This window comes from Sceloporus occidentalis, unplaced genomic scaffold (assembly GCF_023333645.1).
Source record: "Sceloporus occidentalis isolate IW3139 unplaced genomic scaffold, rSceOcc1.0.p SCAF_69, whole genome shotgun sequence".
In the NCBI taxonomy this organism is placed as follows: Eukaryota; Metazoa; Chordata; class Lepidosauria; order Squamata; family Phrynosomatidae; genus Sceloporus; species Sceloporus occidentalis.
The window spans coordinates 1,444,551-2,021,266 of record NW_028317049.1 but is presented as its reverse complement, the minus strand read 5'-3'; the positions used below and the strand labels follow the sequence as shown (position 1 = coordinate 2,021,266).

Below are 576,716 nucleotides of genomic sequence, written 5' to 3'. Positions count from 1 at the left end.
TCTTTCACCCTACAAAATGGCCAAAATCTATAAAACCAGGAAGGACAATTGTTGGAAGTGTAAAAAGAAAAAGGGAACTTTTTTCTACTCATGGTGGGAATGTGGCAAAGCAAAACCATTCTGGACGAAGATTAATAATCTAATTAACTGTATAATGGGAACAAACCTGACGCTGAAGCCGGAATTGTACTTATTGGGAATGATAGATGAAGGGATTAACAAAGAAGATGAGAAAGCAATTTTTATATGATTTCTTTAGCAAGAATCTGTTATGCTCAGAGGTGGAAAGGTGAAATAACCCCAACTAGTGATGATTGGCTACTGAAAATATATGAAGGAATGGGTATGGACATCTTGACCCAAAACTTAAATAATGTGTATAGAGAGAAACAGTTAGAACACTGGAAAAAGGTTATAACTTTCTTTGAAAAGGAATGGGGTAAGGAGGCAACTATAGTGCTAATTTAAACTTCTGCAACTCGAAAGGAATATTTTCTGTCAAGCTTTTCTACGGCAGGGGTAAGAAGAAAAGTAGATGATTACATTACACTTTTTTTCTTTCTTTTTTATTCTTCCTCTTTTTTGAAAATGATATATAGAACAGGGTATTGGAAAAAAGATAGCCAAGTGTGAACAACAAGATTCTGTCTGGTAGTTAGGAAGTCAACTAGTCTGTTAGGTTTGATGTTGTCTGTAATAGGTGAGAAAGGGCAGCGGTTTGGGGTAGAGGGGAGGGGCTATTGGAGGGGGATGTCTGGGGGTGGCTGTATCTGTTGTATTTGTCAAAATGTAAATATGTTGTTTTGTGTTTTTTATGTCTTGTGTACCTGTTTGTATTTTAACCTAATAAAATTAAAATTTATTTTAAAAAAATAGATGTCACAGATAAATCACTTGTTCTGACATATACCAAATAAGTTCAGATCCCTTTGAACAGTGGTTGTTGCTACCAATTGAGAAGGATTGTCTGATTTGGCCCCTGATGGGGTTCCAAATAATGGTGAATGCCAGCTTAGGGCGATGCTCATCATTTTGTTACTCTCAATAAGCAAAATGAATAAATAAAAATACGACCAACAATCTCTACTGCACAATATAAATTGGCTTCAATTAAAACCAATAGTGTTTGTTTTCAACCACAACTACTAACAGCTCAATTCTGATTCAAACTGACAAGTTAACATTAAGGGTTCATGTACACCAAATGACTGACCCAATCCAGGTCACTGATGACAAAACCAACATTTCTAATAACTTGATTCAAGAAATGATTGCAACATCTTTTTGTCACAATCAAAACAAGGCATTGATAAAATTGTGGCTTGTCTTGGATGCATTTTAACATGCTACAATAAAATTGAGATATCTCTGTTGTGATCAGTTGTTGATCACTCCATTTACAGTGCAGCTACTTCCTCTGCAGTACCAACAATCACATCTATCTAAGATAAATGTAGGACATGACATGGCCTTCATCTTCCACATTTACATGCCACCTCTGTTGAGTTGCCTTGAATCAAGAAGAGGCTTCCTTTGGAAGACACATCTGGTGGTTCTCACATAAGTGATATGCCTCAGTTCACCCACCCATTGGTTTGGGGAGCTTTGGTAAGTCCCATGTTATAGGATGTTTCCACCTTCATCGCTGGAAAAAGGAACATTGGTTCTTACCTGTGAGATGTTCGTTTTCAGCGATGTAGGTGGAAATATCCTCCCCGCCCAGAACTGAGGAGGCTGTTTCCCTTGGCTTTGCAAGGGTTGTTGTTAGTTACTATTTTTAGTTTGACTTTATGATAGTTTCTATTGATTATACTTAGATTTGCATTAAATGCTCTCTGAGTTTGTTTTCTATCCTCGGCTGTAATATTGACTGAGGGATGGAGGGGACTGCTCCTTCTGGTGGCGACTCCTTCAAGTCTGTTTTTCCTGCCTATTTCGGAGCAAGAGATGAAATCAACCCACGTTATAGGATATTTCCACCTACATCCCTGAAAACGAACATCTCACAGGTAAGAACCAGTGTTCCTTTTTAAAACGGATCAGAAATGGGGAGGATAGTTTTAATACAAGCCTTATTCTTCTTTTTCACAAACATTGGGCTTTGGCTTCTAAGAGAAGGCTAGTCCCCCAAACAAGGCCAAAAGTAGCTCCTTTGGGAGGTTTTAAAAGTCTCCCCAGTTTATTTATTAATAGATTTTCATGCAAGAAGGAAGGAGACAGACCAGAATAACTCATATTACCAAGAATGAAACAAACAAACATACAAACAAACAACAACAACAAAAATAAAGATTAGACTGAAAAGCAAGCTGCATATATCTTAAAAAAACAAAACCATTTGTAACAGGATGAAAAATCGAGTTGGGTGCTTCTATCCTTTTACAACAGACCTAGGCTTTATCTGCATTATAGAAATAATCCGGATGGAAACCGCTTTAACTCTCCTGGTTCCATCCTATGGAATCCTGGGATTTGTAGTTTGTTGTGGCATGAGAGCTCTCTAGCAGAGAAAGCTAAGTGTCCAAAGGTAAAATCCCAGGATTACATAGCACTGAGGGTTAAAGCAGTGTCAAAGTGCCTTATTTCTACAGTGCGGATGCAGCCTTCTTGGGAAAGGGGCTGATGCTGGGGAAAAGAGGAGGAATGCAGAAGGAAAGGAGGACAGACGGACGGACGGAGGGCCACCTGCAGCTGGACTGGCCTCCCTGAGCGGTCAAGACCTGAGCTGGGTTGTGGACGATGGACACTCTTAATATCAATATTAATATCTTTCACTATTGAACTGATCCTAAAGAAAGGTTTTCCTGATGGCACCCGATGGCTGTGAGAACACAAAAAGTCCCCAAACAGGACTTCCAAACCTTAACAACACCTAAATATTTTCCTGATGCTATTGAGAGGAACCTGATCCGCTCTTTAATTATTTTTTTTTAATCTTTATTAAAGTTTACCATACATATGTATAAAAAACATATATGACTACATAAAACATTCATAACAATACCAATATAATACAATACATACATTCAACATTGACCACCCTCTAAACAAACCCACCACTACAAATACCATAACAACATTACTACAAGAACATAATGACTTCCTCATACGGAGGGGTTGAGACATGCTTTAGCCCAGCAATTTTCCTTAATACAGAAAGAAAAAGATCAAATTCACCGCACTTGCGTAATCCATGATTATACTTAAATTAAAACTTTTACACATATTTTAAAGACATCTATAATCCTTCAATCCTCAATTTAATTTAAAAAAAAACTTTACCCCTTATGAATTTGTCTTGCGTTTATATCTCCCCGCATTTTGCTATATTTCTTCTAACAATCTTTATAACACAATATGAAATTATCCAATAAAATTACGGATTCTCTGATTTTATAAACGTGATCAAAGGATGCCAAATTAATTTCTACTTGTTCCAATTCAAGTTCATAACATAACAAGTGACTTTGTCCAATTCCATAAAATCTATAAGTTTCAAGATCCATTCATTCCAAGTAGGCTCTGCATCTCCTTTCCAATGGGATGCAAGTATCATTCTAGCCGCTGAAACCATATAAAAAAATAATTTTCCGTGCTTGTCTTCCAATTTATCATCTGAAATCATATTTAACAAAAAAAAATTTGGCTTCAAATTTAAAGTTCACTTTTACAATTTGTTGCATTTTATTATATATTTGTACCCAATATTTTTTGACATGCTTACAATACCACCACATATGCATAAAGGAGCCTGGTTCTTTCTCACACCTCCAACAGTTAGGACTCTGATTTTTATAAATCTTTGAAAGCTTCAAGGGAGTAAGATGCCATCTATTCTGCATCTTGTAATAATTCTCCTTTAGCGCTATGCAAGCAGTATATCTAATTCTGACAGCCCACGTTTTTTCCCATTGAGCTAATGGCAAAGGTTCACCCAAATCTTGAGCCCATTTAATCATGGATGGTTTCACAAGCTCTTCATGCATGACTATTTTCAACAAAAAGCTATAAAATTTAGAAATCTTCTTCTCATTTTCGCTCTTTAATTATTAAGAGCGGATCAGGTTCCTCTCAATAGCATCAGGAAAATATTTAGGTGTTGTTAAGGTTTGGAAGTCCTGTTTGGGGACTTTTTGTGTTCCCACAGCCATCGGGTGCCTTCAGGAAAACCTTTCTTTAGGATCAGAAATCTTGTTTGGGGTCCCTTCCGACTTTGGGGCCCTTTCATCCTCCATTTTGGGTTCCCTGAAGGCCTCAAACTGCCAACTGCCAGTGCCAAGCGCTGAGGCAGAGGTGGCCATTTTGTATCCTAATAGCCATTTTGTGCTGCTTGTGACTGTGGGGAATAATGTTCCAGAACCTTCTCTGAGGTGAACCGAGAGGCTCCTCTTTCTCTGCCTGAGGCTCCAGAGCGAGAAAGAGGCCAGGCTCCTTGGCCCAAAAGGAAGGCAGTGTGTACCTCTGTGCCTCTGGCCCTCCATTTTGGGGCGAAGGAAGGAAGGACGGAAGGAAGGAAGGGGCCTGTGGGGTCTGAGGAAAGGGAGGCAGGGACTCAGGGCCAGTAGGGGGGGCTGGGCTTTGGGGGCTGGGAGAGGTGGGGAAAGTGACCCTCCCTTTGGACCCTAGCTGGGGAGGGTCCCACCGGTCCTTGCCTCCCCCTTTGGGAAAGGAGACCCCCTCAGCCCCCTGGACTCACTCCTGCCACTCATTCCTAGGGCTGGGACTCAGAGGAGTTTCCTAGGCATTGTCACCTTCTGCCCTCCATGGCCATTGGTACTGACCTTTTCCCCATTGCCTTCCCTCCCTCAGCCCTGTGGACCTCCTCCTCCTTCGCACTCAGAGCAACCCTTTTCTACGGCTGAGGAGATGGCCTCTGACCCGGGGAAGCTCCGGCCATAAAGGACTGTAGGAGAGGCCTTTCTGGGGCTGCAGAAGTCAGTGTCTTTGTATTGAAGGTAGGTCTTTATTCCTGGAGCTGGAAGAGGACCTTTGCTTAAATGTTTCAGTTCAGGATTGTGTGTAAAGGTTGCAGCTGAGAGAGTGAGCCCATGTTTTGCAGGCATAAAGCTCCCAATTTCCCAGCAGACAGGGTCCTAACCTCCTGTATTCTGGGTTAAGCTCCTCCTATTCGCTCCTGTAGGCAGGGACAATAAACAAAAGACCGGCCCTTATATAAGGAGGAGCTTGCCCCCCTGGGCCCCAGTCTTGTTCCTGCCTACGCTCATAGCAGGATTTGTCTCTACAAGCCAGCGAAATTTTTCCTTTTCTTTGTTTATCTTGCTGCCTTGGAAGCATGAAGAATGTTAGAATCCTGATGTATTCTCTCAGATGTATTGTAACTGTGGATGCTGGGGGGATGGGTTGCGCTTTAGCTAGGCTTTAGAGATAGTGATATGTAGTGCTAGGCTGGACCAGGTGTGGGCTATCTGATGACCTTGAGGGTCTGGTTCGCAGAGGCTGGGAATGCAGTTTCGTTTCTGTGAGAAGAACAGCTCAGGCAAAAGGAATGGAGTATGGGAACTAGTGAAGGGAAGGAGGGGTCCTGTTGCACGGGCTTTTGCTAGGGGTGGAGTAGTTTGGCTCAGGGGGAATTTATGCATTGGTTTGGCTGGGAAGGGTCAGTCTCAGCTATGAAGCTGAGTGATGGAGAATTGTTGATTCTGGAACTATCAATAAAGTGCTGTTGATTCATCAATCAAACCGACTAGTTGTCCAGGATTCTGGTCTCGCACTCTGACAAAGAAAGACTTAATATGGCAAGGGCTTCCAGGATTGGAGAAAGGTCTTGGCTTTGCCAATGACTCTCCCTCTCCTCCAAAGCTGCCCCCTTTCATGGTGGGAGCACAGGAGATTTCTGCAAACAGCATTGCAGCACATGGGAGCTGTGGGAACAGATGGTGAGGGGTATCCCCTCCATGTCTCTATTTCTCCACATCACCTCTGCCCAGCCTGTTTAAGGCCAGGGATCAGTGAGGAAACTGGCCAGAAGTCATGGAAACTTCCCTTCTCAGCATCTCTGCTCAGCCCATTTAGGGCCAGAGTTCAGAGGACAGGCCAGCCAAAAGCCATGGCAAAGGATTTCTCTGCATCACCTCTGCCCAGCCTGAAACAGGGCCAAGGTCAGAGAGGCAAGCCAGCCAGAAGACACAGGAGAAGGGTAAGTACCAGGGCCCCTCTCTCTCTAGTCACCAAAGAACCTTTGCCAGATCTAATGCCCTCATTCAGGGCAGGCATTGCCATGAGGCCTCTGCCATGGCCATTACAGGCACTATGCCTAGCATAAGGTTTGGGACTCTGCCAGGAGGGCAGATGGGGGCATAAACCCTTGGTCTCCCCCTTCCTTCCCATCTCTGGCCCCAATGGCACCCAGGACCCCAACAGGTGTGGGGGATCCTTTTGCAGACTGGAAAACACATGGTGGTGTTGCCAGGGCTCCTGCACTTTCCTTTTGAATTCTTATAATGAGATGGTGTGTAAGGAGGCAGAAGACTCCTCCTCTATGTTATACAGCTGCATGGCTGTAAAGGAAGCTGGACATGGCCCAGCAGGAGCTGATGCTTCCAACTCTAAAATGGTCTTTTTTGGCTACCACAGAGCATCCCACAAAAAAGCACAAAATGGCTTCATGTCCTCCCCAGAGAGAGCATGGCCTCTGCCACCCACTTCTAAACAGAGGCTGGAGGGCCATCTATCGGGTATGCTTTGATTGAGGGTTCTTGCATGGCAGAATGGGGATGGACTGGATGGCCCTTGGGGTCTCTTCCAACCCAAGGATTCTTTGAGAGACCACATGGATACAAATCCACCTGTGTTCCCTCCCAAAAAATTACAACAAAAAGGGATAAACCACTTGTGGATATCATGGGTGGAGAGTTCCCTTCATCCCCAATTGTGTTTGGCTGCCCCAAACTGTGGCAGTCTTGAGAGAACAGCTTGAGCACTTGGCCTCTCCTTTCCATCAGAGATTATACTTTCTCAGGATACAGACATACCTTAGGTAAATGTGGAGCCATGTCTCACAGCAGCCCCTCTGCCCTTCCCAGCTACCTATGCAAGTGGGAAGGGAATTGAGGACCAAGCTAGCTTCTGTAATGCAGCCAGGTTACTATAAAGCCTGCCTGAAATTGAAAGGGCTAAGCTTCTAAACCCCAACTTGAAGTTGGGGCTGTCTCAAACATAAATAAAACAAAATGTCCTGTGAATATCAGGGCTACACTACAGGCCATATGCAGCTATCTACCCATGGTTACAAATGGTCTTCAGTCACTGCTAACTTAAGAGTAGGTTCCTCAGTGCCTGGAAGAAGCTACTGCCCAGGCAGCCTCCCTTGATGGGGCAAATAAAGGAGGGAAGAGCCCCCACAGCAACAGGTCTGGGGACTCAGATTTATAAGAGATACTGGTTAACTTTTTCTGGTGTTCATTTTATTACTGTTAGCCCATAAGGTTTGAGTTGTGCTGTTTCTGCTCACCCCCCTCCTTTTTCCAGGCCAGAGAAGATGCCTGGAAACTAATTCAACAAGGGAAGGGGCTAGCCATAAAGCAACATGAGGACTTTTCTTCCCTCCTCATGGGCCTCCATCCCTGTCTCCATTAGTGCCAGAGCCTTTTTGCCTTAGCTGTAACAGCCCAAGATGAGCACATGGTTCTACCTCCTTTGTGCAAACTGTTATCAGCCATAGCACTTCTCATTAAGATAGGGCTGCCATAATTGTCCACTTTTACCAGGGACAAAATGTAGGACAAATTCAAGACCAAACTGTAGGGCAACTGCAGGACAAAACTCAGCTCAAAATGTAGGACATTTAAGGTCCACCATTTTTCTTCAATGTCCTACATTTTGGGCTGAGTTTTGTCCTGCAGTTGTCCTACAGTTTGGTCTTGAATTTGTTCCACATTTTGTCCCTGGTAAAAGTGGACAATTATGGCAACCCTACATTAAGAGCATAAGCTTTAACAATACAGAATCATTTAAATGCTAATAAACAGGGTGACTCAAGCAAGGAGAAGGCCTCTGGTCACTCAGCAAACTTCTAATGCTTACACGCATTGAGGATCTTTGGTAAAAACATCTTATATGAGGTGATAGATATATTGGATTAAGGTGACCAACCAAGCTCCACTAGTGGCAAAAGGGTTATGTTCCTGTTATAAAACACTGAACCTCAGTCAGCTAGCCTCAGGAGAAGTGGCTCTCCTCTCTTTCCCTTCTTTCATAGGAGAAATGTCTGCTAAAGGGAAGAAACTAAAAAATACTGTTTCTTCCATGAGATGGTTCTCAGTAATACAGGGCGGTAAGAAAAATTCTTATAAAAAACAAACAAACAAACAGCCTCCTCTCCATGGGGGGGGGAGAAACCCCCCCCCCTTAATCCATGAGTTGTTTTAAAACAATATAATCAGGTTTTTCTGCTAAGGGGTTGCTTCAAATACAAACATTGGCTTACCTTGTGAGATGTTTGTTTTCAGCATTGAAGGCGGAGACATCCTTCATAAGGGTTGGTTCCCTCTGTTCGCTCCAATCAGGTAGGACCTAGAATTCTGGGCGTGAACCCTGGGGAACCCATCCCCCTTGTTGCCCAGTCAGTGTAATAGCCAAGCAGAGGAATGTCCAATAACACTTTATCAATGGCTATCAAACAACAAAGGATGTAATATTAATTAAAAACAAACCTAGATCCTATAACAACTAACCCTTAAGTATATAACTGGTCCCCCCCAGTACCTGGAAACAATCCTCAGTCTCGGGAGGGCAGGATGTCTCCGCCTTCAATGCTGAAAACAAACATCTCACAAGGTAAGCCAATGTTTGTTTTTCCAACGGTGAAGGCAGAGCCATCCTTCATAAGGGACATACCAAAGCTCCCCTGAACTGAGGGGGAAACTGAGGTAATATCTGAATTACAAAATGGACTGAAGAATCTGTCTACCGAAAGAAGCCTCAGCCGATTGGAAGGTGTCAATACGGTAGTGACAGATAAATGTTGACAGAGAAGACCAAGTGGCTGCCCTACAAATATTGGACAACGGGGCGTTTGTGGCCAGGGCAGCAGACGTGGTGGCACTACGAGTGGAATGACCAGTGACCTTTCCCTGAAGAATTGTTTTTGAAATTGCATAACACTTGGAAATGCAAGAATGGATCAATCTTGACAATGTAGATGAAGAGACCTTTCTGTCCAGGTAAGTGTTGTTGAATGACACAAATAAATGATCTGATTTTTGCCAAGTCCTGGTGCGTTTGATATAAATGCGTAAGGCCATGCGTACATCTAGGGTATGCCATTATCTTCTCAGCTTATTTTTTCGGATCTGGAACAGAGGAGGGTAGGATAGCCTCCTGAGATCTATGAACAGTCGTATTAACCTTAGGCATAAAGGATGGATCTAGATAAAGCAAAACAGAGTCTTTCCTGAATATGCATAACTCTTCTCTGGTTGAAAGGGCTCCTAGTTCAGAGATCCTTTGGACCAAAGTGATAGCTGTGAGGAATAGAGTCTTCCAAGTCAGAAACTTTAGTTTGGCCATGTCTAGTGGTTCAAAGGGTGGCCTAGTCAGTGCCTGAAGAACAATGTGAAGATCCCAATTAGGATATCTGTGCATTGTAGGTGGTTTAATGAGAGCAGCTGCTCTCAAAAACTTTTTAACATAAATGTGGTTAGATAATCTGGATGATGATTTTGGTGGGAGTGACAACGCAATAGTGGAAACCTGTCACTTCAAGGTATTGGGTCTGAGCCCCTTATCGAGGCCATCTTGGAGGTATATGAGGAGAGTGTCAACTGACACTGTCGAGGGTGAAGTATTGTTGGAGGCGCACCAATCGGAAAAGGATCGATAGGAATATTCGTAAATCCTATGAGTAGAATCTCTATGAGACTGTCAACCACCTGGGGAGAAAGGCCATCTTTTATTAAGAGTCGCCTTTCAATTTTCACGCGTGACGGTTTAGCCACCCCGGATCTTACTTGACTTTGTGATAGGAGGTCTTTGTGTAGTGGAAGACAGAAGTGGTCCTGGGCCAGTTGAGATATCTCTGGAAAACACGCCCTTCCAGGCCAATGAGGAGCCACAAGAATGATTGATGACTTTTAGCTTCTTAGCTTTTGGAGGCATAATGATATCATTGCCGTCGGTGGAAATACATACAGAAGACCTCTTGGCCAAGGGGGTGGAGGGCATTGATCTGTTCTGCTCCCTGAGTCCTGAACCTTGAGAAGAACCTGGGGACTTGGTTGTGTATTGGAAATGCAAATAGGTCTATCAATGGCGTCTTGAACCTTTGAGTTATGAGGTTGAACGTTTTTGGGTGGAGGTGTCACTCCGCTTGGTTTATGTCTGACCTGTTCAACCAATCGGCCCTTGTGTTTAGTTTTCCTTTTATGTGTTCTGTCTTGATGGATAACAGGTTGACTTCTGCCCAATGAAGAATGGTTGTTTCCTTCATTAACGATAACGACCTGGTCCCGCCTTGTCGATTTATATGTGACATTGTTGTCATGTTGTCTGTGTGGACCAGGACTGTTATGTTTTTTTTTTTTAAGTGTTGAGTAAAGGCCAGAAGTGCCAGTCTTACGGCCCTCAGTTCGAGCCAGTTTATGCTGTGAGTTCTTTCAGACTGGTTCCATCATCCCTGAGCACCGAGATTGTCCAGGGTGGCCCCCCAGCCCCTCAGACTGGCATCGATTGTGATCAAGACTGGTGGAGGGGGTAGAAAAAGCATCCCCGTCGGATGTGATGAGATGTCCACCATGTCAGCGAGCGTTTGACTCTGTAGGGGACTGGACTCTGTTTGTAGATTCGGTGAGTTATGTATTTTTGGTATGGCAGAGTCAACCATTGTGACTTGCAGGAGTGAAAAACGAGCCCAAGGGATGCATTGAGATGCTGTACTCATTAGACCCTGAAGCCTCACTAGAAGGAGAAGGTCTGCCGAAGGACTTTTGTTTATGGACATGATGGTATCTTAAATTGTTTGATCATGTCTGGCAGATTTAGGTGTAATGTGGCAGGTTTAATCCACTCTTACCTGATATCTTTGTGAAGACAGCTCTGAAGAGTGTCTCTAGGACTGAAGGCCCAGGTCTAAGAAAAGTCACCTTTGCCCTGTGGCAAACCAAGACCGTTTGTTGTAGGCTAATTGGAGTGGAGGGGTGGCCTCGAAAATGTTATTTAAAAATCTTAACCACATTGTGTAGTAACGCTGCATAATGCTCAGTCAGAAGATGGAGTCCTTGCATCAGAGCCATCTTCATCTCTAAAGGCTCCCCACTGTCATATTTAGACAATACAGGAAAGTCGGGACCCTGTTTTCATTCTTCATTAGAGGAATGTATTACAGGAAATAACCTTTTTAAAAAATAAAAGATGGTAAGGTCTTTTTGTTATCCATAGGCCTGTTACAGACTGCCAAAATAAAACTGCTTCGGGTCTCTTTGGAGGTATGCTGTTTAAATGATGCATGCATCCTAAGAGTCCAGAAGCTGCACCAAAGCTGCACTCCAATGCTTAGACATGGAGTGTGGCTTTGGCGTGACCTCCGGACTCTTAGGACCCATGCATCATTTAAATAGCATACCTTCATAGAGACCCGAAGCAGCTTTATTTTGGCAGTCTGTAACAGGCCCTAGTCTTAGCCAAGAGACTTTATTTAAACAATTTGTCCCAGTAAGAGCTGGAAATGTCAAATTTTGTTTGTAATGGACATCTATGTGTCAGTTCTTTGGTCAAATCTGTCTTTGTAATGGAACTAAACCAGTTGTGGTCTTGGATTGTATTGAATCACATTTTGGCTAGTGTCTCCTGAAATAGCCACTATCTTAAACCATTTGTTAATGTTCTGGCAGAACTTTATTTTTTGACCTTAAGTGTTTTTGTTTGTTTGTTTTTAACAAGCGCTGTAGGCCACACATAGCTCTAGAAAAAATGAAAATAGGAGAGACAACTTTTATTGAGCATAAACTATGGCAACCACAAGTGGGATCTGTAGATTCCAATAACAAATTGAGGTGAGCTGTTACTATACACACACACACACACACACACACACACACACACAGAGCTATTAGATTTGGTCTCACAATAACAAGCTATGGAGGCCTTATGACCTTCATAAAATCTGTATGAAAATGGAGTACTTGGTGTTGAAGGTTTGGAGGAGGGAGGAACATCCTTCCCTTGAGGAAGATCAGGATCCTCCAGCTTTAATTGCACCGAGGTGTCATTAAACTCCAATATATTAATTGTCTTATACAATAATAACATAAATACAAATACAGTAATAATAAAAGATCATCAGACCCAAAAAGTCTAAGAGATTTCAGGAGCTTTCAGGAGCTACTGAAAGGCCCCCATTTGTGTGTGTGTGTGTGTGTGTGTGTATATATATATATATATATATAATTGAGATCACATTCCTCTTCTGAGGAATGAACTCCAGTTAATATTTTGTTTTGTTTTAACAGGCAGACTGTAGCAGAAGCAGCAGGCATTTGTTCTTTTGACTTGCTGTCTTTAATCAAAATGGCTGCCACACCTTAAGTTGTAGCTTTGCCTCTTTTGAAAAAGGAGAGCACAATAAATAAATTGTTTAGACAAATATCCCCAAAGGAGTGACTGAAACATCCAACTAGGCAAATCCTTTTGGTAACCCTCTCTGATCCCTTCAGTCCGAGTGAACCATGGAGGGATTTTGACCATTGTGCCTTAAGCACTCTCATGAATTCAGATGGGAAGGGCACCTCATCACTAGCCGGGGAAGGCTCAGGAAAGGAATCTTTTTTGCCCTTGGGAAGGTCAGTCTCCTCTTGGTGAGGAGTTGGTGGTTTTGTATCCAACTCAAGGACTTTAATGGCCTTCCTTCACAGAATAGGAAAATTGTCAGCACAGAAAAGTCTAGAAGATGAAGACGAAGAAGGCTCAACAACTTCATCATCAACAGACCACTCTCCTTCCTCTGATTCAGAGGCAGAAGTGGATTGGGATCTGGAAAGGGCCTCATCCTCAGAGGAGTGTCTCATTTTCTTAGACTTAGAGGACTTGACTCTAGATGGCACTCTAGGCTTGTGTTTAAGCTTAGAGTGAACAGGGCCAGCAACGGACAAAGTCTGTTTACCTCCCCTTTTTGATTTGAATTTGGCCGCCACAGAGGGTTTGGGCACAAATTTACCCTTTTCAGATAAGTGAATGGTGTCCCTGGATGGAGGTGAGGCAGGGGGGGAGGATGAGGACTCTCTGGCCCTGTTAGACTGCCCAGGAGGCCTGTCACCCTCGGAGTTGGAGTCCCTGGGAGGAACTAACAAGGGCTCTTTTAAAAGGCAAGCCTCCCTATTCGGGGAGGACAGGGAAGAAGAAATGGCTGTTGTCAGGGCAGGGCTAGCCAACTCTGGCGGGAGTGGTTGGAGTGAGACGCAGCCGCGCATTGCGGCGTTACTCACGTTCCTGGAGTCCTCCGTGCGAGCCGCTCCCTCCCAATATCGGGACAGGTCACAGCGGCCGGGCGCATTAGAGCGCGGAGACGAGGGATATCCCTCCTCTGGCCTCATGCTAGAAGTCCACGCCAGCTCTCTCTGTGCTGCAGGGGCCCTTGGCAGATGTCCAGAATTGCCGGACATCCCAGGGCTGTCCATCTCCTCCATTCCACGTCTAGCCTGCTCCACAGGAGAGAGGAAGATGGGGAAAGGAGAGGGAAATGGTTGTGTGTGGGTTTTTTTAAGTGAAGAGGAAGAAGAAGAAGAAGAAGAAGAAGAAGAAGGAGGAGGAGGAGGAGGAGGAACAGGAGGGAGTCTGGGAAAAGTGACCTGACGGAGCAAAGGCAGGAACTAGACTGGGCAACAAGGAGGATGGGTTCCCCAGGGTTCATGCCCAGAATTCTAGGTCCTACCTGATTGGAGCGAACAGAGGGAACCAACCCTTATGAAGGATGGCTCCGCCTTCACCACTCGAAAACCCATTCAGACATCTTACAGAGCCCTGAGGAGTCTGCCACAAAGATCACAATTACCTCTTACCTTGTCTAGATAGTTACATTTTAAATAAGAATGCCTGTTAATCCAGTGTCTCCCTTGCCTAATCATGGAATTAGTCTTATTTTACACAGGTTCACAGATGTTCCAGTAAAGAACTGCACATTGTTTTGAATTTTAAATAAGAATGCCTGCTGATGGGCTTGCCATTCAACTGCTCCCTGCCTTGGATAGGCCTATTCTAACAAGGTCTATCATGCATATGATGAATTGGGCTCAAGGCCATGAAGGTTCATGCTGCCAATCTCTTTCTTTTAGTGGTCTCAGGGTGCTACAAGATTCCTTTGCATACTGTTGGGCATGCTTTGATTATGATTTCCTGCATGGCAGGGGGTTGGACTTGATGGCCCTTGTGGTCTCATCCAGCTCCATGATTCTATGATTTTATTGTTATAAGGTTAGCTGCTGTGTCTTTCATGCCAAGGTCTGGTCCAAACAACACCATTGTCCACTGCCTTCTGAGGCTGGGAAAATGGACTTCCTAGTGCCTATGCCTTGTTTTCTGCCAGCACATGTACTCAGATTTAATATACCATACAGTTCCATATAGAGACTTACACCAGCCACCTATATGCCCACAGCTTGTGTGTGTGTGTGTGTGTGTGTGTGTGTGTGTATTAAAAAAAACAACCAGAAAAACAACAACACTAAATGGTGATTTTACTATTTTATACAGGAGACTCCATTTTACTAAGTCCCGAATCCAACTCCAGTACATATCAAGGGCCCAATATACTATTTAAAATTTAGGTTTGTTTTCCTTTGACAGATACTTTTTGTGGAGAAAATTCTCTCCTCGAAATTAGATACCAGAGGGCTATCTTCGCCAAGCCCTCTGTTCCCATTTCATGACTCCTTAATCAGCAGTTCATTCAGTCGGGAGACCCCTCAGCCTACAGGTTGATGATAGTCTGCTACATGGAGTTGGGCGATTTTTGAAGCCTCTAGACAAGTTCATCCTCAGATGAAATCAGACTTAATTCTGACCACAGGCCCTGTTAACACAGAGTGCATCTACGCTTCTGCATGGACTCACCAATGTCTGCGAGATAAAGGTTAATCCCGTGTCTCCCTTGCCTAATCATGGAATTAGTCTTATTTTACACAGGTTCACAGATGTTCCAGTAAAGAACTGCACATTGTTTTGAAATATTAGTTGGAGATCAGACATTAACATTTCTCGTTCAGAGTGGTAAGTCTTAATTGCTATGCGTGAAATCACCTTAATATCACCTTCATTGCTATAACCACTTGACGAGGTGATCAGTGATAGGCTGGAAGCTGCCATAGGTCCAGATTAGATCAGGTTCTATTCTGATTGATCACATAATCCACCATAATCCACCTTTTAGACAAGTTCTCATTGACTGCTTCAGGTTTTCAGTGGCTGACCTGCTACAGTCCATCCAAGATGACATTAAAAAGGGACTTAGACCCAACATGGTTATAAGGCAGGTGTCTGCCATCACATCGGTTCTGCTCCATAAGAGAGCAGCTAGAATGGCGTCCATCCTCACATTAAGAGGCTGTTGAGGGGAGTTTCCAACAGGGCCCAGCCCACCAGACATCGTTTTCCAACTTGGGACGTGAACACGGTCTTAAAGGCGCTGACGGTTGGGCTGATCTTTGGGAGGCCTTCCTCAAACACCTATCCCTCAAGGTCATCTTACTCACGGCCATTACCTCCTCCAGACGAGTGTCAGAGCTGGGGGCCCTGTCGGTACATAAATACTTGTGTATTTTAGGCCAGTCTCAATGTGCCTTCGTCCAGACCCTACCTTCGTGCCTAAGGTCAACTCAGCCTTTCAGGTGTCACAGGACATTCTCCTGCCTTCATTCTGCCCTGATCCTAAGAAGGACTTGGAAAAGACCTGGCACACATGGGATGTGCGCAGAGCCCTCAAAATCTACATCAAGAGGACTTCAACCTTAAGGTCATCTGAGATGTTGTTCATTTCCTTTCTCCCGGGCTCTTTGGGGTGCAAGGTATCTGCCTCGACTCTGAGTAGGTGGTTCAGGTCTTGTATTCAAGAGAGCTACTGAACTCTTGATCTCACTCCACCCGAGGGGGTGATGGCGCACTCAACCAGGAGTGCATTGACCTCTGCGGCCCTGGCCACTAGCGCCTCCCTGTCAGACATTTGCAGGGTGGCAACATGGAAGTCTCATTCAACCTTCATAAGACATTACAAACTGGACGTGTCTCAGTCCGCTGAGGCGTCATTTGTAAGGAGGGTTCTCCAACAGATTGTGTCGGGGGCCACAGTCTCCTAGCAGCACTTCCCTGCCAGTTCGAGAAGGCTTTTGTAAATCCCAGAATACAGGAGGTTAGGACCCTGTCTGCTGGGAAAACTAACATTGGTACTTACCAGTGATATGTTCATTTCCAGCAGACAAGGATCCTAACATCCTGCCCACTCGGGTGCTGTCTGAGGCCTCCGACCCTGACTGTTGGTGGACCTGCCTTGTTCTTCTTGTTGCTGTATTGGTTTTTCTGAGTTCTTTTTTTGTTCTTGGACTAGTTGTTTCTAAGGTGTTCTAGTTAACCCTTAGCTGATGTTACTAAAGTTCAGTTCCTTGGTTTACCTTACTAGTCACTTGGCTTGCTATTGACTGAGGCCCAGGGGGGTTAGCTCCTCCCTATATAGGGGCCGGTCTTTTGTTTATTGTCCCTGCCTACAGGAGCGAATAGGAGGAGCTTAACCCAGAATACAGGATGTTAGGACCCTTGTCTGCTGGAAATGAACGTATCACAGGTAAGTACCAACGTTCGTGTTTGTTTGTTTGTTTTTAACAAGCGCTGTAGGCCACACATAGCTCCAGAAAAAATGGAAATAGCAGAGACAATTTTAATTGAGCATAAACTCTAGCAACCACATGTGGGATCTGTTGATTCCCATGACAAATTGAAGTGAGCTGTAACCATACACACACACACACACACACACACACATATATTAACAGCCATTGGATTAGGTCTCACAATAACAATCTATGGAGGCCTTATGACCTTCATAAAATCTGTATGAAATGCAGTATTTGATGTCAAAGGCCCTGACTTGGAGGAAAATACTTCCTTTAAGGAAGATCAGAATCATCAAGCTTCAGTTGGTCAGAGTTGTCATTAAACTCCAATATATTAATTGTCTTATACAATAATACCATAAAAACAAATACAATAATAATGAAATATTATCAGACCCCCCAAAATCTGAGAGATTTTAGGAGCTTTCAGGAGCTACTGAAAGGCCCTCATTTTTATTTTTATTTGATTGTTATTTATTTATTTATTGAGATCACATTCCTCTTCTGAGGAATGAACTTGTTAATATTTTGTTTTGTTTCAACAGAGGCAGACTGGAGCAGAAGCATCAGCCCTTTGTTCTTTTGACTTGGTGTCTTTAACCAAAATGGACGCCACAACTTAAGTTGCAGCTTTGCCTCTTATTTTAAAAAAGGAAGCACAATAAATTAATTGTTTAGACAAATTCCCCCAAAGGAGTGATTGAAACATCCAACTAGGGGATGATGCACCTGGCAAATTCTTTTGGTAACCCTCTCTGATCCCTTCAGTCCGAGTGGATCATGGAGGAAGGGGAGGAGGAGGAGGCAGTTGGTTTTGGAGGGAAACTCTCCATTTGCACTTCTGTGCTGAGGTCTCCTTTAAACTGGCAATGCAAGCCAGAAACTCTTTTAAAACTGGCAATGCAAGCCAGAGACAAACTCTCCATTTGCACTTCTGTGCTGAGGTCTCCTTTAAACTAGCAATGCAAGCCAGAAACTCTTTTAAAACTGGCAATGCAAGCCAGAAACAAACTCTCCAGTCATACTTTTGAGGTAACTAAAATCTCTTTGAAAACTGGCAATGTAAGCCAGAAACAAACTTCTGAGGTAAATTTTAACCCACAAACATAGGATTAGAAGTAGGATCATCACTCACCTCTTGAAGTCTGCCTCCTCTCTCTCTCACTGCCTAAACCTCTTGCCAGGTTGATATCTGCAGTGGGGCGCAATCTGGCCAAGGACAGGTGGTTCTTCCTCCTCCAGCAGTGCCAAGGTCCTCTCAGGTTGTCCATCTCACCGCCCAAACCCCTTCTGGGGCTGGTGACTGCGGTGTGGTGCCTTTTGGTTAAGGACACAGAATATTCTCTCCTCCACCATGCCAATCCCTTTCAGGATGTCCATCTCACTGTGCAGACCCCTTCCCGGGGTTGGAGATTGTAGAGGGATGCATCTGGTCCAGGACAGAGGGAGCTCCCTCCTCCGGCCATGCCTGGACTCTCTGGCCTTTCAGACCCTTCAGCCAGATGTGGCTGACCTGACTTCTTCTTTAATGCTGGAGTTGGGCCTAGTTGCCTCACAGCACAGCAGCTTCTGAACTGTCTCTCCCTGTCTGGCTTTGCTTCAGCCATTAGAAAGACAAAAGGATAGAGCAAGACTAAAGAAACATTGCTGTTTTTGTAGGTAGTTGTCAAGGCAGGAGAGAACAGACCATGAATATAAGAAGAATAGAAGAAGTATTAGAAGAAATATTAAAGTCTTAAAGAAAGAGGAAAAACACAGCCTACTCGGAGCAAGGCAGGAAAAAGACTGAGGGATCGTGGGGGTTGCTCCCTCTGGTGGCATTGACTCCTTCAAGTCTGTTTTTCCTGCCTATTTCACAGTAAGAGATGGAATCAACCCACGTTGTAGGATATTTCTACCTCCATTGTTAGAAAATGGGTGACCTTGGGCAAGTCACACTCTCTCAGCCTCAGAGGAAGACCAATGGCCAGCTGGAAGATGCAAAACAAACACACACACACACATCTACATGATGGAAATTGCATTCATTCTGGGCCATGAAACCCACTGCACGGGAACTTTGGGCAGCAGACACTCTCTCAGCCTCAGAGGAAGACAATGGGCAAAGTGGAAGGACACCTGAAGGCAAGGAAACCCTGGGAATAGGGTCACTAGACATGAGTTCAAGTCATGAAGCACACCCCCAACCCGCAAGTCATACTCTCTCAGCTTCAAAGGATGGCAATGGCAAACCCCCTTCAGCCAAACTTACAAAGAAACTCCTGTGCCAGTGTTGCCTTGGGGTCCCCAGAAAGGAATTGAAGGCACACAACACTCCCCCCAAATTTGGGAGGAAAAGGAGGAGGAAGGCTTAGAGGAAGGGCCAGAGGAGGAGGAGGAGGAAGGCTTAGAGGAAGGGCAAGAGGAAGAGGAGGAGGAAGGCTTAGAGGAAGGGCAAGAGGAGGAGGAGGAGGAGGAGGAGGAAGGCTTAGAGGAAGGGCCTGAGGAAGAGGAGGAGGAAGGCTTAGAAGAAGGGCCATAGGAGGAGGAGGAGGAAGGCTTGGAGGAAGGGCCTGAGGAAGAGGAGGAGGAAGGCTTGGAGGAAGGGCCTGAGGAGGAAGGCTTAGAGGAAGGGCCTGAGGAAGAGGAGGAAGGCTTAGAGGAAGGGCCGGAGGAGGAGGAGGAGGAGGAGGAAGGCTTAGAGGAAGGGCATGAGGAGGAGGAGGAAGGCTTAGAGGGAATGACCTGAGGAAGAGAAGGAGGAGGAGGAAGGCTTGGAGGAAGGGCCTGAGGAGGAGGAGGAGGAAGGCTCAGAGGAAGGGCCTGAGGAAGAGGAGGAGGAAGGCTTGGAGGAAGGGCGTGAGGAGGAGGAGGAGGAGGAGGAGGAGGAGGAGGAGGAGGAGGAAGGCTTAGAGGAAAAGCCTGAGGAAGAGGAGGAGGAGGTGTCACAAACTGCTGGGTCAACAACCTGTGTCAGAGAACTCCTTGGCATATAACCCAAGACTGGATTATGGCAGAGTATAACTGGCAAATTCAGAAACGTGGTTCACAGCCCTCAGTAGAGATAACAGCAATTGGATGTCTTCGAGGAACTGAAGGAATGCAGGAATCTCCGGGGATTCTCAGCAACTGATGCCAGACTAACGACCAGACAAGCCAAGTCTCCTGAAGTGCTATCTTTATTTACAGAGTGCTATCCAAATCACCAACACTATAATACAGATCACATGAATACCAACTCCTACTACAACCCACAAGCAATCACTGGAAGCCCCTGAGTTTATATAGCCTTCAGACCACGTGGTCTCCCAAACTCAGTCACTTCCTGTCCCACAGTGTAAAGTGTCCCACTGTGCAATACAGACAGATGTTTCATCATCCAGGCATAGGTGCACACAGGCACCAAAGTGTCCTTGAGCCTATGAGCATCAGCTGTGCTTGATCAGCCTTGTCCTTCCCAGTGCTAGATGCCCATGGTCAGACACACACACATCTAAGCATTTCCCAGTGTGCCGACTTTAACCCCTGAGAGGAGGAGGGGGAGAAGGCTTAGAGGAAGGTTCTGAGGAGGAGGAGGAGGCCATTTTGTGTTCCAGTGGCCATTTTGTGTTCCGGTGGCTATTTTGTGTTCCGGTGGCCATTTTGTGCTGCTTGTGACTGTGGGGAATAATGTTCCAGAACCTTCTCTGAGCATCAGTTGAACAGAGGCTCCTCTTTCTCTCCTGAGGCTCGAGTCAGAAGGAGGCCAGGCTCCTTGGGCCAAAAGGAAGGAAGTGTGTCTCTTTATGTGTCTCTTTTCTGAGAGGGTTTTCTTATTACACAGCTCTTCTCCATCTGGGGAGCATGGGTTTTGAAAGGGATCAGAAATGGGGAGCATAGTTTTAATACAAGCCTTATTATTATTATTTACAAACACTGGGCTTTGGCTTCTAAGAGGAGGCTTGTCCCCCAAACAAGGCCAAAAGTAGCTCCTTTGGGAGGTTTTAAAAGTCTCCCCAGTTTCCTTATTAATAGATTTTCAGGCAAGAAGGAAGGAGACAGACCAGAATAATTCATATTACCAAGAATAAAACAAACAAACATACAAACAAACAACAACAGGAAGAATAAGGATTGGAGACTAAAACAAACTACTTTTTTAAAAAAGGAAAAGCATTATTAGGTGGGGAAAAACAAGAATTGGGTGCTTCTACCTTTTTACAACCGACTCAGGCTGTATCTGCACTGCAGAAATAATCCACTTCTAAAGTGTGTTAACTCTCCTGGTTTCATCCTATGGAATCCTGGGATTTGTAGTTTGTTTTGGCATGAGAGCTCTCTGGCAGAGAAGGCTAAGTATCCCAAAGGTAAACTCCCAGGATTCCATAGTACTGAGTGGTTAAAGTGGTTTCCAAGTGCCTTATTTGTATAATGCAGATGCAGCCTTCTTGGGAAAGGGGCTGATGATGGGGAAAAGCACTGGGGAACTCTGGAGGTTTCAGCAGATTATTTATTTATTTATTTATTTATGATGCACTCATTTCACATCTATCTACGGGGACATAACCAAGGCCCTCTCCAATTCCCCATCCCCTAATCCTCCACCACTCTAAGAAGGCATGGAGTATCTGTTGTGTAGGGAATGTGTAGTGAATCTATGCTAGGTCTGGGGAGCTTTGTTTGGTGCAGATGGAGGAAGGGGATGCCCACCTCTGCATCAGTCCAAAGGAGGCATATGTCACCAACAGGATGCTGTTCTCTGTTTTGAGTGCTGCAGGGTTTCTTGCCAAGCCAATCCTAACCCTGGTCCCTTTTCTCAGGAACGTCATCTTGGCCTCCTTGTACACGGCTTTGGGCCTCTCTTTCTGGAAGTGACCCAAGTGCAGGGTCACCAGGACCCCCTGCCCACCTGATGGCCGACACAGAGGCCAAACAGAGGGAGTTGGGCTCCAACAGAAAGAGGCTGCCAAGGTACAACAACTCTTCGGTGAGACACTATCCTATTAGCTTCATCTGTGTCACTGGTGGGCAAATTTATGAAAGGAAGCAAATAAAACACTGTCCGAGTTTAGCAAGACAGTCCTGGTTAATCCTCTGTCACTCCACTTTTTCAGGGGCTTTTAAAAATGTCCCAGTTGCTCTCTCCTCCTCCCACTTTTCCCCGTCTCAGCTCAATTCAGTTCCTGAGTGCAACTGAGTTAACAGCCCATCAACTCAAATGTGGGGAGAGGAGAGTTAAAAGGAGATAGGATATGGCCCTTCCCAGGAGGCTGAAGCAGAAGCAAACTGCTGTGCCCTTCCTAGCTTGTGTGATCTACCTCATAAACAACTTTGGCCATCTTCACTGCCTTCTGGGTTGCTTGTCCACATGTGTCTTGCTTTTCCCATCTATGAAATGTTGGGGGCTATGGGAGAACATCTCTGGATCTAAATATGGGGTGGGCCGAGTGGCCCTCAAGCCCAGAGTGATCCCCAGAACTGTTATTGAAAATGACGTTTGCCTCTGAAATGTGGCAAGAAATGTCTAAATGTATCATAATTCTTTGGTGGCTAAATGTACTGTATGTTTTGGGATAATCAGTATCCTAATCCATCTTCAATATCCCAGCCGTGGCCTAAATTATATTGTTTATTATATTGCAAATTATATTGAAAAGATTCAAGACAAACTGATCTCACAGGCAGTAGCTTTTTTCTGGCTGACAGAATTTAAAGTTTATTTCCTGGACTGAATTCTAAAGTGATCAAAGAATATTTGGATGCACCATGTGCTTCCCTCACCTTTTTTTGCTTAATGACTCTCTGTAAGAGGGCTATTTTCTGTTTCAGGTGACCTTTGCGGATGTGGCTGTATATTTCACCGAAGAGGAATGGAAACTGCTGTCGAAGAAGCAGAGACTTATGTACAATTACATAATGATGGAGAATTATGAAAATGTGGCCTCTGAGAGTAAGGAACAGGAATCCACTAGCATTATAGAATCATAGAGTTGGAATAGACCACAAGGGCCATCCAGTTCAACCCACTTCTGCCATGCAGGAATATACATTCCAAGCACAATCCAGCCTCTGTTTAAAGACCTCCAAAGAAGAGAACTCCACCAAACTCTAAGGAAGTATATCCCACTGTCGAAGAGCTCTTACTGTCCCAAAGTTCCTCCTAATGTTTAGGTGGAACCTCTTTCTCTGTGACATGCATCCATTGTGGTGTCTCCTTTTCTTTGTAGCAGCAGAAAGCAAGCTTGCTCCATCCTCAATACGACCCTTTCCAATATTTAAACATGGATATCATATTCACTGTTAATTTTCTTTTCTCCAGGGTAAACATACCCAGCTCTCTAAGCCGCTCCTCATAGGACTTGATGGTTTCCAGATCCTTCACCACTTTGGTTCCCCTCCTCTGGGCATGTTCCAACTTGTCAACATCCTTTTCGAATTCTGGGGCCCAGAACTGGACACAGGATTATTCCAAGTGAGGCCTGACCAAAGCTGAACAGAGTGGCACTATAACTTCCCTTGATCTAGAAACTATAGTATTGATGCAGCCTAGAATCACATTGGCCTTTTTAGCTGCCGCATCACACTATTGGCCCATGTTCAACTTGTGGTCTACTAGGAGTCCTAGATCCCTTTCAAGCATAGTTTAATTGTGATAGCAACATCCTGTAGAATATTTGAATTGGTAGTTTAGTGAGGCACTATTGCTCTCCACTTTATAAGGATTCTAAATACCCCATTGTAAACTGCCAATTGTCAGAAGCAGCTTTTGTGGTTCATCCAGAATGGTATTGGGGTTTAGGGGGGAATTGTTAGTAGTTTAAATGCTTGTACTTTTAAGTAGTTGGTAAGGATAGTGGGGCCTAGAACGGCTTGGAGAAAGGAAGCAGTTCTGGAGGCTCTTAACTGACTGGTTTGTGAGCTTTGGGTGGCAGACATGCCCCCGGGGGTAGATGCGGATGTGAACGGTGGAAGAAGAAGAAGGCAAGAGGTACCTTGGCAGCCAGGCTGTTTAGAGGCTGAAGGGGGAGGAAAAGGGAGGAGTGTGAAGGCAGTTAATGACAGAGGGGAAAGGTTTTGACGCTTCAGAGACTGCTTAGACGTGTTAATGGACACTTCTGCCTGAGTTTCTCAATAAACCTTTTCGTACAAGCAAAGGACTTTTTAATTCTGAAACTTAGTTCTGCCCCCAGATATCGCACCAATTCTAGGATTTTGTGGGAAGAAAGCATGGAGATTAATGCATTTCTCACCGAAATGGTACTCAGCACATCTCTGAGTATATTTCTTACCTTTTTTGGCCCTCTTCCGGACTTTTCAGGCTCTGGAGAGGCTTCTTGGAGAAAAGTTCTCCCTTGGCCCTGCAATGGCTCAGAGAGGGCCCAATAGTGAAAAAATGGCCTCCACTTCCCCAAAGGGATGCATGGGATACTGAGGGGCCAAACATTATTCCTATTTTAAGGCAATACAATGTGGGGGTGCCCCTGAGATCCCCTGGGGTCCAGTGTGACCCCCGCAATCACCAACAGTAGCCCATCCTTGTCTTAGAGATGTCTTAAGGCTGTTTTAAGGCTTCTCTCTGGCACTAGACCCTCTCCAAAATTGGAGTCCAGGTCCCAATCCCCCTTGCTCTGCCTTTCCCAATGAGATATTTGTATATTGATTATCCTGCCTTTCTCAACAAATGAGCTTCAGAGTGTCCCTTTTATGCATCACATAAATGGGTGTGTGTCTGTGATAGAGAGAAGGAGGGAATGTGAAAAACAGAAAGGCAAGAAAGAGATGGTGAAGGTGAAATGCTGAAGCACTGCAGATCGGCAGGAGGGAAGTTTGGAGAGTGGAGGAAGAAAGGGAAGGGGATCAGGCTTAGGGGAGGGGGATGAAATGCACAGATATAGGATGGGGGACACCTGGCTGACTGAAACTATGTGAGAAAGGGATCTAGGAGTCCAAGTAGGCCACAAGTTGAACATGAGTCAACAGTGCGATGCGGCACCTGACAAGGCCAATGCGATTTTAGGCTGCATCAATAGAAGTACAGTAGAGTATCAATTATCCGACTCTCGGTAATCCGGCATTCCGGATTATCCAACGTCGGATAGGCCAGTGGGCGTGGTTTGGAGCCCTTGCCATGCCCCCAGCCGGAAAGGGTCCAAGCAAATTTTTTTTGCAACTTGAAGCATACATTGCCTTCCTTTCCTCCTCCTCCAATTCTTCTTCGGCCCTCGGACCTCCCTTCCATCCAGGTGCCAGGCTTGGTCCTTCCTTGGCTGGAAGGAAGACCTGGAAGGAAGAGAGCTCTGAGGGCAGCTTTTCAGTCAGTGGGCCCCAGAGCCCCCTCCAGGAATGGGGACTCCGGAGTGCTGCCCTTGGAGCTCCCTTCCATCCAGGTGCCAGGCTTAAGCCTCCCTTGGCTGGAAGGAAGACCTTGAAGGAAGAGAGCTCTGAGGGCAGTGCTGCCAAGTGCTCATTCCTGGAGGTGCTCTGGGGCCTGGCTGGGTGTGCAGGGAGCCTCAGCAGGTCTGGAACTGAAATGGACCATGAGGTCATCCAGCCGGGCCCCAGAGCTCCCTCCAGGAATGAACACTTGGCAGCGCTGCCCTCAGAGCTCTCTTCCTTCCAGGTCCCTTCCTTCCAGCAAAGGAGACCCAAACCTGGCACCTGGCTGGAAGGCAGCTCCGACGGCAGCACTTCTGAGTTCCCATTCCTGGAGGGGGCTCTGCAGCCCAGCTGGATGACCTCGCGGTCCATTTCGGCTCCAGACCCGCTGAGGCTTTCCTGCTTACCCAGCCAGGCCTCAGAGCACCTCCAGGAATGAGCACTTGGCTGCGCTGCCCTCAGAGCTCTCTTCCTTCCAGGTCTTCCTTCCAGCCAAGAGAGGCTTAAGCCTGGCACCTGAATGGAAGGGAGCTCTGAGGGCCCTGCTCCTGAGTCCCCATGCCCTCGGAGCTCCCTTCCATCCAGGTGTATAGTATCTAGATCAAGGGAAGTATTAGTGCCACTCTATTCTGCCTTGGTCAGGCCCCTCCTGGAATACTGCATCCAGTTCTGCGCACCACAATTAAAAAAGGATGTTGAGAAACCGGAGCGTGTCCAAAGGAGGGAAACTAAAATGGGGAATGGTCTGGAAACCATGAAGCCCTATGAGGAATGACTGAGGGAGTTGGGAATATTTAGCCTGGAGAAGAGATGGTTAATATGATAGACCTGTTTAAATATTTGGAGGGATGTCATATTGAGGAGGGAGCTAGCTTGTTTTCTGCTGCTCCAGAGACTAGAATGCGGAGCAATGGTTGCAAATTACAGGAAAAGAGATTCCACCTCAATATTAGGAGGAACTTCCTGACAGTAAGGGCTGTTTGACAGTGGAACAAACTCCATCGGAGATTTTTGTGGAGTCCCTTAAAGGTTTTTAAACAGAGGCTGGATGGCCATCTGTTGGGGATGCTTTGATTCCTGTGTGGCAGAATGGGGTTGGACTTGATGGCCCTTGTGGTCTCTTCCATTTCTATGATTCTATTATTCTAGACCTCTGGGAGCCAGGAGGGGAAGGCAGGAGCAAAGCCAGGATTGCCTACTTCTGTGTGGGGAGGAAGGGACCTCTGGGAAGGGGCAGGAGAGGGGCCTTGGGGATTGGGAGGCAGCCACCAACCTGACAGATTTTAATAATAATAATAATAATAATAATAATAAGCTTGATTTGTATGTACCCGCCTCTCCCAACGGATTGAGGCAGTTTTATAACCGTAAAATAGCTACCAAACAACAATAGCATCCAATTTACACACAGTAAAACAACAAGTGGCCTAAAACTCAATTTGGGCCAAATAAAAAACATTGTTTAAAATGCACAATTGTGATCAGAAGTGGGATTTTTCCTTAAGTTCTTTACAAGAGGTAACAAAGGTTGGAGTGGTGAATAGTGTAAGGCTTTGCTAATGGTAATATATTACATTGATGGATCTTGATTCCAATTGCTGAGGGTCCAGAATGGGGAGAGAAGTCAGTAACTGCTATAGCAAGTGGGGCTGGGGAGTGTGATGAGGTGTTTAGAAATGTAAACCAACGGAGTGTCTGTTCGCAACTGGACTGACGCGGAAGAACAGCGAGTTGGGACTGATATTTATACTGAAATTGTTGCTTGGGGGCAGAAACCGAGCATTCAAAAACGTTTAAATTGCTTTAGAATGTTTCCTTGGTGGGGGAAAACTTGTCTGAAACTGAAATAAATGCAATGGGTGCTTGGTGAAATACTTCAGCCAAACAGGATTGTCCCACCAGCTCTTAGGTCCTTCTTGGCGCTGAATTCTGGTCCCATTCACAAGTCAATGTATAGCACAGTCTTGAAGGTGACACTCCCAGAGCTCAACAATAACACAGCAGAGTACAGAATCAAATCTCCAGATATAGGTATTAGCAATGCATTGACCAGTTTCCACACTTAAAAATAACTCACACACAATTTATTTCCTCCAAGTCCTTGGAGGTTCTTTATCTTGAGTTGCAATATAAAACAAATATTTACCAGCTCTCCTCTCTGCCTTCCATCCACTTCACAATCTCTTCTAAACCCAACTCGAACACACATCAATCCGCATGTGAGCTGTATACTGTATTAGTTGTGAGTCATCTCCTGGTGCCACACAGCATGAAGCATCCTCTGCAGTTAGCTTGCATCATGCCATATGTTGTGACTCTGCACTCTATGGCAGTCTCACAGGAAATTATGCCACTTTTCAATTAAAATAGTTTTACATATATTCAATGGAATATTTTTCAAATGCCTGACTATCTGCTTCTACTGATTTCCTCATGGCAGTTCCCCTTCAATCTGTTCTTTGGTAGCTCCGATGAGTAAGGATACAATCATTATATGGATTTGGGGGCATACAGAACACGGTCATGCTCAGGTCACTAACACCAACTTTATTAATTTAATCTAAAATAGGGAGGGGGTAACGTGGGGCTAAATCTTGGGGTAACTCTCTCTTAACGTTGAGATTCAGTATTATCTGTCATTGTCCTCCTTTACAGAAGAATTTGTCAGCCAAGAGAGAGTCCACACAAGAAAGAAGTCACATAAATGCCAGCATTGTGGGAAATGTTTTTCTTCAAAGTCATACCAAGTGACACATCAGAGAGTCCACACAGGAGAGAAGCCATACAAATGCCAGCATTGTGGGAAATGTTTTTCTTCCAAGTCACACCTAGTGAGACATCAGAGAGTCCATACAGGAGAGAAGCCATACAAATGCCAGCATTGTGGGAAATGTTTTTCTTTGAAGTCAGACCTAGTGAGACATCAGAGAACCCACACAGGAGAGAAGCCATACAAATGCCAGCATTGTGGGAAATGTTTTTCTTGGAAGGCAAACCTAGTGGAACATCAGAGAGTCCACACAGGAGAGAAGCCATACAAATGCCAACATTGTGGGAAATGTTTTTCTTTGAAGTCAGACCTAGTGATACATCAGAGAGTCCACACAGGAGAGAAGCCATACAAATGCCAGCATTGTGGGAAATGTTTTTCTTCAAAGTCACACCTAGTGAGACATCAGAGAGGCCACACAGGAGAGAAGCCATACAGATGCCATAATTGTGGGAAATGTTTTTCTTTGAAGTCAGACCTAGTGCGACATCAGAGAGTCCACACAGGAGAGAAGCCTTATAAATGCCAGCATTGTGGGAAATGTTTTCCTCGGAAGTCAAACCTAGTGGAACATCAGAGAGTCCACACAGGAGAGAAGCCATACAAATGCCATAATTGTGGGAAATGTTTTTCTTTGAAGTCAGACCTAGTGCGACATCAGAGAGTCCACACAGGAGAGAAGCCTTATAAATGCCAGCATTGTGGGAAATGTTTTCCTCGGAAGTCAAACCTAGTGGAACACCAGAGAGTCCACACAGGAGAGAAGCCACACAAATCCCAGAAATAAACTAACATTATATTTGTCAAGTAGCAATACAAAGGTGATAAGAAAAGGCCCTTGTGATTTTTTGTGTTAGATTTGTCTGTCAATATGTCTGTTTATGTTTTAAAGTTTTATTTTGTTAAGTTTAGGTTTTAATTGCTATTCGTAGACCATTGCTTCAATTTATAAATTTGAGTGGGGATTATGGGTTGTGGAATAGATTAGCTAGATAGAGGGGTAGGATTTTTTGTGGTGGTTAGAATAGTTATAGGAATGATAGCTTTTGCAAAGTGTGGGATGTTGGCTGAAGAAAGTTGGGGGCAGGTATTAACAGAATGGGCTAGTTTCTGGGAAAGGCAAAGGGAGCCTTGTTACCTGTGGGGCATAGACTGTGGGAATTGGAGGTGGGGGCTAGGTTTGGAAGAAGGTGATGTTTAAGTTTTGGGGCTTTAATGTATTCTTTTGCTTGGGGAGGGCAGTTCTGACTTAAACGCTGAATTTCTGATTATGTGTTCTTAATAAAGTTCTTTGTTGTTTCAACATACTGGACTCATTGATGTAAAGAAGTACTGTATTTGCACAAAATTTACCCTTTCTTCTCTCTTCAGTCCTCAGCTCCATTCCCAGACATAAGAACAGCAGAGGCAAACACACACACACACACACACACACTGAGAGAGACAGAGCTATATGTACAAAGCAGAGCCTTCCCAGCCTTTCCCTCCTGAGTCCAGCTCCGCAGTTTGGGCTCCATTCTGGAAGGAAGGAAAAAAGGCCGTAGTCCTTCCCTTCTTCCAAAGGCCTACAGTGGAATAAGCAGCAGCAGCAGCAGCAGCAAGGGCCTTACAATCCCTGCACATGCTCAGGAGGGGTCTTTGGGCCATCTGCGCATGCACACTCTCAGCCCCTGAAGCTGCTGCCCTCGCAGTCTGAGGGAAGTGGGGAGAGCCCTTGTTAATTTGGGGGAATGGCTGGGGGGGGTCTTCTGGTGGGGGTTGGGTTGTTGTAAGAAGGAAGGAAACCCAGATCTCTCCCCCCAAGTAGGGTTGCCATTTCACGGTGGTGGGCGGGACTTTCCTGCCCCCTGGGGGGCGTGCCCGGTCCCGTCCCGCCCCCGCCCCCGCCCCCGGGTGGCTGCCCAACTCTGAGCTCCCAGGGCTGCTGCCTGCCTTCTATAGAGTGATGCCTGTGAAGCATGCCTGCAGCAGCAGCAGGAGGACTGAAACCAGCAGGGGCGGGGTCTGCTGCACTGCCCTGCCTCTATTGGCCAGCCCTCTGCTTCCTTATTTGGGCAACATCCAAGCAGGGAGGAATTTACACTCAGGCAAGCTGCTTCCCCCTTTCTCTTTCCCCTCCTTCTCTTCTTCTTGTTACTCCGGTTTTTTTCTTCTCCTCCTCTTCCCCTCCTCTTCCTCCTCTCCTTTTTCTTCCTTTCTTCCCCCTCCTCATCTTCTTTTTCTCTTTCTTCCTCTCTCTAAGCCCCCCTCCTCTTCTTCTCAGGGGTCCAGGGCTTCTCAAGGCTTTGCCCCCATTAGAAAAGAAAAAAGGCTTTGGATCTGTCCCATAAATCCCTCCTAAGTTGAGACATACCTGGGAAAAAGAGGGGGCGAGGGGTTTGGGGGGGTTGGAGGGAGCAAGGAAAAGGAGGAAGGGGGGAATTGCTAAGAAGGCTTGGGAGTGGGAAATGTAGTTTTCAAAGGCACAAAGGACTGCCTGTGATCTTTAAATGCTATGCCTGCTTGGCAGTGGGAAATGTTCTTGTAGAATTGGCGGGGGGGTGTTTGGCCAGAAAGAGAAGTACATTTCAGCCTTCTGTCTAGGAATAATGCCAAAATGTCCTCCATTTTGAGCATGCCTAAGAAACATGCATTTATATTAACATTTTTAAAAAAATTATCAATTTTTTCATGTGTCCTCCATTTTTTATAAAAACGTGTCCTACATTTGAAAATGTGGCCCTACATTTGTCCTACATTTGTCCCAGTTTGGAGGTCCTGCCTTATGGCAACCCTATCCTCAGTTGAACCGAGACACTCCTCTTTGTCTCCCTGAGGCTGAAAAGGATGACCAGGTTCCTTGGGCCAAAAGGAAGGAAGTGTGACCCTCCATTTTGGGGCAAAGGAAGGAAGGAAGGAAGGAAGGAAGGAAGGAAGGAAGGGGCCTGTGAGGTCTGAGGAAGGACAGGCAGGGACTCAGGGCCAATGGAGAGGCTGGGCTTTGGGGGCTGGGAGAGAGAGGTGGGGAAAGAAACCCTCCCTTTGATCCCTAGCTGGGGAGGGTCCCACCGGTCCTTGCCTCCCCCTTTGGGAAAGGAGACCCCCTCAGCCCCCTGGACTCACTCCTGCCACTCATTCCTAGGGCTGGGACTCAGAGGAGTTTCCTAGGCATTGCCACCTTCTGCCCTCCATGGCCATTGGCACTGACCTTTTCCCATTGCCTTCCCTCCCTCAGCCCTTGGACCTCCTCCTCCTTCGCACTCAGAGCAACCCTTCTCTACGGCTGAGGAGACGGCCTCTGACCCAGGGAAGCTCTGGCCATAAAGGACTGCAGAAGAGGCCTTTCTGGGGCTGCAGGAATCAGGGTCTTTGTATTGAAGGTAGGCCTTTATTCCTGGAGCTGAAAGTGGACCTTTTTCAAAATGTTTCAGTCCAGGATTGTGTGGAAAGGTTGCAGCTGAGAGAGTGAGCCATTGGGAAAATGAGAAACCACCAGGCCAGACAGCCTCACCCAGCAGAACCCTTTATTCTCCAGTGTTGCTCCAGGTGGAATCAGGCTACAACTGGCCATTCACTGACACAGGTCCTACCATAGAATTGTGGAAGCAATCCCGCATGGCCATTCCATGCCTAGTGAGAGTGTTGGGTGTGAGGGATTGAAGAAGCATCCAGCTGTGTTTATGTAGTGAAAACCAGAATGAAGACATCTTCCTCTGAGGGTCACTGGGGAGGTCAGGAGGTTTCAACTAACGATACACTCATTTCACATCTAGCTACGGGGACATAACTGTATCTGGGGCACTGTGCTTCAGTGGTTCCGTTCCTACCTCTCGGGTAGATTCCAGATGATGCAGCTGGGGGACATTTGCTCCGATAAGAGGGAACTTACATCTGGCATCCCTGAAGGAGCAATTTTGTCCCCCATGCTATTTAACATTTACATGAAACCGCTGGGAGATATCATCCGGAGACACGGGGCGTGGTGTTATCAGTATGCTGATGACACCCAAATATGTTTCTCTGTGTCTCCGACTGATGCAGTGACTAGGGTTGGCATCTCTCCTCTAAATGCCTGTCTGGAGTCGGTAATGGGCTGGATAAGGGAAAACAGACTCAGTCTGAATCCAGAGAAAACGGACATACTCATGATAGGTTCTCCAGGCCTGGGAAAGGAGATTTGTCCACCTGCCATGAATGGGGTCATGCTCCCCCTGTACGTCTCAGTTCGCAGTCTGTGGGTGCTTCTGGACTCATCGCTCCACCTTACATCTCAGGTGGATGCGACAGTCAGGAGCACCTGTTACCAGCTTTGGCTGATACGCCAGCTGCGACCCTACCTGGGCCAGGGGGACCTTGAAACGGTGGTACACGCTCTGGTGACCTCTCGGTTGGATTTCTGTAATGTGCTCTACATGGGGCAAGCCTTGAACCAAACCCGGAAGCTTCAACTAGTACAGAACATGGCAGCAAGGCTAGTCATTGGATGCTCCAGGACTAGCCACATAACACCTATTTTGCAAGATCTTCACTGGCTGTCCATTCGCTTCCGGGAGCAATACAAGGTGTTGGTTATTACCTATAAAGCCCTAAATGGCTTGGGCCCAGGGTACTTGGAGGACCGCATCTCACCATATAATCCGTCCCACACTGTCAGGACAGTCGGGAAGCAATTATTAAGGGTTCCTAAAACGAGATACACCTCGTCCTCGTGAAGGCCATTTTCTGTCTCGGCCCTGCAGATTTGGAACTCTCTTCCCAACGAGCTCCGCTCTGTTACTTCCCTTGACCTGTTTAGGAAGAAACTTAAGACCTGTCTCTTCTAACAGGCTTTCCCCCATGTGTCTTGACATCTGTTCCCCATCATATATGCTGCTTTCCAGCTAGTTCTGTTTTTTGGCTATGGTTTGTATTTCTGTGGTTTTATTGTTTTTAATTCTGGAAAGTTTTATGATGTTTATATACTGTTGTTCAAAATTGTATAATGTTTTATATCCTTGTTGTAACCTGCTTTGATCTCCCTTGGAAAAGTGGGCTATAGACTTCCGGTAAAGATGGCGGAGCGCTAACAGCAATTCTCAGTAGCAGGAGGAAAGCTGTGCCGCTTGCAGTAACTATTTTGGGGTCAAAGCGATCCCCTCGTTAAGGGGGACTCAGGTGGGCTCTCGGGGTCTCAGACCTGCCTTTTCTTTTCTTAGACTGGGTTTCTCAGACCCCAGAATAAGGGAGCGAAGCAGGGAGACGGGAGCAAGCCGCGACTGCAAGCTGGGGTAAAGCCAAGCCTCGCCGAGCTGGACATTTAGGGGAGGGAGAAACAAAGAGGACATATTCTACTGCTTTACAAAACAGATTCTCCTCAATAATACCTTGTCGGAAGGCTAGAGTGGATTAAGACAGAGAGGAGAACACTAGTCTAAGTTATATGTGAGAAGACCATTGAATACATTAAAGGGAATTGAATACAAAACGGGAAGGAAGCGCCCAGCTGCGATAAAAATACTTTGGAGGACATTTGTGGAGCAGTGGAGCAGTGGGGGGGGGGAAGAGTAGAAGAGTGGGAAGGGAAGAATAAGAAATTGGAAAGATAAGATAGTTTCCTGTTGAAGCAGAGAGGGAAAACAGAGGAAAGAGGACTAGGAGGAGAAGCAGACGAAAGTGGACCAGGAGGAGAAGCAGACGAAAAGAGGACCAGGAGGTCTAGGAGGAGAAGCAGATGAAAGCGGACCAGGAGGAGAAGCAGACGAAAGCGGACCAGGAGGACCAGGAGGAGAAGCAGACGAATTGGGAAAGACTGTGACTGAAATCAAGATAAAGACTCACTTTTGCCTGGTTTTGTTGTGCCTGGAGGGGGAAGGGAGGGCTCGGCGTTTTCAAGGTCGCTGGCCACATGTAGAGACAGGAAATTAGCAAAGAAGGAAGTAAAAGGAGGAAGTTGAAAACGAAGAGGAGAAGCAAGAAGGAACGAATGGTGGCACAGAGACTCAAGTAAGAAACTACAGTGACGCCTAGCGATGAGGAGGATAAATTGCAGTAGAACATAGATAAAGGAAAGTATAGAACAGAAAGCAGCAGAACATAGATAAAGGAAAGTATAGAACAGAAAGCAGCAGAACATAGATAAAGGAAAGTATAGAACAGAAAGCAGCAGAACATAGATAAAGGAAAGTATAGAACAGAAAGCAGCAGAACATAGATAAAGGAAAGTATAGAGCAGAAAGCAGCAGAACATAGATAAAGGAAAGTATAGAACTGAAAGCAGCAGAACATAGATAAAGGAAAGTATAGAACAGAAAGCAGCAGAACATAGATAAAGGAAAGGCTAGAACAGAAAGCAGCAGAACACAGATAAAGGAAAGTATAGAACAGAAAGCTTTTTTTGTTGTTGCTGTTGTTGGACTTAGAACTATGAGTGTGGAGAGACCAGAAAGAACAATAACCACACTAGCGAGTGAAAAGGAGAAGGAAAGAAAAATGACACAACAAATAGAAATAAGGCAAAGTCAGGTAAGAAGACCATCTATGGAATTGAAAGCAATGGATGTAAATTTGAAGGTCTTGGAGGCGATACAAAAAATGGAAGCCAATATACAGAAAGTGGAAAATAATATACGTCAAGAGATAAAAGATTCAAGGGAAGAATTAAGACGAGACTTTAAGGGAGATATGGAGGGGTTGAAGGAGGTGATGAAGACGCTTTCCGATGAGGTGACTGAAGTGAAAAAGAAAACGACAAAATTAGAAATTAAAACAGAAGAGCTGGAGAGAGCAACGCAAGAATTAGCAATAATACAAGCACATGAAAAGGATCTAAGCAGAATGAAAGAACTGAAAGACAGAAGGAAGTGTATAAAAATTAGAGGCTTGAGGGAAAAAGATCTTTATGATAAATTGGTCCCAGCCCTCGCTAAATTGATTGATTGCACTCCTGAATATCTGGACTTAGATATCGATAAAATTTTTCGTATTAATTCAGTGGCTGCAAAGAATAGAAATTTGCCCAGAGACATTGTTGTTTATTTTACTAGAGAGAGAATTAAAGATAAAATAATACAAGAAAGTTATGTTAAAAAATTAATGATTGATGACGTTGAAATAAAAATTTTTAAGGATGTGCCTGGCGACCTGCTATGTAAAAGGAGAGACTATACAACATTGACAAGAATGCTACAAGCTAAAAATGTGAGCTATAAATGGGAGATGCCAGAAGGAATCTCCTTCACATGGAGACAAAGATTTTACAAGATTGACACTTTAGAAAAGGCAAAAATTTTTTATAACAGATGGTTCAAAGAAGAAGAGAAAATGAATAAGGAAGTGAAAGAGCTGCAATCTAAGAAAGAAAGTGGACAAGAAGGAAAGAATGATGATAAAGAAGAGAAAGAAAAGATGAAACAGAAAGACAAAGATGAAGAGCAGAAGAACACCGAAGAAGAACAGGATCCGGAGGGTGAAGTGATGTTGTCGGGAGCTACAGGAGGAGTGGAACTGGAATGGGAAGGGGATATGGATGCCTTGAAAGGGCTGTTGGAGACTGGACTTTCAAAAAAGAAGGAAGAGGAAGGAGAAGAAAGAGAAGAAGACGGAGGAGGCTGAAAACAACTGTTGAGTGAAAGGAGATGAAAATAATAATAATAATAATAATAAGTTTTATTTATAGACCGCTATTCCGCTTTGATCATAGCGGTGTACAAGTAAAAAATTGCAATGACAAATACAAAGTACAATCAAAATATTTTAAAAAGAAATAATTGATATTAATTAAAAAAAGAATGTTGTCTTCCAGGCGAGGCCTGTTGTTGCTGGCCTGCCTCTCTCCCCCTCAAGATGGTGGTTGGAGGAGGGCTCTTTGTCTTCAGGGCCAGGACTCTCTCCCCCTCAAGATGGTGGTTGGAGGAGGGCTCTTTGTCTTCAGGGCCAGGCCTCTCTCCCCCTCAAGATGGTGGTTGGAGGAGGGCTCTTTGTCTTCAGGGCCAGGCCTCTCTCCCCCTCAAGATGGTGGTTGGAGGAGGGCTCTTTGTCTTCAGGGCCAGGCCTCTCTCCCCCTCAAGATGGTGGTTGGAGGAGGGCTCTTTGTCTTCAGGGCCAGGCCTCTCTCCCCCTCAAGATGGTGGTTGGAGGAGGGCTCTTTGTCTTCAGGGCCAGGCCTCTCTCCCCCTCAAGATGGTGGTTGGAGGAGGGCTCTTTGTCTTCAGGGCCAGGCCTCTCTCCCCCTCAAGATGGTGGTTGGAGGAGGGCTCTTTGTCTTCAGGGCCAGGCCTCTCTCCCCCTCAAGATGGTGGTTGGAGGAGGGCTCTTTGTCTTCAGGGCCAGGCCTCTCTCCCCCTCAAGATGGTGGTTGGAGGAGGGCTCTTTGTCTTCAGGGCCAGGCCTCTCTCCCCCTCAAGATGGTGGTTGGAGGAGGGCTCTTTGTCTTCAGGGCCAGGCCTCTCTCCCCCTCAAGATGGTGGTTGGAGGAGGGCTCTTTGTCTTCAGGGCCAGGCCTCTCTCCCCCTCAAGATGGTGGTTGGAGGAGGGCTCTTTGTCTTCAGGGCCAGGCCTCTCTCCCCCTCAAGATGGTGGTTGGAGGAGGGCTCTTTGTCTTCAGGGCCAGGCCTCTCTCCCCCTCAAGATGGTGGTTGGAGGAGGGCTCTTTGTCTTCAGGGCCAGGCCTCTCTCCCCCTCAAGATGGTGGTTGGAGGAGGGCTCTTTGTCTTCAGGCCAGGCCTCTCTCCCCCTCAAGATGGTGGTTGGAGGAGAAAAAAAGCCCCTCCTTTCCATTCCCTCCCTCCTCCTTTTGCGTCCCTGAAGTCTAGCCTTTGGGATCCTCCTGTGCACATGGTCCAATCTGGGAGAGAATTCACAGATGTAACATCACTGCCAGTCATTTCAAATAACAGTAATGACCTTTTTACTAGACAGCAGAGATCAGCACCCAGACCTCTGCCAGCCCACAATCTGCATAACAATGGAATTCCACAGAGTAATATCAATGAACATTTCACACGAAGGACCGACGAGGCCATTTCCCTGATACACAGCCGTCCCTCCAAATTCACAGGTTTGGGGCTCACGGTTTTGAATCACATCATGGAAAGTGAAGGGGATGAATACAGGATACAAGCGGAAAAAAATATTTCATGTATTGGAAAAAAATGGGGGGGGATATATGTAGTATACAAGAAACAAGGATTAAGAAAAAAGATGTAAAATATTTGAAAAATCCAAAATTGGGAGAAGTCTTTATCTCCGCGGGTGAAAAAAAAAGGAATGGAGTAGCTTTATATGTTAAAAATAAAACAACTGCTGTAGAAAAATTAAATGATAATGAAGGAAGATATGTGGGGGTTGAAGTTATGATAGAAGGTAGGAAGACTTTGGTAATTGGTATTTATGGCCCAACAGAAAGGAAAGCCAAATTCTATAAAAAAATTATGCAAAGAGATAAAAGAATTGAAATTTGAAACACTTATATTAATGGGAGATTGGAACGGAGTAATAGACCCTAAAATAGATAGAATATCAACAAAGAAAATAACAGAAAAACAGGGTAAACTGCCAGAAACTTTTTTTGAAATGTTGGATACTTTCTCGTTATTAGATGTGTGGAGATATAGAAATGAAAAAACTAAAGATTACACTTTCTACTCAAACTTGCACAATTCGGCATCCAGGATTGATATGTTCTTAATTTCAAGAGATTTGGCACAAGATGTAAAGGAGGTAAAAATTAAAGTAAACAAAAATTCGGACCATAACCAAATTTTTCTAGAATTACTGAAAAAGGAATTTGACTATAGATGGAGATTAGATGAATCACTGTTGAAGGATAAAAAAATAGAGAAGGAAATCAGACAACAGATCAATTTTTATTGTAAGGAAAATCTGGAAAAGGATACAAACATGAAAATTATATGGGATGCAGCAAAGGCTGTGATAAGAGGACACTTGATGAAAAAAAAATCTGAAAGGAAAAAAAGGTCACAAGATGAGATAAGAGTCATTTCAGAAAAGATTCAGGAGAAAGAGAAAGAAAAACTGAGAAACCCACAGACTAAAAAAATTGATAAAGAAATAAAATTTTTAAATAACCAGTTAAATGTTAAAATGACAGACGAAATAACCAAAAAATTAAAATTTGCTAAACAAAGACAATTTGAATTTGGAAACAAAGCCGGCAAACTTTTGGCTTACAAAGTTAAAAAGATGAAAGAAGAAAGACAGATATTGAAATTAAGAGACAGTCAAAGAATTATTACAGAACAAGCTAAGATGAGAGAAATTTTTCATAAGTATTACAGTAACTTATATGAAAAAAAGAGTAGGAAAAAAATTGAACAGGACAGACTAAGCGAATATATTATGAGAGTGGAGAAAACTGGCATGGAAACAGACATCAGAGAAACGATAAATCAAAGAATCACGAAAGAAGAGATAAGTATGGCAATTAGGAGAGGGAAAAGAGACAGAGCTCCGGGCCCAGACGGATATACACTAAATTTCTATAAAGTTTTCGAGGGTGAATTATTAGAACCATTAGAAAAAATATTTAATAACATCTTATTGGAAGGTATACCAGATTCATGGAGGGAGGCGAACATAACTTTAATACCTAAAGAAGGGAAAGAGCAGGACTGCCCGCAAAATTTTAGGCCTATTTCTTTATTAAATACGGATTACAAAATTTTTACCAATATCTTAGCAGAAAGATTAAAAATTGTTTTGAGAAAATGGATAAAAGAGGATCAATGCGGCTTTCTACCAAATAGACACATTAAACAAAATATAAGAATCATAATTGACTTAATTGAGTACTACGAGAAAAATCCAGGGAAAGAAGTAGCACTAATATTTCTTGATGCTGAAAAAGCTTTCGACAACTTAGATTGGGATTTCATGATAAGAATAATTAAAAAATTGGATATAGGACAGAATATGACGAAATGGATTGAAGAAATATATAAGGAACAAAAGGCTAGAATTATAGTAAATGGAATTAGGACTAAAGATTGTATAATAAATAGGGGAACTAGACAGGGATGCCCATTGTCACCATTATTATTTATCATGTGTTTGGAAGTGCTATGTAATAAGATTAGAGAAGATAATTCAATAAAGGGATTTAAATTTAAGGGGAAAGAAATTAGATTAAGAGCTTATGCAGATGATGTGGTTCTAATAGTTGAAGAACCCATTGAAAATATCTCAAATGTATTTAAAATAGTAACTGAATTTGGCGAAAATGCAGGACTAAAAATTAATAAAGATAAATCAGTGATGATTACCTGTAATATGACAAAAAAGAGACAGGAGATATTATATGGGAAAACAGGGATAAAAATTCAACAAAAAGTTAAATACTTAGGGATCTATATAACAAAGAAAAATAGTGATCTGTTTGATAATAATTATAAAAAGAGTTGGCAGGATATAAAAACAATTTGGAAAAATGGAATAAATTACAATTATCATTATTAGGAAGAATTGCTCTAATAAAAATGAGTGTTTTACCAAAAATCCTATTTTTATTTCAAAATCTACCAATAATTCATAATGAGGGGATCTTCACTACATGTGAAAGGGATCTAAAAAGATTTGTGTGGGCAAGAAGGAAAGCCATAATCAATTGGACAATATTAACAGACAGCAAAGAAAGAGGAGGATTAGGGATGCCAAATTTGAAATTATATTTTTATGCATGTTGCTTGGAATGGATAACAAAATGGGTGGAATTAAAGGATGAGCAATTATTAGATTTAGAGGGATTTAATTTAAGATACGGGTGGCACGCCTACATGTGGTGGAATAAAGTTGAACTAAACAAGGAATTCAAAGAGCATATTGTAAGGAAAGCATTATATAAAGTATGGACAAAATACAAGGAAAAATATTATACAAAGTTACCAGAGTGGGCTTCTCCTCATGAAGCAGTATTAAAGAAGGGCAGGATTGAGGGAAGAGATTGGCTAAAATATAAAGATTATGTAAAGATAATAGAGGGGGAAATTACAATGAAATCTAGGGAAGAAATGCTAAAAGAGGGAATTAAAATAGATTGGTACTTATATTACCAATTAACGGAAAAATATAAAGCAGACAGAAAAAATGTAGGTATAACGTTAAAGAAGACAGAATTGGATGTCATATGGATGGATAAGGATAAGAAAAAAATAACAAATTTCTATAATCAAATTTTGAGACTTGAATTGGAACAAGAACAAATTAAGCATTGTATGATTGTATGGGCACAGAATATAGGGAAAAACATACAGTACGAGGCATGGAAAAGAGCTTGGGGACAGGACTTAAAATTTACATTGTGTATGGATCTAAAAGAAAATTTCTACAAAATGATGCACAGATGGTATATGACACCGAATAGATTAGCGAAAATGGACAGGTTGCTTACCTGTAACAGTATTTCTTCGAGTGGTCATCTGCGAATACATACAAATGGGTTGTACTGCGCCTGCGCAGTACCTTCGGAAACTTCTAGAATCACTGGGCAAAGTACTCTTTGCAACATATAGAAACTTTTTGGCGGTAGCTCCGCCCATCCCTTATAAAGCCCCAGGTTTCCCGCTCTTTCCCCAGTTCCGCCATTTTTCCGCCAAGTAGGCGACAAGGAGTGAGCCAATTTAGAGCAGGACACCGAGGGGAGGATGGGCGGGATTTGTATGTATTCGCAGATGACCACTCGAAGAAATACTGTTACAGGTAAGCAACCTGTCCTTCTTCTTCGTGGTCTCTGCGAATCATACAAATGGGTTGAGACTAGCAAGCTAAGGTTGTAGGCGGAGGGAGTGTCCTGACACCATAATCAACCAACAAATGTTTATTTGTCACAATAAACAGAATTCAAAAACACACTGAGTCAAAGACCCGTTTGTTGTACCCTGAGTCAAATGCATGAACAAAGGGCTTCCACCCCTAAGGGGAGAAGGGTAAAACCAGGTAGCTTAATATGCTTAAAGGAGACCCGAATCAGTGCAATCCAGACACCAGGATAGCCCTGCCAAAGGCTGCATCCCTCTTGGCCCTGGTGTCCAACCTGTAATGCTTGATAAATGTCAGGGGCTGTGACCACACTGCAGCCTTGCAAATGTCATCTAAAGAAATCCCTGACAAGAAGGCAGAGGATGAGGCTACCGCCCTTGTGGTGTGGGAGCGAACCCCAGCCGGCAACGGCTTCCCCAAGAGTTCATATGCCAAATAGATGGTACTAGACACCCACTTGGAGAGTCTCTGAGCCGACACCGGTAATCCCTTCTTCGGTCCCGAGTAGCACTGAAACAGTCTCTCGGACCGGCTAGAGTCTCTAGTTCTGTCCAAATAAAAAGCCAGTGCCCTTCGGACATCTAGGGTGTGGAGGGCCCTTTCCACATCCGTAGTCGGGTTCGGGGCCAAGGTAGGAAGCACAATGTCCTGACACATGTGGAACATTGACACAACCTTGGGCAGGAACGTAATGTCCGTCCTAAGGACTACCTTATCTAGATGAAACTTGAGGAATGGCTGGTCCCTTCTTAGTGCACAAAGTTCTCCAGCCCGACGAGCGGAGGTAATTGCTACTAAAAAAACAGTTTTCCAGGTAAGGAGCCTAATGTCTGTTGTAGCCATGGGCTCAAAAGGCCTGGACTGCAAGGCCCGCAACACCCCCTCTAGACTCCAAGCAGGGGGAGGTAAGGACACCTGAGGGTTTAAGTTATTATAACCCTTAAGAAATCCCTTAATCAGAGGATCTTTGAAAAACGAAGGCTTACCCCGAAACTGGAAAAAGGAACAAATGGCCGACAGGTAGCACTTGATCGAAGTGAGACAGAGGCCCGAGTCGACCAGGGACATCAAAAAATCCAACACTATCGGCGTCGAGACCTGAGCAGGAGAAAGGTGTCTGTCCGCCAAAAACTTCAGAAATTTGGCCCACTTTTGGGAATAAGATTTTCGGGTGGGCGGCTTCTGGGCGGCTAGGATTACCCTGCGCACCGGGTCTGGTAAGCGTGCTAGTCATGTATCCTCCAAGCTACCAGGGGAAGGGTGTCGATGTCGGGATGGTGGACGCGACCCCCTTGAACTGTGAGGAGATCCGGCCTGCGTTCGAGACGGAGAAAGGTGTCCCGAGAGAGATGAAGGAGGCTCGGGAACCAAGGTTGGCCTGGCCACCACGGAGTGATTAGAATGGCGTTGGTAGCCTCCGATGTCATCTTGGATATTGTCCTGGTGATCAAGGGGAACGGGGGGAAGGCATAAAGCAACACCCCGGACCAGTCGAATCCGAACGCATCTCCGAGGGAGTTCTCGTCTCGCGTCCGGGAGCAGAACTGGGGACAATGTGTGTTGTGGACAGTCGTGAACAAGTCTATCTGAGGGGTTCCCCATCGACGGAAGAGGTCCTTCACCGTGTCCGGGTGGAGCCTCCACTCGTGGCACGACGATGGGGATCTGCTGAGAAGGTCCGCAAGGTCGTTTTGAGCCCCTGGCAAGTGAACCGCTTGAAGGAGGATACCTCGGTCGATGCACCAGTCCCACACTCGGAGCGTGATGTCGAGGAGGGTGCGCGATCTGGTGCCCCCCTGTTTGTTCAGGTAGTACATCACCGTGGTGTTGTCCATCCGGAGCTGCACAACCTTGTGGGAGAGGGAGGATTCGAACGCTTTTAAGGCCTTTTCTACGGCTATCAATTCCAGGGCATTGATGTGGAGGTCCTTCTCGTCGCGAGACCAACGGCCCTTCGCCCAGAGATCTAGAGCATGGGCTCCCCATCCTTCGTCCGACGCGTCTGTGGTTAGCGTTATCTCTGGCTGGGGCTGGGAGAACGGCATGCCTGCGCAAGCGTTCCGGTAGTCGAGCCACCAATGGAGAGAACGGACAACCGGCCTCGGAATGGTGAGGGAACGGGATGGCAGGTCGGTCTCTGGATTGAAAACTGACAGGAACCAAAACTGAAGGATTCGGGATCGAAGCCGTGCCCACGGTGTAACGAAGGTTGTGGACGCCATGTGTCCGAGCACCACCTGGACGTCTCTGGCAATGACTCGTCTCCGGCCCATGCACCTTCGGACGGCCACGCGGAGCGCGGCAAACCGGTCGAGGGGAAGGAAGGCCGTGCAACTGTCGGAGTCTAGGATGGATCCGATGAATCTTATCTGCTTGGTGGGAAGCAGCTGCGACTTGTCGGGATTGACCACCAGTCCCAAGTCCTTTAAGAGAGCTAGTGTGTCGATGGAGCTCCTGGCTTGAAGGTGCCACTATCAACCAGTCGTCTAGGTACGGGAAGATCCTGATGCCTCGGCGATGAAGGTGGGACACCACCAGTGCCATGCACTTCGTGAATACCTGAGGAGCCGTGGCAAGGCCGAAGGGCAGAACGTTGTACTTGTAGATGTCCGTCCCGACGGCAAAGGCTAGGAACCGGCGGTGGCTCTCCCGGATGCTGACATGGAAATAGGCGTCCTTCAAGTCGATGGTCGCAAACCACAGGCCCTGGTGCAACAAAGGTAAGATAGAGGCAAGGGTTACCATGCGAAATCGGTGATAGGAAAGGTAAGCATTCAGAGCCCTCAAGTCCAAAATAGGCCTAATGCCCCCATCAGTCTTAGGGACCGTGAAATAACGGGAGAAGAAACATCTGGGGACGTCGACAGCATCGACGGGCGAGATGGCGCCCTTAGACAGCAAAGCGCGTACTTCGTCGAGAAGGGTGTCTGAGGGGGGGTGGACAGGAAAACTCCAGTTGGAGGGAGTTCTTCGAATTCAAGGGCATACCCCCTACAGACGATGGTGAGGGCCCAAGAATCGGTAGAAATGCAAGCCCAGATGTTGAAGAAGGGCTTCAGTCTGTCCAAAAAGGAAAGGGAAGAGGAGACGACGGAGTACGCGGCACCGCTTCAGGTCCTCTTTTTATTCTGGTCGGGATCCTGCCTCCGGTAATTCTTCTTATATTTGGGAGCGGAGCGGCGACCGGAAGAGGAGGAGGACTGCGAGGGGTACCTCTGCCTGGGTTGATCCTGGCGCTGGTAGGGGCGATCCTGTTGGTAGGATCTCTGGCCCTGGCCGTACCATGGGCGGACGCCTGTAAAACGCTTACGGGAAGCCTGAGGAGAGGAAGACATACCGTGCTTCTTCGCGGCAGTGGCGGTATTTGAAATTGAGCTTCTCGTCCGTCTCTCGGTGGAAGAGGCCGTCCTCATCGAATGGCATGTCTTCAATGGTGGTACGGGCATTCTGATTGAGGTCCGAAGATCTGAGCCAAGCATGTCTGCGGAGGGCAATCGCTGCGGCCATGGACCTCGCCGAGCAATCGGTGGAATGCCTGGCCGACGTGATGAGCCAACTCCCAATGGAGTGGGCCTCATCCCGAACCTCGGAAAGGGTGGCCTGAGATTCATCGGGAAGGTCAGGGATAAGCGGAGAGATCTTTTCCATAAGCCACTGGATATAAGCACCCATACAGGCATTATAATTGGCCACTCTGATCCCCAGAGCCGAAGAGAAGTAGGCCTTCTTGGCCAACGCGTCCACCTTCTTGGCCTCCTTGTCACCTGGCATCACGGACGATTTCGGGGTCGACGTCCGCTGGGCGCCCTCGACGATGGCTGAGTTCTGCCTCGGGTGTCCAAAGAGCCATGAGGGAGTGGACGGAGCAATCCTGTACAGGGACTCTATCCTGCGGTTGCTGGAAGCCGTCGCAGCGGGGGCATCCCACGAGCGTCTTGCCAGCTTTTCCAGCGATGGCAGCAGTGGGATTGCAGGTGGAGTAGGCAACTTCCCGTGGATCCTCCTCTCGATGGGGTCAGAGGCCTCGTCCTCTACCTGAGAGATTTGGATGTCCAGCGCGTTGGACATTTTGATAACGTGTTCCGCAAAGGTGCGGACATCATCAGTGGGTGACACGGCGCCAGGCTGGACAAACTCCTGAATGGAAGGCTGGTAGTCTTCGGCATCCGAGGCGTCGGAGTCACTCTGGGGACGGTATCGGGCTTGGGAAGGAGCCTCTTCATCGGGGTCCAGGTCCACCACCCGAAGGTCTGGGGCTGTGCCTGCCATACGGGAAGAAGCTACAACGTCGCGAGTCGGCCTAGGGATTGGCTCCGGCCTGGACTTTCGAGACGGAGAAACAAGACGGGGTGTGACGGATTTCCGTGGGACGGCCATGTAGTAAGTGTCCGTCTCGCTATCATAGAGGTAGTCCGGTCTCTTCGGCTCCCTTGGAGGTGAAGGGGAGGCAGCCCGGTGGACCATGGCGGTATGGACAAACGACCTGGGCATCGGGGTCACAGAGCGATGACTGTGCGTGGAGCTCGCTGGAGAGGCCGGTTCCGAAATGACGTCAATGGTGTCATCCGGCATGTGGCGAAATCTAGGCAGAGCCCGACCCACCGAGGGAGAGCTTCTACGGCGGTCAGGACGAATAGAGGGAGCCTCTGAGGTCTTGGAGCCGTCAGCCCTGGAGACCTTGTCTATAGGGCGAGGCTCCCGGGGTGTGTGTTCGGGGGCCGGCCGGTCCCGAAGAGCTTCCTTATGCCGAGAGCCGTCGGAGTCCCGTTTGTCAGAACGGTGCCGTTTGGCCAAGGAGTGCTGGCCCCCCGAGGGAGACGTGTGGACTCTCTTGGAGGCCGAGGATGATCCAGTAGCGGAGGCCGGAGTCGTCAGCTTGGTGGTCGAAGGCCTCGAAGCCGAGTCTGCAGATGTTGAAGGCTTCGGCACCGAGGGGGTGGAGCTCGAGCCCTTAGTCGAGCTCTTCGAGGATGGGGCCTTCGGGCCCGAGGATCTCGAGGCAGACCCCTTCTGGGCGCTCGAGTCCTTGTTAGAATCGCGGCCCTCCTTAGAGCTCTTCGGGCGCTTAGGTTTCTTGGATGGCCGGGGAACGTCCTCCAAGGGGGCGTCAGTGTCCGGTCCCTCGTGGGGAGCCATCTCAACGGGATTTGGAGGATCGGCCATGAGTTGGGTCGGGGCCTCTGGAAGAGGAGGCAAGGGCGCCGACCCAGTGGAGGAAGGGGGCCCCAGAGAAGACATGGCACCCGCGGCGAAGACCCTAGAATAGATGGCCGCCTTCAGCCTTGTCTCACGATTTTTCCTCGCTTGGGGAGTGAGAGATTTACACAAGGCGCAGGATGATGGGATGTGCGCCTCTCCCAAGCAAAGCAGACAAGCCGAGTGAGGGTCCTGGCCGGGGATCTTTCCTCCGCAAACGGTGCACTTTTTGAAAGGCACCGAGGGCATGATCTGCTTACGGTTCGAAGGTCGACAAGCCGAGGTCAATAACGAGGGTCAGTCTGAGAAGAAACAGTCAAGGGTCAAGCAAAGAGTGGTCAAAAACGGTCCGTGGTCAGGTTACCAGTGATTGCAATAACAATAAGAAGAGCGAAGTTCCCAAAGGCAGCAAACGTGGCGGAAAAAAGGAACTGGGGAAAGAGCGGGAAACCTGGGGCTTTATAAGGGATGGGCGGAGCTACCGCCAAAAAGTTTCTATATGTTGCAAAGAGTACTTTGCCCAGTGATTCTAGAAGTTTCCGAAGGTACTGCGCAGGCGCAGTACAACCCATTTGTATGATTCGCAGAGACCACGAAGAAGAAATATAAAAATGATAAAGGAAAATGTTGGAAATGTGAACGAACTACGGGAAGTTTTTTTCACATGTGGTGGAGTTGTCCTCTGATAAAAAAATTCTGGAGAGAAGTACACAAGAAAATTGAAATAATTTTACAATTGGAATTCCCTCTGGTCCCGGAGCTCTGTCTTTTAAACATAGTAGAAAACAAGGATTTAAGACCAAAATTGAAACCACTATTATATTTAATCACCACTGCCAGAATAACAATTGCCAAAGTCTGGAGAAATAAGGAAGTGCCGAAAGTGGAGGATTGGTTAGGAAAGTGTTTAGAAATCATAGAAATGGATACCATAACTTTGAAATTAAAAGATGAAATGCGAGAAGAAGATAATTTAACTTGGTCGAGAATAAGAGAATTGTTTCAAAAGGGAAAGGTTAAATAAGGTAATAAGGAGTGAAGGGAAATTACGTTAGATACGTGATACCGTTGCTGTGTAGTATTATAGATAAAGAGTTAATTTTTGTATAAACTTAGGATTTAAGCAAAATAGAATGAAAGACGATGAGATAAGGAAGTAAGGATGATAGATCTTTGAGAAATAGAGATTTTATAGCTAATAAATAAGCAGTAAGTGAAATAGAAAGTGAGGGGGTGGGGTGGGGGAGGGGAGGGTTAAGAAATATTGGAATAAGAATTTGGAAATGTTTTGGTACTGCCCTTTTTATGTTGTAAATAATTCAATAAAGATTAATATAAAAAAAAAGAAAAAGAAAAGTGGGCTATAAATAAACAGTATATTATTATTATTATTATTATTATTATTATTATTATTACCAAAGCCCTCTCCAATTACTCATCCCCTAATCCCCCACCATTCTTTGAACGCATGGAGTATCTGTTGTGTAGGGGAGCTGCAGTGAATCTATGCTAGGTCCAGGGGGCTTTGTTTGGTGCAGAGGGAGGAAGGGGATGCCCACCTCTGCATCAGCCCAAAGGAGGCTTATGTCACCTGCGTATGTCACCAGAAGGATGCTGTTCTCTGTGTCTTTGAGTGCTGCAGGGTTTCTTGCCAATCCAATCCTAACCCTGGTCCCTTTTCTCAGGAACTTCATCTCGGCCTCCTTGTACACGGCTTGGCGGCCTCTCTTGCTGGAAGTGACCCAAGTGCATGGCCACCAGGACCCCCTGCGCACCTGATGGCCGACACAGAGGCCAAGCGGAGGGAGTTGGGCTCCAACAGAAAGAGGATGCCGAGGTACAACAGCTCTTTGGTGAGTCGCTATCCTATTAGCTTCATCTGTGTCACTGCTGGGCCAATTTATGAAAGGAAGCAAATAAAATACTGTCTGAGTTTGGCAGAGAGAGTCCTGGTTAATCCTCTGTCACTCCACTTCTTCAGGGGCTTTTAAAAATGTCCCGGTTGGTCTCTCCTCCTCCCACTTTCCCCCTTCTCAGCTCACTTCATTTCCTGAGTGCACTTGAGTTTGCAGCCCATCAACTCAAAATTAGGGAGAGGAGAGGAAAGAAAGAGACAGGATATGGCCCTTCCCAGGAGGCTGAAGCAGAAGCAAACTGCTGTGCCGTTCCTAGCTTTTGTGATCTTCTTCATAAACAACCTTAGCCATCTTCACTGCCTTCTGGGTTGCTTGTCCACATGTGTCTTGCTTTTCTCATCTATGAAATGTTGGGGGCTATGGAAGAACATGTCTGGATCTAAATATGGGGAGGGCCCAATGGCCCTCAACCCCAGAGTGCTCCCCAGAACTGTTATTAAAAATGATGTTTGCCTCTCAAATGTGGCAAGAAATGTCTAAATGCACCATAATTCTTTGGTGGCTAAATGTACTGTATGTGTTGGGATAGTCAGTATCCTAATCCATCCTCAATATCCCAGCCATGGCCTAAATTATATTGTTTATTATATTGTATATTATATTGAAAAGATTCAAGGCAAAGTTTATTTCCTGGACTGAATTCTAAAGTGATCAAATAATATTTGGATGCACCATGTGCTTTCCTCCCCTTTTGCTTAGTCACTCTGTGGATGAGGGCTATTTTCTGTTGCAGGTGACCTTTGCGGATGTGGCAGTATATTTCACTGAGGAGGAATGGAAATGGATGACGAAGAAGCAGAGACTTATGTACAACTATGTGATGATTGAGAATTACGAGAATGTGGCCTCTGTGGGTAAGGAAGCTGAATTCATTGCCCTTACTATGAAGACTGAGGGCCCTTTCATAATACATTATCATTGTACTATGATTCCACTTTAGAATCATAGAATCATAGAGCTGGAATATACCACAAGGACAGTCTGGTTGAACCCCTTGCCATGCAGGAATACACACTGAAAGCATCCCTGCCAGATACCACCCAGCCTTTGTTTAAAAACCTTCAAAGACCTTTAAAACCCTTCAAAGAAGGAGTGCTTTAGAAAATAATAATAATAATAATAATAATAATAATAATAATAATAATAATAATAATAACCATAATGAGATTCCACCATGCTCTGAGGGAGTATATTCCACTGTTGAATAGCTCTTACTGTCAGGAACTTCCTCCTAATGTTTAGGTTGAACCTCTTTTCCTGTGCCTTGCTTCCATTGTTCTGTCCTTTTTGAATTATGGTGCCCAGAACTGGACACAATATTCCAGGTGGGCTCTGACCAAAGCAGAATAGAGTGGCACTATTACTTCCCTTGATCTAGACACTATACTTCTATTGATGCAGCCTAAAATTGCATCGGCCTTGTTAGCTGCTTCATTGCACTGTTGATTCATGTTCAACTTGTGGTCTACTTGGACTCCCAGATCCCTTTCACATGTATTCTCATTCAGCCAGGTGTCACCCATCTTATATCTGTGCATTTCATTTTTCTGCCTTCAGTGCAGTACCTTACATTTCTCTGTGATGAAATTCATTTTTTTAGCATTGGCCTATCTTTCTAGTCTATTCAAGTTCTTTTGAAGTTTGATCCAGTTCTAAGGGGTATTAGCTACTCCTTCTAATTTGGTGTCATCTGCAAATTTGATAAGTATACCCTCAATTCTGTCATCCAAGTCATTGATAAATATGTTGAATAGCACTGGGTCCAGGACAGAACCCTGTGGGACCCCACTGGTCACTTCTCTGCAGGATGAAAAGGAGCCATTATTGAGCACCCTTTGGGTTCGGCCAGTCAACCAATTACAAATCCATGTAACCGAGTGTTCAAAAAGGTTTAAATCACTTTAGAATATTTCCTGGGGAGGGGGATGGTCTGAAACCAAATTGAATGCAATGGGTCCTTGGTGCAAATATCTCAGACAAAAATCATTAACACATAGAATCTCGGATCCTTCTTGGTTCCGAATTTCGATTGTGTTCAAAAGCCAGTGTACACTACAATCTGAGAGTGACGCTCCCAGATGCAGCTCAGCAATAACATAGCAAAGTACGGAAGTAAATAGCCAGATGTATAGGTATTGGCAATGCACTGACCACTTTTCACACTTAAAAATATGTCACAAACACAGTTGTTTTTATCGAAATTCTTGGAGGTTCTCTATCTTGAGTTGCAAAATAATACAAATATTTGCAAGCTCTCCTCTCCTCTCCGACTTCCATCTTCTTCAACATACCTTGTACAAACAACTCCAATCCACACCAATCTGCATGTGAGCTGCATACTGTATTGGTTGTGAGTCATCTCCTGGTGCCAAGCAGCAGGAAGTGACCTCTGCAGTTAGCTTCCATTATGCCTTAGGCTCTGACTCAGGACTCTATGGCAGTCTCAAGGATATGATGCCACCTGTCAATGAAAGTATTTTTGCACATGTTTAATGGAATATTTTTTCAACAGTCCTTTCTATGAATATCTCCTTCCAGTGATTCCCTTAAGGTAGACCTCCTCCAATCTCCTCTTTGTTAACTCCTATGAGTAAATATACAATCGTTCCATGGATTTATGGCCATAAGCAGCAGGGTGATGCTTCGGTTACTCACAGAAACTTTCTTAATTTTATATCTAATAAGGACGGATTAATGAGGGCTAAACCATGGGGTAACACCCTCCTCTCTTAACTCTGATTTTCAGTCTCATCTGTGCTTGTCTTTCTTTACAGAAGAACATTTGAGTCATGAGAGAGTCTCCACAGGAAACAAGTCACATAAATGCCAGCATTGTGGGAAACATTTTACTTACAAGTCAATCCTTGTCATGCATCGAAGAGTCCACACCGGGGAGAAGGCATACAAATGACAGCATTGTGCCAAACGTTTTGCTAGGAAGTCACACCTAGTGAAACATCAGAGAGTCCACACTGGACAGAAGCCATACAAATGCCAGCATTGTGGGAAATGTTTTTCTTCAAAGGCACACCTAGTGATACATCAGAGAGGCCACACAGGAGAGAAACCATACAAATGCCAGCATTGTAGGAAATGTTTTGCCTACAAGTCAGTCCTTGTCATGCATGAAAGAGTCCACACAGGAGAGAAGCCATACAAATGCCAGCATTGTGGGAAATGTTTTTCTCACAGGTCAAATCTAGTGAAACATCAGAGAGTCCACACAGGAGAGAAGCCACACAAATCCCAGTAGTGAACTAATATTCTTTTTGTCAATAAGGAATATAAAAAATATATTTTCATTCAAGTGGTGCTAAGGAAAGGCCTTTGTGATTTTGTTTGTAAGCTTTGTCTATCTATATGTCTATGTTTTAAGGTTGTATTTTGTTAAGTTTGGGTTTTTATTGGTAACAGTATATGTAGATAATTACTTTGGGTTGTAAATTGTGGGTCGTGGTGTTACCCATGCTGCTCCATATATATTTTGGTATAAATGATAACCCTTAATGACCCCTAGATGAACTCTAATAGCCTGTCCACCATTGCCAGCAAGGCATGAGGACATGTACATACACCTCTGAGGGGCACCCACATCATCACATCTAGAGAGTCGCATAAGAGGATTATCATATGACCAGGAAGAGCAATACAATATAAAACTACCAATAACTCTCTATGTTCCCCGCTCCTTTTACAGAGAACAGTCTTTTAAAATCAAGCCTCTGTTACAAGGATGATTCCCACACATTCCAGTGCTAGCAAAGAAGCACATTCTTTAGCCATTATCTCCCTACCTCTTTATAGTATCTTCTATTAAAGCATATAATAAAACATATTATTTTAACCCACCATAAATCCCATCTATCTTAACTCTAATTTAAACCTAAACCTATAACCCTTATGGCATGAATCCCTAAATGAATAAATGAATAAATGCTGGAATAAAGGGATTAATTACATATTGTGACTTCAGGCTGGTGCTCCTTGCCTCCAGCAATGAGATGGGACCATTGTGAATTTAGGCTAATGCTGCTTACCTGTAGGTTTGAGATGTGACCATTGCAACCTGAGGCTGATGCTTCTAGCCTGAAACATTGAGACTGGCCCATTGCGATCTCAGGCTGATTCTCGTTGCCTGAGAGACTGAGATTGGCCCATTGTGACTTCAGTCTGATGCTCCTTGGATGAAGGATTGAGACGGTACTATTGTGACTTCAGGATGGTGCTCTTTACCTGAAGGATTGAGACTGGCCCTTTGCAACCTCAGGCTGATGCTCCTTTCCTGAAAGATTGAGACCAGAGAACTGTCACTTCAGACTGGTGCTATATACCTGAAGGATTGAGACTGGCCCATTGCGTGTCAGTGTATAAGTGTCCTGTCATAAACATTAAAAATATTAGGGTTTGATTATTAGAGTTAAAGTAGGAGTTATAGTTGTAGTTCATAGTAAGTAGTGTAGAGTGATGGGTTATAGAAAGCATGTAGTGGGAAATGTTAGAAAGACAGATGATTAAGGAGGGCGTTTGGAAAGACGGATGGGGTTGCAGCTGGAGACTGGTTATCAAGGAGGAGTGAAGCTGGCTTGGGAAGACTGCTCTTCAAGGTGAGGCTGTCTGGGAGAAGGGAAGGGGAAGTATACACAACCTTGGTATCTATGCAACCTCCGCTTGTGTTGCTTTAGCTTGGGAATTGGGGGCTGGCTTAGGGAGGGGTTGAGTGGGTTAAGAATGGATGTCTCTGCCTGGATTCATCAATAAAGCTTCTTTAGTTTCAAATGGGTTTTATTTTTTGAGCACAGGACTGACTCCAGATCTCACATTGCAACTTCAGGCTGATGCTCTTTGCCTGAGAGATAGAGACTGTCCATTGTGACCTCAGTCGGATGCTCCTTGCCTGAAGCATTGAGACGGGATTATTGTGATCTCACCCTGAGGTTCCTTGCCTGAAAGACTTAATGAGACTATTATGACTTCAGGCTGGTGCTCTTTACCCGAAGCATTGAGACTGTCCAAATTGTGATCTCAGGCTGATGCTCCTTGCATGAAGGATTGAGACAGGACTATTGTGACTTCGCAAAGATGCTTCTTTCCTGAAGCATTGAGACTGGCCCACTGTGACTTCAGTCTGATGCTGTTGCCTGAAAGATGGAGACGGGACTATTGTGACTTAAGGTTGGTGCCTCTTACCTGCAGGAATGAGATGGGACTATTGTCATTTCAGACTGGGGCTTCATACCTGGAGGATTGATACTGACCCATTATGACCTCAAGCTGACGCTCACTGCCTGAGAGATTGAGACTGGCGCAGTGTGAGTTAAGTCTGATGCTCCTTGCCTGAACAATAGAGACTGTCATATTGTGACCTCAGGCTGATGCTCCTTTACTGATGGATTGAGACCAAACTATTGTTAGTTCAGGAAGATGTTCTTTCCTGAAGGATTGAGACTGTCCCATTGTGATCTCAGGCTAATGCTCCTTGCCTGAAGCATTTAGACTGTGCATTCAAGCTGATGCTCCTGGGTTGAAGGATTTAGACTATCCCATTGTGACTTCAGGCTGATGCTTCTTTCCCGAAAGACTGGGGATGGCTCATTGTGAACTCAGGCTGATTCTTGTTGCCTGAGAGGTTGTGACTTCAGGCTGCTCCTTCCTTACCTGAACACATGAGACTGGCCCATTGCTATCTCAGACTGATGCTCCTTTTCTGAAGGACTGAGACTAACTCATTGTGACTTTGGGCTGATGCTCCTTCCCTGAAGGATTAAGATGGGCTTATTGACTTCAGGCAGGTGTTCCTTACCTGAAGGATTGAGCCTGGCCCTTAGCGACCAAAGGGTTATGATCCTTGTCTGAAGCATTGAGGCTGTCCCATTGTGATCTCAGCCTGAGGCACCTTTGCTGAAGGATTGTGATGGGACTAATATGAGTTTAGACTGATGCTCCTTGCCTGAAGGATTGAGACTGGCCCATTGAGATCCTTACCTGAAGCATTGAGATTGTCCCATTGTGATCTCAAAGCCATCCAGTCCAACCTCCTTCTGCCATGAAGGAAATCTCAATCAAAGCATATCTGACAGATGGCCATCCAGACTCTGTTTAAAGGCCTCCAAAGAAGGAGACTCCCTCATTCTCTATTGAGGGAGTGTGTTCCACTGTCAAACAGCCCTTTCTATCAGGATGTTCCTCCAAATGTTGAGGTAGAATCTCTTTTCCTGGAGCTTGCATCCATTGTTCTGGGTTCTCTTCTCCGGGGCAGTAGAAAACAAGCTAGCTGCCTTCTCAGTATGACATCCCTTCAGATATTTAAACAGGGCTTTCATATCACCTCTTAACCTTCTTTTCTCCAGGCTAAACATCCCCAGCTCCCTAAGTCTCTCCATTGTGATGACTCTCTCCAGATTTGTGAATGTTGATCTTGTCCTCTGGGGTATTAGCTACTCCTCCTAGTTTGGCGTCATCTGCACATTTGATAAACATGGCCTCTATTAAAGCAGGGCTGCACATGTTGCGGCCCAGCAAAGGATGAAAAGCGAACGACTCAACAGAACGGAAATAGAGAGTGATCATATTAATTCCCCAATAACCAAACAAGAGGCAGAAAGAGTAATACAAGATTTAAAAGGAATTAAATCTCCTGGCCCAGATGGATTCACATCCATATTTTATATAGATATAGATTAAAAATGAACTGAGTGAGCATATGACTAAAATTACAATGAAATATTGGATAATAAAACAATCCCAGAAACATGGAAACTATCTGAAATTATATCAATACTTAAACTCAATAAAGATCCAGCCAATTCCGAATCTTATTGTCCAATCACATTAAGCAATCAAGATTATAAGAATTTAATGTAAATCCTAGCCAAGAGAATAAAAGAATATTTACGTACTCTAATTAAAGAAGAACAATATGGATTTGTGGAAGGCAGATATATTTATGAACCGATAAGGAATATATTTAATATACTACATCATGCCAAACAATACAAAAATAAATTAGCTTTGATAAAACTAGACGTTTACAAAGCATTCGATTCAATAAATCATGAATATCTATATAAAATTTGTAGGGATTTTGGATTAGGGGAAAGGTTTAGTGAAACCATCAAAGAAATATATAATGATACAGAAGCACAAATCATGATAAATGGAGAGAAAGCAAGAAAATCTAAAATGAAAAGTGGATTAAGGCAAGGTTGCCCTCTTTCCCCTTTATTACTTATATTAGCAATGGAAGCGTTTGCAAATATGATTCGGGATCAGAAGAGATAAAGGAATATGAAATAGATAAAGAAGAGATGAAGTTGGATTTATTTGCAGATGATGATCCTCTGATAATGACACAGAAACCGAATGAAGCTGTAATCAAGTTATTGGAAATATTTCAGACATTTGAAAACATTTCTGGGCTTAACTTTAATATGGATAAATCAGAGATAATGTTTATGAATACGAACTGGCAGGAACAAAAAGAAACCCAAATTGTGTCAGGATTGAAATTGGGGATTAAAAATATGAGATGTTTAGGTGTAAATTTACCAATTAAGTTAGATAATATTGTACAAGGTAATTATAATCAATTAAGGGGGAAATTAATAATCAAATTTCTAAATGGACAAGTAAAAATGGGAAAATGTTAACAAAAATTAGAATGTTTAAAACGATGGTACTACCAAAGTTTTTATATTTATTTCAAACAATCCCAGAAATAATTCCTAGTAAAGTTTTAAAGAAATGGGAAAGGTCAATATTAAAATGGATATCAGGGAACAAAAAAGCCAGGTTATCTAAGGCATTATTATATTACCAATATCATTTGCATGCATATGCGGATGATGTAGTAATCTTTTTGGACGATCCAATAAGAAGTATAAAAACATTAGAGGAAATACTAGAAGAATTTGGAAAGGCTGCCGGAATTAAAGTAAACAAACAAAAAAGTGGAATAATAACAAAAAATTTAAGACTCTTTGATATTGTAAAATTAAAAACAGAGACAGGATTCAAAATTATAGATAAAATTAAATATCTAGGGATAACAATCACGAATAGTAATAAAGACCTGTACAAAAATAACTATGAAGCTGTCTGGAAAAAAATTAAACTAGATTTAAATCATTGGAATAATAAGTATTTATCACTTTGTGGAAGAATAGCATCAATCCAGATGAATGTCCTATCTAAAATGTTATACCTCTTCCAAACACTACCGGTTTTAGTGAATAAAGCCCCCTTCAAACAATGGAACAAAGAATTAGTTAAATATATTTGGAAAGGGTGGAAGCCCAGAATAAAATTGAAGGTGTTGCAGGGTAGAAAAGAGAAGGGAGGAATAGGATTACCTAATCTGGAACTATATTATAATGCATGCACCCTTTTATGGGCTAAGGAATGGATCTTGTTAGAGAATAAAAAACTATTAGAACTTGAGGCACTGGACTTAAAAACAGGATGGAATGCATTTCTTACATATGACCAAAGAGATAAAAAGTTTAACACCCACTGTACGAGAAAAACTATATTAAAAGTCTGGAATAAATATAAGGATTTTTTCTATACAAAATTACCCAAATGGACCTCACCGCAAGAGGCATTTCATAAAGAGGAATATCCCAGAAATTATAATTGGATTAAATACGAAGAATGCATATTAAATATAAAAGATAAGATGAAATTAAAAGATAAGGAGGTGTTGGTACAAGAAGGGCAAAAAATCAATTGGTTACAGTATGCACAATTAAAATTGGAATTCAATAAAGATTTAAGAAAAAAAGGCATAGAATTGGGAAAAATGGATTTGGATAAAAATATAATGGAAAAAGAAAAAGGTGCCATTAAAAAATATATAAACTACTTTTAGATATTGATCAGGAAGAAGAAACAGTCAAAGAGTGTATGGTAAAATGGATGGAAAATATAGGAAAAACAATACCTTTAGAAAAATGGCTGAAATCATGGAAAAATACACAAAAATTTACAAAAGGGAATACCCTGAAAGAAAATTATTATAAAATATTTCAAAGATGGTATTTGACCCCATCAAGACTAGCGAAGATGGTTAAAAATATGGACGGTTAGTGTTGGAAATGTAGAGAAAGAGTAGGAACAATGTTCCATGTATGGTGGCAGTGCGACCAAACTCAAAAATTTTGGAAACAAATACATAAAGAAATACAAGAAATAACCGAAATACGAATACCTTTAATTCCAGAACTATTTCTATTAAACATGATAGAATTACCACACGCAAAATTAGACAGAAACCAAAACAGCCTATTATTGTACCTCATTACGGCTGCACGTATGGTGTTTGCTAGACATTGGAAGGGAAGGGAAATTCCAGAAATGTTTGAGTGGAAAATAAAGGTAATGGAGTTAAAAGAAATGGATAAAATGACTATGTATAGTACAGGGAAAACAGAGCAAGAATATGAAAAGAAATGGGGAAGGCTTGTAGAAATATGGAATTAAAGGAGAGTGAGGAAAATACTGGGAAAATAGAGAATACTACTCTTTTTATTACAAAAAGATGTTTTCTAGTATTTGGCGGGTGAGGAGCAGCAGCAGCAGCAGCAGCAGTGAGGGAGAGAGGCAGCGTTTGTGGGGCTTAGCTGGCCCCTGGAATATCCCCCCTCCCACCTGGCAGCCCAGCAGCAGCAACAGAGGCAAGGGCACCGCCCAGGGCCCTTTAAAAAGAGGCCCAGGAACAGCACCCTCGGTGAGGAGGAGGAGGAGGAGGAGGAGGAGGAGGAGGAGCAGGAGCAGGAGCAGCAGCAGCAGCAGCAGCAGCAGCAGCAGCAGCAGCAGCAGCAGTAGTGAGGGAGAGAGGCAGCGTTTGTGGGGCTTAGCTGGCCCCTGGAATATCCCCCCTCCCACCTGGCAGCCCAGCAGCAGCAACAGAGGCAAGGGCACCGCCCAGGGCCCTTTAAAAAGAGGCCCAGGAACAGCACCCTCGGTGAGGAGGAGGAGGAGGAGGAGGAGGAGGAGGAGGAGGAGCAGGAGCAGGAGCAGGAGCAGGAGCAGGAGCAGGAGCAGGAGCAGGAGCAGGAGCAGGAGCAGGAGCAGCAGCAGCAGCAGCAGCAGCAGCAGCAGCAGCAGCAGCAGCAGTGAGGGAGAGAGGCAGCGTTTGTGGGGCTTAGCTGGCCCCTGGAACATCCCCCCTCCCACCTGGCAGCCCAGCAGCAGCGAGGGAGAGACTGTTTGGTGAAATTACTGATATGGGCAATAAAAAACGCTGTAGAACAAGCCCTGATACAAATAAGCATAACAAAGCTTCCAAACAGCTTAAAATCGATGACTTACTTGTTAATGAGGAAACTGTGAGTATTCCATCTACATTGGCAAACTCAAACTTAGAATTTACAATTCCAACTGCTAACAACTTTCTTGTGTTGGGAAAAGAAAATGAGCTTTTATCTGAACTTTTAGCATCTTCAGGGAGTGAGCCGGTTAACATTCATGAAGGGGTGTCCCTGGAACTAAATGAGTCCGTATGGGAGAAACTGCCAGATACTGAGAAGGAACAACTCACAAAGCAAAACAAGTTAAATCCTCCTGACTTTGTGACAAAACAATGCCTTTTAACAGCTCATACTGTTATCTCAATTTATGAGCGCTTAGGGAAAATTGTTAATCAGGTAGAGCTTCTCAAACATTCCTTTGAGACTTTCATGCAGAAGCAATTAGTGGCAAAAGAAAATTCAGATTATGTCAATAGAGAAATATCCAGTAAAGTGAGGATTCCCACTACCAACAACCCCAGAGGCAGTCTACCAGTAACTTCTAAGGAGATGGGGGAAAGAAACCATAGCAGGGTTTTACAAGTAAACCAAGTTATGTTGCAAATTGCTTTTAACAGTATAAATAACGGCAGATGGAGGTCCAATGGAACCATTAGATCTTCACTGAGCCAACTTCTACAGGTGCCCTCCTACGACATTGATATCCTTGCTGTGGAATGGCTTCCTAATATATCAACTTATAAGCGAATCCTGTTAACTTTTGAACAATCTACAATTCCTCTCATGTTGTTAAAAATGAAACCCTTTTTATTCAAGTTCCAAATAATTCCAGCACAGGTTTTTCGTGATCAAATTATATCTCCTCTGTTCCCTAATAAGCATGGTAGTGGGGGGCTTGCAGATCAAAGTAATGCTCACTTGATAATTCCTAAAGGAATCCCTAAAGAGACCTTGAGTAAGACCACACCAAAGCCCAACTTAGTTAAAACCTCCAACAGTATGGCAGAGAGACAACCCACAGAGAAACAGGCCACAGATTCAAGTGACTTAATAATTAATATAGAACAACATGACATCACATCCAGAGTAGATGACCTTAAAAATATGCTGCTTACCACAAAGGATTTGGCCATACCACTGTGGAATTCAATAACTACTGCTGAGGTCCATGAGGTGGAGAGAGCTTTAGATATGAGTTCTATTGATGCTCTCTTATCAATGAATAAAAAGGACCTTACAACTATAACTACAGTACAACCTTTGGAACCTAAGAGAGTTAACACTGTACCCTCTCTGCATGAAGCATCCAACAAACAAAAGGATCCAGCTCAAACAGAACTCTTGAATATTGATGATGACATGGACTTAACATCAGCTTGACAACTAAGCTTATTATGTTGGAATATCATGGGCTGGGGAAATAAGTTCCATGATGCAGATTTTGCAAATTACCTTCAAACTTTTAAAATTCTATGTTTACAAGAGACATGGGCGCTTGAAACTAATTTGCCATCTCTCTATGGATTTCAAGCATTTTCTGTTCCCGCAGTTAAAAGTTGTACAAGAGGCCGTGGTAGTGGCGGTCTTACAATATTCATATCTGTTGATTTACAGGCGGAGATTCAACCAATAACTTGTGCCTTTCCACATTGTATACAGGTGCTAGTCATCAAGAGCATGTGTTTTGGTTCCTTAATTTGCATAAATGTTTACTTTCCCCCTAACTTAGCAAAGAACGTAGGTCCTAACAATATTTGGGATAGCTTATCTGAAACCATATTTTCTTTGGAGAGTCAATATCCCTCTACAAGGCTTTTACTCTGTGGAGACTTTAATGCTAGAATTGGAAATGACTCAAGGCAGGTGGAGAGTACTAACCAAGGATCAACTGCTTATATTGCACCTGTCCCTAGGGTCTCAAAGGATATAATTACCAACAAAGCTGGCTTTAAGCTTATAGAAATTCTTTCTTTGCATGGCTTGCAGTGCCTTAACGGAACCCATTACGATCTGACATCAGGTCCATATACTTATGTTACCAACAGGGGAACAAGTACAATAGATTATATAATAGTATCTGCAAATCTAGTTCCTGATATTTGTAAATTTGAAGTTATTAGTCGTGTTGAAAGTGATCATTTCCCATTGTCATTATTATTTAATACTGGGTCATTTCACCCCCCTTGTACTCCCCAAAATTTAAATTTAAATTTAAATCTAAATGGAATTCATATAGGAGAACAGAGAATACGGTGGTCAATTAATTTGGGCATCTCAGTCCATCAGATACTGGAGAGTATTACCTTTAAGTCCCTACAATCAGCTATTTTAAATTCCACTTCAGATATTTTACATATTTTTCAAACCATCATTCAAATGCTTAGGCCCAAATTGGTGAGTAACAAACAATTTAATCCCAACACGGTAGCAACTAACAAATGGTTTGATTTGGAATGTCGAAATGCTCGGAAAGCACTGATGAAGTGCTCTCGGCAGGCACTTAGAAACAACGACAATATCTCTCCTGACATCTTAGCCTCTATGCGGTCATCCTATAAGGCACTCTTAAAACACAAAAAAGATGAATATATTAGAACACAATGGAAACAACTAGCGCAAGCTGTTACAGAAAAAAATGAGAAACAGTTTTGGGATATTACAGCTTCTGGCATGAATAAGATTAGACCGGTTATTGTTGGGCATATTACATCACAACAATGGTATAGCCATTTTAGTAAACTCTATGGAGTTACAAATGCAGAGCATCACTCTTTTTTTGATTTAAAAACTACCTATCTGCCTCAATGGCCCCCAGTTTCAGAATCTGAGATAAAAAAGCTGATTGCAGCTCTGGCATTGAATAAAGCCCCAGGAGAAAATATGATGCCCCCAGAAATATATAAAAACTTTTCTGATTGGTGGGCTCCAATATTAGCTAAGGTGTTTACCCAAATCAATAATACTGGGATAACTCCAGTAGGCTGGAAACAGAGCGTAGTTGTCCCCATATATAAGAAGGGAGATAAGCAAGATCCTAATAACTATCGGCCCATAAGCCTTCTGGACGTGGATTCTAAGCTATATAGTAGATATCTATTAAATAGACTGGAGGATTGGGAATTTAATAACCAGATTATTTATGCTGAACAAGCTGGATTCAGGGAAGGCCAGAGTACTATTGACCACTGTTTGACTCTTTATTATTTAGCCCAGAAAGGAATTGAAGGCCCTACAAAACATCTGTTTGTTGCCTTTATTGATCTAGCAGCAGCCTTTGATTCAATTGATAGAAACTTGTTATGGCATAAATTGGCCAATACTAATATAGACAACCGCTTATTATTTTTGATTAAGGAACTTTATACCAATACAACAGCAAGGATAAGAGTTGGTACCTCTGGCTCACTAACTGATCCTATTCCTACAAATAAAGGAGTTAAACAAGGATGCCTCTTGGCACCAACACTTTTTAATCTATATTTGAATGACATCATTCCAGCACTTTCTGGCCCAGAATTTTTTCCACCTACACTTGGATCAAAAAAGATCTCTATTCTGCTATATGCTGATGACATGGTTCTAATTTCACTTACACGTATAGGTATGAGAAGGTTACTTTCCAAGCTAGAGGCATTTTGCTCCAAGGAAAAGCTTGTTATCAACTATAATAAAACTAAGGTAATGGTTTTTGGGAAAAGACACTCTGATTTTCGTTGTTCTATTAACGGTCATCAGATTGAACAATGCAGAGAATTTAAGTATCTCGGCATTCATTTCACAGAAAACCTCTCTTGGAAGCCCCATACAGAAGCCAGTAGAGCAGTAGCTGTGAGATCAATTGGAGCAATCCTTAGATTCTATAATCAGGCAGGGGGTCATCTAGTTGCACCTACTGTCAAAATATATCAGAGTAAAGTTATAACCCAGATTCTTTATGGTGCTGCCGTGTGGGGCTGGGATGATTCCCAAATGGTCAAACTGGAGGCCATCCAGAATATGTTTCTCAGGAAATTGCTCCTACTTCCACCTGGTACGCCTGCAGCCTTGGTCCGGGCTGAGGTTGGCCTGCCTTCCATTAGAGCTCGCATTCACTTTACTTTACTTAATTATTGGAGATCTGTTAAAGATTCTACGCTTAAGGTTTTTCCTAAGTTGTGTTTTCAATATTTATCAACCTGTAAAGTCTGGAGCTCAAGACATCAGAGGCTGCTTGAATTATATCCTGCTCTAACTGAAAATTCTTCTAGTTTGAATTCAAGAGAGAAGCTCCGTGAATATATTTTTAACCATGATGTGAATCTGGATAGGGTGGCTATTAATAATTCGAAATTTTCCAATTGGTTTAGATTATATAAATTGGACCATCAGATGGCTGTGTATCTAGGGAATCTTACATTTCTAAAGCTTAGAAGGCTCCTATTAAGTTAATTAATTGTTCAACAATTTCTCCAACTGCCTCTGCCCTTGTGATGATCTCCTGTGGTCCAAGAAGCCAAACTGCGGCCCTCTTATGGCTCTTAGCCCAGCAGACTCTTAAATTCCTGAAATCACGCTGCCAGCACCCAGTGAATTATAAAAGGATTTCCCTTAACCTACACTGGGACCATTTAAGGAACCTTATTTCTCCTCCTTTACTGATTTTCCAAGCATCAACTGAGCCAAAACACGTGTAAAAGGAGTGTAAAGTAGTAGATACTCTAAGGAGGTATTTATTATAAATAGCAAAATATAACTGAAATATAAGTCCTACAAGATATTAAGAATCTTGCAGGTACAATAGTTGTAAGTATATAATATTCCGTTCATATAAGATATTAAAAACCCAAATAAACCCAAACGTCCAATTCTGAGACTAACTTCCAAGATCCGCTCTTTAACTCTCTCTCTCTCGATCTCCAACCGACACAATTCCCCCAACTGTCTCTTGGTTTCTCAGGCCTTATATCTCCTTCTCACGGAAGCTTCCAGAAGAACCTTCATCTTGCTCTCTGATTGGTCAAGAGAGCCTTCCGTAGCAGTGATGTCATTCTGCGTTTGCATAAACCTCCCTTTACTGCCTGAAGAAGACCTCCATTGATTGGAGCCCTGTTATTACAACAACAACAACAACAACAACACTTCTTTTCCTTGGAAGAGATTCACAACTATCCCTTCTTTCCTGGATGGGAAGAATAGGAGGATTCTAGAGGTTCCCATTTCCACTAAGATTAGGAGCTCCCAAATTTCCATGGAAGAGGTTTCCTAAGGCATGTGCCAGGACAGAGTGGGAAACAGGGGGTTCATCATGGGTGAATTACCGTTTGTAGCTGAACCTGGGGCTCAGGGTCCCTAAGAAAAGGAGGTGCCCAGCCCCCCCCCCCCAAATCCCCTGAGCCTCCAGGACAGCAAGACTCAGGGAGGGACAGTCTGCAATGGGCTCAGAGTCCGTCAGGGAAAACCTTGAGGGCCCTTTCCCAAAAGCTGACCAGGATTGGTTTCAGGGGTTGGCATTTTCCTCAGATGACAGTCAGGATCTCAAAGACCACTCCCCATTTTGGATTTTGTTTTTTGACTGTGCTGCCCTCAGTGGAGACTTCCTTACTCTTAAGGTGCCATAGAGGTGAGCATGGAACGTACAGGGAAGGTGGCTTTTGCAGTCTTTTCCACCATTGAGCTTACCTTGTCAAAAGAGAGCAGGAAAGTAATTGGGGGTAGAAAGCAAAGTCCCACATTCGCTCCCATAAGCTCCCCCTGAAGCTTTTCCAAGCATGCCCTAGTCCTCAGTCTCCCTCCCAGGCTTCATCGTTTCCTCGAGAGATGGAAACCTTCAAGGGAGAGTCCTTGGGGGTCAAGCCAAGCTTTCCTCTGCTTCTCAAGGCCTCCTTCTCCATCCACTGCTGGTCTTTGGAAGGGAGACCTAGATCGCTCTTGAGAAAGTTACTTTTGGAAGGACGGACTACCAAAACCTCCTAGTCTGGCTCTAACCTTAAGGACTTCAAATATCTGCAATGAACTGGGCCAAATGTTATGTCAGGAGTGGAGATCCTGTGGCTCTGTATCCCCATTAAGAAAAAGACTGAATTGCCATGACTGGTGCAAGGTTTCATATTCTTGGGATGGGCAGCCAGGAAAACAGAATGCTTCAAAGAATTCAAAGGTTTATTGGATAGAGATAGAAGTGCAAGATGCCTTAAAATCATATGTTCTGAATCAAAGACAGCATCAAAGGGGCTCTAATAGTTTTACAGGACAGAATCCGGATAGACACTTCCTCCAAACAAAAAGTATTTCAAAGTTCCACTTTCTGTCCTTTCTGGAAATGTTGATGCCTCAAGGGCTGGATCCTAAGCAAAACAGAGATATGGTTTGAACTGCAATTCAGAGGTCAAGGTTTGTATGTGGTTTTTGATGCAATTTACAATTTTCAAGGTCCAACTGTATAAATGATTTAATTTTTTTTAAAAAAAATGTTATAATTTTAATGCCTTTGCATTGTTTTGCATTTGTACTGTATTAAATTTGCTGTTAGCCACCTTGAGTCCCTATATTGGGAGAAAGGATGGATGTATATAAATAAAATAAATAAACTGGAGATCCCTTGAGGATCCATGGGTTTCTTGGTGTAAATAGCCCTCCACCAACAGAGACAGAGACTGAATGAGTCTGTCCAGAATTGCTACGGGTCATTTTTGGCACCTGGGTTGTATCTCCATTGCTCAAACCTAGCACTTTGATGCCATGAAACTTCCAGGACTCTGTCCAACAGAATCCTGGAATTTCTTATTTCATGAAGTACTTAGAATTATATAGCAACTCATGAAAGACTGCACTGGGGCTCTCTACCAAGCATCCAGTTCTAAGCACGCCATTCCCAGGTTTCTCTGGGGTGGATCCACAGCCGGTAACATGGCACCAAACTGGTACAATTGTATAATATGTATAGGATTTTGGTTGCCTACTTTCTGGTGTCCCTCCATCTCTCTTATAGGGTTGTGAATTCAGGTCCTGAGGTTTGTGAGCTAAAACCTAGGACATGAGGCAGGGCCTCTAGCAATCTCATTCAGCCCAATGCATAAATTACTAACCACAGTCGCTCACAGTTTGTCATTCAAATGTACTCAATATACTTTCCTGTGAAGAAATGAACAGAAAAATTTTTAAAGGTCTGTTCCCAGATCAAGGGGAGATGAGAGAATTATTCTTTCTCTCTTGCTTGGAGAGACAGGATAAAAAGTGTGAAGTCGAAGGCTTTCATGGCCAGCTTCCATAGCTTTTTGTGGGTTTTTCGGGCAATGTGGTCACGTTCTAGAAGAGTTTCTTCTGATGTTTCGCCAGCATCTGTGTCTGGCATCTTCAGAGATGCCAGCCACAGATGCTGACGAAATGTCAGGAAGAAACTCTTCTAGAACATGGCCACATAGTCCCAAAAATCCACAAAAACCTTAGGATAAAAAGCATTTAATTTAGCCTCCTTCTTTCTAGCCAGATGGCGAATGCAGAGTATAGAAGTGAGCCCTTGTACCACCACAACTGAGAGAAAGCAAGAAACTAAACCAATCCATAGACCCCTGCAATTTTTCTAGTTATAGAAACCAATGAACTAAGTATCGCAAATTATATTAAGCTACTGCTCTCACATCTGATCTGGATGTTTGCACAGAGCCCTTTCCTCTTTCCTGGAATTGGGCTCCCTCCAAAATGGAGAAGAGGCAGCCTCTTCTCCTGTCTGAAGATCATGCATGAAACAGGAAGCTCAATGCCAGGCCCTGATGTATCGTATCTTTACTGCCACATGTAAAAAGGGCAAGGAAAAACACTTGTTACAGGAGAAGAAAGCAAATAAAACCTGATCCTTTCTGGTCCAGGTTTCGGACCTGGGCAAAAGAAGGGAAACCAGGAATTGACTTGGGAGTGAGCGAATGTTGTGTGGCCTGCCCTGCCTGACCGGGGGCCTCCCTGGGGACCAAATCCATCACCCTTCTCTTCCCCCTCAGTCAGCATTCTCACAAAGGAACCAAATTTAGGGGGTTCCCATTGGCATCTCCAGGCACCCACCTTTCCTTTCCTTTCCTGCCAAGGAAACCCAGAAGGAGCCCATCTTCCTAAGCAGCCAATGACCAAACCCACCAGCCTTCTAGAACCCTATTCAGGCTCCAAGCCAACCACTAACAATGGTCCAAGTTCAGGGCTGCTTTATTTATCTGGCTGAATGCTAGGGAATTCTGGGAACTGTAGTTTTGTGAGATATTTAGTCTTCTCTGTCAGACAACTCAGATGCCATGATAAACTAAAATTCCCAGGATTCCCGAGTACTGAACTAGGGCAGTTGAAGTGGTTTATTTCTGCAATGTGTTTTTGACCTCTGTTACTATTTGAGTGTCCACAAGGCTCCCTGGGTTTGAAGGGAAGATTCATCATCATCATCATCATCATCATCATCATTTCTGCAGTGTTTTTGAACCAGATCTGAGAGAGCCCTGCGGCCTGGATCTGCCCAAATCCCAAATATTGCCCGCTCAGCAAAGCCTGGAGATATTAACCTTTAAGGACCAGAGCTCCTCAAAGGCTGACTTTCCCAATCTCTCCTGAGAGACCCTCCTGGGCCTAGAGCAGCCCCAAAGGAAGGGGTCCCATTGAATGGGGGCCCCATGTCTTTCTGAGTCTGTGGGTCCAGAGGAAGAGGACTGTTTTCCAGGACCCTCTTCCTAACCTCACAAGGCAGCTCTTAGCATTTGCCCAAAACTGCTCTTGAACATGCAAAGATCAGGCAAGCAAGATCTGCTTTGCTGTTTGCAAAAAAAGATGGAAAAACCATAGGCCCTTGGTATCCTTTGGGATTTGGTTTGGATAGCAAAATCCATGGGTGCTCAAGTCTATATAAAATGGGTGACCTTGGATAAGTCACACTCTCTCAGCCTCAGAGGAAGACCAATGGCCAGCTGGAAGGCATACAACACACACACACACGCGCGCGCACACACACACACACACATCTACATGATGGAAATGCCATTCATTCTGGGCCATGAAACCCGCTGCGGGGAACCTTGGGCAGCAGACACTCTCTTAGCCTCAGAGGAAGACAAAGGGCAAAGTGGAAGGCAAACCTGAAGGCAAGGAAACCACACCCCCAGCCCCCAAGGCACACTCTCTCAGCCTCAAAAGATGGCAATGGCAAAGCCCCTTTGACAAAACCTACAAAGAGACTCCTGTGACAGTGTTGCATTAGGATCCCCAGAAAGGAATTGAAGGCACACAACACTCCCCCAAAGTCTGGGAGGAAAAGGAGGAGGAAGGCTTAGAGGAAGGTCCTGAGGAGGAGGAAGGCTTAGAGGAGGAGGAGGAGTAGGGTTGCCATAATTCTGGACCTCCAAACTGGGACAAATGTAGGACAAAAGTAGGACAAAATTTTCAAATGTAGGACACATTTTTTTAAAAATGGAGGACACACAAAAAAATTGATGATTTTTAAAAAAATGTTAATATAAATGCATGTTTCTTAGGCATGATCAAAATGGAGGACATTTTGGCATTGTTCCTAGACAGATGGCAGAAATGTACTTCCCTTTCTGGCTAACCTCCCCCCCCATTCCAAACAGCATATTTGGGCATTGAAGAGGACGAAGAGTGGAAAAGGCAGAGGAGGAGGAAGAGGAGAAGAAGAAGAGGAGGAGGAAGAAGAGGAGGAAAAGGAGGAAGAAGGAAGAGGAAGAAGGGGAGGAAGAAGGGGAGGAAGAGGAGGAGGAGAAGAAGAGATGGAGAAGAAGAGGAGGAGGAAGAAGATGAAGAAGAGGAGGAAAAGGAAGAAGAAGGAAGAGGAAGAAGGGGAGGAAGAAGGGGAGGAGGAGAAGAAGAGATGGAGAAGAAGAGGAGGAGAAAGAAGATGAAGAAGAGGAGGAAAGGGAGGAAGAAGGAAGAGGAAGAAGGGGAGGAAGAAGGGGAGGAAGAGGAGGAGGAGAAGAAGAGGAGGAGGAAGAAGATGAAGAAGAGGAGGAAAAGGAGGAAGAAGGAAGAGGAAGAAGGGGAGGAAGAAGAGGAGGAGGAGAGGAGGAAGAAGAAGAGGAGGAAAAAGATGAAGAAGAAGGGGGGGAAGAGGAGGAGAAAGAAGAAGAAGAAGAAAAGGAGGCAGAAGAAGAGGAGGAGGAGAAAGAGGAAAGGCTCTTTCCCCTGCCTGGCTGCCTCCGTCGCCAACGGAGGAAGCCAGGCAAGAGAATGGGGCCTCGCTGAAGCCAAGCCCCAAACCCCTCCCTGGCTGTCTCCGTCGCCGTTTTGCCCCCACCCCCGGGATTTCCCCCCCCCCCAGAGACGGAGGCAGCCAGGCAGAGGTTTGGGGCTTGGCTTCAGCCGTCCTCCAAGCCCCAGCCAAGCCTGGAGGACTCGCTGGGGGGGGGGAGTCCCGGGGGCGGTGCCAAACCGGGGCGGGACCGTGCGGACCCGCCCCAAATCGGGAAAGTCCCGCCCTCAGGCGGGATATGGGAAGCCTAAGGAGGAGGAAGGCTTAGAGGAAGGGCCTGAGGTGGAGGAGGAGGAGAAGGAAGAAGAGGAGGAGGAGGAAGGGAGCGAGGTGGAGGAGGAGGAGGAAGGCTTAGAAGAAGAGGAAAAGGAGGAGGAAGGCTTAGAGGAAGGGAGCGAGGTGGGGGAGGAGGAGGAAGGCTTAGAGGAAGAGGAACAGGAGGAAGGCTTAGAGGAAGGGCCTGAGGAGGAGGAGGAGGAGGAGGAGGAGGAAGGCTTAGAGGAAGGGCCTGAGGAAGAGGAGGAGGAGGAAGAGGAAGGCTTAGAAGAAGGGCCTGAGGAGGAGGAGGAGGAGGAGGAGGAGGAGGAGGAGGAGGAGGAGGAAGGCTTAGAGGAAGAGCCTGAGGAGGAGGAGGAGCAGAGAGACCTCTGGAAGATTCTGTAGAGGAAGAAGAAGGAGAAGAAGAAGAGGCACCTGAGCATACGCAGAGGCCTCTGGGGGAGAAGCCACCGGGAGAAATCTCCTGGTTGTAACTTATTATTACTATTATTAGTAGTAGCATTAGTATTATTAAATTTTATTTATTTATAAAGACATGTAAAGACCTATTTATAAAGAGTATCTCAGTGAGTCTCTATATTATAGCATCAGGAAAGATTTTAGGTGTTGTTAAGGTTTGGAAATGCTGTTTGGGGTCCCTTCTGACTTTGGAGCCCTTTCATCCTCCATTTTGGGTTCAATGAAGGCCTCAAACTGCCAACTGCCAAGCGCTGAGGCAGAGGAAGCCATTTTGTGTTCCAACGGCCATTTTGTTTTCTGGCAGCCATTTTGTGCTGCTTGTGACTGTGGGGAATAATATTCCAGAACCTTCTCTGAGTCTCAGTTGAACAGAGGCTCCTCTTTCTCTCCTGAGGCTCCAGAGAGAGAAGGAGGCCAGGCTCCTTGGGCCAAAAGGGAGGAAGTGTGTCTCTTTGTGTGTCTTTTGTGTCTCTTTTCTGAGAGGGTTTTCTTATTACACAGCTCTGCTCCTTCTGGGGAGCATGGGTTTTAAAAGGGATCAGAAATGGGGAGGATAGTTTCAATACAAGCCTTATTCTTCTTCTTCACAAACATTGGGCTTTGGCTTTTAAAAGGAAGCTAGTCCCCAAAAAAGGCCAAAAGTGGCTCCTTTGGGAGGTTTTAAAAGTCTCCCCAGTTTTCTTATTAATAGATTTTCAGACAAGAAGGAAGGAGGCAGACCAGAATAACTCATTTTACCAAGAATGAAACAAACAAACATACAAACAAACAAGAACAACAAAAATAAGGATTAGACAGAAAAGCAAACTGCTTTTATTTAAAAAAGCAAAACCATTCTTAACAGGATAAAAAATCGACTGTGGTTCTTCTATCCTTTATAACCGACTGAGGCTGTATCTGCACTGCAGAAATAATCCGGTTGGAAACCACTTTTTTTTCTTTTGTAATTTATTTATAAACAATCCTTTACAAACAAAAATGAAAAAACATACCAAGACATTTGCATAACAAATACAGCTACAACAAGAAAAAAGTAGAAATACCTACAACATACACATACAACATGCAATAAATAACATCCTGATATACAAAACTGTCAGAAATGTACTATTAAGTTACTTCCAAGTTAAGCTAAGATGACCCTTTTATTTAATTTTCTTAAATTCCTACAAGGTATCGATACGTGTTAAACCTCTAATGTTCAAGTAGACTTTCCATATGATATCTGGGATTGTAAATTAATAATTAGTATTACAAAATAAATCAAAGCCTCTTTAGTTTTCTCAACTGCTTTATCCCTCATGATTGCAGTTAAAATGTCCAATCCCTTTGCTTCTCTTAGTTTAATTATCCACTGCTCTATTTTAGGAATTTGGATGTTTTTCCAATACTGTGAGTGACCATCTACAAAATTAGTCTGGGAAATCTTTTAGCTACTTCCTTTTTCAGTTTACATGTCATATTGAGCAAATAGATAAAAGGGTTTAAAGGTATTTCTTCCTGTAAATGCCATCAAAGAAAACCATTATGCAGAAACATGGAAACAAGCTAATGGCTTGTTACAGACTGCCAAAATAAAGCTGCTTGGTGTCTCTCTGGAGGTATGCTGTTTAAATGATGCATGGGTCCTAAGAGTCCGGAGGTCGCGCCAAAGCCACACTCCATTCCTAAGCACTGGAGTGCAGCTTTGGTGCAGCTTCCGGATTCTTAGGATGTATGCATCATTTAAACAGCATACCTCCAAAGAGACCCGAAGCAGCTTTATTTTGGCAGTCTTTAACAGCCCAATATAACTTTGCTGTTAAAAGAAGATAGAGATGCAACTGAGGTAAAGAGCTATAGGATAATTTTCTTATTAGATATGGATTATAAATTATTTTCTATGATTTTGGCCCATAGACTCAAAAAAGTTCGTAAACACTGGATTCATAAGGACAAGTCAGAGATAACATTCAAAGCGTCTGAAATATAATTGAATATTTTCAAAGGCACAATGAAAAACACACTTATCTTTTTAGAAAAGGCCTTCGATAACATAGGATCGGATATGTTATTTGTGACACTTGAGAAATGGAAATAGGAGCTTCTTATTATAGATGGATAAAGACAATGTATAAAAACCAAAAGAGTTTAAGATTTCTAAAGGTAAATGGCAAGCTTTCCCACTATCACCCCTTTTGTTCATTCTGATCCTTGAAGCACTGAATAATGGGATAAGATTAGAAAATAAGATCAATGGAATAAAAATTAAAACAAAATTGAGTTTAAAATGAGAGTCTTCTCAGACGACATTTGTATTCCCTGGAGAACCCAGAAAAGAGCACAAGACAATTGATGGATGTAATAGTGGAATTGGAATATGTTTCAGGACTAAAAGGAAACAGAGACAAAACATTCATAACAAAAAATATGGGGAAAAGGAAGAAGAAATCCTGGAAGAAATTAGTGGATTTAAAGTGGGAAAGAAAGTTAAATATCTAGGAATAAATGTAACAAATAAAAACTCATATCCATTTCACAATAACTATGAGACACATGGAAGGAAATCAGAAAAGACCTAGAAAAATGGGGGAAATTACACTTATCGCTATTAGGAAAAATATCACTGATCCAAATGAGTTTCCTTCCTGAAATACTGTTTCTGTTCCAAGCGATACCCATCATCCAGAATGAAAGACCATTGAATCTATGGCAAAAGGGAATCTCAAAATTTATTTGGAATTAAAAAAAGAGCCAGGATAAAAACGAAAATACTTTGTGATGACAAAAGTAGAGGAGGACTTTATTATGCTGCTTGTTGTTTAGTCTGGATTAGAGAATGGTTTGTGTTAGAGAATGAACCATTGTTATGTCTGGAGGGTGAACATTTGAGATTTGGGTGGCATGGATACCTAATTTACAGTAAAGAGAAAGTTCATAAAGAAAGCACAAATCATTTAGTAAGAAAAGCTCTATTGAAGATCTGAGGGAAAAACAAGTGTAGAATATCTCCAAAAATACTTTTATGGTGTTCGCCGCATGAGGCTCTTTTTGGGAGGAAAGGTATCCAGAAAACTAAATGGTTAAGATACAAGGATGTACTGAAAGAATCGCAAGGAAAACTAGAGATCAAAACACAAGAAGAACCTAAAGAATCTGGCCTAGATTGTCACTGGTATCTTTATCTTCAAATGAGGGAGAGGTTTAAGATAGATGTGAAATTAGAAGGAATACAGAATGAAAAATGGGAATTGTGGAAGCCATGCTCCATGGTCATTCCATGCCTGAGGAGAGTGTTGGGTGCGAGGCATTGGAGAAGCATCCAGCTGTGTTTCTCTAGCCAGAAGCCAAAGTAAGGCCTTCTCCTCTCAGGGCCACTGGGGAGGTCAGGAGGTTTCAGCAGATGATGCGCTCCTTTCACATCTAGCTACAGGGACATAGCCAGGGTCCTCTCCAATTCCCCATCCCCTGACCCCCCTCCACTCTCACAAGGCATGGAGTGTCAGGACCATGGTGAACAGGTCTGAGGAAACGACATGCATGTGGCCACTAGATGGAGCTGTTGTGGAAGTCATTGACAGCTCTAGTGGCAGTTATATGTGTCAGCATTTAAACAGAGCATCACTGGAATGTTGATGCAACTGTCAACTGTCATTCTCAACTGTCACTGAGGAAGAGTCAGACAGTGTGTGCCTCAGAGTGGGTTGTTCCTGGTGTGGATGGTGGAGGGTGTCGATGTATATAGTGTTGTACACAGTGGAACTTCTTATAGGAATAAAAGCCTCATCTTAGAGAAGATTACATTGTCTCTCTGCTCATTGAGAAAGTGACAGGTGTTTCTTCAGCTCACAAGCTACTGACTACAGTCAAGGTGGAGAATCTGGCACCATACGTTAACATGTTGCCTCACGTGCTGCTTAACATAGCAATGTCAAAAGCATTTTAACATGGAGTATCTGTTGTGTAGTGGAGCTGCAGTGAATCTATGCTAGGTCCAGGGGGCTTTGTTTGGTGAAGAGGGAGGAAGGGGATACCCATCTCTGCATTGGCCCAAAGGAGGCATATGTCACCTGCGTATCTCACTAGCAGCATGCTGTTCTCTGTGTCTTTGAGTGATGCAGGGTTTCTAGACAAATCAAGCCTAACTCTAGTCTCTTTTCTCAGGAACCTCATCTTGGTCTCCTTCTACACAGCTTTGGGGCATATTTTGCTGGAAGTGACCTAAGTGCAGGGCCACCAGGACCACCCCTCCCCTGCCCAACTAATGGCCAACGCAAAGGCCAAGCAGAGGGAGTTGGGCTCCAAGAGAAAGAGGCTGTCCAAGTACAACTCTTTGGTGAGTCGCCATCCTGACTATTAGTTTCATTTGTGTCGCTGCTGGGCCAGCTCATGAAAGTAAGTGGAGAACATATTGTTCCAACTTGGCAGAGAAAGTCCTGGTTAATCCTCTGTCACCCCACTTTTTCAGGGGCTTTCAAAAATGTCCTGGTTTCTCTCTCCTCCTCCCACTTTCTCCCTTTCTCCTCAGCTCTTTTGAGTTGCTGCAAAATGACTTCCAAGGTGTTTGCACCCCATCAACTCAAAAGGGGGGAGAGGAGAGGAGAGATGTTGCCAGGATCTTCCCTTGTCGGAGGCTGAGGTGAAAGCAAACTGCTGTGCCCTTCCTAGCTTGTGTGATCTTCCTCATAAACAACTTTGGCCATCCTCACCACCTTCTGGTGTTGCTTGTACACATGTGTCTTGCTTTTCCTGTCTGTGAAATGTTGGGGATATGGGAGACCACTTCTGGATCTAAATTGGGGGTGGGCTCAGTGGCCCTCATGTCCAGAGTGCTCCCCAGAACTGTTTTTTAAAATGACATTTGCCTCTGAAATTTGGTGAGAAATGTCTAAATGCACTATAATTCTTTTGTGGCTAAATGTACTATATGTCTTGGGATAGTCAGTATCCTAATCCATCCTCAATATCCCAGCCATGGCCTAAATTATATTGTTTATTATACTGAAAGGATTCAAACCAAATTGATCTCAAAGGCAGTAGCTTTTTTCTTGCTAACAGAATTTAAAGTTTATTTCCTGGACTGAATTGTAAAGTGATGAAATAATATTTGGATGCACCATGTCCTTTCCTCCCCTTTTGCTTAGTCACTCTCTGGATGAGGGCTATTTTCTATTTCAGGTGACCTTTGCAGATGTGGCGGTCTATTTCTCTGAAGATGAATGGAAACTGTTGACGAAGAAACAGAAACTTTTGTACAATTATGTAATGATGGACAATTATGAGAATGTGGCTTCTGTAGGTAAGGAACCTGAACCCATTGCTCTTTCTATAAAGACTGAGGGCCCTTTTATCCTATATTATTATGTTTCTATGGTTCCACTAGAATAATAGAATCATAGAGTTGGAATAGACCACAAGGGCCATCCAGTTCAACCCCCTTCTGCCATGCAGGAATACACATTCAAATCACCCCCAAGAGATGGCCACCCAGCCTCTCTTTAAAGACCTCCAAAGAAGAGGACGCCACCAAACTCTAAGGGAGTATATTCCATTGTCAAAGAGCTCTTACTGTCACGAAGTTCCTCCTAATGTTTAGGTGGAACCGCTTTCCCTGTGGCTTGCATCCATTGTAGTGTCTCCTTTTCTCTGTAGCAGCAAAAAGCAAGCCTTCTCCTTGCGCATCATGACACACTTTCAAATATTTACACATGGATATCATATCCACTCTTGATCTTCTTTTCTCCAGGATAAACATAACCAGATCTCTAAGCTGCTCCTCATAGAGCTTTATGGTTTCCAGACCCTTCACCACTTTGGTTGCCCTTCTTTGGACATGCTCCAATTTGTCAACGTCCTTTTTGAATTGAGGGGCCCAGAACTGGACACAGTATTATTCCAAGGGAGGCCTGACTAAAGCAGAATAGAGTGGCAGTATTACTTCCCTTGATCTAGAAACTATTCTTGCATTGATGGAGCCTAGAATCCTATTGGCCTTTGTAGCTGCAGCATCACACTTTTGGCCCATGTTCAACTTGCAGTTTACTAGGAATCTGTAGTTTAGTCGGGCGTTATTGCTCTCCAGTTTCTAAGGATTCTAAATATTCCATCCTAAACTGCCAATTCTAGGATTTTGTGGAAAGAAGCCATGGAGATTAATGCTTTTCACAGCCAAATGTTACTCAGCACATTCCTGAGCAGGTTTCCTACATTTTTTGGCCCTCTTCCATCCTTTTAAGGCTCTGGAGAGTCTTCTTTGGGGAAAGACCTCCCTTGGGCCTGCAATGGCTCAGCGAGGGCCGAATAGTGGCAAAATGGCCTCCACTTCCCCAAAGGGAAGCTGTTGGATGTTGGGGGCAAATATTATTTCTCCTCCAAACCCCATCAGTAGTCCATGCCTGTCTTATAGATGTTTTAAGGCTACTCCCTGGCACTTGACCCTCAACAAAATTGGAGTCCAGGCCCCAGCCCCCTTGCTCTGCCTTTGCCAATGAGTTATTGGAATCTGACTCCGACTTAATTTAATATCAAATAGGGAGGAGTAAACATAGGGCTAAATCTCAGGTTAACATTTTTCTCTCTTAACTCTGATATTCAGTATTATCTGTCATTATCCTTCTTTACAGAAGAACTTGTCAGTCATGAGAGAGTCCACACAGGAGAGAAGCCATACAAATGCCAGCATTGTGGGAAATTTTTTTCTTTCAAGTCAAACCTATTGAACCACCAGAGAGTCCACACTGGAGAGAAGCCATACAAATGCCAGCACTGTGGGAAGTGTTTTTCTCGGCAGTCAAACCTATTGAAACATCAGAGAGTCCACACTGGAGAGAAGCCATACAAATGCCAACATTGTGGGAAATGTTTTTCTTCGAAGTCATACCTAGTGACACACCAGAGAATCCACACAGGAGAGAAGCCATTCAAATGCCAACATTGTGGGAAACATTTTGCTTACAAGTCAATCCTTGTCCTGCATCAGAGAATCCACACAGGAGAGAAGCCACACAAATGCCAGCATTGTGGGAAATGTTTTTCTTGGAAGTCAATCCTAATGATACATCAGAGAGTTCACACAGGAAAGAAGCCATACAAATGTCAGCATTGTGGGAACTGTTTTTCTTTGAAGGGACACATTGAAGGTTATCGCATCAGTGCCTGAAACGTTTCTATTCTGTTCCCAAAACGTTTCAAGATGTAACGTTATGGGAACGGATATTATCGCATTCGAAAATGTAAAGCGTTCCGAGAACGTAACGGGAACACAATTTACCGCATTTGTCCTTATAGGAAGCGTGATAAGTATGAGAACGTTTCAATATTTGCACATGCGTATTTGTAACAGTGTATTCTTGTTCATGAGTACCACATACACAGAACAAAAGGCTTTTACAGGGAGCTATTTGTGCAAACACAACCTAATCTTTTTATATACAAGATACATATAGACACACACACACACACACACACACACACATGTATACACACATATAGTCCGCAATCTATATATACAATATATATATATATATATATATATATATATATATTATGCATATATATGTATATATTGTGTGTAATATATTTATATTATATAATATATATATTTTGTATATATTACATATTTAAAATATGTATATTGTATATATATTGTATGTATACTTTTAGACACACACACACACACACACACACACACACATATATATATATAAATGTTATACATATACATAAACATAGGGTTGCCATCCCTGGGGACCTCAAAACTGGGAAAATGTAGGACAATGTTTTAAAATGTAGGGCTTTTTTAAAAAAAATTTCCTGGCCAGGAAATTTTAAAAAGAAGGTCCTACATTTTTAAACCTTGTCCAGGGCCAGGCTAGAGCTGGGGAGACAGCCTCTCTCAAGTCCCAGCCAGGCTTTGGAGGACTCTGCAGTCGAGGAGCCCCATCCAGGGCCAGGCTAGAGCTTGGGAAACAGAATGCAGGGAGGGAAGTCCTTTCAGCCAATCACAACAAGGCAGAACATGGGAACGGAAGTAAGAACGGATTACATTACCGCTCTGACATTTCTTGGACCGTTTTAAAAACGTTTCCACAAGCTTGGATCACTTTCTCATCCGTTCCCTCCGAGGAACACATATGGAACACTTTGAGGGGTATGTAGAACGCGATGGGAACCCGATGGGGACAAAAACGGGTTCCAAAAATGTTCTCGGAACGCGATGCGATAAACTCCTTAGTGAGACATCAGAGAGTCCACAAAGGAGAGAAGCCATACAAATGCCAGCATTGTGGGAAATGTTTTTCTTTGAAGTCAAACATAGTGACACACCAGAGAGAGTCCATACAGGAGAGAAGCCATACAAATGCCAGCATTGTGAGAAATGTTTTTCAGTGAAGTCAGTCCTAGTGACACATCAGAGAGTCCACACAGGAGAGAAGCCATACAAATGCCAGCATTGTGGGAAATGTTTTTCAGTGAAGTCAGTCCTATTGAGACATCAGAGAGTCCACACAGGAGACAAGCCACTCAAATCTCAGCAGTAAACTAACATTGTTTTTGTCAATAAGGAATACAAAAAGTATATTTTCAATCCAATGGTGCAAAGAAAAGACCCTTGTGATTTGTGTGTTACATTTGTCTGTCTTTATATCTCTTTATGTTTTAAAGTTATAATTTGTTAAGTTTAATTGCTATTAGTATAGTTAATTGCTTTAGGTTATAAACTTGGCTGGGGATTATGGGTCATGGTATAGGTCAGTTAGATGGGGGGTGCTGGGATTTTTTTACAACTGGCTAGAATAGTTATGGGAATGATAGCTTTTGGAAAGTGTGGGATGTTGTCTGAAGAAAGGTGGGGGCAGGTATTAACAGAAAGGGGGTAGTTTCTGGGAATGGCAAAGGGGGCCTTGTTCCCTTTGGGGCAGACTGTGGGAACTGAGGGTGGGGCCTAGGATTGGAAGAGGGTGGGGTTTTAGGTGTTGGGGTTTCAATGTATTCTTTGTCTTGGGGAGGACAGTTCTGGTTTAAACACTGGATTTCTGATTATGTGTTCTCAATAAAGTTATTTGTTGTTTCAATGCGTTGGACTCTTTGATGCACAGAAGTTCTGAATTTGCGCAAAATACACTTTATTCTCTCATCAGTGCTCAGCTCCATTCCCAGCCATGAGAAGAACAGAGGCAAACACACACAAACACATACCAAACAGACAGATAGAGCTATATGTACAAAGCAGAGCCTTCCTTCCTTCCCTTTCCCTTCTGAGTCCAGCTCCTCCTTGGGCTCCATTCTGGCATCCTCCAAGTCTCCTCAAAGGAAGGAAGGAAGGAAGGAAGGAAGGGTGCACTCCTTCCCTTTCCGCAAAGGCTCCCAAGAGAATAAGCCTCAGCAGCAAGGCCCTGACGATCCCTGTGCATGGTCAGGAGGGGCCTTTGGGGCATGTGCACATGCTCAGTCTCAGGCCCTGAAGCCATTGCTGCCCTCACAGTCTGTTCAGAGGGAGGAGGAGATGGAAGTGGGGGAGAGAAATGTATGAGAAAAGGGGTCAGGGGGCACTTGAGGAGAGACATGGCCATGGGGGGAGGGGCAGGGTCCTTAAGATGTAAAAAGGGCTTTAAGGAGCCCCTCCCTCCTGGAAAGTGGGGCAGAGGAGAGACTCTCCCTACCTTCATCCTCATTTGGGGGGAGATAAGGGCTGGCAAGCCCCCCTCTTTGGTCTTCCAATGGGGGCACCCTCTTCATCTCTGGGAAGAGGGGAGGCTCCCAGTCATAAGACTTTTGTGACAAATAAAAAGCATCAGATAGCATAGGCTTCAATAGCATTTGAAACAACAGCCTTCTGGGGGGAAGGGGTTTTCCCTGGGGGAAGGGGGCTCTGTCTGTGGGGGAGAGAAGAGCCCAGATTTAGGCCAAAGCCAAGAGCAGGCAGACGGAGGGAGCTCAAAGCCCCTTCTGGGGAGAGGGATACCCCCCTGGCAACTAGGCTTAGAGGCCCACAGGATCTGAATTAATCCCCCCCCCACACACACACATCCTTTAGTTACCCTTCACAACAACCCTGCAAAGATCAGTGATCCTCCTCTGGGAACATGCAGAAAGGACATGGAAGCCATTGTTAGTTCTTTGCCTGAAAGTCCCCTTCCTTGAAGGGATGGAGGTTAAAGGAAGGAAAGAAGGAAAGTGCCAAGGGAAGAGATGGCATAAAGGGGGGTGCTGAAAGACAGGGGGCATTTGGATAGGACCCCCTCAGCTGCCATTTTGGGAAAGAGGGCTCTACCTCTGGACAGAGAGACGGAGAATGTGCTCATTTGGGGAAATGTTAGGGTCCCTCTGCCCTGGAGCCTTCTTTTGAAGCCCCATAGACAGGGAAGATCTAGACCATGCCCTCCCCAGGAAAGGAAGCCCCCTCCCTTTGCAGGCCCCATAGACGGAGGGAAGATAAGAAGATTATAAAGAGGGGAAATCCCCTGCAGTGGACGGATTTACAGCTAGATATTATAAAACATTTCAAGGGGAACTAGTGGATCCACGATATAAATGGTTTAATCCTATTAATGCAGAGGGGATTCCAGACTCATGGGAGCTAGCGAGTATCTCTTTAATTCCTAAAGAAGGAAAGGATAGCTTGTTAATGACTAATTATAGACCAATAAGTTTGCTGAACACTGATTCTAAGATATTCACACAAATACTTGCCAGCAGACTGAAGGGAATTTTGAATTCGACAATTGGGAAGGAGCAAAATGGGTTTTTACCGGGCAAAAAGATTAGGAACAATATCAGAATGAGTATAAATTGTCTTAAATTTTACCAGGTAAATAATGAGAAAAAAATGTGCCCTAATTGCTATTGACACAGAGAAAGCCTTCGACAGCGTGAGATGGGATTTTTTGATGGAAGTGGTAAAAAGTATGGAAATGGGAGGCAATAAGGCAAATATATAATCGACAAAGAGCTTAATTATCAACGGAGAAAGATCCCAAGGATGTATGATGAATAAGGGCACAAGGCAAGGATGCCCGATATCACCGCTCTTATTCTTAGAAGTGATGGAAATCTTGATTTCCTCTGTTAAAGGTAATCCAAATATAAAAGGGATTAACAGGAAAGGAAACCAAGATAAGAGCGTTTGCGGATGACGTAGTAACAGTTTTGGAGGACCCAAATCGGGGCAGAGAACTGCTGCTACAGGAGCTAAACAAATTCGGCAAGTTCACAGGACTGAAAATCAATAAAGACAAGACAGTGTTGATATATAAAAATATGACTCGAGAAGAGGTAGAGGAATGAAAGAGGAAACTGGGCTTCCAAGTAGGAAAGAAATTGAGGTGCTTAGGAATTTGGATTTCTAAAGACAATAATTATTTAGGGGTATGGAAAGACATAAGAGAAAATTTAAGGAGATGGAGCTGGTTAAATCTTTCACTACTAGGCAGAATTGCCGTAATCAAAATGGCAGTTCTACAGAAAATTATGCTTCTGCTACAAAATTTGCCAATAGAGATTAAGGATAAGATATTTAAAGGTTGGGAAGCCAAGCTAAAAAGATTCATATGGAAAGGACACAAACCTCGGATTAAATGGGAAGAGCTCAAAGATGCTTCAGAGAGAAGGGGCTATTCGCTCCCAGACTGCAGATTATATTATTGGGCATGTAATCTAATTTGGATCCAAAGCTGGATTAAATTAGAGGACAAAGAAATGCTTGATCTAGAGGATGTGCAGTTAAGATTTGGTTGGCACGCCTTCTTATGTTATGAGAAGTTGGGGATGAATGAAGATTTCAATAACCATCCCATGAGGAAATCTTTACTACTCACTTGGAACAAGATTAAAAAGACATTTTATTTTAAGTTAGCACTTCGGACATCGGCCCAGGAGCCACTCTTTGGTAGATGGATAAGCATCAGTGATTGGCTCACTTACAAACATTGGCTTAAGAAGGATCAATCAGGGAATTGGCCGATTAGATCTAGGGAAGCTATTAACAAGGAAGGACATAATAGACAGTGGTTTAATTCCTACCAGCTAAAACAAAGATTTCTGGTAGACAACAAAACAATAGGGATCGAAGCTAGACTAAACGGATTGGATGATTTGTTCTGGCCACCTGATAAGAAAAAGATATCCAAACGACACAAACTACTTTTGAGCAGGAATATGGAACAGGAGACTGTAAAAGAGTATATGGGGAAACGGGCGCAGGATATGGGATGCAAAATTGAAATGGAAGAATGGCAAAACGCCTGGAATAGAACAAATACATGTACAGTAGCTCTGGATCTAAAAGAGAATCACATGAAAATAATGAACTGGTGATATTACACCCCATGGAAGCTAAACAAAACTTTATAAATTAACACAAGGTAATTAATTGTTGGGGGTGTGATTGCAAAAAGGGAAACATCTATCATATATGGTGGCATTGCAGGGAAATCAGAAATTTTGGAAGAAAGTAAATGACTCAATACAGCAGATATTGGGAATAAAATTCCCAATGAGCCCTAAATTGTACTTACTCAATATGACTTCCATTTTAAGCCCACAGGACGAAAGACAATATTGGAGAGTTATATTATATCTTGTAACAGCAGCTAGAATTGAAATAGCAAAGTTATGGAAGTCAGATGAGACTCCAAGACGGGAAAATTGGATGCAGAGAGTTAATGATTACAGGGAACGGGACAAACTCTCTTGTAGGGCCCAGAATTACGATATGGAAAAAGAGAAGAGGCATGGGAAAAGAATGGAACTGAAATCTGAAGCTCGTTGGGGTCTGAATTAACTGGAATTGAATCTACAAAGTCTGTTCTTCAAATATTTGTTTAAATGTGTATCTTTATTTCCTGGTTAATTATAGGTCAGTAGAAGAAAGTTTGAGTCTCCTGCTTAAAGTAAAGCACGATAAAGAAGGAATCGAATACTGCGAAGTTATGCATACGTTATTTTGACAATAGATAAGAACATAAATGGAAACTGATATTATCAATAAGCAATTGGGATATATTGTGTTCATACGTTTTAGAGTTGTGCATAAAATTTGTGTTTAAAAGCAGGGTTCGGTTATAATATTATGAAAGTGAGCTCCTTGAAAGGCCAAGAAGACAGAAAGCAGAAAGCGGGTCCAAGGAAACGGAAAGATTTGTGACAGTGATGTTATGGATACTGGATTTGTATTGTTTTATTCTATTTTTATGACTCAGAAAATAATAAAGATTATATAAACGTCAAATTTGTAATGAAAATTACTATGTATTGTGGGAAGAAATGGTAATATCTGGGGAATATGTACAAAGGATTTACATTGAAAAGGGGAGGGAATAATCCCAATTCAAAATAAAACTGGTATAGGTTAAGTATGAAGACAAATAGAGAATTATGGACTCTCATCCATAGGGTCTCCATGAGTCTAAATCGACTTAAGGGCAGCTAAGAACAAGAAAAGATGGAAAGACTAATTAGTTAGAGATAAAAGAGGATTATTTAAAGAAAGGAGCTAGCTGTCCCTTTAGGTTTGGAAGTTTATTCTAATGTATTTTGCATTTAGAATTATATGTATATATGGTATTCCTATGCATGAATGGTAATTTAAATGTTGTTCATTTGTTTGTTATAAGTTATATGTATGTTTTTAATTCATCTTTACTTAAGTTTCCAAATACATAAAACACGACCAATACATAATCCAAATAAAGATTGCTTGTAAAAGCAAATCTGAGTCTTAACTGGTCATTTGGGACCCTCTTAAGTCTTCCTTTTCCATCTTCTGAATCTGAGCCCATTTGAATGTCCTTCGCCTTGAAACCTCCCTCCGAAATATGATGTCTAGCTGTGAATTATTCTTTTACACTTTAAGTAAAAAAAGAAAGAAACTGCAATTTTTTCATTCGATTTTACATAGAAAAATTGTCTACTTCTCTTACTTCTCTTACTATTTTGTAAGGTTAACAACAACTGAAGAAATATATATTTATATAGATGTTCACATCAGTTTCATTGCATGGATCTCTCTCTATTGTTTTTAATATACACAGTGAGTCATTCAATCATCCTCTGTTGACCTGGGATTTATATAAGAAAGCAAAAAGAATATTCTTATATTCAATTTATAACATGCATAGCATAATATTCTTAAAGGTTCTTAAATTTCATTCTCCCAAATCCACTGAGAAGAGTAAAAAGAGAGGACTTTGATTATTCCTCCACTAGCGACAAGTTTAATTCCCATTCTTTTCCCCACTCCTTCTTTCTTCTGCCTTTATCATGATTTTGGGCTATACATGAAAGTCTATCCAATGCCCTGGACTCATTTACTTTCAGCATCCAGTTTCCCCAAGTTGGTCTCTTATCAGATTTCCATAATTTAGCTATTTCTGTTCTAGCTGCCGTCAAAAAATATGTATTTTAATACAATAAAGATTTAAAAAAGAAACCTTCTGGGTGACCTTGGAAGTCGCACTCTCTCAGCCTCAAGGGAAGGCAATAGCAAAGCTCCTCTGAACAAACCTTGCCAAGAACAACCCAGGATAGCTTCGCCATAAGTCAGAAACCACTTCAAGACACACAACAAAAACAACGGTTGTTTTAATGTTCAGAACCTGCCTTGTGTCCCAAATCGGGGGGAGCAGAATATTAATGAAAATGGCAAGAATAAGAAGGGGTCCCAACTACTGAGAGCAGCCACCAAGCAGCCCTCTCCTGCCTTCCCCCAAATGCACCTGAGCGGTTTCTGGGACAGCAACCAGGGCCTCCACAGAAGAGCCCAAAACCAGGACATGTTTCATGCAAGAGAGTAGAGGAAGATGGGTTGCAAAATATGTCTCTGGCACATTTTTTGAATGAGGAAGAACGAGAGCATCTCAGATAACGCCTGCTCCCTTGCGGCTGAGGAAGACTTTTTGTCTTGAAATGTGCTCCATCAATTCCCAAAGACAGGGATAACAGCACTTTATTTAGTTTCATATCATCTATTTTAGCATGTCACCTAGAGCAGAGATATTGGAGGCAGTTTGTGTCTTGTAATTGTTCTTTTTGTTGTAGCCCATTCTTAATTATATTAATTGTCATTGTACTGAAGCCTTTGTGTAACTGTACTTGTGAAGACACACCCAACTAAAGGTGGTGGCAGGTTTGGGTGTGCAATGCCGGTACCCTGGTGAGATCAAACTCTTTACCCAAAAAAGGCTCTGAAGCTGAATGTAAAGTTCAAAAGGGGGGAAATTTAATTTAAAGGACAAAAATAAAGAGTTTTCTCCTCCCCAGCTCTAAACAAAAGATACTTTACAGTTTCAGCAATCTTCCGGATGTCATCTTTCTGGGTCTGATGTTAGTTTGCTCTCCTCACTCAATGGAGCTGGTGCAGGGTCTTTCAGCTCCTGAATTCCTCTATTTTCTTGCTGATGGTAACTAATTTGGCTGAGGTGTAAGAAATGCCCTTTCCGGCTGTCTGGGCCTGCTTGCCACCAAAAGACAGCTCTCTGCTTGCTCTCAGCAAAGACTGCTCCCCAACTAAAAACCTCTAGCTACAGCAGAGCATGCTGGGAAAGGGCAAACCAAACCTGGAAATAATGCAGGGGAAGCCTACAGCTCCTCCCACAAACTAATACAATGACTTTTCTACACTAAAATAATCTAAGGCCTGAACCAATGTGAAATAAAATGCAGGGGGAAATTCAATCAGTCCTGGCAGGACATCACAGTACTCACAATTGCCCTTGTTTATATTATTTTTATAGAAATCATTCTGTATTACTACATTAATAGGTTATTCATAGTAATAAACTGAAATTAATTTTTACATTATCCTTGTTTAGATGTTATTCTGCATTACATCAGAATGTTATTCAGAGTAGATAAATTGAAGCTGATTTGTGTATTGTAATTGTTCTGTGTATACATACCTTTCCTTCTCATTATGTAGCATTACTTTCTTATGACATGTTTCATGATCACTTAGAATAATAGAGTTGGAAGTGAGTACAAGGGCCATCCAGTCCAACCCCATTCTGCCATGCAATCAAAGCATCCCCAACAGATGGCCATCCAGCCTCTGTTTAAAGACCTCCAAGGATCACTGCACTCCGAGGAAGGAGTGTCTTCCAATGTCGAATAGCCTTCACTATCAGGAAATTCCTCCTAATGTTGAGCTGGAATCTCTTTTCCTGGAGCTTGCATCCATTGTTCAGGGTCCTAGTCTCTGGAGCAGCAGAAAACAAGCTTACTCTCTCCTCAATATGACATCCCTTCAAATATTTAAACAGGGCTCTCATATCACCTTCTCTTCTACAGGATAAACATTCCCACTCCCTCATAGGGCATGGATTCCAGATCCTTCACCATTTTAGTCACCCTCCTTTGGACACGCTGCAGTTTCTCATTGTCCTTTTTGAATTGTGGGGCCCAGAACTGGACACAATATTCCAGGTGGCGCTTGACCAAAGCTGAATAGAGTGGCACTATTACTTCCCTTGATCTAGACACTATACTTCTATTGATGCAGCCTAAAATCGCATTTGCCTTGTTAGCTGCCTCATCACACTATTGGCTCATGTTAAACTTGTGGTCTACTTGGACTCCCAGGTCCCTTTCATAAGTATTTTCATTCATCCAGGTGTCCCTCATCCTATATCTCTGCATTTCATTTTTCCACCCTAAGTGCAATACCAAACATTTCTCGGTGTCGAATTTCATTTTGTTAGCTTTGGCCCAGCTTTCTAGTCTATTCAGAACATTTTGAATTTTGATCCTGTCTTCTGGGGTATTAGCTATTCCTCCTAATTTGGTTTCATCTGTAAATTTGATAAGTATGCCCTTATTGATGCCATCCAAGTCATTGATAAAGATGTTGAATAGCACTGGGCCTCAGACAGATCCCCACTAGACACCCCACTGGTCACTTCTCTCCAGGATGAAAAGGAGCCACTGTTGAATATCCTTTGGGTTCGGCCAGTCAACCAATTACAAATTTATGTAACAGTTTCCTTGTCCAGCTTGTTTCATGTTTTTGTTTTATATACTGTTTAATTTGGTTAACTGCCATTAAGGGACATAGCTATGAGATTCTATGATATGGGGTGCACTAGAAAACTTTTAATAAATGAAGAGGGATTGCAATCCTATATATTCATATTATCAGACATAACTCCAGAGAATGTTAGCCTTTTGGATGCCAGAAGGTTCCTCTCATTCTTCAGAGCAAGAAGCAACACTTCAGCTGCCTTCTAGCAGATAAAGCAAAGAGGCTTCCAAAAGAACTGAAGCCTTGGGCAAGTCACACTCTCTCAGCCTCAGAGGATGGCCATGGGAAACCCACTCTGAAGAAACCAGCCAAGAAAACCCCTTCAGAGACTCCCATAAGGTCACCATAAGACCTGTAAACAACTGAAAGGCAGACCCCAAGAACAACATTGAAAATAGGTGCAAGCCTTGCCTTGGGAAAGTGTAATGACTGGGCTCCAGTCAATGGAGGTTTTCTTCAGGCAGAAAAGGGAGGTTTATGCAAATGCAGAGTGACATCACTGCTACGGAAGGCTCTCTTGACCAATCAGAGAGCAAGATAAAGGTCCTTCTGGAAGCTTCCGTGAGAAGGAGATATAAGGCCTGAGAGACCAAGAGACAGTTGGGGGAATTGTGTCGGTTGGAGATCGAGAGAGAGAGAGTTAAAGAGCGGATCTTGGAAGTTAGTCTCAGAATTAGACATTTGGGTTTATTTATTTCTTTAATAGCTTGTATGAATTGAATATTATATACTTACAAATATTGTACCTGCAAGACTTAATAACTTGCATGACTTATATTTCAGTTATATTTTGTTATTTATAATGAATACCTCCTTGGAGTATCTACTACTGGACACTCCTTTTACACGTGTCTTGGATCGGTTGATGCTTGGGAAGATCAGTAAAGTAAAGTAAAGGTTCCTTATCTGGTCCCAGTGTAGGTTAAGGGAAACCCTTTTATAATTCACTGGATGGAGGCAGCGTGATTTAAGGAAGTTAAGGGTCTGATGGGCTAAGATCCATAATGTCTAAATGGCTAATTAACAATTTGTAATCCACTCTGATAGCCTTTTGTCTGAAGAGAGGGGTATAAAATTATTATTATTATTATTATTATTATTATTATTATTATTATTATTATTACAGAACTGCAGTTTGGCTGCTTGGACCACCGGAGATCATCACAGTGAGTCAGTTGGAAAAGCACATCACACTCCAGAAAATAAAGGTACTTGAGGATTTTGCACTCTACGTCTTTCTGTAATAATAGCTACAAAACTGATAATAGCATTTGGGACATTTAGTCTTTTAAAAACAAATATGGCAGATTTAAATGCTGCTTTAAAACCTCTTTCCATCTGCCCTTTGCGCTGGTTTTGGGGGGAAATGAGAAAGTGTTGGGAGGGAGGGACTGCCAACAGAATTAGGAGATGCATTGCAGGCTATGGACAGTTTGTGGCCAAGAAAGGTCCAAAACACACTCCAGTAATAGTCCAGTTTGAGAGCACTTTCACTGTCCTGGCCCAGTGCTAGGGAATCCTGGGAAATGGAGTTTATTGTGGCACCAGAGCTCTCTAACAGAGAAGGCTACTACTGCCTTTCAGAGGCCAGAAACCCCTTTGTTAAGAAGTGAACACCAAATATCTCAGGAAGGCCCTATATCTCCCAAGACCCCCTCCCTCCAGGACCCCCTTCCACTCTTCCCTCAGTCTCTCGCTCTCTCCCCTGAAGGCCTCAAATGTCAACTGCCAGGCGCTGAGGCAGAGGCAGCCATTTAGTGTTCCAGCGACAATTTTGTATTCTGGCAGCACTTTTGTGTTCCAGTAGCCATTTTCTGCTGCTTGTGACTGTGGGTTATAATGTTCTGGAACCTTCTCTGAGGCCTCAGTTGAACAGAGGCTTCTCTTTCTCTCCTGAGGCTCCAGAGTCAGAAGGAGGCCAGGCTCCTTGGGACAAAGGGAAAGAAGTGTGTCCCTTTGTGCCTCTGACTCTCCATTTTGGGGGGAAGGAAGGAAGGAAGGAAGGAAGGAAGGAAGGAAGGAAGGAAGGGAGGGGTCTGTGGGGGTCTGATGAAGGGAGGCAGGGACTCAGAGCCAGTGGGGAGGCTGGGCTTTGGGGGCTGGGAGAGAGAGGTGGGGAAAGAAACCCTCCCTTTGGGCCCTAGTTGGGGAGGATCCACCAGTCCTTGCCTCCCCCTTTGGGAGAGGAGACCCCCTCAGCCCCCTGGACTCCCTCCTGCCACTCATTCCTAGAATGGCTGGGACTCAGAGGAGTTTCCTAGGCATTGTCACCTTCTTCCCTCCATGGCCATTGGCACTGACCTTTCCCCATTGCCTTCCCTCCCTCAGCCCTTGGACCTCCTCCTCCTTCGCACTCAGAGCAACCCTTCTCTACGGCTGAGGAGACGGCCTCTGACCCAGGGAAGATCCAGCCATAAAGGACTGCAGAAGAGCCCTTTTTGGGGCTCCAGGAATCAGTGTTTTTGTACTGAAGGTAGGCCTTTATTCCTGGAGCTGAAGGAGGACTTTGTTTAAATGCATCAGTCCAGGATTGTGTGGAAAGGTTGCAGCTGAGAGACCGAGCCCATGCTTTGCAGGAATAAAGTCCCGAATGCAGTCTGTGGCAGCTTTGTCTTCCCAGAAGGTGGACGTAAGATTTCCAGACCCCAGACACACAGTGTGCCAGTGAGTCCTTTGTGTGGGGACTGTGTGTGTATGTGGTGTTTGCTAGAGTTTTATGAGGTATTTGTTTCACTGGGTTTATAAAATGAGTTTACATACATCTTCCCTTCCCCCAAATGAGCATAATCCATGGTTCAAGGTTCAGTCATAAACCTAGACATTTATAGATTTTTGATATTTCAAGTGCAACATATTCAGCAGTGTTCATCTGTTTAAAAAATATACAAGGAAAAGTGAAGAAATTGTCATTTTGACAATAGATCCTTTGAGAAACAATGCACACAAATGTACATGCCTCAATTTCTATGTGGCTTTAGCAAGCAGAGGGAGGAGGTGCATACTTCATGCTCCTGCTATGACTGACATAACAAAAACAGCAGTTAAGCTTAGAGAAATAGTATCATCTACAAAAATAAAATAATTATTTTGACCAGTGTCTAATTGGGGAGGGGGCCATGATGAGGGGAGGCCATAGATCAGATCTCTAAGGTAATGTAGCTCTTATGCAGCCCAGGAGCTCCAGCTTCTCCACCTGGGACATAAAGCAGGTCCTCCCGCTCCTCCTCTTTGTGAAAGAGAAGTCATGATGATACAGTGACTTTGAGTGCTGCAGGGTTTCTAGCCAAACCAAGCCTAACCCTTGTCTCTTTTCTCAGGAACTTCATCTTGGACACCTTGTACACGGCTTTGGAGTGTCTTTTGTTGGAAGTGACCGAAGTGCAGGGCCACCAGGATCCCCCTTCCCACATCATGGCCAACACGAAGGCCAAGCAGAGGGAACTGGGCTCCAACAGAAAGAGGTTTCAGAGGTACAACAACTCTTTGGTAAGTTGCCATCCTGACTATTAGTTTCATATGTGTCTGGGCTGGCTCATGAAAGTAAGCAGAGAACATACTGTCGCAGTTTGGCAGAGAGAGTCCTGATTAATCCTCTATCACCTCAGTTTTTGAGGGGGCTTTGAAAATGTCCTATTTCTCTCTCCTCCTCCCACTTTTTCCTTTCTTCTCAGGTCAGTTCAGTTGCTGCAAAATGTGTTCCAAGTTCAAAAGAGTGTGTGTCCCATCAACTCAAAAGAGGGGAGAGGGGAGGAGGGAAGGGGGCAGGATCTTTCCCTTGCCAGGAGTCGGAGCAAAAACAAACTTCTGTACCCTTCCTCACTTGTGTGATCATTATAATTAACAACTTTGGCCATCTGGACCACCTTCTGATGTTGCTTGTCCACATGTGTCTTTCTTTCCCAATCTGTGAAATGCTGGGGGATATGGAAGAATATCTCTGGACCTAAATTGAGGGTGGGCCCAGTGGCCCTCAAGCCCAGAGGACTCCCCAGAACTGGTTTTTAAAAAGGAAATTTGCCTCTGAAATTAGATGAGATATGGCTAAATGATTCATTGGTGAGTAAATGTACTATACATGTTGAGATAGTCAGTATCTTAATCAATCAATAATATTCCAGAAATGGCCTAATTAATATTGTTTATCATATTTTATATTATATTGAAAGAATTCGAGACAAACTGGATCTCAAAGGCTGTAGCTTTTTTCTTGCTTGCAGAATTTAAAGTTTATTTCCTGGACTGAATTCTGAAGTGTTGAAATAATATTTGCAATGCACCATGTGCTTTCCTCCCCTTTTGTTTAGTCATTTTCTGGATGAGGGCTATTTTCTATTGCAGGTGACCTTTGCGGATGTGGCAGTATATTTCACCGAGGAGGAATGGAAACTGTTGACAAAAAAGCAGAAACTGATGTACAGTTCTGTGATGATGGAGAATTATGAGAATGTGGCCTCTGTGGGTAAGGAACCTGAATCCATTGCCCTTCCTGTTAAGACTGAGGGCCCTTTCATAATTCACTGTCAGAGTGTAATGATTCCACTTGAGAATGATAGAATCAAAGAGTTGAAACAGATCACAAGGACCATCCGGTTCAATCTTCTGCCATGCAGGAATTCAAAGCATCCCCAAGAGATGGCTATCCAGCCTCTGTTTAAAAACCTCCAAAGAAGACTCCGCCAAACTCTGAGGGAGTATATTCCACTGTTGAAGAGCTCTTACTGTGAGGAAGTTCCTCCTAAAGTTTAAGTGGAATCTCTTGTCCCTGTGGCTTGCATCGATTGTCCCATGTCCTTTTCTCTGGAGTAGCAGAAACCAAGCTTGCTCCATCCTGAATATGACATCTCTTCAAATATTTGAACAGGGCTGTCATATCCACTCTTAACCTTCTCTTCTCAAAGCTAAACATACCCAGCTCCCTAAGTCATTCCTCAGAGAGCATGGTTTCCAGACCATTCACCATTTTGGTTTCCTTCCTCTGGACATGCTCCAACTTCTCAACATCTGTTTAAATTGTGGTGCCCAGAACTGGACACAGGATTATTGCAAGTGAGCCCTGACCAAAACAGAATAGAGTGGCACTATTACTTCCCTTGATCTTGACACTATACTCCTATTGATACATCCTAGGATCACATTGGCCTTTTTAACTGCTGCATCACAATGTTGACACATGTTCAACTTGTGCTCTACTACGATTCCTAGTCCCCTTTCACATGTAATTTAATTGTCATAACAACTTCCTGTGGAATCTTGGAATTTCTAGTTTTAGTGAGGCACTATTGTCTCCACTTTGTAAGGTTTCTAAATATCCAATCCTAAATTGCCAATTCTGGAATTTTGTGGGATGCAACTGCTATGCTTTTAGGGGAGTTTGGTACTTAGCTCAATAGAGCAAAATAGTTTTACTGGGGCAATAGTGACCTCTGGACTCAGCCAATCTATAGCAGTTCCTCAATCAAACAGATCTTCAGTGGGATTTGAAATAGATTTTTGTGTTTTATTTAGGGGAAAGCAAAACACAAAGACACATACATATAAGTGTTCACGCACACACGCAAGAACTAGGTAACAAAGGTGGGCGTGGTGAATAGATGTAAGGCTTTGATAATGGTGATATGTTATCTATCCAGATCTTTATTCCAATTGTTGAGGATTTGAAATAAGGAGAGGTCAGTAGTTCCTGCGACAATTGGGGTTGGTGAGTGCATTGAGGTGTTTAGCCATGAAAACAGAGTGTCTGTCTGTAACTGGACTGACACCGAAGAACAGCAAGTCGGGGCTGATATTTATACTGAAATTGGTTTCTGCTTGGGAGCAGAAACTGTGGGTTCAGAAAGGTTTATATCACTTTAGAATATTTCCTTTGTGGGGGAAGAATGGTGTGAAACGAATTGAATGCAATGGATGTTTGATGCAAATACATCAGACAAAAGGGATTAGCTCACCGCCTCTCAGATTCTTGTTGGCTCTGAATTTTGATCGCGTTCACAAGCCAATGTACACTACAATCTGAGGGTGATGCACCCAGATACAGCTCAAAAATATCATAGCAGAGTACGGACGCAAATATCCAGATATAGGCATTGGCAATGCAATGACCACTTTTCACACTTAAAAATAAGTCACAAACACAGTCGATTTAATACGAATCCTTGGAAGTTCTGTATCCTAAGTTGCAAAATAAGACAAATATTTGCAAGCTCTCCTCTCCGACTTCCATCAACTTCACCATCCATTGTACACACAACTCCGATCCAATCCACTCCAATCCTCATGTGAGCTGCATACTGTATTGGTTGGGAGTCATCTCCTGGTGCCAAACAGCATGAAGCATCCTCTGCAGTTAGCTTGCATCATGCCTTGGGCTCTGACTCAGCATTCAGTGGCCGTCTCACAGGATATGATGACACCTGTCAATCAAAGTATTTTTGCACATGTTTAATTGAATATTTTTTTTCAACAGTCCTTTGACTATCTTCTTCCACTGATTCCCTCAAGGCAGTCCCCATAAGGTCTCTTCTTTGCTAGCTCCTATGAGTAAGAATGCAACCGTTCAATGGATTTAGGGGCGTAAGCAGCAGGGTCATGTTTGGGTTACTCACAGCAACTTTATTAATTTAATCTCTAAGAAGGAGGGGTTAATGAGGGCTAAATCATGCGGTAACACCCTCCTCTGTTAAGTCTGATTTTCAGTCTCATCTGTAATTGTCCTTCTTTACAGAAAAACATTTGAGTCATGAGAGAGTCCACACAGGAAAGAGGTCACAAAAATGCCAGCATTGTGGGAAACATTTTGCTTACACGTTAATCCTAGTCATGCATCAGAGGGTCCACACAGGAGAGAAGCCATACAAATGCCAGCGTTGTGGGAAATGTTTTTCTCGGAAGTCAATCCTAATGATACATCAGAGAGTCCACACTGGAGAGAAACCATACAAATGCCAGCGTTGTGGGAAATGTTTTTCTCGGAAGTCAATCCTAATGATACATCAGAGAGTCCACACTGGAGAGAAACCATGCAAATGCCAGCATTGTGGGAAATGTTTTTCTCGGAAGTCAATCCTAATGATACATCAGAGAGTCCACACAGGAGAGAAGCCATACAAATGCCAGCGTTGTGGGAAATGTTTTTCTCGGAAGTCAATCCTAATGATACATCAGAGAGTCCACACAGGAGAGAAGCCATACAAATGCCAGCGTTGTGGGAAATGTTTTTCTCGGAAGTCAATCCTAATGATACATCAGAGAGTCCACACAGGAGAGAAGCCATACAAATGCCAGCGTTGTGGGAAATGTTTTTCTCGGAAGTCAATCCTAATGATACATCAGAGAGTCCACACTGGAGAGAAACCATACAAATGCCAGCATTGTGGGAAATATTTTTCTCAGAGGTCAGTCCTAGTGAAACATCAGAGAGTCCGCAGAGGAGAGAAGCCACACAAATCCTAACATTATATTTGTCAATAACGAATACAACAAATATATTTTCAATCCAGCAGTGCAAAGAAAAGGCCCTTGTGATCTTATTTGTAAAATTTGTCTGTCAATATGTCTCTATGTTTTCAAGTTGGATTTTGTTACGTTTAGGTTTTAATTACCAATAGTATAGGCAATTGGGTTGTCAATTTGGCTGGGGATTGTGGGTTGTGGTATAGGTTAGGTAGATGGGAGGTTGGGATTTGTTGCAGCTGGTTAGAATAGTTATGGGAATTATAGCTTTTGCAATGTGTGGGATTTTGGCTTAAGAAATTTGGGGGCAGGTATTAACAGAAAGGGCTAGTTTTTGGGAATGGCAAAAGGGGGCCTAATTACCTGTGAGGCATAGACTGTGGGAATTGGAGGTGGGGGCTAGGTTTGGAAGAGGGTCATGTTTTAGGTTTTAGGGGTTTTAATGTACTGTTTGGATTGGAGTGGTCAGTTCTGGCTTAAACACTGAATTTCTATGTGTTCTCAATAAAGTTCTTTACTGTTTCAACACACTGGACTTTGATGCACAGAATTTCTGAATTTGCCCAAAACTGACCCTTTCTTTTCTCCTCAGTCCTCAGCTCCATTCCCAGCCATAAGAACAGCACAGACACACAGACACAAACATACAGGATACACAGAGAGAGCTATATTTCCAAAGCAGAGCCTTCCTTTCCTGCCTTTCCCTCCTGAGTCCAGCACTGCACCTTGGGCTCCATCGCGGTCCCCTCAAAGGAAGAAAGGAGGGAAGGAAGGGGAAGCCACTGAACCCCGGTGCATACCTTCCTTTCCCACAAAGGCCGCCAGCGGAATAAGCAGCAGCATCTAGGCCCTGGCAATCCCTGTGCATGCTGAGGAGGGGCCTTTGGGACTTTATGCGCCTGCACAGTCTCAGCCCCAGAAGCCATTTCTGCCCTCACAGTCTGTTCTGAGGGAGGGAGGGAAGTGGGGAGAGCCCTTTTCATTCAGAGGAATGGTTGGAGGGGAGAGGCCCCTCTTCTCCCCCCAAAGAAAGGCACGGGTCCTGCAAGGCCTCCTCTCCCTCTTTCCTTCCCTGCCCCCTCCTTGGGGGATTCCTTGGGTCCCGGGTACTTGGGGAGTTATTATGAGAAATGAAGGCCGGTGGGACCCTTGGAGAGAGGCATGGCCATGGAGAGGAGGGGGATCTAAAGGTTAAAAAGGTCTTTGAGGTGCCCCCTCCCTTGTGGAAAGTGGGGCCGAGGAGAGACCCTCTCTTCTGATGCCTCATTTCGGGAAGAGTTTTGTGCCAAATAGAAAGCATCACACAGGATAGGATTCAATAGCATTTTTCTTGGCGGGGGGGGGGGGAGGGAGTTTTCTCTGGAATCCTGGGGGAGGGGGCTCTGGGGGGGGGGGAGAGAAGAGCCAAAATCCTCTTGGCCAAAGCCAAGAGGAGGGAGACGGAGGGGCCTCAAAACTCTGGCAATCCCTTGTCAACCTGGGAAATAGGCTTAGAGACCCACAGGATCCAGATTGGGCATCCTCCCTCACATACTTATCTTTTCCTTCACAACAACCCTGCAGAGGAGGACCAACAGAGAGACCCACAGCCCCAGAAACATCCCCCCCCCCCCAGTTCTGGGAGCATACTGAAAGGGCTTTTGACCTCCTTGAAGAGTTATTCTTATTATTTATATTCTGGCTTTTCTCATGGGAATCAAAGCGGATTACAGTAATAAAATGACATACAATTTAAGAAATACAATTAAAATTCCAAACCCCCAACCCTTCTCCCAATTATAAAAACATTAATCAACCCTTAAAAATCCTATTAAACAGCAAGAAAATTTAAAACTTTCATAACACAATACAGTAAAAAAGTTTTTTCGGGCAAGAAATGGGTCGTTTTCTGAAGGAGAGGTGGGAGGGCAGGAACAATATACATCAATAGCAATTTCCATCACACTAACGATGGCAAGGGTAAGGGTCAGGAGGAGGGGGAGGCAAGTCAATAGATCTAATCTAGTCTGGAAAGAGGTCAGTCTTAATAGCCTTCCTAAAGGTTTCCAAGGTGTTAATAGGACGGATCTCATCGGGAGGTTGTTCCAGAGTGAACCAACACCTTGTATCTTGTCCAGAAACTAATGGGCATCCAGTGGAGGGATTTAAGAACCGGTGTAATGTGGGGTTCTAGAAGTGTCTGTATCCAACCCGGCTGCCATATTCTGTACCAATTGAAGTTTCTGAACTTGGCACAAGGGTAGCTCCATGTAGAGTGTGTTACAGAAGTTGAGCGCATGTACTACTGTTTCAAGGTCTCCCTGCTCCCTGCCCCATGTCTCCGAATGATCTCACCCAGCAGCTTCATGTAAATGTTGAATAGCACTGGGGACAGAATCACGCTTTGAGGGATGCCTGACTTGAGCTCCCTCTTGGATGAAGAACTGTCCCCAATAGACAGGAATCTGCCCGAGATGTAGGACCTAAACCACTGGAAAGCAGTGCCCCAATTCCCAACTCTCCTATATGTTCCAGAAGGATACTGTGGTCAATGGTATTGAAGGCCGCTGAGAGGCCTTCAATAGCACCAGCAGGGTCACACTTCCCCTTTTCAAAGAGCTATCGATGCTCAGATGGAGATCACTGACTAAGGTGACCATGGCCGTCTCAACTCCGTAACCCGTCCTAAATCCAGTTTGAAATGGATGTAGAAAAATCCACTTCTTCCAAGACTGCTTGGAGTTGAATGGCGACTGCCCTCTCCATTACCTTGCCTAAGAATATTAAGATCCAAACTGGCCTGTAATTGTTTCTGTCCAGAAGTCAGGGGAAGGCTTTTGTAGAAGTGGTTTAACCACCACCTCTTTGAGGCAAGATGGAAGACAGCCTTCCCTGAAATATGCATTAGTTATGATTTTTAGCAGCATCTTGATGGTATCTTCCCCTGGACAGCCAGCCAAGACGGGCAAGGATTGAGAGAGCAAGTTGTCTTTTTCATACTCCCAAGGAGCTTGTCCTCATCCTCTGTACTAATGACTCAAATTGATCCAGAATAACAGTATGGGCGGAGGCCCTGGATACCTCTCCTGTTGCCTCTGTCGTAAGTCCAGCATCCAAATCGGCTCTCATCTGAGAGATTTTGTCTGCAAAGTAGTGTTTAAAAGCATCACCACAGGCTTTTGTAGGTTCTAATAAAGAGTTCAGGGTTCTGGAAGCTATATATTAAATGGGACAGTATTGAAAAATATGTAGTTTGGCAAATAGGTGATATAACCCAAGAAAAAGGTTTAGTTCACAGAGACTGGAAGAATCTTAAAATAAAAGTTGAAAGAATAGATATGTATATGCAGAACATGTTCACGTCTATAAACTGCACTGTCAAACATACTGGTGGCGACCAGATGACAGACAAGCGTTGGTGGGACCCCAAAAGCCATCAGCCAACTGGAAAAGGCGATTCAACAGAGGGAAAAAGACCAAAGATTGTGATGAACTATTTAGAGAACAGGATGATTTTGATAAGGGACACTTTACGGTCTCCAGAAGAAGATGTAAAGATTGCTCAATGCACTCAAGGAATGTGGTCCAGTGAAACAGGAGGAAGCAAAGACTTTTTACTAGATGAGGTGTTAAGTCCACAGCCGGTAAAAAGAAACACATGGTCGGTTACAAGGACTGATCCAGAGAAGACTCCTAAAAAGGACAAGGATATAATTGAGTTGATAGACTGGAAAACCAATATATTGTTGTTTGCCATTAGTATAATAGAAGATGAAATGTTTTCAAAACCATACTGGGAACGGGGCAAAGTAGTTGGAGATGATGCTCCATCAGCCTTTAATCCAATAAGAGAAAAGGGTTAAAAGATTAAATATGTTTGATAAAAAACATTTACATGGAACATATAAAGATCTAAAGTTGTGGGAAAAGGTTATTTAAGTGTTATTAAAATATTAAAACCCAACAAGTGATAAGGGATATGGATATAATATGCTAAACTTATAAGAAAATGATGGTAAGTTGTTATAACAGGTAGAACTGATATTAGACATAGGTTTAAAAGGGGAACATACAGGAAAATACCAAAGATATTTAAGTTGGTAATGGTTATTGATAAAACAAGTACACTGGTGCCTCGGGATACGAAATGATCGGGTTACGAAATTTCCGGGATACGAAAAAGTTGGATTGGCAAAAACTGTTTCGGGTTACGAAATATTTTTCGGGTTACGAAATTCATTTCGGCGCAAAATTCAAATGCTGCAAAGTGCAGCTATAGGCTTTCCAGTGCTAACGGAAAGCCTTCTCTTAGCTAAGGGGGCTGGGTTAGGGGTTAGCTTTGGCACGAATTTTGAATTTCGTTAGCAGTATTGATTTGCTTGAGAAATCAAGCTGATCATCTGGATTGGCTAACGAAATTGGGGGGGGGGTGGCCTGGCTTGAGAAACAAAAGCCGGCTTCCATTGATCTGCCCCCTTTGTCTGGCCTTGTGGACTGGAGAGGAAGAGTTGCTTCTGAACTCTAACTCTTGGTTCCAGTGGAGGTTTGGACTTTTTCTGGCTTTCTGCCTTTGGACTTGTTCTGGCTTTGTACTGTACAGTACGTGTACAGTGCCAGGTGTACACTTCGGATCAAGACCTGCCATCAGGAATTTCTCTACAGGTAGCTGGATGGATTTCTACCTTCTTCTTGTGGGGTGAGACAGTGTGACCATGCTTTTGCTGTGGGGTGGTGGGGTGCTTTGCTCATGTTTTCAAAGTGTGGGGTGTGAGTTTTGCATGTTTGGCCTTGATTTGATGCGGGCCAGAGAGTGTGACTTTGGGGTTGCATTTTCAGATTTGGGGTTTTTGGCCTTTGGGTTTGGGTTCTGGGGTGGTTTGGTCATGGCTGTGATGATTTGAGAGTGTGGGCATCGATTTTTGCATGTTTGGCCTTGATTTGATGCGGGCCAGAGAGTGTGACTTTGGGGTTGCATTTTCAGATTTGGGGGTTTTGGTCTTTGGGTTTGGGTTCTGGGGTGCTTTGGTCATGGCTGTGATGTTTTCAAAGTGTGGGATGTGAGTTTTGCATGTTTGGCCTTGATTTGATGCGGGCCAGAGAGTGTGACTTTGGGGTTGCATTTTCAGATTTGGGGGTTTTGGCCTTTGGGTTAGGGTTCTGGGGTGCTTTGGTCATGGCTGTGATGTTTTCAAAGTGTGGGATGTGAGTTTTGCATGTTTGGCCTTGATTTGATGCGGGCCAGAGAGTGTGACTTTGGGGTTGCATTTTCAGATTTGGGGGTTTTGGCCTTTGGGTTAGGGTTCTGGGGTGCTTTGCTCATGGCTGTGATGTTTTCAAAGTGTGGGGTGAGAGTTTTGCATGTTTGGCCTTGATTTGATGTGGGCCACAGAGTGTGACCTTGGGGGTGGGGGTGGTTTCCAATTGTGGCTTTTGCTCAGTGCCTGTGCCTTTTGTCCTTTTTAGGCTTGAGCTATGGCTCCCAAGAAAGCCACAGATAAAAGCGGCGGTGACAAAAAGAAGAGGGCTCCCTTGTCCTTGGAGGACAAGAAGGAAATCATCGCCAAGCATGAGAGGGGCGTGCGCTTGGTGGACATTGCCAAGGAGTATGGAAGAAACCCTTCGACAATTGGCACTGTCCTCAAGCAGAAGGAGGCCATCAGAGCCGTTGTGGCTCCTGCGAAAGGCGTGACTACGATTGCCAAGCAGAGGACACCAAAGCACGAGGAGATGGAGCGCCTGCTGCTCCTCTGGATTAAAGAAAAGGAGCGAGCCAGGGACACTGTGACCACCTCGGTCATCTGTGAGAAGGCCACCACCATTTTTGAAGACCTGGCCAGCAAGGAGGCAGGCGAAGGAACTTCTTCCCAGGAGGAGCCAGCCACCCCGGAATTCAAAGCCTCACGTGGCTGGTTTGAAAGGTTCAAAAGGAGGACCGGGATCCACTCTGTCGTCCGTCACGGCGAGGCGTCCAGCGCAGACCACCAGGCCGCCAAAGCATTTGTCATCAAGTTCAAGGCCATGGTGGAGGAGGAAGGCTACGTCCCGCAGCAAGTGTTCAATTGCGACGAGACGGGCCTCTTCTGGAAGAAGATGCCTCGCCGCACCTACATCACCCAGGAGGAGAGGAGATTGCCAGGCCACAAGCCTATGAAGGACCGCTTCACACTTGCGTTGTGTGCGAATGCCAGCGGGGACTGTAAGATCAAGCCCCTGTTGGTGTACCACTCGGAAAATCCAAGGGCCTTCAAGGCACACAACATTCAAAAGGACAGGTTGCCAGTGATGTGGCGTTCCAATGGCCGCGCATGGGTCACACGCCTCCTTTTCGTGGAGTGGATCAACAGTGTCTTCGCCCCGACTGTGAAGCGGTACCTGGAGGAAGAGGATTTGCCCTTGAAGTGCCTCCTCCTCTTGGACAATGCTCCTGCGCACCTGCCTGGCCTGGAAAAGGACATCCTTGCTGAGTTCTCCTTCATCAAGGTCCAGTTTCTGCCGCCCAACACGACCTCCCTCTTGCAACCCATGGACCAGCAGGTCATTGCCAACTTCAAAAAGATCTACACCAAGCACCTCTTCAAGCGGTGTTTTGATGTAACGGAGAGCACACAGCTGACCCTGCGAGAGTTCTGGAAGCAGCATTTTGATATCGTCGTGTGCTTGAAGATGGTGGACTTGGCCTGGCAGGAGATCACCAGGCGCAACCTGATTGCTGCGTGGAGGAAGCTGTGGCCTGATGCTTCTTCCTTGGAAGGGTCACAGACCGAGGGTGCTGAGCCAGGTGAAGAAGAAGAGGTGACTGAGATTGTCTCCATCGCAAGGTCCCTGGGACTTGACGTGGACGACGAGGACGTGGAGGAACTCATTGAGGAGCACAGTGAGGACCTCACAACAGAGGACCTGAAGGCCTTGGCGGCCATGCAACACTCGGCCGTGGATGAGGACGTGCTCCATTTTGACAGGGGCCAGGAGGAGGAGGCTGCGGGGGCATTTTTGCCAACGGCAGAAATGAAAGACATTTTGCGGCAATTCCACAATGTGTCTTCTTATGTTGAGAAGCATCACCCTGAGAAGGTGTTAACCAGCCATGCCATTGCCCATTTTGATAATGTCTGCCTTAGCCATTTTAGGAACCTGCTTAAGGCCCGGCAAAAGCAGACATCCTTGGACCAGTTCTTCACAAAAGAGGGAGAACCGTCATCCAAGAAGGGCAAAGGTGCTCAGGACCCTTAAAAAAAACACCAAATTAAAAAAAAATGTTGTTAAAATGGTTAACTTTGTTAAAATGGTTAACTTTGTTAAATTGGTTGAATTGGTTAAATTGGTTGAATTGGTTAAATTGGTTGAATTGGTTAAATTGGTTGTCTGGGTTTAAATTTGGTTTTTTGGCTGCCACCCCCTCCTCCTCCTCCTCCTCCTGCCTCACTCTGAGATGCCAGGACCAGCAAAGATAAGTCAAAAACTTTTTTTCTTTATCCTTTAGAAACTTTAGAATGGACCTGCAAGTCATTCTTAAGCTCTTTAGTGCCTCAGGCAACTTTGCATTACATTGTATTGTAGGGTACTTAGCTTAATAGGCCTCTATTGTACCTTTGTTTTGACTTGCAGGTTCAGTCTGAGGTCATAGAACGCATTACAGTGGTACCCCGGGATACGAATGCGCCGCCTTACGAAATTTCCGGGTTACGAAAAAAATCCATTGAAAAAAACATTTTGTTACGAAGGTTATTTCGGGTTACGAAGAAAAATTTGGTGCTTTTCGGCGCGATTTCACACGGAATCGCGGCTTTCGCTATTAGCGCCTATGGGCTTTTCGGCTAGCGAAAGTTTCCGGGTTACGAAAGCGGCGGCGGAACGAATTAATTTCGTAACCCGGGGTACCACTGTAGTTATTTTCAATGGAAAAAGTGTTTCGGGTTACGAAATTTTCAGGTTACGAAAGGAATGGCGGAACGAATTAATTTCGTAACCCGAGGCACCAGTGTATATGAAATATATCACAAGTGTAACCTGATGTGTGTATAATGTTATATATAATGGGTAAGTATAATTGATAACTGGGAGTTCCTTGGACCATAGAACCGTTTGGTTCTGTGTCTCAATGAACCTATTAAAGGGGGGAGGCGTGTGACGGACTGACTTACAAACCAGCCAATCAGAAGCCAGAGACTCTAAGCCAATCAGGTGCTGGCTGAGGAGTTTGAAGATTCCGCTTGGCAGTTGGGTGGCGTCAGTTAGGGTTTGCAATCCTGAGGGATGAAGCGGGAGTTCAGTGGGAGATAGTTATAGAGAGGATGGGAACGGCAGAGTCCAAGAGAGGACTGGGTTCCCATAGTTCCTGAGGGATGGTTACTTAAGGAACTGCTTTGTCCAGAGAGGGACAGTATTAGTTCTGGAGAGTCTGGAGAAGAGAGACTCAGTGGAACCAGACTCAGGAAGAGGGGCTTTGGCTTACATAAGTTCTTGAGTGATAGTATAGCCTGCGTGGCAGAGTTGTTGTTGTTGTTGTTGTTGTTGTTGTTATTATTATTATTATTATTATTATTATTATTGAGTTAAAACCAGACCTGTATAAATGTAAATAAAGAAGACAGAGTAACAACTCCATTTCAAAGATACCTTTGCCTATTCTGTTTTTAAAATTAAACTTATATTCTTGTTTAACCAGCCGCTTGGTCTGTGTTTTAAAATCCATCCACACGACTGTCCTTCAAACACCCAAAGAAGTGTTGGGTCAAAATAGAAGAGAGGATTGTGAATCGTTACGTCATCTATTAGAGATTTAAATCTGGATCTAGGTCTTTTCCTGCCCAGATGGATTTTTGCAGGTCCTTCTGCCGTTCTAAAAATGGTTTGTCATTAAGAAGGATAGGTATAGTCTGAAATGAAAATAGTAATTTAGGCAATACGTTCATTTTAACTGCCGCGATCCTTCCCAAGAGGGATAGGTTGAGTTTAGCCCATCTATTGGGATCTTGGTTGATATCACCCCATATTTTCTTGTAGTTGTTTTTAAAGAGCTCTCGGTTTTTAGAGGTGAACTCAACACCTAGATATTTGACCTTGATGTTTATCATGCTATACTCTTAAAGTGCTACTATTCCACTTTGACTCCTCTAGCTGCCTCCTGTTGCATTCTGGGATTTGCAGTTTTAAGGAGGGGTATTTAGAATTCTCAGGCAGAGAAAATTCTAAATACCCCTCCTTAAAACTGCAAATCCCAGAATGCAACAGGAGGCAGCTAGAGGAGTCAAAGTGGAATAGTATAGTGTGATAAACATCCTTTTTTCCTACTTTAAAGTCAGTCACCTCTTGTAGATTTTCCTGATCATTCTTTTGTTATATTCATTGGTAAAATGTTTGTCTTTTCCCTATTAATCCAGAAACCTGAATGCTGTCCATATTCCTTTAATTTATAAAGCAGGGGATTAACACTTTCTATTGAGTCAGATAAGTATATCACCACGTCGTCCGCGTATAGTTTAAGTTTGTACTCTTCCTGTTTTATTTCCAGGCCTTTGGTCTTCTTATCTTCTTTAATGCTAGTACTCAGAGTCTCTAAAGTGGCCATAAATAACAAAGGTGAGAGGGGTATCTCTCATTACAGGTAACGCCTTCGCTTTCCCCCCATTAATAATAACTCTCACTGTTTGCTTTCTATAGATTGCATCTATCCAGCTGATAAAGTTATCTCCTGGAACCATTTTTGTTAAGGTTTCCAGCATGAAGTTCCAATTAACTTCATCAAACGCCTTTTCGGCCTCAAGAAAAATCATAGCTGCTTTTTAATCTATTTTCTTCTCATAGAAGTCTATAATATCTAGTAAATTTCTTGTGTTGTTTCTAAGGTGCCTTTTTGGGAGGAAGCCCTTTTGGTCTTCGTTTATGATATTTTGTAGGGTTTTTTAAAACCTTTCTGCTAAGACCATTGCAAAGATTTTATAATCGTTGTTAAGGAGAGAAATGGGTCTGAAATGTTTCACCTCCAGCACCTCCTTACTTTCTTTAGGAATCAGTGCAAATATCCGCTATCTTCCAAGAGTCAGGCGTTCTTCTTTGTAAGAGTCTATTCATGATTTCTACTAGGGGTTTAATTAGCTCTTTCTGTAAGCTCTTGTAATAGATTGCTCTTAGGCCATCCGGCCCTAGCACTTTGGGTGCCTTGGTTTTATTTATTGCTTCTAGCACCTCAGGAGCCGTTATTGGTTTAAGTTCGATTCTCTCTTCTTCATCAATCTTTACTACGTCTTCTCTGACCAAAGATTCTTCTATCCTCTCCTGGGAAATATATTCTTCTTTGTATAGATTTGTGAAATATTTATATAAACATTCTTTCATATGTTTTTGGTTGGAATAAATCTCATCCCCTTCTTTAACCCTTGAAAAGATCCGTTTCTCCTCTTCCTTTTTCAGTTCCCATGCTAAGCATTTGCCAGGTTTATTAGCATTCTCAAAGTGTTTCTGTTTGATGTATCTTGATTTGTTCTCCTGGTCTTCTATTAGCTGTGTGGATATTTCCTTTTGAATCTTCTTAATCTGTTGTTGAACCATTTTGTTTTGGGGTTTTTCTTTAAGTAATTGTTCCTTATCCTTTAACTTTTCCTGTAGTTCTTTCCAATTCTTTTCTCTATTTTTGTTTCCTTTCGTAAGATTGTTTCAAAGAGAAACCCCTCATTACCACTTTCCTTGTGTCCCAGACGATCTCTGGGCTGACTTCTCCATTCAGATTTTCTTCAAAGAAGGATTTAAGTGGGTTTGTTTTTGCTTTATCTAGATTTTTTCCGTCTTTTAACAAAGTCTCATCTAGTCTCCATATCAGTTGCTTAGGTTTATTCTTAAAAAACAATAAAATTGGGTTGTGACCTGATAGGATTTTTAGTAGAGTTTCTCCTGCTTCCACCATTATGCTAATAGTTGGGGAAGTCAAGAACATATCTATTCTCGACCAGGATTGATGGATGTTTGAAAAGAACGTGAATCCTTAGACAGACCATACTTCATTCTCCAGTATCTTCTAATGTGAATGCTTCTTTTAATTCAAAGAAATATTTCGGCAATTTCCCTTGCTTTAAGTATGTTTTCTTGTCTGCTTTTCTATCTATCTGGGGGTCTATCAGTCCATCCCAATATCCCATCATTAAAGTCCTATCGCACATACGGTCTGGCATTTTCCCCCCATTTTTTCAAAAAACAGGCCTTTATTTTCTAAGGGTCCATAAACTCCCACCATTAGGATCTTTTGGTCTTGTAAAGTAACTTCTACACCAACCAAGTATCCATTGGGGTCTGAGAATACCTCTTTAGATTCTGATTTATCCTTTACATATATCACTACACCTTTTTTCCTCTTTTTTGAGGCTGCTATGTATTCTTTCCCCAATTTGGCATTTTTCAGCACTCATATCCTCTTTCTTCATATGGGTTTCCTGAAGGCAAATGACATCAAGTTTCTGTTTCCCTCAATAATGAAAAAGTTTACCTCGTCTTTTTGGACTGTTGATTCCTTTAACATTCAATGATAGGATGTCCATCTTTTCCCGTTTCATCATCATATTCTCCATCTATATCGTCCTCTCTTGTGTTTGGATCTGGTTTCCTAAGCAATTCTCCTTCTTCTGTTTCTTCTTCTAAGCTCTCTTCCTCCTTTTCCTCTTCTCCTTTTCCAGGGTTGTTTCTTTCTTCTTTCTGACTGTCCCCTTTATTAAGTTCTTTTTCATTCTCATGTAGAATATTTCTTGCTTTTTGTACCAAGTTGGATTGTTATCTTTTTTGCTTGAATTATAAAGATAGGCCCTTAGTTCCCATTTGTAGTAGATTCCATTGCTGCACAAAACCTTAGTCAGTGGTCCATATTCCTTCCTCTTCCTTAACACTTTTCCAGAGATACATTTAAACAATAACATTTCATTTTCTTCAGTTTTGAATCTAGTATGAAAGTGTTGTTGTAGAATTGCTTCTTTCATTTGAGTCCTAACAAAATAAATCACGATATCTCTGGGCAGTCTCTTCTGTTTTGTGACTCAGGAGCTTACTCTAAACATCTTGTTCATCTCAAGGAGAAAAGGTTCATTATCTAGGTCCCTAAATTCAGCCAAGGCCGATATTATCCTTTTATATAGATCTTCGTCCTTCTGTTCGGGAAAACCTCTTATTCTAAGACATTGCTCCCTAAATCTTTGCTCTAATTTAATTCTTTCTGCTGTATCTTCAGTATGTTCTTTTGTTAATCTCTCTATCTCTTTTCCCAATTTTTTATTTTCTTCCTACAGGAATGTCACTCTTTCCCTGGTTTGTGATAATTCTGATGTTATCTTTTCCAGAGAGTATTTATGTTAAGCAACTGAGTGGACATTAAACCAACAGAATCCCAGACTTCCCCTAGTCTTTAAGCTGAGGCAAATACATTTGATGTGGTCCATCTTATGGATAGGTATCCTGGCCTAAGCAAGATTGTATGCATGGACCAAAGCGACGTCCCCTTACCTGCTCACTGACAGAGAACCTGGGTGGTAAGGCCTGACCCCATGTGGCTGAGCTATCATCACCCAGCCAGGTCTTCGTGAAACAAGCCAGGTCAGCCTGTTCATCCAGTAGGAGACCATGGACTATCTGCGTTGTGTTTTTGACTGACCTGGCATTACACAAAAGCAGAGAAAGGTTCTGTGGTTGGTTTGGTATGCTCTCCAGCCCTTTGGGGATAGCAGGGAGAATGGAAGGGGAGACACATATTTGTCAGGCTCCTAATTGCAGCCCCTCTTGCAAAACAAAAGGCAGTACTTTGAAAAAGGAACAGCTTTTATTGAAGAAGATACATGTAACAGAAATGACTTTTTTGTCAGGAATGAAAGAAAGTATAAAGATATCACTTTTATAACCATATCAATGAACCCCACCCCATTAGCCAATAAAGCTAATTAATTGGATAGCCCTTTCCTGAGCAATGTCCTCCCATCCGGGATTCTGGCAGCTTTTCTAAAAACAATTAAGCTCTCATGTGCCTTATCTCAACCACTGCACCTGTGGCCTTGGACCACAGAACTCAGCCACACAACAGTTTTCATTAACACTATGGCTTAAATATATATATTATATGAAACCCCATCAATCCCAATCTAATATGATACCATATGAAAATATAATAAGCATAAACCCATAACAACATAATACCATATAACAATATCAATAACTCTCCCTGTTCCCCGTCCTTTTACAGAGACTAGTCTTAAATCCAAGCCTCTGTTAGAAGGATTCCCACACATTCCAATCCTAGCAAACAATCACATTCTTTACCCATGATCTCTGTGGTGGCTTTTAGATGAAGGAGAGCGTTTGGAGAGGGGATGGGGTTGCAGCTGTAGATGGTTATCAAGGAAGAGTGAAGCTGGCTTGAGAACACCGCTCTTCAAGGTGAGGCTGTCTGGGAGAAGGCAAGGGAAGTATACACAACCTTGGTATCTATGCAACCTCCGCTTGTGTTGCTTTAGCTTGGGAATTGGGGGCTGGCTTAGGGAGGGGTTGAGCATGTTCCTTTGGACTTTAGACTTTGCAGAAAGGCATTAATGGATGTTTCTGCCTGGATTCATCAATAAAGCTCCTTTATTTCAAATGAATTTGATTTTTTGAGCACAGGACTGACTCTAGATCTGACATTGCAACTTTAGGCTGATGCTCCTTGCCTGAGAGACTGAGACTGTCCCATTGTGGCCTCAGTCTGCTGCTCCTTACCTGAAGGATTGAGACAGGACTATTGTGACTTAAGGCTAGTACTTTTTACCTGCAGGAATGAGATGGGACTATTGTCACTTCAGACCTGGAGGATAGATACTGGTCCATTACGATCTCAGGCTGACGCTCATTGCCTGAGAGATTCAGACTGGCACAGTGTGACTTCAGGCTGATGCTCCTTTCCTGATGGATTGAGACAGGACTATTGTAATCTCACCTTGAGGTTCCTTGCCTGAAAGACTGAGATGAGAATATTATGACTTCAGGCTCGTGCTCTTTACCTGAAGTACTGAGACTGTCCCATTGTGACTTGTCATGCTTAGCCAAGAGGAAGACTCGGAAGATGAGGAGGAGGCCTTGGCTCCTCAGGTGCAGGAGGTACATGAGGCTGCGCCAGGCCCAGTTCTGCCCTGCCAGATCCCAGCCGCAGTAGTTGTGGCTCAGCCAGGTATTAGCTCTGTGGGGTCTGCTGCAGAAGAGTCTGAGACTCAGCAGCCGCTCTTCAAGGTGAGGCTGTCTGGGGGAAGAGAAGGGAAGTATAGACAACCTTGGTATCTATGCAACCTCCACTTGTGTTGTTTTAGCTTGGGAATTGGGGGCTGGCTTAGGGAGGGGTTGAGCAAGTTTCTTTGGAGTTCAGACTCGGCTTGGGAACACCGCTCTTCAAGGTGAGGCTATCTGGAAGAAGGGAAGAATCTCAGGAAGAGTTAAAAGCTGAAGGAACTGATTTAAATTGGTTTGAATATTGACAAATTCAAGAGAGAACACAATGTGATTTAAAAGTATGGGGAGGGATTTAAAAAATCTGAATGAGAAGAAATATTAGAAATTAGAGAAAACAAAAAAGGAATGATGGGCAAAATTCATAAAGTATTATTATTGTGGGACACGGAGCAAGAAACAGTTAAAGAGGTAATGCTCAGTTGGGCGAAGGACATAGGAGACGCGATTGATTATGTTAAATGGGAAAATATATGGAAGAAGGATGTCAAATTTACATTGGCACAAAGATTGAGAGAAAACTGGTTGAAAATGTACTTGAGATGTCATCTAACCCCAACAAAAATAGCCAAAATGTATAAGAAAATGAATAATTTATGTTGGAAATGTGAAAAAGCAGCAGGCTCCTATTTTCACTGTTGGTGGAAATGTGGAAAAGCAAAAGGATACTGGAAGCAGATAATAGATGCAATAAATACGATGCTAGAAATTACACTAGAAGAAACCCCAGGATGAATGTTATTAAGGATGTTGGAGGACAATACAGATAAGAACTACGGGAGGATATGGATGTCTATGTTAGCTAGCGCCAGGGTTTATACGCGAGGAAATGGGAGACAAAAGGAATACCAGAAACAGAATGATGGATTAACTCTCTCGATGATTTATTGCAGATGGACAAGCTATCATGCATATTGAGAGAAAAATTGGGAGAGACTATATCAGAAGACTGGGGGAAAGTATTAGGTTTCATTAGGAAGAAATGGGGAAATGATTTGATTATCTATTGATGATACTTCTTGTTGTGCTTTAATTTACTAACTGTGTTATTCTTTTGTGTATTTTTAATTTCATGATATAGGAAAATAATGTGTATTTTTGTTAGAGGGAGAAAGAGATAAACTAAAGAAGCAGTATAGAAACAAACAAACAAATAATAATAATAAGTGATATAGCGTATTATAGAATTTCGATGATGATGATTATAGGAAAAAAAAAGAAGACTGGAAAACCTAGTGGTTATTATCTGTGTCAAAGACATTCGTATCAAATGCAATATAGTAGTTGGAACATTTGGAAAGTATAGTATTGTTAAGACATTGAAGGAGGAGGGTATAAGCGATAGAGCAAGGTATAAGAGAGTATTTAGTTGGATCATTCTCACAAAGTGGAGGAAGTCACAGATAAGTAGGAATGTGTGTGTTATGAATGTAAGAGTAGAGAGAAAGTGTTAGTGTTTAAGAAGAAAGGGGCGAAAGGCAAAGCAAGTGACTGACTTACAAACAAGAAGACGACAAGAAGAATCAAGGAAAGCAAAGGTTCAGGTTAAAGAAGTAAGAAAGAGAAAGAAGAGGATCAAGATAGAGTGTCTCTGATAATGTAAATAAGAAGCTTAAATATGACTCTGCCTTGAGGAAAAAGAGCTTGTATTAATTTAAGGAATGTAGTGTGTGTTATGTAATTTTTTAAAAACTAATAAAAATTTGTCAATTAAAAAAAACAGCTCTTACTGTCAGGAAGTTCCTCCTAATGTTCAGCTGGAATTTCTTTTCCTGAAGCTTGCGTCCATTGTTCCGGGTTCAAGTCTCTGGAGCAGCAGAAAACAAGCTTGCTCCCTCCTCAATAGGACATCCATTCAAATACTTAAACAGGGCTATCATATCACCCCTTAATCTTCTCTTCCCCAGGGTAAACATCCCTAGTTACCTAAGGCGTTGCTCATAGGGCATGATTTCCTGACAATTCACCATGTTAGTTGCCCTCCTTTGGACAATCTCCAGTTTCTCCACATCCTTTCTGAATTGTGGTGTCCAGAACTGAACACAATATTGCAGGTGAGGCCTGACCAAAGCAGAATAGAGTGGCACTATTACTTCCCTTGATCTAGACACTATACTTCTATTGATGCAGCCTAAAATTGCATTGGTCTTGTTAGCTGCCACATCGCACTGTTGTCTCATGTTCAACTTGTGATCTACTTGCCTCAGAGGCTGCTGCAAATAACCACACAACGAGTTAGAAGAAAGGCCACAACTTTATTAGCTAGCAATTGGTAAGGGTTGGCACAAAGCATGAGGTCAGGATCTGCGAAATCAAACAACCCCACGATTGTCTGATTATCCAAAACCTGGCACCCACCAGGCGCATGGGATGACCTAGGGGCTAAGGAACACAACTTGACCGCAAACCATGCCATGCGTTTACATAATTCACTAAGCCCCTAGTCACCGGGAGGCGCTCCCACGTTATGGTCCCCACAATGGCCATACACCTGCCCTATTCGCCCCCGGGTACCTAGTGACTCCGAAACCAGAGCTCCATAACCCTGGTACCACACTGTGCAGATCCTGGCCTATGCTGCCGCCCCAAGTTGTGACTAAAAAACCCACAAGACAGCGGTGGGTGGGCGAGGGAAGCTTCTCCTGTCTTCCTCCCTTCCTTGCTTGGCTCCGCACCGTGCGGAGCCAAGCGCCAACTGGGGGACAAGGCCAACACCGCGGCCTTATATAGGCCTATGCCCCGCCCCTTGAACGTGCAGTGCAGAGCTCCTCCTCCAAGGCAGCCCAACCAATGGGCTGCCTTGGAGGACCGGGAGCTCCAACCACAGAGCCCGGCCTCCAGAGCGTCACGGGGCGGAAGGGCCGCCCCTTTCGCCCCGCGCACCAATAGGGAGCCGGGGCAAGCCCCAGTGCACACTGGGGCTTGTAGTTCTTTGCCGCTTTGTCGGCAAGACAGCCTGCCCAGAGAACGTGCGACCGTTTTTTGGACTCCTAGATCCCTTTCACATGTAGTTTCATTCATCCAGGTGCCCCCATCCTATATGTCTGCATTTCATTTTTCCGCCCTAAGTGAAGTACCTTACATTTCTCTGTGTCGAATTTCATTTTGTTAGCTTTGACCCAGCTTTCGAGTCTATTCAGGTCATCTTGAATTTTGATCCTGTCCTCTGGAGTATTAGCTACTCCTCCTAATTTGGTTTCATCTGCAAATTTGATAAGTATGACCCCAATTCTGTCCTCCAAGTCATTGATAAAGATGTTGAATAGCACTGGGCCCAGGACAGAGCCCAACTGGACACCCCACTGGTCACTTCTCTCCAGGATGAAAAGGAGTCATTGTTGAGCACCCTTTCGGTTTGGTCAGTCAGTCAGTTACAAATCCATGTAACAGTTACATTGTCTGGTTTGTTTTCATGTTTTTGTTTTATATACTGTTTAATTTGGTTAACTGCTATTAAGGGACATAGCTAAGAGATTCTATAAACCTTTTAATAAATGAACAGGTATTGCAATCCTATATATACATATCATCAGACATAACTCCAGAGAATGTTAGCCTTTTGGATGCCATAATGTTTCTCTCATTCTTCAGAGAAAGAAGCAACACTTCAGCTGCCTTCTAGAAGATAAAGCAAAAAGGCTTCCAAAAGAACTGAAGCCTTGGGCAAGTCACACTCTCTCAGCCTCAGAGGATGGCCATGGGAAACCCACTCTGAAGGAACCTGCCAAGAAAACCCCTTCAGAGACTCCCATAAGGTCACCATAAGACCTGGAAACAACTGGAAGGCAGACACCAAGAACAACATTGGGAAATAGGTTCAAGCCTTGCCTTGGGCAAGTGCAATGACTGGGCTCCAGTCAATGGAGGTCTTCTTCAGGCAGAAAAGGGAGGTTTATGCAAATGCAGAATGACATCACTGCTATGTAAGGCTCTCTTGACCAATCAGAGAGCAAGATAAAGGTTCTTCTGGAAGCTTCCATGAGAAGGAGATATAAGGCCTGAGAGACCAAGAGACAGTTGGGGGAATTGTGTCGGTTGGAGATCGAGAGAGAGAGTTAAAGAGCGGATCTTGGAAGTTAGTCTCAGAATTAGACGTTTAGATCTATTTATTATTTTAATAGCTTTTATGAATTGAATATTATATACTTACAAATATTGTACCTGCAAGATTCTTAATATCTTGTAGGACTTATATTTCAATTATATTTCGTTATTAATAATAGATATCTCCTTGGAGTATCTACTACTCAACGCTCCTTTTACAGGTGGTTTGGCTCAGTTGATGCTTGGGAAGATCAGTAAAGAAGTAGAAATAAGGTTCCTTAACTGGTCCCAGTGTAGGTTAAGGGAAACCCTTTTATAATTCACTGGATGATGGCAGCGTGATTTCAGGAATTTAAGGGTCTCCTGGACTAAGATCCATAATGTCTAAATGTCTAATTAACAATTTGTAATCCACTCTGATTGCCTTTTGGCTGAAGAGAGGCGTATAAAATCATTATTATTATTATTATTATTATTATTATTATTACAGGGTCGCAGTTTGGCTGCTTGGACCATCGGAGATCATCACAGTGATTCAGTTGGAAAAGCCCATCTCACTCCAGAAAATAAAGGTACTTGAGGAGTTTGCACTCTACGTCTTTCTGTAATAATAGCTACAAAACTGATAATAGCATTTGGGACATTTAGTCTTTTAAAAACAAATATGGCAGATTTAAATGCTGCTTTAAAACCTCTTTCCATCTGCCCTTTGCGCTGGTTTTGGGGGGAAATGAGAAAGTGTTGGGAGGGAGGGACTGCCAACAGAATTAGGAGATGCATTGCAGGCTATGGACAGTTTGCAGCCAAGTAAGGTCCAAAACACACGGAAGTAATAGTCCAGTTTAAGAGCGCTTTAACTGCCCTGGCCCAGTGCTAGGGAATCCTGGAAACTGGAGTTTATTGTGCTCTCTGACAGAGTAGGCTCAACGTCTCACAAAACTACATTTCCCAGAATTCCCTAGCACTGATGATTAGGGGCCCTTTTGACTTTGGGACCCTTTCATCCTCCATTTTCAGTTCCCTGAAGGCTTCAAACTGCCAACTGCCAAGCACTGAGGTAGAGGAGGCCATTTTGTGCTTCTTGTGATTGTGGGGAATAATGTTCCAGAACCTTCTCTGAGGCCTCAGTTGAACAGAGGCTCCTCTTTCTCTCCTGAGGCTCCAGAGTCAGAAGGAGGCCAGGCTCCTTGGGCCAAAAGGAAGGAAGTGTGTCTCTTTGTGTGTCTTTTCTGAGAGGGTTTTCTTATTACACAGCTCTGCTCCTTCTGGGGAACATGGGTTTTAAAAGGGATCAGAAATGGGAGGATAGTTTTAATACAAGCCTTATTCTTCTTCTTCACAAATATTGGGCTTTGGCTTCTAAGAGGAGGCTTCTCCTTCAAAAAAGGCCAAAAGTGGCTCCTTTGGGAGGTTTTAAAATTCTCCCCAGTTTCCCTATTAAGAGATTTTCAGGGAAGAAGGAAGGAGACAGACCAGAATAACTCATATTACCAAGAATGAATCAAACAAACATACAAACAAACAAGAACAACAAAAATAAGGATTAGAGACTAAAACAAACTACTTACTTTTTTTAAAGGAAAAGCATTATTTGGAGGGTAAAAACAAGACATGGGTGCTTCTACCCTTTTACAACCAACTCAGGCTGTATCTGCACTGCAGAAATAATCCAGTTCTAAAGTGTGTTAACTCTCCTGGTTCCATCCTATGGAATTCTGGGATTTGTAGTTTGTTGTGGCATGAGAACTCTCTGGCAGAGAAGGCTGTGTCCAAAGGTAAAATCCCAGGATTCCATAGCACTGAGCGCTTAAAGTGGTGTCAAAGTGCCTTATTTCTATAGTGCAGATGCAGCCTTCTTGGGAAAGGGGCTGATGATGGGGAAAAGCACTGGGGAACTCTGGAGCTTTCAGCAGATTATTTATTTATTTATGATGTACTCATTTCACATCTAGCTACGGGGACATAACCAGGACCCTCTCCAATTCCCGATCCCCTAATCCTCCACCACCCTAAGAAGGCATGGAGTATCTGTTGTGTAGGGGAGCTGCAGTGAATCTATGCTAGGTCCAGGGGGCTTTGTTTGGAGCAGAGGGAGGAAGGGGATGCCCACCTCTGCATCGGCCCAAAGGAGGCATATGTCACCTGCATATGTCACCATCAGGATGCTGTTCTCTGTGTCTTTGAGTGCTGCAGGGTTTCTTGCCAAGCCAATCCTAACCCTGGTCCCTTTTCTCAGGAACTTCATCTCAGCCTCCTTGTACACAGCTTTGGGGCTCTCTTGCTGGAAGTGACCCAAGCGCAGGGCCACCAGGACCCCTGCCCACCTGATGGCCGACACAGAGGCCAAGCGGAGGGAGTTGGGCTCCAACAGAAAGAGGATGCCGAAGCACAACAAGTCTTTGGTAAGTTTCCATCCTGACTATTAGTCTCATCTGTGTCTGGGCCGGCTCATGAAAGCAAGCGGAGAACATACTGTCCCAGTTTGGCAGAGAGAGTCCTGTCACCTCATTTTTAAAGGGGTTTGAATATTTCCTATTTCATTCTCCTCTTCCCACTTTCCCCCTTCTCCTCAGGTCAGTTCAGTTGCTGCAAAATGTATTCCAAGTTCAAAAGAGTGTGCATCCCATCCACTCAAAAGAGGGGAGAGGGGAGGAGAGAAAGGGGCCGGGTCTTGCCCTTGCCAGGAGTCAGAGGCAAAAGCAAACTGCTGTACCCTTCCTCCCTCGTGTGATTATCATTAACAACTTTGGCCATCTTGACCCCCTTCTGATGTTATTTGTCTTGCTTTACCAATCTGAAAAATGCTGGGGGATATGGAAGAATATCTCTGTAGCTAAATTGAGGTTGGGCCCAGTGGCCCCCAAGCCCAGAGTAAAAATGAAATTTGCCTCTGAAATTAGGTGAGATATGGCTAAATGCACTACAATTTATTAGTGACTAAATGTACTATACATGTTGGGATAGTCAGAATCTTAATCAATCACTAATATTCCAGAAATGGAGTAAATTATATTGTTTATCATATTATATATTATATAAAAAGGTTTTGAGACAAACTGGATCTCAAAAGCTGTAGCTTTTTTCTGGCTAACAGAATTTAAAGTTTATTTCCTGGACTGATTTCTGCAGTGTTGAAATAATATTTGCAATGCACCATGCGCTTTCCTCCCTTTTGTTTAGTCACTCTCTGGATGAGGGCTGTTTTCTGTTGCAGGTGACCTTTGCGGATGTGGCAGTATATTTCACCGAGGAGGAATGGAAACTGTTGACGAAAAAGCAGAAACTTATGTACAGTTCTGTGATGATGGAGAATTATGAGAATGTGGCCTCTGTGGGTAAGGAACCTGAATCCATTGCCCTTCCTGTTAAGACTGAGGGCCCTTTCATAATTTACTGTCAGAGCGCTATGATTCTGCTTTAGAATGATATAATCAAAGAGTTGAAATAGACCACAAGGATCATCTGGTTCAATCTTCTTCCATGCAGGAATAAAGCACCCCCAAGAGATGGCTATCCAGCCTCTCTTTAAAGACCTCCAAAGAAAGAGACTCCACCAAACTCTGAGGGAGTATATTCCACTGTTGAAGAGCCCTTACTCTCAGGAAGTTCCTCCTAAAGGTTAAGTGGAATCTCTTGTCCCTGTGGCTTGCATCCATTGTTCCATGTCCTTTTCTCTGGAGTAGCAGAAAGCAAGCCTGCTCCATCCTGAATCTGACATCTCTTCAAATATTTGAACAGAGCTGTCATATCCACTCTTAGCCTTCTCTTCTCCAAGCTAAACATACCCAGCTCTCTAAGTCATTCCTCAGAGAGCATGGTTTCCAGACCATTCACCATTTTGGTTTCCTTCTTCTGGACATGCTCCAGCTTCTCAATATCTGTTTGAATTGTGGTGCCCAGAACTGGACGCAGGATTATTGCAAGTGAGCCCTGACCAAAACAGAATAGAGTGGCACTATTACTTCTCTTGATCTTGACACTATACTCCTAATGATACAGCCTAGGATCACATTAGCTTTTTTAGCTGCTGCATCACATTGTTGACACATGTTCAACTTGTACTCTACTACCATTCCTAGTTCCCTTTCACACGTAATTTAATTGTCATAACAACTTCCTGTGGAATCTTGGAATGTCTAGTTTTAGTGAGGCACTATTGTTCTCCACTTTGTAAGGATTCTAAATCTCCAATCCTAAACTGCCAATTCTGGAATTTTGTGGTAAGGAGCCATGGAGATTAATGTTTTTTGCCCCTAAATGGTCCTCAGCCCTTTCCTGAGCAAGTTCCCTGGCTTTTGTGGCCCCTCTTCCAGCCTTTTGAGGCTCTGGAGAGGCTTCATGGGAAAAAGGCCTCCCTTGGCCCTGCAATGGATCAGAGAGGGCCCAACAGTGGCAAAATGGCCTCCACTTCCCCAAAGAGATGCTGTGGGATATTGAGGGGCAGAACATTATGCCATATTTTTATTTTATTTTTTAAATTTTATTAATAAGAGACATCACATTACAAACATTGCAAGCACATAAACAAACGTACATGAAAAATTGGTTTCAATACCAAATCACAAAACATAACAAACATTAAAAAATAACAACTATGTAAATCTAAAACATTATATTATTTAATTCTAATATATATCGTGGCTTCCTCAAAGTACATTCATATTTTACATTACTAACCATATCATATCTCCTAGGTATACATCTTCAAATAAAAAGTTTTTTACTTCTTAATTAGCTTTTTAGTTCAAAATTTTTTAGGCATTCCCATTCCCTTTTTGTCTTTTCCTTATCTAGATCCTTTAGTGAGGCAGTCAATATATCCATCTCCATTGCTTCTTCTAATTTATTTATCCACTCTTCTTTTGTTGGAATTCTTTTCTGTGTCCAGGAACCAGCATAAACAATTCTAGCTATTGCAACCATATATAAAATAATACGTATATATTTTTTCCACTTCTTTTTGTAATAATCCTGTCATATTTAATAAAAGTTATACAGGACTAAATGGTAAGTTATTCCTAACATGTTGGACATCAAAGTGTGTATTTCCCCCCAGTATTTACCCGCTTCTGTACACTTCCACCAAAGGTGGTAAAAAGTTCCTCTTTGTTTACTGCATTTCCAACAACTACCGCTTCCATTCTTATTCATTTTGCTTAGTTTATCTGGGGATATAGACCAGCGATACATCATTTTAATATAATTTTCTTTATAATTTTGACAAAGTGTGAAAGAATTAGTATCTCACCAAGATTTTCCCCATAGGTCAATTTCTATCGTATTTTTTGTGTCCTGAGCCCAATGCTTCACACTTTCCTGTTCCATATTCCTTTGCTTCAGTAATTTGTAATATTTTGAAATATGTTTCCTTTTATCATCAAAGATTATAGCATCCATTTCATTTTTCTTATCTGTAAGACCATGCTCTTTTTTTTTTATCAATTTTGTATCTTTCAAAAATTTGCCTAAACAGAAACCAATTCTTATTAATCTTGTTCTCTATCTCATTGCTAGGTTTCATTATTAAAGAATTTTTTTCTGTTGCTAACAGGTCCCTGTATGTTAACCATTTCTGACCCACCATTTTTGTTCTTCTATAGAAAGCTTCTTGAAGAGACCTACGATGGTATCTGACTATAAAATTGTTTTTTTAACTTTAACCCATACTCTAAACAATGAATTTCTTATAAAGTGATGGCAAAAATCTGTATTAGCTTTAATTTTGTCATACCACAAGAAGGCGTGATATCCAAACCTTTTTGTGTTTTCCATTTCCAGTAACTTATCATATCTTAATAACATCCATTCTTCGATCCACTGTAAACAGACGCATAATAATACAATTATTCCATATTTTTAAGTGACACAACGTGGGATTGCCACTGAGATCCCCTGGGAGGCAATGTGACACCCCTCCAATCCCCAAGAGTAATCCATCCCAGTCTTGAAGATGTCTTAAAGCTGTTTTAAGGCTCCTCCCTGACATTTGACCCTCACCAAAATTGGAATCCAGGTCCCAGCCCCCTTGTTCTGCCTTTCTTAATACATTATTTGTATATTGAATATCCTGCTTTTCTCAACAAACGGGCCTCAAAGTGTTCCTTTTATGCATCACACATACTCTGTGTTTCTGTCTGTGATAGAGAGATGGAGGGAATGTGAAAAATAGAAAGGGAGGGGAGAGATGCTGAAGGTGAGATGCTGAAGCAGTGCAGATGGGCAAGAGGGAAGGTTGGAGAGCGGAGGGAGAAAGGGAAGGGGACCAGGCCTGTGGGAGCCAGGAGGGGAAGGCAGGAGCAAAGCCAGGATCTCCTAGCTCTGTGTGGAGAGGAAGGGACCTCTGGGAAGGGCCAGGAGAGGGGCCTTGGGGATTGGGAGGCAGCCACCAACCTGACAGATTTTAAGAACTGGGTTGAGTGAACTGGTGAGAACATGGCTCAGGCCCTTGTTTTCACACATATTAAGGGGTTCTGTTTAGCAATTATCAGCAATGTCTATAAAGAGAGGAAAGGTGACACAAAAATTGCCTTTTCTCTAATGTTTTTGTCCAACCTGAGTTTGCTTAGCTCCATGGTTGATTCCAGAGGCCCTTTGTTACCCAAAATGCTGGAGTCTGGGAAGGACACCCGCAAGTGCAATGCTTTTAGGGGAATTTGGTACTTAGTTGAAAAGAGAGATATAGTTTGATTGGGGGCAAGAGTGACCTTGGGATTCAGCCCAATTGTGTCAGGCCCGGAAGCACACAGAACTCCAAAGGCATTTGAAATAGGTTTTATGTTTTATTTAGGGGAAAATCAAAATGCACACCAGCACACACGTAAGCATTCACAGACATGCACAAGAAGTAGATTACAGGTGGAAGTGGTCAAGACATGTAAGACTTGGTAATAATGGTAATACTTTACCTAGGTGGATCTTGATTCCAATTGCTGATGGATCGAAATGGGAAGAGAAGTCAGGAGCTCCTGCGACAAGTGGGGTTGGCGAGTGCATTGAGGTGCTTAGCCATATAAACCCACAGACTGTCTGTCTGTAATTGGACTGATGTCAAAGAACAGCCAGTCAGCGCAGATATGTATACTGTAATTGATGCTTGGGGGCAGAAAGCGAGTGTTCAAAAAGGTTTAAATCACTTTAGAATGTTTCCTGGGGGCAAGAATGGTCTGAAACCAAATTGAATGGAATGGGTGCTTGGTGCAAATATCTTAGAAAAAAATGATTAGTACACTGGCTCTCAGATATATCGTGGCTATGAAATCCAATTGCATTGAAAAGCCAATATACAGCACAATCTGAGGGTAACACTCCCAGATGCAGCTCAACAATAACACAGCAGAATACGGAAGCAAATATCCAGATATAGATATTGGCAATGCACTGCCCACTTTCCACAGTTAAAAATAAGTCACAGACACAGTTGATTTCATTGAAATCCTTGGAGATTCTCTCTCACGAGTTGCAAAATAAAACAAATATTTGCAAGCTCTCCACTCCGACTTCCATCAACTTCACCTTTTCTTGTAAACACAACTCCAATCCAACCCACACCAATTCACATGTGAGCTGTATACTGTATTGGTTGTGAGTCATCTCCTGGTGCCAAACAGCATGAAGGGACCTCTGCAGTTAGCTTCCATCATGCCTTGGGCTCTGACTCAGGACTCTATGGCAGTCTCACAGGATATGATGCCACCTGTCAATCAAAGATTTTTTTGCACACGGTTAATGGAATATTTTTTCAACAGTCCTTTGACTATCTGCTTCCACTGATTCCCTCAAGGCAGTCCCCATTCTTTGCTAGCTCCTATGTGTAAGGATACGATCGTTCCATGGATTTAGGGGCATAAGCAGCAGGGTCATGCTTGGGTTACTCACAGGATCTTTCTTAATTTAATCTCTAAATTAAAGGAGGGTTTTATGAGGGCTAAATCATGGGTTAACACCCTCCTCTATTAACTCTGAATTTCAGTCTCATCTGCCTTTGTTCTTCTTTACAGAAAAACATTTGAATCATAAGAGAGTCCATACAGGAAAGAAATCACATAAATGCCAGCATTGTGGGAAACATTTTGCTTACAAGTCAATCCTTGTCATGCATCGAAGAGTTCACACAGGAGAGAAGCCATACAAATGCCAGTGTTGTGGGAAATGTTTTTCTTTAAAGTCATACCTAGTGACACATCAGAGAGTCCACACAGGAGAGAAGCCATACAAATGCCAGCATTGTGGGAACTGTTTTTCTCGGAAGTCAGGCCTAGTGAAACATCAGAGAGTCCACACAGGAGAGAAGCCATACAAGTGCCAGCATTGTGGGAAATGTTTTTCTCGGAAGTCACACCTAGTGACACATCAGAGAGTCCACACAGGAGAGAAGCCATACAAATGCCAGCATTGTGGGAAAGCTTTTTCTTCAAAGTCATACCTAGTAAAACATCAGAGAGTCCACACAGGAGAGAAGATATACAAATGCCAGCATTGTGGGAAATGTTTTACTTGGAAGTCAGACCTAGTAAAACATCAGAGAGTCCACACAGGAGAGAAGCCACACAAATCCCAATTGTGAACTAATATTATTTTTATCAATAAGGAATACAATAGATATATTTTCAATCCAGTGGTGCTAAGAATAGGCCCTTGTGATTTGGCTTGTAAGGTTTGTCTGTCCATATGTCTGTTTATGTTTTTAGGTTGTTTTTTGTTAAGTTTACGTTTTCGTTGCTAATAGTATATGTAGATAATTACTTTGGGTTGTAAATTTGGCTGGGGATTGTGGGTTGTGGTATAGGTTAGGTAGTCAGGGGGCTGGGATGTGTTATATCTGACTTTATTAGTTATGGGAATAATAGCTTTTGGAATTTGTGGGATGTTGGCTGAAGAAAGTTGGAGGCCGGTGTTAACAGAAAGGGCTAGTTTTTGGAATGGCAAAGAGGGGCTTGTTACCTGTGGGTCATAGACAATTTTCTGCACTAGCAATCACTTGTAGGAAAAGAACAACTGATCAAATTTATACACATAATATTGTGTCATGTCTGATACTGCATGTCTGGTTAAAATCTGATATTGCTAATCTACCTTTACTATTTCTATCTTAAGGGCAGAAACCCATAAAGGTTTCTATTTTATTTTATTTATTTTATTTTAAAATAAGCTATGTTAAATGTAATGGAAATGAAATATTTACATTTATAGTTGGGAGATTTTTATCCCAAGCAATCTTTTTATGTGTATTATTTTATTTTTATGTTATATTTTATATTGATGCTGATCTTTGACTGTAATAAAGAATTTCAATATTCATAGACTGTGGGAATTGGAGGTGGGGGCTAGGTTTGGAAGAGGGTGATGTTTTAGGTTTTGGGGTTTAAATGTATTGTTTGGATTGGAGTGGGCAGTTCTGGCTTAAACACTGAATTTCTATGTGTTCTCAATAAAGTTCTTTGCTGTTTCAACACATTGGACTCTTTGATGCACAGAAGTTCTGAATTTGCCCAAACTGACCCTTTCTTCTCTCCTCAGTCCTCAGCTCCATTCCCAGCCATAAGAACAGCAAAGGCAAACACACAAACACACGTACACACACACACACACAAACAGGGTACACAGAGAGCTTTATTTCCAAAGCAGAGCCTTCCTTTCCTGCCTTTCCCTCCTGAGTCCAGCTCTGCACCTTGGGCTCCATTGCGGTCTCCTCAAAGGAAGGAAGGAAGGAAGGAAGGAAGGAAGGGGAGGCTGCTGAGCTCCCGGCTCATACCTTCATTTCCCTCAAAGGCCACCAGCGGAATAAGCAGCAGCAGCTAGGCCCTGGTAATCCCTGTGCATAAATGCATGAATAAAGGGACAGGTTGCAAGCCTCTAACGTATTTCATTTCAAATCAATAAAGGGATTCATGACATATTGTGACTTCAGGCTGGTGCTCCTTACCTGAGTGAGACTGGCCCATTGCGACCTCAAGCTGGTGCTTCTTGCCTGCAGCAATGAGATGGGACCATTGTGAATTTAGGCTGATGCTGCTTAACTGAAGGTTTGAGATGTGGCCATTGCAACGTGAGGCTGATGCTCCTTGCCGGAAATATTGAGACTGGCCCATTGTGACTTCAGTCTGATGCTCCTTGGATGAAGGATTGAGACGGTACTATTGTGACTTCAGGGTGGTGATCTGTACCTGAAGGATTGGGACTGGCCCATTGCAACCTCAGGCTGATGCTCCTTGTCTGAAAGGTTGAGACGGGAGAATTGTCACTTCAGACTGGTGCTATATACCTGAAGGATTGGGACTGGCCCATTGTGTGCCAGAAGCAGTGTATAAGGCTTCTGTCATAAAGAGTAAAAATATTAGGGTTTGATTATTAGAGTTAAAGTAGGAGTTATAGCTGTAGTCCATAGTAGGTAGTGTAGAGTGATGGGTTATAGAAAGCATGTAGTGGGAAATGTTAGAAAGACAGAGTGGCTTTTAGATGAAGGAGGGTGTTTGGAGAGGGGCTGGGGTTGCAGCTGGAGACTGGTTATCAAGGAGGAGTGAAGCTGGCTTGGGAAGACCGCTCTTCAAGGTGAGGCTGTCTGGGAGAAGGGAAGGGAAGTATACACAACCTTGGTATCTATGCAACCTCCGCTTGTGTTGCTTTAGCTTGGGAATTGGGGGCTGGCTTAGGGAGGTGTTGAGCAAGTTCCTTTGGACTTCAGCCTTTGCAAAAAGGTGTTAATGGATGTTTCTGTGTGGATTCATCAATAAAGCTTCTTTTGTTTCAAATGGGTTTGATTTTTTGAGCACAGGACTAACTCTAGATCTCACAGTTTGCAACTTCAGGCTGATGCCCCTTGCCTGAGAGATAGAGACTGTCCCTTTGTGACCTCAGTCTGCTGCTCCTTGCCTGAAGGATTGAGACAGGACTGTTGTGATCTCACCCTGAGGTTCATTGCCAGAAAGACTGTAATGGGACTATTTTGAATTCAGGCTCGTGCTCTTTACCTGAAGGATTGAGACTGTCACATTGTGACTTCAGGCTGATGCTTCTTTCCTGAAAAATTGGGAATGGCTCATTGTGACCTCAGGCTGATTCTTGTTGCCTGAAAGATTGAGATGGGCCCATTGTGACTTCAGGCTGGTCCTCCTTACCTGAACAAATGAGACTGGCCCATTGCAATCTCAGACTGATGCTCCTCATCTGAAGGATTGACAGTGACTCATTGTGACTTCGGGCTGATGTTCCTTCCCTGAAGGATTAAGATGGGTGTGAAGAGGGAGAGAAGGGGAGGGTTGGATGGGCGGAGGAGGAGGAAAGAGGGGGAAGAGAGGACCCAGGGGGAGAGGCAGACTGGGAGAAGAGGAAGGAACTCCAGCTGAGTCCAGGGAGGAAAGAGTCGCAGCTGGCGCCAGGAAGGCGACTGGGGAGGGCCCTCAGGAGGAAGCCCATATAAGGACTAGAGAGGTGGAGGAAAGGAGGAGTGGAGCATGCGGAAGAGGGGCTCGAGGAGGCATACGGGGACGCAGGGAGGGAAGCAGACTTTAACTCTCCAACGAGGGCTGGGAAGATCAGGGCAGGACCCTGTCACGTGTTGGTGCCAGTCAGCCCAAGACGCCGTGGAACGGAGGAGGGTGAGCCTTTTTACCCGGAGGCCGGCGGCGGTGAGGGGACAGGAAGAAGGTTGGAACCCACCTGGTGGGAGTGGCGGACCAGGGGCCACCAAGGAGTGGCGGCAATTCCAACCAGAGCACAGGAGGAGGAACAGCTACAGGCCGGATTAGCCTACTGCCTGGCTTGCCCAGGTGGCCCCGTGCTCGAGTGAACAAACGAGGAGGCCTGTTAGAAGGGAAGGCTGTGCTGTAAACAGCTGACCCCAAGCCCAGTGAAGTAACTAGGGAATGGGGAGGAGACCCCTTAAGTAATTTGGCCACTAACGGAGACGTTTGTAATAAAGTTGAACTGTTGTTGCACGCTCTACTGGATTGAATTGTGAGTTATTGGGGAGGACCTACCATTGCTACCATGGATCCCCAGAGGATACTACCACCCATGGGACCCCCAGCCCCGCCCACAATGGGCTTATTGACTTCAGACAGGTGTTCCTTACCTGAAGGATTGAGCCTGGCCCATAGTGACCTCAGGGTTGTGAACCTTGCCTGAAGGACTGAGTCTCCCTCAAGGCTGATGTTCCTTACCTGAAGCATTGAGACTGTCCCATTGTGATCTCAGCCTGAGGCACCTTTCCTGAAAGATTGTGACGGGACTATTATGAGTTCAGACTGATGCTTCTTGCCTGAAGGATTGAGACTGGTCCATTGTGATCCTTACCTGAAGCACTGAGATTGTCACATTGTGATCTCAAAGCCATCCAGTCCAACCCCCTTCTGCCATGCAGGAACTCTCAATCAAAGCATACCCGACAGATGACCATCCAAACTCTGTTTAAAGGCCTCCAAACAAGGAGACTCCATCATTCTCCACTGAAGGAGTGTGTTCCACTGTCGAACAGCCCTTACTGTCAGAAAGTCCCTCCTAATGTTGAGCTGGAATCTCTTTTCCTGTAGCTTGCATCCATTGTTCTGGGTCCTGTTCTCTGGAGCAGCAGAAAACAAGCTTGCTCCCTCCTCAATATGACATCCCTTCAAATATTTAAACAGGGCTATCATATCACCCCTTAACCTTCTCTTCACCAGGCTAAACATTTCCAGCTCCCTAAGTCGTTCCTCATAGGATATGGTTTCCAGACCTTTTACTATTTTAGTCACCCTCCTTTGGACACACTCCAGTTTCTCAACATCCTTTTTGAATTGTGTTGCCCAGAACTGGACACAATATTTCAGGTGAGGCCTGACCAAACAGAATAGAGTGGCACTATTACTTCCCTTGATCTAGACACTATACTTCTATTGATGCAGCATTTTGCATTTTTACAGCAAGGGGAAAAGAACATCGCATTCGCCTTTTTAGCTGCCGCATCACACTGTTGACTCATGTTCAACTTGTTGTCTACGTGGACTCCTAGATCCCTTTCACACGTAGTTTCATTCACTGGTTTATTCCAGGTCTAAGTATTCACACAAAGCAAATCTTTTAGGAAAACTCGAGGGGAAAAACAAGATCAATTATCCTAGGTTTCGTTGCTTTTTTGGCACACACACACACACACACAACACAATCAGCTGCATGCAATTGCAGGGTTTGTCCACTTTCTGTGTATGTTGATTTTGGATTAATGCTCAATGTGTCTGAATACGATCCCACTTTTGTGGTTTTAAATCCCATTTCTGCACAGGATTGGGCCAGTTCCCTCCCGTGTGATAAACTCCTAGGAACTGGAAGGGCAGCTATGAACTAACTACACAAAATCTGCCCCAAAGTCATGTCCGGTGATCACAATTTCCTTTGGATAAAAACAAGTGATGGAAAAAAGCTTTGGACCAGAGATCTTTGGGCCATCATCAGCTTCTCCACGTTTTGGACTTGACTGAAGTGTTCTAAACTAGTCTGGATAGTAAACCTACTAAAAATCTCATTTTGGGATCTCAGGAAGGAGATGGGGAGAGATTTGCATGTTTGTTTTTAAATTACATGTCATAATTCAAAACTCTCTCCCACTCTGTCCCGTTTTTTTAAAAATTTATTTTATTACGGAAACATATAAAGAAGACATAATACAAAACATACAATACAAAACAACAACAACAACAACAAAACACAGTACATAAATGATTATAAGATATTCCACATTAGTTTCATACACTTCCAACATAACAAATGGTACCCCGCTTTTATAACACCATTTATATTCCTCCAAATTGGTATTAAATCATCAGCTTCTATGAAAACATATGAATATCACAAATATATTTATGTTATGCAAAAAAGTTAAAACAAGGAGAGTTAGGCAAATTAGACAAAGTTAAGCAGCAGAGGTTATAATACCTTAAGTCCACAGTATCTATCTAAGTATTTCCAATCCTTAATTACAACATTTATGTCTTTATTCCTCAGGCTTTCTGTCAAAAAATCCAATCTCTTAGCTTCCCACAACTTAATTAACTATTCCTCTTCAGTTGGTACCACATTGTTTTTCCAATATTGAGCATAGAGAATCCTAGCCAGCGTTTCCATGTAGAGAATTAGAGGTGACAGTTTCTTAGCCTAGACATCCTCCAATATACATGTCATGTTTAACAGAAAAATACAAGGATCTAAAGGAATATCTGTCTGGAGTATATTTGTCATTAAATTATGAATGTTGCTCCAAAATCCCTTGGCTTTGTCACATTTCCACCAAAGGCGGAAGAAAGTGCCATCCTGTTTCCCACATTTCCAACATTTAATGTTAGCAGTATTATACATTTTGTTCATTTTGAGAGGGGTCATAGACCATCTATGTAACATTTTGGCATAGTTCTCCTTGTAATTTTGACACAAGGTAAATTTCCTTGTCTCTTTCCAAGATGTTTCCCAGTGATCTTGTCGATGGCTTTCTGCAAATCCTGTGACCATTTTACCATGGAAAGTTTAACAGTTTCATCCTCCAAATCTCTCTCTTTCAAGATCTTATCATATTTTGAAATATGTTTACTCTCTTTATCCACAAAAATTTTGTCCAAGCTGTTCTCTTCGTAAGAAATACCCATCAATTTTTGGTCAAACCTAAACCTTTCAGCTACCTGAAAATAGAAATAACAATCAATATCATTACCTTCAGAAACAAGTATTTCTCTCGGTTTCAATGACACAATATTATTGGGTTTCCACTGAATCAAATCTTTATATATTATCCATCTATTCTTGAAGTCTTTAGTTCTTTTATAAAAGGCTTCTTGGGGCGATACCCATTGTGGAAGATTACTATAGAAAAGGTCTTTAACCTTCTTCCAGACATAAAGTAGAGCATTTCTAAGAAAACGATGTTTAAAGTCTTTATGTTCTTTGACCTTTCCATACCACAAATAGGCATAAATGCCAAACCTCAAGTCACAGCATCCTAAAGATAACAGTCTCTCACTGCTTAGATTAATCCAGTTCTCTAGCCAACACAGACAAGATGCATAATAATATAGCTTAAAGTTTGGTAAAGCACAACCCCTCTGTCATATTCGTCTGTCAAAATTTCCCATCTCACCCTAATAATAATAATAATAATAATAATAGGATTTATTTATATACCGCCCAATCACTGGGAATCCGAGTGTTTTACAACAGAGGGGATAATAGACGGTTCCCTGCCCTCAGGCTTACAATCTAAATTTGGCTCATTACCTTCTCAAAGAAATTCAGAGAACTCTTTTTGCCAGATTGCAAAGTGTTTGTCTTCGGCTATAATTGGTATGTTCTGAAATAAGTACAGAAAACGGGGAAGGATATTCATTTTTAACATTGCTATTCTCCCATAGAATGAGAGATGCAGTTTGGACCATGCAGACATATCCTTTTTTACTTCATTCCGTAGTCTTCCATAGTTGTTGTGGAATAAGTCAATGTTCTTGGTCGTTAAGTATATTCCCAGATATTTGGCTTTATTAATGACTCTATATCCCAATTCATTACTTAACTCCAGTTGCTCTTCTTTGTTTAAATGCTTCGTAATAAACACTGTTTTGTTTTGATTCACCTTTAACCCCGATATTTCAGCAAATGCCTCCAGAGTATAATTGAGAGCCGAAATGCTATTTAGTGGGTGATCTAAGAAGCGAATGAGATCGTCGGCAAATGCTCTAGCTTTATAAACATAATTCTTAATCTTCACTCCCTTAATGTCCACATTGCTTCTAATATTATTTAACAAAACTTCGAAGGCAACTCTAAACAAAAGAGATGATAAGAGGTCACACACACACACACACACACACACACACACACACAATGTTTCAAGACTATAGATCTTGCATACAACACCCATAGATACATCTATACATACCCATAGATATCTGTCTGAACGTGTGCATGTGTACGCACACTTATTTAAACATATATATATATATATATAGAGAGAGAGAGAGAGAGAGAGAGATGAAAGCACATGTACACATATATTTTGGATCATATATATATATATATATATAACACATTTATATATATACTCTTCTACTTGCGTACAATTTAAACATAATCAAATGCATGGAGAAATATGCACATGTATACACTGCCCATGTTCTGGTCAACATCAGCATGTATATATAATTATAACTGTGTATATGTTGACTTCCGGTCATAACAGCATAACTGTAATTGGAATTTTTATGCTTTGTGATGTTTTTATGATATGTATTTTACACATGATTGGCTCCTGAGGACACTCTGAGAGCCTGCCATTGGCTGGAATCCCAGTCCCTCCCACCATCCCTGGCCATTTTGTGTTCTGGCGGCCATTTTGTTCTGCTTGTGACTGTTGGGAATGATGTTCCGGAACCTTCTCTGAGCCTCAGTTGATCAGAGGCCTCTCTTTCTCTCCTGAGGCTCCAGAGTCAGAAGGAGGCCAGGCTCCTTGGGCCAAAAGGAAGGAACTGTGTCCCTTTGTGTGTGTTTTGTGTCTCTTTTCTGAGAGGGTTTTCTTATTACACAGCTCTGCTCCTTCTGGGGAACATGGGTTTTATTGTATTGTATGGATATTTTTTGGATGGGAGTGTTAGGAAGGGTTTGGGATATAATGAAACATGTTTTTATTGTATTGTATGGATATTTTTATTGTCAGCTGCTAAAAGGTGGCCATTCTTGTGTAGTAATTGTCTTGTGATTAACTCCCACAACAGCCTTGTAAGGTAGGCTTTATAGGCTCCTAGGGCTGGAAGGGAGCCCCAAGGGCCATCCATTCAGCCCCATTCAGCCCTCCAAGTCTTCCGAATAGATGGCCATCCAGCCAGAGATGCCCCAATGCTCTTTGAGGCAGCGTCTCCCATAGATTTGCTCAGAGGTCATGGGGTCCACAGTCCCATGGGAACCAGTCCTTACCCCCCACTTTGGGGAAGGAGACCCCCTCAGCCCCTGGACTATTTACTACCAGGAGTTACTATGGCTGGGACTCAGAGGACTAGTTTCCTATGCATTGTCGCCTTCTGCCCTCCATTGCCATTTGCCATGTGGTCTATTCAAACTCTATGCTTCTTTAATGGATGCTCTTAGTGAAGGGGCCTGAGGGGAGGAGCAGGGGGTCTGCATGATTTATGTCCTCCACGGAAGGACTCCAGTCCTCTGCTCCATCCTCCGAAGGTCAAGAGGGGGGCAGGGAAAGGCTTGGGCCTGGAGTTTAGAGGGAGAGAAGAAGAGCCCCCAGTTCCCATTTCCAGGAGAGGAATGGCGGTTGTGGGGGGCAGGCCTAGTGGTGCATCCAGCTGTGTTTATGTAGCCAGAAGCAAAATGAAGACATCTGAGGGCCACTGGGGAGGTCAGGAGGTTTCAACAAATGATGCACTCATTTCACATCTAGCTACGGGGACATAATCAGGACCCTCTCCAATTCCTCATCCCTTAATACCCCACCACTCTAAGAAGGCATGGAGTATCTGTTGTGCAGGGGAGCTGCAGTGAATCTATGCTAGGTCCAGGGGGCTTTGTTTGAAGCAGAGGGAGGAAGGGGACATCCACCTCTACATCGGCCCAAAGGAGGCATATGTCACCTGCGTATGTCATCAGGAGGATGCTGTTCTCAGTGTCTTTGAGTGCTGCAGGGTTTCTTGCCAAGCCAATTCTAACCCTGGTCCCTTTTCTCAGGAACTCCATCTCAGCCTCCTTGTACACGGCTTTGGGTCCTCTCTTGCTGGAAGTGACCCAAGTGCAGGACCACCAGGACCCACTGCCCACCTGATGGCCAACACAGAGGCCAGCCGGAGGGAGTTGGGCTCCCACAGAAAGAGGCTGCGGAGGTACAACAGCTCTTTGGTGAGTCACTATCCTATCAGCTTCATCTGGATCACTGCTGGGCCAATTTATGAAAGGAAGCAAATAAAATACTGTTGGAGTTTGGCAGAGACAGTCCTGGTTAATCCTCTGTCACCCCACTTTTTCAGGGGCTTTTCAAATGTTCTGGTTTCTCTCTCCTCCTCCTACTTTCCCCTTCCTTCAGTCACTTCAATTTCTGCATAAAGCATGCAAAGGAGTTTGCACCCCTTCCGCTCAAAAGTCGGGAGAGGAGAAGACAGAATGGGGCAGGGACTTTCCTTTGCAAGGAGTCTGAGACAAAAGCAAACTGCTGTGCCCTTTCCCGCTTGTGGGATCTTCCTCATAAACAACTTTGACCATCTTCACCACTTTCTAGCATTGCTTATCCACATGTGTCTTGTGTTTCCCAGCTATGAAATATTGAGTGATATGGGAGAATGTCTCTGGATATAAAGTGGGATTGGCCCCATGGCCCTCAAACCCACAGTGCTCCCCAGAACTGCTTTTTAAAAATGACATTTGCCTCTGAAATTTGGCAACAAATTGCTAAATCCACTATACTCTTTGGTGGCTAAATGTACTGTATGTGTTGGGACAGTCAGTATCCTAATACATCATCAATCTCCCAGCTATGGCCTAAACTATATTGATTAATATATTGTACAGTCGGCCCTTCTTATACACGGATTTTTTATACACGGATTCAAGCATACACGGTTTGAAAATGTTACAAAAAAGTATAAATTTACCTTGATATTCCATTTTTTATAAGGGACACCATTTTGCTGTGTCTTTATATGTAATGGGACTTGAGCATACACGGATTTTGTTATACACAGGAGATCTTGGAACCAAACCCCAGCGTATAACAAGGGTCCACTGTATATTATATTGAAAGAATTTGAGACAAACTGAACCTCAAAGGCAGTAGCTTTTTTCTTGCTGACAGAATTTAAAGTTTATTTCCTGCACTAAATTCTTAAGTGATCAAATAATTTTTGGGTTGCATCATGTGCTCCCCCCCCCCTTTTTTTTTTTTTTAGTCATTCTCTGAAAGAGGCCTATTTTCTGTTCCAGGTGACCTTTGCGGATGTGGCAGTATATTTCACTGAGGAGGAATGGAAACTGTTGACAAAGAAGCAGAGACTTATGTACAATGATGTGATGATGGATAATTACGAGAATGTGGCCTCTGTGGGTAAGGAAGCTGAATTCATTGCCCTTCCTATGAAGACTGAGGGCCCTTTCATACTACATTATCATGGCACTATGATTCCACTTTAAAATTATAGAATCATAGAGCTGGAAATCATATAATCTTGGAGCTGGAAGAAACACACAAGGGCCATCCAGTCCAACCCCCTGCCATGCAGGAAATCTAAATCGAAGCATCCCCAACAGTAGTCCATCCCTCTCTTAGAGATGTCTTTAGGCTGTTTAAAGGCTGCTCTCTGGCACTTGACCCTCACCATAATTGGAGTCCAGGTCCCAATCCCCCTTGCTCTGCCTTTCCCAATGAGTTATTTGTATATTGATTATCCTGCCTTTCTCAACAAATGGGCCTCAAAGTGTCCTTTTTATGCATCGCAAACTCTATGGTTGTGTTTCTGTCCGTGATAGAGAGATGGAGGGAATGTGATAAACAGAAACGCAGGGAAGAGATGCTGAAGGTGAAATGGTAAAGCAGTGCAGATGGGCAAGAGGGAAGGTTGGAGAGTGGAGGGAGAAAGGGCCTCTGGGATCCAGGAGGGGAAGGCAGGAGCAAAGCCAGGATTGCCTAGCTCTGTGCAGAGAGAAAGGGACCTCTGGGAAGGGCCAGGAGAGGGGCCTTGGGGATTGGGAGGCAGCCACCAACCTCACAGATTTTAAGAACTGGATTGAGTGAACTGGTGAGAATCCAGCTCAAAACCTTGTTTTAAGACATATTTAGGGGTTCCAGTTAGCACTTATGAGTAATATCTATGAAGGTAGGAAAGGGAGACACACAACTTGCTTCTTCTCTGTTTCTTTTCCTACCTGAGCTTGTTTAGCTCCATGGTTGATTCCAAAGGCCCTTTGTTATCCAAAATACTGCAGTCTGGGAAGGACACCCGCAAATGCTATGCGTTTAGGGGAATTTAGTACTGGGGCAAGAGCAACGTCGGGATTCAGCCCAACTATACCAGGTCCGGAAGCACACAGAACTCCAAAGGCATTTGAAATAGGTTTTATGTTTTATTTAGGGGGAAAGCAAAACACACACACACATAAGGGTTCACACACATGCACAAGAACTAGATAACAGGTGGGAGTAGTCAAGAGATGTAAGACTTTCATAATGATAATACTTTACCTAGGCAGATCTTGATTCCAATTGCTGAGGGTTCGAAATGGGAAGAGAAGTCAGGAGCCCTTGTGACAAATGGGGTTGGCAACTGCATTGAGGTGCTTAGCCATGTAAACCGACAGACTGTCTGTCTGTAATTGGACTGACGTCAAACAACAGCCAGTCAGGGCAGATATTTATACTGTAATTGATGCTTGCGGGCAGAAACCAAGGCGTGTTACAAACTGCCAAAATAAAGCTGCTTCGGGTCTCTTTGGAGGTATGCTATTTAAATGATGCATGGGTCCTAAGAGTCTGGAGGTCGCGCCAAAGCCACACTCCATTCCTAAGCACAGGAGTGCAGCTTTGGTGCAGCTTCCGGATTCTTAGGATGCATGCATCATTTAAACAGCATACCTCCAAAGAGACCCGAAGCAGCTTTATTTTGGCAGTCTGTAACAGGCCCAAGTGTTCAAAAAGGTTTAAATCAAAGAACAGCCAGTCAGGGCAGATATTTCTACTGTAATTAATGCTTGCGGGCAGAAACCAAGTGTTCAAAAAGGTATAAATCGCTTTAGAAAGTTTCCTGGGGGGAAGAATGGTCTGAAACCAAATTGAATGCAATGGGTGTTTGATGCAAGTACCTCAGAGAAAAGGGATTAGCACACCGCCTCTCAGGTCCTTGTTGGCTCTGAATTTTGATCACCTTCATAAGCCAATGTACACTACAGTCTGAGGGTGACGCTCCCAGATGCAGTTCAAACATCTCATAGCAGAGTACGGAAGCAAATATCCAGATATAGATATTGGCAATGCACTGACCACGTTCCACAGTTAAAAATAATTCACAGACACAGTTGATTTCATCGAAATCCTTGGAGATTCTCTCTCTTGTGTTGCAAAATAATACAAATATTTGCAAGCACTCCTCTTCGACTTCCATTAACTTCACCATCCCTTGTACACACAACTCCAATCCAATCCACACCAATCCGCATGTGAGCTGCATACTGTATTGGTTGTGAGTCCTGGTGCCAAACAACATGAGGGTACCTCTGCAGTTAGTTTCCATCATGCCTTGGTCTCTGATTCAGGACTCTATGGTCGTCTTACAGGATATGATGCCACCTGTAAATCAAAGATTTTTTGCACCTGGTTAATGGAATATTTTTTTTAACAGTCCTTTGACTATCTGCTTCCACTGAATCCCTCAATGCAGTCTCCATTCTTTGCTAGCTCCTATAAGTAAGGATACAATCGTTCCATGGATTTAGGGGCATAAGCAGCACGGTCATGCTTGGGTTACTCACGGGATCTTTCTTAATTTTATCTCTAATAAGGAGGATTTAATGAGGGCTAAATAATGGGGTAACACCCTCATCTCTTAACTCTGAATTTCAGTCTCGTCTGTCATTGTCCTTCTTTACAGAAAAACATTTGAGTCATGAGAGAGTACACACAGGAAAGAAGTCACATAAATGCCAGCACTGTGGGAAAATTTTTGCTTACAAGTCAATCCTTGTCATGCAACAAAGAGTCTACACCGGAGAGAAGCCACACAAATGCCAATATTATGGGAGATGTTTTTCTTGGAAAACACACCTAATGAGACATCAGAGAGTCCACACCGGAGAGAAGCCACACAAATGCCAACATTGTGGGAGATGTTTTTCTTGGAAGGCACACCTAGTGACACATCAGAGAGTCCACACAGGAGAGAAGCCACACAAATGCCAACATTGTGGGAGATGTTTTTCTTGGAAGGCACACCTAGTGACACATCAGAGAGTCCACACAGGAGAGAAGCCATACAAATGCCAGCATTGTGGGAAATGTTTTTCAACCACAACTACTAACAGCTCAATTCTGATTCAAATTGACAAGTTTATATTAAGGGTTCAGATACACCAAATGACTGACCCAATCCAGGTCACTGATGACAAAATCAACATTTCTAATAACTTGATTCAAAAAGTGATTTCAACATCTTTTTGTCACAATTAACTTGTGGCTTGTCTTGAATGCATTCTAACATGCTACAAGAAGATTGAGATATCTCTGTTGTGATCAGTTGCTGATCACTCCATTTACAGTGCAGCTACTTCCTCTGCAGTACCAACAATCACATCCATCTAAGATAAATGTAGGTAATGACATGGCCTTCATCTTCCACATTTACATGCCACCTCTGTTGAGTTGCCTTGAATCAAGAAGAGGCTTCCTTTGGAAGACACATCTGGTGGTTCTCACATAAGTGATATGCCTCAGTTCACCCACCCATTGGTTTGGGGAGCTTTGGTAAGTCCCATGTTATAGGATGTTTCCACCTTCATCGCTGGAAAAAGGAACATTGGTTCTTACCTGTGAGATGTTCGTTTTCAGCGATGTAGGTGGAAATATCCTCCCCACCCAGAACTGAGGAGGCTGTTTTCCCTTGACTTTGCAAGGGTTGTTGTTAGTTACTATTTTTAGTTTGACTTTATGATAGTTTCCATTGATTATACTTAGATTTTCATTAAATGATCTCTGAGTTTGTTTTCTATCCTTGGCTGTAATATTGACTGAGGGATGGAGGGGGTTGCTCCCTCTGGTGGCGACTCCTTCAAGTCTGTTTTTCCTGCCTATTTCGGAGCAAGAGATGGAATCAACCCACGTTATAGGATATTTCCACCTATATCGCTGAAAATGAACATCTCACAGGTAAGACCCAATGTTCCTATTCCGGCTAACCGAAGGACTAGAAACACCTGAGGGGAAGGCGGGGAGGGGCGTGCCGGTGAGAGGGGCACGCCATAAAGTCTACCTGTGGGTAAACCTCCTCGTCCTGCCCCCTCCAAGGCCCTGAGGGACGCCGTTGTTTGCTGCTGTTGCCGGGCTGCTCCTTGGGCAGCGAAGAACTTGCACAGCTGCGCATTTGTCCAGGGACTTGGCAGCCAACTAGGGCTGCCATAATTGTCCACTTTTACCAGGGACAAAATGTAGGACAAATTCAAGACCAAACTGTAGGGCAACTGCAGGACAAAACTCAGCTCAAAATGTAGGACATTTAAGGTCCACCATTTTTCTTCAATGTCCTACATTTTGGGCTGAGTTTTGTCCTGCAGTTGTCCTACAGTTTGGTCTTGAATTTGTTCCACATTTTGTCCCTGGTAAAAGTGGACAATTATGGCAACCCAACAGCCAACGGACTTTGTTCGCAGCATTCCGGCTAACCGAAGGACCAGAAACACCTGAGGGGAAGGCGGGGAGGGGCGTGCCGGTGAGAGGGGCACGCCATAAAGTCTACCTGTGGGTAAACCTCCTCGTCCTGCCCCCTCCAAGGCCCTGAGGGACGCCGTTGTTTGCTGCTGTTGCCGGGCTGCTCCTTGGGCAGCGAAGAACTTGCACAGCTGCGCATTTGTCCAGGGACTTGGCAGGCAACGGACTTTGTTCGCACCTGCTCACCTGCGCACCATCGCAGACAGGCTTGGGGCAGGTCCTGAGTTGCTGTGTGCGCAGCAGAGGAATAACGTGTAGTGTTGTCTTCCTCTGTTGCAGCTTTGTTACATTGCTGTGTGGGTATTATTGGGCCATGGATGATGGACAGCTGGGCGAGGGGATGGTGGATTGTTCTGTGTTGTATGGAGCTCCTATTAGAGTAGTGTGGGGCAGGGGGAGATATCGTGGTAGGAGAGTGGAGTCGTTTCGGAAAGGAAGGCGGGATCGATGCGTAATATCTATCCCTCCATCCATCCTCTCTCCTAGCCAAATAGATCTGTGGGTCAGTCCAACTGTACCACAAACCCTGTCTCTGCTCCTGTGCAATGCCAGGTCTGTAAAGAACAAGACCCATATCTTGTATGATTTGTTGGAGGAAAAGTGTTGTGACCTGGCATGCATTACTGAGACCTGGCTTGGGCCTGAAAGCGAAGCGGTGTGGGCTCAGGCCCTCCCAGCTGGGTACTCAGTTAAGGACCAATACAGGTTAGGTGGGCGGGGGGGAGGTGTTGCTTTGATCCATAAGAACACCCTTTCCTTGACCAGGAACCATTTACGTCAGACAGATTACATCGAGTGTATTTACCTGAAGAACAGGGACAGTTTGGGGATTTTGTTGGTCTACCGGCCACCCCGTGCGCTAACAGACTCCCTGACTGAGCTGACACAGCTGGTCTCGGAACTGTTGTTGGAATCCCCTAGACTTTTAGTCTTGGGGGACCTCAACATCCCTTTCGAGACCAGTCGTGATCCAACTGGTGCGGCTCGGGAGTTCATGGCTACCATGACAGCCATGGGCCTGTCCCAATTAGTCTCAGGACCTACGCATTCGGCTGGTAATACACTTGATGTTCTCTTCTGTATGGATATGGAGGCGCCGTGGGCAGAGGTTTCTAATGTCTCTCCCTTGTCATGGAGAGACCATTTCCTGGTCGAGGCTAATATCAAGGCTTCTACCCGGATCCCTCCTGGGGGTGGCGGACCTATTCGGATGGTCCACCCTCGAAGGCTGATGGAACCCAAAAGGTTCCAAGAAGCCCTAGAGGGGCTTATGGTTGGAACTGACGGTGATTCTGTTGATGCCCTAACTAACATCTGGGATATTGATCTCTCCAGGGCTATATACAGTATCGCCCCCAAGCGTCCTCTCAGACCTACTTCCAAAAAACGGCCTTGGTATACGGAAGATCTTCGGGCCAGGAAGTGGGTTTTGCGACGACTAGAGCGCAAATGGCGGAAACATCAGGCCTTAGCCGACAAGACACTTCTGGACTCTCTTTTGAAGGACTACGGAGTGGCGATAATCGCAGCGAAGAACTCTTTCTTTTATGCGCGTATCGCGTCCGCGGAGTCGCGTCCGGCAGAGCTGTTCAGAGTAGTGAGGGAGCTTACTCAACTCCCTCCTCCCCTGAACCCTATTTTGGAACCATCGAAAGCCTGCTGCGACGAGTTTAACAACTTCTTTGCGGATAAAATCTCTCGGATAAGGGTTGATCTTGACTCCATTATTAGTTCAGAATCTAGAGTAGAGGTGTCCAGAGCCTCCGTGGACTTGGTTAAACTGGATCACTTTGAGTCTGTCTGTACTGAGGATGTGGACAAGATTCTTCGAAGTGTTAGGAAGACGACTTGCTCTCTCGATCCCTGTCCTTCATGGCTGACAGCTCAAGGGGGAACGGTTGTGACTAATATGTTGCACCATATTATCAATACATCCTTCAGGGATGGGCAGTTTCCATCAACTTTGAAGACGGCCATTGTTAAACCTTTGTTGAAAAAGCCCTCCCTTGACCCCCTAATTCGGAACAATTATCGGCCTGTCTCGCTGCTGCCATTTTTAGGGAAGGTGATTGAGAGGGCAGTTGCCTTTCAGCTTCAAGGGATCTTGGATGAGACGGATTATCTGGACCCATTTCAAACCAGCTTCCGGGCGGGCTATGGAGTTGAGACTGCTATGGTCGCCTTAGTTGATGATCTCCGTCTGGGTATGGACAGGGGGAACGTGTCCCTGTTAGTGCTCTTGGACATTTCAGCGGCCTTCGATACCATCGACCATGGTATCCTTCTGGGTCGCCTGAGGGAGTTGGGTATCGGGGGCTCTGCTTTGCAGTGGTTCCATTCCTACCTCTCGGGCAGATTCCAGATGGTGGAGCTGGGGGACTGTCGCTCTGATAGGAAGGCCCTGACATCTGGGGTCCCTCAGGGAGCGATTTTGTCCCCTATGCTTTTTAACATTTACATGAAGCCGCTGGGAGAGATCATCCGGAGACACGGGGCGCGGTGTTATCAGTACGATGATGACACCCAAATAGTTTTCTCTATGTCTCCGTCTGATGCAGTAACTAAGGATGGCATCTCTCGTCTTAATGCTTGCTTGGAGTCGGTAATGGGCTGGATGAGGGAAAATAGACTCAGCCTGAATCCAAAGAAAACGGAAGTACTGGTGATTGGCTCTCCCGGTCTGGGTAAGGAAATTTTTCCACCTGTCCTAAATGGGGTCACGCTTCCTGTGAAGGACTCTGTTCGCAGTTTGGGGATGCTTCTGGACTCATCGCTTCACCTTACTGCTCAGGTGGATGCAGCGGTCAGGAGCACCTGTTATCAGCTTCGGCTGATACGCCAACTGCGACCCTTCCTTCCATGCTCTGGTAACCTCTCGATTAGATTTCTGTAATGCGCTTTACATGGGGCAACCCTTGTACCAAACCCGGAAGCTTCAATTAGTGCAGAATATGGCTGCTCGGCTGGTTACTGGATGTTCCAGGGCCAGCCATATAACACCAGTCCTAAAAGATCTCCATTGGCTGCCTATTCGCTTCTGGGCCGAATACAAGGTGTTGGTTATCACCTATAAAGCCCTAAATGGCTTGGGCCCAGGGTACTTGGCGGACCGCCTCTCCCCATACAATCCGCCCCGCACTCTCAGGTCAGGTGAAAGATATTTTTTAAGAGTTCCAGACGCTCGATATGTATCAGCTCAGAGGACTTTCTCTATTTCAGCCCCTCAGCTCTGGAACTCCCTCCCCAATGAGCTCCGTACTTCCACCTCCCTCGATGCTTTCAAGAAGAACTTGAAGACTTTTTTGTTCCGCCAGGCTTTCCCCCCATGAGCCTTGTGGTCATTCTCTTCCCCGTGGCAATGTTTTTGTGTATTCCATTCTACACAGCCACTTGTATAGGGTGTTGTTAGTTTTTACTGTTCTTAATTATTAACTTTGTATTATTTCATGCTAATGTTTCAATTGTCTTACTCTTTGATGTACACCGCTGTGATCGCTGGAATAGCGGTATAGAAATAAAATATTATTATTATTATTATTATTAAGAAGGAATACAAATAACAGTTTTTTTATCCTGTGGTGATATGAAAAAGCCCTTGTGATTTTGTGTGTTACGTTTGTCTGTCCATATGTCTGTTTATGTTTTAAAGTAATATTTTGTTAAGTTTAGCTTTTAATTGCTATTAGTGTAGATCATTGCTTTAGTTTGTAAACTTGACTGGGATTATTGGTTGTGCAATAAGTTAGCTAGATAGAGTGGTGGGATTTGTTGTAGAGATGAAAATAAGAATGGAACCAACTCTTTATCTGTTGAATATAATAGAGGACAGTGAAATAGAAAAAAGATATGGGAAACTCCTGTTCTACTTAATTGTGGCTGCAAGAATGATATTTGCAAAAAAATGGAAAAGTAAAGAAAGCCCAACTCTAAACGATTGGAAAGAAAAGATCTTTGATATGATGACGGCTGACAAACTCACATATCTGCTCAGGGATGAAAGCAACAAAAGGTTTTCAGGAGAATGGAATCCACTAGAAAAATATTGTTGAATAAAGTGATTGGAATAGTATGTATAATATATCTTATAAAAATAACGGTGAGAGGGAATAAAGAGTAACAGATTATAAATGGTAATGAACGCAGATAAGGAGAACGATCAAAAAAGGAAAAGTTACTGGTAAAAAATATAACAATAGCAATATATGTAATCAACAAGGGTGATGGTTAATAGAAAGGAGGTACAGATATAATAGGAGGTTGTAGAGAACATGACATTGGAATAGGAACTAAAAAGGTTTTATAAGCATGGAAAGTTTGAATTAAAATAGTTAAAGAAAAAATATTCAGAATAAGAGATAGGAAGTCATTTTATGTTTCTTTTTTGGTATGTATGTGTGTTATGTATATTTGTATATTTGTTTTTGGTGGTTATTTGTTTATCCAAATCCCCTTTCCCGGTTTGATATGTTTTTTATAAATAATAAATTCTAATTTTTTTTTTAAAAAAAGAATAGTTATGGGAATTATAGCTTTTGCAATGTGTGGGATGTTGGCTGAAGAAAGTTGGGGGCAGGTATTAACAGAAAGGGGACTAGTTTCTGGGAATGGCAAAGGGGGCCTTGTTACCTGTGGCACATAAACTATGGGAATTGGAGGTTCGAGCTAGGTTTAGAAGGGGGTGGAGTTTTAGGTTTGGTGGTTTTAATGTATTCTTTGGGTTGGGGAAGTTAGATCTGACTTAAATGCTGAATTTCTGACTATGTGTTCCTAATAAAGTTCTTTGTTGTTTCAACACACTGGACTCATTGATGCACAGAATTTCTGCATTTGCCCAAAACTGACCCTTTCTTCTTTTCTCAGCATTCAGCTCCATTCCCAGCCATAAAAAGAGAGGCAAACACACACACACACACACACACACGCACACACACACACACACACACACACACACACACAGAGCTATATGTACAAAGCTGTGTCTTCCCAGCCTTTCTGTCCTGAGTCCAGCTCCTCAGCTTGGGCTCCATTCCAGAAGGAAGGAAGGAAGGGAGTAGTCCTTCCCTTTTTCCAAAGGCCAACAGTGGAATAAGCAGCAGCAGCAGCAGCAAGGGCATTGCTATTCCTGTGCATGCTCAGGAGGGGCCTTTGTGGCAAATGTGCACGCACAGCCCCTGAAGCCGCTGACCTCACAGCCTGCTCTGAGGGAGAGACGTGGAGAAGGGCCCTCATTTGGAGGATTGGCTGGAGGGTTTTCCGGGGGGGGGGGGGGTGTTGTAAGAATGAAGGAAGCTCCTCCTCTTCCTCCCCCCTCGAAGAAAGGCAGGGGGCCTTCCAGGTCTCCTTCCCTGCCCCCTCCTCTGGGGATTCCTTGGGGGCCCAGGTACTTGGGTGTTGTTATGAGAAAAGAGGGCATGGCCATGGAGGGGAGGGGAGGGGGATCCAAAGGTAAAAAGGGCTTTCAGGCCCCAATCCCTCCTGGAAAGTGGGGCAGCGGAGAGAGCCTCACTTCTGAGGCCTCATTTGGGGGAAAAATTGTGCCAGCTAAATAGCATCACACAGGAGAGCATTGGAAACAACATTTTTCATGAGGGAGGAGTTTTCTGTGAGTTCTTGGGGGGAGAGGGCTCTGTCTGGAAGGGAGAGAAGAGCCCAGGTTTAGGCCAAAGCCAAGAGGAAGGAGACGGAGGGACTCAAAGTCCCTTCTGAAGATAGGGGAACCCCCCCCCCCAGCATCCTGGGAACTAGGTTTAGAGGTCCCCCAGGATCCAGATTAGGCATCCCCCACACAAATACATACCTTGTCCTTCACAACATCCCTGTGGAGGAGGACCAGCAGCTATGGTCCCAGAAAGATCCCCCCCCCCCAATTCTGGGAACATGCAGAAAGGGTCTTGAATCCCTTTGAAGGTTAAAGGAGGAGAAGGAAGGAAGGAGGGAAAGTGCCAAGGAAAGAAAAACATAAAGGGACTGCTGAAGTCTGGGGGGAGGGGGACATCTGGGACCTGACTCAGGCACCTTCCCCCCAGAACCCATTATTACAGCCTTCCACAGCTCACTGTGACACTTTAATTGATCATTTTGCAGATAAAACCTCTCAGATAAGAGCCGACTTGGACACCGGCATCATTGCAGAGGCTATAGGTGAGGTGTACAGTGACTCCGTGAATACAATCATACTGGATCATTGAATCTATGAGTACTGAGGACATGGACAAGCTCCTCGGAAGTGTGAAGAAGACTTGCCCTCTCGACCCTTGCCCTTCATGGCTGGTCCTCCAAGGAGGAGATGCACTTAGGACTCACCTGAGATATATCATAGATGCATCTCATAGCCTGAAAAGACAGGTCAAAATAAAGCTGCTTCTGGTCACTTTGGAGATATGCTGTTTAAATGACACATGTACCTTAAGAGGCCAGAAACTGCGCCAAAGCTGCCCTTCAGTCCTTAGGACTGGAGCATGGCTTTGGTGTGGATTCTGGTATCTTAGGACGCATGCAGCATTTAAACAGCATACCTACAAAGTGTTCCGAAGCAGCTTTATTTTGGCCCGTCTGTTCAGGCTCTTAGGGAGGGCTATTTTCCATCTTGCTTAAAAGAAGCGGAGGCACGGCCACTTCTGAAAAAGCCCTCCCTAGATCCCTTGGACATGAACAATTACAGACCGGTCTCCCATCTTCCATTTCTAAACAAGGTGATTGAGAGGGCAGTTGCTCTTCAACTCCAAGCGGTCTTGGATGAAACAGATTGTCTAAACCCATTTAAAACTGGCTTCAGGAACGGATATGGAGTCGAGACTGCTATGGTCACCTTAGTAGATGATCTCCGCTTGAGTACTGACGGGGAAGTGTGACTCTGCTGGTGTTTTTGGACCTCTCAGTGGCTTTCAGTACCATCAATCATGGTATCCTTCTGGAACGCCTGAGGGAATTGGGGATCGGGGCACTGCATCGCAGTGGTTCTGGTGCTATCTCTTGAGTAGATTCCAGATGGTGATGCTTGGGGACAGTTCGTCCTCTAAGAGGGAGATTAAATCAGGTGTTCTCCAGGGTGCCATCCTGTCCCAAATGCTGTTTAACATAAACATGAAACTGCTGGAAGAGATCATCTGGAGGCATGGAGTGGGGTACTATCAGTACGCTGATGACACCCAACTATACCTCTTCATGCCCCAGACCTCAGTGTCAACGAAGGAAGGCATCTCCCCTCTGAATGAATGTCTTGAGAAAGCAATGGGCTGGATGAGGAAAAACAGAATGAAGCTGAATCCAGATGAGACGGAGCTGCTCGTTGTTGGAGATCCTAATCCAGATATGGAGGTTTGTCACCTGCCATCCATCTGTGGATGGGGTCACACTTCCCCTAAAGGACTGTGTTTGCAGTTTAGGGGTGCTCCTGGATCCATCGCTCCAGACGTTGGCTCAGATAGATATGATGGCCATGAATGCCTGTTATTAGCTTCAGTTGATACGCTAACTGCACCCCTTCCTGGAACCTGAAGAGCTGAAAACTATGATGCACACACTGGTAATATCCCCCAATCCTGAGGCCAGACCATCAACAACAGAACAATACACAGATTAACATGGGAATCACTTCTCTTTACCCAGGATCACACAGTGTATTATATATATATATATATATATGTATATATATATATGTGTATATATATATATATATATATATATATATATATATATACCCACTCTCTTCTAGGTCAGCATGCTTTGAAGATGGCAGCCACAGATACCAGCGAAACGTCAGGAATAAACTCTTCTAGAACATGGTCACATAGCCCAAAAAACCACAAAAATTACTCCTGGTTTGATTTTTTTTTTAAGCCAGACTTAAAATAGACCCATTGAAGAGCTTCTCTTTGATACTCAAACCTCTCAACTTGTGAATAGGGAAGATATTACATATTATACAATTTCTAGATGAAATGAGATTCAACCATTGCAGGTGAAACTGACTGGATAAAAGTCAAATAGGGAAAATGTTTATATTATTATTATTATTATTATTATTTATTTAGGTATTTATATCCCGCCCTTCAGCCCTAATGGCTCTCATAATGTAGTCTCAAAAATGTAATAATAACAATTTATTAAGCTTTCAGAAAGTTAACAACAAACCATGAGGAAATGCAAGAATATAGATCTATAGGCATTTCAATGTTGCATTTACTATTGTTGTTATTGGATTTATTGTTTTGCTTATTCCTCTGCGATCATCTGTACAATATGATTTTAGGTAGAGTATTAGAATAAAAAAGAAAAGAAGTAGACCCATTGAAATCATTGAGAGACATGAGTCCCACCCAGCCCTTCTCCCATTGACTTCTTTGGGAATGAAGAAGGCTGGGACCAACCCTAGGACTGCAATTCTGACCCCATTTTCTTGAAGTTGAATCCCAGTGCTGAAATGATGATGAAGATGGTCATCATGGTCAGGATTATGATAATAATAAGACTCTTCCCTTCAAAACGAAAACCCTTGTGGAACTTCAAAGACTAATAGAGGTCCAAATCACATGGCAGAAATAATCCACTTAGAGTTCACTTTAACTGCCTTTGTTCAGCAATAGACAGTCCTGGGGATTGTAGTTTACTGTGGCACCAGAGCTCTGTGACAAAGAAGGCTAAATGTCTCACAAAACTACAGTTCCCAGAACTCCCTAGCATTGAGCCAGGGCAGTGAAAGCAGTCCCAAACTGGAGTATTTATTCAGTGTGTTTTGGATCTCTGTTAGTCTTTGTTTTCACAAGGCTCTGTGGTTTTGTTGACAAGAGATTTATTATTATTATTATTATTATTATTATTATTATCCCATTAACCCCCCCATAAAGGTACACAACTCAGATTACAAATTTAAAAAATATAATTAAAACATAAGAAAATATACATTAAAATAGAATTTAAAAGAATTAAACGAATTTAGCTCTCCCTCTGGAAGTGGAAGCAAAGGGACCTGAAAGTGACATGAAATGGGAAGAAGGGAAAAGGGGAAAATGCTGAGGGGGGGAATCTCTTTTCCTGGAGTTTGCACCCATTTCTCCGTCTCCCGGTCTCATCCGCTGGGAGGAAGGGAGAGCGTGGAATTCTGGGAGAGGCTGGCAGTTGGTTTGGAGCCTGAATACTGTTCTAGAAGGCTGGTGGGTTTGACTGTTGGCTGGTTTGGGAAAAGGGCTCCTTCTGGATTTTCTTGGCAGGAAAGGGAAGGTGAGGACCCCCAAATTTGGTTCCTATGTGAGAATGATGACTGAAGGGGGAACAGCTCCCAATTTGGAGTCAATGATTGTGAGACTCCGGAAATACTCTGGCCAAAGATCTACAACAAACTTCAGATGAAACAGAAAATTTATTGATAGAACTGGAACAAAGTATTCTTGCCACGTCTTTGCCAAAACTGAAGACCCAGGATGAAATCAGAACCTTAAGATTCCCTCCAGCCCCTCCCAATGAGTTGTTTCCCAGCACCTTTCTCTTTGATGTAAAACCCCTTTCTTTGATCTGTAAAAGTAAGGAGGGGGTTTTTGACCATTTGGTTCCTGGCTTTCCTATGGCGCAGAGATCTAAGGCTATATACCGGATTGGGCTCAGATTCCCAATAGCCCCTCATAAATTACCTGCTGCCATGTCCTACGTGACCATCCGGCTCGTTCCCCATGGAACCTTTCCCCACTCGTTCCAATGTTGCTGCCTGTTTGGTTATACCTCTATCTATCTATCTATTCATCTGTCTATTCTTCTATCCATCTATCTGTCTGTCTGTCTGTCTGTCTGCTTGTCTGACTGTCTGTTGGTTTATCTATCCATCTCTCTATCTATCTATTTATCTATCCCTCTATCTATCTATCTATCTATCTGGTAGAAGACACCCTATTTACCCATCTATCTATCCATTTATTTAACCATCTATCTATCCATCTATTTACCATCTATCTATCCATCTATCTATCTGGCAGAAGACACCCTGAACACCTGACTGAAGGTGGATTCTGACAATGATGAGGGGCAGGAGGGCTGGAAGCAAAAAAGGCCTCCTCCTCCTCCTCCTCCTCTTTCCTCCCAAAAAAGGCAGTAAGGCTCCTAGCGCTGCCAGGCCGCCTTTCCCCCCTTGGGAGTCTCCATGGGGCCATGAGATTTCAGAGGAGTGGTTAAAGGAAGGGTGTGCGTGTGTTTACGTGTGAATATAAATTAGCTTCTTTTCAGGAAAAAGAAGACTATCTCTGGTGTTCAATCTCTTTGCAGACTCCTCACTGAAGGCTGAAACCTGGAGGAAGGGGCTCTGACTCTGTTTCCTTCATTGCATACAGTTGGTTTTCTTTCAACTGGGATGGACATCCTATAGCCCACCAGATATTGACAGACTACAGCTCGCATCAGCAGGGAATTGTAGTACCTGACACCTGAATTCCCATCCCTTGTTCAGGACTAAGCCTTGTGCGTAATCCCAGCTAGAAGGGTTTTGTTTTTCTGTTGAAGAAAGAAGGAACACAAGACCCTTTTCCTGTTCCTCTGTTCTGTTCAGTTGGTTTCAGTCTAGAGCAGGACCGCTCAACGTGGCAGTCGGCAAGGGCCAAAATTTTAAAGGCTGAACTTATTTGGGCCGCAGATAGGTTTTTAATGGCTCTCTTTCCAGCTTTTCACTTGAAGGCGAGTGTTGACCCTTCCTCTGCCACCAGCGCCCGCTCCTTTCCAGGAGAAAACTGGAAAGCCTTGAGGGGCAAGCACTGAGGACTATAGTTTAAATGCAGTCTGAAAGAAAGAAGTTGGAAGCATGAGCTTTTGTAGATTTGAGCTTACTTCCTCAGATGCAAGAACTTTCAGTTAGTCTCAGAGGTGCTATAAGATGGGCAGAGGTGCCTTCGGCAGTGCCTCCCCCCAGCCTTCAGAGCTCCACATAGCTGCTGCCTGGTGGGACTCCAAAGGCACCGCTGCTTCCCACCCCCAGGCCTTCAGAGTAAAGGAGAGGGAAAAGGAATAGAGGGAGGTGCCCCACTACTCCAACTTTATGCTACTTTCCTATGGGTCCAGCCAGTGTGGCATAGTGATTTGAGCATTGGACTAGGACTCTGGAGACCAGAGTTGAATTCCCTGGCATAAGTCCCCCCCCCGCCCAGGACTCAGGAGGCAGTGTGCATGTGGGGGGAGTGTGTGGGGGGACCCTCAGAGTCCCATGGAGCAGAAGCCCCAGAGACTCAGGAGGGAGAGGGAGGAAGCTTCAAAGCCCCATGGGAGTCTGAAGGCTTGGGGGCAGGGTCGCATGAGGAGGAGGAAGAGGAGGAGGAGCGCAAGGCAGCCAGAGGGAGGGAGCGAGGGTGGGAAGAAAATGGCCACTGGGGTCTGTTTTGCAAGGGTTATGGGGCTTGGTGCAGGTCTGCACAACATGCAGCCTTGACCATAGCCACCAACATCCTCCAAATCTTTGCAGGCCACCTGGAATCCTTTGGTGGGCCTTATGCGGCCCGTGGGCCATATGTTTTGCAGGCCTGCTCTAGAGCAACCCTAAGAAGGAGGGACCTCCAAAATGCCTTGCTTTTCACTGGCTGAACAAGGTCTTGCAAGCCCAACATTTTGGCTTTGTTGACTCAGTCCACCTGGAGTGCACTCTTTCTCTTTTCCTGCTGCCTTCCACCTTTCAGACCATCATCTTTCTTTCAATGAGTCATATGTCGCAGGTAGGGTTGCCATAATGGAGGACCTTGAAACCGGGACAAATGTAGGACAAGGTTTGAAAATGTAGGACATTTTTTTTTAATTTCCTGGCTAGGAAATTAAAAAAAAAAGTCCTAGATTTTTAAACCTTGTCCTCCTCCTCCTCCTCCTCCCGGCCTGGGAGGGAGCCTAGGCCGGCTCCCAGGCCGAGAAGGGCGGGGGGAAGCCTGGCATCGCGGCGATCTCCGCGGTGCCAGGCTTCCTCCTCCTCCTCCCGGCCTGGGAGGGAGCCTAGGCCGGCTCCCAGGCCGAGAAGGGCGGGGGGAAGCCTGGCATCGTGGCGATCGCCGCGGTGCCAGGCTTCCTCCTCCTCCTCCCGGCCTGGGAGGGAGCCTAGGCCGGCTCCCAGGCCGAGAAGGGCGGGGGGAAGCCTGGCATCGCGGCGATCGCCGCGGTGCCAGGCTTCCTCCTCCTCCTCCCGGCCTGGGAGGGAGCCTAGGCCGGCTCCCAGGCCGAGAAGGGCGGGGGGAAGCCTGGCATCGCGGCGATCGCCGCGGTGCCAGGCTTCCTCCTCCTCCTCCCGGCCTGGGAGGGAGCCTAGGCCGGCTCCCAGGCCGAGAAGGGCGGGGGGAAGCCTGGCATCGCGGCGATCGCCGCGGTGCCAGGCTTCCTCCTCCTCCTCCCGGCCTGGGAGGGAGCCTAGGCCGGCTCCCAGGCCGAGAAGGGCGGGGGGAAGCCTGGCATCGCGGCGATCGCCGCGGTGCCAGGCTTCCTCCTCCTCCTCCCGGCCTGGGAGGGAGCCTAGGCCGGCTCCCAGGCCGAGAAGGGCGGGGGGAAGCCTGGCATCGCGGCGATCGCCGCGGTGCCAGGCTTCCTCCTCCTCCTCCCGGCCTGGGAGGGAGCCTAGGCCGGCTCCCAGGCCGAGAAGGGCGGGGGGAAGCCAGGCATCGCGGCGATCTCCGCTGTGCCAGGCTTCATCCTCCTCCTCCCAGCCTGGGAGGGAGCCTAGGCCGGCTCCCAGGCCGGGAAAGAGGCGGAGGCTGCTCCTCATCGCGGCGATCGCCGCGGTGGGAAGCGGCCTGCTCCTCCTCCCGGCCTGGGAAGAAGCCTCGGCCGGCTCCCAGGCCGGGAAGGAGGCGGGGGCCGCCCCTCATCGCGGCGATCGCCGCAAGGGGAAGCGGCCTGCTCCTCCTCCCGGTCTGGGAGGAAGCCTCAGCAGGCTCCCAGGCCGGGAAAGAGGCAGGGGCCGCTCCTCATCGCGGCAATCGCCGCGGTGGGAAGCGGCCTCCTCCTCCTCCCTGGCCTCGTGGAGGCCTTGAGGACCCCGCGGCCGGAGCTCCGACCGTGGAGCCGCCTCCAAGGCCTTGCTGGGGCCCGGGAGGGAGCGTCTCCACGGCTGGAGCTCCAACCGCGGAGAGCCTTCCCAGGCCTCAGCAAGGCCTTGGAGCCGCCGCGGGGGCTGAGGTGGCCGCGGTGGGCGGGGCCGTCCCGGTTTGGGCGCCAAATTGTCCCGCCCCCCGGCGGGATATGGCAACCCTAGTCGCAGGGCAATTAAACCAGTCCCAAAATGGGTTATTTCTGCAGTGTCTTTTGGACCTCTTTTAGTCTTTGAGTTTTCATAAGGCTCTGTAGTTTAGAAGAGACTAATAATTATAACTATATTAATAATAATGAATAGAAATAAAAATAGAATTAAATAACAACTAAATAATAAAAATTGAATAAAAACATAAAAAGTAGACATTAAAATAGAATTAAAACTGAATTGAACAAACTCATCTCCCTCTCTGGAAAGTGTAAGCAAAGAGGCCTGGAAGGGACATTAAATGGGAAGAAGGGGGAAGGGGTAAATGTTGAGGGGGTCTCTTTTCCTGGAGTTTGCACCCATTGCTCCTTCTCCCGGTCTCTGGAGGGGTCTGCTGGGGATAGTGAGAGCATGGAATTCTGGGAGTGGGATTTTAGAGCTATGCCTAAAGTCCGATACACTCGATTTATTTGGTCTTCTAGGGAAGGTTGAGGCTTGATTTGCTCTGAGAGCCATTGAATTCTATCTTTGGTGGTCCATGGAAGACTGCATAAGTGTTGCACATGTAAAACACCTCCATTTGTACTTTCTGCAGGTGTGCAAAGAACCAAGATGGCCTCCAAAGGAAGGAAGAGAGGAAAAACTACCCTCAGTTCCTCCTTTGAGGAAAAAAATGGAGGAAAGAAGACCTTGGGACAGTAAATGTGCAGCCCTCCTTTTTTGAAGTGGAGCTATTGGGAATTTGAGAGACTGGGATGCAATGGGAGGTCGGTTATGTACAATCCTCTGTCTTTCAGTGATTAGTTGATCTGTGGTTCCTGCCATCTTGCCCTTGCTTCCCCTCAGGGCCAGGGATGGGACTGGGATTCCAGACAATCAGGGCCAGGGATGCATTGAGGGATTTGGATTCCAGACAATCAGGGCCAGGGATGGAGGGAGAGACTGGGATTCCAGACAATCAGGGCCAGGGATGCATTGAGGGATTTGGATTCCAGACAATCAGGGCCAGGGATGGAGGGAGGGACTGGGATTCCAGACAATCAGGGCCAGGGATGCATGGAGGGATTTGGATTCCAGACAATCAGGGCCAGGGATGCATTGAGGGATTTGGATTCCAGACAATCAGGGCCAGGGATGGAGGGAGGGACTGGGATTCCAGACAATCAGGGCCAGGGATGGAGGGAGGGACTGGGATTCCAGACAATCAGGGCCAGGGATGGAGGGAGGGACTGGGATTCCAGACAATCAGGGCCAGGGATGGAGGGAGGGACTGGGATTCCAGACAATCAGGGCCAGGGATGCATTGAGGGATTTGGATTCCAGACAATCAGGGCCAGGGATGCATTGAGGGATTTGGATTCCAGACAATCAGGGCCAGGGATGGAGGGAGGGACTGGGATTCCAGACAATCAGGGCCAGGGATGCATTGAGGGATTTGGATTCCAGACAATCAGGGCCAGGGATGGAGGGAGGGACTGGGATTCCAGACAATCAGGGCCAGGGATGCATTGAGGGATTTGAATTCCAGACAATCAGGGCCAGGGATGGAGGGAGGGACTGGGATTCCAGACAATCAGGGCCAGGGATGGAGGGAGGGACTGGGATTCCAGACAATCAGGGCCAGGGATGCATTGAGGGATTTGGATTCCAGACAATCAGGGCCAGGGATGGAGGGAGGGACTGGGATTCCAGACAATCAGGGCCAGGGATGGAGGGAGGGACTGGGATTCCAGACAATCAGGGCCAGGGATGGAGGGAGGGACTGGGATTCCAGACAATCAGGGCCAGGGATGGAGGGAGGGACTGGGATTCCAGACAATCAGGGCCAGGGATGCATTGAGGGATTTGGATTCCAGACAATCAGGGCCAGGGATGCATTGAGGGATTTGGATTCCAGACAATCAGGGCCAGGGATGGAGGGAGGGACTGGGATTCCAGACAATCAGGGCCAGGGATGCATTGAGGGATTTGGATTCCAGACAATCAGGGCCAGGGATGGAGGGAGGGACTGGGATTCCAGACAATCAGGGCCAGGGATGCATTGAGGGATTTGAATTCCAGACAATCAGGGCCAGGGATGGAGGGAGGGACTGGGATTCCAGACAATCAGGGCCAGGGATGCATTGAGGGATTTGGATTCCAGACAATCAGGGCCAGGGATGGAGGGAGGGACTGGGATTCCAGACAATCAGGGCCAGGGATGGAGGGAGGGACTGGGATTCCAGACAATCAGGGCCAGGGATGCATTGAGGGATTTGAATTCCAGACAATCAGGGCCAGGGATGGAGGGAGGGACTGGGATTCCAGACAATCAGGGCCAGGGATGGAGGGAGGGACTGGGATTCCAGACAATCAGGGCCAGGGATGCATTGAGGGATTTGGATTCCAGACAATCAGGGCCAGGGATGGAGGGAGGGACTGGGATTCCAGACAATCAGGGCCAGGGATGCATTGAGGGATTTGGATTCCAGACAATCAGGGCCAGGGATGGAGGGAGGGACTGGGATTCCAGACAATCAGGGCCAGGGATGCATTGAGGGATTTGAATTCCAGACAATCAGGGCCAGGGATGGAGGGAGGGACTGGGATTCCAGACAATCAGGGCCAGGGATGGAGGGAGGGACTGGGATTCCAGACAATCAGGGCCAGGGATGGAGGGAGGGACTGGGATTCCAGACAATCAGGGCCAGGGATGGAGGGAGGGACTGGGATTCCAGACAATCAGGGCCAGGGATGGAGGGAGGGACTGGGATTCCAGACAATCAGGGCCAGGGATGGAGGGAGGGACTGGGATTCCAGACAATCAGGGCCAGGGATGGAGGGAGGGACTGGGATTCCAGACAATCAGGGCCAGGGATGGAGGGAGGGACTGGGATTCCAGACAATCAGGGCCAGGGATGGAGGGAGGGACTGGGATTCCAAACAATCAGGGCCCCTCAGAGTGTCCTCAGGAGGACTTCTTCTGTTCCTGCCTTTGTCCTTCTGTGGAAAATTGATTAAGGGAGAAAAAGATTACAAATGCAATGAAATATAAGGGAAGGTTATTGTTGGGGTATCTTTCCCCTTTTTGTTGATTTGTTTTTAGTGGTTTTAATTCTGTGCAGAGTTTGTTTAATTGGGTTTCATGTCTGTAACAGGCCTCTGTTGGTCCTCCTCTTCAGGGTTGCTGTGAAGGAGAAGGTAGGTATTTGAGGGGGGTGCCCAATCCGGATCCTGTGGGCCTCTAAGCCTAGTTCCCAGGTTGCCAGGGGATTGCCAGAGTTTTGAGGTTCCCTCCATCTCCCTCCTCTTGGCTTTGGCCTAGATTTTGGTTCTTCTCTCCCCACCAGACAGAGCCCCCTCCACCAGGACTCCAGAGAAAATTCCCTCCCCCCCAAATGTTGCTTCCAATGCTACTGAACCTTATCTTGTGTGATGCTTTCTATTTGGCACAAAACTCTTCCCCAAATGAGGCCTCAGAAGGGAGGGTCTCTCCTTTGCCCCACTTTCCAGGAGTGAGGGGGCTCCTGAAAGACCTTTTTACCTTTGGATCCCCCTCCCCTCCATGGACATGCCTCTCTCCAAGGGTCTCCCGTGCCCTCTCTTCTCATAATAACCCCCCAAGTACCTGGGCCCCAAGGAATCCCCCGAGGAGGGGGCAGGGAAGGAAAGAGGGAGAGGAGGCCTGGCAGGCCCCTTGCCTTTCTTTGGATGGAGAAGAAGGGCTTCCTTCCTTCTTATAGCATCCAAGGGCCCTCAGAAGACCCTTCAGCCATTCCTCTGAATGAACAAGGGCTCTCCTCACATCCCTCCCTCCCTCAGAACAGATTGTGAGGGCAGCCATGGCTTCAGGGGCTGAGACTGTGCATGCACAGATGCCCCCAAAGACCCCTCCTCAGCATGAACAGGGATTGCCAGGTCCTAGATGCTGCTGCTTATTCCGCTGCTGGCCTTTTCGGGAAAGGAAGGTATGCGCCGGGTGTTTGGCGGCCTCCCCTTCCTTTCTTCCTTTGAGGAGACCACAATGGAGCCCAAGGTCAGAGCTGGATTCAGGAGGGAAAGGCAGGAAAGGAAGGCTCCGCTTTGGAAATATAGCTCTCCCTGTGTATATCGCGCGCGTGTGTGTATGTTTGCCTCTGCTGTTCTTATGGCTGGGAATGGCGCTGAGGGCTGAAGAGAGAAGAAATGGTCAGTTTTGTGCAAATGCAAAACTTCTGTCCATCAAAGAGCCCAGTGTGTTGAAACAGCAAAGAACTTTATTGAGAACACATAGTCAGAAATTCAGCGTTTAAGCCAGAACTGCCACTCCAATCCAAACAATACATTAAAAACCCAAAACCTAAAACTCCACCCTCTTCTAAACCATGCCCCCACCTCCAATTCCCACAGTCCCTGCCCCGCAGGTAAAAATCCCCCCTTTGTCATTCCCAGAAACTAGCCCTTTCTGTTAATACCAGCCTCCAACTTTCTTCAGCCAACATCGCACACATTGCAAAACTATCATTCCCATAACTATTCTATCCAGCTGCAACAATTCCCAGCCCCCCATCTACCTAACCTATACCATGACCCACAATCCCCAGCCAAATATACAACCCATAGTAATTATCTATACAATTAGCAATGAAAACCTCAACTTGACAACATACAACCTTAAAACATAATCAGACATAAGGACAGACAAATCTTACAAGCAAAATCACAAGGGCCTTTTCTTAGCAACACTGGATTGAAAATATATTTTTTGTAATCCTTATTGAAAAAATAGTATCCATTCACTACTGGGATTTGTGTGGCTTCTCTCCTGTGTGGACTCTCTGATGCATCTCTAGGAGTGACTTCCGAGAAAAACATTTCCCACAATGCTGGCATTTGTATGGCTTTTCTCCTGTGTGGACTCTCTGATGATTCACTAGGTTTGACTTCTGAGAAAAACATTTCCCACAATGCTGGCATTTGTGTGGCTTCTCTCCTGTGTGGACTCTCTGATGTTTCACTAGGTTTGACTTCTGAGAAAAACATTTCCCACAATGCTGGCATTTGTGTGGCTTCTCTCCTCTGTGGACTCTCTGATGCATCTCTAGGAGTGACTTCCGAGAAAAACATTTCCCACAATGCTGGCATTTGTATGGCTTCTCTCCTGTGTGGACTCCCTGATGTGTCACTAGGTCTCTCTTCGAAGAAAAACATTTCCCACAATGCTGGCATTTGTGTGGCTTTTCTCCTGTGTGGACTCTCTGATGATTCACTAGGTTTGACTTCTGAGAAAAACATTTCCCACAATGCTGGCATTTGTGTGGCTTCTCTCCTGTGTGGACTCTCTGATGTTTCACTAGGTTTGACTTCTGAGAAAAACATTTCCCACAATGCTGGCATTTGTGTGGCTTCTCTCCTCTGTGGACTCTCTGATGCATCTCTAGGAGTGACTTCCGAGAAAAACATTTCCCACAATGCTGGCATTTGTATGGCTTCTCTCCTGTGTGGACTCTCTGATGTGTCACTAGGTCTCTCTTCGAAGAAAAACATTTCCCACAATGCTGGCATTTGTGTGGCTTTTCTCCTGTGTGGACTCTCTGATGATTCACTAGGTTTGACTTCTGAGAAAAACATTTCCCACAATGCTGGCATTTGTGTGGCTTCTCTCCTCTGTGGACTCTCTGATGTTTCACTAGGTTTGACTTCGAACAAAAACATTTCCCACAATGCTGGCATTCGTATGGCTTCTCTCCTCTGTGGACTCTCTGATGCATCTCTAGGAGTGACTTCCGAGAAAAACATTTCCCACAATGCTGGCATTTGTGTGGCTTCTCTCCTGTGTGGACTCTCCGATGCATGACAAGGATTGATCTGTAAGCAAAACGTTTCCTACAATGCTGGCATTTGTGTGGCTTCTCTCCTGTGTGGACTCTCTGATGTGTCAATAGGTTTGACTTCTGAGAAAAACATTTCCCACAATGCTGGCATTTGTATGGCTTTTCTCCTGTGTGGACTCTCTGATGTGTCAATAGGTTTGATTTCAATGAAAAACATTTCCCACAATGCTCGCATTTGTGTGGCTTTTCTCCTGTGTGGACTCTCTGATGTGTCACTAGGACTGACTTCGAAGAAAAACATTTCCCACAACGCTGGCATTTGTATGGCTTCTCTCCTGTGTGGACTCTCTTATGTATCACTAGGTCTGACTTCGAAGAAAAATCTTTCCCACAACGCTGGCATTTGTGTGGCTTCTCTCCTGTGTGGACTCTCTGATGTCTCACTAGGTCTGAGTTCGAAGAAAAACATTTCCCACAATGCTGGCATTTGTGTGGCTTCTCTCCTGTGTGGACTCTCTGATGTTTCACTAGGTTTGACTTCAAAGAAAAACATTTCCCACAATGCAGGCATTTGTATGGCTTCTCTCCTGTGTGGACTCTCTGATGTCTCACTAGGCTTGACTTCTGAGAAAAACATTTCCCACAACGCTGGCATTTGTGTGACTTCTCTCCTGTGTGGACTCTCTGATGTTTCACTAGGTCTGACTTCGAAGAAAAACATTTCCCACAACGCTGGCATTTGTATGGCTTCTCTCCTGTGTGGACTCTCTGATGTATCAATAGGTTTGACTTCAAAGAAAAACATTTCCCACAATGCAGGCATTTGTATGGCTTCTCTCCAGTGTGGACTCTCTGATGTCTCACTAGCTGTGACTTCCAAGAAAAACATTTCCCACAACGCTGGCATTTGTGTGACTTCTCTCCTGTGTGGACTCTCTGATGTCTCACTAGGTCTGACTTCGAAGAAAAACATTTCCCACAATGCTGGCATTTGTGTGGCTTCTCTCCTGTGTGGAGTCTTTGATGCATGACAAGGATTGACTTGTAAGCAAAACGTTTCCTACAATGCTGGCATTTATGTGACTTCTTTCCTGTGTGGACTCTCTCATGACTCAAATGTTTTTCTGTAAAGAAAGATAATGAGAGACAAGACTGAAAATCAGAGTTAAGAGAGGAGGGTGTTACCCCATGATTTAGCCCTCATTAACCCCTCCTTATTAGAGATTAAATTAAGAAAGGTGAATAACCCAAGCATGACCCTGCTGCTTATGCCCCTAAATACATGGAACAATTGTATCCTTACTTATAGGAGCTAGCAAAGAATGGGGATATTCCATTAAACATGTGCAAAAATACTTTGATTGACAGGTGGCATAATTTCCTGTGAGACTGCCATAGAGTCCTGATCCAGAGCCCAAGGCATGATGGAAGCTAACTGCAGAGGATGTTTCATGCTGTTTGGCACCAGGAGATGACTCACAGCCAAAACAGTATGCAGCTCACATGCGGATTGGTGTGGTTTGGATTGTAGTTGTGTGTACAAGAGATGGTGAAGTTGATGGAAGTCGGAGAGGAGAGCTTGCAAATATTAGTATTATTTTGCAACTCAAGATAGAGAACCTCCAAGGATTTCGATGAAATCAACTGTGTCTGTGACTTATTTTTAAGTGTGAAAAGTGGTCAGTGCACTACCAATATCTATATAGCTGAATATTTGCTTCCGTATTCTGCTATGTTATTGCTGAGCTGCATCTGGGAACGTCACCCTCAGACTCTAGTGTATACTGGCTTTTGAACGCAATCGAAATTCAGAGCCAAGAAGGACCTGAGAGCCAGTGTGCTAATCATTTCTGTCTGACTACATTCATTTCAGACCATTCTTCAGCCCAGGAAATATTCATAAGTTAATTAAACCAGGAGCCCTGGTGGCGCAGTGGTTAAATGCCTGTACTGCAGCCATTCACTCAAGACCACAAGGTTGCGAGTTCAAGACCAGCAAAAGGGCCCAAGCTCGACTCAGGCTTGCATCCTTCCGAGGTCGCTAAAATGAGTACCCAGACTGTTGGGGGCAAATTAGCTTACTTGCTAATTTGCTTACTTGCTGTTCACCGCTATGATCTTTGGAATAGCGGTATATAAATAAAACAAATTATTATTATTATTATTATTAAACCTTTTTGAACACTCGGTTACAGGGATTTGTAACTGGTTGACTGGCTGAACCCAAAGGGTGCTCAATAATGGCTCCTTTTCATCCTGGAGAGAAGTGACCAGTGGGGTCCCACAGGGTTCTGTCCTGGGCCCAGTGCTGTTCAACATCTTTATCAATGATTTGGATGACAGAATTGGGGGTATACTTATTTGCAGATGGCACCAAATGAGGAGGAGTAGCTACTACCCCTGAGAACTGGATCAAATTTCAGAAAGACCTTAATAGATTAGAAAGCTGGGCGAATGCTAACAAAATGAATTTCATCACAGAGAAATGTAAGGTACTGCAATGAAGGGCGGAAAAATGAAATGCACAGAGATAGGATGGGTGACACCTGGCCGAACGAGACTACATGTGAAAGGGATCTAGGAGTCAAAGTAGACCGCAAGTTGAACATGAGTCAACAATGTGATGCGGCAGCTAAAAAGGCCAATGCAATTTTCGGCTGCATCAATAGAAGTATAGTGTCTAGATCAAGGGAAGTAATAGTGCCGCTCTATTCTGCTTTGGTCAGAGTCCGCCTGGAATATTGTTTCCAGTTCTAGGCACCACAATTTTAAAAGGATGTTGAGAAGCTGGTGAGTGTCCAAAGGAAGATGGCTGAAATGGTGAAGGGTCTGGAAACCATGAAGCCCTGTGAGGAGAGACTCGAGGAGCTGTGGATGTTTAGCCTGGAGAAGAGAAGGTTAAGAGTGATATTATAGCCCTGTTTAAATACTTGAAGGGATGTCATATTGAGGAGGGAGCAAGCTTGTTTTCTGCTGCTCCAGAGACTAGAACACGGAACAATGAAGCAAGTCACAGAAAAATAGATTCCACATCGACATTAAGAGGAACTTCCTGACAGTAAGGGCTTTTCGACAGTGGAACACACTCTACTTCGGAGTGTAGTGGAATCTCCTTCTTTGGAGGTCTTTAAGGAGAGGTTGGATGGCCATCTGCTGGGGATGCTTTGATTGAGAGTCCCTGCATGGCAGAAGGGGGGTTGGACTGGATGATTCTACGATTCTATGATTAATATCTCAGGTGGAGAAACTCCAGCCCCTGGGCTAGATAAGACCTGTATTAATTTATGGATCTGATCCTGCCCCCAAGCAACAATTACAGTATAGGATCATAGGATCTTAGGAATATCTGCCCTGACTGACTGTTCTTTGACATCAGTCCAATTACAGACAGTCTGTTGGTTTACATGGCTAAGCATCTCAATGCACTCGCCAACCCCATTTGTCGCAGGAGCTCCTGACTTCTCTTCCCATTTCAGACCCTCAGCAATTGGAATCCAGATCCGCATAGCTAAAGTATTACCATTATCAAAGTCTTACATCTCTTCACCACTCCCACCTGTTATCGCGTTCTTGTGCATGTGTGTGAATGCTTATGCGTGTGTGTGTGTGTATTTTGCTTTTCCCCTAAATAAAACAAAAACCTATTTCAAATGCCTTTAGAGTTCTGTGTGCTTCTGGGCCTGGTATAGTTGGGCTGAATCCCGAGGTCGCTCTTGCCCCAACCAAACTATATCTCTCTTTTCAGCTAAGTACTAAATTCCCCTAAAAGCATAGGACTTGTGGGTGTCCTTCCCAGACTCCAGCATTTCGGGTAACAAAAAGCCTCTGGAATCAACCATGAAACTAAGCAAGCTCAGGTAGGAAAAGAAACATTAGAGAACAAGCTGGTTGTGTGTCTCCCTTTCCTACCTACATAGATATTACTCATAATTGCTAAATGGAACCCCTAAATATGTCTGAAAAAAGTGGGGGGCATTCTCACTTACGATTTACAAAGATTTTAAATACAGCGGTTCATTATAATGCAACTTAAAATGCAGCGAGTTTTATCCTGCTTTTCAAATCGCTTTATCTTCATCGTTCCCATTTACTTAACATTTTATTTTGATTTGCTGTAATTGTCCTGGTTTTGTTCCCATTCATGGATGAATCGGTGTATATTTCAACCGGTTCTGTTACTTTTTCATTCACATTCATTTGTTTTGGCTGTCAATCAAAGCAACATCATCATGACGTCACAATAATTCAGAGTAACATGCACCGATGTATCCTGTACCTGCATTCCCACTACCTGACTCCTTCTTGTCTGCGGAGACGCAACAGAAGAGCCTTGGATGCAGACGATTTTCATTGGTTGCTGCCTCTCCAAAAAATCTTTCCCCAAATCTCCAAGCCAGAAGGGAGAGAGAGGGCATTTTGGAAGTCCTACTGGACAGGGGGGAGCAATGAAGGATGTGCCTTGGGAAAGGAGGGCATGGAATCAGGCTGGCTTATGGACCCAGCCTCCTCCTTTCTCTCTCTCTCTCTCTTTGTGTGTGTGTGCAGTGGGTTTAAATGGCTAGAGACTTGCATCCAAAGCCCAGGGTTGGAAAATCGGATCAAGGAGGAGAAGGCAGTGGGTTGAAGTGGAATACACACACACACACACACACACACACACACACACACACACCCAGGGTTTCCTATGTCTCCCCAGATTCCGTTTGGGAAAGAGAGAAGGAAAGGCTCTATTTCCTCCCAGATTGCTGTGCATCCACCCTCTCCTCCGTTACAAATGGTGTTCAATGGCTCTCCTCACACAGAGGGGAGGTTGCAATCCACCGGGGGAAGCCTTTAAGAGTCCTTTGACTGATGCAGGTGCTTGAGCGGCTGGGACTTCAGGAGCTTAAAGTGCTGAAGAGATTAAGCTCCTGTAAACAATTAAAAATTTTTAAAAATTGATAATCCTTATCTCTTATTGAAAGACCGCCAAGGACAAAGGGGAGAGGGAAGCAAAGATGGCAACGGTGATGACGGATGGGGACAGAAAGGGTGACTCCCCCGAGCCAGCCCATCGTGCTCTGCTGCTCCCATCCAGTTAACCCGCTTTCAGAGGCTGATCATTCCTATTTAAATACCCTGATTCCTGTCCCGAATCAAGGTTCGACCCTTCTATTTTTTTAACCCAGTATATAAGCCCTTAACACGGATTAAATAAAAACCTGGGTTAAGATTCGGATCTTAGCGGGAACGATTGCGGGTTAATCTAGAACTGTTCTAGAGTTAATTCGGTTTCTAATAGGAACGCTATACCTTGAATTCGATTTGTAACCCAGAGTTTAAGCCAGTGAGAATGCCCCCAAGGATTTGAGTTGGTTCTCAGAAGTTCACTCAATCCAGTTCTTAAAACCTGTCAGGTTGGTGGCTGCCTCCCAATCCCCAAGGCCCCTCTCCTGGCCCTTCCCAGAGGTCCCTTCCTGTCCACACAGAGCTAGGCGATCCTGGCTTTGCTCCTGCCTTCCCCTCCTGGCTCACAGAGGCCTGATCCCCTTCCCTTTCTCCCTCCGCTCTCCAACCTTCCCACTTGCCCATCTGCACTGCTTTACCATTTCACCTTCAACATCTCTTCCCTGCCTTTCTATTTTTCACATTCCTTCCATCTCTCTATCACAGACAGAAACACACCCACAGAGTGTGTGTGATGCATAAAAGGGACACTCTGAAGCCCATTTGTTGAGAAAGGCAGGATTATCAATATACAAATAACTCATTGGGAAAGGCAGAGCAAGGGGGATTGGGACATGGACTTCAATTTTGGTGAAGGTCAAGTGCCAGAGAGCAGCCTTAAAACAGCCTTAAGACATCTCTAAGACAGGGATGGACTACTGTTGTTGATGGGGTGTGTGGTCACATTGCCCCCCAGGGGATCTCAGGAGCACCCCCACATGGTATTCCCTGGGGGGGAGACAAATAATATTTTGCCCCTCAATATCCGACTCCATGCCTTTTGCCCCTGTTCTCTGAGACATTGCAGGGCCAAGGGAGCCATTTTACACAAGCCTCTCCACAGCCTCAAAACACTGGAGAAGGGGCCAAAAAAGGCAGCAAACTTGGTCATGGATGGACTGAGGAGCATTTGGAGCCAAAAACATTTTTCTCCATGGTTCCTTCCCTCAAAATCCTAGAATTGACAGTTTAGGATAGGATATTTAGAATCCTTAGATAGTGGAAAGCAATAGTGCCTCACTAAACTACAAATTCCAAGATTTCACAGAAAGTTGCTATGACAGTTAAACTATGTGTGAAAGGAATATAGGAGCCCTGGTAGACCACAACTCAAACCGGGATCAACAGTGTGATGCAGCAACTAAAAAGGCCAATGTGATCCTAGGCAACATCAATGCGAGTATAGTGTTATGGCAGGGGGTTGGACTGGATGGCCCTTCTAGGTTCTTTCAACTCTATGATTCTATGTTATAGATGAAGGGAAGTAATAGTGCAACTCTATTCTGCTTTGGTCAGGCCCCCACTTGGAATACTGTGTCCACATGTGGTCACCACAATTCTCCTTTTGCCACCGGACTTTGCCAGGAGCTGCGTTTGCTGCCGGGCGGCTCTCCCTGGGTTGTTAGAGGTGCGCAGCTGCGCACCGGCCCGGGGAGGCCGCCCACGGACTGCTTTTGTTGGGGACTCCCTGCCTCCATAGCATATCCGCGGCGGCTCTGGTTGAGCTGAAGCTTGGAACACCTGGGGGGAAGGCGGAGGGAGGGGCGTGTCGGGGCAGTGGCACGCTTAAAGCCAGCTTGCCTGGTCTCCTCCTCCGTTACGCCTCCTTTTGCCACCGGACTTTGCCAGGAGCTGCGTTTGCTGCCGGGCAGCTCTCTCTGGGTTGTTAGAGGTGCGCAGCTGCGCACCGGCCCAGGGAGGCCGCCCACTGACTGCTTTTATTGGGGACTCCGCAGCTACGCAACTGTGTAGCTGCGCATCTGTGCAGCGGCGTGAGGGCAGGAGGATTGTGTCCTTGCCAGCTTCGGAACAGAGAATGCCTGCTGTGTTACTTCTCTGTTCCCTCTGTTGTTTGGTAGGGGGAGGGGGAGGATATGGACGCGGGGAATGCTTTGGCTGGGGAGGAAGAGGATAACATCGGCTCGAGCGGAGCTCCCATTGAGGTGGTGTGGGGCAGGGGGAGGTATGGCGGTAGGAGAATGGACTTGCGTTACAGAGGAAGGCGAGATCGATGCGTCATATCTATCTCTCCTTCCTGTCCTCCTCCTAGCCAAGAGGACCTGAGGGTCATTCCAACCGTGCCACAAACCCTGTCTCTGCTCCTGTGCAACGCCAGATCAATTAACAACAAGACCCACATCATCCACGATCTGTTGGAGGACAGTAATTGTGACCTGGCTTGCATTACTGAAACCTGGCTTGGGCCTGAGGGGGATGCTGTGTGGGCGCAGGCCCGCCCTGCCGGGTTTTCGGTGAAGGACCAGACCAGGTTAGGTGGGCGGGGGTGTTGCCTTGATACATAAGAACACCTTGTCTCTCACCAGGAACCACGTCCGTCAAATTTCCATTATCGAGTGTATCCCACAGGGCTCTGTCCTGGGCCCAGTGCTATTCAACATCTTTATCAATGACCTGGATGACAGAATTGGGAGCATACTTATCAAATTTGCAGATGACACCAAATTAGGGGGAATAGCTAATACCCCAGAGGACAGGATCAAGATTCAAAATGACCTGAATAGACTAGAAAGCTGGGCCAAAGCTAACAAAATGAAATTCAACACAGAGAAATGTAAGGTATTGCACTTAGGGGGAAAAATAAAATGCACAGATATAGGATGGGTGACACCTGGCTGAATGAAACAACGTGTGAAAGGGATCTAGGAGTCCAAGTAGACCACAAGTTGAACATGAGTGAACAGTGTGATGCGGCAGCTAAAAAGGCCAATGCTATTTTAGGCTGCATCAATAGAAGTATAGTGTCTAGATCAAGAGAAGTAATAGTGCCACTGTATTCTGCTTTGGTCAGGCCCCACCTAGAATATTGTGTCCAGTTCTGGGCACCACAATTCAGAAAGGACATTGAGAAACTGGAGCGTGTCCAAAGGAGGGCGACAAAAATGGTGAAGGGTCTGGAAACCATGCCCTATGAGGAACGACTTAGGGAGCTGGGGATGTTTAGCCTGGAGAAAAGAAGGTTAAGAGGTGATATGATAGCCCTGTTTAAATATTTGAAAGGATGTCATATTGAAGAGGGAGCAAGCTTGTTCTCTGCTGCTCCAGAGAACAGGACCCGGAACAATGGATGCAAGCTACAGGAAAAGAGATTCCACCTGAACATTAGGAGGAACTTCCTGACAGTAAGGGCTGTTCGACAGTGGAATGCACTCCCTCGAAGGGTGATAGAGTCTCCTTCCTTGGAGGTCTTTAAACAGAGGCTGGATGGCCATCTGTCAGGGATGCTTTGAATTGGATTTCCTGCATGGCAGGGGGTTGGACTGGATGGTCCTAGTGGTCTCTTCCAACTCTACGATTCTATGATTCTATGATTCTATTATTCTACTTGACCCTAAAGGCCAGGGATAGTCTAGGGATTTTGTTGGTGTATCGGCCACCCCGTGCGCTAACAGACTCCCTTAACGAGCTGACACAGTTGGTCTCGGAGCTGATGCTGGAAACACCCAGGCTACTTGTCCTGGGTGATTTCAACATCACCTTCGCAGCCAACTATGTTCCATCCGGTGCGGCTCGGGAATTCATGGATACCATGGCGGCCATGGGCCTGTCCCAATTGGTCTCGGGCCCAACGCATTGTGCGGGTAATACGCTTGATTTGGTCTTTTGTATGGATGCGGAAAATCCGTGGGCGGAAATAACTAATATTTCCGCCCTGTCATGGACAGATCACTTCCTGGTGGAGGCGAAAATCAAGGCTTCTACCCAGATCCCCTCCGGGGGTGGTGGACCTATTAGAATGGTCCACCCTCGAAGGCTGATAGAACCCAAAAGGTTCCAGGAAGCCCTAGAGGAGAACATGGTTGGAAATGACGGCGATTCTGTTGATGCCTTGACTGGTATCTGGGATACCGGTCTCTCTAGGGCTATACACAGTATCGCTCCCAAGCGCCCTCTCAGGCCTGCTTCCAAACGTAAGCCCTGGTACACGGAAGATCTCCGGGCGAGGAAGCGGGTTCTGCGATGACTAGAGCATCGCTGGCAGAAACACCTACGCTTAGCCGACAAGGCTCTCCTAGACTGCCTTTTGGAGGACTATGGAGAGGCGATACGAGCAGCTAAGAACTTGTTCTATGGTGCTCGTGTCACGTCCGCGGAGTCGCGTCCAGCAGAGTTGTTCAGGGTAGTCAGGGAGCTAACTCAGCTCCCTCCTGCCCCGAACCAGATTCTTGCACCTTATAAGGCCTGCTGTGACCAATTTAACAACTTCTTCGCGGATAAAACCTCTCGGATAAGCGAAGGTCTTAACGCCGGCATTAGCGCAGAACCTAGAGAAGAGGCATCCAGAGCCTCCGTGGACTCTATTAAACTGGATCAGTTTGAGTTGGTTAGTACCGATGATGTGGACAAGATCCTTAGAAGTGTTCAGAAGACTACCTGCTCTCTCGATCCCTGTCCCTCATGGCTAGAGGCTCAGGGGGGACCGGTGGTAACTTCGCTGTTACACCGGATTATAAACACATCTTTGAGGGATTGGCAATTTCCATCCAGCTTAAAATTGGCCATTGTAAAACCGCTGTTAAAAAAGCCCTCCTTCGACCCCCTGATGCATAATAATTATCGGCCAGTCTCGCTACTGCCATTTTTGGGGAAGGTGATCGAGAGGGCGGTTGCAATCCAGCTTCAATCGATCTTGGAGGAAACGGATTATCTGGACCCATTTCAAACCGGCTTTCGGGCGGGTTACGGGGTTGAGATGGCCATGGTCGCCTTGGTCGATGATCTCCGTCTGGGCATTGACAGGGGAAGCGTGTCCTTGTTGGTGCTCTTGGACATCTCAGCGGCTTTCGATACCATAGACCATGGTATCCTTCTGGAGCGCCTGGCAGAGGTGGGAATCGGGGGAACTGCGCTCCAGTGGTTCCGGTCCTACCTCTCTGGGAGGTTCCAGATGGTGCAGCTGGGAGACGTGTGCTCTGATAAGAGGGCCCTTATATCTGGGGTCCCTCAAGGAGCCATTCTGTCTCCCATGCTTTTTAACATTTACATGAAACAGCTGGGAGAGATCATCCGGAGACATGGGGCGCGGGGTTATCAGTACGCTGATGACACCCAAATAGTTTTCTCTATGTCTCCGACTGATGCAGTGACTGGGGATGGCATCTCTCCTCTTGTGGCCTGTCTGGAGTCAGTAATGGGCTGGATGAGAGAAAACCGACTCAGTCTGAATCCAGAGAAAACGGAGGTGCTCGTGATAGGTTCTCCTGGCCCGGGGATGGCGGTGGTTCCACCTGTCCTGAAAGGGATCACGCTTCCCGTGAAGGACTCGGTACGCAGTCTGGGGGTGCTCCTTGACTCGTCGCTCCACCTTACATCTCAGGTGGATGCGACGGTCAGGAGCACCTGTTATCAGCTTCGGCTGATTCGCCAGCTGCGTCCCTACCTGGGCCAGAGGGACCTTGAAACGGTTGTACATGCTCTGGTAACCTCTCGACTGGATTTCTGCAACGCGCTCTACTTGGGGCAACCCTTGTACCATACCCGGAAGCTACAATTGGTGCAGAATATGGCAGCCAGGCTGGTCACTGGTACATCCAGGGCCAGCCACATAACACCAGTGCTTAAAGAGCTACACTGGCTGCCTATTCGCTTCCGGGCGCAATACAAGGTGTTGGTTATTACCTATAAAGCCCTAAATGGCTTGGGTCCAGGATACCTTGAGGACCGCCTCTCCCCATACATTCCGCCCCGCACACTCAGAACATCTGGGCAGCAGCTACTGAGGGTCCCTGGGGCAAGATTAACCTCTACATCGAGGAGGTCCTTTTCCATCTCGGCCCCGACCCTCTGGAATTCGCTGCCCATAGAGCTCCGCACAATTACCTCCCTGGCCCAGTTCAAGAAGGAATTAAAAACCTTCTTGTTCAAGTTAGCATTCCCGGATATAGGTTCCAGTTAGTCTCCCCCCCCCCTCTGTCAGCAGTGGCAAGCTGGCCAGAATTGGTTTTAATGTAATTTTATTAATGTAATTTCTTTTATTGTATGCGTATTTGTACTGTATGTATTGTATAAGGTTGTATACCGTCCTGATCATAGGAAGGGCGGTATAGAAATAAAATTTTTATTTTATTATTTTATTTTTAAAAGGGATGTTGAGAAGCTGGAGAGCAATGAAAATGGTGAAGGATCTGGAAACCATCAAACCCTATGAGGAGTGGTTTAGGGAGCTGGGAATGTTTAGCCTGGAGAAGAGAAGGTTAAGAGTGGATATGATAGCCCTGTTCAAATATTTGAAGAGATACTGAGGATGGAGCAAGCTTGCTTTCTGCTGCTCTAGAGCAAAGGACACGGAGGACATTCCTTACCCACAGAGGCCACATTCTCATAATTCTCCATCATCACATAATTGTACATAAGTCTCTGCTTCTTAGTCAGCAGTTTCCATTCATCCTCAGTGAAATATACCGCCACATCCGCAAACGTCACCTGTAATAGAAAATAGCCCTCATTCTGAGAATGACTAATAAAAAGGGGAGGGAGAAGCACATGATGCATCCCAACCATTATTTGATCACCTCAGAATTTAGTCCAGGGAATAAACTTTAAATTCTGTTAGCAAGAAAAAAGCTACTGCCTTTGAAATCCAATTTGTCTTAAATCTTTTCAATATAATATGCAATATAATAAACAATATACTTTAGGCCATGGCTGGGATATTGATGATGGATTAGGATATTGACTATCCCAACACATACAGTACATTTAGCCATCAAAGAATTATGGTGCATTTAGACATTTCTTGGCACATTTCAGAGGCAAATGTCATTTTTAAAAAGCAGTTCTCAGAAGCACTGTGGGTTTGAAGGCCATGGGGCCACCCCCACTTTATATTCAGATACATTCTCCCATATCACCGAACACTTCATAGATGGGAAAAACAAGACACATGTGGGCAAGCAACACCAAAAAGTGGTGAAGGCGGTCAAAGTTGTTTATGAGGAAGATCACACAAGCAAGGAAGCACACAGCAGTTTGCTTTTCCCTCAGACTCGTAGCAAGGGCAACTTCCTGCCCCTTTCTTTCTTATCCTCTCCTCACTTTTGAGTTGATGGGGTGGAAACTCCTTGGCACTCCTTATGCAGAAATTGAAATGAGCTGAAGAAAAGGGAAAGTGGGAGGAGGAGAGAGAAACCAGGACATTTTAAAAGCCCCTGAAATAATGGGGTGGCAGAGGATTAACCAGGACTGTCTCTGCCAAACTCGGACAGTATTTTATTTGCTTCCTTTCATAAATTGGCCCAGCAGTGACACAGATGAAGCTAATAGGATAGTGACTCACCCAAGAGCTGTTGTACTTGGGCAGCCTCTGTCTGTTGGAGCCCAGCTCCCTCCGCTTGGCCTCTGTGTCAGCCATCAGGTGGGCAGGGGTCCTGGTGGCCCTGAACTTGGGTCACTTCCAGCAAGAGAGGCCCAAAGCCGTGTACAAGGAGGCCGAGATGAAGTTCCTGAGGAAAGGGACCAGAGTTAGGATTGGCTTGGCAAGAAACTCTGCAGCAATCAAAGGCACAGAAATCAGGATCCTTCTGGTGACATACGCAGGTGACAGATGCCTCCTTTGCGCCGATGCAGAGGTGGGCATCCCCTTCCTCCCTCTGCACCAAACAAAGCCCCCTGGAGCTAACATAGATTCACTGCAGCTCCCCTACACAACAGATACTCCATGCTTTCTTAGAGTAGAGGGGGATTAGGAGATGAGGAATTGGAGAGAGCCCTGGTTATGTCCCTGTAGCTAGATGTGAAATGAGTGCATCATTTGTTGAAACCTCCTGACCTCCCCAGTGGCCCTCAGAGGAAGATTTCTTCATTTTGCTTCTGGCTACATAAACACAACAGGATGCTTCTCCAATACCTCACACCCAATACTCTCACCAGGCGTGGAATGGCCATGCGGGACGGCTTCCACAACTCTATGGGAGGACCTGTGTCAGTGAATGGGCAGTTGTAGCCTCATTCCACCTGGAGCAATACTGGAGAATAGAGAGTTCTGCTGGGTCAGGCTGTCTGGCCTGATGGCCTCTCATTTTCCCAGTGGCCAAACCAGTTGCCCTCCATCCCCCAGGGAGGCCCCCAATCAGGTAGGGAAGGAAAGGAGCCCTCTCTTTTCTGGTTGCCCCCCTTCTGTGGTATTCAGCCCTCCCCCCAGCATTGAGGGGCACCAGAGGTTTGTGTTGATGGTAAGGAAATACCCTATTCCCATGGCAGCCTTCTGCATCCAGTGAAGCCACAATTCTTAATTGTCTCTGCCTAAGTGGAGAGTGCCTATTTTCCACACTGTTGCCTGGCCATCTTGGCTTGGGAATGTCCTGTTCTAGCCACATGCAGGATTAAATTGTAGCCTGTATCCTATCCCATACTTAGTCCTGATCAGAGTAGACTCACTCAATCTCTTATGAATTGACTCACCAGTCAATGATGGGTTCAGTGGGTCTACGCTAAGGTTAACCAAGAGGATTCAGGTCTCCTCAGACTTTAAATTCAGATAAGTTGCAACAGAAAGTAGAAAATATTTATACAGAATTATGCATTGTATAAAATTCAATAAAAATTATATTTAAAAAAGACTTTAAATGCAGGAATGCTAATTTTTCCATGCTGTGTCATAATCACTGATGAGAATTTGATTTCTCTTTCATGCAGAGGAGGAGGAGGAGGAGGAGGAGGACCTCCTTTATGGAAAGATTCTAGAGTAGATCATTAAACAGGGATTCTGTGAACATCTAGAAGGCAATGCCATATTCACAAAAAGTCAACATGGGTTTTAGAGAAACAAGTCATGACAGACAAATCTAATCTCAATAGTTGATCTTGGTAGATGAAGAGAATGCTGTGGATATAATATATCTTGATTTCAGTAATAATAATAATAATAATAATAATAATAATAATAATAATAGGATTTCTTTATATGCTGCCCAATCACTGGGAATCCGGGCGGCTTACAACTAGGGTTGCCATAAGTCAGGACCTCCAAACCGGGACAAATGTAGGACAAAATTTTCAAATCTAGGGCACATTTTTTTAGAATGGAGGACACGCAAAAAATTGATGATTTTTAAAAAATTTTTCATATAAATGCATGTTTCTTAGGCATGATCAAAATGGAGGACATTCGGCATTATTCCTAGACAGATGGCAGAAATGTGCTTCCCTTTCTGGCCAAAAACCAGAAGAAGAGGAGGAAGAGTGGAAGAAGCAGAGGAGGAGGAAGAGGAGAAGAAGAAAAGGATGAAGAAGAGGAGGAGGAAGAGGGGAAAAGGAGGAGGAGGAAGAAGAGGAAGTAGAGGAAGAAAAAGGGGAGGAAGAGGGGAAGAAGAGGATGAGGTGGAGAAGAAGAGGAGGAGGAAGAAGATGAAGAAGAAGGAGGAAGAGGAGGAGGAGGAGAAGAGGAAGAAGAAGAGGAGGAGGAAAAAGAGGAGAAGGAGGAGGAGGAGGAAGAAGAGGAGGAGGAGAGTAAGAAGAAGAGGAGGAGGAAGAAGATCAAGAAGAAAAGGAAGAAGAGGAGGAGGAGAGGAGGCAGAAGGAGGAGGAGAAAGAAGAGGAAAGGCTCTTTCCCCTGCCTGGCCGCCTCCGTTGCCGGCGGAGGAGGCGGCAAGGCAGGGAAAGGGGGCCTCGCTGATGCGAGGCCCTTTGGCCCTGTCAGGCCGCCTCCCTCGCCGGCAACGGAGGCGGCAAGGCAGGGAAAGGGGGCCTCGCTGATGCGAGGCCCTTTGGCCCTGTCAGGCCGCCTCCCTCGCCGGCAACGGAGGCGGCAAGGCAGGGAAAGGGGGCCTCGCTGATGCGAGGCCCCTTGGCCCTGTCAGGCCGCCTCCCTCGCCGGGAGAGGAGGCGGCAAGGCAGGGGAAAGGGGCTTCGCTGAGGCGAAGCCCTTTGGCCCTGCCTGGGCGCCTCCGTCGCCGGCGGAGGAGGCCAAGAAGGGAACGGGCCTCACTGAGGCGAGGCTCCTTTCCCTGCCTGGCGTCTGTCGCCGGGGGGGGGGGGGGAATCCCGGGGGCGAGGGCAAACCGGGGCGGGACTGTGCAGACCCGCCCCAAACCGGGAAAGTGGCAACCCTACTTACAACAGACGAGATAATAGACAGTTCACTGCCCTCAGGCTTACAATCTAAAAAGACACGACACAAAAGGAGAAGAAATGGTGAGGGGGGGGAGGGGATCAGGTCCAGCAGTTCTTCTCTCCCTCTGAGGCCTGGACCAAGGCAGATGGAATGGAGGGAGGGCTCTTCTTCTTCAGCCTTGCCCTGATGGAGCTGGGCCAGACTAATTTTCTCCCTCACAGGACAAAAGATGACAATTATGGAGGGAGGAGCCTCTTTCTTCAGCCTAGCCCTGATGGAGCTGGGCCAGCCTAATTCTCTCCCTCGCAGGCCGAAAGATGACAGTTATGGAGGGAGGAGCCTCTTTTTTCAGCCTCGCGCTGATGGAGCTGGTCCAGCCTAATTTTCTTCCTCATAGGCCGAAAGATGACAGTTATGGAGGGAGGAGCCTCTTTCTTCAGCCTAGCCCTGATGGAGCTGGCCCAGACTAATTCTCTCCCTCGCAGACCGAAAGATGACAGTTATGGAGGGAGGAGCCTCTTTCTTCAGCCTAGCCCTGATGGAGCTGGGCCAGACTAACTTTCTCCCTGGCAGGACGAAAGATGACAGTTATGGAGGGTGGAGCCTCTTTCTTCAGCCTAGCCCTGATGGAGCTGGGCCAGCCTAATTTTCTCCCTCGTAGGCCGAAGGGTGACAGTTATGGGGAGGAGCCTCTTTCTTCAGGCTAACCCTGATGGAGCTGGGCCAGCCTATTCACCCCCTCACACGCTAAAGGATGACAGTCATGGGGGAGGAGCTTCTTTCTTCAGGCTAGCCCTGATGGAGCTGGGCCAGCCTATTCTCTCCCTCGCAGGCTGAAGGATGACAGTTATGGAGAGAGGAGCCTCTTTCTTCAGGCTAGCCCTGATGGAGCTGGGCCAGCCTAATTTTCTCCCTCGCAGGCCAAAGGGTGACAGTTATGGGGAGGAGCCTCTTTCTTCAGGCTAACCCTGATGGAGCTGGGCCAGCCTATTCTCTCCCTCACAGGCTAAAGGATGACAGTTATAGAGGGGGGGAGTCTTTATCTTTAGGCTAGCCCTGATGGAGCTGGGCCAGCCTATTCTCTCCCTCACAGGCTGAAGGGTGACAGTTATGGAGGGAGAAGCCTCTTTCTTCAGGCTAGCCCTGATGGAGCTGGGCCAGCCTATTCTCTACCTCACTGTCCGAAGGATGACAGTAAGGTCTTTGACAAGGTTCCCCATGGCATTCTTGCAGAGAAGAGATTTTGGGCTGCATTAATAGAAGTATAGTGTCTAGATGAACGTAAGTAATAGTGCCACTTTCTTCTGCTCTGGTCAGGCCCTACCTGGAATATTTTGTCCAGTTCTGGGCACCACAATGCAAAAAGGATTTTGAGAAACTGGAGCATGTCCAAAGGAGAGCGACTATAATGCTTCCCCGGGTCAGAGGCCGTCTCCTCAGCCGTAGAGAAGGGTTGCTCTGAGTGCGAAGGAGGAGGAGGTCCACAGGGCTGAGGGAGGGAAGGCAATGGGGAAAGGTCAGTGCCAATGGCCATGGAGGGCAGAAGGTGACAATGCCTAGGAAACTCCTCTGAGTCCCAGCCATTCTAGGAATGAGTGGCAAGAATTAGTCCAGGGGGGTGAGGGGGGGTTCCTTTCTCAAAGCGGGAGGCAAGGACCGGTGGGACCCTCCCCAGCTCTTGCCGAAAGGGAGGGTCTCTTTCCCCACCTCTCTCTCCCAGCCCCCAAAGCCCAGCCTCCCCACTGGCCCTGAGTCTGCATCCCTGCCTCCCTTCCTCTGACCCCACAGGCCCCTTCCTTCCTTCGCCCCAAAATGGAGGGCCAGAAGCACAAAGGGACACACTGTTTTCCTTTTGGCCCAAGGAGCCTGGCCTCCTTCTCTCTCTGGAGCCTCAGGAGAGAAAGAGAAGCCTCTGTTCAACTGAGGCCTCAGAGAAGGTTCTGGAACATTATTCCCCACAGTCACAAGCAGCACAAAATAGCCACCAGAACACAAAATGGCCTCCAGAACACTAAATGGCTTCCGGAACACAAGATGGCCACCTCTGCCTCAGCGCTTGGCAGTTGGCAGTTGGAGGCCTTCAGGGAACCCATAATGGAGGATGAAAGGCCCCCAAATTGGAAGGGACCCCAAACAGGATTTCTGATCCTAAAGAAAGGTTTCCTGATGGCACCTGATGGCTGTGAGAACACAAAAAGTACCTAAACATAAGGATTAGACAGAAAAACAAACTGCTTATATTTAAAAAAGCAAAACCATTTTAAAAGGATAAAAATTTGACTTGGGTGCTTCTATCCTTTTACAGACGACTCAGGCTGTATCTGCACTACAGAAATAATCCATTTTGAAACCGCTTTAACTCTCCTGGTTCCATCCTATGGAATCCTAGGATTTGTAGTTTGTTGTGGCATGAGAGCTCTCTGGCAGAGAAGGCTAAGTGTCCAAAGGTAAAATCCCAGGATTCCATAGCACTGAGCGATTAAAGCGGTGACAAAGTGCCTTATTTCTATAGTGCGGATGCAGCCTTTTTGTGAAAGGGGCTGATGCTGGAGAAAAGAAGAGGAATGCAGAAGCAAAGGAGGATGGATGGACGGAGGGCCACCTGCAGCTGGACTGGCCTCCCTGAGCAGTCAAGGCCTGAGCTGGGTTGTGGACCTAAACACCTAAACATTTTCCTGATGCTATTGAAAGGAGGAACCTCATCCCCTCCTTAATTACAATCCATAGTGAAAGATATTAATCTTGATATTAAGAGTGCCCATCGTCCAAAACTCAGTTCAGGCCTTGACCGCTCAGGGAGGCCAGTCCAGCTGCAGGTGGCCCTCCGTCCATCCGTAAAGTCAGTAAAGAAGAGCTCTGCAATCCTCACATGCCCTCCAGTGGCCATGAAGTGCATCATGCTTCAGATGCTTTATCTTTTTCTAAGGAGGGAGGAATGTCTGAAGGGGACACCTAAGATGGTTTCTCCCCTTTGTAGTGTCACTAGGGTTAGTGTCACCCGCTGCAGTAACTCATGGTGTCACCCCTGCATTGACCTTGTCTTATACCATACCATAAAGAATCCTTAGTAATCTTTTTTGTACTAATGCAAAGATATAGCCGTGTTAGTCTGTAGAATCAGTATGTGGAGAGACCTTGTAGTACCTTGGAGACTAACTGAAAGAAAGAAATTGGCAGCATAAGCTTCCGCAGGTTTCAGTCTGCTTCCTCAGATGGATTACAAATGTTACCCATAAATCATAATTCACTGAATATATCACTGAATGACATTTTAATAATTGTGACATAAACAACTAGCAAAATTAAAAATATGCCCAGCCCTAACCTAATGGTAGGCTTGATCCTGGAAATAGAGAGGTGGGACCTCATAAATGTTTAAGGGGGTCCCATAAGTGCTTAAGGCATAAGAGCCAGACACAGGGAACCCAGCAGAATCATTTTAAAGAGATCAAATGTTTCAACAAGTAAGAGGAGTGGTCAATTGATGTTATCCACTGTTTCTTTCTTCAACCTTTTCTCCCAGGTGTTTTCTTTGTACAACAAGCTGAATCCAGAAGCCTCGGCTGCTCCTTGCTGCGTCCCTCATGAATTGGAGCCCTTGACCATCCTCTACTATGTCGGCCGCTTGCCCAAAGTGCAACAACTCAGCAATATGGTTGTCAAGTCTTGTTGGTACTGTTAAGAATGAGTGTATGTTACCATGGATCCTGAGACACTTCCCTAACAATTTTCCAGAGCCACCAGGATATTCTACCTTGACCTAATATCTCCCCCACCCCAGTTCCACCATATTTATTCTGACCCAGCCTTCCAGGGAGAACCTCCTCTTCTTCCTTTTGTGCGTCTACCAACCAGTGAAAGACCACTCCTTATCCTCTGGCTCAGGTCACAAATGAATGTCCTCAACTTACATTTGCCCAGATAAGATGAAAGCAACTGGTGAGGCTTTGTCTTTGGTCTCTCTTGTACTACACAGTTATGTGTGGTTTTTGTTAACCACCTTCAAATCACTCTCAACTCATGGTGACCCTGTGGATGAGACATTTCCAGACTCTCTATACTCCCCTACTACTTAGGTCCTATAAATGTATACCCATGGTCTCCTTAATGGAGTTCATCCATCTCACATGTAGCCTTCCTCTTTCTCCTTCCCTCCACCTTTCCTAGCAATATTGTCTTTTCCAATGAGGCATTCCTTCTCATAATGTGGCCAAAGTATGATAGCCTTGACTTTTCATCTTGGCTTTCTGGCTCGATCTGTTCTAGGACCATTTGTGTGTCTTTTTGGCTGTCTATGGGATCCTCAGCACTCTTCTCCAGCATCACGTCTCCAACGAATTGATTCTCTTCTCATCCGCTTTCTTCGCTGTCCAGCTCTCGCATCCATACATGGCAAAAGGGAATATAATGGCTTGTGTGATTCTAACTTTTGTGCTCAGTTGTATATCTTTACTCTTTGGGAACTCTTCTGGTTCTTTCATAGCTGCCCTGCAGTCCCTATTCTGATCAATCGTTATTCCAAGATATGGTAACTCAATTTCAATTTCCTTGTGTTCTAGGTTGCAGTTGTGTAGATCTTCTGTGGTCATTATTTTTGTTTTCTTTATGTTGAGCAGTGAGCCTCCCTTTGCACTTTCTTCTTTGATCTTCCTTAGTAGCCATTCCAGTTCTGTGATGTTTTCTACTAGCAGTATGGTGTTGTCTGCCAATCTTAGATTGCTGATAGTCCTTCCTCCTATTTTCACCCTTTCTCCTTCTGTGTCCAAGTTATAGCACTTCAACATTGCTTCAAGTGCTGTCTGCTGCATCATGAAGAATCCTGGGATTCATAGCTGCATGAGGTGCTAGAGCTCTTTGACTGAGATTTCTCAATTCCTTGCTAAACTCCAAATCCCGGGATTCCTTGGGGCGATGCAGTGACTAAAAATGGTATCTAAGTGCTACAAGTGTGTAGTATTAAAGAGAGTAACTAGCACGCCAGCGTCCCCAAGTGAATTGGTTCCCTATCCCTACAATATGTGATGCTGCCGTTTCTAAACAGATGTATATACACTGGGGCTGAAATCTTCTTGGAAGATTCCTATGCTTCCCAGTGTAGGCCAGGTGTGAGCAGATTTTAGGCTTACAAGAGCTGTTTGTCTTTCTGCTACAATACCGCAAGGTCCACTCACCAAAGCCAAGTGACTTAAGAAGTCAGATGTAGCCGCTGCCTTTAAGGACATGCTCAGGTCAGGAATTTGTTTTCAGTACCAGACCACCAAAGATCTTTTATGAACAAATCTAGCCCTGTTTTACTCCAAGCTTCCTTGATTTCAGTAGCCTGGGGTATTGGGCTTTTTTTTGGGTGGGGGGGAGTTTCTTGTTGTTGCTGTTGTATAACACATGAGGAATGGAAATGGTTTCCCATCTACTGCTGATCCTCAGGACAGAGTGACCAGATGTTCTCCTTTTCCAGGACATCTCCTCCATTTCCACTGTTCTCACCAATACTCTTCTCATCAAAGGGTCATGTGCAGCCAATGCAAAATCAACGTGAAGAAGTCCCTTTTTCTGTCCCTGTCTATTCCTTTCTTCCCATTTCCTTTCAATCATAAGTAACTGGTTCACTTTTGCATTTCCCTGTCTCAGATTTACAAGCTCTCATTTTATTTTCCTCTTTAATCTGGATTGGTCAGTCCATTATATGAGCATTATTTGCTCTTTCTCCAGAGGGAATGTGTGACCTCTCTCTCTCTCTTTCCTTTACCTGCCCAAGCTTCTTGCAAACTCTCTGTTTGAAGCTTTTTGGGAATTCCAAAATGTCCTCCACTCTGAGCTTGCCTAAGAAGCATGCATTTATATTTCTATGAGCGTTTTTAGCTTTTATTTGGGAATGTTCTCCATTTTTCTTGAATGTTTTCCATTTTACGGTGCCTTGTCCTCCTTTGCAGTTAGGACATCTGATCACCTTGCCTCAGAATAGCTCCCAGTAGGTCTTGTTTCTGTCCATTCCTGTGGAATACTTCCCAAGTTTAGTTACTCAGCTTTAAGATGGCACATTTTCAGTGGCATTCCCTTGTTTCATTGTGTTTTTCGAGTGTGAGGTCCTGAGATGTGGATTTGATGATCTCCGTTTCTCAGGTTGAGCAGCAGCAATCTGTCTGTGCAGCCTGAAATCTGTCAAGCCCCTCTTCCATTATTTCGGGGGAAATCCCACAACAGTTCATGATGCGCATGCATGCACACACATGCACGCAGGGGATCTCAAAACGGAGTGCCTACTGAAGGCTTGGCACAGAGGCAACAAGTGCAAACAGAGGGCAGAGTGGCACATGGAGCAGCAGATTGCCAGACAAAGGATCCCTTCATTGGGAAAAGGGAATATGGAGCACCGAGAGAAGCAAGACATTGGCCTGTTACAGACAGCCAAAATAAAGCTGCTTCGAGTCACAGTGGAGGTATGGTGTTTCAATGATGCATGCATCCTAAGAGTCCAGAAGCCACACCAAAGCCATGCTCCAGTCCTTAGGGCTGGAGCGTGGCTTTGGTGCGACTTCTGGACTTTTAGGACGCATGCATCATTGAAACACCATACCTCCACTGTGACTCGAAGCAGCTTTATTTTGGCTGTCTGTAACAGGCCTTTGTGTTTTAATGCTATAAGGAGGAGGGATTTGGGGGGACAGATAGGAAGGGAGGCAGACAGAAGGGAGTGAGGGGGCCTTAGCTTGACTACAGGTAAATATTTGAGAAGGAAACTGCTTTTGGGTTTTGGCCTTGGAGCTGAATGTGCACAAACAAGACACAGATGGAGATGGGAAGGCCTATCTTTTTGGAGGGGACGGTAAGGTCACAGTGTCCCCCTCCATTCCTTTTTGTACAGTCCCAACCTAAGAAGACATGATGGCAAGGGCAACTGGGTTTGGGAGAAGGGCTTTCCCTTGCCCTCAAGCATTTCCAAGGGGTTTATTAATATAATTTTTTAAAAAACAAACGACAAAAGCAATTTGACTGAGGAAACAATTTGTTTCTTTGTTGGGCTGTGAATAAAATCACTTTATGCAACACCATGCCCTCCTCTTTCCTGCCCAACCCTACCTCCATAGGAGAGAGCCAGTGTTTCATAGCCTTTTGTCTCTGACGTCAATGTGCCACTCTATGCCATGCTTTGGTCAGGCCCCACCTGGAATATTGTGTCCAGATCTGGCCACCACAATTCAAGAAGGATGTGGACAAGCTGGAGAACCTTTAGTCTAAAGGAGGAGGACTAAAATGGTGAAGGGTCTGGAAACCACACCCTATGAGGAATGACTTAGGGAGCTGGGTATGTTTAGCCTGGAGAAGAGAAGGCTGATATGATAGCCCTATTTAAATATTTGAAGAGATATCATATTGAGAAGAGAGTAAGCTTGTTTTCTGCTGCTCCAGAGACCAGGACCCGGAGCAATGGATGCAAGCTCCAGGAAAAGAGATTCTGCCTCAACATTAGGAGGAACTTCCTGACAGTAAGGGCTGTTCGACAGTGGAATAAACTCCCTCAGAGATTTTGGTGGAGTCTCCTTCATTGGAGGTCTTTAAGCAGAGGCTGGATGGCCATCTGTCGGGGATGCTTTGATTGGGATTTCCTGCATGGCAGGGGGTTGGACTGGATGGCCCTTGAGGTCTCTTCCAACTCTACGATTCTATGATTCTAAGTATGTTTTTCAAACTTAAAGCAAACAGCCAGACACTTCCCATTTGGGGAGAGAATGTCACATTTTTTGACATGGATGGATGCCATGACTAGCAAGTCACAAGACAGGGATCATTTATGTCACCTGAACCCACTAAGGTGGTCCATCCCTGCCTTTCAGGATGAAATATTATTTCTGACTGGTTGGCAGCCTCACCTGTGTGTAAAGGTAATGCAGCAGGAAGTCAAGGAGGAAAGATTTGCCCCAGCTATCGACATCACCACCACATCCAGGTCCAGGATGGCATCCTGCAGCAGAATGCGGCTCAGCGTCTTTTCATCTACTTCTAAGGAGTAACACAACCACAACAACAAGCCACTGGATGATGAAGCACTTAGATATTTAAGAAATCTGGGCACCATGCTAGGAAAGGCCCTCTCCTAGTTATGCACGGTTTAGTGGTTCATGTGCTAGACTACATATTGGTAGATCCAACACTGTGCACCCTGAACCAGGAAACTCCTTTGGTCACGTTGGGCCATTCTCCTTCAATCTATCTCACAATGTGTGAGAATAACGTGGGGACAAGAAAAGCCAAGGACTCCATTTTAAGCGCCATACAGGACCCTGAACAAACCTGGCCGAGAAAACTCTCCATGACAGTTTTGCATTAAGAGTCGCCATAAGTCAGAAATGACTTTAAGGCACACAACAACAAAAAGAATATATTGTATAAACTCACGTATAAGTCTAGAAACTTTAGTCAAAAAAATGAACCCCAAAAATCTGGGTCAACTTATCTATGGGTCAGTGTAAGTACCGTACCTTAACTCTTATCAAAATAGGAACCATTCCCTTCTCTGAGTTGAGTGGTGAAAAGCGAAATCTTAGTCCATCCCGGGAGAACCTAAAAGAAGTGCCTACTCTCTCCATTGTGGCATTGCCTCTGGCCTTTTTGAATGGCTGGGTGGGCAAACAGTGGTGCAATTTGGCATCATTTTCTTTTCCTTCATCCTTTGCATCCTTTGTCACATACCACTAAGTTTAACCTCGACTTAGAATCATAGAAGAGTTTGAAGAGACCCCAAGGGCCATCCAGCTCAACCCCATTCTGCCATGCAGGAATACACAGTCAAAGAACTCCTTACAGATGGCCATCCAGCCTCTGTTTAAAGACCTCCAAAAGAGACTCCACCACTTTCCAAGGGAGCGTGTCTCAATGTCAAACAGCTCTTACTGTCAGGAAGTTCTTGCTAAAGTTGAGGTGAAACAGGAGGCTGTGGAAAGGATGTTTAGGTGGAATAGGAGGCAGTCTGGTCACCCTGTGTGTATGTGTGCATATACAGTGTGTACGTGTGTGTGTGTGTGTGTGTGTATATAAAATAGAATCATAGAGTTGGAAGAGACCATAAGGGCCATCCAATTATTATTATTAACCTTTATTTATAAAGCGCTGTAAATTTACACAGCGCTGTACATACAATCTTTATAATTGGACGGTTCCCTGCCCTAAGGCTTACAATCTAAAAATCCAATCCCCTGCCATGCAGGATCATAGTGGAATCTCGGAGTGTAGTGGAGTCTCCTTCTATGGAGGTCTTTAAGCAAAGACTGGATGGCCACCTGTCATTGGGGATGCTTTGATTGGGATTTCCTGCATGGCACAATGGGGTTGGACTGGAAGGCCCTTGGAGTCTCTTCCAACTCTACGATTCTATGATTCCTATATATTCAGAGAGAGAGAGAGAGATTGACATAGAGGGGAGAGAGAAATTATATATATACACACACACACACACACACTCATCCCTCCATATATGTGGCCTTGACTTTTGAAGATTTGATTAGTCACAGATTTGATTAATATGTTCTCTCTAGGAATCTCTAGGTCCTCCTCCAGTGCAACTCTATGGTCAACTTTAACTAAAAGTTGCACTGAAAGGCCTAGATATTCCTGGAGAGAAGACTCTACTAGGCCTTTGTAGCTCCTGCAGTGCATCTCTATGGTCAGTGTCTGTCGGACGATGGCCACAGAGTTGAGCTGGAGGACCTAGAGAGGTGTCCTCTCAGGTAAAAACATGGTGTTTTTGTTATTTGCAGTTTTTCCATATTTTCATGGGGGGGGTCGTGCTCTAACCCTAGTGAATATCGAGGGACAAGTATCTATACCCACACACACACACGTGTGTGTGTGTGTATATATATATAGAGAGAGAGAGAACATATATATATTCCTGGTGTGTGTGTATATAGACACACACATATTTCTATATGCTACTAGAGTGTGTGTGTGTGTGTGTATGTACAGAGAGAGAGAGAGAGAGAGAGAGAGAAAACATATATATGTATTTCTGGTTTGTATGTGTGTGTATGTGTATATATTTTCCTCATATACTCCTAGATTGCATATATATATATATATATATATATATATAGAAACCATATATATATATATATAAAGAAAAAAGTACAAATATATTTATTTCATATATATATATACACACACACACACATATATATACACGCACACACATTCCTATATGCTGCTCCTAGAGTGCTTTTATATATATATATATATATATATATATATATATATAGAGAGAGAGAGAGAGAGAGAGAGAGAGAGAGGGTATATATACACACATACATTCCTTGAGGAGAGTGGTCTCCCCAAACCATGCCTGGGGTAGTAGGGCTCCTCCAAGCCATCCCTCTCCCTGCTGCTGGGGATGTTGGGGGCTGTAGTCCTGGCATCCTGCTCCCTCTGCAGGGCTCCCAGGTTCTCCCCATTTCTCTCAGGGGCCCCATGTCCTTCTGCCCCAGAGAAAGCCCCTTTCAAAGGCTGGGGCCCTTACCCTCCGCCTCCAGCTTGACCCCTTTCGCAGCTGCCGCCAAAGAGAACAAGCGGATGAGAATCGGCTGCTTCCCATCTCAGGCAGAGAGAGGAAAGAAAGAAATCGGGAGGAAGCCCCTGGGGAAAGGCCTACTGGGAAATGTAGTCCTGGAGGTGACGGCCTCTCGCTCTAGGAAGCGACCGATGGAGTCAAAGGGAACTACAACTCCCGGAAACCCCTGGCGCAGAGAGAGAGAGCGGAAAAACCTTGCTTCGCCCCAATGCATCACGGGAAATGGAGTTCGCCCAAGGGAAAAGTAAAAAGAGGCGGGTTTCAAGACTATTGGAGGGTGAAGGGCGCTTGTGCACAAACAAGAGAGAGAAGAGCATGCTGGGGGATGTAGTCTTTTGTCTTTGTGGAGACAGTTTTATTTATTATGATTATTATGATTATTATTATTTCTGTGTGTTTAAGGTCCCCCAACTATGCCCTTTCAGGTCACCCGGGCCAGGATTGGGATGCAGGAGCACTCTGGGGATGATGGGATTTGTGGCAGGGGGTCACCAGGGGCAGGATCGGATGCAGGAGCACTCTGGGGATGATGGGATTTGTGGCAGGGGGTCACCAGGGCCAGGATCGGATGCAGGAGCACTCTGGGGATGATGGGATTTGTGGCAGGGGGACACCAGGGCCAGGATCAGATGCAGGAGCACTCTGGGGATGATGGGATTTGTGGCAGGGGGTCTCGGGGCCAGGATCTGATCCAGGAGCACTCTGGGGATGATGGGATTTGTGGGAGGGGGTCACCGGGGCCAGGATCGGATGCAGGAGCACTCTGGGGATGATGGGATTTATGGTAGGGGTCACCGGGGCCAGGATCGGATGCAGGAGCACTCGGGGATGATGGGGTTTGTGGCAGGGGTCACAGGGGCCAGGATCAGGATGCAGGTGCACTGGGGGATGATGGGATTTGTGACAAGGGGTCACGGGGGCCAGGATCGAGATGCAGGAGCACTCAGGTGTAAATAAGGAGACCTTGGTCTGGGGAATTTATCATTAGCTCAAACAGAGGAGCGGTCTCTATCCTATGTATACGAAGGTAGCCAAGGTAATAGGTCAACAGAGACAAGTTTTATGAAAGCTGAATACTGTTTATTATTCATTCACACATAAGACAATCATACACTCACACAATCATCCAAGAACTCAGGAATATAGTAAGTTAGCGTTGGATAGATAACATGAGGCTTTCTAATGGTTATATTCTCCTGTATTGGTGGTGCTCCAGGTCCAGATTGATGAAGACTCAGCAACACGGAGGGGAAGGAAGGAGGGGGAGTGGATTGGAACTATATCAGAACTCAGACTGACATGAAGCATGTCTGAATTCTAACATGGAACATAGACAAAAGATTTGAGGGACCTTAAATAGCCAAAATCTTGCCTCAGGCTAAGAGTTGTTTCCACATTTCAAAGCAAAGCCAAATCTACATATTAAAGATTGCTTGATCTATAGAAGTCTTCAAGGTGAGAATGGTTCTGGCCTGGCAAAGCATCCTGGCCATAAATCTGCCTCAAAGGTGTAAATGACTCTTTTCTGTTGGCAACTCCTATCTGGGCCTCTGATCTATATTTCAATAGCCTACCTGACCTGTCCGTCTTGCAATGATGGAGAACTCTACATCAGGTATCCCATCAGGCACTCTGCATAGGGTCATCAGAAGAAAAGTCATACACATTTAGGATTTTAAGGCACCAATGCTGGTAACACAGGGGATGATGGGATTTTTGTCAGGCCGTCACTGGGGCCAGGAACTAGAACTAGAGTGCAACTTTGGCACATCTTCTGGCCTCTTAAGATGCATGCATCATTTAAACAGCATACCTCCAAAGTGACCCGAAGCAGCTTTATTTTGGCCTGTGTGTTCAGGCCCTGATGATACCAGAACATATATGTTGTGTGGGGGGTGTTGTATGATTAAGAAAGCTTTGTTTTTAACAGTAACATTTTAAATTTAAAAATAAAAGATATATAATTGTGCACTATTCCCATATTTATGAAAATCCCACAAGTTTCCACAGGGAAACATGGCACCACCAAGAAGTCAGAAAAAGAAGGAGAAAAACTAGATGCAAGAAGAAGAACAATTGAAAGGCTTTGGTCCACATTGGAACAAGTGATCTCCTATTTCTGAAGCCTGCCTTTTCACTCGGCATCCAGCTCTTATCCTGGCAATCTTTCCCTCCCGCCTGAGACTATTCTGGCACAGCGTAGATCATTCAATACCTTCTTACAAACCCCCATTAAAATGGATCTCACTGTCTCTTTGGATTTAGGAAGCCTGTGTTTTAAAGTATATAGAATTGTTTGTTTGTGTCTTATGTATGTCTGTTTAAATGTAATGTTATAGAGATGTGTAGCTTGTACTTTATGTGGGTTTTAATATAAAAAGATTACAATTTAAAATAAAATGGGACTCGCTGTCTCTTTTTTCATAGAATCCTAGAGTTGGAAGAGACCATAAGGGCCATCCAGTCCAACCCCCTTCCATCTTATTCAAAGCAGGGATGGGATGGTTTTTTGGGATGGGCATGGGCTGGATCCGTTCCAGAACGAGAGATGGGGAGAACGAGGGGTCTTCCTAGAGCTCATGCACACCCGCCTCGCACACCCGCTCACGACGGTGTTCCCTCTTTCCAATAGCCATGTTAAAGCAGTGCAGCATTGTCCTTCAAAGAAAGCCATTGGTGCTGGGGAAAGCATGGTTTCAGCATGGGCAAGGCAGATGCACAGCCCTTGGGGCAGGAGGCAGTATATTGGTCTTTAAGTCCAATCTATTGATGCAGCCTAGAATCACATTGGCCTTTTTAGCTGCCACATCACACTGTTGGCTCATGTTCAATTTGTGGTCTCCTAGGACTCCTAGATCCCTTTCATATGTAGTTTTGTTAAGCCAGGTGTCCCCCATCCTATATCTATGCATTTCACTTTTTCTGCCAAAGTGTAATGCCTTACATTTCTCCCTGTTGATGTTCATTTTGTTAGTTTTGGCCCAGCTTTCTAATCTATTAAGATCATTTGCTATCATAGCTTCCCATCAGTGAGAATTTAAAAAGGTTTGTTTTGACAACAGACATGTCTTCTGTTGTGCAACAAGCTTGAAAGAATACATATGCCCATACGCACGCTTGCGCATGGAGAGAATTAGCATTTGAGGCACAGCTGTCGGACATCACAGAAAGAGAAATAGATAGGCAAAGCTCCCATGCACTAGCCTTCTCCTGTTATGAGGTAGCACTGTCTGCCCTATTTTTGTGCCTCTTATTTAGGTATTTGCAGCTGCCTCCCAGTCTTCCAGAAAGTCGTTTCAAGGGCAAATGTGACTTATAGGGGCTGAAGAAAAACATTTCCTCCAGCTTTGCAAGACGGTCTGTGCAAAGATATGGAAACTGCTGCACTATAAGAGTAGGGCACAATATTTCCAGTGGAGACTACCCTATTTACCTGTTTTAATATTGTAATACTTTGATTCTATTTTAATGGTCTCTTCTGTATGTTTTTATTTGTACTGTGCTTTTAAATGTTAAGCTGCTTTGAGTCCAAATTTTTTTGGGGGAAGTGGGACACAAATAAATATAATCATCATTGTCGTCATCTGAACTTATATGTACAGTTGGCCCTCTGTATAATCCAGTCATTCTTCTAATGATCCAATAACATCAAAAGTCCACCAAACGGTGATCCCTTTATTGGACCAATCAAAATGCACAATATACATGTTGCAAACTTTCGAAGCTCTACTGGCTTCTTCATCAGGCAAGGTGTTAAAAACCATATAGGAGGGGGGAAAATGAAGATATTAGTCATAGGCCTGCATTTTGCTGTTTTTGATTTTTGTTCAGATGGTATGGAGGGGTATTTCTTGCAGGCTGACCAAGGAGGTTTTCAGACAGGGAAAAACCCAGGAGTAAAAACATAATCCCAGCATAATCACCAGGACACGCTGGGAACTTCTCTCATGACTTCACACTCATCCAAAACTTCTCTCATGAAGAATCCGAATGCTCCTGCAACAAACCATTAATGTGAAGCCCCGTGAATGGCTTCTCAATAGCACAAATGAAGCGCAATTGTGAGACTGCAAAAATTAATTGCGTTTCATCCACGCGATAGTGGAAGCAACCAGAGACATTTATTCAGACTGCATTTCAGTGGAGGCAATCCGTTCTCATTGCCAGAATCAGTCTAACAGAGGATTTCTGTCTTCTGTTCTGGTATAGGGCACAATTTTTGTTACACTGGATTAAAAGAATGTGGGGAAATAATAAATTGTATTGTATTTTATTCCGTGTGGGATGGAAACCTGATTTGCAGACATGTGCTTTCCCCATACTTTTCTGTTCTGTCATTTCCTGTTACTTCTAAAAGGCAAGCAAATTCCCTACTTAGGGAAGCAAGATGTCCAAAACGCTGTGCAGAATGCGTATATCCACATAGTTCTGCATCATGGGAAATGATGGTGATATGCCCCTGTTTCCAGATCAGGAGTCAGTCCTTTAAAGGGTTATAATAAAAATAATCCTGGTAGAATGTATACTGAAATATATATGTGTGTTTGTATGTGTACTCTCTCTTTCTTTCTCCCTAGTGTGTGTGTGTGTGATACAATGAAAATAATCCCAGTAAAATGTGAGTCTTTGCTGTTCACATGCATATACCTGAGTAAATTGTGTGTGTGGCGGGGGGGGGAAGGCTGCCAAAAAACCCACTAAATCTAGGATAATTGAATTTCTTTTTCCCCTCGAGTTTTCCTAAAAGATTAGCTTTGTGTGAATAACTAGACCTGGGATAAACTAGAGGATAAAACTCTGCATGCCTTGAACCACATCCAGATCTGACATCTCAAGGAACGGGCACAGCTGGCACACTAGTTATAGCTGTGTTAATGCACTCCTGGCCACGGCTGAAACCTGGGCATCCAGGTTCAGAATAAAGTCCAGGAGAATACCCAAGCGGTGAGCCTGAGATTGCAGGGGGAGTGTAACCCCATCCAGCATAGGCAGAATCCCTGTTCCCTGATCTGCATTTTAGCTCACCAGGAGCATCTCTGTCTTATCTGGATTACGTTTTAATTTGTTTGCTTTCATCCAGCCTGTTACTGACAACAGACATTGGTTCAATACCAAAGAGATTACCACACAAGGTGCCAATGATGGAATTACAACCTAGGATTCCTTTTCTTTTAGCACGATGTCGTCATTCATCCATTGCTGATCTGTTGTTATGCCATTATTATCACCACGCAATTTCACATAGGCACGTTTATCTCATTAATGTGAAATTGTGCAATAATAATGGTATAATGACGGATCAGCAATGGATCAGCAACAAATGCTGACATCACATGAAAAGGAGAGGAATCATAGATTGCAATTTCATTGCAATTTCATCACTAGCGCCTCGTGCCTCCCCCAAAAACAGTTTCTCTGGAATCAGATGGGAAGGAGAGACGGAGTTGGATATCATCAACATATCGGTGGCACCAAACCCCCAAATTCCAGAGGACCTCTCCCAGCGATTTCAAGTAGAAATGACAAGGAGGATAAAACTGAACCCACAGGTCAATGGCCACGGTATCGAACAAGTGTCCAGCAACATCACCTGAGTTTGCCCCTTCAAGAAGGACCGGGACCATGTTAAAACAGTGGCCCCAAATCCCATCCCAGAGAGGCAGCCCCTCCATAGCTAACAGTTCTTAACCCTTGCCTCTTCGAAGACCCAGCCAGTACAGATAGTGTCATATCCTGGGGGGATGAAGCCACAAATATCTAGAGCAGTGATTCCTGAACTCTGGCATTCCAGGTGTTTTAGATGTCAGTTCCCAGAATCCCAGACCATTGGCCAAGATGTCTGAAGCTTCAGGGAGCTGAAGTCCAAAACACCTGGAGGACCAGAGTTTGGGAATCACTGATCTCAAGGTGGAGAGCCAATGCTCTACCATCTCTTACATTCGTGTGCAGGCTCTGGACAAGCAAGCAGAAAATCCACTGGCCATCGTAGTTGGTTTTCAATGTCTTGGCTCACCCACCATTCATAGGTAATGAAGGGAAAGAAGAGATAAATTCACAGGCCTAACCTTTCCTGGTATTCATGTACATCGTCGCTCATGGTCGCTGGTAAGCTTTAAGAGGGAGAGAAGGACCAAGTCAGAGAAATGTCATACCCTCTGGAGATTGAGGACCTGGACTGGTCTTTCCTCTCTGAGGTTGCAAAATTGCACTGCAAGGTAAATCCCAGTCACTCAATGGTTAACCAGTTGAAATTGTACAATGTGCACAAGTCCCAGGAGAGGGTTAGGAAAGAAGGTTTCATGTACTTATTTAAGAAGACATAACCTACTTTTTAAGGCTGGGATGGGCAAAGTCTGGCCCTAGGGCTTTTCCCGAGAGCCTCAACCCTTCCAGACCCACGGCTTTGTCTTCTTCTTGACCCATAAGCTGACTTGCTTCTCGAGTAAGGAGCAGCAATCTGCAGGTGAAATAGGTTGCAACCTACACCCGTGTGCTATGTAAGTTTAGAAAACCCTGTTTTGCATAAGTGTCTGAGGATTTCTGGCCATTTCCATTCCTGTCATTTTTGTCCTTTGACATTTTTGGGCCTGTGAGGTTCTCAGAGGCAGAAAATCGACTCCTGGACCCACTGCAGTCCCCAAGGCCTGTTTTAGGGTAAGCCTTCTCAAGGTAGTGTACAACAACATTTAAAAACGATGATGATCAAAACCAGAAACTCAGATGACAGGGTACAAGCAAACAGCCCTAGTGCAATCCCAACTCAGTTGGGCAGCAAAGTAAACAGGCTCTTGTACCTTGCAACGTTCTGGCCCATAAACACCATTGGTCTTCTTAGGACTGCTTTCTGCAACAATAGCAAGAGATATTGCTAAATATTAGGAAGAATTTCCTGATAGTAAAAGTTATTCAACAGTGAAGAGTGGTGGAGTCTCCTTCTTTGGACGTTATCAAACAGAGGCTCAATGGCCATCTATCTGGAGCGCTTCAATTATGTATTCCTCCATGGCAGAGTGTTGGGCCGGGTGACCCTTGTAGTGTTAGGCATCTCATAGTTTCCAAATTTTGCTTTCTGGGAAATTAGTATTTTGACATGGATCATGTCCACCATGGCAGCAATCTGTCTGTACTTTCCCATAGTTCCAAATGTGTGCCGATCTATGACCGTAATAAAGATGAACTGAAAATAGTTCCAAAGCTACCCCAAAAGGCAGAAATGAGCAAAACGAAGAGTGGTTTGCTTGGTCATCAGCAGGAAAATTCACAGTTCAAATGACCAATCTTTGGCCAAGATCTTTGGCTCAAGATGGAGTCCTTGGCCAATGTAAACAATAGCTGCATGTGACATACGAACATGATGGACATTAAAGTCAAGAATAACTTTCCTCCTAGGCCTGATCCAAGGGTTTTCTAGTCTAGCACCTGGTTGCCATTCTTGACCCCATGTTTAAATATAAAGAAATACCACTGTCCAGGGCTACCAACCAAGAGATAAATGAAGAAGCCTACTTTGGTTTGGTCATCAGAAACTATGAAGGTAAATAATCTGGATGACTTTTTAAAAATGAAATAAAAGACGTACCATGTCAAAAATACATCCTCAGGGCCATGTTTTCTCTTTCACCTCTATGCCCTTCGCTGCTTACTAGTCAAAGGCTGTATCCGCACTGCAGAATTAATGCAGTTTGACACCACTCTAATGGCCATGGCTCAATGCTATGGAATTCTGTAGTTCTGTGAGACATTTCCCCTTCTCTCTCAGAGAGCTCTGGTGCCACAATGAACTACAAATCCCAGGATTCCATAGCATCGAGCCATAGCAGTTAAAGCGGTGGGCTGGGTGTTGTACTTTTTTGACTACATTTTAAACACGATTATCTTTTTAACTGTATTTTATTCTTGATATGCAATCTGTTTTAATATTGTAATAATTTAATTCTGTTTTTGATGTAGCACTTTTCTGTGCTTTTAACTGTATTGTTTTAATCTTGTAAGCCGCTCCGTGTCCCAGTTTGGAGAAAGGGCGAATAATTACAATAATAATGCAAAAGCTTGCCTGTAGATAATTTGGAAGTGATCCCCAAGGGACATCCATTCTTCTCCCCTGGAGGAATAAAAAGAGTCCTAGAGATGGAAGGGATCCCCAAGGACCACCTAGTCCTTCCCCTTCTTCTGCCATGCAGGAATACATAGAGTCCTAGAGATGGAAGGGAACCCCAAGGGCCATCCAGTCCAGCCCCTTCTTCTGCCATGCAGAATACATAGAGTCCTAGAGATAGAAGGGAACCCCAAGGACCATCCAGTCCATCCCCTTCTTCTGCCATGCAGGAATACATAGAGTCCTAGAGATGGAAGGGAACCCCAAGGGCCATCCAGTCCAGCCCCTTCTTCTGCCATGCAGAATACATAGAGTCCTAGAGATAGAAGGGAACCCCAACGGCCATCCAGTCCATCCCCTTCTTCTGCCATGCAGGAATACATAGAGTCCTAGAGATGGAAGGGAACCCCAAGGGCCATCCAGTCCAGCCCCTTCTTCTGCCATGCAGAATACATAGTCATAGAGATAGAAGGGAACCCCAAGGACCATCCAGTCCATCCCCTTCTTCTGCCATGCAGGAATACATAGAGTCCTAGAGATGGAAGGGAACCCCAACGGCCATCCAGTCCAGCCCCTTCTTCTGCCATGCAGGAATACATAGAGTCCTAGAGATGGAAGGGACCCCAAGGGCCACCCAGTCCATCCCCTTCTTCTGTCATGCAGGAATACATAGAGTCCTAGATATGGAAGGGAACCCCAACGGCCACCCAGTCCATCCCCTTCTTCTGCCATGCAGGAATACATAGAGTCCTAGAGATGGAAGGGAACCCCAAGGGCCATCCAGTCCAGCCCCTTCTTCTGCCATGCAGGAATACATAGAGTCCTAGAGATGGAAGGGAACCCCAAGGGCCATCCAGTCCAGCCCCTTCTTCTGCCATGCAGAATACATAGAGTCCTAGAGATAGAAGGGAACCCCAAGGACCATCCAGTCCATCCCCTTCTTCTGCCATGCAGGAATACATAGAGTCCTAGAGATGGAAGGGAACCCCAAGGGCCATCCAGTCCAGCCCCTTCTTCTGCCATGCAGAATACATAGAGTCCTAGAGATAGAAGGGAACCCCAACGGCCATCCAGTCCATCCCCTTCTTCTGCCATGCAGGAATACATAGAGTCCTAGAGATGGAAGGGAACCCCAAGGGCCATCCAGTCCAGCCCCTTCTTCTGCCATGCAGAATACATAGAGTCATAGAGATAGAAGGGAACCCCAAGGACCATCCAGTCCATCCCCTTCTTCTGCCATGCAGGAATACATAGAGTCCTAGAGATGGAAGGGAACCCCAACGGCCATCCAGTCCAGCCCCTTCTTATTCCATGCAGGAATACATAGAGTCCAAGAGATGGAAGGGACCCCAAGGGCCACCCAGTCCATCCCCTTCTTCTGTCATGCAGGAATACATAGAGTCCTAGATATGGAAGGGAACCCCAACGGCCACCCAGTCCATCCCCTTCTTCTGCCATGCAGGAATACATAGAGTCCTAGAGATGGAAGGGAACCCCAAGGGCCATCCAGTCCAGCCCCTTCTTCTGCCATGCAGAATACATAGAGTCCTAGAGATAGAAGGAAACCTCAACGGCCATCCAGTCCATCCCCTTCTTCTGCCATGCAGGAATACATAGAGTCCTTGAGATGGAAGGGAACCCCAAGGGCCATCCAGTCCATCCCCTTCTTCTGCCATGCAGGAATACATAGAGTCCTAGAGATGGAAGGGAACCCCAACGGCCATCCAGTCCAGCCCCTTCTTATTCCATGCAGGAATACATAGAGTCCAAGAGATGGAAGGGACCCCAAGGGCCACCCAGTCCATCCCCTTCTTCTGTCATGCAGGAATACATAGAGTCCTAGATATGGAAGGGAACCCCAACGGCCATCCAGTCCAGTCCCTTCTTCTGCCATGAAATAATACATAGAGTCCTAGCAATGGAAGACACCCCCAAGGACCATCCAGTCCAGTCCCTTCTTCTGCCATGTAGGAATACATAGAGTCCTAGAGATGGAAGAGAACTCCAAGGGCCATCCAGTCCAGCCCCTTCTTCTGCCATGCAGGAATACATAGAGTCCTAGAGACAGAAGGGAAGCCCAAGGGCCATCCAGTCCAGCCCCTTCTTATGCCATGCAGGAATTCATAGAGTCTTTCCTCTGGTCATCCTCATGGGCTGAGGGTCCAAGCCAGCTCCTCGCGGCTCTTGAAACCTGGGTTCAGGCCAGTGGCAACAGAGCCCCCCACTTGGACTGCCACGGCCCCAGAGAAGTCTGGCCACAACAACCGGACAGTGAAGGTGACCACCAACATGATGATGAGTAGAGAGACCTTGCAGCCAACTTGGGTGCAAATGTCAAGGTCCGGTTCATGTGTCAGTGGATGGCAAGCTGCAGGAAAAGAGAGTCCCTCTAAAATGTTAGGAGGAACTTCCTGAGAGTAAGGGCTGTTTGGCACTGGAAGACATTGCCTAGGAGTGTAATGGAGTCTCCTTCTTTGGAGGCTGTCTTTAAGCGGAGGCTGGATGTTCATCTGTCAATGGGGCTGCTTTGATGGAGAGTTCCTGCATGGCAGAATAAAAGGGTTGGACTGGATCAGGGCCCTTCTTGGGGCCTCTTCCAACTCTATGAGTCTATGATTCTAGAATAAAGTGTATACAGTACAGAGGCAGAGTTTGTGTATGTGTTTACATTCATAGATACATATAGACTAAGCATAGAATAAAATGTATAAAGTACTGTATAGGGGCAGGCTTTGTGTCTCTGTGTGTGTATGTGTATATAAGTACTTTTATAAACCTAAATGTAGATAGAGATCTTTCTAAATAATCTCTCTCTCTCTCTCTCTCTCTCTCTCTCTAATCTGGTTTTGGAGCCCATTTTCTGGGCGGGGCTTTTACCAGGGCCTTTCCCTCGGAGTCTTCCGAGGGTCCTCTCTATGGTTGGACGCCATTTTAGGGCCGGGCGGAAGTGGGGCCTCCTTAGGGCTCTGGCTCCGCCCCCTTCCTCCTCCTCTGCCTGGCGGAAGTGGGAGGGAGGGGGCTCTGCTTCCGGTTGTCCAAGGAGGAGGAGGAGGTGAGTGGACCCTTCCCTCTTCTTCTGGGCCTTTGGGGGAATGATGGGGGCTGAGTATGGAGGATAATAGCAATGATAACTATAAAGCTGCCGCCTCCCTTTCGCCCTGGGCTTCCCTTCTCCTTTCCTGGTTTGCAGACAAAGGCAGCCTTTGGAAGGAGGAGCAGCTGGGCCTCCAGGACCAGAACCAGAAGGACCTTGCCTTGGAAAGTGGGATCTGGGGAAAGGGAGGGAGGGGGCCAGGATCTGAGTGGGACAGTAAGGGAGAGTGAGTGGGTCCTGCCTCCCTCCTCCCTCTTCTGGGCCTTTGGGGGGATGATGGATAGGTGACCTTTCCCATAAAAAGACCTTGGACGTTTGGAGGGGGCTGAATATGGACAGCAGACTATGAAGGTCCCAAAGGAAGGAAGAGGTCCTCTTGGACTGCATCCCCCAGAATCCCCTGGTCAGACTGGCTCTAAAGAGGGGATTCTGGGTGTTGCATTCATTCCTGAAGAGGAGGCATTGCTCATCCACTCAGGGCTCCTTCCTCTCGGGCTGCATCCCCCAGAATCCCCTGGTCAGAATGGCTCCAAAGAGGGGATTCTGGGTGTTGCCTTCATCCCTGGAGAGGAGGCATTGCTCATCCACTCAGGACTCCTTCCTCTTGGACTGCATCCCCCAGAATCCCCTGGTCAGAATGGCTCTAAAGAGGGGATTCTGGGTGTTGCCATCATCCCTGAAGAGGAGGCATTGCTCATCCACTCAGGGCTCCTTCCTCTCGGACTGCATCCCCCAGAATCCCCTGGTCAGAATGGCTCTAAAGAGGGGATTCTGGGTGTTGCCTTCATCCCTGGAGAGGAGGTATTGCTCATCCACTCAGGACTCCTTCCTCTCGGACTGCATCCCCCAGAATCCCCTTGTCAGACTGGCTCTAAAGAGGGGATTCTGGGTGTTGCCTTCATCCCTGGAGAGGAGGCATTGCTCATCCACTCAGGACTCCTTCCTCTTGGACTGCATCCCCCAGAATCCCCTGGTCAGAATGGCTCTAAAGAGGGGATTCTGGGTGTTGCCATCATCCCTGAAGAGGAGGCATTGCTCATCCACTCAGGACTCCTTCCTCTCGGACTGCATCCCCCAGAATCCCCTTGTCAGACTGGCTCTAAAGAGGGGATTCTGGGTGTTGCCTTCATTCCTGGAGAGGAGGCATTGCTCATCCACTCAGGACTCCTTCCTCTCGGACTGCATCCCCCAGAATCCCCTGGTCAGAATGGCTCTAAAGAGGGGATTCTGGGTGTTGCCTTCATCCCTGAAGAGGAGGCATTGCTTATCCACTCAGGACTCCTTCCTCTCAGACTGCATCCCCCAGAATCCCCTGGTCAGACTGGCTCTAAAGAGGGGATTCTGGGTGTTGCCTTCATCCCTGAAGAGGAGGCATTGCTTATCCACTCAGGACTCCTTCCTCTCGGACTGCATCCCCCAGAATCCCCTGGTCAGAATGGCTCTAAAGAGGGGATTCTGGGTGTTGCCTTCATCCCTGAAGAGGAGGCATTGCTTATCCACTCAGGACTCCTTCCTCTCAGACTGCATCCCCCAGAATCCCCTGGTCAGACTGGCTCTAAAGAGGGGATTCTGGGTGTTGCCTTCATCCCTGAAGAGGAGGCATTGCTTATCCACTCAGGAATCCTTCCTCTCGGACTGCATCCCCCAGAATCCCCTGGTCAGAATGGCTCTAAAGAGGGATTCTGGGTGTTGCATTAATTCCTGAAGAGGAGGCTTTGCTCATCCACTCAGGACTCCTTCCTCTCGGACTGCATCCCCCAGAATCCCCTTGTCAGACTGGCTCTAAAGAGGGGATTCTGGGTGTTGCCTTCATCCCTGGAGAGGAGGTATTGCTCATCCACTCAGAACTCCTTCCTCTCGGACTGCATCCCCCAGAATCCCCAGGTCAGAATGGCTCTAAAGAGGGGATTCTGGGTGTTGCATTCATTCCTGAAGAGGATACATTACTCATCCACTCAGGACTCCTTCCTCTCGGACTGCATCCCCCAGAATCCCCTGGCCAGAATGGCTCTAAAGAGGGGATTCTGGGTGTTCCCTTCATCCCTGAAGAGGAGGCATTGCTCTTCCACTCAGGACTCCTTCCTCTCAGACTGCATCCCCCAGAATCCCCTGGTCAGAATGGCTCTAAAGAGGGGATTCTGGGTGTTGCATTCATCCCTGAAGAGGATGCATTGCTCTTCCACTCAGGACTACTTCCTCTCAGACTGCATCCCCCAGAATCCCCTGGTCAGAATGGCTCTAAAGAGGGGATTCTGGGTGTTGCATTCATTCCTGAAGAGGATGCATTACTCATCCACTCAGGACTCCTTCCTCTCAGACTGCATCCCCCAGAATCCCCTGGTCAGAATGGCTCTAAAGAGGGGATTCTGGGTGTTGCATTCATTCCTGAAGAGGGTTTATTACTCATCCACTCAGGACTCCTTCCTCTCAGACTGCATCCCTCAGAATCCCCTGATCAGAATGGCTCTAAAGAGGGGATTCTGGGTGTTGCATTCATTCCTGAAGAGGATACATTACTCATCCATTCAGGACTCCTAACTCTTGGACTGCATCCCCCAGAATCCCCTGGTCAGAATGGCTCTAAAGAGGGGATTCTGGGTGTTGCCTTCATCCCTGAAGAGGAGGCATTGCTCTTCTACTCAGGACTCCTTCCTCTTTGACTACATCCCCCAGAATCCCTGAAGCTTGGTGCAGAGACAGGGGAATGTCTTAGTGCTCCTTCCTCCTTGATCCTGGGATCTGGAGCTTCTTGGAGGGACTGAGGATTCCCCAAAAGAGACCTCTAGCATCAGAGTTTAGGGAACTGGGCTGGAAAGTCCTAAGGCCCCCCAAAACTGCAGCCTCCCAGAGTCTCTAGGAGAGCCCCCTCCTCCATGGGCAGATGCTCCTGGACCTGTTTTGGCTCCCCCTGGTTCATGGGGGGCTGGCAAGGGGCTGCTTGGCACTCAGTGTGTCAAGGGGATTCTTTGGGAAGGGGAAACTCCTGCACCCCCAAATAGATCCAGGGTCAGAAGAGGGCTCTGACAGGGGGGTCCCACTGCATCCCATGGTCCAGCAGGAAGGAGGGGGCCCTTTCCCAGCCCCCTTTGAGGGTTCCATCTGGGCCCTGGGGCCCCTTCTCCTCTCTGGAGGGACTTTTGGGGAAGCAGAGCCTGACCTACCCCCTTCCCTTCTTCCTCCCCATAGGAAATCCCAAAGAAAGGAAGAGAAGCTGTGCATTCGGACATCAGAGAATGGCAAAGGAGAAGGAGCTCCGAGGGAAGATGGAGGAAGAACAGTCCCTGGAGAAAGGTAACTGAGAACCCAAGAGGGAAGGAAAGAGGGGGACCCAAAGGGTGCTCAGCAATGGTTCCTTTTCATCCTGGAGAGAAGTGACCAGTGTGGTGTCCAGTGGGGCTCTGTCCTGGGCCCAGGGCTATTCCACATCTTTATCAATGACTTGGAAGACAGAATTGGGGACATACGCATCAAATTTGCAGATGACACCAAATTAGGAAGAGTAGCTAATACTCCAGAGGACAGGATCAAGATTCAAAATGACCTGAATAGACTAGAAAGTTGGGCCACAGCTAACAAAATGAACTTCAGCAGGGAGAAATGTAAGGTACTCCACTTAGGGCAGAAAAATGAAATGCACGGATATAGGATTATGGGGGACAGCTGGCTGAACAATAAACTTATACGTGTGAAAGGGATCAAGGAGTCCAAGTAGACCACAGGTTGAACATGAGTCAACAGTGTGATGCGGGAGCTAACAAGGCCAATACAATTTTAGGTTGCATCAGTAGAAGTACAATGTTTAGATCAAGGGAAGTAATACTGCCGCTATATTCTGCTTTGGTCATGTCCTACCTGGAATATTGTTTCCAGTTCTGGGCACCACAATTCAAAAAGGATGTGGAGAAACTGGAGCCATGAGTCCAAAGGAGGGCGACTAAAATGGTGAAAGGTCTGAAAACCATGAAGCCCTATGAGGAACGACTTAGGAGCTGGGGATGTTTAGCCTGGAGAAGAGAAGGTTAAGAGGTGATATGATAGCCCTGTTTAAATATCTGAAGGGTTGTCATGTTGAGGAGGGAGCAAGCTTGTTTTCTGCTGCTGCTCCAGAGACTAGGACCCAATGGAGCAATGGATGCAAGCTCCAGGAAAAGAGATTCCAGCTCAACCTTAGGAGGAACTTCCTGACAGTAAGTGCTGTCCGACAGTGGAATACAGTGGTGCCTCGGGTTACGAAATTAATTCGTTCCGCGGCCGCTTTCGTAACCCGAAAAGCCTTCGTAAGCCGAATTGCCATAGGCGCTAATGGGGAAAAGCCGCGATTCCGTGTAAAATAGCGCCGAAAAGCACCAAAAGTTTTTTCGTAACCCGAAAAAACATTCGTAACCCGGAACAATGTTTTCCAATGGGATTTTTTCGTATCCCGAAAATTTCGTAACCTGGGTATTTCGTATCCCGAGGTACCACTGTACATTCCTTCCTCAGAAATTATGATGGAGTCTCCTTATTTAGACATCTTTAAACAGAGGCTGGATGGCCATCTGTTGGGTATGCTTTGATAGAGATTTCCTGCATGGCAGGGACTTAGACTGGATGGCCCTTGTGGTCTCTTCCAGCTCTATGATTCTGTGATTCACTGCCTCATGGCCTTCTCCCTCTGGCCCCTCTCAGTCCGAGGTTGGCCTTAGAGAAAGGGAACTGACCCCCAAGAGAGAGAGAATGAAACAGGGGGACCCCCAAGACCCCTTCCTCTCTTCCCCATGGCCTTCTTCCTTTCGCCCCTCTCAGTCCCAGGTTGGCCTTAGAGAAAGAGAACTGACCCCCAAGAGAGAGAGAAAGAAAGTGGGGACCCCTAAGACCCTCTCTGCCCCATGGCCTTGTCCCTCTTGCCCCTCTCAGTTCCAGGTTGGCCTTAAAGAAAGGAAACTGACCCCTAAGACAGAGAGAAAGAAAGAGGGGGACCACCAAGACTCCTTCCTCTCTGCCCCATGGCCTTCTCCCTCTGGCCCATATCAGTCTCAGGTTGGCCTTAGAGTAAGGGAACTGACCTCCAAGAGAGAGAAAACAAAACAGGGGGACACCCAAGACCCTTTCCTCCCTGCTGCATGGCCTTCTCCCTCTTGACCCTCTCAATCCCAGGTTGGCCTTAGAGAAAGGGAACTGACCCCCAAGAGAGGGAGAGAAAGAGGGGTACCCTGAAGAGCCCTTCCTCTCTACCCCATGGCCTTCTCCCTCTCGTTCCTCTCAGTCTCAGGTTGGCCTTAGAGAAAGGGAACTGACCCCCAAGAGAGAGAGAAAGAAAGAGGGGGACCCCCAAGACCCCTTCCTCTGCCCTATGGCCTTCTTCCTCTGGCCCCTCTCATTCCCAGGTTGGCCTTAGAGAAAGGGAACTGACCCCCAAGAGAGAGAGAAAGAGGGGGACCCCCAAGATCCTTTCCTCTCTGCCCCATGGCCTTCTCCCTCTGGCCCATATCAGTCTCAAGTTGGCCTTAGAGAAAGGGAGCTGACCCCCAAGAGAGAGAGAAAGAAAGAAGGGACCCCCAAGATCCCTTCCTCTCTGCCCCATGGCCTTCTCCCTCTGGCCCATATCAGTCCCAGATTGGCCTTAGAGAAAGGGAACTGACCCTAAGAGAGAGAGAGAGAAAGAAAGAGGGGACCCCAAGACCCCTTCCTCTCTGCCCCATGGCCTTCTCCCTCTGGCCCCTCTCAGACCCAGGTTGGCCTTAGAGGAAGGGAACTGACCCCAAGAGAGAGAGAAAGAAAGAGGGAGACCCCAAGACCCCTTCCTCTCTGCCCCATGGCCTTCTGCCTCTGACCCCTCTCAGTCCCACGTTGGCCTTAGAGAAAGGGAACTGACCCCAAGAGAGAGAGAAAGAAAGAGGGGGACCCCAAGACTCCTTCCTCTCTGCCCCATGGCCTTCTCCCTCTGGCCCCTCTCAATCCCAGGTTGGCCTTAGAGAAAGGGAACTGACCCCCAAGAGAGAGAGAAAGAAAGAGGGAACCCCCAAAAACCCCTTCCTCTCTGCCCCATGGCCTTCTCCCTCTGACCTCTCTCAGTCCCAGGTTGGCCTTAGAGAAAGGGAACTGACCCCAAGAGAGAGAGAAAGAAAGAGGGGACCCCCAAGACCCCTTCCTCTCTGCCCCATAGCCTTCTCCCTCTGGCCCCTCTCAGTCCCAGATTGGCCTTAGAGAAAGGGAACTGACCCCCAAGAGAGAGAGAAAGAAAGAGGGAGACCCCAAGACCCCTTCCTCTCTGCCCCATGGCCTTCTGCCTCTGACCCCTCTCAGTCCCACATTGGCCTTAGAGAAAGGGAACTGACCCCAAGAGAGAGAGAAAGAAAGAAAGGGGGACCCCAAGACCCCTTCCTCTCTGCCCATAGCCTTCTCCCTCTGGCCCCTCTCAGTCCCAGATTGGCCTTAGAGAAAGGGAACTGACCCCCAAGAGAGAGAGAAAGAAAGAGGGGGACCCCCAAGACCCCTTCCTCTCTGCCCCATGGCCTTCTCCTTCGGGCCCCTCTAAGTCTCAGGTTGGCCTTAAAGAAAGGGAACTGACCCCAAGAGAGAGAAAGAAAGAGGGGGACCTCCAAGACCCCTTCCTCTCTTCCCTATGGCCTTCTTCCTCTGGCCCCTCTCAGTCCCAGGTTGGCCATAGAGAAAGGGAACTGACCCTAAGAGAGAGAGAAAGAAAGAGGGGAACCCCCAAGACCCCTTCCTCTCTGCCCCATGGGCTTCTCCCTCTGGCCCCTCTCAGTCCCAGGTTGGCCTTAGAGCAGGGGTGCAAAACTTGCGGCCTGGGGGCCGCATGCGGCCCAGCAAAGGATTTCTGGAGGCCTGGGACCAAACAATCAGGAGGAGGCTGTCCCGGCTCCCAGAATCCTCCTTGATCGCACAGGGCTTTGGAAGATGGGAGCAATGGACTCTTCCCCCAGACGTCCCAGGAGAGCTTTTGCTGGGGGCAGGCTTACAGCTCCTCTCACCCGAGAGGGAGTGAGACCCTGAGGGCTGAACTTTTTATAGGGCAAGTGGCGAGAGTAGAGCTGGGAGGGCAGAGAGAGAGCAGCGAGTGAGAGAGCAAAAGAGCGAGAGAGGGCAGGGGTTTGGCTCATTAAGATATAAGGGGCCCAGGGTCTTCACTGGGGTGTGGATGGGGGTGGAGGAGGAGGAGGCCACCGCACTTTTGGCGAGCAGCCTGGGATTCTGGATCCTTGTCTTTGCAAGGCTGCCCGCCTGGCAAAGCCCCCAGGCCGCTCAAAGGTGAGTGACTTGACGGAAAAGGGGGGGAAAGGGTTATCCTCTACCATGTCATTCACGTGGCCTGGGTTTTTTTACTGGGCAGGCAGCCTTGCCGCTCAAAGATGAACAGCTTGGCAGAAGAGGACAATGAGGTGGACGAGTTGTCTTGTCTCTTACCCCCATCCCCTCCCCTCCTCCTCCTCACAAGGCTGCCCGCCCATCAATGGGGGAAAGAGACAAGGACCCCTGCCCAGCGAGTTGTCCTCCTCCTCTTCTGCCGAGTCAGCAAGGCTGCCCGCCTGGCAAAACCCCCAGGCTGCTCAAAGGCGAATGACTTGGCAGAGGAGGAGGAGGGCAATGTGGTGCGCAGGCATCTTTATCTCTTTCCCCATCCCCCTCCTCCTCCTCCTTTTCTAGAAAGAAAGAAGGAAGGAAAGAAGGGAGGGAGGAAAGAAAGAATCAAGGAAGTGAAGAAGGAAGGAAAGAAAGAAAGGAGAGGGTAAGAGGAGGAAAAGAAAGAAAAAAGAAAAATAAGAGAGGGAGGGAGGAGGCAGGGAAAGGAAGAAAGGGGGAAGGGAGGAAAGAGAAGCAAGGAAATAAAGGAGGAAAGAAAGAAGGGAGGGAAGGAGGGATTAAGGAAAGAAAGAAGGAAGGAAGGAATGAAGGAAGGGAGGGAGGGAGGGAGGGAGGGAGGGAGGGAGGACCAGATTTCCCTCCTTTTCCTGGACATGTCTCCCATCTCAGCCTTCCTGTCCAGGAGGAGGGATTCCAAAATGCCCTCCATTTTCAGCATGGCTAAGAATTATGGATTTACATTTATATGCTTCCAGCTTCTATTTGGTCATGTCCTCCATTTTTCTTGAATGTCCTATATGTCACCTAAATGTCCTACATTTCCCTGTCCTAAACCTATTGGTGGCCCGAACAACCTAGCAGAACTTAATTTCGGCCCCTACCTCTTTCTAAGTTGGGGACACCTGCCTTAGAGAAAGGGAGCTGATCCCCAGGAGAGAAAGAAAGAAAGTGGGGGATCACCAAGACCCCTTCCTCTCTGCCCCATGGCCTTTTCCCTCTGCCCCCCCTCAGTCCCAGGTTGGCATTAGAGAAAGGGAACTGACCCCAATAGAGAGAGAAAGAAAGAGGGGGACCCCCAAGACCCCTTCCTCTCTGTCCCATGGCCTTCTCCCTCTGGCCCCTCTCAGTCCCAGGTTGGCCTTAGAGAAAGGGAACTGACCTCCAAGAGAGAGAGGAAAAAAGAGGGGGACCCACAAGACCCCTTCTCCTCTGCCCCATGACCTTCTCCCCTTAGAGACCACCCAGGGGTCATGCAGTCCAAACTCCTGTAGCTTGAATCCATTGCTCTAGATCCTATACTCTGGAGCAGCAGAAAACAAACTTGCTCCTTCTTCAATAGGAGACAGCTTCAAATCCTTAAACAGGACTATCATGTCACTTAACCTTCTCTTCTCCAGGCTAAACATAGACAGCCATTCCCTCAGTCTCTCCTCATAGGGCTTCGTGGTTTCCAGACCCTTCCCATTTTGGCCGCTCTCCTCAGGAAGCCTCTCTGTTGAATAGTCCCTGGCATTGATGTCAGGCTAATCTGTAGGTAATACTTTGGGTCCTCTTTCGTTCCCCGTTTTGAAGATGGAGACAACAATGACCCTCCTCCAATCTGCTGGGACTTCTCCAGGAATACTCAAAAATTATTGCCAATGGCTCTGAGATTACTTCTGCCCGTTCTTTCTGTCTGCCCTTCTCCATGAATTCGCACCCACATCCTGCGCACATCCAGCCCCAGCCATTGCCCTGACTGCCAAGATGGCCCCACTCTCATTCCTTCTGTAGGACCTGGACTGGCTGAGGGAGCGCAAGGCAGGCCACAACACACAATGCACACATCTGTCTCCACTCAACATCTGGGATGGTGTCCCACTGGACTAATGGCAGGACCAGTCCTCTAATGCCTTGCCTCTTTCTTGGCATTTCCTTCGCGCCATGGAAGAAATCGGGGAGCGGAGCAGTTAAGCCAGAGTTTTAGGGAGTACCTTTGGAAGACCACACAGGGAATGTTTTAAGTTTGCTCTTCACCACTTGAGTCCATGAATTGGGAGAAAGGCAGGATATAGGTCAAGAAAACATCCATAACAACAAGGTGTAGGTATTCTCTCTGCCTTTTCTTTTCAGAAGATCCCAAACAGGATCTCATCTCCCATCTGGAAGGAGGAGGAGACTCCTTTGACCAGGGCTCCATGAAAGGAGAAGGAGCTGCAGGTACCTGCCTAGATCTTAGTCAAGAGATGTCTTCCTCTCTGGGGATGAAGGGGCAGAGGGCCTGGGGAAGGTCTCCGCTTGTGCTTGGTTTTATTGAGTCCGACCCATGGGTGGATTGTAAATGGTTCTCTTGGGCCGGCCGTACCCAGTGACCTCTGACCCAAGACAAAGGCATGGATAGCAACATCGTTCTTCATGCCAACTCAAACATTTCCCACATTCCATGCTCAGTTTGTCCCCAGGACAGAGTCCACAGGGTTTAGTGTTACTCATACTTGTAGAACTGCCCTCAGCAGGATAAAGTCCCTAGACCTGGCCTTGGTCCTCCTTCCCTTTTCTGTCTGACCAGGGCCTTCTTTTGACTTGGGACAGATAGAAAAGACTGGCACTAGGAGTTCGTTTTCCCATTTCAGGGAGTCTTCTTCCTCTAGTCTTCCTAGACCTGTTGAGTTTCCTTTGCTTCTCAGAAGCTCATGAGGATGAACATCTGAGTCTATTGGAGCTAAAGGGGAAATGGACCAGAACGGAATGGGTGATTTCTTGGCTGAGAGAGTCTCATATTCCAAAGGGAAGTAAATCATGTTTAAAGTAGTGGGGAGAATATAAAATAAAGTAATTCAGATTGATTCTGTGCTTGGCTCCTAATTGCTTCTCCTTTTTCCTGAAGCAGATAATGAGCAGCAGAGAGAGAACTATGAGGAGCCACCTGTGACGTCAATGGAAATTATGGAGCCTTTCATGGAAACAGAAGAGTTTGGAAATCAAAAGGAACTGAAAAGGAAAAGGGGAAAACAAAGGCAAAACGAAGAGAACAACTCTGCCTCTAATGATGCCATACTTTCTGAACATCTGACTTCAAGCTCAGATCAAGAAGAGTGTCTGGTCTGTGGGAGAATATGCAAATGTAAATCACAATTGAACTCACACTTCAGCATTCCCATCGAGGAGACACCATACGAATGCATGGACTGTGGGAAGAGCTTCAGTCAGAGTGGAAATCTACGTTTACATCAAAGAAGCCACACTGGGGAGAAGCCATACAAATGCATGGAATGTGGGAAGAGCTTCAGTGACAGTGGAACTCTATGTAAACATAAAAGAATCCACACAGGAGAAAGACCATATAAATGCATGGAATGTGGGAAGAGTTTCAGTCTCAGTGGAACTCTACATTCACATCAAAGAACCCACACAGGGGAGAAACCACATAAATGCATGAAATGTGGGAAGAGCTTCAGTCAGAGTGGAAATCTACGTTTACATCAAAGAAGCCACACTGGGGAGAAGCCATGCAAATGCATGGAATGTGGGAAGAGCTTCAGTCACAGTGGAAATCTACATAAACATCAAAGAATCCACACAGGAGAAAAACCATATAAATGCATGGAATGTGGGAAGAGCTTCAGTGAGAGTGGAAGTCTACATACACATCAAAGAACCCACACAAGAGAGAAACCATATAAATGCATGGAATGTGAGAAGAGCTTCAGTAACAATGGAAATCTACATTTACATCAAAGATCCCACAGAGGGGAGAAGCCATACAAGTGCATGGAATGTGGGAAGAGCTTCAGTCAGAGTGGAAATCTACGTTTACATCAAAGAACCCACACAGGAGAAAGACCGTATAAATGCATGGAATGCGGGAAGAGCTTCAGTAACAGTCAACATCTCAGTTCCCATCAGAGGAGCCACACAGGGGAGAAGCCATACAAATGCATGGAGTGTGGGAAGAGCTTCAGTGACAGTGGAACTCTATGTAAACATCAAAGAATCCATACAGGTGAAAGACCATATAAATGCATGGAATGTGGGAAGAACTTCAGTCGGAGTGGACAACTACATATACATCAAAGAACCCACACAGGGGAGAAACCATATAAATGCATGAAATGCGGGAAGAGCTTCAGTGACAGTGGAACTCTACGTAAACATCAACGAACACATACAGGGGAGAAACCATATAAATGCATGGCATGCGGAAAGAGCTTCAGTGACAGTGGAACTCTACGTAAACATCAACGAACACATACAGGGGAGAAACCATATCAATGCATGGAATGCGGAAAGAGCTTCAGTCTCAGTGGAGGTCTACATATACATCAAAGAACCCACACAAAGGAGAAACTATATGAATGCATGGAATGTGGGAAGAGCTTCAGTCACAGTGGAAGTTTACGTTTACATCAAAGAACCCACACAGGAGAGAAACCATATAAATGCATGGAATGTGGAAAGAGCTTTTATCGAAGTGAAACTCTACATTTACATCAAAGAACCCACACAGGGGAGAAACCCTATAAATGCATGGAATGTGGGAAGAGCTTCAGTGACAGTGGAACTCTACGTAATCATCATAGAACACATACAGGGGAGAAACCATATCAATGCATGGAATGTGGGAAGAGCTTCACTCTGAGTAATAACCTACGTCTACATCAAAGAACACATACAGGGGAGAAACCCTATAAATGCATGGAATGTGGGAAGAGCTTCAGTCAGAGTGGAAGTTTACGTTCACATCAAAGAACCCACACAAAGGAGAAACCATATAAATGCATGGAATGCGGGAAGAGCTTCAGTCAGAGTGGAAATTTACGTTCGCATCAAAGAACCCACACAGGAGAAACCCTATAAATGCATGGAGTATAGAATGGGATAATAAAGTGGCATACCTTATCTAAAAATGCTCAATGAAGGCTTGTTTTTTGGGAATTTATGTCTTTTTTGCAATCTTTTCGAGCCTTGGATAGCTGATTAAATGGATGTTTCTGCTGACCTGCGTTTTTCAGGGTCCAAATGGAGTCCTGTAGGATCCCCAGCTCTGGCGAAAACTGCCTGAATTCGGCCAGAAGACCCTCCCCAACCCCCGGGTTTCTCCCTGGAAGGAAAAAAGGACGAGATCGTATATGCTAAAAATTCTTCCAACTATGAGTCTATGATTTGTGACTAACGTTAGTGAAAAAAAAGGAGTCTGTATGGTGTGAAACTGGAGGAGGTGGCAGTCAATGACGCTGTGAGTGACCTCGACCCTACTGAAGCCACTATGGACCTCACTGGCGCAGTGTCGCTTTCCTCCCGAATAGTGTCGGGTTGCGAGGAAGAGCTGCGTACTTAGAGTTTGGCCACTGAGGTTGATCCGCGGGTGCTGTTCTCCTTCATGGCGATGAAAGCAAATCCGCCGCCTTTGGCGCGGGACGCATGGCTCTCGATGTGCGCCTTCTGCTCTGGAGAGAAAGATGGGCAGATGAGGTCAAGGCTCCAGTCCTCGTTCAGCCGGGCAAAATCGCCACTTGCCCTGCTGTCCTTGGCCTGGCCTGCCTCGCAGGGGTGTGGGTGTTGTGAAGACAAAGCGCTGCGGCTCTTCGATGGCTCCTGTCAATCAATTGGTCAGTCAATCGATTAACGACCTCTATGGTCCAGCTTTGGATCGTGTCCTAAATTATTTCTTTAAAACGTTTAAATTAAAGTTTATGAAATGGTTAAGAAAATTACTAGATATGAGAGATACTGATAGACTGTCAAGGAAACGAAAAGAAGAAAACTAATCTGAGGAAAAGGAAGATTGGGACTTAGTAGTTAAATATTGGAGAAAACAAACAGAGAAAGAAGAGATAGTGAAAGAAGTAGTGATGAGAGGATAGATATATAGATATGAAAACGTAATAAAATAAAATGGGGGGGGGGGGGGAATGAAGAGGTTACTAAGAAAATCCAAAGGTTAATATAGCATAGGAGTAAAGAGATACATAAAATAACTACACAAAGGAAGAAAGGAAAAAGTAATAAAGATATGAAATATATTTTGCTAGATAACAATAAAATATCTTCAGAAACAATTGTAAATATGGGTTGGAATAATGGGTATGTGAGATTATAACATTTGTTATTTTTGTAAATGTATTTGGATTTATAAGTCTGTGTTTTTCTGTATTTGATTTTATTGACAATAAAGGTTTAAAAAAATTACGTTTTATGAAATAACAATCTCAAACAATAGAGAAAAAGTGACCTTGGGAAAGAGGCCAAACCCCTCAGAAATAGGCAGCCAAGGAAGGGACAAAGTTATAATTTTACATATGTGTGTATATATAATTATGTGTGTGTGTGTGTGTGTGTGTGTGTGTGTGCATGTACATAATTTTACACACATGGTGTGTGTGTGTGTGTGTGTGTGTAGCCTTTTTCCCCTCGCAAGAAGCCTCCCTGCTGCCTCTCAAGAACTGGTCCAGGGCTGTAGAAAAAAGGAAATGGCACCAGGTTTACTTCACAAAACGCTCCAAAGTCTGAGTGTCTGTGTGTGCGTGTGTGTGTACATACACATACACACACACCTTTATGCCATGAAACCCTGGGATTTGTAGTATTGTCGGATATTTGGTCTTCTTTGCCAAAGTCTGAGTGTGTATGTGTACACACACAGATATGTATATGTATACACACACACACACACCCCTTTAGGCCATGGAACCCTGGGATTTGTAGTATTGTCAGATATTTGGTCTTCTTTGCCAGAGAGAGAGCTCTGGTGCCTCACAAAACTACAAATCCCAGGACTCCCAGAGCATTGTGCCATGGCAGTCGCTTCCTCCCTCCAACAACCCCATTTTCTCTCAGGACCTCAAATAAAACATTAAAAACAAGATAGATAGAGAGATAGAGAGATAGAGAGATAGAGAGATAGATCCTTTTTGGCCAAAGCTCACACAACTTTCTCCTTCCTCAGAACGGCATTCTTCACTCCCTACATCTGAGGATCCCTATAGAAAACAGAGAATACCAATGGACTCTAAGTCTTATTCTCACAAATAACACAATATTTACTACAAAGTAGATAGTGATCCCTGTGAGGGTACAGCTGAGAACCAAAGTGAATCTGCACTGCAGAAAAAAGAAGGCGGTTTCACACTGCTTTAGCTGCCCTGGCTCCATGCCATGGAATTATGGGATTTGTAATTTGGTGATGCACCAGCAGCCTTTGACAGAAGGCTCAAGGCCTTGTAAAACTATGTATCCCAGGATTCCACAGGAGGGGAGCTACAGCACTTAAAGCGGTGCCGAACTGCGCTATCTTTACAGAGCAGATGCATCTGGACCAAGAACCAAAGAAAACCTGGAAGCTGAAACCAGTCGCTCCTTCCCTTCAAGCCCCCATTTTCTCTCACCCTCAGAACCCCAAAATAAAACATTTATACACACACACACACACATCCATACATATAGCCTTTTTTGGCCAAAGCACATCTCTTCCCATCACTATAGTAAACATTTTCCTGCTGGAGAGGAGTGACCAGTGGGGTGTCCAGTGGGGCTCTGTCCTGGGCGCAGTCTGCCATTCAACATCTTTATCAATGACTTAGGTGAAGGAATAGAAGGCATACTCATCAAATTTGCAGATGACACCAAACTAGGAGGAGTAGCTAATACTCCAGAGGACAGGATCAAGATTTAAAATGACCTGAATAGACTAGAAAGCTGGGCCAAAGCTAACAGAATGAAATTCAACATAGAATCATAGAGTTGGAAGGGACCCCAAGAAGGGCCATCCAGTCTAACCTCTTTCTGCCATGCAGGAACTCTCAATCAAAGCATATCCAACTGATGGACATCCAGACTCTGTTTAAAGACCTCCAAGGAAGGAGACCCCACCACAATCTCCAAGGGATTCAGTGTGTTCCTCTGTCAAACAGCCCTTACTCTCAGGAGGTTCCTCCTAATGTTGAGGTGGAATCTCTTTCCCTGGAGCTTACATCCATTGCTCCATGGGGTCCTAGTCTCTGGAGCAGCAGAAAACAAGCTTGCTCCCTTCAAATATATGACATCCCTTCAAATATTTAAACAGGGCTGTCATAGCACCTCTTAACCTTCTTTTCTACAGGCTAAACATACCCAGCTTCCTAGGTCCTTCCTCATAGGGTTTCATGGTTTCCAGACCCTTCACCATTTTAGTCACCCTCCTTTGGACACATAGCTCCAGTTTCTCCACATCCTTTTTGAATTGTGGTGCCCAGAACTGGACACAACATTCCAGGTGGGGCCTGACCAGAGCAGAATAGAGTGGCACTATTACTTCCCTTGATCTAGAAACTATATTTCTATTGGTGCAGCCTAAGATTGCATTGGCCTTTTTAGCTGGTGCATCACACTGTTGACTCATGTTCAGCTTGTGGTCTACCTGGATTCCTAGATCTCTTTCACATGTAATTTCATTCAGGCAGGTGTCCTCCATAATCCTATATCTGTGCATTTCATTTTTCCACCCTTAGTGCAGTACTTTACATTTTGTTAGCTTTGTCCCAGCTTTCTAATCTGTTCAGGTCATTTTGAATTTTTGTCAGGACATAAAGCTTATTATTATTATTATTGTTATTGTTATTGTTATTGTTATTGTTATGCTTTTTATCAAAAAGTGGAGACCATATTATTCTGGCATGACTTGTTTCTCTGAAACCCATGTTGACTTTTTGTGATTATGGAACTGCTTTCTAAATGTCTGTTTTAACTATTTTAGAACAGGATTCTAGAACTCATTTTAGACTGCTTTTAGGGGTTTTTAAAGAGTGTTTTTAAAATGTTTTTATTGTTTTTATTAAATGTTTAATAACTTGAAGAAACAAATGTCATAAAAGACATGTCCATGAATATAGGGTTGCCATATCCCGCCTGGGGGAGGGACTTTCCCGGTTTGGGGCGGGGCCACACAGTCCCACCCCAGTTTGGCCCCGCCCCCAGGACTCCCCCCCCCCAGCAGCTCCACCCCTCCCCATGGCTGTGGGCCACCCTCCCCGCCTCCCTGCCTGACTTAGCCTAGAGAGCAGGGCTTCAAGACATCTGCCACTCAGAGCTATTGCCAGCCCACTTGGTATATATACCCTGCAAGAGACATTACTTTCCAGGTTACAGTGAGAAAAAAAAAAGTCCATAAATGGTTCCTGTTTCACTGGGAGTCTAAATGCCTCATCTTTTAAATGTCTACTGCATCAGTATTGTTGCAATTCTTTATCACAGGATCGTTTTTGAGGCCCTAGACAGCTTTACTTGTAATATGCAAATTTCTCCCGAAGCTGACCAATGGGAAAGAAGCAATCAGCCCCCCATTTGGGTTGGTTTTCAATGGCTTGGTGAAAGAAGAGATTTTGCCTTGCAAGTTGCTGGTAAATAATAGAAGGCTTTCGGGTAGCAAAAGGCTGCAGAAATAGTTTGACCCCCCCCCTTAAACATCCATGGCTCAGTGCTATGGGATTCTGGGAATTGTAGTTTCTTGTGGCACCAGAGCTCTCTTGACAAAAGGAGGCTGAATGGTCTACAGAGCTACAGTTCCCAGGATTCCATAGCCTTGAGGAGGAGGAGGAAAGCTGAGTCAGTGGCCATTAGGTCTGCCTTGGTTTTTTGGGGGTTTTAAATTATTTTTAAAAATATAAAATACTTATTTTATTTTATTAATTTTTATTATTGCTGTTTAATTTTTTAATTTTATTAATTTTTATTATTGCTTGTTTTATTTTATTTCATTAATTTTTTGACTAAAAAGCATGATTATTTATTTATTTATTTATTTATAGGAGTGTTTTGAGCTTTTATTTGGGAATGTGGTGCATTCATTTTGCATTGCCTTGTCCTCCTTTGTGGTCATTATTTTAGTGTTTTTAATATTGTTGTAAGCAGCCTTGATCTCATTGGAGAGCCAGGGTATAAATAAATTATTATTATTATTATTATTATTTAGGTCGCAGAGTTCACTAGGGCCAAAGTCTCCTCAGGAGGACTGGAGTTTTTGGTCCCTGGTTGTGAAGGGAGGACTACATTTCCCAGAGGCCATTGCGTGCAGGGAAGCTCTGAGCATGTGTCTCCATAGCCCTGCTCAGCTCTTGCTTCCATTCAGGGTTATGGCTGAGTGGGCAAAAGCCCTGGCGGGCATTAAAGGGCTGCTATTAGACATCAGTGGGGTCCTTTATGAGTACAGTGGAGGCAAGGAGGCGGAGTCCCCATCCCTGGATCTATAGAGGCTGTCAAAAAGTAAATGGGGAGGTGTTTTAGCCCACCTTTTTAGCTCATCACTCCCCCCCGCCCCCCAAAGCCCCTGCCATCCTTCTGGTAGCTTGCTTATTCTGCCAGAGATGTTGCAGGAGTGTTTGGTTTTTTCCCTCCAGCAAGCAGGGAGTTTGCATCTACCTTGAACAATTAATGCAGTCTGATGCCGCTTTAACTGTGGTATATGGCATTCTGAGATTTTGTGGATCTGTGGGCTGCTTAGCCTCCTCTCTCTGGTGCCACCACAAAAACTGCAAATCTCTGGGTCCCCCAGCACTCAGTTTTAAAGTGGTGTCAAACTGCATTGTTCCTACAGTGGAGATCAGTGGTCGTCCCCAAACTATGCCTCTTAAGAGATTTTTGGACTTCACTCCCAGAAGCCTCAGCCATGTTAGCCAACAGTCTGGGATTCTGGGAGCTGAAGTCTCAAATCCCTTAAAGGGCACAGTCTGGGGACCACTGGTATAGCTATATCCTATGGCTGCCTCTGCTCTGCAGAAACCACCCAGCCTGACACTACTTTGCCATGGCTCAGTTCTATGGCATTCTGGGATTTTGTAGATTTGTGGGCTGCTTGGCCTTCTCTTTTTCTCTGGTGCCACAAGAAACTACAGACGCCAGGATTCCCTAGCACTCAGCCATGGCAGTTTAAAGTGGTGTCAAACTGCATTGTTTCTACAGTGTGGATTCACCCTATGGCTGCCCTGCAGAAATCACCCACTCTGAGACCTCTTTGCAGACAGCAACCCTGTCATGGAGTTTTCTGGGCAAGTTTTTTTCTGAGGGGATTTGCCATTGCCATCCTCTGTGGCTGAGAGAGTGTGACTTGCCCACGGTCACCCACTGGGCTTACATCACATGGCTGAGCCAGGATTCAAACCCTGACCTCCACAGTCATAGTCCAACACTCAAATCACTACACCACGCTCACAGTTTGATTATTTTATTTCATTAATTTTTATTATTGCTTGTTTTTTATTTTATTACATTAATTTTTATTATGAAATATATACACCCCTGCCTTGTTTTTTATTTTTTCCGCATTATTTTTTATTATTAAATATATGCAAGTGCATTTTCTGTATATTTATGGCACTTTGAATGCTAACAAGTCTGCCTTTCCTGGCCAATTATAGTGATGATGATGATGATGATGATGATGATGATGATGATATTGATATCAACAAGCCTCTGAGGCATGGCCAATGTAACTTGCTGTGATTTTTACAAACTCATGCGCAGTGAAGAAAAACCACAGTCCCTTGCCCAAGTACAAACTTCTGAGAAGTAAAGTTGAACCCGAGGGCAAGTCCATTTCTGCCATCTGTCTAGGAATGATGCAAAAATGTCCTCCATTTTGATCATGCCTAAAAACACGCATTTATATTAACATTTTTAAAAAACCCTCAATTTTTTGCGCGTCCTCCATTTTTTTTAAAAAAATGTGTCCTACATTTGAAAATGTTGCCCTACATTTGTCCTACATTTGTCCCGGTTTGGAGGTCCTGACTTATGGCAACCCTACACTGCACTCACCAGCCACACTGGGAAAAGGGATGGTGTGCCCCATAAGGGTTAATGTTGCATGTATCCGCAGCGGCCGCGGCCGCTCCACTGCACAGAAACCCATTAATTTAAATAGGGCTCGAGAATACATATAATGCCCCTAATGCCGGGGGGGGGGGGGGCGGGCGGAACGGCATGACTCCCAAGGTCACCATTACCCCAATCTCTGCTTTGAACTAACTATGAAATTCCCCTTCAAGCATAGCACTTGGGAGTGTCCTCCCCAGACTCCAGCATTTCGGGTAACAAAGGGCCTCTGGAATCAACCACGGAGCTAAGCAAGCTCAGGTTGGAAAAGAAACATTAGACAAAAAGGCATTTTTGTGTTGCCCTTTCCTCTCTTCATAGACATTGCTCATAATTGCTAAATGGAACCCCTTAATATGTTTGAAAACAAGGACCTGAGCTGGTTCTCACTTTTTCACTGTCCTACCGTCTCTCCATCACAGACACATACCCACAGAGTGTGATGCATAAAAGGGATACTTTGAAGCCCATTTGTTGAGAAAGGCAGGATAATCAATATACTAATAACTCATTGGCAAAGGCAGAGCAAGGGGGCTGGGACCTGGACTCCAATTTTGGTGAGGGTCAAGCGCCAGGGAGCAGCCTTAAAACTTCCATAAGACAGGCATGGCTGGCTTCCTTCCTTCCTTCCTTCCTTCCTTCCTTCTTCCCAAAATGGAGGGCCAAAGGCACAAAGGGACACACTTCCTTCCTTTTGGCCCAAGGAGCCTGGCCTCCTTCTCCCTCTGGAGCCTCAGGAGAGAAAGAGAGGCCTCTGTTCAACTGAGGCCTCAGAGAAGGTTTTGGAACATTATTCCCCACAGTCACAACCAGCAGACAAAATGGCTGCCAGAAAACAAGGAGGCAGGGACTGAGATTCTAGCCAATCAGGGCCAGAGATGTTGGGATGGACAGGGATTCCAGCCAATCAGGGCCAAGGATTTTGGGAGGGACTGGGATTCCAGCCAATCAGGGCCAGGGATGGAGGGAGGGACAGGGATTCCAGCCAATCAGGGCCAGGGGTGGGGGGAAGGACTGGGATTCCAGCCAATCAGTGCCAAGGATTTTGGGAGGGACAGGGAATTCCAGCCAATCAGGGCCAGGGATGGAGGGAGGGACAGGGATTCCAGCCAATCAGGGCCAGGGGTGGGGGGGAAGGACTGGGATTCCAGCCAATCAGGGCTAGGGATGGAGGGAGGGACAGGGATTCCAGCCAATCAGGGCCAGGGGTGGGGGGGGAGGGACAGGGATTCCAGCCAATCAGGGCCAGGGGTGGGGGGAAGGACTGGGATTCCAGCCAATCAGGGCTAGGGATGGAGGGAGGGACAGGGATTCCAGCCAATCAGGGCCAGGGGTGGGGGGAGGGACAGGGATTCCAGCCAATCAGGGCCAGGGGTGGGGGGAAGGACTGGGATTCCAGCCAATCAGGGCCAGGGATGGAGGGAGGGACAGGGATTCCAGCCAATCAGGGCCAGGGGTGGGGGGAAGGACTGGGATTCCAGCCAATCAGGGCTAGGGATGGTGGGGACTTCAGCCAATGGCAGCCCCTCATAGTGTTCTCAGGAGGCAATCAAGTGTAAAATACATGTCATAAAAACATCACAAACTATAAAAATTCCAATTACAGTAATTGCAGGGCAGTTATGCTGTTATGACCGGAAGTCAACATATACACAATTATAATTATATATACATGCTGATGTGGACCAGAACCCGGGGGAGTACATACATGCACAGGTGCATCCATGTGCAGGCATATGTACTTGCATATTTCTCTATGCATTTCCTTATGTTTACATTGTATGCCAGTGGAAGAGTATATATAAATGTGTGTATATATATGTGTGTATACATGATCCAACATATATGTGCACATGTGCTTGCCTCTCTCCCCCCCCTCTCTCTCTCTCTCTCTCTCTATATATATATATATGTTTAAATACATGTGCATACACATGCACACATTCAGACAGGTATCTATGAGTATGTATAGATGTATCTATGGGTATTGTATGCAAGATCTATAGACTTGAAACATTCCATATATATGTGTGTGTGTGTAAGCTCTTAAAAGTATAAGTCTGAGTGCACTTAGAGATGCCTCCACACATACACATATATACACATATATACATATATGTATATGCACAAACACACATGCCACATCCATCTGTTCTTGTCCATTGTTCTGGTCCGTTGTTCCAGGAGATGCTGGAGAAGAGGCCCTGCAAGAGGGGCTGCAAGCGATGACCGACCCCCCATATTTTAAACCAAACCTTACGGCTGGCAGTGGATCATAACTCCAAGGCCTGTCTCTTATAGTCGAATCGTAATGGGTTAACAAAGGAAGTGTGTCCCCACTGCTTGGTTAGTTCTCTTTCCGCTTTCAGGGATCAGTGCAGAAGCTCCAGAAGGTGAAATGAGAGATCACACTCCGGTCACCAATCTAGGTGTTCTTCTTTACATCTAGAGTGGTGAGTAAATACAGATCTGGACTATAAAACTTTTAATCAGACACATAAGAGACCAGATCTAGGTTCAAACACTTTGTATGTAACATTTATTCTAACATTAGGGACATTCATTCTAATATATTACATATCAAGAGGCCTCAAATCATGCACACATTCATACAATGCTCATGCACACAAATCTTCCCAGAGGTTGATCAGTTTTCTGAAAGAGCGATGGGTGCCAGTTCCAGCTGATTTTGGCACACTAGCACCATGGTTTTGAAGATTCCTTTATGCTTTTTAATATGTGCATCATTTTTCCTGATGAGTGACTTCTTGTTCCCATTCCATTCTTGTTTTGGTGCTCTTTACATCAAGTTGTGTTATACACAGTCCATTCTTCTTTTAGTACATTCGCTTTCATGTCCTTGCATTACGGTGTCTTTATCTATTGCACATTCCTTTTCGACTCAGCAGTTTGAGCTTTTCTTGCTTCTCTGTGCCAGATCCTTCATCTCATCCTTCATCTTCTAATTCTGTCACATTCACACATAACACACCTACCCACCATGTCTTCCTGTATGGCAGAGTCTTGGACTAGATGGTGCTTGTGGTGCCTTACAAAGCCAGAATCCTATAAATCCATGCTTTGTCATCCTGTGTGTTGGAGGTTGGAATACATGGGTCTTGTGGCCCATTCTTATTCTAGAATTCTATAAAAAAATAAAAACAACAACAACAATACAACAACATACAAAAATCAATAGCTTTATGAACAAAAAACCCTTACAAACAAAATCACAAGGGCTTTCTCTTATCACCAATGCATTGAAAATATTTTTCTTGTAATACTTCTTAACAAAAACAGTGTTAGTTCACTGCTGGCATTTATGTGGTTTCTCTCCTGCATGGACTCTCTGATGTATCACTAAGTTTGACTTCGAAGAGAAACATTTCCCACAATGCTGGCATTTGTATGGCTTCTCTCCTGTGTGGACACTCCGATGTCTCAGTAGGTGTGGCTTCCAAGAAAAACATTTCCCACAATGCTGGCATTTGTATGGCTTCTCTCCTGTGTGGACTCTCTGATGTTTCACTAGGTCTGACTTTGAAGAAAAACATTTCCCACAATGCTGGCATTTGTATGGCTTCTCTCCTGTGTGGACACTCCGATGTCTCAGTAGGTGTGGCTTCCAAGAAAAACATTTCCCACAATGCTGGCATTTGTATGGCTTCTCTCCTGTGTGGACTCTCTGATGTTTCACTAGGTTGGACTTCTGAGAAAAACCTTTCCCACAGTGCTGACATTTGTATGGCTTCTCTCCTGTGTGGACTCTCTGATGTTTCACTAGGTCTGACTTCTGAGAGAAACCTTTCCCACAATGCTGGCATTTGTATGGCTTCTCTCCTGTGTGGACTCTCTGATGTTTCACTAGGTTGGACTTCTGAGAAAAACCTTTCCCACAATGCTGACATTTGTATGGCTTCTCTCCGGTGTGAACTCTCTGATGTCTCACAAGGTCTGACTTTGAAGGAAAACCTTTCCCACAGTGCTGGCATTTATGTGGCCTCTCACATGTATGGACTCTCTCAAGACTGACATGTTCTTCTGAAAAAAAAAAAGAAGAATGACAGACAAGACTGACTCTCAGAATTAAGAGAGGAATGTGTTACCCCAAGATTTAGCCACCTGTTAACCCTTCCCTATTTGATATAAAATTAATAAAGTTGGAGTGGGTGCCCTGAATTTAGCATTTTTGCATGTATGGATCCCTACTCATAGGAGGTAGCAAAGAAGAGATTGTAGGAGAACCTGCCTTGAGAAAATGAGTGGATTTAGCTGCATGATCCATTTATGTCTGTAGAGGGTGAAGGGATTATGGCTAAGGAATGGGACTGGAAGGAAATAGTCAGAAAAAGGTTCTGAGAATCAGTGTGCTAATCCCTTTTGTCTGAGGTACTTGCACCAATAATAATAATGATGATGATTTATTTATAGCCTGCCCAATCACAAGGAATCCAGGTAGGTTACAACAATAAAAATAAAGAGAATAAAATAAAATACAAAAATAAATAAAATACAGTAAAATAAAACAGAGCGACGTGAGTTACAGTAAAATTCACAGTTAGGCCTGATGGAAATCGGGCCTGTCTTTTTCACTCCCTCCCAGGTCTGGTGATGACAGCTGGGGCGGAGGGAGGGCTCTTCTTTTTGGGGCCAGAATATAATTTTAATTTAATTTAATTTAATTCTCCTCATTAATTTAAGAGAAGAAGTGATGGACAGAGTGAAGGAAGTCACAGTAAATGGGGAGAGCTTAAACCAAGCCCTCATTGCATTAAATTTGGTTTCAGACCATTATTTCCTCACTCAGGAAACATTCTAAAGCAATTTAAACCTTTTCATACCCTCAGTTTCTGCCACTAAGCAACAATTACAGCATAAATATCTGCTCCTAGTGGCTGTTCTTCAGCCTCAGTCCAGTTGCAGGCAGACACTCTGCACCCTATTGCATGGGGTAATAAAGCCAGGTTACCTTCCCAAAGAGAATTTTAATTAGGGCTCTGTCTGGGTCCAATCATATTTAAATCACTGCTGAATCTATTGGCCAAATCCATCCCAGATGTAGCCTGGGTCCGAGGCATGCTCAGCCATCCCCCTCTTTTTTAAGCGGAAGCTTCCAACATTAATAACATGGCTTCTGAAATGCTGCGGGGATTCGGGCTGAATCCAGGATGGATTTGGATGGTGGATTCAGCGGAGATTTACATATGATAGGACCCGGATACAGCCCGAATCAGAATTCAATTCAGAAAAGTTAAGCTGGCTTTTTTTGTCCCATGAGATAGGATCCTCTGTCGGTTTACATGGCTAAGCACCTCAATACACTCCCCAACCCCACTTGCCATGGGAGCTACTGACTTCTCTCCCCATTCCGGATTCTCAGCAACTGGGATTGAGATCCATCCAGGCAACATATTACCATTAGCAAAGTCTTACATTTATTCACCACTCCCACCTTTGTTACCTAATTCTCTGTGTGCATGTGTGTGCATTTTGCCTTTCAAATGCCTCTGGAGTTCTGTGTGATTGCAGACCTGCTATAGCTTTGCTGGATCCTGAGGTCACTGTTGCCCCAATCAAATTATATCTCCCCTTTGAGCTACATATCTAATTCCCCTAAAAGCATAGCACTTGCAGGTGTCCTCCCCAGCATTTCAGGTAAAAAAGGGCCTAAGCAAGCTCAGGTAGGAAAAAGAAACATTAGACAAAAAGGAATTTTTGTGTTGCCCTTTCCTCTCTTCATAGACATTGTTCATAATTGCTAAATGGAAGCCCTTAATATGTCTCAAAACCAGGGCCTGTGCCGGTTCTCACCAGTTCAGTTCTGAAAGCCTGTCAGGTTGGTGGCTGCCTCCCAATCCTCAAGGCCCCTCTCTTGACCCTTCTCAGAGGTCCCTTCCTGTCCACACAGAGCTAGGCGATCCTGGCTTTGCTCCTGCCTTCCTCTCCTGGCTCCCAGTGGCCTGGTCCCCTTCCCTTTCTCCCTCTGCTCTCCAACGTTCCCTCTTGCCCATCCGCACTGCTTTACCATTTCTCCTTCAGCATCTCTTTCCTGCCTTTCTCTTTTTCCCATTCCCTCCATCTCTCTATCACAGACACACACCCACAGCATGGGATGCACAAAAGGGACACTCTGAGTCCCATTTGTTCAGAAAGGCAGGATAATCAATATACAAATAAGTCATTGGGAAAGGAAGAGCAAGGGGGCTGGGACCTGGACTCCAATTTTGGTGAGGGTCAAGTGCCAGCCTTAAGGCATCTATAAGACAGGGATGGGCTAATGTTGGGGATGGGGGGGGGGGTCACACTGGCCCACAGGGGATCTCAGGAGCAACCTAACATTGTATTGTCTGGGGGTGAAATGAAATACTATTTTGCTCCTCAATATCCCACAGCATTCTTTTGGGGAAAAAGAGGCCATTTTGCCACTATTGGGCCCTCTCTGAGCTATTGTAGGGTCAAGGGAGGCCTTTTCCCCAAGAAGACTCTCCTGAGCCTGAAAAGCCTGGAAGAAGGGCCAAAAAAGGCAGGAGACTTAGGCCCTTTCCAGAAGGGCACCCTAGTAGGTACTGTGTGTGTACTAGGGTTGACGGGGAGCATCTCTTTCAGATGCCCCCAACTCTAGTATGTACACAGTAGGTACAAAATGTTGGCACCCATTCTACATGCAGATGGTGGTGCCCCTTAGGACGTCACGATCACGCTGCCTCCAAACAGAGTGGCATGGACGTGACGTCCTGGCGTCGCCAAAGGGCGCTTGTGGAGCCCTTTCCGCGGAGCAGGAAGGAACTCCGTTTCGGAGCTCCTTCCTTCATTTGTGTCACTGGCACAGCCTTTAGAAAGCTGCGCCAGCGATAGTAAAGAGAAAGGGGCTGAGGGCCCCCTTTCTCCTTTCGCCGCCACTGTTGGGGTGTCCTTGGGGTTTGAAGCCCCAAGGACACCCTTTCCAGGCCGCGACCTGGAAAAGCAGCGGATTGGGGCCTCAGGGCTGCCGCTGTGGCAGCTGAGGCCCCGATCTGTTGATGAAAGAGGCGGGTACAGGCCACCCCAAAGGGGCGGTTTTTAAACAGCCCTACTCAGGGATGTGCTGAGGAGCATTTGGGGGTGAAAAGCATTTATCTCCATAATTCCTTCCCACAGAATCCTAGAATTGGCAGTTTAGAATGGGATATTTAGAATCCTTAGAAAGTGGAGAGCAATAGTGCCTCACCAAACTACAAATTCCAAGATTACACAGGATATTGTTATGACAATTAAACTACATGTGAAAGCGGTTTAGGACTCATAGTAGACCACAAGTTAAACATGAGGCAGCTGAAAAGGTCAATATGATCCTAGACTTTACCAATAAAAATATAGTGTCTAGATCAAGAGTGCCACTCTATTTTGCTTTGGTCAGGCCTCACTTGAAATAACATTGTGTCTAGTTCTTGGCACCACAATTCAAAAAGGATGTTGAGAATCTGGAGAGTATCCAAAGGAGGGCAACCGAAACGGTGAAGGAACTGAAAACCATAAAGCCCTATGGGAAGTGGCTTAGGAGCTGGCTATGTTTATCCAGGAGAAGAGAAGGTTAAGAGTAGATATAATAGCTCTGTTCAAATATTTGAAGAGATGTCACATTGATGGATCAAGCTTGCTTTCTCCTATTCCAGAGAAAAGGAGAGGAAAAGTGGATGCAAACCACAGGGAAAGAGATGCCACCTAAAGATTAGGAGGAACTTCCTGACAGTAAGGGCTGTTCGAGAGTGCAATATACTCCCTCAGAGTGTGGTGGAGTATCATTATTGTTATTATTGGCCTGGTACAAATGGGCGCATTGTGGCATGCCGGCGGTGATTTTAGGGTTCGGGAACGCACAGTAACCGCACACTCCCAAAGCCTAATACTTATGGGCAGCACAATCTTGATGCAGTGCCATCCATACGGCACACGCATTCATGATGTGTCTTGTGTGACACGCCCAAACAGCACGGCGCATAAGATATATCACCGTGACGCCCCAGGGTGCAAATGGCGCCTTGGTGGCATCACAGGAAGGAGCTCCATTTCTGAGCTCCTTTTGGCTGCAGATCGTTCTTGCGGCCATGGGGTTGCTGCGGCAATGATCCAGAGGAGAAAGGGACAGCCTCTGGCCACTCCTTTCTTCTAATCTGTACTGAGTCATTGTTATTATTATTAAGATTTATTTCTAAAGTGCTACATCTTTGGAGATCTTTAAACAAAGGCTGGATGACTATCTGTTCGGGGTGCTTTGAATGTGTATTCCTGCATGGCCAGGGGTTTAACTGGATGGCCCTTGTTGTCTATTCCAACTCTATGATTCCATAATTCTAAAGTGGAAACATAGCACCTTGACAATGTAGTATGAAAGGACCCTCAGTCTTCATAGGAAGGGCAGTGGAGTCAAGTTCCTTACCCACAGAGGCCACATTCTCATAATTCTCCATCATCACATCGCTGTAAAGACGTCTCTGCTTCTTTGTCAAGAGTTTCCATTCATCCTTGGTGAAATATACTGCCACATCCGCAAAAGTCACCTGCAATAGAAAATAGCCCTCATCCAGAGAGCGACTAATAAAAGGGGAGGAAAGCACATGGTGCATCCCAAATATTATTTCATTACTTCAGAATTCAGCCCAAGAAACAAACTTTAAATAATGTTAGCAAGCAAAAAGCTACTGCCTTTGAAATCCAGTTTGTCTCGAACCTTTTGTGGAAGAGAAAACTGAATTTCTCAAGCAGCCTCCATGCTTTTGCACAGGAAAACTTGTAAGTGTTGATAAGGTAAAACATGCCAATGCTGTCCCAATTTAAAAGATATTTAAAAACTTTTGTTGGAGGTAGCAACCTCAAATAGTACAGGTCCCATCCATTGGCCTTCTCTTTATCATTCTCCCGTGAAGCCTAAAATATGGTATATTCACATACATATAACATATCAGATATCATAGTTTTGTGGATTTGGGATGATACTGCTATATGGCCAGCATGGCTCCCCCTGGATATGTCAATTGCATGTGTGTGTGTGTGTGTGTGTGTAGGATAAAATCTGGGAAGCAAAGCTCTGAGTTTCTGACATTCAGAGCAAAGCTCTGAGTTTCTGGGTGTCAATAGGAAGGTCTTTTCACATTATCCTGTTTCCCATCCATTTCCTCCTGGGTTCACCCCACTCCATTTTCTTCCAGAGCCCCCCAGCTCTCTCTCCCCTCCAAGGGACTGACTGGGTCTGTGGCCTTCAAGTATGGCCTCCTTTGGAGGAAATGGTGAGCTAACAGGGAGGGCTGGAGGACAAACTCTGCCAGAGCTGGAGAACCATGGTGGCTGCATTACTGGCTCTGGTCGAAGGTGGGGCAGCCCTTGAGGAGGGTGAGGAATGCCTGGAAAAGACACCCCAGCCCCACCATCACCTGACACATTGAGGTTAGAAGTCAGGTGCTCTGCCTTCCCTGAGGCCATCTCAGTAGCAAGAGCCCCACAGAGTGAGAGTCCAAAAGGACAGGGGGCTACCTGGGTCTCAGACATTTCCTATCCCTTCTTGTTCCTCCCAGGAATGGTCTTGTGCAGTTGCTTGCATGGCCAGAGGAATGTAGCCCATAGCAATGTGTTGTGGCTGGGAAGACCCATTTCCATCCCACTGACCACTGGGGCTGAACTCTGAGGGGGTGAGAGGAGAGGGTCAGGGGCTGTTGCCAGAGGAAGGGGCACAGACCAGGTTCAAAGCTGCAATATCTTTCACACAGTTGGTCTCAAGGGTGCTGCAAAATCCCTCTGCACACAATCACTACATCTTATAAGTGTAACCCACCCAATCATATTTGACTCACTATTATTCAGTCTGAACCATCAAATGATTTTCATTACCATGATAAGGGCCTGAATCATACTATTAGTCTCAGCCCAAGAAGACCTATTGATCCCATAGGATTTACAACCACGTGTGGAATAAGCTGAGTTTCACAAGTATTGCAATTTCACATAAGCAAAACTGTCTCTGGTCCTCGCCAGAGTAGACCCACTGAATCAGCTGAATTTACCTATCTGTTGAAGAATTGTTTAGTAGTTGATTGAAAGGGTCTATTCTAGCTCGATATACACAATATATAATATATAAACCAAAGATAAGGTATAAACAAAATAATTTAGGCTATGGCTGGGATACTGAGGATAGATTAAGATATTGACTTTCCCAAAACATATACAGTCCGTCCTTGCCTTACGTGGGGGATCCGTTCCGGATCCCTCTGTGTAAGGCGAATTCCGCCTATGCTCGAGCCCCACTGGAAATAATGGGGCTCGTGCACGGTGGAACGGGCGCGCACGGGGCGCAACGGGCACGCGTTCCCATTCAATTGAATGGACGCGCCACCCCTTCCACCCCGCGCGCGCCCCGCGGCTTGAGCGCGTATGCTCAAGGCCGCGTATGACACGCCCGCGTATGGCGCGGGCGCACTGTACTACATTTAGCCACCAAAGAATTATAGTGCATTTATGCATTTGTTGCCAAATTTCAGTGGCAAATGTCTTATTTAAAAAACAGTTCTGGAGAACACTGTGGGCTTGAGGGCCACATTTTAGATCCAGATACGTTCCCCCATATCCCCCAACATTTCACAGATGGGAAAAGAAAGACACATGTGGACAAACAACACCAGAAGGTGGTCAAGATGGCCAAAGATGTTTATGAGGAAGGTCACAAAAGCGGGCAAGGGCACAGCAGTTTGCTTTTGCCTCAGACTTCTAGCAAGGACAAGTCCCTGCCCCCTTCTTTCCTCTTCTCTCCCCACTTTTGAGTTGATGGGGTGAAAATTCCTTGGCACTCATTTTGTAGGAAATGAAGTGAGCTGAGGACAAAGGGGAAAGTGGGAGGAGGAGAACAAAACCGGGACATTTTTGAAAGCCCCTGAAAAAGTGGGGTGACAGAGGATTTACCAGGACTGTCTCTGCCAAATTGGGAGAGTATGTTCTCCACTTGCTTTCATGAGCTGGCCCAGCAGTGAAACACATGAGACTAATACCCAGGATGGGGACTCACCAAAGCGATGTTGTACCTCCGCAGCCCTTTTCTGTTGGAGCGCAACTCCCTCCGCTTGGCCTCTGTGTCGGCCATTAGGAGGGCAGGGGTCCTGGTGGTCTTGCACTTGGGTCACTTCCAGCAAGAGAGGCCCCAATGCCGTATCCAAGGAGGCCGAGATGAAGGTCCTGAGAAAAGGGACCAGGGTTAGGATTGGCTTGGCAAGAAACCCTGCAGAACTCAAAGACACAGAGAACAGCATCCTCCTGGTGACATGCACAGGTGACATATGGCTCCTTTGGGCCGATACAGAGGTGGGCATCCTCTTCCTCCCTCTGCACCAAACAAAGCCCCTGGACCTAGCATAGATTCACTGCAGCTGCCCTACACAACAGATACTCCATGCCTTCTTAGAGTGATGGGGGATTAGGGGATGGCGAATTGGAGAGGGGCCTGGTTATGTCCTCATAGCTAGATGTGAAAGGAGTGCATCATAAATAAATAAACAAATAAATAAATAATCTGCTGAAACCTTCAGAGGTCCCCAGTGCTTTTCCCCAGCATCAGCCTCTTTCCCAAGAAGGCTGCATCCGCACTATAGAAATAAGGCACTTTGACACCACTTTAACCGCTCAGTGCTATGGAATCCTGGCATTTTACCTTTGGGACAATTAGCCTTCTCTGCCAGAGAGCTCTCATGCCACAACAAACTACAAATCCCAGGATTCCATGGGATGGAGCCAGGAGAGTTAACACACTTTAGAACTGGATTATTTCTGCAGTGCAGATACAACCTGAGTCGGTTTTAAAAGGGTAGAAGCACCCATGTCTTGTTTTTACCTTCCTAATAATGGTTTTCCTTTAAAAAAAGTAGTTTGTATTTCAGTCTAATCCATATTCTTCTTGTTGTTGTTTGTTTGTATGTTTGTTTCATTCTTGGTAATATGAGTTATTCTAGTGTGTCTCCTTCCTTCTTCCCTGAAAATCCATTAATAAGAAAACTGGGGAGACTTTTAAAACCTCCCAAAGGACCCACTTTTGGCCTTTTTTGGGGGACTAGCCTCCTCTTAGAAGCCAAAGACGGATGTTTGTGAAGAATAAGAATAAGGCTTGTATTAAAACTATCCTCCCATTTCTGATCCCTTTTAAAACCCTTGTTCCCCAGAAGGAGCAGAGCTGTGTAATATAAAAACCCTCTCAGAAAAGAGACACAAAAGACACACAAAGACACACACTTCCTTCCTTTTGGCCCAAGGAGCCTGGCCTCCTTCTGACTCTGGAGCCTCAGGAGAGAAAGAGAGACCTCTGTTCAACTGATGCTCAGAGAAGGTTCCAGAACATTATTCCCCACAGTCACAAACAGCGCAAAATGGCAGCCAGAACACAAAATGGCTGCTGGAACACAGAATGGCCACCTCCACCTCAGCGCTTGGCAGTTGGAGGCCTCAGCACAGCAGTGAAGCCTACCCTTCCAAGCCTTGTCCCTCTCCTTCCTCCTTGTCTCTCTCTAACCCCTTCTCACTCTCTACTCATCACTCACTCTTCTGCGCAGAGAGCTAAATAGAGAGGCAGAAGCTCCTCCCCTTCTTCAGTCTGGCCAATGGGGGCAGAGGAGCTGGAAGGCCCCGCCCCCTGCCCCACCCTCACAGGCTCCTCCTGCAGTTAATATGGAACAAGGCAGGAGGGACTCTGGAGCCCCAGCCACACAGACACTGGCCAAAGGCACACATTCCCAGAGCCTAAGACCCATGAAATGCAGGGCAGGACCCTTCCTCTCTCTGGCCATGTGGATGCTGGGAGATCCAGTCAAGCAAATACACTGTAAATCCCACTGGCAAGAGAAAAGGCTGCTACTGCCTTTCAGAACCAGTTTGCCCCAAATCCTTTATGGGTCCAGAAACCCCTTTGTTAGGAAGCAGGAATCTCAGGAAGGCCCTATATCTCCCAAGGCCCCTTCCCTCCAGGACCTCCTTCCACTCTTCCCTCATTCTCTCTCTCACCTGAAGGCCTCAAATGTCAACTGCCAAGCACTCAGGCAGAGACAGCCATTTTGTGTTCTGGCAGCCATTTTGTTTTCCGGTGGCCATTTTGTGTTCCAATGGCCATTTTGTGTGCTGTTTGTGAGTGTGGAGAATGTTCCAAAACCTTCTCTGAAGCCTCAGTTGAACAGAGGTACACTGTTGCCAATTTTGTGATTTTCACACGGAAATTGGGATTTTTGAGTGCTTTCCGTGTGATTTCTGTGCCTGGCTCTATTCTGTGGAGATTCAGGGACTTTTGCACATTTCAGCTCCAGCCCTGAAAAAAAACAACCCAATTTCCGGGACAAACCCCCGAAATTGGCCACAGTGGCCCTGACTCTGAGAGCGAGGCTACAGAGCAACCAGTCCTGTTGGGAGTCACACTGAGAGTTTTCAGGCAATCAGAGAGAGGAGAGTGGTCGTTCGCCCCCCTCCCGCCCTCAGGAAAAGCTCAGCCAGGGCAGACGTGCGGGAGACAAGGCTCTTATACACACACACACACACACACATATATATATACACACAACACACACACACATATATACACATACATGTCACAACAAACTACAATTCCCAGGATCCCCTGGTTTGACAAGGGAATTGCCTCCACGCTTACAGATCACAGCCCCAGAGAAAGAGTCTACAGTACATCAGTGTTGCCAATTTAAGTCCACTTCTTCAGCTGCATTTGGATTTAATAATGATAATAATAATGGTGATGATGATACAGAGATAGATCTTGTAGGACCTTGTAGACGCACGAAAGAAAAGTTGCCAGCATGAGCTTTCCTAGACTTAAGCGTACTTCCTCAGATGCATGGGAATTGTAGTTTATTGTGGCACCAGAGCTCTTTCTCAGAAAACTACAATTCCCAGGGTTCCCTAGCACTGAGCCAGGGCAGTTAAAGCAGTCTCAAACTGGATTATTTCTACAGTATGGATTGGATCTTGAGCATTTATAATAACAAAGGTCCAAAACACACTGCAGAAATAATCCAGTTTGAGACCGCTTTAACTGCCCTGGCTCCATGCTAGGGAATCCCGGGAATTGTAGTTTGTTGTGGCACCAGAGCTCTTTCTGATAGAGAAGGCTCAATGTCTCACAAAACTACAATTCCCAGGGCTCCCTAGCACTGAGCCAGGGCAGCTAAAGGGGTGTCAAACTGGATTATTTATGCAGTTTGGTTGCAGCCAAACACGTTTCTATTTGGCACAAAGCTTCCTGGACCCCCTTCATGTCAAAATAGATATCTTAAAGGTATTAGAAGGACTGAAAGATTCTTTGTTTGGTCCAATGGTAATTTTGAGAGTTGAAATAAGTTACAATTATTTTTATTCAATTAGGGTTATGTTTATTTGCAAAAGATCCCCCATATTAATAAATATATAAATACATCCATTTATTATTACGATTATTATTATTAACATTATGGGAACGTTACAGGGATTTTGACTGAATATTCCGTGTAATATTTGGGGGGGGGGGATTCCGTGGATTTTGGTAAAACATGCCAGGCAATATTTTTGAGGATTGTTAGCAACACTGGTCCTGCCGTGCAGTAAGGCCCCTCCAATCCCTCTGAACCGAGGACTACAACGCCCATATCTTCTTATCTTCTTTCTTTCTTTCTTTGTTACTTTCCTTCTTCCTTCCTTCTTTTCTCCCTAGCTGCCTTGTGTTAGTGGTGTTACTGCTTTTGTTGTCACTGTGTGCCTCCAAGTTGTTTCTGATGTATGGCGACCCTAAGGGAAGCCCTTCTCAGGCTTTTCTTGGCAACATTTGTCCAGAAGTGGTTTTGCAAGTGCCTCCCTCTGAGGCTGAGAGAGTGTGACTTGCCTAAGGTCACTCAGTGGGTTTCCGTGGCCAAGAGGGCATTCGAACCCTGGGCTCCAGGGTCATAGTCCACTCATCCAGCCACTGAACCACGCTGGCTCTTTCTTGAGGCTTTGTAGTTTTTTGTGGTGTGGGTACAAGTCATTGCCGACTTCTGGGGAGCCTCTCCTGGGGTTTTCTTGGCAAGAGTTGTTCAGAGGAGGTTTGCCATTGCCTTCCCTGAGGCTGAGAGAGTGTGACTTCTTGCCCAAGGGACCCAGCTGGTTTCATGGAGGAGTGGAGCACTGGACCCTGGCCTCCAGAGTTGTAACCCAGCACTTAAACCACTGCACCACACTGCCTCCCGTTCCCATGTACAACCTGAGAAATAATTGCAGACTTTTTTCTGTTCTTCATGTGTGTCTTCAAGTCGTTTCCAACTTATGGCAACCCTAAGGCAACCTTATCATGGGGTTTCCTTGGCAGGTTTCTTCCAAGAGGGGTTGCCATTGCCATCCTCTGAGGCTGAGAGTGTGTGACTTGCCAAGGGTCAACTAAGTCCAAAACACACTGCAGCAATAATCCAATGTGAGACTGCTTTAACTGCCCTGGCTCAGTGCTAGGGAATTCTGGGAAATGTAGTTTTGTGAGACATCGAGCCTTCTCTGACAGAGAGCTCTGGTGCCACAATAAACTCCATTTCCCAGGATTCCCTAGCACTGGGCCAGGGCAGTTAAAGTGCTCTCAAAATGGACTATTGCTGCTGTGTGCTTTGGACCTTACTTGACCTCAAATTGTCCATAGCCTGCAATGCATCTCCTAATTCTGTTGGCAGTCCCTCCCTCCCAACACTTTCTCATTTCCCCCCAAAACCAGAGCAAAGCTGGCAGATGGAAAGAGGTTTTAAAGCAGCATTTAAATCTGCACTATTTGTTTTTAAAAGACTAAATGTCCCAAATGCTATTATCAGTTTTGTAGCTATTATTACAGAAAGACGCAGAGTGCAAACTCCTCAAGTACCTTTATTTTCTGGAGTGAGATGGGCTTTTCCAACTGACTCACTGTGATGATCTCCGGTGGTCCAAGCAGCCAAACTGCGGCCCTGGAATAATAATAATAATTATTATTATTATTATTATTATTATTATTATTATTATTTGATACCCCTCTCTTCAACCAAAAGGCTATCAGAGTGGATTACAAATTGTTATTTAGACATTTAGACATTATGGCTCTTAGCACAGCAGACCCTTAAATTCCTTAAATCACGCTGCCATCATCCAGTGAATTATAAAAGGACTTCCCTTAACCTACACTGGGACCAGTTAAGGAACCTTATTTCTACTTCTTTACTCATTTTCCCAAGCATCAACCGAGCCAAAACACGTGTAAAAGGAGCTTCGAGTAGTAGATACTCCAAGGAGGTATTCATTATAGATAACAAATTTAAGAATAATATAAGTCCTACAAGATATTAAGAATCTTGCAGGTACAATATTTGTAAGTATATAATATTCAATTCATATAAGCTATTAAATAAACCTAAGCATCCAATTCTGAGACTAACTTCCAAGATCCGCTCTTTAACTCTCTCTCTCTCTCGATCTCCAACCGACACAATTCCCCCAACTGTCTCTTGGTCTCTCAGGCCTTATATCTCCTTCTCACGGAAGCTTCCAGAAGGACCTTCATCTTGCTCTCTGATTGGTCAAGAGAGCCTTCCGTAGCAGTGATGTCACTCTGCATTTGCATAGACCTCCCTTTACTGCCTGAAGAAGACCTCCATTGACTGGAGCCCAGTCATTACACAAAGACTTCAAGGGTTTCTGCCTAATGCCGACTAAACCGCTTCTAAACTGCATCCAAACCGCTCCTAGTCTCCTGGACACTCAGAAATGCCTCACGAACAAAGCTGTAAGCGGCATACCATAAGTGGAGAGACAAGACGCGCCGCTTAAGGAAAGCTAGAGCGTCCGGCAACAACGCCGTCTTTTTGCCTGGAGCCATTGCAGGGGAATTTCCATCCTTGGAGCCAAATGGGGCATTTTAAAAATTAATTATAAATTAATGAAGAATGAAGGAAGGAAAGAGAGATCAGAAACACCCCCCCTTTAGGGTCTCCTTTCCTTTTGGGGGGGAGGGTGTTATTGGGGGGAAACCAAACCAAGTTGGGGGGGGACTAGGTCCAAATAGGTTTATTGGTCACCAAGTGAACATGAAGCATGTAATGGCAAGGTAATGTTATGTAATGAGAAGAAAAGATGTATGTACAAAGAGCAATTATAATACACAAATCAGCTTCAATTGATCTAGTCTGAATAACATACTGATGCCATGCAGAAGAACATCTAAACAATGATAATGTAAGCGCTAACTTAAGTTTATTACTATGAATCACCTACTAATCTAGGTAATACAGAATAATATCTACAAAAATAATATAAACAAGGGCAGTTGTGAGTACAGGTACACAAAGGCTTCAATACAATGACAATACACATCGATAAGAATGGACTACAACAAAAAAAAACGAAAGGAACAATTAGAAGACACAAACTGCCTCCAATATCTCTGCTCCAGGTGACCTGCTAAAATAGATAGACTGAAACTAAATAAGTGTTATTATCTCTGTCTTTGGGAATTGATGGAGGACGTTTCAAGACAAGAGGTCTTCCTCAGCCACAATGGAGCAGGCTGTCATCTGAGATTCTCTAGTTCTTCCTCCTTCAAAAAATGTGCCAGATACGTCTTTTGAAGCCAATCTTCCTCTACTTTCCTGCATGAAACCTGTCCTGGTTTTGGGATCTTCTGGGGAGGCCCTGGTTGCTGTCCCACAGACTTCTCAGGTGCATTTGGGGGGAAGGCAGGAGAGGGCTGCTCTCAGGATTTGGGACCCCTTCTTATTCTTGCCATTTTTATTAATCCCTCCCCTTTTCAATGTAAATCCTTTGTACATATTTCCCCAGATATTACCATTTCTTTCCTACAATACATAGTAATCTTCATTACAATTTTGGAGTTTATAATCTTATTTCCCTCCATCTGTGAGGCCTGCAAAGGGTGGGGGCTTCCTTTCCTGGGGAGGGCATGATCCAGATCTTCCCTGTCTATGGGGCTTGCAGAAGAAGGCTCCACGACAGAGGGGACGGTGGCCCAATATAGGGACCCTAACGTTTTCCCCAAATGAGCAAATTCTCCGTCTCTCTGTCCAGAGGCAGAGCCCCCTTTCCCAAAATGGCTGCTGAGGGATTCCTATCCAAATGCCAACCCAGAAAACTGTTGTTTCCAATGCTATTGAAACCTATGCTGTCTGATGCTTTTTATTTGTCACAAGTCTTTTGACTGGGAGCCTCCCCTCTTCTGAACCCCATCCCAGCCCCCCAGAGATGAAGAGGGTGCCCCATTGGAAGACCAAAGAAAGGGGCTTACCAGTCCTCATCTCCCCCCAAATGAAGAGGAAGGGAGGAGGGCCTCTCCTCTGCCCTACTTTCCACGAGGGAGGGGCTCCTCAAAGCCCCCGTTTCCTCTAAATGACCCTGCCCCCTCCCCCTATGGCCATGCCTCTCCTCAAGGGCCCCCTGCCCCCTTTTCTCATACATTTCCATACACTTTCTTCCTTTGAGGAGACTTGGAGGATGTGTTTGCCTCTGTTCTTCTTATGGCTGGGAACTGAGTTGAGGACTGAGAAGAGAAGGAAGTGTGTTTTGTGCAAATTCAGAACTTCTGTGCATCAAAGAGTCCAACGTGTTGAAACAACAAATAACTTTATTGAGAACACACAATCAGAAATCCAGCATTTAAGCCAGAACTCCCTCCCCAAGACAAAGAAAACACTGAAACCCCAAAACTTAAAATCCCACCTTCTTCCAAACCTAGCCCCCACATCCAATCCCCAGAGGCTATGCCCCACAGTTAACCAGGCCCCCTTTGCCAGTCTCAGAAACTAGCTCCTTTCTATTAATACCAGCCAACAACTTTCTCCAGCCAACATCGCACACATTGCAAATGCTATCGACATATTCCACAAATCATAATCCCCAGCCAAGTTTATAATCCAAAGCAATTATCTATATTACAGTGCGCCTGTGTCATGTGCAGCTTTCATTATATGGTGAAAGCCACATGGGGGCACAAGGGGTGGTGCGTCCCATTCGGATGATGGGGGCGTGGGCCCATGGTGCATGGGCGCTGCCGCACTACCACATGCACGAGCCGCATTCACTTGAAAAGGACTTGAGCATGTGCGGTATTTTGCTTACATGGGGGGGTCTGGAACGGATCTCCCACCTAAGCCAAGGGTAGAATGTTAGGGCAATTAAAATCTAAACTTAACAAAATATACCTTTAAAACATAAACAGACATATGCACAGATAAACCACAGACATATGGACAGACAAAGCTTACAAACAAAATTATAAGGGCCTTTTCATCACTGGATTGAAAATTGTCTGTAATCCTTCTTGAAAAAAATATTAGTTCACTGCTGGAATTTGTTTGGCTTCTCTCCTGTGTGGACTCTCTGATGTCTCTCTAGGACTGACTTTGAAGAAAAACATTTCCCACAATGCTGGCTTCTGTATGGCCTCTCTCCTGTGTGGATCCTGTGATGTTCCAAAAGGTTTGACTTCCGAGAAAAACATTTCCCACAATGCTGGCATTTGTATGGCTTCTCTCCTGTGTGGATTCTCTGATGTGTCACTAGGTTTGACTTCAAAGAAAAACACTTCCCACAGTGCTGGCATTTGTATGGCTTCTCTCCTGTGTGGATCCTGTGATGTTCCAAAAGGTTTGACTTCCGAGAAAAACATTTCCCACAATGCTGGCATTTGTATGGCTTCTCTTCTGTGTGGACTCTCTGATGTGTCTCTAGATGTGACTTCCAAGAAAAACCTTTCCCACAATGCTGGCATTTGTGTGGCTTCTCTCCTGTGTGGATTCTCTCATGATTAAAATGTTTTTCTGTAAAGAAGGACAATGACAGATAAGACTGAAAATCAGACTTGAGAAAGGAGGATGTTACCCCATGATTTAGCCCTTATTAACCCCTCCTTATTAGCGATTAAATTAAGAAAGATTCTATGAGTAACCCAAGCATGACCCTGCTGCTTATGCCCCTAAATCCATTGGATGGTGGTATCCTTACTCATAGCAGCTAGCAAAGAATGGGGACTGCCTTGAGGAAATCAGTGGAAGCAGGTAGTCAAAAGACTGTTGAAAAAAATATTCCATTAAACATGTGTAAAAATACTTTGACTGACAGGTGGCATCATATCCTGCGAGACTCCCATAGAGTGCTGAGTCAAAGCCCAAGGCATGATTGAAGCTAACTGCAGAGGATGCTTCATGCTGTGTAGCAGCACCATGAGATGACTCACAACCAATACAGTATATAGCTCATATGGGGATTGGTGTGGATTGAATTGGAGTTGTGTGTACAAGAAAAGGTGAAGTTGATGGAGAGCTTGCAATTATTTGTATTATTTTGCAGCTCAAGATAGAGAATCTCCAAGGATTTCAATGAAATCAACTGTATTTGTAACTTATTTTTAGTGTGAAAAGAGGTCAGTGCATTGCCAATATCTATATATCTGGATATTTAGTTCCGTACTCTGCTATGTTATTTTTGAGCTACATCCGGGAGCGTCACCCTCAGATTGTAGTGTACATTGTCTTGTGAATGTGATCGAAATTTAGAGCCAACAAGGACCTGAGAGGCGGTGTGCTAATCACTTTTGTTTGAGGCATTTGCATCAAACACCCATTGTATTCAATTTGTTTCACACCATTCTTTCCATACACAAGAAATATTCTAAAGTGATAGAAACCCTTCTGAACCCTCAGTTTCTGCCCCCAAGCACCAATTTCCGTCTAAATATCAGCCCTGACTTGCTGTTCTTCGGTGTCTGTCCAGTTACAGACAGACACTCTGTTTGTTTTCATAGCTAAGCACCTCAATGCACTCTCCAACCCCAATTGTCTCAGGAACTACTGACCTCTCCCATTCCAAATCCTCAACAATTGGAATAAAGATCTGGATAGATAGCCTTTATCAAAGCCTTACATCTATTCACCAATCCCACCTTTGTTACCTAGTTCTTGCGTGTGTGCATGAACACTTATATGCTTGTGTCTGAGTGTTTTGCTTTCCCCCTAAATAAAACACAAAAAGATATTTCAAATCCCTCTAAAGTTCTGTTTGATTCAGGAACTGCTATAGCTGGGCTGAATACAGAGGTCACTACTGCCCCAGTAAAACTATTTTGTTATATTGAGCTAAGTACCAAATTCCCCTAATAGCATAGCACTTGTGGGTATCCTCCTCTGACACCAGCATTTTGGGTAACAAAGGACCTCTTGAATAAACCATGGAGCTAAGCAAACTCAGGTAAGAAAAGAAACATTAGACAAAAGAAAGTTTTGTGTCCCCCTTTCCTCCCTTCATAGATATTACTCATAATTGCTAAATGGAACCCCTAAATATGTCTGAAAACAAGGATATGAGCTGGTTCTCAGAGGTTCACTCAATCCAGTTCTTAAAATCTGTCAGGTTGGTGGCTGCCTCCCAATCCCCAAGGCCCCTCTCCTGGCCCTTCCCAGAGGTCCCTTCCTCTCCGCACAGAGCTAGGCAATCCTGGCTTTACTCCTGCCTTCCGCTCCTGGCTCCCAGAGGCTTGATCCCCTTCCCTTTCTCCCTTCGCTCTCCAACCTTCCTTCTTGTCTATCTGAACTGCTTCACCATTTCACCATTTCACCATCAGCATCTCTTTCCTGCCTTTCTGTTTTTCACATTGCCTCATCTCTCTATCACAGATACACACCCACAGAGTTGTTATGACAATTAAATTACGTGTGAAAGGGAACTAGGAATGGTAATAGAGCACAAGATGAACATGTGTCAACAGTGTGATGCAGCAGCTAAAAAGGCCAAAGTGACCTTAGGCTGTATCAATAGGAGTATAATGTCAAGATCAAGGGAAGTAATAGTGCCACTCTATTCTGTTTTGGTCGGGGCTCACTTGCAATAATCCTGTGTCCAGTTCTGGGCAACACAATTCAAACAGATGTTGAGAAGCTGGAGCATGTCCAGAGGAAGGAAACCAAAATGGTGAACGATATGGAAACCATTCTCTCTGAGGAATGACTTAGGGAGCTGGGCATGTTTAGCTTGGAGAAGAGAAGGTTAAGTGTGGATCTGACAGCCCTGTTCAAATATTTGAAGAGATGTCATATTCTGGATGGAGCAGGCTTGCTTTCTGCTACTCAGTCTTCACAGGGAGGGCAATGGATTCAGGTTCCTTACCCACAGAGGCCACATTCTCATAATTCTCCATCATCACATAACTGTACAAAAGTTTCTGCTTCTTCGTCAACATTTTCCATTCCTCTTCGGTGAAATATACCGCCACATCCGCAAAGGTCACCTGCAACAAAAAATAGCCCTCATCCAGAGAGTGACTAAGCAAAAGGGGAGGAAAGCACATGGTGCATTGCAAATATTATTTCAACACTTCAGAATTCAGTCCAGGAAATAAACTTTAAATTCTGCAAGCAAGCAAAAAGCTACAGCCTTTGAGATCCAGTTTGTCTTGAATCCTTTCAGTATAATACACAATACAATAAAGAATATAATTTAGGCCATATCTGATATATTATTGATTGATTAGGACACTGACTCTCCCAACATGTATAGTACATTTAGTCACCAATGAATTATAGTACATTTAGCCATATCTCACCTAATTTCAGAGGCAAATTTCATTTTTAAAAAGATGTTCTGGGGAGTATTCTGGGCTTGAGGGCCACTGGGCCCACCCTCAGTTTAGGTCCAGAGATATTCTTCAATATCCCCCAGCATTTCACAAATTGGGAAAGACACATGTGGACAAGTAACACCAGAAGGGAATCAAGATGGCCAAATTTGTTAATGCTAAAGATCACACAAGCGAGGAAGGGTCCAGATGTTTGCTTTTGCCTCTGATTGCTGGCAAGGGCAAGACCCTGTCCCCTTATCTCCCCCCCTCTCCCCTCTTTTGAGTGGATAGGATGCACACTCTTTTGAACATGAAATACATTTTGCAGCAACTGAACTGACCTGAGGAGAAGGGGGAAAGTGGGAGGAGGAGAGTGAAATAGGACATTTTCAAAGCCCCAGAAAAGATGAGGTGATAGAGGATTAACCAGGACTCTCTCTGCCAAAATGGGAGAGTATGTTCTCCGACTGCTTTCATGAGCCGGCCCAGACACAGATGAAACTAATAGTCAGCATGGCAACGTACCAAAGAGTTGTTGTATCTTGGAAACCTCTTTCTGTTGGAGACCAACTCCCCCCGCTTGGCCTCTGTGTCGGCCATCAGGTGGGCAAGGAGTCCTGGTGGCCCTGTACTTGGTCACATCCAGCAAGAGAGGCCCCAAAGCCGTGTCCAATGAGGCCGAGATGAAGGTCCTGAGAAAAGGGACCAGGATTAGGATTGACATGGCAAGAAACCCTGCAGCACTCAAAGACACAAAGAACAGCATCCTGCTGGAGACATACGCAGGTGACAAATGCCTCCTTTGGCCCAATGCAGAGGTGGGCATCCCCTTCCTCCCTCTCCACCACAGAAAGCTCCCTGGACCTAGCATAGATTTACTTCAGCTCCCCTACTCAACAGATACTCCATGCCTTATTAGAGTGGGGGGGGGGGATTAGGGGATGGGGAATTAGAGAGGCCCCTGGTTATGTCCCCATAGATAGATGTGAAATCAGTCCATCATAAATAAATAAACCATCTGCTGAAACTTGCAGAGGTCCCCAGTGCTTTTCCCCAGCATCAGCCCCTTTCAGAAGAAGGCTGCATGCACACTATGGAAATAAGGCACTTTGACACCGCTTTAACTGCTCAGTGCTATGGAATCCTGGGATTTTACCTTTAGGACCCTTAGCCTTCTCTACCAGAGAGTTCTCATGCCACAACAAACTACAAATCCCAGGATTCTATAGAATGGAGCCAGGAGTTTCAAACTGGATTATTTCTGCAGTGCAGATACATCCTGAGTCGATTGTAAAAGGATAGAAGCACCCATGTCTTGTTTTTATCCTCCTAATAATGGTTTTCCTTTAAAAAATTAAGTAGTTTGTTTTAGTCTATAATCTTTATTTTCGTTGTTTGTTTTATGTTTCATTCTTGGTAATATGAGTTATTCTGGTCTGTCTCCTTCCTTCTTGCCTAAAAATCTATTAATAAGGAAACTGGGGAGACTTTTAAAACCTCCCAAAGGAGCCACTTCTGGCCTTGTTTGGGGGACTAGCCTCCTCTTAGAAGCCAAAGCCCAATGTTTGTGAAGAAGAAGAAGGCTGATCCCTTTTCTGATCCCTTTTAAAACCCATCTTCCCCAGAAGGAGCAGAGCTGTGTAATAAGAAAACCCTCTCAGAAAAGAGACACAAAAGAGACACAAAGAGACACACTTCCTTCCTTTTGGCCCAAGGAGCCTGGCCTCCTTCTCTCTCTGGAGCCTCAGGAGAGAAAGAGAGGACTCTGTTCAACTGAGGCTCAGAGAAGGTTCCGGAACATTATTCCCCACAGTCACAAGCAGCACAAAATGGCCACCAGAACACAAAATGGCCACCTCTGGCTCAGCACAGCAGTGAAGCCTACCACTTCCAGGCCTTGTCCCTCTGCTCCCTCTCTTTTCCTCTCCCTTCCTTCCTTCCCTCCTTGTCTTTGTCTCTCTCCTTCCTCCTTCTCTCTCTCTGTCCCCTTCTCACTCACTCTTCCGCGTACAGAGCTAAATAGAGAGGCAGAAGCTCCTCCCCTTCTTCAGTCTGGCCAATGGGGTCAGAGGAGCTGGAAGACCCCGCCCCCTGCCCCACCCTCACAGGCTCCTCCTGCAGTTAATATGGAACAAGGCAGGAGGGACTGAGGGACCCTGGAGCCCCAGCCACACTGGCGGCCATTTTGTGTTCTGGCGGCCATTTTGTGTGCTGTTTGTGACTATGGAGTATGTTCTAGAACCTTCTCTGAGTCCTCAGTTGAACATGCATAAACACACACAGATACACACAGAGAGAGAGAGAGACATACAGACACACATATACACACATTATATATACACACACACAGAGAGAGACATATATACACATACATATACTGTATATATACATACGTGTCACAACAAACTACAATTCCCAGGATTCCCTGATTTGAGAAGGGAATTGCCTCCACGCTTCCAGATCACAGCCCCAGAGAAAGAGTCTCTACAGTATATCAGCATTGCCAATTTAAGTCCACTTTTTCAGCTGCATTTGAATTTAATAATGATAATAATAATGGTGATGATGATGATAGATAGATAGATAGATAGATAGATAGATAGATAGATAGATCGTGTTGTAGCGGGTGAACCCCAAATCCACAATCCCGAAGGCCCGTGGCCTGCCAGAGGACAAGCAGAGTCAAAGAGACCGAACTGGCTAGGATAAAAAAACGCTTTATTTTCTTGGCCAAGGGCAGCAGCACGCACACACACAGCAAGGTGGGCGTTATCAAAACTGCAGCGCTGAGGGCCTCTTGCCATCTTCTTTTATGCCCTTCTAACTCTACTTTTCCTAGCGTAAGCCAATCACAAAAGCGAAGCAGCATTGTGTCCTACATTTTCTTTTTGGCATTACATTTGCTTGGCATTACATGTGCTTGCTTGCTTGCTTGGAGCCTGGAATGTACAGAGAGATAACTGTAAGATACATACTCTGCTAAGCTAGGCTCTTCAAGGCCGCTGGTTAAACACAGGCCATTGTGTTCAGAGTCCTCCAGAGGAAAGAGGGGGTGATTATGAGAGTGTGTATACTACTGCCACACATACAGAAAGAAAGGGTGGGGGCCAGCATAGCCCATTTGCACTTTACTCTGTAGGCTCAATCTATGGGCCTTCTGTAACTATTGATTCTTTTGCAAAGCAAAGTACAGAAGCAAGAAAGCATTATTATTATTGTGTTCCTCTCATTCCCCCCTTTTTCTCTTTGAAAGTTGTGAAAACAAGTTTCACTATGAATGTTCATCATATGCCCTCATTATCATCATTTCTTTTGCTACAAAGCTTGCAGTGGTCTTAGTAATACTTCTCTTTATACATTGCAATAAGCATGGCACTAACATACATAACAATAGCCCTATTGTGAGGACAATTATTCCTGTTCCAAACAGACCTTTTAACCATCCAAAGTTTGGCAACCAGGATGTCAGCCAGTCCCATAGATTCCAACCTCTGCTATTTTTGCTATTCTGTCAGCATGTTGTCTTACATCTTCTTCATTGTCTGGGATGTATACACAACACTCCTGTTTTATTAGTGTACACACTCCTCCCTGACTGGCTAACATGGTGTCCAGTGCTAGCCTGTTCTGCAACACCATTTTTCTGATTTCTTTCTGTTCTTTGGCTAGACCAATAAGGGCTTCACCTGTCTTATTTGCCATGATTTCTACCACCGCCTGCAGTCTATATATTGCATTCAATAGGCCTCTATGGCCTCTCCAGTGTCTCATTGGGGCATAATCTTTTACAAGCTGCCTGCGTTCTTCCAAATCTCAGTAATTTCTAATTATTCCCTCAGGTAGTTCATTTCTAATTGTCATAGCTGGAAGTATGGTGGCTACATAACAATTCCCATTCCAATTCTCAGGCAAAATGGCATATGCACGTATCCCACAGATAAAATAATGTCCTTTCAAAGCAGGGAACGACCTTTTACATGATGCAGACACTGTCCATGATGCATAATAACCACTTACATTCTGATTTTGCAAGGTGTATCCTGCCACCCAGCTACCATTGATATATGCCCCATTTATTTTTAGGTTGACTTTACACTTACTGATGCCCACTCTTGGTCCTGTGGTCTCATTGCATTGCCAGCACTATTGTCCTGCCTTTTGACCAATTCTATAGTACCCTTGGGTGGAGGGTTCAGACTTTATCCAACTCCAGCCTGTACTGTTGTCTTGTCTATATGGTTTGGCCAGTTCAGCAGAGTTCAATGGTACTACCTCAAAGGGCATCCCAGTGTGTGAGTCAAGGGGCATTTGGTGACACACCCAGCAGTCAGATACATTTAAAGCGTTCCCAATTTTCTGTGAGTATACCAAAAGGGAATTACTTTCTGAAAATCCGTGACATCTCGGTGGGAATATGAACATCATTGCTATGAAACCAACTAACCAAATGATTACCATATGGTTAAGTGTGAGGCAGCTTAATCTGGATGAAGGTGGGCATATAGGAGGGGGTGATGAAAATGTTTGTGTTTGTGTTTCTACATCAATTGTGCAACACATCCCGTTTCCCATAAGTCCCTTCTGTCTTTCAGAATGGCTCTCGGAAGCCACTCCTCCCGTTTCTTCGAGGCTGATCTTAGCATCATGACCTCAGAAGGGGGGCTCACGTTGCGATGCTGCCCCTTCCTCCATCTCCATCTGTAGGATGTTTGGTGATCTTTACCTGCAAAGGATTGTCTTTATTTGTCTGTATGGTCCACACAGGTCTCTGTTGGGTGTGGTCCTTCTTGATGCGAGTGTAATGGACCCAAGGTTTAACTCCTTCCAGTTTAACTGCAGTTGGAGTTGTCAGCAAAATCACAAATGGTCCCTTCCACTTGGGTCCCAGGGTAGACGTTTTCCAATCTTTTAGCCACACAGTGTCCCCTGGAGAGAAAGAATGTAAAGCAGTAAAGGGGAACGGATATCTGATTTCACCCACATATTTGTACAACTGTTGCAAAATAATCCCTAATGCTTGGACCTCTTTAGCTAACCTGTTGGGACCCAAGATTCCTGGATCTGCATGCAATTGGGGAATTGCTAATGGTGGTCTGCCAAACACCAATTCATAAGGTGACAGTCCCAAAAACCTGGTGGGTGTACACCTGACTTTTAACAACGCCATTGGTAAAACCTTAACCCAATGTAGTTTAGTTTCCTTCAAGTACAACTTTGGGCTGTAACACAGGTCTCTTGTAGGGGTTTTGACTTGGCTCTGGTCACACAACCTTTGGAGGCATCTCTGCACATACTTGAGAGCCAGTCAATATATATATATATATATATATATATATATATAGTTTGTTCAGTCAAATATCTCAGTGTCTCTTCTCCTAAGTGACACAGGCTGTACATGTAAATGACAACTTCTAGACCAAGTTGGGATGGCCTAGCCTTTTGGGATGGGAAACAGTGTGGCTGAGTTAAGCATAGCTCAGTCTTTAACTATGCTGACCAAATGGCTGTAATAAAGTTATTATTATTTCTCCAATCTCAAACTTGTCTTCTACTTAGGCCTTTAAATTTCCAACAGGGTTTGAATTTAATGTGAGCTGATAACTTTAACAGTTTAAATAAGTTTGACAGCTTCTTCCAACAAAAGAGAGATAGCCACAATGTTTCTGAGACAGCCTGGCTATCTTTGGCTCACAGGGTCCCTATTCTTATTGAAACAGGCTACAGGCTTATTCCAGGAACCAAGATGCTAGGTCTGCTGATGTCTGGTAATCCTAAAACAGGTGGGCTACAGTTGTCTTCTTGGTGTTTGCCTGTCCAAAAAAAAAAAGTGCAGACTCTAGTAGTTTTTCTTTTAACATATCATACAGTGGCTTCACCAGAGAAGCAAGGTTTAAAATCCATATTCGACAGTATCTTGCCATCAGCTGTCTGCTAAGACTCTTGTATTCTGTTTTCTACTTTAGTCTTCTTCTTCCTCCACATCTCTCATTACCATGGCAGGAACATCCTAGGAAGCGGAATAGAATGGGAGCTCTAGCATTGAATTCATGGCACCCTTTCCGCATCCACGCCTTCTTCCTCATCCTCATGCATCATCATTCCACATACTGTCATCTGGCCTCTCCAGTCCAATGGGACACATCATCCTCCTTCAGTGCTGCTGGGCCAGCAAACTTGCTTTTTCCTGCATCTGCTTCTCACTTTTCCTTAAACTTCTGTCTGCCAAGGCTGGGACATTCCTCAGTCCTTCTACAACTTCTTCCAGGTATGGTTACAAAACATTTAAAACTCACTCAGGATTACAACCTCCAAAAACTCAAAAACACTAAATTGATGAAACAGTGTCCTTTTCCCAAAAATCAAAAATCAAAATCCAAACAGTCCCAAACACTCTCAAAAGTGGTTGAATTTCATAAACATCAAAAGTTTAAAAAGCAAGAAGTTTCATCAAGAACTGAAAAACTCTTTAAAGTCTGGAAATGCCTTTCTTTGTTAGAAATCCTTCTCTGACTCTTTCAACTTAGCAAGATATCTTTCTGTAGTTTTATTGTTGTTGTTGCTGCTGCTGTTATCAAGTGCAGCTAAAACTTATTCTGCAATGGTAACTTCATCTCCTTTTTCATTAAGATGGCACTCTTGTTATGCTCTGGAACTCTTGTTGACTCTCTAGTGCCTCCAGTGTTCACTTTCATGTAATTATGAGAAGTCTCTCTTTTTCTCTCTCATGCTTTCTTAAACAAACTTTCTTTGTCCTCTCTGTAGTGCACACAGTGTCTTATCTCTGGCCTTGCCTTGAGGAACTGAAAGTATTTTTTTCATCCTCCATGGCAAGAATAAAGGGGGGCAGGAGAAAAAAGAAAGCCTTCGCTCTCTAGAAGGAAACTTTTCCTTTTTAAATTGCTCAATGAAAGTTTTCCTAAAAAGCTGTTAGCAATCCTGTCCCATTTATTTCCTCATTGCCTCCTGCTTTTCTCTTAGTGGTTGGCTGTGTGCTCTATATTATATTTCAGGATTTCTCTCTCAGGATTCCTCTCTCAGGCCTCCATGCATACATCCTTCCTCAGCCTGGATTTCCACAATCCAAAGGCTTCTTGTGAGTCTCTTTCCTTTTACAAACATGCTTGGTTCTTTCATGTGTTCTGCATAACTTTGCAAACCCGTCTTTACTCTTTAAATGTGGTTGTTCTACTGCTCTCACAACCAAATTTCAAGCTTGTCCTGCTTTGTTACTTTAGGTTCTTTTGTTACTTTAGGACAGCAAAACTCATCTGTTTTCTAACTCAATCTGTGGAAGTTTGTTGGACACTGTGTAAATTTACAGTGCTTTATAAATAAAGTTTAATAATAATAATAATAGTTCCTTTAAACTCACACAGATTGGGATTATATTTTTCTTTAACAGGAGTGTTTTTCACACAAACTGGTATTTCATTAATGTGATTTTTCTTCTTATATGATATACAGTCCATTTGGGTGTTTTTAAATTACTCTAACACCCATTTTTTAAATTTTTCTTTTTAAACACTCCAGGCTTTTAATCTTTTTTTTTTCTGCCCATGCTCCTAGGTTTATCTTCTGTTTGCTCCTTTTTAAATTTTAAACATTCCTCCACAAATAATGTTGAACAGGCAGAAGTATAAACCTTTGACTCAACTCTTGAAATATTTGAACATTGACTATAGGTGGGAAAGGATAGAAGGTCTAACCTTCTTTTATCAACAGAAAAGATACAAAATAGACACTTTAGAAAAAGCTAACGAAATAGAAACCAAAATAAAAAAAGAAAATAGAAGCAACGAAGGAAAAAGATCAGAGGGAGAATATACGAAAAAGGAATGGAAACCAAGTAAAAAGAAAAATAAAGACATAGATAGTCCAATTAATGAGGAACAAAAATTGGGAAGTTTTGAACCATTAGAAAGAACGGAAACTGATCTACTGATTCAAACCTAAGGACTATAAAGCAAGGAGACAGCTGTTGGGCTAAATCTATATTGATTACACAAGGTCTACTGAAAAACTTTGTACACGAAAAATAAATAAATAAATAAATAAATAAAGATTTAAATAAGTAAATAAAAGGGGCGGAAGGGGTGGAACAACATTAAAATAAAATTAATAGCATTAGCCAAAAATAGAAAGTGAAAATATAAACAAAATGTCAACTAAAGTAATTTCTTGGAATGTAAAAGGAATAAATTCGAAATACAAAAGAAGCATAATTTTCCACCAACTCGAGAAATTAAAAGGAGACATAACTTGTATTCAAGAGACCAAGATTAAAACAGAAGATAAGAGATACCTAAGAAATCCCAAGCTAGGAACATGTTATACATCAACAGCTAGTAAAAGTAAAAAAGGGATTGCATTATATGTTAATAAAAAATACGATTCAAGAGAAATTTTTTCGGACACAGATGGAACTTTCCTTGCAGTGGAAATAAAATTACGAAATTTAGTTTTGTTAGTAATTGGAATTTACGCACCTCACGAGAATAAAGATAACTATTTTTTAAATATACACAAAAAAATTCAAGACTACTCATATGACAATATCTTGTTGTTAGGAGATTTCAATGCGGTAATAGATCCCAAAGTTGATAGAAAATCTGTGAAAGGGAAAAATATTAAAAAAACACAAGGAAAACTACCAAAAACTTTCTTTGTTATGTTAGAGGACTTAGCTCTTAGGGATGTGTGGAGACATAAATATGGGAAAACAAAAGATTATACCTTCTTCTCAGAAGTTCACAACTCATTCTCAAGAATCGATTTATTTTTAGCATCCAGATTTCTTCTCCCATATATTCAATCATCAGATATTCTTGAAAAGCCAACATCAGATCATAACCCAATTGTTATGAGCATTCAAGAAAGAAAATTAACATATTCTTGGAGATTAAATACGGACCTTTTGAATAATGAGAAAATTACAAATAGGGTGAAAGAGGAAATGCGATGGTACTTTAAAGAAAACATAACGGAAAATTTATCAATGAATACAATATGGGATGCAAGTAAGGCTGTGGCTCGAGGAATATTTATTAAGATTAATGCAGAACAAAGAAAGGAGAAAGAGCTAGAAGAATCTCAATTGAAGATTAAATTGAAACAAAAAGAACAAGAGTGGAAAGCAAAAGGGGATAAAAAATTGAAACTAGAAGTAGAAATATTGCAAGAAAAGTTGAAATCACTATCAATCAAGCAAATTGCGGCCAAAATAAGAACAATAAAACAAAAAAATTTTGAAAGCGGCAATAAGGCAGGAAAACTGCTAGCATGGAAACTTAAAAAACATAGAGAGAAAAAAATCATCAATATGATTAAATACAAAGGAGAACATTATACTACACAAGGTGAAATTATAGAAAAATTTACAAGCTACTATGAAGAACTTTATGATGATAAGACTGAAATTGTAAATAAGAAAGCAAAAATCAATGAATATCTGAATAAACAGAATATTAAGTGTATTGAGGAGTACCAGAAAGATAATCTTAATAAAGAAATTTCAACAACAGAAATCTTAGAGGCGATCCAAAAACAAAAACTAGGGAAGGCTTCAGGTCCTGATGGTCTATCAGCAATATATTATAAAAAACTGAAAGAAGTATTATTAGAACCGTTTAAACAAACACTTAATGAGATACAAAACAATGGTTTACCTGAATCATGGAAAGAGGCACTAATAACGATAATTCCGAAAGGAGATAAAGATCCCTCAGATATAAGAAATCATAGACCTATATCTCTCACTAATGTAGACTATAAGATCTTTACAACGATAATATCTGAAAGGTTAAAGAAAATCCTAACGGAATATATACATAAAGACCAAAATGGTTTCTTACCAGGAAGACAAGGCCAAAATAACATAAGATCCTTCATAAATGTTTTGGAATACTATGAACAACACAACGAGAAAAAATTAGCATGCATTATGCTAGACGCAGAGAAGGCATTCGACCGGATAGATTGGGACTTCCTTATAGCAGTCATTGTAAAAACTAATATGGGCGATAAATTTGAAAGATGGATCAAATCAATTTACAGTTATCAAAAAGCAGCTTTACTTATAAATGAAGAAAAATCTAAGAACTTTAAGATTGGAAGGGGTACGAGGCAAGGATGCCCCCTTTCCCCCTTGTTATTTATACTGATACTAGAAATACTAGCTAACCAAATAAGGGAAGAAGATAAAATTAGAGGGATCAAAATTCGAAATACGGAATGTAAATTAAGGATATTTGCGGATGACATTGTAGTTTTCTTAGATGAACCATGTGATAGCATTAAATATATGATTCAAATCATAGAAGAGTATGGTGTACTAGCGGGATTCAAAATAAATTCTGAGAAAACAACTATTCTTACAAAAAATCTTTCAAAGGATGAAGATAAGAGACTTAAAGAAATATCAGGATATTCTATTGAAACCAAAATCAAATATTTGGGAATTTACTTCACAAAAAGAAACATGGAACTTTTCCAAAACAATTACACAAAAACATGGCATGAAATAAAAAAAGACTTAATTAAATGGAGTAAATGTAATTTATCCCTTATGGGAAGAATCGCCACAATAAAAATGAACATCCTGCCACGAATGTTATATCTATTTAGCAACATTCCAATAATAGCAAACGAGAAATGTTTTGATATATGGCAGAAAGACTTGTCCAGATTTCTATGGCAAGGTAAAAAGGCAAGAATCAAATGGAAACTACTTACAGAAGAAAAAATCAAGGGAGGATGTAATCTACCAAACTTAAAGATCTATTACTACGCAACATGCCTTAATTGGTTAGAAGAATGGATCAGCCTAAGAGATGAAAAATTGCTGGATTTGGAGTGTGCAAATTTAAATATGGGAATCCACGCATACTTGTGGTATGTTAAACCTAAGGATAAAAGCAACTTTAATCACCATGTGTTGAGGAAATCATTAATAAAAGTATGGTATAAAATTAAAAAACAATTCTATAATCGCATCCCCAAATGGGTTTCAATTCAAGAAGCATATTACAAAAGAACAAAAGACAAGGATCAACAATGGATAAAATATGAAGACTTAATTTGTAAAAATACGGAAGGGAAACTCATCATAAAAAAGATAGAAGAAATTAATATAAATGGAGAAATGCAGGACTGGTTTCTATACAACCAACTAAAAAGCCGCTTCAAAACTGATAATGAAACAATCGGTTTGACCAATGATAACAATGAACTTGATAAAATAATATTTGATAAACAAGGAAAACATATATCTAAATATTACAAATTACTGAAGGGAAGAGATTTGGAAACTGAAGTGATTAAATATAACATGATAAGATGGGCACAGGACATCAAAAAAACAATCACTATAGAAGAATGGGAAAAATCGTGGAATGGGACAAATAAATTTACACTCTGTCAAAATTATAAAGAAAACTACCTGAAGATGTTTTACAGGTGGTACTTAACGCCTCAAAAAATTCATCAAATTTATAAATCAGGTAGTGTTAGTTGTTGGAAATGTGGAAGACCAGAAGGAAACTTCTTTCATATGTGGTGGCTGTGTCCCAAGACAAGGAATTTTTGGCATCTGATTCATAAGTTTATAGAAGATATCTTTAAAATAAGTATCCCTTTTGAACCGAAATTGTTTTTACTGAACATGGTGCATGACATTAAAAACGTTAAGTTAGGCAGAGTTATTTTATATATGGTTACGTGTGCAAGAATGTCCTTTGCACAATATTGGAAAACACCAAATATTCCACCAATCGAGGAATGGCTGAGCAGACTTTACGAGGCTAAGAATATGGACATATTGTCTGCTTTACTAAAGGGAAAATCTGTAGAAAGCATGGAAAAAGAATGGAGTGTATTGAATTTTATTGAAGGAAATGTGTTACTAAACAGTTCAAAGAAATAAGGTTGATATATAATTGAAAAACGGAACGCACCATGTGAATTTAACATTATAAGTTATAGACCAGGAACAAATGTATAGATTACAGTATATAGTAACATCCAGATATAAGGGAAGGAACAAATAGAAGGATAACAATATGGATGATCAGATGTAAATATTTGTTATATGCTTAATTGTTTAAATGTGTAAATGTTGGTTTTAATAGGGGTGTTTCTAAGGTTATGGGGTTTCTTCTTCTTTATTCTTTAGATGTTGTAATGGTGTATTCTAAATAAAATTTAAAAAAAAAAATAAATTTTAAACACAGTCCTCAGAGCAAATGGACATAGGCATTTTTCAAATTTCATCACAAATTTCTAGTTTTCAGGCAAAGTCTGTTTCAAAGGTACTGGGCATCTAGGAGCATTTTAGAACTTAGGGGCTATTCAGTGGATTGTATAAACTTTAATCTCTTCCAATAGGTTGACAAAAGGGGTCTTATTTTACAATTAAAACTCTTAGCATTTTATTACTCAGTCTCTGTTTTTTCCTTCAGGTTCTCATTCACTGGGCCATAGATCACAAAACTCGAGAACCCTCTCTGTTGTTTTGTTTTTGAATCTTCCTCTTGCGGTTTCCGGTTTCGCAGCGGAGGCGAGCGGTGGTGCGAGACGAGGTTCCGCACCATTAACTTTTGCAGTCGCAGCAAGCCCATTATAAAGTGGATATCCTAAACCGAGCAAGATTTGGGATACGAGGTTCGTAGGAGACACTAACCCCCCTTACTGAGGACAGACCCCGCGGGGAAAATCCATAAGAAGAGGGGAGAGGAGTCGCAGGGCACTCGTTGCTGCTTCTGAAACCGAAAGGCACCGGCCGTAGCTGTGGAATTTTTCTTGTGGCTGGAGACTGAAAGAGAAGCCTGAATATTTCTTTTCTTGGTGCAAATTTATTTCTGAGCAAATCTCCAGACTCATAAGTAACAAAGAAGTTAACCGTGAGTCATTAACTTTACTTTGGGTCCGAATCTATGGAATAAACACCGGGCGCGGTTAACTTCAGTTGCAAATTGGGAATGCTATCTACATTGGTGTACTGTTAAATTGGTAAACTTTGTGGAGGGGGAGATACCCTCCTCTAGCTGGAATATGGGACAATATTACTAATAACGCCTAAATTTTCTAAAGCTCCGGAACGGAGAGAGAAGGAGAGAAGAAACCATTCCATAAATAGAGTTGCCTATTGGACTTTTCTTTTGGTGTGTTTTTTGCTTTTTTTTTTTTGGCTTTGGACACCATAGTTTTGGTAGGCTGCCCCAAAATTAGCTAATTAACAGAAGAGATGGGTCTCCTTGTAAGAAAATAAAACTGGAGAAGGGAGTTGCAGCTGAACAAGAAACCTATGTGTAAGAATCGGTAGGAGAAAAGTGATTTAAGCTGCAGCAGCTGAAAGAGACTTTGGAAATTAAAGGAGAAAGAGAAAGAGGGAAAAACGGACGCAGCTGGGAGGGCTGAAATCCTCTCTTTTCCTTCAAAGAGATAGCTTTTCTACAAAGAGACAACGTTAACTTTAACTATCATTAAACATTGGCAGGATTATATTGCATCCAGGGGAGCTTACATTAAAATTGATACAAATGCTACAATTGGACAACAATTTTGGAGCGGATACATAAAGCTTTTGGATGTATATTGGAGGAAACTCTGTTACAAAAGGAATAGAAGAGCTGGCTTAAAGAAGGAAAGATAGAGACAACATAAGTTGAAGAACTTGGATAATTTCGAGCATCGAACATAAACATAATTATAAAGCGCTGATCTGAGACTAAGCTCCAACTTGAATGTTATAAGCTAAACTGTCTGTTAATCTTACATTTGTTTTCTTTGGGCTGTCGCTGGTTGTGGGATTCCAAAGTATTAAACAATTGTATAGATAATTGTGAATGCAAACAAGGAGCATGACGGCAAGGCGAGGCTCAGTGGGGCAACAAGATGTTAGTAGCATTATCTTGCAGGAGTTGAGAGAATTTAAGAAAAATTTTAAAAAAGAGATAAGGGAGGAAGTGAAAGCGAGTAGAAATGAGATTACAGAGGAGATTCAGAAATCAAGGGAGGAAGTACAGAAATTATTAGATGGATTGGGGAGGAAATTAGATAATGTTACAAAAGAAATTTCAGGAATAAAGTTGGAGGTAGAAGAGGTAACGGAAAGAACGGAGAACCTGGAGAAAAAGACTGAAGATCTAGAAAGAGCACAACTAAGGGAACAACAGAATAGTTTGCTGCAGGAAGTCCGTTATAGGGAAAGAGCAATTAAAATTAGAGGGCTAAAAGAAGAACAGAATGAGCAGTTATACGCTAAGGTTATCCCAATACTGGCAAGCTATATAGATATTGATGATGATTTAATGGAAGCGCAGGTGGATAAAATCTTCAGAGTGAGCTCCAAAATAGCGCAGGAGAGAAAACTAGATAGGGATATAACTGTATGCTTTACTAGCTCGAGACTGAGGGAGATAGTCCTACAACGGAACTACGAAAAAAAACTAGTAGTGGATGATAAAATAGTAGAAATCTACAAAGACCTGCCATTGCAGATAATTAGAAGGCGTCAAGAATATAAATTCCTGACTACACTGCTACAGAAACATGAAATTTTATACAGATGGGACAAGATAGAAGGGGTAATATTTAATTACCGACAAAAGAGATTTAAAATAAATTCTATTGAACAGGCTAAAAAATTTTACGAAAGGCTGAGCAAGGATAACAGAGAGCAAGAAGACAGAATAAAGGGAAAACATAGAAGGGAAGAGGCAGAAAGTAAAGCAGAAGGGAGCAATACTCATAGAAGGGAAGAAAGACAGCATAAAACATCACAGGAAGATACAGCAAGTTCAGGAAACAAAGTGCCAACATTGGAGACACAAGGAGGGATAATCAGAGAGGAAGAACAAGGTGCACAAGGAGGACAATAAAGAAAGAATAAAGATCAGGGGGTAAGATAAAGGTAATACTGCATAAGAGTGTTGGTGTTATAAAGTTTTGTTTCTTCTCTGTTTTATTTGTCTGCAGTCAATAGTCATTTAAGGAAATAATAATGGGTTTTAAAATAGTTTCTTGGAACATAAAAGGAATTAGCCAGGAAAAAAAGAGGAGACATGTGATGCATTACTTGGGGAAAAGAAATTTTGATGTCATATGCTTACAGGAAATTAAAATGAAGGAAGGAGATATAAAATATCTAAGGAATACCAAATTGGGGACGGTATTCAGTGCAACTATAAATAAAAGGAAAAGGGGAGTTGCGATTTTTGTAAACAAAAGATATGAGGCAAAACTAATTAAGAAAGACAATGATGGAAGATGGATATGTGTAGAGGTGGTAATAGATGAAGTTAAATATCAAATTTGGAATGTGTATGGTCCACTAGAAAGAAAGGAAGAATTTTATAGAAAATTACAAGAAGAAATGGAAAGTTTAACAGGTGATAATATAATTGTGACAGGAGACTTTAATGGGGTATTAAACCCCAAAAGAGATAGGCTTTCAAAGAAAAGATTGCGGAGAAAGGTGCAGGGTAAATTACCTAGAAGTTTTTTTAGATTAATGGAAGAAATAAACTTGACAGATGTTTGGTCATATTGTTATGGAGAGAAGGCTGGATTTACGTTCTTTTCAGAAGTGCACAAATCCCACTCCAGACTGGATATGGTTATGGTAGCTAAATCAGTAATAACAAAGTGTAAAAAAATGGAAATCTGGCCTAGAGATTTCTCGGACCACAATCTGATTGAACTAGAATTGAATACGGGGAAGAGGGGAAAAAGAGGTTGGAGGTTAAACGAACGTATCTTGGAAAATGAAGAATGTGTAAATAAGATTAAGAAAGAGCTAAATCTTTTTTTTCTGGAAAATAGTGGAAAGGAAAGTAAAATGAAAGTGGTCTGGGATACAGGTAAGGCCTTTGTTAGAGGTTTACTTATTCAAAAGATGGCAGAAATATCGAAAAAGGAAAGACAGTGGGAGGAGAAAGTGAAAAAAGAGATTAGGCAAAAAGAACAGGAAATACAACAACAACAACAACAACAATCAAAAAGGGATGCTAAAAAGCTAGAAAGGGAAATAAAAGTGTTAAGGAAACAATTGGAAAATAAAATTGCGGAGGAATTAGCACTTAAGCTTAAAAGGATGAAACAAGATCAATTTGAAAATGCAAATAAAATAGGCAAGTGGTTAGCCCACAAGCTGAAGCAAGAGAAAGAGAAGAAAATGATAACAAATATTAATGTGAATAATATTCTGGTGACAGAGCAAAAGAAAATAAAAGATAGTTTTGTAACCTTTTATAGAGATCTTTTTGAAGCAAGGGATAAGTACCAAAATGAGGAGTGGCGGGATTCAAAAATTAAGCAATATAATGAAATCAAATTAAATGCAGTACAAAAAGAAAAGTTAAATGCAGAGATTTCACTTGAAGAAATAAGGGAGGCAATTGGGAACCTCAAAAATCTGAAAGCCCCAGGAGAAGATGGATTGACAGCTAAATATTATAAAACTTTTATTACAGAATTGCAGGGTATCTTACATAAGGTATTCAACCTGATTCACATTGAAGGAAAGCCAGACTCATGGGGGAAGACAATTCTAACCCTGATTCCAAAGGAGGGGAAAGATGATCAGTTGAGAAGTAACTACAGACCTATTGCACTAATGAATAATGATTACAAAATCTACGCATATATTATGGCCAGAAGACTGAAAGATGTCCTAATGGAAATAATAAAAAAAGATCAGAATGGCTTTCTACCAGGAAGGAAAATAAAAAATAATATAAGAACTATAATAAATGCGTTGGATTATTATAATAGACATAACGAGAAGAAGGCGGCAATAATTTTTGTTGACGCTGAAAAAGCCTTTGACTGTGTTAGTTGGAAATTTATGTTGAAATAACTCAAAATAATGGATACAGGGGATAAATTTCTTAAAAGCATAGAAGAGATATATAAGAGACAATCGGCACGAATAGTTATAAATGGTGAATTATCTCAAGAATTCGACCTGGAGAGGGGGACAAGACAAAGTTGCCCTCTGTCCCCGCTATTATTTATATTTTTATTAGAATTTCTATTAAATAATATTAGGAAGAATCAAAAAATCAAGGGACTAACAGTGAAAGGTACAGAATATAAGCTGCAAGCATTCGCAGATGATTTAGTATTAATGGTGGAGGACCCGCTAAAAAACATTGAGGCATTATGGGCTGAACTGAATTTATTTGGGAAATTATCAGGTTTCAAAATAAATAAAGGAAAATCGGTAATGATAACTAAAAATCTAAGAGAGGAAGAGAAGAAAGCTCTAAAGGGGAAAACGGGATGTGATATAACGAACAAAGTGAGATACTTAGGTATAATTATCTCTAGCAATAACACGAATTTATTTGAAAATAATTATAAGGCGACATGGAGTGAAGTAAAAAAAAAGATGGAAGGTTGGACAAAAATAAAAATGTCTATTCTAGGTAGAATAAATGTAATTAAGATGATGATACTCCCGAAATTAACCTTTTTGTTTTCAAATCTCCCAATTAATATTAACAATAAGATAATGGAACAATGGAATAGGGATATGAGAAGATTTTTATGGAAGGGGGGCAAAGCAAGAATTAGATGGAATAACTTAAAGGAAAGAAAGGAAAGAGGAGGCTATGCCCTACCAGATTTCAAAACATATCGTTGGGCTTGCACTATGACATGGCTGGAGGATTGGATAAAACTAGATGATAAATATGCATTAAATTTAGAGGGGGAGAATGTGCGGTTCGGCTGGCACGGTTATCTATGGTACAGGAAAGCGGATATTCACAAGGACTTCACTAACAACCCATTTAGGAAGGCATTAATGGAGACTTGGAAGATCATTAAAGATAAATTCTACCTAAAATTTCCAGGGTGGTTATCCCCACAGGAGACATATGCAAACAGATGGGACGTAGGGACAAAATGGTTAAGATATGAGGACCTAATAAAACCTTCGCAAACTGCAAATTTGCTAATAAAAACCAGAGAAGAAATAATAGGGGAAGGAAATGAGATAAATTGGTATACATATCTTCAGATAAAAAGAAGATTCTTAGAGGATAGCAAGATACCGGGAATTGAGTTAAAGCACACGGAATTAGACAGAATTATTTTTGACGACTCTGGAAAAAAGATTTCTAAATACTACAAACTATTTAGGGAACTGGAATATGAAAAAGAACCAGTTAAGCATTTTATGATAGATTGGGCTAAGGATTTGGGAAGAAGAATTCCTATAGATGCATGGGAGTTAGCATGGAAAAGAACAAATATGTTTACATGTAGTCAGGAATTAAAAGAAAATTATCTAAAAATTAGCAACAGGTGGTATTACACTCCAGCTAGACTCAAAAAAATGTTTAATAAGGAATCAGATAACTGCTGGAGGTGCCATAAGGAGAAGGGTACAACAGTCCACATGTGGTGGAGTTGTGACAAAATTAAGAAATATTGGAATGAAGTCCATGAGGCAGTACAAAAAATGCTAGGAATCAGTTTTAAGAAAAAACCTGAAATTTATCTTTTAAATATGACCTATTTTCTAAACTCAGAGGAAGAAAAAAAGGTATGGAAAATCCTTCTTTATATGGTAACTTTGGCAAGAATAGTGGTAGCTAAACACTGGAAGGATGAAAATGAGTTACAGATAGAGGAATGGTTAAGGAAATTAATAAATATTAGACAAATGGATTTGCTAACGTATAAGTTGAGTGATAAAAAGAAAGGAAAAATGGATAAGGAATGGACACAAGTGATGGTATTCCTTCAAGCAAGGTGGGGTCTAGATACAAACCTGACAAGTTGGAACGATTAAGTTAAATATTAAGCTATGAGGATATGTGGGAACTGATAACGCGTCCCTTTTGGAAAAACACGGTTATATAAACAGATATTCTTGGAGGATTCAAAGAGCAATACGCAATTTAAGTTAGCGCCACTTGATATTCATGATTTCTTCTAGGGGTTTAATTAGCTCTTTCTGTAAGCTCTTGTAATATACTGCACTTAGGCCTTCTGGCCCTGGCGCTTTGGACGTCTTGATTTTACTGGGCAGTCTCTTCTGTTTTGCGACCCAAGAGCTTACTCTAAACATCTTCTCCACCTCAAGGAGAAAAGATTCATTATCTAGGTCTATAAATTCAGCCAAGGCCATTATTATCCTTTTATATAGATCTTCATCCTTCTGTTCGGGAAGACCTCTTATTCTAAGACATTGCTCCCTAAATCTTTGCTCTAATTTAATTCTTTCTGCTGTATCTTCAGTATCTTCTTTTGATAATCTCTCTATCTCTTTTCCCATTTTTTTTATATTCTTCCTCCAGGAATGTCACTCTTTCCCTGGTTTGTGTTAATTCTGATGTTATCTTTTCCAGAGAGTATTTATGTTAAGCAACGGGGTGGACATTCAACCAAGAGAATCCCCAGACTTTCCCTAGTCTTTAAGCTGAAATAAATACATTCGATGTGGTCCATCTTATGGATAGGTATCCTGGCCAAAGCAAGATTGTCTTAATGGACCAAAGCGACATCCCTTTACCTGCTCATTGATGGAGAACCCGGCTGGTAAGGCCTGATCCCAGGTGGCTGAGCTATCTTCACCCAGCCAGGTCTCCGTGAAACAATCCAGCTCAGCCTCTTCGTCCAGTAGGAGATCTTGGACTATCTGCGGTGTATTTTTGACTGACCTGGAGTTACACAAGAGCAGGGAAAGATTCTGTGGTTGGTTTGGTATGCTCTCCAGCCCTTTTGGGATAGCAGGGGGAATGGAAGAGGAGAGAGATATCTGTCAGGGTCCTAATTGCAGCCCCTCTTGCAACACAAAAGGCACTACTTTGCAAAAGGAACAGCTTTTATTGAAGAAGAAGATACATACAATAGAAGTGACTTTTTTGTCAGGAATGAGAGAACTTATAAACCTATCACTTTTCTAACCATATCAATTCACTCCACCCCATTAACCAATAAATTATTAATTGGATAGCCTTTTCCCACGCAGTGTCCTCCCATATGGGATTCTGGCAGCATTTCTAAAAACAATTAAGCTCTCATGTGCCTTGGACCATAGAACTCAGCCACACAACAGTTTAATTAACATTATGGCTTAACGATATGTGTGTGTGTGTGTCTATATATCTCTATCTATCTATCTATCTATCTATCTATCTATCTATCTATCTATCTATAGATATAGATATATAGATATATTATGAAACCTCAGCCATCCCAATCTAATACGATACCATATATATATATATATATATGTAAAATATAAGAAGCATAAACCCATAACAACATAATACAATATAACAATACTAATAACTCTCTATGTTCCCTCCTCCTTTTACAGAGACCAGTCTTTTAAACTCAAGCCTCTGTTAGAAGGGTGATTCCTGCATATTCCAATCCTAGCAAACAATCACATTCTTTAGCCATGATCTCTCTACCTCTTTCTAGTATCTTCTATTAAAGCACATATTAAAACATATTTTTTAATGCACCATAAATCCCAGCTATCTTAACTCTAATTTAAAGCTAAACCTATAACCCTTATGGCATCAATCCCTTAATGAATAAATGCATGAATGAAGGGATTCATGACATATTGTGACTTCAGGCTGGTGCTCCTTACCTGAATGGGACTGGCCCATTGTGATCTCAGGCCGATGCTCCTTGTCTGCTGCCATGAGATGGGACCATTGTGAATTTAGGCTAGTGCTGATTACCTGAAGGACTGAGATGTGGCCATTTTGACTTCAGACTTCTGCTCCTTGGGTGAAGGATTGAGACGGTGCTATTGTGACTTCAGGGTGGTGCTGTAAACCTGAAGGATTGAGACTGTCCCATTGCAACCTCTGGCTCATGCTCCTTGCCTGAAAGATTGAGACAGGAGAATTGTCACTTCAGACTGGTGCTCTTTACCTGAAGGACTGGGACTGGCCCATTGCGTGTCAGAAACAGTTTATAAGGGTTCTGTCATAAAGAGTAAAAATATTAGGGTTTGGTAATTAGAGTTAATGTAGGAGTGATAGTTGTAGTTCATAATAGGCAGTGTAGAGTGATGAGTTATAGAAAGCATGTAATGGAAAATGATAGAAGGACAGATGGAGTGGCTTTCAGATGAAGGAGGGCGTTTGGAGAGAGGGATGGGGTTGTAGCTGTAGACTGGCTATCAAGGAGGAGTGAAGCTGGTTTGGGAACACGGCTCTTCAAGGTGAGGCTGTCTGGGAGAAGGGAAGGGGAAGTATACACAACCTTGGCATCTATGCAACCTCTGCTTGTGTTGCTTTAGCTGGGGAATTGGGGGCTGGCTTAGGGAGGGGTTGAGCAAGTTCCTTTGGATTTCAGACTTTGCAAGAAGGTGTTAATGGATGTTTCTGCCTGGATTCATCAATAAAGCTTCTTTAGTTTCAAATGGGTTTTATTTTTTGAGCAGAGGACTGACTCCAGATCTCACCGTTTGTAAAGTCTCACAGTTTTAACTCCAATGGAGACCCAGGAACAAGAAGAGTCCTTGGGGAACCCAGTGGTTCTGGAGATCCCGGTGGTGGAGGAGCAGGTGCCTTCTTCAGAGGAACTAGGGCCAAGCCCAAGACTGGGAAACCTCCTGAAGCTCACACCATCCAGGCCACCACTGGAGGATTTGGGTTTCAGGCCCCAGACTGGGGAAAGGAAGGCCGTCGGGAGGCAGAGTGACAGCCTGGGACCTGTCAGTGGGGGAGTTGCTTGATAGCCGCCCCAGCACAGAAGAACCCCAGGTAGACGTTTATTGAATGGAGGAAGACATAAAGGAATTAAAGGACCTTATGAAGTGGATGGTGCCCAAGTTAAAGATGCGGAGGAGGAAGACGTCAGAGGCGAACCGAGGGAAGCTGATGCTCCTTGCCTGAAGCATTGAGACTGTCCCATTGTGATCTTTGGTTTCCAAACTCTTCACCATTTTAGTCGCCCTCCTTTGGACATGCTCCAGTTTCTCAACGTCCTTTTTGAATTGTGGTGCCCACAATATTCCAGGTGACCAAAGCAAAATAGAGTGGCACTATTACATCCCTTGATCTAGACACTGTACTTCTGTTGATGCAGCCTAAAATCGCATTGTCTTTGTTAGCTGCCACATGGCACTGTTAACTCATGTTCAACTTGTGGTCTACCTGGAACTCCCGGATCCCTTTCACACAAAGTTTCATTCATCCAGGTGTCCCCATCCTATATCTGTGCATTTCATTTTTCCTCCCTTAATGCAGTACCTTACATTTCTCCATATTGAATTTCATTTTGTTAGCTTTGGCCCAGCTTTCTAGTCTATTCAGGTCATTTTGAATTTTGATCCTGTTCTCTGGGGTATTAGCTACACCTCCTAATTTGGTTTCATCTGCAAATTTGATAAGTATGCCCTCATTTTTGTCATCCAAGTCATTGATAAGGATGTTGAACAGAACCCCACTGGACACCCCACTGATCACTTCTCTCCAGGATGAAAAGGAGTCATTGATGAGTGCCCTTTCGGTTTGGACAGTCAACGAATTACAAATCCATGTAACAGTTTCCTTGTCTAGCTTGTTTCATGTTTTTGTTTTATATACTGTTTAATTTGGTTAACTGCTATTAGTGAATTGCCAAGAGTGGCCACCAGATGGCGGTACAGGATAGAACTTGGTGAGAAGCCCAAGGAGGCTGCAGTGCCCTGAGTTTCCACAAGAGGGCGGCGCTGTATTAGGAATGTTCTTGATTGATAAAACCGAAGTCTATGGGGACTAATGTGATTTTCCCATTGGCTCCCCATTCCTGTGGGGGCGTGGCCTCCTTCCCTTTACCTGGACCTTCCTCCGCTCCCATTGGCTGCTGTTCACCCCTCTTGGTTGCCCTGAAAGCGAAAGGACCACCAGAAGGAAATGGGGGGATTGCAGCGCTGCATCGTGGGAAATTTGCAACCGGGGGGTTTGCGGTGTTGAAACAGAGGAGAAGCGAAGCTGCATTCCACACCAGACCAATTCGGAGTGGAACCGGAGTGAGCTTGGAAGCGGTTCCTCCTTCCATTAACCCTAAAGCTTTGTTATTAGGAATGTTTGAAGATAATCTGGAGAAGAAACATGAGAAAACCTTAATGTATATGGTTTCTATCGCCAGGATCCTGTATGCAAAGAAATGGAGATCGAAAGAGCAAGCCAGTCTTGAAGGATAACTATTTTCACCAAATTCAAAATTATAGTAAAGGGTAAACTGTTCCAAGAACAAAGTAAACCAATAGATTTCTTCCAGCATGCTTTCAGAGACAGAAAAGTAATCATCTCTTTAACCTCTAACATAGTATCCCAAGATGTAGCTGATAATAGCATATAATTATATCACCCCCTTTCTTCTTAATGTGGTCTAAGACTTTGCACCAGTCCTTAGAAAGAGTCTCCCAGGAGCCTTCTTTAATCCTACAGGAGAGTTTATCCATTTGTATCATTTCATATCAGTAAACAGACCATCTTCTAGAACTTATACTTCAAATGGACAACTGAACTGACAGAAGAGAAGTGGATTGCAAGAGAGAACTAAGCTTTATAAATCAATGGCGGCGGAAGTCTTTTAGTGTGGAAGATGAGAACATTAGAAGTAGTTGATAGATTAGCAAGGTGTGTAGAAGATGTAGATTCAGAGGCAGATTCGTAAAGAGACGAGAGAAGAGTAAGTAAGTGAAGAAGGTTAGAGTATGTATGAACGAGGAGGAAGAGACACGGGAAAGTGTGATTAGTTGGATGAGTGAGAAAGATAAAAGGAGCAAGTAGATGATCTGAAGAAGGTATGAGATGGAGAAGCCAAAGAACTGACAGCTGAACCTCTGAGGATAAAAGGCTACATACAAATATTGATACATCATAGACCTTGTCAATGTAGCTGTAGGTTGTTTTTTTAGAAAGATGTATGTATGTATGTTTTATTTTAAACTCAATAAACTTTGTTTAAAAAGAAGAAAGCAATCGCCTGTGATAACACAAAACGTTGTCGCCTGAATTCGCATCGTTGGACTCGCAGTGGCTTCGGATCTGAGCTGCAAAGATCTGCAAAAGCCTCTGTGTGATAAACACAGTCTTTGAGATTTCACAAGGCTCTGTGGTTTTGGGAACAAGAAGCTAATTACCATAATTGTTGTTAATAATAATAATAATAATAATAATAATAATATCCCATTCTCTCTCATAAAGGGACACAACTGGAATTACACGTTTAAGACAATAAATTCTCTTTCCCTGGCGTTTGCACCCATTGCTCCGTCTCCCAGTCTCCTCTGCTGGGAGGAGAGAGAGCATGGAATTCTGGGAAAGGCTGGTGGTTGGCTTGGAGCCTGAATAAGGTTCTAGAAGGCTGGTGGCTTTGACCGTTGGCTGCTTAGGAAGAAGAAGGGCTCCTTCTGGGTTTCCTTGGCAGGAAAGGGAAGGTGGGGGCCTTGAGATGGCGATGGGGGGCCCCCAAATTTGGTTCCTCTGTGAGAAGGATGGCTGAGGGGGAAGAGCCCCCATTTTGGAGCCAAGAATGGAGGTCTGGAAGGTCTTCTGTAGGGAGGCAGCTTTGGGAGCTGGAAGTAAGGAAGCCCCCTCCTCCTCCCCTCTTCTCCAGCTGCCAGGCCTCCTCTCCTCTCTTGGGAGTCTCTGTGGGGCCATGAGATTTTGGAGAGGGATCCAAGAGAATCAAAGGGAGGCTCTTAAATCCCTCCACTTGCAAGATACAAGGTGTTGGTTGTAATCTTAAAGCCCTACATGGCTTGGGTCCAGAGTACTTGCAGGATTGCCTTCTTCCACACAATCCTCCCTGCACTGGAAAAAGTCTCCTAAAGCCTAAGAAGACTAGATTGGCTCCAACAACCCAGAGGACCTTTTCTTCTGCCACTCCTAGTCTTTGGAATGACCTGCTGGAAGAGATCCATCACATCACCACCTTAGAAGCCTTTTAAAAGGCTGTTAAGGCGGATCTCTTTCAGCAGGCCTTTCCAGATTAGACTTTCCACTGTCACTGACACTGTTATTGTTAACGATAACCCGGCTACCCTGCATAGAAAGAAGTTCTCCCCTCAGCCTCTCCACCCTAATGTTAGACCATTTTATCTTTCTCTTATCTGTATTGTAATTTATCTTACTTAGAGCCCATAGAGACAGGCCAAAACAAAGCTCCTTTGGATCACTTTGGAGGTATGCTATTTAAATGATGCATGTGTCCTAAGAGGCCAGAAGCCATGCCAAAGCCATGCTACAGTCCTAAGGACTGGGGTACAGCTTTGGTGCAGCTTCTGGCCTCTTAAGATGCATGTGTCTCTGAACAGCATACCTCCAAAGTGACCCAAAGCAGCTTTATTTTGGCCTTTCTGTTCAGGCCCATAATTTACTTCTATAATTGGGACTGGGGTGCAGGAGGGAGGGTTAGGGTTTGGCTATTATTTTAAATGTATATTGTATTTTATTACTTTTTCTTGTAACCCACCTTCATTCCTTTGGGAAAAGGCGGGATCTAAATATATCATCATCATCATCATCATCATCATCATCATCATCATCATATTCACCCAGAGTTAGAGGGCATAGGAGTGGAGTGGAGTCATCACTGTTTTATATAATGATGCAGAAATGCATCAGTCAGCAGCCTTCAAAGGAGATAGAAGGAGATGACATTGTAGATTCTTTTCTGTGTATTAAGTGAACTTTGGATAGAGTAGAAGAATGTAAATTGAGTAACAAGATAGAAGTGTAGTAGTAAAGTAAATATGAAATAGAGAAAGAAAGGAAAGTTATGATACATGGTAAAGTATAGAATAAATTAGAAGTGAGGAAGCTGAAATGAGATCTTTCTTATTCTTCTAGAAGGGAGAAAGAAAGGGAGAAAGAAGATAGAGGTGGTAAAAAGAGAGGTATGTAGTTGAAGGTATGTGTAAGTGTAGAAGGTAGAGGATAGAGTTGGGTAGAGTGGAATGATGAGAAAGAGAGTGGTAAAGTTGTGAAGGAGAGAGAGAGAAAGGAGGAGAGAGGTGGAAAGAATCAGAAAGAAGGTATTAGGGAGGTAGGATGACATGCGGTTTAAAGAATAGAGGAGGTAGGAAGGAGAAAGATGTAGATGGAAGAAGTAGATGCTAATAATAAGAACAAAAAAAAGAATAAGTGTGATGTATGTTTGAATCGTAATTTTATTGATTATATGGTTGTTTATTCTGAAAATAAAAAGCATTTGAACATTATTTACAGTGTGACCTCAGTATCTGCTGAGGTTTGGTTTCAGGACCCCACTTAGTAACCAAAATCTGTGGATGTTCAAGTCCTATTACAAACAATGGGGTTGTAGTATGATGCGCCTTTCACAAAATGGCAAAATCAAGGTTGCCTTTTTGGGGATATATTGAGATGCAGAATCTGTGGATACTGAGAGCTGACTGTGAAATGTTAAAAAGCAGTTGAAATCATCCTATTAAGAGAAATGTAACCCATGTCATTGGACTCATGGAGAAGTGGTCAGATGGAACCAAGGAGAATGTGTTTCTTTGGTTGGTTTCCTTGGAAAGAATTGGGAATCTTGGCCAAGGTGGGAGTTGATTCAGTTGAGGCTGAGAGAAGGAGGAGAGACCTCAGGAGAAGAGCATTTCTCTGGGTTAGTTTGCCTGTTTCCTATTTTATGTTAGTGTTTTGAGTACTGTCTTCCTTACAGTGGAACCTACTCCTGCTTTGTGAAGGCATCACAAGTTGGACTGGTTGGTCTCACCTGAAAGCATCCTTCTTATTCATTCATTCCTATTGTACGTTCTTTGAACTGTATGGTTGTGTTATTTATTACATTTCATCCCACCTTTCTCCCATGGATGGGTCTCAAGGTGGCTTAGGATACAAAATAAAGATTGAACAAAAGCATTTTTTTCAAAGAACACATGCTAGTAAAATAAGGATACTGCTATTCCTTCGGTTGGAAGTTCGTTCTCCAAGATCTGCAAGGGATAATCTACAAATGTTAACTGGGAGAGAAAGAGGACATTGGAGGACAATGGCTTGGAGTTATATCACATAGACAGTAGTGAATGGAGACTTCCATGTTCGTGGGTTAGTGAATCTGCTCTGTCTTTTAGTCTGAGCTCTCTCTGGTGCTGACTCTATTTTGGAAATGGGCTCCAGCCCCATGGATGAAAACCTGGAGGAAATTCAATGCCCCAATAATATGGAAGTCACAGTCTGTCAAAGTTTACATGAACTGTGTGAAATGTGGTTTTTGTGTTGCTGTTATCTGTCCTGAATTTCCCATCTCCACTAAATGACCCCAAGATCAAGCAAGAAGAGAGAAGGAGAAAACTGTGTCTCCTTCCACTTTCTCAACCCCATTTAGAAATGTATGGACCTCTTCCATGGCCATGCTTAGACACAGATTTGCTCCTTAGAAAACACAAGGCTTGTAATCTTTCACAGAAGACATATTATTTGGGAGGCAGTTCAAGAAAAATCCTACCAGGAAGGTGCCCTCAATTTCTTTTCTAGGCATATAGGCTGGTGGGCTTTTCATCCACAGTTTTATGGTGGAGATGGCCTATGACAAACCTCCTTTGAACACAGACTAATGAAGAACTGCCTTCAACTTGACCACTAGCGAACCTGTTAAAAGGTTACATGCATGAAGAGAGTTCTGCCTGATATACTGTATCCTATGATGCTTCTCCTGAATTTCACTTAATTTGCTCAGGTAAAATTGTATTTATTTGTTAGACTGTTCTTATAAAGTTCCCCAGACAAAAGGAGAAAGGTCCCTCCACAAAATTGTCTGGCCTTAAGATGAATGAGAAAGGCATCATGCGAAATGAAGAAGAGACGGCGATCGTGAACCAGACAGTTCTTTCTGACCCAGAGGAAGGGAGCCAAGTGAGTCTGGGACACTTTTATGCAATAGGTTCTTGGCCTTAGGAGAAAAGCCACAATATGGAAAAGGGGCACCAGCTCATCTTTCTACTCTTTGTTCAAATGGACAGGTTTTCTCTGACCTACGGAGTCAAAGCAGCCCATTTGGATGTTGAATGCGGATTGGAGGATGACTCACATTTGCCGCTGGGATCTTACTGGCATGGCTACAGGAACATGGATCTCATAGAATCAGACGACGACCTGGAACTAACTGACAAGGAACAGAAGAAGCCTATGCAATTTCCATGTGTTTTAGAGTTGGGCAGCATGTTCGCATCTGGCTGTCTTGCAGAGAGTCACAGAGGTCAGGGCAGGGGAACAGTAAATCCACCGCAAACTTTTTACTGAACTCTCTTCCCCCCAATAAATTCAATGCCTTGGACAGTCATGATTAAAACCAAAATGGATTCACTGTCCCACTAGAATGGAAGCCACTAAGGAGGCTGGATACAATGGGACACAGACCTTTGTCTTTAGTGAGAGCCATGCAATGAATTTTACGAGACAAGTCAGGTCAGATCTAGGATTCCAAGTAGACAACAAATTGAACATGAGTCGACAGTGTGATATGGCAGCTAAAAAGGCCTTGCTTATTTATCAAATCATTCCTGATGCTGCTGTTTATTCCACTGTCGGCTTTTGAGGGAAGGGAATGAGTTCGGCAGGGGTTCAGCAGCCCCTCCTTCCTTCCTTCCTTCCTTCCTTCCTTCCTTCCTTCCTTCCTTCCTTCCTTCGAAGAGATTTTGAAGAGGCCGCAATGGAGCCCAGGAAAGGCAGGAAAGAAAGGTTCTGCTTTGGAAATAGTCTCTCTGTGTATACTGTAGGTATATAGATATATATAGATGTATGTGTGTTTGCCTCCTCTGTTCTTATGGTTGGGAATGGAGCTGACGACCGAGGACAGAAGAAAGGGTCAGTTTTGTGCAAATTCACAAGTCCAGTGTGTTGAAATAGCAAAGAACTTTATTGAGAACACATAGTCAGAAATTCACTTTTTAAGCCAGAAGTGCCCTCCCCAAGCCAAAGAATATATTGAAAACCCTAAACCTAAAACTCAACCTTCTACCAAACCTAGCCCCCACCTACAATTCCCACCATCTATCCTCCACTATTTACCAGCCCCACTTTGCCATCCTTCTCACACGCACACTCTCTCCCTGCCCCAGCATTCGAAGAAGCTTTCTCCCTTTGTGTTACTACCAGTCCCCAACTTTTGTCGGCCAACATCCCACAAATTTTGAATGCTATCATTGGTATTCTAGTTAGCTGCAACAAATCCCAGCACCCCATCTAACTAACCTAAACCACGACCCACAATCCCCTGCCAATTTTATAACCCAAAGCAATTATCTTTACTAGTAGCAATTAAAAACTAAAGTTAACAAAACATAACTTTAAAACATACACAGGCGTATGGACAGAAAACTTGTAGATATAAAATCATAAGGGCCTTTTAGCACCGCTGGATTGAATAAATATTTTTGTATTTCTTATTTACAAAAATAATGTTTGTTCACTGCTTGGGTTTGTGTGGCTTCTCTCCTGTGTGGCCTCTCTGGTGATTGAATAGGCCTGACCTCCAAGAAAAACCTTTCCCACAAGGCTGGCATTTGTATGGCTTCTCTCCTGTGTGGACTCTCTGATGTGTCACTAGGTTTGACTTCCCAGAAAAACCTTTCCCACAAGGCTGGCATTTGTATGGCTTCTCTCCTGTGTGGATTCTCTGGTGTCTCACTAGGTTCGACTTAAAAGAAAAACATTTCCCACAATGCTGGCATTTGTATGTCTTCTCTCCTGTATGGACTCTCTGATGTATCACTAGGTGTGCCTTCTGAGAAAAACCTTTCCCACAATGCTGGCATTTATATGGCTTCTCTCCTGTGTGGATTCTCTGGTGTGTCAGTAGGTTTGAGTGCTGAGAAAAACAGTTCCCACAATGCAGGCATTTGTATGGCTTCTCTCCTGTGTGGATTCTCTGGTGTGTCAGTAGGTTTGAGTGCTGAGAAAAACAGTTCCCACAATGCAGGCATTTGTATGGCTTCTCTCCTGTGTAGATTCTTTGGTGTGTCAGTAGGTTCGACTTAAAAGAAAAACAGTTCCCACAATGCTGGCATTTGTATGGCTTCTCTCCTGTGTGGATTCTCTGGTGTCTCACTAGGTTCGACTTAAAAGAAAAACCTTTCCCACAATGCTGGCATTTGTATGGCTTCTCTCCTGTGTGGATTCTCTGGTGTGTCAGTAGGTTTGAGTGCTGAGAAAAACAGTTCCCACAATGCAGGCATTTGTATGGCTTCTCTGCTTTGTAGATTCTTTGGTGTGTCAGTAGGTTCGACTTAAAAGAAAAACAGTTCCCACAATGCTGGCATTTGTATGGCTTTTCTGGTGTGTGGACTCTCCCATGACTGACAAGTTCTTCTGTAAAGAAGGATAATGACAGATAATACTGAATATCAGAGTTAACAGAGGAAAGTGTTAGCCCAAGATTTAGCCCTATGTTTACTCCTCCCTAATTGATATTAAAGTAAGTTGGAGTCACATTCCAATAACTCATTGGCAAAGGCAGAGTAAGGGGGCTGGGACCTGGACTCCAATTTTGGTGAGGGTCAAGTGCCAGGGAGCAGCCTTAAAACAGCCTTAAAACATATATAAGACAGGCATGGACTACTGATGGGGTTTGGAGGAGATCTCAGGGGCAACCCCACATTGTATTGCCTAGGGGCAATGAAATAATATTTTGCCCTTCAACATCCCACAGAATCCATTTGGGGAAGTGGAGGCCATTTTGCCACTACTGGGCCCTCTCTGAGCCATTGAAGGCCCAAGGAGGTCTTTCCCCCAGGAAGACTCTACAGAGCATTAAAAGGATGGAAGAGGGGTCAAAAAAAGGTAGGAAAGTTGCTCAGGGATGTGCTGAATACCATTTGGGTGAGAAAAGCATTAATCTCCATGCTTCCTTCCCACAAAATCCTAGAATTGGCAGTTTAGATGGAGTTTTTAGAATCCTTAGAAACTGGAGAGCAATAGTTCCTCACTGAACTACAGATTCAAATATTCTACAGGATGTTGCTATCACAATTAAACTAGGCTTGAAAGGGATCTATGACTCCTAGTAGACTGCAAGTTGAACATGGGCCAACAGTGTGATGCGGCAGCTAAAAAGGCCCATGTGATTCTAGGCTGCATCAATACAGTGGAACCTCGCCATAGGCGGGCGTGCCATACACGGCCTTGAGCATATGTGCTCAAGCCGCAGCGCACGCGCAGGGCGCAAGGGGCGGCGCGTCCCATTCAGTTGAATGGGTGCGCATGCCCGTTGCACCCCGCGCACCTCCGGGCCGCCGTGCACGAGCCCCATTGTTTACAATGGGGCTTGAGCATAGGCGGAAATTGCCATACGCGGCGGGATCCGGAACGGATCCCCCGCGTATGGCGAGGTTCCACTGTACAAGAATAGTTTCTAGATCAAGGGAAGTAATAGTGCCACTCTGTTCTGCTTTGGTCAGACCTCACTTGGAATAATCCTGTGTCCAGTTCTAGGCCCCAAAATTCAAAAAGGATGTTGACAAATTGGAGCATGTCCAAAGGAGGGCAACCAAAGTGGTGAAGGGTCTAGAAAACATCAGGCTCTATTAGGAGCAGCTTAGAGAGCTGGTTATGTTTAGCCTGGAGAAAAGAAGATAAAGAGTGGATATGATATCTATGTTTAAATAGTTGAAAGGGTGTCATGTTGTGCAAGGAGCAAGCTTGGTTTTTCTGCTACAGAAAAAAGGAGACACGACAATGGATGCAAGCCACAGGGAAAGAGGCTGCACCTAAACATTAGGAGGACCTTTGTGACAGTAAGAGCTCTTTGACAGTGGAATATACTCCCTTAGAGTTTGGTGGAGTCCTCTTCTTTGGAGGTCTTTAAAGAGAGGCTGGATGGCCATCTCTTGGGGATGATTTGAATATGTATTCCTGCATGGCAGAAGGGGGTTGAACTAGATGGCCCTTGTGGTCTGTTCCAACTCAATGATTCTACAATTATAGTGGAACCATAGCGACATGATAATAGAGTATGAAAGGGCCCTCAGTCTTTATAGAAAGAGCAATGGATTCAGGTTCCTTACCTACAGAAGCCACATTCTCATAATTGTCCATCATTACATAATTGTACAAAAGTTTCTGTTTCTTTGTCAACAGTTTCCATTCCTCCTCAGTGAAATATACTGCCACATCTGCAAAGGTCACCTGAAATAGAAAATAGCCCTCATCCAGAGAGTGACTAAGCAAAAGGGGAGGAAAGAACATGGTGCATCCAAATATTATTTCATCACTTCAGAATTCAGTCCTGGAAATAAACTTTAAATTCTGTTGGCAAGAAAACAGCTACTGCCTTTTTTTTTCATTTTATGATTATATATATATATATATATATATATATATATATATATTTACAAAGCTTGCATTTTTACAACAAGATAAACAAAAACATATATCAACAACCTATAAATCTGTTATATATTAGGCTTTTACCTGATAACTCTCCACAAGAAACTGTATAATTTTATCTTTTAATACAAAATCTTATTCCCTTATCGCTAGGTATGAATAAAAAGGTTTTGTTTCTTGTAGCTCTCCTTAGTGAGCAGCCACTAAATAAAGTCTTATAGCTTCCCAATCCTTTCCCTTTTAACCATATTTTTCTTGTTTATTAATGCTGTTAATCTGTCTAGATCAGGGGTAGGCAACCTGCGGCCCGCGGGCCGGATGCGGCCCAGCAAGGCCTTGGGACCAGCCCCAGCCCGGTCCTGCCTCCGATTGCCGCTGGAGCCTTTGGCCTCTCGCGTGAGGGTGTGGGGCCTTTGGCCTATCAGGAGGAGGCGTGCAAGGGGGGGCAAGGGGGGGCAATTGTCTATAGAAGCCTCAGAAACATGCATTTATATTAACATTTTTTAAAAAAATCAGCAATTATTTACATGTCCTCAATATTTTTTTTTTTTAAAAAAGTGTCCTCCATTTGAAAAATTTGTCCTACATTTGTCCCGGTTTATATATTTATTTATTTATTTTTAAAAAAAATTATTTAATTATTTATTTTTTGGCTTCGGCCCCCCAGTTGTCTGAGGGACAGCAACCTGTCCCCCAGCTCAAAAAGGTTGCCTACCCCTGGTCTAGATCTTTCAATTCCTGTTTTTCGTTTTGCCAAGTCTCTATTTGTGGGGTTATTATAGGTAATTTCCAGTTCTTTGTTATTATCCTTCTGGCAGCCGATATTAAGTATAATAATATTTCCCAATATTTCCTTTCTTCCTCTGGGTCTAGTAATGAAGTCTTGTTTAACAGATATAGTTCTGGTCCAAACTCAAAATCAATTTTTAATATTAACTTTATTTCCAAATGAATATTCACCCAAAAAGACTTTATATATGTGCTTTGCCACCACATATGTAAATATGTACCCATTTCTTTTTGGCATCTCCAACACCGGTTATCCTTTACTTTATAATTTTTTCTAGTGAGAATGGTGTTTGATACCATCTATTTACAATTTTAAAATAATTTTCTTTTCTTTTTGTGCAACAGTATTTTTTTTTGTTTTTAATCTAGCTTTTCCCCATTTTTCCAAGTCTAAATTGTATCCCAACTCTTTTGCCCATTTTATCATCGAACCTTTAATTTCCACTTTTCAAGGGATCTTTTCAGTAAGATGTTATATATTTTACATAATATATTTTTTCCATCTTCTTTCATTAATATTCGTTATCTTCTTTCTCAAAACCAAATAAACTTATCCTTTGTAAATCTGGCTTGGTAGACCTATTGTGACAAGGTCTATCATGCACATGATGAATTGGGCACAAGGCCATGAAGGTTCATGTTGCCAATCTCTTCCTTTTAGTTGGTTTCAAGGTGCTACAAGATTCCTTTGCATACTGTTGGGCATGCTTTGATGGTGAATTCCTGCATGGCAGGGGTTGGACTTGATGGCCCTTGTGGTCTCTTCCAACCCTACGATTCTATGATTCCTTCTTTAAGTTGAATATAATTCAACCAATTAATATGGCCTATTTTAGTTATGATTTCTTCCTTTAATCTTAATATAACATTTCCTTCATTATCATGAGTTAATATGTCTCTATACCTTATCCATTTCTGATCTTTTCTCCATTGGCCTAAAAAAGCCTCCTGTGGGGAAACCCAAAGTGAAAGTCCAATGTAAAGCATTTTTTCACAGTTAGCCAGTTATTAATGAAAGGTTTCCTCAATAGATGTTCTTTAAAGACTTTGTCCCGTTTGTGCCCATCATACCCATCATACATATGCAAAAAAGGTACTGCCTTTGAGATCCAGTTTATCTCAGATATTTTCAACATAATATACAATATATTGAACAGTATAATTTAGGCCATGGCTGGGAAATTGAGGATGGATTAGGATACTGACATTCCCAACACATATAGTACATTTAGCTACAAAAGAATTATGGTGCACTTAGCCATTTCTTACCAAATTTCAGAGGCAAATGTCATTTTTAAACAACAGTTCTGGGGAGCACTCTGGACTTGAGGGCCACTGGGCCCACCCCCAATTTAGATCCAGAGATGGTCTCCCATATCCCCAACATTTCACAGACAGGAAAAGCAAGGCACATGTGGACAAGCAACACCAGAAGGTAGTGAGGATGGCCAAAGTTGTTTATGAGGAAGATCACACAAGCTAGGAAGGGCACAGCAGTTTGCTTTTGCCTCAGCCTCCTGAACCAAAAAGGAAGACCCTGGCAACTTATCTCCTCTCCTTTCTCCCCTTTTGAGTTGATGGGGTGGAAACTGCTTGGAAGTCATTTTGCAGCAACCCAAGACAGCTGAGGAGAAGGGGGAAAGTGGGAGGAGAGAGAAACCTACACTTTTGAAAGCCTCTGAAAAGTGGGGTGACCGAGGATTAACCAGGACTTTCTCTGCCAAACTAGGACAATATGTTCTCCGCTTGCTTTCATGAGCTGCCCCAGCAGTGACACAAATGAAGCTAATAGTCAGGATGGCGACTCACCAAAGAATTGTACTTCGACAGCCTCTTTCTCTTGGAGCCCAACTCCCTCTGCTTGGCCTCTGTGTTTGCCATTAGGTGGGTGGGCGGGTGGGGGGGGGGGTGTTCCTGGTGGCCCTGCACTTGGGTCTCTTCCAGCAAAATATGCCCCTTAGCTGTGTACAAGGAGGCCAAGATGAAGTTCCTGAGAAAAGAGACTAGGGTTAGGCTTGGTTTGTCAAGAAATCCTGCACCACTCAAAGACACAGAGAATAGCATGCTGCTAGTGAGATACGCAGGTGACATATGACTCCTTTGAGCCAATGCAGAGGTGGGTATCTCTTTCCTCCCTCTTCACCAAAAAAAGTCCCCTGGACCTAGCATAGATTCACTGCAGCTCCCCTACACAACACTTTTGTTAAAACACTTTTGACATTGCTATGTTGCGCAGCACATGAGGCAACACGTTAACGTATGGTGCCAGATTCTCCACCTTGACTGTAGTCAGTAGATTGTGAGCTGAAGAAACACCTGTAGCTTTCTCAGTGAGCAAAGAGACACTGTAATCTTCTCTCAGATGAGGCTTTTATTCATATAAGAAGTTCCACTGTGTACAACACTATATACATCGACACCCTCCACCATCCACACCAGTAACAACCCACTCTGAGGCACACACTGTCTGACTCTTCCTCAGTGACAGTTGAGAATGACAGTTGACAGTTGCATCAACATTCCAATGATGCACTGTTTAAATGCTGACACATCTAACTGCCACTAGAGCTGTCAATGACTTCCACAACAGCTCCCCCTAGTGGCCACATGCATGTCGTTTCCTCAGACCTGTTCACCATGGTCCTGACACTCCATGCCTTGTGAGAGTGGAGGGGGGTCAGGGGATGGGGAATTGGAGAGGACCCTGGCTATGTCCCTGTAGCTAGATGTGAAATGAGCGCATCATCTGCTGAAACCTCCTGACCTCCCCAGTGGCCCTCAGAGGAGAAGGCCTTCCTTTTCTTCTGGCTAGAGAAACACAGCTGGATGCTTCTCCAATGCCTCGCACCCAACACTCTCATCAGGCATGGAATGACCATGGAGCATGGCTTCCACAATTCCCAATAACTCATTCTCTAATCCAAACTAAACAACAAGCAGCATAATAAAGTTTTAAGTTTGGTAAACCCAGCCCTCCTCTACTTTTGTCATCACAAAGTATTTTTGTTTTTATCCTGGCTCTTTTTTTTATTCCAAATAAATTTTGAGATTTCCTTTTGCCATAGATTCAATGGTTTTTCATTATGGATGATGGGTATCGCTTGGAACAGAAACAGTATTTCAGGAAGTAAACTCATTTGGATCAGTGATAGTTTTCCTAATAGCGATAGGTATAATTTTCCCCATTTTTCTAGGTCTTTTCTTTGTTATTAATGTTGTGTTGTCTCTGTTTAATTTTAGTTCTGAAACATATTCTAATCCCACTATTACATCCATCAATTGTCTTGTGCTCTTTTCTTGGTTCTCCAGGGAATACAAATGTCGTCTGAGAAGACTCTCATTTTAAACTCAGTTGTTTTTAATTTTTATTCCATTAATCTTATTTTCTAATGTTATCCTATTATTCAGTGCTTCAAGGATCAGAATGAACAAAAGGGGTGATAGTGGGAAAGCTTGCCTTGTACCTTTAGAAACCTTAAATTCCTTCTTTTTTTTATAGTTAACTATTAGTTTGGCTCTTTGATCTTTATACATTGCCTTTATCCATCTTAAATAAGAAGGTCCTATTTCCATTTTTCAAGTGTTGCAAATAACATATCCTGTCCTATGTTATTGAAGGCCTTTTCTAAATCGACAAAGATAAGGGCAAGGTTTTATTTGTTGTGCCTTTCAAAATATTCAATTATATTTAAGATGTTTCGTATGTTATCCCTGAGTTTTCTGTGAGGGAGAAATCCCGATTGGTCCTTTTGAATCCAGTGTTTAAGAACCTTTTTGAGTCTATGGGTCAAAATCATAGGAAATAATGTATAATCCACATTTAATAAGGAAATTAGCCTATAGCTCTTTACATCAGTTGCATCTCTATCTTCATTTAACAGCAAAGTTATATTAGCTTGTTTCCATGTTTCAAGGTAATGGTTTTCTTTGATGGCATTTATCATTAATTTGAGTGGTTTTAACTGATCCTCAAATACTTTATAATAACTGGCGGTGAAGCCATCAGTCCTGGTGTTTTCCCTTTTTAAAAACTTTTTCTTATTACTTCCATGATTTCTGCTGTTGTGATCAGTCCATTTAATATATTTCTATGTTGGTCTGAAAGTGGCTTTAAGTCAGCTTTTCCCCAAAACTCCTCTATTTTGGCTCTAGATGTTTGAGATCCTTTATACAATTTAGCATAGGATTCTTGAAAGGTCTTCTTAATTTTATTTTGGCCAGATGTTAATGTTCAATCTTTATTTATTTCTGTAATGTTGTTTTGTTCTTTTACCTTCCTTATTTTATTGGCAAGACATCTTCCTGGCTTGTTAGCTTGTTAAAAATTTCTTTGTTTCAGATATCTAAGTTTATTCTGTATTTCCATTGCTTCTTCTGTATAGGTTTATGAGTGAAGATTGCATCCTGTACCATGCTAATTTTGGGGATATGAAGACCTATGGAAATTCATTATATAAACCCAGTCAAACAAATATCTTACAAAGTTCTAGTAAACAACATGTACACACACAGTCCCCACACAAAGGACTCACTGGCGCACTGTGTGTCTGGGGTCTGGAAATCTCACTTCCACATTCTGGGAAGTCAATGCTGCCAGAGACTGAATTTGGGGCTTTATCCCTGCAAAGCATGGGCTCACTCTCTCAGCTGAAGCCCTTCCACACAATCCTGGACTGAAGCATTTACACAAAGGTCCTCTTTCAGTTCCAGGAATAAAGGCCTACCTTCAGTACAAAGACCCTGATTCCTGCAGCCCCAGAAAGGCTTCTTCTGCAGTCCTTTATGGCCGGAGCTTCCCTGGGTCAGAGGCCGTCTCCTCAGCCGCAGAGAAGGGTTGCTCTGAGTGCGAAGGAGGAGGAGGTCCAAGGGCTGAGGGAGGGAAGGCAATGGGGAAAGGTCAGTGCCAATGGCCATGGAGGGCAGAAGGAGACAATGCCTAGGAAACTCCCCTGAGTCCCAGCCATTCTAGGAATGAGTGGCAGGAGTGAGTCCAGGGGGCTGAGGGGGTCTCCTTTCCCAAAGGGGGAGGCAAGGAGCGGTGGCTCCTCCACAGCTAGGGCCCAAAGGAGGGTCTCGTTCCCACTTCTCTCTCCCAGTCCCCAAAGCCCAGCCTCCCCACTGACCCTGAGTCCCTGCCTCCCTTCTTCAGACCCCCACAGGCCCCTTCCTTCCTTCCTTCCTTCCTTCCTTCCTTCCTTCCTTCCTTCCTTCGTTCATTCCTTTGCCCCAAAATGGAGGGCCAGAAGCACAAAGGGACACACTTCCTTCCTTTTGGCCCAAGGAGCCTGGTCTCCTTCTCACCCTGGAGCCTCAGGAGAGAAAGAGGAGCCTCTGTTCAACAGAGGAGGCCTCAGAGAAAGTTCCAGAACATTATTCCCCACCATCATAAGAAGGAAAAAAAATGGCTGCCAGAACACAAAATGGCCTCCTAAGTGTCAACGCTTGGCTGTTGGCAGTTTGAGGCCTTCAGGGAACCCAAAATGGAGGATGAAAGGGCCCCAAAGTTGGAAGGGCCCCTAACAGGATTTCTGATCCAAATGAAAAGATTTCCTGATGGCACCCGATGGCTGTGAGAACACAAAAAGTCCCCAAACAGTATTTCCAAACCTTAACAACACCTAAACATTTTCCTGATGCTATTGAAAGGAGGAACCTGATCCCCTCCTTAATTACAACCAATAGTGAATGATATTACTATTAATATTAAGAGTGCCCATCGTCCACAACCCAGCTCAGGTCTTGACCGCTCAGGGAGGCCAGTCCAGCTGCAGGTGGCCCTCTGTCCGTCCATCCGTCCTCGTTTCCTTCTGCATTCCTCCTCTTTTACCCATCATCAGCCCCTTTCCCAAGAAGGCTGCATCCGCACTATATAAATAAGGCACTTTGACACCACTTTAACCGCTCATTCCTATGGAATCCTGGGATTTTACCTTTGGGAAACTTAGCCTTCTCTGCCAGAAAGCTCTCATGCCACAAAAAACTACAAATCCCAGTATTCCATAGGATGGAACCAGGAGACTTAAAGCGGTTTTGAACTGGATTATTTCTGTAGTGCAGATACCGCCTAAATTGGTTGTAAAAGGATAGAAGCACCCAAGTCAAATTTTTATCCTGTTAAAAATGGTTTTGCTTTTTTAAAATATAAGCAGTTTGTTTTTCTGTCTAATCCTTGTTCTTCTTGTTGTTTGTTTGTATGTTTGTTTGTTTCATTCTTGGTAATATGAGTTATTTTGGTCTGTCTCCTTCCTTCTTGCCTCAAAATCTCTTAACAAGGAAACTGGGGAGACTTTTAAAACCTCCCAAAGGAGCCACTTTTGGCCTTTTTGGGGTTCAAGCCTCCTCTTAGAAGCCAAAGCCCAATGTTTGTGAAGAATAAGAACAGAGCTTATATTAAAACTATCCTCCCATTTCTGATCCCTTTTAAAAACCCATGTTCCCCAGAAAGAGCAGAGCTGTGTAATAAGGAAACCCTCTCAGAAAAGAGACACACTTCCTTCCTTTTGGCCCAAGGAGCCTGGCCTCTTTCTGACTCTGGAACCTCAGGAGAGAAAGAGAAGCCTCTGTTCAACTGAGGCCTCAGAGAAGGTTCTGGAACATTAATCCCCACAGTCACAAGCAGCACAAAATGGCCGCTGGAATACAAAATGGCTGCCACTGGCTCAGCACTTGGCAGTTTGAGGCCTTCAGGGAACCCAAAATGGAGGATGAAAGGGCTCAAAAGTTGGAAAGGACCCCAAACAGGATTTCCCAACCTTAATAACACCTACAAGTTTTCCTGATGCTATAATATAGAGACACTCTGTATAAATCTGCCTTTATATGTCTTTATAAATAAATAAAATTTAATAATACTTATAACATATAATTGTAATAATAAGGTACAACCAGGAGCTTTTTCTCCCAGTGGCTTCTCCCCCTGACTGGCCTCTGCACATGCTCAGGAGCCCCTTCTTCTTCTTCTTCCTATACAGAATCCTCCAGAGGCCTCTCTGCTCCTCCTCATCCCAGTGAATTAGTAGTTTTGAACTTGGGTCTTGGAGTTGTGCTGATAGGCATGTCAAAATGTCCTCCATTTTGAGCATGACTGAGAAACATGCATTTATATTGTTTTTTATTAACGTTGTTGGCTTTTAGTTGGTCGTGTCCTCCATTTTTCTTGAACGTCCTACATTTTGTTCTACGTCGTGCCCTTGGGGTGCCAAAATATTGCTTGCCTAGGAAGGTCAAATATCTAGAGCCGGCCCTGTCTTCAAGTCGTTTTCAACTTATGGCGACCCTAAGGCAACCTTATGATGGGGTTTCCTTGGCAGGTTTCTTCAGAGAGGGGTTGCCATTGCCATCCTCTGAGGCTGAGAGAGTGTGACTTGCCAAGGGTCACCTAAGTCCAAAACACACTGCAGCAATAATTCAACCTGAGATTGCTTTAACTGCCCTGGCTCAGTGCTAGTGAATTCTGGGAAATGTAGTTTTCTGAGACATTGAGCCTTCTCTGTCAGAGAGCTCTGGGGCCACAATAAACTCCAATTCCCAGGATTCCCTAGCACTGGGCCTGGGCAGTTAACGCGCTCTCAAACTGGACTATTGCTGCCGTGTCTTTTGGATCTTACTTGGCTGCAAATTGTCCATAGCCTGCAATGCATCTCCTAATTCTGTTGGCAGTCCCTCCCTCCCAACACTTTCTCATTTCCCCCAAAACCAGCACAAAGCTGGCAGATGGAAAGAGGTTTTCAAGCAGCATTAAAATCTGCCATATTTGTTTTTAAAAGACTAAATGTCCCAAAAGCTATTATCAGTTTTGTAGCTATTATTACAGAAAGACGTAGAGTGCAAACTCCTCAAGTACCTTTATTTTCTGGAGTGAGATGGGCTTTTCCAACTGACTCACTGTGATGATCTCCAGTGGTCCAAGCAGCCAAACTGCGGCCCTGGAATAATAATGATGATGATGATGATGATAATAATAATAATAATAATAGTTTTATACCCCTCTCTTCAGCCAAAAGGCTATCAGAGTGGATTACAAATTGTTAATTTGCCATTTAGACATTATGGGTCTTAGCCCAGCAGACCCTCAAATTCCTTAAATCCCGCTGCCTCCACCCAGTGAATTATAAAAGGGTTTCCCTTAACCTACACTGGGACCAGTTAAGGAACCTTATTTTGCCTTCTTTACTGATCTTCCAAGCATCAACTGAGCCAAGAGAAGTGTAAAAGGAGCGTTGAGTAGTAGATACTCCAAGGAGGTATTTATTATAAATAACAAAATATACCTGAAATATAAGTCACACAAGGTATTAAGAATCTTGCATGTACAATATTAGTAAGTATATATATCCAAATCATACAAGCTATTAAAACAAATAAATGAACCTAAGCATCCAATTCTGAGCCTAACTTCCAAGATCCGCTCTTTAACTCTCTCTCTCTCGATCTCCAACCGACACAATTCCCCCAACTGTCTCTTGGTCTCTCAGGCCTTATATCTCCTTCTCATGGAAGCTTCCAGAAGAACCTTCATCTTGCTCTCTGATTGGTCAAGAGAGCCTTCCGTAGCAGTGATGTCATTCTGCATTTGCATAAACCTTGCTTTTCTGCCTGAAGAAGACCTCCATTGACTGGAGCCCAGTCATTACACTTTCCCAAGGCAAGGCTTGCCCCTATTTCCCAATGTTGTTCTTGGGGTCTGCATTCCAGTTGTTTCCAGGTCTTATGGTGACCTTATGGGAGTCTCTGAAGGGCTTTTCTTGGCAGGTTTCTTCAGAGTGGGTTTCCCATGGCCATCCTCTGAGGCTGAGAGAGTGTGACTTGCCCAAAACTTCAGTTCTTTTGGAAGCCTTTTTGCTTTATCTTCTAGAAGGAAGCTGAGGAGTTGCTTCTTGCATTGAAGAATGAGAGGAACCTTCTGGCATCCAAAAGGCTAACATTCTCTGGAGTTATGTCTGATAATATGTATATATAGGATTGCAACACCTGTTCATTTATTAGTTTTATAGTGCACCCCATATCATAGAATCTCATAGCTATGTCCCTTAATAGCAGTTAACCAAATTAAACATTATATAAAACAAAAACATGAAACAAGCTAGACAAGGAAACTGTTACATGGATTTGTAATTGGTTGACTGGCCAAACCCAAAGGATATTCAACAATGGCTCTTTTTTATCCTGGAGAGAAGTGACCATTGGGGTGTCCAGTGGGGTTCTATCCAGGGCCCAGTGCTATTCAACATCTTTATCTATTACTTCGATGACAGGATTGGGGGCATATTTATCATATCAGAAGATGACACCAAATTAGGAGGAGTAGCTAATACCCCACAGGACAGGATCAAAATTCAAAACAATCTGAATAGATTAGAAAGCTTGGCCAAATGTAACAAAATGAATTTCAGCACAGAGAAATGTAAGGTACTGCACTTAGGGCGGAAGAATGAAATGCACAGATTTAGGATGGAGGACACCTGGATGAATGAAACTACAAGAGAACGGGATCTGGGAGTCCAAGTAGACCACAAGTTGAACATGAGTCAACAGTGTGATGTGGCAGCTAAAAAGGCCAATGCGGTTTCATGCTACATCAATAAAAGTATAGTGTCTAGATCAAGGGAAGTAATAGTGCCACTCTATTCTGCTCTGGTCAGGCCCCATCTGGAATATTGTGTTCAGTTCTGTGACCACAATTTAAAAAGGACGTTGAGAAACTGGAGCATGTCCAAAGGAGTCCGAATGAAATGGTGAAGGATTTGGAAATCATGCCCTATGAGGAATGACTTAGGGAGCTGAGTATCTTTAGCCTGGAGAAGATAAGGTTAAGAGGTGATATGATAGCCCTGTTTAAATATTTGAAGGGATGTCATATTGTGGAGGGAGCAAGCTTGTTTTCTGCTGCTCCAGAGAACAGGACCTGGAACAATGGATGCAAGCTCCAGGAAAAGAGATTCCAGTTCAACATTAGGAAGAACTTCCTGACAGTAAGGGCTGTTTGACAGTGGAACACACTCCTTCCTTGGCAGAATGGGGTTGGACTGGGTGGTCCTAGTGGTCTCTTCCAACTCTATGATTTTATGATTCTGAGAACACAATGGGACAGTCTCAATGCTTCAGGTATGGAGCACAAGTCTGAACTCACAATAGTCCCATCTCAATCCAGAAGGATTGAGGAAAGGAGCAACAGCCTAAAGTCCCGTCTCAGTCCTTCAGTCAATCAGAATCAGCCTGAAGTCACAATGGGCCAGTCTCAATCCTTCAGGCAAAGGTTATTTTTATTTCAGACCATCCCTATAATTTCAACAAACAAACCCTTTAAAGTCTGGTCTAAAGACTGGCAATAATTTATTTTGCAAGGCAGAAAGCCCAGGATAAAAATGGGAGCACTCCAAAATTTGAAAGAAAAATGAGGAATAGATCTTCCAAACTTGCAAACTTATTATAATGCAAGCGCATTTACATGGATTAAGGACTGGGTAAATTTAAGAGAAAAAAGACTACTAGTTTTAGAAAGAGATGGTCTGGAAAGAGGATGGCATGCATATTTCAGTTACTAAGGTGTCACAAACTATAAAAAATTCAATAAACATCTAATAAGAAAAGCATTATTCAAAAAATTGGCACAAAAATTATGTCTGTGTGTGTGTGTGTGTGTGTGTGTGTGTGTGCGCGTGCGCACACACACACACAAAATAACAAGATGGAGTTCTGTACTAGAAGCCTTCCATAAAGAAGAGAAATGGAAGAAAGGGAAATGGATCACCTATAAAGATATTTTAATTAATGATGGGGAAGATGAAAGGGTGAAAAGAATAAAAGAATGAAAGAAAGAAGGAATAGAATTATGCTGCTTAACACACCACCAAATCAATGAAAGATTTAGAAAGGATATTAAGGTTGTAGGAACTGAAAAGGAAACAAATGAGTTAGATAAAATTCTATCCCAAGGCAACAAAAAAGAAACGATAAGCAAAATAAATAACATACTCTTAGATATAGAATTGACGGAAGAATCAGTTAATTATGGTAAAATGGATGCAGGATACATGCTACCAAATGACACTAGAGAGTTGGGAGAAAATAGGGATGAAAAACCTAAAATTTACCAAAAGTGCCCTTTTAATAGACATTTATTATAGATTATTCTATAGATGGCACATATCTTCATCCAAAACAGCCAAGATTGGGGGAAGTAAGGACAGCGATGGCTGGAAATGCAAACAACCTAACACCAGATATGATCATATGTGGGGGGAGTGTACTGACGCGACCCAATCTGGAAGGCGATACATGCTAAAATTCAGGACATTATGCAAAAGGATATTGAATTTAATCCAAAATTATTTCTACTAAATATTACGGAAGACATAAAAAGCAAATTGAACCAAGAAGAGGAAGGCATCGTTTTGTACTTAGTCACCGCAGCTCCCTTGATAGACGCGAGACACTTGAAGGAAAGAATTTCATAATTTTATCTATAATGGACAAAGAAACGATGGTTATAAATAGGAAAATGGAACAACAATTCAGGAAGAAATGGGGAAAAGTAAATAAGTTATGGAAATGAGAGTTATAAGATTTAAGGCAAAGTATTACAGTAGATAAAATAAGCATCAAGCAATTAATTAAAGGAATTAATAATGTAGTGTACCTGTTGCCATATTGGTTTAACTCCAGAACCATGGGCTCTTAGAGGCAAAGTATCAATGTGCATAATTTGTTGTTGAAAACTGCTGCAGAGGATGTACTTAGAAGATGATATTGCAAACTTAAAAGCAAATTAAAAAATTAGAAAACAATCCTTGAGGTAAGGAGCATCAGCCTGAGGCTGCAATGGGCCAGTCTCCATCCTTCAGGTAAGGAGCATCAGACTGAACTCACAATAGGACAGCCTCCATCCTTCAAGTAAGGAGCATCAGATTGAAGTCACAATAGGACAATCTCCATCCTTCAATAAGGAGCATCAGACTGAACTCACAATAGGACAGTCTCCATCCTTCAGGTAAGAACTGTCTGTAGTTGACAATTCTCCTGACTCAATCCTTCAGGCAAGGATCATCAGCCTGAGGTTGCAAGGGGCCAGTCTAAATCCTTCAAGTAAAGAGCACTATCCTGAAGTACCGTCTCAATTCTTCATTCAAGGAGCATGAGGCTGAAGTCACAATGAGCCAGTCTCAATCTCTCAGGCAAGGAGCATCAGCCTGTGGATGCAAGGGGCCAGTCTAAATCCTTCAGGTAAAGAGCACCACCTTGAAGTCACAATAGTACTGTCTCAATTCTTCATTCTAGGAGCACCAGCCTGAACTCATAATAGTCCCATCCCAATCTTTCAGGCAAGGAGCATCGGGCTGAGATCACAAAGGTCCATTCTCAATCCTTCAGGCAAGCAGAATCTGTATTTGATCACAAAGGTCCCGTCTTAATCCTTCAGGCAAGGAGAATTCGCCTGAAGTCGCAATTGGCCAGTTTCAATCCTTCAGGTAAGGAGCACAAGCCTTAAGTCACAATATTTCCATATCAATCCTTCACGCAAGGAGCATCAGCTTGGGCCAGTCTCAATCCTTCAGGAAAGGAGCATGGGCCTGAGTTCAAAATGGGCCAGTCTGAATCCTTTAAGCCAGGAGCTTTAGCCTGAGGTTGCAATGGGCCAGTCTCAATCGTTCAGGCAAGGAGCATCAACCTGAGATTGCAATGGGCCAGTCTAAATTCTTCAGGTAAAGATCACCACCCTGAAGTCACAATAGTACCGTCTCTATTATTCAGGCAAGGAGCATCAGCCTTCGGTCACAATGGGCCACTTTCCATTCTTCTGGGAAAGAGTATCAGCCTGAAGTCACAATGGGCCACTCTAAAACCTTCAGGGAAATAACCTCAGCCTGAGATCACAATTTAACAGTCTCAATGCATCAGGTAAGGAGCATTAACTGTCATAGAGGGAACAAGGCAAAGAGTGCAAGGACCCAACAGTGGGAGGCAAAAAATCTTGCACAGGCAGCTAGTAAAGTGGACACATGGTCTGCGATGTCTCTACATTAATGCACAGAGCATGGGAAATAAGCAAGATGAACTTGAATTCCTAGCATAAGAAAGCAAATATGATATAATAGTCATCACTGAAACCTGGTGGGATGAATTTCATGATTGGAATGTGGAAATAGAAGGGTATAACCTTTTTAAGAGAAATAGGCCAAACAGGAAAGGAGAAGGAATAGCATTATATGTCAGGGATATTTACACCAGTGAAGAGATCCAGGGCACCAAACTGGAAGCCAGGTGGAGAGCATCTGGATAAAAGTTAAAGGGGAAAGGAAAAAAAAAAAGGGACGTTATTGTAGGAGTCTAGAAGTGATGGGCGACTTCAACTATCCTGGCATTTGCTGGAATTCAAACTCAGCCAAATCCTCAAGGTCTAGCAAATTGCTCACTTGCCTGGAAGACAATTTCATTGTCCAAAAGATGGAAGAGGCAAAAAATGGGGTCAACTACTTTAGATCTGATTCTAACCAACAGGGAAAACTTAATTAATGGGGTGCAGGTGGTGGGATCATTAGGTGGAAGGGACTATGTTCTCCTGGAGTTTGTTATACAGTGAAAAGAGAAAGTTTGTTTGCTGCGTCTCCCCCCCCCCCCCCCTCGGCAGTACTGCAGTTTTAGGGCGGAAAAATGAAATGCACAGATGTAGGATGGGAGACACCTGGCTGAATGAAGTTATGCGTGAAAGGGATCTGGAAGTCCAAGGAGAACATGAGTCAACAGTGAGATGCAGCAGCTAAAAAGGTCAATGCAATTTTAGGCTGCATCAATAGAAGTAGAGTGTCTAGATGAAGGTAAGTATTAGTGCCACTCTATTCTGCTCTGGTCAGGCCCCACCTGGAATATTGTGTCCAGTTCTGGGCCCCACAATTAAAAAAGGATGTTGAGAAACTAGAGCGTGTCCAAAGGAGGGTGACCAAAATGATGAACATTCTGGAAACCATGCCCTTATGAAGAAAGACTTAGGGAGCTGGGGATGTTTAGCCTGGAGAAGAGAAGGTTAAGAGGTGATACAATAGCCCTGTTTAAATATTTGAAGGGATGCCATATTAAGGAGGGAGCAAGCTTGTTTTCTGCTGCTCCAGAGACTAGGACCCAGAACAATGGATGCAAGCTCCAGGAAAAGAGATTCCACCTCAACATTAGGAGGAACTTCCTGATAATGTCTGTTCGACAGTGGAACAAACTCCTTTCTTGGAGACTGTAGTGGACTCTCCTTCCTTAGAGGTCTTTAAGCAGAGGCTGGATGGCCATCTGTCTAGGATGCTTTGATTGAGATTTCCTGCATGGCAGAATGGGGTTGGACTGGATAGCCCTTGAGGTCTCTTCCAACTCTTTGATTCTATGATTCTATGAATCCCCTTAAATCTTGCATCATTTTGATATTGTCCATCACTTTATCCCATTCAACCAGTCTTATTATATAATGTACTATATTCCAGTATTCTTTCACTTTGACACAGGACCACAAGAGATGGAAAAATGTGCCCTTTTCATTTCCGCACATCCAGGTCCCATCAGGTCTTAGATATTTTATGTATTTTTTCAGGTTTCAAATACTATATAAAATACTTTGTAGTAGTTTTCCTTAGGGCTTGGGAAGCTGTGTATTTTATCCTCTTCAGATTCCATAAAATGTTTTAACAGGATTGTATACAATCTCCCCACAAGTGAACCTTTTCCGATAGCAAGCACATTTCCTAGTATTTCTGTACTAATTATTTCTATTCCATATGTTTTCATATCCAACAAAAACCTCTCTCTTATTTGCCTGAAACTAAGCCAATTACATTGTTTACTTTCTTCTCTTATTTCTTCTAACGTTTTTAATTTAATCCTATTGCCTTGCTTATTTATCATTGTATTATAATTATTGTTATTATTATTATTTATATCATGCTTCTCCAAACAGATCAAAGTGGATAACAGTAAAAGCATCAGTAAAATACTATAGCAACTTACCATTGTTGCATCCAAAACTCTCTGAATTCCTCCCTTCCACATTAAAATACAATTAAATTCTTAAACAATTATTAAAATAATTATTAAAAATAGAGCAGAGGCAGTTAGAACAGTTGTTGAACAATTTATTAAATTAATTGGAGATTGCTGTAATGTTATTCTGGAAAGGCTTTCCGGAAGACATATGTCTTGATCGCCTTTTTAAAGCCTTCAAGACGGGTGATATATCAGATCTCTTCTGGAGGCCATTCCATAAACTGGGAGCGAAAGAAGAGAAGGTCCTCTGGGCAACTGCAGCCAGCCTTGTTATTGCTGGTTTCATTAAGCTTTTACTAGAGGACCTCAATGTGTGGGGCAGATTGTGTGGGAGAAGGAGATCCCGTAAGTAAGCTGGACCCAAGCCATGACGGGCTTTAAAGGTTATAACCAACACCTTGTACTGTCCCCGGAAATTAATGAGCAGCCAGTGAAAAGACGTTAGTATAGGTGTGATATGGTCACCTCTAGATCTTCCAGTGACCACTCTATCTGCCATATTTTGGATTAGTTAAAGTTTCCGGACTTGATACAAGGGTAGCCCTATGTAGAGCACATTACAGAAGTCAAGACATGAGATTACCAGTGCATGCACCATAGTTTTTAGGTCTTCTGGTTTCAAGAAGGGACGCAGTTGGCGTATCAATCAAAGATGATAACAAGCACTCTTGGCCATCGCATCTATCTGAGCCGACATCTAGATAGATGGATCCAGGAGCACCCCCAAACTGCAAACACAGTCCTTTAGGGGAAGTGTGACTCCATCCAGGACCGATTGAGAGACCTCCATACCCAGAATAGGACCTCCAACAATACACACCTCCGTTTAATCTACATTCAATTTCAATCTGTTTTTCCTCATCCAGCCCATTACTGCCTCAAGACATTCATTAAGAGGGAGATGCCTTCTTTAGTTGACACTGAGATATCTCTGGATGTCATGAGCATACAGATAGCATATAGATAGCACCGGTCCCATGCCTCCAGATGAACTCTCTTGGCGGTTTCATGTAGATGTTGAATAGCATTGGGGATAGGGTGGTGCCCTGAGGAACACCTGATTTAAGCTCCTTTTTAGAGTAGCAACTGTCCCCAAGCATCTCCATCTGGAATCTGCTTGAAAAATAGGACCGGAACCATTGCAATGCATTGCCCCCGATCCCCAATTCCCTCAGGCATTCCAGAAGGATGCCATGGTCAATAGTATCAAAAGCCACTGAGAGGTCCAAAAGCATCAACAGGGTCATATTTCTCCTGTCAATACTCAAGCTGAGATCATCTAAGGTGACCATAGCAATCTTGACTCCGTATCCCATCCTGAAGCCAGGTTGAAATGGATCTAGGTCAGTGGTTCCCAACCTGTGGGTCGGGACCCCTTTGGGGGTCGAATGACCCTTTCATGGGGGTCCCCTAAGACCATTGGAAAGCACCTATTTAATTACAGTTATGAAGTAGCAACTAAAATAATTTCATGGGTTTGGGTCACCACAACATGAGGAACTGTATTAAGGGGTCACGGCATTAGGAAGGTTGGGAACCACTGATCTAGGTAATCTGTTTCATCCAAGACCATTTGGAGTTGAAGAGAAATGAAAGACGGGAGATCGTCTGTAATTCTTCATGTCCAAGTGATCTGCGGAGGGCTTTTTCAGAAGCGGCTGTATCACTGCTTCTTTTAAGCAAGATGGAAAAGAGCCCTCACTAAGAAATGCATCTATAATATATCTCAGTTGAGTCCTCAAAGCATCTCCTCCTTGGAGGACCAGCCATGAAGGGCAAGGGTTGAGAGGCCAAGTTGTCTTCTTCACACTTCCAAGGAGCTTGTCAACATCCTCGGTACTCACAGATTCAAATTGATCCAGTATGATCTTATTCACAGAGTCACTGGACACCTCACCTATAGCCTCTATAATTTTAATCAAATGTTTTTACTGTTTTACTGTTTTTATCGTTGAGGAATGGAGCAGTATTGAAAATGTTCAGATGTGGCAGAGAAGCTAATGGACACTCGCTGCTCTTAACCAGGAATTGGTTGCAGCTGTGGCTCCACACAGCAGGCGATTGTCCAAGATTGTGGCAGTGTGTGCCAGAGAGCAGCACACAGCACTTATGGAAATCTGCTGTGTCATATGGAATGGTGGACAGTAATCCAGGTAACACAGGGAATTGTACAGGAAGGGGTTGAGCTAGATTGCCACATGTCAAGAGTGTATATAAGCTCAAATCATCATTGTACAGTGTGGGTTTTGCAACTGGTGGATGGTGTTGGTCTAGCTCTTGTGTATGTTTTGCAACCAAAAATAAACTGTGCCTCTTTGGAGAAAATAATAATAATAATAATAATAAAATTTTTATTTGTACCCCGCCCTTCCGGGTGATCAGGGCGGCTAACAAAATGCACCGAAGTGCAAACAAGATACAAAATTAAAAGCATACATTAACAATAACAATCCTTAAAAACAATAAAAAACCCCTAAGCCCAACCTCACGGCCACGAGAGAGGAGGGAGGCCCACAGGATGTTTAGTCGGGGAATGCCTGATTAAATAGGAAGGTTTTTAAGCCCTTCCTAAATTGGGCCAGGGTGGTAGATGAGCGGAGCTCCATGGGCAACGTATTCCAGAGGGCTGGGGCAGCTGTGGAAAAGGATCTTCTGGCAGTAGCAGCCAACCTAGCCCCAGGCACCTTCAGGAGTTGCTGCCGAGATGTTCTGAGGGTGCGAGGCGGAATGTACGGGGAGAGGCGGTCCTTCAGGAATCCTGGGCCCAAGCCATTTAGGGCTTTATAGTTGATAACCAACGCCTTATATTGCGCTCGGAAGCGAATGGGCAGCCAATGGAGATCTTTAAGCACGGGTGTTATATGGCTGGTCCTGGGAGCACCAGTGACCAGTCGCGCTGCCATGTTCTGCACCAGTTGCAGCTTCCGAGTTTGGTATAAGGGTTGCCCCATGTAGAGTACGTTACAGAAATCCAGTCTCGAAGTTACCAGAGCGTGTACAACAGTTTCAAGGTCCCTCTGAGCCAGGTATGGGCGCAGCTGGCGAATCAGCCGAAGCTGATAACAGGTACTCTTGACCGTCGCATTCACCTGAGCAGTCAGGTGAAGGGAAGAGTCAAGAAGCACCCCCAGACTGCGCACGGAGTCCTTCACGGGGAGCGTGACCCCATTCAGGACAGGTGGAACCACCGTCATTCCTGGTCCAGGGGAACCTATCACTAGTACCTCCGTTTTTTCTGGATTAAGCTTGAGTCGGTTTTCCCTCATCCAGCCCATTACTGACTCCAGACAGGCCACGAGAGGAGAGACGCCATCCCTGGTCACTGCATCAGTCGGAGACATAGAGAAAATGATTTGGGTGTCATCAGCGTACTGATAACCCCGCGCCCCATATCTCCGGATGATCTCTCCCAGCGGTTTCATGTAAATGTTAAATAGCATGGGGGACAAAATGGCTCCTTGAGGGACCCCAGTTTTAAGGGCCCGCTCGCTGGAGCACATGTCCCCCAGCTGCACCATCTGGGACCTCCCAGAGAGGTAGGAGCGGAACCACTGGAGCGCAGTGCCCCCGATTCCCACCTCAGCCAGGCGCCCCAGAAGGATACCATGGTCTATGGTATCGAAAGCCGCTGAGATGTCCAAGAGCACCAACAGGGACACGCTCCCCCTGTCAATGCCCAGACGGAGATCATCGACCAAGGCGACCATGGCCGTCTCAACCCCGTGACCCGCCCGGAAGCCAGTTTGAAATGGGTCCAGATAATCCGTTTCATCCAAGACCGCCTGAAGCTGGATCGCAACCGCCCTCTCAATCACCTTCCCCAAACATGGTAGCAGCGACACCGGCCGATAATTATTATGAACCAGGGGGTCAAGGGAGGGCTTTTTTAGGATCGGTCTTACTATGGCCAATTTAAGATCCGATGGAAATCGCCCATCCCTGAAGGATGTATTAATTATCCGGCGTAACAAGAGTGTCACCGCCGGTCCCCCCTGGGCCGCTAACCATGAGGGACAGGGATCAAGAGAGCAGGTTGTTTTCCGAACACTTCCGAGGATCTTGTCCACATCCTCGGTACTCACCGACTCAAACTGATCCAGTATAATATAGTCCACGGAGGCTCTGGACGCTTCTACCCTAGGTTCTGCCATAATGTCGGCGTTCAGACCTTCGCTTATACGAGAAGTTTTATCCACGAAAAAGTCGTTAAACAAGTCGCAGCAGGCCTTAGAGGGTTCAAGGATCTGGTTCAGGGCGGGAGGGAGCTGAGTTAGCTCCCTGACCACCCTGAACAACTCTGCTGGACGCGACTCCGCGGACGCAATACGAGCACCATAGAACGAATTCTTTGTTGCTCGTATTGCCTCTCCGTAGTCCTCTAACAGTCGGTCTAGGAGAGTCTTGTCGCTTAAGCGAAGGTGTTTCCGCCAACGGTACTCTAGCCGTCGCAGAGCCCGCTTCCTCGCCCGGAGATCTTCCGTGTACCAGGGCTTGCGCTTGGAAGCGGGCCTCAAGGGGGCGCTTGGGAGCGATTCTGTGTATAGCCCCAGAGAGACCGGTATTCCAGATACCGGTAAGGGCATCAACAGAGTCGCCGTCATTTCCAACTGTAAGCCCCTCTAAGGCTTCTTGGAACCTCTCAGGTTCCATCAGCCTTCGAGGGTGGACCATCCTAATCGGTCCACCACCCCCGGGGGGGATCTGGGTAGAAGCCTTGATTATCACCTCTACCAGGAAATGATCCGTCCATGACAAGGGGGAAATATCAGCTATTTCCACCCACGGATTTTCCGCCTCCGAACAGAAGACCAAATCGAGAGTATTACCCGCGCAATGCGTGGGACCCTGTATCAGCTGGGACAGGCCCATGGCCGCCATGGTCTCCATGAATTCCCGAGCCGCACCAGATGGAACAGAGCTTGCCGTGAGGGAGATGTTGAAGTCACCCAGGACAAGAAGCCTGGGTGCCTCCAACATCAGCTCAGCAACCAGCTGTGTCAGCTCGTTAAGGGAGTCCGCTAATGCACGGGGTGGCCGATACACTAACAGAATCCCTAGACTGTCCCTAGCCTTTAGGGTCAGGTAAATACACTCGATATAGGTGGTCTGTCGGAGGTGGTTCCTGGTGAGGGACACGGTGTTCCTATGTACCAAGGCCACACACCCCCCCCGCCCACCTAACCTGCGCTGGTCCTTCACCGAGTACCCAGCCTACGGTGCTTTAATCTAGCAGCTGTGTTTCCTGGCAAAGCTCCAGTCTGCCAGTTTGTCTATCTACTCACAAGCTTCCAAGATTACTCTGAGTTCATCTCTGCATTTTCTCCCAACATTTATACTGTCATTGTTTAATCCTGTTTTAATACTGGGATCAGGAGGGGGGTAGGCATAGGGATTGATTTCTTTTGGATTGGATTGTAACCTCGATGTATGTTGTTGTTGTAACCAGCACAGTGTCTCCTTCATAGAGCGGGCTAGAAATAAATCTTTTCTTATTATATTATGCTGGCATCAAAGTCGGCTCGTATCTCTTGTGTGTGTTTGCCTTTGCTGTTCTTATGGCTGGGAATGGAGCTGAGGACTGAGGACAGAAGAAAGTGTCAGTTTTGTGCAAATTCACAACTTCTGTGCATCAAAGAGTCCAGTGTGTTGAAATAGCAAAGAACTTTATTGAAAACACATAGTCAGAAAATCAGTGTTGAAGCCAGAACTGCCCTCCCCAAGCCAAAGAATATATTGAAACCCCAAAACCTAGAACTCCACCTTCTACCAAACCTAGCCCCCACCTACAATCCCCACCATCTATCCCCCACTATTAACCAGCCCCACTTTGCCATCCTTCTCACATGCACAATCTCTCCCTGCCCCAGACAGTCAAAGAAACTAGATCCCTTTCGGTTACTACTGGTCCCGAACTTTCTTCAGCTAACATTCCACAAATTCTGAATGCTATCATTGCTATTCTAGCTAGCTGCAACATATGCCAGCCCCCCATCTAACTAACCTAAACCATGACCCATAATCCCCAGCCAAATTTATAACCCAAAGCAATTGTCTATACTAGTAGCAATTAAAACCTAAACTCAACAAAACATAACTTTAAAACATAAACAGACATATAGACAGAAAAACTGTACAAATAAATTCATAAGGGCTTTTTAGCAGCACTGGATTGAAAAAATATTTTTGTATTCCATCTTTACAAAAATAATGTTCATTCACTTCTTGGATTTGTGTGGCTTCTCTCCTGTGTGGCCTCTCTGGTGACTGAATAGGCCTGACCTCCAAGAAAAGCATTTTCCACACTGCTGGCATTTGTATGGCTTCTCTCCTGTGTGGATTCTCTGGTGTACCATTAGGTTTGACTGCCGAGAAAAACAGTTCCCACAATGCTGGCATTTGTATGGCTTCTCTCCTGTGTGGACTTTCCGATGTCTCACTAGGTCTGACTTTGAAGTAAAACATTTCCCACAATGCTGGCATTTGTACGGCTTCTCTCCTGTGTGGATTCTCTGGTGTGTCACTAAGACTGCCTTCAAAGAAAAACATTTCCCACAATGCTGGCATTTGTATGGCTTCTCTCCTGTGTGAACTCTCTGATGTCTCACTAGGTGTGACTTCGAAGAAAAACATTTCCCACAATGCTGGCATTTGTATGGCTTCTCTCCTGTGTGAACTCTCTGATGTCTCACTAGGTGTGACTTCGAAGAAAAACATTTTCCACAATGCTGGCATTTGTATGGCTTCTCTCCTGTGTGGATTCTCTGATGTGTCACTAGGTGTGACGTCCGAGAAAAACATTTCCCACAATGCTGGCATTTGTGTGGCTTCTCTCCTGAGTGGACTCTCTGATGTGTCAGTAGCGTTGACTTCTGAGAAAAATATTTCACACAATGCTGGCATTCGTATGGCTTCTCTCCTGAGTGGATTCTCTGGTGTATCAGTAGGGCTGACTGCCAAGAAAAACAGATCCCACAATGCTGGCATTTGTATGGCTTCTCTCCTGAGTGGACTCTCTGGTGTGTCAGTAGGGTTGACTGCTGAGAAAAACAGTTCACACAATGCTGGCATTTGTATGGCTTCTCTGATGTGTGGACTCTCTCATGACTGATAAGTTCTTCTGTAAAGAAGGATAACGACAGATAATACTGAATATCAGAGTTAAGAGAGAAAGGTTTTAGCCCAAGATTTAGCCCTACGTTCATGCCTCCCTATTTGATATTAAATTAATAAAGTTGGGGTGGGTGACTTGAGCATGACCCTGTTGCAGATGCCCAAATCCATGAAATGATTATATCCTTACTCACAGGAGTTGGCAAAGAAGAGGTTGTGGGGAACTATCTTCAGTAGAACCAGATAGTCATACAGACTGTTGAAAAAAGATTCCTTTAAACATGTGTACAAATATTTTGATTGAAAAGTGGCATCTTATCCTGTGAGATGGCCAGAGAGTGCTGTGTCTGAGCACATGGCATGATGCAAGCTAACTGCAGCGGATGCTTCATGCTGTGTGGCACCAGGAGATGGATCACAACCAATAGAGTATACAGCTCACATGTGGATTGCTGTGGATAGGATTGGATTGGAGTTGTGTATACAAGAGATGGTGAACATGATGGAAGTCACAGAGGAGGGCTTGCAAATATTTTTATTATTTTGCAACTCAAAATAGAGAACCTCCAAAGATTTCAATGAAATCAGCTGTGTCTGTGACTTACTTTTAAGTGTGAAAAGTGGGCAGTGCACTGCCAATACCATAAGGGTTGATGGAACCTGTGTATGTGGCTGGCGTGGCCGCTCCATTGCGCAGAGCCCCATTCATTTAAATAGGGCTCAAGAATACACGGAATTCTGCAAACTCTGGGGGTGGAGTGTGTCCAGAATGGGATGACTCCTGAGGTCACTGTTGCACCAACCTCTCCTTTGAGCTATTGAAATTCCCCTAAAAGCATAGCACTTGGGAGTGTCCTCCCCAGACTCCAGCATTTCGGGTAACAAAGGGCCTCTGGAATCAACCATGGAGCTAAGCAAGCTCAGGTTGGAAAAGAAACATTGGACAAAAAGGAATTTTTGTGTTGCCCTTTCCCCTCTTCATAGACATTGCTCATAATTTCAAAATGGAGCCCCTTAATATGTTTGAAAACAAGGACCTGAACTGGTTCTCACCAGTTCAGTTCTTAAAATCTCAGGTTGGTGGCTGCCTCCCAATCCCCAAGGCTCCTCTTCTGGCCCTTCCCAGAGGTACTTTCCTCTCCGCACAGAGCTAGGTGATCCTGGCTTTACTCCCGCCTTCCCCTCCTGGCTTCCATCTGCTAGATCTCCTTCCCTTTCGCCCTCCGCTCTCCAACCTTCCCTCTTGCCCATCTGCACCACTTCAGCATCTCATTTTCAGCATCTCTTCCCTGCTTTTCTATTTTTTCACTTTCCCTCTGTCTATCACAGACACATACCCACAGAATGTGATGCATAAAAGGGATACTTTGAGGCCCATTTGTTGAGAAAGGCAGGATAATCAATATACAAATAACTCATTGGCAAAGGCAGTGCAAGGGGGCTGGGACCTAGACTCCAGTTTTGGTGAGGGTCAAGCACCAGCGAGCAGCCTTAAAACATTTATAAGACAGGCATGGACTACTGATGGGGTTTGGAGGAGATCTCAGGGGCAACCCCACATTGTATTGCCTGGTGGGGAATGAAATAATATTTTGCCCCTCAGCATCCCACAGCATCCCTTTGGGGAAGTGGAGGCCGTTTTGCCACTATTGGGTCCTCTCTGAGTCATTGCAGGCCCAAGGGAAGGCTTTCTCCTAAGAAGACTCTCCAGAGCCTTAAAAGGATGGAAGAGGGGCCAAAAAAGGTAGGAAACTTGCTCAGGGATGTGCTGAGTACCATTTGGGTGTGAAAAGCATTAATCTCCATGGCTTCTTCCCATAAAATCCTAGAATTGGCAGTTTAGGATGGAGTAATTAGAATCCTTAGAACCTGGAGAGCAATAGTACCTCACTGAACTACAGATTCAAATATTCTACATTATGTAGCTATCACAATTAAACTACGCTTGAAAGGAATCTATGACTCCTAGTAGACTGCAAGTTGAACATGGGCCAACAGTGTGATGTGGCAGCTAAAAAGGCCCATGTGATTCTAGGCTGCATCAACACAAGAATAGTTTCTAGATCAAGGGAAGTAATAGTGCCACTCTATTCTGCTTTGGTCAGGCCTCCCTTGGAATAATCCTGTGTCCAGTTCTGAGGCCCACAGTTCAAAATGGATGTTGACAAACTGAAGCATGCCCAAAGGAGGGTAACCAAAGTGGTGAATGATCTGGAAACCATCAAACTCTACCAGGAGCAGCTTAGAGAGCTTGTTATGTTTAGCCTGGAGAAAAGAAGATTATTATTATTATTAATTATTAACTTTTATTTATGAAGCGCTGTAAATTTACACAGGATAAAGAGTGGATATGATATCCATGTTTAAATTTTTGAAAGATTGACATGTTGCGCAAGGAGTAGACTTGCCTTTTGCTGCTACAGAGAAAAGGAGACACCACAATGGATGCAAGCCACAGGGAAAGAGGCTGCACCTAAACATTAGGAGGAACTTGGAGACAGTGGAATATACTCCCTTAGAGTTAAGTGGAGTCCTCTTCTTTGGAGGTCTTTAAAGAGAGGCTGGATGGCCATCTCTTGGGGGTGATTTGAATGTGTATTCCTGCAGGGCAGAAGGGGGTTGAACTGGATGGCCCTTGTGATCTATTCCAACTCTATGATTCTGTAATTCTAGTGGAACCATAGCGACATGATAATATAGTATGAAAGGGCCCTCAGTCTTTATAGAAATAGTAATGGATTCCGGTTCCTTACCCACAGAGGCCACATTCTGATAATTCTCCATCATCACATAACTGTACATAAGTCTCTGTTTCTTCGTCAACAGTTTCCATTCCTCCTCCGTGAAATATACTGCCACATCTGCAAAGGTCACCTGAAATAGAAAATAGCTCTCATCCAGAGAGAGACTAATCAAAAGGGGAGGAAAGCACATGGTGCATCTAATATTATGTCATCACTTCAGAATTCAGTCCAGGAAATAAACTTTAAATTATGTTAGCAAGCAAAAAGCTACTGTCTTTTTTATTTTATGAAAATATATATATCTTTTTTTTTTTACAAAGCTTGCATGTTTACAACAAGATAAATAAAAATATATATCAACAAGCTATAAATCTGTTATATATTAGGCTTATACCTGATAACTCTCCACAAGAAACTGTATAATTTTATCCTTTAATACAACATCTTATTCCCCTATCTCTAGGTATGAATAAAAAGGTTTTGTTTCTTGTACCTCTCCTTACTGAGCAGCCGCTAAATAAAGTCTTAGAGCTTCCCAATCCTTTTCCCATTTAACCATATCCTTCTTGTTTATTAATGCTGTTAATCTGTCTAGATCTTTCAATACCCGTATTTTGTTTTGCCAAGTCTCTATTTGTGGGTTTATAGGTAATTTCCAGTTCTTTGCTATTATCCTTCTGGCAGCCGATATTAAGTATAATAATATTTCCCAATATTTCCTTTCTTCCTCTGGGTCTAGTAATAAGGTCTTGTTTAACAGATATATTTCTGGTCTGAACTCAAAATCATTTTTTAATATTAACTTTATTTCCAAATGAATCTTCACCCAAAATGACTTTATATATGTGCTTTGCCACCACATATGTAAATATGTACCCATTTCTTTTTGGCATCTCCAACACCGGTTATCCTTTACTTTATAATTTTTTCTAGTGAGAATGGTGTTTGATACCATCTATTTACAACTTTCAAATAAATTTCTTTTATTTTTTGTGCAACAGTATTTTTTTTTGTTTTTAATCTAGCTTTTCCCCATTTTTCCAAGTCTAAATTGTATCCCAACTCTTTTGCCCATTTTATCATCGAACCTTTAATTTCCACTTTTCAAGGGATCTTTTCAGTAAGATGTTATATATTTTACATAATATATTTTTTCATCTTCTTTCATTAATATTCATTATATTCTTTCTCAAAACCAAATAAACTCTTATCCTTTGTAGATCTGGCTTGGTAAACCTATTGTGACAAGGTCTATCATGCATATGATGAATTGGGCACCAGGCCATGAAGGTTCATGTTGCCAATCTCTTACTTTTAGTTGGTTTCAAGGTGCTACAAGATTCCTTTGCATACTGTTGGGCATGCTTTGATGGTGAATTCCTGCATGGCAGGGGTTGGACTTGATGGCCCTTGTGGTCTCTTCCAACTCTACGATTCTATGATTCCTTCTTTAAGTTGAATATAATTCAACCAATTCATATGGCCTAGTTTAGTTATGATTTCTTCCTTTAATCTTAATATAACATTTCCTTCATTATCATGAGTTCATATTTCTCTGTACCTTATCCATTTCTGATCTTTTCCCCATTGGCCTAAAAAAACCTCTTGTGGGGAAACCCAAAGTGAAAGTCCAATGTAAAACATTTTTTCACAGTTAGCCAGTTATTAATGAAAGGTTTCCTCAATAGATGTTCATTAAAGACTTTGTCCCGTTTGTACCCATCATACCCATCATACCTATGCAAAAAAGGTACTGCCTTTGAGATCCAGTTTGTCTCAGATATTTTCAACATAATATACAATATAATGAACAGTATACTTTAGGCCATGGCTGGGATATTGAGGATGGATTAGGATACTGACATTCCCAACACATATAGAACATTTAGCCACAAGAGAATTATGGTGCATATAGCCATTTCTTGCCAAATTTTGGAGGCAAATGTCATTTTTAAAAAACAGTTCTGGGGAGCACTCTGGACTTGAGGGCCACTGGCCCACCCCCAATTTAGATCCAGAGATGGCCTTCCATATCCCCCAACATTTCACAGACAGGAAAAGCAAGGCACATGTGGACAAGCAACACCAGAAGGTGGTGAGGATGGCCAAAGTTGTTTATGAGGAAGATCACACAAACTAGGAAGGGCACAGCAGTTTGTTTTTGCCTCAGCCTCCTGGCATGGGAAGACCCTGGCAACTTTTCTCCTCTACTCTCTCCCCTTTTGAGTTGATGGGGTGCAAACTCCTTGGAAGTCATTTTTCAGCAACCCAAGAGAGCTGAGGAGAAGAGGGAAAGTGGTAGGAGGAGAGGGAAACCGGGACATTTTTGAAAGCCCCTGAAAAAATGGGGTGACAGAGGATTAACCAGGACTTTCTCTGCCAAACTGAGACAATATGTTCTCCACTTGCTTTCATGAGCTGGCCCAGCAGTGACACAAATGAAACTAATAGTCAGGATGGCGACTCACCAAAGAGTTGTACTTGGACAGCCTCTTTCTCTTGGAGCCCAAGTCCCTCTGTTTGGCCTCTGTGTTGGCCATTAGGTGGGAAGGGGGGGGGTCCTGGTGGCCCTGCACTTGGGTCTCTTCCAGCAAAATATGCCCCAAAGCTGTGTAGAAGGAGACCGAGATGAAGTTCCTGAGAAAAGAGACTAGGGTTAGGCTTGATTTGTCAAGAAACACTGCATCACTCAAAGACACAGAGAACAGCATGCTACTAGTGAGATACGCAGCTGACATATGCATCCTTTGAGCCAATGCAGAGGTGGGCATCCCCTTCCTCCCTCTGCACCAAACAAAGCCCCCTGGACCTAGCATAGATTCACTGCAGCTCCCCTACACAACAGATACTCCATGTTAAAATGCTTTTGACATTGCTATGTTACGCAGCACGTGAAGTAACACATTAACGTATGGTGCCAGATTCTGCACCTTGACTGTAGTCAGTAGCTTGTGAGCTGAAGAAACACCTGTCGCTTTCTCAGTGAGCAAAGAGACACTGTAATCTTCTCTCAGATGAGGCTTTTATTCATATAAGAAGTTCCACTGTGTTCAACACTATATACATCGACACCCTCCACCATCCACACCAGAAACAACCCACTCTGAGGCACACACTGTCTGACTCTTCCTCAGTGACAGTTGAGAATGACAGTTGACAGTTGCATCAACATTCCAATGATGCTCTGTTTAAATGCTGACACATATAACTGCCACTAGAGCTGTCAATGGCTTCCACAAGAGCTCCACCTAGTGGCCACATGCATGTCATTCCCTCAGACCTGTTCACCATGGTCCTGACACTCCATGCCTTGTGAGAGTGGAGGGGGGTCAGGGGATGGGGAATTGGAGAGGACCCTGGCTATGTCCCTGTAGCTAGATGTGAAATGAGCGCATCATCTGCTGAAACCTCCTGACCTCCCCAGTGGCCCTCAGAGGAGAATGCCTTCCTTTGGCTTCTGGATAGAGAAACACAGCTGGATGCTTCTCTAATGCCTTGCACCCAACACTCTCATCAGGCATGGAATGAACATGGAGCATGGCTTCCACAATTCCCATTTTGCATTTTGTATTCCTTCTAATTCCACATCTATTTTACACCTCTCCCTCATTTGACGATAAAGATACCAGTGACAATCTAGGCCAGATTCTTTAGGTTCTTCTTGTGTTTTGATCTCTAGTTTTCCTTGCGATTCTTTCAGTACATCTTTGTATCTCAACCATTTAGTTTTCTGGATACCTTTCCTCCCGAAAAGAGCCTCATGCAGCAAACACCATAAAGGTATTTTTGGACATATTCTACACTTGTTTTCCCCAGATCTTCAATAGAGCTTTTGTTACGAAATGATTTGTGTTTTCTTTATGAACTTTCTCTTTACCGTAAATTAGGTATCCATGCCACCCAAATCTTAAATGTTTACCCTCCAGACATAACAGCTGTTCATTCTCTAACAAAATCCATTCTCTAATACAAACTAAACAACAAACAGCATAATAAAGTCCTCTTCTACTTTTGTCATCACAAAGTATTTTCGTTTTTATCCTAGCTCTTTTTTAATTCCAAATACATTTTGAGATTTCCTTTTGCCATAGATTCAATGGTTTTTCATTCTGGATGATGGGTATCGCTTCAAACAGAAACAGTATCTCAGGAAGTAAACTCATTTGGATCAGTGACATTTTTCCTAATAGCGATAAGTGTAATTTCCCTCATTTTTCTAGGTCTTTTCTGATCTCATTCCATGTGTCTCATAGTTATTCTGAAATAGATCTGAGTTTTTATTTGTTAAATTTATTCCTAGATAATTAACTTTCTTTCCCATTTTAAATCCACTAATTTCTTCCAGGATTTGTTCTTCCTTTCCCCCATATTTTTTGTTATTAATATTGTTTTGTCTCTCTTTACTTTTAGTCCTGAAACATATTCCAATTCCACTATTACATCCATCAATTGCCTTGTGCTCTTTTCTGGGTTCTCCAGGGAATACAAATGTCGTCTGAGAAGACTCTCATTTTAAACTCAGTTGTTTTTAATTTTTATCCCATTGATCTTATTGTCTAATCCTATCCTATTATTCAGTGCTTCTAGGATCAGAATGAAGAAAAAGGGTGATAGTGGGAAAGCTTGCCATTTACCTTTAGAAATCTTAAACTCTTCTGGTTTTTACAGTTAACAATTAGTCTTTGATCTTTATACATTGCCTTTATCCATCTTAAATAAGAAGCTCCTATTTCCATTTTTCAAGCGTCACAAATAAGATATCCCATCCTATGTTATTGAAGGCCTTTTCTAAAAAGATAAGTGTTTTTTCGTTGTGCCTTTGAAAATATTCAATTATATTTCGGACGTTTTGAATGTTATCACTGACTTGTCCTTATGAATCCAGTGTTTAAGAACCTTTTTGAGTCTATGGGTCAAAATCATAGAAAATAGTGTATAATCCATATTTAATAAGGAAACAAGCCTATAGCTCTTTACCTCAGTTGCATCTCTATCTTGTTTTAACAGCAAAGTTATATTAGCTTGTTTCCATGTTTCAGGATAATGGTTTTCTTTGATGGCATTTTCTTTGATGGCATTTACAGGAAGAAATACCTTTAAACCCTTTGATCTTTTTGCTCAATATGACATGTAAACTGAAAAAGGAAGTAGCTAAAAGATTTCCCAGACTAATTTTGTAGATGGTCACTCACAGTATTGGAAAAGCATCCAAATTCCTAAAATAGAGGAGTGGATAATTAAACTAAGAGAAGCAAGGGATTGGACATTTTAACTGCAATCATGAGGGATAAATCAGTTGAGAAAACTAAAGAGGACTGGTCATGCTTTGGTTTATTTTGTAATACCAATGATTAATTTACAATCCCAGATATCATATGGAAAGTCTACTTGAACATTAGAGGTTTAACACGTATCGATACCTTGTAGGAATTTAAGTAAATTAAATAAAAGGGTCATCTTAGCTTAACTGGGAAGTAACTTAATAGTACATTTCTGACAGTTTTGTATATCAGGATGTTATTTATTGCATGTTGTATGTCTATGTTATAGGTATTTGTACTTTTTTGTTGTTGTAGCTGTATTTGTTATGCAAATGTCTTGGTATGTTTTTTCATTTTTGTTTGTAAAGGATTGTTTATAAATAAATTACAAAAGAAAAAAAGTGGTTTCCAACCGGATTATTTCTGTAGTTCAGATACAGCCTCAGTTGGTTATAAAGGATAGAAGCACCCAATTCGTACTTTTATCCTATTAAATATGGTTTTGCTTTTTTTAAATATAAGCAGTTTGTTTTTCTGTCTAATTCTTATTTTTGTTGTTCTTGTTTGTTTGTATGTTTGTTTGTTTCATTCTTGGTAATATGAGTTATTCTGGTCTGTCTCCTTCCTTCTTCCCTGAAAGTCTCTTAATAAGGACACTGGGAAGACTTTTAAAATCTCCCAAAGGAGCTCCTTTTGGCCTTTTTTGGGGGACTAGCCTCCTCTTGGAAGCCAAATCCCAATGTTTGTGAAGAAGAAGAATAAGGCTTGTATTAAAACTCTCCTCTCATTTCTGACCCCTTTTAAAACCCTTGTTCCCCAGAAGGAGCAGAGCTTTGTAATAAGAAAACCCTTTCAGAAAAGAGACACAAAAGACACACAAAGAGACACACTTCCTTCCTTTTGGCCCAAGGAGCCTGGCCTCCTTCTGACTCTGGAGCCTCAGGAGAGAAAGAGAAGCCTCTGTTCAACTGAGGCCTCAGAGAAGGTTCTGGAACATTATTCCCCACAGTCACAAGCAGCACAAAATGACTGCCAGACTCAAAATGGCTCCCTCTGTCTCAGTGCTTGGCAGTTGGCAGTTTGAGGCCTTCAGGGAACCCAAAATGGAGGCTGAAAGGGCCCCAAAGTCAGAAGGGACCCAGAACAGCATTTCCAAACCTTAAGAGCACCTAAAATCTTTCCTGATGCTCTAATATAGAGACTCACTGAGATACTCTTTATAAATACGTCTTTCCATGTCTTTATAAATAAATAAAATGTACTAATAACTAATGCTACTACTACTAATAGTAATAATAAGTTACAACCAGGAGCTTTCTCCCTGTGGCTTCTCCCCCCAGAGGCCTCTGCAGATGCTGAGGAGCCCCTTCTTCTTCCTCTGCAGAATCCTCCAGAGGTCTCTCTGCTCCTCCTCCTCCTCCTCAGGTCCTTCTTCTAAGCCTTCCTCCTTTACCTCAGGCCCTTCCTGTAAGGCCTTCCTCTTCCTCCACCTCCTCCCCAGGCCCTTCCTCCAAGCCTTCCTCCTCCTCCTCCTCCTCCTCAGGCCCTTCCTCCAAGCCTTCCTCCTCCTCCTCCTCCTCCTCCTCCTCAAGCCCTTCCTCCAAGCCTTCCTCCTCCTCCTCCCCTTCCTCCTCCTCCTCCTCTTCTGGCCCTTCCTCCAAGCCTTCCTCCTCCTCCTCCTCCCCTTCCTCCTCTTCCTCCTCCTCTGGCCCTTCCTCTAAGCCTTCCTCCTCCTTTTCCTCCCAGACTTTGGGGGAGTGTTGTGTGCCTTCAATTCCTTCCTGAGGATCCTAAGGCAACACTGTCACAGGAGTTTCTTTGTAGATTTTGTTGCAGAGGGTTTACCATTGCCATCCTTTGAGGCTGAGAGAGTGTGCCTTGGGGGCTGGGGGTGTGCTGCATGCCTTGAACTCGTGTCTAGTGACCCTATTCCCAGGGGTTCCTTGCCTTCAGGTTTGCCTTCCACTTTGCCCTTTGTCTTCCTCTGAGGCTGAGAGAGTGTCTGCTGCCCAAGGTTCCCCACAGTGGGTTTCATGGCCCAGAATGAATGCCATTTCCATCATGTAGATGTGTGTGTGTGTGTGTTGCATGCCTTCCAACTGGCCATTGGTCTTCCTCTGAGGCTGAGAGAGTGTGACTTACCCAAGGTCACCCATTTTATATAATGGGATTTTAGCACCCATGGATTTTGCTATCCAAACCAAACCCCAAACGATACCAAGGGCCCATTGTTTTTAAATCTTTTTCTGCAAACAGCAAAGCAGATCTTGCTTGCCTGATCTTTGCATGTTCAAGAGCAGTGTTGGGCAAATGCTAAGAGCTGCCTTGTGAGGTTAGGAAGAGGGTCCTGGAAAACAGTCCTCTTCCTCTGGACCCACAGACTCAGAAAGACATGGGCCCCCCATTCAATGGGACCCCTTTCTTTGAGGCTGCTCTAGGTCCAGGAGGGTCTCTCAGGAGAGATTGGGAAAGTCAGCCTTTGAGGAGCTCTGGTCCTTAAAGGTTAATGTCTCCAGGCTTTGCTGAGAGGGCAATATTTGGGATTTGGGCAGATCCAGGCTGCAGGGCTCTCTCAGATCTGGTTCAAAAACACTGCAGAAATTATGATGATGATGAATCTTCCCTTCAAACCCACAGAGCTTTGTGGATGCTCAAATAGTAACAGAGGTCAAAAACACATTGCAGAAATAATCCAGTTTGCAGAAATAAACCACTTCAACTGCCCTAGTTCAGTATTTGGGAATCCTGGGAATTTTAGTTTATTATGGCATCTGAGTTGTCTGACAGAGAAGACTAAATATCTCACAAAACTACAGTTCCCAGAATTCCCTAGCATTCAGCCAGACAGTTAAAGCAGCCCTGAACTTGGACCATTGTTAGTGGTTGGCTTGGAGCCTGAATAGGGTTCTAGAAGGCTGGTGGCTTTGGTCGTTGGCTGCTTATGAAGAAGGGCTCCTTCTGGGTTTCCTTGGCAGGAAAGGAAAAGAAAGGTGGGTGCCTGAAGATGCTGATGGGAGACCCCTAAATTTGGTTCCTTTGTGAGAATGCTGACTGAGGGGGAAGAGAAGGGAGATGGATTTGGTCCCCAGGGAGGCCCCCGGTCAGGCAGGGCAGGCCACATAACATTCGCTAACTCCCAAGTCAAATCCTGGTTTCCCTTCTTTTGCCCAGGACCTAAACCTTGACCAGAAAGGATCAGGTTTTATTTGCTTTCTTCTTCTCCTGTAACATGTGTTTTTCCTTGTCCTTTTTACACGTGGCAGTAAAGATATGATACAGCAGGGCCTGGCATTGAGCTTCCAGTTTTAATGCATGATCTTCAGACAGGAGATGAGGCTGTCTCTTCTCAATTTTGGAGGAAGCCCAATTCCAGGAAAGAGGAAAGATCTCTGTGCAAACATCTAGATCAGATGTGAGAGCAGTAGCTTATTATAATTTGCAAGGATTCATTCATTGGTTTCTTCGGCGGGTTACAGACTGCTGCTTTGCGGCGGTCTGCCGCCGCCGCTGGTTAGTCCACGGGGGAGCTGGAGCCTCCACACAGCGCGGCTCCCGTGCGGACCGAAAAAGAAGCTCCAAAATGGAGCTTCTTTTAGAGTCGCGTTTGCGACGTAGTGAGGCGCCAGGGGCGCACTCGCTACGTCACAAAGGACGCGACGCGTACGGACGCTCAGCGTCCGATACGCAAAGATGGCGCCGGCCATGTAGAAGGGCCGGTGCCATCTTGTACGGACGGAGTCCGTATTAGGCCCAGGGGCGTCTAGAAGAGACGCCCCTTTTTTAAAATGGGACGTCCTCCGGACGTCCCAAATGCCGGTTTGTAACCGGCCTTCAACTAGAATAATTGCAGGGGTCTATGGATTGGTTCAGTTTCTTGCTTTGTCTCAGTTGTGATGGTACAAGGGCTCACTACTATACCCTGCATTCGCCATCTGGCTAGAAAGAAGGAGGCTAAATTAAATGCTTTTTATCCTTAGTTTTTTGTGGATTTTTGGGCTATGTGGCCATGTTCTAGAAGAGTTTCTTCCTGACGTTTCGTCAGCATCTGTGGCTGGCATCTCTGATGCTGACCAAATATCAGAAGAAACTCTTCTAGAACGTGACCGCATAGCCCAAAAAACCCACAAAAAGCTATGGAAGCCGGCCATGAAAGCCTTCGACTTCACGCTTTTTATCCTGTCTCTCCAAGCAAGTGAGAAAGAATAATTCTCTCATTTCCCCTTGATCTGGGAACAGACCTTTAAAAATTTCTCTCTTCATTTCTACACAGGAAATAAATAATAATAATAAAAATTTTATTTGTATACCGCCCTTCCTACGATCAGGGCGGTGAACAACAATCAAAACAATACAATACAGTGCAATATAAAAAAAAAACTATCAAAACCAACAATACAAATACAAAACCATTAAAAACAATATTAAAAACCCCATCAGCCAGCTACCCTTGCTGTCAGAGGGGGGAGGCTAGCTGGAGTTTGTATTGGGGAAGGCAGATCGAAACAAGAGGGTTTTCAACTCCCTCTTAAACTGGGCAAGGGAGGCGGCCGAGTGGAGCTCAATGGGCAGCGTGTTCCAGAGGGTCGGGGCGATGATGGAATATGATCTCCTTGTAGTGGAGACTAATCTAGCCCCAGGGACGCTCAATAGTTGCTGCCCAGATGTTCTGAGGGTGCGGGGCGGAATGTATGGGGAGAGACGGTCCTCAAGATAACCTGGGCCCAAGCCATGTAGGGCTTTATAGGTTATAACCAACACCTTGTATTGTGCCCGGAAGCGGATGGGCAGCCAATGCAGGTCTTTGAGTACAGGTGTAATATGACTGGCCCTGGAAGTACCAGTGACCAGTCTAGCTGCCATGTTCTGTACCATCTGTAGCTTCCGGGTTTGGTACAAGGGTTGCCCCATGTAGAGTGCATTGCAGAAATCCAATCGAGAGGTTACCAGAGCATGTACCACCGTTTCAAGGTCCCTCTGGGCCAGGTATGGGCGCAGCTGGCGAATGAGCCGAAGCTGATAACAGGTGCTCTTGACCGTCGCATTCACCTGAGCTGTAAGGTGAAGCGACGAGTCAAGAAGCACCCCCAGACTGCGCACGGAGTCCTTCACAGGAAGCGTGATCCCGTCCAGGACAGGTGGAACCACCGCCATTCCTGGACCAGGGGAACCTATCACAAGTACCTCCGTTTTCTCTGGATTCAGACTGAGTCGGTTTTCCCTCATCCAGCCCATTACCGACTCCAGACAGGCCACGAGAGGAGAGACGCCATCCTCAGTCACTGCATCAGTCGGAGACATAGAGAAGACTATTTGGGTGTCATCAGCGTATTGATAACCCCGAGCCCCATGGCTTCGGATGATCTCTCCCAGCGGTTTCATGTAAATGTTAAAAAGCATGGGAGACAGAATGGCTCCTTGAGGGACCCCGGATGTAAGGACCCTCTTATCGGACCACACGTCTCCCAGCTGCACCATCTGGAACCTCCCAGAGAGGTAGGATCGGAACCACTGGAGCACAGTGCCCACCTCTGCCAGGCGCTCCAGAAGGATACCATGGTCTATGGTATCCAAAGCCGCTGAGATGTCCAAGAGCACCAACAGGGACACGCTTCCCCTGTCGATGCCCAGACGGAGGTCATCGACCAAGGCGACCATGGCCGTCTCAACCCCGTAACCCGCCCGAAAGCCAGTTTGACATGGGTCCAGATAATCCGTTTCATCCAAGACCGATTGAAGCTGGATTGCAACCGCCCTCTCGATCACCTTCCCTAAAAATGGCAGCAGCGAGACTGGCCGATAATTACTGTGTATCAGGGGGTCGAGGGAGGGCTTTTTAACAGCGGTTTTATTGTGGCCAATTTCAAGCTGGTTGGAAATTGCCCATCCCTCAGAGATGTATTAATAATCCGGTGTAACAGCGAGGTTACCACCGGTCCCCCCTGGGCCGCTAGCCATGAGGGGCAGGGATCGAGAGAGCAGGTTGTCTTCCGAACGCTTCCAAGGATCTTGTCCACATCCTCGGTACTGACCAACTCGAACTGATCCAGTTTAATAGAGTCCACGGAGACTCTGGATGCCTCTACTCTTGGTTCTGCCCTAATGCCAACATTAAGACCTTCGCTTATCCGAGATGTTTTATCCACGAAGAAGTTGTTAAATTGGTCACAGCAGGTCTTAGAAGGTTCAAGGATCTGGTTCAGAGTGGGAGGGAGCTGAGTTAGCTCCCTGACCACCCTGAACAACTCTGCTGGACGTGACTCCGCGGACGTGACATGAGCACCATAGAACGAATTCTTAGCTGCTCGTATCGCCTCTCCGTAGTCCTCCAAAAGGTGGTCTAGGAGAGCCTTGTCGGCTAAGCAAAGGTGTTTCCGCCAGCGGTACTCTAGCCGTCGCAGGACCCGCTTCCTTGTCCGGAGGTCTTCCGTATACCAGGGCTTACGTTTGGAAGCGGGCCTGAGAGGGCGCTTGGGAGCGATGCTGTATATAGCCCTAGAGAGACCGGTATCCCAGATACCAGTCAGGGCATCAACAGAGTTGCCGTCACTTCCAACCATATGACCCTCTAGGGCTTCCTGGAACCTTTTGGGTTCCATCAGCCTTCGAGGGTGGACCATCCTAATAGGTCCACCACCCCCGGGGGGGATCTGGGTAGAAGCCTTGATTTTTGCCTCCACGAGGAAATGATCCGTCCATGACAAGGGGGAAATATTAGTTATTTCCGCCCACGGATTTTCCGCATCCGTACAAAAAACCATATCCAGTGTATTTCTCGCAAAATGCGTAGGACCAGAAATCAGCTGGGACAGGCCCATGGCCGCCATGGTATCCATGAATTCCCGAGCCGCACCGGGTGGAACATAGTTGGCCGCGACGGAGAGGACAAGTAGCCTGGGTGTTTCCAGCATCAGCTCTGCGACCAACTGTGTCAGCTCGTTAAGGGAGTCTGTTAGCGCACGGGGTGGCCGATACACCAACAAAATCCCTAGACTATCCCTAGCCTTCAGGGTCAGGTAAATACACTCGATAAAGGAAGTTTGACGGATGTGGTTCCTGGTAATAGACAAGGTTTTCTTATGTACCAAGGCCACACCTCCCCCCCGCCCACCTAACCTGGTCTGGCCCTTCACCGAAAACCCGGCAGGGAGGGTCTGTGCCCACACAGCGTCTCCCTCAGGCCCAAGCCAGGTCTCGGTAATGCAAGCCAGGTCGCACTTGCTATCTTCTAGCAGATCGTGTATTATGTGGGTCTTATTGTTAATCGACCTGGCATTGCACAGGAGCAGCGACAGGGTTTGTGGTACGGTTGGAGTGACCCTCAGGTCCTTTTGGCTGGGAGGGGGACCGGAAGGAGAGATAGATATGACGCATCGATCTCGCCTTCCTCTGTAACGCAAGTCCCTTCTCCCACCGCCATACCTCCCCCTGCCCCACATTACCTCAATAGGAGCTCCGCTCTTGCATCTTGAGTAGATTTGAATGACAAACTGTGAGCGACTGTAGTTTGTAATTTATGCATTAGGCTGAAAGAGATCGCTAGAGGCCCTGCCCCAGGTCTAGGTTTTAGCTCACAAACCTCAGGACCTGAATTCACAACCCTATAAGAGAGATGGAGGGACACCAGAAAGTAGGCAACCAAAGTCCTATACATATTATCCAGTTGTAGCAGTTTGGTGCCATGATACCGGCTGTGGATCCACCCCAGAGAAACCTGGGAATGGGGTGCTTAGAACTGGATGCTTGGCAGAGAGTCCCAGTGCAGTCCTCCATGAGTTTCTATATTATTCGAAGTACTTCATGAAATAAGAAATCCCAGGATTCTGTTGGACAGAGTCCTGGAAGTTTCATGGTGTCAAAGTGCTAGGTTTGAGCAATGGAGATACAACCCAGGTGCCAAAAATGACCCATAGCAATTCTGGACAGACTCATTCAGTCTCTGACTCTATTGGTGGAGGGCTATTTACACCAAGAAACCCATGGATCTCCAAAGGATCTCCAGTTTATTTATTTTATTTATATACATCCATCCTTTCTCCCAATATCGGGACTCGGGGTGGCTAACAATAAATTTAATACAGTACTAATTCAAAACAATGCAAATTTTTTAAACTTAAACCATTTATACAGTTGCACCTTGAAAATACTAAATCGTATCAAAAACCATGTACAAACCTTGACCTCCGAATTGCACAGCAGTTCAAACCTTATCTCTTGTTTTGCTTAGAATCCCGCCCTTGAGGCATCAGCATTTCCAGAAAGGAAAGTGGAAGTGTGAAATACTTTTTGTTTGGAGGGAGAGTCTATCCAGATTCTGTCCTGTAAAACTATTAGAGCCCCCTTTGATGCTGTCTTTGATTCAGAACATATGATTTTAAGGCATCTTACACTTCTATCTCCATCCAATAAACCTTTGAATTCTTTGAAGCATTCTGTTTTCCTGGCTGCCCATCCCAAGAGTATGAAACATGGCCCTAGTTATGATGAATCAGTCTTTTTCTTAATGGAGATGGAGAGCGAGGGCCCCAGGATCCCCACTCCTGGCGTAAGACCTGGCCCAGTTCATTGCAGATATCTGACATACTTAATATTAGAGCCAGAGTGGGAGGTTTTGGGAGTCCCTGTCTCTCCAAAAGTAACTTTCCCAAGAGCAGTCTAGGTCTCCCTTCCAAAGACCAGCAGTGGATGGAGAAGGAGGCCTTGGGGAAGCAGAGGAGAGCTTGGCTTGACCCCCAAGGACTCTCCCTTGAAGGTTCCCATCTCTCAAGGAAACGGTGGAGCCTGGAAGGGAGACTGAGGACTAGGGCATGCTGGGAAAAGTTTCAGGGGGAGCTTATGGGAGCAAATGTGGGACTTTGCTTTCTCCTCCCAATTACTTTCCTGCTCTCTTCTAACAGGCTTGAAGACAACATAAGGTAAGCTCAATGGTGGAAAAGATTACAAAAGCCATCTTCTCTGTGTATTCCATGCTCACCTCCATGCCACCTTAGGAGCAAGCAATCTCCACTGAGGGCAGCACAGTCGAAAAATGATATCCAAAATGGGGAGTGGTCTTTGAGATCCTGATGGTCCTCTGAGAGGAAAATGCCAGACCCTGAAACCAATCCTGGCCAGCTTTTGGGAAAGTGCCCTCAAGGTTTGGTCCAAGCGGCTCTCAGCCCCTTGCAGACTGTCCCTTCCCTGAGTCTTGCTCTCCGGGAGGTTCAGAGGGGATTCTGGGGGCCTGGGCAATTCCTCTTCTGAGGGACCCCGAGTCCCAAGTTCAGCTGACAAATGGTAATTCACCCATGAGGAGCCCCCATTACCGCTCTGTCCTGGCACATGCCTTAGGAAGCCTCTTCCATGGACATTTGGGAGCTCCGAATCTTAGTGGAAATGGAAACCTCTGGAATCCTCCTGTTCTTCCCAACCGGAAAATAAGGTATAGTTGTGAATCTCTTCCAAGGAAAAGAGGGGGGTGTTGTTGTTGTTGTAATAACAGGGCTCCAGTCAATTGAGATCTTCTTCAGGCAGTAAAGGGAGGTTTATGGAAATGCAGGATGACATCACTGCTACGGAAGGCTCTCTTGACCAATCAGAGACCAGGATAAAGGTTCTTCTGGAAGCTTCTGTGAGAAGGAGATATAAGGCCTGAGAGACCAAGAGACAGTTGGGGGAATTGTGTCAGTTGGAGATCAAGAGAGAGAGTTAAAGAACGGATCTTGGAAGTTAGTCTCAGAATTGGACGCTTAGGTTTATTTATTTGTTTTAATCCCTTGTATGAAATATCTTGCATGACTTATAATTTAGTTATATTTATTATTTATAATGAATATCTCCTTGTAGTATCTACTACTCGATGTTCCTTTTACACATGTCTTGGCTTGGTTGATGGTTGGAAAGATCAGTAAAGAAGTAGAAATAAGGTTCGTTAACCGGTCCCAGTGTAGGTTAAGGGCAATCCTTTTATAATGCACTGTGTGCGGCAGTGTGATTTAAGGAATTTAAGGGTCTGCTGGGCTAAGAGCCATAATAGGGCTGTGGTTTGGCTGCTTGGACCCCAGGAGATCATCACAATCTCTGATCCTACGCATTGTGCAGGTCATACTCTCGCTGTGGTCTTCTGTATGGAACAGGCACATCCGTGGGTGGAGGTAGTCCATATCTCCGCATTGCCATGGACCATGGACCGTTTCCTGGTCAAGGTTGGGCTGAAGGTCACTATTCCCTCCATTGGGGGCAGAGGACCTATTAAAATGGCCCCACATAGAAGCTAGTAGAGCAATGGCTGTGAGATCTATTGGAGCAATCCTTAGATCCTACAACCAGGCAGGGGGTCATCTGGTCGCACCAGCTCTAAAAATATTTCAGAGTAAAGTTATAGCTCAGATCCTATATGGCGCTCTGTGTGGGGATGGGATAATTCCCAGTTGGTGAAACTGGAGGCCATCCAGAATACAGTTTTCAAGAAATTGCTCTTACTTTCACCTGGCAAACCTGCAGCTTTGGTTCGGGCTGAGATCTTCCTCCCTTCCATCAGAGCTTGTATTCATTTTGCTTTATTTAACTACTGGAGATCTGTAATAGGTTCTCCGGTTAAGGTTTTTCCTAAGTTGTGTTTCCAACATTTACCAAGATGCAAAGTCTGGAGTTTAAGATACAATAGGTTGCTTGAATCGTATCCTGCTCTAACTGAAAATCCTTCTACCCGGAATTCAAGAGAGAAGCTTTGTGAATACATTTTTAACCATGATGTGTATCTGGATAGACTGGCTATTAACAATTCGACATTTTCCAAATGGTTTAGATTATATAAATTGGACCATCAGAGGGCTGTTTACTTAGGGAAGCCTAGATTCCCAAAGCTTAGGCAGGCTTTTACAGCTCTTCCTTTCCAAACAATGCCTTCAGCCATGATCGATGGTAGATATTCACACACACCTACGGATTCCCGTTTATGTATTTGTGGAGCTCCAGAAATAGAGGACTTAACTCATTATCTGCTTTTTTGCTCATTATATACTGATCCAAGAACTAAATTTATGGGATCTATTCTGTCCAATTTACAGTCTAATAGCACTTCTTAAAAGATTTTTTTCTCCTGTCTGATAGTGATTCTCAGGTAACTTATAAGGTTTCACTGTTTGCCTCAGCAGCAATCCAAATTCGGGCAAGGATAATAGCGGACATAGCAGTTAATTGTCATGAAGATGATCTTATCTAAACATTGAAGTTCTTTTTAATGTTGTTTTATTTAAATGTCTGGAATTTTATTATATTTAATGTATAAAATTTGGATGTTAGCTATTTGATGGAGCATTTTATAATTCTGAATTTCTGTCACCGATTTTACATTTTAATCATGCGAATGGCCTTTGGCTTAAGCATTAATAAAAAAATTGATTGATTGATCTAATGCTATTGAAGCCTATGCTGTGTGATGTTCTTTATTTGGCACAAAAGTCTCCCCCAAATGAGGCATCAGAAGGGAGGGTCTCTCCTCTGCCCCACTTTCCAGGAGGAAGGGGGCTCCTCAACCCCCTTTTTACCTTCAGATCCCCCTCCTCTCCATGGCCATGCCTCTCTCCAAGGGTCCCCCCTGCCCTCTTTTCTCATAATAACCTCTGAAGTACCTGGGCCCCAAGGACCCCCTGAAGGAGGGGGCAGGGAAGGAAAGAGGGAGAGGCGGACTAGCAGGTCCCCTGCCTTTCTTTTGGGGGAGATCGGGGTTTCATTCCTTCTTACAACACCCCAATCCCCCCCCCCCAGAAGACCCTCCAGCCAATCCTTCAAACGAACAAGGGCTCTCCTCCACTTACCCTCCCTCAGAGAAGGCTGTGAGGGCAGCAATGGCTTCAGAGGCTGAAACTCTGCATGCACATTAGCATGCAGGCCCCTCCTGAGTATGCGCAGGGATCACAAGGCCCTTGCTGCTGCTGCTTATTCCACTCTCGGCCTTTGGAAGAAGGGAAGGAGTACGCCCTTCATTCCTTCCGTCCTTCTTTCCTTCCTTCCAGAATGGAGCCCAACCAGCGGAGCTGGACTCAGGAGAGAAAGGCTGGGAAGGCTCTGCTTTGTACATATAGTTCTGTTTCTCTGAGTGTGAGTGTGTGTGTGTCTGTGTGTTTGCCTCTGTTCTTATGGCTGGGAATGGAGCTGAGGACTGAGGAGAGAAGAAAGTGTCAATTTTGTGCAAATTCACAACTTCTGTCCATCAATGAGTCCAGTGTGTTGAAACAGCAAAGAACTTTATTAAGAACACATAGTGAGAAATTCAGCTTTTAAATCAGAGCTGCCCTCCCCAAGCCAAAGATTACATTAAATCCCTAAAACCAAAAACTCCAACCTCTTCCAAACCTAGCCCCCACCTCCAATTCCCACAGTCTACGCCTCATAGGTAAAAAAGCCCCCTTTGCCATGCCCAGAAACTAGCCCTCTTTATGTTAATACCGACTACCAACTTTCTTCTTCCAACATCCCACAAATTCCAAAAGCTATCATTCCCTTAACTTTTCTAGCCAGCTGCAACAAATCCCACCCCTCTATCTAGCTAATCTACTCCACAACCCATAATCCCCAGCCAAATTTATAAACTAAAGCAAAGAAATATACTAATAGCAATTAAAACCAAAACTTAACAAAATATAACTTTAAAACTTAAACAGACATATCGACAGACAAACCTAACACACAAAATCACAAGGGCCTTTTCTTATCACCAGTGGATTGAAAATATATTCTTTGTATTCCTTCTTAAGAAAAATAATGTCATTTCACTTCTGGGAATTGTGTGGCTTCTCTTCAGTGTGGACTCTCTGATGTCTCACTAGGCTTGACCTCTGAGAAAAACATTCCCCACATTGCTGGCATTTGTATGGCTTTGCTCCTGTGTGGATTCTCTGATGTGTCACTAGGTTTGAACTCTGAGAAAAACATTTCCCACAATGCTGGCATTTGTATGGCTTTTCTCCTGTGTGGATTCTCAGATGTGTCACTAGTTTCGACTTAAAACCAAAACAGTTCCCACAATGCTGGCATTTGTATGGCTTTGCTCCTGTGTGGATTCTCTGATGTATGACAAGGATTGACTTGAAACCAAAACATTTCCCACAATGGTGGCATTTATGTGACTTCTTTACTGTGTGGACTCTCTGATGACTCAAATGTTCTTCTGTAAAGAAGGACAATGACAGATAAGACTGAAAATCAGAGTTAAGAGAGTATGATTTAGCCCTCAATAACCCCTCCTTATTTGAGATTAAATTAATAAATTTGCTGTGAGTAACCCAACCATGACCCTGCTGCTTATGCCCCTTAAATCCATGGAACAATTGTATCCTTATTGATAGGAGCTAGTAAAGAAGAGACTGGATGGGGACTGCCTTGAGGAAAACAGTGGAAGCAGATAGTCAAAGGACTGTTGAAAAAATATTCCATGAAACATGTGCAAAAAAACTTTGATTGACAGGTGGCATCATATCCTGTGAGACTGCCATAGAGTGCTGTGTCAGAGCACAAGGCATGATGCTAGATAACTGCAGAGGTCCCTTCATGTTGTTTGGAACCAGGAGATGACTCATAATAATAAAATAAAATAATAAAACTTTAATTTATATCTCGCTTTTTGTTTCCACAATCAAAACGTCATACAACCTTTAAAAAAATACAATATATACAATTCCCCCCCCTTAAAAAAGGATTAAACAATTCCATCTATTAAAATTACAGATAATAAAAATCTAAAAACCATACTACAATAATAAAATAACGGTGGGCAGAGTCTTCGCTTGTATATGACTGTGGAGGGAGCGTTACGTGGCCGGGATCTATTCTGGGAAGGCCTGCCAGAAGAGATCCGTCTTGATAGCTTTCTTGAAGCTCTCAAGGTTGGCAATTTGACGGATCTCGTCCGGCAGGCCATTCCATAAAGTGGGAGCGATCGCGGAAAATGTCCTCTAGGAGGTTGCCATCAATCTGGTCTTTGTGGACTGCAACAAATTCCTCCCAGAGGATCTGAGCATACGGGGAAGATTGTACGGAAGGAGGCAATTCCTTAAGTAGGTTGGGCCCAAGTGCCCGGAAATGAATAGGCAGCCAGTGGAGTGATTTTAATATAGGTGTAATATGGTCACTCCTAGTTGTTCCTGTAATCAATCTGGCTGCCATATTCTGCACCAGTTGAAGTTTCTGGACTAGGCACAAGGGTAGCCCCATGTAGAGCGCATTGCAAAAATCAAGTCTTGAGGTTACCAGCGCATGTACTACAGTTTTGAAGTCACCCCATTCCAGGAAAGGGCGCAGCTGGCGTATCAGCCGGAGCTGATAACAGGCACTCTTGACCATCGCATTCACCTGATTCCTCATCTGAAGTGACGAGTCGAGAAGCACCCCTACACTGCGAACACAGTCCTTTGAGGGGAGCGTGAGCCCCTCTAGGACTGGAGGTTACAGCCCGATACCTGCTTTGGGGGCCCCTACTGTAAGTACTTCCGTTTTGTCTGGATTCAGATTGAGCTTGTTTTCCCTCATCGAGTCCATTACTGCTGCAAGACATTGATTGAGGGGAGAAATGCCATCTGTCGTCATTGCTGATGACCGAGACATGGAGAAGTATATTTGGGTGTCATCAGCATACTGATAACACCCCGCTCCATGTCTACGGATGATTTCTCCCACCGGCTTCATATAGATGTTGAATAACATCGGGGACAGGATGGCGCCCTGAGGGACGCCACAATTAAGCTCTGTTTTTCAAGAGCAACTGTCCCCGAGCATCACCCTCTGGAATCTACCTGAGAGGAAGGAACGGAACCACTGTAAAGCAGTGCCTCCAATTCCTTGCTCTCTCAGGCGTTCCAAGAGGATGTTGTGGTCTATTGTGTCAAATGCCGCTGAAAGGTCTAATAGCACCAACAGGGTCACGCTTCCTCTGTCGATGCTTAGATGAAGGTAATCAGTTAAGGCGACGATGGCAGTCTCCACCCCATATCCTGTCCTGAAGCCAGTTTGAAATGGATCTAGAAAATCGGCTTCATCCAAGACCACTTGGAGCTGAAGAGCGACAGCCCTCTCGATTACCTTACTCAAGAATGGCAGATGGGAAACAGGCCTATAATTTTTAATGTCCAGAGGGTCCAGGGAAGGTTTTTTCAGAAGCGGTCTAACAACTGCTTCCTTTAAGGCAGATGCTACACAACCTTCCCTAAGGGATGCATTGATGACACGTCTAAGAAATGCCATCAAGGCATCACCCCCCTGGATGGCCAGCCATGATGGGCAGGGGTCGAGAAGGCATTTCGTCTTCCTCACCTTTCCAAGGATCTTGTCCACATCATCAGTACTCACAAGCTCAAATTGATCCAGTCTAGTCTCATAAACGGATTGAATGGACACCTCATCAGTTGATTTTGTCCCAACATTGGCATCCAGGTGGGCTCTTATCTGAGAGATTTTACCTGCAAAGTAGTTGTTAAATGCATCACAGCAGACTGTTGTCGGGTTAAGTAGAGGGTTCTGGGTAGATGGCATCACCGTCAGTTGTCTCACTACCCTAAACAGTTCTGCTGGACGAGACTTTGCAGATTCAATGCAAGCAGACGAGAAGGATCTCCTCGTTGCTTTTATTGCCTCTCTATAAGAATTAAGAAATTTCTTATGAGTTCTGTCAGCTAAGAGTCCAGTTGAGCGCCATTTGAGCACCATACAGTATACAGCTCACATGGAGATTGGTGTGGATTGGATTGGAGTTGTGTGTACAAGAGATGGTGAAGTTGAAGGAACTCAGAGAGGAGAGCTTGCAAATATTTGTATTATTTTGTAACTCAAGAGAGAATGATTTTTAGTGTAAAAAGTGGTCAGTGCATTGCCAATATCTATATCTGGATATTTGCTTCTGTACTCTGCTATGTTATTGTTCAGCTGCATCTGGGAGTGTCACCCTCAGATTGTGCTGTATATTGGCTTGTGAACACGATAGGATTTCAGAGCCAAGAAGGACTGAGAGCCAGTGTGCTAATCCTTTTTGTCTGATTTATTTGCTTCAAGCACCCATTGCATTTAATTTGGTTTCAGACCATTCTTCCCCCCAGGACACATTCTAAAGCGATTTAAACCCTTTTCGACACTCGGTTTCTGCCCCCAAGCAACAATTACAGTATAAATATCTGCCTTGACTGGCTGTTCTTTGACTTCAGTCCAATTACAGACAGACAGTCTGTCGGTTTACGTGGCTAAGCACCTCAATGCAGTCGCCAACCCACCTTGTCGCATGAGCTCCTGAATTCTCTTCGCATTTCGAACCCTCAGCAATTGGAATCAAGATCCACCTAGGTAAAGTATGACTATTATGAAAGTCTTACATCTCTTGACCACTCCCACTTGTTATCTAGTTCTTGTGTGTGTGTGTGTGTGTGAACATTTACGTGTGTGTGTATTATGCTTTTCCCCTCAATAAAACATAAAAACCTATTTCAAATGCCTTTGGAGTTCTGTGTGCTTCCAGGCCTGGTCTAGTTAAGCTGAATCCTGAGGTCACTCTTGCCCCAACCAAACTTTATATCTCCTTTCAGCTAAGTAACAAATTTCTCTAAAAGCATAGCACTTGCGGGTGTCCTCCCCAGACTCCAGCATTCTGGGTAACAAAGGGCCTCTTCAGTCAACCATGGAACTAAGCAAGTTCAGGTAGGAAAAGAAACATTAGAGACATTGTCATTGTTCTCTAAGCCATTGCAGGGCCAACAGAGGGATTTTACCCAAGAGGTCTCTCCAGAGTCTCAAAAGGCTGGAAGAGGGGCCAAAAAAGCCAGGAAACTTGGTCAGGGATGGGCTGAGGAGCATTTGGAGTCAAAAAGCATTTATCTCCATGGTTCCTTCCCACAAAATCCTATAATTCACAGTTTAGGATAGGATATTTAGAATCCTTAGAAAGTGGAGAGCAATAGTGACTCACTAAACTACAAATTCCAAGATTTCACAGAAAGCTGCTATGACAAACTGTGTGTGAAAGGGATCTATGAGTCCTGGTAGACCACAACTTGAACCTGGGTCAACTGTTTGATGCAGCAGCTAAAAAGGCCAATGTGATTCTAGGCTACATAAATATGGGTATAGTGTTATGGCAGGGGGTTGGACTGGATGGCCTTTCTAGTTTCTTTCAACTCTTTGATTCTGTGTTATAGATTCAGGGAAGTAATAGTGCAATTCTGTTCTACTTTGGTCAGACCCTCACTTGGAATACTGTGTCCATTTCTGGTCACCACGATTCAAAAAGGATGTTGAGAAGCTGGAGTTTATCCAAAGGACAGCAATAAAAATGGTGTTGGTTTGGAAACCATCAAGCCCTATGAGGAGTGGTTTAGGGATCTGGGAATGTTTAGCCTGGAGAAGAGAAGGTTAAGAGTGGATAGCCCTGTTGAAATATTTGAAGAGATACTGAGGATGGAGCAAGCTTGCTTTCTGCTGCTCTAGAGCAAAGGACATAGAACAATGGAAGCAAGCCACAGGAAAAGAGGTTCCACCAAAACATTAGGAGGGACTTCCTGACAGTAAGAGCTATTCAACAGTGGAATATATTCCCTCAGAGCATGGTGGCATCTCATTGTTGTTGTTGTTGTTGTTGTTATTATTATTAACTTCTAAAGCGCTCCTTCTTTGAAGGTCTTTTAAGGTCTTTTAAGGTCTTTAAACAAAGGCTAGGTGGCCATCTGCTGGTGATGCTTTCAATGTGTATTCCTGCATGGCAAGGGGTTGAACTAGATGGTCCTTGTTATCTGTTTAAAGTCTTTGATTCTATAATTCTAATGTGGAATCATAGTGCCATGATAATGCAGAATGAAAGGCCCCTCAGTCTTCATAGTAAGGGCAATGAATTCAGCTTTCTTACCCACAGAGGCCACATTTTCGTAATTCTCCATCATCACATCCTTGTACATAAGTCTCTGCTTCTTTGTCAGCAGTTTCCATTCCTCCTCAGTGAAATATACCGCCACTTCTGCAAAGGTTACCTGCAATAGAAAAAAGCCCTCATCCAGAGAATGACTAATAAAAGGGGAGGGAGAAGCACATGATGCATCCCAAAAATAATTTGATCACTTCAGAATTTAGTCCAGGAAATAAACTTTAAATTCTGTTAGCAAGAAAAAAGCTACTGCCTTTGAGGTCCAGTTTGTCTTGAATTCTTTTAATGTAATATACAATATAATTTAGGCCATGGCTGGGATATTAATGATAGATTAGAATACTGACTATCCCGACACGTATAGTACATTTAGCCTCCAAAGATTACAGTGCATTTAGCCATTTGTTGCCAAATTTCAGAGGCGAATGTCATTTTTAAAAAGCAGTTCTGGGGAGCACTGTGGGCTTGAGGGTCACGGAGCCATCCCCAATTTAGATCCAGAGACATTCTCCCATATCCCCCAACATTTCACAGATGGAAAAAACAAGACACATGTGGACAAGCAAAACCAGAAAGTGGTGAAGATGGTCAAAGTTGTTTATGGGGAAGATCACACAAGTGGGAAAGGGCACAACAGTTTGTTTTTGCCTTAGACTCCTAGCAAGGGCAAGTCCCTGCCCCGTTCTTTCTTCTCCTCTCCCCACTTTTGAGTTGATGGGGTTCAAAATCCTTGGCACTCATTATGCAGAAATTGAAGTGAGTTGAAGAAGGAGGAAAGTGGGAGGAGGAGATAGAAATCAGGACATTTTAAAAGCCCCCAAAATAATAGGGTGACAGAGGATTAACCAGGACTGTCTCTGCCAAACTCAGACAGTACTTTATTTGCTTCCTTTCATAAATTGGCCCAGCAGTGACCCAGATGTAGCTAATAGAACAGTGACTCACCAAAGTGTTGTTGTACCTCGGCAGCCTCCTTCTCTTGGAGCCCAATTCCCTCCGGGTGGCCTCTGTGTTGGCCATCAGGTGGGCAGAGGTCCTGGTGGTCCTGCACTTGGGTCACTTCCAGAAAGAGAGGCCCCAAAGCCGTGTACAAGGAGGCCCAGATGAAGGTCCTGAGAAAAGGGCCCAGGGTTAGGATTGGCTTGGCAAGAAACCCTGCAGCACTCAAAGAGACAGAGAACAGCATCCTGCTGGTGACACACGCAGAAGACATAGTCCTCCGTTGGGCCAATGCAGAGGTGGGCATTTGCTTCCTAACCCGATTCCACACGGAGCAACACTGGAGCATAGAGGGTTCTGCTGGGTCTGGCTTTCTGGCCTAGTGGCCTCCCATTCTCCCATTGGCCAAAGCAGTTGCCCTCCATCCCCCAGGGAGTTCCCCGGTCAAGCAGGGCAGGAAAGGAGCTCTCTCTTCTCTGGTTGCCCCCCTTCCATGGGATCCAGCTCTCCTCCCAGGATTGGGGGGGGGCACCAGAGGATTGAGCTGATGGGAAGGGAACAACCAATTCCCATGGCAGCCTTCTGCATGCAGAGAAGTCACAATTCTGAGAGTGTCTCTGCCCATGTGGAGAGTGCCTATTTTCCACACTGTTGCCTGGCCATCTTGGCTTGGGAATGTCCTCTTCTAGCCACAAATAGGACTAAATCTTAGCCTGTATCCAATCCTATACTTAGTCCTGATCAGAGTAGAATCACTCAGTCTCTTGGATTTACCTATAGATTGACTCACCAGTCAATTATGGGTTGAGTCGGTCTACGCTAGGTTTAACCAACAGGATTCAGGCCTCCTCAGACTTTAAATTCCGATAAATTGCAATAGAATGTAGAAAATATATATACATAATTATGCATTGTATAAAATTCATTGTAAGTACTTTAGTTTCAATAAAAATTATTTTTAAAAAAGACTTTAAATGCAGGAATGTTAATTTTTTCATGCTGCGTCATAATCATTGACGAGAATTTGATTTCTCTTTCATGCAGAGGAAGAGGAGGAGGAGGAGGACCACCTTCTTTATGGAAAGATTAAAGAGCAGATCATTAAACAGAGAGTCTGTGAACATCTAGAAAGCAATGCCATAATCACCAAAAGTCAATATTAGTTTCAGAGAAAGAGGTCATGCCTGACAAATCTAATCTCGGTAGATGATCCTGGTAGATGAAGGGAATGCTATGGATATAGTATATCTTGATTTCAGTAAGGTTCCCAATGTCATTCTTGCAAAGAAGCGATTTTGGGCTGCATCAATAGAAGTATAATGTCTAGATCAAGGGAAGTAATAGTGCCACTCTATTCTGCTCTAGTCAGGTCCCACCTGGAACATTTTGTCCAGTTCTGGGCACCAGAATTTAAAAAGGACATTGAGAAACTGGGAGTGTGTCCAAAGGAGGGCAACTAAAGTGGTGCAGGATTTGGAAACCATGCCCAATGAGGAATGACTTAGGGAGCTGGGGATGTTTAGCCTGGCGAAGAGAAAGTTAACAGGTGGTATGATAGCTCTGTTTAAATTTTTGAAGGGATGTCATATTGAGGAGGGAGCATGCTTGTTTTCTGCTGCTCCAGAGAACAAAACCCAGAAGAATGGTTGCAAACTACAGGAAAGAAATTTGAACTCAACATTAGGAGGAACTTCCTGACAGTAAGGGCTTTTCGACAGTGGAACACTCTCCTTCCTTGAAATGCAGTGGAGTCTCCTTCCTTTGAGGTCTTTAAGCAGAGGCTGGTTGGCCATCTTTCAGGGATGCTTTGATTGAGAGTTCCTGCATGGCAGAATGGGGTTGGACTGGCTGGCCCTTGGGGTCTCTTCCAACTCTATGATTCTATGATTCTATTATTTATATTCCAGGTGGAGAAACTCTGGCCCCTGGGCTGGATAAGACCTGTATTTCTTCAATGATCTGATCAATGGCCTCCGCTCATTACACCCCCTTCTGAGCTTAACTGCTGTGATAATGATAATAATAATAATAATAATAATAATAATAATTATTATTATTATTATTATTATTATTATTATTATTATTATTTTATGTATGTACCACCTTTCCAAAAACGTACAAATGTACAATTACAAGATTGGTGTGTTTGTGTGTGTCAGTCATAGCAGGAGCATGAGGTATGTACCTTCCTCTGCTTGCTAAAGCCACACAGAAATTGAGGCATGTACATTTGTGTGCATTGTTTCTGAATGGATCTATTGCTAAAATCACAAATTCCTCACTTTTCCTTGTATATTTTTTAAAAAGATGCACACTGCTGAATATGTTGCACTTATACAACAAAAATCTATAAATGCATAGGTTTATGAGTGAAGATTGCATCCTGGATTATGCTCATTTTTGGGAAGTGAAGACCTATGTAAATTCATTATATAAACCCAGTGAAACTAATACCTTACAAAGCTCTAGTAAACAACATGTACACACACAGTCCCAAAACACTGGTGCACTATGTGTCTGGGGTCTGGAAATCTCACTTCCACCTTCTGGGAAGACAATGTTGCCACAGGCCGAATTTGGGGCTTTATGCCTGCAAAGCAAGGGCTCACTCTCTCAGCTGCAACCCTTCCACACAATCTTGGACTGAAACATTTAAACGAAGTTCCTCTTTCAGTTCCAGGAATAAAGACCTACCTTCAGTACAAAGACCCTGATTCCTGCAGCCCAAGAAAGGGCTCTTCCGCAGTCCTTTATGGCCGGAGCCTCCTTGGGTCAGAGTCCATCTCCTCAGAGAAGGGTTGCTCTGAGTGCGAAGGAGGAGGAGGTCCACAGGGCTGCGGGAGGGAAGGCATTGGGAAAAGGTCAGTGCCAATGCCCATGGAGGGCAGAAGGTGACAATGCCTAGGAAGCTCCTCTGAGTCTCAGCCATTCTAGGAATGAGTGGCAGGAGTTACTCCAGGGGGCTGAGGGGGTCTCCTTTCCCAAAGGGGGAGGCAAGGACTGGTGGGACCCTCTCCAGCTAGGGCCCTAAGGGAGGGTCTCTTTCCCAACCTCTCTCTCACAGCCCCCAAAGCCCAGCCTCCCCACTGGCCCTGAGTCCCTGCCTCCCCTTTCTCAGACCCCACAGGCACCTTCCTTCCTTCCTTCTCTCCAAAATGGAGGGCCAGAGGCAGAAAGGGACACACTGCCTTCATTTTGGCCCAAGGAGCCTGGCCTCCTTCTGAATCTGGAGCCTCAGGGAGAGAATAGGAGCCTCTCGGTTCAACTGAAGAGGCCTCAGAGAAGGTTCCAGAACGTTATTCCCCACAGTCACAAGCAGCACAAAATGGCCGCCAGAACGCAAACCGGTTGCTTCTGCGTCAGTGCTTGGCAGATGGCAGTTTGGGGCCTTCAGGGAACCCAAAATGGAGGATCTAAGGGCCCCAAAGTCAGAAGGGACCCCAAACATGATTTCTGAACCTAAACAACACAGAAAGGTTTTCCTGATTGCACCTGATGGCTGTGAGAACACAAAAAGTCCACAAACAGGATTTCCAAACCTTAACAACACCTAAACATTTTCCTGATGCTATTGAAAGGCGGAACCTGATCCCTTCCTTCATTACAATCAATAGTGAAAGATATTACTATTAATATTAACAGTGCCCATTGTCCACAACCCAGCTCAGGTCTTGACCGCTCAGGGAAGCCAGTCCAGCTGCAGGACTGGGACCTCTTTAACTGCCCTGGCTCAGTGCTAGGGAATTCTGGAAAATGTAGTTTTGTAAGACATTGAGCCTTCTCTGTCAGAGAGCTCTGGTGCCACAATAAGCTCCAATTCCCAGGATTCCCTAGCACTGGGCCAGGGCAGTTAAAGCACTCTCAAACTGGACTATTGCTGCCGTGTGTTTTGGACCTTACTTGACCTCAAATTGTCCATAGCCTGCAATGCATCTCCTGATTCTGTTGGCAGTCCCTCCCTCCCAACACTTTCTCATTTCCCCCCAAAACCAGCACAAAGCTGGCAGATGGAAAGAGGTTTCAAAGCAGCATTCAAATCTGCCATATTTTATTAAGAAACTAAATGTCCCGAATTTATGAACTTTGGGGCATGTCCACCACATGTGATATAAGCTTCCAACATTTCCAACAATTGCCAGTGTCATTTTTATACATTTTTGCCAATCTGTTTGGAGTTATGTACCACCTATATACCATTTTATAGTAATTTTCTTTTATATCTGAACATAATATAAATTTAAAGTCTTGTCCCCATGCTCTTTCCTATGCTTCTAATTGGATATTTTTAACCTATATTTTGTGCCCATTGTATCATATGATGTTTTATTTGTTCTTGTTCTAGTTCTAGTTTTAATAACAGTTTATAAAATTTAGAGATTTTCTTTTCCCCTTTATCTAGTATAATCAAATCTAATTCTGTCTTTTTTTAAAGTTATCCCAAATTGTTTTTCATCTGTTTTATATCTTTCTCTTAGCTGATAATATAAGTACCAATTTATAATAAATCCTTCCCTATTTAACTCCTCCCTTGTTTTTATGATTAATTTTCCATCTAACATTTTCAGAATATCTTAAGCCAATCCTTCCCTTCTATGTTACCTCTCTTTAAAATCGCTTCATGTGGAGACACCCAGTCCGGTAATGCTCTATACAGTTTTTCTTTGTACAATATCCATACCTGCCATAATGTTTTCCTCAATATATGATCTTTGAATTCTTTATTTAAATCTACCTTACCCCACCACATATACGCATGCCACCCATATCTCAGATGGAAGCCCTCTAAATGTAATCGTTTTTTATCCTTTAATTCTATCCAGCTATTAATTTATTCTAGACAACTGGCATAAAAATATAATTTTAAATTTGAAATCCCTAGTCCACCTCTATCTTTATCATCTGTCAGCGTTGTCCACTTTATCCTTGCTTTTCTTCTTGCCCACACGAACCTCTTTAAATCCTTTTCTCATGTCGTAAAGATTTCCTTGTTATATATTATTGGTAAGTTTTGAAATAGATGTAATATTTTAGGTAACACACACATTTTTATTATTGCTATTTTTCCCAATAGTGATAGTTGTAATTTGGACCACTTACCCATATGTTTTTTTTTATCTCTTGCCATCTTGATTTGTAATTACTATCGAATAAGTCACTGTTTTTCTTCGTAATTTGTATTCCTAAATACTTTACTTTCTTTTGGATCTTAATTCCTACTTTCCCTTGCAGAATTTCTTGTTTATTTTTTGTCATGTTACATGTAATCAAAGCTGGTTTTTATTTATTTATTTTTAGGCTGCATACTCTCTGAATTCATTTATTATTTTTAGAACTTTATGTGTATTTTCTAGGGGGTTTTCCACAACGATCATCACGTCATCTGCATACGTTCTAATCCGTATTTCCTTTCCTTTGAATTTAAATCCTTGTATTGATTCTTCTATTCTTATTTTATTACATAGTATTTCTAAACATGTAATAAATAATAATAAAGTACCTTTATTTTCTGGAGTGAGATGGACTTTTCCAGCTGACTCACTGTGATGATCTCTGGTGGTCCAAGCAGCCAAACCGCGGCCCTGTAATAATAATAATAATAATAATAATAATAATAATAATAATAAGATATTTATACCCCTCTCTTCAGCCAAAAGGCTATCAGAGTGGCTTACAAATTGTTAATTAGACATTTAGACATTATGGCTCTTAGCCCAGCAGACCCTGAAATTCCTGAAATCACGCTGCCTCCACCCAGTGAATTATAAAAGGGTTTCCCTTAACCTACACTGGGACCAGTTAAGGAACCTTATTTCTACTTCTTTACTGATCTTCCCAAGCATCAACTGAGCCAAGACACGTGTAAAAGGAGTGTTCAGTAGTAGATACTCCAAGGAGATATGTATTAGATAACAAAATATAACTAAAATATAAGTCATGCAAGGTATTAAGAATCTTGCAGGTACAATATTTGTAAGTATATAATATTCAATACATATAAGCTATTAAAGAAATAAATAGAGCTAAGCATCCAATTCTGAGACTAACTTCCAAGATCCGCTCTTTAACTCTCTCTCTCCATCTCCAACCGACACAATTCCCCCAACTGTCTCTTGGTCTCTCAGGCCTTATATCTCCTTCTCACGGAAGCTTCCAGAAGAACCTTTATCTTGCTCTCTGATTGGTCAAGAGAGCCTTCCGTAGCAGTGATGTCATTCTGCATTTGCATAAACCTCCCTTTACTGCCTGAAGAAGACCTCCATTGACTGGAGCCCAGTCATTACACTTTCCCAAGGCAAGGCTTGCCCCTATTTCCCAATGTTGTTCTTGGGGGTCTGTCTTCCAGTTGTTTCCAGGTCTTATGGTGACCTTATGGGAGTCTCTGAAGGGGTTTTCTTGGCAGGTTTCTTCAGAGTGGGTTTCCCATGGCCATCCTTTGAGGCTGAGAGAGTGTGACTTGCCCAAGGCTTCCGTTCTTTTGGAAGCCTTTCTGCTTTATCTTCTAGAAGGCAGCTGAAGTGTTGCTTCTTGCTCTGAAGAATGAGAGGAACCTTGTGACATCCAAAAGGCTAACACTCTCTGGTGTTATGTCTGATAATATGTATGTATGTATTATGTATAGAAAGAACAATTACAGTACACAAATCAGCTTCAGTTTATCTAGTCTGAATAACATACTGATGTAATGCAGAATACCATCTAAACAATGATAATGTAAAAACTAATTTCAGTTTATTACTATGAATAACCTACTAATGTAAGTAATACAGAATGACTTCTACAAAAATAATATAAACAAGGGCAATTGTGAGTACAGTTACACAAAGGTTTCAGTACAATGACAATTCATATAATTAAGAATGGGCTACAACAAAACAACAAAAGGAACAATTACAAGACACAAAGGCCTGTTACAGACTGCCAAAATAAAGCTGCTTTGGGTCTCTTTGGAGGTATGCTGTTTAAATGATGCATGCATCCTAAGAATCAGGAAGTTGCACCAAAGCTGCACTCCAGTGCTTAGGAATGGAGTGTGGCTTTGGCGCAACCTCCAGACTCTTAGGACCCATGCATCATTTAAATAGCATACCTCCAAAGAGACCCGAAGCAGCTTTATTTTGGCAGTCTGTAAGTGCCTAAACTCCCTCCAATTTCTCTGCTCTGGGTGACCTACTAAAATAGATTATATGTAACTAAATGAAGCTCTGTTATCCCTGTCTTTGGGAATTGATGGAGCACATTTCAAGACAAGAGGCCTTCCTCAGCCGCAAGGGAGCAGGCTGTCATCTGAGATACTCTCATTCTTCCTCATTCAAAAAATGTGCCAGATACGTATTTTGCAACCGATCTTCCTCTACTTTCCTGCATGAAACCTGTCCTGGTTTTGGGATCTTCTGGGGAGGCACTGGTTGCTGTCCCACGAAACTCTCAGGTGCATTTGGGGGGAAGGCAGGAGAGGGCTGCTTGGGGGCTGCTCTCAGGAGTTGGGACCCCTTCTTAGTCTTGCCGTTTTCATTAATATTCTGCTTCCCCCGATTTGGGACACAAGGCAGGTTCTGACCATTAAAACAACCATTGTTTTTGTTGTGTGTCTTGAAGTGGTTTCTGACTTATGGCGACGCTATCCTGGGTTGTTCTTGGCAAGATTTGTTCAGAGGAGCTTTGTCATTGCCTTCCCTTGAGGCTGAGAGAGTGCGACTTCCCCAAGGTCACCCAGAAGGTTTCTTTTTAAAACTTTATTGTACTAAAATACATATAACTTGAATAGTTGGTACTTTACTCCCTGGAAAATGAAAAGAAACGTATAGAGTATCGGATGGAAACTGTTATAGATGTAAAAACAAAAAGGGTGCCCTTTACCACTCTATGTAAACTGCTTTGATCTTTATGGAAAAGTGGTATATAAATAAAATTTATTATTATTATTATTATTATTATTAGTGGTGAGGTTGTGAGGAAATTAAAAACAACAGAGAGAGATCCATGCAATGAAATTGATGTGAACATCTGTATAAATATATATTTCTTCAGTTGTTGTTAACCTTACAAAATAGTAAGAGAAGTAGACAAATTTTCTGTGTAAAATCGAATAAAAAAATTTGCAGTTTCTTTCTTTTTTTACTTAAATTGTAAAGGAATAATTCACAGCTCGAGATCATATTTCGGAGGAAGGTTTCAAGGCAAAGGACATTCAAATGGGCTCGAATTCAGAAGACGGAAAAGGAAGCCTTAAGAGGGTCCCAAAAGACCAGTCAAGACTCAAATTTGCTTTTACAAGCAATTTATATTTAGATTATGTATTGGTCGTGTTTTATGTATTTGGAAACTTAAATAAAGATGAATTTAAAAAATACATATAACTTATAACAAACAAATGAACAACATTTAAATTACCATACATACATAGGAATACCATAAATACATATAATTCTAAATGCAAAATACATTAGAATAAACTTCCAAACCTAAAGCGACAGCTAGCTCCTTTCTTTAAATAATCCTCTTTTATCTCTGTCTAATTAGTCTTTACATCTTTTCTTGTTCTTAGCTGCCCTCAAGTCGATTTAGACTCATGGCGACCCTATGGATGAGAGTCCATAATTCTCTATTTGTCTTCATACTTAACCTATACCAGTTTTATTTTGAACTGGAATTATTCCCTCCCCTTTTCAATGTAAATCCTTTGTACATATTCCCCCAGATATTACCATTTCTTCCCACAATACACAGTAATCTTCATTAAAGATTTGACGTTTATATAATCTTTATTATTTTCTGAGTCATAAAACTAGAAAAAACGACACAAATCCAGTATCCATAACATCACTGTCACAAATCTTTCCGTTTTCTCGGACCCACTTTATGCTTTCTGTCTTCTTGGCCTTTCAAAGAGCTCACTTTCATAATATTATAACCGAACTCTGCTTTTAAACACAAATTTTATGCAGAACTCTAAAACGTATAAACACAATATATCCCAATTGCTTATTGATAATATCAGTTTTCATTTATGTTCTTATCTATTGTCAAAATAACGTATGCATAACTTCGCAGTATTCGATTCCTTCTTTATCATGGTTTACTTTAAGCAGGAGATTCAAACTTTCTTCTACTGACCTATAATTAATCAGGAAATAAAAATATACATTTAAACAAATATTTGAAGAACAAACTTTGTAGATTCAATTCCAGTTAATTCAAACCTCAATGAGCTTCAGATTTAAGTTCCATCCTTTTCCCCATTCGTCTTCTCTTTTTCCATATCCTAATTCTGAGCCCTACAAGAGAGTTTGTCCCGTTCCCTGCAATCATTAACTCTCTGCATCCAATTTTCCCGTCTTGGAGTCTCATCTGACTTCCATAACTTTGGTATTTCAATTCTAGCTGCTGTTACAAGATATAATATAATCCTCCAATATTGTCTTTCGTCCAGTGGGCTTAAACTCGAAGTCATATTGAATAAGTACAATTTAGGGCTCATTTTATTCCCAATATCTGCTGTATTGAGTCATGTACTTTCTTCCAAAATGTCTGAATTTCCCTGCAATGCCACCATATATGATAGATGTTTCCCTTTTTACAATCACACCCCAACAATTCCCCTGTGCTAATTTATAAGGGTTTTTTAAGCTTCCATGGGGTGTAATATCACCTGTTCATTATTTTCATGTGGTTCTCTTTTAGATCCTGTGCTACTTGATCTTTGGAATAGCGGTATATAAATAAAACAAATTATTATTATTACTGTACATTTATTTGTTCTATTCCAGGCGTTTTGCCATTCTTCCATTTTCATTTTGCATCCCATATCCTGCGCCCATTTCACCATATACTCTTTTACAGTCTCCTGTTCCATATTCCTGACCAACAGTAGTTTGTGTAATTTGGATATCCTTTTCTTATCAGGTTGCCAGAACAAATCATCCAATCCGTTTAGTCTAGCTTCGATCCCTATTGTTTTGTTGTCTACCAGCAATCTTTGTTTTAACTGGTAGGAATTAAACCACTGTATATTATGTCCATCCTTGTTAATATCTTCCCTAGATCTTATCGACCAATTCCCTGATTGATCCTTCTTAAGCCAATATTTGTAAGTGAGCCAATTACTGATGCTTAACCATCAACCGAAGAGTGCCTTTTGGGCCGATGTCCGAAGTGGTAACTTAAAATAAAATGTCTTTTTAATCTTGCTCCAAGTGAGTAGTAAAGATTTCCTCATTGGATGATTATTGAAATCTTTATTCATCCCCAACTTCTCATAACATAAGAAGGCGTGCCAACCAAATCTTAACTGCACATTCTCTAGATCAAGCATTTCTTTGTCCTCTAATTTAATCCAGCTTTGGATCCAAATTAGATTACATGCCCAATAATATAATCTGAAGTCTGGGAGCGAATAGCCCTCTCTCTCTGAAGCATCTTTGAGCTCCTCCCATTTAATCCGAGGTTTGTGTCCTTTCCATATGGATTTTTTTAGCTCGGCTTCCCAACCTTTAAATATCTTATCCTTAATCTCTATTGGCAAATTTTGTAGCAGAAACATAATCTTCTGTAGAACTGCCATTTTGATTACGGCAATTCTGCCTAGTAGTGAAAGATTTAACCAGCTCCATCTCCTTAAATGTTCTCTTATGTCTTTCCATTCCCCTAAATAATTACTGTCTTTAGAGATCCAAACTCCTAAGCACCTCAGTTTCTTTCCTACTTGGAAGCCCGGTTTCCTCTTTCATTCCTCTACCTCTTCTCCAGTCATATTTTTAGTTATCAACACTGTCTTGTCTTTATTGATTTTCAGTCCTGTGAATCTGCCGAATTTGTTTAGCTCCTGTAGCAGCAGTTCTCTGCCCCGATTTGGGTCCTCCAAAACTGTTACTACGTCATCCGCAAACGCTCTTATCTTGGTTTCCTTTCCTTTCCTGTTAATCCCTTTTATATTTGGATTACCTTTAATACAGGAAATCAAAATGTCCATCACTTCTAAGAATAAGAGCGGTGATATCGGGCATCCTTGCCTTGTGCCCTTATTCATCATACATCCTTGGGATCTTTCTCCGTTGATAATTAAGCTCTTTGCCGATTATATATTTGCCTTATTGTCTCCCATTTCCATACTTTTTACCACTTCTATCAAAAAATCCCATCGAAGGCTTTCTCCGTGTCAATAGCAATGATGACACATTTTTTCTCATTATTGACCTGGTAAAATTCAAGACAATTTATAATCGTTCTGATATTGTTCCTAATCTGTCTGCCCGGTAAAAACCCGTTTTGCTCCTTCCCAACTGTCGAATTCAAAATTCCCTTCAGTCTGCTGGCAAGTATTTGTGTGAATATCTTATAATCAGAGTTAAGCAAACTTATTGGTCTATAATTAGTCATTAACAAGCTGTCCTTTCCTTCTTTAGGAATTAAAGTGACACTCGCTAGCTCCCATGAGTCTGGAATCCCCTCTGCATTAATAGGATTAAACCATTTATATAGTGGATCCACTAGTTCCCCTTGAAATGTTTTATAATATCTAGCTGTAAATCCGTCCACTCCAGGGGATTTCCCCTCTTTATAATCTTCTTATCTTCCCTCCGTCTATGGGGCCTGCAAAGGGAGGGGGCTTCCTTTCCTGGGGAGGGCATGGTCTAAATCTTCCCTGTCTATGGGGCTTCAAAAGAAGGCTCCAGGGCAGAGGAGAATGTGGCCCAATAGAGGGACCCTAACATTTCCCCAAATGAGCACATTCTCCGTCTCTCTGTCCAGAGGCAGAGCCCTCTTTCCCAAAATGGCTGCTGAGGGATTACTATCCAAATGCCCCCTGTCTTTCAGCAGCCCCCTTTATGCCACCTCTTCCCTTGGCACTTTCTTTCTTTCCTTCCTTTAACCCCCATCCCTTCAAGGAAGGGGACTTTCAGGCAAAGAACTAACATGTCCTTTCTGCATGTTCCCAGAGGAGGATCACTGAGCTTTGCAGGGTTGTTGTGAAGGGTAAGGAAAGGATGTGTGTGTGTGTGTGTGGTGGGGGCTAATTCAGATCCTGTGGGCCTCTAAGCCTAGTTGCCAGGGGGGTATCCCTCTCCCCAGAAGGGGCTTTGAGCTCCCTCCATCTGCCTGCTCTTGGCTTTGGCCTAAATCTGGGCTCTTCTCTCCCCCACAGACAGAGCCCCCTTCCCCCAGAGAAAACCCCTTCTCCTCAGAAAGCTGTTGTTTCCAATGCTATTGAAGCCTATGCTATCTGATGCTTTTTATTTATCACAAAAGTCTTTTGACTGGGAGCCTCCCCTCTTCCCAGAGATGAAGAGGGTGCCCCCATTGGAAGACCAAAGAGGGGGGCTTGCAAGCCCTTATCTCCCCCCAAATGAAGAGGAAGGGAGGGAGGGTCTCTCCTCTGCCCCACTTTCCAGGAGGGAGGGGCTCCTCAAAGGCCTTTTACATCTAAAGGACCCTGCCCCCTCCCCCCATGGCCATGCCTCTCCTCAAGTGCCCCCTGCCCCCTTTTTCTCATACATTTCTCTCCCCCACTTCCATCTCTTCCTTCCTCTGAACAGACTGTGAGAGCAGCAATGGCTTCAGGGCCTGAGACTGAGCATGTGCACATGCCCCAAAGGCCCCTCCTGAGCATGTGCAGGGATTGCCAGGGCCTTGCTGCTGAGGCTTATTCCGTTAGCAGCCTTTGCGGAAAGGGAAGGAGTGCACCCACCCTTCCTTCCTTCCTTCCTTCCTTCCTTCCTTCCTTTGAGGAGACTTGGAGGATGCCAGAATGGAGCCCAAGGAGGAGCTGGACTCAGGAGGGAAAGGGAAGGAAGGAAGGCTCTGCTTTGTACATAGAGCTCTATCTGTTTGTTTGGTATGTGGTTGTGTGTGTTTGCCTCTTTTATTCTTATGGCTGGGAATGGAGCTGAGGACTGATGAGAGAATAAAGTGTATTTTGTGCAAATTCAGAACTTCTGTGCATCAAAGAGTCCAACACATTGAAACAACAAATAACTTTATTGAGAACACATAATCAGAAATCCAGTGTTTAAACCAGAACTGTCCTCCCCAAGACAAAGAATACATTGAAACCCCAACACCTAAAACCCCACCCTCTTCCAATCCTAGCCCCCACATCCACAGTCGCACAGTCTATGCCCCAAAGGGAACAAGGCCCCCATTTGCCATTCCCAGAAACTACCCCCTTTCTGTTAATACCTGCCCCCACCTTTCTTCAGACAACATCCCACACTTTCCAAAAGCTATCATTCCCATGATTATTCTAGCCAGTTGTAAAAAAATCCCAGCACCCCCTATCTAGCTGACCTATACCGTGACCCATAATCCCCAGCCAAAATTATAACCTGAAGCAATTATCTATACTAATAGCAATTAAACTTAACAAATTATAACTTTAAAACATAAACTGATATATAGTCAGACAAACATAACACACACAATCATAAGGGTCTTTTCTTTTCACCATTGGATTGAAAATATACTTTTTGTATTCCTTCTTGACAAAAACAATGTTAGTTTACTGCTGAGATTTGAGTGGCTTCCCTCCTGTGTGGACTCTCTGATGTGTCACTAGGCTTGACTTCTGAGAGAAACATTTCCCACAATGCTGGCATTTGTATGGCTTCTCTCCTGTGTGGACTCTCTGATGTCTCACTAGGATTGACTTCTGAGAGAAATATTTCCCACAATGCTGGCATTTGTATGGCTTCTCTCCTGTGTGGACTCTCTGATGTGTCACTAGGTGTGACTTCAAAGAAAAACCTTTCCCACAATGCTGGCATCTGTATGGCTTCTCTCCCGTGTGGACTCTCTGATGTCTCACTAGGTCTGACCTCCAAGAAAAACCTTTCCCACAATGCTGGCATCTGTATGGCTTCTCTCCTGTGTGGACTCTCTGGTGTCTCACTAGGCTTGACTCTTGAGAAAAACATTTTGCACAATGCTGGCATTTGTATGGCTTCTCTCCTGTATGGACTCTCCGATGCTTGACTAAGACTGACTTGCAAGCAACATTTTTTCCACAATGCTGGCATTTATGTGACTTCTTTCTTGTGTGGACTCTCTCATGACTCACAAGTTCTTCTGTAAAGAAGGGCAATGACAGATAAGACTGAAAATCAGAGTTAAGAGAGGAGGGTGTTACCCCCAGATTTGGCCCCCATTTACCCTTCCCGATTTGACAGTAAATTAATAAATTTGGTGTGAGTGACCCGAGCATGATCCTGTTCCAGATACCCTAAATCCATGAAACGATTGTATCCTTACTCATAGCAGATAGCAAAGAAGAGACAGGATGGGGACTGCCTCGAGGGAATCAGTGGAAGCAGATAGTGAAAGGACTGTTGAAAAAATATTCCATTAAACATGATTAAAAATATTTGGATTGACAAGTGGCATCCTATCCTGTGAGGCTGCCATAGAGTGCTGAGTCAGAGCCCAAAGCATGATGCAATCTAACTGCAGAGGTCACTTCATGCTGTTTGGCACCAGGAGATGACTCACAACCAATACAGTATACAGCTCACATGCGGATTGGTGTGGATTGGATTGGAGTTGTGTGTACAAGAGATGGTGAATTTGATGGAAGTCAGAGAGTTTGCAAATATTTGTATTATTTTGCAACTCAGGATAGAGAACCTCCAAGGACTTGGGTGAAATCAACTGTGTCTATGAGTTACTTGTAAGTGTGGACAGTAGTTAGTGCATTGCCAAAACCTATATCTGGATATTTGTTTCCATACTCTGCTATGTTATTGTTGAGCTGAATCTGGAAGTGTTGCTTTCAGATTGCACTGTACATTGGCTTATGAACAGGACTGGAATTCAGAGCCAAGAAATACCTGAGAGCCGGTGTGCTAATCCCTTGTGTCTGAGGTATTTGCATCAAGCATCCGTTGCATTCAATTTGGATTCAGACAATTCTTTCCCCCCCCCAGGAAACATACTAAAGCAATTTAAACCATTTTGAACCCTCAGTCTCTGTCCGTAAGCAACAATTTCAGTATAAATGTCCGCCCTGATATTTACTGTTCTTTGGCGTCAGTCCCATTGCAGAGAGACACTCTGTTGGTTTACATGGCTAAGCGCCTCAATATACTCAACAAACCCACTTTCCGTTCCCTTGCAGGACCCTCAGCAATCGGAATCAAGAGCATTCTAGGAAGTGTATTACCATTAGTATAGCTTTACATTATTCACCAATCCCATCCTTGTTACTTACCTCTTGTGTGTATGTATGAATGCTTGTGTGTGCGTGCGTGCATGTATTTTGCTTTTTCCCTAAATAAAACATAAAAACCCATTTGAAATGCCTCTGGAGTTATGTGAGATTGCGTGCCTGGTATAGTTGGGCTGACCTCCAAGGTCACTGTTGCCTGACGAAAATTATGTCTCTTCTTTGAGCTAAGTACCAAATCCCCCCCCCCCCCCCAAAAGCATAGCACTTGCAATTGTCCTCCCCAGACTCCAGCATTTTGGGTAACAAAGGGCCTCTGGAACGAAAAATGCAGTTAAGCAAGCTCAGGTTGGAAAATAAAAGTGCTTTTTCTCGAATTGTGTCCTCCTTTCCTTCCTTCCTTCCTAAATATTACTCATAATTGCTAAATAAAACCACTTAATATGTCTGAAAACAAGGACCTGAGCCGGTTCTCAATAGTTCACTAAAACCAGTTCACTGAAACCTGGCCCTTCCCAGGGGTCCTTTCCTCTCCGCACAGAGCTAGGCGATCCTGGCTTTGCTCCTGCCTTCCCCTCCTGGCTCCCAGAGGCCTGATCCCCTTCACTTTCTCCCTCTGCGATCTAACCTTCTTTCTTGCCCATCAGCATCTCATTTTCAGCATCTCTTCCCTGCCTTTCAATTTTTCACTTTCCGTCCGTCTCTTTATCACAGACACATCCCTACAGAGTGTGATACATAAAAGGGGCACTTTGAGGCCCATTTGTTGAGAAAGGCGGGATAATCAATATACAAATAATTCATTGGCAAAGGCAGAGCAAAAGAGCTGGGACCTGGACTCCAATTTTGGTGAGGGTCAAGCGCCAGTGAGCAGCCTTAAAACAGCTTTAAAACATTTATAAGGCAGGCATGGACTACTGATGGGGTTTGGAGGAGATCTCAGGGGCAACCCTACATTGTATTGCCGGGGGGGGGGGGGGGCAGAATGAAATAATATTCTGCTCTTCAACATCTCACAGCATCCCTTTGGGGAAGTGGAGGCCATTTTACCACTGTTGTGCCCTCCCTGAGCCACTGCTCAGATCTTTCCCCCAAGAAGACGCTCCAGAGCTTTAAAAGGATGGAAGAGGCACCAAAAAAGGTAGGAAACTTGCTCAAGGGTGTGCCGAGTACCATTTGGGTGTGAAAAGCATTAATGTCAATGGCTTCTTTCCACAAAATCCTAGGTTAGGCAGTTTAGGATGGAGTATTTAGAATCCTTAGAAACTGGAGAGCAATAGTGCCTCACTGAACTACAGATTCAAATATTCTACAGGATGTTGCTATCACAATTAAATTAGGCTTGAAAGGGATCTAGGACTCCTAGTAGACTGCAAGTTGAACATGGGCCAACAGTGTGATGAGGCAGCTACAGAGGCCCATGTGATTCTAGGCTGCATCAATACAAGAATAGTTTCTAGATCAAGAGAAGTATTCTGCATTGGCCAGGCCTCACTTGGAATCATCCAGTGTAGAGTTCCAGGCCCCACAATTCAAAAAGGATGTTGACAAATTGGAGCATGTCCAAAGGAGGGCAACCAAAGTGGTGAAGGGTCTGGAAACCATCAAGGTCTATGAGGAGCAGCTTAGAGAGGTGGTTATGTTTATCCTGGAGAAAAGAAGATAAAGAGTGGATATGATATCCATTTTTAAGTATTTGAAAGGTTGTCATGTTGTACAAGGAGAAGGCTTGCTTTTTGTTGCTACAGAGAAAAGGAGACACCACAATGGATGCAAGACACAGGGAAAGAGGTTCCACCTAAACATTAGCAGGAACTTTGTGACAGTAAGAGGTCTTTGACAGTGGAATATATTCCCTTAGAGTTTGGTGGAGGTCTTTAAAGAGAGGCTGGATGGTCATCTCTTGGGGGTGATTGGATGTGTATTCCTGCATGGCAGAAGTGGGTTGAACTGGATGGCCCTTGTGGTCTGTTCCAACCATATGATTCTATAATTCTAGTACAACCAAAGCGACACAATAATATAGTATGAAAGGGCCTTCAGTCTTTATAGAAAGAGCAATGGATTCAGGTTCCTTACCTACAGAAGCCACATTCTCGTAATTGTCCATCATTACATAACTGTACAAAAGTTTCTGTTTCTTTGTCAACAGATTCCATTCATCTTCGGAGAAATATACTGCCACATCTGCAAAGGTCACCTGAAATAGAAAATAGTTCTCATCCAGATAGTGACTAAATAAAAGGGGAGGAAAGCACATGGTTCATCCCAAATATTGTTTCATCACTTCAGAATTCAGTCCAGGAAATAAACTTTAAATTCTGTCAACAAGAAAAAAATCTATTGCCTTTGAGATCAATTTGGTTTGAATACTTTCAATATAATAAACAATATAATTTAGGCCATGGCTGGGATATAGAGGATGGATTAGGATACTGACTATCCCAACACATTTAGTACATTTATCCACAAAAGAATTATGGTGCATTTAGCAATTTCCTGCCAAATTTCAGAGGCAAATGTCATTTTTAAAAAACAGTTCTGGGGAGCACTCTGGACTTGAGGGCCACTGGGCCCACCCCCAATTTAGATCCAGAGATGGTCTCCCATATCCCCAACATTTCACAGACAGGAAAAGCAAGGCACATGTGGACAAGCAACACCAGAAGATGGAGAGGATGGCCAAAGTTGTTTATGAGGAAGATCACACAAGCTATGAAGGGCACAGTAGTTTGTTTTTGCCTCCACCTCCTGAGCCAAAAAGGAAGACCCTGGCAACTTATCTCCTCTCCTCTCCCCCCTTTTGAGTAGATGGGGTGCAAACCCCTTGGAAGTCATTTTTCAACAACCCAAGAGACCTGAGGAGAAGGGGGAATGTGGGAGGAGGAGAGAGAAACCAGGACATTTTTGAAAGCCCCTGAAAAAGTGGGCTAACCAGGACATTCTCTGCCAAACTGGGACAATATGTTCTTTACTTGCTTTCATGAACTGGCCCTGCAGTGACACAAATGAAATTAATAGTCAGGATGGCGACTCACCAAAGAGTTGTACTTGGACAGCCTCTTTCTCTTGGAGCCCAAGTCCCTCCGCTTGTCCTCTGTGTTGGCCATTAGGTGGGCAGGGGGCGGGGGTCCTGGTGTCCTGGACTTGGTTCTCTTCCAGAAAAATATGCCCCAAAGCTGTGTACAAGGAGGCCGAGATGAAGTTCCTGAGAAAAGAGACTAGGGTTAGGCTTGGTTTGTCAAGAAACCCTGCATCACTCAAAGACACAAAGAACAGCATGCTGCTAGTGAGATACGCAGGTGACATATGCCTCCTTTGAACCAATGCAGAGGTGGGCGTCCCTTTCCTCCCTCTTCACCAAACAAAGCCATCTGGACCTATCATAGATTCACTGCAGCTCCCCTACACAACAGATTCTCCATGTTAAAACGCTTTTGACATTGCTATGTTGTGCAACACGTGAGGCAACACGTTAACGTATGGAGCCAGACTCTGCACCTTGACTGTAGTCAGTTGATTGTGAGCTGAAGAAACACCTGTCGCTTTCTCAGTGAGCAAAGAGACACTGTAATCTTCTCTCAGATGAGGCTTTTATTCATATAAGAGGTTCCACTGTGTACAACACTATATACTTCGACACCCTCCACCATCCACACCAGTAACAACCCACTCTGAGGCACACACTGTCTGACTCTTCCTCAGTGACAGTTGAGAATGACAGTTGACAGTTGCATCAACATTCCAGTGATGCACTGTTTAAATGCTGACACATCTAACTGCCACTAGAGCTGTCAATGACTTCTAGTGGCCACATGCATGTCATTTCCTCAGACCTGTTCACCATGGTCCTGACACTCCATGCCTTGTGAGAGTGGAGGGGGGTCAGGGGATGGGGAATTGGAGAGGACCCTGGCTATCTCCCTGTAGCTAGATGTGAAATGAGCGCATCATCTGCTGAAACCTCCTGACCTCCCCAGTGGCCCTCAGAGGAGAATGCCTTCCTTTGGCTTCTGGCTAGAGAAACACAGCTGGAGGCTCCTCCAATGCCTCACACCCAACACTCTCATCAGGCATGGAATGACCATGGAGCATGGCTTCCACAATTCCCATTCTTCATTTTGTAGTCCTTCTGATTTCACATCTATTTTAAACCTCTCCCTCATTTGACGATAAAGATACCAGTGACAATCTAGGCCAGATTCTTTAGGTTCTTCTTGTGTTTTGATCTCTAGTTTTCCTTGCGATTCTTTCAGTACATCCTTGTATCTTAACCAGTTAGTTTTCTGGATAATTTCCTCCCAAAAAGAGCCTCATGTGGCAAACACCATAAAGGTATTTTTGGACATATTCTACACTTGTTTTACTCCAGATCTTCAATAGAGCTTTTCTTACGAAAGGATTTGTGTTTCTTTATGAACTTTCTGTTAACCGTAAATTAGGCATCCATTCCACCCAAATCTTAAATGTTCACCCTCCAGACATAACAAATCTTCATTCTCTGACATAACCCATTCTCTAATCCAAACTAAACAACAAGCATCATAATAAAGTCCTCTTCTACTTTTGTCATCACAAAGTATTTTCCTTTTTATCTTGGCTCTTTTTTTATTCCAAATACATTTTGAGATTTCCTTTTGCCATAGATACAAGGGTTTTTCATTCTGGATGATGGGTATCGCTTGAAACAGAAACAGTATTTCAGGAAGGAAAGTCATTTGGATTAGTGATATTTTTCCTAATAGCGATAAGTGTAATTTCTCCCATTTTTCTAGGTCTTTTCTGATCTCATTCCATGTGTCTCATAGTTATTGTGAAATGGATCTGAGTTTTTATGTGTTAAATTTATTCCTAGATATTTAACTTTTTTTCCCACTTTAAAACCACTAATTTCTTCCAGGATTTGCTCTTCCTTTTCCTCATATTTTTTGTTATTAATGTTGTTTTGTCTCTGTTTACTTTTAGTCCTGAAACATATTCCAATTCCACTATTACATCCATCAATTGTCTTGTGCTCTTTTCTGGGTTCTCCGGGGAATACAAATGTCATCTGAGAAGACTCTCATTTTAAACTCAATGTATGTTAATTTTTATTCCATTGATCTTATTTTCTAATTTTATCCTATTATTCAGTGCTTCTAGGATCAGAATGACGAAAAAGGGTGATAGTGGGAAAGCTTGCCATTTACCTTTAGAAATCTTAAATTTCTCTGTTTCTTTATAGTTAACAATTAGTTTGGCTCTTTGATCTTTATACATTGCCTTTATCCATCTATAATAAGAAGCTCCTATTTCCATTTTTCAAGTGTCACAAATATCATATCCCATCCTATGTTATCGAAGGCCTTTTCTAAAAAGATAAGTGTTTTTTCATTGTGCCTTTGAAAATATTCAATTGTATTTCAGATTTTGAATGTTATCTCTGACTTGTCCTTAAGAATCCAGTGTTTAAGACCTTTTTTGAGTCTATGGGCCAAAATCATAGAAAATAATTTATAATCCATATTTAATAAGGAAATTAGCCTAAAGCTCTTTACCTCAGTTGCATCTCTATCTTCTTTTAACAACAAAGTTATATTAGCTTGTTTCCATGTTTCAGGATAATGGTTTTCTTTGATGGCATTTTCTTTTATGGCATTTACAGGAAGAAATACCTTTAAACCCTTTGATCTTTTTGCTCAATATGACATGTAAACTGAAAAAGGAAGTAGCTAAAAGATTTCCCAGACTAATTTTGTAGATGGTCACTCACAGTATTGGAAAAACATCCACATTCCTAAAATAGAGGAGTGGATAATTAAACTAAGAGAAGCAAAGGGATTGGACATTTTAACCGCAATCATGAGGGATAAATCAGTTGAGAAAACTAAAGAGGACTGGTCATGCTTTGATTTATTTTGTAATACTAATTATTGATTTACAATCCCAGATATCATATGGAAAGTCTACTTGAACATTAGAGGTTTAACACATATCGATACCTTGAAGGAATTTAAGTAAATTAAATAAAAGGGTCATCTTAGCTTAACTTGGAAGTAACTTAATAGTACATTTCTGACCGTTTTGTATATCAGGATGTTATTTATTGCATGTTTTATGTGTATGTTATAGGTATTTGTACTTTTTTGTTGTTGTAGTTGTATTTGTTATGCAAATGTATTGGTATGTTTTTTCATTTTTGTTTGCAAAGGATTGTTTATAAATAAATTACAAAAGAAAAAAAGTGGTTTCCATCCGGATTATTTCTGTAGTTCAGATACAGCCTCAGTTGGTTATAAAGGATAGAAGCACCCAATTCGTACTTTTATCCTATTAAATATGGTTTTGCTTTTTTTAAATATAAGCAGTTTGTTTTTCTGTCTAATTCTTATTTTTCTTGTTCTTGTTTGTTTCTATGTTTGTTTGTTTCATTCTTGGTAATATGAGTTATTCTGGTCTGTCTCCTTCCTTCTTGCCTGAAAAACTATTAATAAGGAAACTGGGGAGACTTTAAAATTCCCAAAGGAGCCACTTTTGGCCTTTTTTGGGGGACTAGCCTCCTCTTAGAAGCCAAAGCCCAATGTTTGTGAAGAAGAAGAAGAAGGCTTGTATTAAAACTATCCTCCCATTTCTGATCCCTTTTAAAACCCATGTTCCCCAGAAGGAGCAGAGCTGTGTAATAAGGAAACCCTCTCAGAAAAGAGACACAAAAGACACACAGAGACACACTTCCTTCCTTTTGGCCCAAGGAGCCTGGCCTCTTTCTGACTCTGGAGCCTCAGGAGAGAAAGAGAAGCCTCTGTTCAACTGAGACTCAGAGAAGGTTCCGGAACATTGTTCCCCACAGTCACAAGCAGAACAAAATGGCCGCTTGAACACAAAATGGCAGCCTCTGCCTGAGCGCTTGGCAGTTGACAGTTTGAGGCTTTCAGGGAACCCAAAATGGAGGATGAAAGGGCCCCAAAGTCAGAAGGGACCCCAAACAGGATTTCCAAACCTTAACAACACCTAAAATCTTTCCTGATGCTTTAATATAGAGACTCCCTGAGACATTCTTTATAAATATGTCTTTACATGTCTGTATAAATAAATAAAATTTAATAATACTAATGCTACTACTAATAATAGTAATAATAAGTTACAACCAGGAGATTTCTCCCTGTGTAGCGGGTGAACCCCAAATCCACAAACCCGAAGGCCCGTGGCCTGCCAGAGGACAAGCAGAGTCAAAGAGACCGAACTGGCTAGGATAAAAAAAACGCTTTATTCTCTTGGCCAAGGGCAGCAGCACGCACACACACAGCAAGGTGGGCGTTATCAAAACTGCAGCCCCGAGGGCCTCTTGCCATCTTCTTTTATGCCCTTCTAACTCTACTTTTCCTAGCGTAAGCCAATCACAAAAGCAAAACAGCATTGTGTCCTACATTTTCTTTTTGGCATTACATTTGCTTGGCATTACATGTGCTTGCTTGCTTGCTTGGAGCCTGGAATGTACAGAGAGATAACTGTAAGATACATACTCGGCTAAGCTAGGCTCTTCAAGGCCGCTGGTTAAACACAGGCCATTGTATTCAGAGCCCTCCAGAGGAAGGAGGGGGTGATTATGTGAGTGTGTTTGCTACTGCCACACACAGAAAGAAAGAGTGGGGGCCAGCATAGCCCATTTGCACTTTACTTTGTAGGCTCAATCTATGGGCCTTCTGTAACTATTGATTCTTTTGCAAAGCAAAGTACAGAAGCAAGAAAGCATTACTATTATTGTGTTCCTCTAACCTGTGGCTTCTCCCCCAGAGGCCTCTGCGTATGCTCAGGAGCCCCTTCTTCTTCCCCTTCTTCTTCCTCTACAGAATCCTCCAGACGCCTCTCTGCTCCTCCTCCTCCTCCTTAGGATCTTCCTCTAAGCCTTCCTCCTCCTCCTCCTCCTCCTCCTCAGGTCCTTCTTCTAAGCCTTCCTCCTCCTCTTCCTCAGGCCCTTCCTGTAAGCCCTTCCTCTTCCTCCTCCTCCTCCTCCTCCTCAAGTCCTTCTTCTAAGCCTTCCTCCTCCTCTTCCTCAGGACCTTCCTGTAAGCTCTTCCTCTTCCTCCTCCTTCTCCTCCTCCTCAGGCCCTCTAAGCCTTCCTTCTTCTCCTCCTCTTCCTCTAAGCCTTCCTCTGCCTCCAGCCCTTCTTCTAAGCTTTCCTCCACCTTTTCCTCCCAGACTTTGGGGGTAGAATTGTGTGCCTTCAATTCCTTTCTGGGGATCCTAAGGCAACACTGTCACAGGAGTCTCTTTGTGGGTTTTGTTGAAGAGTGTTTACCATTGCCATCATCTGAGGCTGAGAGAGTGTGCCTTGGGGGCTTGGGGTGTGCTGCGTGCCTTGAACCCGTGTCTAGTGACCCTATTCCCAGGGTTTCCTTGCCTTCAGGTTTGCGTTCCACTTTGCCCTTTGTCTTCCACTGAGAGAGTGTCTGCTGCCCAAGGTTCCCCCGCAGTGGGTTTCATGGCCCAGAAAGGATTCCATTTCCTTCATGTAGGTGTGTGTGTGTGTGTGTGTGTGTGTGTGTGTTGTATGCCTTTCAGCTGGCCATTGGTCTTCCTCTGAGGCTGAGAGAGTGTGACTTACCCAAGGTCACTCATATTATATAATGGGACTTTAGCACCCATGGATTTTGCTATCCAAACAAAATCCCAAAGGATAGCAAGGGCCCATTGTTTTTCCATCTTTTTTTGCAAACAGCAAAGCAGATCTTGCTTGCCTGATCTTTGCATGTTGAAGAGCAGTGTTGGGCAAATGCTAAGAGCTGCCTTGTGAGGTTAGGAAGAGGGTCCTGGAAAACAGTCCTCTTCCTCTGGATCCACAGACTCAGAAAGACATGGGCCCCCCATTCAATGGGACCCCTTTCTTTGAGGCTGCTCTAGGTCCAGGAGGGTCTCTCAGGAGAGATTGGGAAAGTCAGCCTTTGAGGAGTTCTGGTCCGTAAAGGTTAATATCTCCAGGCTTTGCTGAGAGGGCAATATTTGGGATTTGGGCAGATCCAGGCTGCAGGGCTCTCTCAGATCTGGTTCAAAAACACTGCAGAAATTATGATGATGATAATGATGATGATGATGAATCTTCCCTTCAAACCCACAGAGCCTTGTGGACGCTCAAATAGTAACAGAGGTCATAAACACATTGCAGAAATAATCCAGTTTGCAGAAATAAACCACTTTAACTGCCCTAGTTCAGTGCTCGGGAATCCTGGGAATTTTAGTTTATTATGGCATGTGAGTTGTCTGGCAGAGAAGACTAAATATCTCACAAAACTACACTTCCCAGAATTCCCTAGCATTCAGCCAAACAGCTAAAGCAGCCCTGAACTTGGACCATTGTTAGTGGTTGGCTTGGAGCCTGAATAGGGTTCTAGAAGGCTGGTGGGTTTGGTCGTTGGCTGCTTAGGAAGAAGGGCTCCTTCTGGGTTTCCTTGCCAGGAAAGGAAAGGAAAGGTGGGTGCCTCAAGATGCCTTTGGGAGACCCCTAAATTTGGTTCCTTTGTGAGAATGCTGACTGAGGGGGAAGAGAAGGGTGATGGATTTGGTCCCCAGGGAGGCCCCTGGTCAGGCAGGGCAGGCCACACAACATTCGCTAACTCCCAAGTCAAATCCTGGTTTCCCTTCTTTTGCCCAGGACCTAAACCTGGACCAGAAAGGATCAGGTTTTATTTGCTTTCTTCTCCTGTGACAGGTGTTTTTCCTTGCCCTTTTTACACATGGCAGTAAAGATACGATACAGCAGGGCCTGGCATTGAGCTTCCAGCTTTCATGCATGATCTTCAGACAGGAGATGAGGCTGCCTCTTCTCCATTTTGGAGGGAGCCCAATTCCAGGAAAGAGGAAAGGGCTCTGTGCAAACATCCAGATCAGATGTGAAAGCAGTAGCTTATTATAATTTGCAAGGCTTAGTTAATTGGTTTCTTCAACTAGAAAAATTGCAGGGGTCTATGGATTGGTTTAGTTTCTTGCTTTCTCTCAGTTGTGGTGGTACAAGGGCTCACTACTATACTCTGCATTCACCATCTGGCTAGAAAGGAGGAGGCTAAATTAAATGCCTTTTGTCCTTAGTTTTTTGTGGATTTTTGGGGCTATGTGGCCATGTTCTAGAAGAGTTTCTTCCTGACATTTCGTCAGCATCTGTGGCTGGAATCTCTGAAGATGCCAGACACAGATGCTGGCCAAACATCAGAAGAAACTCTTCTAGAACATGGCCACATAGCCCCAAAAACCCACAAAAAGCTATGGAAGCCGGCCATGAAAGCCTTTGACTTCACGCTTTTTATCCTGTCTCTCCAAGCAAGTGAGAAAGAATAATCCTTCAAAAATTTCTCTCTTCATTTCTACACAGGAAAGTATACTGAGTAGATTTGAATGACAAACTGTGAGCGACTGTGGTTAGTAATTTATGCATTAGGCTGAATGAGATCTCTAGAGGCCCTGCCCCAGGTCCTAAGTTTTAGCTCACAAACCTCAGGACCTGAATTCACAGCCCTATAAGAGAGATGGAGGGACACCAGAAAGTAGGCAACCTAAGTCCTGTACATATTATCCAATTGTACCAGTTTGGTGCCATGTTACTGGCTGTGGATCCATCCTACAGAAACCTGGGAATGGGGTGTTTAGAATTGGATGCTTGGTAGAGAGCCCCAGTGCAGTCCTTCATGAGAGTTGCTATATAATTTTAAGAACTTCATGAAATAAGAAATCCCAGGATTCTGTTGGACAGAGTCCTTTAAGTTTCATGGTATCTAAGTGCTAGGTTTGAGCAATGGAGATACAACCCAGGTGCCAAAAATGACCCATAGCAATTCTGGACAGACTCATTCAGTCTCTGTCTCTATTGGTGGAGGGCTATTTACACCAAGAAACCCATGGATCTTCAAAAGATTTCCAGTTTATTTAGTTTATTTATATACATCCATCCTTCCTCCCAATATAGGGACTCAGGGTGGCTAACAATAAATTTAATATGGTACAAATTCAAAACAATGCAAAGGGATTAAAATTATAACTATTTTTTAAAATTAAACCATTTATATAATTACACCTTGAAAAAAACCATATACAATTTCACCTTGACCTCTGAATTGCACAGCAGTTCAAACCTTATCTCTTGTTTTGCTTAGGATCCAGCCCTTGAGGCATCAGCATTTCCAGAAAGGAGAGAAAGTGGAAGCATGAAATACTTTTTGTTTGGAGGAAGTTTCTATCCAGATTCTGTCCTGTAAAACTATTAGAGCCCCTTTGATGCTGTTTTTGATTCAGAACATATGATTTTAAGGCATCTTGCACTTCTATCTCCATCCAATAAACCTTTGAACTCTTTCAAGAATTCTGTTTTCCTGGCTGCCCATCCCAAAAGTATGAAACATAGCACCAGTCATGGAGATTCAGTCTTTTTCTTGATGGGGATACAGAGCGAAGGCCACAGGATCCCCACTCCTGACATAACATTTTGCCCAGTTCATTGCAGATATTTCACATACTTAATGTTAGAGGCAGACTGAGAGTTTTGGGAGTCCCTGTCCCTCCAAAAGCAACTTTCCCAAGAGCAGTCTATGGCCTGTTACAGACTGCCAAAATAAAGCTGCTTCGGGTCTCTTTGGAGGTATGCTATTTAAATGACGCATGGGTCCTAAGAGTCGCAGCTTTGGTGCAGCTTCCGGATTCTTAGGGTGCATGCATCATTTAAACAGCATACCTTCAAAGGCCTGTTACAGACAGCCAAAATAAAGCTGCTTCGAGTCACAGTGGAGGTATGGTGTTTCAATGATGCATGCGTCCTAAGAGTCCAGAAGCCATACCAAAGCCACACTCCAGTCCTTAGGGCTGGAGCGTGGCTTTGGTGCAACAGGCCAAAGAGACCCGAAGCAGCTTTATTTTGGCAGTCTGTAACAGGCCTATGTCTCCCTTCCAAAGAGCAGCAGTGGATGGAGAAGGAGGCCTTGGAGAAGCAGAGGAGAGATTGGCTTGACTCCCAAAGACTCTCCCTTGAAGGTTTCCATCTCTCTAGGAAACAGAGGAGCCTGGGAGGGAGACTGAGGACTAGGGCATGCTGGGAAAAGCTTCAGGGGGAGCTTATGGGAGCAAATGTGGGACTTTGCTTTCTCCCCCCAACTACTTTCCTGCTCTCTTTGACAGGCTTTTGACAGGTAAGCTCAATGGTGGAAAAGACTGCAAAAGCCATCTTCCTTATACGTTCCATGCTCACCTCCATGGCACCTTAGGAGCAAGCAAGTCTCCACTGAGGGCAGCACAGTCAAGGAACAAAATCCAAAATGGGGAGTGGTCTTTGAGATCCTGATGGTCCTCTGAGAGGAAAATGCCAGCCCCTGAAACCAATCCTGGCCAGCTTTTGGGAAAGGGCCCTCAAGGTTTGCCCTGATGGACTCTGAGCCCCTTGCAGACTGTCCCTTCCCTGAATTTTGCTCTCCTGGAGGCTCAGAGGAGATTCTGGGGGGCCTGGGCACCTCCTCTTCTTAGGGACCCTGAGCCCCAAGTTCAGCTGACAAATGGTAATTTGCCCACGATGAACCCACCTTCCCCCCTCTGTCCTGGGACATGCCTTAGGAAACCTCTTCCATGGAAATTAGGGAGCTCCTAATCTTAGTGGAAATGGGAACCTCTGGAATTCTCCTCTTTTTCCCAGCTGGGAAGCAAGGCATCGTTGGAAATCTCTTCCAAGGACAAGAGGGGTTGTTGTTGTTTTAATAACATGGCTCCAGTCAATGGAGTTCTTCTTCAGGCAGTAAATGGAGGTTTATGCAAATGCAGAATGACATCACTGCTACGGAAGGCTCTCTTGACCAATCAGAGAGCAAGATGAAGTTTCTTCTGGATGCTTCCGTGAGAAGGAGATATAAGGCCTGAGAGAGCAAGAGACAGTTGGGGGAATTGTATCGGTTGGAGATCGAGAGAGAGCGAGTGAAAGAGTGGATCTTGGAAGTCAGTCTCAGAATTGGACGCTTAGGTCTATTTTTAATAGCTTGTATGAATTGAATATTATATACTTACAAATATTGCACCTGCAAGATTCTTAATATCTTGTATGACATATTTTACTTATATTTCGTTATCAATAATAAATACCTCCTTAGAGTATCTACTACTTGACACTCCTTTTACTCGTATTTTGGCTTTGTTAATGATTGTCAGAAACAAGTCTAACAAAGTCTTCATCAACAAAGTCAAATTTCAGAACAGGAGTCTAAACTCAAAACTTTGTTGAAAGAAAGAGATTGCATAAAAGGCACGGTTCGTGGCGTTATAGTCAGATCTAACTAACAATAAAGATTTGACCATTTTATATCCCCAATTAACATCCCACCCCACATCAAGATCTATTGGGTATTTCATTCCTGCTAGAAATATAATTGACAAGTTAAATACCTCATCATCCAAAATCTCCCCCCAAATATGTTGTTTTGAGAACCACTGAATGGTCAGCAAGTTCCCAGCAAACCTCCCCAAAACAGTGAGATAATTCCCATCTGCTCCCACCATTTTGCAACCTTAAATTCAACCAAAGTACCAATAAACCCAGTCAAGCAATCTGGCCAAATAATATATATTAAAATTAACTCAAACCAACCCTTTCACCTTCTCAGCTTTCCCATCAGGGGTGGGGGGCGAGGAGGGGGCATGTGGGCGAGTGAGGCTTGGCTGCTTGCTATGGGTCCCATTCCTTTCCCTCCACGTTATGTTCACTCCAGGAATCAATCCTTCCGCTATCCAGCTCCACAAACTCAATGGATCAATCTTCCAAACATCCAGTTCCACAAACTTCACTCAACCCCTTTTTCCAAATATATAACACCACTACCATTTTCTATAAACTATATAATTACATTCAGTTCGGATTCTTCCATATCTCTCCAACAACAAATATGGAAGAATCCAATTATACACCAACATTTATGGAAGAATCCAAATTTCCCATCCTGGTTCTGACAGGAACCAGCTCAAGTCCTTGTTTTCCAACATTTTAAGGAGTTCCATTTAGCAACTGTGACTAATATCTATGATAGGAAGGAAAGGGGACACTGAAACTACTTTATCTCTCATCTATTTTCCTAGATGACCTTTGCTTAGCTCCATAGTAGATCCCAGGCGTCCCTCCTCTCTTAATGCTGATATGACTCTTCTCTGTCTTTGCCCTTTTTTATAGAAGAACTTGAGACTCATCAGAGAATAGAAACTGAGGAGAAATCAAAGAAATGTGTGAAATGCTTTGCTTTTATACCTTTAGAGGTATCCACTAGAGAGAAAGTGTAGAAATGTGAGCAGTTGAAAGTACGTTTTTGATTGTTTATAAATTTATTATTTGATAAGACTTAATTAAAAAAATTAAATAGGAATTTATTTATTTTTTTGGAGAGGCATCCTTCATACATTTTGTTGTACAGTTGTCACTCCCTTTTTGTGGACTTAGTATCCGCAGCCTCACTCCTCGCGGGAGCGACAGGCGACCATTAATAAAACGGCATGCTCCTGCATACGCCTCCCCTCCTGGTGCCATAGGTGTACAGCCCATTATTTTCTATGGGACTTGAATATGTGAGAGTCATTACTTTCGCGAGGGGTCCAGAACGGATCCCTCATGAATTGGGAGGGGCTACTGTATTTTGTAAAGCTCTATTATAATCTTCATTTATGCTACTTCTGCTAAAAAGTTCTTGGTCTGAAAGTATCTTGTCTTTACAGAAACATTAAATAAACCTCTGCCCTATTTTGAGCATCCTGTATTCTATAATGAGTATATAGAATCTGAAGGACAGTGTCAATTACGGAAGCATCAGTTTTAGCATAAATGAGGTGTTGCTACAATTCAACTGGTTGTGACGATGAGAAAGGATGCTGAAGATGAATTTCTGTCTCCTATCTAGCCCTATATCGACACACACAACATGCACTGACTCCCGAGTCAAACTCTCATTTCCCTCCCTGTCCCCAGGATCTAAACCTGGGCTAGAAAGGATCAGGTTTTATTTGGGATCTTCTCCTGTAACCTGTGTTTTTCCTTGCCCTTTTTGCATGGAGCAGTAGGGGGGCTGTACATCAGGGCTTGGCATTGAGCTTCCAGTTTTCAGGGATCATTTTCAGGAAGGTGACAAATGTGCCTCTTTTCCATTTTTGGGGCTCCAGTCAAGAGGAAAGGGCTCTGCACTAATCTCCAGCTCATATGGAAGAGCAGTAGCTTATTAGAATTTGCAAGGTTTAATTCATTGGTTGCTTCAACTGGCAAAGATTGCAGTGGTCTATGGATTGGCTGTGGTGTTACAGGGGCTCACTACTCTGCATACATGTCTCTCTTCACTTCCATACAGAAAAGTATATGGAATATATTTGAATGACAAGATGTGAGCAACTGTAGTTGGTACTTTATGCATTCAACTGAATGCCATCACTAGAGGCCCTGCCCCAGGACCTAGGTTTTAGCTCACAAACCATGGGACCTAAGACAATCCTGAATTCACAACCTTACTAGAGAGATGGAGGGACACCAGAAAGTTGGCAACCAAAGGCCTAGTCATACTTCCCAATCATAGCAGTTTGGTGCCATATTAACAGCTGTGCTTCCATCCTATATAATCCTGGGGATTGTAGTTTGGTGAATGGGGTGCTTAGAATTGGCTGCTAGGTAGAGAGCCCTAGTGCAGTTCTAGGGAGAACAAGGTTTATGAGCTAACGTCTAGTGAGAGTTGTACCTCATGAAACAAGAAATCCCAAGATTATGTTGGACTGAGACCTGGAAGTTTCATGTTATCAAAGTCCTATATTTGGCAAAAGAGATGTATCCTCAGGTGCCAAAATTGGCCCATAGCAATTCTGGACAGACTCATCAAGTCTCTGAAGTCTCCGTCTCTATTGGTGGAGGGTCTATCTCCACCAAGAAACTCTTAGATCTCCAAGGGATCTCCAGTTTACTTAATTTAGTTATTTGTATCCTGCCTTTCTCCCAATATAGAGACTCAGTGTGGATAATAACAAATTTTAAACAGTAGAAATTCAAAACAACGCAAAGGTATTATATATATATATATATATATATATATATATATATATAACCATTTATAAAGTTGCACCTTGAAAATAATAGTTTATCAAAAATAAAATAGAAACCTTGACCTTTGAATTATACAGCAGTTCAAACCTCATACCTTGTTTTGCTAACCTTTATAATCCAGCCCTTGAGGCATCAGCATATCCAGAAAGGAGAGAAAGTGGAAGTGTGAAATACGTTTTGTTTGGAGGGAGAGTCTATCTAGATTCTGTCCTGTCAAAGTATTAGAGCCCTCTTTGATGCTGTCTTTGCTAGTTTTTAATAGTAAGCTTTTACCAGAGGACCTCAATGTGTGGGGCGGATTATATAGGAGAAGGCGATCCCGTAAATAAGCTGGACCAAAGCCATGAAGGGCTTTACAGGTTAGACCTTGTACTTTGCCTTTACTAAGATCTTGTACTTTGCCCGCAAATAAACAGGCAGCCAGTGAAGAGACTTTAGAATAGTTTTAATATGGTCACCTCTAGATCTTCCAGTGACCACTCTGTCTGCCATATTTTTAATTAGATGAAGTTTCCGGACTTGGTGCAAGGGCAGTCCTTTGTAGACCGCATTGCAAAAGTCAAGACGTGAGGTTACCAGCGCCTTCAGGTTCCAGGAAGGGACACAGCTGGCGTATCAACCGAAGCTGATAACAGGCACTCCCTGCCATTGCATCTATCTGAGCTGACATCTGGACGGACAGATCCAGGAGCACCCCCAAACTGCGAACACAATCCTTTAGGGGAAGTGTGATCCCATCCAGGACCAGTTGACAAACCTTCATACCCAGATTAGGACTTCCAACAGCAAACACCTCTGTTTTACCTGGACTCAGATTTAATCTGTTTTTCCTCATCCAGCACATTACTGACCAAGACATTCATTCAGAGGGGAGATGCCTTCCTTAGTTGACACTGAGGCCTGGCGTATGAAGAGGTATAGTTGAGTATCTGATCAGTGTACTGATAATACCCCACTCCATGCCTCCAGATGATCACTCCCAGTGGTTTCATGCAGATGTTAAACAGCATTGGTGACAGGATGCCGCCCTGAGGAACGCCAGATTTAAACTCCCTTTTGGAGGAACAACTGTCCCCAAGCATCACCATCTGGAATCTGCTTGAGAGAAAGGACTAGAACCACCACAATGCATTGCCCCCAATCCTCAATTTCCTAAGACCTTTCTGGATGCCATGGTCGATGGTATCGAAAGTCACTGAGAGATCCAAAAGCCCCAGCAGGATCACATTTTCCCTGTCGATATTCAAGAGGAGATCATCTACTAAGGCGACCATAACAGTTTCGATTCTGTATCCCATCCTTAAGCCAGTTTGAAATGGGCCCAGATAATCTGTTTCATCCAAGACCACTTGGAGATTAAGAGCAACTGCCCTCTCAATCACCTTGTTTAAAAATGAGAGATGGGAGACCGGTCTGTAATTGTTCATATTCAAGGGATCTAGGGAGGGCTTTTCCATAAACGGCCGTAACACCGCTTCTTTTAAGCAAGATGGAAAATAGCCCTCCCTAAGAGAAGCATATCTCAGGTGAGTCCTAAGTGCATCTCCTCCTTGGATGACCAGCCATGAAGGGCAAGGGTCCAGAGGGCAAGTTGTCTTCTTCACACTTCCAAGGAGCTTGTCCATGTCTTTGGTACTTACAGATTCAAATAGACCCAGTATGGTCTTATTCACAATTCACTGGACACCTCACCTGTAGCCTCTGCAATAATGCCGGCATCCAATTCGGCTGTTACCTGAGAGATGTTCTCTGTGAAATAGTAATTTAAAGCCCTGGTGGCGCAGTGGTTAAATGCCTGTACTGCAGCCATTCACTCAAAACCACAAGGTTGCGAGTTCAAGACCAGCAAAAGGGCCCAAGCTCGACTCAGGCTTGCATCCTTCTGAGGTCGCTAAAATGAGTACCCAGACTGTTGGGGGCAAATTAGTTTACTTGCTAATTAGCTTACTTGCTATTCACCGCTATGATCCTTGGAATAGCGGTATATAAATAAAAAAAACCAAATTAAAATTGTCAAAGTGAGCTGTGGAAGACTCTAATAATGAGTTCTGGGGGGGAAGGTGCCTGAGTCAGATCCCAGATGTCCCCCTCCCCCCCGACTTCAGCACTCCCTTTATGCTTTTCTTTCCTTAGCACTTTAACTCCATTCCTTCCTTCTTCTCCTTTAACATACATCCCTTCAAGGGAGTACAAGACCCTTTCAGCATGTTCCTAGAACCGGGGGGGGGGGGGGGGATACTTTCTGGGGCTGAGGGTCTCTCCGCTGGTCCTCCTCCATAGGCTTGTTTTGAAGGGAAAGGTATGTATGTGTGTGTGTGTGGGGGGGGGGGGCTAATCCGGAAACTGTGGGCCTATAAGCTTAGTTCCCAGGTTGCCGGGGGTGTCAGTATCCGCAGAAGGGGATTTGGGGTCCCTCCATCTCCCTCTTCTTGGCTTTGGCCTAGATTTGGGTCTTCTCTCCCCCCAGACAGATCCCCACGCACCCCCACCCCGAGAAAACTCCACCCCTCCCGAATAATGTTGTTTCCAATGCTATTGAAGTACCTGGGCCCCAAGGCCATGCCTCTCTCCAAGGATCCCCCCTGCCCTCTTTTCTCATAATAACCCCCCAAGTACCTGGGCCCCAAGGAATCCCCCAAGGAGGGGACAGGGAAGGGAGAGGAGGAAGAGAAGAACTGGCAGAACCCCTGCCTTTCTTAGGAGTGAGGAGATCAGGGTTTCCTTCCTTCTTACAACCCCCCCAACTCCCCCCCTCCAGAAGACCCTGCAGCCAAATGTTCAAATGAATGAGGGCTCTCCCCACTTCCCTCCTTCAGAGCAGGCTGTGAGGACGGCAGGTTCAGGGACTGAGACTGTGCACATTTGCCACCAAAGGCCCCTCCTGAGCATGCGCAGGTATCGCAAGGACCATGCTGCTGCTGCCGCTTACTCCACTGTCAGCCTTTGGAAGAAGGGAAGGAGCCCTGGTGGCGCAGTGTTTAAATGCCTGTACTGCAAAACCATAAGGTTGTGAGTTCAATACCTGCGAAAGGGTTCAAGCTTGACTCAGGCTTGCATCCTTCTGAGGTCGCTAAAATGAGTACCCAGATTTTTTTGGGGGGGGCAATTAGCTTATAATTGGAAACCGATTAGATACTGTTAGTTCAGTATGAAGCAGTATATAAATGAAGCTGTTTGTTTTTTGTTTGTTCCGGAATGGAACCCAAGCTGCGGAGCTGGACTCAGGAGGGAAAGGCTGGGAAGGCTCTGTTTTGTACACATAGCTCTGATGTCTGTCTGTCTGTCTATAAATATGTGTGTGTTTGCCTCTGTTCTTATGGCTGGGAATGGAGCTGAGGACTGAGGAGAGAAGAAAGGGTCAATTTTGTGCAAATGCAGAACTTCTGTCCATCAATGAGTCCAGTGTGTTCAAACAACAAAGAACTTTATTAAGAACACATAGTCAGCAATTTGGTGTTTAAGCCAGTACTGCCCTCCCCAATCCAATGAATACATTACAACCCCCAAACCTAAAACTCCACCCTCTTCCAAACCTAGCCCCCACCTCCAATTCCCACAGTCTATGCCCCACAGGTAACAAGGCCCCCTTTGCCATTCCCAGAAACTAGCCCTTTCTCTTAATGCCGGCCTCCAACTTTCTTCAGCAAACATCCCACACATTCCAAAGACTATCATTCCCATAACTGTTCTAGATAGCTGCAAGAAATCCCAGCCCCCATCTAGCTAACCTATACCACAACCCATAATCCTTAGCCAAGTTTATAACCCAAAGCAATGATCTATACTAATAGCAATCAAAATGTAAACTTAACAAAATATAACTTTAAAACATAAGCAGACATAGGGACAGAGAAACCTTACAAACAAAATCATAAAGGCCTTTTCACTGCTGCATTGAAAATATATTTTCTTTTAAAAAAATTATTGAACATTCATTAAAAAGACATGCATGACAAAACATTAGTACACACTTAAACATATTTACACAATATTAAAATTATATATATATATATATATATATATATATATATATATATATATGAAAAAAGCCAAGTTAGTTTTTGTATCTCTAAACTATGTATACTTCCTAGATGGTGTCTAAACTTCTTAAATTTTCATTTCTTCTAGTTTCCTATCTGTTATAATCTTTCAGCAAAGAAAAATAGAGCTAGACAAACAAAAACCTAATCTCCATTTTTACTTGGTTCTTGTTTCTACTCTTTAAGAGAGGAGGAAATTAATTCATCCTAGTTTATATATGTTGTCATAGTTGATTTGAATTTAAAAATAAAGAAAAAAAACCTTTTTTTCTAAAAATATATTTTCTGTATTCCTTCTTGACAAAAATAATATTAGTTCACTGCTGGGATTTTTTTGGCTTCTCTCCTGTGTGGACTCTCTGATGTGTCATTAGGACTGACTTCCGAGAAAAACCTTTCCCACAATGCTGGCATTTGAATGGCTTCTCTCCTGTGTGGACTCTCTGATGCCTCACTTGGACTGACTTCAAAGAAAAATCTTTCCCACAATGCTGGCATTTGTATGGCTTCTCACCTGTGTGGATCCTGTGATGTTCCAAAAGGTGTGACGTCTGAGAAAAACCTTTCCCACAATGCTGGCATTTGTATGGCTTCTCTCCAGTGTGGACTCTCTGATGTGTCACTAGGTGTGACGTCTGAGAAAAACATTTCCCACAATGTTGGCATTTGTATGGCTTCTCTCCAGTGTGGACTCTCTGATGTGTCACTAGGAATGACTTGCGAGAAAAACATTTCCCACAATGCTGGCATTTGTATGGCTTCTCTCCAGTGTGGACTCTCTGATGTGTCATTAGGACTGACTTCTGAGAAAAACCTTTCCCACAATGCTGGCATTTATGTGACTTCTTTCCTGTGTGGACTCTCTCTTGACTCACAAGTTCTTCTGTAAAGAAGGACAATGACAGATAAGTGAAAATCAGAGTTAAGAAAGGAGGGTGTTACCCCCAGATTTAGCCCCCATTTACCCTTCCCTATTTGACAGTAAATTAATAAAGTTGGTGTGAGTGACCCGAGCATGATCCTGTTCCAGATACCCTAAATCCATGGAACGATTGTATCCTTACTCATAGCAGCTAGCAAAGAAGAGACTGGATGGGGACTGCCTTGAGGGAATCTGTGGAAGCAGATAGTCAAAGGACTGTTGAAAAAATATTCCATTAAACATGTGCAAAAATACTTTGATTGACAGTTGGCATCATATCCTGTGAGACTGCCACAGAGTACAGAGTCGGAGCCCAAGGCATGATGCAAACCAACTGCAGAGGTCACTTCCTGCTGTCTGGCTCCAGGATATGACTCACAGCCAATGCAGTATACAGCTGACATGCGAATCGGTGTGGATTGGATTGGAGTTGTGTGAACAAGAGATGGTGAAGTTGGTGGAAGTTGGAGAGGAGAGCTTGCAAATATTTGCATTAATTAAGAACAGGTAACTGTTGAAGTTGCCAGATATTATGCAGCTGTGATTATTTGTAGCAGAAGTTTTTTGAAACTGATGCAGAAATAACCATGAAATATCGTCCAGTTAGTCTGACATCAATACCAGGAAAGATTCTAGAGCAGATCATTAAACAGAGAGTCTGTGAACATCTAGAAAGCAATGCCATAATCACAAAAAGTCAACACGGGTTTCAGAGAAAGAAGTCATGCCAGACAAACCTGATCTCTTTTTTTGATAAAATTACCAACTTGTTAGATGAAGGGAATGCTGTGGATATAGTATATCTTGATTTCAGTAAGGCCTTTGACAAAGTTCCCCATGATATTCTTGCAAACAAGCTTGTAAAATGTGGGCTAGACAAGGAAACTGTTACATGGATTTGTAATTGGTTGACCGGCCGAACTCAAAGGGTGCTCAAAAATGGCTCCTTTTCATCCTGGAGAGAAGTGTCCAGTGGGGTCCTACAGGGCTCTGTCCTGGGCCCAGTGCTATTCAACATCTTTATCAATGACTTGGATGACAGAATTGGGAGCATACTTATCAAATTTGCAGATGGCATCAAATTAGGAGGAGTAGCTAATACTCCAGAGGGCAGGATCAAAATTCAAGATGACCTGAATGGACTAGAAAGCTGGGCCAAAGCTAATAAAATGAAATTCAACACGGAGAAATGTAAGATACTGCACTTAGGGCGGAAAAATGAAATGCACAGATATAGGATGGGCGACACCTGGCTGAATGAAACTATGAGTTAAAGAGATCTAGGAGTCCAAGGAGACCACAACTTGAAAATGAGTCAACAGTGCGACGCAGCAGCTGAAATTTTAGGCTGCATCAAGAAAAGTATAGTGTCTAGATCAAGGGAAGTAACAGTGCCACTCTATTCTGCTTTGGTCAGGACCCACTTGGAATATTGTGTCCAGTTCTGGGCACCACAGTTTAAAAAGGATGTGGAGAAACTGGAGCATGTCCAAAGGAGAGCAACTAAAATGGTGAAGGAAGCCATGCCCTACGAGGAATGACTTAGGAAGCTGGGGATGTTTAGCCTAGAGAAGAGAAGGTTGTGATATGATGGCCCTGTTTAAATATTTGAAGGGATGTCATGTTGAGGAGGGAGCAAGCTTGTTTTCTGCTGCTCCAGAGCTTAGGACCCGGAACGATGGATGCAAGCTACAGCAAAAGAGATTCCATATCACCATTAGGAAGAACTTCCTGACAGTAAGGGCTGTCCGACAGTGGAACACACTCTTTCCTTGGAGTGTAGTGGAATCTCCCTCCTTGGAGGTCTTTAAGCAGAGGCAGGATGGCCATCTGTCGGGGATACTTTGATTTGGATTTCCTGCATGGCAGGGGATTGGACTGGATGGCTCTTGCGGTCTCTTGAAATAATTATGACATAGAATCAGTCTACTGTTTTAAGTCTATATTTCTCAAAGATTTTTGGGACAATTTTTACCTGCAAGGTTTAGACTTTCATTTTATGAACTGATGTTTATCCTTATTGCTAGGATGCAGTTTACTTATTGTGATGCTTTGTGATACTTGTTTTTACTTTGTTTGTTTTTTTAAGCTGGCCATGTGCCGTAATAAATTATTCATTTATTCATTTGTATTATTTTGTAACTCAAGACAAAGAACCTCCAAGGACCTGAATGAAATCTACTGTGTCTGTGACTTATTTTTAAGTGTGGAAAGTGGTCAGTGTATTGCCAATACCTATATCTAGATATTTGCTTCCATACTCTGCCATGTTATTGTTGAGCTGCATCTGGGAGCGTCACCCTCAGATTGTAGTGTACATTGGATTGTGAACGCGATCGAAATTCAGAGCCAACAAGGACCTGAGAGGCGGTGTGGTAATCCCTTTTGTCTGAGGTATGTGCATCAAACACCCACTGCATTCAATTCGTGTTCACGCCATTCTTTCCCCACCCAGGAAATATTCTAAAGAGATATAAACCTTCCTGAACCCCCAGTTTCTGCCCCAAGCACCAATTTCAGTATAAATGTCAGGCCCAACTTGCTGTTCTTCAGTGTCAGTCCAGTTACAGACAGACACTCTGTTTGTTTTCTTGGCTAAGCACCTCAATGCACTCACCAATTCCAATTGTCGCAGGAACTACTGACCTCTCCCCATTCCAAATCCTCAACAATTGGAATAAAGCTCTACATAGGTAATAGATTCCTTTAACATCTATTCACCACTCCCACCTTTGTTACCTAGATCTTGAACACTTATATATATAGTATGTGTGTCTGTGTATTTTCCTTTCCCCCTAAATGAAACACAAAAACCTATTTCAAATGCCTCTGACATACTGTTTGATTCAGGACCTGCTATAGCTGGGCTGGATCCAGAAGTCACTGTTGCCCCAGTAAAACTATCTCGTTCTATTGAGCTAAGTACCAAATTCCTCTAAAAGCACAGCACTTGCGGGTGTCCTCCCCAGACTCCAGCATTTTGGGTAACAAAGGGCCTCTTGAATCAATCATGGAGCTAAGCAAGCTCAGGATGGAAAAGAAACATTAGAAAAAAAGCAGATTTTTTGTTCCCCTTTCTTCCCTTCATAGACATTACTCATAACTGATCATAGAATCATAAAATCGTAGAGTTGGAAGAGACCACAAGGGTCATCCAGTCCAAGTGACTGCCCTGCAGGAACTCTCAATCAAAGCATCGCCGAAAGATGGCGATTCAATCTCTGTTTAAAGACCTCCAAGGAGGGAGACTCCACTACACTTCGAGGAAAGAATGTGTTCCAATATCAAACAGCCCTTACTGTCAGGAAGTTGCTTTAATTCTATAATTCTAAAGTGGAACCAAAGCACTCTGACAGTGAATGATGAAAGGGCCCTCAGTCTTCACAGGAAGGGCAATGGATTCAGGTTCCTTACCCACAAAGGCCACATTCTCATAATTCTCCATCATCACAGAACTGTATGTAAGTTTCTGCTTCTTTGTCAACAGTTTCCATTCCTCCTCGGTGAAATATACTGCTACATCCGCAAAGGTCACCTGCAATAGAAAATAGCCTTATCCAGAGAGTAACTAAGCAAAAGGGGAGGAAAGCACATGGTGCATCACAAATATTATTTCAACACTTCAGAAATCAGTCCAGGAAATAAACTTTAAATTCTGCAAGAAAGCAAAAAGCTACATCCTTTGAGATCCAGTTGGTCTCGAATCCTTTCAATATAATATACAATATGATAAACAATAAATTTAGACCATTTCTGAGATATTATTGATTGACTGGGATACTGCTTACCCCAACATGTAAAGTATATTTAGTCACCAAGGAATTATAGTGAATTTAGCCATATCTCTCCTAATTTCAAAAGCAGTTCTAGGGAGTACTCTGGGCTTGAGGGCCACTGGACCCATCCCCAATTTAGGTTCAGAGAAATTCTTCCACATCCCTCAGCATTTCACAGATGGGCAAAGCAAGACACATGTGGACAAGCAACAGCAGAAGGAGTTCAAGATGGCCAGAGTTGTTAATGATGAAGATCGCACAAGCGAGGAAGGGCACAGCAGTTTGCTTTTGCTTCTGACTCCTGGCAAGGGCAAGGCCCTGCCCCTTTCTCTCCTCCCCTCTCCCTCTTTTGAGTTGATGCGCTGGACACGTCTTTTGAACTTGGAACACATTTTGCAGCAACTGAAGTGAACTGAGGAGAAGAGGGAAAGTGGGAGCAGGAGAGAGAAATGGGTCATTTTCAAAGCCCTTGAAAAAATGAGGTGACATTAAGCAAGACTCCCTCTGGCAAACTTGGACAGTTGTTCTCCGCTTGCTTTCATGAGCCAGCCCAGCAGTGACCCAGATGAAACTAATAGTCAAGATGGCAATTTACCAAAGAGTTGTTGCACCTCGGCAGCTTCTTCTTCTTGGAGCTCAACTCCCTCCGCTTGGCCTCTGTGTCAGCCATCAGGTAGGCAGGGGGTTCCTGGTGGGCCTGCACTTTGGTCACTTCCAGCAAAAGATACCGCAAAGCAGTGTACAAGGGGGCCAAGATGAAGTTCCTGAGAAAAGAGACCAGGGTTAGGCTTCGTTTGGAAAGAAACCTTGTAGCATTCAAAGCCACAAAGATGGAGTTCAAGCATCCTGCTGGTGACATACGCAGGTGACATATGCCTCCTTTGGGCCAATTGAGAGGTGGGCATCCCTTCCTCCCTCTGCACCAAACAAAGCCCCTTGGACCTAGCATAGACTCACAGCAGCTCCCCTACACAAGTTACTCCATACCTTGTTAGATTAGCTGGGGATCAGGGGATGGGAAATTGGGAAAGGCCCTGGTTATGTCCCCATAGCTAGATGTGCAATGAGTTTATCATCTGCTGAAACCTGCAGAGTTCCCCAGTGGCCCTCAGAGGAAAATGTCTTCGTTTTGCTTCTGGCTACAGAAACACAGCTGGATTCATCTCCAATACCTTGCACCCAACACTCCCACCAGGCAAGAAATGGTCATGCGGGATGGCTTCCACAACTCCATGGTAATACCTGGGTCAGTGAATGGCCAGTTGTAGCCTATTCCACCTGGAGCAACACTGGAGCATAGAGAGTTCTCCTGGGTCAGGCTGTCTGGCCTGATGGCCCCTCATTCTCCCAGTGGCCAAACCAGTTGCCGTCCATCCCCCAGGGAGGCCCCAGTCAGGCAGGGCAGGAAAGGATCTCTCTCTTCTCTGGTTGCCCCCCTTCCATGGGATCCAGCCCTCCTCCCCAATTCCCATGGCAGCCTTCTGCATGTAGAGAAGTCACAATTCTGAAAGTGTCTTTGCCCACATAGAGATTGCCCATTTTCCACACTATTGCCTGGCCATGTTGGCTTGGGAATGTCCTGTTCTTGCCACATAGAATCATAGAATCGTTGAGTTGGAAGAGACCCCAAGGGCCATCCAGTCCAACCCCATTCTGCCATGCAGGAACTCTCAATCAAAGCATCCCCAACAGATGGCCATACAGCCTCTGCTTGAAGACCAAGGAAGGAGACTCGACTGCACTCCGAGGAAGGAGTCTATTTCAATGTTGAACAGCCCTTACTGTCTGGAAGTTTTTCCTAATGTTGAGGTGGAATCTCTTTTCCTGGAGCTTGCATTCATTGTTCTGGTTTCTAGTCTCTGGAGCAGCAGAAAACAAGCTTGCTCCCTCCTCTATATGACATCCCTTCAAAAATTTAAACAGATCTATCATATCACCTCTTAACTTTCTCTTCTCCAAGCTAAACATCCCCACCTCCCTAAGCCATTCTTCATAAGGCATGGTTTCCAGACCCTTCACCATTTTAGTTGCCCTCTATGATTCTATGATTTATATCCCAGGTGGAGAAATTCTGGGCCCTGGGCTGGATAAGACCTGTATTACTTTATGGATCTGATCCACAACCTCCCCTCATTTCACCCCCTTTTTCATTTAGACACTGGTGAAAATAATCATTTCATTTTTCCAAAAGAGACAAATCTCTGAGTTTAACTGCTGTGTTAATAATAATAATAATAATAATAATAATAAATGTATGTATTTACCACCTTTCCAGAAAGATCAGAGCGGTTTGAAAATTGACAATTACAAAATGTGTGTGTTTGTGTGTGTCAGTCGTAGCAGTTGCATGAAGTATGCACCTCCTCCCTCTGCTTGCTAAAGCCACACAGAAATTGAGGCATGTACATTTGTGTGCATTGTTTCTGAACGGATCTATTGTCAAAATCACAATTTCTTCACTTCTCCTTGTATATTTTTTAAAAAGATGCACAATGCTGAATATGTTGCACTTATACAACAAAAATTTATAAATGTATAAGTTTATGAGTGAAGATTGCATCCTGGATTATGCTCATTTTGGGAAGTGAAGACATAAGTAAATTTATTATATAAACCCAGTGAAACAAATACCTCACAAAACTCTAGTAAACACCACATAGACACACAGTCCGCATAAAACGGACTCGCTGGCGCACTGTGTCTCTGGGGTCTGGAAATTTCACTTCCACCTTTTGGGAAGACAATGCTGCCAGAGATTGAATTTGGGGCTTTATTCCTGCAAAGCATGGGCTCAGTCTCTCAGCTGCAGCCCATCCAAATGATCCTGGACTGAAACATTTAAACAAATGTCCTCTTTCAGCTCCAGGAATAGAGACCTACCTTCAGTACAAAGACCCTGAATCCTGCAGCGCCAGAAAGGCCTCTTCTGCAGCCCTTTCTGGCCGGAGCTTCCCTGGGTCAGAGGCCGTCTCCTCAGCCGTAGAGAAGGGTTGCTCTGAGTGCGAAGGAGGAGGAGGTCCACAGGGCTGAGGGAGGGAAGGCAATGGGGAAAGGTCAGTGCCAATGGCCATGGAGGGCAGAAGGTGACAATGCCTAGGAAACTCCTCTGAGTCCCAGTCCTAAGAATGAATGGCAGGAGTGAGTCCAGGGGGCTGAGGGGGTCTCCTTTCCCAAAGGGGCAGGCAAGGACCGGTGGGACCCTCCCCAGCTAGGGCCCAAAGGGAGGGTCTTTTTCCCACCTCTCTCCCAGCCCCCAAAGTCCAGCCTCCCACTGGCCCTGGGTCCCTGCCTCCCCTTCCTCAGACCCCCACAGACCCCTTCCTTCCTTCCTTCCTTCCTTCCTTCCTTCCTTCCTTCCTTCCTCCCGAAATAGAGGGCCAGAGGCACAAAGGGACACACTTCCTCCCTTCTGGCCCAAGGAGCCTGGCCTCCTTCTGACTCTGGAGCCTCAGGAGAGAAAGAGAAGCCTTTGTTCAACTGAGGCCTCAGAGAACGTTCTGGAACATTATTCCTCACAATCACAAATAGCACACAAAATGGCTTCCGGAACACAAAATGGCTGGGTCTGCCTGAGTAGTACATACTCTAAGGAGAAGATTATAATAAATAACAAAATATAACTAAAATATAAGTCATACAAGGTATTAAGGGTCTTGCAGGTACAATATTTGTAAGTATATAATATTCAATTCACACAAGCTATTAAAGAAATAAATAAACCTAAGAGTCCAATTCTGAGTCTAACTTCCAAGATCCGCTCTTTAACTCTCTCTCTCCATCTCCAACCGACACAATTCCCCCAACTGTCTCTTGGTCTCTCAGGCCTTATATCTCCTTCTCACGGAAGCTTCCAGAAGAACCTTTATCTTGCTCTCTGATTGGTCAAGAGAGCCTTCCGTAGCAGTGATGTCACTCTGCATTTGCATAAACCTCCCTTTTCTGCCTGAAGACCTCCATTGACTGGAGCCCAGTCATTACACTTTCCCAAGGCAAGGCTTGCACCTATTTCCAATGTTGTTCTTGGGGCTGCCTTCCAGTTGTTTCCAGGTCTTATGGTGACCTTATGGGAGTCTCTGAAGGGGTTTTCCTGGCAGGTTCCTTCAGAGTGGGTTTCCCATGGCCATCCTCTGAGGCTGAGAGAGTGCAACTTATCATCATCATCATCATCATCATCATCATCATCATCATCATCATCATTTATTTCTATAGCGCTGTAAATGTACACAGTGCTGTACATACAAATGATCAAGTCAATAAAAATAAAACCTGCCAATCTACAAAATATGTATAAAACAATAGGCAATAATATAAAATAGAATTGGTTAAAATAAGCATCAACATCAACATGAGGGACGTTTTCGCCATGCTTCTGGGAAGCAAACAGAGGACACCTCATTTTATGGCATTATATTGATCCTGGGGTCCAACAAAACATGGCGGAAATGCCCCTCACATCCCAAGATCATGAAAAGATCCCAGACATTTTTGACCACTGTGGGTTACAGAGAAGTCCCTGATGCATGGAGCCGTGGGTCATGCTTTGCCCACCACATTTTAACCTGAAAGGAAAGCCCAGGTGGGATGGGGAGAATCTGGTGTCACTTTTAAGGCATGTATTATTTAAGCATGAGCTGTTTTGCATGATTTCAAATGTGTATTTTTATTTCTTGCAACGTAGTAGGGCCCAGGGCAGTTCACCAATGCTCCCAGAAAGGGATTTTGGAGAGGACTATTTTGGGTTCTTGGTGGGAAGAAGCCGTTGTATTCCATGGGCACAAAAGGAAGGTCCCAGAAGGTCCAATGCTTCAGACAGCGACTCCTCCCCAATTGCAGAAGCCCTGCTCCTAGGTCTCTGGCCTCTCAGCCTGGAGAGACACAGCTTCTTTCCAGGGAGCTCTCCATTCGGCCTCCCTTTCTCCTCTCCCAAAATGGAGGACAAAAGAAGGTTCTGGCTACTAGGGTTGCCATGACTCTCTTCCACAAAACTCCAGACGCAAGTCTACAAAAGCATATGCTACAAATTTTTTCATGCAGTTAGTCTCAAAGGTGCTACAAGATCCCTTAGGATACTGATATTCCTGAATAACATGGCTTATGGTTGAATCTGCACTGCAGAATTCATGCAGTTTGACATCGCTTTAACTGCCATTTCTCAATGCTATGGGATTCTGGGATTTGTAGTCTCTTTTCACACTAGAGCTCCCTGAGAGAGGCTACATAGCTCACAAAACTACAGATCCCAGATCTCCATAGAATTGAGCCATGGCAGTTAAAGCAGTGTTGAAATGCATGATTTCTGTAATGCAAATTGAACCTATGTCTCTGAATCCTAGCCCCTTGGAAGAGACCTTAGCAAAGGTAAGTACCCTTGACTTCTATGGGGCAGAGAGGGAGGGAGGGAGGGAGAAAAGCCCCAAACAGCCATGAGACAAAGAGGGATTCCTACTCTAGGGATCATATCCAGAGGTTGCCATGCTGGCCGGACCATACAGCAAACCACAATAACACCCACAATCCACAAAACAGGGATACCTTTAGTGGCCAGCCAAAATGCACAAAATAGATAAAACAAGCTTTTGAAGCTCAACTGGGTTCTTCATTGGGAAAAAGTGTTAAACATCAAACAGGAGAAAGGTATCACTGTTTTGTGGGTTTTGGAGGTTGTTGTTTGCAGTGTGGCCAAAAAAACCTTCTCCTGGATATGCTTTCTAGATTTCAGGATTCTGTACTTTTTAAAACTTTATTAGTAAAAGGGGGGAAAAAACCTATGGGACCAACAACAATAACACAGATACAATTAAAAGACTTGACAAATACAAATATTCACAAGCGACAAAACTTGTTAAACATACTAAATGACATCCAAACTCACCATACATCCAACCTCAGATTCCACAACAAACAAACTAAAAGACTTCCAAAGTTTATGTTCTTTGCTGCGTCTTTGTTTTCTCTTTATCCGTTTTATGCCCTTCAGTCTTCCTTTCTTTTTTGATATAGTCCAGCACTTTATCCCAGTCTTCTATCAATCTATACATTTTAGTTTTGTTTTGTTTCTGTAAGATCCTTGTGAGTTTATCTGCTTCCAATGCATCAAATAGTCCTAACAGCCTTCCTCTACTTCAAGAACTTTCCTTTGTCTCCATTCTTTTGCTAGGGCCATCCTTGCTGTTTTTGCTAGGGTCATCCTTGCTGTTTTTGCTAGGGTCATCCTTGCTGTTGTGTCACACCTTCCCCCGTTAATCACTGGGCAGTGAATCCTATCCCTCCCATGGCTCCCACATTTCTCCTAACCTGATCCCCATTCGGCCTCTCCCTGTCTCCCTGCTTCCCTTCCTCTGTTCCCTCTGGAACTGCCGCTCTGCTGCCCCTAAAGCAACAGCAATTCATGACCTTTTTCTCTCTAAATCCTTTAACCTCCTCGTTCTCACAGAAACCTGGCTCCCAGCCCATGATACTACAACCTCCGCTGCCCTTTCTTTTGGTGGTCTCTCCTTCACCCACTCCAGCCGCCCTGAGGGTCGAGGAGGAGGGGTTGGTATCTTGCTATCTAACTCCTGCCAGTTTCAAGTTCTGTCTTCCCCACCAGCTATCATTCCTCTTCTTTTGAGTTTCATCCTATTAGACTCTTTTCTCCTCTACAGCTCCGTGTTGCAGTTATCTATCGCCCTCCTGGTTCTGCCACCCAGTTCCTCTCAGACTTCGAATCATGGCTGACATTCTTTCTTTCAGACTCAGTCCCCACTTTGATCCTAGGTGACTTTAATATCCACGTTGATGATTCCAATAACCCGACAACATCTCGCTTTAACTCTCTCCTGGCTTCTTTTGGCCTCCAACCACACTCCAACTCTTCAACTCATTCTCTTGGTCACTGTCTTGACCTGGTTCTGTTAGGGATGATGGGAGTTGCAGCTCTTCTCCTGGCTTTCACTCTCACCCCCTTGGTCAGCGGAAGAACAACCAGTTTGACCAGTAGCTCTGAGAATTGGCTGAAGATGTCTTCCAATCTTCTCTGGAGTCTGCTGGTTCTTGTTCAGCTCTCAAGACACCAGTCAACACAGTAGTCTTCTTAAAAAGATCTACTTTTATTCTACTATATACACTATGCACAAAACAATTCACTACTCACAAAACTCTCACTACCATACTCCTCAATACCCACACTACTATACTCCTCAATACCCACACTACTATACTCCTCAATACCCACACTACTATACTCCTCAATACCCACAAAAAGTATTGCCATACATTATTGTTTATATAGACATTTGTCTCTCTATTCATTATACAGTTGCCACCTCCTGGGCGTGTACATACATTATGATTGACATACCATACTTGGCTCAATCTAGACCTCACATTGCATCATACATTACTGTCCACTCAATGACTCTCAGGTGATATCAATTTGCACCTTTTCACTTTGTCATTGCCTCATATGTCCTTGGCTTTCAGGACCTTCTAATTACATTACTTACAACACCTGTGTGACAATTCAATAACTTTTGCTGTGTCATGTTACTTTCAAATACATTCATATACATATTATATTTCTTGTGACTATATATCCCATGTGGTTTTTTCCTGACAATCCCCTCCGAAATAGAATATTGTATGTGAATTATATTGTCATTCCAATCAACTGAGACAATCTCTCGTGTTTTTCAACTGTCAAAGCCTTTGTAAAAATGTCTGCTATGTTGTGTTGTGTCTCTATGTACTTTAACTCTATTTCTCCTTTCTGGACCATTTCTCTTACATTCTGGTATCTTACACCTACGTACTTTGTTCTGTTTTTCAGACTTTCTGTTTCTGCCATTGCTATACAGGACTGCGAATCTTCATGAATTTCTACAGGAATTTTAAAGCTTTCATTCAAATCAATCAATAATTGTTCTATCCACTGTACCTCATTTGTGACTTCATTCAAAGCTGCGAACTCAGCCTCACTAGTGCTCAATGCTACGTTTGTCTGTTTTCTACTTCTCCACACAATGGGACTTTCGCTGTATCTTATAATCATTCCAGTCACTGACTTTTTGTCCCCTGATTCCGAAGCAAATGAACTATCTACATAACAATCCAAATCAGCATTGCTTTTTCTAATTATCAACCTCTTGTCTATGGTTCCTTTCAGATACCTAATCAAATGTTTCACTGCTGTCCAATCCTCAATTCTCGGGTCGTTTACTCTTCTGGCCAAAACATGAACCGCGTACGAGATGTCTGGTCTGGTATGGCTAGAAATAAACTGTAAAGATCCAACAACACTTCTAAACAATCTTTTATCCTCAAAAGCTCTTGTAACTTCCTCTGACACAAAACCTGTAGTCATCGGAGTTTTCACAACCTTTGCACTATGTAAACCACATTTCTCAATTAACCTTTCAATTTTCTTGCTTTGACTCAGCAAACAATGCCCTTCTTCAGTCCATTCTACATTTATCCCTAAGTAAGACTTCAACATACCTAAATCTTTCAACACAAATTTCTTTGACAATTCATTTTTCACCAACTCAATTTCTTTCTTTGATTTGGCTGCAACGCACAAATCATCCACATAGATCAACAAAATTACATCTCCTTTTGTGTATACACAAGCATCTGCAACACTTCTCTTGTAACCTAACTTCTCCAATTCATCATTGATGCATATATTCCAAGCTCTTGCACTTTGCTTGAGACCGTACAATGCTTTCTTCAACCTGTATACATTCTGACTACCACCTACTTCAAAACCTTGAGGTTGCTCCATGAAAATTTCTTCTTCTAAATTGGCATTTAAATAAGCCGTCTCAAAATCAAAATGCTCTACAATCAGATCTCTCTTTCCTGCAACTGCTAATACCATTCTTAAACTCTCTGCTTTTGCGGTTGGAGAAAAAGTTTTGTCATAATTTTCAAACTGTTCCTGTGAAAAGCCTTTTGCTACCAACCTTGCCTTATATTTCACACTACCATCAGGCATGTCTTTCCTTTTATAAACCCACTTGCAACCAATGACTTTTTTATCCTTGGGTCTTCCTACTATTTCAAAAACATCTTTCCTTTCTAAGCAATCAAATTCACACTCCATTGCTTCACACCACTTCTCCTGTTCCTCTTTAGGAAAATTTTCTATTTCAGCAAAACTTTCTGGTTCTTCAAAAACCAAACAAGCTTTTGCATTGGTCACCACAAATCTGTCAGGAGATTTTCTAGTTCTTTGACTACGTCTAGGTACTAACTCTGTTGTTCTGCCTCTCTCTTCCTCATCTCTGTCTACACTGGAAGTTGTGGCTTTCTTACTGAATCTCTTGTCCTCTGTCATGCGTGTGGTTTTTGGTCTGGACATTTCACTATCTGAGGAGCTATCACTGCTACTCGTGGATGGTTCTTCTGGTTTTACTATAACCCCTCCATTTCCTGGAGATGCTTGGCTTTGGGTCTGAGTCTCTGCCTCACTTGAGTTGCCTAACTTCACAAACACTTCCTTATTTGCATGGAGTTTTTCCCAACCAGCATATCTTTCAAAATTGGCAGATCTCGAATGTCTCACTTCTTTTCCTCCTAAATAGAATTTGTAACTGTTTCCAGAATACCCCAAAAACATCATTCTTCTACTCTTGGGTTCACCTTTGTTTCTAAAGCATGCAGGTGTGTACACATATGCATATTGACCAAAGATTCTTAGGTATTTAAAATTAGGAATTCTACCATATAGAACTCTATAAGGAATATCATCTATTACTGAATGATAGAGTCTATTGGTTATGTGTACAGCTGTCAAAACAGCTTCACCCCAAAAATTATCACTTACACCCGCGTCAGCCATCATACAAGCAGTTAACTTTTTGATTTCTTGAATCTTTCTCTCTGCAAGCCCATCCTCACTAGGACATGCAGGATTTGTTGTGTGGTGTGTTATGCCAACCTTTTGAAACCAATAAAACAATTCATTAGATAAAAATTCCCCGCCTCTATCAGTTACAATCCTGTCTACTCTGAAATCAAATTTTCTTTCAACCATTCTTATCCAAGATTTTAAGCTTTGCCCAGCGTCTGACTTATTTTTCAGTATTCTGACAAATGTAAATCTAGTGTATCTGTCCACAATTACCAAATAATACTTGCATCCTCCTATAGATAAACAGTTTGCTTGGGCAACGTCAGCATGTACATATTCAAAAGGTCTTTGTGCAATTCTTTGCGTCCTTTTTGCTACAGGATATGCCTTAATTTTCACTTGACTACAAATGGTACAATCCAAATGATTTTTACAGTCTGCCACTCTCAAATCAGGGCACATACTAATTAGGTTCTTTAAGCATTTAAAGCTTGCATGACCAAATTCTCTATGTAACTCATGTATACAATCCTTGTGTAACAGAACATTATCAACATTGTTTACATTCTCTACTTTGAAATGATCAACATTTTCTTCTAGGAAATAAAGCTTGTCTTTCTTTAGCCCTATTCCGCACAGCTCACCATTTAACTTTATCTTGCAAAAATTATTTTCGAAAATTACAGTGTAGTCCTGGTCTGTTAATCTACTGACTGATAATAAATTGTTTTCCAACTCTCTTACATGTAGCACATTATTAAACTCTTGTTTTAACCCCGGAATGTAAACAGATCCCATTTCTTTTACTGAACTTACTTCATTGCCATTAGCTAGAACTACTGCATTAACATTGGCAGATTTCTTATTTTCAATTAACTCAATGTCATTACACATATTACTAGTTGCACCAGAATCTATTAACCATTTAGAATCTTTTCTATGTTTCTCTTTTATCATTGTGGCACGCTCCTTCTTGTTGCAACTGCCTCTGAAAAATGTCAGCTTGTTCTGTCTCTGTTGCTGAAAGTTCCGCGTCTGCGGTCTGTTATCTCTCTGTTTGTACTGGTCAGCAGCCAATTGTTGACAGTTTCTTTGCAAATCTCCCGCCTTTCCACAGTGGTAACAACATCGTTTTTCTCTCGCGGGAGCTGCTGCTTGGTGTTCTCTTAACTCAAGCGCCTGGTGCAGTCTCGGTGCTGCTTTCGGTGAGTCTTCTTTTTCAGACACTCTTCTCTGGTTTTCTTCCAAAATTCTTGCTACTATCAAGTCTCTGCTCAGTTCTGTCTCAGGCAAATTCTGGAGACTGTTAGTGATGGAGTCCCATGAAGAGTCTAAAGACTCTATTAGGATGTAACATTGCTGTTCTTTACTTATTTGAACACCTCTTAATTCTGCCTCCACAAACAGGTTTTGCATTTTCTTTAAATGTTCAACCACACACTGTCCCTTAGTCATCTTTTGTCTATAGATTCTTTTAGACCAAAGCATTTTGGCAAAAGCTGTAGTTGGAGTATGTAGCCTTTCAAGAGTCTCCCAAACTTCTTTTGCGGAGCCCTTATCTCTCACATCGTTTATCATGTCCTCCTCGAGCATCAAATACAAGCATGCTTTTGCCTTGCTATCTCTTTCTTTGGCGGCTGCATTTGCATCGGCTGTTAGCCCCGTCTGGACTGTGGCCCATAAACCTTCTTTAATCAGTAGTGACTGTGCATAAACTTTCCAGGTGGAGTAATTGTGGGAGTTCAACTTGCTAAACTTCAACACTTCCATCTTATCTTGTGCAGTGACTCAATTTGGCAAAGTCCTTCCTGAGTTTGCACAGCTGCCTCGTCTCGGGCTTTTCCAAAACACAAAACACTTCACTCACGAGCTTACCAGTGCAGCGTACACAGCTTGCTCTGCTCGGTCGTCCACAAAACATTCTTTCTCTTCCAGGAAAGTTCAGCTTCTGTGGATGCTGGGTGTTCCAGTAACAGGCTCTGGGCCCATAACCCTTGTTAGGGATGATGGGAGTTGCAGCTCTTCTCCTGGCTTTCACTCTCACCCCCCTGGTCAGCGGAAGAACAACCAGTTTGACCAGTAGCTCTGAGAATTGGCTGAAGATGTCTTCCAATCTTCTCTGGAGTCTGCTGGTTCTTGTTCAGCTCTCAAGACACCAGTCAACACAGTAGTCTTCTAAAAAGATCTACAGTGGTACCTCGGGATACGAATTACCCAGGTTACGAAATTTTCAGGATACGAAAAAAATTAATTTAAAAAAACTGTTTCGGGTTAAAAAAGTTTTTTCGGGTTACGAAAAAACTTTTGGTGCTTTTCGGCGCGATTTCGCACCAAAAAGCGGCTTTTCCCCATTAGCGCCTATGGGGATTCGGCTTGCGAAAGCCTTTCGGGTTACGAAATTGACAGCAGAACGAATTAATTTCGTAACCCGAGGCACCACTGTACTTTTATTTTAATATATACACTATGCACAAAACAATTCACTACTCACAAAACCCACACTACTATACTCCTCAATACCCATAAAAAAGTATTGCCATACATTGTTGCTTATATAGACATTTGTCCCTCTATTCATTATACAGTTGCCACCTCCTGGGCGTGTACATACAATATGATTGACACATCATACTTGGCTCAATCTTTACCTCACATTGCATCATACATTACTGTCCACTTAATGACTTTCAGGTGATATCAATTTGCACCTTTTCACTTTGTCCTTGCCACATGTGTCCTTGGCTTTTAGGAACTTCTAATTACATTATATGCAACACCTATGTGCCATTTCAATTGCTTTTGCTGTGTCATGTTACTTTCAAATAAATTCATATACATATTATATTTCTTGTGACTATATAATAATAATAATAATAATAATTTGTTTTATTTATATACTGCTATTCCAAAGATCAGAGCGGTGAACAGCAAGTCAGCTAATTAGCAAGTAAGCTAATTTGCCCCCAACAGTCTGGGTACTCATTTTAGCGACCTCGGAAGGATGCAAGCCTGAGTCGAGCTTGGGCCCTTTCACAGGTATTGAACTCACAACCTTGTGGTTTTGAGTGAATGGCTGCAATACAGGCATTTAACCACTGCGCCACCAGGGCTCCTTTTTATATCCCATGTTGTTTTTTCTTGACAATACTTTCTTTCATTCTTGACGAAAGTTACTTCTATTGCATGTATCTTCTTCAGTACAAGCTGTTCCTTTCTCAAAGTACTGCCTTTTGTGTTGCAAGAGGGGCTGCACTTAGGACCCTGACAGATATCTCTCTCCCCTTCCATTCACCCTGCTTTCCCAAAAGGGCTGGAGAGCATACCAAACCAGCCACAGACCCTTTCCCTGCTCTTGTGTAATGCCAGGTCAGTCAAAAATAAAATGCACATAGTCCATGATCGCCTACTGGACCAAGAGACTGACCTGGCTTGTTTCATGGAGACTTGGCTGGGTGATGAGAGCTCAGCCACCTGGGATCAGGCCTTACCAGCCGGGTTCTCCATCAGTGAGCAGGTAAGGGGACGTCGCTTTGGTCCATGAAGACAATCTTGCTTTGGCCAGGATACCTATCCATAAGATGGACCAATCGAATGTATTTGCCTCAGCTTAAAGACTAGAGAAAGTCTGGGGATTCTGTTGGTTTAATGTCCACCCTGTTGCTTAACATAAATACTCTCTGGAAAAGATAACATCAAAATTAACACAAACCAGGGAAAGAGTGACATTCCTGGAGGAAGAATATAAAAAAATGGGAAAAGAGATAGAGAGATTAACAAAAGAACATACTGAAGATACAGCAGAAAGAATTAAATTAGAGCAAAGATTTAGGGAGAGATGTCTTAGAATAAGAGGTCTTCCCGAACAGAAGGACGAAGATCTATATAAAAGGATAATACCAGCCTTGGCTGAATTTATGGACCTAGATAATGAAACTTTTCTCCTTGAGGTGGACAAGATGTTTAGAGTAAGCTCCTGGGTCGCAAAACAGAAGAGACTGGCCAGAGATATCATGGTTTATTTTGTTAGGACTCAAATCAAAGAAGCAATTCTACAACAACATTTTCATACAAGATTCAGAATTGAAGAAAATGAAATTTTATTGTTTAAAGATATCTCTGGGAAAGTGTTAAGGAAGAGGAAGGAATATGGACCACTGACTAAGGTTTTGCGCAGCAATGGAATCTACCACAAAAGGGAAGTAACTCAGGGCCTATCTTTTAAATTCAAGCAAAAAAGATACCAAATCAACTCGGTACAAAAAGCAAGACATTTTCTACATGAGAATGAGAAAGAACTTAATAAAGGGGACAGTCAGAAAGTTGAAAGAAACAACCCTGGAAAAGGAGAAGAGGATAAGGAGGAAAGAGCTTAGAAGAAGAAACAGAAGAAGGAGAACTGTTTAGGAAACCAGATCCAAACACAAGAGAGGACGATATAGATGGAGAATATGAGGATGAAACGGGAAAAGACGGACATCCTATAATCGAATGTTAAAGGAATCAACAGCCCAAAAAATGAGGTAAACTTTTTCATTATTGAGGGAAACAGAGAGTTGATGTCATTTGCCTTCAGGAAACCCATATAAATAATAATAATAATAATAATAATAATAATAATAATAATAATAATAAACAATTTGTTTTATTTATATACTGCTATTCCAAAGATCATAGCAGTGAACAGCAAGTAAGCTAATTAGCAATAAGCTAATTTGCCTCCAACAGTCTGGGTACTCATTTGTTGAAGAACGCCAAATTGGGGAAAGAATACATAACAGCCTCAAAAAAGAAGGGAAAAGGTGTAGTGACATATGTATAGGATAAATGAGAATCTAAAGAGGTATTCTGAGACCCCAATGGATACTTGGTTGGTGTAGAAGTTACTTTACAAGACCAAAGGATCCTAATGGTGGGAGTTTATGTACCCTTAGAAAATAAAGGCCTGTTCTTTGGAAAATAGAAAAAACAAATGCCAGACCATATGTGCGATAGGACCTTAATGATGGGAGATTTGAATAGACTGATAGACCCCCAGATAGATAGAAAAGCAGACAACAAAACATACTCAAAGCAAGGGAAATCTTTCTTTGAGTTAAAAGCAGCCTTTGCATTAGAATCAAGTATGGTCTGTCTAAGGGATTTACGTTCTTTTCAAACACCCATCAATCCTGGTGGAGAATAGATATGTTCTTCACTTCCCCGACTATTAGCACAATGGTGGAAGCAGTAGAAACCCTAACAAAAATCCTATTGGATCACGACCCAATTTTATTGTCTTTGAAGAATAAACCTAAGGAACTGATATGGAGACTAGATGAGACTTTGTTAAAAGACAGAAAAATTCTAGATAAAGCAAAAACAAACCCACTTAAATTCTTCTCTGAAGAAAATCTGAATGGAGAAGTCAGCCCAGAGATCGTCTGGGACACAAGCAAAGCGGTAATGAGGGGTTTCTATATGAAGCAATCTTACGAAAGGAAAACAAATAGAGAAAAGAATTGGAAAGAACTACAGGAAAAGTTAAAGGATAAGGAACAATTACAGTGGACCCTTGTTATACGCTGGGGTTTGGTTCCAAGATCTGCCGTGTATAACAAAATCCGTGTATGCTCAAGTCCCATTACATATAATGACATAGCAAAATGGTGTCCCTTATAAAAAATGGAAAATCAAGGTAAATCTATACTTTTTTGTAACATTTTCAAACCGTGTATACTTAAATCCGTGTATAAAAAATCCGTGTATAAGAAGGGCTGACTGTACTTAAAGAAAACCCCCGAAACAAAATGATTCAACAACAGATTAAGAAGATTCAAAAGGAAACATACACATGGCTAATAGAAGACCAGGAGAAAAAATCAAGATACATCAAACAGAAACACTTTGAGAATGCTAATAAACCTAGGAAATGCTTACCATGGAAACTGAAAAAGGAAAAGGAGAAACAGATCTTTTCAAGTGTTGAAGAAGGGGACAAGATTTATTCCAACCAAAAACATATGAAAGAATGTTTATATAAATATTTCACAAACCTACACAAAGAAGAATATATTTCCCAGGAGAGGATACAAGAATCTTTGGACAGAAAAGACGTAGTAAAGATTGATGAAGAACAGAGAATCGAACTTAATAAACCAATAACGGCTCCTGAGATGCTAGAAGCAATCACTAAAACCAAGACGTCGAAAGAGCCAGGGCCAGATGGCCTAAGCACAATGTATTACAAGAGCTTACAGAAAGAGCTAATTAAACCCTTGTAGATATCATGAATAGACTCTCACAAAGAAGAACGGCTGACTCTCGGAAGATAGATGATATTGTACTGATTCCTAAAGAAAGTAAGGAGCTGCTGGAGGTGAAACATTTCAGACCGATTTCTCTCCTTAACAACGATTATAAAATCTTATCAGAAAGATTTTTTAAAACCCTACAGAATATCATAAACGGAGACCAAACAGGCTTCCTCCCAAAAGGCACCTTAGAAACAACACAAGGAATTTAATAGATATTATAGACTTCTATGAGAAGAAAACAGATTAAAAAGCAGCTATGATTTTTCTTGAGGCCGAAAAGGCATTTGATGAAGTTAATTGGAACTTCATGTTGGAAACCTTAAGAAAAATGGTTCTAGGAGATAACTTTCTCAGCTGGATAGATGCAATCTATAGAAAACAAACATTGAGACTTATTATTAATGGGGGGAAAGTGAAGGCGTTACCTGTAATGAGAGATACCCCTCTCACCTTTGTTATTTATGGCCACTTTAGAGACTTTGAGTCCTAGCATTAAAGAAGATAAGAAGACCAGAGGCCTGGAAATGAAGCAGGAAGAGTACAAACTTAAACTATACGCAAACGACGTGGTGATATACTTATCTGACCCAATAGAAAGTGTTAATCCCCTGCTTTATAAATTAAAGGAATAGGGACAGCATTCAGGTTTCCGGATTAAAAGGGATAAGACAAAAATGTTACCAATGAATTTAACAAAAGGATGATCAGGAAAATCTACAAGAGGAGACTGGCTTTAAAGTAGAAGAAAAGGTCAAATATCTAGGTGTTGAGTTCACCTCTAAAAACCGAGACCTCTTTAGAAACAGCTACAAGAAATATATGGGGTGATATCAACCAAGATCTCGATAGATGGGCTAAACTCAACCTATCCCTCTTGGGAAGGATCAGGACAGTTAAAATGAACGTACTGCCTAAATTACTATTTTCATTTCAGAATATACTATCCTTCTTAATGACAAACCATTTTTAGAACGGCAGAAGGACCTGCAAAAATCCATCTGGGCAGGAAAAGACCTAGAACCAGATTTAAATCTCTAATAGATGATGTAAGGATTCACAATCCTCTCTTCTATTTTGACCTGACACCTCTTTGGGTGTTTGAAGGACAGTCGTGTGGATGGATTTTAAAACACAGACCAAGCGGCTGATTTAACAAGAATACAGTATAAGTTTATTTTTAACACAGAATAGGCAAAGGTATCTTTGACATGGAGTTGTTACTATGTCTTCTTTTGTTACATATATACAGGTCTGGTTTTAACTCTATAGTAATAATAATAATATTAACTCCGCCACACAGGCTATTACTATCACTCAAGAAATGATGTAAGCCAAAGCCCTCTTCCTGAGTCTGGTTCCACTGAGTCTCTCTCCTCCAGACTCTCCAGAACTAATCCTGTCCCTCTCTGGACAAAGCAGTTCCTTAAGTAACCATCCCTCAGGAACTATGGGAACCCACTCCTCTCTTGGACTCTACTGTTCCCATCCTCTCTATCACTATCTCCCACTGAACTCCCGCTTCATCCCTCAGGATTGCAAACCCTAACTGACTCCACCCAACTGCCAAGCGGAATCTTCAAACTCCTCAGCCAGCACCTGATTGGCTTAGAGTCTCTGGCTTCTGATTGGCTGGTTTGTAAGTCAGTCCGTCACACGCCTCCCCCCTTTAATAGGTTCATTGAGACACAGAACCAAACGGTTCTATGGTCGAAGGAACTCCCAGTTATCAATTATACTTACCCATTATATATAACATTATACACACATCAGGTGACACATGTGATATATTTCATATACTTGTTTTATCAATAACCATTTCCAACTTAAATATCTTTGGTATTTTCCTGTATGTTCCCCTTTTAAACATATGTCTAATATCAGTTCTACCTGTTATAACAACTTACCATCATTTTCTTGTAAGTTTAGCATATTATATCCATATCCCTTATCACTTGTTGGGTTTTAATATTTTAATAACACTTAAATAACCTTTTCCCCAACTTCAGATCTTTATATGTTCCATTTAAATGTTTTTATCAAACATATTTAATCTTTTAACCCTTTTCTCTTATTGATGGAACATCATCTCCAACTACTTTGCCCCGTTCCCATTATGGTTTTGAAAACATTTCATCTTCCATTATACTAATGGCAAACTACAATATATTGGTTTTCCAGTCTATCAACTCAATTATATCCTTGTCCTTTTTAGGAGTCTTCTCTGGATCAGTCCTTGTAACTGACCACGTGTTTCTTTTTACCGGCTGTGGACTTAACACCTCATCTAGTAAAAAGTCTTTGCTTCCTCCTGTTTCACTGGACCACATTCCTTGAGTGCGCTGAGCAATCTTTACATCTTCCTCTGTAGACCGTAAAGTGTCCCTTATCAAAATCATCCCGTTCTCTAGATAGTTCATCACAATCTTTGGTCTTTTTCCCTCTGTTGAATCTCCTTTTCCAGTTGGTTGATGGCTTTTGGGGTCCCACCAACGCTTCTCTGTCATCCGGTCATCACCAGTATGTTTGACAGCGAAGTTTATAGACGTGAACATGTTCTGCATATACACAGCTATTCTTTCAACTTTTACTTTAAGATTCTTCCAGTCTCTGTGAACTAAACCATTTTCTTGGGTTATATCACCCATTTGCCAAACTACATATCTTTCAACACTGCCCCATTTAATATATATCTTCCAAAACCCTGAACTCTTTATTAGAACCTACAAAAGCCTGCTGTGATGCTTTTAATAACTACTTCGCAGACAAAATCTCTCAGATGAGAGCCGATCTGGATGCTGGCCTTACGACAGAGGCAACAGGAGATGTGTCCAGAGCCTCTGTCTATACTGTTCTTCTGGATCAATTTGAGTCATTAGTACAGAGGATGAGGACAAGCTCCTTGGGAGAATGAAAAAGACCACTTGCTCTCTTGATCCTTCCCCGTCTTGGCTGGCCGTCCAGGGGGAAGATACCATCAAGATGCTGCTAAAAAACATAACTAATGCATCTTTCAGGGAAGGCTGTCTTCCATCTTGCCTCAAAGAGGCGGTGGTTAAACCACTTCTACAAAAGCCTTCCCCTTGACTTCTGGACAGAAACAATTACAGGCCAGTTTGGATCTTAATATTCTTAGGCAAGGTAATGGAGAGGGCAGTGGCCATTCAACTCCAAGCAGTCTTGGAAGGAATGGATTTTTCTACATTCATTTCAAACTGGATTTAGGACGGGTTACAGAGTTGAGACGTCCATGGTCGCCTTAGTCGGCGATCTCGGTTTGAGCATCGACAGCTCTTTGAAAAGGGGAAATGGGACCCTGCTGGTGCTCTTCAACCTCTCAGCGGCCTTCAATACCATTGACCACAGTATCCTTCTGGAACATATGGGAGAGTTGGGAATTGGAGTATTACATTTCGTCAAGGTTCCAGATGCTGTCACTTAGGGACAGTTGTTCGACCAAGAGAGACCTCAAGTTGGGCGTCCCTCAAGGTGCAATTCTGTCCCCAATGCTATTCAACATTTACATGAAGCTGTTAGGTGAGATCATTCGGAGACATGGGGCGGAGAGCAGGGAGACCTTGAAACAGTAGTACATGCGCTGGTCACCTCTCGGCTCAACTTCTGTAACACACACTACATGGGGCTACCCTTGTTCCAAGTTCAGAAACTTCAATTGGTACACAATAAGGCAGACAGGTTGGTTACAGGCACTTCTAGAACTGCCCACATTACAGCGGTTCTTAAATCCCTCCACTGGATGCCCATTAGTTTCTGGGCAAGATACAAGGTGTTGGTTCACTCTGGAACGACCTCCGGATGAGATGCATCCTATTAACACCTTGGAAGCCTTTAGGAAGGCTATTAAGACAGACCTCTTTCCAGACTAGATTAGATCTATTGACTTGCCTCCCCCTCCCCCTGACCCTTACCCTTGCCATCGTTACTGTTATGGAAATTGCTATTGATGTATATCGTTCCTGCCCTCCCACCTCTCCTTCAGAAAATGACCCATTTCTTGCCCGAAAAAACTTTTTTACTGTATTGTGTTATGAAAGTTTTAAATTTTCTTGCTGTTTAATAGGTTTTTAAAGGGTTGATTAATGTTTTTATAATTGGGAGAAGGGTTGGGGGTTTGGAATTTTAATTGTATTTCTTAAATTTTATTTTATTTTATTACTGTAATCCTCTTTGATTCCTTTGAGAAAAGGTGGAATATAAATAATAATAATAATAATAACAACAACAGCTCTTCAAGGGGGTCAAAAGCCCTTTCAGTATGCTCCCAGAACTGGGGAGGAATGTTTCTGGGGCTGTGGGTCTCTCTGTTGGTCCTCCTCTGCAGGGTTGTTGTGAAGGAAAAGATAAGTATGTGAGGGAGGGTGCCCAATCTGGATCCTGTGGGTCTCTAAGCCTAGCTCCCAGGTTGACAGGGGATTGCCAGAGTTTTGAGGTCCCTCCGTCTCCCTCCTTTTGGCTTTGGCCAAGAGGATTTTGGCTCTTCTCTCCCCCCCCCCCAGAGACTCCTCCCCCAGGACTCCAGAGAAAACTCCCCCCCAAGCAAAATGCCATTGAATCCTATCCTGTGCAATGCTTTCTATTTGGCACAAAACTCTTCCCGAAATGAAGCATCAGAAGAGAGGGGTTCTCCTCGGCCCCACTTTCCACAAGGGAGGGGGCTCCTCAAAGACCTTTTTACCTTTGGATCCCCCTCCCCTCCATGGCCATGCCTCTCTCCAAGGGTCCCACCGGCCTTCATTTCTCATAATAACTCCCCAAGTACCCGGGACCCAAGGAATCCCCCAAGGAGGGGGCAGGGAAGGAAAGAAGGAGAGGAGGCCTTGCAGGACCCCTGCCTTTCTTTGGGGGGAGAAGAGGAGTTTCTCCCCTCCAGCCATTCCTCTGAATGAACAAGGGCTCTCCCCACTTCCCTCCCTCCCTCAGAACAGACTGTGAGGGCAACAATGGCTTCTGGGGCTGAGACTGTGCAGGCGCATATAGTCCCAAAGGCCCCTCCTCAGCATGCGCAGGGATTGCCAGGTCCTAGATGCTGCTGCTTATTCCGCTGGCGGCCTTTGTGGGAAAGGAAGGTATGCGCCGGGGTTCAGTGGCCTCCCCTTCCTTCCCTCCTTTCTTCCTTTGAGGAGACCGCAATGGAGGCCAAGGTGCAGTGCTGGACTTAGGAGGGAAAAGCAGGAAAGGAAGGCTCTGCTTTGGAAATATAGCTCTCTCTGTGTATCCTGTATGTTTGTGTCTGTGTCTCTGTGCTGTTCTTATGGCTGGGAATGGAGAAGAGAACTGAGGAGAGAAGAAAGGGTCAGTTTTGGGCAAATTCAGAAATTCTGTGCATCAAAGTCCAGTGTGTTGAAACAGTAAAGAACTTTATTGAGAAGACATAGAAATTCAGTGATTAAGCCAGAACTGACCACTCCAATCCAAACAATACATTAAAACCCCTAAAACAAAAAACATGACCCTCTTCCAAACCTAGCCCCCACCTCCAATTCCCACAGTCTCTGCCCCACAGGTAACAAGGCCCCCTTTTGCCATTCCCAAAAACTAGCCCTTTCTCTTAATGCCGGCCTCCAACTTTCTTCAGCCAAAATCCCACACATTGCAAAAGCTATAATTCCCATAACTATTCTAACCAGCTGCAACCCAAATCCCAACCTCCCATCTACCTAACCTATACCACAACCCACAATCCCCAGCCAAACTGACAAACCAAAGCAATTATCTATACTATTGGCAATTAAAACCTAAACTTAACAAAATCCAACTTGAAAACATAGAGACATATTGACAGACAACTTTTACAAATAAGATCACAAAGGCCTTTTCTTTGCACTGCTGGATTGAAAATATATTTTTTGTATTCGTTATTGACAAATATAATGTTAGGATTTGTGTGGCTTCTCTCCTCTGTGGACTCTCTGATGTGCCACTAGGTGTGACATCTGAGAAAAACATTTCCTACAGCGCTGGCATCTGTATGGCTTCTCTCCTGTGTGGACTCTCTGATGTATCACTAGGTCTGACTTCTGAGAAAAACATTTCCCACAACGCTGGCATTTGTATGGCTTCTCTTCTGTGTGGACTCTCTGATGTATCACTAGGTTTGACTTTGATGAAAAACATTTCTCACAATGCTGGCATTTGTATGGCTTCTCCGCTGTGTGGACTCTCTGATGTTTCACTAGGTTTCACTTCTCAGAACAACATTTCCCACAACTCTGGCATTTGTATGGCTTCTCTCCTGTGTGGACTCTCTGATGTATCATTAGGATTGACTTCTGAGAAAAACATTTCCCACAAAGCTGGCATTTGTATGGCTTCTCTCCTGTGTGGATTCTCTGATGTGACACTACGTGTGACTTGCAAGAAAAACATTTCCCACAACGCTGGCATTTGTATGGCTTCTCTCCTGTGTGGACTCTCTGATGTGACACTACGTGTGACTTGCAAGAAAAACATTTCCCACAACGCTGGCATTTGTATGGCTTCTCTCCTGTGTGGACTCTCTGATGTATCATTAGGATTGACTTCTGAGAAAAACATTTCCCACAACGCTGGCATTTGTATGGCTTCTCTCCTGTGTGGATTCTCTGATGTATCATTAGGATTGACTTCTGAGAAAAACCTTTCCCACAATGCTGGCATTTGTATGGCTTCTCTCCTGTGTGGACTCTCTGATGCATGACTAGGATTGACTTGTAAGCAAAATGTTTCCCACAATGCTGGCATTTATGTGACCTCTTTCCTGTGTGGACTCTCTCATGACTCAAATGTTTTTCTGTAAAGAACGACAATTACAGATGAGACTGAAAATCAGACGTAACAGAGGAGGGTGTTACTGCATGATTTAGCCCTCATTAATCCCTCCTTCTTAGAGATTACATTAATAAAGTTGCTGTGAGTAACCTAATCATGACCCTGATGCTTATGCCCCTAAATCCATTGAACAGTTGCATTCTTACTCCTAGGAGCTAGTAAAGAAGAGACCGTAGGGGAACTGCCTTGAGGGAATCAGTAGAAGAAGATAGTCAAAGGACTGTTGAAAAAAAAATTCAATTAAACATGTGCAAAAATACTTTGATTGACAGGTGGCATCATATCCTGTGAGACGGCCACTGAATGCTGAGTCAGAGCCCAAGGCATGATGCAAGCTAACTGCAGAGGATGCTTCATGCTGTTTGGCACCAGGAGAGGACTCACAACCAATACAGTATGCAGGTCACATGAGGATTGGAGTGGATTGGATCGGAGTTGTGTGTACAAGGGATGGTGAAGTTGATGGAAGTCGGAGAGGAGAGCTTGCAAATATTTGTATTATTTTGCAACTCAAGATAGAGAAGCTCCAAGGATTTCGATGAAATCGACTGTGTTTGTGACTTATTTTTAAGTGTGAAAAGTGGTCATTGCATTGCCAATGCCTATATCTGGATATTTGCGTCCGTACTCTGCTATGATATTTTTGAGCTGTATCTGGGTGCATCACCCTCAGATTGTAGTGTACATTGGCTTGTGAACGCGATCAAAATTCAGAGCCAACAAGAATCTGAGAGCCGGTGAGCTAATGCCTTTTGTCTGATGTATTTGCATCAAACACCCATTGCATTCAGTTTGTTTCACACCATTCTTCCCCCACAAAGGAAATATTCTAAAGTGATATAAACCTTTCTGAACCCACAGTTTCTGCCCCGAAGCACCAATTTCAGTATAAATATCAGCCCCGACTTGCTGTTCTTCGGTGTCAGTCCAGTTACAGATAGACACTCTGTTTGTTTTCATGGCTAAACACCTCAATGCACTCACCAACCCCAATTGTCATGGATGTATCACCATTATCAAAGCCTTACATCTATTCACCACTCCACCTTTGTTACCTAGTTCTTGCGTGTGTGCATGAACACTTATATGTATGTGTCTGTGTGTTTTGCTTTCCCCCTAAATAAAACACAAAAACCTATTTCAAATCCCACTGAAGATCTGTTTGATTCTGGAACTGCTATAGATTGGCTGAGTCCAAAGGTCACTATTGCCCCAGTAAAACTATTTTGCTCTATTGAGCTAAGTACCAAACTCCCCTAAAAGCATAGCACTTGTGTCCCACAACATTCCAGAATTGGCCGTTTAGGATTTGATATTTCGAAACCTTACAAAGTGGAGAACAATAGTGCCTCACTAAAACTAGAAATTCCAAGATTCCGCAGGAAGTTGTTATGACAGTTAAATTACGTGTGAAAGGGAACTAGGAATGGTAGTACAGCACAAGTTGAACATGTGTCAACAGTGTGATGCAGCGGCTAAAAAGGCCAATGTGATCCTAGGCTATATCAATAGGAGTATAGTGTCAAGATCAAGGGAAGTAATAGTGCCACTCTATTTTGTTTTGGTCAAGGCTCACTTGCAATAATCCTGTGTCCAGTTCTGGGACGACAATTCAAACAGATGTTGAGAAGCTGGAGCATGTCCAGAGGAGGGAAACCAAAATGGTGAATGGTCTGGAAACCATGTTCTCTGAGGAACAACTTAGGGAGCTGGGTATGTTTAGCTTGGAGAAGAGAAGGTTAAGAGTGGATATGACAGCCCTGTTCAAATATTTGAAGAGATGTCATATTCAGGATGGAGCAGGCTTGCTTTCTGCTACTCCAGAGAAAAGGACATGGAATAATGGATGCAAGCCACAGGGACAAGAGATTCCACTTAACCTTTAGCAGGAACTTCCTGAGAGTAAGGGCTCTTCAACAGTGGAATATACTCCCTCAGAGTTTGGTGGAGTCTCTTTCTTTGGAGGTCTTTAAACAGAGGCTGGATGGCCATCTCTTGGGGGGGTGCTTTGAATGTCTATTCCTGCATGGCAGAAGATTGAACCGGATGGTCCTTGTGGTCTGTTTCAACTCTTTGATTCTATAATTCTAAAGTGGGATCATAGCTCTCTGACAGTGAATTATGAAAGGGCCCTCAGTCTTAACAGGAAGGGCAATGGATTCAGGTTCCTTACCCACAGAGGCCACATTCTCGTAATTCTCCATCATCACATTACTGTACATAAGTTTCTGCTTCTTCGTCAACATTTTCCATTCCTCTTCGGTGAAATATACCGCCACATCCGCAAAGGTCACCTGCAACAGAAAATAGCCCTCATCCAGAGAGTGACTAAACAAAAGGGGAGGAAAGCACATGGTGCATTGCAAATATTATTTGATCACTTTAGAATTCAGTCCAGGAAATAAACTTTAAATTCTGCAAGCCAGAAAAAAGCTGCAGCCTTTGAGATCCAGTTTGTCTCGAATCCTATCAATATAATATACAATATAATAAAGAATATAATTTAGGCAATTTCTGGAATATTATTGATTGATTAGGATACTGACTATCCCAACATGTATAGTACATTTAGTCACCAATGAATTATAGTGCATTTAGCCATATCTCACCTAATTTCAGAGGTATATTTCATTGTTAAAAACTGTTCTGGGGAGTGCTCTGGGTTTGAGGGCCACTGGGCCCACCCTCAGTTTAGGCCTAGACATATTCTCCCATATCCCCCAGCATTTCACAGATGGGGAAAGCAAGACACATGTGGCTAAGCAACACCAGAAGGTGGTCAAGATGGCCAAAGTTGTATGATAAAGATCACACAAGCGAGGAAGGGTACCGCAGTTTGCTTTTGCCTCCGTCTCCTGGCAAGGGCAAGACCCTGCTTCTTCCTCTCCTCCCTTCTCCCCTCATTTGAGTGGAAGGGATGAACACTCTTTTGAACTTGGAACAATTTTTTCAGCAACTGAACTGAACTGAGGAGAATGGGGAAAGTGGGAGGAGGAGAGAGAAATAGGACATTTTCTAAGCCCCTGAAAAAATGAGGTGACAGAGGATTACCCAGGACTCTTTCTGCCAAACTGGGACAGTATGTTCTCTGCTTGCTTTCATGAGCCGGACCAGACATAGATGAAACTACTAGTAAGGATGGCAACTTACCAAAGAGCTGTTGTACCTCAGGAGCCTCTTTCTGTTGGAGCCCGACTCCCTCCGCTTGGCCTCTGTTTCGGCCATCAGGTGGGCAGGGGGATCCTGGTGGCCCTGCACTTGGTCACTCCCAGCAAGAGAGGCCCAAAGCCGTGTCCAAGGAGGCCGAGATGAAGGTCCTGAGAAAAGGGACCAGGATTAGGATTGACTTGGCAAGAAACCCTGCAGCACTCAAAGACACAAAGAACAGCATCCTGCTGGAGACATACGCAGGTGACAAATGCCTCCTTTGGCCCAATGCAGAGGTGGGCATCCCCTTCCTCCCTCTGCACTAAACAAAGACCTAGCATAGATTTACTTCAGCTCCCCTACTCAACAGATACTCCATGCCTTATTAGAGTGGGGGGGGGGGATTAGGGGATGGGGAATTAGAGAGGTCCCTGGCTATGTCCCCATAGATAGATGTGAAATCAGTGCATCATAAACAAATAAACCATCTGCTGAAACCTGCAGAGGTCACCAGTGCTTTTCCCCAGCATCAGCCCCTTTCACAAGAAGGCTGCATGCACACTATAGAAATAAGGCACTTTGACACCGCTTTAACTGCTCAGTGCTATGGAATCCTGGGATTTTCCCTTTAGGACACTTAGGCTTCTCTGCCAGAGAGTTCTCATGCCACAACAAACTACAAATCCAAGGATTCCATAGAATGGAGCCAGGAGTTTCAAACTGGATTATTTCTGCAGTGGAGATACATCCTGAGTCGATTGTAAAAGGATAGAAGCACCCATGTCTTGTTTTTATCCTCCTAATAATGGTTTTCCTTTAAAAAATTAAGTAGTTTGTTTTAGTCTATAATCCTTATTTATGTTGTTTGTTTTATGTTTCATTCTTGGTAATATGAGTTATTCTGGTCTGTCTCCTTCCTTCTTGCCTAAAAATCTATTAATAAGGAAACTGGGGAGACTCTTAAAACCTCCCAAAGGAGCCACTTTTGGCCTTGTTTGGGGGACTAGCCTCCTCTTAGAAGCCAAAGCCCAATGTTTGTGAAGAAGAAGAATAAGGCTTGTATTAAAACTATCCTCTCCATTTCTGATCCTTTTTAAAACCCATGTTCACCAGAAGGAGCAGAGCTAAGAAAACCCTCTCACAAAAGACACTCAAAGGGACACACTTCCTTCCTTTTGGCCCAAAGAGCCTGTCCTCCTTCTCTCACTGGAGCCTCAGGAGAGAAAGAGAAGCCTCTGTTCAACTGAGGCCTCAGAGAAGGTTCCGGAATATTATTCCCCACAGTCACAAGCAGCACAAAATGGCTGCCAGAACACAAAATGGCCCCCAGAACCCAAAATGGCCACCTCTGGCTCAGCACTTGGAGGCCTCAGTGCAGTAGTGAAACCTACCACTTCCAGGCCTTGTCCCTCTGCTCCCTCTCCCCTCTCTCTCTGCCTCCTTCCTTCCTTCCTCCTTGTCTCTGTCTCTGTCTCTGTCTCTGTCTCTGTCTCTGTCTCTGTCTCTTCCTTCCTTCCTTCCTTCCTTCCTTCCTTCCTTCCTTCCTTCCTTCCCTCCCTCTCTCTGTCCCCTTCTCACTCACTCTTCCGCGTGCAGAGCTAAATAGAGAGGCAGAAGCTCCTCCCCTTCTTTAATCTGGCCAATGGGAGCAGAGGAGCTGGAAGGCCCCGCCCCCTGCCCCACCCTCACAGGCTCCTCCTGCAGTTAATATGGAAGAAGGCAGGAGGGACTGAGGGACCCTGGAGCCCCAGCCACACTGGTGGCCATTTTGTGTTCTGGCGGCCATTTTGTGTGCTGTTTGTGACTATGGAGTATGTTCTAGAACCTTCTCTGAGTCCTCAGTTGAACATGCATAAACACACACAGATACACACACACACACGAGAGAGAGAGACATACAGACACACATATACACACATTATATATATATATATACACACACACACACACACACACACAGACATATATACACATACATATACTGTATATATACATACGTGTCACAACAAACTACAATTCCCAGAATTCCCTGGTTTGACAAGGGAATTGCCTCCACGCTTCCAGATCACAGCCCCAGAGAAAGAGTCTCTACAGTATATCAGCATTGCCAATTTAAGTCCACTTTTTCAGCTGCATTTGAATTTAATAATGATAATAATAATGGAGATGATGATGATGATGATGACAGATAGATAGATAGATAGATAGATAGATAGATAGATAGATAGATCGTGTAGCACATTTGAGACTCACTAAAAGAAAAGTTGGCAGCATGAGCTTTCCTAGACTTAAGCGTACTTCCTCAGATGTATGGGAATTGTAGTTTATTGTGGCACCAGAGCTCTTTCTCACAAAACTACAATTCCCAGGGTTCCCTAGCACTGAGCCACGGCAGCTAAAGTGGTCTTGAACTGGATTATTTCTGCAGTGTGTCTTGGAACCAACTCAGACTGCATCTTCACTCCAGAGACAATCCAGTTTCATACCGTTTTAACTGCCATGGCCCAGTGCTATGAAGTCCCGGTAATTGTAGTTTGTTATCATACCAGAGTTTGCTGAGAGAGAAGGTTCAATGTCTCACAGAACTAGAATTCCCAGGATTCCATAGCACCGAGCCTGGGCAATTAAAGGGGTGTAAAACTGGATTATTTCTGCAGTGTGGTTGCAGCCGAACACATTTCTATTTTGCATAAATCTTCCTGGCCCCCCTTCATGTCCAAATAAGTATCTTAAAGGTATTAGAAGGACTGAAAGATTCTTTGTTTGGTCCAATGGTAATTTTGAGAGTTGAAATAAGTTACAATTATTTTTATTCAATTAGGTTTACATTTATTTGCTAAAGATCCACCATATTAATAAAAATATAAATAAATCCTATTATTATTATAATTATTATTATTATTATTAACATTACGGGAACTTTCAAGGGATTTTGACTGAATATTCCGTTTAATATGGGGTGGATTCCATGGATTTTGGTAAAACATGCCGGGAAATAAGTTCAAGGCTTCTTACCAACACTGGTCCTGCCCTGCAGTAAGGCCACTCCAATCCCTCTCAACCGAGGACTACAACTCCCAAGTCTTCTTTCTTTCTTTCTTTCTTTCTTTCTTTGTTAGTTTCCTTCTTCCTTCCTTCCTTCTTTTCTCCCAAGCTGCCTTGTGTTAGTGCTGTTACTGCTCTTGTTGTCGTTGTGTGCTTCTAAGTTGTTTCTGACTTATGGTGACCCTAAGGGAAGTCCATTGAAGACTTTTCTTGGCAAGATTTGTCCAGAAGTGGTTTTGCAAGTGCCTCCCTCTGAGGCTGAGAGAGTGTGACTTCTTGCCTAAGGTCACTCAGTGGATTTCTGTGGCCAAGAGGGCATTCGGACCCTGGGCTCCAGGGTCATAGTCCAATGCTCCAGCCACTAAACCACCGCTGGCTCTTTCTTGAGGCTTTGTAGTTTTTTGTGGAGTGGCTCTAAGTCATTGCCGACTTCTGGGGAGCCTTCCCTGGGGTTTTCTTGGCAAGAGTTGTTCAGAGGAGGTTTGCTATTGCCTTCCTCTGAGGCTGAGAGAGTGTGACTTCTTGCCCAAGGGACCCAGCTGGTTTCATGGAGGAGTGGAGCACTGCAGCCTGGACTCCAGAGTTGTAACCCAACACTCAAACCATTGCACCACACTGCCCCCCGTTCCCATGTACAACCTGAGAAATAATAGCAGACTTTTTTCTGTTCTTCATGTGTGTCTTCAAGTCTAATCCAATTTATGGCAACCCTAAAGCAAACTTATCATGGGGTTTCCTTGGCAGGTTTATTCAGCGAGGGGATGCCATTGCCATCCTCTGAGGCTGAGAGAGTGTGACTTGCCAAGGGTCACCTATGTCCAAAACACACTGCAGCAATAATCTAATCTGAGATTGCTTTAACTGCCCTGGCTCAGTGCTAGGGTATTGTGGGAGATGTAGTTTTGTGAGACATTGAGCCTTCTCTGTCAGAGGGCTCTGGTGCCTCAATTCCCAGGATTCCCTAGCACTGGGCCAGGACAGTTAAAGCGCTCTCAAAATGGACTATTGCTGCCGTGTGTTTTGGACCTTACTTGGCCGCAAACTGTCCATATCCTGCAATGCATCTCCTAATTCTGTTGGCAGTCCCTCCCTCCCAACACTTTCTCATTTACCCCCAAAACCAGAGCAAAGCTGGCAGATGGAAAGAGGTTTTAAAGCAGCATTTAAATCTGCCATATTTTATTAAAAGACTAAATGTCCCAAATGCTATTATCAGTTTTGTAGCTATTATTACAGAAAGAGATAGAGTGCAAACTCCTGAAGTACCTTTATTTTCTGGAGTGAGATGCGTTTTTGCAACTGACTCTCTGTGATGATCTCCGGTGGTCCAAGCAGCCAAACCGCGGCCCTGTAATAATAATAATAATAATAATAATAATAATAGTTTTATACCCCTCTCTTCAGCCAAAAGGCTACCAGAGTGGCTTACAAATTGTTAGACATTTAGACATTTTGGCTCTTAGCCCAGCAGACCCTTAAATTCCTTAAATCACGCTGCCTCCATCCAGTGAATTATAATAGGATTTCCCTTAACCTACACTGGGACCAGTTAAGGAACCTTATTTCTACTTCTTTACTGACCTTCCCAAGCATCAACCGAGGCAAAACACGTGTAAAAGGAGCTTCGAGTAGTAGATACTCCAAGGAGATGTTTATTATAAATAACAAAATATAACTAAAATATAAGTCATACAAGATATTAAGAGTCTTTGAGGTACAATATTTGTAAGTATATAATATTCAATTCACACAAGCTATTAAAGAAATAAATAAACCTAAGCGTCCAATTCTGAGACTAACTTCCAAGATCCACTCTTTAACTCTCTCTCTCGCTCTCCAACCGACACAATTCCCCCAACTGTCTCTTGGTCTCTCAGGCCTTATATCTCCTTTTTACGGAAGCTTCCAGAAGAACCTTTATCTTGCTCTCTGATTGGTCAAGTGAATCTTCCATAGCAGTGATGTCATTCTGCATTTGCATAAACCCCCCTTTACTGCCTGAAGAAGATCTCAATTGACTGGAGCCCTCTTATTACAACAACAACTCTTCTTTTTCTTGGAAGAGATTCACAACTATACCTTGTTTCCCGGTTGGGAAGTATAGGAGGATTCCAGAGGTTTCCATTTTGACTAAGATTAGGAGCCCCCAAATGTCCATGGAAGAGGTTTCCTAAGGCATGTGCCAGGACAGAGCAGGGAATTGGGGGGGGGGGTACATTGTGGGCGAATTACCGTTTGTAGCTGAACCTGGGGCTGAGGGTCCCTAAGAAGGAGAGGAGCCCAGGTCCCCCAGAATCCCCTCTGAGCCTCCAGGAGAGCAAGGCTCAAGGAAGGGACAGTCTGCCAGGGGCTGAGAGCCGCTTGGACCAAACCTTGAGGGCACTTTCCCAAAAGCTGGCCAGGATTGGTTTCAGGGGTTGGCATTTTCCTCTCAGAGGACCATCAGGATCTCAAAGACCACTCCCCATTTTGGATATCATTTTTCAACTGTGCTGCCCTCAGTGGAGATTGCTTGCTCCTAAGGTGCCATGGAGGTGACCATGGAATATACAGAGAAGATGGCTTTTGCAGTCTTTTCCACCATTGAGCTTACCTTGTGTGGTCTTCAAGCCTGTTAGAAGAGAGCAGGAAGGCAATCGGGAGGAGAAAGCAAAGTCCCACATTTGCTCCCATAAGCTCCCCTGAAGCTTTTCCCAGCATGCCCTAGTCCTCAGTCTCCCTCCCAGGCTCTACCGTTTCCTAGAGAGATGGAAACCTTCAAGGGAGAGTCCTTGGGGGTCAAGCCAAGCTCTCCTCTGCTTCCCCAAGGCCTCCTTCTCCATCCACTGCTGGTCTTTGGAAGGGAGACCTAGACTGCTCTTGGGAAAGTTAATTTTGGAGGGACAGGGACTCCCAAAACCTCTCAGTCTCACTCTAACATTATGTCAAACATCTACAATGAACTGGGCCAGGTCTTACACCAGGAGTTGGGATCCTGTGACCCTCGCTCCGTATCCCCATAATGAAAAAGACTGAATCTCCATGACTGGTGCTATGTTTCATACTCTTGGGATGGGCAGCCAGGAAAACAGAATGCTTGAAATAATTCAAAGGTTTATTGGATGGAGATAGAAGTGCAAGATGCCTTAAAATCATATGTTCTGAATCAAAGACAGCATCAAAGAGGCTCTAATAGTTTTACAGGACAGAATCTGGATAGACTCTCCCTCCAAACAAAAAGTATTTCGCACTTCCACTTTCTCTCCTTTCTGGAAATGCTGATGCCTCAAGGCTGGATCCTAAGCAAAACAGAGATAAGATTTGAACTGCAATTCAGAGGTCAAAGTTTGTATGTGGTTTCTGATGCAATTTACTATTTTTAAGGTGTAATTATATAAATGGTTTAATTTTTAAAAAAAATAGTTATAATTTTAATCCCTTTGCATTGTTTTGAATTTGTACTGTATTAAATTTATTGTTAGCCACCCTGAGTCCCTATATTGGGAGAAAAGATTTCTGTATATAAATAAACTAAATAAACTGGAGCTCCCTTGAGGATCCATGGGTTTCTTGGTGTAAATAGCCCTCTACCAATAGAGACAGAGACTGAATGAGTCTGTCCAGAATTGCTATGGGTCATTTTTGGCACCTGGGTTGTATCTCCATTGCCCAAACCTAGCACTTAGATACCATGAAACTTCCAGGACTCTGTCCAACAGAATCCTGGGATTTCATCTTTCAGGCACTTAGAATTATATAGCAACTCATGAAGGACTGCACTGGGGCTCTCTACCAAGCATCTAAGCATGCCATTCCCAGGTTTCTCTGGGGTGGATCCACAGCCGGTAACATGGCACCAAACTGGTACAATTGGATAATATGTATAGGACTTTGGTTGCCTACTTTCTGGTGTCCCTCCATCTCTCTTATAGGGTTGTGAATTCAGGTCCTGAGGTTTGTGAGCTAAAACCTAGGACCTGGGGCAGGGCCTCTAGCGATCTCATTCAGCCTAATGCATAAATTACTAACCATAGTCGCTCACAGTTTGTCATTCAAATCTACTCAAGATACTTTCCTGTGTAGAAATGAAGAGAGAAATTTTTAAAGGTCTGTTCCCAGATCAAGGGGAAATGAGAGAATTATTCTTTCTCACTTGCTTGGAGAGACAGGATAAAAAGCGTGAAGTTGAAGGCTTTCATGGCCGGCTTCCATAGCTTTTTGTGGGTTTTTCAGGCTATGTGGCCACGTTCTAGAAGAGTTTCTTCCTGACGTTTCGTCAGCATCTGTGGCTGTAATCTCTGGAGATGCCAGACACAGATGCTGGCGAAACGTCAGGAAGAAACTCTTCTAGAACATGGCCACATAGTCCCAAAAATCCACAAAAAACTAAGGATAAAAAGCATTTAATTTAGCTCCTTCTTTCTAGCCAGATGGCGAATGCAGAGTATAGTAGTGAGCCCTTGTACCACCACAACTGAGAGAAAGCAAGAAACTAAACCAATCCATAGACCCCTGCAATTTTTCTAGTTGAAGAAACCAATGAACTAAGTCTTGCAAATTATAATAAGCTACTGCTCTCACATCTGATCTGGATGTTTGCACAGAGCCCTTTCCTCTTTCCTGGAATTGGGCTCCCTCCAAAATGGAGAAGAGGCAGCCTCATCTCCTGTCTGAAGATCATGCATGAAAACTGGAAGCTCAATGCCAGGCCCTGCTGTATCGTATCTTTACTGCCACGTGTAAAAAGGGCAAGGAAAAACACCTGTTACAGGAGAAGAAAGCAAATAAAACCTGATCCTTTCTGGTCCAGGTTTAGGTCCTGGGCAAAAGAAGGGAAACCAGGATTTGACTTGGGAGTTAGCGAATGTTGTGTGGCCTGCCCTGCCTGACCGGGGGCCTCCCTGGGGACCAAATCCATCACCTTCTCTTCCCCCTCAGTCAGCATTCTTACAAAGGAACCAAATTTAGGGGTCTTCCAAAGGCATCTTGAGGCACCCACCTTTCCTTTCCTTTCCTGCCAAGGAAACCCAGAAGGAGCCCTTCTTCCTAAGCAGCCAACGACCAAACCCACCAGCCTTCTAGAACCCTATTCAGGCTCCAAGCCAACCGCTAACAATGGTCCAAGTTCAGGGCTGCTTTAACTGTCTGGCTGAATGCTAGGGAATTATGGGAACTGTAGTTTTGTGAGATATTTAGTCTTCTCTGTCAGACAACTCAGATGCCATAATAAACTAAAATTCCCAGGATTCCTGAGTACTGAACTAGGGCAGTTGAAGCAGTTTATTTCTGCAAACTGGATTATTTCTGCAATGTGTTTTTGACCTCTGTTACTATTTGAGCGTCCACAAGGCTCTGTTGGTTTGAAGGGAAGATTCATCATCATCATCATCATCATCATCATCATCATCATCATAATTTCTGCAGTGTTTTTGAACCAGATCTGAGAGAGCCCTGCAGCCTGGATCTGCCCAAATCCCAAATATTGCCCTCTCAGCAAAGCCTGGAGATATTAACCTTTAAGGACCAGAACTCCTCAAAGGCTGACTTTCCCAATCTCTCCTGAGAGACCCTCCTGGACCTAGAGCAGCCTCAAAGAAAGGGGTCCCATTGAATGGGGGCCCACGTCTTTCTGAGTCTGTGGGTCCAGAAGAAGAGGACTGTTTTCCAGGACCCTCTTCCTAACCTCAGAAGTAGGGTTGCCATAACCCGGTGGCCCCCGTGCCAATCACGGTTTTGGGGGGCCCTTCCCGGTCCGGTTTGGGCCCCCACCCGTGCCTTGTTCCTGGTTTGGGGGCCCGCTCCGGTCATTGCCGCTGATGCTAACGCGGCTGCTGCGGCGCCAAGCCACCTCCTCCTCCAGCTCCGCCTTCCCCCTGTTCCTGGGCGGCAGAAGTGCTGCCGCCACCACGCCCCCACTGTGAGGGCTTGCGCGCCGCCCAGGCCTCAGCAGGGGCTAGTGGCAGCGCGCGCGCCTGTCCCAATTCTGTCTGCATGCGCGCGCACCTGCCTCACTTTCCTCCCCGCGCGCGTGCGCGCCTGCCCCAATTACCTCCACGCGTGCGCGCGCCTGCCCTGCTTCCCTTCCTCCCATGCCAGCCATCATAAGGAGGAGGAGGGGGAGAGGAGGAGGAGGAGGAAGGAGCCGGAGGAAGGGTGCCTGAAGGCCAGGGCAGAATTGGGCCAGAGGAGGAGGAGGAGGAAAGCTGAGTCAGTGGCCATTAGGTCTACCTTGGTATTTTGGTTTTTAAATTATTTTTAAAAATATAAAATACTTATTTTATTTTATTTTTTTAATTTTTATCATTGCTTTTTATTTTTTATTTTATTAATTTTTATTATTTGATTTTTATTTTTTGTTTTATTAATTTTTATTATTGCTTGTTTTTGTTTTATTTTATTAATTTTTATTATTGCTTGTTTTTGTTTTATTTCATTAATTTTATTATTGCTTGTTTTTGTTTTATTTTATTAATTTTTATTATTGCTTGTTTTTTATTTTATTACATTAATTTTTATTATCAAATATATACACCCCTGCCTTGTTTTTTCATTATTTTTTATTATTTTTTATTATTAAATATATGCAAGTGCATTTTTTGTGTATTTATGGTGCTTTGAATGCTAACAAGTCTGCCTTTCTTGGCCAATTATAGTGGTGATGGTGATGATGATGATGATGATGATGATGATGATGATGGTGATATTGATATCAACAAGCCTCTGAGGCACGGCCAATGTAACTTGCTTATGTAACTTGCTGTGCTTTTTACAAACTCATGCGCAGTGAAGAAAAACCACAGTCCCTTGCCCAAGTACACACTTCTGAGAAGTACAGTTGAACCCCAGGGCAAGTACATTTCTGCCATCTGTCTAAGAATAATGTCAAAATGTCCTCCATTTTGATCATGCCTACAAATATGCATTTATATTAACATTTTTTTAAAAAACCTCAATTTTTTGCGCGTCCTCCATTTTTATAAAAATGTGTCCTACATTTGAAAATGTTGCCCTACATTTGTCCCGGTTTGGAGGTCCTCACTTATGGCAACCCTACTCACAAGGCATCTCTTAGCATTTGCCCAACACTGCTCTTGAACATGCAAAGATCAGGCAAGCAAGATCTGCTTTGCTCTTTGCAAAAAAAGATGGAAAAACAATAGGCCCTTGGTATCCTTTGGGATTTGGTTTGGATAGTAAAATCCATGGGTGCTCAAGTCCCATTATATAAAATGGGTGACCTTGGGTAAGTCACACTCTCTCAGCCTCAGAGGAAAACCAATGGCCAACTGGAAGGCAGACAACACACACACACATCTACATGATGGAAATGGCATTCATTCTGGGCCATGAAACCCACTGCAAGGAAACCTTGGGCAGCAGACACTCTCTCAGCCTCAAAGGAAGACAAAGGGCAAAGTGGAAGGCAAACCTGAAGGCAAGGAAACCCTGGGACTAGGGTCACTAGACACGAGTTCAAGGCATGCAGCACTCCCCAAGCCCCCAAGGCACACTCTCTCAGCCTCAAAGGATGGCAATGGCAAACCCCCTTTGACAGAACCTACAAAGAGACTCCTGTGACAGTGTTGCCTTAGGATCCCCAGAAAGGAATTGAAGGCACACAATTCTCCTCCCAAAGTCTGGGAGGAAATGGAAGAGGAAGGCTTAGAGGAAGGTCCTGAGGAGGAGGAGGAGGAGGAGGAGGAGGAGGAGGGCTTAGAGGAAGAGGAGGAGGAGGAAGGCTTAGAGGAAGGGCCTGAGGAGGAGGAGGAGGAGGAGGAGGAGGAGGAGGAGGAGGAGGAGGGCTTAGAGGAAGAGGAGGAGGAGGAAGGCTTAGAGGAAGGGCCTGAGGAGGAGGAGGAGGAGGAGGAGGAGGGCTTAGAGGAAGAGGAGGAGGAGGAAGGCTTAGAGGAAGGGCGTGAGGAGGAGGAGGAGGAGGGCTTAGAGGAAGAGGAGGAGGAGGAAGGCTTAGAGGAAGGGCCTGAGGAGGAGGAGGAGGAGGGCTTAGAGGAAGAGGAGGAGGAGGAAGGCTTAGAGGAAGAGCCTGGGGAGGAGGAGGAGGAAGGAGAAAGGCTTAGAAGAAGGACCTGAGGAGGAGGAGGAGGAGGAAGGCTTAGAGGAAGAGCCTAAGGAGGAGGAGGAGCAGAGAGACCTCTGGAGGATTCTGCAGAGGAAGAAGAAGGAGAAGAAGAAGGGGCTCCTGAGCATACGCAGAGGCCTCTGGGGGAGAAGCCACAGGGAGAAAGCTCCTGGTTGTAACTTAGTATTACTATTAGTAGTAGTAGCATTAGTATTATTAAATTTTATTTATTTATAAAGACATGTAAAGATGTATTTATAAAGAGTATCTCAGTGAGTCTCTGTATTATAGCATCAGGAAAGATTTTAGCTGTTGTTAAGGTTTGGGAATGCTGTTTGGGGTCCCTTCTGACTTTGGGGCCCTTTCCTCCTCCATTTTGGGTTCAATGAAGGCCTCAAACTGCCAAGTGCTGAGGCAGAGGCAGCCATTTTGTGTTCCTGCAGCCATTTTGTTTTCTGGAGGCCATTTTGTGCTGCTTGTGACTCTGGGGAAAAATGTTCTGGAACCTTCTCTGAGCCTCAGTTGAACTTTCTCTCCTGAGGCTCCAGAGAGAGAAGGAGGCCAGGCTCCTTGGGCCAAAAGGAAGGAAGTGTGTCCCTTTGTGTGTCTTTGTGTCTCTTTTCTGAGAGGGTTTTCTTATTACACAGCTCTTCTCCTTCTGGGGAACATGGGTTTTAAGAGGGATCAGAAATGGGAGGATAGTTTTCATACAAGCCTTATTCTTATTCTTCACAAACATTGGGCTTTGGCTCCTAAGAGGAGGCTTGTCCCCCAAACAAGGCCAAAAGTGGCTCCTTTGGGGTTTTTTAAAAGCCTCCCCAGTTTCCTTATTAATAGATTTTCAGGCAAGAAGGAAGGAGACAGACCAGAATAACTCATTTTACCAAGAATGAAACAAACAAACATAGAAGCAAACAAGAACAAGAAAAATAAGGATTAGACAGAAAAGCAAACTGATTTTATTTAAAAAAGCAAAACCATTCTTAACAGGATAAAAGTACGAATTGGGTTCTTCTATCCTTTATAACCGACTGAGGCTGTATCTGCACTTCAGAAATAATCCGGTTGGAAACCACTTTTTTTCTTTTGTAATTTATTTATAAACAATCCTTTACAAACAAAAATGAAAAAACATACCAAGATATTTGCATAACTATTACAGCTACAACAACAAAAAGTAGAAATACCTACAACATACACATACAACATGCAATAAATAACACCCTAATATACAAAACTGTCACAAATGTACTATTAAGTTACTTCCCAGTTAAGCTAAGATGACCCTTTTATTTAATTTACTTAAATTCCTACAAGGTATTGATACGTGTTAAACCTCTAATGTTCATGTAGACTTTCCATATGATATCTGGGATCGTAAATTAATAATTAGTATTACAAAATAAATCAAAGCATGACCAGTCCTCTTTCGTTTTCTCAACTGGTTTATCCCTCATGATTGCGGTTAAAATGTCCAATCCCTTTGCTTCCCTTAGTTTAATTATACACTCCTCTATTTTAGGAATTTGGATGTTTTTGCAATACTGTGAGTGACCATCTACAAAATTAGTCTGGGAAATCTTTTAGCTACTTCCTTTTTCAGTTTACATGTCATATTGAGGGAAAAGATCAAAGGGTTTAAAGGTATTTCTTCCTGTAAATGCCATCAAAGAAAATGCCATCAAAGAAAACCATTATCCTGAAACATGGAAACAAGCTAATTTAACTTTGCTGTTAAAAGAAGATAGAGATGCAATTGAGGTAAAGAGCTATAGGCTAATTTCCTTATTAAATGTGGATTATACATTATTTCCTATGATTTTGACCCATAGACTCAAAAAGGTTCTTAAACACTGGATTCATAAGGACAAGTCAGTGATAACATTCAAAACGTCTGAAATATAATTGAATATTTTCAAAGGCACAACGAAAAAACACTTATCTTTTTAGAAAAGGCCTTCAATAACATAGGATGGGATATGTTATTTGTGACACTTGAAAAATGGAAATAGGAGCTTCTTATTATAGATGGATAAAGGCAATGTATAAAGATCAAAGACTAATTGTTAACTATAAAAACCAGAAGAGTTTAAGATTTCTAAAGGTAAATGGCAAGCTTTCCCACTATCACCCTTTTTCTTCATTCTGACCCTTGAAGCACTGAATAATAGGATAAGATTAGAAAATAAGATCAATGGAATAAAAATTAAAAACAATTGAGTTTAAAATGAGATTCTTCTCAGGAGACATTTGTATTCCCTGGAGAACCCAGAAAAGAGCACAAGGCAATTGATGGATGTAATAGTGGAATTGGAATATGATTCAGGACTAAAAGTAAAGAGAGACAAAACAACATTAATAACAAAAATATGGGGAAAAGGAAGAACAAATCCTAGAAGAAATTAGTGGATTTAAAGTGGGAAAGAAAGTTAAATATCTAGGAATAAATTTAACAAATAAAAACTCATATCCATTTCAGAATAACTATGAGACACATGGAAGGAAATCAGAAAAGACCTAGAAAAATGAGGGAAATTACACTTATCGCTATTAGGAAAAATGTCACTGATCCAAATGAGTTTACTTCCTGAGATACTGTTTCTGTTTGAAGCGATACCCATCATCCAGAATGAAAAACCATTGAATCTATGGCAGAAGGAAATCTCAAAATTTATTTGGAATTAAAAAAGAGCCAGGATAAAAACGAAAATACTTTGTGATGACAAAAGTAGAAGAGGACTTTATTATGCTGCTTGTTGTTTAGTTTGGATTAGAGAATGGGTTATGTTAGAGAATGAACAACTGTTATGTCTTTAGAGTGAACATTTAAGATTTGGGTGGCATGGATACCTAATTTACAGTTAAGAGAAAGTTCATAAAGAAAGCAGAAATCATTTCGTAAGAAAAGCTCTATTGAAGATCTGGGGGAAAACAAGTGTAGAATATGTCCAGAAATACCTTTATGGTGTTCGCCGCATGAGGCTCTTTTTGGGAGGAAAGGCATCCAGAAAACTAAATGGTTAAGATACAAGGATGTAATGAAAGAATCACAAGGAAAACTAGAGATCAAAACACAAGAAGAACCTAAAGAATCTGGCCTAGATTGTCACTGGTATCTTTATCATCAAATGAGGGAGAGGTTTAAAATAGATGTGAAATGAGAAGGAATACAAAATGCAAAATGGGAATTGTGGAAGCCATGCTCCATGTTCATTCCATGCCTGATGAGAGTGTTGGGTGTGAGGCATTGGAGAAGCATCCAGCTGTGTTTCTCTAGCCAGAAGCCAAAGGAAGCCATTCTCCTCTGAGGGCCACTGGGGAGGTCAGGAGGTTTCAGCAGATGATGCGCTCATTTCACATCTAGCTACAGGGACATAGCCAGGGTCCTCTCCAGTTCCCCATCCCCTGACCCCCCTCCACTCTCACAAGGCATGGAGTGTCAGGACCATGGTGAACAGGTCTGAGGAAATGACATGCATGTGGCCACTAGATGGAGCTGTTGTGGAAGTCATTTACAGCTCTAGTGGCAGTTAGATGTGTCAGCATTTAAACAGTGCATCATTGGAATGTTGATGCAACTGTCAACTGTCATTCTCAACTGTCTCTGAGGAAGAGTGAGACAGTGAGTGCCTCAGAGTGGGTTGTTACTGGTGTGGATGGTGTTGATGTATATAGTGTTGTACACAGTGGAACTTCTTATATGAATAAAAGCCTCATCTGAGAGAAGATTACATTGTCTCTCTGCTCATTGAGAAAGTGACAGGTGTTTCTTCAGCTCACAAGCTACTGACTACAGTCAAGGTGGAGAACCTAGCGCCATACATTAACGTGTTGCCTCACATGGTGTGCAACATAGCAACGTCAAAAGTGTTTTAACATGGAGTATCTGTTGTATAGGGGAGCTGCAGTGAATCTATGCTAGGTCCATGAGGCTTTGTTTGGTGAAGAGGGAGGAAGGGGATGCCCACCTCTGCATTGGCCCAAAGGAGGCATATGTCACCTGCGTATCTCACTAGCAGCACTCTGTTCTCTGTGTCTTTGAGTGATGCAGGGTTTCTTGACAAATCAAGCCTAACCCTAGTCTTTTTTCTCAGGAACTTCATCTCGGCCTCCTTGTACACAGCTTTGGGGCATATTTTGTAGGAAGAGACCCAAGTGCAAGGCTACCAGGACCCCCACCCCCTTCCCACCTAATGGCCAACACAGAGGACAAGCACAGGGAGTTGAAGAGAAAGAGGCTATCCAAGTACAACTCTTTGGTGAGTCGCCATCCTGACTATTAATTTCATTTGTGTCACTGCTGGGCCAACTCATGAAAGCAAGTGGCGAACATATTGTCCCAGTTTAGCAGAGAAAGTCCTGGTTAATCCTCTGTCACCCCACTTTTTCAGGGACTTTCGAAAAGGATTCAATACAAACTGATCTCAACGGCAGTAGCTTTTTGCTTGCTAACAAAATTTAAAGTTTATTTCTTGGACTGAATTGTGAAGTGATGAAATTATATTTGGATGCACCATGTGCTTTCCTCCCCTTTTGCTTAGACACTCTCTGGATGAGGGTTATTTTCTATTTCAGGTGACCTTTGCAGATGTGGCAGTATATTTCACTGAGGATGAATGGAATCTGTTGACGAAGAAGCAGAGACTTATGTACAATTATGTAATGATTGACAATTATGAGAATGTGGCTTCTGTAGGTAAGGAACCTGAATCCATGGCTCTTTCTATAAAGACTACGGTCCCTTTCATACTATATTATCATTTTGGTTTGGTTCCACTAGAATTATAGTATCATAGAGTTGGAACAGACCACAAGGGCCATCCAGTTCAACCCCCTTCTGCCATGCAGGAATACACATTCAAATCACCCGCAAGAGATGGCCATCCTGCCTCTCTTTGAAGGCCTCCAAAGAAGAGGACTCCACCAAACTCTAAGGGAGTATATATATTCTACTGTCAAAGAGCTCTTACTGTCATGAAGTTCCTCCTAATGTTTAGGTGGAACCTCTTTCCCTGCGGCTTGCATCCATTGTGGTGTCTCCTTTTCTCTGTAGCAGCAAAAAGCAACCTTGCGCAAAATGACACCCTTTCAAATACTTAAAAATGAATATCTTATTCACTCTTTATCTACTTTTCTCCAGGATAAACATAACCAGCTCTCTAAGCTGCTCCTCATAGAGCTTGATGGCTTCCATACCCTTCACCACTTTGGTTACCCTCCTTTGGACATGCTCCAATTTGTCAACATCCTTTTTGAATTGTGGGGCCTAGAACTGGACACATGATTAATCCAAGGGAGGCCTGACCAAAGCAGAATAGACTGGCACTATTACTTCCCTTGTTCTAGAAACTATTCTTCTATTGCTGCAGCCTAGAATCACATGGGCCTTTTTAGCTGCTGCATCACACTGTTGGCCCATGTTCAACTTGTGGTCTACTTGGAATCCTAGAGCCCTTTCAAGCATAGTTTAATTGTGATAGCAACAGCTTGTAGAATATTTGAATCTGTAGTTCAGAGAGGCACTATTGCTCTCCAGTTTCTAAGGATTCTAATTATTCCATCCTAAACTGCCAGTTCTAGGATTTTGTGGAAAGAAGCCATGGACATTAATGCTTTTCACACCCAAATGGTACTCAGCACATCCCTGAGCAAGTTTCCTACCTTTTTTGGCCCCTATTCCATCCTTTTAATGCTCTGGAGAGTCTTTTTGGGGGAGAGAACTCTCTTGGGCCTGCAGTGGCTCAGGGGGAGCCCAACAGTGGCAAAATGGCGTCCACTTCCCCAAAGGGATGTTTTGCGATGTTGAGTGGCAAAATATTATTTCATCTCCCCCCCCCGCCCCCCCGGAAATACAATGTGGGGTTGCCCCTGAGATCTCCTCCAAACCCCATCTTTAGTCCATGTCTGTCTTATAAATGTTTTAAGGCTGTTTTAAGGCTGCTCCCTGGCGCTTGACCCTCACCAAAATTGGAGTCCAGGTCCCAGCTCCTTTGCTCTGCCTTTGCCAATGAATTATTTGCATATTGATTATCCCGCCTTTCTCAACAAATGGACCTCAAAGTGTCCCTTTTATGCATCACACTCTGTGCGTATGTGTGATAAAGAGACAGACGGAAAGTGAAAAATTGAAAGGCAGGGAAGAGATGCTGAAAATGAGATGCTGATGGGCAAGAAGGAAGGTTAGAGAGCAGAGGGAGAAAGTGAAGGGGATCAGGCCTCTGGGAGCCAGGAGGGGAAGGCAGGAGCAAAGCCAGGATCGCCTAGCTCTGTGCGGAGAGGAAGGGACCCCTGGGAAGGGCCAGGAGAGGGGCCTTGGGGATTGGGAGGCAGTTCTGACAAATTTTCAGAACTGGTTTCAGTGAACTAATGAGAACCGGATCAGGTCCTTGTTTTCAGACATATTAAGTGGTTTTATTTAGCAATTATGAGTAATATTTAGGAAGGAAGGAAAGGAGGACACAATTAGAGAAAAAGCACTTCTATTTTCCTACTTGAGCTTGCTTAGCTGCATTTTTCGTTCCAAAGGCCCTTTGTTACCCAAAATGCTGGAGTCTGGGGAGGACACTTGGAAGTGCTATACTTTGGGGGGGGGGGGGGATTTGGTACTTAGCTCAAAGAAGAGACATAATTTTGTTCAGGCAACAGTGACCTCGGAGGTCAGCCCAACTATACCAGACACGCAATCTCACATAACTCCAGAGGCATTTCAAATGGGTTTTTATGTTTTATTTAGGGAAAAAGCAAAATACATGCACGCACGCGCGTACACACACACACACACACAAGCATTCATACATACACACAAGAGGGAAGTAACAAGGATGGGATTGGTGAATAATGTAAAGCTATACTAATGGTAATACACTTCCTAGAATGTTCTTGATTCCAATTCCTGAGAGTCCTGCAAGGGAATGGAAAGTAGGTTTGTTGAGTATATTGAGGAGCTTAGCCATGTTAACCAATAGAGTGTCTGTCTACAACGGGACTGATGCCAAAGAACAGTAAATATCGGGGCAGACATTTATACTGAAATTGTTGCTTTCGGACAGAGACTAAGGGTTCAAAATGGTTTAAATCGCTTTAGTATGTTTCCTGGGTGGGAAAAGAATGGTCTGAATCTAAATTGAATGCAATGGACGCTTGATGCAAATACCTCAGACAAAAGGGATTAGCACACCGGCTCTCAGGTCCTTCTTGGCTCTGAATTCCAGTCCTGTTCATAAGCCAATGTACAGCGTGATCTGGAAACAACACTTCCAGATGCAGCTCAACAATAACATAGCAGAGTATGGAAACAAATATCCAGATATAGGTTTTGGCAGTGCACTGATTACTGTCCACACTTAAAAGTATCTCACAGACACAGTTGATTTCACCCAAGTCCTTGGAGGTTCTCTATCCTGAGTTGCAAAATAATACAAATATTTGCAAGCTCTCTGACTTCCATCAACTTCACCATCTCTTGTACACACAACTCCAATCCAATCCACACCAATCCGCATGTGAGCTGCATACTGTATTAGTTGTGAGTGATCTCCTGGTGCCAAACAGCATGAAGTGACCTCTGCAGTTAGATTGCATCATGCTTTGGGCTCTGACTCAGTACTCTATGGCAGTCTCACAGGAAATGATGCCAACTGTCAATCAAAGTATTTTTGCACATTTTTAATGGAATATTTTTTGAACAGCCCTTTGACTATCTGTTTCGACTGATTCCCTTAAGGCAGTTCTACTACAATCTCTTCCTTGCTCCTGTCAGTAGGGATACAATTGTTCCATGGATTTCGGGACATCTGCAATAGTGTCATGCTCGGTTCACTCTCAGCAACTTTATGAATTTAATATCAAATAGGGAGGGTTCAACAATGGCTAAATCTTGGGGTAACACCCTCCTCTCTTAATTCTGATATTCATTCTTGACTGTGATTGTCCTTCTTTACAGAAGAACTTGTGAGTCATGAGAGAGTCCACACAAGAAAGAAGTCACATCAATGCCAGGATTGTGGGAAATGTTTTGCTTACAAATCAATCCTTGTCAAGCATCTGAGAGTCCACACAGGAGCAAAGCCATATGAATGCCAGGATTGTGGGAAATGTTTCTCTCAGAAGTCAAGCCTAGTGACACATCAGAGAGGCCACACTGGGGAGAAACCATACAAATGCCAGCATTGTAGGAGAGGTTTTTCTTCAAAGTCACACCTAGTGATACATCAGAGAGGCCACACTGGAGAGAAACCATACAAATGCCAGCATTGTGGGAAAAGTTATGCCTACAAATCAGTCCTTGTCATGCATCAGAGAATCCACACAGGAGCAAAGCCATACAAATGCCAGCATTGTGGAAAATGTTTTTCTTCAAAGGCATACCTAGTGATACATCAGAGAGGCCACACTGGAGAGAAACCATACAAATGCCAGCGTTGTGGGAAATGTTCTTCTTCAAAGTCAGAGTTAGTGAGACATCAGAGAGTCCACACAGGAGAGAAGCCATACAAATGCCAGCATTGTGGGAAATGTTTTTCTGACAAGTCAGCCCAAGTGAAACATCGGAGAGTCCACACAGGAGAGAAGCCATACAAATGCCAGCATTGTAGGAAATGTTTTTCTTTGAAGGCAATCTTAGTGAGACATCAGAAAGTCCACACAGGAGAGAAGCCATACAAATGCCAGCTTTGTGGGAAATGCTTTTCTTTGAAGTCAAACCTAGTGACACATCAGAGAGTCCACACAGGAGAGAAGCCATACAGATGCCAGCATTGTGGGAACTGTTTTTCTTTGAAGGGACACTTAGTGAGACACCAGAGAGTCCACACAGGAGAGAAGCCACTCAAATCTCAGCAGTAAACTAACATTGTTTTTGTCAATAAGGAATACAAAAAGTATATTTTCAATCCAATGGTGAAAAGAAAATGCCCTTGTTATTTTGTGTGTTATGTTTGTCTATATGTCTCTTTCTGTTTTAAAGTTATAGTTTAAGTTTAATTGCTATTAGTATAGATAATTGCTTCAGGTTATAAACTTGGCTGGGGATTATGGGTCATGGTATAGGTCATCTAGATGGAGGTGCTGGGATTTTTTTTTACAACTGGCTAGTATAGTTATGGGAATGATAGCTTTTGGAAAGTGTGGGATGTTGTCTGAAGAAAGGTGGGAGCAGGTATTAACAGAAAGGGGCTAGTTTCTGGGAATGGCAAAGGGGTCTTGTTCCCTTTGTGGCATAGACTTTGCGACTGTGCAGGTTGGGGCTAGGTTTGGTAGAAGGTGGAGGTTTAGGTGTTGGGGTTTCAATATATTCTTTGTCTTGGGGAGGACAGTTCTGGTTCAAACACTGAATTTCTGGTTATGTGTTCTCAATAAAGTTATTTGTTGTTTCAATGTGTTGGACTCTTTGATGCACAGAAGTTCTGAATTTGCACAAAATACACTTTATTCTCTCATCCGTCCTCAGCTCCATTCCCAGCCATAAGAAGAAAAGAGGCAAACACACACAAACACATACCAAACAGACAGATAGAGTTATATGTACAAAGCAGAGCCTTCTTTCCTTCCCTTTCCCTTCTGAGTCCAGCTCCTCCTTGGGCTCCATTCTGGCATCCTCCAAGTCTCCTCAAAGGAAGGAAGGAAGGAAGAGAGGAAGGAAGGAAGGAAGGAAGGAAGGGTGCACTCCTCCCCTTTCTGCAAAGGCTCCCAACGGAATAAGCCTCAGCAGCAAGGCCCTGGCGATCTCTGCGCATGCTCAGGAGGGGCCTTTGGGGCATGTGCACATGCTCAGTCTCAGGCCCTGAAGCCATTGCTGCCCTCACAGTCTGTTCAGAGGGAGGAGGAGATGGAAGTGGGGGAGAGAAATGTATGGCAAAAAGGGGGCAGGGGGCACTTGAGGAGAGGCATGGCCATGGGGGAGGGGGCAGGGTCCTTTAGATGTAAAAAGGGCTTTGAGGAGCCCCTCCCTCCTGGAAAGTGGGGCAGAGGAGAGACCTTCCCTCCCTTCCTCCTCATTTGGGGGGAGATAAGGGCTCGCAAGCCCCCCTCTTTGGTCTTCCACTGGGGGAACCCTCTTCATCTCTGGGAAGAGGGGAAGCTCCCAGTCAAAAGACTTTTGTGACAAAAAAGCATCAGATAACATAGGCTTCAATAGCATTGGAAACAACAGCTTTCTGGGGGGAAGGGGTTTTCCCTGGGGGAAGGGGGCTCTGTCTGTGGGGGAGAGAAGAGCCCAGATTTAGGCCAAAGCCAAGAGCAGGCAGATGGAGGGAGCTCAAAGCCCCTTCTGGGGAGAGGGATACCCCACTGGCAACTAGGCTTAGAGGCCCACAGGATCTGAATTAGCCCCCCCCCCACACACACACACACACATCCTTTCCTTACCCTTCACAACAACCCTGCAAAGATCAGTGATCCTCCTCTGGGAACATGCAGAAAGGACATGGAAGCCATTGTTAGTTCTTTGCCTGAAAGCCCCCTTCCTTGAAGGGATGGAGGTTAAAGGAAGGAAAGAAGAAAAGTGCCAAGGGAAGAGATGGCATAAAGGGGGCTGCTGAAAGACAGGGAGCATTTGGATAGGACTCCCTCAGCAGCCATTTTGGGAAAGAGGGCTCTGCCTCTGGACAGAGAGACGGAGAATGTGCTCATTTGGGAAATGTTAGGGTCCCTCTATTGGGCCACATTCTCCTCTGCCCTGGAGCCTTCTTTTGAAGCCCCAAAGACAGGGAAGATCTAGACCATGCCCTCCCCAGGAAAGGAAGCCCCCTCCCTTTTCAGGCCCCATAGACGGAGGGAAGATAAGAAGATTATAAAGAGGGGAAATCCCCTGGAGTGGACGGATTTACAGCTAGATATTATAAAACATTTCAAGGGGAACTAGTGGATCCAATATATAAATGGTTTAATCCTATTAATGCAGAGGGGATTCCAGACTCATGGGAGCTAGCGAGTATCACTTTAATTCCTAAAGAAGGAAAGGACAGCGTGTTAATGACTAATTATAGACCAATAAGTTTGCTGAACACTGATTAGAAGATATTCACACAAATACTTGCCAGCAGACTGAAGGGAATTTTGAATTCGACAATTGGGAAGGAGCAAAACGGGTTTTTACCAGGCAGACACATTAGGATCAATATCAGAACAATTATAAATTGTCTTTAATTTTATCAGGTCAGTAATGAGAAAAACTGTGACATAATTGCTATTGACATGGAGAAAGCCTTCGATGGCGTGAGATGGGATTATCAATGGCGAAAGATCCCAAGAATGTATGATAAATAAGGGCACAAGGCAAGGATGCCCGATATCCCCGCTCTTATTCTTAGAAGTGATGGGAATTTTGATATCCTCTGTTAAAGGTAATCCAAATATAAAAGGGATTAACAGGAAAGGAAAGGAAACCAAGATAAGAGCGTTTGCGGATGACGTGGTAACAGTTTTGGAGGACCCAAATCGGGGCAGAGAACCGCTGCTACAGGAGCTAAACAAATTCGGCAAATTCACAGGACAGAAAATCAATAAAGACAAGACAGTCTTGATAACTAAAAATATGACTGGAGAAGAGGTAGAGGAATGAAAGAGGAAACCGGGCTTCCAAGTAGGAAAGAAACTGAGGTGCTTAGGAATTTGGATTTCTAAAGACAATAATTATTTAGGGGTATGGAAAGACATAAGAGAAAATTTAAGGAGATGGAGCTGGTTAAATCTTTCACTACTAGGCAGAATTGCCGCAATCAAAATGGCACTTCTACAGAAAATTATGTTTCTGCTACAAAATTTGCCAATAGAGATTAAGGATATTTAAAAGTTGGGAAGCCGAGCTAAAAAAATTCATATGGAAAGGACACAAACCTCGGATTAAATGGGAGGAGCTCAAAGATGCTTCAGAGAGAGGGGCTATTCGCTCCCAGACTTCAGATTATATTATTGGGCATGTAATCTAATTTGGATACAAAACTGGATTAAATTAGAGGACAAAGAAATGCTTGATCTAGAGGATGTGCAGTTAAGATTTGGTTGGCAGGCCTTCTTATGTTATGAGAAGTTGGGGATGAATAAAGATTTCAGTAATCATCCAGTGAGGAAATCTTTACTACTCACTTGGAACAAGATTAAAAAGACATTTTGTTTTAAGTTACCACTTCGGACATCGGCCCAGAAGGCACTCTTCGGTAGATGGATAAGCATCAGTAATTGGCTCACTTACAAACATTGGCTTAAGAAGGATCAATCAGGGAATTGGCCGATAAGATCTAGGGAAGATATCAACAAGGATGGACATAATATACAGTGGTTTAATTCCTACCAGCTAAAACAAAGATTTCTGGTAGACAACAAAACAATAGGGATCGAAGCTAGACTAAATGGATTGGATGATTTGTTCTGGCAACCTGATAAGAAAAAGATATCCAAATGACACAAACTACTGTTGAGGAGGAATATGGAACAGGAGACTGTAAAAGAGTATATGGGGAAATGGGCGCAGGATATGGGATGCAAAATTGAAATGGAAGAATGGCAAAACGCCTGGAATAGAACAAATAAATGTACAGTAATAATAATAATTTGTTTTATTTATATACCGCTATTCCAAAGATCAAGTAGCACAGGATCTAAAAGAGAACCACATGAAAATAATGAACAGGTGATATTACACCCCATGGAAGGTTAAAAAGCCCTTATAAATTAGCACAGGGGAATTGTTGGGGGTGTGATTGTGAAAAGGGAAACATCTATCATATATGGTGGCATTGCAGGGAAATCAGACATTTTGGAAGAAAGGACATGACTCAATACAGCAGATATTGGGAATAAAATTCCCAATGAGCCCTAAGTTGTACTTACTCAATATAACTTCGATTTTAAGCCCACAGGATGAAAGACAATATTGGAGGATTATATTATATCTTGTAACAGCAGCTAGAATTGAAATAGCAAAGTTATGGAAGTCAGATGAGACTCCAATATGGGAAAATTGGATGCAGAGAAATAATGATTGCAGGGAACGGGACAAACTCTCTTGTAGGGCTCAGAATTACGATATGGAAAAAGAGAAGAGGAATGGGAAAAGAATGGAACTTAAATCTGAAGCTCATTGGGGTCTGAATTAACTGGAATTGAATCTACAAAGTCTGTTCTTCCAAAATTGGTTTAAATGTGTATTTTTATTTCTTGATTAATTATAGGTCAGTAGAAGAAAGTTTGAGTCTCCTGCTTAAAGTAAAGCATGATAAAGAAGGAATTGAATACTGCGAAGTTATGCATACGGTATTTTGACAATAGATAAGAACATAAATGGAAACTGATATTATCAATAAGCAATTGGGATATATTGTGTTCATACGTTTTAGAGTTGTGCATAAAATGTGTGTATAAAAGCAGAGTTCGGTTATAATATTATGAAAGTGAGCTCTTTGAAAGGCCAAGAAGACAGAAAGCAGAAAGTGGGTCCAAGGAAACGGAAAGATTTGTGACAGTGATGTTATGGATACTGGATTTGTATCGTTTCCCCCCCTATTTTTATGATTCAGAAAATAATAAAGATTATATAAACGTCAAATTTGTAATGAAGATTACTATGTATTGTGGAAAGAAATGGTAATATCTGGGGGAATATGTACAAAGGATTTACGTTGAAAAGGGGAGGGAATAATTCCAGTTCAAAATAAAACTGGTATAGGTTAAGTATGAAGACAAATAGAGAATTATGGACTCTCATCCATAGAGTCGCCATGAGTCTAAATCGACTTGAGAACAAGAAAAGATGTAAAGACTAATTAGCCAGAGATAAAAGAGGATTATTTAAAGAAAGGAGCCAGCTGTCGCTTTAGGTTTGGAAGTTTATTCTAATCTATTTTGCATTTAGAATTATATGTATATATGGCATTCCTATGTATGTTTGGTAATTTAAATGTTGTTCATTTGTTTGTTATAAGTTATATGTATTTTTTTAAAATTCATCTTTATTTAAGTTTCCAAATACATAAAACACGACCAATACATAATCCAAATAAAAATTGCTTGTAAAAGCAAATCTGAGTCTTGACTGGTCATTTGGGACCCTCTTAAGTCTTCCTTTTCCGTCTTCTGAATCTGAGCCCATTTGAATGTCCTTCGCCTTGAAACCTCCCTCCGAAATATGAAGTCTAGCTGTGAATTATTCTTTTACAATTTAAGTGAAAAAAGAAAGAAACTGCACATTTTTTCATTCAATTTTACATAGAAAATTTGTCTACTTCTCTTACTATTTTGTAAGGTTAACAACAACTGAAGAAATATATGTTTATACAGATGTTCACATCAATTTCATTATATGGATCTCTCTCTATTGTTTTTAATATACACAGCGAGTCATTCGATCATCCTCTGTTGACCTGGGATTTATATAAGAAAGCAAAAAGAAATGCTTATATTCAGTTTATAACATGCATAGCATAATATTCTTAAAGGTTCTTAAATTTCATTCTCCCAAATCCACTGAGAACAGTAAAAAGAGAGGACTTTGATTAGTCCTCCACTAGCGACAAGTTTAATTCCCATTCTTTTCCTCACCTTATCAAAACTTTCTTCCGCTCCTCCTTTCTTCTGCCTTTATCATGATTTTGGCCTATTTATGATAGTCTACCCAATTCCTTGGACTCATTTACTTTCACATCCAGTTTTCCCAAGTTGGTCTCTTATCAGATTTCCATAATTTAGCTATTTCTGTTCTAGATGCCAAAACAAAATAAAGAAAAATTCTCCACATTTTGTTTTCTTCTTTTGAATTTAGTACCGAAGTTATATTCAAAAGATACAACTTTGGGTTCATTGGGAATTTAATTTCGAGTATCCGTTCAATGGAGTCATGAATCATTTCCCAAACTTTCTGAATTTCCTCACAACCCCACCACAAATAATAATAATAATAATAATAATAAATTTTATTTATATACCACTTTTCCATAAAGGTCAAAGCGGTTTACATAGAGAGGTAAAGGGCACCCTTTTTGTTTTTCCATCTCCAACAGTTTCCGTCTGATACTCTATACATTTTTCCCATTTTCCAGGGAGTAAGGTACCATCTATTCAAGTTATACGTATTTTAATACAATAAAGATTTAAAAAAGAAACCTTCTGGGTGACCTTGGGGAAGTCACACTCTCTCAGCCTCAAGGGAAGGCAATGACAAAGCTCCTCTGAACAAATCTTGCCAAGAACAACCCAGGATAGCGTTGCCATAAGTCAGAAACCACTTCAAGACACACAACAAAAACAACGGTTGTTTTAATGGTTAGAACCTGCCTTGTGTCCCAAATCGGGGGAAGCAGAATATTAATGAAAATGGCAAGACTAAGAAGGGGTCCCAATTCCTGAGAGCAGCCCCCAAGCAGCCCTCTCCTGCCTTCCCCCCAAATGCACCTGAGAGTTTCGTGGGACAGCAACCAGGGCCTCCCCAGAAGATCCCAAAACCAGGACAGGTTTCATGCAAGAGAGTAGAGGAAGATGGGTTGCAAAATACGTCTCTGGCACATTTATTGAATGAGGAAGAACGAGAGTATCTCAGATGACAGCCTGCTCCCTTGCGGCTGAGGAAGTCCTCTTGTCTTGAAATGTGCTCCATCAATTCCCAAAGACAGGGATAACAGCACTTTATTCAGTTTCATATCATCTATTTTAGCATGTCACCTAGAGCAGATATATTGGAGGGAGTTTGTGTCTTGTAATTGTTCCTTTTGTTGTTTTGTTGTAGCCCATTCTTAATTATATGTATTGTCATTGTACTGAAGCCTTTGTGTAACTGTACTCACAATTGCCCTTGTTTATATACAGTCATTCTGTATTACTTACATTAGTAGGTTATTCATAGTAATAAACTGAAATTAGTTTTTACATTATCATTGTTTAGATGTTATTCTGCATTACATCAGTATGTTATTCAAAGTAGATAAATTGAAGCTGATTTGTGTATTGTAATTGTTCTTTGTATACATACCTTTTCTTCTCATTACATAGCATTACTTTCTTATTACATGTTTCACGTTCACTTAGAATCATAGAATCGTAGAGTTGGAAGCGACTACAAGGGCCATCCACTCCAACCCCATTTTGCCATGCAGGAACTCTCAATCAAAGCATCCCCGACAGATGGCCATCCAGCCTCTGTTTAAAGACCTCCAAGAATGACTGCACTCCGAGGAAGGAGTGTGTTCCAATGTCGAATATCCCTCACTGTCAGGAAATTCCTCCTAATGTTCAGCTGGAATCTCTTTTCCTGTAGATTGCATCCATTGTTCAGGGTCCTAGTCTCTGGAGCAGCAGAAAACAAGCTTACTCTCTCCTCAATATGACATCCCTTCAAATATTTAAACAGGGCTATCATATCACCTTCTCTTCTCCAGGATAAACATTCCCAGCTCCCTCATAGGGCATGGATTCCAGATCCTTCACCATTTTAGTTGCCCTCCTTTGGACACGCTCCAGTTTCTCAATGTCCTTTTTGAATTGTGTCCAGAACTGGACACAATATTCCAGGTGGGGCCTGACCAGAGCAGAATAGAGTGGCACTATTACTTCTCTTGATCTAGACACTATACTTCTATTGATGCAGCCTAAAATCACATTGGCCTTGTTAGCTGCTTCATCACACTGTTGGCTCATGTTAAACTTGAGGTCTACTTGGACTCCTAGATCCCTTTCACACAGAGTTTCATTCATCCAGGAGTCCCCCATCCTATATCTCTGCATATCATTTTTCCGCCCTAAGTGCAGTACCTTACATTTCTTGGTGTCGAATTTCATTTTGTTAGCTTTGGCCCAGCTTTCTTGTCTGTTCAGGTCATTTTGAATTTTGATCCTGTCCTCTGGGCTTTTAGCTATTCCTCCTTGTTTGGTGCCATCTGCAAATTTGATAAGTATGCCCCCAATTCTGTCATCCAAGTCCTTGATAAAGATGTTGAATAGCACTGGGCCCAGGACAGAGCCCCACTGGACACCCCACTGGTCACTTCTCTCCAGGATGAAAAGGAGCCATTGTTGAATATCCTTTGGGTTCGTCCGGTCAACCAATTACAAATCCATGTAACAGTTTCCTTGTCCAGCTTGTTTCATGTTTTTGTTTTATATACTGTTTAATTTGGTTAACTGCTATTAAGGGACATAACTATGAGATTCCATGATATGGGGTGCACTATAAACCTTTTGATAAAAGAACTGGTATTTCAATCCTATATATACATATTATCAGACATAACTCCAGAGAGTGTTAGCCTTTTGGATGCCAGAAGGTTCCTCTCTTTCTTCAGAGCAAGAAGCAACACTTCAGCTGCCTTCTAGAAGATAAAGCAAAAAGGCTTCCAAAAGAACTGAAGCCTTGGGTAAGTCACACTCTCTCAGCCTCAGAGGATGGCCATGGGAAACCCACTCTGAAGAAACCTGCCAAGAAAACCCCTTCAGAGACTCCCATAAGGTCACCATAAGACCTGGGAACAACTGGAAGGCAGACCCCAAGAACAACATTGGGAAATAGGTGCAAGCCTTGCCTTGGGAAAGTGTAATGACTGGGCTCCAGTCAATGGAGGTCTTCTTCAGGCAGAAAAGGGAGGTTTATGCAAATACAGAATGACATCACTGCTACGGAAGGCTCTCTTGACCAATCAGAGAGCAAGATGAAGGTTCTTCTGGAAGCTTCCGTGAGAAGGAGATATAAGGCCTGAGAGACCAAGAGACAGTTGGGGAAATTGTGTCGGTTGGAGATCGAGAGAAAGAGACTTAAAGAGCGGATCTTGGAAGTTAGTCTCAGAACTGGAGGTTTAGGTTTATTTATTTCTTTAATAGCTTGTATGAATTGAATTGTATGTTATATACTTACAAATATTGTACCTGCAAGATTCTTAATATCTTGTATGACTTATATTTCAGTTATATTTTGTTATTTATAGTAAATATCTCCTTGGAGTATCTACTACTCAACGCTACTTTTACACGTGTTTTGGATCGGTTGATGCTTGGGAAGATCAGTAAAGAAGTAGAAATATGGTTCCTTAACTGGTCCCAGTGTAGGTTAAGGGAAGTCCTTTTATAATTCACTGGATGATGGCAGAGAGATTTAAGGAAGTTACGGGTCTGCTGGGATAAGAGCCATAATGTCTAAATGTCTAATTAACAATTTGTAATCCACTCTGATAGCCTTTTGGCTGAAGAGAGGGCTATATTATTATTATTATTATTATTATTATTATTATTATTATTATTATTTCAGGGCCGCAGTTTGGCTGCTTGGACCACCGGAGATCATCACAGTGAGTCAGTTGGAAAAGCCCATCTCACGCCAGAAAATAAAGGTACTTGAGGAGTTTGCGCTCTACATCTTTCTGTAATAATAGCTACAAAACTGATGATAGCATTTGGGACATTTAGTCTTTTAAAAACAAATATGGCAGATTCAAATGCTGCTTTAAAACCTCTTTCCATCTGCCAGCTTTGCTCTGGTTTTGGGGGGAAATGAGAAAGTGTTGGGAGGGAGGGACTGCCAACAGAATTAGGAGATGCATTGCAGGCTATGGACAGTTTGCGACCAAGTAAGGTCCAAAACACACGGCAGCAATAGTCCAGTTTGAGAGCGCTTTCACTGCCCAGGTCCAGTGCTAGGGAATCCTGGGAAATGGAGTTTATTATGGCACCAGAGCTCTCTGACAGAAAAGGCTTAATGTCTCACAAAACTGCATTTCCCAGAATTCCCTAGCACTGAGCCAGGGCAGTTAAAGCCATCTCAGATTGGATTATTGCTGCAGTGTGTTTTGGACTTAGGTGACCTTTTGCAAGTCACACTCTCTCAGCCTCAGAGGATGGCAATGGCAACCCCTCTCTGAAGAAACCTGCCAAGGAAACCGCATGATAAGGTTGCCTTAGGTTCGCCATAAGTTGGAAACGACTTGAAAACACACATGAAGAAGGGAAAAAACTCTGCAATTATTTCCCAGGTTGTACATGGGAATGGGAGGCAGTGTGGTGCAGTGGTTTGAGTGTTGGGTTACAACTCTGGAAGCCATGGTCCAGTGCCCTAGTCCTCCATGAAACCAGCTGGGTCCCTTGGACAAGAATTCACACTCTCTCAGCCTCAGGGAAGGCAATGGCAAACCTCCTCTGAACAACTCTTGCCAAGGAAACCCCAGGAGAGGCTCCCCAGAAGTCAGCAATGACTTGGAGCCACTCCACAAGAAACGACAAAGACTCAAGAAAGAGATTGTGTGGTTCAATGGCTGGAGCAATGGACTATGACCCAGGAGCCCAGGGTTCAAATGCCCTTTTGGCCATGGAAACCCACTGAGTGACCTTAGGCAAGTCACACTCTCTCAGCCTCAGAGGGAGGCACTTGCAAAACCACTTCTGGACAAATCTTGCCAAGAAAAGCCTGCAAGGGCTTTCTTTAGGGTTGCCATAAGTCAGAAACAATTTGAAAGCACACAATGACAAAAGAGAAGTAACACCACTAACACAAGGCAGCTAGGGAGAAAGAAAGAAAGAAAGAAAGAAAGAAAGAAAGAAAGAAAGAAAGACAGACGTGGGAGTTGTAGTCCTTGTTTCAGAGGGACTGGAGGGGCCTTACTGCAGGGCAGGACCCCTCCTCTCTCTGGCCATGTGGATGCTGGGAGATCAAGTCCAGGAAATACACTGTAAATCCCGTTGGCAAGAGAAAACGCTACTACTGCCTTTCAGATCCAATTTGCCTGAAATCCTTTATGAGGCCAGAAACCCCTTTGTTAGGAAGCAAACCCCAAATATCTCAGGAAGGCTCTCTGTCTCCCAAGACCCCCTCCCTCCAGGGCCTCCTTCCACTCTTCCCTCAGTCTCTCTCTCTCCCCTGAAGGCCGCCAACTGCCAAGCGCTGAGGCAGAGGCAGCCATTTTGTGTTCCAGCGACCATTTTGTGTTCTGGCGGCCATTTTGTGCTGCTTGTGACTGTGGGGAATAATGTTCCAGAACCTTCTCTGAGGCCTCAGTTGAACAGAGGCCTCTCTTTCTCTCCTGAGGCTCCAGAGCGAAAAGGAGGCCAGGCTCCAAGGGCCAAAAGGAAAGAAGTGTGTCCCTTTGTGCGTCTGACTCTCCATTTTGGGGCAAAGGAAGGAAGGAGGGAAGGGGCCTGTGGGGTCTGAGGAAGGGGAGGCAGGGACTCAGGGCCAGTGGGGAGGCTGGGCTTTGCGGGCTGGGAGAGAGAGGTGGAAAAGAGACCCTCCCTTTGGGCCCTAGCTGGGGAGGGTCCCAGTGGTCCTTGCCTCCCCCTTTGGGAAAGGAGACCCCCTCAGCCTCCTGGACTCACTCCTGCCACTCATTCCTAGAATGGCTGGGACTCAGAGGCGTTTCCTAGGCATTGTCACCTTCTGCCCTCCATGGCCATTGGCACTGACCTTTTCCCATTGCCTTCCCTCCCTCAGCCCTGTGGGCCTCCTCCTCCTTCGCACTCACAGCAACCCTTCTCTACGGCTGAGGAGACTGCCTCTGACCCAGGGAAGCTCCGGCCATAAAGAACTTAAGGAGAGCCCTTTCTGGGGCTGCTAGCATCTGTGTCTTTGTACTGAAGGTAGGCCTTTATTCCTGGAGCTGGAAGAGGACCTTTGTTTAAATGTTTCAGTCCAGGATTGTATGGAAGGGTTGCAGCTGAGAGACTGAGCCCATGCTTTGCAGGAATACAGTCCCAAATGCAGTCTCTAGCAGAACTGTCTTCCCAGAATGTGGAAGTGAGATTTCCAGACCCCAGACACACAGTGCGACAGTGAGTCCTTTGTGTGGGGACTGTGTGTGTATGTGGTGTTTGCTAGAGTTTTATGAGGTATTCGTTTCACTGGGTTTATAAAATGAGTTTAAATACATCTTCACTTCCCCCAAATGAGCATAATCCACAGTTCAATGTTCAGTCATAAACCTATACATTTATAGATTTTTGGTATTTCAAGTGCAACACATTCAGCAGTGTTCATCTTTTTAAAAAATATACAAGGAAAAGTGAAGAAATTGTCATTTTGACAATAGATCCATTCAGAAACAATGCACACAAATGTATATGCCTCAACTTCTATGTGGCTTTAGCAAGCAGAGGGAGGAGGTGCATACTTCATGCTCCTGCTATGACTGACATAACAAAAACAGCAGTTAAGCTTAGAGAAATAGTATCATCTACAAAAATGAAATAATTATTTTGACCAGTGTCTAAATGGGGAGGGTGCCATGATGAGAGGAGGCCATAGATCAGATCTCTAAGGTAATGTAGCTCTTATTCAGCCCAGGAGCTACAGCTTCTCCACCTGGGACATAAAGCAGGTCCTCCCACTCCTCCTCTTTGTGAAAGAGAAGTCATGATGACACAGTGACTTTGAGTGCTGCAGGGTTTCTAGCCAAACCAAGCCTAACCCTTGTCTCTTTTCTCAGGAACTTCATCTTGGACACCTTGTACACGGCTTTGGAGTGTCTTTTGTTGGAAGTGACCGAAGTGCAGGGCCACCAGGATCCCCCTTCCCACATGATGGCCAACACAAAGGCCAAGCAGAGGGAGCTGGGCTCCAACAGAAAGAGGCTTCAGAGGTACAACAACTCTTTGGTAAGTTGCCATCCTGACTGTTAGTTTCATCTGTATCTGGGCCGGCTCATGAAAGCAAACAGAGAACATACTGTTGCAGTTTGGCAGAGAGAGTCCTGGTTAATCCTCTATCACCTCATTTTTTCAGGGGGCTTTGAAAATGTCCTATTTCACTCCTCCTCCTCCCACTTTCCCCCTTCTCCTTAGGTCACTTCAGTTGCTGCAAAATGTGTCCCAAGTTCAAAAGAGTGTGCATCCCATCAACTCAAAACAGGGGAGGAGGGAAGAGGGCAGGGTCTTTCCCTTGCCAGGAGTCGGAGCAAAAACAAACTTCTGTACCCTTCCTCGCTTGTGTGATCATTATAATTAACAACTTTGGCCATCTGGACTGCCTTCTGGTTTTGCTTGTCCACATGTGTCTTTCTTTCCCAATCTGTGAAATGCTGGGGGATATGGAAGAATATCTCTGGACTTAAATTGAGGGTGGGCCCAGTGGCCCTCAAGCCCAGAGTACTCCCCAGAACTGTTCTTTAAAAAGGAAATTTGCCTCTGAAATTAGGTGAGATATGGCTAAATGATTCATTGATGACTAAATGTACTATACATGTTGAGATAGTCAGTATCTTAATCAATCAATAATATTCCAGAAATGGCCTAAATTATATTGTTTATCATATTTTATATTATATTGAAAGAATTCGAGACAAACTGGACCTGAAAGGCTGTAGCTTTTCCTTGCTTGCAGAATTTAAAGTTTATTTCCTGGACTGAATTCTGAAGTGTTGAAATAATATTTGCAATGCACCATGTGCTTTCCTCCCCTTTTGCTTAGTCAGTCTCTGGATGAGGGCTATTTTCTATTTCAGGTGACCTTTGCGGATGTGGCGGTCTATTTCACTGAGGAGGAATGGAAACTGTTGACGAAGAAGCAGAGACTGATGTACAGTTCTGTTATGATGGAGAATTATGACAATGTGGCCTCTGTGGGTAAGGAACCTGAATCCATTGCCCTTCCTGTTAAGACTGAGGGCCCTTTCATAATCCATTGTCAGAGTGCTATGATTCCACTTTAGAATGATAGAATCAAAGAGTTGAAACAGATCACAAGGACCATCCGGTTCAATCTTCTGCCATGCAGGAATAGACATTCAAAGCATCCCCAAGAGATGGCTATCCAGCCTCTGTTTAAAAACCTCCAAAGAAGAATCCACCAAACTCAGAGGGAGTATATTCCACTGTTGAAGAGATCTTACTCTCAGGAAGTTCCTCCTAGAGTTTAAGAGGAATCTCTTGTCCCTGTGGCTTGCATCCATTATTCCATGTCCTTTTCTCTGGAGTAGCAGAAAGGAAGCCTGTTCCATCCTGAATATGACATCTCTTCAAATACTTGAACAGGGCTGTCATATCCACTCTTAACCTTCTCTTCTCCAAGCTAAACATACCCAGTTCCCTAAGTCATTCCTCAGAGAGCATGGTTTCCAGACCATTCACCATTTTGGTTTCCCTCCTCTGGACTTGGTCTAGCTTCTCAACATCTGTTTGAATTGTGGTGCCCAGAACTGGACACAGGATTATTGCAAGTGAGCCCTGACCAAAACAGAATAGAGTGGCACTATTACTTCCCTTGATCTTGACACTATACTCCTATTGATACAGCCTAGGATCATATTGGCCTTTTTAGCTGCTGCATCACACTGTTGACACATGTTCAACTTGTGCTGTACTACCATTCCTAGTTCCCTTTCACACGTAATTTAATTGTCCTAACAACTTCCTGCGGAATCATGAAATTTCTAGTTTTAGTGAGGCACTATTGTTCTCCACTTTGTAAGGTTTCTAAATATCCAATCCTAAACTGCCAATTCTGGAATGTTGTGGGACGCAAGTGCTATGCTTTTAGGGGATTTTGGTACTTAGCTCAATAGAGTGAAATAGTTTTACTGGGGCAATAGTGACCTCTGGACTCAGCCAATCTATAGCAGTTCCTGAATCAAACAGATCTTCAGAGGCATTTGAAATAGGTTTTTATGTTTTATTTAGGGGTAAAGCAAAACACACAGACACATACATATAAGTGTTCACGCACACACACAAGAACTAGGTAACAAAGGTGGAGTGGTGAATAGATGTAAGGCTTTGATAATGGTGATACGTTATCTATCCAGATCTTTATTCCAATTGCTGAGGATTTGAAATAAAGAGAGGTCAGTAGTTCCCATGACAATTGGGGTTGGTGAGTGCATTGAGGTGTTTAGCCATGAAAACAAACAGAGTGTCTATCTGTAACTGGACTGACACCGAAGAACAGCAAGTCGGGGCTGATATTTATACTGAAATTGGTGCTTGGGAGCAGAAACTGTGGGTTCAGAAAGGTTTATATCACTTTAGAATATTTCCTTTGTGCGGGAAGAATGGTGTGAAACGAACTGAATGCAATAGGTGTTTGATGCAAATACATCAGACAAAAGGCATTAGCTCACCGGCTCTCAGATTCTTGTTGGCTCTGAATTTTGATCGCGTTCACAAGCCAATGTACGCTACAATCTGAGGGTGATGCACCCAAATACAGCTCAAAAATATCATAGCAGAGTACGGACGCAAATATCCAGATATAGGCATTGGCAATGCAATGACCACTTTTCACACTTAAAAATAAGTCACAAACACAGTCGATTTCATTGAAATCCTTGGAGCTTCTCTATCTTGAGTTGCAAAATAATACAAATATTTGCAAGCTCTCCTCTCCGACTTCCATCAACTTCACCATCCCTTGTACACACAACTCCGATCCAATCCACTCCAATCCTCATGTGAGCTGCATACTGTATTGGTTGTGAGTCCTCTCCTGGTGCCAAACAGCATGAAGCATCCTCTGCAGTTAGCTTGCATCATGCCTTGGGCTCTGACTCAGCATTCAGTGGCCGTCTCACAGGATATGATGCCACCTGTCAATCAAAGTATTTTTGCACATGTTTAATTGAATATTTTTTTTCAATAGTCCTTTGACTATCTTCTTCTACTGATTCCCTCACGGCAGTTCCCATATGGTCTCTTCTTTGCTAGCTCCTAGGAGTAAGAATGCAACTGTTCAATGGATTTAGGGACATAAGCATCAGGGTCATGATTAGGTTACTCACAGCAACTTTATTAATTTAATCTCTAAGAAGGAGGGATTAATGAGGGCTAAATCATGCAGTAACACCCTCCTCTGTTAAGTCTGATTTTCAGTCTCATCTGTAATTGTCCTTCTTTACAGAAAAACATTTGAGTCATGAGAGAGTCCACACAGGAAAGAGGTCACATAAATGCCAGCACTGTGGGAAACATTTTGCTTACAAGTCAGTCCTAGTCATGCATCAGAGGGTCCACACCAGGCAGAAGCCATACAAATGCCAGCGTTGTGGGAAATGTTTTTCTTGCAAATCACACGTAGTGTCACATCAGAGAATCCACACAGGAGAGAAGCCATACAAATGCCAGCGTTGTGGGAAATGTTTTTCTGAGAAGTCAAACCTAGTGAAACATCAGAGAGTCCACACAGCGGAGAAGCCATACAAATGCCAGCACTGTGTGACATGTTTTTCTTCAAAGTCAGACCTAGTGAAACATCAGAGAATCCACACAGGAGAGAAGCCATACAAATGCCAGCGTTGTGGGAAATGTTTTTCTCAGAAGTCAAACCTAGTGAAACATCAGAGAGTCCACACAGGAGAGAAGCCATACAAATGCCAGCGTTGTGGGAAATGTTTTTCTCAGAAGTCAATCCTAATGATACATCAGAGTCCACACAGGAGAGAAGCCATACAAATGCCAGCATTGTTGGAAATGTTTTTCTGAGAAGTCAAACCTAGTGAAACATCAGAGAGTCCACAGAGGAGAGAAGCCATACAAATGCCAGCGTTGTGGGAAATGTTTTTCTCAGAAGTCAATCCTAATGATACATCAGAGTCCACACAGGAGAGAAGCCATACAAATGCCAGCATTGTGGGAAATGTTTTTCTTGGAAGTCAAACCTAGTGGCACATCAGAGAGTCCACAGAGGAGAGAAGCCACACAAATCCTAACATTATATTTGTCAATAACGAATACAACAAATATATTTTCAATCCAGCAGTGCAAAGAAAAGGCCTTTGTGATCTTATTTGTAAAAGTTGTCTGTCAATATGTCTCTATGTTTTCAAGTTGGATTTTGTTAAGTTTTGGTTTTAATTGCCAATAGTATAGATAAGTGCTTTGGGTTGTCAATTTGGCTGGGGATTGTGGGTTGTGGTATAGGTTAGCTAGATGGGAGGTTGGGATTTGTTGCAGCTGGTTAGGATAGTTATGGGAATTATAGCTTTTGCAATGTGTGGGATTTTGGCTTAAGAAAGTTGGAGGCCGGCATTAAGAGAAAGGGCTAGTTTTTGGGAATGGCAAAAGGGGGCCTTGTTACCTGTGGGGCAGAGACTGTGGGAATTGGAGGTGGGGGCTAGGTTTGGAAGAGGGTCATGTTTTTGGTTTTAGGGGTTTTAATGTATTGTTTGTATTGTAGTGGTCAGTTCTGGCTTAAACACTGAATTTCTATGTGTTCTCAATAAAGTTCTTTACTGTTTCAACACACTGGACTTAGATGCACAGAATTTCTCAATTTGCCCAAAACTGACCCTTTCTTCTCTCCTCAGTTCTCATCTCCATTCCCAGCCATAAGAACAGCACAGACACACAGACACAAACATACAGGATACACAAAGAGAGCTATATTTCCAAAGCAGAGCCTTCCTTTCCTGCCTTTCCCTCTTGAGTCCAGCACTGCACCTTGGCCTCCATCGCGGTCTCCTCAAAGAAAGAAAAGAGGGAAGGAAGGGGAGGCCACTGAACCCCGGCGCATACCTTCCTTTCCCACAAAGGCCGCCAGCGGAATAAGCAGCAGCATCTAGGACCTGGCAATCCCTGCGCATGCTGAGGAGGGGCCTTTGGGACTATATGCACCTGCACAGTCTCAGCCCCAGAAGCCATTGCTGCCCTCACAGTCTGTTCTGAGGGAGGGAGGGAAGTGGGGAGAGCCCTTCTTCATTCAGAAGAATGGCTGGAGGGGAGAAGCCCCTCTTCTCCCCCCAAAGAAAGGCAGGGGTCCTGCAAGGCCTCCTATCCCTCTTTCCTTCCCTGCCCCCTCCTTGGGGGATTCCTTGGGTCCCGGGTACTTGGGGAGTTATTATGAGAAATGAAGGCCGGTGGGACCCTTGGAGAGAGGCATGGCCATGGAGGGGAGGGGGATCCAAGGGTAAAAAGGTCTTTGAGGAGCCCCCTCCCTTGTGGAAAGTGGAGCCGTGGAGAGACCCTCTCTTCTGATGCTTCATTTGGGGAAGAGTTTTGTGCCAAATAGAAAGCATCGCACAGGATAGGATTCAATAGCATTTTTCTTGGGGGAGGGGAGTTTTCTCTGGAGTCCTGGGGGAGGGGGCTCTGGGGGGGGGGGAGAGAAGAGCCAAAATCCTCTTGGCCAAAGCCAAGAGGAGGGAGACGGAGGGACCTCAAAACTCTGGCAATCCCCTGTCAACCTGGGAACTAGGCTTAGAGACCCACAGGATCCAGATTGGGCACCCCCTCACATACTTACCTTTTCCTTCACAACAACCCTGCAGAGGAGGACCAACAGAGAGACCCACAGCCCCAGAAACACCCTCCCCCCCCCCAGTTCTGGGAGCATACTGAAAGGGCTTTTGACCCCCTTGAAGAGATGTTATTATTATTATTATTATTATTATTCTACTTTTTCCTCAATGGAATCAAAGAGGATTACAGTAATAAAATAACATACAATTTAAGAAATACAATTAAAATTCCAAACCCCCAACCCTTCTCCCAATTATAAAAACATTAATCAACCTTTAAAAATCCTATTAAACAGCAAGAAAATTTAAAACTTTCATAACACAATACAGTAAAAAAAGCTTTTCGGGCAAGAAATGGGTTATTTTCTGAAGGAGAGGTGGGAGGGCAGGAACGATATACATCAATAGCAATTTCCATCACACTAACGATGGCAAGGGTCAGGGTCAGGAGGAGGGGGAGGCAAGTCAATAGATCTCATCTAGTCTGGAAAGAGGTCCGTCTTAATAGCCTTCCTAAAGGCTTCCAAGGTGTTAATAGGATGGATCTCATCCGGAGGTCGTTCCAGAGTGAACCAACACCTTGTATCTTGTCCAGAAACTAATGGGCAGCCAGTGAAGGGATTTAAGAACCGGTGTAATGTAGGCAGTTCTAGAAGTGTCCGTAACCAACCTGGCTGCCATATTCTGTTCCAATTGAAGTTTCTGAACTTGGCACAAGTCCCATGTAGAGTGTGTTACAGAAGTCGAGCCAAGAGGTGACCTGCGCATGTACTACTGTTTCAAGGTCTCCCTGCTCCCCGCCCCATGTCTCCAGAAGATCTCACCTAACAGCTTCATGTAAATGTTGAATAGCATTGGGGACAGAATCACGCTTTGAGGGACGCCCGACTTGAGCTCCCTCTTGGACGAAGAACTGTCCCTAAGTCACAGGAATCTGCCTGAGATGTAGGACCTGGACCACTGGAAAGCAATGCCCCAATTCCCAACTCTCCCATATGTTCCAGAAGGATACTGTGGTCAATGGTATTGAAGGCTGCTGAGAGGCCTTCAATAGCACCAGCAGGGTCACACTTCCTCTTTTCAAAGAGCTGTCGATGCTCAGACAGAGGTCATCGACTAATGTGACCATGGCTGTCTGAACTCTGTAACCCGTCCTAAATCCAGTTTGAAATGGATGTAGAAAAATCCATTTCTTCCAAGACTGCTTGGAGCTGAATGGAGACTTCCCTCTCAATTGCCTTGCCTAAGAATATTAAGATCCAAACTGGCCTGTAATTGTTTCTGTCCAGACGGTCAAGGGGAAGGCTATTTTAGAAGTGGTTTAACCACCGCCTCTTTGAAGCAAGATGGAAGACAGCCTTCCCTGAAAGATGCATTAGTAATATGTTTAGCAGCATCTTGATGGTATCTCCCCCTGGATGGCCAGCCAAGACGCACAAGGATCAAGAGAGCAAGTCCTCTTTTCATACTCCCAAGGAGCTTCTCCACATCCTCTGTAGTAACTGACTCAAATTGATCCAGAATAACAGTATGGGTGGAGGCTCTGGATACCTCCCCTGTCACTTCTGTCGTAAGGCCAGCATCCAAATCGGCTCTCATCTGAGAGATTTTGTCCGTGAAGTAGTTATTAAAAGCATCACAACAGGCTTTTGTAGGTTCTAATAAAGAGTTCAGGGTTCTGGAAGGTATATATTAAATGGGACAGTGTTGAAAGATATGTAGTTTGGCAAATGGGTGATATAACCCAAGAAAAGGGTTTAGTTCACAGAGACTGGAAGAATCTTAAAGTAAAAGTTGAAAGAATAGATGTGTAAATGCAGAACATGCTCACGTCTATAAACTTCGCTGTCAAACATACTGGTGGCGACCAGATGACAGACAAGCGTTGGTGGAACCCCAAAAGCCATCAACCAACTGGAAAAGGAGATTCAACAGAGGGAAAAAGACCAAAGATTGTGATGAACTATCTAGGGAACGGGATGATTTTGATAAGGGACACTTTACGGTCTACAGAAGAAGATGTAAAGATTGCTCAGTGCACTCAAGGAATGTGGTCCAGTGAAACAGGAGGAAGCAAAGACTTTTTACTAGATGAGGTGTTAAGTCCACAGCCGGTAAAAAGAAACACGTGGTCAGTTACAAGGACTGATCCAGAGAAGACTCCTAAAAAGGACAAGGATATAATTGAGTTGATAGACTGGAAAACCAATATATTGTAGTTTGCCATTAGTATAATGGAAGATGAAATGTTTTCAAAACCATACTGGGAACGGGGCAAAGTAGTTGGAGAGGATGATCCATCAGTCTTTAATCCAATAAGAGAAAAGGGTTAAAAGATTAAGTATGTTTGATAAAAACATTTAAATGGAACATATAAAGATCTAAAGTTGGGAAAAAGGTTATTTAAGTGTTATTAAAATATTAAAACCCAACAAGTGATGGATATAATATTCTAAACATATAAGAAAATGATGGTAAGTTGTTATAACAGGTAGAACTGATATTAGACATATGTTTAAAAGGGGAACATACAGGAAAATACCAAAGATATTTAAGTTGGTAATGGTTATTGATAAAACAAGTACATGAAATATATCACATGTGTCACCTAATGTGTGTATAATGTTATATATAATGGGTAAGTATAATTGATAACTGGGAGTTCCTTGGACCATGGAACCGTTTGGTTCTGTGTCTCAATGAACCTATTAAAGGGGGGAGGCGTGTGACGGACTGACTTACAAACCAGCCAATCAGAAGCCAGAGACTCTAAGCCAATCAGGTGCTGGCTGAGGAGTTTGAAGATTCCGCTTGGCAGTTGGGTGGAGTCAGTTAGGGTTTGCAATCCTGAGGGATGAAGCGGGAGTTCAGTGGGAGATAGTCATAGAGAGGATGGGAACAGTAGAGTCCAAGAGAGGAGTGGGTTCCCATAGTTCCTGAGGGATGGTTTCTTAAGGAACTGCTTTGTCCAGAGAGGGACAGTATTAGTTCTGGAGAGTCTAGAGGAGAGAGACTCAGTGGAACCAGACTCAGGAAGAGGGCTTTGGCTTACAGCATTTCTTGAGTGATAGTAATAGCCTGTGTGGCAGAGTTATTATTATTATTATTATTATTATTATTATTGAGTTAAAACCAGCCCTGTATATATGTAACAAAAGAAGACGTAGCAACAACTCCATCTCAAAGATACCTTTGCCTATTCTGTTTTAAAAATAAACTTATATTCTTGTTTAACCAGCCGCTTGGTCTGTGTTTTACAATCCATCCACACAACTGTCCTTCAAACACCCAAAGAGGTGTCGGGTCAAAATAGAAGAGAGGATTGTGAATCGTTACATCATCTATTAGAGATTTAAATCTGATTCTAGGTCTTTTTCCTTCCCAGATGGATTTTTGCAGGTCCTTCTGCCGTTCTAAAAATGGTTTGTCATTAAGAAGGATAGGTATAGTCTGAAATGAAAATAGTAAATTAGGCGGTATGTTCCTTTTAACTGCCCTGATCCTTCCCAAGAGGGATAGGTTGCGTTTAACCCATCTATTGAGGTCTTGGTTGATATCACCCCATATTTTCTTGTAGTTGTTTTTAAAGAGGTCTTGGTTTTTAGAGGTGAACTCAACACCTAGATATTTGACCTTTTCTTCCACTTTAAAGCCAGTCACTTCTTGTAGATTTTCCTGATCATTCTTTTGTTAAATTTATTGGTAACATTTTTGTCTTATCCCTGTTAATCCGGAAACCTGAATGCTGTCCATATTCCTTTAATTTATAAATTTATAAAGCAGGGGATTAACACTTTCTATTGGGTCAGATAAGTATATCACCACGTCGTCTGTGTATAGTTTAAGTCTGTACTCTTCCTGTTTTATTTCCAGGCCTTTGGTCTTCTAATCTTCTTTAATGTTAGGACTCAGAGTCTCTAAAGTGGCCATAAATAACAAAGGTGAGAGGGGTATCTCTCATTACACGTAACGCCTTCGCTTTCCCCCATTAATCATAAGTCTTGCTGTTTGTTTTCTATAGATTGCATCTATCCAGCTGATAAAGTTATCTCCTAGAACCATTTTTCTTAAGGTTTCCAGCATGAAGCTCCAATTAACTTCATCAAATGCCTTTTCGGCCTCAAGAAAAATCATAGCTGCTTTTTAATCTGTTTTCTTCTCATAGAAGTCTATAATATCTAGTAAATTCCTCGTGTTGTTTCTAAGGTGCCTTTTTGGGAGGAAGCCCTTTTGGTCTTCGTTTATGATATTTTGTAGGGTTTTTAAAAATCTTTCTGCTAAGACCAGTGCAAAGATTTTATAATCGTTGTTAAGGAGAGAAATCGGTCTGAAATGTTTCACCTCCAGCACCTCCTTACTTTCTTTAGGAATCAGTTCAATATCAGCTATCTTCCAAGAGTCAGCCGTTCATCTTTGTGAGAATCTATTCATGATTTCTACTAGAGGTTTAATTATCTCTTTCTGTGAGCTCTTGTAATACATTGCGCTTAGGCCATCTATCCCTGGCGCTTTGGGTGCCTTGGTTTTACTGATTGCTTCTAGCACCTCAGGAGCCGTTATTGGTTTATTAAGTTCGATTCTCTGTTCTTCATCAATCTTTACTACGTCTTGTCTGTCCAAAGATTCTTGCATCCTCTCCTGGGAAATATGTCCTTCTTTGTATAGATTTGTGAAATATTTATATAAACATTATTTCCTATGTTTTTGGTTGGAATAAATCTCATCCCCTTCGTTAACACTTGAAAAGATTTGTTTCTCCTTTTCTTTTTTCAGTTCCCATGATAACCATTTGCCAGGTTTATTAGCATTCAAGAAGTGTTTCTGTTTGATGTATATTAACGTTTTATCCTGGTCTTCTATTAGCCTTGTGGATATTTCCTTTTGAATCTTCTTAATCTGTTGTTGAATCATTTTGTTTTGGGGGTTTTCTTTAAGTAATCGTTCCTTATCCTTTAACATTTTTCCCATAGTTCTTTCCAATTCTTTTCTCTATTTTTTTCCCTTTCTTAAGATTGTTTCAAAGAGAAACCCCTCATTTCCGCTTTGCTTGTGTCCCAGACGATCTCTGGGCTGACTTCTCCATTCAGATTTTCTTCAAAGAAGGATTTAAGTGGGTTTGATTTGCTTTATCTAGAAGTTTTCCATCTTTTAACAAAGTTTCATCTATTCTCCATATCAGTTCCTTAGGTTTATTCTTCAAAGACAATAAAATTGGGTTGTGATCCAATAGGATTTTTGGCAGGGTTTCTTCTGCTTCCACCATTGTGCAAATAGTCGGGGGAAGTAAAGAACATATCTATTCTCGAACAGGATTGATGAGTGTTAGAAAAGAATGTAAATCCTTAGATAGACCATACTTGATTCTCCAGTATCTTCTAATGAGAAGGCTTCTTTTGATTCAAAGAAAGATTTTGGCAGTTTTCCTTGCTTTAAGTATGTTTCGTTGCCTGCTTTTCTATCTATCTGGGGGTCTATCACCCCATCCCAATCTCCCATCATTAAGGTCCTATCGCACATACGGTCTGGCATTTGTCTTTTCTATTTTCCAAAGAATAGGCCTTTATTTCCTAAGGGTACATAAACTCCCACCATTAGGATCTTTTGGTCTTGTAAAGTAACTTCTACACCAACCAAGTATCCATTGGGGTCTGAGAATACCTCTTTAGATTCTCATTTATCCTTTACATATATCACTTTTTCCCTCTTTTTTGAGGCTGCTATGTATTCTTTCCCCAATTTGGCATTTTTCAGCACTTATATCCTCTTTCTTCATATGGGTTTCCTGAAAGCAAATTACATCAAGTCTCTGTTTCCCTTAATAATGGAAAAGTTTACCTCGTTTTTGGGGTCTGTTAATTCCTTTACATTCAATGATAGGATGTCTGCCTTTTTCCGTTTCATCATCATATTCTCCCTCTATATGGTCCTCTCTTGTGTTTGGATCTGGTTTCCTAAGCAATTCTCCTTCTTCTGTTTCTTCTTCTAAGCGCCCTTCCTCCTTTTCCTCTTCTCCTTTTCCTGGGTTTTTTCTTTCTTCTTTCTAACTGTTCTCTTTATTAACTTCTTTTTCATTCTCATGTAGAACATTTCTTGCTTTTTGTACCGAGTTGATTTGGTATCTTTTTTGCTTGAATTTAAAAGATAGGCCCTGAGTTAGTTCCCATTTGTAGTAGATTGCATTGCTGCGCAAAACCTTAGTCAGTGGTCCATATTCCTTCCTCTTCCTTAACAGTTTCCCAGAGATATCTTTAAACAATAAAATTTCATTTTCTTCACTTTTGAATCTTGTATGAAAGTGTTGTTGGAGAATTGCTTCTTTCATTGAGTCGTAACAAAATAAACCACGATATCTCTGGGCAGTCTCTTCTGTTTTGCGACCCAGAGCTTACTCTAAACATCTTGTCCACCTCAAGGAGAAAAGGTTCATTATCTAGGTCCATAAATTCAGTCAAGGCTGGTATTCTCCTTTTATACAGATCTTCGTCCTTCTGTTCGGGAAGACCTCTTATTCTAAGACATCCCTCCCTAAATCTTTGCTCTAATTTAATTCTTTCTGCTGTATCTTCAGTATGTTCTTTTGTTAATCTCTCTATCTCTTTTCCCAATTTTTTATTTTCTTCCTCCAGGAATGTCACTCTTTCCCTGGTTTGTGTTAATTCTGATGTTATCTTTTCCAGAGAGTATTTATGTTAAGCTACATGGTGAACATTAAATCAACACAATCCCCAGATTTTCCCTAGTCTTTAAGCTGAGGCAAATACATTTGATGTGGTCCATCTTATGGATAGGTATCTTGGCCAAAGCAAGATTGTCTTATGGACCAAAGCAACGTCCCTTTACCTGCTCACTGATGGAGAACCTGGCTGGTAAGGCCTGATCCCAGGTGGCTGAGCTATCATCACCCATCCAGGTCTCCGTGAAACAAGCCAGGTCAGGCTCTTCGTCCAGGAGGAGATCATGGACTATCTGCATTGTATTTTTGACTGAGCTGGCATTACACAAGAGCAGGGAAAGGTTCTGTGGTTGGTTTGGTATGCTCTCCAGCCCTTTTGGGATATCAGGGTGAATGGAAGGGGAGAGAGATATATGTCACGGTCCTAATTGCAGCCCCTCTTGCAACATAAAAGGCAGTACTTTGAAAAAGGAACAGCTTGTATTGAAGAAGATACATACAATAGAAGTGACTTTTTTTTTCAGGAATGAAAGAAAGTATAAACATATCACTTTTATAACCATATCAATGAATCCCACCCCATTAACCAATAAAGCTAATCAATTGGATAGCCCTTTCCCACGCAGTGTCTTCCCATCCAGGATTCTGGCAGCTTTTCTAAAAACAATTAAGCTCTCATGTGCCTTATTTCAACTAATGCACCTGAGGCCTTAGACCACAGAACTCAGTGACACAACAGTTTTAATTAACGTTATAGCTTAACACACACACACACACACACACACAATATGAAACCCCATCAATCCCAATCTAATATGATACCATATGAAAATATAAGCATAAACCCATGACAACATAATACAGTATAACAATACCAATAACTCTCTATGTTCCCCCTCCTTTTACAGACAGTCTTTTAAACCTCTCTTAGAAGGATGATTCCCATACATTCCAATCCTAGGAAACAATCACATTCTTTAGACATGATCTCCCTACCTCTTTCTAGTATCTTCTATTAAAGCACATATTAAAAAATATTATTTTAACCCACCATAAATCCTATCTACTTTAACTCTAATTTAAACCTAAACATATAACCCTTATGGCATGAATCCCTAAATGAATAAATGCACGAATAAAGGGATTCATGACATATTGTGACCTCAGGCTGGTGCTCCTTGCCTGCAGCAATGAGATGGGACCATTGTGAATTTAGGCTAATGCTGCTTACCTGAAGGTTTGAGACGTGACCATTGGAACCTGAGGCTGGTTCTTCTTGCCTGAACATTGAGACTGGCCCATTTTGACTTCAGGCTGATGCTCTTTGCCTGAATAATTGAGATGGTACTACTGTGTCTTCAGAGGGGTGCTCTTTATGTGAAGGACTTAGACTGGCCCATTGCAACCTCAGGCTCATTATGACTTCACGCTGATGCTCCTTGCCTAAAAGACTGAGATTGGCCCATTGTGACTTTATGCTGATGTTACTTGCCTGAAAGATTGAGACGGGAGAATTGTCACTTCAGACTGGTGCTGTGTACCTGAAGGATTGAGACTGACCCATTGCGTGTCAGAACTAGTGTATAAGAGTTCTGTCATAAAGGGTAAAAATATTAGGGTATGGTTATTAGCACGTAATGGAAAATGATAGGAGGACAGATGGAGTGGCTTTTAGATGAAGGAGGGCGTTTGGAAAGAGGGATGGGGTTGCAGCTGGAGACTGGTTATCAAGGAGGAGTGAAGCTGGCTTGGGAACACTGCTCTTCAAGGTGAGGCTGTCTGGGAGAAGGGAAGGGAAGTATAGACAACCTTGGTATCTATGCAGCCTCCGCTTGTGCTGCTTTAGCTTGGGAATTGGGGGCTGGCTTAGAGAGGGGTTGAGTGTGTTAAGAAGGGAGCAAGTTCCTTTGAACTTCAGACTTTGCAAAAAGGTGTTAATGGATGTTTCTGCCTGGATTCATCAATAAAGCTTCTTTTGTTTCAAATGAGTTTTATTTGTTGAGCACAGGACTGACTCTAGAGCTCAGATTGCAACTTCAGGCTGATGCCCCTTGCCTGAGAGACTGAGACTGTCCCATTGTGACCTCAGTCGGCTGCTCCTTACCTGAAGGATTGAAATAACACTATTGTGATCTCACCCTGAGGTTCCTTGCCTGAAAGATTGAGATGGGACTATTATGACTTCAGGCTCGTGCTCTTTACCTGAAGGATTAAGACTGGCCCACTGTGACTTCAGTCTGATGCTGCTTGCCTGAAAGATGGAGACGGGACTATTTTGACTCAAGAGTTGTGCTTCTTACCTACAGGAATGAAATGGGACTATTGTCATTTCAGACTGGTGCTCCATCCCTGGAGGATTGATACTGGCTCATTACGACCTCAGGCTTATGCTCTTTGCCTGAAGGATTGAGTCTCCCTCATGGTGACTACAGACTGATGTTCCTTTCCTGAAGCATTGAGACTGTCCCATTGTGATCCCATCCTGAAATGCCTTTCCTGAAAGATTGTGACGAGAATATTGTGACTTCAGACTCATGCTCCTTTCCTGAAGGACTGAGACTGTCCCATTGTGATCTCAGAATCATAGAATCATAGAATCCTAGAGTTGGAAGAGACCTCAAGGGCCATCCAGTCCAACCCCCTTCTGCCATGCAGGAAATCTCAGTCAAAGCATCCCCGACAGATGGACATCCAGACTCTGTTTGAAGGCCTCCAAAGAAGGGGACTCCATCATTCTCCATTGAGGGAGTGTATTCCACTGTCAGGAAGTTCCTCCTAATGTTGAGCTGGAATCTCTTTTCCTGACGCTTCCATCCATTGTTCTGGGTTCTCTTCTCCGGAGCAGCAGAAACCAAGCTAGCTGCCTTCTCAGTACGACATTCCTTCAAATATTTAAACAGGACTATCATATCACCCCTTAACCTTCGCTTCTCCAGGCTAAACATCCCCAGCTCCCTCAGTCATTCCTCATAGGAAATGGTTTCCAGACCCTTCACCATTTTAGTCGTCCTCCTTTGGACACGCTCCAGTTTCTCAATGTCCTTTTTGAATTGTGGGGCCCAGAACTGGACACAGTATTCCAGGTGGGGCCTGACCAGAGCAGAATAGAGTGGCACTATTACTTCCCTTGATCTAGACACTATACTTCTATTGACGCAGCATAAAATTGCATTGGCCTTTTTAGCTGCTGCATCACACTGTTAACTCATATTCAACTTGTGTTCTACTTCAACTCCTAGATCCCTTTCACACATAGTTTCATCGAGCCAGGTGTCACCCATTTTATATCTGTGCATTTCATTTTTCCGCACTTAATATAGTACCTTACATTTCTCCTTGTCGAATTTCATTTTGTTAGCTTTGGCCCAGCTTTCTAGTCTATTCAGGTTCTTTTGAATTTTGATCCTGTCCTCTGGAGTATTAGGTATTCCTTCTAATTTGGTTTCAGATGCAAATTTGATAAGTATGCCCCCAATTCTGTCATCCAAGTCATTGATAAAGATTTTGAATAGCACTGGGCCCTGGACAGAACCCCACTGGACACCCCACTGGTCACTTCTCTCCAGGATGAAAAGGAACCACTGTTGAATATCCTTTGGGTTTGGCCAGTCAACCAATTACAAATCTATGTAACAGTTGCCTTGTCCAGCTTGTTTCATGGTTTTGTTTTATATACTGTTTAATTTGGTTAACTGCTATTAAGAGACATATCTATGAGATTCTATGATATGAAACTTTTTGATAAATGAACAGGTATTGCAATCCTATATATCCATATTATCAGACATAACTCCAGAGAATGTTAGCCTTTTGGATGCCAGAAGGTTCCTCTCATTCTTCAGTCCAAGAAGCAACACCTCAGCTTCCTTCTAGAAGATAAAGCAAAAAGGCTTCCAAAAGAACTGAAGCCTTGGGCAAGTCACACTCTCTCAGCCTCAGAGGATGGCCATGGGAAACCCACTCTGATGAAACCTGCCAAGAAAACCCCTTCAGAGACTCCCAAAAGGTCACCATAAGACCTGGAAACAACTGGGAGGCAGACACCAAGAACAACATTGGGAAATAGGTGCAAGCCTTGCCTTGGGAAAGTGTAATGACTGGGCTCCAGTCAATGGAGGTCTTCTTCAGGCAGTAAAGGGAGGTTTATGCAAATGCAGAATGACATCACTGCTAAGGAAGGCTCTCTTGACCAATCAGAGAGCAAGATAAAGGTTCTTCTGGAAGCTTCCATGAGAAGGAGATATAAGGCCTGAGAGACCAAGAGACAGTTGGGGGAATTGTGTCGGTTGGAGATCGAGAGAGAGAGTTAAAGAGCGGATCTTGGAAGTTAGTCTCAGAATTGGACGCTTAGGTTTATTTAATAGCTTGTATGAATTGAATTCTTAATATCTTGTAGGACTTATATTATACTTAAATTTTGTTATCTATAATGAATACCTCCTTGGAGTATCTACTACTCGAACCTCCTTTTACACGTGTTTTGGCTCGGTTGATGCTTGGGAAAATCAGTAAAGAAGTAGAAATAAGGTTCCTTAACTGGTCCCAGTGTAGGTTAAGGGAAGTCCTTTTATAATTCACTGGATGATGGCAGCGAGATTTCAGGAATTTAAGGGTCTGCTGTGCTAAGAGCCATAATGACTAAATGTCTAATTAACAATTTGTAATCCACTCTGATAGCCTTTTGGCTGAAGAGAGAGGGATATAAAAATATTATCATTATCATCATTATTATTATTACTACAGGGTCGCAGTTTGGCTGCTTGGACCACCGGAGATCATCACAGTGAGTCAGTGGGAAAAGCCCATCTCACTCCAGAAAATAAAGGTACTTGAGGAGTTTGCGCTCTACATCTTTCTGTAATAATAGCTACAAAACTGATGATAGCATTTGGGACATTTAGTCTTTTAAAAACAAATATGGCAGATTTAAATGCTGCTGTAAAACCTCTTTCCATCTGCCAGCTTTGCGCTGGTTTTGGGGGGAAATGAGAAAGTGTTGGGAGGGAGGGACTGCCAACAGAATTAGGAGATGCATTGCAGGCTATGGACAGTTTGTGGCCAAGAAAGGTCCAAAACACACGGCAGCAATAGTCCAGTTTGAGAGCGCTTTAACTGCCCTGGCCCAGTGCTAGGGAATCCTGGGAAATGGAGTTTATTGTGGCACCAGAGCTCTCTGACAGAGAAGGCTCGATGTCTCACAAAACTACATTTCCCAGAATCCCTTAGCACTGAGCCAGGGCAGTTAAAGCAGTCTCAGATTGGATTATTGCTGCAGTGTGTTTTGGACTTAGTTGACCCTTGGCAAGTCACACACTCTCAGCCTCAGAGGATGGCAATGGCAACCCCTCTCTGAAGAAACCTGCCAAGGAAACCCCATGATAAGTTTGCCTTAGGGTCGCCACCAAGTTGGAAACGACTTGAAGACACACATGAAGAACAGAAAAAAGTCTGCACTTATTTCTCAGGTTGTACATGGGAATGGGAGGCAGTGTGGTGCAGTGGTTTGAGTTTTGGGTTACAACTCTGGAGGCCAGGGTCCAGTGCCCCAATCCTCCATGAAACCAGCTGGGTCTCTTGGGCAAGAAGTCACACTCTCTCAGCCTCAGGGAAGGCAATGGCAAACCTCCTTTGAACAACTCTTGCCAAGAAAACCCCAGGAGAGGCTCCCCAGAAGTCGGCAATGACACCACAAAAAACTACAAAGCCTCAAGAAAGAGCCAGCGTGGTTCAGTGGCTGGAGCATTGGACTATGACCCTGGAGACCAGGGTTCGAATGCACTCTTGGCCACGGAAACCCACTGAGTGACCTTAGGCAAGTCACACTCTCTCAGCCTCAGAGGGAGGCACTTGCAAAACCACTTTTGGACAAATCTTGCCAAGAAAAGCCTGCGAAGGGCTTCCCTTACAGTCGCCATAAGTCAGAAACAACTTCAAGGCACACAACGACAACAAGAGCAGTAACACCACTAACACAAGGCAGCTAGGAAGAAAGAAAGAAAGAAAGAAAGAAAGAAAGAAAGAAAGAAAGAAGATGTGGGAGTTGTAGTCCTCGGTTCAGAGGGCAGGACCAGTGTTGCTAACAATCCTCGAAAATATTTCCCGGCATGTTTTACCAAAATCCACGGAATCCCCCCCCCCCCCAAATATTACACGGAATATTCAGTCAAAATCCCTGTAACGTTCCCGTAATGTTAATAATAATAATCATAATAATAATAGGATGTATTTATATATTTATTAATATGGCGGATCTTTTGCAAATAAACATAGCCCTAATTGAATAAAAATAATTGTAACTTATTTCAACTCTCAAAATTACCATTGGACCAAACAAAGAATCTTTCAGTCCTTCTAATACCTTTAAGATATTTATTTTGACATGAAGGGGGTCCAGGAAGCTTTGTGCCAAATAGAAACGTATTCGGCTGCAACCACATTGCAGAAATAATTCAGTTTGACACCCCTTTAGCTGCCCTGGCTCAGTGCTAGGGAGCCCTGGGAATTGTAGTTTTGTGAGACATTGAGCCTTCTCTATCAGAAAGAGGTCTGGTGCCACAACAAACTACAATTCCCAGGATTCCCTAGCACAGAGCCAAGGCAGTTAAAGCGGTCTCAAACTGGATTATTTCTGCAGTGTGTTTTGGACCTTTGTTATTATAAATGCTCAAGATCCAATCCATACTGCAGAAATAATCCAGTTTGAGACTGCTTCAACTGCCCTGGCTCAGTGCTAGGGAACCCTGGGAATTGTAGTTTTCTGAGAAAGAGCTCTGGTGCCACAATAAACTACAATTCCCATGCATATGAGGAAGTACGCTTAAGTCTAGGAAAGCTCATGCTGGCAACTTTTCTACAAGATCTATCTCTCTATCATCATCACCATTATTATTATCATTATTAAATCCTAATGCAGCTGAAGAAGTGGACTTAAATTGGCAACACTGATGTACTGTAGACTCTTTCTCTGGGGCTGTGATCTCTAAGTGTGGAGGCAATTCCCTTGTCAAACCAGGGGATCCTGGGAATTGTAGTTTGTTGTGACATGTATGTGTATATGTGTGTGTGTGTGTTGTGTGTATATATATATGTGTGTGTGTGTGTGTGTATAAGAGCCTTGTCTCCCGCACGTCTGCCCTGGCTGAGCTTTTCCTGAGGGCGGGGGGGGGGGGGCGGACGACCACTCTCCTCTCTCTGATTGCCTGAAAACTCTTAGTGTGACTCCCAACAGGACTGGTTGCTCTGTAGCCTCGCTCTCAGAGTCAGGGCCACTGGTGCCAATTTCGGGGGTTTGTCCCGGAAATTGGGTTGTTTTTTTTCAGGGCTGGAGCTGAAATGTGCAAAAGTCCCTGAATCTCCACAGAATAGAGCCAGGCACAGAAATCACACGGAAAGCACTCAAAAATCCCAATTTCCGTGTGAAAGTCACAAAATTGGCAACAGTGTACCTCTGTTCAACTGAGGCTTCAGAGAAGGTTTTGGAACATTCTCCACACTCACAAACAGCACACAAAATGGCCATTGGAACAGAAAATGGCCTCCAAAACACAAAATGGCCACCGGAAAACAAAATGGCTGACAGAACACAAAAAGGCTGTCTCTGCCTGAGTGCTTGGCAGTTGACATTTGAGGCCTTCAGGGGAGAGAGAGACTGAGGGAAGGAGGTCCTGGAGGGAAGGGGCCTTGGGAGATATAGGGCTTTCCTGAGATATTTGGGGTTGCTTCCTAACAAAGGGGTTTCTGGACCCATAAAGGATTTGGGGCAAACTGGTTCTGAAAGGCAGTAGCAGCCTTTCCTCTTGCCAATGGGATTTACAGTGTATTTGCTTGACTGGATCTCCCAGCATCCCCATGGCCAGAAAGAGGAGGGGTCCTGCCCTGCATTTCATGGGTCTTAGGCTCTGGGAACGTGTGCCTTTGGCCAGCGTCCGTGTGGCTGGGGCTCCAGAGTCCCTCCTGCCTTGTTCCATATTAACTGCAGGAGGAGCCTGTGAGGGTGGGGCAGGGGGGCGGGGCCTTCCAGCTCCTCTGCCCCCATTGGCCAGACTGAAGAAGGGGAGGAGCTTCTGCCTCTCTATTTAGCTCTCTGTGCAGAAGAGTGAGTGAGGAGTAGAGAGTGAGAAGGGGTTAGAGAGAGACAAGGAGGAAGGAGAGGGAGAAGGCTTGGAAGGGTAGGCTTCACTGCTGTGCTGAGGCCTCCAACTGCCAAGCGCTGAGGTGGAGGTGGCCATTCTGTGTTCCAGCAGCCATTTTGTGTTCTGGTGGCCATTTTGTGCTGCTTGTGACTGTGGGGAATAATGTTCCAGAACCTTCTCTGAGCCTCAGTTGAACAGAGGCTTCTCTTTCTCTCCTGAGGCTCCAGAGTCAGAAGGAGGCCGGGCTCCTTGGGCCAAAAGGAAGGAAGTGTGTCTCTTTGTGGGTCTTTTGTGTATATTTCCTGAGAGGGTTTTCTTATGACACAGCTCTGCTCACCTGCGTATGTCACCAGCAGGATTCTGTTCTCTGTCTCTTTGAGTGCTGCAGAGTTTCTTTCCAAGCCAATCCTAATCCTGGTCCCTTTTCTCAGGAACCTCATCTCGGACTCCTTGTACACGGCTTTGGGCCTCTGTTGCTGGAAGTGACCCAAGAGTAGGGCAACCAGGACCCCTGCCCACCTGATGGCCGACACAGAGGCCAAGCAGAGGGGGTTGGGCTCCAAGAGAAGGAGGCTGCGGAGGTACAACAGCTCTTTGGTGAGTCCCCATCCTGGTTATTAGTCTCATGTGTTTCACTGCTGGGCCAGTTCATGAAAGCAAGTGGAGAACATACTCTCCCAATTTGGCAGAGACAGTCCTGGTAAATCCTCTGTCACCCCACTTTTTCAGGGGCTTTCAAAAATGTCCCTGTTTTGTTCTCCTCCTCCCACTTTCCCCTTTGTCCTCAGCTCACTTCAGTTCCTACAAAATGAGTGCCAAGGATTTTGAACCCCATCAACTCAAAAGTGGGGAGAGAAGAGGAAAGAAGGGAGCAGGGAGTCCTTGCTAGGAGTCTGAGGCAAAAGCAAACTGCTGTGCCCTTCCCCGCTTTTGTGACCTTCCTCATAAACATCTTTGGCCATCTTGACCACCTTCTGGTGTTGTTTGTCCACGTGTGTCTTTCTTTTTCCATCTGTGAAATGTTGGGGGATATGGGGGAACATCTCTGGATCTGAACTGTGGCCCTCAAGCCGACAGCGTTCTCCAGAACTGTTTTTTAAATATGACATTTGCCATGAAATTTGGCAACAAATGGATAAATGCACTATAATTCTTTGGTGGCTAAATGTAGTATATGTTTTGGGATAGTCAATATCTTAATCTATCCTCAGTATCCCAGCCATAGCCTAAATTATTTTGTTTATATCTTATCTTTGGTTTATATATTATATATTGTGTATATCGAGCTAGAATAGACCCATTCAATCAACTACTAAATGATTCTTCAACAGTTAGGTAAATTCAGCTGATTCAGTGGGTCTACTCTGGTGAGGACCAGAGACAGTTTTGCTTATGTGAAATCACAATACTTGTGAAACTCCGCTTATTCCACACATGGTTGTAAATCCTATGGGATCAATAGGTCTTCTTGGGCTGAGACTAACAGTATGATTCAGGCCCTTATCATGGTAATGAAAATCATTTGATGGTTCAGACTGAATAATAGTGAATCAAATATGATTGGATGGGTTATACTTATAAGATGTAGTGATTGTGTGCAGAGGGATTTTGCAGCACCCTTGAGACCAACTGTGTGAAAGATATTGCAGCATTGAACCTGGTCTGCGCCCCTTCCTCTGGCAACAGCCCCCTGACCCTCTCCTCTCACCCCCTCAGAGCTCAGCCCCAGTGGTCAGTGGGACGGAAACGGGTCTTCCCAGCCACAACACATTGCTATGGGCTACATTCCTCTGGCCATGCAAGCAACTGCAATAGACCATTCCTGGGAGGAACAAGAAGGGATAGGAAATGTCTGAGACCCAGATAGCACCCTGTCCTTTTGGACTCTCACTCTGTGGGGCTCTTGCTACTGAGATGGCCTCAGGGAAGGCAGAGCACCTTACTTCTAACCTCTATATGTCTGGTGATGGTGGGGCTGGGGTGTCTTTTCCAGGCATTCCTCACCCTCCTCAAGGGCTGCCCCACCTTCGACCAGAGCCAGTAATGCAGCCACCATGGTTCTCCAGCTCTGGCAGAGTTTGTCCTTCAGCCCTCCCTGTTAGCTCACCATTTCCTCCAAAGGAGGCCATACTTGAAGGCCACAGACCCGGTCAGTCTCTTGGAGGGGACAGAGAGCTGGGGGGCTCTGGAAGAAAATGGAGTGGGGTGAACCCAGGAGGAAATGGATGGGAAACAGGATGATGTGAAAAGACCTTCCTATTGACACCCAGAGAATGTCAGAAACTCAGAGCTTTGCTTCCCAGATTTTATCCTACACAAACACACACACAATTGACATATCCAGCGGGAGCCATGTTGGCCATATAGCAGTAGCATCCCAAATCCACAAATCTAGGATATCGGATATGTTATATGGATGTGAATATACCACATCTTAGGCTTCACGGGAGAATGATAAAGAGAAGGCCAATGGATGGGACCTGTACTATTGGAGGTTGCTACCTCCAACAAAGGTTTTAAAATATCTTTTAAATTGGGACAGCATTGGCATGTTTTACCTTATCAACAACTACAAGTTTTCCTGTGTAAAAGCATGGAGCCTGCCTGAGAAATTCAGTTTTCTCTTCCAAACAGAGGGGCTTGTAGCCTCACAAAGGATTCGAGACAAACTGGATTTCAAAGGCAGTAGCTTTTTGCTTGCTAACATTATTTAAAGTTTGTTTCCTGGGATAAATTCTGAAGTAATGAAATAATATTTGGGATGCACCATGTGCTTTCCTTCCCTTTTATTAGTCACTCTCTGGATCAGGGCTATTTTCTATTGCAGGTGACTTTTGCGGATGTGGCGATATATTTCACCGAGGATGAATGGAAACTCTTGACAAAGAAGCAGAGACTTCTGTACAGCGATGTTATGATGGCGAATTATGAGAATGTGGCCTCTGTGGGTAAGGAACTTGACTCCACTGCCCTTCCTGAGAAGAGTGAAGGTCCTTTCATACTACATTGTTATGGTGTTATGTTTCTACTTTAGAATTATGGAATCATAGAGTTGGAATAGGCAACAAGGGCCATCCAGTTAAACCCCTGGCCATGCAGGAATACACATTCAAAGTACCCCCAACAGATAGTCATCCAGCCTTTGTTTAAAGATCTCCAAAGAAGGAACGCTTTAGAAATAAATCTTAATAATAACAACAATGGCTCAGTACAGATTAGAAGAAAGGGGTGGCCACAGGCTGTCCCTTTCTCCTCCGGATCATTGCCGCAGCAACCTCATGGCTGCAAGAACGATCTGCAGCCAAAAGGAGCTCAGAAATGGAACTCCTTCCTGTGATGCCAGCAAGGCGCCATTTGCACCTTGGAGCGTCACGGTGATATGTCTTATGCGCCGTGCTGTTTGGACGCGTCACACAAGACACGTCATGGATGCATGCGCCGTATGGATGGCGCTGCGTCAAGATTGTGCTGCCCATAAGTATTAGGCTTTGGGAGTGTGCAGTTACTGCATGCTCCCAAACCCTAAAATCACCGCCGGCATGCCACAAAGTGGCCATTTGTACCAGGCCAATAATAACAATAATGATACTCCACCACGTTCAGAGGAAGTATATTGCACTCTTGAACACCCCTTACTGTCAGCAAGTTCCTCCTAATCTTTAGGTGGCATCTATTTTCCTGTGGCTTGCATCCACTGTTCCTCTCCTTTTCTCTGGAATAGGAGAAAGCAAGCTTGATCCATCAAGGTGACATCTCTTCAAATATTTGAACAGGGCTATTATATCCACTCGTAACCTTCTCTTCTCCTGGATAAATATAGCCAGCTCCTAAGCCACTTCTCATAGGGCTTGATGGTTTTCAGTTCCTTCACCTTTTTGGTTGCCCTCCTTTGGATACTCTCCAGATTCTCAACATCCTTTTTGAATTGTGGTGCCAAGAACTAGACACAGGGTTATTTCAAGTGAGGCCTGACCAAAGCAGAATAGAGTGGCACTATTACTTCTCTTGATCTAGACACTATACTTTTATTGATAAAGCCTAGGATCATATTGACCTTTTTAGCTGCCTCATGTTCAACTTGTGGTCTACTATGAGTCCTAAGCTACTTTCACACGTAGTTTAATTGTCATAACAATATCCTGTGTAATCTTGGAATTTGTAGTTTGGTGAGGCACTATTGCTCTCCACTTTCTAAGGATTCTAAATATCCCATTCTAAACTGCCAATTCTAGGATTCTGTGGGAAGGAACTATGGAGATAAATGCTTTTCACCCCCAAATGCTCCTCAGCACATCCCTGAGTAGGGCAGTTTACAGACTGCCCCTTTGGGGTGGCCTGTACCTGCCCCTTTCATCAACGGATCGGGGCCTCAGCTGCCACAGCGGCAGCCCTGAGGCCCCAATCCACCGCTTTTCCATGCCGTGGCCTGGAAAAAGTGTCCTTGGGGCTTCAAGCCCCAAAGACACCCCAACAGCGGCATGGAAAGGAGAAAGGGGCCACTCTGCACCTTTCTCTTTTGTATCGCTGGCGCAGCTCTCTAAAGACTGCACCAGCGACACAAATGAATGAAGGAGCTCCAAAATGGAGTTCCTTCCTGCGCCGTGGAAAGGACGCCACAAGCGCCCTTTCATGACACCAGGACGTCACGTCCATGGCGCTCCGTTTGAATGCGGCGCAGTCGTGACATCCTAATGGGCATCACCATCTGCATGTAGAATGGGCGCCACCATTTTGTACGTACTGTGTGCGTACTAGGGTTGGGGGCGTCTGAAAAAGATGCCCCCGGGCAACCCTAGTACGTACACAGTACGTACTAGGGTGCCCTTCTGGAAAGGTCCTAAGTTTCCTGGCTTTTTTGGCCCTTCTTCCAGGCTTTTCAGGCTCAGGAGAGTCTTCTTGGGGAAAAGGCCTCCCTTGGCCCTACAATGGCTCAGAGAGAGCCCAATAGTGGCAAAATGGCCTCTGGTTCCCCAAAGGGATGCTGTGGGATACTGAGGAGAAAATAGTATTTCATTTCACCCCCAGACAATACAATGTTAGGTTGCTCCTGAGATCCCCTGTGGGCCAGTGTGACCCCCCCATCCCCAACATTAGGCCATCCCTGTCTTATAGATGCCTTAAGGCTGGCACTTGACCTTCACCAAAATTGGAGTCCAGGTCCCAGCCCCCTTGCTCTTGCTTTCCCAATGACTTATTTGTATATTGATTATCCTGCCTTTCTCAACAAATGGGACTCAGAATGTCCCTTTTGTGCATCACATGCTGTGGATGTGTGTCTGTGATACAGAGATGGAGGGAATGGGAAAAACAGAAAGGCAGGAAAGAGATGCTGAAGGTGAAAGCTGAAGCAGTGCGGATAGGCAAGAGGGAAGGTTGGAGAGTGGAGGGAGAAAGGGAAGGGGATCAGGTCTCTGGGAGCCAGGAAAGGAAAGCAGGAGCAAAGCCAGGATTGCCTAGCTCTGTGTTGTTGTTGTTATTATTATTATTATTATTAACCTTTATTTATAAAGCGCTGTAAATTTACACAGCGCTGTACATACAATCTTTTTAATTGGACGGTTCCCTGCCCTCTGTCTTTCAATCTAAAAAGACATGACACAGAAGGAGAAGGGAGTGGTGGTGGCTAAGGGGCCTGTCTACTAAGATAATACATATAAAATACATAGCAATACCGGAAATGATTCAATAAAACAGACAAGAAAAGAACATCAAATAGCAAGTGACAATTATGCAATGCCTGGGAACGCTTCTCTGAACAGGATGGTCTTCAGCTCCGTTTTGAAGCTGGTTAATGAAGTGATGGCTCTTGCTCGCGGGGGAAGAAGGTTCCAGGAGTGAGGGGCAGCGAGTGAGAAGGGGCGAATCCTAGATGGGGCAGAGGAAATCCTGGGCTGGGACAGCAGGCTTGACTACCAGAACGGAGGGCCCTAGTGGGAAGGTGAGGGGAAATAAGGTGAGGTATGTGGACAGGAAAGGACCTCTGGGAAGGGTCAAGAGAGGGGCCTTGGGGATTGGGAGGCAGCCACCAACCTGACAGGTTTTAAGAACTGAACTGGTGAGAACCGGTTCAGGCCCTGGTTTTCAGACATATTAAGGGCTTCCATTTAGCAATTATGAACAATGTCTATGAAGAAAGGAAAGGCAACACAAACATTCCTTTTTCTCTAATGTTTCTTTTTCCTACCTGAGCTTGCTTAGGGTCTTTTACCTGAAATGCTGGAGTTTGGGGAAGACACCTGCAAGTGCTATGCTTTTAGGGGAATTAGATACTTAGCTCAAAGGGGAGATATAGTTTGATTGAGGCAACAGTGACCTCAGGATCCAGCAAAGCTATAGCAGGTCTGCAATCACACAGAACTCCAAAGGCATTTGAAAGGCAAAATGAACACACATGCACAGAGAGAATTAGGTAACAAAGGTGGGAGTGGTGAATAAATGTAAGCCTTTGCTAATGGTAATATGTTGCCTGGATGGATCTCAATCCCAGTTGCTGAGAATCTGGAATGGGGAGAGAAGTCAGTAGCTCCCATGGCAAGTGGGGTTGGAGAGTGTATTGAGGTGCTTAGCCATGTAAACCGACAGAGGATCCTATCGCATGGGATAAAAAAACCCAGTTTAACTTTTGTGAACTGAATTCTGATTCGGGCTGCATCCGGGTCCTATCATATGTGAATCTCCGCTGAATCCACCAGCCAAATCCATCCTGGATTCAGCCCGAATCCCCACAGCACTTCAGCGGCCATTTTTTTAGTGTTGGAAGCTTCCACTTAAAAAAGAAGGGGGATGCCTGAGCATGCCTCGGACCCAGGCTACATCTGGGATGGATTTGGCCAATAGATTCGGCAGTGATTTACATAAGATTGGACCCGGACATAGCCCGAATTAAAATTCTGTTTGGCTTTCTTACCCCATGCAATAGGATGCAGAGTGTCTGCCTGCAACTGGACTGAGGCTGAAGAACAGCCACTAGGAGCAGATATTTATGCTGCAGTTGTTGCTTAGTGGCAGAAACTGAGGGTATGAAAAGGTTTAAATTGCTTTAGAATGTTTCCTGGGTGAGGAAAGAATGGTCTGAAACCAAATTTAATGCAATGAGGGCTTGGTTTAAGCTCTCCCCATTTACTGTGACTTCCTTCACTCTGTCCATCACTTCTTCTCTTAAATTAATGAGGAGAATTAAATTAAATTAAATTAAAATTATATTCTGGCCTCAAAAAGAAGAGCCCTCCCTCCGCCCCAACTGTCATCATCAGACCTGGGAGAGAGTGAAAAAGACAGGCCCGATTTCCATCAGGCCTAACTGTGAATTTTACTGTAACTCACGTCGCTCTGTTTTATTTTACTGTATTGTATTTATTTTTGTATTTTATTTTATTCTCTTTATTTTTATTGTTGTAACCCACCCGGATTCCTTGTGATTGGGCAGGCTATAAATAAATCATCAGCATCATTATTATTATTGGTGCAAGTACCTCAGACAAAAGGGATTAGCACACTGATTCTCAGAGCCTTTTTCTGACTATTTCCTTCCAGTCCCATTCCTTAGCCATAATCCCTTCACCCTCTACAGACATAAATGGATCATGCAGCTAAATCCACTCATTTTCTCAAGGCAGGTTCTCCTACAATCTCTTCTTTGCTACCTCCTATGAGTAGGGATCCATACCTGCAAAAATGCTAAATTCAGGGCACCCACTCCAACTTTATTAATTTTATATCAAATAGGGAAGGGTTAACAGGTGGCTAAATCTTGGGGTAACACATTCCTCTCTTGATTCAGAGAGTCAGTCTTGTGTGTCATTGTTCTTTTTTTTTTTCAGAAGAACATGTCAGTCTTGAGAGAGTCCATACATGTGAGAGGCCACATCAATGCCAGCACTGTGGGAAATGTTTTTCTTCAAAGTCAGACCTTGTGAGACATCAGAGAGTCCACACAGGAGAGAAGCCATACAAATGCCAGCGTTGTGGGAAAGGTTTTTCTCAGACATCAAGCCTCCTGATTCATCTGAGAATCCACACAGGAGAGAAGCCACACAAATGCCAGCATTGTGGGAAATGTTTTGCCTATAAGCCAGTCCTTGTCATGCATCGAAGAGTCCACACAGGAGAGAAGCCATTCAAATGCCAGCATTGTAGGAAAGGTTTTTCTCAGAAGCCCAACCTAGTGACACATCAGAGACTCCACACAGGAGAGAAGCCATTCAAATGCCAGCATTGTAGGAAAGGTTTTTCTCAGAAGCCCAACCTAGTGAGACATCAGAGAGTCCACACAGGAGAGAAGCCACACAAATGCCAGCATTGTGGGAAATGTTTTTCTCAGCAGGCACACCTAGTGACACATCAGAGAGTCCACACAGGAGAGAAGCCACACAAATGCCAGCATTGTGGGAAATGTTTTTCTCAGCAGGCACACCTAGTGACACATCAGAGAGTCCACACAGGAGAGAAGCCATTCAAATGCCAGCATTGTGGGAAATATTTCTCTCAGAAGTCAAGCCTAGTGATACATCAGAGAGTCCACACAGGAGAGAAGCCATACAAATGCCAGCATTGTGGGAAAGGTTTCTCTCAGAAGTCAGACCTAGTGAAACATCAGAGAGTCCACACAGGAGAGAAGCCATACAAATGCCAGCACTGTGGGAAATGTTTCTCTTCGAAGTCATACATAATGATACATCAGAGAGTCCATGCAGGAGTGAAACCACATAAATGCCAGCAGTGAACTAACACAGTTTTTGTTAAGAAGTATTACAAGAAAAATATTTTCAATGCATTGGTGATAAGAGAAAGCCCTTGTGATTTTGTTTTTAAGGGTTGTCTGTTCATAAAGTTATTGATTTTTGTATGTTGTTGTGTTGTGTTGGGTTGTTGTTGTAGTTGTTTTTTTTATATATATATAGAATTCTAGAATAAGAAAGGACCACAAGACCCATGCAGTCCAAGCCCCGACACACAGGATGACAAAGCGTGGATTTATAGGATTCTGGCTTTGTAAGGCACCACAAGTGCCATCGAGTCCAAGCCCCTGCCATACAGGAAGACATAGCATGGTGGGTAGGTGTGTTATGTGTGAATGTGACAGAATTAGAAGATGAAGTATGAGATGAAGGATCTGGCACAGAGAAGCAAGAAAAGCTCAAACTGAATGTGCAAAAGATAAAGACACCGTAATGCAAGGACATGAAACTGGATGTACTAAAAGAAGAATGGACTGTGTATAACACAACTTGATGTAAAGAGCACCAGAACAAGAACGGAATGGGAACAAGAAGTCACTCATCAGGAAAAATGATGCACATATAAAAAGCATAAAGGAATCTTCAAAACCATGGTGATAGTGTGCCAAAATCAGCTGGAACTGGCACCTATCACTCTTTCAGAAAACTGACCGACCTCTGGGAAGATTTGTGTGCATGAGCATTGTATGAATGTGTGCATGATTTGAGGCCTCTTGATATGTAATATAGTAGAATGAATGTCCCTAATGTTAGAATAAATGTTACATACAAAGTGTTTGAACCCAGGTCTGGTGTCTTATGTGTCTGATTAAAGGTTTTATAGTCCAATTCTGTATTTACTCACCACTCTGGATGTAAAGAAGAACACCTAGATTGGTGACAGTTGTCTGATCTCTCATTTCACCTTCTGGAGCTTCTGCACTGATCCCTGAAAGCGGAAAGAGAACTAACCAAGCAGTGGGAACACACTTCCTTTGTTAACCCATTACGATTCCACTACAAGAGACAGGCTTTGGAGTTCTTATCCACTGCCAGCCGTAAGGTTTGGGTTAAAATATGGGGGCTGGGTCATCGCCTGCAGCCTCTGGTTCCGTTGGAGGCAGGGCCTCTTCTCCAGCATCACCTGGAACAACGGACCAGAACAATGGACAACAACAGATGGATGTGGCATGTGTGTTTGTGCATAGACATTTGTACATCTGTATGTGTGTATGTATGTGGGAGGCATCTCTATCTAAGTGCATTCTGACTTATACTTTTAACAGCCTACACACACAGACATGGAATGTTTAAAGTCTATAGATCTTGCATACAATACCCATAGATACATCTATACATACCCATAGATACCTGTGTACGCACATGTATTTATATATATATATATATAGAGAGAGAGAGAGAGAGAGAGAGAGATGCAAACACATGTACACATATATGTTGGATCATATATATATATATGATTTATATATTTATATATACTCTTTTACTTGCATACAATTTAAACATAAGGAAATGCATAGAGAAATATGTAAGTACATATGAATGCGCATGTATACACTCCCCAGGTTCTGGTCAACATCAGCATGTAGATTTAATTATAATTGTATATATGTTTACTTCCGGTCATAACAGCATAACTGCCCTGCAATTGCTGTAATTGGAATTTATACTTTGTGATGTTTTTATGATATGTATTTACACATGATTGCCTCCTGAGGACACTCTGAGGGCTGCCATTGGCTGGAATCCCCTCCCTCCCCCCATCCCTGGCCCTGATTGGCTTGAATCCCTGTCCCTCCCACCATCCCTGGCCCTGATTGGCTGGAATCCCAGTCCCCCCCACCATCCCTGGCCCTGATTGGCTGGAATCGCACTCCTTCCCACCATCCCTGGCCCTGATTGGCTTGAATCCCAGTCCCTCCCACCATCCCTGGCCCTGATTAGCTGGAATCTCAGTCCATCCATCCATCCCTGGCTCTGATTGGCTTGAAACCCAGTCCCTCCCACAATCCTTGGCCCAGATTGGCTGGATTCCCTGTGCCTCCCACAGTCTCTGGCTCTGATTGGCTGGAATCCCTGTCCATCCCACCATCCCTGGCCCTGATTTGCTAGAATCTCAGCCCCTGCCTCCTTGTTTTCTGGCAGCCATTTTATGCTGCTTGTGACTGTGGAGAAAATTGTTCCAGAACCTTCTCTGAGGCCTCAGTTGAACAGAGGCCTCTCTTTCTCTCCTGAGGCTCCAGAGTCAGAAGGAGGCCAGGCTCCTTGGGCCAAAAGGGAGTCAGTGTGTCTCTTTTTCCTATTACAAAGCTCTGCTCCTTCTGGGGAACATGGGTTTTAAAGGGATCGGAAATGGGAGGATAGTTTTAATACAAGCCTTTTTCTTCTTCTTCTTCATAAACATTGGGCTTTGGCTTCAAAGAGGAGGCTTGTCCCCCAAAAAAGGCCAAAAGTAGCTCCTTTGGGAGGTTTTAAAAGTCTCCCCAGTTTCCTTATTAAGAGATTTTCAGGGAAGAAGGAAGGAGGCAGACCAGAATAACTCATATTACCAAGAAGGAAACAAATAAACATACAAACAAACAAACAAACAACAAGAAGAAGAATAAGGATTAGACAGAAAAACAAACTGCTTATATTTTAAAAAAGCAAAACCATTTTTAACAGGATCATAATTAGACTTTTACATCCGACCCAGGCTTTATCTGCAATATAGAAATAATCCAGTTCTAAAGTGTGTTAACTCTCCTGTTTCCATCCTGTGGAATCCTGGGATTTGTAGTTTGTTGTGGCATCAGAGCTCTCTGGCAGAGAAGGCTAAGTGTCCAAAAGTAAAATCCCAGGATTCCATAGGAATGAGCGGTTAAAGTGGTGTCAAAGTGCCTTATTTATATAGTGCGGATGAAGCCTTCTTGGGAAAGGGACTGATGCTAGGAAAAAGAGGAGGAATGAAGAGGGAAAGGAGGATGGACAGATGGAGGGCCACCTGCAGCTGGACTGGCCTCCCTGAGCGGTCAAGACCTGAGCTGGGTTGTGGACGATGGGCACTCTTGATATTAATATTAATATCTCTCACTATTGATTGTAATTAAGGAGGGGATCAGGTTCCTCCTTTCAATAGCATCAGGAAAATGTTTAGCTGTTGTTAAGGTTTGGAAATCTGTTTGGGGACTTTTTGTGTTCTCACAGCCATCGGGTGCCATCAGGGAAACCTTTCTGTGTTGTTTAGAGTCAGAGATCCTGTTTGGAGTTCCTTCCGACTTTGGGGCCCTTTCATCCTCCATTTTGGGTTCCCTGAAGGCCTCAAACTGCCAACTGCAAAGCGCTGAGGCAGAGGTGACCATTTTGTGTTCTGGCGGCCATTTTGTGTTCCAGCGACCATTTTGTTTTCTGGCAGCGCTTTTGTGTTCCGGCAGCCATTTTGTGCTGCTTGTGACTGTGGGGAATAATGTTCCAGAGCCTTCTCTGAGGCCTCAGTTGAACAGAGGCTCCTCTTTCTCTCCTGAGGCTCCACAGTGAGAAGGACGCCAGGCTCCTTGGGCCAAAAGGAAGGCAGTGCGTCCCTTTGTGCCTCTGGCCCTCCATTTTGGGGTGAAGGAAGGAAGGAAGGGGCCTGTGGGGCTCTGAGGAAGGGAAGCAGGGGACCCAGGGCTAGTGGGGAGGCTGGGCTTTGGGGGCTGGGAGAGAGAGTTGGGAAAGAGACTCTCCCTTTGGGCCTTAGCTGGGGAGGGTCCCACCAGTCCTTGCCTCCCCCTTTGGGAAGGGAGACCCCCTCAGCCCCCTGGACTCACTTCTGCCACTCATTCCTAGGGCTGGGACTCAGAGGAGTTTCCTAGGCATTGTCACCTTCTGTTCTCCATGGCCATTGGCACTGACCTTTTCCCTATTGCCTTCCCTCCCTCAGCCCTTGGACCTCCTCCTCCTTCGCACTCAGAGCAACCCTTCTCTACGGCTGAGGAGACGGCCTCTGACCCTGGGAAGCTCCGGCCATAAAGGACTGAAGGAGAGGCCTTTCTGGTGCTGCAGGAATCAGGGTCTTTGTACTGAAGGTAGGCCTTTATTCCTGGAGCTGAAAGAGGACCTTTGTTCAAATGCTTCAGTCCAGGATTGTGTGGAAAGGTTGCAGCTGAGAGACTGAGCCCATGCTTTGCAAGCATAAAGTCCCAAATTCAGTCTCTGGCAGCATTGTCTTCCCAGAAGGTGGAAGTGAGATCTCCAGACCCCAGACACACAGTGCGTCAGTGAGTGCTTTGTATGGGGACTGTATTGTTTACTAGAGCTTTGTGAGGTGTTTGTTTCACTGGGTTTATAAAAAAATAACTTGCACTTATCTTTGCTGATTTAGAAAAGGCCTTCAATAACATAGGATGGGATGTGTTATTTGTGACACTTGAAAAAATCGAAATAAGAGCTTCTTATTTAAGATGGATAAAGGCAATGTATAAAGATCAAAGAGCCAAACTAACTGTTAGCTATAAAAAACAGAGGAATTTAAGATTTCTAAAGGTAAATGGCAAGCTTTCCCACTATCACCCCTTTTGTCCATTCTGATCCTTGAAGCACTGAATAATAGGATAAGATTAGAAAATAAGATCAATGGAATAAAAATTAAAAACAACTGAGTTTAAAATGAGAGTCTTCTCAGACGACATTTGTATTCCTGGAGAACCCAGAAAAGAGCACAAGACAATTGCTGGATGTAATAGTGGAATTGGAATATGTTTCAGGACTAAAAGGAAACAGAGACAAAACAACATTAATAACAAAAAATATGGGAAAAAGGAAGAACAAATCTTGTAAGAAATTAGTGGATTTAAAGTGGGAAATAAAGTTAAATATCTAGGAATAAATGTAACAAATAAAACCCAGATCTATTTCACAATAACTATGAGACACACGGAAGGAAATCAGAAAAGACCTAGAAAAATGGGGGAAATTACACTTATCGCTATTAGGAAAAATACTGCTGATCCAAATGAGTTTCCTTCCTGAAATGCTGTTTCTGTTCCAAGCGATACCCATCATCCAGAATGAAAATCCATTGAATCTATGGCAAAAGGAAATCTCAAAATTTATTTGGAATAAAAAAGAGCCAGGATAAATACGAAAATAATTTGTGATGACAAAAGTAGAGCAGGGCTGGGTTTACCAAATTTAAACTTTATTTTGCTGCTTGTTGTTTAGTTTGGACTAGAGAATGGGTTTTGTTAGAGAATGAACAGTTGTTATGTCTGGAGGGTGAACATTTAAGATTTGGGTTGAATGGATCCCTAATTTACGGTAAAGAGAAAGGTCATAAATAAAGCTCAAATCATTTCGTAAGAAAAGCTCTATTGCAGATCTGGGGGGAAATCAAGTGTAGAATATGTCCAAAAATACCTTTATGGTGTTTGCCGCATGAGGCTCTTTTCGGGAGGAAAAGCGTCCAGAAAACTAAATGGTTGAGATACAAGGATGTACTGAAAGAATCGCAAGGAAAACTAGAGATCAAAACACAAGAAGAACCTAAAGAATCTGGCCTAGATTGTCACTGGTATCTTTATCCTCAAATGAGGGAGAGGTTTAAAATAGATGTGAAATTAGAAGGAATACAGAATGAAAAGTGGAATTGTGGAAGCCATGCTCCATGTTCATTCCATGCCTGATGAGAGTATTGGGTGCGAGGCATTGGAGAAGCATCCAGCTGTGTTTCTCTAGCCAGAAGCCAAAGGAAGGCATTCTCCTCTGAGGGCCACTGGGGAGGTCAGGAGGTTTCAGCAGATGATGCGCTCATTTCACATCAAGCTACAGGGACATAGCCAGGGTCCTCTCCAATTCCCCATCCCCTGACCCCCCTCCACTCTCACAAGGCATGGAGTGTCAGGACCATGGTGAACAGGTCTGAGGAAATGACATGCATGTGGCCACTAGGTGGAGCTGTTGTGGAAGTCATTGACAGCTCTAGTGGCAGTTAGATGTGTCACCATTTAAACAGTGCATCATTGGAATGTTGATGCAACTGTCATCTGTCATTCTCAGCTGTCACTGAGGAAGAGTCAGACAGTGTGTGCCTCAGAGTGGGTTGTTACTGGTGTGGATGGTGGAGGGTGTCGATGTATATAGTGTTGTACACAGTGGAACTTCTTATATGAATTAAAGCCTCATCTGAGAGAAGATTACAGTGTCTCTCTGCTCACTGAGAAAGCGACAGGTGTTTCTTCAGCTCACAAACTACTGACTACAGTCAAGGTGGAGAATCTGGTGCCATACGTTAACGTGTTGCCTCACGTGCTGCGCAACATAGCAACGTCAAAAGCGTTTTAACATGGAGTATCTGTTGTGTAGGGGAGCTGAAGTTAATCTATGCTAGGTCCATGGGGCTTTGTTTGCTGAAGAGGGAGGAAGGGGATGTCCATCTCTGCATTGGCCCAAAGGAGGCATATGTCACCTGCGTATCTCACTAGCAGCATGTTGTTCTCTGTGTCTTTGAGTGATGCAGGATTTCTTGACAAATCAAGCCTAACTCTAGTCTCTTTTCTCAGGAACTTCATCTCGGCCTCCTTGTATACAGCTTTGGGGCATATTTTACTGGAAGAGACCCAAGTGCAGGGCCACCAGGACCCCTTCCCACCTAATGGCCAACACAGAGGCCAAGCGGAGGGAGTTGGGCTCCAAGAGAAAGAGGCTGGCGAAGTACAACTCTTTGGTGAGTGGCCATTCTGATATTAGTTTCATTTGTGTCATTGCTGGGCCAACTCATGAAAGCAAGTGGAGAACATATTGTCCCAGTTTGGCAGAGAAAGTCCTGGTTAATCCTCTGTCTCCCCACTTTTTCAGGGGGTTTCAAAAGTGTAGGTTTCTCTCTCCTCCCACTTTCCCCCTTCTCCTCAGCTCTCTTGGGTTGCTGAAAAATGACTTCCAAGGAGTTTGCACCCATCAACTCAAAAGGGGAGAGAGGAGAGGAGATAAGTTGCCAGAGTCTTCCCTTGCCAGGAGGCTGAGTCAAAAGCAAACTGCTGTGCCCTTCATAGCTTGAGTGATCTTCCTCATAAACAACTTTGGCCACCCTCTCCACCTTCTGGTGTTGCTTGTCCACATGTGCCTTGCTTTTCCTGTCTGTAAAATGTTGGGGATATGGGAGACCATCTCTGGATCTAAATTGGGGGTGGGCCCAGTGGCCCTCAAGTCCAGAGTCCTCCCCAGAACTGTTTTTTAAAATGACATTTGCCTCTGAAATTTGACAAGAAATGGCTAAATGCACCATATTCTTTTGTGGCTAAATGTACTCTAGTCAATATCCTAATCCATCCTCAATATCCCAGCCATGGCCTAAATTATATTTTTTATTATATTGTATATTATATTGAAAGGATTCAAGACAATCTGATCTCAAAGGCAGTAGTTTTTGCTTGCTAACAGAATTTAAAGTTTACTTCCTGGACGGAATTGTGAAGTGATGAAATAATATTTGGGATGAACCATGTGCTTTCCTCCCCTTTTGCTTAGTCACTCTCTGGATGAGGGCTATTTTCCATTTCAGGTGACATTTGCAGATGTGGCCATATATTTCTCCCAAGATGAATGGAATCTGTTGACGAAGAAACAGAAACTTTTCTACAACTATGTAATGATGAACAATTATGAGAATGTGGCTTCTGTAGGTAAGGAACCTGAATCCATTGCTCTTTCTATAAAGACTGAGGGCTCTTTCATACTATATTATCATGTTGCTATGGTTCCACTAGAATTATAGAGTCATAGAGTTGGAATAGACCACAAGGGCCATCCAGTTGAACCCCCTTCTGCCATGCAGGAATACACATTCAAATCACCCCCAAGAGATGGCCATCCAGCCTCTCTTTAAAGACCTCCAAAGAAGAGGACTCCTCCAAACTCTAAGGGAATATATTCCACTGTGAAAGTGCTCTTACTGTCACAAAGTTCCTCCTAATGTTTAAGTGGACCCTCTTTCCCTGTGGCTTGCATCCATTGTGGTGTCTCCTTTTCTCTGTATCAGCAAAAAGCAAGCCTGCTCCTTGCGCAACCTGACAACCTTTCAAATATTTAAACATGGATATCATATCCACTCTTTATCTTCTTTTCTCCAGGCCAAACATAACCAGCTCTCTAAGCTTCTCCTCATAGAGCTTGATGGTTTCCAAACCCTTCACCACTTTGGTTACCCTCTTTTGGACATGCTCCAATTTGTCAACATCCTTTTTGAATTGTGGGGCCCAGAACTGGACACAGGATTATTCCAAGTGAAGCCTGACCAAAGCAGAATACAGTGGCACTATTACTTCTCTTGATCTAGAAACTATTCTTGCATTGATGCAGCCTAGAATCACATTGGCCTTTGTAGCTGCCTCATCACACTGTTGGCCCATGTTCAACTTGCGGTCTGCTAGGAGTCCTAGATCCCTTTCAAGCCTAATTTAATTGTGATAGCAACATCCTGTAGAATATTTGAATCTGTAGTTCAGTGAAGCACTATTGCTCTCAAGTTTCTAAGGAGTCTAAATACCCCATCCTAAACTGCCAATTCTAGGATTTTGTGGAAAGAAGCCATGGAGATTAATGCTTTTCACACCCACATGGTACTCAGCACATCCCTAAGCGGGTTTCCTACCTCTTTTGGCCCCTCTTCCATCCTTTTAATGGCTCAGAGAGGGCCCAACAGTGGCAAAATGGCCTCCACTTCCCCAAAGGGATGCTGAGGGATGTTGAGGGGCAAAATATTATTTCATCCCCCCCGCCTCCATCAATACAATCTGGGGTTGCCCCTGAGATCTCTTCCAAACCCCATCAGTAGTCCATACCTGTCTTATAGATGTTTTAAGGCTGTTTTAAGGCTGCTCCCTGGCACTTCACCCTCACCAAAATTGGAGTCCAGGTCCCAGCCCCCTTGCTCTGCCTTTGCCAATGATTTATTTGTATATTGATTATCCTGCCTTTCTCAACAAATGGGCCTAAAAGGGATGACATCCTGAGCAGGGAGCTGACTTGTTTTTAGCTGCTCCAGAGACTAGGACCCGGAGCAGTGGATGCAAGCCACAGGAAAAGAGATTCCACCTCAACATTCGAAAGAACTTCCTGACAGTAAGGGCTGTTCGACAGTGGAAAACACTCCTTCCTCGGAGTGTAGTGGAGTCTCCTTCCTTGGAGGTCTTCAAGCAGCGGCTGGATGGCCGTCTGTTGGGGATGCTTTGATTGAGAGTTGCTGCATGGCAGGCAGTTGGACTGGATGGCCCTTGCAGTTTCTTCCAACTCTATGACTCTATGATCCCTTCTATGCATCACACTCTGTGGGTTTGTGTCTGTAATAGAGAGATGAAGGGAAAGTGAAAAATAGAAAGGTAGGCAAGAGAGGCTGAAACTGAGATGCTGAAGTGGTGCAGATGGGCAAGAGGGAAGGTTGGAGAGCAGAGGGAGAAAGGGAAGGGGATCAGGCCTCTGGGAGCCAGGAGGGGAAGGCAGGAGCAAAGCCAGGATTGCCTAGCTCTGTGCAGAGAGGAAGGGACCCCTGGGAAGGGCCAGGAGAGGGGCCTTGGGGATTGGGAGGCAGCCACCAACCTCACAGATTTTAAGAACTGGTGAGAACCAGCTCAGGTCCTTGTTTTCAAACATATTAAGGGGTTCCATTTAGAAATTATGAGCGATGTCTATGAAGAGAGGAAAGGGCGACAGAAAAATTCCTTTTTGTCTAATGTTTCTTTTCCAACCTGAGCTTTCTTAGCTCCATGGTTTATTCCAGAGGCCCTTTGTTACCCGAAATGCTGGAGTCTGGGGAGGACACTCCCAAGTGCTGTGCTTTCAGGGGAATTTCATACTTAGCTCAAAGGAAATATTGGGGCAACAGCAATATAATAATAATAATAATAATAATAATAATAATAATAATAATAATAATAATGATTTATTTCTAGCCCGCCCAATCATGAAGAATCCTGGTGGGTTACAACAATAAAATAGATCAAAGTACAATAGAGTTAAAAAAAATACCTTGACCTACCCCCCCCCCCCCCATTCCCAGTATTAAAACAGGATTAAACAGTAATACTATAAAAACAGTAAAAACATTAAAGACATTTTAAAAAAAGGTAGAAACATAGGCAGGGAAGAGTAGACAGATGAGGGAACAAATATCTCTATATCTGGAGAGGGTAACTAGGTTGGAAAGGCCTGCCGGAAGAGGTCCATCTCGAGTGCTTTCTTAAAGGCTTTATTCATTTAATATCAAATAGGGAGGTGTGAACGTAGGGCTAAATCTTGGGCTAACACTTTCCCCTCTTAACTCTGATATTCAGTATTATTTTCCTTCTTCACAGAAGAACTTGTCAGTCATGAGAGAGTCCACACATCAGAGAAGCCACACAAATGCCCGCATTGTGGGAAATGTTTTTATTTGAAGGGAGACTTAGTGAGACATCAGAGAATCCACACAGGAGAGAAGCCATACAAATGCCAGCATTGTGGGAAATGTTTTTGTGTGAAGTCAAACCTAGTAAGACATCAGAGAGTCCACATAGGAGAGAAGCCACACAAATGCCAGCATTGTGGGAACTGTTATTCTCGGAGGTCAAACCTAGTGACACACCAGAGAATCCACACAGGAGAGAAGCCATACAAATGCCAGCATTGTGGGAAATGTTTTTATTTAAAGTCAAAACTAGTGAGACATCAGAGAATCCACACAGGAGAGAAGCCATACAAATGCCAGCATTGTCGGAAATGTTTTTCTTGGCAGTCAAACCTATTGACACACCAGAGAATCCACACAGGAGAGAAGCCATACAAATGCCGGCATTGTGGGAACTGTTTTTCTAAGCAGTCAAACCTATTGACACACCAGAGAATCCACACAGGAGAGAAGCCATACAAATGCCAGCATTGTGGGAAATGTTTTTCTCAGCAGTCAAACCTATTGAAACATCAGAGAATCCACACAGGAGAGAAGCCATACAAATGCCAGCATTGTGGGAAATGTTTTTATTCGAAGTCAAACCTATTGACACACCAGAGAATCCACACAGGAGAGAAGCCATACAAATGCCGGCATTGTGGAAAATGTTTTTCTTTGAAGGGAGACTTAGTGAAACACCAGAGAATCCACACAGGGGAGAAGCCATACAAATGCCAGCATTGTGGGAAATGTTTTTATTGTAAGTCAAACCTATCGACACACCAGAGAGTCCACACAGGAGAGAAGCCATACAAATGCCAGCATTGTGGGAAATGTTTTTATTGGAAGTCAAAACTAGTGAGACATCAGAGAGTCCACACAGGAGAGAAGCCGTACAAATGCCAGCAGTGTGGAAAATGCTTTTCTCGGAGGTCAGGCCTATTCTGTCACCAGAGAGTCCACACAGGAGAGAAGCCGTACAAATGCCAGCAGTGTGGAAAATGCTTTTCTTGGAGGTCAGGCCTATTCTGTCACCAGAGAGTCCACACAGGAGAGAAGCCACACAAATCCAAGAAGTGAATGAACATTATTTTTGTAACGATGGAATACAAAAATATGTTTTCAATCCAGCGGTGCTAAAAAGCCCTTATGAATTTATTTGTACAGTTTTTCTGTCCATATGTCTGTTTATTTTTTAAAGTTATGTTTTGTTAGGTTTAGGTTGCTACTAGTATAGATAATTGATTTGGGTTATAAATTTGGCTGGGGATTGTGGGCCGTGCTTTAGGTTAGTTAGATGGGGGGTGGGATTTGTTGCAGCTAGCTAGAATAGCAATAATAACATTCAGAATTTGTGGGATGTTGGCTGAAGAAAGTTGGGGACTTTAAGAGAAAGGGAGCTAGCTTCTTTGAATGTCTGGGGCAGGGAGAGATTGTGCGTGTGAGAAGGATGGCAAAGTGGAGCTGGTTAATAGTGGGGGGTAGATGGTGGGAATTGTAGGTGGGGACTAGGTTTGGTAGAAGGTGGAGTTTTAGGTTTTGGGGTTTCAATCTATTCTTTGGCTTGGGGAGGGCAGTTCTGGCTTAAATACTGATTTTCTGACTATGTGTTTTCAATAAAGTTCTTTGCTATTTCAATACACTGGACTCTTTGATGCACAGAAGTTGTGAATTTGCACAAAACTGACACTTTCTTCTGTCCTCAGTCCTCAGCTCCATTCCCAGCCATAAGAACAGCAAAGGCAAACACACACACGAGATATGAGCCGACTTGGATGCCAGCATAATATAATAAGAAAAGATTTATTTCCATTTAATTTTAATCTTTATTAATTTTCAATTAAAATAGCCATAAATTCAAATCACAGTCACAAAGTCTCTATTACAAATAACAAATTAAAATAGCCAATTCTTCTTGTATTTCTTCTGTATCTTCAAATCTTCATGCGACCCTTCTTTGGATATCTACTTCCTTCTATTTCAGGTATTGGAAAATAACTATATTAAAAGAGAAAACAATCCCGCTTCCACTTTGTCAAATCGTTTGGTATATAACACAATAGTCCTAGTCGCTCATCTTTTGTACGTTTGTTCCCGTCTCATACCTTATAATAATCTTAACAGCTTTTAAGAATAAAAAAAAATTCATATATTCCTGGAACAACTTTAACTTTAAAATCGTACAAACTCAAAATTGTATACAACCCTTTATAATACAAATTAGTCCCTCTGGTTGCTACTCTTAGCTTTCTCGTTTTTCCCTTTAGCCTTGTATTCTTCTCACTTTGCATCATTTCAAAGCTTGTTTCTTCCTGGAGATATGGTTAGCTATATCAAGGTGGGTATATAAAGAAGGAAATTTTAATTGAAGGAACAAATAAAAAAATCATTATAACAGCTTTTAAGCTTATATCACATTCATGTTATTATGCAGCACATTATTTATCTGCCTTTTATTCTATCCTTTACATTTCCCCAAGTTCCACTTTTTCTTCAAGAAAGTTGTTACATTCTTCCAGTCTTCTTTTGATCTTTTCCTACTGAAATTCTTTACATTGCAGGAGAGCATGTCTAAAATTCTATAATCATTAACCTTTATCAGCCAAGCCTCTTCGGTTGGAATTTTATTTGATTTCCATAGCTTGGCAATTTCAACCCTTGCTGCAGTGACCATATAAAGTACTATCCTCCAACAAGCTCTTTCATCCTCAGATTCTAGTACTGATGTCATATTTAAAAGAAAGATTTTTGGGTCAAATGGAAATTTTATTTTTAGTATTTCCTGAATCAATTGGTGGATTTCTCTCCAGAAACCTTGAATAGCTTTACATTTCCACCAAATATGAACCAGATTGCCCACTTCGCTATTACACCTCCAGCAATTCCCATATTTTAAATTAAACATTTTTTTTATCCTCCATGGTGTATAGTACCACCTATTCATAATTTTTAATAGGTTCTCCTTAGGTTCCTGTGCTATAGTAAAGCTATTCGTCTTCTGCCATGCATTTTGCCATTCATTCATATTAATCGTATTATCCAGATCTTGGGCCCATTTCGGCATATATTCCTTAACCGTTTCTTGTTCTGGAATACGACTTCGTAGCAGTTTATAAAACTTTGATACTTTCCCTTTATCTGATTGCCAAAATAATACATCCAATTCGTTCATCTTATCTTCAATTCCTCCCATTTTAATATCTTCTTTGAACTTATTTTGAATCTGATAATAATTAAACCAACTCAAATTTTTCCCTCCATCTTTTAGCTCCTCTCTTGTTTTAACAGCCCAATTTCCTTGTGGATTTTTTCCTATACAATCTCTATATGTTACCCAGTTGTCCTTATCTATCCAAAACCACCTTCCAAAAAAGGCTTCCTGTGTGGATGTCCATAACGGAATTCTAAAATAAAACATCTTTTTTATTTTACCCCAGGTCAATAATAGTGACTTCCTAATCGGGTGGTTGTTAAAATCCTTATTCTTCCCCAATTGCTCGTAGCATAAGAACGCATGCCAACCATACCTTAGCTGGATATTCTCTAGGTTTAAAATCTCTTTCTCCTCCAATTTCACCCAGCTTTGGATCCACATCAGGCTGCACGCCCAATAGTATGTCTGTAAATCAGGGAGTGCGTATCCCCCATTCTCTTTGGCATCTTTCAGAGTAGAGCTTTTAATCCTGGGTTTAGCTCCTTTCCAAATAAATTTGCTCAATTCTTTGTCCCACTCTTTAAATTGGCTTTGTTTTATAGATATCGGGAGATTTAAAAATTAAAACATTAATTTCGGTAAAATAACCATCTTAATTACTGCAATTCTGCCTAGCAGTGAAAGGTTTAAGTTATTCCATCTAACTATGTTTTCTTTAATCTCTTTCCACTTTACACCGGAGTTATTTTCGAACAGTCTTAGACTGTCTTTAGTAATAGTAATGCCCAGATATTTCATTTGTTTCACTATCTTAAATCCTGATTTCTGGCCAAGCTTTTCTTCCTCTTCTGGAGAGAGATTTTTCGTAATCATGACTGTTTTATCTTTATTTATCTTTAGTCCTGCTAATTGCCCAAACAGCTTCAATTCTCCTATTAGTGGCTCTAAGCTCTGCAATGGGTTTTCAAGGATTATCGCCACATCATCTGCAAACGCTTTTGCTTTAATTACTTGGTCTTTAATCCTAATACCATTCACCTTCCTATTTTCATTAATCTTTCCCAATAATACATCAATTGCCAATATGAAAAGTAAAGGTGAAATCGGGCATCCTTGTCTCACTCCTTTTTTAACCTCAAACTCCTGTGATTTTTCATTATTTACTATTACAGCAGCTTTTTGTTTTTTATAAATTTGACTCATTGATTTGATAAATTTATTTCCCATATCCCTTTTCTTTAATACTTGAAATAAAAATTCCCAACTTAAATTATCGAACGCTTTTTCCATATCCAGTCCAATCAAAGCACATTGTTTGTCATTATTCACATGATAGTACTCTAAGCTGTTTAAAATCATTCTAATATTATTCCTTATTTGTCTCCCGGGTAGAAACCCATTCTGTTCCTTTCCAATTATTTCATTCAAAATATCTTTTAGTCTTGAGGCCCAAATCAAAGTAAAGATTTTGTAATCTACATTCAGGAGATTAATAGGTCTATAATTAGACATACAGGTGCTGTCCCTATCCGTTTTTAGGATAAGTGTAATCATGGCTTGTTCCCACGTTTGAGGAATGCCCTCATTTTCAATCGAATTAAATAGTTTAAATAGAGGATCTATCAATTCTCCTTTAAAAATCTTATAGTATCTTGTTGAAAAGCCGTCACTTCCCGGGGTTTTTCCTTCCTTTAATCGTTTGATGGCATTAAGAATCTCTTGTTTGGAAATTTTAGATTCCAAAATTGATCTATGTTCTTGCGTTATTTTATTTAGTGCTCCACAATCCAAATATTTATTGATCCTCTCTTCTAAATTAGCCACTACTTCTCCCTGATTATATACTGATTCAAAGTAATTTCGGAATTTTTTCAAAATTTCAGATTGGGTGGTGACAGTTTTTCCATGTGCTACTATTTTCACTATTCTTTTCTTTTCTTGAAACCCTTCAATTCTCCTAGCTAGCCATCTCCCCACCTTATTACTATTTTCAAAAAAATTTAGTCTATTCCTTTTAAGGTCTTTTTCTAATTCTTCATTAATCCTGCTTTGAAATTGTCTTTGTAATATTTTAACTTCATGTAACAGTTTCTCATTTGTTGGGTATTGTTTCAACAATTTTTCCTTTTTAGTCAATTCTTCAACAAGTTTTCCTTCCTTATCTTTTTGAGCTTTTTTCATTTCCCACTGTTTTTTAATCAATAAGCCTCTAATGACCACCTTGCTAGCATCCCACACAATACTAGTCTTAATTTCCTTGCCCTCATTTATTTTAAAGTAGGCCATAATTTCTTTTTTCATAAATTTAACTAAGTTCTCATCTTCCAACATCTCTTCCTGTAGTCTCCAACTATTTCCCTTTTTACTGTCTAGATTTATCTTTACTTCAATCAAACAGTGATCTGAGAGAGCTTTCGCATCAATCTCCATGTTTCTTATATTAACTAATAGTGGTTTGGAGGCTAAGCAAAGGTCTATTCTAGACCAAGATTTGTGAACCTCAGAATAGAAAGTAAAGCCCGGTTTGTTATCATATTTATATGTCCAAACATCATCTAGGTCATGTTCTCTCATTAAATCAAAACAACTTTTGGGTAGTTTCCCCTGGGAGTCTTTTAGCTTTTTTTCGGATTTCCTATCCCTTTTCACTTTCAGTACTCCGTTAAAGTCACTCACAATTATTAATTTCCCTTTATCATATTCCATTAAGTCCTCATTGAGTTGCATAAAGAAACTTTCTTTCCGTTCCAAAGGACCGTACACATTGACTATTACAAATAACTCATTTCCTGTGTTAATTTCCACTATCACAAATCTACCTTCAGAGTCTGACTTCACCTCTTTCGCCCCCCATTTTTTGTTAACAAACGTTACACATCCCCTTTTTCTCTTTTCTGATGCAGTTACAAAACACTTTCCCAACTTCGGGTTCCTAAGGTACTTTATATCACCCTTCCTAATCTTAGTTTCCTGTATGCATATCACATCATACTTCCTTTTTTCCAGAAGATGAAAGATCTGCTTCCTCTTCCTATCCTTATTTATCCCCCCCACATTCCAAGACGCTACAGTTAACATTATTATTGTTATAGTAAATAAGAGAGGAGAAAAGGGAAATCAAACCTATAACAGGTTGATTCAGCTTTGACCAAATCTTCTTATTCAATTTCCAACGTCCCCAACAATAGATCTTTATCCGTTGGCAAATTATCTTCGCTCCGAGTCTCTGTAACCACTTCGCTTCTTCCTTCTAATGAAACTCTCCCTTTTCCAAATGTAGAAGTTTCTCTTGTCTCGCTCGAAGGTGAGTTTCGAGTTTCCCCTTTTTCCTTTTCTTCACTCTGCAGCAATCTCTTATAAAATTCCTTTGCTTTCTCCAGTGAGTTGATTTTGAATCTTCTTTCTTTAAACATAAAGACCAGGCCTTCTATATTTCCCCATCTATAACTAATATTCTTTCTTTGTAGTAGCGCGGTAAGGAACCTATATTGTTGTCTTTGTTTCAGTATAGATAAGGGCAAGTCTCTGTAAATTTCCACCTCCACATTGTCAATAGTCAGGCCTTCCTTAAAGTTTTTTTGAATAATTCTCTCTCTGATCCTCGAGTTATTAAAACTTACCGCTATGTCACGCGGCAGTCCTTTTTCTTGGGCTACTTTGGAAAATATTCTAAACAATTTATCAATTTGAACATTGATCAGATCTTCCGGGGAGTCCAGGAAATTGGCTAGGGCTGGAATTATTTTTTCCTCCAAATTTTCTCCTTCCGTTTCAGGGAGGCCTCTTATTTTTATTGCTCTATCCCGTTGTTTCTTTTCCTGCGCCCATAGAGCTCTTTCTTCTTTATTTTGTATTTTCACTATCTCTTCGATCTTGTTTTCCAATTCCTCCGTCTTTCTTATATTCAAGTAAACTTCCTCCTTGATTTCCTTAAATTCCTTGTTCAGGCTGTCAATTTTCTTCCCTATGCCATGTATTTCTGTCTGTAAGTCCAATCTTATTTCTTCCCTTAAGCTTTTCTGTTCATCCCTTATTTCCGCCTTAAAAGATTTTTTGAACTCCCGTAGTTCCTCTAGTATTATTACATTTAAATCCTGTTGTTTATTGGGCAGGTCCGTAGAATCTCTTCTATTTCCTGAATGTGTCCAACTCATATTATCCTTTCTGATTTTTGTTTGCCTTGTCTCCATTTGTTGTTATTTATATCTTACTTTCGATATAACAAAGACTTTTAAGCCAGAGCCAGAAATATAGTCCAAGATCAAGTCAAATTCAAGGGCGCCCTGCTTTCTTTCTTAACTACTTGTCTGTATTTATATTCTATCAATAGCAGATCCAACCGCGACTTCCCTCGGGATGTTATTTCAGGGCAGTGATCAATTGTAATAACAAAAGAAAAAACGACACCTGCCTGTAATTAGCCAAATACCCACAGCGAAATAGAAAGTCTCTTTAGGTCTTTCAACAGATCGTTATCAGCTGAGATAAATGCTAGCTATTTTCCAACAGCTGCTCCCAGCGAGTTTCCTTCGCTTAAAGAAATACACATATACAGCTCGCAATTAATGTATATCTATTAAATCCAATTTTTCTTTTTAGCTGATACATGGAGACTCAAACTTCTCACTCCAAGCTATTTCGTTTTAAACATTATTTTTAAGGCTCTGCCAAGAGCGCCAAAAGAGAAAGATCCAACCAAGTCAAATTCAAAGTGAGAAAGAGACAAAATGCAGCTGTCTCTTCATTCTCTTCTTCTCTTTCTTTTTCTATTAGCCAGAGATAGACAAGTTTCCAAAGTCCTTTTTTTGTTATTTCCAATCCGAATCCACCTCCGTCCAAGACTGATGAAACCCTGTGTGGGTCGAAACAAGGTTTCTTCTGATGATTAAAAGTTGTAGCCAAGGCTGGTACCTGAAGGTTAGGCTCACACCGCGTCGGCTGCCTTGCGACTCTCGTCGAGACCTCTTCCTCTCCCGCGACGGCTTCCCGACACAGGGGGGCAAAGAGGACTCTGAGGACCCCGACAGGCCCTCGCCCCAAATCTCCCTCAATTCGGGGACTTTTCTGGCTCCAATAGATGTAGATATAGATTGGAGCCTTAAACAAGTCCGCGGTGGACCTTCGGAGACAGAGCAAAGCTACTTGCCTCCATTTGCTTTGACGTCTCAACCGGAAGTCTCCGAAAAGGTTTAAATTGCTTTAGGATGTTTCCTGGGTGGGGAAAGAATTGTCTGAAACTGAAATAAATGCAATGCGTGCTTGGTGGAAATACTTCACCCAAAAGGGATTGTCCCACTGGCTCTTAGGTCCTTCTTGGCTCTGAATTCTGGTCCCATTCACAAGCCAAAGTATAGCACAGTCTGAAGGCAACACTCCCAGAGCTCAACAATAACATAGCAGAGTACAGAAGCAAATCTCCAGATATGTATTAACCACTTTCAGCACTTAGAAGTAACTCACACACAGTTGATTTCCTCCAAGTCCTTGGAGGTTCTTTATCTTGAGTTACAATATAAAACAAATGTTTACCAGCTCTCCTCTCTGACTTCCATTAACTTCACAACCTCTTCTAAACACAACACCAACCCACATCAATCCACATGTGAGTTGCATACTGTATTGGTTGTGAGTTATCCTCTGGTGCCAAACACCGCATGAAGCATCCTCTGCAGTTAGCTTGCATCATGCCATGTGCTCTGACTCAAGACTCTATGGCAGTCTCACAGGAAATGATGCCACTTTTCAATTAAAATAGTTTTACATATATTTAATGGAATATTTTTCAACGGCCTGACTATCTGCTTCTACTGATTTCCTCATGGCAGTTCCCTTTCAATCTCTTCTTTGGTAGTTCCTACGAGTAATGATACAATGATTATATGGATTTGGGGGCATCCAGAAGAGGGTCATGCTCAGGTCTCTCACACCAATGTTATTAATTTAATCTCAAATAGGAAGGGGTGAATGTGGGGCTAAATGTTGGGGTAACACTTTCCTCTCTTAACACTGAGATTCAATCTTGTCTGTCATTGCCCCCCTTTACAGAAGAACTTGTCAGTCATGAGAGAGTCCACATAAGAAAGAAGTCACATAAATGCCAGCATTGTGGGAAAGAAGAGCCCTCCCTCCGCCCCAACTGTCATCATCAGACCTAGGAGGGAGTGAAAAAGACAGGCCCAATTTCCATCAGGCCTAACTGTGAATTTTACTGTAACTCACGTCGCTCTGTTTTATTTTACTGTATTGTATTTATTTTTGTATTTTATTTTATTCTCTTTATTTTTATTGTTGTAACCCACCTGGATTCCTTGTGATTGGGCAGGCTATAAATAAATCATCAGCATCATTATTATTATTGGTGCAAGTACCTCAGACAAAAGGGATTAGCACACTGATTCTCAGAGCCTTTTTCTGACTATTTCCTTCCAGTCCCATTCCTTAGCCATAATCCCTTCACCCTCTACAGACATAAATGGATCATGCAGCTAAATCCATTCATTTTCTCAAGGCAGGTTCTCCTACAATCTCTTCTTTGCTACCTCCTATGAGTAGGGATCCATACCTGCAAAAATGCTAAATTCAGGGCACCCACTCCAACTTTATTAATTTTATATCAAATAGGGAAGGGTTAACAGGTGGCTAAATCTTGGGGTAACACATTCCTCTCTTGATTCAGAGAGTCAGTCTTGTCTGTCATTCTTCTTTTTTTCCCCAGAAATGAGAGGACCACACCCTAAAAATGGCGCTGGCTCTGGTTTAGTTTGGGTGAATAGGGGCAGTCAAGATGCTAGCAGAATCAGATGAGTTGGTATTTAGAAAGATGTTACCATATAAGGTAATAAGGTTCTTTGGCTTCTGCGATTGGCTTGCATTACATGAGGTGATGTTACCATATAAGGTAACAAGGTTCTTTGGCTTCTGTGATTGGCTTGCATTACATGAGGTGATGTTACCATATAAGGTAATAATGTTCTTTGGCTTCTGCGATTGGTTTACATTACATGGGGTGATGTAGGGAGAAGGTATAAAAGATAGATAAGCCCGATAGGGGGCGCTGCAGTCTTGGTAACACTCTCTGAGTGTGCTGCAGCCCTGCAGTAATAAATGGTGTTTTGTTTCTCTTGATTTTCGGTTTCCTGACTCCTTCTTCCAGCGGCGGGCCACCAGCCTTAGGGCTTGTGGGTTTCGGCGACCCCTCAGTTTGCTACATATTTCTGGGGGCTCGTCCGGGATCGCCGCTGCCGTTTTGGAGGACGGATCGGGATAGGGCCATTGTCCCCACTTCGTTGACATTTCCTGGCCGGACGGCGCAACCAACGTGCGACGAGAGGGGCCCCTACTAAAGACCGTTGGCGTGGCTTCTGTCGTTCGGACAGGACATTGCGACGCAAGTGCCGAAACCCTACGGGGACGAGAGAAACAACCACCTCGGGGGGACCGGTGCACCGGAGGAGGAGGAGGCAAGTATTGATTGGGATTCTTGGGAGAAAACTGTGGGTGGCTTTTGTGTGTATTGTGTGAATCGGTTCCAGAGGTTTTGCCGCCTCAAAACCCAACAATCACTTCCCCCATCCTCTACAAGTGATTGTTTCCCTGTTATCCCTGAATGAATGTTGTGATGTTGTGTGGGTTGGAATACAGTCTAGACAAAGAATAAGAAGCATAGAAGGTACCTAAAGGGAATATAAAAGAGGTAGACAATTGTCAGGAAGTCGGACTAGTGAGGGTGCCCCAAGACCTAGATCCGCAATGGGACAGGGCCAGTCAAGTCAGGCAACGCCCTTAGATTGCATGTTAGGAAACTGGAAGGAATTCAAAAAATACATAAAAGGAGGGACTAAGAAATCAAGTACCCTTAGGACCTTGTGTCAAACAGCTTGGCCTACATACCCAGTACCAAACCCATGGCCAGCAATAGGGTCTTTAGATCTACATGTGGTTGCCGGAATAGGAGAATTTGTGGCTAGACACAAACCGAATGAATGGTATTACATTTCGGCATGGTATGATATAGTTTTGGATCAACCAGAATGGCTCAAAAAATGTGAGTGTTCCAAATTATGCATGATGAAATCAAATACGTTAAAGGCAAAAGAGGAAAGGGAAAATGCAGGAAAGTTAGAGGCACCCAAAGAGGAAGGGAAGATACAGGAACTCAAAGTTCTACCCGACTCAGGGGAAGATGGCCTGGTGCAACCACCTCCATATGTGCCATTATATCCTGAAGTTCCAAAACCCCAATTGGTGCCTCAGCCATTAGAACAAAGGACCAATGAAACAACTGGAGTTATGAATCCAATAGGATTGCCAGTGACCAGTCCAGTAAAGACATTGCCTTTACGGCAAGTTCCCCAAATTGTGCCAACAGAAGACCCCGCTACAGGACGACCCGCTTATGCAACAGTTACAGCGTATCAACATGTTCCCTTCACCAGTAGCGATTTGCTGAATTGGAAGGCTAGCAAGTCCGCCTGGTCGGAGGACCCTAGGTCTATGACCTTATTGATAGAGGGAGTTTTCGGAACCCATCTGCCTACCTGGCAAGATGTACAACAACTCATGGACACACTCCTGTCTCCCGAAGAAAAAAACATGGTTCTCAATCAGGCACGAGAGGAGGCAGGGAGAGACTATATGGACACAGGAGGACAGGAGGCACAGAGATTGGCAGAAACAGAGTTAAAAGTGCCCACACAAACCCCTAACTGGGACTATACGACATCAGAAGGTAGAACTCAGTTACAACAGTATCATCAGTACATAATCAAGGGATTGAAGAAAGGGCCCCCTAAGGCAATAAACCTGAAGAAGATTGCAGATATTGTTCAAGAAAGAGACGAGCCACCGGCGAAGTTTCTGGAAAGACTGAGGGAAGGTTACAGGAAATATTCCCCTTATAACATGGACGATGAGGCAGAGGACGGACAGAGCCAAACACTTTTGAAAAATAACTTCATTGCCCAATGTGCTCCAGACATTAGGCGAAGGCTACAGAAGGATACAGGGTTACCTGGAATGACAATGGGAAGGATTTTGGAGATAGCGACACGAGTATATGTGGGAAGAGAAAGTGAAGCGCAGAAGAAAGAGGAAGAAAAGTTTAATAAGAGGACCCATTTGGTGGCAGCTGTGTTCCAGGGAAACACAGCCAGACGAGGACGCGGAGCATCAAGGGGTCGAGGTAGAGGAGGTCCCTCCTTGGGACGTAACCAGTGCGCCATCTGTAGAGAAGAAGGTCATTGGAAGCGGGAGTGTCCTAAGAAAGGGACCAACCAGAAGGGTGAAGGAAGTAGAAGACAAGGACGTGGACAAGGAGGATTGAATCCGCGAGCAGAACCATGGATGGGAGCGGCGGTAGGACAGGCCTTGGGACAAGACCTATATGGGATGGCTGCCATGGATGGAAATGAAGACTGAGACAGACCGGCTCCACAAGGATGTAGGGTGATTGTAAATGGCCACCAGGAGCCATTGGTCAAGATGAAAATTGGTGGCCAGGAAGCAACATTTTTAATCGATTCGGGAGCAACTAAATCTGTAGTAAATAAACAATATGCCCCTCTTAGTAAGGAATCAACTGCCATAATAGGAGCCATGGGCAGAAGACAAATACGCCCTATTCTGACCGACAGAAGTTGTAATTTATCCACCTATGAGGTTAAACACAAATTCATTTATATCCCTGAATGTCCAGTTTCTTTGATGGGAAGAGACCTACTTTGCAAAATGAGAGCACAATTAATGTTTGAGGATGATGGAAAATTAGAAGTAACTTTTAGAGGCCCGAAGGAGAAATCTGAGAATAGATTGATGTTGATTCTACCCCAAGAAGAGGAGTGGAGGTTGTTTGCTGCCTTGACAGAGAGAGTAGATTGGATGTCCTTTAATATACCTGGTATTTGGGCAGAGGACAATCCTCCGGGGATGGCCAAAGATGTACCACCGGTAATCATTCAACTTCGGGCATCAACAACTCCTGTTATAGTACCACAGTACCCTTTGTCTAGACAGGCTGTAAACGGCATACACATTCACCTTAAGAGACTAGAAAATTATGGAATAATTAGGCCATGCCAGTCGGCCTGGAACACCCCCTTATTGCCAGTAGAAAAAGAGGATGGAAGTTACAGGCCTGTGCAAGACTTAAGAGCAGTTAATAAAAGAGTGGAACCCCTGCACCCTGTGGTACCTAACCCTTACACCCTACTTAGTTTGGTATCTCCGGAGGCAAAGTGGTTTTCAGTATTAGATTTAAAGGATGCCTTTTTCTGCATTCGATTACACCCCCAGAGTATTCCCATTTTTGCATTTCAATGGGAACAGCCGGATACAGGCCAGAAACTGCATGTCAGTTGGACTCGTTTGCCACAAGGGTTTTGCAATTCCCCGACTATTTTTGGACAGGCACTCGCCCAGGATTTAGTTCCACTCACCCAAGCAGGAAACTCATATGGCATCCTCCAATACGTAGATGACATCTTGATAGCAACGACAACCCGAGAGTCATGTATAGAGGCCACAGAAAAGGTTTTGTTACACCTAGAATACAAAGGATATAAGGTTTCTAAGAAGAAAGCACAATTGATACAACAAGAAGTCAGATACTTGGGCTTCATTCTCAAGGATGGTATGAGAAGGCTGGGAGTCGAGCGGAAGGAGGCTGTGTGTTCTATTCCAAGTCCAAGGACGCGGAAACAGGTGCGAGAGTTTCTGGGAGCAGCTGGATTCTGCCGGCTCTGGATTCCTAATTTTGCCGTCATGTCAAGGCCATTACATGAAGCCACCAGAGGAGGTAAAGAAGACCCCTTCGAATGGACAGAAGAAAGAGAACAGGCCTTTGTGAAATTAAAAAGGGCCCTTATGGAAGCCCCTGCCTTGGGACTACCCGATCTGACTAAGCCCTTTACTCTATATGTAGGAGAAAGGGAAGGTATTGCAGTTGGAGTCCTTACACAAGTCATTGGCAATTGGCCTAGACCAGTGGCATACTTTTCAAAACAAATGGGACCAGTAGTAAAAGGATGGCCTCCGTGCCTGCGAGCAGTAGCGGCCGCAGCCACTATGGCCGAAGAGGCTAATAAATTGACATTGGGACAACCAACAACCTTGAAAACACCCCATGCTGTTGTGACTCTGATGGAACATAGAGGACACCATTGGATGACAAATGCAAAATTACTAAAGTACAAAAGCATTTTGGTAGACAACCCAAGTATCAGTTTGGCTACATGCAACACTTTAAATCCTGCTACCTTGCTACCTATAGAGACAAAGGAAGAACAGGAACATGATTGCTTACAGGTGATGGAAGAAGTTTACTCAAGTAGACCAGACTTACGTGATACACCGAGGTCCAAAGTAGACGCAACCCTCTTCACAGATGGAAGCAGCTTTGTAGAAAATGGGATCCGATATGCAGGCTACGCTGTGGTCACTGAAGAAGGAGAAGTTTGGGAAGCTGAACCTCTACCAGCAGGGACTTCAGCCCAGAAGGCAGAATTGATTGCGTTATATCGAGCCCTAGAACTGTCAAAGGGAAAGAAGGTGAACATTTACACAGATTCAAAATATGCCTTCCTCACTTTACAAGCCCATGGAGCATTGTACAAGGAAAGAGGACTTTTAAATTCCGCAGGACAAATGATTAGAAATCGGGAAGAAATTTTAAGGCTATTGGAAGCAGTGTGGAAGCCTAAGACGGTGTCTGTGATGCATTGCAGAGGTCATCAAACAGGAGATGGACTAATTGAAAAAGGAAACCGCTTAGCTGATCAAACAGCAAAGGAGGCAGCCAGGAATGGAAATACACAGATTCTTACTTTGAATACAGTCACTGAATTACCGAAAGAAATTATTTACACCCCAGAAGAAAAACAATGGGCTAGAATAGAGGGCGCAAAAAGATTAAATGGGCTTTTCATATTTCCAGGAAATAGAGTCTTTATACCTAGTTTCCTAGCTGAGGCTTTCATACAGAGGGTACACGAACAGACACACAGTGGTGCCATAGCTATGTTAGAATTATTAAATAGACAGTTTTACATAAATGGGGTTACAGCTATAGTTAGGAGAGTAACTATGAAGTGTCAGGTATGTGCCATGAACAACCCCCGTACTGGACCCCTCTTACCCCCAGGAGTACAATATGTGGGAAGGAGCCCTTGGGAAAACATTGTGGTGGATTTCACTGAAATGCCAAGGGTGGGAAAGTTTAAATACATGCTGGTGTCTGTATGCACTTATTCTGGTTGGGTCGATGCATGGCCCACAGCAAATGAAAAAGCTGAACAAGTATCTAAAATTCTAATGAGGGATGTTATCCCTAGAGGAGGGATACCCTTTACAATTGGAAGTGATAATGGGCCGGCCTTTGTACACAAAGTGATTCAAACACTGGCTGACCTTTTGGGAATAAAATGGAAATTGCACTGTGCATACCGCCCCCAATCATCAGGAGTTACTGAAAGGATGAATAGAACTCTGAAAGACATTTTGGGAAAATTGCATCAAGAAACGGAAATTAATTGGGTCCAATTGTTACCTATGGCTTTGTTAAAGATAAGATGTACACCCATCAAACATTTAAAATTGTCTCCATACGAGTTGGTGTTTGGACGACCACCTATGGTCAGTCCAATCACTACCTACAATTCCCAAAATTCAGGAGCTTTGGGAACAAAAGGATTGGCCAAAGAAGTTATAGCTCTTGGCTCAGTATTGGACAAACTGCACAAATATGTGAGCATTGTGAGGTATCAGTTCCCCTTTACTGCTCTACATTCTTTCTCTCCAGGGGATTCGGTGTGGCTAAAAGATTGGAAAATAACACCATTGGGACCAAAGTGGAAAGGACCGTACATTGTATTGTTGACAACGCCAACTGCAGTGAAATTGGCAGGTGTGAAGTCCTGGATCCACTACACACGCATAAAGAAAGACCACACCAGCTCCCCTGACAAGTGGATAGCACAACCAAACAAGGATAATCCGCTTAAGGTAAAACTTACCAGGAAAAGGGTTCCAGATGGAGGAGAGGGCAGCGTCGCAACAGGAGCCCCCTCTCCAGGGTCAGGAGACCAAGCTCCACCCTGAAGAACAGGAGGGACTGCTACCCGAGAGCAGTTCTGAAAGAAAGAAGGGACATTTGGTTAATAAAAACACAGAGACATTTGAAAGGGATTGTTTGGAAATAGAGATCCCTGACAACCCCTTTTCCTTAGACCCTTCAATTTGCCCTCTTAACTCGCATTTGCGAGGTGTTACATTGAACCTTATGGGATACATGTTATTGTTAGGATGTATAGTGATGATGTTTATATTTCCCATGGGGTGTGATGGAGAATGGGGACAAAATAGGTTTCACCAAATGGTAAATAATATTTCCAAGGAATTTAATCAAAGCAGTTGCTGGATATGCTCCCATGGCCCTTCACACCATGGCCAGGGTTGGCCAATTACAGTTTCCGCAACTTTGAGCTTGACAGGATGGAATATGACCAGGGTATATTTCGGGGTGGGAGACCCTGCAACCCCCGATAAGGCCCAATTTTTATTAGAACAAAACAAAAGGCCCCTGGCAGTATTATGTGTTCATTACTTTCAGAGATTGGAATTGATAAAGAAAACAGCATGGAAGGGAAATGCAAGCCAGGGATATGGTCACAGTGAGATGGTAAAGTGTATGAATGTAGGGGATTATAATAATTGCAATTTCACTGTACATTTGAACGATAGTAAAAAGTGTTCAGAATTATTCTATCCCTTAGGCTGTGATAACCAAAGTAGACCAACTTTATTTGGACAAATAGGAAGTCGTACACTTTTAGGGGCCTTAAATAGACAGACAAGACCATTGGCTGGCCCAGGCAATTGGATAGGAGGGTTACCCCCGGGGATGTATTGGATCTGTGGACAATGGGCAGGAAAGATATTACCTCATGCATGGAATGGTACCTGTACAGTTGGGACTCTTATGGCAGGTGAATTAAGATTTCACCCACAGGATCAACCCCCAGCGGCCTGGGATCGGCAATTTGGCTGGCATAGGCACAGATTAAAGAAACGAGTGTACGATGAAAAATACAGATATGACCCTGATAACACATATTTGACAAAAGGAGAGAGATTCTGGACCATCCTTAGCCCCAGAACAGGAGTGGCATGGAATGTAAAACAGATTAGGATCTTATCATATCAAATGGAAAGTTTAGCCAATCAATCGGCAGAGGGGTTAGAGACCCTACAAAGAGAGGTAAACTCTTTGGCAGAGGTTTTAGTACAACATAAAATCGCATTGGACTATCTGTTAAGCCGAGAGGGAGGATTGTGTATGTGGCTGAATACTACCTGCTGTCATTATATTAACGAAAGTGGAATAATTGAAACAAATGTGGAGAAATTGCATAAAATAGCTGAGAATGTAAAAAAAACATATCAACCAACTGGAGATTGGTGGTCGTGGCTGACATCTTGGCTACCAAATTTAGGATGGATGAGAGGCATAGTTTATACAATATTTTTAATTGTGATAATAGGATTGGTTCTATGTATGTGTTTACCTTGTATAATGCAATGCTTGCGGAGAATGATGCATAAAATGATAGATGGAATGTTGGGTGAAAAAGTTATGATGCTCCAAGCATATCAGAAAATTTCCTTAGAGGATTGTGAGAAGTATGATGATGTCACTGCAAAATAGATATTTGCAGTAACAAGAAAAAGGGGGGAAATGAGAGGACCACACCCTAAAAATGGCGCTGGCTCTGGTTTAGTTTGGGTGAATAGGGGCAGTCAAGATGCTAGCAGAATCAGATGAGTTGGTATTTAGAAAGATGTTACCATATAAGGTAATAAGGTTCTTTGGCTTCTGCGATTGGCTTGCATTACATGAGGTGATGTTACCATATAAGGTAACAAGGTTCTTTGGCTTCTGTGATTGGCTTGCATTACATGAGGTGATGTTACCATATAAGGTAATAATGTTCTTTGGCTTCTGCGATTGGTTTACATTACATGGGGTGATGTAGGGAGAAGGTATAAAAGATAGATAAGCCCGATAGGGGGCGCTGCAGTCTTGGTAACACTCTCTGAGTGTGCTGCAGCCCTGCAGTAATAAATGGTGTTTTGTTTCTCTTGATTTTCGGTTTCCTGACTCCTTCTTCCAGCGGCGGGCCACCAGCCTTAGGGCTTGTGGGTTTCGGCGACCCCTCAGTTTGCTACAGAAGAACATGTCAGTCTTGAGAGAGTCCATACATGTGAGAGGCCACATAAATGCCAGCACTGTGGGAAATGTTTTTCTTCAAAGTCAGACCTTGTGAGACATCAGAGAGTCCACACAGGAGAGAAGCCATACAAATGCCAGCATTGTGGGAAATGTTTTTCTAGGAAGCCATACCTAGTGAAACATCAGAGAGGCCGCACAGGAGAAAAGCCACACAAATCCCAGATATGAACTAACACTCTTTTTGTCAGTAAGGAATGGAAAAAATATATTTTCAGTCCAGCAGTGCTAAGAAAAGGCTGTCATGGTTTTGCTTGTATTGTTTGTCTGTCCATATGTCTGTTTAATTTTTCAAGTTATATTTTGTTAAGATTAGGTTTTAATTTCTAATAATATAGATAATGGCTTTGGGTTGTAAATTTGGCTGGGGATTGTGGGTCATGGTATAAGTTAGGTAGATGGGGGCTGGGATTTGTTGCAGGTGTCTAGAATAGTTATGGGAATGATAGCTTTTGCAATGTTTGGGATGTTGGTTTAAGAAAGTTGGGGGCAGGTATTAACACAAAGGGCTAGTTTTTGGGAATGACAAAGGGGTCTTGTTACCTGTGGGGCATAGACTGTGGGAATTGGAGGTGGGGCTAGATTTGGAAGAGGGTGATGTTTTAGGTTTTTGGGTTGTAATGTATTGTTTGGCTTGGAGTGGGCAGTTCTAGGCTTAAACACTGAACTTCTACGTTTTCTTAATAAAGTTCTTTGCTATTTCAGCACACTGGACTCTTTGATGCACAGAAGTTCTGAATTTGCCCAAAACTGACCCTTTCTTCTCTCCTCAGCCCTTAGCTCCATTCCCAGCCATAAGAACAGCAGAGGGAAACACACAGACACACACACACACACACACACACACACAAACATACAGGATACACAGGGACAGCTATATTTCCAAACTAGAGCCTTTCTTTCCTGCATTTCCCTCCTGAGTCCAGCTCTGCACCTTGGGCTCCATTGCGGTCTCCTCAAAGGAGGGAATGGAGGCTGCTGAACCCCTGGCACATACCTTCCTTTCCCGCAAAGGCCACTAGCGGAATAAGCAGCACCAGCTAGGCCATGGCAATTCCTGTGCATGCTGAGGAGGGGCCTTTGGGGCCTTATGCGCATGCACACGAAGCCACTGCTGCCCTCACAGTCTGTTCTGAGGGAGGGAGGGAAGTGAGGAGTGCCCTCGTTCATTCAGAGGAATGGTTGGAGGGTCTTCTGGGGGTCCTTTGGGGGGTTATAGGAAGAAAGGAAGCCCCTCTTCTTCCCCCAAAGAAAGGCAGGGGTCCTGCAAGGCCTCCTCTCCCTCTTTCCTTCCCTGCTCCCTCCTCGGGTATTCTTTGGGCCCCATGTTCTTGGGGGGTTATTATGAGAAGAGAGGGCAGGGGGGGGGCCCTTGGAGAGAAGCATGGCCATGGAGGGGAAGGGGATCCAAAGGTAAAAAGGGCTTTGAGGAGCCCCTTCACTCCTGGGCAGAGGAGAGACCCTCCCTTCTGATGCCTCATTTGGGGAAGAGTATTGTGCCAAATAGAAAGTACCACACAGGATAGAGTTTAATAGGATTGGAAACAACATTTTTTTTTGGGGGGGGGGCGGGTTCTCTGGAGTCCTGGGGGGAGGGGGCTCTGGGAGGAGAGAAGAGCCAAAATCAAGACCAAAACCAAGAGGAGGGAGACAGAGGGACCTTAAAGCTCTGGCAATCCCCTGGCAACCTGGGAACTAGGCTTTGAGACCTACAGGATCCGGATTGGGCACCCCCCTCTAATACTTACCGTTTCCTTCACAACAACCCTGCACAGGAGGACCAACAGAGAGACCCACAGCCCCATAAAGATCCCCCCCCCCCCAGTTCTGGGACCATGCTGAAAGGGCTTTGGACCCCCATGAACAGATGTTATTATTATTATTATTATTATTGCACCTTTTCTCAAAGAAATCAAAGCAGATTACAGCAATAAAAGAACAACCCTTCTCCCAATTATAAAAAAAAAATCAACCCTTAAAAAGCTATTAAACAGCAAGACATTTTAAAACATTCCAAACTCAATACAGTAAAAAGGTTTTTGGGGGCAAGAAATGGGTGGTTTTCTGAAGGTGAGGGGAGGGCAGGAACGATACATCAATAACAATTTCCATTACACTGATGGCAAGGGTAAGCAAGTCAATAGATCTCATCTAGTCTGGAAAGAGATCCATCTTAATAGCCTTCTTAAAGGCTTCCAAGGTGTTAATAGGATGGATCTCATCTGGCAGGTCAGTCCAGATCGAATCAGCACCTTGTATCTTGCCCAGAAATTAATGGGCAGCCAGTGGAGGGATTTAAGAACTGGTGGAATGTGGGCAGTTCTAAGAAGTGCCCGTAACCAACCTGGCTGTCATATTCTGTACCAAATGAAGTCTCTGAACGTGGCAGAAGGGGAGCCCCATGTAAAGCGTGTTACAGAACTCGAGCCAAGAGGTGACCAGCTTAATGCCAAGTTTATTTAATGCCAGCTACAGACTCCACTACATGCACAAAACAGGCAAGGGTACAGATCTTTTATATAATGAGTAGCCAGGTTACAAGCTAAACAATGTAGAGTGTTACAGAAATCAAGCCGAGAGGTGACCAGGGCATGTACTACTGTTTCAAGGTCTTGTTGCTCAAGGGAGCCGCGCAGTTGGCGTATCAGCCGAAGCTGACAACAAGTGCTCCTGACTTTTGCATCCACCTGAGCCGTCAGATGAAGTGATGAATCCAGGAGCACTCCTAAACTGCGGACAGAGTCTTTCAGGGGAAGTGTGAACCCATCCAGAACTGGCTGACATAACTCCATTCCGGAATTTGGGGTCCCCATTACAAGTTCCTCCGTTTTGCCTGGATTCAATTTGGGTTTGTTTTCCCTCATCCATTCCATTACTGCATTAAGACAGGCATTCAGAGGAGAGACACCATCCTTAGTCACTGAATCAGTCAGAGACAGACAGGTTGCATAATTGTAATGGTATTTCATTTCAAATAAATAAATGCATGAATAAAGGGATTCATGACATATTGCGACCTCAGTCTGATGCTCCTTGGATGAAGGATTGAGACGGTACTATTGTGACTTCGGGGTAGTGCTCTTTACCTGAAGGATTGAGACTGGCCCATTGCAACCTCAGGCTGATGCTCCTTGCCTCAAAGATTGAGACGGGAGAATTGTCACTTCAGACAGGTGCTGTATACCTGAAGGATGGGACTGGCCCATTGCGTGTCAGAAACAGTGTATAAGGGTTCTGTCATAAAGAGTAAAAATATTATTGTTTGGTTATTAGAGTTATAGTTGTAGTTCATAGTAGGTAGTGTAGAGTGATGGGTTATAGAAAGCATGTAGTGGGAAATGTTAGAACGACAGATGATTAAGGAGGGCGTTTGGAAAGACGGATGGGGTTGCAGCTGGAGACTGGTTATCAAGGAGGAGTGAAGCTGGCTTGGGAAGACCGCTCTTCAGGGTGAGGCTGTCTGGGAGAAGGGAAGGGAAGTATACACAACCTTGGTATCTATGCAACCTCCGCTTGTGTTGCTTTAGCTTGGGAATTGGGGGCTGGCTTAGGGAGGGGTTGAGCTAGTTCCTTTGGACTTCAGACTTTGCAAAAAGGTGTTAATGGATGTTTCTGCCTGGATTCATCAATAAAGCTTCTTTTGTTTCAAATGAGTTTGATTTGTTGAGCACAGGACTGACTCTAGATCTCACATTGCAACTTCAGGCTGATGCCCCTTACCTGAGACTGTCCCATTGTGACCTCAGTCTGCTGCTCCTTACCTGAAGGATTGAGACTGGACTATTGTGATCTCACCCTGAGGTTCTTTGCCTGAAAGACTGAGATGGCACTTTTATGACTTCAGGCTCATGCTCTTTACCTGAAGGATTGAGACTGGCCCACTGTGACTTCAGGCTGATGCTTTTTCCTGAAAGATTGGGAATGGCTCATTGTGACCTCAGGCTGATTCTTGTTGCCTGAGAGATTGAGATGGGCCCATTGTGACTTAAGACTGGTCCTCCTTACCTGAATGAATGAGACTGGCCCATTGTGATCTCAGACTGATGCTCCTTATCCGAAGGATAGAGACTAACCCATTGTGACTTCGGGCTGATGTTCCTTCCCTGAAGGATTAAGATGGGCTTATTGACTTCAGACAGGTGTTCCTTACCTGAAGGATTGAGCCTGGCCCATAGTGACCTCAAGGTTATGATCCTTGCCTGAAGGATTGAGTCTCCCTCAAGGCAGATGTTCCTTACCTGAAGCATTGAGACTGTCTCATTGTGATCTCAGCCTGAGGCGCCTTTCCTGAAAGATTGTGACGGGACTATTATGAGTTCAGACTGATGCTTCTTGCCTGAAGGATTGAGACTGGTCCACTGTGATCCTTACCTGAAGCACTGAGATTGTCACATTGTGATCTCAAAGCCATCCAGTCCAACCCCCTTCTGCCATGCAGGAACTCTCAATCAAAGCATACCTGACAGATGACCATCCAGACTCTGTTTAAAGGCCTCCAAACAAGGAGACTCCATCATTCTCCATTGAGGGAGTGCGTTCCACTGTCAAACAGCCCTTTTTGTCAGGAAGTTCCTCCTAATGTTGAGCTGGAATCTCTTTTCCTGGAGCTTGCATCCATTGCTCCGAGTCCTGTTCTCTGGAGCATCAGAAAAGCTAGCTGCCTTCTCAGTATGACATCCCTTCAAATATTTAAACAGGGCTATCATATCACCCCTTAACCTTTTCTTCTCCAGGCTAAACATCCCCAGCTCCCTAAGTCATTCCTAATAGGACATGGTTTCCAGATCCTTCACCATTTTAGTTGTCCTCCTTTGGACACACTCCAGTTTCTCAACGTCCTTTTTTAATTGTGGTGCCCAGAACTGGACACAATATTCCAGGTAAGGCCTGACCAGAGCAGAATAGAGTGGCACTATTACTTCCTTTGATCTATATACTATACTACTATTGATGCAGCCTAACATTGCATTGGCCTTTGTAGCTGCTGCATCACACTGTCGACTCTTGTTCAACTTGTTGTCTACTTGGACTCCTAGATCCCTTTCACACGTAGTTTCATTCATGGTTTATCCCAGGTCTAAGTATTCCCAGAAAGCAAATCTTTTAGGAAAACTCAAGGGGAAAAACAAGATCAATTATCCTAGGTTTAGTTGCTTTTTTGGCACACACTCACTCACACACACACACACAACATACTCAGCTGCATGCAATTGCAGGGTTTGTCCACTTTTTGTGTATGTTGATTTTAGATTAATGCTCAACGTGTCTGAAAACGATCCCGCTTTTGTGGTTTTAAATCCCATTTCTGCACAGGATTTGGCCGGTTCCCTCTCGTGTGATAAACTCCTAGGAACTGGAAGGGCAGCTATGAACTAACTATACAAAATCTGCCCCAAAGTCATGTCCGCTGGTCACCATTTCCTTTGGCTAAAAACAAGTGATGGAGAAAAGCTTTGGACCAGGGATCTTTGGGCCATCATCAACTTCTCCATCTTTAGACTTGACTGAAGTGTTCTAAACTAGTCTGGATAGTAAACCTATTAAAAATCTCATTTTGGGATCTCAGGAAGGAGATGGGGAGAGATTTGCATGTTTGTTTTTAAATTACATGTCATATAAATTACATGTCTCTCCCACTCTGTCCCGGTTTTTTTAAAATTTATTTTATTAAGAAAACATATAAGGAAGACATAATACAAAACATACAAGACAAAACAACAACAACAAAACACAATACATAAATGATTATATGATATTCCACATTAGTTTGATACACTTCCAACATAACACATGGTACCCCGCTTTTATAACACCATTTATATTCCTCCAAATTGGTATTAAATCATCAGCTTCTATGAAAATATATGAATATCACAAATATATTTATGTTATGCAAAAAAGTTAAAACAAGGAGAGTTAGGCAAATTAGACAAAGTTAAGCAGCAGAGGCTATAATACCTTAAGTCCACAGTATCTATCTAAGTATTTCCAATCCTTAATTACAACATTTATGTCTTTATTCCTCAGGCTTTCTGTCAAAATATCCAATCTCTTAGCTTCCCACAACTTAATAAACCATTCCTCTTCAGTTGGTACCACACTGCTTTTCCAGTATTGAGCATAGAGAATCCTAGCCAGCGTTTCCATCTAGAGAATTAGAGGTGACAGTTTCTTAGCCTAGACATCCTCCAATATACATGTCATGTTTAACAGAAAAATACGAGGATCTAAAGGAATATCTGCCTGGAGTATATTTGTCAGTAAATTATGAATGTTACTCCAAAATCCCTTGGCTTTGTCACATTTCCACAAAGGCAGAAGAAAGTGCCATCCTGTTTCCCACATTTCCAACATTTAATGTTAGCAGTATTATACATTTTGTTAATTTTGAGAGGGGTCATAGACCATCTATGTAACATTTTGGCATAGTTCTCCTTGTAATTTTGACACAAGGTAAATTTCCTTGTCTCTTTCCAAGGTGTTTCCCAGGGATCTTGTCGATGGCTTTCTGCAAATCCTGTGACCATTTTACCATGGAAAGTTTAACAGTTTCATCCTCCAAATCTCTCTCTTTCAAGATCTTATAATATTTTGAAAGATGTTTACTCTCTTTATCCACAAAAATTTTCTGCAAGCTGTTCTCTTCGTAAGAAATACCCATCAATTTTTGGTCAGACCTAAACCTTTCAGCTAGCTGAAAATACAAATACCAATCAATATCCTTACCTTCAGAAACAAGTATTTCTCTCGATTTCAATGACACAATATTATTGGGTTTCCACTGAATCAAATGTTTATATATTATCCATCTATTCTTGAAGTCTTTTATAAAAGGCTTCTTGGGGTGATACCCATTGTGGAAGATTACTATAGAAAAGGTCTTTAACCTTCTTCCAGACATAAAGTAGAGCATTTCTAAGAAAACGATGTTTAAAGTCTTTATGTTCTTTGACCTTTTCATACCACAAATAGGCATGAATCCCAAACCTCAAGTCACAGCATCCTAAAGATAACAGTCTATCATTGCTTAGATTAATCCAGTTCTCTAGCCAACACAGACAAGATGCATATTAATATAGCTTAAAGTTTGGTAAAGCACAACCCCTCTGTCATATTCGTCTGTCAAAATTTTCCATCTCACCCTAATAATAATAATAATAATAATAATAATAGGATTTATTTATATGCCGCCCAATCACTGGGAATCCGAGCGGTTTACAACAGAGGGGATAATAGACGGTTCCCTGCCCTCAGGCTTACAATCTAAATTTGGCTCATTACCTTCCCAAAGAAATCCAGAGAACTCTTTTTGCCAAATTGCAAAGTGTTCATCTTCGGCTATAATTGGTATGTTCTGAAATAAGTACAGAAAACGGGGAAGGATATTCATTTCTAACGTTGCTATTCTCCCATAGAATGAGAGATGCAATTTGGACCATGCAGACATATCCTTTGTTACTTCATTCCATAGTCTTCCATAGTTGTTGTGGAACAAGTCAATGTTCTTGGTCGTTAAGTATATTCCCAGATATTTAGCTTCATCAACGACTCTGTACCCCGATACATTACTTAACTCCAGTTGTTCTCCTTGGTTTAAATTCTTCGTAATAAACACAGTTTTGTTTTGATTCACCGTTAACCCCGATATTTCAGCAAATGCCTCCAGAGTATAACTGAGAGCTGAAATGCTATTAAGAGGGTCATCTAAGAAGCAAATGAGATCGTCGACAAATGCTCTGGCTTTATAAACATAATTCTTAATCTTCACTCCTTTAATGTCCACATTGCTTCTAATGTTGTTTAACAAAACTTGAAGGCAACGCTAAACAAAAGAGGTGATAAGAGGTGACACACACACACACACAATGTTTCAAGACTATAGATCTCGCATACAACACCCATAGATACATCTATACATACCCATAGATATCTGTCTGAACGTGTACACGTATTTAAATATATATATATATACACAGAGAGAGAGAGAGACAGAGACAGAGATGAAAACACATGTACACATATCATATATATATATAAAACACACATATATATATACTCTTCTACTTGTGTACAATTTAAACATAATCAAATGCATGGAGAAACATGTACATGTATACACCCCCCACGTTCTGGTCAATATCAGCATGTATATATAATCATAACTGTGTATACGTTTACTTCCGGTTGTAACAGCATAACTGCCCTGCAATTACTGTAATTGGAATGTTTATACTTTGTGATGTTTTATGATATGTATTTTACACATGACTGACTCCTGAGGACACTCTGAGGGCTGCCAATGGCTGGAATCCCCTCCCTCCCACCATCCCTGGCCCTGATTGGCTGGAATCCCAGTCCCTCCCTCCATCCCTGGCCCTGATTGGCTGGAATCCCCTCCCTCCCACCATCCCTGGCCCTGATTGGCTGGAATCCCCTCCCTCCCACCATCCCTGGCCCTGATTGGCTGGAATCCCAGTCCCTCCCTCCATCCCTGGCCCTGATTGGCTGGAATCCCCTCCCTCCCACCATCCCTGGCCCTGATTGGCTGGAATCCCAGTCCCTCCCACCATCCCTGGCCCTGATTGGTTGGAATCCCTGTCCCTCTCATCATCCCTTGCCCTGATTGGCTGGAATCCCAGTCCCTCCCTCCATCCCTGGCCCTGATTGGCTGGAATCCCCTCCCTCCCTCCATCCCTGGCCCTGATTGGCTGGAATCCCCTCCATCCCACCATCCCTGGCCCTGATTGGCTGGAATCCCAGTCCCTCCCACCATCCCTGGCCCTGATTGGCTGGAATCCCAGTCCCTCCCACCATCCCTGGCCCTGATTGGCTGGAATCCCTGTCCCTCCCACCATCCCTGGCCCTGATTGGCTGGAATCCCTGTCCCTCCCACCATCCCTGGCCCTGATTGGCTGGAATCCCTGTCCCTCTCATCATCCCTTGCCCTGATTGGCTGGAATCACAGTCCCTCCCACCATCCCTGGCCATTTTGTGCTGCTTGTGACTGTGGGGAATATTGTTCCAGAAGCTTCTCTGACTCTCAGTTGAACAGAGGCCTCTCTTTCTCTCCTGAGGCTCCAGAGAGAGAAGGAGGCCAGGCTCCTTGGGCCAAAAGGAAGAAAGTGTGTCTTTTGTGTCTCTTTTCTGAGAGGGTTTTCTTATTACAAAGCTCTGCTCCTTCTGGGGAACATGGGTTTTAAAGGGATCGGAAATGGGGAGGATAGTTTTAATACAAGCCTTATTCTTCTTCTTCACAAACATTGGGCTTTGGCTTCTAAGAGGAGGCTAGTCCCCCAAAAAAGGCCAAAAGTGGCTCCTTTGGGAGGTTTTAAAAGCCTCCCAAGTTTCCTTATTAATAGATTTTCAGGCAAGAAGGAAGGAGACAGACCAGAATAACTCATATTACCAAGAATGAAACAAACAAACATAGAAGCAAACAAGAACAAGAAAAATAAGGATTAGACAGAAAAACAAACTGCTTATATTGAAAAAAAGCAAAACCATATTTAACAGGATAAAAGTACGAATTGGGTGCTTATATCCTTTATAACCGACTGAGGCTGTATCTGAACTACAGAAATAATCTGGTTCGAAACTGCTTTTCTTTTCTTTTGTAATTTATTTATAAACAATCCTTTACAAACAAAAATGAAAAAAAAAACATACCAATACATTTGCATAACAAATACAGCTACAACAACAAAAAAGTAGAAATACCTATAACATAGACATACAACATGCAATAAATAACATCCTGATATACAAAACTGTCAGAAATGTACTATTAAGTTACTTCCAAGATAAGCTAAGATGACCCTTTTATTTAATTTACTTAAATTCCTACAAGGTATCGATATGTGTTAAACCTCTAATGTTCAAGTAGACTTTCCATATGATATCTGGGATTGTAAATTAATAATTAGTATTACAAAATAAATCAAAGCATGACCAGTCCTCTTTAGTTTTCTCAACTGATTAATCCCTCATGATTGCGGTTAAAATGTCCAATCCCTTTGCTTCTCTTAGTTTAATTATCCACTCCTCTATTTTAGGAATTTGGATGCTTTTCCAATACTGTGAGTGACCATCTACAAAATTAGTCTGGAAAATCTTTTAGCTACTTCCTTCTCCAGTTTACATGTCATATTAAGGAAAAAGATCAAAGGGTTTAAAGGTATTTCTTCCTGTAAATGCCATCAAAGAAAATGCCATCAAAGAAAACCATTATCCTGAAACATGGAAACAAGTTAATTTAACTTTGCTGTTAAAAGAAGATAGAGATGCAACTGAGGTAAAGAGCTATAGACTAATTTCCTTATTAAATATGGATTATAAACTATTTTCTATGATTTTGGCCCATAGACTCAAAAAAGGTCTTAAAGACTGGATTCATAAGGACAAGTCAGTGATAACATACAAAGCATCTGAAATATAATTGAATATTTTCAAAGGCACAACGAAAAAAACACTTATCTTTTTAGAAAAGGCCTTCAATAACATAGGATGGGATATGTTATTTGCGACACTTGAAAAATGGAAATAGGAGCTTCTTATTATAGATGGATAAAGGCAATTTATAAAGATCAAAGACTAATTGTTAACTATAAAAACCAGAAGAGTTTAAGATTTCTAAAGGTAAATGGCAAGCTTTCCCACTATCACCCTTTTTCTTCATTCTGATCCTTGAAGCACTGAATAATAGGATAGGATTAGACAATAAGATCAATGAGATAAAAATTAAAAACAACTGAGTTTAAAATGAGAGTCTTCTCAGACGACATTTGTATTCCCTGGAGAACCCAGAAAAGAGCACAAGACAATTGATGGATGTAATAGTGGAATTGGAATATGATTCAGGACTAAAAGTAAAGAGAGACAAAGCAATATTAATAACAAAAAATATGGGGAAAAGGAAGAATAAATGCAGGAAGAAATTAGTGGGATTTAAAGTTGGAAAGAAAGTTAAATAGGAATAAATTTAACACATAAAAACTCAGATCTATTTCACAATAACTATGAGACAAATGGAAGGAAATCAGAAAAGACCTAGAAAAATGAGGGAAATTACACTTATCGCTATTAGGAACAATATCACTGATCCAAATGAGTTTACTTCCTGAGATACTGTTTCTGTTCCAAGCGATACCCATCATCCAGAATGAAAAACCCTTGAATCTATGGCAAAAGGAAATCTCAAAATGTATTTGGAATAAAAAAAAAGAGCCAGGATAAAGACGCAAATACTTTGTGATGACAAAAGTAGAGGAGGGCTGGGTTTACCAAACTGAAAACTTTATTATGCTGCTTGTTGTTTAGTTTGGATTAGAGAATGGGTTTTGTTAGAGAATGAACAGTTGTTATGTCTGGAGGGTGAACATTTAAGATTTGGGTGGCATGGATACCTAATTTACGGTAAAGAGAAAGTTCATAAAGAAAGCACAAATCATTTAGTAAGAAAAGCTCTATTGAAGATCTGGGGGAAAACAAGTGTAGAATATGTCCAAAAATAATACCTCTATGGTGTTTGCTGCATGAGGCTCTTTTTGGGAGGAAAAGTATCCAGAAAATTAAATGGTTAAGATACAAGGATGTCCTGAAAGAATCGCAAGGAAAACTAGAGATCAAAACACAAGAAGAACCTAAAGAATCTGGCCTAGATTGTCACTGGTATCTTTATCATCAAATGAGGGAGAGGTTTAAAATAGATGTGAAATTAGAAGGAATACAAAATGAAATATGGGAATTGTGGAAGCCATGCTCCATGTTCATTCCATGCCTGATGAGAGTCTTGGGTGCGAGGCATTGGAGAAGCATCCAGCTGTGTTTCTCTAGCCAGAAGCCAAAGGAAGGCATTCTCCTCTGAGGGCCACTGGGGAGGTCAGGAGGTTTCAGCAGATGATGCGCTCATTTCACATCTAGCTACAGGGACATAGCCAGGGTCCTCTCCAAGTCCCCATCCCCTGACCCCCCTCCACTCTCACAAGGCATGGAGTGTCAGGACCATGGTGAACAGGTCTCAGGAAATGACATGCATGTGGCCACTAGATGGAGCTGTTGTGGAAGTCATTGACAGCTCTAGTGGCAGTTAGATGTGTCAGCATTTGAACAGTGCGCCATTGGAATGTTGATGCAACTGTCAACTGTCATTCTCAACTGTCACTGAGGAAGAGTCAGACAGTGTGTGCCTCAGAGTGGGTTGTTACTGGTGTGGATGGTGGAGGGTGTCGATGTATATAGTGTTGTACACAGTGGAACTTCTTATAGGAATACAAGCCTCATCTGAGAGAAGATTACAGTGTCTCTTTGCTCATTGGGAAAGCGACAGGTGTTTCTTCAGCTCACAATCTACTGACTACAGTCAAGGTGGAGAATCTGATGCCATACGTTAACGTGTTGCCTCACGTGCTGCTCAATATAGCAACATCAAAAGCATTTTAACATGGAGTATCTGTTGTGTAAGGGAGTTGCAGTGAATCTATGCTAGCTCCATGGGGCTTTGTTTGGTGCAAACAAACAAAGAGGGAGGAAAGAGATGCACACCTCTGCACTGGCCCAAAGGAGGCATATGTCACCTGTGTATCTCACTAGCACCATGCTGTTCTCTGTGTCTATGAGTGATGCAGGATTTCTTGACAAATCAAGCCTAACCCTAGTCTCTTTTCTCAGGAACTTCATCTTGGCCTCTTTGTACACAGTTTTGGGCCATATTTTGCTGGAAGTGACCCAAGTGCAAGACCACCAGGACCCCTTTCCACCTAATGGCCAACACAGAGGCCAAGCGGAGAAAGTTGGGTTCCAAGAGAAAGAGGCTGTCGAAGTACAACTCTTTGGTGAGTCACCATCCTGACTATTAGTTTCATTTGTGTCATTGCTGGGGCAGCTCATGAAAGCAAGTGGAGAACATCTTGTCCCACTTTGGCAGAGAAAGTCCTGGTTAATCCTCTGTCACCCCACTTTTTCAGTGGCTTTCAAAAATGTCCCGGTTTCTCTCTCCTCCTCCCACTTTCCCCCTTCTCCTCATCTCTTTTGGGTTGCTGCAAAGTGACTTCCAAGGGGTTTGCACCCCATCAACTCAAAAAGGGGGAGAGGAGAGAAGTTGCCAGGGTCTTCCCTTGCCAGGAGGCTGAGGCAAAACCAAACTGCTGTGCCCTTCCTAGCTAGTGTGATCTTCCTCCTAAACAACCTTGGCCATATTCACCACCTTCTGGTGTTGCTTGTCCACATGTGCCTTGCTTTTCCATCTGTGAAATGTAGAGGATATGGGAGACCACCTCTGGATCTAAATTGGGGGTGGGCCCAGTGTCCCTCAAGTCCAGAGTGCTCCCCCAGAAGTGTATCCCAGCCATGGCCTAAATTATATTTTTTATTATATTGTATATTATATTGAAAGTATTGAAGACAATCTGATCTCAAAGGCAGTAGCTTTTTGTTTGCTAACAGAATTTAAAGTGTATTTCCTGGAATGAATTCTGAAGTGATGAAATAATATTTGGGATACATCATGTGCTTTCCTCCCCTTTCGTTTAGTCACTCTCTGGATGAGGACTATTTTCTATTTCAGGTGACCTTTGCAGATGTGGCAGTATATTTCTCAGAGGATGAATGGAATCTGTTGACGAAGAAACAGAAACATTTGTACAATTATGTAATGATGGACAATTATGAGAATGTGGCTTCTGTAGGTAAGGAACCTGAATCCATTGCTCTTTCTACAAAGACTGAGGTCCCTTTCATACTATATTATCATGTCACTATGGTTCCACTAGAATTATAGAATCATAGAGTTGGAATAGACCACAAGGGCCATCTAATTCAACCCCTACTGCCATGCAGGAATACACATTCAAATCACCCACAAGAGATGGCCACCCAGCCTCTCTTTAAAGCCTTCCACCAAACTCTAAGGGAGTATATTCCACTGTCAAAGAGCTCTCACTGTCATGAAGTTCCTCCTAATGTTTAGGTGGAACCTCTCTCCCTGTGGCTTGCATCCATTGTAGTGTCTCCTTTTCTCTGTAGCAGCAAAAAGCAAGGCTGCTCCTTGTACAACATGACAACCTTTCAAATATTTAAACATGGATATCATATCCACTCTTTATCTTCTTTTCTCCAGGCTAAACATAACCACCTCTCTAAACTGCTCCTCATAGAGCTTGATGGTTTCCATACCCTTTACCACTTTGGTTGCCCTCCTTTGGACATGCTCCAATTTGTCAACATCCTTTTTGAATTGTGGGGCCCAGAACTGGACCCAGGATTATTCCAAGTGAGGCCTGACCAAAGCAGAATAGAGTGGCACTATTACTTCCCTTGATCTAGAAACTATTCTTGCATAGATGCAGCCTAGAATCACATGGGCCTTTGTAGCTGCCGCATCACACTGTTGGCCCATGTTCAACTTGCAGTCTACTAGGAGTCCTAGATCCCTTTCAAGCCTAGTTTAATTGTGATAGCAACATTCTGTAGAATATTTGAATCTGTAGTTCAGTGAAGCACTATTGCTCTCCAGTTTCTAAGGATTCTAAATACCCCATCTTAAACTGCCAATTCTAGAATTTTATGGGAAGTAGCCATGGAGATTAATGCATTTCACACCCAAATGGTACTCAGCACATTCCTGAGCAGGTTTCCTACCTTTTTTGGCCCCTCTTCAATCCTTTTAAGGGGGAAAGACCTCCCTTGGCCCTGCAATGGCACAGAGAGGGCCCAACAGTGGCAAAATGGCCTCCACTTCCCCAAAGGGATGCTGTTGGATGTTGGGGGCAAAATATTATTTCATTTCTCCCCCCCCCCCTTCCAGGCAATACAATGGGGGGTTGCCCCTGAGATCTCCTCCAAACCCCATCAGTACTCCATGCCTGTCTTACAGATGTTTTAAGGTTGCTCCCTGGCACTTGACCCTCATCAAAATTGGAGTCCAGGTCCTAGCCCCATTATTCTGCCTTTGGCAATGAGTTATTGGGATCTGACTCCAACTTAATTTAATATCAAATAGGGGGGAGTAAACATAGGGCTAAATCTTGGGCTAACACTTTTCTCTCTTTGATATTCAGTACTATCTGTCATTATCCTTCTTTACAGAAGAACTTGTCAGTCATGAGAGAGTCCATACAGGAGAGAAGCCATACAAATGCCAGCATTGTGGGAAAGGTTTTTCTTGGAAGTCAGACCTATTGAAACATCAGAGAATCCACACAGGAGAGAAGCCATACAAATGCCAGCATTGTGGGAAATGTTTTTCTCGGCAGTCAAGCCTAATGACACACCAGAGAATCCACACAGGAGAGAAGCCATACAAATGCCAGCATTGTGGGAAAGGTTTTTCTTGGAAGTCAGACCTATTGAAACATCAGAGAATCCACACAGGAGAGAAGCCATACAAATGCCAGCATTGTGGGAAAGGTTTTTCTTGGAAGTCAGACCTATTGAAACATCAGAGAATCCACACAGGAGAGAAGCCATACAAATGCCAGCATTGTCAGAAATGTTTTTCTTGGAAGTTAAGCCTAATGACACACCAGAGAATCCACACAGGAGAGAAGCCATATAAATGCCAGCATTGTGGGAAATGTTTTTCTCGGCAGTCAAGCCTAATGACACACCAGAGAATCCACACAGGAGAGAAGCCATACAAATGCCAGCATTGTGGGAAATGTTTTTCTCGGCAGTCAAGCCTAATGACACACCAGAGAATCCACACAGGAGAGAAGCCATACAAATGCCAGCATTGTGGGAAATGTTGTTCTCAGAAGCCAGACCTATTGAAACACCAGAGAATCCACACAGGAGAGAAGCCATACAAATGCCAGCATTGTGGGAAAGGTTTTTCTTGGAAGTCAGACCTATTGAAACATCAGAGAATCCACACAGGAGAGAAGCCATACAAATGCCAGCATTGTGGGAAATTTTTTTCTCGGCAGTCAAACCTAGTGACACACCAGAGCGTCCACACAGGAGAGAAGCCATACAAATGCCAGCACTGTGGGAAATGTTTTTCTCGGCAGCCAAGCCTAGTGACACACCAGAGAATCCACACAGGAGAGAAGCCATACAAATGCCAGCATTGTGGGAAATGTTTTTCTCGGCAGTCAAGCCTAATGACACACCAGAGAATCCACACAGGAGAGAAGCCATACAAATGCCAGCATTGTGGGAAATGTTTTTCTCGGCAGTCAAGCCTAATGACACACCAGAGAATCCACACAGGAGAGAAGCCATACAAATGCCAGCATTGTGGGAAATGTTGTTCTCAGAAGCCAGACCTATTGAAACACCAGAGAATCCACACAGGAGAGAAGCCATACAAATGCCAGCATTGTGGGAAAGGTTTTTCTTGGAAGTCAGACCTATTGAAACATCAGAGAATCCACACAGGAGAGAAGCCATACAAATGCCAGCATTGTGGGAAATTTTTTTCTTGGAAGTTAAGCCTAATGACACACCAGAGAATCCACACAGGAGAGAAGCCATACAAATGCCAGCATTGTGGGAAAGGTTTTTCTCAGCAGTCAAGCCTAGTGACACACCAGAGAATCCACACAGGAGAGAAGCCATACAAATGCCAGCATTGTGGGAAAGGTTTTTCTCAGCAGTCAAGCCTAGTGACACACCAGAGAATCCACACAGGAGAGAAGCCATACAAATGCCAGCATTGTGAGAAATGTTTTTCTTGGAAGTTAAGCCTAATGACACACCAGAGAATCCACACAGGAGAGAAGCCATACAAATGCCAGCATTGTGGGAAAGGTTTTTCTCAGCAGTCAAGCCTAGTGACACACCAGAGAATCCACACAGGAGAGAAGCCATACAAATGCCAGCATTGTGGGAAAGGTTTTTCTCAGCAGTCAAGCCTAGTGACACACCAGAGAATCCACACAGGAGAGAAGCCATACAAATGCCAGCATTGTGGGAAATGTTTTTCTTGGAGGTCAGGCCTATTCAATCACCAGAGAGGCTACACAGGAGAGGAGCCACACACATCCAAGCAGTGAAGGAACATTATTTTTGTTTTTTAATAATCTTTATTAAATTTTACAATAAAATGTACAGAAATCAAGAAGATTGACAAAATTTCAAATAAAGTTTTAAAGTTATGGTTTGTTAAGTTTAGGTTTTAATTGCTACTAGTACTGGTTTAAGTTAGTTAGAGGGGGGCTGGGATTTGTTGCAGCTATCTAGAATAGCAATGATAGCATTTGGAATTTGTGGGATTTTAGCCAAAGAAAGTTGGGGACTGGTAGTAACAGAAAGGGAGCTAGTTTCTTCAAATGTCTGGGGCAGGGAGAGATTGTGTGTGTGAGAAGGATGGCAAAGTGGGGCTGGTTCATAGTGGGGGATAGATGATGGGAATTGTAGGTGGGGGCTAGGTTTGGTAGAAGGTGGAGTTTTAGGTTTTGAGGTTTCAATATATTCTGGCAGTTCTGGCTTAAACATATTTCTGATATGTGTTTTCAATAAAGGTCTTTGCTGTTTCAACACACTGGATTCTTTGATGCACAGAATTTGTGAATATGCACAAAACTGACACTTTCTTCTCTCCTCAATCCTCAGCTCCATTCCCAGCTGTAAGAACAGCAGAGAGAAACACACATCTATCTATCTATCTATCTATCTATCTATCTATCTATCTATCTATCTATAGTATACACAGAGAGACTATTTCCAAAGCAAAGCCTTTCTTTCCTGCCTTTCCTGGGCTCCATTGCAGCCTCTTCAAAATCTCCTCAAAAGAAGGAAGGAAGGAACGAAGGGAGGGAGGGAGGGAGGGAGGGGAGGCTGCTGGACCCCAGTACACTCCTTCCTGTCGCGGCAAGGAGACGCAGAGACAGGAATGGGGGTGCACAAGACTCCTCACAAGCTTGCCTCTCAGCCAGGCTTCTGGCTGGGCCTTTTATTGTCATCTTGCTTACTTCCGTCCATTGTCTTCCTTACAATCATTGATGATAGCCTTGCTCCTAGGTCATCTGACTGGCATGACAGGTGCGTGATCAGTGCATGCTTGGTGCGTGCTCTTGAGGCAAGGAAGCAGGATATGGAGACCAGCTAAGCCAGCCGAATCAACATGGGCTTATCTATCTAATTATGGATAAAGCATTGTCATCTTGAGAGAGGGTCGAAGTCCTATGGTTTGCCAGTAGAACTGCCACGTCTCAATCTTGATGAGCATTGCTATCCTGAGAGAGGGTCACGACCCCACGGTTTTACCCATGGGGTTGCCACATCTCCCTCTTTTTTGTTTTTTATGAGCTGGTATACATATCCTGCGAACCGCTGCTTTTCTGCTTTTACCTTTACGAAAACATAGCGCATAAGGCAGGGATACATTGGATGAGATGGCAAAATAGGATCATAATACAAAAGTGACAATGCCATATACAAGAAGTTGTTTCGGCCAATGAAAGTCTGGCAAACAGTAAATCAATCAGCTTCATAGTCCAGAATATCCAATGTTCTGGTGGACCTGAGTCAGGTAAATCATGTAGTTCTTCAATCAAATTATTAATGGAACAAGAGTTATCTGACAATTTAAGGCAACACATATTTTGACGTCTTCACACAGCAAAAGTATTCAGTTGGGCTATAGAGGTGTATTGTAGTGTCATAGTCAGAGGTGAGTGTTACTGCTCTTTGAACCCTGGAAACCTCCAAGATAGAAGGGTGTTGGAGAACAGGAACAAGTCTACTCAGACAGCACTGTGTGCCATCAGACACATTGGCAGGTATAGAATTATAGGTTTGACAGTTACAGTTAAAAGACTACCCAGGTGGCAACAAAACATGGATATATATAAATGAAATCTCTTTTCCCAAACATTTTGATCTCCCATTTGATACCACTGGTCTGAAGGGGCTCCACTGGTCAAACATAATAAACCAAGTACAACAGTTAACATAGAATTATGGGTTAATACAGCACATATTTTTGATTTCTTCACATAGCAAAAGTAAATAGTCTATGGCTGCTCCATTGTCCAGAGTGGCATTGCTAAGTTCATGTTGTTCATCGTTTAGCATCATGTGAAATTGTTGATTGGATTGAAATATTAGGTTCTGAAGGCCTCAATGCCGTGTGTAGGTTTAAGATACTTGGGTGATGTCCATACTGTGCCTATTGGGGTTGACACTGCTGCACAACCTCTTCCCCAAATGACGGGGGTTGCTGGTCCTTTCCGCTGTCTCTGGCAACTGTCAATATCACACCAAGGGCCACAGCAGCAGGTAAAATGAAGGAAAACGTTTCTGTGTTGGAAATAAATAATCAGACAATGCAATTAAATTATTCCAGGCAAATCAAATACAACAGATATGGCCCGGTTCACAACCTTTTTGTGTTGAGTGAGAGGTGCATTCCCCCTTTTTTGTTTTTATAGAAGAAGGCTATTGGGGTCATTAAAAAGGAGAAAGAGGGGATTTTATGTCCCTTTAACCTCTGGGCATAGGCAAAATTTAAGAAAGAAATTTGGGATATTTGCACCATTTTAATTGAGAAGGTGTATCACCTCTGAGATTGAAAGGAAAATGTAAGGCATGTGCCTTTTACTTTGAGGACTGGAGAGCTCAGAAAAGACAGATGGCATTGCGAAAAAACTGAACTTGCATTGTTCTCTGAGCATGTGAAGAGTATGAAAAGACAGAAGCAGAGGAAGCAACACTTAGACGAGACAAAGGGCAATAGTGAGGCTGTATAGCCTTACCTTCTCACAGAAGAGAACAAAGAAAAATTGTTAGGAACATAGGAAAATAGTGGGTAGGAGAGAGAAAAAGAATCTCTCCCCCCTTTTTGAACTTTAAACAGAGAGGGGTGTCCATAGGGAAGAGCATAGAAGAATGGCAATAGCAGACTTTAGTAAAGAAGGTAGGATACCAATTTTAGCAAAAATGAGGAAATCTATTTTAGCAAATCCTTTTCTGCAAGCAGACCTATGGAGTACAGGATTAAACTAAAAAACAAAAAGGACGAGGCAGAGGAGAAGGAGGGGTTCTCCCCCCCCCCCCCCCCAGTAATCCCACTATAGCTAACCCAGATGAAGAGCAAGAGAGACAGAGAGACTGTGCTGGTAAAAGAAGTTCTCTCTCTAGGAAACGATGTATAAAAGAAGGAAGCAAAACAACACAAATGGAGGAAGAGTACAAGAAATTCAGACTTATGAGTTGCAAAAGTGTAGCACAAATCCAAACACATTAACAGACAGACAAATGAACAATTTCTAGAATCTGTTTCTAAACATGTACCACAATTTAGGTAGATGGGATATGCAGTGCTTTAGCTATGAGAACACAAAGCAACCTAGACAAAACCTTTTTCCTACTTTAGCCAAGACAGTTTTTACAGATAGACTATGCTGACCAAAGTGAGGCTTAACAGAAAGGAAAAAGACACTTGAGAACAGGAATTAATCCCTATCGAAAAACCAATGCAGCAAAGACCTTTGGACTAAAGGGAGGGAGCTGTCTTTAGATTTGCAATTCACAATCAGCCAAACAAACAAGGAAATTAACAAATACAAGCAACAATTGATAGGATCTATAACAACCATGCTGGCCTTTATCTGTTGCAATTCTCCAGCCGAGCCTGGGCAAATCAAACACATCAAGGAGAAAAAGGGCAGACTGAACTGACCACTAAAAGAATGAGACATAGAACTCTTGCTGACTGGGAAGTCTAGTTTTTCCAAGCACACTCTACTGTTTTATTCTACAAAATGTTATGTTCTCTTTGTCTGCAAGACCTGTGTATCCATAGAGATTCCCAAAATATGGAAAGAGGAAGATAGATGGAATGGAGGATATTGAGTAACATCTATTTGTCACAAACTGCTGGTCTTAGTACCGCTTGAGCCACTTACAGCTTTGTTGAGATGTTTGTGGGCCAGCAATGGCACAGACTTGAGGCACAGAGTCAGCCTCCCAATTTATTGGCCACTTCTGTGTTCGCATCACAGTCACGTCCACTCCTGTGTGTAAAAGTCCTGTGAAACTTAAACCTGCAATCACAAGCGTACGGCTGAGCCGCTGATTAGCAACTGGCTGTTTTATCCACTGTACATCGACACCACCAGGTTCCATATCTGCTGGGTTTGGGGCTGCAGATGGTAACAAAACTAAGTGTGCCGCTGGCATATCTAAGAACAAAAATTGTGGCAGATTAACCCAAACCTGCATTTGAGTTGTTCCTGCATAATCACTACCTATAGCACTAGGTATAACAAACATTCCTCCTTTTGAAAGAGATGATCTGGGTGAAACCAGTCCTATTAGTCCAGAATTAAAACATTTCACTTCCTTTTCATTACCCAATGACATGGCAGCTGCCGAGAGATTCATTTTATGTGATTGAGTGCCTATGTCCTGGCAAACTCTAAGCATATCTGCCAATGCAAGATTTCTAGATGCCATCAATGGTTGTAAAGCTTTCTGACAATCTTTGTTATCTTTTGCCAACTTGATCAACAAATCTTTGGCCATGTCAGGATTATCAGCCTGCTGTGCTAAGGCTGCTTGCAACTGATTAACAAAGTCACAGTTCGGTTCAACAGGCCCTTGTCTTAAGGTAGCAAAACCTTTTTTAGGCTGACCAGAGGGTGATATTTTCTGAAAGGCCAAGGATGCACAATCAGAAGATATTGCTAGGACCTCTCGAGGTAGCACTGTCTGTTGCTGAATTGTGTCAAAGTTATTTACTCCTGCCAGTTGTTCTGCAGTGTATTGTCCTTCTCTATTGTTACCTTCTAACATACCCTTAACATCATTACTTTCTACTCCTGTATCCTTGATAGCTTGCTGTAGTTCTTTCGTTACTGCATATGGGAGTGGAGTCTTTTCATAAGCTGCTCCACTGTTGTGATCTTTTGTCTGAGAGATGGGATATGCAGTCGACAATTCTAGATCATCTAAATCAGTTGGGTCAGAGCTTCTACACTGCTGAACCATTTTTTGAAATGGAGACATAGCTGCCCCTGAAGGGCTTTCTAGGTTGTTGTTAGGCAATGGAGCTGAGGGATCTTTATCTATCTCCAGCTCCTTGGGAGGATGAATTACAGGAGCCACATATGAGGAAGGGGGTTCTGTATCTAATACTGCTTTTGCCTCAGCTATTCCTGCTTCTACCGCTCCCAGCCGGGGCTTTACAGGCGGCAAGGGTGGTGTAATCACTGGCATTGAATAACCTGGTGGATCTCCCGGAGGATGAACTAACGAGGCTAAAGGAGCGGAGGGTTGAAGGCAGGATTTGGGGATCTTGGATTGGCTTAACCGTCTCACGGCCGTGTTTACTACCTGCCAGGCAATCAGGTGGGGTGCCGCAGCACGAGGTTCAGCCTTTAAATGATTGCCTATCTTCTCCCATTCCTCTGCAGAGAGTCTTCCCTTCTCTGGGTACCAGGGACACTGGCATGAAATCTCTGCTATCAGATTTTCTATGTCTCTTTGGGTGATTTGCCTATCCCCTGACAGCCGCTTAACTATCTCATATAGCTCCCTAGCGTGAGACCTTTGTTTGGTGGACAACGTTCCTCCCATACTCACGGGATCCTGTAGAGGATGTGCGCGCAGACTGTTCCAGTCGAGTGAGCTGGGTCGTAGCCGCCTTCTCCGAATCACGTCGGGCCTTTTCTGGATCACGTCGGGGTCACCAGCTGTCGCGGCGAGGAGACGCAGAGACAGGAATGGGGGTGCACAAGACTCCTCACAAGCTTGCCTCTCAGCCAGGCTTCTGGCTGGGCCTTTTATTGTCATCTTGCTTACTTCCGTCCATTGTCTTCCTTACAATCATTGATGATAGCCTTGCTCCTAGGTCATCTGACTGGCATGACAGGTGCGTGATCAGTGCCTGCTTGGTGCGTGCTCTTGAGGCAAGGAAGCAGGATATGGATGTTAGGGATGATGGGAGTTGCAGCTCTTCTCTTGGCTTTCACTCTCACCCCCCTGGTCAGCGGAAGAACAACCAGTTTGACCAGTAGCTCTGAGAATTGGCTGAAGATGTCTTCCAATCTTCTCTGGAGTCTGCTGGTTCTTGTTCAGCTCTCAAGACACCAGTCAACACAGTAGTCTTCTATAAAAGATCTACTTTTATTCTAATATATACACTATGCACAAAACAATTCACTACTCACAAAACTCACACTACTATACTCCTCAATACCCACAAAAAATATTGCCATACATTATTGCTTATATAGACATTTGTCTCTCCATTCATTATACAGTTGCCACCTCCTGGGAGTGTACATACAATATGATTGACATATCATACTTGGCTCAATCTTTACCTCACATTGCATCATACATTGCTGTCCACTCAATGACTTTCAGGTGATATCAATTTGCACCTTTTCACTTTGTCCTTGCCACATGTGTCCTTGGCTTTTAGGACCTTCTAATTACATTATATGCAACACCTATGTGCCATTTCAATAGCTTTTGCTGTGTCATGATACTTTCAAATACATTCATATACATATTATATTTCTTGTGACTATATATCCCATGTTGCTTTTTCCTGACAATCCCCTCCGAAATAGAATATTGTATGTGAATTTATATTGTCATTCCAATCAACTGAGACAATCTCTCATGTTTTTCAACTGTCAAAGCCTTTGTAAAAATGTATGCAATGTTGTGTTGTGTCTCTATGTACTTTAACTCTATTTTTCCCTTCTGGACCATTTCTCTTATGTTCTGATATCTTACGCCTACGTACTTGGTTCTGTTTTTCAGACTTTCTGTTTCTGCCATTGCTATACAGGACTGTGAATCTTCATGAATTTCTACAGGAATTTTAAAGCTTTCATTCAAATCAATCAATAATTGTTCAATCCATTGTATCTCATTTGTGACTTCATTCAAAGCTGCGAACTCAGCCTCACTAGTGCTCAATGCTACGTTTGTCTGTTTTCTACTTCTCCACACAATGGGACTTTCGCTGTATCTATAATCATTCCAGTCACTGACTTTTTGTCCCCTGATTCCGAAGCAAATGAACTATCTACATAACATTCTAAATCAGCATTGCTTTTTCTAATTATCAACCTCTTGTCTATGGTTCCTTTCAGATACCTAACCAAATGTTTCACTGCTGTCCAATCCTCAATTCTCGGGTCGTTCACCCTTCTTGCCAAAACATGCACCGCGTATGAGATGTCTGGTCTGGTATGGCTAGAAATAAACTGTAAAGATCCAACAACACTTCTAAACAATCTTTTATCCTCAAAAGCTCTTGTAACTTCCTCTGACACAAAACTTGTAGTCATCGGAGTTTTCACAACCTTTGCACTCTGTAAACAACATTTCTCAATTAACCTTTCAATTTTCTTGCTTTGATTCAGCAAACAATGCCCTTCTTCAGTCCATTCTACATTTATCCCTAAGTAAGACTTCAACATGCCTAAATCTTTCAACACAAATTTCTCTGACAATTCTTTTTTCACTAACTCAATTTCTTTCTTTGATTTGGCTGCAACGCACAAATCGTCCACATAGATCAACAAAATTACATCTCCTTTCGTGTATACACAAGCATCTGCAACACTTCTCTTGTAACCTAACTTCTCCAATTCATCATTGATGCATAAATTCCAAGCTCTTTCACTTTGCTTGAGACCGTATAATGCTTTCTTTAACCTGTACACTTTCTGACTACCACTTACTTCAAAACCTTGAGGTTGCTCCATGAAAATTTCTTCTTCTAGATTGGCATTTAGATAAGCCGTTTCAAAATCAAAATGCTTTACTAACAGATCTCTCTTTCCTGCAACTGCTAATACCATTCTTAAACTTTCTGCTTTTGAGGTTGGAGAAAAAGTTCTGTCATAACTTTCAAACTGTTCTTGCGAAAAGCCTTTTGCTACCAACCTTGCCTTATATTTCACACTTCCATCAGGCATGTCTTTCCTTTTATAAACCCACTTGCAACCAATGACTTGTCTATCCTTCGGCCTTTCCACTATTTCAAAAACATCTTTCTTTTCTAAGCAATCAAATTCACACTCCATTGCTTCACACCATTTCTCCTGTTCCTCTCTAGGAAAATTTTCTAATTCAGCAAAACTTTGTGGCTTTGGTCACCACAAATCTGTCAGGAGATTTTCTAGTTCTTTGACTACGTCTAAGTACTAACTCTGTTGTTCTGCCTCTTTCTTCCTCATCTCTGTCTACATTGGAAGTTGTGGCTTTCTTACTGAATCTCTTGTCCTCTGTCATGCGTGTGGTTTTTGGTCTGGACATTTCGCTATCTGAGGAGCTATCACTGCTACTTGTGGATGGTTCTTCTGGTTTTACTATAACCCCTCCATTTCCTGGAGATGCTTGGCTTTGGGTCTGTGTCTCTGCCTCACTGGAGTTGCCTAACTTCACAAACACTTCCTTATTTGCATGGAGTTTTTCCCAACCAGCATATCTTTCAAAGTTGGCAGATCTTGAATGTCTCACTTCTTTTCCTACCAAATAGAATTTGTAACTGTTTCCTGAATACCCCAAAAACATCATTCTTCTACTCTTGGGTTCACCTTTGTTTCTAAAGCATGCAGGTGTGTACACATATGCATATTGACCAAAAATTCTTAGATATTTAAAGTTAGGAATTCTACCATATAGAACTCTATAAGGAATGTCATCTATTACTGAATGATAGAGCCTATTGGTAATGTGTACTGCCGTCAAAACAGCTTCACCCCAAAAATTATCACTTACACCCGCGTCAGCCATCATACAAGCAGTTATCTTTTGATTTCTTGAATCTTTCTCTCTGCAAGCCCATCCTCACTAGGACATGCAGGATTTGTCGTGTGGTGTGTTATGCCAACCTTTTGAAACCAATAAAACAATTCATTAGATAAAAATTCCCCGCCTCTATCAGTTACAATCGTGTCTACTCTGAAATCAAATTTTCTTTCAACCATTCTTATCCAAGATTTTAAGCTTTGCCCAGCGTCTGACTTATTTTTCAGTATTCTGACAAATGTAAATCTAGTGTATCTGTCCACAATTACCAAATAATACTTGCATCCTCCTATAGATAAACAGTTTTCTTGGGCAACATCAGCATGTACATATTCAAAAGGTCTTTGTGCAATTCTTTGCGTCCTTTTTGCTACAGGATATGCCTTAATTTTCACTTGACTACAAATGGTACAATCCAAATGATTTTTACAGTCTGCCACTCTCAAATCAGGGCACATACTAATTAGGTTCTTTAAGCATTTAAAGCTTGCATGACCAAATTTTCTATGTAACTCATGTATACAATCCTTGTGTAACGGAACATTATCAACATTGTTTACATTCTCTACTTTGAAATGATCAACATTTTCCTCTAGGAAATAAAGCTTATCTTTCTTTAGCCCTATTCCGCACAGCTCACCATTTAACTTTATCTTGCAAAAATTCTTTTCGAAAATTACAGTGTAGTCCTGGTCTGTTAATCTACTGACTGATAATAAATTGTTTTCCAACTCTCTTACATGTAGCACATTATTAAACTCTTGTTTTAACCCCGGAATGTAAACAGATCCCATTTCTTTTACTGAACTTACTTCATTGCCATTAGCTAGAACTACTGCATTAACATTGGCAGATTTCTTATTTTCAATTAACTCAATGTCATTACACATATTACTAGTTGCACCAGAATCTATTAACCATTTAGAATCTTTTCTATGTTTCTCTTTTATCATTGTGGCACGCTCCTTCTTGTTGCAACTGCCTCTGAAAAACGTCGGCTTGTTCTGTCTCTGTTGCTGAAAGTTCCACGTCTGCGGTCTGTTATCTCTCTGTTTATACTGGTCAGCAGCCAATTGTTGACAGTTTCTTTGCAAATCTCCCGCCTTTCCACAGTGGTAACAACGTCGTTTTTCTCTCGCGGGAGCTGCTGCTTGGTGTTCTCTTAACTCAGGAGCCTGGTGCAGTCTCGGTGCTGCTTTCGGTGAGTCTTCTTTTTCAGACACTCTTCTCTGGTTTTCTTCCAAAATTCTTGCTACTATCAAGTCTCTGCTCAGTTCTGTCTCAGGCAAATTCTGGAGACTGTTAGTGATGGAGTCCCATGAAGAGTCTAAAGACTCTATTAGGATGTAACATTGCTGTTCTTTACTTATTTGAACACCTCTTAATTCTGCCTCCACAAACAGGTTTTGCATTTTCTTTAAATGTTCAATTACACACTGTCCCTTAGTCATCTTTTGTCTATAGATTCTTTTAGACCAAAGCATTTTGGCAAAAGCTGTAGTTGGAGTATGTAGCCTTTCAAGAGTCTCCCAAACTTCTTTTGCGGAGCCCTTATCTCTCACATCGTTTATCATGTCCTCCTCGAGCATCAAATACAAGCATGCTTTTGCCTTGCTATCTCTTTCTTTGGCGGCTGTATTTGCATCGGCTGTTAGCCCCGTCTGGACTGTGGCCCATAAACCTTCTTTAATCAGTAGTGACTGTGCATAAACTTTCCAGGTGGAGTAATTGTGGGAGTTCAACTTGCTAAACTTCAACACTTCCATCTTATCTTGTGCAGTGACTCAATTTGGCAAAGTCCTTCCTGAGTTTGCACAGCTGCCTCGTCTCGGGCTTTTCCAAAACACAAAACACTTCACTCACGAGCTTACCAGTGCAGCGTACACAGCTTGCTCTGCTCGGTCGTCCACAAAACATTCTTTCTCTTCCAGGAAAGTTCAGCTTCTGTGGATGCTGGGTGTTCCAGTAACAGGCTCTGGGCCCATAACCCTTGTTAGGGATGATGGGAGTTGCAGCTCTTCTCCTGGCTTTCACTCTCACCCCCCTGGTCAGCGGAAGAACAACCAGTTTGACCAGTAGCTCTGAGAATTGGCTGAAGATGTCTTCCAATCTTCTCTGGAGTCTGCTGGTTCTTGTTCAGCTCTCAAGACACCAGTCAACACAGTAGTCTTCTAAAAAGATCTACAGTGGTACCTCGGGATACGAATTACCCAGGTTACGAAATTTTCAGGATACGAAAAAAATTAATTTAAAAAAACTGTTTCGGGTTAAGAAAGTTTTTTCGGGTTACGAAAAAACTTTTGGTGCTTTTCGGCGCGATTTCGCACCAAAAAGCGGCTTTTCCCCATTAGCGCCTATGGGGATTCGGCTTGCGAAAGCCTTTCGGGTTACGAAATTGACAGCAGAACGAATTAATTTCGTAACCCGAGGCACCACTGTACTTTTATTTTAATATATACACTATGCACAAAACAATTCACTACTCACAAAACCCACACTACTATACTCCTCAATACCCATAAAAAAGTATTGCCATACATTGTTGCTTATATAGACATTTGTCCCTCTATTCATTATACAGTTGCCACCTCCTGGGCGTGTACATACAATATGATTGACACATCATACTTGGCTCAATCTTTACCTCACATTGCATCATACATTACTGTCCACTTAATGACTTTCAGGTGATATCAATTTGCACCTTTTCACTTTGTCCTTGCCACATGTGTCCTTGGCTTTTAGGAACTTCTAATTACATTATATGCAACACCTATGTGCCATTTCAATTGCTTTTGCTGTGTCATGTTACTTTCAAATACATTCATATACATATTATATTTCTTGTGACTATATAATAATAATAATAATAATAATTTGTTTTATTTATATACTGCTATTCCAAAGATCAGAGCGGTGAACAGCAAGTCAGCTAATTAGCAAGTAAGCTAATTTGCCCCCAACAGTCTGGGTACTCATTTTAGCGACCTCGGAAGGATGCAAGCCTGAGTCGAGCTTGGGCCCTTTCACAGGTATTGAACTCACAACCTTGTGGTTTTGAGTGAATGGCTGCAATACAGGCATTTAACCACTGCGCCACCAGGGCTCCTTTTTATATCCCATGTTGTTTTTTCTTGACAATACTTTCTTTCATTCTTGACGAAAGTTACTTCTATTGCATGTATCTTCTTCAGTACAAGCTGTTCCTTTCTCAAAGTACTGCCTTTTGTGTTGCAAGAGGGGCTGCACTTAGGACCCTGACAGATATCTCTCTCCCCTTCCATTCACCCTGCTTTCCCAAAAGGGCTGGAGAGCATACCAAACCAGCCACAGACCCTTTCCCTGCTCTTGTGTAATGCCAGGTCAGTCAAAAATAAAATGCACATAGTCCATGATCGCCTACTGGACCAAGAGACTGACCTGGCTTGTTTCATGGAGACTTGGCTGGGTGATGAGAGCTCTGCCACCTGGGATCAGGCCTTACCAGCCGGGTTCTCCATCAGTGAGCAGGTAAGGGGACGTCGCTTTGGTCCATGAAGACAATCTTGCTTTGGCCAGGATACCTATCCATAAGATGGACCAATCGAATGTATTTGCCTCAGCTTAAAGACTAGAGAAAGTCTGGGGATTCTGTTGGTTTAATGTCCACCCTGTTGCTTAACATAAATACTCTCTGGAAAAGATAACATCAAAATTAACACAAACCAGGGAAAGAGTGACATTCCTGGAGGAAGAATATAAAAAAATGGGAAAAGAGATAGAGAGATTAACAAAAGAACATACTGAAGATACAGCAGAAAGAATTAAATTAGAGCAAAGATTTAGGGAGAGATGTCTTAGAATAAGAGGTCTTCCCGAACAGAAGGACGAAGATCTATATAAAAGGATAATACCAGCCTTGGCTGAATTTATGGACCTAGATAATGAAACTTTTCTCCTTGAGGTGGACAAGATGTTTAGCGTAAGCTCCTGGGTCGCAAAACAGAAGAGACTGGCCAGAGATATCATGGTTTATTTTGTTAGGACTCAAATCAAAGAAGCAATTCTACAACAACATTTTCATACAAGATTCAGAATTGAAGAAAATGAAATTTTATTGTTTAAAGATATCTCTGGGAAAGTGTTAAGGAAGAGGAAGGAATATGGACCACTGACTAAGGTTTTGCGCAGCAATGGAATCTACCACAAAAGGGAAGTAACTCAGGGCCTATCTTTTAAATTCAAGCAAAAAAGATACCAAATCAACTCGGTACAAAAAGCAAGACATTTTCTACATGAGAATGAGAAAGAACTTAATAAAGGGGACAGTCAGAAAGTTGAAAGAAACAACCCTGGAAAAGGAGAAGAGGATAAGGAGGAAAGAGCTTAGAAGAAGAAACAGAAGAAGGAGAACTGTTTAGGAAACCAGATCCAAACACAAGAGAGGACGATATAGATGGAGAATATGAGGATGAAACGGGAAAAGACGGACATCCTATAATCGAATGTTAAAGGAATCAACAGCCCAAAAAATGAGGTAAACTTTTTCATTATTGAGGGAAACAGAGAGTTGATGTCATTTGCCTTCAGGAAACCCATATAAATAATAATAATAATAATAATAATAATAATAATAATAATAATAAAAAACAATTTGTTTTATTTATATACTGCTATTCCAAAGATCATAGCAGTGAACAGCAAGTAAGCTAATTAGCAATAAGCTAATTTGCCTCCAACAGTCTGGGTACTCATTTGTTGAAGAACGCCAAATTGGGGAAAGAATACATAACAGCCTCAAAAAAGAAGGGAAAAGGTGTAGTGACATATGTATAGGATAAATGAGAATCTAAAGAGGTATTCTCAGACCCCAATGGATACTTGGTTGGTGTAGAAGTTACTTTACAAGACCAAAGGATCCTAATGGTGGGAGTTTATGTACCCTTAGAAAATAAAGGCCTGTTCTTTGGAAAATAGAAAAAACAAATGCCAGACCATATGTGCGATAGGACCTTAATGATGGGAGATTGGAATAGACTGATAGACCCCCAGATAGATAGAAAAGCAGACAACAAAACATACTCAAAGCAAGGGAAATCTTTCTTTGAGTTAAAAGCAGCCTTTGCATTAGAATCAAGTATGGTCTGTCTAAGGGATTTACGTTCTTTTCAAACACCCATCAATCCTGGTGGAGAATAGATATGTTCTTCACTTCCCCGACTATTAGCACAATGGTGGAAGCAGTAGAAACCCTAACAAAAATCCTATTGGATCACGACCCAATTTTATTGTCTTTGAAGAATAAACCTAAGGAACTGATATGGAGACTAGATGAGACTTTGTTAAAAGACAGAAAAATTCTAGATAAAGCAAAAACAAACCCACTTAAATTCTTCTCTGAAGAAAATCTGAATGGAGAAGTCAGCCCAGAGATCGTCTGGGACACAAGCAAAGCGGTAATGAGGGGTTTCTATATGAAGCAATCTTACGAAAGGAAAACAAATAGAGAAAAGAATTGGAAAGAACTACAGGAAAAGTTAAAGGATAAGGAACAATTACAGTGGACCCTTGTTATACGCTGGGGTTTGGTTCCAAGATCTGCCGTGTATAACAAAATCCGTGTATGCTCAAGTCCCATTACATATAATGACAAAGCAAGATGGTGTCCCTTATAAAAAATGGAAAATCAAGGTAAATCTATACTTTTTTGTAACATTTTCAAACCGTGTATACTTAAATCCGTGTATAAAAAATCCGTGTATAAGAAGGGCTGACTGTACTTAAAGAAAACCCCCGAAACAAAATGATTCAACAACAGATTAAGAAGATTCAAAAGGAAACATACACATGGCTAATAGAAGACCAGGAGAAAAAATCAAGATACATCAAACAGAAACACTTTGAGAATGCTAATAAACCTAGGAAATGCTTACCATGGAAACTGAGAAAGGAAAAGGAGAAACAGATCTTTTCAAGTGTTGAAGAAGGGGACAAGATTTATTCCAACCAAAAACATATGAAAGAATGTTTATATAAATATTTCACAAACCTACACAAAGAAGAATATATTTCCCAGGAGAGGATACAAGAATCTTTGGACAAACAAGACCTAGTAAAGATTGATGAAGAACAGAGAATCGAACTTAATAAACCAATAACGGCTCCTGAGATGCTAGAAGCAATCACTAAAACCAAGACGTCGAAAGAGCCAGGGCCAGATGGCCTAAGCACAATGTATTACAAGAGCTTACAGAAAGAGCTAATTAAACCCTTGTAGATATCATGAATAGACTCTCACAAAGAAGAACGGCTGACTCTCGGAAGATAGATGATATTGTACTGATTCCTAAAGAAAGTAAGGAGCTGCTGGAGGTGAAACATTTCAGACCGATTTCTCTCCTTAACAACGATTATAAAATCTTATCAGAAAGATTTTTTAAAACCCTACAGAATATCATAAACGGAGACCAAACAGGCTTCCTCCCAAAAGGCACCTTAGAAACAACACAAGGAATTTAATAGATATTATAGACTTCTATGAGAAGAAAACAGATTAAAAAGCAGCTATGATTTTTCTTGAGGCCGAAAAGGCATTTGATGAAGTTAATTGGAACTTCATGTTGGAAACCTTAAGAAAAATGGTTCTAGGAGATAACTTTCTCAGCTGGATAGATGCAATCTATAGAAAACAAACATTGAGACTTATTATTAATGGGGGGAAAGTGAAGGCGTTACCTGTAATGAGAGATACCCCTCTCACCTTTGTTATTTATGGCCACTTTAGAGACTTTGAGTCCTAGCATTAAAGAAGATAAGAAGACCAGAGGCCTGGAAATGAAGCAGGAAGAGTACAAACTTAAACTATACGCAAACGACGTGGTGATATACTTATCTGACCCAATAGAAAGTGTTAATCCCCTGCTTTATGAATTAAAGGAATAGGGACAGCATTCAGGTTTCCGGATTAAAAGGGATAAGACAAAAATGTTACCAATGAATTTAACAAAAGGATGATCAGGAAAATCTACAAGAGGAGACTGGCTTTAAAGTAGAAGAAAAGGTCAAATATCTAGGTGTTGAGTTCACCTCTAAAAACCGAGACCTCTTTAGAAACAGCTACAAGAAATATATGGGGTGATATCAACCAAGATCTCGATAGATGGGCTAAACTCAACCTATCCCTCTTGGGAAGGATCAGGACAGTTAAAATGAACGTACTGCCTAAATTACTATTTTCATTTCAGAATATACTATCCTTCTTAATGACAAACCATTTTTAGAACGGCAGAAGGACCTGCAAAAATCCATCTGGGCAGGAAAAGACCTAGAACCAGATTTAAATCTCTAATAGATGATGTAAGGATTCACCATCCTCTCTTCTATTTTGACCCGACACCTCTTTGGGTGTTTGAAGGACAGTCGTGTGGATGGATTTTAAAACACAGACCGAGCGGCTGGTTAAAGAGGAATATAAGTTTATTTTTAAAACAGAACAGGCAAAGGTATCTTTGAGATGGAGTTGTTACTATGTCTTCTTTCGTTACATATATACAGGGCTGGTTTTAACTCTATAGTAATAATAATAACTCCGCCACACAGGCTATTAATATCACTCAAGAAATGATGTAAGCCAAAGCCCTCTTCCTGAGTCTGGTTCCCCTGAGTCTCTCTTCTCTAGACTCTCCAGAACTAATCCTGTCCCTCTCTGGACAAAGCAGTTCCTTAAGTAACCATCCCTCAGGAACTATGGGAACCCACTCCTCTCTTGGACTCTACTGTTCCCATCCTCTCTATAACTATCTCCCACTGAACTCCCGCTTCATCCCTCAGGATTGCAAACCCTAACTGACTCCACCCAACTGCCAAGCGGAAGCTTCAAACTCCTCAGCCAGCACCTGATTGGCTTAGAGTCTCTGGCTTCTGATTGGCTGGTTTGTAAGTCAGTCCGTCACACGCCTCCCCCCTTTAATAGGTTCATTGAGACACAGAACCAAACGGTTCTATGGTCGAAGGAACTCCCAGTTATCAATTATACTTACCCATTATATATAACATTATACACACATCAGGTGACACATGTGATATATTTCATATACTTGTTTTATCAATAACCATTTCCAACTTAAATATCTTGGTATTTTCCTGTATGTTCCCCTTTTAAACATATGTCTAATATCAGTTCTACCTGTTATAACAACTTACCATCATTTTCTTGTAAGTTTAGCATATTATATCCATACCCCACATCACTTGTTGGGTTTTAATATTTTAATAACACTTAAATAACCTTTTCCCCAACTTCAGATCTTTATATGTTCCATTTAAATGTTTTTATCAAACATATTTAATCTTTTAACCCTTTTCTCTTATTGATGGAACATCATCTCCAACTACTTTGCCCCGTTCCCAGTATGGTTTTGAAAACACTTCATCTTCCATTATACTAATGGCAAACTACAATATATTGGTTTTCCAGTCTATCAACTCAATTATATCCTTGTCCTTTTTAGGAGTCTTCTCTGGATCACTCCTTGTAACTGACCACGTGTTTCTTTTTACCAGCTGTGGACTTAACACCTCATCTAGTAAAAAGTCTTTGCTTCCTCCTGTTTCACTGGACCACATTCCTTGAGTGCGTTGAGCAATCTTTACATCTTCCTCTGTAGACCGTAAAGTGTCCCTTATCAAAATCATCCCGTTCTCTAGATAGTTCATCACAATCTTTGGTCTTTTTCCCTCTGTTGAATCTCCTTTTCCAGTTGGTTGATGGCTTTTGGGGTCCCACCAACGCTTCTCTGTCATCCGGTCATCACCAGTATGTTTGACAGCGAAGTTTATAGACGTGAACATGTTCTGCATATACACAGCTATTCTTTCAACTTTTACTTTAAGATTCTTCCAGTCTCTGTGAACTAAACCATTTTCTTGGGTTATATCACCCATTTGCCAAACTACATATCTTTCAACACTGCCCCATTTAATATATATCTTCCAAAACCCTGAACTCTTTATTAGAACCTACAAAAGCCTGCTGTGATGCTTTTAATAACTACTTCGCAGACAAAATCTCTCAGATAAGAGCCACTTTGGATGCTGGACTTACGACAGAGGCAACAGGAGATGTGTCCAGAGCCTCTGTCTATACTGTTCTTCTGGATCAATTTGAGTCATTAGTACAGAGGATGAGGACAAGCTCCTTGGGAGAATGAAAAAGACCACTTGCTCTCTTGATCCTTTCCCGTCTTGGCTGGCCGTCCAGGGGGAAGATACCATCAAGATGCTGCTAAAAAACATAACTAATGCATCTTTCAGGGAAGGCTGTCTTCCATCTTGCCTCAAAGAGGCGGTGGTTAAACCACTTCTACAAAAGCCTTCCCCTTGACTTCTGGACAGAAACAATTACAGGCCAGTTTGGATCTTAATATTCTTAGGCAAGGTAATGGAGAGGGCAGTGGCCATTCAACTCCAAGCAGTCTTGGAAGGAATGGATTTTTCTACATTCATTTCAAACTGGATTTAGGACGGGTTACAGAGTTGAGACGTCCATGGTCGCCTTAGTCGGCGATCTCGGTTTGAGCATCGACAGCTCTTTGAAAAGGGGAAATGGGACCCTGCTGGTGCTCTTCAACCTCTCAGCGGCCTTCAATACCATTGACCACAGTATCCTTCTGGAACATATGGGAGAGTTGGGAATTGGAGTATTACATTTCGTCAAGGTTCCAGATGCTGTCACTTAGGGACAGTTGTTCGACCAAGAGAGACCTCAAGTTGGGCGTCCCTCAAGGTGCAATTCTGTCCCCAATGCTATTCAACATTTACATGAAGCTGTTAGGTGAGATCATTCGGAGACATGGGGCGGAGAGCAGGGAGACCTTGAAACAGTAGTACATGCGCTGGTCACCTCTCGGCTCAACTTCTGTAACACACACTACATGGGGCTACCCTTGTTCCAAGTTCAGAAACTTCAATTGGTACACAATAAGGCAGACAGGTTGGTTACAGGCACTTCTAGAACTGCCCACATTACAGCGGTTCTTAAATCCCTCCACTGGATGCCCATTAGTTTCTGGGCAAGATACAAGGTGTTGGTTCACTCTGGAACGACCTCCGGATGAGATGCATCCTATTAACACCTTGGAAGCCTTTAGGAAGGCTATTAAGACAGACCTCTTTCCAGACTAGATTAGATCTATTGACTTGCCTCCCCCTCCCCCTGACCCTTACCCTTGCCATCGTTACTGTTATGGAAATTGCTATTGATGTATATCGTTCCTGCCCTCCCACCTCTCCTTCAGAAAATGACCCATTTCTTGCCCGAAAAAACTTTTTTACTGTATTGTGTTATGAAAGTTTTAAATTTTCTTGCTGTTTAATAGGTTTTTAAAGGGTTGATTAATGTTTTTATAATTGGGAGAAGGGTTGGGGGTTTGGAATTTTAATTGTATTTCTTAAATTGTATGTTATTTTATTACTGTAATCCTCTTTGATTCCTTTGAGAAAAGGTGGAATATAAATAATAATAATAATAATAACAACAACAGCTCTTCAAGGGGGTCAAAAGCCCTTTCAGTATGCTCCCAGAACTGGGGAGGAATGTTTCTGGGGCTGTGGGTCTCTCTGTTGGTCCTCCTCTGCAGGGTTGTTGTGAAGGAAAAGATAAGTATGTGAGGGAGGGTGCCCAATCTGGATCCTGTGGGTCTCTAAGCCTAGCTCCCAGGTTGACAGGGGATTGCCAGAGTTTTGAGGTCCCTCCGTCTCCCTCCTTTTGGCTTTGGCCAAGAGGATTTTGGCTCTTCTCTCCCCCCCCCCCAGAGACTCCTCCCCCAGGACTCCAGAGAACCCGCCCCCCAAGCAAAATGCCATTGAATCCTATCCTGTGCAATGCTTTCTATTTGGCACAAAACTCTTCCCGAAATGAAGCATCAGAAGAGAGGGGTTCTCCTCGGCCCCACTTTCCACAAGGGAGGGGGCTCCTCAAAGACCTTTTTACCTTTGGATCCCCCTCCCCTCCATGGCCATGCCTCTCTCCAAGGGTCCCACCGGCCTTCATTTCTCATAATAACTCCCCAAGTACCCGGGACCCAAGGAATCCCCCAAGGAGGGGGCAGGGAAGGAAAGAAGGAGAGGAGGCCTTGCAGGACCCCTGCCTTTCTTTGGGGGGAGAAGAGGAGTTTCTCCCCTCCAGCCATTCCTCTGAATGAACAAGGGCTCTCCCCACTTCCCTCCCTCCCTCAGAACAGACTGTGAGGGCAACAATGGCTTCTGGGGCTGAGACTGTGCAGGCGCATATAGTCCCAAAGGCCCCTCCTCAGCATGCGCAGGGATTGCCAGGTCCTAGATGCTGCTGCTTATTCCGCTGGCGGCCTTTGTGGGAAAGGAAGGTATGCGCCGGGGTTCAGTGGCCTCCCCTTCCTTCCCTCCTTTCTTCCTTTGAGGAGACCGCAATGGAGGCCAAGGTGCAGTGCTGGACTTAGGAGGGAAAAGCAGGAAAGGAAGGCTCTGCTTTGGAAATATAGCTCTCTCTGTGTATCCTGTATGTTTGTGTCTGTGTCTCTGTGCTGTTCTTATGGCTGGGAATGGAGAAGAGAACTGAGGAGAGAAGAAAGGGTCAGTTTTGGGCAAATTCAGAAATTCTGTGCATCAAAGTCCAGTGTGTTGAAACAGTAAAGAACTTTATTGAGAAGACATAGAAATTCAGTGATTAAGCCAGAACTGACCACTCCAATCCAAACAATACATTAAAACCCCTAAAACAAAAAACATGACCCTCTTCCAAACCTAGCCCCCACCTCCAATTCCCACAGTCTCTGCCCCACAGGTAACAAGGCCCCCTTTTGCCATTCCCAAAAACTAGCCCTTTCTCTTAATGCCGGCCTCCACCTTTCTTCAGCCAAAATCCCACACATTGCAAAAGCTATAATTCCTATAACTATTCTAACCAGCTGCAACCCAAATCCCAACCTCCCATCTACCTAACCTATACCACAACCCACAATCCCCAGCCAAACTGACAAACCAAAGCAATTATCTATACTATTGGCAATTAAAACCTAAACTTAACAAAATCCAAATTGAAAACATAGAGACATATTGACAGACAATTTTTACAAGTAAGATCACAAAGGCCTTTTCTTTGCACTGCTGGATTGAAAATATATTTTTTGTATTCGTTATTGACAAATATAATGTTAGGATTTGTGTGGCTTCTCTCCTCTGTGGACTCTCTGATGTGCCACTAGGTGTGACATCTGAGAAAAACATTTCCTACAGCGCTGGCATCTGTATGGCTTCTCTCCTGTGTGGACTCTCTGATGTGCCACTAGGTGTGACATCTGAGAAAAACATTTCCTACAGCGCTGGCATCTGTATGGCTTCTCTCCTGTGTGGACTCTCTGATGTGCCACTAGGTGTGACATCTGAGAAAAACATTTCCTACAGCGCTGGCATCTGTATGGCTTCTCTCCTGTGTGGACTCTCTGATGTATCACTAGGTCTGACTTCTGAGAAAAACATTTCCCACAACGCTGGCATTTGTATGGCTTCTCTTCTGTGTGGACTCTCTGATGTATCACTAGGTTTGACTTTGACGAAAAACATTTCTCACAATGCTGGCATTTGTATGGCTTCTCCGCTGTGTGGATTCTCTGATGTGACACTACGTGTGACTTGCAAGAAAAACATTTCCCACAACGCTGGCATTTGTATGGCTTCTCTCCTGTGTGGACTCTCTGATGTATCATTAGGATTGACTTCTGAGAAAAACATTTCCCACAAAGCTGGCATTTGTATGGCTTCTCTCCTGTGTGGATTCTCTGATGTGACACTACGTGTGACTTGCAAGAAAAACATTTCCCACAACGCTGGCATTTGTATGGCTTCTCTCCTGTGTGGACTCTCTGATGTGACACTACGTGTGACTTGCAAGAAAAACATTTCCCACAACGCTGGCATTTGTATGGCTTCTCTCCTGTGTGGACTCTCTGATGTATCATTAGGATTGACTTCTGAGAAAAACATTTCCCACAACGCTGGCATTTGTATGGCTTCTCTCCTGTGTGGATTCTCTGATGTATCATTAGGATTGACTTCTGAGAAAAACCTTTCCCACAATGCTGGCATTTGTATGGCTTCTCTCCTGTGTGGACTCTCTGATGCATGACTAGGATTGACTTGTAAGCAAAATGTTTCCCACAATGCTGGCATTTATGTGACCTCTTTCCTGTGTGGACTCTCTCATGACTCAAATGTTTTTCTGTAAAGAACGACAATTACAGATGAGACTGAAAATCAGACTTAACAGAGGAGGGTGTTACTGCATGATTTAGCCCTCATTAATCCCTCCTTCTTAGAGATTACATTAATAAAGTTGCTGTGAGTAACCTAATCATGACCCTGATGCTTATGCCCCTAAATCCATTGAACAGTTGCATTCTTACTCCTAGGAGCTAGTAAAGAAGAGACCGTATGGGAACTGCCTTGAGGGAATCAGTAGAAGAAGATAGTCAAAGGACTGTTGAAAAAAAAATTCAATTAAACATGTGCAAAAATACTTTGATTGACAGGTGGCATCATATCCTGTGAGACGGCCACTGAATGCTGAGTCAGAGCCCAAGGCATGATGCAAGCTAACTGCAGAGGATGCTTCATGCTGTTTGGCACCAGGAGAGGACTCACAACCAATACAGTATGCAGGTCACATGAGGATTGGAGTGGATTGGATCGGAGTTGTGTGTACAAGGGATGGTGAAGTTGATGGAAGTCGGAGAGGAGAGCTTGCAAATATTTGTATTATTTTGCAACTCAAGATAGAGAAGCTCCAAGGATTTCGATGAAATCGACTGTGTTTGTGACTTATTTTTAAGTGTGAAAAGTGGTCATTGCATTGCCAATGCCTATATCTGGATATTTGCGTCCGTACTCTGCTATGATATTTTTGAGCTTTATTTGGGTGCATCACCCTCGGATTGTAGCGTACATTGGCTTGTGAACGCGATCAAAATTCAGAGCCAACAAGAATCTGAGAGCCGGTGAGCTAATGCCTTTTGTCTGATGTATTTGCATCAAACACCCATTGCATTCAGTTTGTTTCACACCATTCTTCCCCCACAAAGGAAATATTCTAAAGTGATATAAACCTTTCTGAACCCACAGTTTCTGCCCCGAAGCACCAATTTCAGTATAAATATCAGCCCCGACTTGCTGTTCTTCGGTGTCAGTCCAGTTACAGATAGACACTCTGTTTGTTTTCATGGCTAAACACCTCAATGCACTCACCAACCCCAATTGTCATGGGAACTACTGACCTCTCCTTATTTCAAATCCTCAACAATTGGAATAAAGATCTGGATAGATAATGTATCACCATTATCAAAGCCTTACATCTATTCACCACTCCACCTTTGTTACCTAGTTCTTGCGTGTGTGCATGAACACTTATATGTATGTGTCTGTGTGTTTTGCTTTCCCCCTAAATAAAACACAAAAACCTATTTCAAATCCCACTGAAGATCTGTTTGATTCTGGAACTGCTATAGATTGGCTGAGTCCAAAGGTCACTATTGCCCCAGTAAAACTATTTTGCTCTATTGAGCTAAGTACCAAACTCCCCTAAAAGCATAGCACTTGTGTCCCACAACATTCCAGAATTGGCCGTTTAGGATTTGATATTTCGAAACCTTACAAAGTGGAGAACAATAGTGCCTCACTAAAACTAGAAATTCCAAGATTCCGCAGGAAGTTGTTATGACAGTTAAATTACGTGTGAAAGGGAACTAGGAATGGTAGTACAGCACAAGTTGAACATGTGTCAACAGTGTGATGCAGCGGCTAAAAAGGCCAATGTGATCCTAGGCTATATCAATAGGAGTATAGTGTCAAGATCAAGGGAAGTAATAGTGCCACTCTATTTTGTTTTGGTCAAGGCTCACTTGCAATAATCCTGTGTCCAGTTCTGGGACGACAATTCAAACAGATGTTGAGAAGCTGGAGCATGTCCAGAGGAGGGAAACCAAAATGGTGAATGGTCTGGAAACCATGTTCTCTGAGGAACGACTTAGGGAGCTGGGTATGTTTAGCTTGGAGAAGAGAAGGTTAAGAGTGGATATGACAGCCCTGTTCAAATATTTGAAGAGATGTCATATTCAGGATGGAGCAGGCTTGCTTTCTGCTACTCCAGAGAAAAGGACATGGAATAATGGATGCAAGCCACAGGGACAAGAGATTCCACTTAACCTTTAGCAGGAACTTCCTGAGAATAAGGGCTCTTCAACAGTGGAATATACTCCCTCAGAGTTTGGTGGAGTCTCTTTCTTTGGAGGTCTTTAAACAGAGGCTGGATGGCCATCTCTTGGGGGGGTGCTTTGAATGTCTATTCCTGCATGGCAGAAGATTGAACCGGATGGTCCTTGTGGTCTGTTTCAACTCTTTGATTCTATAATTCTAAAGTGGGATCATAGCTCTCTGACAGTGAATTATGAAAGGGCCCTCAGTCTTAACAGGAAGGGCAATGGATTCAGGTTCCTTACCCACAGAGGCCACATTCTCGTAATTCTCCATCATCACATTACTGTACATAAGTTTCTGCTTCTTCGTCAACATTTTCCATTCCTCTTCGGTGAAATATACCGCCACATCCGCAAAGGTCACCTGCAACAGAAAATAGCCCTCATCCAGAGAGTGACTAAACAAAAGGGGAGGAAAGCACATGGTGCATTGCAAATATTATTTGATCACTTTAGAATTCAGTCCAGGAAATAAACTTTAAATTCTGCAAGCCAGAAAAAAGCTGCAGCCTTTGAGATCCAGTTTGTCTCGAATCCTATCAATATAATATACAATATAATAAAGAATATAATTTAGGCAATTTCTGGAATATTATTGATTGATTAGGATACTGACTATCCCAACATGTATAGTACATTTAGTCACCAATGAATTATAGTGCATTTAGCCATATCTCACCTAATTTCAGAGGTATATTTCATTGTTAAAAACTGTTCTGGGGAGTGCTCTGGGTTTGAGGGCCACTGGGCCCACCCTCAGTTTAGGCCTAGACATATTCTCCCATATCCCCCAGCATTTCACAGATGGGGAAAGCAAGACACATGTGGCTAAGCAACACCAGAAGGTGGTCAAGATGGCCAAAGTTGTATGATAAAGATCACAGAAGCGAGGAAGGGTACCGCAGTTTGCTTTTGCCTCCGTCTCCTGGCAAGGGCAAGACCCTGCTTCCTCCTCTCCTCCCTTCTCCCCTCATTTGAGTGGAAGGGATGAACACTCTTTTGAACTTGGAACAATTTTTTCAGCAACTGAACTGAACTGAGGAGAAGGGGGAATGTGGGAGGAGGAGAGAGATATAGGACATTTTCTAAGCCCCTGAAAAAATGAGGTGACAGAGGATTACCCAGGACTCTTTCTGCCAAACTGGGACAGTATGTTCTCTGCTTGCTTTCATGAGCCGGACCAGACATAGATGAAACTACTAGTAAGGATGGCAACTTACCAAAGAGCTGTTGTACCTCAGGAGCCTCTTTCTGTTGGAGCCCGACTCCCTCCGCTTGGCCTCTGTTTCGGCCATCAGGTGGGCAGGGGGATCCTGGTGGCCCTGCACTTGGTCACTCCCAGCAAGAGAGGCCCAAAGCCGTGTCCAAGGAGGACGAGATGAAGGTCCTGAGAAAAGGGACCAGGATTAGGATTGACTTGGCAAGAAACCCTGCAGCACTCAAAGACACAAAGAACAGCATCCTGCTGGAGACATACGCAGGTGACAAATGCCTCCTTTGGCCCAATGCAGAGGTGGGCATCCCCTTCCTCCCTCTGCACTAAACAAAGACCTAGCATAGATTTACTTCAGCTCCCCTACTCAACAGATACTCCATGCCTTATTAGAGTGGGGGGGGGGGATTAGGGGATGGGGAATTAGAGAGGTCCCTGGCTATGTCCCCATAGATAGATGTGAAATCAGTGCATCATAAACAAATAAACCATCTGCTGAAACCTGCAGAGGTCACCAGTGCTTTTCCCCAGTATCAGCCCCTTTCACAAGAAGGCTGCATGCACACTATAGAAATAAGGCACTTTGACACCGCTTTAACTGCTCAGTGCTATGGAATCCTGGGATTTTCCCTTTAGGACACTTAGGCTTCTCTGCAAGAGAGTTCTCATGCCACAACAAACTACAAATCCAAGGATTCCATAGAATGGAGCCAGGAGTTTCAAACTGGATTATTTCTGCAGTGGAGATACATCTTGAGTCGATTGTAAAAGGATAGAAGCACCCATGTCTTGTTTTTACCCTCCTAATAATGGTTTTCCTTTAAAAAATTAAGTAGTTTGTTTTAGTCTATAATCCTTATTTTTGTTGTTTGTTTTATGTTTCATTCTTGGTAATATGAGTTATTCTGGTCTGTCTCCTTCCTTCTTGCCTAAAAATCTATTAATAAAGAAACTGGGGAGACTTTTAAAACCTCCCAAAGGAGCCACTTTTGGCCTTGTTTGGGGGACTAGCCTCCTCTTAGAAGCCAAAGCCCAATGTTTGTGAAGAAGAAGAATAAGGCTTGTATTAAAACTATCCTCTCCATTTCTGATCCTTTTTAAAACCCATGTTCACCAGAAGGAGCAGAGCTAAGAAAACCCTCTCACAAAAGACACTCAAAGGGACACACTTCCTTCCTTTTGGCCCAAAGAGCCTGTCCTCCTTCTCTCACTGGAGCCTCAGGAGAGAAAGAGAAGCCTCTGTTCAACTGAGGCCTCAGAGAAGGTTCCGGAATATTATTCCCCACAGTCACAAGCAGAACAAAATGGCTGCCAGAACTCAAAATGGCCCCCAGAACCCAAAATGGCCACCTCTGGCTCAGCACTTGGAGGCCTCAGTGCAGTAGTGAAACCTACCACTTCCAGGCCTTGTCCCTCTGCTCCCTCTCCCTCTCCCCTCTCTCTCTGCCTCCTTCCTTCCTCCTTGTCTCTGTCTCTGTCTCTGTCTCTGTCTCTGTCTCTGTCTCTGTCTCTGTCTCTTCCTTCCTTCCTTCCTTCCTTCCTTCCTTCCTTCCTTCCTTCCTCTCTCTGTCCCCTTCTCACTCACTCTTCCGCGTGCAGAGCTAAATAGAGAGGCAGAAGCTCCTCCCCTTCTTTAATCTGGCCAATGGGAGCAGAGGAGCTGGAAGGCCCCGCCCCCTGCCCCACCCTCACAGGCTCCTCCTGCAGTTAATATGGAAGAAGGCAGGAGGGACTGAGGGACCCTGGAGCCCCAGCCACACTGGTGGCCATTTTGTGTTCTGGCGGCCATTTTGTGTGCTGTTTGTGACTATGGAGTATGTTCTAGAACCTTCTCTGAGTCCTCAGTTGAACATGCATAAACACACACAGATACACACACACACACGAGAGAGAGAGACATACAGACACACATATACACACATTATATATATATATATACACACACACACACACACACACACACACACACACACACAGACATATATACACATACATATACTGTATATATACATACGTGTCACAACAAACTACAATTCCCAGAATTCCCTGGTTTGACAAGGGAATTGCCTCCACGCTTCCAGATCACAGCCCCAGAGAAAGAGTCTCTACAGTATATCAGCATTGCCAATTTAAGTCCACTTTTTCAGCTGCATTTGAATTTAATAATGATAATAATAATGGAGATGATGATGATGATGATGATAGATAGATAGATAGATAGATAGATAGATAGATAGATAGATAGATCGTGTAGCACATTTGAGACTCACTAAAAGAAAAGTTGGCAGCATGAGCTTTCCTAGACTTAAGCGTACTTCCTCAGATGTATGGGAATTGTAGTTTATTGTGGCACCAGAGCTCTTTCTCACAAAACTACAATTCCCAGGGTTCCCTAGCACTGAGCCACGGCAGCTAAAGTGGTCTTGAACTGGATTATTTCTGCAGTGTGTCTTGGAACCAACTCAGACTGCATCTTCACTCCAGAGACAATCCAGTTTCATACCGTTTTAACTGCCATGGCCCAGTGCTATGAAGTCCCGGTAATTGTAGTTTGTTATCATACCAGAGTTTGCTGAGAGAGAAGGTTCAATGTCTCACAGAACTAGAATTCCCAGGATTCCATAGCACCGAGCCTGGGCAATTAAAGGGGTGTAAAACTGGATTATTTCTGCAGTGTGGTTGCAGCCGAACACATTTCTATTTTGCATAAATCTTCCTGGCCCCCCTTCATGTCCAAATAAGTATCTTAAAGGTATTAGAAGGACTGAAAGATTCTTTGTTTGGTCCAATGGTAATTTTGAGAGTTGAAATAAGTTACAATTATTTTATTCAATTAGGTTTACATTTATTTGCTAAAGATCCACCATATTAATAAAAATATAAATAAATCCTATTATTATTATAATTATTATTATTATTATTAACATTACGGGAACTTTCAAGGGATTTTGACTGAATATTCCGTTTAATATGGGGTGGATTCCATGGATTTTGGTAAAACATGCCGGGAAATAAGTTCAAGGCTTCTTACCAACACTGGTCCTGCCCTGCAGTAAGGCCACTCCAATCCCTCTCAACCGAGGACTACAACTCCCAAGTCTTCTTTCTTTCTTTCTTTCTTTCTTTCTTTCTTTGTTAGTTTCCTTCTTCCTTCCTTCCTTCTTTTCTCCCAAGCTGCCTTGTGTTAGTGCTGTTACTGCTCTTGTTGTCGTTGTGTGCTTCTAAGTTGTTTCTGACTTATGGTGACCCTAAGGGAAGTCCATTGAAGACTTTTCTTGGCAAGATTTGTCCAGAAGTGGTTTTGCAAGTGCCTCCCTCTGAGGCTGAGAGAGTGTGACTTCTTGCCTAAGGTCACTCAGTGGATTTCTGTGGCCAAGAGGGCATTCGGACCCTGGGCTCCAGGGTCATAGTCCAATGCTCCAGCCACTAAACCACCGCTGGCTCTTTCTTGAGGCTTTGTAGTTTTTTGTGGAGTGGCTCTAAGTCATTGCCGACTTCTGGGGAGCCTTCCCTGGGGTTTTCTTGGCAAGAGTTGTTCAGAGGAGGTTTGCTATTGCCTTCCTCTGAGGCTGAGAGAGTGTGACTTCTTGCCCAAGGGACCCAGCTGGTTTCATGGAGGAGTGGAGCACTGCAGCCTGGACTCCAGAGTTGTAACCCAACACTCAAACCATTGCACCACACTGCCCCCCGTTCCCATGTACAACCTGAGAAATAATAGCAGACTTTTTTCTGTTCTTCATGTGTGTCTTCAAGTCTAATCCAATTTATGGCAACCCTAAAGCAAACTTATCATGGGGTTTCCTTGGCAGGTTTATTCAGCGAGGGGATGCCATTGCCATCCTCTGAGGCTGAGAGAGTGTGACTTGCCAAGGGTCACCTAAGTCCAAAACACACTGCAGCAATAATCCAATCTGAGATTGCTTTAACTGCCCTGGCTCAGTGCTAGGGTATTGTGGGAGATGTAGTTTTGTGAGACATTGAGCCTTCTCTGTCAGAGGGCTCTGGTGCCTCAATTCCCAGGATTCCCTAGCACTGGGCCAGGACAGTTAAAGCGCTCTCAAAATGGACTATTGCTGCCGTGTGTTTTGGACCTTTCTTGGCCGCAAACTGTCCATATCCTGCAATGCATCTCCTAATTCTGTTGGCAGTCCCTCCCTCCCAACACTTTCTCATTTACCCCCAAAACCAGAGCAAAGCTGGCAGATGGAAAGAGGTTTTAAAGCAGCATTTAAATCTGCCATATTTTATTAAAAGACTAAATGTCCCAAATGCTATTATCAGTTTTGTAGCTATTATTACAGAAAGAGATAGAGTGCAAACTCCTGAAGTACCTTTATTTTCTGGAGTGAGATGCGTTTTTGCAACTGACTCTCTGTGATGATCTCCGGTGGTCCAAGCAGCCAAACCGCGGCCCTGTAATAATAATAATAATAATAATAATAATAATAATAGTTTTATACCCCTCTCTTCAGCCAAAAGGCTACCAGAGTGGCTTACAAATTGTTAGACATTTAGACATTATGGCTCTTAGCCCAGCAGACCCTTAAATTCCTTAAATCACGCTGCCTCCATCCAGTGAATTATAATAGGATTTCCCTTAACCTACACTAGGACCAGTTAAGGAACCTTATTTCTACTTCTTTACTGATCTTCCCAAGCATCAACCGAGGCAAAACACGTGTAAAAGGAGCTTCGAGTAGTAGATACTCCAAGGAGATGTTTATTATAAATAACAAAATATAACTAAAATATAAGTCATACAAGATATTAAGAGTCTTTGAGGTACAAAATTTGTAAGTATATAATATTCAATTCACACAAGCTATTAAAGAAATAAATAAACCTAAGCGTCCAATTCTGAGACTAACTTCCAAGATCCACTCTTTAACTCTCTCTCTCGCTCTCCAACCGACACAATTCCCCCAACTGTCTCTTGGTCTCTCAGGCCTTATATCTCCTTTTTACGGAAGCTTCCAGAAGAAGCTTTATCTTGCTCTCTGATTGGTCAAGTGAATCTTCCATAGCAGTGATGTCATTCTGCATTTGCATAAACCCCCCTTTACTGCCTGAAGAAGATCTCAATTGACTGGAGCCCTCTTATTACAACAACAACCCTTCTTTTTCTTGGAAGAGATTCACAACTATACCTTGTTTCCCGGTTGGGAAGTATAGGAGGATTCCAGAGGTTTCCATTTTGACTAAGATTAGGAGCCCCCAAATGTCCATGGAAGAGGTTTCCTAAGGCATGTGCCAGGACAGAGCAGGGAATGGGGGGGTACATTGTGGGCGAATTACCGTTTGTAGCTGAACCTGGGGCTGAGGGTCCCTAAGAAGGAGAGGAGCCCAGGTCCCCCAGAATCCCCTCTGAGCCTCCAGGAGAGCAAGGCTCAAGGAAGGGACAGTCTGCCAGGGGCTGAGAGCCGCTTGGACCAAACCTTGAGGGCACTTTCCCAAAAGCTGGCCAGGATTGGTTTCAGGGGTTGGCATTTTCCTCTCAGAGGACCATCAGGATCTCAAAGACCACTCCCCATTTTGGATATCATTTTTCAACTGTGCTGCCCTCAGTGGAGATTGCTTGCTCCTAAGGTGCCATGGAGGTGACCATGGAATATACAGAGAAGATGGCTTTTGCAGTCTTTTCCACCATTGAGCTTACCTTGTGTGGTCTTCAAGCCTGTTAGAAGAGAGCAGGAAGGCAATCGGGAGGAGAAAGCAAAGTCCCACATTTGCTCCCATAAGCTCCCCTGAAGCTTTTCCCAGCATGCCCTAGTCCTCAGTCTCCCTCCCAGGCTCTACCGTTTCCTAGAGAGATGGAAACCTTCAAGGGAGAGTCCTTGGGGGTCAAGCCAAGCTCTCCTCTGCTTCCCCAAGGCCTCCTTCTCCATCCACTGCTGGTCTTTGGAAGGGAGACCTAGACTGCTCTTGGGAAAGTTAATTTTGGAGGGACAGGGACTCCCAAAACCTCTCAGTCTCACTCTAACATTATGTCAAACATCTACAATGAACTGGGCCAGGTCTTACACCAGGAGTTGGGATCCTGTGACCCTCGCTCCGTATCCCCATAATGAAAAAGACTGAATCTCCATGACTGGTGCTATGTTTCATACTCTTGGGATGGGCAGCCAGGAAAACAGAATGCTTGAAATAATTCAAAGGTTTATTGGATGGAGATAGAAGTGCAAGATGCCTTAAAATCATATGTTCTGAATCAAAGACAGCATCAAAGAGGCTCTAATAGTTTTACAGGACAGAATCTGGATAGACTCTCCCTCCAAACAAAAAGTATTTCGCACTTCCACTTTCTCTCCTTTCTGGAAATGCTGATGCCTCAAGGCTGGATCCTAAGCAAAACAGAGATAAGATTTGAACTGCAATTCAGAGGTCAAAGTTTGTATGTGGTTTCTGATGCAATTTACTATTTTTAAGGTGTAATTATATAAATGGTTTAATTTTTAAAAAAAATAGTTATAATTTTAATCCCTTTGCATTGTTTTGAATTTGTACTGTATTAAATTTATTGTTAGCCACCCTGAGTCCCTATATTGGGAGAAAAGATTTCTGTATATAAATAAACTAAATAAACTGGAGCTCCCTTGAGGATTCATGGGTTTCTTGGTGTAAATAGCCCTCTACCAATAGAGACAGAGACTGAATGAGTCTGTCCAGAATTGCTATGGGTCATTTTTGGCACCTGGGTTGTATCTCCATTGCCCAAACCTAGCACTTAGATACCATGAAACTTCCAGGACTCTGTCCAACAGAATCCTGGGATTTCATCTTTCAGGCACTTAGAATTATATAGCAACTCATGAAGGACTGCACTGGGGCTCTCTACCAAGCATCTAAGCATGCCATTCCCAGGTTTCTCTGGGGTGGATCCACAGCCGGTAACATGGCACCAAACTGGTACAATTGGATAATATGTATAGGACTTTGGTTGCCTACTTTCTGGTGTCCCTCCATCTCTCTTATAGGGTTGTGAATTCAGGTCCTGAGGTTTGTGAGCTAAAACCTAGGACCTGGGGCAGGGCCTCTAGCGATCTCATTCAGCCTAATGCATAAATTACTAACCACAGTCGCTCACAGTTTGTCATTCAAATCTACTCAAGATACTTTCCTGTGTAGAAATGAAGAGAGAAATTTTTAAAGGTCTGTTCCCAGATCAAGGGGAAATGAGAGAATTATTCTTTCTCACTTGCTTGGAGAGACAGGATAAAAAGCGTGAAGTTGAAGGCTTTCATGGCCGGCTTCCATAGCTTTTTGTGGGTTTTTCAGGCTATGTGGCCACGTTCTAGAAGAGTTTCTTCCTGACGTTTCGTCAGCATCTGTGGCTGTAATCTCTGGAGATGCCAGACACAGATGCTGGCGAAACGTCAGGAAGAAACTCTTCTAGAACATGGCCACATAGCCCAAAAAATCCACAAAAAACTAAAGATAAAAAGCATTTAATTTAGCCTCCTTCTTTCTAGCCAGATAGCGAATGCAGAGTATAGTAGTCAGCCCTTGTACCACCACAACTGAGAGAAAGCAAGAAACTAAACCAATCCATAGACCCCTGCAATTTTTCTAGTAGAAGAAACCAATGAACTAAGCCTCGCAAATTATAATAAGCTACTGCTCTCACATCTGATCTGGATGTTTGCACAGAGCCCTTTCCTCTTTCCTGGAATTGGGCTCCTTCCAAAATGGAGAAGAGGCAGCCTTATCTCCTGTCTGAAGATCATGCATGAAAACTGGAAGCTCAATGCCAGGCCCTGCTGTATCGTATCTTTACTGCCACGTGTAAAAAGGGCAAGGAAAAACACCTGTTACAGGAGAAGAAAGCAAATAAAACCTGATCCTTTCTGGTCCAGGTTTAGGTCCTGGGCAAAAGAAGGGAAACCAGGATTTGACTTGGGAGTTAGCGAATGTTGTGTGGCCTGCCCTGCCTGACCGGGGGCCTCCCTGGGGACCAAATCCATCACCTTCTCTTCCCCCTCAGTCAGCATTCTTACAAAGGAACCAAATTTAGGGGTCTTCCAAAGGCATCTTGAGGCACCCACCTTTCCTTTCCTTTCCTGCCAAGGAAACCCAGAAGGAGCCCTTCTTCCTAAGCAGCCAACGACCAAACCCACCAGCCTTCTAGAACCCTATTCAGGCTCCAAGCCAACCGCTAACAATGGTCCAAGTTCAGGGCTGCTTTAACTGTCTGGCTGAATGCTAGGGAATTCTGGGAACTGTAGTTTTGTGAGATATTTAGTCTTCTCTGTCAGACAACTCAGATGCCATAATAAACTAAAATTCCCAGGATTCCTGAGTACTGAACTAGGGCAGTTGAAGCAGTTTATTTCTGCAAACTGGATTATTTCTGCAATGTGTTTTTGACCTCTGTTACTATTTGAGCGTCCACAAGGCTCTGTTGGTTTGAAGGGAAGATTCATCATCATCATCATCATCATCATCATCATCATCATCATCATCATCATAATTTCTGCAGTGTTTTTGAACCAGATCTGAGAGAGCCCTGCAGCCTGGATCTGCCCAAATCCCAAATATTGCCCTCTCAGCAAAGCCTGGAGATATTAACCTTTAAGGACCAGAACTCCTCAAAGGCTGACTTTCCCAATCTCTCCTGAGAGACCCTCCTGGACCTAGAGCAGCCTCAAAGAAAGGGGTCCCATTGAATGGGGGCCCACGTCTTTCTGAGTCTGTGGGTCCAGAAGAAGAGGACTGTTTTCCAGGACCCTCTTCCTAACCTCAGAAGTAGGGTTGCCATAACCCGGCGGCCCCCGTGCCAATCACGGTTTTGGGGGGCCCTTCCCGGTCCGGTTTGGGCCCCCACCCGTGCCTTGTTCCTGGTTTGGGGGCCCGCTCCGGTCATTGCCGCTGATGCTAACGCGGCTGCTGCGGCGCCAAGCCACCTCCTCCTCCAGCTCCGCCTTCCCCCTGTTCCTGGGCGGCAGAAGTGCTGCCGCCACCACGCCCCCACTGTGAGGGCTTGCGCGCCGCCCAGGCCTCAGCAGGGGCTAGTGGCAGCGCGCGCGCCTGTCCCAATTCTGTCTGCATGCGCGCGCACCTGCCTCACTTTCCTCCCCGCGCGCGTGCGCGCCTGCCCCAATTACCTCCACGCGTGCGCGCGCCTGCCCTGCTTCCCTTCCTCCCATGCCAGCCATCATAAGGAGGAGGAGGGGGAGAGGAGGAGGAGGAGGAAGGAGCCGGAGGAAGGGTGCCTGAAGGCCAGGGCAGAATTGGGCCAGAGGAGGAGGAGGAGGAAAGCTGAGTCAGTGGCCATTAGGTCTACCTTGGTATTTTGGTTTTTAAATTATTTTTAAAAATATAAAATACTTATTTTATTTTATTTTTTTAATTTTTATCATTGCTTTTTATTTTTTATTTTATTAATTTTTATTATTTGATTTTTATTTTTTGTTTTATTAATTTTTATTATTGCTTGTTTTTGTTTTATTTTATTAATTTTTATTATTGCTTGTTTTTGTTTTATTTCATTAATTTTATTATTGCTTGTTTTTGTTGTATTTTATTAATTTTATTATTGCTTGTTTTTTATTTTATTACATTAATTTTTATTATCAAATATATACACCCCTGCCTTGTTTTTTATTTATTTTTTCATTATTTTTTATTATTAAATATATGCAAGTGCATTTTTTGTGTATTTATGGTTCTTTGAATGCTAACAAGTCTGCCTTTCTTGGCCAATTATAGTGGTGATGGTGATAATGATGATGATGATGATGATGATGATGATGATGGTGATATTGATATCAACAAGCCTCTGAGGCACGGCCAATGTAACTTGCTTATGTAACTTGCTGTGATTTTTACAAACTCATGCGCAGTGAAGAAAAACCACAGTCCCTTGCCCAAGTACACACTTCTGAGAAGTACAGTTGAACCCCAGGGCAAGTACATTTCTGCCATCTGTCTAAGAATAATGTCAAAATGTCCTCCATTTTGATCATGCCTACAAATATGCATTTATATTAACATTTTTTTAAAAAACCTCAATTTTTTGCGCGTCCTCCATTTTTATAAAAATGTGTCCTACATTTGAAAATGTTGCCCTACATTTGTCCTACATTTGTCCCGGTTTGGAGGTCCTCACTTATGGCAACCCTACTCACAAGGCATCTCTTAGCATTTGCCCAACACTGCTCTTGAACATGCAAAGATCAGGCAAGCAAGATCTGCTTTGCTGTTTGCAAAAAAAGATGGAAAAACAGTGTGCCCTTGGTATCCTTTGGGATTTGGTTTGGATAGAAAATCCATGGGTGCTCAAGTCCCATTATATAATATGAGTGACCTTGGGTAAGTCACACTCTCTCAGACTCAGAGGAAGACCAATGGCCAACTGGAAGGCGGACAACACAGACACACATCTACATGATGGGAAATGGCATTCATTCCAGGCCATGAAACCCACTGCAGGGAAACCTTGGGCAGCAGACACTCTCTCAGCCTCAAAGGAAGACAAAGGGCAAAGTGGAAGGCAAACCTGAAGGCAAGGAAACCCTGGGAATAGGGTAACTAGACATGAGTTCAAGGCACGCAGCACACCCCCAGCCCCCAAGGCACACTCTCTCAGCCTCAAAAGATGGCAATGGCAAAGCCCCTTTGACAAAACCTACAAAGAGACTCCTGTGACAGTGTTGGCTTAGGATCCCCAGAAAGGAATTGAAGGCACACAATTCTCCCCCCAAAGTCTGGGAGGAAATGGAAGAGGAAGGCTTAGAGGAAGGTCCTGAGGAGGAGGAGGAGGAGGAGGAGGAGGAGGAGGGCTTAGAGGAAGAGGAGGAGGAGGAAGGCTTAGAGGAAGGGCCTGAGGAGGAGGAGGGGGAGGAGGAGGGCTTAGAGGAAGAGGAGGAGGAGGAAGGCTTAGAGGAAGGTCCTGAGGAGGAGGAGGAGGAGGAGGAGGTGGAGGAGGAGGAGGAGGGCTTAGAGGAAGAGGAGGAGGAGGAAGGCTTAGAGGAAGGGCCTGAGGAGGAGGAGGAGGAGGAGGAGGAGGAGGAGGAGGAGGAGGAGGGCTTAGAGGAAGAGGAGGAGGAGGAAGGCTTAGAGGAAGGGCCTGAGGAGGAGGAGGAGGAGGAGGAGGGCTTAGAGGAAGAGGAGGAGGAGGAAGGCTTAGAGGAAGGTCCTGAGGAGGAGGAGGAGGAGGAGGAGGAGGAGGAGGAGGAGGGCTTAGAGGAAGAGGAGGAGGAGGAAGGCTTAGAGGAAGGGCCTGAGGAGGAGGAGGAGGAGGAGGAGGGCTTAGAGGAAGAGGAGGAGGAGGAAGGCTTAGAGGAAGAGCCTGAGGAGGAGGAGGAGGAAGGGCTTACAGGACGGGCCTGAGGAAGAGGAGGAGGAAGGAGAAAGGCTTAGAAGAAGGACCTGAGGAGGAGGAGGAGGAGGAGGAAGGCTTAGAGGAAGAGCCTAAGGAGGAGGAGGAGGAGCAGAGAGACCTCTGGAGGATTCTGCAGAGGAAGAAGAAGAAGAAGGGGCTCCTGAGCATACGCAGAGGCCTCTGGGGCAGAAGCCACAGGGAGAAATCTCCTGGTTGTAACTTAATATTACTATTATTAGTAGTAGCATTAGTATGGTTAAATTTTATTTATTTATAAAGACATGGAAAGACGTATTAATAAAGAGTATCTCAGTGAGTCTCTATATTATAGCATCAGGAAAGATTTTAGGTGTTGTTAAGGTTTGGAAATGCTGTTTGGGGTCCCTTCTGACTTTGGGGCCCTTTCCTCCTCCATTTTGGGTTCCCTGAAGGCCTCAAACTGCCAAGCGCTCAGGCAGAGGTGGCCATTTTGTGTTCTGGTGGCCATTGTGTGCTGGTTGTGACTTTGGGGAATAATGTTCCAGAACCTTCTCTAAGGCCTCAGTTGAACAGAGGCTCCTCTTTTTCTCCTGAGGCTCCAGAGTCAGAAGGAGGCCAGGCTCCTTGGGCCAAAAGGGAGGAAGTGTGTCTTTTGTGTCTCTTTTCAAAGAGGGTTTTCTTATTACACAGCTCTGCTCTTTCTGGGGAACATGGGTTTTAAAAGGGATCAGAAATGGGGAGGATAGTTTTAATACAAGCCTTATTCTTATTCTTCTTCACAAACATTGGGCTTTGGCTCCTAAGAGGAGGCTTGTCCCCCAAACAAGGCCAAATGTGGCTCCTTTGGGAGGTTTTAAAAGTCCCCCCAGTTTCCTTGTTATCTCGAGGGGGAGAGAGGCAGGCCAGCAACAACAAAGAGCCCTCCTTCCGACCACCATCTTGAGGGGGAGAGAGGCCTATGTGAGAGAGCAGATGAGCTGGACTTTCCCCCTTCCCTACTGTCATTCCCTTCTTCTTTTGACCATCCATTAAGAACCCAAGCCCTTCCTCCATTCCATCTGCCTTGGTCCAGGCCTTGGAGGTAGAGAAGAACTACTGGACCTGATCCCCTTCTCCACCACCTCTCCCTTCTCCTTTTGCGTCGTGTCTTTTTATATTGTAAGCCTGCGGGCAGGGAACCGTCTCACTAAAGAGTTGTATGTACAGCACTTGTAAATTTACAGCGCTTCATAAATAAAGGTTAATAATAATAATAGTAATAGATTTTCAGGCAAGAAGGAAGGAGACGGACCAGAATAACTCATATTACCAAGAATGAAACAAACCAACATAGAATTAAACAAGAACAAGAAGAATAAGGATTAGAGACTAAAACAAACTACTTATTTTGTAAAGGAAAACCACTATTAGGAGGCTAAAAACAAGACATGGGCGCTTCTACCCTTTTAAAACCGACTCAGACTGTATCTGCACTGGAGAAATAATCCAGTTCTAAAGTGTGTTAACTCTTCTGTTTCCATCCTATGGAATCCTGGGATTTGTAGTTCGTTGTGGCATGAGAGCTCTCTGGCAGAGAAGGCTAAGTGTCCAAAGGTAAAATCCCAGGATTCCACAGCACTGAGCGGTTAAAAAAGTGTCAAAGTGCTTTATTTCTATAGTGTGGATGCAGCCTTCTTGGGAAAGGGGCTGATGCTGGGGAAAAGCACTGATGAACTCTGGAGGTTTCAGCAGATGATTTATTTATTTATGATGTACTCCTTTCACATCCCCTAATCCCTGCCACTCTAATAAGGCATGGAGTATCTGTTGTGTAGGGGAGCTGCAGTGAATCTAGGCTAGGTCCAGGGGGCTTTGTTTGGTGCAGAGGGAGGAAGGGGATGCCCTCCTCTGCATCAGCCCAAAGTAGGCATGTGTCACCTGCTTATGTCACCAGCAGGATGCTGTTCTCTGTGTCTTTGAGTGCTGCAGGGTTTCTTGCCAAGCCAATCCTAACCCTGGTCCCTTTTCTCAGGAACCTCATCACGGCCTCCTTGTACACGGCTTTGGTGCCTCTCTTGCTAAAAGTGACCCAAGTGCAGGGCCACTAGGACCCCTGCCCACCTGATGGCTGACACAGAGGCCAAGAGGAGGGAGTTGGGCTCCAACAGAAAGAGGATGGAGAGGTACAACAGCTGTTTGGTGAGTCACTATCCTATTAGCTTCATCTGTGTCACTGCTGGGCCAATTTATGAAAGGAAGCAAATAAAATACTGTCCAGATTTGGCAGAGACAGTCCTGATTAATCCTCGCATTCTCAGGGGCTTTTAAAAATGTCCCAGTTGCTCTCTTCTCCTCCCAATTTCCCCCTTCTCAGCTCTCCTCAGTTCCTGAGTGCAACTGAGTTTGCAGCCCATCAACTCAAAAGTGGGGAGAGGAGAGGAAAGAAGGAGACAGGATATGGCCCTTCCCAGGAGGCTGAACCAGAAAGAAACTGCTGTGCCCTTCCTAGCTTTTGTGATCTTCCTCATAAACAACTTTGGCCATCTTCCCTGCCTTCTGGGTTGATTGTCCACATGTGTCTTGTTTTCCCCATCTATGAAATGTTGGGGGATATGGGAGAACATCTCTGGATCTAAATATGGGGTGGGCCCAGTGGCCCTCAAGCCCAGAGTGCTCCCCAGAACTGTGATTAAAAATGACATTTGCCTCTCAAATGTGGCAAGAAATGTCTAAATGCACCATAATTCTTTGGTAGCTAAATGTACTGTATGTGTTGGGATAGTTAGTATCCTAATCAATCATCAATATCCCAGCCACGGCCTAAATTATATTGTTTATTATATGGTATATTATATTGAAAAGATTCAAGACAAACTGGATCTCAAAGGCAGTAGCTTTTTTCTTGCAAGCAGAATTTAAAGTTTATATCCTGGACTGAATTCTGAAGTGATGAAATAATATTTGGATGCACCATGTGCTTTCCTCCCCTTTTGCTTAGTCTCTCTCTGGATGAGGGCTATTTTCTGTTTCAGGTGACCTTTGCAGATGTGGCGATATACTTCACCGAGGAAGAATGGAAACTGTTGTCGAAGAAGCAGCGACTTATGTACAATCATATAATGATGGAGAATTATGGGAATGTGACCTCTGTCGGTAAGGAACCGGAATCCACTAGCATTATAGAATCACAGAGTTGGAATAGACCACAAGGGCCATCCAGTTCAACCCTCTTCTGCCATGCAGGAATACACATTCCAAGCACCATCCAGCCTCTGTTTAAAGACCTCCAAAGAAGTGGACTACACCAAACTCTAAGGGAGTATATTCCACTGTCGAAATAAAAAAGATATATAAATAACACTTTATTTATATACCACCTTTCCTGTAGATCAAAGCGATTCACAACATAGTAAGCATGTGACTGACGCTGAAGAACAGCCAGTTGGGGCTGATATTTATACTGAAATTGTTGCTTGGGGGCAGAAGCAGAGCATTCAAAATTGCTTTAGGATGTTTTAATTGCTTTGGAATGTTTCCTGGGTGGGGAAAGAACAGGATTGTCACACCGGCTCTTAGTTCCTTCTTAGCTCTGAATTCTGATCCCATTCACAAGCCAATGTATAGCACAGTCTGAAGGTGACACTCCCAGAACTCAAGAATAACATAGCAGAATACAGAAGCAAATCTCCAGATATAGGCATTGGCAATGCACTAAACACTTTCGACACTTAAAAATAATTCACAGTCCTTGGTGGTTCTTTATCCTGAGTTGCAATATAAAACAAATATTTACTATCTCTCCTCTCTAGCTTCCATCCACTTCACAATCTCTTGTACACACAACTCCAACCCACATCAATCCACATGTGAGCTGTATCCTGTATTGGTTGTGAGTCATCTCCTGGTGCCACACAGCATGAAGCATCCTCTGCAGTTAGCTTGCATCATGCCATGTGCTCTGACTCTGAACTCTATGGCAGTCTCACAGGAAATGATGCCACTTTTCCATTAAAATAGTTTTACATATATTTAATGGAATATTTTTCAACGGCCTGACTATCTGCTTCTACTGATTTCCTCATGGCAGTTCCCCTTCAATCTCTTCTTTGGTAGCTCCTATGAGTAAGGATACAATCATGATATGGATTTGGGGGCATCCAGAACACGGTCATGCTCAGGTCACTCATATCAATTTTATTAATTTGATCTCAAACAGGGAAGGGTGAACGTGGGGCTAAATCTTGGGGTAACACTTTCCTCTCTTAACACTGAGATTCAGTCTTGTCTGTCATTGTCCTCCTTTACAGAAGAATTTGTCAGGCATGAGAGAGTCCACACAAGAAAGAAGTCACATAGATGCCAGCATTGTGGAAAATGTTTTTCTTCAAATGCACACCTAGTGAGACATCAGAGAGTCCACACAGGAGAGAAGCCACACAAATGCCAGCATTGTGGGAGATGTTTTTCTTTGAAGGGAGACTTAGTGAGACATCAGAGAGTCCACACAGGAGAGAAGCCACACAAATGCCAGCATTGTGGGAGATGTTTTTCTTCAAAGTCAGACCTAGTGAGACATCAGAGAGTCCACACAGGAGAGAAGCCACACAAATGCCAGCATTGTGGGAGATGTTTTTCTTTGAAGGGAGACTTAGTGATACATCAGAGAGTCCACACAGGAGAGAAGCCACACAAATGCCAGCATTGTGGGAAACGTTTTTCTTCAAAGTCATACCTAGTGATACATCAGAGAGTCCACACAGGAGAGAAGCCATACAAATGCCAGCATTGTGGGAGATGTTTTTCTTTGAAGGGAGACTTAGTGAGACATCAGAGAGTCCACACAGGAAAGAAGCCATACAAATGCCAGCATTGTTGGAAATGTTTTTCTTTGAAGGGAGTCTTAGTGACACATCAGAGAGTCCACACAGGAGAGAAGCCATACAAATGCCAGCATTGTGGGAGATGTTTTTCTCGGAAGTCATACCAAGTGATACATCAGAGAGTCCACACAGGAGAGAAGCCATACAAATGCCAGCGTTGTGGGAAATGTTTTTCTTCGAAGTCATACCAAGTGATACATCAGAGAGTCCACACAGGAGAGAAGCCATACAAATGCCAGCAGTGTGGGAAATGTTTCTCTCAGAAGTCACACCAAGTGACACATCAGAGAGTACACAAAGAAGATAAGCCACTTTATTTTTGTCAATAACGAATATATATAAAATTTAATTCAGTGTTGCCAAGAAAAGGCCCTTGTGATTGTGTTTGTAAGGTTTGTCTGTCCATATGTCTGTTGTAATTTGTTAAGTTTAGATTTTAATTGTTAATAGTATAGATAGTTGCTTTGGGTTGTGAATTTGGCTGGGGGTTGTGTGTTGTGGTATAGGTTATCTAGATGTGGAGCTGGGATTTGTTGCAGCTGTCTAGAATAGTTATGGGAATGATAGCTTTTGCAATGTGTGGGATGTTGGCTGAAGAAAGTTGGAGGCTTGTATTAACAGAAAGGGCTAGTTTCTGGGGGTGGCAAAGGGGACCTTGTTTCCTGTGGGGCATAGACTGTGGGAACTGGAGGTGGGGGCTAGGATTGGAAGAGGCTTTGGGGCTTGCAGTGGGCAGTTCTGACTCTGTGTTCTCAATAAAGTTCTTTGGTATTTCAACACACTGGATTCTTTAATGCACAGAAGTTCTGCATTTGCACAAAACTGAACCTTTCTTTTCTCCTCAGTCCTCACCTCCATTCCCAGCCATAAGAACAGCAGAGGCAAACACACATACACACAAATACACAGGATACACAAAGAGAGCTTGATTTCCAAAGCAGAGCCTTCCTTTCTTGCCTTTCCCTCCTGAGTCCAGCTCTGCATCTTGGGCTCCATTGCAGTCTCCTCAAAGGAAGAATGGAGGGAAGGAAGGGGAGACCACTGAACCCCCGGCGCATACCTTCCTTTCCCACAAAGGCCTTAGTGGAATAAGCAGCAGCATCTGGGCCCTGGCAATCCCTGCGCATGCTGAGAAGGGGCTTTGAGAGGGATGTTGTGGTCGGCCAGGACCAAAAGCCTAGGCGACTCCAGCAGCAGCTCATAGACCAGTTGTGTCAGCTTGGCTAGGGAGTCTGTTAAGGAACGGGGCGGAAGTAGGCCAAGAGAATCACCAGTCTTTCCCTAGTCTTTAAGCTGAGGTAAATACATTCAGTGTGGTCCATCATATGGATAGGTATCCTGCTCAAGGCAAGATTGTCTTCATGGACCAAAGGCAATCCCCTTACCTGCAGTGAGCTCAGGTCTCCGTGAAACAAGCCAGGTCAGCCTCTTGGTCCAGTAGGAGATCATGGACTATGTGCGTTTTATTTTTGACTGACCTGGCATTACACAAGAGCAGGGAAAGGTTCTGTGGTTGGTTTGGTATGCTCTCCAGGTCTTTTGCGATAGCAGGGGGAATGGAAGGGGAGAGAGATATCTGTCAGGGTCCTAAGTGCAGCCCCTCTTGCAACACAAAAGGCAGTACATTGAAAAAGAATAGCTTTTATTGAAGAAGAAGATACATGTCATAGAAGTGACTTTTTTGTCAAGAATGAAAGAAAGTATAAGCATATCCCTTTTATAACCATATGAATCCACCCCACTCTATTTACCAATAAAGCTAATTAATTGGATAGCCCTTTCCCGCACAGCGTTCTCCCGCCCTTTTCTGCGCAGTGTCCTCCCATCCGGGATTCTGGCAGCTCTCCTAAAAGCAATGAAGCTCTCATGTGCCTTTTCTCAACCACTGCACCTGTGGCCTTGGACCACAGAACTCAGCCACACAACAGTTTAATTAACATTATGGCTTAGCAATATATATAGCTATCTATAATATAACACCCTATCAATCTCCATATAATAAGATACCATATGAAAATATAATAAGCACAAACCCATAGCAACATAATACAGTATAAAAATACCAATAACTCTCTAGGATCCCCCTCCTTTTACAGAGAACAGTCTTTTAAACTCAAGCCTCTGTTAGAAGTATGATTCCCACATATTCCAATCCTAGCAAACAAGCAGATTCTCTATTATTATTATTTACGTTATTTATACCCCGCCCTTCAGCCCTAATGGCTCGCAGAGCTGCTTACAATCATTATTTTTAATAAGACGGTTCCCTGCCCTCAGGCTTACAATCTAAAGGACAGGACACAAAAGGAGAAGGGAAAGGTGAGGAGGGGAGGGGATCAGGTCCAGCAGTTCTTCTCTCCTTCTGAGGCCTGGACCAAGGCAGATGGACTAGAGGGAGGGCTCTTCTTCTTCAGGCTAGCCCTGGTGGGGTCGGGCCAGCCTATTCCCTCCATCCCCGGCCAAAGGATGACAGTTATGGAGGGAGGAGCCTCTATCTTCAGGCTAGCCCTGGTGGAGCTGGACCAACCTATTCACTCCCTCCCAGGCCGAAGGATGACAGTTATGGAGGGAGGAGCCTCTATCTTCAGGCTAGCCCTGATGGAGTTGGGCCAGCCTATTCTCTCCCTCTCAAGCCGAAGGATAACAGTTATGGAGGGAGGAGCCTCTATCTTCAGGCTAGCCCTGATGGAGCTGGGCCAGCCTATTCTCTCCCTCCCAGGCCGAAGGATGACAGTTATCTTAACATGACAGATTATCTTAAGATGACAGATTCTTTAGCCATGATCTCTCTACCTCTTTCTAGTATCTTCTATTAAAGCACATATTAAAACTTATTATTTTAACCCACCATAAATCTCATCTATTTCAATTCTAATCTAAACCTAAACCTATAACCCTTATGGCATGTATCCCTAAATGAATAAATGAATGAATAAATGGATTCATGACATATTGTGACTTCAAGCTGGTGCTGTTTACCTGAATGAGACTGGCCCATTGCGACCTAAGACTGATGCTCCTTGCCTGCAGCAATGAGATGGGACCATTGTGAATTTAGGCTAATGCTGCTTACCTGAAGGTTTGAGACGTGACCATTGCAACCTGAGGCTGATGCTGCTTACCTAAAGGATTGAGATTGGCGCATTGCAACCTGAGGCTGATTCTCATTGCCTGAGAGATTGAGACTGGCCCATTTTGACTTCAGGCTGATGCTCCTTGCCTGAATAAGGAGTTTTGTAATTACAAAACTACACATTGAGATAGCACTATTGTGACTTCAGGGTGGTGCTCTTTACCTGAAGGATTGAGACTGGCCCATTGCAACCGCAGGCTGATGTTACTTGCAAGAGACTGGTCCATTGTGTGTCAGAACTAGTGTATAAGAGTTCTGTCATTAAGGGTAAAAATATTAGGGTTTGGTTATTAAAGTAGGAGTTACAGTGGTAGTTCATAGTAGGTAGTGTAGAGTGATGGGTATAGAAAGCACTAATGGAAAATGATAGAAGGACAGATGAAGTGGCTTTTAGATGAAGGAGGGCGTTTGGAGAGAGGGATGGGGTTGTAGCTGTAGACTGGTTATCAAGGAGGAGTGAAGCTGGCTTGGAAACACCGCTCTTCAAGGTGAGGCTGTCTGGGAGAAGGGAAGGGAAGTAGAGACAACCTTGGTATCTATGCACCCTCCACTTGTGTTGCTTTAGCTTGGGAATTGGGGGCTTGCTTAGGGAGGGGTTGAGTGGGTTAAGAAGGGAGCAAGTTCCTTTGGACTTCAGACTTTGCAAAAAGGTGTTAATGGATGTTTCTGCCTGGATCTATCAATAAAGCTTCTTTTGTTTCAAATGAGTTTTATTTTTTGAGCACAGGACTGACTCCAGATATCGCAGTTTGCAAAGTCTCACAGTTTTAACTCCAATGGAGACCCAGGAACAAGAAGAGTTCTTTGAGAACCTGGTGGTTCTGGAGATCCCGGTGGTGGAGGAGCAGGTGCCTTCTTCAGAGGAACTAGGGCCAAGCCCAAGACTGGGAAACCTCCTGAAGCTCACACCATCCAGGCCACCACTGGAGGATTTGGGTTTCCGGCCCCAGAATGGGGAAAGGAAGGCCGTCAGAGGGCAGAGTGACAGCCTGGGACCTGGCAGTGGGGGAGTCGCTTGATAGCCGCCCCAGGATAGAAGAACCCCAGGTAGATGTTTATCGAATGGAGGAAGACATAAAGGAATTAAAGGACCTTATGAAGTGGATGGTGTCCAAGTTAAAGATGTGGAGGAGGAAGATGTCAGAGGCGAACCAAGGGCAGCTGATGCTCTTTCCCTGAAGCATTGGGACTGTCCCATTGTGACTTCAGTCTGATGTTCCTTGCCTGAAGCATTGAGACTGTCCCATTGTGATTTCCAAATCCTCCACCATTGTAGTCACCCTCCTTTGGACTTGCTCCAGTTTCTCAACATCCTTTTTGAATTGTGGTGCCCAGAACTGGACACAATATTCTAGGTGGGGCCTGACCAGAGCAGAATACAGTGGCACTATGACTTCCTTTGATCTAGACACTATACTTCTATTGATGCAGCCTAAAATCGCATTGGCCTTGTTAGCTGCCACATCACACTGTTCACTCATGTTCAACTTGTGGTCTACTTGGACTCCTAGATCCTTTTCACACGTAGTTTCATTCAGCCAGGTGTCACCCATCCTATATCTGTGCATTTTATTTTTCCGCCCTAAGTGCAATACCTTACTTCAACAACAGCTCCACCTAGTGGCCACATGCATGTCATTTCCTCAGACCTGTTCACCATGGTCCTGACACTCCATGCCTTGTGAGAGTGGAGGGGGGTCAGGGGATGGGGAATTGGAGAGGACCCTGGCTATGTCCCTGTAGCTAGATGTGAAATGAGCGCATCATCTGCTGAAACCTCCTGACCTCCCCAGTGGCCCTCAGAGGAGAAGGCCTTCCTTTGGCGTCTGGCTAGAGAAACACAGCTGGAGGCTTCTCCAATGCCTCGCACCCAACACTCTCATCAGGCATGGAATGACCATGGAGCATGGCTTCCACAATTCCCATTTTGCATTTTGTATTCCTTCTAATTTCACATTTATTTTAAACCTCTCCCTCATTTGACGATAAAGATACCAGTGACAATCTAGGACAGATGCTTTAGGTTCTTCTTGTGTTTTGATCTCTAGTTTTCCTTGCAATTCTTTCAGTACATCCTTGTATCTTAACCAGTTAGTTTTCTGGATACTTTTCCTCCCTAAAAGAGCCTCATGCGGCAAACACCATAAAGGTATTTTTGGACATATTCTACACTTATTTTTCCCCAAATCTTCAATAGAGCTTTTCTTACGAAATGATTTGTGCTTTCTTTATGAACTTTCTCTTTTCCGTAAATTAGGTATCCATTCCACCCAAATCTTAAATGTTCACCCTCCAGACATAACAATTGTTCATTCTCTAACATAAACCATTCTCTAATCCAAACTAAACAACAAGCATCATCATAAAGTTTTAAGTTTGGAAAACCCAGCCCTCCTCTACTTTTGTCATCACAAAGTATTTTTTTTTTTTATCCTGGCTCTTTTTTTATTCCAAATAAATGTTGAGATTTCCTTTTGCCATAGATTCAAGGGTTTTTCATTCTGGATGATGGGTATCTCTTGAAAAAGAAACAGTATTTCAGGAAGGAAACTCATTTGGATCAATGATATTTTTCCTAATAGCAATAAGTGTAATTTCCCCCATTTTTCTAGGTCTTTTCTGATTTCCTTCCATGTGTCTCATAGTTATTGTGAAATGGATATGAGTTTTTATTTGTTAAATTTATTCATAGATATTTAACTTTCTTTCCCACTTTAAATCCACTAATTTCTTCCAGGATTTGTTCTTCCTTTTCCCCATATTTTTTGTTATTAATATTGCTTTGTCTCTCTTTACTTTTAGTCCTGAAACATATTCCAATTCCACTATTACATCCATCAATGGTCTTATGCTCTTTTCTGGGTTCTCCAGGGAAAATTCAACGTTTATGCAAATGCAGAATGACATCACTGCTACGGAAGGCTCTCTTGACCAATCAGAGAGCAAGATAAAGGTTCTTCTGGAATCTTCCATGAGAAGGAGATATAAGGCCTGAGAGACCAAGAGACAGTTGGGGGAATTGTGTCAGTTGGAGATCGAGAGAGAGAGAGTTAAAGAGTGGATCCTGGAAGTTAGTCTCAGAATTGGACACTTAGGTCTATTTATTATTTTAATAGCTTTTATGAATTTTTTGAATTTTATGAATATTTCTTTAATAGTTTGTATGAATTCCACATTATATACTTACAAATATTGTACCTGTAAATATTGTAAGGAAACATGGAAACTAACCCAGAGAAATGCTCTTGTCCTGAGGTCTCTCCTCCTTCTCTCAGCCTCAACTGACTCAACTCCCACCTTGGCCAAGATTCCCAGTTCTTTCCAGGGAAACCAACCAAAGAAACACATTCTCCTTGGTTCCATCTGACCACTTCTCCATGAGTCCAATGACATGGGTTACATTTCTCTTAATGGGATGATTTCAACTGCTTTTTAACATTTCACAGTTAGCTTTCAGTATCCACAGATTCTGCATCTCAATATATCCCCAAAAAGCCAACCTTGATTCTGCCATTTTATGTAAGGCACTTCATACTACAACCCCATTGTTTGTAATAGGACTTGAACATCCACAGATTTTAGTTACTTCATGGGATCCTGAAACCAAACCTCAGCAGATACTGAGGTTAAACTGTAAATAATGTTCAAATTCTTTCTATTTTCAGAATAAACAACCATACAATCAATAAAATTACAATTCAAACATACATCACACTTGTTCTTGTTTTCTTATTATTACCATCTACTTCTTCCATCTACATCTTTCTCCTTCCTACCTCCTCTATTCTTTAAACCGCATGTCATCCTACCTTCCTACTACCTTCTTTCTCATTCGTTCCATCTCTCTCCTCCTTTCTCTCTCTTTCCTTCACAACTGTACTACTATCTTTCTCATCATTCCACTCTACTCAACTGTAAACTTTACTTTCTACACTTACACACACCTTAAACTACACACATAACTCTCTTTTTCCCACCGCTATATTCTTTCTTTCTTTCTCACTTCTAGAAGAATAGGAAAGAAGATCTTATTTCAGCTTCCTCACTTCTAATTTATTCTATACTTTACCATGTATCATAACTTTCCTTTCTTTCTCTATTTCATATTTACTTCTGTCTTGTTACTCAGTTTACGTTCTTCTACTCTATCCAAAGTTCAGTTAATACACATAGAAGAATCTCCAATGTCATCTCCTTCTATCTCCTTTGAAGGCTGACGGATGCATTTTTGCATCATTATATACAACAGTGATGCTCCACTCCACTCTTATGCCCTCTAACTGTGCGTTAATATAATAATAATAATAATAATAATAATAATAATAATAATAATTTATTTGGATCCTGCCTTTTCCCGAAGGAATCAAGGCGGGTTTACAAGAAAGAGTAATAAAATACAATATGTGTAAACAAAATAATAGCCAAACCCTAACCCTCCCTCCCTCACCCCAGTCCCAATTATAAAAGTAAGTTAATGGGCCTGAACATCCTTTCCAATTTTGAAGTAAAATTAAATATTTGGGTGTGACTATTACTGGGAAAAACTCTGACCTATTTAGAAACAATTATATACCATTATGGAATAATATAAAAAAAGGACTTACAAAGTTGGGGGAAATTACAAATTTCAGGGCTTGGAAAAAGAGGAGCTATACAGATAAATATTACACCCAAACTACTATTTTTATTTCAGAATCTTCCTGTTATTTGGTTATTTGTATATTTGTTTGTTACATGTTGCTTGTTTTTATAATCAATAAAAAAAGGAAAAAAAAAGAATCTTCCTATTATAACCAATGACAAACCTTTTAAGGAATGGGATAAAGAATTTGTGAGACTCGAGTATTCTGGACCAATCATCCACAACAGCTATTGTAAAACAAAAATGTATTGTAGAGAAGGTAGAAATACACTGGATCACGTTTTTGCTGAAGCTGAAGAACTCCAAAGAGAAACCCCACTTTAAAACCCCAGCCACCACTCTTTTTTTCCTGTTCAACCCAGATCGTTCCCCCCAACTCACCCCCTTCGCCACAGAGGAGGGGATTCTACATCAAAGCAGTCCTAACAAAAGCACCATTTGGTTCATAGTCTCTTCTGCCTTGAGAGCTCTATGGATACCGGAATAGAGGTTATCTGTAAAACATCACCCCATCATAAAACTGCCTGACTGGCGTGAATTGCTTGCTGCTCTCAGCTGACAGTTCCGGATGCGTGATCATCCTGAGCATAGCCCATGGTGGCAGCAACTCTTTCCCAGAATGCCTTTCCCTGAGAGGTTTAGATAGATCCATCATGTCTATCTATCTATATATATATCTACCCATGTATCTATATAACTATATATATGTGAGAGTTTAACGCACTGGACTTCCGTTCTGCAACCTCCCTCCAATCCTTGTCCACCCCGGCATACCACCCATTCATGACAGTCCATTAAAGCATATGAATATGTGTCTAGAAGCTATCCCTACTTATCTCACTAACTTATGCAATCCTCATGGCAGAATCGTCACTGAATCACTGAATGAAGGAGGATTCTGACAGAATTAACTAAATTCATCTGGAATAAAAAGAAATCAAGGATTAAACTCAAAGTGCTCCAGGACGGTAAGGAAAGGGGGGAGGAGTAGGATTTCCAAATTATAAAATGTATTATCATGCCTGTTGCTTAGATTGGATCAAAGAATGGGTACAAATTAAAAAGGATAAAGCTCTACAACTGGAAGGGTTCGATAATGTGGTTGGGTGGCATGGGTATCTATTACATGATCAAATCAAAATAAACAAAAACTTTAATAATCATTATCTAAGGAAATCCTTACTGAGAATTTGGCTGAAATACAAACCCTATATTGCTCCTAAAATCCCCAGATGGGCCTCAATAAATGAGGCCTTTTTAGAAGAGAGAGAATGAAGGGTGTAGATTGGGTAAGATATAATGATCTGTTAAAAATTGAAAATAGGGAGTTCAAAATCAAAACAATGGAAGAATTAATGGACGAAGGTTTTAATTGCAATTGGTTTCTGTACAGACAAATAGTTGAAAGATTTAAATTAGACAACAAAACCCAACAGATAGGAAAAGAAGATACAGAATTTGGAATATTGTTAAGCAAAGATTCGGATCACAAAATCACTAAACTATACAAATTACTACTACATTTAGAATTGGAAAGCGAAACAGTTAAACAATTTATGATAACATGGGCACAGGATTTTGGTAAACCAATACTAATGGAGGAATGGGGGAAAAAATGGAAAGTTAGATTAAAATACACATTGAGTGCAGACGTAAAAGAAAATTACCTTAAAGTACAATATAGATGGTACATAACTCCAGAAAAATTAGGCAAGATTTATAAGAATAAGAGGAATGAATGCTGGAATTGTAATAGTACAAATGCAAATTATATGCACATGTGGTGGGAATGCAAAAAAATTAAAAACCTTTGGAGCCAAATTCATAAAGAAATGGAAGGGATATTGGATACAAAAATTAAATTCGAGCCCAAATTTTTTTTATTAGGAATGGTGCGAGATTCAAAACTGGAAAGTAAATTTGGTAAGATTATATTTTATATGATAAGCACTGTGAGAATGATCATAGCTACTTCAACTATCCTGATATTTGCTGGAAGTCAAACTCAGCCAAATTCCTCACTTGCCTGGAAGACTATTTCATGGTCCAAAAGGTGGAAGAGGCAACAAGGGGGTCAGCTATTTTAGATCTGATCCTAACCAACAAGGATGACTTGGTTAATGGGGTGCAAGTGGTGGGATCATTAGGTGGAAGTGACCATGTTCTCCTGGAGTTTGTAATACAGTGGAAAGGAGAAGCCAGGCAGAGTCAGACACGCATCCTAGACTTTAGGAGAGCGGATTTCAGTAAACTTAGAGAAGTATTGAGGGCGATTCCATGGTCAGAAATACTAAAAGATAAAGGAGTTCAGGACGGATGGGACTTTCTCAAAAGGGAGATACTGAAGGCACAATTTCAAACAGTTCCAGTGAGAAAGAAAAACGGGAGGTGTCTCAAGAAACCAGGATGGATGACTAAGGAACTTTCAACCGAGTTAAGTTTGAAACGGAACATGTATAAGAAATGGAAAAAGGGGGAAATCACTAAAAAGGAATTCAAAGAAATAGCAGGCATGTGTAGGGGTAAAGTCAGAAAAGCTAAAGCGCAGAATGAACTCAGGCTTGCTAGAGAGGTTAAGAACAATAAAAAGGGCTTTTTTGGATATGTCCGCAGCAAGAGGAAGAAGAAAGAAACGGTAGGGCCACTGCGTGGAGAACATGGCAAAATGCTAACAGGAGACAGAGAAAAGGCAGAATTACTCAACACCTTCTTTGCCTCAGTCTTCTCAGAAAAGGCAAAGAGTGCTCAACCTGAGGATAAAGGAGCAGAGGACAGAATAGGGGAATTTCAGCACAGAATAAGTAAAGAGATAGTAGAGGAACACCTTGTTAATCTAAATGAATTTAAGTCTCCGGGACCAGATGAACTCCATCCAAGGGTATTAAAAGAACTGGCAAATGTAATATCGGAGCCATTGGCAATAATCTTTGAAAACTCCTGGAAAACAGGAGAGATCCCAGCAGACTGGAGGAGGGCAAACGTTGTCCCCATCTTCAAAAAGGGGAATAAAGAGGATCCCAACAATTATCGTCCAGTTAGTCTGACATCAGTTCTAGGAAAGATTCTGGAGCAGATCATTAACCAGAGAGTCTGTGAACATCTAGAAGGCAATGCCATAATCACAAAAAGTCAACATGGGTTTCAGAGAAACAAGTCATGCCAGACAAACCTAATCTCTTTCTTTGATAAAATTACCAGCTTGGTAGATGAAGGGAATGCTGTGGATATAGTATATCTTGATTTCAGTAAGGCTTTTGACAGGGTTCCCCATGACATTCTTGCAAACAAGCTTGTAAAATGTGGGCTAGACAAGGTAACTGTTACATGGATTTGTAATTGGTTGACCGGCCGAACCCAAAGGGTGCTCAACAATGGCTACTTTTCATCCTGGAGAGAAGTGACCAGGAGTCCGTCCTGGGCCCAGTGCTAATCAACATCTTTATCAACGGCTTGGATGACAGAATCAGGGGCATACTCATCAAATTTGCAGATGACACCAAATTAGGAGGAATAGCTAAAACCGCAGAGGACAGGTTCAACATTCAAAATGACCTGAATAGACTAGAAAGCTGGGCCAAAGCTAACAAAATGAAATTCAATATGGAGAAATGTAAGGTACTGCACTTAGGACGGAAAAATAAAATGCACAGATATAGGATGGGGACATCTGGCTGAATGAAACTACGTGTGAAAGGGAATAGGAGTCCAAGTAGACAACAAATTGAACATGAGTCAACAGTGTGATGCCAATGTAATTTTAGGCTGCATCAATAAAAGTATAGTGTCTAAATCAAGGGAAGTAATAGTACCATGGTATTCTGCTCTGGTCAGGCCCCACCTGCAATACTGTGTCCAGTTCTGGGCACCACAATTCAAAAAGGATGTTGAGAAACTGGAGCACGTCCAAAGGAGGGTGACTAAAATGGTGGAGGATTTGGAAATCACAATGGGACAGTCTCAATGCTTCAGGCAAGGAGCATCAGACTGAAGTGACAATGGGACAGTCTCAATGCTTCAGGCAAGGAACATCAGAATGAAGTCACAATGGGACAGTCCCAATGCTTCAGGGAAAGAGCATCAGCTGCCCTTGGTTCGCCTCTGACATCTTCCTCCTCCACATCTTTAACTTGGACACCATTCACTTCATAAGGTCCTTTAATTCCTTTATGTCTTCCTCCATTCGATAAACATCTACCTGGGGTTCTTCTATCCTGGGGCGGCTATCAAGCGACTCCCCCACTGCCAGGTCCCAGGCTGTCACTCTGCCCTCCGACGGCCTTCCTTTCCCCAGTCTGGGGCCGGAAACCCAAATCCTCCAGTGGTGGCCTGGGAGGTGTGAGCTTCAGGAGGTTTCCCAGTCTTGGGCTTGGCCCCTAGTTCCTCTGAAGAAGGCACCTGCTCCTCCACCACCGGGATCTTCAGAACCACCAGGTTCCCAAAGAACTCTTCTTGTTCCTGGGTCTCCATTGGAGTTAAAACTGTGAGACTTTGCAAACTGCGATATCTGGAGTCAGTCCTGTGCTCAAAAAATCAAGCTCATTTGAAACAAAAGAAGCTTTATTGATGAATCCAGGCAGAAACATCCATTAACACCTTTTTGCAAAGTCTGAAGTCCAAAGGCACTTGCTCCCTTCTTAACCCACTCAACCCCTCACTAAGCCAGCCCCCAATTCCCAAGCTAAAGCAACACAAGCGGAGGTTGCATAGATACCAAGGTTGTGTATACTTCCCTTCCCTTCTCCCAGACAGCCTCACCTTGAAGAGCGGTGTTCCCAAGCCAGCTTCACTCCTCCTTGATAGCCAGTCTACAGCTACAACCCCATCCCTCTCTCCAAACGCCCTCCTTCACCTAAAAGCCACTCCATCTGTCCTTCTATCATTTTCCATTAGTGCTTTCTATACCCATCACTCTACACTACCTACTATGAACTACCACTGTAACTCCTACTTTAATAACCAAACCCTAATATTTTTACCCTTAATGACAGAACTCTTATACACTAGATCTGACACACAATGGACCAGTCTCTTGCAAGTAACATCAGCCTGCGGTTGCAATGGGCCAGTCTCAATCCTTCAGGTAAAGAGCACCACCCTGAAGTCACAATAGTGCTATCTCAATGTGTAGTTTTGTAATTACAAAACTCCTTATTCAGGCAAGGAGCATCAGCCTGAAGTCAAAATGGGCCAGTCTCAATCTCTCAGGCAATGAGAATCAGCCTCAGGTTGCAATGCGCCAATCTCAATCCTTTAGGTAAGCAGCATCAGCCTCAGGTTGCGATGGTCACGTCTCAAACCTTCAGGTAAGCAGCATTAGCCTAAATTCACAATGGTCCCATCTCATTGCTGCAGGCAAGGAGCATCAGTCTTAGGTCACAATGGGCCAGTCTCATTCAGGTAAACAGCACCAGCTTGAAGTCACAATATGTCATGAATCCATTTATTCATTCATTTATTCATTTAGGGATACATGGCATAAGGGTTATAGGTTTAGGTTTAGATTAGAGTTGAAATAGATGAGATTTATGGTGGGTTAAAATAATAAGTTTTAATATGTGCTTTAATAGAAGATACTAGAAAGAGGTAGAGAGATCATGGCTAAAGAAACTGTCATCTTAAGATAATCTGTCACGTTAAGATAAATGTCATCCTTCGGCCTGGGAGGGAGAGAATAGGCTGGCCCCGCTCCATCAGGGCTAGCCTGAAGATAGAGGCTCCTCCCTCCATAACTGTTATCCTTCGGCTTGAGAGGGAGAGAATAGGCTGGCCCAGCTCCATCAGGGCTAGCCTGAAGATAGAGGCTCCTCCCTCCATAACTGTTATCCTTCGGCTTGAGAGGGAGAGAATAGGCTGGCCCAGCTCCATCAGGGCTAGCCTGAAGATAGAGGCTCCTCCCTCCATAACTGTTATCCTTCGGCTTGAGAGGGAGAGAATAGGCTGGCCCAACTCCACCAGGGCTAGCCTGAAGATAGAGGCTCCTCCCTCCATAACTGTTATCCTTCGGCCTGGGAGGGAGTGAATAGGTTGGTCCAGCTCCACCAGGGCTAGCCTGAAGATAGAGGCTCCTCCCTCCATAACTGTCATCATTCGGCCTGGGAGGGAGTGGTCCAGCTCCACCAGGGCTAGCCTGAAGATAGAGGCTCCTCCCTCCATAACTGTTATCCTTCGGCTTGAGAGGGAGAGAATAGGCTGGCCCAGCTCCACCAGGGCTAGCCTGAAGATAGAGGCTCCTCCCTCCATAACTGTTATCCTTCGGCTTGAGAGGGAGAGAATAGGCTGGCCCAACTCCATCAGGGCTAGCCTGAAGATAGAGGCTCCTCCCTCCATAACTGTCATCCTTCGGCCTGGGAGGGAGTGAATAGGTTGGTCCAGCTCCACCAGGGCTAGCCTGAAGATAGAGGCTCCTCCCTCCATAACTGTCATCCTTTGGCCGGGGAGGGAGGGAATAGGCTGGCCCGACTCCACCAGGGCTAGCCTGAAGAAGAAGAGCCCTCCCTCTAGTCCATCTGCCTTGGTCCAGGCCTCAGAAGGAGAGAAGAACTGCTGGACCTGATCCCCTCCCCTCCTCACCATTCCCTTCTCCTTTTGTGTCTTGTCTTTGAGGTTGTAAGCCTGAGGGCAGGGAACCGTCTTATTAAAAATAATGATTGTAAGCAGCTCTGCGAGCCATTAGGGCTGAAGGGCGGGGTATAAATAACGTAAATAATAATAATAGAGAATCTGCTTGTTTGCTAGGATTGGAATGTGCAGGAATCATACTTCTAACAGAGGCTTGAGTTTAAAAGACTGGTCTCTGTAAAGGGAGGGGGAACCTAGAGAGTTATTGGTATTTTTATACTGTATTATGTTGCTATGGGTTTGTGCTTATTATATTTTCATATGGTATCTTATTATATGGAGATTGATAGGGTGTTATATTATAGATAGCTATATATATTGTTAAGCCATAATGTTAATTAAACTGTTGTGTGGCTGAGTTCTGTGGTCCAAGGCCACAGGTGCAGTGGTTGAGAAAAGGCACATGAGAGCGTAATTGGTTTTAGGAAAGCTGCCAGAATCCCAGATGGGAGGACACTGCGCAGAAAAGGGCGGGAGAACGCTGTGCGGGAAAGGGCTATCCAATTAATTAGCTTCATTGGTAAATAGAGTGGGGTGGATTCATATGGTTATAAAAGGGATATGCTTATACTTTCTTTCATTCTTGACAAAAAAGTCACTTCTATGACATGTATCTTCTTCTTCAATAAAAGCTATTCTTTTTCAATGTACTGCCTTTTGTGTTGCAAGAGGGGCTGAAATTAGGAGCCTGACAGATATCTCTCTCCCCTTCCATTCCCCCTGCTATCGCAAAAGACCTGGAGAGCATACCAAACCAACCACAGAACCTTTCCCTGCTCTTGTGTAATGCCAGGTCAGTCAAAAATAAAACGCACATAGTCCATGATCTCCTACTGGACCAATAGGCTGACCTGGCTTGTTTCATGGAGACCTGAGCAGTGAGCAGATAAGGGGAGCACCTTTGGTCCATGAAGACAATCTTTCCTTGAGCAGGATACCTATCCATATGATGGACCACATCGAATGTCTTTACCTCAGCTTAAAGACTAGGGAAAGACTGGTGATTCTCTTGGCCTACTTCCGCCCCGTTCCTTAACAGACTCCCTAGCCAAGCTGACACAACTGGTCTATGAGCTGCTGCTGGAGTCGCCTAGGCTTTTGGTCCTGGCCGACCACAACATCCCTCTCAAAGCCCCTTCTCAGCATGCGCAGGGATTGCCAGGGCCCAGATGCTGCTGCTTATTCCACTAAGGCCTTTGTGGGAAAGGAAGGTATGCGCCGGGGGTTCAGTGGTCTCCCCTTCCTTCCCTCCATTCTTCCTTTGAGGAGACTGCAATGGTGCCCAAGATGCAGAGCTGGACTCAGGAGGGAAAGGCAAGAAAGGAAGGCTGTGCTTTGGAAATCAAGCTCTCTTTGTGTATCCTATGTATTTGTGTGTATGTGTGTTTGCCTCTGCTGTTCTTATGGCTGGGAATGGAGCTGAGGACTGAGGAGAAAAGAAAGGCTTAGTTTTGTGCAAATGCAGAACTTCTGTGCATTAAAGAATCCAGTGTGTTGAAATAGCAAAGAACTTTATTGAGAACACAGTCAGAACTGCCCACTGCAAGCCCCAAAGCCTCTTCCAATCCTAGCCCCCACCTCCAGTTCCCACAGTCTATGCCCCACAGGAAACAAGGTCCCCTTTGCCACCCCCAGAAACTAGCCCTTTCTGTTAATACAAGCCTCCAACTTTCTTCAGCCAACATCCCACACATTGCAAAAGCTATCATTCCCATAACTATTCTAGACAGCTGCAACAAATCCCAGCTCCCCATCTAGATAACCTATACCACAACCCACAACCCCCAGCCAAATTCACAACCCAAAGCAACTATCTATACTATTAACAATTAAAATCTAAACTTAACAAATTACAACAGACATATGGACAGACAAACCTTACAAACACAATCACAAGGGCCTTTTCTTGGCAACCCTGAATTAAATTTTATAGATATTCGTTATTGACAAAAATAAAGTGGCTTCTCTTCTTTGTGTACTCTCTGATGTGTCACTTGGTGTGACTTCTGAGAGAAACATTTCCCACAATACTGGCATTTGTATGGCTTCTCTCCTGTGTGGACTCTCTGATGTGTCACTATGTTTGACTTTGAAGAAAAACATTTCCCACAACGCTGGCATTTGTATGGCTTCTCTCCTGTGTGGACTCTCTGATGTTTCACTAGGTCTGACTTTGAAGAAAAACATCTCCCACAACGCTGGCATTTGTATGGCTTCTCTCCTGTGTGGACTCTCTGATGTATTACTAGGTATGACTTTGAAGAAAAACATCTCCCACAACGCTGGCATTTGTATGGCTTCTCTCCTGTGTGGACTCTCTGATGTTTTACTAGGCATGACTTTGAAGAAAAACATCTCCCACAACGCTGGCATTTGTATGGCTTCTCTCCTGTGTGGACTCTCTGATGTATCACTAGGCATGACTTTGAAGAAAGACATCTCCCACAACGCTGGCATTTGTATGGCTTCTCTCCTGTGTGGACTCTCTGATGTTTCACTAGTTCTGACTTGGAAGAAAAACATTTCCAACAACGCTGGCATTTGTATGGCTTCTCTCCTGTGTGGACTCTCTGATGTCTCACTAGGTGTGCATTTGAAGAAAAACATTTTCCACAATGCTGGCATCTATGTGACTTCTTTCTTGTGTGGACTCTCTCATGCTTGACAAATTCTTCTGTAAAGGAGGACAATGACAGACAAGACTGAATCTCAGTGTTAAGAGAGGAAAGGGTTACCCCAACATTTAGCCCCCCTTTCACACCTCCCTATTTGAGATTAAATTAATAAAATTGGTATGAGTGACCTGAGCATGACCGTGTTCTGGATGCCCCCAAATCTATATAATGATTGTATCCTTACTCATAGGAGCTACCAAAGAAGAGATTGAAGGGGAACTGTCATGAGGAAATCAGTAGAAGCAGATAGTCAGGCCGTTGAAAAATATTCCATTAAATATATGTAAAACTATTTTAATTGAAAAGTGGCCTCATTTCCTGTGAGACTGCCATAGAGTGTTGAGTCAGAGCCCAAGGCATGATGCAAGCTAACTGCAGAGGATGCTTCATGCTGTGTGGCACCAGGAGATGAGTCACAACCAATACAGGATACAGCTCACATGTGGATTGATGTGGGTTGGAGTTGTGTGTACAAGAGATTGTGAAGTGGATGGAAGCTAGAGAGGAGAGATAGTAAATATTTGTTTTATATTGCAACTCAGGATAAAGAACCACCAAGGACTGTGAATTATTTTTAAGTGTTGAAAGTGTTTAGTGCATGGCCAATGCCTATATCTGGAGATTTGCTTCTGTATTCTGCTATGTTATTGTTGAGTTCTGGGAGTGTCGCCTTCAGACTGTGCTATACATTGGCTTGTGAATGGGATCAGAATTCAGAGCTAAGAAGGAACTAAGAGCCGATGTGACAATCCTGTTCTTTCCCCACCCAGGAACCATTCCAAAGCAATTAAAACATCCTAAAGCAATTTTGAATGCTCTGCTTCTGCCCCCAAGAAACAATTTCAGTATAAATATCAGCCCCAACTGGCTGTTCTGTTGTGAATCGCTTTGATCTACAGGAAAGGTGGTATATAAATAAAGTTTTATTTATATATCTTTTTTATTTCGACAGTGGAATATACTCCCTTAGAGTTTGGTGTAGTCCACTTCTTTGGAGGTCTTTAAACAGAGGCTGGATGGTGCTTGGAATGTGTATTCCTGCATGGCAGAAGAGGGTTGAACTGGATGGCCCTTGTGGTCTATTCCAACTCTATGATTCTATAATGCTAGTGGATTCCGGTTCCTTACCCACAGAGGTCACGTTCTCATAATTCTCCATCATTATATGATTGTACATAAGTCTCTGCTTCTTCGTCAACAGTTTCCATTCGTCCTCAGTGAAATATACTGCCACATCCGCAAAGGTCACCTGCAACAGAAAATAGCCCTCATCCAGAGAGAGACTAAGCAAAAGGGGAGGAAAGCACATGGTGCATCCAAATATTATTTGATCTCTTTAGAATTCAGTCTAGGAAATAAACTTTAAATTCTGTTTGCAAGAAAAAAGTTACTGTCTTTGAGATCCAGTTTGTCTTGAATCTTTTCAATATAATATGCAATATAATAAACAATATAATTTAGGCCGTGGCTGGGATATTGTTGATTGATTAGGATACTAACTATCCCAACACATACAGTACATTTAGCTACCAAAGAATTATGATGCATTTAGACATTTCTTGCCACATTTGAGAGGCAAATGTCATTTTTAATCACAGTTCTGGGGAGCACTATGGGCTTGAGGGCCACTGGGCCCACCCAATATTTAGATCCAGAGATGTTCTCCCATAGCCCCCAACATTTCATAGATGGGGAAAACAAGACACATGTGGACAATCAACCCAGAAGGCATGAAAGATGGCCAAAGTTGTTTATGAGGAAGATCACAAAAGCTAGGAAGGGCACAGCAGTTTCCTTCTGGTTCAGCCTCCTGTCTCCTTCTTTCCTCTCCTCTCCCCACTTTTGAGTTGATGGGCTGCAAACTCAGTTGCACTCAGGAACTGAGGAGAGCTGAGAAGGGGGAAATTGGGAGGAGAAGAGAGCAACTGGGACATTTTTAAAAGCCCCTGAAATAATGGGGTGTCAGAGGATTAATCAGGACTGTCTCTGCCAAATCTGGACAGTATTTTATTTGCTTCCTTTCATAAATTGGCCCAGCAGTGACACAGATGAAGCTAATAGGATAGTGACTCACCAAAGAGCTGTTGTACCTCGATAGCCTCTTTCTGTTGGAGCCCAACTCCCTCCGATTGGCCTCTGTGTTGGCCATCAGGTGTGCAGGGGTCCTGGTGGCCCTTCACTGGGTCACTTGCAGCAAGAGAGGCCCCAAAGCCGTGTACAAGGAGGCCGAGATGAAGTTCCTGAGAAAAGGGAGCAGGTTTAGGACTGGCTTGGCAAGAAACCCTGCAGCACTCAAAGACACAGAGAACAGCATCCTGCTGGTGATATACGCAGGTGACACATGCCTTCTTTGGGCCGATGCAGAGGTGGGCATCTCTTTCCTCCCTCTGCACCAAACAAAGCCCCTTGGACCTAGCATAGATTAACTGCAGCTCCCCTACTCAACAGATACTCCATGCCTTCTTAGAGTGGCAGGGATTAGGGGATGTGAAAGGAGTACATCATAAATGAATAAATAAATAAATCATCTGCTGAAACCTCCAGAGTTCACCAGTGCTTTTCCCCAGCATCAGACCCTTTCCCAAGAAGGCTGCATCTGAACTATAGAAATAAAGCACTTTGACACTTCTTTAACCGCTCAGTGCTGTGGAATCCTGGGATTTTACCTTTGGACACTTTGCCTTCTCTGCCAGAGAGCTCTCATGCCACAACAAACTACAAATCCCAGGATTCCAGAGGATGGAAACAGAAGACTTAACACACTTTAGAACTGGATTATTTCTCCAGTGCAGATACAGTCTGAGTCGGTTTTAAAAGGGTAGAAGCAACCATGTCTTGTTTTTAGCCTCCTAATAGTGGTTTTCCTTTACAAAATAAGTAGTTTGTTTTAGTCTCTAATCCTTATTCTTCTTGTTCTTGTTTAATTCTATGTTGGTTTGTTTCATTCTAGGTAATATGAGTTATTCTGGTCCGTCTCCTTCCTTCTTGCCTGAAAATCTATTATTATTATTATTATTATTATTATTATTAACCTTTATTTATGAAGCGCTGTAAATTTACAAGCGCTGTACATACAACTCTTTAGTGAGACGGTTCCCTGCCCGCAGGCTTACAATCTAAAAAGACACGACACAAAAGGAGAAGGGAGAGGTGGTGGAGAAGGGGATCAGGTCCAGTAGTTCTTCTCTACCTCCAAGGCCTGGACCAAGGCAGATGGAATGGAGGAAGGGCTTGGGTTCTTAATGGATGGTCAAAAGAAGAAGGGAATGACAGTAGGGAAGGGGGAAAGTCCAGCTCATCTGCTCTCTCACATAGGCCTCTCTCCCCCTCAAGATGGTGGTCGGAAGGAGGGCTCTTTGTTGTTGCTGGCCTGCCTCTCTCCCCCTCGAGATAACAAGGAAACTGGGGGGACTTTTAAAACCTCCCAAAGGAGCCACATTTGGCCTTGTTTGGGGGACAAGCCTCCTCTTAGGAGCCAAAGCCCAATGTTTGTGAAGAAGAATAAGAATAAGGCTTGTATTAAAACTATCCTCCCCATTTCTGATCCCTTATTAAAACCCATGTTCCACAGAAGGAGCAGAACTGTGTAATAAGAAAGCACTCTCAGAAAAGAGACACAAAAGACACACAAAGAGCCACGCTTCCTTCCTTTTGGCCCAAGGAGCCTGGCCTCCTTCTGACTCTGGAGCCTCAGGAGAGAAAGAGAAGCCTCTGTTCAACTGAGGAATCAGAGAAGGTTCCGGAACATTATTCCCCACAGTCACAAGCAGCACAAAATGGCTGCCAGAACATAAAATGGATGCCTCTGTCTCAGCACTTGGCAGTCTGAGGCCTTCAGGGAACCCAAAATGGAGGATGAAAGGGCTCAAAAGTTGGAAAGGACCCCAAACAGGATTTAGATACTCCAAGGAGGTATTTATTATAAATAACAAAATATAACTGAAATATAAGTCCTACAAGATATTAAGAATCTTGCAGGTACAATATTTGTAAGTATATAATATTCAATTTCTACAAGCTATTAAAGAAATAAATAGACTTAAACGTCCAATTCTGAGACTAACTTCCAAGATCCGCTCTTTAACTCTCTCTCTCTCGATCTCCAACCGACACAATTCCCCCAACTGTCTCTTGGTCTCTCAGGCCTTATATCTCCTTCTCACGGAAGCTTCCAGAAGAACCTTCATCTTGCTCTCTGATTGGTCAAGAGAGCCTTCCATAGCAGTGATGTCATTCTGCATTTGCATAAACCTCCCTTTACTGCCTGAAGAAGACCTCCATTGAATGGAGCCCAGTCATTACACTTTCCCAAGGCAAGGCTTGCCCCTATTTCCAATGTTGTTCTTGGCGTCTGCCTCCCAGTTGTTTCCAGATCTTATGGTGACCTTATGGGAGTCTCTGAAGGGGTTTTCTAGGCAGGTTCCTTCAGAGTGGGTTTCCCATGGCCATCCTCTGAGGCTGAGAGAGTGTGACTTGCCCAAGGCTTCAGTTCTTTTGGAAGCCTTTTTGCTTTATCTTCTAGAAGGCAGCTGAAGTGTTGCTTCTTGCTCTGAAGAATGAGAGGAACCTTCTGGCATCCAAAAGGCTAACATTCTCTGGAGTTATGTCTGATCATATGAATATATAGGATTGCAATCCCAGTTCATTTATTAAAAGGTTTATAGTGCACCCCATATCATAGAATCTCATAGCTATATCTTTTAATATCAGTTAACCAAATTAAACAGTATATAAAACAAAAGCATGAAACAAGCTGGACAAGGAAACTATTACATGGATTTGTAACTGGTTGACCAGCCGAACCCAAAGGATATTGAACAATGGCTGCTTTTCATCCTGGAGAGAAGTGACCATTGGGTTTCAAAGGGGTTCTGCCTGGGGTACAGTGCTATTCAACATCTTTATCAATGACTTGGATGACAGAAATAGGGGCATACTTACCTCAATCCTTCAGGCAAGGAGAATCAGCATGAGGTTGCAAGAGGCTAATGTCAATCCTTCAGGCAAGAAGCATAGGCCTTAACTCACAATAGTCCCATCTCAATCCTTCAGGCAAGGAGAATCAGCATGAGGTTGCAATGGGCCAGTGTCAATCCTTCAGGCAAGAAGCATAGGCCTTAACTCACAATAGTCCCGTCCCAATCCTTCAGGTGAGGAGCATGAGCCAGAAGTTACAATGGGCCAGACTATAGACTTCAGGAAAGAAGCCACAGCCTAAAGTCCCAATAGGCCAGTCTCAATGCTTCAGGTAAGGAGCATCAGCCTGAGATCCCAATGGGGCAGTCTGGATGCTTTAGGCAATGAGTCTCAGTTGGAGGTCGCAATGGACCAGTCTCAGTCCTTCAGGCAACCTCCTTTTCTGGGATAGATTTTGACTTCCATAGAATCATAGAGTTGGAAGAGACCGCAAGGGCCATCCAGTCCAACCCCCTGCCATGCAGGAAATCCAGATCAAAGCATCCCCGACAGATGGCCATCCAGCCTCCGTTTGAAGACCTCCAAGGAGGGAGACTCCACTACACTCCTAGGAAGTGTGTTCCACTGTCGAACAGCCCTTACTGTCAGGAAATTCCTCCTAATGTTGAAGTGGAATCTCCTTTCCTGCAGTTTGCATCCATTGCTTCGGGTCCTAGTCTCGGGAGCAGGAGAAAACAAGCTTGCTCCCTCCTCAATATGACATCCCTTCAAACATTTAAACAGGGCTATCATATCACCTCTTAACCTTGTTTTCTCCAGGCTAAACATACCCAGCTCCCTAAGGCGTTCCTCATAGGGCTTGGTTTCCAGACCCTTCACCATTTTAGTCGCCCTCCTATGGACACGCTCCAGTTTTTCAACATCCTTTTTGAATTGTGGCGCCCAGAACTGGACACAATATTCAAGGTGGGGCCTGACCAGAGCAGAATATAGTGGCACTATTACTTCCCTTGTTCTAGACACTATAATTCTATTGATGCACACTAAAATCGCATTGGCCTTGTTAGCTGCCGCATCGCACTGTTGACTCATGTTCAACTTGTGCTCTGCTTGGACTCCTAGATCCCTTTCACACGTTGTCTCCTTAAGGCAGGTGTCACCCATCCTATATCTGTGCATTTCATTTTTCGCCCTAAGTGCAGTACCTTACATTTCTCCCTGTTGAAGTTCATTTTGTTAGCTGTGGCCCAGCTTTCTAGTCTATTCAGGTCATTTTGAATCTTGATCCTGTCCTCTGCAGTATTAGGCTGAGAGAGTGTGTCTTGGCCAAGGTGGGCATCCAAACCCTGAGCTCCCTTTCCCCATGACCTATTGGAAACATGGCTGTTGTCGTGTGTTGTGACTTTGGAGGGCTCTCGTGGCATGCAAGGCTCTTTGGTGGGTGGCCAGTGCCTCCCTTCGAGGCTGAGAGAGTGTGTCTTGGCCAAGGGGGGAACCAAACCCTGGGCTCCCTTTCCCCATGACTTCTTGGAAACATGGCTGTTGTCGTGTGTTTTGACTTTGGAGGACTCTCCTGGCATGCAAGGCTTGTTGGGGGGTGGGCAGTGCCTCCCTTCGAGGCTGAGAGAGTGTGTCTTGGCCAAGGTGGGCATCCAAAGCTTGGGCTCCCTTTCCCCATGGCCTCTTGGAAACATGGCTGTTGTCGTGTGTTGTGACTTTGGAGGACTCTCATGGCATACAAGGCTCTTTGGTGGGTGGCTAGTGCCTCCCTTCGAGGCTGACAGAGTGTGTCTTGGCCAAGGTGGGCATCCAAACCCTGGGCTCCCTTTCCCCATGACCTCTTGGAAACATGGCTGTTGTCGTGTGTTTTGACTTTGGAGGACTCTCCTGGCATGCGAGGCTTGTTGGGCGGTGGCCAGTGCCTCCCTTCGAGGCCGAGAGAGTGTGTCTTGGCCAAGGTGGGCATCCAAACCCTGTGGCATTCCCTGGGATAGCAATGTCTACCAAAAATAGGATGTGATAGCCTCGCTGGCAAACCACGAGGTCATGACTCACCTTCTGGTTGACAATGCTTTATCCATAATTGGATAAGCCCATGTTGATTCGGCTGAGACAGTGTACACATCCTGTTCCCTTTGCTAATTAGAATTCTCCTGAACACACATTGGTCCCTAATTCCGCAAATTGCCTTCTGATGTACTATGAGATAATGTAAACCTAATGTAACCCTGATGTGAATGAAAGGGGCTGGCCAGCTAAGAAGCTTTGCACCCCCATTCCTGTCTCTGCGTCTCATTGCCGCGACAGCTGGTGACCCCAACGTGATACGGGAAAGGCGGCTATGGCCCAGCTCACTCGACTGGAATAGTCTGCGCGCACATCCTCAAAGGATCCCGTGAGTATGGGAGGAACGTTGACCGCCAAGCAAAGGTCTCACGCTAGGGAGTTATAGTTAAGCGGTTGTCAGGGGATAAACAAATCACCCGGAGAGACATAAAAAATTTAGTCGCAGAGATCTCATGCCAGTGTCCCTGGTACCCAGAGAGGGGAAGACTCTCTGCGGAGGAATGGGAGAAGATAGGCAATCATCTTAAGGCTGAGCCTCGTGCCGCGGCACCCCACTTGATTGCCTGGCAGGTGGTAAACTCGGCCGTGGGACGGCTAAGCCAATCCACGGCCCCCCAAATCCTGCCCACAGCCCCCCGCTCCTCCAGCCTCGTTAGCTCCTCCGGGAGATCCACCTGGTTACCCCGTTCCAGTGGTTGCTCTTCCCTTATCGCCTGTAAGGCCCCGGTTGGGAGCGGCAGAGGCAGGAATAGCTGAAGCAAAGAAAAATCCTAAAGTCAGAACACTAGAAGTGGCCTGGCTTTAAACTCTACCTGAGTTGAAAGGTGGAGGGAATGCCAATAAATCCCTAAAAGTCTTGGCCAATTTTGATTTGGAGCAAGTGGTTTTAACTCAGACTCTTCACTGGACAAACCTTTTAAGGTATCCACCAGCTTCGGCTAAAAATTGGGTCTAAACCCTAAGCCAGTCACGTCTAAGAGGCTTTACAGCTTCACGACAGACTTGGAGGACATTCTTCCAAGGAAAGGAACAGTAAGTTTTCTCAGCTTTTCTGCCCTTCATCCTCCCACTGGAGGATAAGACTCAGATAAGCTCCCAAAATTGCTAGGGCTTTCCCCAATAAAATGAAGAAAGAGATTAAAGAATTGGTAGCCCAAGTCAACCTCCTCAGGGAGGAAAATTCCATTTTGGCAGCCAAGGTTCAAAAATGGGAAGTAACATCAAATCAAGAACAAACCCATTTCTCCATCGCAGAAGCATGTATAATGGCAGATTTGTTAGGTCCCTTAAGTCAGGAAACGAGCATAAAATGGATGATTCGGGCTGCAAATAGTTATCCATATGCTGCAGGATTTCATCTGACACAGTTGGCTAGGCTGTGCATGTCCTCTGTGGACAGAGACAACCTGGAAGCAGCAGTGATGTGTCGAAACCTTTTGTCCCAAGATATGTACTCCTGGATGGGACATATCTTGAGCCTATTGTGGCCAGGACAACTGGCCGAGGATTTATACTATGCACAAGAGCAAAAAACAAATGAGGATCCAGAAACATACATGGCTAGAAAAATGTTGCTTGCAAGAATAGCTCTCCCCTCCAAAGCTATGAATAAAGAGTTCATGGGTGAAATATATAGAGGACTTCATCCCAAGAGCAAGGAGTCTTTGGGACGCCAAATCAAAGAGTCAGAGCTATTTGCGGGTTGGGAAACCTTTTCCCAACACCTAAGGCAGCTCTCTTCAAAGTTTCATCTGATGATAGCACAGAGACAAGAAAAGTCCCTAGCCCTAAAGAAGAAAGCTAGGGAAAATTCCCTTAAAAAACGCTTTTTAGATCCATCTAAAAGCCCTACTCAGCCTTCTCTCATTCCCCAAAGAGAGATGGAAACACCCGAAGGCCTGCCTCACCATAGCAAGCAGAAATTGCCAGAGACCCCCAAGGGACTCCACTCCAAGAGCCCCTATATTACTAGTTGCTCTGTAAATCTCAGGAAAGCAAGCCCCCCTTGCCCAAACGGAAAGAAAAATGTCTCACTCTCTTTTGGAGACACCTCTGCTACTGTTCGGACTACAGTCTACAAACAGAGAGATCAGAACCATACCCTAAATAAGCACTTCGAGGCCAAGAGGGTCAAAACCCCAGAAAACAGGGCATGGACTCAACCACAAAACCCCAAGCTTTGGAAACCTTTCCAGCCAGACATGCCAGAGAAAGGGAACCTCAGAGGTCATATTTCCCATTCCCGTGGTTCAGATTGGAGTGGCACTGGGAGATGTGTTTCCTGGAAGAGGCAAAAGCCCAGCTCCCTGGGAAAAACAGTGAAAATGGATGACACCGTCTCAGCTTCAACCCAGCTCCTTGAGCAAGAGGTCAGGCACACTGTTTCAGCCTCAGCTCCCAGAACAAAGACCTCAGAAGGTAGTTCTCGGAAAGGAATAGTAGAAACTGCTCTTTGAGAAACATAAAACCCTGTAGGCATTTTAAGCATTTCAGAGAACTTTTGTAAGTGTTGGGATCTTAAAAGACAGGAAGTTTTCCTTCCCCTCAGTAAGTCCAGTTTATTCAGTAGTCTGTGTTTTTTGTATTTCTGCATTTTCCTTTGTGCCCATGAGGCAAGTGGATAAGATCATTCAGTAGGAAATTCCAAATTGAGTAAGGACCCCCCTCTTCTGTTCCTGCTTTGCAAATTGAGATTGAGAAATTTCTCACTATTTTCTGTTGTTGGCACTCTACATGTGCTCAGGCAGAGTGACACTGTCTCAACCTTTTGTCTCTACATTCTGTTTTCAGAGGATTCTGTATGCCTTTAGTTTGTTCTCTCCTATTTAACTGTGGAAATTGTAAAGGGACAGGAGTTTCTAGGTTTCCCCCCCCCCCCCCTCAAATCTGTGTTAATTTTGCGTTTTTGGTTGTGATAAAGCATAATTGAAATTCTCTTTGGACGCACAAATCTTACAGACAAAGAGAATATACCATTTTATGGAATAAATTCAGTACTTAGAGTGTGCTTGGAAAACTATGTCTCATTCTTCTAGTAGTCAGCTTGGCTTGCGCTCTGTCTCCTTTATGTGTTTGATTTGCCCAGGCTTGGCTGAAGAATTGCAACAGCCAGAGGCCAGCATGGTTGTTATAGATCCTATCAATTGTTGCTTGTATCTGTTAATTTGCTTGTTTGGCTGTTTGTGATTTGCAAATCTGAAGACAGCTCCCTCCCTTTAGTCCAAAGGTCTTTGCTGCATTGGTTTTTCAGTAGGGATTAATTCCTGTTCTCAAGTGCCTTTTTCTTGCTGTTAAGCCTCACTTTGGTCAGCACAGTCTATCTGCAAAAACTGTCTTGGCTAAAGTGGGGAAAAGGTTTTGTCTAAGTTGCTTTATATTCTCATGGCTAAAGGACTACATATCCCATCTACCTAAATTGTGGTACATGTTTAGAAACAGATTCTAGTCGTCTTGCACCTAGAAATTGTTCATTTGTCTGTCTGTTAATGTGTTTGGATTTGTGCTACACTTTTGCAACTCATAAGTCTGAATTTCTTGTACTCTTCCTCCATTTGTGTTGTTTTGCTTCCTTCTTTTATACATCGTTTCCTAGAGAGAGAACTTCTTTTACCAGCACAGTCTCTCTGTCTCTCTTGCTCTTCATCTGGGTTAGCTATAGTGGGATTACTGGGGGGGGGGGGGAGAACCCCTCCTTCTCCTCTGCCTCGTCCTTTTTGTTTTGGAGTTTAATCCTGTACTCCATAGGTCTGCTTGCAGAAAAGGATTTGCTAAAATAGATTTCCTCATTTTTGCTAAAATTGGTATCCTTTACTAAAGTCTGCTATTGCCATTCTTCTATGTTCTTCCCTATGGACACCCCTCTCTGTTTAAAGTTCAAAAAGGGGGGAGAGATTCTTTTTCTCTCTCCTACCCACTATTTTCCTATGTTCCTAACAATTTTTCTTTGTTCTCTTCTGTGAGAAGGTAAGGCTATACAGCCTCACTATTGCCCTTTGTCTCGTCTAAGTGTTGCTTCCTCTGCTTCTGTCTTTTCATACTCTTCACATGCTCAGAGAACAATGCAAGTTCAGTTTTTTCGCAATGCCATCTGTCTTTTCTGAGCTCTCCAGTCCTCAAAGTAAAAGGCACACGCCTTACATTTTCCTTTCAATCTCAGAGGTGATACACCTTCTCAATTAAAATGGTGCAAATATCCCAAATTTCTTTCTTAAATTTTGCCTATGCCCAGAAGTTAAAGGGACATAAAATCCCCTCTTTCTCCTTTTTAATGACCCCAATAGCCTTCTTCTATAAAAACAAAAAAGGGGGAATGCACCTCTCACTCAACACAAAAAGGTTGTGAACCGGGCCATATCTGTTGTATTTGATTTGCCTGGAATAATTTAATTGCATTGTCTGATTATTTATTTCCAACACAGAAACGTTTTCCTTCATTTTACCTGCTGCTGTGGCCCTTGGTGTGATATTGACAGTTGCCAGAGACAGCGGAAAGGACCAGCAACCCCCGTCATTTGGGGAAGAGGTTGTGCAGCAGTGTCAACCCCAATAGGCACAGTATGGACATCAGCCAAGTATCTTAAACCTACACACGGCATTGAGGCCTTCAGAACCTAATATTTCAATCCAATCAACAATTTCACATGATGCTAAACGATGAACAACATGAACTTAGAAATGCCACTCTGGACAATGGAGCAGCCATAGACTATTTACTTTTGCTATGTGAAGAAATCAAAAATATGTGCTGTATTAACCCAGAATCCTATGTTAACTGTTGTACTTGGTTTATTATGTTTGACCAGTGGAGCCCCTTCAGACCAGTGGTATCAAATGGGAGATCAAAATGTTTGGGAAAAGAGATTTCATTTATATATATCCATGTTTTGTTGCCACCTGGGTAGTCTTTTAACTGTAACTGTCAAACCTATAATTCTATACCTGCCAATGTGTCTGATGGCACACAGTGCTGTCTGAGTAGGCTTGTTCCTGTTCTCCAACACCCTTCTATCTTGGAGGTTTCCAGGGTTCAAAGAGCAGTAACACTCACCTCTGACTATGACACTACAATACACCTCTATAGCCCAACTGAATACTTTTGCTGTGTGAAGACGTCAAAATATGTGTTGCCTTAAATTGTCAGATAACTCTTGTTCCATTAATAATTTGATTGAAGAACTACATGATTTACCTGACTGAGGTCCACCAGAACATTGGATATTCTGGACTATGAAGCTGATTGATTTACTGTTTGCCAGACTTTCATTGGCCGAAACAACTTCTTGTATATGGCATTGTCACTTTTGTATTATGATCCTATTTTGCCATCTCATCCAATGTATCCCTGCCTTATGCGCTATGTTTTCGTAAAGGTAAAAGCAGAAAAGCAGCGGTTCGCAGGATATGTATACCAGCTCATAAAAAACAAAAAAGAGGGAGATGTGGCAACCCCATGGGTAAAACCGTGGGGTCGTGACCCTCTCTCAGGATAGCAATGCTCATCAAGATTGAGACGTGGCAGTTCTACTGGCAAACCATAGGACTTCGACCCTCTCTCAAGATGACAATGCTTTATCCATAATTAGATAGATAAGCCCATGTTGATTCGGCTGGCTTAGCTGGTCTCCATATCCTGCTTCCTTGCCTCAAGAGCACGCACCAAGCATGCACTGATCACGCACCTGTCATGCCAGTCAGATGACCTAGGAGCAAGGCTATCATCAATGATTGTAAGGAAGACAATGGACGGAACTAAGCAAGATGACAATAAAAGGCCCAGCCAGAAGCCTAGCTGAGAGGCAAGCTTGTGAGGAGTCTTGTACACCCCCATTCCTGTCTCTGCGTCTCCTTGCCGCGACAGGAAGGAGTGTACTGGGGTCCAGCAGCCTCCCTCCCTCCCTCCCTCCCCTCGTTCCTTCCTTCCTTCTCTTGAGGAGATTTTGAAGAGGCTGCAATGGAGCCCAGGAAAGGCAGGAAAGGCTTTGCTCTCTCTGTGTATACTGTATATACACACATAGATAGATAGATAGATAGATAGATAGATAGATAGATAGATAGATGTGTGTTTCTCTCTGCTGTTCTTACAGCTAGGAATGGAGCTGAGGATTGAGGAGAGAAGAAAGTGTCAGTTTTGTGCATATTCACAATTTCTGTGCATCAAAGAATCCAGTGTGTTGAAACAGCAAAGACCTTTATTGAAAACACATATCAGAAATATGTTTAAGCCAGAACTGCCAGAATATATTGAAACCTCAAAACCTAAAACTCCACCTTCTACCAAACCTAGCCCCCACCTACAATCCCCACCATCTATCCCCCACTATGAGCCTCACTTTGCCATCCTTCTCACACACACAATCTCTCCCTGCCCCAGACATTTGAAGAAACTAGCTCCCTTTCTGTTACTACCGGTCCCCAACTTTCTTTGGCTTAAATCCCACAAATTCCAAATGCTATCATTGCTATTCTAGATAGCTGTAACAAATCCCAGCCCCCCTCTAACTAACTTAAACCAGTACTAGTAGCAATTAAAACCTAAACTTAACAAACCATAACTTTAAAACTTTATTTGAAATTTTGTCAATCTTCTTGATTTCTGTACTTTTTATTGTAAAATTTAATAAAGATTATTAAAAAACAAAAATAATGTTCCTTCACTGCTTGGATGTGTGTGGCTCCTCTCCTGTGTAGCCTCTCTGGTGACTGAATAGGCCTGACCTCCAAGAAAAACATTTCCCACAATGCTGGCATTTGTATGGCTTCTCTCCTGTGTGGATTCTCTGGTGTGTCACTAGGCTTGACTGCTGAGAAAAACATTTCCCACAATGCTGGCATTTGTATGGCTTCTCTCCTGTGTGAATTCTCTGGTGTGTCACTAGGCTTGGCTGCCGAGAAAAACATTTCCCACAATGCTGGCATTTGTATGGCTTCTCTTCTGTGTGGATTCTCTGGTGTTTCAATAGGTTTGACTTCAAAGAAAAACATTTTGCACAATGCTGGCATTTATATGGCTTCTCTCCTGTGTGGATTCTCTGGTGTGTCAGTAAGTTTGACTGCTGAGAAAAACAGTTCCCACAATGCTGGCATATGTATGGCTTCTCTCCTGTGTGGATTCTCTGGTGTGTCATTAGGCTTGACTGCTGAGAGAAACATTTCCCACAATGCTGGCATTTGTATGGTTTCTCTCCTGTGTGGATTCTCTGGTGTGTCATTAGGCTTGACTGCCGAGAAAAACATTTCCCACAATGCTGGCATTTGTATGGCTTCTCTCCTGTGTGGATTCTCTGGTGTGTCATTAGGCTTGACTGCCGAGAAAAACATTTCCCACAATGCTGGCATTTGTATGGCTTCTCTCCTGTGTGGATTCTCTGGTGTGTCATTAGGCTTGACTGCCGAGAAAAACATTTCCCACAATGCTGGCATTTATATGGCTTCTCTCCTGTGTGGATTCTCTGGTGTGTCATTAGGTTTAACTTCCAAGAAAAACATTTCTCACAATGCTGGCATTTGTATGGCTTCTCTCCTGTGTGGATTATCTGATGTTTCAATAGGTCTCACTTCCAAGAAAAACCTTTCCCACAATGCTGGCATTTGTATGGCTTCTCTCCTGTATGGACTCTCTCATGACTGACAAGTTCTTCTGTAAAGAAGGATAATGACAGATAGTACTGAATATCAAAGAGAGAAAAGTGTTAGCCCAAGATTTAGCCCTATGTTTACTCCCCCCTATTTGATATTAAATTAAGTTGGAGTCAGAATAATGGGGCTAGGACCTGGACTCCAATTTTGATGAGGGTCAACTGCGAGGGAGCAACCTTAAAACATCTATAAGACAGGCATGGAGTACTGATGGGGTTTGGAGGAGATCTCAGGGGCAACCCCCCATTGTATTGCCTGGAAGGGGGCGGGGGAGAAATGAAATAATATTTTGCCCCCAACATCCCACAGTATCCCTTTGGGGAAGTGGAGGCCATTTTGCCACTGTTGGGCCCTCTCTGTGCCATTGCAGGGCCAAGGGAGGTCTTTCCCCCTTAAAAGGATTGAAGAGGGGCCAAAAAAGGTAGGAAACCTGCTCAGGAATGTGCTGAGTACCATTTGGGTGTGAAATGCATTAATCTCCATGGCTACTTCCCATTAAAACCTTGAATTGGCAGTTTAAGATGGGGTATTTACAATCCTTAGAAACTGGAGAGCAATAGTGCTTCACTGAACTACAGATTCAAATATTCTACAGAATGTTGCTATCACAATTAAACTAGGCTTGAAAGGGATCTAGGACTCCTAGTAGACTGCAAGTTGAACATGGGCCAACAGTGTGATGCAGCAGCTACACAGGCCAATGTGATTCTAGGCTGCATCTATGCAAGAATAGTTTCTAGATCAAGGGAAGTAATAGTGCCACTCTATTCTGCTTTGGTCAGGCCTCACTTGGAATAATCCTGGGTCCAGTTCTGGGCCCCACAATTCAAAAAGGATGTTGACAAATTGGAGCATGTCCAAAGGAGGGCAACCAAAGTGGTAAAGAGTATGGAAACCATCAAGCTCTATGAGGAGCAGCTTAGAGAGGTGGTTATGTTTAGCCTGGAGAAAAGAAGATAAAGAGTGGATATGATATCCATGTTTAAATATTTGAAAGGTTGTCATGTTGTACAAGGAGCAGCCTTGCTTTTTGCTGCTACAGAGAAAAGGAGACACTACAATGGATGCAAGCCACAGGGAGAGAGGTTCCACCTAAACATTAGGAGGAACTTCATGACAGTGAGAGCTCTTTGACAGTGGAATATACTCCCTTAGAGTTTGGTGGAGGTCTTTAAAGAGAGGCTGGGTGGCCATCTCTTGTGGGTGATTTGAATGTGTATTCCTGCATGGCAGTAGGGGTTGAATTAGATGGCCCTTGTGGTCTATTCCAACTCTATGATTCTATAATTCTAGTGGAACCATAGTGACATGATAATATAGTATGAAAGGGACCTCAGCCTTTGTAGAAAGAGCAATGGATTCAGGTTCCTTACCTACAGAAGCCACATTCTCATAATTGTCCATCATTACATAATTGTACAAATGTTTCTGTTTCTTCGTCAACAGATTCCATTCATCCTCAGAGAAATATACTGCCACATCTGCAAAGGTCACCTGAAATAGAAAATAGTCCTCATCCAGAGAGTGACTAAACAAAAGGGGAGGAAAGCACATGGTGCATTTCAAATATTATTTCATCACTTCAGAATTCAGTCCAGGAAATAAACTTTAAATTCTGTTAGCAAACAAAAAGCTACTACCTTTGAGATCAGATTGTCTTGAATACTTTCAATATAATATACAATATAATAAAAAATATAATTTAGGCCATGGCTGGGATACACTTCTGGGGAGCACTCTGGACTTGAGGGACACTGGGCCCACCCCCAATTTAGATCCAGAGGTTGTCTCCCATATCCTCTACATTTCACAGATGGAAAAGCAAGGCACATGTGGACAAGCAACACCAGAAGGTGGTGAGTATGGCCAAGGTTGTTTAGGAGGAAGATCACACTAATAATAATAATAATAATAATAATAATAATAGGTTTTATTTATATACCGCCCAATCACTGGGAATCCGAGCGGTTTACAATAGAGGGGAAGGGCACAGCAGTTTGGATTTGCCTCAGCCTCCTGGCAAGGGAAGACCCTGGCAACTTCTCTCCTCTCCCCCTTTTTGAGTTGATGGGGTGCAAACCCCTTGGAAGTCACTTTGCAGCAACCCAAAAGAGATGAGGAGAAGGGGTAAAGTGGGAGGAGGAGAGAGAAACCAGGACATTTTTGAAAGCCACTGAAAAAGTGGGGTGACAGAGGATTAACCAGGACTTTCTCTGCCAAAGTGGGACAAGATGTTCTCCACTTGCTTTCATGAGCTGCCCCAGCAGTGACACAAATGAAACTAATAGTCAGGATGGCGACTCACCAAAGAGTTGTACTTCGACAGCCTCTTTCTCTTGGAGCCCAACTTTCTCCGCTTGGCCTCTGTGTTGGCCATTAGGTGGAAAGGGGTCCTGATGGTCTTGCACTTGGGTCACTTCCAGCAAAATATGTCCCAAAACTGTGTACAAGGAGACCAAGATGAAGTTCCTGAGAAAAGAGACTAGGGTTAGGCTTGATTTGTCAAGAAATCCTGCATCACTCATAGACACAGAGAACAGCATGCTGCTAGTGAGATACTCAGGTGACATATGCCTCCTTTGGGCCAATGCAGAGGTGGGTATCTCTTTCCTCCCTCTTTGTTTGTTTGCACCAAACAAAGCCCCATGGAGCTAGCATAGATTCACTGCAACTCCCCTACACAACAGATACTCCATGTTAAAATGCTTTTGATGTTGCTATATTGCGCAGCACGTGAGGCAACACGTTAACGTATGGCATCAGATTCTCCACCTTGACTGTAGTCAGTAGCTTATGAGCTGAAGAAACACCTGTCGCTTTCTCAATGAGCAAAGAGACACTGTAATCTTCTCTCAGATGAGGCTTTTATTCCTATAAGAAGTTCCACTGTGTACAACACTATATACATCGACACCCTCCACCATTCACACCAGTAACAACCCACTCTGAGGCACACACTGTCTGACTCTTCCTCAGTGACAGTTGAGAATGACAGTTGACAGTTGCATCAACATTCCAATGATGCACTGTTTAAATGCTGACACATCTAACTGCCACTAGAGCTGTCAATGACTTCCACAACAGCTCCACCTAGTGGCCACATGCATGTCATTTCCTCAGACCTGTTCACCATGGTCCTGACACTCCATGCCTTGTGAGAGTGGAGGGGGGTCAGGGGATGGGGAATTGGAGAGGACCCTGGCTATGTCCCTGTAGCTAGATGTGAAATGAGCGCATCATCTTCTGAAACCTCCTGACCTCCCCAGTGGCCCTCAGAGGAGAATGCCTTCCTTTGGCTTCTGGCTAGAGAAACACAGCTGGATGCTTCTCCAATGCCTCGCACCCAACACTCTCATCAGGCATGGAATGAACATGGAGCATGGCTTCCACAATTCCCATTTTTCATTTTGTATTCCTTCTAATTTCACATCTATTTTAAACCTCTCCCTCATTTGACGATAAAGATACCAGTGACAATCTAGGACAGATTCTTTAGGTTCTTCTTGTGTTTTGATCTCTAGTTTTCCTTGCGATTCTTTCAGGACATCCTTGTATCTTAACCAGTTAGTTTTCTGGATACTTTTCCTCCCGAAAAGAGCCTCATGCAGCGAACACCATAAAGGTATTTTTGGACATATTCTACACTTGTTTCCCCCAGATCTTCAATAGAGCTTTTCTTACAAAATGATTTGTGCTTTCTTTATGAACTTTCTCTTTACCGTAAATTAGGTATCCATGCCACCCAAATCTTAAATGTTCACCCTCCAGACATAACAATTGTTCATTCTCTAACAAAACCCATTCTCTAATCCAAACTAAACAACAAGCAGCATAATAAAGTTTTCAGTTTGGTAAACCCAGCCTTCCTCTACTTTTGTCATCACAAAGTATTTTCATTTCTATCCTGGCTCTTTTTTAATTCCAAATTAATTTTGAGATTTCCTTTTGCCATAGATTCAATGGTTTTTCATTCTGGATGATGGGTATCGCTTGAAACAGAAACAGCATTTCAGGAAGGAAACTCATTTGGATCAGTGATATTTTTCCTAATAGCGATAAGTGTAATTTTTGCCATTTTTCTAGGTCTTTTCTGATTTCCTTCCATGTGTCTCATAGTTATTCTGAAATAGATCTGAATTTTATTTGTTAAATTTATTCCTAGATATTTAACATCCTTTCCCACTTTAAATCCACTAATTTCTTCCAGGATTTGTTCTTCCTTTTTCCCATATTTTTTGTTATTAATGTTGTTTTTTCTCTTTTAGTCCTGAAACATATTTGAATTCCACTATTACATCCATTAATTGTCTTGTTCTCTTTTCTGGGTTCTCCAGGGAATACAAATGTCGTCTGAGAAGACTCTCATTTTAAGAAATCTTAAATTCTTCTGGTTTTTATAGTTAACAATTAGTTTGGCTCTTTGATCTTTATACATTGCCTTTTTCCATCTTAAATAAGAAGCTCCTATTTCGATTTTTTCAAGTGTCACAAATAACATATCCCATCCTATGTTATCAAAGGCCTTTTCTAAATCAACAAAGATAAGAGCAAGCTTTTTTTCGCTGTGCCTTTCAAAATATTCAAGTATAATTAAGATGTTTCCTATTTTATCACTGAGTTGTCTGTGAGGAAGAAATCCTGATTCGTCCTTATGAATCCAGTCTTTAAGAACTTTTTTGAGTCTATCGGCTAAAAGCTTGTTTCCATGTTTCAGGATAATGGTTTTCTTTGATGGCATTTATCGTTAATTTGAGTGATTGACCCTCAAATACTTTATAATAACTGGCGGTGAAGCCATCAGTCCTGGTGTTTTCCCTTTTTAAACATTTTCTTATTACTTAGATGATTTCTGTTGTTGTTATCGGTCCATTTAATATATTTCTTTGTTGGTCTGAAAGTGGCTTTAAGTTAGCTTTTTTCCAAAAACTCCTCTATTTTGGCTCTAGACGTTTGAGATCCTTTATAGAATTTAGCATAGAATACTTGGAAGTTCTTCTTAATTTTATTTTGGCCAGATGTTAATGTCGAATCTTTATTTATGTCCGAAATTATGTTTCTTTCTTTTAACTTCCTTAAAAGGAGGAGGAGGTCCACAGGGCTGAGAGAGGGAAGGCAATGGGAAAAGGTCAGTGCCAATGGCCATGGAGGGAAGAAGGTGGCAATGCCTAGGAAACTCCTCTGAGTCCCAGCCATTCTAGGAATGAGTGGCAGGAGTGAGTCCATGGGGCTGAGGGGGTCTCCTTTCCCAAAGGGGGAGGCAAGGACCGGTGGACCCTCCCCAGCTAGGGCCCAAAGGGAGGGTCTCTTTCCCACCTCTCTCTCCCAGCCCCCAAAGCCCAGCCTCCCCACTGGCCCTGAGTCCCCTGCCTCCCCTTCCTCAGACCCCCACAGCCCCCTTCCTTCCTTCCTTCCTTCCTTCCTTCCTTCCTTCCTTTGCCCCAAAATGGAAGGTCAGAGTTCTGTTCAACTGATGAGGCCTCAGAGAAGGTTCCGGAACATTATTCCCCACAGTCACAAGCAGCACAAAATGACTGCCTCTGACTCAGCGCTTGGCAGTTTTCAGTTTGAGGCATTCAGGGAAACCAAAATAGAGGATGAAAGGGCCCCAAAGTCAGAAGGGACCCCAAACAGGATTTCCAAACCTTAACCACATCTAAACATTTCCCTGATGCTATTGAAAGGAGGAACCTGATCCCCTCCTTAATTACAATCAATAGTGAAAGATATTGATATTAATATTAAGCGAGCCCATCGTCCACAACCCAGCTCAGGTCTTGACCGCTCAGGGAGGCCAGTCCAGCTGCAGGTGGCCCTCCGTCTGTCTGTCCGTCTTCCTTTCCTTCTGCATTCCTCCTCTTTTCCCCAGCATCAGCCCCTTTCCCAAGAAGGCTGCATCCGTACTATAGAAATAAGGCACTTTGACACCACTTTAACCACTCAGAGCTATGGAATCCTGGGATTTTACCTTTGGGACACTTAGCCTTCTCTGCCAGAGAGCTGTCATGCCACAACAAACTACAAATCCCAGGATTCCATAGCATGGAGCCAGGAGAGTTAAAGCGGTTTCGAACTGGATTATTTCTGTAGTGCAGATACAGCCTGAGTCGGTTGCAAAATGATAGAGGCACCCAAATTGACTTATTATCCTGTTAAAAATAGTTCTGCTTTTTTAAAATATAAGCAGTTTGTTTTTCAGTCTAGTCTTTTTTCTTCTTGTTGTTATTTGTTTGCATCTTTGTATATTACATTCTTGGTCATATGGGATGGTCTGGTCTGGCTCCTTCCTTCTTCCCTGAAAATCTCTCAATATTGAAACTGGAGAGACTTTTAAAACCTACCAAAGGAGCTACTTTTTGCCTTGTTTGGGGAACAAGTCTCTTCTTAGAAGCCAAAGCCCAATGTCTGTGAAGAACAAGGCTTGTATTAAAACTATCATCCTATTTCTGATCGTTTTTAAAATCCATGTTCCCCAGAAGGAGCAGAGCTAAGAAAACTCTCTCAAAAAAAGACACACAAAGGGACACACTTTCTTCCTTTTGGCGCAAGGAGCCTGGCCTCCTTCTGACTCTGGAGCCTCAGGAGAGAAAGAGAAGCCTCTGTTCAACTGAGGCCTCAGAGAAGGTTCCGGAACATTATTCCCCACAGTCACAAGCAGCACAAAATGGCCACCAGAACCCAAGATGGCTACCTCTTCTACACAGCTTGGCAGTTGTCAGTTTGAGGCCTTCAGGGAGAGAGAGAGTGTGACTTCTTGCCTAAGGTCACTCAGTGGGTTTCTGTGGCCAAGAGGGCATTTGAACCCTGGTTTCCAGGGTCATAGTCCAATGCTCCAGCAACTAAATCAGGGGCAGGCAACCTGCAGCCCGTGGGCCAAATGGAGCCCAGCAAGGCCTTGGGACTGGCCCCAGCCCGGTCCTGCCACCGATTGCCACCGGGGCCTTTAGCCTCGCGCGCAGGGGCAAGGGGGGCAATTGTCTATAGACGTCTCAGAAACATGCATTTATATTAACATTTTTTAAAAAATGAGCAAATTTCCTTGCGTGCCCTCCACTTTTTTTAAAAAAAGGGTCCACCATTTGAAAATGTTCTCCAATATTTGTACCGGTTTATTTATTTATTTAATTTTTTTTTTAAAAAAAAATTAATTATTTATTTTTTGGCTTCGGCCCCCCAGTTGTCTGAGGGACAGCAACCCGGCCCCCGGCTCAAAAAGGTTGCCTACCCCTGAACTAAATAAACCACACTGTCTCTTTCTTGAGGCTTTGTAGTTTTTGTGGTGTGCCTCCAAGTCATTGGCAACTTCTGGGGAACCTCTCCTGGGGTTTTCTTGCCAAGAGTTGTCCAGAGGAGGTTTGCCATTGCCTTCCCTGAGGCAGAGAGAGTGTGACTTCTTGCCCAAGGGACCCAGCTGGTTTCATGGAGGAGTGGGGCACTAGACCCTGGCCTCCAGAGTTGTAACCCAACACTCAAACCACTGCACCACACTGTCACCCGTTCCCATGTACAACCTGTGAAATAATTGCAGACTTTTTTCTGTTCCAACTTATGGCAACCCTAAGGCAATCTTATCATGGGGTTTCCTTGGCAAGTTTCTTCAGAGAGGGGTTGCCATTGCCATCTTCTGAGGCTGAGAGAGTGTGACTTGCAAAGGGTCACCTAAGTCCAAAACACACTGCAGCAAAAATCAAATCTGCTTTAACTGCCCTGGCTCAGTGCTAGGGAATTCTGGGAAATGTAATTTTCTGAGACATTGAGCCTTCTCTGTCATAGAGCTCTGGTGCCACAATAAACTCCAGTTCCCAGGATTCCCTAGCACTGGGCCAGGGCAGTGAAAGCGCTCTCAAAATGGACTATTGCTGCAGTGTGTTTTGGACCTTAATTGGCCGCAAACTGTCCATAGCCTGCAATGCATTTCCTAATTCTGTTGGCAGTCCCTCCCTCCCAACACTTTCTCATTTACCCCCAAAACCAGCGCAAAGCTGGCAGATGGAAAGAGGTTTTAAAGAAGCATTTAAATCTGCCATATTTGCTTTTAAAAGACTAAATGTCCCAAATGCTATCATCAGTTTTGTAGCTATTATTACAGAAAGACGTAGAGTGCAAAGTCCTCAAGTACCTTGATTTTCTGGAGTGAGATGGGCTTTTCCAACTGACTCACTGTGATGATCTCCGGTGGTCCAAGCAGCCAAACTGCGGCCCTGTAATAATAATAATAATAATAATAATAATAATAATAATAATAATAATTTTATACCCCTCTCTTCAGCCAAAAGGCTATCAGAGTGGATTACAAATGGTTAATTAGACTTTTAGACATTATGGCTCTTAGCCCAGCAGACCCTTAAATTCCTTAAATCATGCTGCATTCATCCAGTGAATTATAAAAGGGCTTCCCTTAACCTACACTGGGACCAGTTAAGGAACCTTATTTCTCCTTCTTTACTGATCTTCCAAAGCATCAACCGATCCAAAACACGTGTAAAAGGAGCATCGAGTAGTAGATACTCCAAGGAGGTATTTATTATAGATAACGAAATATAAGTAAAATGTAAGTAATACAAGATATTAAGAATCTTGCAGGTACAATATTTGTAAGTATATAATATTCAATTCATACAAGCTATTAAAATAATAAATAAACCTAAGTGTCCAATTCTGAGACTAACTTCCAAGATCCGCTCTTTAACTCTCTCTCTCGATCTCCAACCGACACAATTCCCCCAACTGTCTCTTGGTCTCTCAGGCCTTATATCTCCTTCTCACGGAAGCTTCCAGAAGAACCTTCATCTTGCTCTCTGATTGGTCAAGAGAGCCTTCCGTAGCAGTGATGTCATTCTGCATTTGCATAAACCTCCCTTTACTGCCTGAAGGAGACCTCCATTGACTGGAGCCCAGTCATTGCACTTGCCCAAGGCAAGGCTTGCACCTATTTCCCAATGTTGTTCTTGGTGTCTGCCTTCCAGTTGTTTCCAGGTCTTATGGTGACCTTATGGGAATCTCTGAAGGGGTTTTCTTGGCAGGTTTATTCAGAGTGGGTTTCCCATGGCCATCCTCTGATGCTGAGAGAGTGTGACTTGCCTAAGGCTTCGGTTGTTTTGGAAGCCTTTTTTCTTTATCTTCTAGAAGGCAGCTGAAGTGTTGCTTTTTGCTCTGAAGAATGAGAGGAACTTTCTGGCATCTAAAAGGCTAACCATTATCTGGAGTTATGTTTGATAATATGTATATATATAGGATTGCAATACATGCTCATTTATTAAAAGTTTTATAGGGCACCCCATATCATAGAATCTAATAGATATGTCCCTTAATAGCAGTTAACCATATTAAACAGTATACAAAGCAAAAACATGAAACAAACTAGACAAGTTAACTGTTACATGGATTTTTAATTGGTTGACTGGCCAAACCCAAAGGATATTGAACAATGGCTCCTTTTCATCCTGGAGAGAAGTGACCAGTGGGGTTCTGTCCAGGGCCCAGTGCTATTCAACATCTTTATCAATGACTTGGATGACAGAATTGGGGGCATACTTATCAAATTTGCAGATGAAACCAAATTAGGAGGAATAGCTAATACCCCAGAGGACAGGATAAAAATTCAGAATAATAATAAAAAAACTTTATTTTTTGCCTGCCTTTCCTGGGATCAAGGCGGGTTACAGCAGCGAGAAGCACAATACAATGAATAAACAATAAAATTAAAAATACAACAATTACAAAATATAAGAACTATTAAATACAGGTAAGAATTATCCAACTAGCACAGATCTACAAAAACAATGAGGAGAGAGAAGGGGGTTACATTGGAATGTTAAGGGTAGGCCTGCTGGAACAGAAAAGTTTTAAGCCCCTTTTTAAACTGGTCCAGGGAGGTGGCCGAGTGGAGCTCGTCCAGAAGCGAGTTCCAGAGATTGGGGGCCGAGGTAGAGAAGGCCCTCTGAGTGGTGGTAGAATATCTTACCTCTGGGACTCGTAACAATTGCTTCCCAGCAGATCTGAGTGTGTGCGGCGGAATGTATGGGGAGAGGCGGTCCTCCAAGTACCCTGGGCCCAAGCCATATAGGGCTTTATAGGTAATAACCAACACCTTGTATTGTGCCCGGAAGCGAATAGGCAGCCAATGGAGATCTTTCAGAATAGGTGTTATGTGACTGGTCCTGGAAGAGCCAGTGACCAGTCTCGCTGCCATGTTTTGAACCAATTGAAGCTTCCGAGTATGGTACAAGGGTTGCCCCATGTAGAGTGCATTACAGAAATCCAACCGAGAGGTTACCAGAGCATGTACCACTGTTTCAAGGTCCCCCCGGCCCAGGTAGGGTCGCAACTGGCGTATCAGCCTAAGCTGATAACAAGTGCTCCTGACTGTCGCATCTACCTGAGATGTAAGATGGAGCGACGAGTCCAGAAGCACCCCCAGATTGCGAATTGAGTCCTTCACGGGGAGCGTGATCCTGTTCAGGAGAGGTGGACAAACAACCATTCCCGGGCCAGGCGAGCCTATCACGAGCACTTCCATTTTCTTTGGATTCAAACTGAGTCTGTTTTCCCTCATCCAGCCCATTACCGACTCCAGACAGGCATCCAGAGGAGAGATGCCATCCCTGGTCACTGAAACAGTCGGAGGCACAGATTAGACTATCTGGGTGTCATCAGCGTACTGATAACACCGCGCCCCGTGTCTCCGGATGATTTCTCCCAGCAATTCCATGTAAATGTTAAATAGCATGGGGGACAGAATGGCTCCCTGAGGGACACCAGATGTAATTGCCCTCCTATCGGAGCACACGTCCCCCAGCTGCACCACCTGGGACCGACCCGAGAGGTAGGAACGGAACCACTGGAGCACAGTGCCCCCGATTCCCAGCTCTCTCAGGCATCCCAGAAGGATACCATGGTCAATGGTATCGAAAGCCATTGAGATGTCTAAGAGCACTAACAGAGACACGCTACCTCTGTCCATGCCCAGACGGAGATCATCGACCAAGGCGACCATGGCAGTCTCCACCCTGTAGCCCTCCCGGAAGCCGGTTTGAAATGGGTCCAGAAAATCAGTATCATCCAAGATCGATTGAAGCTGGATGGCAACCGCCCTCTCGATCACCTTCCCTAAAAATGGCAGTAGCGTTACCGGCCAATAATTACTATGCATCAGAGGGTCAAGGGAGGGCTTCTTTAATAATGGTTTTACAATAGCCGTTTTCCAATTGGATTGAAATTGCCCATCCCTGAATGATGTATTTATTATTCGGCGCAACAAAGTGGTTACCACCGACCCCCCCTGAGCCGCTAGCCATGAGGGACAGGGATTGAGAGAGCAGGTCGTCCTCCTAACACTTCTAAGGATCTTGTCCACATCCTCGGTACTTACAGACTCAAAGTGATCCAGTCTAATTGAGTCCATGGAAGCTCTGGAGACCTCTACACTGGTTTCTGACCCAACAATGGCGTCGAGATCAGCCCTTATCCGAGAGGTTTTATTCGCGAAGAAGTTATTAAATTGGTCACAGCAGGCCTTGGATGGTTCCAAAATAGGGTTCAAGGAGGAGGGAAGCTGCGTAAGTTACCTCACTACCCTGAACAGATCTGCTGGACGCGATACATGCAGCATAGAACGAGTTCTTTGCTGTGTCTATCGCCACTCCGTAATCCTTCAAGAGGGAAGCTAGGAGTGCCTTGTCGGCTAAGCGCTGGTGTCTCCGCCATTTACGCTCTAGTCGTCGCAGAGCCCGCTTCCTTGCCCGAAGATCTTCCGTATACCAGGGCTTCTTTTTGGAAGCAGGCCTGAGAGGGCGCTTGGGAGTGATACTGTGTATAGCCCTGGAGAGATCAGTGTCCCAGATGTTTGTCAGGGCATCAACAGAATCGCTGTCACATCCAACCCTATACCCCTCTAGAGCTTCCTGGAACCTTATGGGTTCCATCAGCCTTCGAGGGTGGACCATTCTAATAGGTCCACTACCCCATTCTTGCTTGTGACTGTGGGGAATATTGTTCCGGAACCTTCTCTGAGGCCCCAGTTGAACAGAGGCTTCTCTTTCTCTCCTGAGGCTCCAGAGTCAGAAGGAGGCCAGGCTCCTTGGGCCAAACGGAAGGAAGTGTGTCTCTTTGTGTGCCTTTTGTGTCTCTTTTCTGAGAGGGTTTTCTTATTACAAAGCTCTGCTCCTTCTGGGGAACATGGGTTTTAAAAGGGATCAGAAATGGGGAGGAGAGTTTTAATACAAGCCTTATTCTTATTTTTCTTCACAAACATCAGGCTTTGACTACTACCTCTGTTTTTATTAACTGTTTCAATAACTGTCCAGTAATTTAATAGTATTTTATTTTGGATGGGAGTGTTAGGTTTAGGGTTTGGGAGATCATGAAACATGTTTTTATTGTATTGTATGGATATTTTTTATTTTAAACTGCTGAAAGGTGGCCATTCTTGTGTAGTAATTCTCTTGTGATGAACTCCCACAACAGCCTTGTAAGGTAGGCTTCATAGGCTCCTAGGGCTGGAAGGGAGCCCCAAGGGCCAAACAGTCAGCCCCATTCTGCCCTCCAAGTCCTCTGAAGAGATGGCCATCCAGTCAGAGGCTCCTCCAATGCTCTTTGAGGCAGCATCTCCCATAGATTTGCTCAAAGGTCATGGGGCCTACAGTCCCATGGGAACCAGTTATTTCCACCCCACTTTGGGAAAGGAGACCCCCCTCAGTCCCCTGGACTATTTACTACCAGGACTTACTATTGAGAGGGACATAATAATGCTTTCTGCTGCTGTACATGGCTTTGCAAAAGAATCAGTGGTTTGAAAAAACAAAAGTCTATAAATGTATAGGTCTTTGATGGAACATTGCACCCTGGACTGTGGTCATTTTTAAGAAGTGAAATCATATGTAAATTCTATGACACAAATATCTCACAAAGCTCTAGTAAACAACACGTACACACAGTCCCCACACAAAGGAGTCACTGGCTCACTGTGTGTCTGGGTCTGGAAATCTCACTTCCACCTTCTGGGAAGACAATGCTGCCAGAGACTGAATTTGGGCCTTTATGCCTGCAAAGCATGGGCTCACTCTCTCAGCTGCAACCCTTCCACACAATCCTGGACTTTAAACAAAGGTCCTCTTTCAGCTCCAGGAATAAAGGCCTACCTTCAGTACAAAGACCCTGATTCCTGCAGCCCCAGAAAGGCCTCTTCTGCAGTCTTTTATGGCCGGAGCTTCCCTGGGTCAGAGTCCGTCTCCTCAGCCGTAGAGAAGGGTTGCTCTGAGTGCGAAGGAGGAGGAGGTCCAAGGGCTGAGGGAGGGAAGGCAATGGGAAAAGGTCAGTGCCAATGGCCATGGAGGGCAGAAAGTGACAATGCCTAGGAAACTCCCCTGAGTCCCAGCCATTCTAGGAATGAGTGGCAGGAGTGAGTCCAGGGGGATGAGGGGGTCTCCTTTCCCAAAGGGGGAGGCAAGGACCGGTGGGACCCTCCCCAGCTAGGGCCCAAAGGGAGGGTCTCTTTCCCTACCTCTCTCTCCCAGCCCCGAAAGCCCAGCCCTGGGTCCCCTGCCTCCCCTTCCTCAGACCCCCACAGGCCCCTTCCTTCCTTCCTTCCTTCGCCTCAAAATGGAGGGTCAGAGGCACAAAGGGACACCCTTCCTTTTTGCCCAAGGAACCTGGCCTCCTTCTCACTCTGGAGCCTCAGGAGAGAAAGAGAAGCCTCTGTTCAACTGAGGCCTCAGAGAAGGTTCTGGAACATTATTTCCCACAGTCACAAGCAGCACAAAATGGCCACCAGAACACAAAATGGCCGCCTCTGCCTCAGCGCTTGGCAGTTTTCAGTTTGTGGCCTTCAGGGAAACCAAAATGGAGGATGAAAGGGCCCCAAAGTCGGAAGGGACCCAAACAGGACTTCTAAACCTTAACAAAACCTAAACATTTTCCTGATGCTATTGAAAGGAGGAACCTGATTAATTACAATCAATAGTGAAAGATATCAATATTAATATTAAGAGTGTCCATCGTCCACAACCCAGCTCAGGTCTTGACCGCTCAGGGAGGCCAGTCCAGCTGCAGGTGGCCCTCTGTCTGTCCGTCTGTCCTCCTTTCCTTCTGCATTCCTTCTCTTTTCCCCAGCATCAGCCCCTTTCCCAAGAAGGCTGCATCTGCACTTTAGAAATAAGGCACTTTGACACCGCTTTAACTGCTCAGTGCTGTGGAATCTAATCTAATGAGAGCGATTTTGTATCAAGTGTTTTACAATTTTAATGAGGACTGCAAGAGAAAACAAATTATTTGTAAGTATAAGTATAAGTAGAACAATATATATTTACTTCTTACTTATTAACAGATAATTAAAAAATGAATGAGATAGAAATAAAAGTTTGTCTGGTAGTTTGGAAGCAGTGGATGGTAAATGCGACTAATAGGTTTGTCTTTAACCCTCAGTGCTATGGAATCCTGGGATTTTACCTTTGGACACTTAGCCTTCTCTGCCAGAGAGCTCTCATGCCACAAAAACTGGAAATCCCAGGATTCCATAGGATGGGAACAGGAGAGTTAAAGTGGTTTCAAACCGGATTATTTCTGTAGTGCAGATACAGCCAAAGTCGGTTGTAAAAAGATAGAAACACCCATGTCAAATTTTTATCCTGTTAAATATGGTTTTGCCTTTTTTGAAATATAAGCAGTTTGTTTTTCTGTTTTATCCTTATTCTTCTTATTTGTGTTTGTTTGTGTGTTTGTATGTATCATTCTTGGTAATATGAGATGGTCGGGTCTGCCTCCTTCCGTCTTCCCTGAAAATGTATTAATAAGAAAACTGGGGAGACTTTAAAAAATTCCAAAGGAGCTACATTTGGCTTTTTTGGGGGGACAAGCTTCCTCTTAGAAGCCAAATCCCAATGTTTGTGAAGAAGAAGAATAAGGCTTGTATTAAAACTATCCTCCCCATTTCTGATCCCTCTTAAAACCCATCTTCCCCAGAAGGAGCAGAGAAAAGAGACACAAAAGAGACACAAAGAGACACACTTCCTTCCTTTTGGCCCAAGGAGCCTGGCCTCCTTCTGACTCTGGAGCCTCAGGAGAGAAAGAGAAGCCTCTGTTCAACTGAGGCCTCAGAGAAGGTTCTGGAACATTGTTCACCACAGTCACAAGCAGCACAAAATGGCCACCAGAACACAAAATGGCTGGCTCTGCCTGAGTAGTAGATACTCCAAGGAGATATTTACTATAAATAA

At 43.6% G+C, this 576,716-nt stretch overlaps 14 protein-coding genes, 1 long non-coding RNA gene and 1 pseudogene across 19 annotated transcripts in view; 8 read left to right on the top strand and 8 right to left on the bottom strand.

Moving 5' to 3' along the window:
• Nucleotides 1-19,277, top strand: part of LOC149286396 (uncharacterized) — a 32,557-nt gene extending 13,280 nt beyond the window's left edge. Inside the window, exons 2-3 of the long non-coding RNA XR_016277603.1 lie at nucleotides 4,810-4,955; nucleotides 17,375-19,277. This is a non-coding gene — a long non-coding RNA (uncharacterized LOC149286396). The remainder of the gene's footprint in view (nucleotides 1-4,809; nucleotides 4,956-17,374) is intronic.
• A 463-nt stretch (nucleotides 19,278-19,740) lies between these two features.
• On the top strand, nucleotides 19,741-31,232 carry LOC149286395 (uncharacterized). 3 transcript variants are annotated; one of them, XM_089494126.1, is made up of 4 exons: nucleotides 19,741-21,774; nucleotides 22,617-22,737; nucleotides 27,819-28,754; nucleotides 31,148-31,232. In XM_089494126.1, exons 1-3 carry the CDS (start codon nucleotides 21,700-21,702, stop codon nucleotides 28,718-28,720), a joined length of 1,098 nt encoding a protein of 365 aa, XP_089350252.1. In that variant the 5' UTR covers nucleotides 19,741-21,699; the 3' UTR covers nucleotides 28,721-28,754; nucleotides 31,148-31,232. The 3 variants fall into 3 exon arrangements, with proteins under 3 accessions (XP_089350252.1, XP_089350253.1, XP_089350251.1); XM_089494127.1 differs by lacking the exon at nucleotides 31,148-31,232 and having other exon boundaries at nucleotides 19,741-21,758; nucleotides 27,819-29,210; XM_089494125.1 differs by lacking the exon at nucleotides 31,148-31,232 and having other exon boundaries at nucleotides 27,819-29,210.
• Nucleotides 31,233-59,428: 28,196 nt separating this feature from the next.
• On the top strand, nucleotides 59,429-61,628 carry LOC149286394 (uncharacterized). Its single transcript, XM_089494189.1, has 2 exons — nucleotides 59,429-60,580; nucleotides 61,623-61,628. Exons 1-2 carry the CDS (start codon nucleotides 59,429-59,431, stop codon nucleotides 61,626-61,628), a joined length of 1,158 nt encoding a protein of 385 aa, XP_089350315.1.
• Nucleotides 61,629-72,628: 11,000 nt separating this feature from the next.
• On the top strand, nucleotides 72,629-81,815 carry LOC149286393 (putative zinc finger protein 75C). Its single transcript, XM_089494188.1, has 5 exons — nucleotides 72,629-72,822; nucleotides 73,116-73,287; nucleotides 74,130-74,250; nucleotides 75,575-75,718; nucleotides 81,808-81,815. The coding sequence occupies exons 2-5, from the start codon at nucleotides 73,216-73,218 to the stop codon at nucleotides 81,813-81,815; spliced, it is 345 nt and encodes a 114-aa protein (XP_089350314.1). The 5' UTR covers nucleotides 72,629-72,822; nucleotides 73,116-73,215.
• Nucleotides 81,816-145,964: 64,149 nt separating this feature from the next.
• On the bottom strand, nucleotides 145,965-177,283 carry LOC149286392 (uncharacterized). The gene is made up of 5 exons (XM_089494187.1): nucleotides 177,191-177,283; nucleotides 166,548-166,713; nucleotides 165,574-165,694; nucleotides 154,525-155,172; nucleotides 145,965-146,029 (listed from the first exon to the last, which is right to left on the bottom strand). The coding sequence occupies exons 2-5, from the start codon at nucleotides 166,620-166,622 to the stop codon at nucleotides 145,965-145,967; spliced, it is 909 nt and encodes a 302-aa protein (XP_089350313.1). The 5' UTR covers nucleotides 166,623-166,713; nucleotides 177,191-177,283.
• A 13,704-nt stretch (nucleotides 177,284-190,987) lies between these two features.
• On the top strand, nucleotides 190,988-204,319 carry LOC149286391 (uncharacterized). The gene is made up of 4 exons (XM_089494146.1): nucleotides 190,988-191,027; nucleotides 194,256-194,360; nucleotides 200,487-200,573; nucleotides 201,241-204,319. Exons 2-4 carry the CDS (start codon nucleotides 194,303-194,305, stop codon nucleotides 203,208-203,210), a joined length of 2,115 nt encoding a protein of 704 aa, XP_089350272.1. The 5' UTR covers nucleotides 190,988-191,027; nucleotides 194,256-194,302; the 3' UTR covers nucleotides 203,211-204,319.
• An 8,421-nt stretch (nucleotides 204,320-212,740) lies between these two features.
• Nucleotides 212,741-233,481, bottom strand: LOC149286390 (uncharacterized). 2 transcript variants are annotated; one of them, XM_089494116.1, is made up of 4 exons: nucleotides 233,320-233,481; nucleotides 232,344-232,464; nucleotides 229,525-230,002; nucleotides 212,741-214,270 (listed from the first exon to the last, which is right to left on the bottom strand). In XM_089494116.1, exons 1-4 carry the CDS (start codon nucleotides 233,392-233,394, stop codon nucleotides 213,505-213,507), a joined length of 1,440 nt encoding a protein of 479 aa, XP_089350242.1. In that variant the 5' UTR covers nucleotides 233,395-233,481; the 3' UTR covers nucleotides 212,741-213,504. The 2 variants fall into 2 exon arrangements, 1 of the variants encoding a protein (XP_089350242.1); XR_016277607.1 differs by lacking the exons at nucleotides 212,741-214,270; nucleotides 233,320-233,481 and having other exon boundaries at nucleotides 229,916-230,002; nucleotides 232,060-232,389.
• A 28,185-nt stretch (nucleotides 233,482-261,666) lies between these two features.
• Nucleotides 261,667-264,859, bottom strand: LOC149286389 (uncharacterized). The gene is made up of 2 exons (XM_089494119.1): nucleotides 264,791-264,859; nucleotides 261,667-263,096 (listed from the first exon to the last, which is right to left on the bottom strand). The coding sequence occupies exons 1-2, from the start codon at nucleotides 264,822-264,824 to the stop codon at nucleotides 262,195-262,197; spliced, it is 936 nt and encodes a 311-aa protein (XP_089350245.1). The 5' UTR covers nucleotides 264,825-264,859; the 3' UTR covers nucleotides 261,667-262,194.
• Nucleotides 264,860-286,607: 21,748 nt separating this feature from the next.
• On the bottom strand, nucleotides 286,608-562,911 carry LOC149286381 (uncharacterized). Its single transcript, XM_089494186.1, has 2 exons — nucleotides 562,881-562,911; nucleotides 286,608-288,036 (listed from the first exon to the last, which is right to left on the bottom strand). Exons 1-2 carry the CDS (start codon nucleotides 562,909-562,911, stop codon nucleotides 287,135-287,137), a joined length of 933 nt encoding a protein of 310 aa, XP_089350312.1. The 3' UTR covers nucleotides 286,608-287,134.
• Nucleotides 325,970-333,659, bottom strand: LOC149286388 (uncharacterized). Its single transcript, XM_089494175.1, has 4 exons — nucleotides 333,038-333,659; nucleotides 332,079-332,199; nucleotides 328,563-328,906; nucleotides 325,970-326,038 (listed from the first exon to the last, which is right to left on the bottom strand). Exons 1-4 carry the CDS (start codon nucleotides 333,107-333,109, stop codon nucleotides 325,970-325,972), a joined length of 606 nt encoding a protein of 201 aa, XP_089350301.1. The 5' UTR covers nucleotides 333,110-333,659.
• Nucleotides 350,415-379,991, bottom strand: LOC149286387 (uncharacterized; annotated as a pseudogene).
• On the top strand, nucleotides 449,183-454,635 carry LOC149286386 (uncharacterized). 2 transcript variants are annotated; one of them, XM_089494117.1, is made up of 3 exons: nucleotides 449,183-449,343; nucleotides 450,178-450,298; nucleotides 452,966-454,635. In XM_089494117.1, the coding sequence occupies exons 1-3, from the start codon at nucleotides 449,272-449,274 to the stop codon at nucleotides 454,117-454,119; spliced, it is 1,347 nt and encodes a 448-aa protein (XP_089350243.1). In that variant the 5' UTR covers nucleotides 449,183-449,271; the 3' UTR covers nucleotides 454,120-454,635. The 2 variants fall into 2 exon arrangements, with proteins under 2 accessions (XP_089350243.1, XP_089350244.1); XM_089494118.1 differs by having other exon boundaries at nucleotides 450,144-450,298.
• LOC149286385 (uncharacterized) lies at nucleotides 464,483-465,610 on the top strand. Its single transcript, XM_089494173.1, has one exon. It carries the CDS (start codon nucleotides 464,483-464,485, stop codon nucleotides 465,608-465,610), a length of 1,128 nt encoding a protein of 375 aa, XP_089350299.1.
• On the top strand, nucleotides 485,125-492,092 carry LOC149286384 (uncharacterized). Its single transcript, XM_089494172.1, has 4 exons — nucleotides 485,125-485,155; nucleotides 486,555-487,715; nucleotides 487,968-488,294; nucleotides 492,040-492,092. Exons 1-4 carry the CDS (start codon nucleotides 485,125-485,127, stop codon nucleotides 492,090-492,092), a joined length of 1,572 nt encoding a protein of 523 aa, XP_089350298.1.
• LOC149286383 (uncharacterized) lies at nucleotides 545,791-549,131 on the bottom strand. The gene is made up of 3 exons (XM_089494120.1): nucleotides 548,963-549,131; nucleotides 548,017-548,137; nucleotides 545,791-546,887 (listed from the first exon to the last, which is right to left on the bottom strand). Exons 1-3 carry the CDS (start codon nucleotides 549,035-549,037, stop codon nucleotides 546,154-546,156), a joined length of 930 nt encoding a protein of 309 aa, XP_089350246.1. The 5' UTR covers nucleotides 549,038-549,131; the 3' UTR covers nucleotides 545,791-546,153.
• LOC149286382 (uncharacterized) lies at nucleotides 560,316-561,842 on the bottom strand. Its single transcript, XM_089494171.1, has 2 exons — nucleotides 561,801-561,842; nucleotides 560,316-561,404 (listed from the first exon to the last, which is right to left on the bottom strand). Exons 1-2 carry the CDS (start codon nucleotides 561,840-561,842, stop codon nucleotides 560,523-560,525), a joined length of 924 nt encoding a protein of 307 aa, XP_089350297.1. The 3' UTR covers nucleotides 560,316-560,522.
• Nucleotides 562,912-576,716: the final 13,805 nt, after the last annotated feature.

Bases quoted from the DNA above. Each gene is read 5' to 3' on its own strand.
- LOC149286382 (XM_089494171.1), bottom strand. From the start codon at position 561,842: ATGGCCTCCACTTCCCCAAAGGGATACTGTGGGATGTTGGGG. The intron at 561,405-561,800 runs GCAAAATATTAT...TTGAAACATCAG, and splicing joins GATACTGTGGGATGTTGGGG to ATAATCCACACAGGAGAGAA.
- LOC149286390 (XM_089494116.1), bottom strand. From the start codon at position 233,394: ATGGCCGACACAGAGGCCAAGCGGGGGGAGTTGGTCTCCAACAGAAAG. The intron at 232,465-233,319 runs GTACGTTGCCAT...TTTTTGTTGCAG, and splicing joins CAAGATACAACAACTCTTTG to GTGACCTTTGCGGATGTGGC. The intron at 230,003-232,343 runs GTAAGGAACCTG...CCTTCTTTACAG, and splicing joins TGAGAATGTGGCCTCTGTGG to AAAAACATTTTAATCATGAG.
- LOC149286381 (XM_089494186.1), bottom strand. From the start codon at position 562,911: ATGGACAATTATGAGAATGTGGCTTCTGTAG. The intron at 288,037-562,880 runs GTAAGGAACCTG...CCTTCTTTACAG, and splicing joins TGAGAATGTGGCTTCTGTAG to AAGAACTTATCAGTCATGAG.
- LOC149286384 (XM_089494172.1), top strand. From the start codon at position 485,125: ATGGACAATTATGAGAATGTGGCTTCTGTAG. The intron at 485,156-486,554 runs GTAAGGAACCTG...CCTTCTTTACAG, and splicing joins TGAGAATGTGGCTTCTGTAG to AAGAACTTGTCAGTCATGAG. The intron at 487,716-487,967 runs GTTGTTCTCAGA...ATTGTGGGAAAG, and splicing joins ATGCCAGCATTGTGGGAAAT to GTTTTTCTCAGCAGTCAAGC.
- LOC149286393 (XM_089494188.1), top strand. From the start codon at position 73,216: ATGGCCAACGCAAAGGCCAAGCAGAGGGAGTTGGGCTCCAAGAGAAAG. The intron at 73,288-74,129 runs GTGAGTCGCCAT...TTTCTATTTCAG, and splicing joins TGTCCAAGTACAACTCTTTG to GTGACCTTTGCAGATGTGGC. The intron at 74,251-75,574 runs GTAAGGAACCTG...CCTTCTTTACAG, and splicing joins TGAGAATGTGGCTTCTGTAG to AAGAACTTGTCAGTCATGAG.
- LOC149286385 (XM_089494173.1), top strand. From the start codon at position 464,483: ATGAATCCAATAGGATTGCCAGTGACCAGTCCAGTAAAGACATTGCCT.
- LOC149286388 (XM_089494175.1), bottom strand. From the start codon at position 333,109: ATGGCCAACACAGAGGACAAGCGGAGGGACTTGGGCTCCAAGAGAAAG. The intron at 332,200-333,037 runs GTGAGTCGCCAT...TTTCTATTTCAG, and splicing joins TGTCCAAGTACAACTCTTTG to GTGACCTTTGCAGATGTGGC. The intron at 328,907-332,078 runs GTAAGGAACCTG...CCTTCTTTACAG, and splicing joins CGAGAATGTGGCTTCTGTAG to AAGAACTTGTGAGTCATGAG.
- LOC149286386 (XM_089494117.1), top strand. From the start codon at position 449,272: ATGGCCAACACAGAGGCCAAGCGGAGGGAGTTGGGCTCCAAGAGAAAG. The intron at 449,344-450,177 runs GTGAGTGGCCAT...TTTCCATTTCAG, and splicing joins TGGCGAAGTACAACTCTTTG to GTGACATTTGCAGATGTGGC. The intron at 450,299-452,965 runs GTAAGGAACCTG...CCTTCTTCACAG, and splicing joins TGAGAATGTGGCTTCTGTAG to AAGAACTTGTCAGTCATGAG.
- LOC149286394 (XM_089494189.1), top strand. From the start codon at position 59,429: ATGGGCTGGGGAAATAAGTTCCATGATGCAGATTTTGCAAATTACCTT.
- LOC149286383 (XM_089494120.1), bottom strand. From the start codon at position 549,037: ATGGCCAACACAGAGGCCAATCGGAGGGAGTTGGGCTCCAACAGAAAG. The intron at 548,138-548,962 runs GTGAGTCACTAT...TTTCTGTTGCAG, and splicing joins CGAGGTACAACAGCTCTTTG to GTGACCTTTGCGGATGTGGC. The intron at 546,888-548,016 runs GTAAGGAACCGG...CCTCCTTTACAG, and splicing joins TGAGAACGTGACCTCTGTGG to AAGAATTTGTCAAGCATGAG.
- LOC149286391 (XM_089494146.1), top strand. From the start codon at position 194,303: ATGGCAAAGGAGAAGGAGCTCCGAGGGAAGATGGAGGAAGAACAGTCC. The intron at 194,361-200,486 runs GTAACTGAGAAC...TTTTCTTTTCAG, and splicing joins AGAACAGTCCCTGGAGAAAG to AAGATCCCAAACAGGATCTC. The intron at 200,574-201,240 runs GTACCTGCCTAG...TTTTTCCTGAAG, and splicing joins GAAAGGAGAAGGAGCTGCAG to CAGATAATGAGCAGCAGAGA.
- LOC149286395 (XM_089494126.1), top strand. From the start codon at position 21,700: ATGGCCGACACAGAGGCCAAACAGAGGGAGTTGGGCTCCAACAGAAAG. The intron at 21,775-22,616 runs GTGAGACACTAT...TTTCTGTTTCAG, and splicing joins CAAGGTACAACAACTCTTCG to GTGACCTTTGCGGATGTGGC. The intron at 22,738-27,818 runs GTAAGGAACAGG...CCTCCTTTACAG, and splicing joins TGAAAATGTGGCCTCTGAGA to AAGAATTTGTCAGCCAAGAG.
- LOC149286392 (XM_089494187.1), bottom strand. From the start codon at position 166,622: ATGGCTGACACAGAGGCCAAGCGGAGGGAGCTGGGCTCCAACAGACAG. The intron at 155,173-165,573 runs GTAAGGAATGTC...CTTTCTTTACAG, and splicing joins TGAGAATGTGGCCTCTGTGG to AAAAACATTTGAGTCATGAG. The intron at 146,030-154,524 runs GTGGGAAATGTT...TTTACTCTGAAG, and splicing joins GCCACACAAATGCCAGCATT to GCCTGGGGGTGGGAAGCAGC.
- LOC149286389 (XM_089494119.1), bottom strand. From the start codon at position 264,824: ATGATGGACAATTATGAGAATGTGGCTTCTGTAG. The intron at 263,097-264,790 runs GTAAGGAACCTG...CCTTCTTTACAG, and splicing joins TGAGAATGTGGCTTCTGTAG to AAGAACTTGTCAGTCATGGG.